At 47.8% G+C, this 569,307-nt stretch overlaps 4 protein-coding genes and 1 non-coding gene across 5 annotated transcripts; 1 reads left to right on the forward strand and 4 right to left on the reverse strand.

Annotated features, from left to right (window-relative positions):
- Window positions 1-1,557: 1,557 nt before the first annotated feature.
- Window positions 1,558-341,999, reverse strand: SHROOM3 (shroom family member 3). Its single transcript, XM_060247163.1, has 11 exons — window positions 341,174-341,999; window positions 281,564-281,718; window positions 76,184-76,315; window positions 47,381-47,512; window positions 33,915-37,269; window positions 25,584-25,660; window positions 18,412-19,320; window positions 14,996-15,484; window positions 8,877-9,027; window positions 5,683-5,955; window positions 1,558-3,408 (listed from the first exon to the last, which is right to left on the reverse strand). The coding sequence occupies exons 1-11, from the start codon at window positions 341,339-341,341 to the stop codon at window positions 3,058-3,060; spliced, it is 6,192 nt and encodes a 2,063-aa protein (XP_060103146.1). The 5' UTR covers window positions 341,342-341,999; the 3' UTR covers window positions 1,558-3,057.
- TRNAT-UGU (transfer RNA threonine (anticodon UGU)) lies at window positions 196,697-196,763 on the reverse strand. Its single transcript has one exon. It is a non-coding gene; the product is annotated as a tRNA-Thr (tRNA).
- A 48,908-nt stretch (window positions 342,000-390,907) lies between the features above and the next one.
- Window positions 390,908-458,787, reverse strand: LOC132577617 (coiled-coil domain-containing protein 158-like). Its single transcript, XM_060247406.1, has 24 exons — window positions 458,762-458,787; window positions 457,874-457,995; window positions 453,727-453,968; window positions 452,107-452,216; window positions 438,771-439,098; window positions 436,460-436,536; window positions 434,754-434,864; window positions 432,634-432,748; window positions 430,415-430,534; window positions 428,274-428,471; window positions 425,702-426,184; window positions 421,553-421,721; window positions 420,303-420,455; window positions 418,949-419,061; window positions 416,041-416,199; window positions 412,101-412,193; window positions 410,671-410,757; window positions 408,495-408,652; window positions 406,584-406,643; window positions 403,824-403,891; window positions 400,698-400,901; window positions 395,612-395,635; window positions 395,311-395,412; window positions 390,908-390,987 (listed from the first exon to the last, which is right to left on the reverse strand). The coding sequence occupies exons 1-24, from the start codon at window positions 458,785-458,787 to the stop codon at window positions 390,908-390,910; spliced, it is 3,402 nt and encodes a 1,133-aa protein (XP_060103389.1).
- Window positions 458,788-471,644: 12,857 nt separating this feature from the next.
- Window positions 471,645-534,163, forward strand: LOC132577673 (coiled-coil domain-containing protein 158-like). The gene is made up of 26 exons (XM_060247467.1): window positions 471,645-471,670; window positions 473,092-473,213; window positions 477,563-477,804; window positions 479,733-479,842; window positions 482,894-483,221; window positions 485,836-485,912; window positions 488,512-488,622; window positions 489,946-490,060; window positions 493,181-493,300; window positions 494,804-495,001; window positions 499,518-500,000; window positions 502,228-502,396; window positions 507,123-507,275; window positions 508,377-508,489; window positions 509,331-509,489; window positions 511,918-512,010; window positions 514,284-514,370; window positions 521,037-521,199; window positions 521,802-521,852; window positions 522,073-522,076; window positions 523,763-523,822; window positions 526,561-526,628; window positions 528,375-528,575; window positions 532,404-532,427; window positions 532,637-532,738; window positions 534,079-534,163. The coding sequence occupies exons 1-26, from the start codon at window positions 471,645-471,647 to the stop codon at window positions 534,153-534,155; spliced, it is 3,456 nt and encodes a 1,151-aa protein (XP_060103450.1). The 3' UTR covers window positions 534,156-534,163.
- A 14,865-nt stretch (window positions 534,164-549,028) lies between these two features.
- On the reverse strand, window positions 549,029-559,165 carry STBD1 (starch binding domain 1). The gene is made up of 2 exons (XM_060247164.1): window positions 558,887-559,165; window positions 549,029-550,215 (listed from the first exon to the last, which is right to left on the reverse strand). The coding sequence occupies exons 1-2, from the start codon at window positions 559,122-559,124 to the stop codon at window positions 549,449-549,451; spliced, it is 1,005 nt and encodes a 334-aa protein (XP_060103147.1). The 5' UTR covers window positions 559,125-559,165; the 3' UTR covers window positions 549,029-549,448.
- Window positions 559,166-569,307: the final 10,142 nt, after the last annotated feature.

Here is a 569,307-nt window from a genome sequence, read left to right on the forward strand (position 1 = left end):
AATAAATCTCCATAGGGAATAACAGAATTCCCAGTAGACATTTCCCTTCCCTCCCCCCGCTTTCTGACGACCCTGAAGCGGGGGGAGGGCCTCCAAACCGGGGGATCCCCTGCCCCCACCTGGGGATTGGCAACCCTAGTGGGGAGGGAAATGTCTGCTGGGCACTCCGTTATACCCTATAGAGATTGGTATTATGGAGAATTGATCTGTGGGTATTTGAGGCTCTTAGGGGGCTGTTTTTTTGAGGTGCAGGCACCAAAATTTCAACACAGGATCTCATACCTCTCCTCTACCCCACCCCATTTTGAAAAGATTGGGGCCCCAAAGAAAGTGCCCCTATCCTTCATTATTTCCAAATGGAGGGAAGGCATTTAAAAGGCGTGTGGACCCTTTAAATATGACGGCCAAAACACCCTTCAGAGTTCAATTGTGCTTGTCAGAACCTGGCTCCCGGCTCCACCCCCAAAGTCCCCAGATATTGCTTGAGCCAGACCTGGCAGCCCTAACTACATTTGAGTCTGTCATGATCCTAGGCTTAGTGAGGCCTACAGGCTCCAGAGAAGCCTGTGTGGGAGTAGCTACAGGGCCTACCTTCTGTGTCTCCGATTGGGCGGCAGCAGTTTTGGAGGGAAAACTGGCTGAGGGGTGGGACCTGGGAGGAAAGCATAAACAGGCCTGGCCAGAGATCCCTCACCCAAAGGGGGGGCAGCGAGTCTTGAGCATTAGATGGAATTTCTTTGTACCAACCTATACTGTTTTCATATTCACTGTTGCACTAAAAAGTTCGAACAAACCGCTTGTTTTTGAGCACTTATCATAAACTTGTTATTGCTAAACAGCCTGGGTCCTCACATCTCTTTGGTCACAGATTAAAAGGTTTTGTTAAGAAGGAAATAGGTGGGTGGGTGCTCTTGGGTGCCCAGACAGACCTTTACCAGAGTGGTGGCAGCCAGCAGAAGGCCCTTCCTGGTCCCCTGACAGTGTGACAAAGTCCACTAAGACTTCAGTGACCAACAAGATTTTCGTGGTATAAGCTTTCGAGAGCCAAAACTCCCTTTGTATCTGATGAAGGGAGCTTTGACTCTTGAAAGCTCATGCCCTGAAGATCTTGTTGGATTCTAGAGTGCTCCTGGACTCGAATCCAGCCCTTCTGCCGCAGACCAACATAGCTACGCGCTGAAACTGCCGGCATGACGTGTACTCAGAAGCCTTGAAAAACAGCGTTGTCCCCTGTGCCATTCTGCCCAACCTCCCAACCCCAAGAGGGAGCCCTACAGACCATGGAGAGGTGGGATTCTGTTTATCTCAGAGGCAGTGAGGTACAGAGTGCCAGACTGGGCTTGGGTTCAAATCTCCCTTCAACCATGAAGCTCATGGGGTGACTCGAGAGGGTCAGTCTCTCTCTCACACACTCAACCTAATCTACATCACAGGGTTGCTTTCAGAAACAGGAGAACTTCATGCACTGTCTGAATGCCTTGGAAGAATGGTTTGACACACACACACACACAGACAAAAGTACAGACACCTAAGAAGGACAAAGGAACACTGAAAGTGGGGTAGTTTGACTCTATTTGCTCCGTTCTGGCTAAGGTCAATTCCAATGGGATTAGGAGAACAAAGAACCACTGTGGTTTAAACAAACAAACAAAAATCGGCTAATGTGTACAAAACCTTTTGTGTGTGGGGGAAAGCGATCTATAAATAAAGACATTCAAAGAACCATCTCAAGAAGTCATTCAAATATTTCCCAGGCCGCATGCGGTTCCATGCTTTCTGTGTTTTTGTTTTAAAAAAGAAATGTTTTTTTTTTAGTTGTCCAAGAGAGGCAAGGGTGGGGGGAATCTCTTTGCTTCGGCTTCACGTCGAACTCCTGAGCTGTTTGGTTCGTGCAAGTGCTTGTTTGAACAGGTGGTTGCCTCACGTCGCAGAATTGGAAGACGGAATTTCGCTGTGCAAAGGTTTCTCAGAAAGGGCACTTACTGGTACATTCAGTGGGTACTAAAAGAGATAAACGTCCCCTCCTCCAGCCCTGTGACTGCCCGGGGTTCAAAAGTTGGGGCACTGTGTGCATGGATCTTTGCTCACCAACTGCATTGGATCCTGCTATGCAGAAAAGGGGGGGGGGCAGAACTTTGCTCTATATGCACGTAGGTCAGGGCTGGATACCGCAAACTATGGGGGACAACTAGCACCTTGCAAAAATGGGGGAGCAGATGTCTAAAATTTCATGTGCATGGCTGTGCACATGTGGATAAAATTCTTGGCATTTCTCCTACCAGAGAAAACCCCCAATGCTGTTACACTTTCCCCATCTGTTTCTTGCTGAAGATGCATCTCTGTATCCACATACGGACCAAGGAGCACTAAGTACTGGTTGCATTCGCGGAGCGGTTGTGTGTAAGCGCCCCGAATCGGGGCCTGGAGCTTTTCTCACTAGTCTTTTTTTTATCCACTAGAGATCAATACAGCTGCTCCAAGCTATGGTCTCTGGAGGGGATGGGGCAAGGAATAGTTCTTTTGTTTTTCTCTGTTAAGTACAAAAAAAAAAAATTTCCTACGCACGTACAGAAGTAGAATCAAATAACTGGTTAATGTTATTGTACAAAAAAAAAACCTTTACAGAATTCCACCTTGCAGCTTTTTAAAAAAAATATATAAATACCGATATTGTTCAGGAGAGCAGGTCTCTCGTTAACATTTTAATTAAGGCTTCATGATTGTAGATCCTTCATTAGTTTAACAACCATTGGTGCTCAGAGGAAATCCCCCCAGATTCCTCATGGGGGGGCAGCTTGTGTTTGTTTACAACGAGTCTAACCTGCTGGGATAATGCGCCACCTCCTTTCAGTCTCTGTTAGCCGCAAGGACTCAGTTCCTTTTCCCCATGAGGATCTTGCGAGGGGCAGGAGAAAAATGAAAAGCTTTCCATGCCGTTTGTTAATTTAAAAGAACAAATTAAACCTGCCGTCAATTACAAAAAAAAAAAAGTTAAAAGCAGTCTCTGATTAAATAAATTTGAGAAGAAGAGTTTGACGGAGACCCGTCCGGGTAGGGTCAGAGTGAAGATGCTGGTGGTGGAAGTCTATTGCTGCTCTGGCAGGTACCCATGGGTGTTGGGGTCTCCGTTGCTTTTTTACTCCGGAGGGTGTAGTCCGTGGGCAAGCTCTCCAGAAGGCACTTGAGCTGCTCCTGCCCCAGTTTGATCTTGTCGTCCAGCTCCCGCTGTTCGATGAGCAGGGCGGATTTCATCTTCACAAAATGCTGGTAATCTTGAAGCTGCTCTTCTGAGAGGTAAGTGCACAAAATGTCCAAGACCACTCGCTCTCGACGGTCGAGGTTCTCCTTCAGCTCCCGGGCGTCCTCGTGCTGGCCAGCCAGCATCTTCCGCTTCTCATTCAGAGAGCTCTGTCCCAGGGTGGCAGGAGAGGGAGGAGACAGACAAGAGATTTGGCATTACTAGGCCTTGAATTCAGCAGCAGCTCACAGGAGCACAGCTCCTGAACCTTTCTGAGGGTTCCCCCTCCTCCCCTCCACCGATCCTGCCCACTGAATAGTAGGTGCAGCTGCATAACAATCCCTGGATTAGGAGAGCAGGCAGCCAGCCAGCCAGTCAGCAGGAATTTTGCCACACCCCCAGGAGCCCTCATTAACCCCTGGAGAAGCCTGCACCACCCTTTCTCCACTTCTTCTGTGATTTTGGGTGGCGGATGGCTTGCGGCCTTTTGACTGTGGGGAGGGGTGGCCAAGGAGAGCCCCAGGTGAGCGAAGCCTGCTTGGACTGGCTGGATCTCAAGCTATCCCAAGCAGGCCTTGCTTGCCTGGGGTTCTCCTTTCTTGCATCGGCTGGTGGGGGGGGCATATGCTAATGAGATCCACCACCTATTTTTCTACAAAACGACCCTTGGGGATTACAGTTCTGGAGTCCAAGGTTCCAATCGTCACGGCCTCTAAGGTGGATTTGCCCAGGACTGTTTTTTGTAGCAGGAACTCCTTTGCGTATTCGGCCACACCCCCTGACGTAGCCAGTCCTCCTGGAGCTTACAGTAAGCCCTGTTCTAAGAGCCCTGTAAGCTCTTGGAAGATTGGCTACATCAGGGGCGTGTGGCCCTAACATGCAAAGAAGTTCCTGCTACAAAAAAAGCCCTGGATTTGCCCCAATATCGCTTCCACCCACACTGAATAATCCCACTTCCAATGCAAGGGGAGTTTGGCGTTTCGTGCAAGAAAACCAAGTTGCAACGGGGACTGAAAGTGCATCATGTAGTGTGTGAGTGATTTTCCCAGCGCTAGACTGGGACGTTCTGCCTTTCCCCCGCCTCCCCTGCAGCCCACTGATCTCTCCAAATTGCTGCTCCTAAGCGACGCTCCCTCTAAGCTGTGGTCTTGTGAGCAAAAACTCTACTTCATGAGCCACTGGCATTAAAGCTCTGAGCGAGCGATTGGGCTACTGCATAAATTAAGTTTGCTCTGGGGCCGTCCTTCCCTGAGCTGAGATAAAAATGTGTGAGCCAGAGGCTAAAACACTGGGAGCTAGCTCACACTAACTCAGCTTAGAGGGAACATTTCTCCTGTGGGAGAGGGGACCTTGAGGAATGAAATGGAGGGAGAGGGAGAATTGGTGGGAATTGCCAATTTAATCTGAAGCCAACACTTTGTTTGTTGTTGAAGCCAACTGAAGTTCAACAGCTCTAAAGAATGGCTTAACCAAAGCAATTTACTGGTCCTAAATCTGGCAACTGTCCAAAACAGCCATTTTCTCTGGGAGATCTCTTTTATCTAGAGATTGGAAATAATTCTTGGGAATCTCCAGGCCTCACCTGGAGGCTTGGCAACTAAACAAGGGAAACACAGCCAAGGTTGAGAAAAACGTAGGAGGCTGGGAAAAACTACTATGCAAACAGTAAATACAGCTAGAGTAACACAGCTTAATATAAGATTTACACACTCTCCACAATATTGTATCAGTGGTTAATCACACTGTGCAATATATTTAGTATTTATGTTAACGGCATTAAAAGGGAAACGTATCACAGTCAACTTTTTAACAACAATACTTCTGAAGAAAACATGCAACGTTTGCCAGATTTAAAGAGCAATTGCTTCTGTGTGGTCAAAGAAGAAGACGATCGAAACACGCAAAGATAAGAAAACCTAGGAAGCGTGTTACCACGTTACTGAATCAATGCGCATGAATAATCAACAGGAAAACAGTCTTGATTCATTCTTCCAAGCCTACGCTTCATTCAAGGACTGTTGTCTTTATTGGTCACGTATACTGCAAACTTCGCATGTTGCACGCAGAAGTAATTGCTGTTCAAATCTGGCAAACGTTGCATGTTTTCTTCAGAAGTATTATTGTTAAAAAGTCGCCTGTGGTACTTTCCATTTTAAAGCTGTTAACATAAATACTGAATATATTGCAGTGTGTGATTAAGCACTGATATAATATTGTGGAGAGTGTGTAATTCTTACACTAAGTTGTCACGCTAGCTGTAATTATCGTTTGCCTAGTAGTTTTCCACAGCCTCCTACGTTTTCCGCCACCTGGAGGCTGGCAGCCCTAATCGGTGCAGTGCCCGCGTTCTCTGGGTGGGCCAGCCAGGAACGAAACCCCCTTACTGAGGAAGAAGGAAACACCACTCATGCAGAAGTCCGAGTTTTCTGCCCCCACATACGTACCCGTTCCTGATTATCAGCGTCTTCGCCGAGGCTGCTGAGCACATTCTCCACCCTGGCCAGGCGCCCCGAGAGTGAAAGCAGCAGGCTGACCACCTTGTCCAGGTCTCCGATGAACATCCGGTATTTCTCAAACTCGTTGGGCTTGCATAAGCCGCTGATCAGAACCTCCACTTCCTCTCCCAAGGCGTTGTTGAGCTTGACGTCGGCCAGCAGGCTCTCCTTGGCGTCGTTCAGAGTCTCCAGCTTGTGGGACAAGCTTTCGATGAGTTCAGCCTGGAAGGGAGGAGAAGGACGAAGCGGAAGGCAGTTTGATAGAATCACAGAAGCATAGAGTTGGAAGGGACTAGGCTTCCCAACCCCACCGCCCTGGTGGGGGACTCCTGAATTTGCAGCCTCCTCCCCTGCTCTCCAAAAATCCAGAAGCGGGGGAGGGGGGAGAACATGCGTGTAGGCATCATGTAGTTGTAGAGCTCCTGATCCGTTTGTAAAATGTATGCCTTTAAGGCTGCGCAGGAAACAGGAAGGGCTTCATTGGAAAGGGTCAGTAATAGTTTCCATGGAGAACGGCCCCTCCCTTTCTTTTGCTTTCGTTTTCACAGCAAGCAAAGTTCTGCAGGAAGAAGATCTAGTAAGTATTTGTGTGTGTGAGAGAGGAAGGGGGCAGGGGATTCCCTGGTTTGGAGGCCCTCCCCCCCCTTTAGAAAGCGTGGGGGGGAGGGAAATGTCTACTGGGCACTCTATTATTCCCTATGGAGAACGATTCCCATAGGGAATAATGGGGAATTGATTCACGGGGGCTCTGGGGAGGCTATGTTTTGAGGTAGAGGCGCCAATTTTTTTGTATAGCATCTAGTGCCTCTCCCCAAAATACCCCCCAAGTTTCAAAACGATTGGACCAGAGGGTCCAATTCTATGAGCCCCAAAAGATGGTGCCCCTATCCTTAATTATTTCCTATGGAAAAAAGGCATTTAAAAAGGTGTGCTGTCCCTTTAAATGTGATGGCCAGAACTCCCTTGGAGTTCAATTATGCTTGTCACACCCTTGTTTCTGGCTCCGCCCCCAATGTCTCCTGGCTCCACCCCAGTCTCCTGGCTCCACCCCCAAAGTCCCCAGATTTTTCTTTAATTGGATTTAGCAACCCTAACTTCAAGGTCATCAGAAAGGAGGGGGTGGGGAGGAAAATGTCTGCTAGGAACTCGGTTATTCCCTACGGAGACTTATTTCCATAGAACAGGGATGGCCTATGATAGCTCTCCAGATGTTTTTGCCTACAACTCCCATCAGCCCCAGCCATTGGCCATGCTGGCTGCGGCTGATGGGAGTTGTAGGCAAAAAAACGTCTGGAGAGCTACCCTTGGCCACCCCTGCCATAGAAAATAATGGATAATTGATCTGCGGGTATCTGGGGCTCTGAAAGGAGGCTGTTTTGAGGTAGAGGCACCAAATTGTAAGATCCAGTGCCTCTCCCCAAAATACCTCCCACGTTTCAAAAAGATTGGCCCAGGGGATCCAATGTTATGAGCCCCAAAAGAAGGTGCCCCTATCCATTATTTCCTGTGGAAGGAAGGCATTAAAAAGGTGTGTGGTCTTTTTAAATGTGATGGCCAGAACTCCCTTGGGAGTTCAGTGACGCTTGTCACACCCTTGCTCCTGGCTCCACCCCAAAGTCTCCTGGCTCCACCCCCAAAGTCCCCAGATATTTCTAGAATTGGACTTGGCAACCCTAGAAGGGACCTCCAGGGTCATCTAGTCCAACCTCCTGTCTCTCTAGAAGGCCTCCTCAGAATTGCTGTTTCCAGAAAGGAGGGGTGGGGGGAGGAGGAGGAAGAAACTAGGCCGAAGCCTGATCCCAGTTTGACAGACTCCTCCAGCCAACCCCCAGACAAACCCTAGCCTAAAATGGCGTTTCTCCACACAGGACCTTCTGTAAGCTCCAGGAAGATTAGTTACATCAGGGGTGTGTGGGCTAATAAGCAAAGGAGTTCCTGCTACAAAAAAAGCCTCGGTGGTGCATATTGTTTGTGGTGTGTATTGTTAGTATTTTGTGGTGCGCAGAATCATAGAGTTGGAAGGGACCTCCAGGGTCATCTAGTCCAACCCCCTGCACAATGCAGGAAACTCACAAACACCTCCCCCCAAATTCACAGGATCTTCATTGCTGTCAGATTGCCATCTAGCCTCTGTTTAAAAACCTCCAAGGAAGGAGAGCCCACCACCTTCTGAGGAAGCCTGTTCCACTGAGGAACCGCTCTAACGGTCAGGAAGTTCTTCCTAATGTTGAGCCGGAAACTTTTGATTTGATTTCAACCCACTGGTTCTGGTCCTACCTTCTGGGGCCACAGAAAACAATTCCACCACATCCTCTATATGACAGCCCTTCAAGTACTTGAAGATGGTGATCATAACACCTCTCAGCTGCCTCCTCTCCAGGCTAAACATGCCCAGCTCTTTCAACCTTTCTTCATAGGACTTCGTCTCCAGACCCCTCACCATCTTTGTCGCCATCCTATGGACCTGTTCCAGCTTGTCTATATCCTTCTTAAGATGTGGTGCCCAAAACTGATGACACCATCTTAGCTACAGAGTTAAAAAGCATTTGCCAGAAGAAGAGAGGGACTCTCACAGCAGCTTACAATCTCCTTCCCTTCCTCCCCGACAACAGACACCCTGTGAGGTGGGTGGGGCTGAGAGGGCTCTCACAGCAGCTGCCCTTTCAAGGACAACTCTGCAAGAGCTATGACTGACCCAAGGCCATTCCAGCAGCTGCAAGTGGAGGAGTGGGGAAACAAACATGGTTCTCCCAGATTAAAGTCTACAAGTCTCAACTGGCGACACCAAACATAAGAGGTCACCAACCAACGGTTACTACATGCACAGGAATCAGGTAACCAGGAAGATCTCGATTTGAGTCCAGTAGCAACTCAGAGAGCAGCCAGTTCTTTGGGGTATGAGTTTCAAGAGTCAATGCTCTTGTTAGATCAGCCTGCCCCTGCCTTCCAGACTGCTGGTATTCCAAGGAAGTTGCCCATCCAAATACTAGCCAGGGCTGACTCTACTTAGCTTCCTGCCTTTATCACCTGAAAGGCTAGCAACTGGCTTTCAGTGCAACTGCAGAGGGTAGGAATTCACCCAGCCATTGCCAAGTTCCTGGTTTGATCTCGGGGCTATTAGTCTGAGACTGCTCTGAACTCACCTTCTTCTCATTGACGTCCACTTGTTCCTCGTCCCCTCCTACTGCCTCTGGCAAATCTTTGATTTTGTTCAGGAGCTCGGCTTTGGGCGCAGACACGCTGAAGTAGGCGGGGCAGGGCAGCAGCGCTGTGGCCGCTTCCTTGTCTTCTCTCCTGTATCGGAACAGAGAACACACACACGTAGCAGTCAGTCTGGAAGAGAGGCTCGACTTCCTCCCTTGGCTTAAGAAATGGGCAAAGACGGCATTATTACCTCCACCTACCAACAGCTCTCATCTCATTCAGAGAGTCCAAGGCATGATCTTTATTCTCTAGGCACGGCCTAAAGTGCGTCCATTAAGCTGCCGGGAGCGTGGCCCGGAGGTAGGTAGGGTGCTGGTTTCAGCCCTCCCACCCTCGTCCCTGGTGAGGAAAATATATGAGCTTGATGGCAGTGCAGTTCGCAAAGAGCGTGCTGCCTGGCTGCCGTAGCTCTGCCTCCTGTGCGCGTGCTGCCTGGCTGCCCTAGCTCTGCCTCCTGTGCGCGTGCTGCCTGGCTGCCCTAGCTCTAGCCTCCTGTGCGCGTGCTGCCTGGCTGCCATAGCTCTGCCTCCTGTGCGCATGCTGCCTGGCTGCCCTAGCTCTGCCTCCTGTGCGCGTGCTGCCTGGCTGCCGTAGCTCTGCCTCCTGTGCGTGTGCTGCCTGGCTGCCCTAGCTCTAGCCTCCTGTGCGCGTGCTGCCTGGCTGCCGTAGTTCTGCCTCCTGTGCGCGTGCTGCCTGGCTGCCCTAGCTCTGCCTCCTGTGCACGTGCTGTCTGGCTGCCCTAGCTCTGCCTCCTGTGCGCGTGCTGCCTGGCTGCCGTAGCTCTGCCTCCTGTGCGTGTGCTGCCTGGCTGCCCTAGCTCTAGCCTCCTGTGCGCGTGCTGCCTGGCTGCCGTAGTTCTGCCTCCTGTGCGCGTGCTGCCTGGCTGCCCTAGCTCTGCCTCCTGTGCCGTGTCTGTGCTTCTGGAAGCACAGATACAATGCAAGGGGCGGAGCTACAGAAACTGACAGCAGGGTACGCTGTGTGCATTGTGCGGCTGCTGGTTGAGCTTGCCCTCGCTGAGGGCGACGGTGAGGGTAGGAGGAATGCAGGCAGGGGTGGGAAGGAGCGCCGTGCGCAGGGTGCCGGCCTTGTGCCAGCGCCCTAGCACCAGCGCTGTCTTTAGGTACCACTGAGCTTGTTTTCTCTTTCTAGCCTGATCTTAAAGACTAACAAACTTTGTGTTAGGCTAGGTATGAGCATTTGTGAGTCACTGTTACCCTGCCGCTAATTATGCTAGAGCTTTAAGGTGCTACTGGTACATATGAAGCTGCCTTCTTCTGAATCAGACCCTCGGTCCATCCAAGTCAGTATTGTCTACTCAGACTGGCAGCGGCTCTCCAGGATCTCAAGCTGAGGTTTTTACGTCTATTTGCCTGGACCCTTTTTTGGAGATGCCGGGGATTGAACCTGGGACCTTCTGCTTACCAAGCAGATGCTCTACCACTGAGCCGCCGTCTCTTGCTCTTTCCTACTGCTACAGACTGGCTGACGCAGCTACCCATCTTGATCTAGCCTGATGCTAATGAGGGTCAATACATGGATGGGGGACCACCAAGAAAGACTAAGACCACTAAGCAGAGGAAGGTAATGGCAAACTCCCACCCCAGCCTCAGCTCATCTCTTGCCTCTAGAAGCCCAATGAGACAAAACTTCATGGGTTTGCCATGAATTGGTTGTAACTTGATAGTATGCTTTACCTTTTTATGCCCTGGCCTGGTTAGCTAGGCTAGCCCAATCTCACCAGATCTTGGAAGTTAAGCAAGGTTGGCTGGGTTAGCACTTGGATGGGAGATCACCAGGGGTCACTGTATAATCTGTATATTCAGAACTGTATATTCTATACAGCACCAATACTTTGTTTTAAATTGTAAACTGTTTATGTCTTATTGTTTTATACCTGAAATTGAGATGTTGGTTTAATCATGATTGTTAGTTGCCCTGAGCCCATTTGGAATGGGCGGGATATAAATCGAAAGTAAATAAAATAAATTTCATAGAAAAAGAGGTGCCAGAGCTCAAAGGCATATGCCACATACCCTGATGTCACCGGAAGGCTTACTAAATTATATCAGCTCAGCATATGCTTAAAATTCTTCTTGAATTATAATTGTCATAATAAAGCCTTACTGTCATCATACTTTTTAGATTACTTTCTCTTATGTGGCCACAGTGATGCGAGTTCCATCTGTCTGCTTCGTATGTTTCGGTTATTTTCCCTTTTTTTGTGGAGAAAAATATTAGAAGGCTTGCCAAATCGTAGAGTACAGCAAAATTCTCACAGGAGGTTTGAACAATGGAGCCCAGAAGCAAGTATTTTTTTGGCGGGGTGGTGGTGGTGGTGGTGTAAGAAAGAAAGCACAATAAAATGTAGAGGTTCCTGAGCTCTGCTCCTGTGAGCTCTTGCCAAAATAAGGCCTGGAGATCACCAAGGACAAACAGGGCATCTATCTGTCTGCCTGTCTGTCTGTCTGTCTGTCTGTCTTTCTATCTATCTATCTATCTATCTATCTATCTATCTATCTATCTATCTATCTATCTATCTATCTATCTATCTATCTATCTATCTGTCTGTCTGTCTGTCTGTCTGTCATCGTCTGTATGTCTGCCTCTTCCTTCCTTCCTTCCATCCATATGCAGGGCTCAGGGTGGTGAGCGACATCTCAATAAATATATTTACAAATGAGAAAAAAACAGTAACAGTAAAACAGAGGAAGGCAATGGCAAGCCCTCTCTGAATGTCTCTTGCCTTGAAAACCCCAAGACGTGGAGCTTCATGGGCTCACTCTGAATTGGTTGCGACTAGACGGCAGCCTTTACCTTTTTAACTTTAACTAGGGACTGCCACCAGATGGCGCGCGGTGACTATTTTATAGACCTGTCCGTACTAAATCGGGACATATAAAGCAGCCAAACGTTGAGAATGTTGGTCCACACAGGTATCTACTCTGACAAGAGTCTCCATTGGGGAGGAAGGTGGGGTATAAACGAAGTAAAGGAATAAGCAAACAAATAGTTCAAGAATCTTAGGTAGACCTCTCTCTGCCCAAGATTCTGGAGATTCGCCAGATATTCAGGCAGAAAAATTCTTTGCTAACATCCACAAACTTAAGATGCTTTAAATGGAGAGGGGGAGTCTCAGGGGCAAAACACACACCATGCATGCACAACATCCCAGGATTAGGCATTGGCATCTTGAAAATCAGGGCTTTTTTGTTGTAGCAGGAACTCCTTTGCCTATTAGGCCACACACCATTGACGTAGCCAATTCTCCAAGAGCTTACAGGGCTCTTAGTACAGGGTCTACTGTAAACTCCAGGAGGATTGGCTACATCAGGGGTGTGTGGCCTAATATGCAAAGGAATTCCTGCTACCAAAAAAGCCCTGCTTAAAGTCGTACTCTCTCAGCATGGCCTACTGCACAGGGGTGTAGTGATAACAAAAAGGGGCAGAGGAGAACAATACAGAGGTCATGTTTAGTCTCCATTGAGGTGGAAGGTGGGGTATAAATGAAGTAAAGCAGGGGTGGCCAACAGTAGCTCTCCAGATGTTTTTTGCCTACAACTCCCATCAGCCCCAGCCAGCATGGCCAATGGGGGAGGTACTTGTGAATTTCTGGCCCTGTCTTGGATGGCCCAGGCTAGCCCAATCTTTGCAATGTTCCCTCTAAGCTGCAGAGTCTCGTGAGCAAAAATTCTACTTTGTGAGCTCCTGGTATTAAAGCGGTGAGCTGCTGGCATGAAAGCTGTGAGTTACTGCATCAATTAGTGTGCTCTGGGGTCATCCTTCTTTGCAGTGTTCCCTCTAAGCTGCAGAGTCTTGTGAGCAAAAATTCTACTTTGTGAGCTCCTGGTATTAAAGTGGTGAGCTGCTGGCATGAAAGTTGTGTGAGTTACTGCATCAATTAGTGCGCTCTGGGGGGGTCATCCTTTCTGAGCGAAGACAAACATGTGTGAGCTGGAGGCTAAAAATTTGTGAGCTGGCTCACGCTAACTCAGCTCAGAGGGAACACTGCTCAGAAGCTAAGCAGGGCCAGCCCCGGTTAGTGCTGGGCTGGGAGACCACCAAGGAAGTCCCGGGTTGCTGTGCAGAGGCAGGCAAACCCAATATGCCTCGAAAACCCAATACGGTCGCTGTAAGTTGGCCACGACTTGTCAGAGTTTTTCACCACCAAATCGTTTCTGAGGGACACAGCTGTGAAGATTGCAAGGGTGGCCCAAGGGAATGGGAAACGAACCGTGACCCCGCTTGGCTGCTTCACAAATAAAACCCCAGAATGTATTAACAGCTGGGCTGAATGGGGCAGTGTGCCAACTCTCAACCACCATGTCACAAATATTTACTATAAAAGCGTATTTTTGAATGTCTGAAGGACTGCTTCTTCAAAAAAAATAAAATTATATATTATATATATCTGCCTAAATTTGGGATAGGTAAGATATAAATAAAAACGAGCCAAAAGATACTGGAGTATGATACATGAGTTATTACAGAAAATGCTGCAGTTGACATTGTCATTTAAACCAGAAATGTTCTTGCTTAATATTATTTCTGATGTACCGGATAGAAATGTTAAACATATCATTGTTCAAGTTAAGACAGCTGCTAGGATAGTGTACGCGAAATAGTGGAAGAAAGCAGAAATACCATCAAAAGAAGAGATTATGAAGAAAATATTTGAAACAGTGGAAATGGACATTTTAACAGATTTAATGAAGGAAAATGGCAAGCGGGACTTGAAAGAACTTTGGCAAACTTTTTACAACTTGATGACACGAAGTGATTAATTCAAGATCAGATTGGAATATGAACACGCTTAATATAGAAGATTTTTACATTAGAACTGTGAACTGAGGCATGCAAATTTATGTGGAGGAATATAAGTTAATGTAGCTCACAGAAATAAGATAAGATAATGAAGTAGCTCTGTATATATGGAATTACTTCTCCCTATCTTTCCTACACCCCCTTCCCATTTCCTTTGGAACTTAATAAAAATTGTATTATAATAAAAAAAAGATATAAATAAAAACCAGGAATGAAATTCCTTACAGCGGCTTAGTCGGTGTTTTGCCTTTGGGCCGACCAGGTAAGCCTTGGAGTTATCTCAGCTGGGTACCATATGGCTGCTCCAACCGGAGGTGGGCCAAATGATTCTCAATGCTGTTTTGACTAAGAACTCCCTCGGAGTCGCTGCTGCCATTTAAGCCCCTTGTTATCTTTTCTCCTCTACTGATGGGGAAGCCAGAATATACACCCTGCCAGCCACATCTGGATCTACATGCCCTGCCCTTTTGGAAAAAAGAAAGCAAAGCAACCCCTTCCCCACACACTCCCATGAATTATCGACTCATGTGAGAATCACAGGGCCTCTAACTGGGTAAGCAGATGCCCAGCAGGTCAGAGAAAAGGAGTCAAATGATCTGAGGTTTCAGAAGGCCTATGGGGATGTTATTCTCTCCCTCCCTCCAACCCAGACCATCCCCAGAGAGAGAGGCTGGAAGCAGGCCTGGGACTCATGTACTCCCCCCACCTTCCCGTCCTTATGGGGAGAAGGGAATGACTAAATGGAGGTATTTCACGGTCGTGTCAGACTCCAGGTCTCCCCTGATCTTGAGAACAAACTCTAAGACCATATTTCTTTCTAAATGCTAAGGAGCATTCACCTCCTTCAACTGAAGGCAAACTTAGCCCATGTAGGCTGATTTTTAGAATGGGTATGAGGAAGTGGTGCCTTAGCACAGGATTTCCCACTTGGCTATTCAATTTTTCCATAATGAGGGAGGGGATGCAATGAGACCCAAGACCTTGCTCCCTCCAGAAACAAAATTAAAGAATTGGCAAAGGAAGGAAGGAAAGGAAGGAGAGGGAGGGAGGAAACAGAAAAGGGAGGGAGGGAGGGAGGGAGGGAGGGAGGAAGGAAGGAAGGAAGGAAGGAAGGAAGGAAGGAAGGAAGGAAGGAAGGAAGGAAGGAAGGAAGGAAGGAAGGAAGGAAGGAAGGGAGGGAGGGAGGGAGGGAGGACTGCTAAACCAATGGATGTAAAAGAAAAACGGTACCCACTTGTCATCCTGAGGGGCAGAATGACCTGCTGTTCTTTTCTGTGCGACCGTCCTCCTTTTGTTCTCCTTAAGCATCCTGCCTCCCCTAGGGAATATCCCTTCCATCAAGTCCATGGTGGTCTTCATCTTGGCATCCGGATCCAGGATCCCTGCCAGGGACTTGTCCTTGTGGATGATCTCCTTTGCCAAGGTCTCTTCCTTGATGTCCTCTGGAGACTTCTTCCCTGAGGAACTCTCGAGGCTGAGCCCACCGTTTCCGTATGCCTTACTTACGATGATGGGCTCTCTAGGCTGGCTGACAGGCGCTTCAATAACGGATTCTCGAACAGCTAGTGGCTGCTGTTGTGCTTCCGGCAAAGGCACGAGGCGATTTCCTTTGGATTCTGGGGTCCCAAGCGGAGCTGGAGGAACCCACATGTTCTTGCTGATGGTGGTGCTCGATCCTGCTCTCTCCACCTCGCTGATGCTCCTGGGGAATTTTTTAAAGTTTCTGTTAATCAACAGGGAAAGAAAATAATTGTAAACTGGTGGTGGAAACTTATGCCAAGTCATGGCTGACTTATTGCAGTCCCTTGGGGGTTTCAAGGAAAGAGATATTCAGGGTATATTTGCCATTGCCTGCCTCTGCGTAGCAACCCTGGACTTCCTTCGTGGCTCCCCCTCCAAATACTAACCAGGGCCAACCCTGCATAGCTTCCAAGATCTGACAAGACTGGGCTAGACTGGTCCATCCAGGGTTTCAAGGCAGAAGACGTTCAGAGGTGGTTTGCAACCCTGGACTTCCTTGGTCATCTCCTTTCCAAATACTAACCAAGGCCAACTGTGCTGAGCTTCTGAGATCTGATGAGATCGGGCCACCCAGGTCAAGGCAAGAAACGTTCAGAAGTGGTTTGCCATTGCCTTCCTCTGCCTTACATATGAAGCTGCCTTCTACTGAATCAGACTCTCGGTCCATCAAAGCCAGTCTTATCTACTCAGACTGGCAGCGGCTCTCCAGGGTTTCAAGCTGAGATTTTTCACGCCAACTTGCCTGGACCCTTTTTAGTTGGAGATGCCGGGGATCGAACCTGGGACTTTCTGCTTACCAAGTAGATGCTCTACCACTGAGCCACTGTCCCTCCCCTCCTTGACGTCTGGACTTTCTTGGTTGTCCTGGACTTCTGGCCCTCCTACAACTCCTGGACTTCCTTGGTCTCCCATCTGAGTACTAACCAGGGCCAACCCTGTTGAGCTTCTGAGATCTGACGAGATCAGGCTAAATTGCAAGCCCAGGTACAACAAAATATAAGGTACTTCCCCAAGGCAATTTGTGCATTGGGTACAGAACTGAGTCCAGATGTTCAGTGGCTATAGCTGAAGCCAGGTTGAGTTGTGTGGGGTTGCTGTCACTAGATTGGAAGGCCCAGTTGCATGCTGGCCACCAATAGGACTGGCCCAGTTGTGCAGCAGTTGCCGCCTCTGAAATGGGACAAGTCCAGTGGCCAACCGCATTGTGAAGTGGCTGCTGACAGGCTGGGTGGATTCTCTGGTGCTTGCCACTGGATCTGCCCCTAGCTTCTGCATCAGGCTCAGCAATAATGTTGGGGTTGCCTAGCAATCACCAAAATCAACAGGCCAATATCGACAGATTTCAGAAGTTAAGCAGGGTAGGCTCCGGTTAGTACTTGGATGGGAGACCACCAAGAAAGTCCAGGATTCCCGTGCAGAGGCAGGCAATGGCAAAACCACCTCTAATTCAGCTCTTGCCTTGAAAACCGTTACAGGGTCAGCTGTGACTTGATTAGGGGAGGGACAGTGGCTCAGTGGTAGAGTATCTGCTTGGTAAGCAGAAGGTCCTAGTTTCAATCCCCAGCATCAGCAACTAAAAAGGGTCCAGGCAAATAGGCGTGAAAAACCTCAGCTTGAGACCCTGGAGAGCTGCTGCCAGTCTGAGTAGACAATACTGACTTTGATGGACCCAGGGTCTGATTCAGTAGAAGGCAGCTTCATATGTTCATGACTAGGCCTCCCACTATCAAAGTGCTTGGATCTTAACAACCTTTATTTGGAAGCAGGGGTGGAATTCTAGCAGGAGCTCTTTTGCATATTAGGCCACACACCCCTGATGTAGCCAATCCTCCAAGATCTTACAAAAAAGAGCCTTGTAAGCTCTTGGACGATTGGCTGCATCAGGGGTGTGTGGTCTAATATGAAAAAGAGCTCCTGCTAGAATCCCACCCGTTTGGAAGAATGGTACTTTTTAGCTAGCATGCCTACCCTTCCGCTTAGTTTGGGACAGAGTTGCAAAAGGAGGAGGAGGAGGAGGAGAATTGGATTTATACCCCACCTTAACTCAGAGAGGCTTTCCCTTCCTCTCCCAATACTAGACACCCTGTGAGGCAAGTGGGGCTGAGAGAGAATAGATCTGAGAGAACAGTGATTGGCCCAAGGTCACCCAGGTGGCTGGGTGTGGAAGAGTGGCGAATCAAACCTGTTTCTCCAGATTAAAATCTAACATTCTTATCCATTCCACCAAACAGGCTCTAAATCAACATCTACCTACTTCCTTATCTATATCTCAATATTCAGAATTTGGCAAACCCCCCCCCCCCCAAGTTCACCATTCAAGCCTGAATGTGGAATTCTACTTTGAAGCCTGATCTTTGTCATCCTCTCTTGATTGTTTGGATCGGGGCAGACTCACATATGAAATATCACAACCTGTCATTACATGGCCTCTCATGGCAGCCAGCAGACATGAAGGGTCAGTGCCCTCGAATGGTCAAACACAGTCAGCTTCTAAACACAACTCTCTGCCTGATTATCTTCTGTCCAGAAACAAACATCACAAGCTGAAATCAAATATCATCCCATGTTAAGCACAAAAGGATCAACCATTTTGACAACACAGAGAATATCTTATCTTAGCCTTTGCAGAGGGAAATTTCAAGAAGTAAACTCATTTCATTTCAGGGGCAAGCAGATCGGAGAAATTTTGTTTCAGGGGCAAGCAAATCTTGTTACTGGAATCCTAACGAAGCAGAAGAAGCAGAAGAAGCAGAAAAAGCAGAACAACAAGAAGAAGCAGAACAAGAAGAAGAAGATGATATTGTATGTATATCCCGTCCTCCACTCCGAATCTCAGAGCGGCTCACAATCTCCTTTATCTTCCTCCCCCACAACAGACACCCTGTGAAGTGGGTGGGGCTGAGAGGGCTCTCACAGCAGCTGCCCTTTCAAGGACAACCTCTACCAGAGCTATGGCTGACCCAAGGTCATTCCAGCAGCTGCAAGTGGAGGAGTGGGGAATCAAACCCGGTTCTCCCAGATAAGAATCCGTACACTTAACCACTACACCAAGCACCATCACCCCCTCCCACAAACAGACAGATGGACAGGAAGTGAGGGAAAGGAAGGGTGTAGTAGTGATTTCCTCACCTTTCCGGAGATCCTTTTTCTCCAAAACCTGCAGCTTTGTCCATTGCTGATTCATCCAGTTCCAACGTAGCAACACAAGAAGGTGGAAATTCATCTGTGGTGCCTGCCACAGCGCTGGAACTCCGCACAGGAAGTAGAGGCGGAGGTGGAAACAGAGGGGACAAATGCTTTGATTCGGTGACGGGGCCATGGGGCCCCGCCTCTTGGATGAAAACATCATCATCGTCTTCTTCTCGATGGAACGGTGGAGGGGTCATCTGCAGGTACGACTCTGAGATGCGGAGCGAGAGTCTTCCTTGGCCAGAAAGAGTCTCTGGCTCAGAAGAAGAGCTACTTTGTGAGGGAAGGCTTTGCCACCGCAGGAAGGCCTTCTGCCCAGATGTCTGAGGTATGGAGTTCTTTGGGAGGCTGTCGTCTTTGACTGGATGAACCCATTTGGCGTTGGTTGGGAGGTGTCTTTGAGGCCCAACAGCCTTCCCTCTCCAAGAGTTTTCCTCTGTAGAATCCTTGAGAGGACAGTCCCTGTTGTCTAGAACCTGGGCTTGAACTTTGCTACTGTCATCTCTGTCAAGTGTGGGTTGCCATCTGACTCCGTGGCCTTCTCCAATGACCTGAGAATCTACAAGAGCTGGTGTGGAATTCCCAACATTGCTTGTTGAGGCCCGACCAGATCTGGAAGGAGTAACCAGCTTAGAGCTTTGCTTAAGATCAGAGCAAGGGCTGCTCGTCTCCACCGGCACCGGGGCAAACGCTGACATTCTGCTGAGATGTTTGAGAAGATCTGGAGCTTTTGGGCCGTCATTTGGTGGCGATGCTTTACCGACACTCCCGCTGCTATGCTGAGGGTGAGGGTAGTAGCGGGCAAACGCTGGTTTGTCCATCTGACTTCTTTCTTTACTGTTGAATGAACTAGGACAGGGTGTAAAAACAGAATCTTGAAAGAGACACTAAATCAAACCGGCATGTCAATTTTATATAAATACAGACTGGAGACTTCTGCATTAAAAAAAAAACAAAAAACACCAAACCCTCCAAGCACAAATCCAGCTATGGAAATAAAATTCCAAGCAGATAGAGAACATCTGCTTATGTTCCCAGTGCAATATCTGTGTCGTCCTTGCTGATTTGGGAACGTTTTATGTTTTATCAAGGGCTCTGGAGGAGATGGGCTAAAAACATGCATGATACATGGTTGTGCGTGCATGAAGGGAAGCGAAAGAAGGTACATGGGAGTTCCCACCACGTTTAACCTGTTGAAATTCCACACGTGGATTCCTCCCGGCCAGGGATCATTTTGTAGAAAAATAGGTGGTGGAGCTTATTAGCATAACTCATTAGCATATGCTCCCCCCCTCAGCCAAAAGCAACCTGATGCAAAAAAGGAGAGCCCCGGGTGAGCGAGGCCTGCCCAAACAGGCCTCGGTTTCCTGGGGCTCTCCTGGGCTGCTCCACCACCCAGTCAAAAGACCAGCAAGCCACCTGCCACCCAAAATCACATAAGAAGTGGAGAAATGGTGGTGTCGGCTTCTCCAGGGGTTAATGAGGGCTGCTGGGGGTGTGGCAAAGCCCCTGGTGGCTGGCTGGCTGCCTGCTCTCCTAATCCAGGGATGGTTATGCAGCTGCACCTACTATTACTACTACAAGGTAGGTTGGGAGGAAAAGGGGGAACCGTTAGGAAGGTTCAGGAGCTGTGCTCCTATGAGCTACTGCTGAATCTGAGGCCTACCCCCCAGCCTCTGAGCCTTTAATCAGCACAATTTTCTTTCAATGCTGTCTTTTGTGATAAGGACTAGAAACATGCTCTTTCTTCCAACTGTGAATCCCTATAAAGACACATACACTTACACCATAATGGCTTAGCTTTCTAAAGGACCATAGAAAGGGATTTCATCCAAGACACCCTAAATGTCTGGGAACAGTTACCACCATTCATCACTTTCTTTTTGACATTGGCTAATCGGTATGTTCAGAAGCACTGCTGCTGCTTCCAATATTCATGTCCGAATAAGTTTCATATGTCTGCACATTTCTTCAGATACAATTAAATGGAAATTGCCAGTCCATTCATATAGGTAGAGTGTGAGCAGTAAATGAACATACAGCAAAATGAAGATGTTTAACAGACTCAGTGGCCAAACATTGGTTTTGGTTTAATTCCGGGGCAGGGAGGGAAGGAGACACAGTTAAATAAATATTGGAGACTGATGGACAATTGTATCCTGACTTATGGAATGCTGAGAGTAATTAACTGAGACCCTGCCATTATGCTCCATCCATCCCCTCTCCAGTTTGGTGTAGCAGTTAAGTGTGTGGACTCTTATTTGGGAGAACCGGGTTTGATTCCCCGCTCCTCCACTTGCAGCTGCTGGAATGGCCTTGGGTCAGCCACAGCTTTCACAGGAGTTGTCCTTGAAAGGGCAGTTGCTGTGAAAAGCTCTCTCAGCCCCACCAACCTCACAGGGTGTCTGTTGTGGGGGGGGGGAGGTAAATGAGATTGTGATCACTCTGAGATTCAGAGTATAAGGCTGGATATAAATTCAATATCTTCTTTTTCTCTCAAGCACGGAGGCAACTTAAACCCAAACAAATGATAACCATCTAAACTAAGCCTGTGATTCCTGTTTGGCCGTTGAATCTGTTGAACAAATGAACATATGAAGCTGCCTTATACTGAATCAGACCCTTGGTCCATCAAAGTCAGTATTGTCTTCTCAGACTGGCAGTGGCTCTCCAGGGTCTCAAGCTGAGGTTTTTCACACCTATTTGCCTGGACCCTTTTTGGGAGATGCCAGGGATTGAACCTGGGACCTTCTGCTTCCCAAGCAGATGCTCTACCACTGAGCCACCGTCCCTCCCCTGCTCTCCAGGGTCTTAAGCTGAGGTTTTTCACACCTTTCTGCCTGGACCCTTTTTTGGGAGATGCCAGGGATTGAACCTGGGACCTTCTGCTTCCCAAGCAGATGCTCTCCCACTGAGCCACCATTCCTTGGCTCTCCAGGGTCTCCAGCTGAGGTTTTTCACACCTATTTGCCTGGACCCTTTTTAGTTGGAGATGCCAGGGATTGAACCTGGGACCTTCTGCTTACCAAGCAGATGCTCTACCACTGAGCCACCATCCCTTGGCTCTCCAGGGTCTCAAGCTGAGGTTTTTCACACCTATTTGCCTGGACCCTTTTTAGTTGGAGATGCCGGGGATTGAACCTGGGACCTTCTGCTTACCAAGCAGATGCTCTACCACTGAGCCACGGTCCCTCCCCCTATGTTAAAACATAATTATGCTGTATTCTAATTTGGTGCTCTCCCTCTAACTAGATGTATACACTGGTAATTTCCACTTCACTGTATCTGAAGAAGTGTGTGAGCACCCAACAGTTTATACCTTGAATAAAACTTTGTTGGTCTCAAAGGTGCCACTTTGCCCTGCTGCTTCAGACTAACACAGCTACCCACCTGGATCTATCTGAATATATGTTCATTTACATATTTAACTGGACTGTCTGTTTTTCCACTCAGTGAAAAATACTGTTTAACCATTTTGGAAAATACTGTTTAACCATTCTGGTACTAAAAGCTTTCTGCCAGAGAAATGTGCATGATAACACACATAAAACCATCTTAAAAGATCTTAAGATGCCAGAAAGGAATGTTTGCTTTGGCAGTGACGTACATCATTTTAATAGCCTGTTTCCTGCTCCCGTTGTCCTATTTCTGTACGGATGTCGAGGCAGATGCTTCATGGAAAGGAGACAAGAAGCAGTGAAGGAAGACTTGTGACATGCTGATTCAGTGGAGGGGAAGAGGAGACAAGCAAGATGCTTTCATGGATGTCAGGGAGGGACGGTGGCTCAGTGGTAGAGCATCTGCTTGGTAAGCAGAAGGTCCCAGGTTCAATCCCCAGCATCTCCAATTAAAAAGGATCCAGGCAAATAGGTGTGAAAAACTTCAGCTTGAGACCCTGGAGAGCCAAGGGATGGTGGCTCAGTGGTAGAGCATCTGCTTGGTAAGCAGAAGGTCCCAGGTTCAATCCCCAGCATCTCCAACTAAAAAGGATCCAGGCAAATAGGTGTGAAAAACGTCAGCTTGAGACCCTGGAGAGCCAAGGGATGGTGGCTCAGTGGTAGAGCATCTGCTTGGGAAGCAGAAGGTTCCAGGTTCAATCCCCAGCATCTCCAACTAAAAAGGATTCAGGCAAATAGATGTGAAAAACTTCAGCTTGAGACTCTGGAGAGCCGTTGCCAGTCTGAGTAGACAATACTGACTTTGATGGACCAAAGGTCTGATTCAGTATAAGGCAGCTTCATATGTTAAATATGTTAAAGGCCCATCCATGCCTCTGTGCTCTAGTTGATAACTGCTGTTGTGAAGTTCCTCTTCAGATGTGCTCTAGAGTTCATTTCTGGACACAACTCCAGTTGTAAAGAACCAATAAATTGTACCCTGATGAATTCTTGTAATGAATTCTTCAGAGCTAAATGGACAGACCATTCTCCACCAGCTATACAGCAATGGCATGAAAAAATCAGGGAGTATTCTGTACTGCACAACTGGCATACAGTCTCTCAAATTCACCTAGCGAGCAATATCAAAACAAAGTAGTAGCAGTATGATATCCTCTAGCAAATCATATGGCAGAACATGATATAGCTCCAAAAATTATTATTATAGAAGTTTATATACCGTAGTTTAAATATTTTTGACTATATAACTATTGTTACATTCATATTGTATAAGCTTTAAATATTATTCTTATTATTACTAATACTAATACTACTACTATGCCCCCAGAATTAAATTTCTGGCCGGAATACCAACCACCTTAAAAGCACATTCGGAAACTGAAAAGATTGTATTTCTGTTATCTGACAATGATGCTCACGTATCCCAGAGAGCGGTGGCTGCCAACCTTTTTGGCACCAGGGACCGGTCTCGTGGAAGACAATTTTTCTACGGCCCAGTGGGGGATGGTGGTGCTGGGGGTTTTGCCAACACAGGCTGCCCCTCCGCCCTGTCTCTGGATTTTCTCTCCAGAAGAATGGTTCACACTTATCAGATCAGAGTAGTAGGACACAACCAAAGCTTTTTTTGTAGCAGGAGCCTCCTTTGCATATTAGGCCACACACCCCTGATGTAGCCAATCCTTCTGCAGCTTACAGTAGGTCCTGTACTAAGAGCCTTGTAAAGCTCTTGGAGGATAGGCTATATCGGGGGTGTGTGGTCTAATATGTAAAGGAGTTCCTGCTACAAAAAAAAAAGCCCTGGACACAACCCATTATTAGCCAGGGTGCCGGGGTGTTGGTTTATAGAAGAAGACTTCAGATTTATATCCCGTCCTTCTCTCTGAATCAGAGACTCAGAGCGGCTTACAATCTCCTATATCTTCTCCCCCCACAACAGACACCCTGTGAGGTGGGTGGGGCTGAGAGGGCTCTCCCAGCAGCTGCCCTTTCAAGGACAACCTCTGCCAGAGCTATGGCTGACCCAAGGCCATTCCAGCAGCTGCAAGTGGAGGAGTGGAGAATCAAACCCGGTTCTCCCAGATAAGAGTCTGCACACTTAACCACTACACCAAACTGGCTCTCTCCAAAAGGAAAACCGTAGAGCTAGATTCAAGTCCGGTAGCACCTTAGAGACCAACAAGATTTTGAGAGTCAAAGCTGTCTTCAGCAGATACCTTTGTAATCTGACGGAGAAAGCTTTGACCCTTGAAAATTTATACCCTGAAAATCTTCTTGCTCTCTCGGGCTGTGGTCCAAATAATGCACTTTCAATGCACTTTCCACTGGTCTTTACTTTGTGAACTGGTAAAAATCCAGTTGGAAAGCGCACTGAAAGTGAATCGAAAGTGGATTAGTGTGCGTGATTGCAGCCCTAAGGTACTACTGGAGTGGAATTTAGGACTGCTTCTGTGCGCCAACACGGCTACCCAGCTGAAGCTAAAATGAAGACTCCGAATTTGGCCTCAGCAGCTGCCAGTTACAAACAAAGAAGCAGTCGCATTTATGTTTTGTTTTTTTTCCTGAGAACAGTTCCTTGATAATGCCAGCAGACTGACTTGCAGCCTGACTCCATTTATAACAGGTTGTAATGGTATGAGCATGTACGGCATGAATGTTTAAGCATTTTAAAATAGACGCCAGGAACTTCCCTAACTTAATTACTTTAAAAAGAAAACCATTCAGTGCTGCATTGGCTACATCTCTCATCACTCAGTCCCAAAGATGCCTTTCCGAAGCTATTTGCGAGAAAACTGCCCGTTTTAAAGGTTTCTGATTCATTTCAGGGTCCTTGTTCTGGGTTTATCGTCTTACAGTTATTGGGTTGCCTTATTATTTGAAAATATGCATCAGTTTGGTGTAGTGGTTAAGTATGTGGATTCTCATCTGGGAGAACAGGGTTTGATTCCCAGCTCCTCCTCCACATGCAGCTGCTGGTGTGACCTTGAGTCAGTCACAAGTTCGCAGCAGAACTGTTTTCTCAAGATCAGTTTCTGTTAGAGCTCTCTTACCTTCACCTACCTCACAGGGTGTCTGTTGTGGGGTGGGGGGAAGGGAGGGAGACTGTAAGCTGCTCTGAGACTACTTTGGGTAGTGAAGGGCGAGTTATAAAATCCAATCTCTTCTCTTCTTCAGAAAGGAAAAACAAACTGCCAAGAACTGAAAGGGGTGGTTTAAAGGGAATAAAATAGGTGATATCATTTCCTGGGAAGGGGCTGGGGGCTCAGTGGAAGAGCCACTGTTTTGTACCCAGAAGGACCCTAGATCAATCTCCACCATCCTCAATTAAGGATCAGGTGACAGTTGATGGGAAGACCTCAGCCTGAGACCTTGGAAAGCAGCTGCCGGCCTGAGCAGGCAACACTGACCTTGGCGGATCGATCGTCTGATTCAGTACAAGACGGCTTCATGTCTGTCCTGACCCAATCCCTGCTGATTAAAATACAGCCTTCCTACCCCAATTTCCTTTAGGTTCTCATTAAAAAAAAATACTGTTAAGTACATGTTGAATGAAATAAAGTATTGTTTAAAATGAATTAGGGATTATGCAGGCTTTTTTGACCCGATAGTGGCCGTGTCATCTAGAAGAGTTTGCAGATTTGGAAATTATTTTCTTCACTGGTGCAGAACAGATCTCAAAACATTTTTGAACATCGAAACAAAGTTAGATCTACATACCGTGCTCTAGCATCCACCACATAGAAAGGGTCTTTCACAAAATGGCTGAACTCGGTCCTGTCTCCCACCAGCAAATCCTTAAGCAGGAAGAAAGAAAAGGTTAAAGACAGGGAGTGCGAACGATGAGCAGTCTACAAGTGATAACTTTGGCAGGAGGCAGATGGGGTCTACGCGCACAACAAATACTTCATAAATAGTGAAAGAAGAGGTTGTGTGCTAATGTTTGTGTGTGCACATATACATTGGGGTTGGAGCCAACCAGGTTTCCTGCTGCTAAAAAAGGACAGCAATGTCATCTCTGACCTCCTAGAATGGCTATACTGAGGATCATGGGATCTGGAGTATTGTGTGCAGTTCTGGAGGCCTCACTACAAGATCGATGTGGATGGAATGGGGCAGGTGCAACAAGGAGAGCCACAAGGATGACCAAGGGCCTGGAGACCAAGCCCTAGGAGGAAAGGCTGAGGGACTTGGGAATGTTCAATGTGGAGAGGAGGAGTTTGACAGGAGGGACAGGATTCCTATCGAAGTATTTGAAAGGCTGTCTCTTAGAGGAAGGCAGGGAGCTATTCCTGTTGGCAGAAGAGGAGAGAACTCACAATTATGGGTTTAAATTAAGAGTGGGAAGGTATCGACTGGATATTAGGAAAAATTTTTTTTACAGTAAGGGTTGTTCAAGAGTAGAATCAGCTCCCGATGGAGGTGGTGAACTCTCCCTCACTGTCATTCTTTAAGCAGTTGTTGGACGAACATGTGTCAGGGAAAGCAGAGGTCCCCAATCTTTTTGGCACCAGGGACCAGTTTCGTGGAAAACAGTTTTTCCACAGACTGGGATGGTGGTTGTTTTGGGAGGATACAATTGTATACTTTATTTCTATTAGTTTGGTGCGGTGGTTAAGTGTGCAGACTCTTATCTGGAAGAACCGGGTTTGATTCCCCACTCCTCCACTCGCAGCTGCTGGCATGGCCTTGGGTCAGCCATAGCTCTTGCAGAGTTGTCGTTGAAAGGGCAGCTTCTGGGGAGAGCTCTCAGCCCCACCCACCTCACCGGGTGTCTGTTGTGGGAGAGGAAGGTAAAGGAGATTGTGAGCCGCTCTGAGACTTTGAAATTTGGAGTGGAGGGCAGGATATTAAATCCAATGTTGTTTTATTATTATTACTACATTGTAATATATAATGAAATAATTGTACAACTCACGGCCCGGTTGCTAACAGCCACGGACCAGTACTGGTCCACGGCCCGGGGGTTGGACTAGACGGCCTGTACGGTCCCTTCCAACTCTATCAGTCTAGGATTCTACACATGGACAAAAAACAATGTGGAATATTGTGGGGAAAGGGTGAGACTAAGTGAAAGAGCTGGCTCAATCGACGCCATCATGAGAAGGAGTATAGATTCATTCTCATGCCTATAGCACTTGAAAATAGTTATCTATTTATTTCAATATATTCCCTGTGTTCCTCCTTGTGTTCTGTTTGTGCTATCTAGTCACATGTGGAAAAGTCCCATAGATTTCAGTGGAATTGAAAAGCACTCAACTAATCACAGGGTCATGGCACCAAGTTGTAACTCTATCTGGCCATCCACCGCTGGAAGCAAAATGCTGGGGAAATTGGTCTGATCCAGCACAGCACATCCGATGATCTTACCAGCTCATGATTTCACACTCAGAAGCCCAGCACGTAATTGGCACAACACTTTCAGACCTAAGATATAAGAAGACTTTCTTGGTTATCCCCTCTCCATTCTAATTCATGATTTTAGGAATGTGGAAAACGTATTGCCAAGGAAAGTCTGAAGAAACGGCACGCAAGTGAAGCCAAGGAAACATTCCCATATGGGAAGAGCCACACATCCGGAGGTCAGGATCTCCCAATCCGTGTCGCAGTTCCGAGACCCAAAGATTTCCCTCTGTTGTGTTTTGCTTTACTGGGTAGTTTGATACAGAGGAAAGGGTGGTGTGGGGGGGGGGGGGAGATGCCAGTTTAAGCATCAATCTGATTTATAAGCCAAAGAGCCACAAGGCATTTCGGCAAGACAAGTTAAAAGAGAAGCAGAAGAAGATGGAGAATGTGTGGCTGAAGACAGATGGGCCAGCAATTCCACACAGCTATCAATTTCTCAGATCTTTAAACAAATTCCTTCGGTGACACAGCAATGTAATTTATGGTCAGTCCACAGAGAACAGTATATACCCCAAGCAAAGACTTTTACAAATATACGGTGAGCCAAGAACCAGGAAAGACTACAGATGAAACAAAAACAAGATTCTGCAGTCCTGATTAAAAAAAGAAAAAGATAATTCTATTTTTCTCTGATTTCCCTTTTCTGTCTTTTCCTCCTCTTCTTCACCTTCCCTTTTAAAACATGGGCTTGTATTTAAAGGAAATCTTTCATTCCTATTAAAAGCACTGAACACTGAGTGCAATTCACTAACTAGGACTTGTATCCAATACTCCCTCTAAGCTATGGAGTCTTGTGAGCAAAAATTCTACTTTGTGGACTACTGTTATCAAAGTTGTGAGCTGCTGCTCTGGATTTATTTTTCCTGAGTGAAGACAAAAATATGCGAGTCAGAGACTAAAAAAATGTGAGTTAGCTCACAACCATTCAGCTTAGAGGAAATACTGCCTGTATCACACATTATCCGTCACACCTAGCAACTAGACTGGTATTTCCATCCCCCCTCCATTTTGTTACTGATACATACTGAGTTTATACCTACTACGATTACCAACATTTTACCTGGCAGTGGCTCTTGTGCCTTTAACAACAATTACATGTGCAAAAATTTACCTGGGGAAGGTTTTTTTTCTCACTTTTATCCATGTGCCAGAAAAAGTTTAATCTCCTACATACCCGCAAGTCAGGCTACCTTGAAGTATAGAAGCACTTTGAAGTATAGAAGCAGAGATAGTAAAACCAGTAGCAATTGCAGTAATGGAACATGTTTTCCTCCTTTACCTACTTGGCTTTTATGTTTCTGTGGCTCAAATCTGACTAGAGTTAGAGCCAGTTATCTATCATGGGCAAAGGTTTTTTTGAGCAGGCTTGGCATCAAAGGTATGGCCTTATATGCAAATGAGTCCCTGCTGGGCTTTTTTAAATATAAAAACAATGGAAATGTCAGGGGTGTGGCCTAATATGCAAATGAGTCCCTGCTGGGCTTTTCCTACAAAAATGGCCCTGCCATGGGTGTGGCATATAGGAGTCAGCAGTGTTGAAAGCAGCCATGTTTCCTCGCCACCACAAAAACATACTCCGATCCCACTATTCCTGTACCAATTTTTATCATGCTAGCAGTGTAGTAGTCAGAGAAATAGGACTTGGATTTGGGAAGATCTAATTTTGAATCTCTGCCTGAACCAAGAAGCTCACTGATTAATCTTAGGCCAATTGATCTCACACAACTTACCTCATGGAGTTGTTGTGAAGGAAAAAATATGTCTCCCCCAATTCCCTGAAGGAAGTTTGGGATAAAGATGTGAGAAATGACTGAATGGGAGACTAGATTACATAAGAGCACCCCCCCCCCCCCACAACCACAAGTGACCCCAGATAGTGACTGGTTCATAAAGTTTTAACAAACTGGTCCTCTATGAAATGAGGGTGTTCTGAGGTAAAACTTTGCCATTATTCTCTTTGGAATTGTTCTCTTTCTCGGAAAAAAAAAGTAAGACAGAGCCAAAGGACGTGTGAACACTTTGTTGGCGTTCTGGAAAGGCAGACTACCAAACTGCCCCAGGAGAGGGAAGACTTTTCACCCAGAATTTGATCCACGTTGAGGTTGGATCATGTTAAGACCAAGGTATTATTTTGTGGATTCCCCCTCCCATGGGAATACCAGAGACTCTCCGTTGGTGATCACACACACAAAATAATGCACTTTCAATCCACTTTCAATGCACTGGATTTTAATTTATTTATTTGATTTATATCCCGCCCTCCCCGCCGAGGCAGGCTCAGGACGGCTCACAAATTTGAGGTCACACAGTTACATTGTGTGACCGAATAAAACAAAACAACAATAAAAACATAAAAACAATTTCTAAAAACATCTACTTATACTGGTATCAAGGTTTCAGACAGCGATCTGAATGGCGGTTAGCCATTCTAAGAACTCCCAGGATTGCAATAACATAGAGGTAGACCATCGGTGATGTTTCAATGGGCCAATCCCGCTGCTGCAGGAAAATCCAGTTGGAAAGTGCATCAAAAATGGATTGAAAGTGCATTATTGTGTATGTGTGATTATAGCCTCCCAGTAGAGTCTAAGAAGCAACATATCTGCTTCCACCTTGCCCCCCCTTTCACAACTGTCACCACCACGTTGTTAGTGACAAATTTTTGTGGAGAAAAGATGGAGATATTCAAAACAGCATGCTATTTCAAGAGAGTTGGGAGCTTCCTTCAGGCAAAATCAGAGAGAAAGTAAGACATCAAGATTCTCTGAGTCCTGTAATTCCCTCAGGCACCTACTACCAGATGTTGGCTGACACAGAAAAGAGTTTGCTATTAAGATTCATCAGTCTCTGCCACTTATCAACTACAGAAATGACAAAAGATTAGAAAAATGCTCAGCCAGAATTTCCAATGTTAAAACTGAAAAAGCCACCATTTATGAAGAGAGTGGTATTACTCTTCAGCTGCGTCTCTGTGGTAAAACGTTCTGTAAATTTTACTCCTGCAATTGGACAGGTTACTAGTTCTTTATCAATGGAAGTATCAATCAAGACTGCAGCGGAGTCATAACCCCATGTTCTGAATACATCACTTCAGGTAACTTTAAAATAGCTGGGGTTATAGCTCAGAAGTAGAACCCATAATCTGCATGCAGCAGGTCCTAGATTCAATGCCCAGTTATCTCCAAGTTAGAAAATCTCAGGCTTTGGGGAACAGTTTCTTCTGTCCAATTCCCCAGACAGGCATTTGTTCACAGCAGGAATGTTACCCAGGCATTGTGGGACAAAGGAACAGCTGAAATATTCCCTTCGAACCTGAAGCAGAGCTGTTTGGTGGTCTGGTGAAGAGATTCAAGCAAATGTGCTGATATTTTGCCTCAGTTATTGGTTCTGTTGTTTGTTCTATCCAGCTTTAAAAACACAAGTTTTGTCGTGATGGGCCCTGGGGGAGTGCCTTGAGGAACGGGCAATGCGCCCACTCCAGGAGGGCAAAGGGGGGGGGGGACCAAACCAAAACAACAAACCAGGTTTCAATTAGCACGATTTGCGGTTTGGGCCACTGATAGGCTGCCCGCCTTGGCCAGAAGACATCTGGAACAAATGGCTTTCCAAAGTGTCACCATAAAGTACCTTCTGGTGGTGGTGGTTAGGGGGTGGGGTGGGAAGGTTTCCCTCAGAAGTTGTTTTTAGTCTCTCTCTAAAGCCCTGGCAGATAGAAGGAGCTCTGCTTTCAAAGAGGGTTTTAGTGAAAACTCTGTGCCATTAAGGCTAGAGACCAACTTTGGGTGTAAAACACACACACACTTAAAAAAATTGGATGCACCACTGGAATAGAAATATTCTAAACTAAGCCAAATTAGCCCATGCCTCATTTTGGAAGCCAGTGTGGCACATGAATTGAAGATGCCTTGGGTTTGGAATGGGGTGAACCAGTATCAAATCCACAGTGAGCCAAGAAACTCACTGGGTGACTCCAGGCCAGCAAATTTCTCTCTGTGCATGAAAAGGATATAGGGGATTTATTAGACCATACACTGAACATCAATCAGCAGTGTGATGCAGTAGCTAAAAAGGCAAATGTGATTTTGAGCTGTATCAAGCCAAGTATAGTGTCCAGATCACAAAAAGCGAGGGTACCACTTTGCTCTGCTCTGGTTAGACCTCATCTAGAGTATTGCGTTCAGTTTGGGGCACCAGAATTTAAGAAGGATATAGACAAGTTGGGATGTGTGCAGAGGAGGGCAGTGAAGATGGTGAGGGGTCTGGAGACCAAGTCCAATGAAGAAAGGTTGAGGGAACTCAGCAGGGCTTTTTCTGTAGCAGGAACTCCTTTGCATATTAGGCCACACCCTCCTGATGTAGCCAATCCTCCTGGAGCTTACAGTAGGCCCTGTACTAAGAGCCCTGTAAACTCTTGGCGGATTGGCTACGTCAAGGGTGTGTGGCCTAATATGCAAAGGAGCTCGTGCTACAAAAAAACCTCTTGGGAGGATTGGCTACGTCAAGTGTGTGTGGCCTAATATGCAAAGGAGCTCGTACTACAAAAAAAAGCCCTGGAACTCGGTATGTTTAGCAGTCATGGAGGAGCAGACAACTGAGAGGTGATATGATCACCACCTTCAGGTACTTGAAGGTGTGGATTTGTATTGTTGCCCCAGAAGGCTGGACCAGAACCAGTGGGTTGAAATTAAATCAGAGGAGTTTCTGGCTCAACATTAGGAAGAACTTCCAGACAGTTAGAGCGTTTTCTCAATGGAACAGGCTTCCTCTGGGGGTGGTGAGCTCTCCTTCTTTGGAGGTTTCCAAACAGAGGCTAGATGGCCATCTGACAGCAATGCTGATTCTGTGAACTTAGACAGCTCACAAGAGAGAGAGGGCAGGAAGGGCTGCATCAGTACTCAGTTCTCCTTGCCCTTTCTTACATGCCCAGGGAAATGCTGATTACCGCTTTGGGTCCAAGAAGCAATTCCCTCCGGTTTGGCCAGGGATCTTGGGAGGTTTTTTTTTTTTGCCATCTTCTTGGCACAGAACAAGGGTTACTGTGTGTGTGATGGGGGGAGGTATTTGTGAATTCCCCGTATTGTGCAGGGAGGGTTGGACTAGATGACCCTGGAGGTCCCTTCCAACTCTCCGATTATATGATTCTACCTAACCTCCCTCACAGGGCTGTCGTGAAGACAAAACTGAGAAGAGAAGAACAATGTAAGCTGCTTTGGGTCCCCATTAGTGAGAAGGGCAGGGTATAAACAAAGCAAATAATTTTTTCAGCTACCTTGTAAGATAGGTTAGGGGGAGGGAAGGTGACAGCTCCAGAGCCATCGATCTCCCTCCTTCATTTCATTCACGCAACAACCACTTGAGGTATGACCCATGGCACCCACTTCTCCCCAGCTTTATGTTATCCACAGGTCCTTGAATTGCTTGGGGGCAAAGATCATAATAAAGGATGCACATAATACCTGATCAGATAATTTGTACAAAAGCTGCTCAGGGGTGGCCAAACGGTGGCTTGGGAGCCACATGTGGCTCTTTCACACATACTGTGTGGCTCTTGAAGCCCTCACTGCCCCATTGGCTGGCTTGGAGAAGACATTTGTCTCTTTAAACCATTTCTTCAAGCCAAGCCAGAGACTTCTCCAAGGACTTGGAAAATGCATTTAAAGTTGCTTTCTTTCCACCTCTTTCTCCCCCCCCCCCATCTATTTTTCTCCCTTCTCAAGCATCTGACGTTCACGTCTTGTGGCTGTTAAACATGTGGTGTTTATTCTATGCGGCGTTCATTCTATGTGGCTCTTATGTTAAGCAAGTTTGGCCATCCTTGGCCTAGCTTATCTTTCTTGCTTGAGCCCCACAAAAATGAGTGACGGCGGCGGAAGCCCAGACCCAGATAGCCCAGGCAAGCCTCAATTCGTCAAATCTTGGAAGCTAAGCAGGGTCGACTCTGACAAGTACTTGGATGAGAGACCTCACTGGGGCAGGCTTTATTCAGCCACTTTTCTGAACATCCACCAGGCCCCAAGTAGGGAGTCAGTCACCAGCAGTCGCCATGACTTCCACGTGCACGCACACAAACAAAAATTTAAAATTACAAAAAAAAAAAAAAGACAAGAGTTGTGAAAGAATGTGAATGTGCTTTTGCACAACTGCTGCTCCTTTAAAAGAGTTTGCACTGAAGATACTCACTGTACCACAGCATCTGTAGCCCAAATTCTTCTGCATTCAGTGCTTGCAGTCCTCCCCTACTAAAAGTGATCCAGGCACTCACAGGGATCTGTCATCACATGCCAACAGCATTTGCCAGAACATAAGAAGAGAGCAAGATGCCCCTTATAAGCACAATTCCATATGCACAACGGCGCATTCACGAACGTGGGTCTATGTTCCAGCGCCGAATACTTGTAAGGAGGGCTTTTTTTGTAGCAGGAACTCCTTGGCCTATTAGGCCACACCCCCTGATGTAGCCAATCCTCCTGGAGCTTACAATAGGCCCTGCCCTAAGAGCTCTGTAAGCTCTTGGAGGATTGGCTACATCAGGGGGGTTTGGCCTAATATGCAAAGGAGCTTCTGCTTCAAAAAAAGACCCTGCTTGTCAGAAATAGAAGAACTGGTGATTCAGAGAGGATGTTAGCAAATAAAGCATGCCCCTACCTGGCATTTCTTATCAGCGGTTGGAGACGACCGGGATCGAACGTGAACAGGAACCGCTTGGCTATCGGATCTTTCAAGCAAGTCTTCTGCTGATGCTGATTTTGCGGGCTTCTTGGCACAGGCAGGCTTTTTCTCCAGAGCTTGGTTGTCACAGCACGTTTGGGTGCATACATCCAATTGGTCCGTCTGAGTGCCTTTCGTGAGCTCGGGATTGGCTCTGGGTTCCTGGCGCCGGTCTGTTTTCAGCCAATTGGGAAACGAGCTGCTGCTGCTGCTATTCGGGGGGCCCTTTTTGTTCTCCAACCCGCCGAGGTCAAAGCAGCCCATAAGCCCCGGAGGGAGGGTAGCAATGCCATGCCCGGTTCTAGAGACCTGCTCGAGGGATTCCCTGCGATGGTACAGATTCAGATCTTGAAGAGAATTCATGCTGGAAGCCGATGAGAGAGACTGGCTGTCCTGAACACCTGTTTGCGGGTACGGGGCCTGGGAGCCGTCCTGGAGGAGGCTGGCGTCCTGGGAGGCAGAAGAAGGACGCTTCCCGGTTTTGCGCTCGATGTAATCTGCCAGGGCGTTTTGCTGCAACTGCTTCAGTTCCGGTTTGGAAAGATTGATGGTGGAGCAAGCCTTGTTCTCCCTCTCAAAGATCTTGCGTCGGTCGGCCACGGTGTTTTCTGGGAAAACAAAATGGAGGGCTTTCTTCTGAAGAGAGAAAGGCGAGAGCTCGCTGTCGGACACACCCACTTCATTCATCTTCTCTGGCTCAGAGTAAGATCTTTTCTTCTGCTCCGCAGTCAGGCGCTTCCGGCCCCCGATACGGGATACGTGCAGAGGCCCAGTAAAGCTCTCTTTGTTGGCGTAACCCACCTTGGTCTCCGTGGGAGTGATGCTATGCCTTTCCTTTGGGGTATGTGGAGATGTCGCCGTGCTCCTCACCCCGACGTGGGCTGAAGCTGGCCGATGGACGCTCCTCTTGGGCTCGTTTCCAAAGGGAGGGCTGATGTTGAGGTCCTTGCGCCGGAAGGATGTGGCCCTCAAGACCCTCGACTGGGCATCTTTGATGCTGTTCCTGTAAGCCCTGTTAAAGGGGGTATCCAACTGCAATCCGTTCAAGTCCTGGACGATGCCCTTCCAAAAGATCTCCCTCTCGGGCTCTTCCATCAACTGGAACGTGCTTCTACTCCGCTGCAGTTGCGTCACCTGTTTCTGAGGCTCGTTTTCGGAGAGTCCACCGGGGTGGTAGACGCTCTGCCGGGTTGGCACTGCCGTCGTTGCTCCCGTCGGTTGCTCTGCAGAATGCCAGCTAGCCCCCTCTGGTTTGAAGACCCCTCTCTCGCTTGGATGTTGCATCTGGGGGATCGATTCAGAGGTGGTACTATTGGCTAGCTTGCAATGTTCACCCGGCAAGTGGCCACGCTCTTGAGAGTTACGCCTGTTTTGGATGTCCTCGGCGGTATTAAGGCTGGGCTTGTTCGACGCGTAATTCTGGCCAAAATGGTTCACACTCAGACTCTGAGACCTCTGGCTGCCTTGTTCACGCTGCTCGATCTTGTTGACCTTCTCCAGAACGGAACAGCGGGGCTTTCTAGACTCCATTTTGCCATTCTGAGAGCTCTGGAAGCTTTGAGTGCTGCTAGAACTGAGGCGGCGAACGCTGCGATCCGATGACTTTGGGTGCAGGGAAGAAGACGGTTCGTCATACTTTGGCTCCGCACTATGGATCCGTTCGCGGACATGTCCTGAGCCAGCAAATCCATCATGGTGTCTTTCCAAGGCCTGCCATTCTCTATCCTGCCAGGGCTCGGGGATCTGCCGATGATAGTCTCTCTCTGCTTGGCTGTTGTTGTTCACAAAATGCCATCTGGCCTCAGAGCAGCTCCAGCTTTGTTCCATCTCCTTTGGATCCAAGTTATTTTGCAGTTTCGTACTCTCGGGGATATTCTGCAAAGATGAAAAGCTATACTGTTTGGCCTTACTGGAGCTCCATTGGTTTTGGGCTGGTGAATCTCTCTCGCTTTTCGGCGGCTTCACGTTCTTCTCCTCCAGGTGCTCTCCTGCTCCATAGCCCTTAGACGGGCAGACAGGTTTGCCGTTGCTCCCATCCCTCAGGTGAGACAGCCAAGGCTGAGAGTTGTGATTCCCAGAATGGGCATTTCTTGTGGTTTCCTGGATTATGGGTGTTGCCATATACAAGGTCCCAGACTCATCCTGTCTTGGAGAAGTTGGGTAGACTTGAGGATGAGTTCTGTACGAGACAAACTTTGCAGCTGCATCGCCGGCATCCTTCTTTTTCCCTGCTGTCAATGGCACACATTCAGGATGATAGAAGACAATAGCCTTGTTAGGAATGCTTTGGTTTCCATTCTCATCCAAGCTAGAGTGTTGGCTGTAGCCTGCAGCTTTTTCATAAGAGTCTGGAGAAGAAGCAGGGGCCGGTGCGTACCCCTGCTCTTTGGCCAGCGCTGGATAAACCATCCCAGCGTTGCTCGCAGACGGGTGAGGGACCTGGGCAAAATGAGGTTCAGGAGAGGGTACAGGGTAAACACCAGTTGGAAGCAAAGGCTGCCCCGGTTGAGCTGCCTGTGAATACAACTGCTTGGGCTTCAAGGTGGGGCTGCTCTCTGGGCTCTTCTCCATCACTGTGTGGAGCTGTCCTTCAAGGAACACAGACTTCTGGAGATGCCCCAGAGGAGAAGGAGTACCAGGGCCCAGGTGAGGCCAAACACCTTTGGAATGAGTCCTAGATGGCTTTCTGTGATCGATGCTAGACCAAGAGCTTGGCCTCTCATGGTGCCTCGTTGCGGCATAGCTATCGCTACGGGCTGGTGGCATGGGAGGCCCTTTCCCATACTGGCTCTCGCTGTCGGACGAACTACGGGTTTGCGGGCCTCGGCTGTAGCCATGCAACCGGCCGGAGTTGTAACCTTTCGTCTGGGCCTCGCCACTAGGCAGAAGAGCTGAAGACTTCACCTCATATTCCTCTGAAACCCCTCGCTGGGCGTTGTAGACAGTTTTAATGTAGCGGATATCAGCCTGCCGCATTCCCCCTTCCTGCGGTCTAACCCGGGAATGCACATTCTCCATAGAGTACGACCGCTCCTTGCAGAATGTGGGCGCTGGATATTCAGGGATGCTGGAGCTGGTGGAGAAAGAACTGTAGGCAGAATCCCTCTTGCTGTGGAGATGGGAAAGCTGGTCGATGCTGTTGGTGGATTTGGCGGGTGACAGGTGGCAGGGGTGATGGGAGTACCCTGCCGGGGTATGGTCCAAACTCTCCATGCTTCCTCTGGAGCTGTACTGGTCAGGGCTTCTCCTCAGATAGCCATGGTCATAGCTGGAGAGGTCGCTTGTGGAGGAACTGCAGGCGGGAATCAGAGAGAGAGAAGGAAAACCTTGTTAGTGTTTAACATGCGGGCAAAGAGAGATCTGGACTGGCTTATATAAAGGGACTCTGAGGGATATGTTTAGTTTTTAGAGGAACAGACGAAAACCCATATTTGGGCCTTGTTCTGTTCTTAGTCTGCAGTCGTCTTGGTTCGCTAGGGGGAATTGCTTCGCATTGCAACACGTCTCTTATTTATCACTCCGGAGGGAAGGAAAAAATAGACACAAGCAGTATCGGAGGCTTTGCAGGGAAGTCCGAGCATGTCTACCCCACCCATGCAATCCATCAGAAACATCTTAAACATTGCAAGGGGGGGGGGGGGGGAGAAGGTCCAGACATTATGAAAGAGAGAAAGAGAGAGAGTGACTGAGGGAGTCAGAGAAGCCGGTAAAGGGAGAAGGAATTTGCTTCCTTTCTCTCCCTTCTTTTCTTCCCCCCACCCCTCTTTTCATTTCTTTTCTTTTTATGGAGGTGGAGGCTACACCCTGGCAATGTTCCTGGAAACTCAAACTGGACAGGAGACATTTTGTTTGTGGTGAGAAAACTAAACAGACACGACAGAGAAGAAAGAGTGAGGGAGGGATGCAGAAAGCTCACCAGCTTCAGTAAGATGCCAGTGGAGTCTCTCTTAAGACCTTCTAGCGGTCAAAGTTGTACTTTCAGGGGGGCTGAAAGGTTGCTACTAAAAAAATGGGACAGCTCTTGACCATATGGACATATGAAGCTGCCTTATACTGAATCAGACTTTCGGTCCATCAAAGTCAGTATTGTCTACTCAGACTGGCAGCGGCTCTCCAGGGTCTCAAGCTGAGGTTTTTCGAGCCTATTTCCTGGACCCTTTTTAGTTGGAGATGCCGGGGATTGAACCTGGGACCTCCTGCTTCCCAAGCAGATGCTCTACCACTGAGCCACCATCCCTTGGCTCTCCAGGGTCTCAAGCTGAGGTTTTTCACACCTATTTGCCTGGAGCCTTTTTATTTGGAGATGCCGGGGATTGAACCTGGGACCTTCTGCTTCCCAAGCAGATGCTCTACCACTGAGCCACCATCCCTCCCCTCTTCTTTTAAAGGAAACTCTTGCTTTTGGCAAAATGGCAGGGCTCTTCCTCATGTTCTCATGCAACGCTGCTAAAAGGGGAATGACACTCAAAATGCACTGAATTGCACTTAATAAACCTCTTATTAGTCTTTACCTCTCCCTTTCCTTTGCCCAGTTCTTTAAGAATTATTGGCGGGCAGTCTTTTTCTTTTTGAGGGGTAGGTGGAGCTGTAACAACTCATTCCAAAGAGAGCTTCCTAGATTCATGTTCTGAATTTTGGGAACTGTTCTAGTGAGCTATCTAGGACTGGTTCTTCTCAGAAACGTCTTCAGGAACAGAAAATAATGGGACAGAAAGGATAGGCGACACCCATCTCTGTGACAGGCAGATAATATATAACCTCTGGATTGGCCCTCTGCCCTTGCATGACTTGCCACTTGAATAAAGTAAAGTGAAGCCCTCATTCAAAATAACGGTTATGGAGCAGAGGTCCGTCAGTAGCTATTAGCCACAGCCTATTGTTGGAAGTCTCTGTCTGAGGCAAGTGATGCTCTGTATTCTTGGTGCTGGGGGAGGGCCACAGTGGGAGGGCTTCTAGTGTCCTGGCCCCACTGATGGACTTCCTGATGGCACCTGGGTTTTTTGGCCACTGTGTGACACAAAGTGTTGCACTGGATGGGCCATTGGCCTGATCCAACATGGCTTCTCTTATGTTCTTATGTGACACAGAGTGTTGGACTGGATGGGCCATTGGCCTGATCCAACATGGCTTCTCTTATGTTCTTCTGTGACACAGAGTGTTGGACTGGATGGGCCATTGGCCTGATCTAACATGGCTTCTCTTATGTTCTTATGTGACTCAGAGTGTTGGACTGGATGGGCCATTGGCCTGACCCAACATGGCTTCTCTTATGTTCTTCTGTGACACAGAGTGTTGGACTGGATGGGCCATTGGCCTGATCCAACATGGCTTCTCTTATGTTCTTATGTGACTCAGAGTGTTGGACTGGATGGGCCATTAGACTGATCCAACATGGCTTCTCTTATGCTCTTATGTGACACAGAGTGTTGGACTGGATGGGCCATTGGCCTGATCCAATATGGCTTCTCTTATGCTCTTATGTGACTCAGAGTGTTGGACTGGATGGGCCATTGGCCTGATCCAACATGGCTTCTCTTATGTTCTTATGTGACTCAGAGTGTTGGACTGGATGGGCCATTAGACTGATCCAACATGGCTTCTCTTATGCTCTTATGTGACACAGAGTGTTGGACTGGATGAGCCATTGGCCTGATCCAATATGGCTTCTCTTATGTTCTTATGTGACTCAGAGTGTTGGACTGGATGGGACATTGGCCTGATCCAACATGGCTTCTCTTATGTTCTTATGTAGTCTTAACAGTTAAAGGTCTAGGGCTGGCTCCATCCCTGGACTCAAGAACACTTTCCAGGCCTGGATAAAAATATGGCCGCCCATGACTCTGTCCTAGCCCTGATCAGTGTTCCTTCTAAGCTGAGCTAGCTCACAGTTTTTTAGCCTCCAGCTCACATATTTTTATCTTAGCTGAGGAAAAATGGCCCCAGAAGAACCTAACTTATGCAGTAGCTCACAACTTTAATGCTGGTAGCTCATGAAGTAGAATTTTTGCTCACAAGACTCCACAGCTTAGAGGGAATACCCCTGATACAAACATTTCCCTCCCACAGCAATGTCCACTGGTCTCCTCAAGCCAAGGAGCCTTGACCAAGCCCATCCTAATGCCCACCAGGAAATTTCCTTGAGACCCGAAAGCAGGAGTCCCCAACCCCTAGGCTGTGGACCAGTACCGGTCCATGGCCTGTTAGCAACCGGGCCATGAGTTGTATAATTATTTCATTATATATTACAATGTAATAATAATAATAATACAACACTGGATTTATTTCCTCCCCTCCACTCTGAATCTCAGAGCAGCTTACAATCTCCGTTCTCTTCCTCCCCCACAACAGACACCCTATGAGGTAGGTGAGTCTGAGAGAGCTCTCCCAGAAGCTGCCTTTTAAGGACAGCTCTGCGAGAGCCATGGCTGACCCAAGGCCATTCAGCAGCTGCAAGTGGAGGAGTGGGGAATCAAACCCGGTTCTCCCAGATAAGAGTCCGCGCACTTAACCACTACACCAAACTAATAGAAATAAAGTGCACAATTGTATCATCCCGAAACCATCGTCCCCACCCCCCAGTCCGTGGAAAAACTGTCTTTCACAAAACCAGTCCCTGGTGCCAAAAAGGTTGAGGACTGCTGCCCTAAAGGATCCACATCCCCGAGTCTGATTATTATTGATTTTATAGGTTTGATTATTATGAGGTAATCTTTGGTGCTCTTTGTGACTCTTGTCCAAGTCTTTGTGACTGTTGTCCTACTTCTATGATTTCTTCATGGATGGTTCCCGGCTGAAGGCTGACTTTCCCACACAAAGAGAAGAGGGAAGACCCAGCAAACTAATTTTTCTTGGACAAATCTGTTTGCCAGGTGAAGCAGGAGAATTAAGACAGAGAACGGGAACGTAACCAGCAGGAAAGAGCAAAGTGGCTTTGGCCAAGCTAACCGCAATCTACCTAACAGCTTTTATTAAAGGTACTGCGTGAGGCATTTTTTAATTTTAATTTTGGACCAAGAGTGACTATAAGCCGCTTCTGTCTACTTCGGCAGCATTAGCCGCTTTTCCTGTTTAAAAAACAGCTCAGTTTCTCAGCTGCTTTTGCTCGTTGGTGTCTTTGTAAGCGAGAAGCTGTTGAAGCATCTCAATCTTTGACGCTCTGACCCATTTGACTGGCTCCAGACCTGGTACATTACCAGCACTCACCAATACCAGTCCTTCTACTAGGGTTGCTAATCCCCAGGTAGGGGCAGGGGATCCCCCAGTTTGGAGGCCCTCCTCCCACTTCAGGGTCATCAGAAAACGGAGGGTGGGGAAATGTCTGCTGGACGCTCTATTATTCCCTATGGAGACCAATTCCCACAGGGTATAATGGAGAATTGATCCATGGGTATATGGGGCTCTGGGGGGGGCACCAAATTTGCAGCATAGCATCCAGCACTCTCCCCAAAATACTCTCCAAGTTTCAAAAGGATTACACCAGGGGGTCCAATTCTAGGAGCCTCCAAAGGAGGTGCCCGTATCCTTCATTATTTTGAATAGAGGGAAGGCATTTAAAAGATGTGCGGTCCCTTTCAGTGTGATGCCAGAACTCCCTTTGGAGCACAGTTATGCTAGCCGCAACCTTGCTCCTAGTTCCACCCCCAAAGTCCCCAGATATTTCTTGAATTGGACTTGGCAACCCTGCTTTCTACCCGGGAGCCTGGCAATGTGTCCGCTAGGTGCCACTGGTCTCCCTATACGAGGGAACACCTGGACCAACAGCATCTTTGCCAGCAGAGCCCGGGCAGACACAGCAGCAATCAGGGGGTTGGCGTTCTCTGCCAGGTCATCATTGTCCCTCCCTGGGATGAAACGAATGCTTTTGCCAGATGATTTGTGTTGGGTGTCAGGGGAGACCAAACGCACGTCTCTGCCGCTGCAAGGGTTCCTTTCTTCCTTTTTCTGTACCCTAGAGTCTCTTCCTGCTTTCCCATCCCATGGCTCTTTTGATCTCAATAAATTACTCTTTTAATCTCCATAAATTACCAGCGGTGCCAGTATTTAGGTTTCACAGAGGGTCTTGAAATTCCAGGGGCTATGTTAGGGGTGGCGGGGGAGGGGGGAATAGCTCCATCGCCTTATGCTGAGATTCTGAATCTGCAGGAAAATAAAAGGGACGGAGCATTTGTCCACATGTACAAAAGAAGTCACAGAAACGTCCTTAACTCTTTCCAGCTGTATCATGTTCTGCCTCCTGGGTTTTCTAAATATTTTCCTAAAAACTGGAAATGCAAACAGGCAGGGACGATGGCGTTCGGTGTTTCTATGTAATCGGTTCTATGCCGGGGTGGAATTCTAGCAAGAGCTCCTTTGCATATTAAGCCACACACCCTGATGTAGCCAATCCTCCAAGAGCTTACAAGGCTCATTTTTGTAAGCTCTCAGAGGATTGGCCACATCAGGGGGTGTGTGGCCTAATATGCAAAGGAGCTCCTGCTGGAATTCCACCCCTGGTTCTTTGGAAAGAACTGATTTTATGGCCTGACCTGGGTTGCCAAGACTAGCCTGATCTTGTCAAATTGAGAAGTTAAGCCTAGAGCTGCAATAAACTGACTGACTGAGAAGTTAAGCAGGGTTGGCCCTGGTTAGTACCAATACTCCTTCTAAGCCAGAGGTGTCAAACTCAATTGTTAAGAGGGCCGGATCCAACATAAATGTGACCTCGTCAAGCCGGGCCTTGTGTGTCATAAAATGTAATGCCTGGCGGCAAAAAAATAAACTTTACAAAGGACACAGACAAAAACAACTAAAGGTTTAAAATAACTTAAAATAAAACATGCTTAAAAGATTAGCAATCATTGGTTTTAAAGGTGCTTTCTTTGTATCTCCCCGTGTGATCCAGGGAACTGGGCAAGTTTTCCGTCTTTTCCAGGGGACCGGAGGAAGGGGAGCCTCAGCCAATAGAAGGAAAAAAGTCTTAGCTTAGTAGCTGTGCTGTGAGATTGAGAGAGCCTGGGAAAGCAACCTATTCCTCCCCCCCCCCTTCCTCCCCAAGCGAGGAGCCTCAGTCAATGAAGAAAATAAAGAAATAGAGACTTTGCTCTGTAGCTCCTGTGCTGTTGAGCAAGCCTGGCAAAGCAAGCTGTGATGCAGAAGGAAGCAAGAGAGAGGAGGAGGAAGCAGACGACAGCCAGTTGCTCAGGGGCCTGATTGAAGCCCTCTGAGGGCCTGATTTGGCCCATGGGCCGCATGTTTGACACCCCTGCTCTAACTTGTGGAGTTCAACTTTGTGAGCCATTGGCATTAAAGTTGTGAGCCACTGCATAAATTAGTTTGCTCTGGGGCCAGTTTTCCTGAGCTAAGGCGAAAATGTGTGAGGCTAAAAAACTGCGAGCTAACTCATGCTAACTCAGTTTAGAGGGAACATTCATGCTTGGATGGGAGGCCACCAAGAGCTGCTCAAATTGAAGGGTCTTATGAGTCAGCACATGTAATAAATTTTAAGTTTTGGTATACTGACATTAAGCATTGCAAATATTGTGCAGTTCTGTATAGGTTGTTTGCCTTTGGGCTTTTCGTGGTACTCTCATGTACAACCTTCCCCTTTTTGTGTGTTCCTTCTGCATCACAGCTTGCTTTGCATGGCTTGCTCAATTGCACAGGAGCTACAGGGCAAAGCCTCTTTTTTCCCCATTGGCTGAGGCTCCTCCCTTAGGGAAGAAAGGTATGAAGGGCGAGCTTGCTTTCCCAGGCTCTCTCAATCCCACAGCAGAGCTGCTGAGCCAGCCTCTCTTTCTATTGGCTGAGGCTCCTCCCTCTCCTGGTCCTCTGGGGAATAATAATAATAATAATAATAATAATAATTAATAATAATAATAATAATAATAATAATAATAATAATAATTTTTTATTTCTATCCCGCCCTCCCCGCCGGAGCAGGCTCAGGGCGGCTCACAGCATAAAATACACATTACATCGGTTTTACATTATAAAAAACATGGTTAAAACAGTTATAAATTATTAAAATTAACATAACAATATGGCGTTATAAACATTAGATTTTTAGTAAACATCAGATAATAAAAACATTCCAGCAGCATACCTAGCTTTGTTATTAATTCTATCGCTAGTTGAAGGCCATCTTGAAAAGGTGGGTCTTACAGGCCCTACGAAATCGCTCTAAACATCTTAGGGCCCTCACCTCCTCGGGGAGTTGGTTCCACAATAATGGAGCGGCGACAGAGAAGGCCCGATCCCGGGTGGCCTTCAGTCTGGCCTCCCTTGGCCCAGGGATATTCAACTGGTTTTTCCCAGATGACCTCAGTGCCCTCTGGGGCTCATATGGGGAGAGACGGTCCCTCAGGTAGGTAGGTCCTCGGCCATATAGGGCTTTAAAGGTGATAACCAGCACTTTGTAGCGAACTCGGTATACCACTGGTAGCCAGTGCAGCCCGCGCAGCCCCGGCTGTATGTGCTCCCATCTTGGGAGCCCCAGCAACAGCCTAGCCGCCGCGTTCTGCACCAGCTGCAGCCGCCGAGTTCGACACAAGGGCAGCCCCATGTAGAGGGCGTTGCAGTAGTCCAGTCTCGAGGTGACCGTAGCATGGATCACCATTGCTAGGTCACGGCGCTCCAGGAAGGGGGCCAACTGCTTCGCCCGTCGAAGATGAAAGAACGCGGACTTGGCAGCGGCCGCTATCTGTGCCTCCATTGATAATGAAGGCTCCAGAAGAACCCCCAGGCTCTTGACCTTATGTGCCGCTTTAAGCTGCACACCGTCAAAGACCGGCAGAGGGATTTCCCTTCCCAGGGCACCGCGACCCAAGCAAAGGAAGGAAAGAGCCAGAGCTTCCTTTGCCCAGTCCCCTGGATCCCATGGGAGAAATACAAAGAAAGCACCTTTGATTGCTAATGTTTTAATCATGTTTTAAGGTTAAAAAAACCCTTTTAATTGTGCTTGTCTGTGTCCTTTATATATATCTCTGCTACCTAATCTTAAATAGATACATATATGGTCCAGCCCACGTGGCCTGGACCGACAAGGTCTCGTTTATGTCAGATTCGGCCCTCATAACAAATGAGTGACATCCCTGGTCTATTCAGACTGGCAGCAGCTCTCCAGGATCTCAGGCAGAGGTCTTTCACATCAGTTTGGTGTAGTGGTTAAATGTGTGGACTCTTTATCTGGGAGAACTGGGTCTGATTCCCCCCATCTTCCACTTGCATCTGCTAGAATGGTCTTGGGTCAGCCATAGCTTTCGTAGGAGTTGTCCTTAAAAGGGCAGCTGCTGTAAGAGCTCTCGTAGCCCCACCTACCTCACAGGGTGTCTGCTGTGCAAATGAGATTGTGACCGCTCTGAGACTCTGAGATTCAGAGTATAGGTCGGGATATAAATCCAATATCATCATCACCTCCAACCTGGTCCTTTTAGCTGGAGAGGCCGGGGATTGACCTTCTGCATGAAAAGCAGCGGCTTTGGCACCTGTCTGCATCCCTAATGGGACGTCCATCATCTGGCAGGTTGTCTTCAAGGTTATGGATGAACAGAGATGTATTATTGTTGGCCTTCCCTGCCCTGATTTTCTGTTGATGTTTCTCTTAATTGTGTAAGTCCCGGTTCTTACAAACCTTACTTTTAAAGTTCACTCCACATCCCAGTAAATTTCCATTTTTTTTTAAAGTTGTGGGGTGATATGCAGTGTTCCCTCTAAGCTGAGTTAGAGTGAGCCAGCTCACAGATTTTTAGCCTCCAGCTCACACGTTTCTGTCTTAGTTCAGGGAGGATGACCCCCCCCCCCCCTCTCTCTCTCTCTCGGCTTGGCTTCGTGAACGAAGATTTAAGAAGGGTGCAATAGTCCACGTTTGCTGCAGGCTCGCTGGTGGCTGACAAGACCAATGTGGGACAGGCAGGTCCGGCCACAGCGGCTGCAGGGAAAAGTCTGATTTAGGGTTGGTCCTGTAGCAGTGCGATTCTTCCTCAATCTCCTTTTGTCCTCAGCTATGCGTGCGTTCTCAAAGGAAGAGACAGCCTGGTGGATGGTGTGCCTCCATGCTTTGCGATCTGAGGCTAGGTCAGACCACTGGTGATGGTTGATGTGACAGGTGCTAAGGGATTTCTTCAAGGAGTCCTTGTACCTCTTCTTTGGTGCCCCTCTATTACGATGGCCGGTGGAGAGTTCGCCATACAGGGCAATCTTGGGAAGGCGGTGGTTTTCCATCCTAGAAATATGCCCTGCCCAGCGCAGCTGCGTCTTCAACAGCAGTGCCTCAATGCTGGTAACCTCCGCCCGCTTGAGAACTTCAGTGTTGGTCACAAAGTCACTCCAATGGATGTTGAGGATGGTGCAAAGGCAGTGCTGATGAAAGCGCTCAAGGAGTCGCAGGTGATGACAGTATAAAACCCAGTGGGGGGTGGGCTCCCTCTGGGAATCCTACCCCCCCAGGGAAAGTGCATGCGCAAATGACCCCCAGAGCACACTAATTTATGCAGTAGCTCACAAAGTAGAATTTTTGCTCACAAGACTTTGCAGCTTAGAGGGAACATTAGTAATATGTATTATGGAGTGGTACGGGATAGATTCCGAACCATTTGCGGGGGCCATTTTCTGACTAGACTTGAGTTGTATCGTTGGCCTTTCTTGCCCTGATTTCTGTTGTTGTTTCTCTCGATTGTGTAAGTCCCTGTTCTTACAAACCATACTTTTAAAGTTTATTCCACATCCCAGTAAACTTCCAAATATTTATTGCGGGGTGATATATATGTAAATATAAAGGTAATCCCTTGTGCAAGCACCAGTCGTTTCCAACTTCTGGGATGACGTCGCTTTCACAACGTTTTCACGGCAGACTTTTTACGGGGTGGTTTGCCATTGCCTTCCCAGTCATCTACACTTCCCCCCACACACAGCAAGCTGGGGACTCATTTTACCCACCTGGAAGGATGGAAGCCTGAGTCAACCTTGAGCCAGCTACCTGAACCCAGCTTCTGCCGGGATCAAACTCAGGTTGTGGGCAAGCTTGGACTGCAGTACTGCAGCTTTACCACTCTGCCCATGGGGCTCCATGATGTATATGTAGAATGTATTAAATAAACTTACTTATTAACAGGGGTGGAATTTTAGCAGGAGCTCCTTTGCATATTAGGCCACACACCCCTGATGTAGCCAATCCCCCAAGAGCTTAGAAAAAAGAGCCCTGTAAGCTCTTGGAGGACTGGCTTACATCAGAGGTGTGTGGCCTAATAGGCAAAGGAGCTCCTGCTAGAATTCCACCCCTGCTTATTAAAAAGGGGGGGAGGTTTATGGATGAACACAGCGGATTCTCGCTCAGCAGAGAAAGCGAGAATTCTTCTTCCTGAGATAGGAAGCACACCTTGCGCCGATCTTCAAAGAAAAGCTTGAGGCCCAGATGTTGCAAGGCTTACCTGGAATGGTAGGCTTGGTGCCAAGGAGTGCCAATCATGCCCTGAGATATTTGCATCATACTGAGATCGGGTGGGTTCTCTGCGGTTTTGGCGGAATGCAAGAGTGCGGCCGGCCCCCAGGGGTCGCTTCGTCTGGAAAGAAAACAGAAGGGTTAAAACGATGAGAGGTGGCCCGCTGCCCTAGGTATACTGACAGGTGGAACAACAGGCATGGGACTGTTATATAACATGGCTATTGTAACCGTGTGCTAGGTGCCGTCTGGAATAGAAATGGAATGTCACTCCTTTCTTTCCTGTTGCTTATTACATTATTTGTAAGCACAGTTCACTGGAACAGTCTTTTGAACCTGGTCCGGTCAATGATTGATTTCCTGGTTGGATGCATGGGAACATTTGAGCCCCAAACGTTCAGAATAATCATTACATTTATTCTTATTATGATGCCATTACATTTATTTCAGGGCTTTTTTTGTAGCAGGAACTCTTTTGCATATTAGGCCACAAACACCCTGATGTAGCCAATCCTTCAAGGGCTTACAGAGCTCTTAGTACAGGGCCTACTGAAAGTTCCAGGAGGACTGGCTACATCAGGGGGTGTGGCCTAATAGGCAAAGGAGTTCCTGCTACAAAAAAAGCCCTGTATTTCTTAGCATGCTGTCAACTTTAAAGACAATGGCCATTTTATTGGGTGGGAGAAGAAGAAGAAGAAGAAGATGATGATATTGGATTAATATCTCAACCTATAATCTCAATCTCAGAGCGGTCACAATCTCCTTTACCTTCCTCCCCACAACAGACACTCTGTGAGGTAGGTGGGGCTGAGAGAGCTTACAACAGTTGCCCTTTCAAGGACAACTCCTACGAGACCTATGGCTGACCCAAGGCCATACCAGCAGGTGAAAGTGGAGGAGTGGGGAATCAACCTGGTTCTCTCAGATAAGAGTCTGCGCACTTACCCACTACACCAAACTGGTGGATAATCTTTATAGAGCACTGTACCTATTGTATGATTTGCCACTGCGCCTTGTAGGTCTGCATAGGTGTTTGTGGTCTTTCTGAAAACTGTTTATATTCAGTAGTTACTGACCACATTTCAGATTCCACTTTTCGAAGTGTATTATCATCTCTTGAAAAAGGAACAATCCAAAATGGTTGATACTGAACTACCGTAGAAAGACAAGAGATTTACACAGGAGATGGAATAAATTATCATAGGCATTTTGCTTTGGAATAAATTTAGAGCCCAGTGGCACCTTTAAGACCAACGAAGTTTTATTCAAGGTTTGCTTTGGAATCAATCTTTATTCAGTACAGATATCTTTATAGACTGAATTGACTGCGGAAGACAAGTTGCTGGAATTCCTTGCACAGGGTGGAAGTCATCTATGTCAGTTTTGTTTCAGAAGGTTTACTGGACTTGTGAGCTGTGGTGAATATTCTACTTTATGGAACTTTTGCTATGTTTTAGAGACTTTCTACTTTAATATATAATTCTGTTGCTGAATTTTTGGGAATGCTTTTGTCGGGGGTTTTTTACCTATATCAGAACGTACCACTGACCAGTGTTCCCTCTAAGCTGAGTTAGCGTGAGCTAGCTCACAGATTTTTAGCTTCCAGCTCATACATTTTTGTCTTAGCTCAGGAAGGAGGACCCCAGAGCACACTAATGTATGCAGTCGCTCACAACTTTAATGCCAGTAGCTCAGAAAGAAGAATTTTTGCTCACAAGACTCTGCAGCTTAGAGGGAACATTGCCACTGATGTAATTTTTTCCCCCAAAAAACCCCCCTATTTTAAAGCATGTTTATTTTTCAGAGAAAGAGAATGTGAACAGGCAAAAAAGAATCAAACTTCTGGATGGGGAGAGGAGTTATCTGTGGCAGCAAAATAAAACAGTTATCCAGCAGCATCTTGGAGATTTAAAGAATTTGTTCCAAGATAAAGTTTCATGAGACAGAGCTGAGATGTACATCCATCATATTAATTCATGTACGCAATAGAAAGGTGGAAGGAGAGAGATGGTCCAAACAGAGGTCTATTTAAAACACCATTCAATCCAAACAGTAATCAGTTCTGAAGAATGAAGTAGGAGTCCAGCAGTACCTTGAAAACCAATAAAGTTTTATTCAGACTGTAAGCTTTCGTATGCATGCACACGTCATCAGACAAAGGAATGGGGTACAAGTAAGTGGAGCTACATATTGCTGGTGGGCAGTGGTTAAGAATGCAAAGTGGTACAAAGTTAGAATCCAATGGCAAAATCAGTGACTCACAAAAGCTTAGCCCCTGTCACAAGTTTTGTTAGTCTTTTACTGGACTCCTGGCTCTTTTCCGCTGCTGCAGACAGACTAACATGACTACCCATCTTGACCCAGTTCACTCCAAGTGGGCGTGGGCTGTTCCCATGTGTTGTTAGACAAGCAAAGGAGGATTAATGTAGAATCTAATGCAGGATGAACAAGATAAGCAGATACAACAGGAAGTAACAGAGGTAGGAACTAATTAGCATCTGTAAGGGGTATATACCTATGTACTTAAGTGCCTATGTACTTAAGTGCCCATCAACTTAGGCTACCCATTAAGAACATAAGAGAAGCCATGTTGGATCAGGCCAATGGCTCATCCAGTCCAACACTCTGTGTCACATAAGAACATAAGAGACGCCATGTTGGATCAGGCCAATGGCCCATCCAGTCCAACACTCTGTGTCACAGAAGAACATAAGAGAAGCCATGTTGGATCAGGCCAATGGCCCATCCTGTCCAACACTCTGTGTCACAGAAGAACATAAGAGAAGCCATGTTGGATCAGGCCAATGGCTCATCCAGTCCAACACTCTGTGTCACATAAGAACATAAGAGACGCCATGTTGGATCAGGCCAATGGCCCATCCAGTCCAACACTCTGTGTCACAGAAGAACATAAGAGAAGCCATGTTGGATCAGGCCAATGGCCCATCCTGTCCAACACTCTGTGTCACAGAAGAACATAAGAGAAGCCATGTTGGATCAGGCCAATGGCTCATCCAGTCCAACACTTTGTGTCACACAGTGGCCAAACATTTTTTTATATATACATACACACTGTGGCTAATAGCCACTGATAGACCTCTGCTCCATATTTTTATCTAACCCCCTCTTGAAGCTGGCTATGCTTGTAGCGGCTACCACCTCCTGTGGCAGTGAATTCCACATGTTAATCATCCTTTGGGTGAAGAAGTACTTCCTTTTATCCGTTCTAACCCGACTGCTCAGCAATTTCATCGAATGCCCACGAGTTCTTGTATTGCGAGAAAGGGAGAAAAGTACTTCTTTCTCTACCTTCTCCATCCCATGCATAATCTCGTAAACCTCGATCATGTCACCCCGCAGTCGACGTTTCTCCAAGCTAAAGAGCCCCAAGCTTTCTTCATAGGGAAAGTGTTCCAAACCTTTAATCATTCTAGTTGCCCTTTTCTGAACTTTCTCCAATGCTATAATATCCTTTTTGAGGTGCGATGACCAGAACTGCACACAGTATTCCAAATGAGACCGCACCATCGATTTATACAGGGGCATTATAGGGCGTTCAGGGCAAGAGATGGGCAGAGGTGGTTTTCCTCTGCATAGCGATCCTTGTCTTCCTCAATGGACCCCTGTCTTAAGTCCTAATCATGGCTAGCCCTGCTTAGCTTCCAAATTCTGACAAGCTCAGGGTGGTCTGGGCTATTCAGACAACTGTGTGCCTAGAGTGAGTGAGAAATCCAGAGATGTCATTAAGGGAGAGGGGAAACAGTTTTGGACTTATGAATGAATTCCCTTTTTTGCAATTTTGTATTGGATTCTCCCTTTGAAGTTCTTCCATAGGAGAGCAGTAAGTTTTAAATCATCAACTAGATGCCTTGTTTGGTGTAGTGGTTAAGTGTGCGGACTCTTATCTGGGAGAACCGGGTTTGATTCCCCGCTCCTCCACTTGCACCTGCTGGAATGGCCTTGGGTCAGCCACAGCTCTGGCAGAGGTTGTCCTTGAAAGGGCAGCTGCTGTGAGAGCCCTCTCCAGCCCCACCCACCTCACAGGGTGTCTGTTGTGGGGGAGGAAGGGAAAGGAGATTGTGAGCCGCTCTGAGACTCTTCAGAGTGCAGGGCGGGATATAAATCCAATATCTTCTTCTTCTTCTTCTTCTTCTTCTTCTTCTTCTTCTTCTGAGATTAAAATGCTCACCTAGGGCCAGTTCACACAGTTAATGGCAGATTTTTGTCTGTTTGTGAGCATGTGTGTAGCGATTGACTTTTCTGTCTGCTAAAGAGAACAGAAGGACGCTGTGGATACACAATGGCATAAATTGCACTGGAGTATGAGCAAGGGGATAAGCCAGAGATGGTATAGCTGATCTTATTAGGTCCTGTCATTATGCAGCTTGAGTGTATGTGAGGACAAAGTTAGCATCTAAAGTTTGTCTTGGGAGAGGAGGAGGAGGAGAAAAAGAAGAAGAGGAGGAGGAGGAGGGGGGGTTCCAGGCAAGAGAGAGCAGAGAGGGGTTTGCCATTGCCTTCTTCCACGCAGTAACTCCTGTCTTTCTTGGTGGTCTCCCAAGAAAGTACTAACTGTGGCCTACTCAGCTTAGCTTCCAAATTCTTGTTAAGCTGGGCTGGCCCTTTGAAACCACTTCACACGGTTAAGGGAAATTAAATCAGAAGCATACATTATGCATTTCATATCATATCAAATATGATTATCACCAGACTGCTTTTATTGTTCTTAACTGTTTTAACTGTTTTAATTGTTTAATTTGTTTTAATTAATTGTTCAGTTGTCCAGCTGTTCTGATCTTACTGGTTGTGAGCCGCTCTGAGCCTGTTTCGGTGGAGAGGGCGGGATATAAATCCAATAAACCTACACCTTCACAACAATCCATCCGGAAAGTTTGGCAGTTATTTTCTTTGCATGACAAGCTGACCTTACCTCAAAACCCACTTTCTACACCATCTGTCTATGCATATGAAGCCACAGAGAGTAGCAGACACATACAAGTTAAAAAATTAAATATTACAGTCTGGGGGGGGAAAAGGTGCACCTGAAAACAAACTGGGGAGCACTACTGTAAAGAACTATACAAGGGAAGAAGCAGGATAGGCAGCATGTACATTTCAAAATAAATAATAAAGAAGTTATGCATTGTTTGTTTCTTTTAGGATCATTTCAAGCATTCAGACACACTAAAACGCCTCAAAAGAGTTGCCAGCATGCCAAGAGAAATAAATTAAAGGCTCACTGCAATTTAAAATTACCCATCTACAGAGGAGGTTGCCCACTGCATCTCTGGATGAATCCTCGATCTGGCTTTGCTTTCTTCCAGCTGGCTTCTGCTAGGGGGATGAGTAACTCCCCCCATATTTTAGCAGCAGGCAGAGTCGGAAGATTCAATTGCTCCTGATACAGGAACAGCGGTCGTTTTGGAGAAAAATAAGTGGCAGAACTCGTTAGCATAGATCATTAGCATATGCCACCCCCTCCCAGCCAAAAGCAACCTGATGCAAGAAAGGAGAGCCCTGCGCAAGTAAGGCCTGCTTGGGCTGGTTAGAGATTCAGGCAGCCCAAGGAGGCCTCGCTCACCTGGGGATTTCCTGGGCCAGCCACCCACCCCCCAGCCAAAAGGCCAGCAAGCCACCCACCGCCCAAAATCACATAAGAAGTGGAGAAAGGGTGGTGTGGGCTTCGCCAGGGGTTTATGAGGGCTGCTGGGGGTGTGGCAAAGCCCCTAGTGGCTGGCTGCCCGCTCTCCAAATGCAGGGATTGTTATGCAGCCGCACCTACTGTTCAATGGACAAGGTAGGTGGGGAGGAAGAGGAGGAACTGTCAGAAAGGTTCAGGAGCTGCGCTCCTGTGAGCTCCTGCCTAAAATGAGACCTGATCCTATCGCACTGTTTATTGAAATGTTTCCATTCAGTGTAACCTGCCTTGAAATCTGTGTGAGAAAGGCGGTCTATACATAACAAATAAAGACCAATTGAGCAAGTCAAATATCACATGTAGGTTTGTCCTTTAAAAGGGTTTTGTTACTAATTTGCAGAGAAAGTAAGGAAGCTGAATGTGGCAAAGCCAGGATGGTTTTTTTGGTAGAAAAAGCCCAGCAGGAACTCATTTGCATATTAGGCCATATCCCTGACATCACCATGGTTTCACACAGGCCTTTTTTTTATAGAAAAAGCCCAACAGGATCTCATTTGTATATTAGGCCACACACCCTGACACCAAGCCAGCCGGAACTGCATTCCTGCTAAAAAAAAAGCTCTGGGCAAAGCTATGAGGCGACATAACTCGCAAGTCACGGCCTTGTGAGAGACCCTCAATTTATTTATTCTAGGGAATTTATAGTCTGCCTTTTCCCAAAAATGGGCTCAGGGCGGATGATAACATTCTAAAAACAGTGTAAAACAACAGTTAGAAACCAAGCAATACAATTTAACAAATCATAAGAAGGTATAAAAGGTGGCTTGGTTGGGCACATATAATATATACTAAGAGTCTAGAACAGGAAATAAATGTAATGTTACAGCAGAGATTGATCGCAACATAGGGCCCGCCGATAGAATAGGGCAGGGGTGGCCAGCGGTAGCTCTCCAGATGTTTTTGCCTACAACTCCCATCAGCCCCAGCCATTGAGCCATGCTGGCTGGGGCTGATGGGAGTTGTAGGCAAAAAACATCTGGAGAGCTACCACTGGACACCCCTGGAATAGGATGTCACCTTGTTGAACACGAGAGCCCGAGGGATTTGGCAGGATTTCTTTGTGCTACTGGTAGGAATCAAAACCTAGGACATTCTTATTCCTTGCGTGAGAAAAAGCACATCGTTTGACGGAATCAAGCTTGCTTTTCCATCGAAGCCTCCAGCCACAAGCTGGACAGAAGACTCACTGTGCCGGTTTTTTGGGTTTTTTTAAAAAAAGCCGGTAATATTTTAAAAGTGCTTTAGCCCCAGAACAGAGAGATGAGTAAAAGAACGAAGCGGGACATCTGATTCGAAAGACAACCGCAAATAGCGTGCGTGGAGGAGAGTGGTGTGTGTGTGCGCCCATAACCTGCTTCTGCTAAGAAAATGCGGCTTAAAGGTAATGGTATTACAGCAGGGATTTAAAACCACCAGCGGCTTCCTCCTGCGGCAAAGGTTTGCCCGGTGCTTTTCTGAGGCGGTGTGGGCGGATGGGGAGAAATCACCTCGCCAGAGCTGGCATGTCCATTAGGCTACATTCAGCAGTTGCCTTGGACGCCGGCTCTTGGGGGAGGGCGCATTGTTTCTGGGAGCTCAGGGGTAGGAAGAACTCTCCCGGCCCCTCAAGAGCCCAGAAACAACGGAGCGGCAGAACCCCACACGCTGGTCCTGCACCTAGCCATATGCATTCGTGCCCTGAAACCAGCATTTCTACAGATGTGAGCAGAAAGGCTAAAGCGGTCTTGAGGTTTATCAACAGAACCATGACATTCAAACTGCAGGATGTCATAATTCGGCTATACACTGTATTGGTCAGGCTGCTCCTGGAGTATGGTGTGCAGTTCTGGAGGCAGTTCTTGAGAGCCAGTTTGGTGCAGTGGTTAAGTGTGGGGACTCTTCTCTGGAAGAACCAGGTTTGATTCCCCAATCCTCCACTTGCAGCTGCTGGAATGGCCTTGGGTCAGCCATGGCTCTGGCAGAGGTTGTCCTTGAAAGGGCAGCTGCTGTGAGAGTCCTCTCAGCCCCACCCACCTCACAGGGTGTCTGTTGTGGGGGAGGAAGGCAAAGGAGATTATGAGCCGCTCTGAGACTCAGATTCGGAGTGGAGGGCAGGATATAAATCCAATATCTTCTTCTCACTTCAAGAAGGATGTGGACGGAATGGGGCAGGGTACAGAGGAGAGCAACGAGGATGATCAGGGGCCTGGAGACCAAGTCCTAGGAGGAAAGGCTGAGAGACTTGGGAATGCTCAGTTTGCAGAAGAGGAGAATGAGGGGGCAGACAGGATTGCCCTCCTGTAGTATTTGAAAGGTTATCACTTAGAGAAGGGCAGGGAGCTGTTCCTGTTGGCAGCAGAAGAGAGAACTTGCAATAACTGGGTTTAAATTACGGGCAGAAAGGTAAGGTAAAGGTAGCCCCCTGTGCAAGCACCAGTCATTTTCGACTCTGGGGTGACGTCGCTTTCAGAACGTTTTCACGGCAGCCTTTTTACGGGGTGGTTTGCCATTGCCTTCCCCAGTCATCTACACTTTCCCCCCAGCAAGATGGGTACTCCTTTTACTGACCTGGGAAGGATGGAAGGCTGAGTCAGCCTGGAGCCGGCTACCTGAACCAGCTTCTGCTGGGACTGAACTCAAGTCGTGAGCAGAGGGCTCCGACTGCAGTACTGCAGCTTTACCACTCTCCGCCATGGGGCTCTTCTGGCAGAAAGGTACTGGCCAGATATGGGGGGGGGGGGAGGAATTACATTAAGAGTAGTTCAGCAGTGGAATCAAGCTGCCTGGGGAGGTGGTGGGCTCCCCCCTGCTAGCAATCTTCGAGCAGCAGCTGGGCAAACCCTTGTCAGGGATGCTCTGGGCCAGGGGCATCGAACTCAATTGTTATGGGGGCCGGATCTGACATAAAAGAGACCTTGTTGTGCCGGGCCATGTCTGGTTGGGCCGAGCCATGTCGGGCCAGGCTGTGTGTGTACCTATTTAAAATTAGGTAGCAGAGATATAAATTTTATAAAGAACACAGACAAACCAATATATATATTTTTTAAAATGTAAAATGTTAGCATTCGTTGGTCTTAAAGGTGCTTTCTTTGTATTTTTTCCATTCTCAGTAGCTCTGCTGTGTGATTGAGACAGCCTGGCAAAGCAAGCTATTCCTCCCCAAGGAAGGAGCCTCAGCCAATGGAGAAAACAGAGGTTTTGTCCTGTAGCTCCTATGCAATTGAGCAAGCCTGGCAAAGCAAGCTGTGATGCAGAAGGAAGCAAGAGAGAGGGAGAAGGAAGCAGATGACAACCTGTTGCTCGGGGAGCCCTCCGGGGGCCTGATTCAACCCCCAAACTGCGTGTTTGACACCCCTGCTCTAGGCTGATCCTGCATTGAGCAGGGGGTTAGACTAGATGGCCTGTATGGCCCCTTCCAACTCAAAGGGAAAAACACATACACATAGCCAAGCCTATCCAATCAACAGTTGTGAAAAACTGTCGTTTCTAGATGAGTTTACTTCAGGAGACTAGCTCAGTGGGCTTACTTCTGAGCAGGGGTTGTTTTGTAGAAAAACAGGTGGTGGAGCTCATCCAGGGATTGTTATGCAGCTGCACCTACTATTCAATGGACAAGGTGGGAAGGAGGAGGGGGAACTCTCAGAAAGGTTCAGGAGCTGCGCTCCTGTGAGCTCCCGCTGAATCCGGGGCCTGCTTCTGAGTATACATGCACAGGGCCAGGTTGCAAGACCAGCCACACGCCTGACTGCAGCCTAAACCTCTTTTCCTCATCGTTTTGCCAGCCAGCAGTCTACAAGTTGCCTTTGGCATTCATCAGCCTCTTCTGACAGCAAAACTCTGGCCAAAGCAATATCCAAAGGGACTGGTATTTGGCCCTGGCCTATTTCCTTCAAGTCCTTGTCCCTCGGAGTGCCAAACCAGATATACCCAAGGAGTTCCATGGCTGGAATGTCCAGGGATTATTTTTAAAAACTTTTCAGGCCTGGGGTTCTGATTTGGATTGGGACAGCAGGGTGGGGCATTTTAACCTTCCTCCTTCATGAGGTCTCAATCCAAGCAGGGACATTGTAGGATTGTCAACCCCCAGATGGGTTATTTGAGAACCCTCAAGTTAGAGTGACTGTAATTACTAAATGTATTGCACTTCAAACAATAACAAATAGAACAATATTACTGCAAAATAACATATAACCCAGGGGTGGAATTCTAGCAGGAGCCCTTTTGCATATTAGGCCACACGCCCTTGATGTAGCCAATCCTCCTGGAGATTACAAGACTCTTTTCTGTAAGCTCTTGGAGGATTGGCTACATCAGGGGGGTGTGGCCTAATAAGCCAAGGAGCTCCTGCTAGAATTCTACCCCTGATAGAACCAGTACAGAAAATAAGGAAGTCCAATAATTTTGTAGTCCCGATGTACAGGAAGTCGACTTGATACTCCTGCTTTGAGAGTTCTTCCAGAAAAGGTATACTCTACTTTTTCTACAGTAAAACAGCTTCAATAAATGAAGCCAGTTTCACAGACTTCTTCCTTCATACATAAATATAATACATAAATAATTTGGAGTGAAGGGAAGGATATAAATCTAATACACTTCCTTCATACATAAATTCAACACAGAACACGAAGTCTCAATACAAAACATCTTAAGACGGGCAACGGCTCCAAATAGCTCAAGGCTCAGGAGTATCAAGTTGACTTCCTGTACATTGGGACTCTACAATGGCGCAGAGGTTCATCAGTGGCTATTAGCCACAGCGTATTGTTGGAACTCTCTGTCTGGGGCAGTGATGCTCTGTATTCTTGGTGTTTGGGGGGGGGGCACAGTGGGAGGGCTTCTAGCCCCACTGGTGGACCTCCTGATGGCACTTGGGGTTTTTTGGCCACTGTGTGACACAGAATGTTGGACTGGATGGGCCACTGGCCTGATCCAACATGGCTTCTCTTCTGTTCTTATAACTTTATTATTTTCTGTATTAGTTCAGTGTTATTTTACAATAATACTGTTCTAACTGTTATCGTTTGAAGTACAATACATTTAGTAATTACGGTCACTATAACCTGGGGGTTGTGTTCTCAAATATTCTCGAGTGACCTCTCTTATGTGTTTTGAATTCCCAGGTGGGGCCTGGAGATCTCTCAGAATTACAACTGACAGAATAAAGTAGGAGTCAAGTTTCACCTTTAAGACCAACAAAGTTTTGTTCCAAACGTAAACTTTCGTGTGCTAGAAGCACACTTCATCAGACAATAGGCTGGATTGGCAAACAGTCCTTAATATAGAGAGAGCGGGCAGTGAATTAGTATACAAAATCATGGAAATGTTTGTTAGCAGATTAAGAGAAGCACAATTTGGGAGTTTGGTGATTGTTCGTTTATGTTAACTGTTTGCCATTCCAGGCTATTGCCTGATGAAGTGTGCTTTTAGCACATGAAAGTTTACATTCTGAATAAGACTGTTGGTCTTAAAGGTGAAACTTGACCCCTACTTTATTCTATTGCTTCTGACCAACACGGCTGCCCACTTGGATCTAATTACAACCGATGTTCGTATGGCAAAAGATCAGTTCGCCAGGAGAAAATGGCTGCACTGGAGGTGGATCTTATGGGCATTAGACCCAGCGGAGGTCTGTCCCTCCCCTTCCCAAACTCTGCCCTCCACCCCAAATTTCTAGGAATTTCGTAATACAGAGGTGCCAACCCCAGCACCGCCCTGTACCTGGAAACTACATTTTTAAAGGTTTCTGGGAACTCCCCACACATGCTGGGATTGGTCTTTGCCTGGCCTCTTTGTGAATTAAAACTAAGTTTGAATCCAATGACACCTTTAAGACCAACAAGTTCGGGTACGTGCTGGATATAATTTTAAGAGAGCCAGTTCGGTGTAGTGGTGAACAGTGATAGACTCTAATCTGGAGAACCGGGTTTGATTGCACGCAGCTGCTGGAGTGACCCTGGGCCAGCCCCAGTTCTCTCAGAGTTGTTCTCTTAACAGCAGTTCTCTCAGAGCTCTCTCAGCCCCACCTACCTCACCGGGTGTCTTTTTGGGGGAGAGGAAGGAGATGATAAGCTGCACTGAGAGTCCAAACGAAGGGCAGTGTATAAATCCAGTCTCCTCCTCCTCTTCCTTGTCTTCCTCTTCTTCTTCCTCCTCCTTTCATAGGCATACACACAAAAGCTTATACCCAGAATTAAACTTGTCAGTCTTAATCCCTGGACTCAAACTTCGTTGCATTGCTTCAGACCAACACAGCTTCCCACCTGAATCTAGCTTTGTGTCAGTATTCCCAACAGCAAACCTTCTTAGAAACTCCTTTTTAAAGCTTCCATCAAAGAGTCGGGTCAAACCTCAGTTGCGGTAGCTGAACCGCGACGGAGGCCTCAAAATAGCAGGCATTCAGCGACTAGGAATGCACAATTGCACACCTGCAAGGAATTGTCCACCGACTGCACCTCAAATGTGCAAATGAAGGCAATGGAAAAGGCGTGGGGTGGGGAGAAGAGCTGCTGGCTGCTCTCCCCCTTGGGGAGGAGGGCCGGGGTGAAACGTCCAAGGACTGAAAAGCTGCAGGGTGGCGGAATCCACGAGGAACGTGCAAGCAGACTTTCAAAATGAGCTAGCAGGCGACTCCCAGCTCCCTATGCTCACGGCAGCGACAATCAGCGGCAAAGAAGTTCAGAATGCATCTTTGTGCAGTCTTTTTTTTGTAAGCCAGCAAGCAGCACAAAGGATTAGGAAAGAGAGGGAGAAAAGACAGAAACCAGCCAAAGTCCCCCTGATTTCAGAGGAAAGAACATTAAAAGCACAACTTATTGAAGTAAATGCAAAACAAAAGCCATGTGGATTCCTTTCATGAAGACTAGACAAAATAGAAGAAGAATAGTGTGTGAGTGTGATTTTGGCTGGTCTTCAGAAAGGCACTACAATATGGCTATTGTTGGGGGTTTTTTATCCCGCTGTGGGCCAGGGTGATGGCCCCATTGAAATAAATGTAACTTAAAATGTTTAACTTTGGCTGAACGCTGCCCCAAAACGAATTGGCACCGTTTCGTTGTACAAAAGGGGTGGAGGGGAATGAGTTTTGGTGGGAAAGGAAAACGGAGCTTGCCCTTTAATCAATGGGGAAAGCCAGCTTTTTTTGAAGGGTAAGGAGAATAAATGGGATGGCCCAAAGAGAACTGGGCTCTTCAGACGTTTTGTGGGTGGTCAAGTGTGCAAAAAAGCAACCGGTTGGCTGTTAGGAAACAGGGTGTACGTGGGCTCAGTTTGCTGTTTGCAAAAACCCAGCACTATAACAGTAGCTTGGCTCAGGGGGAGATCCCTGGCTCAGAAGCAGAGCATCTGCTTGGCATGCAGAGGGTCCCAGGTTCAATCCCCAGCACCTCCAGTTAAAAGAACCAGAAAGCAGGTAGAATCTCAGAGTTGGACTGGGCCAGACAGGCCATCTAGTCCAACCCCGTGCTCAATGCAGGATCAGAGCATCCCAGACAAGTGTGGGTCCAGCTGCTGCTTAAAGACTGCCAGTGAAGGGAGAGCTCACCGCCTCCCTAAGTAGCTGATTGCCCTGCTGAACAACTCTGACTGTAAAAAAGTTTTTCCTAATACGCAGCTGATACCTTCCCATCCATAATTTAAACCCACTCTGACCATCCCTGGCCCAAGGGACGTCCAGCTTGCCTCGACCAGGGCAAGGACCTGGTGGAACCAGCTCCCGGTGGAGGTTTGGGCCCTCGCGGATTTGTTACCATTCTGGAGGGCCTGTAAGACGGAGCTGTTCTGCCGGGCCTATGGCTGAGGCAGACGGACGTCCTTATCATCTCAACCGCCCTCCCCGCCCCTGCACTGATTGCTTAAAACCGATATAGCTGAAATTTTTGAACATCTAGGTTGGGACAAGTATGCCTAACTGATCTGTCCACGCTATCCATGCTGCCTTAATTAATGTGAGCTGTGGCTTAATTGTTTTAATTTTAAACTGTTTGAACTGTTTTAATTGTTTTAAACTGCTTCGATTGTTTTATTATGTTGGAAGCTGCCCTGAGCCCACTATGGGAAAGGGCGGCCTATAAATCTACGGAAATAAATAAATACATACATACATACATAAAAGTTCTTGCGAGTCATCTCCTTTGCTGCTAGCACGAACAGCTCCCTGACCTCCTCTATGAGACAGCTCTTCAAATACAGAGAGCCCTCAAACACATGTCCCCCCTCAACTTTCTCTTCTCCAGACTGAACATCCCCAGGTCCCTCAGCCTTTCCTCCTAGGGCAGGGGTGTCAAACATGCAGTTCAGGGGCCAAATCAGGCCCCCGGAGGGCTCCTATCAGGCCCCCGAGCAACTGGCTGTCATCTGCTTCCTTCTCCCTCTCTCTTGCTTCCTTCTGCATACCAGTTTGCTTTGCAAGGCTTGCTCAATTGCACAGGAGCTACAGAGCAAAACCTCTATTTTCTCCATTGGCTGAGGCGCCTCTCTTGGGGAGGAAGGGAGGGAGGCAGAGCTTGTTTTGCCAGGCTCTCCCAATCACGCAGCAGAGCTACTGAGCCAAGCCTCTTTTCATTCTATTGGCTGAGCTCCCCATCCCCTGAGGAAGGAAGGAAAGAGCCAGAGCTTCCTTTGCCCAGTTCCCTGGATCCCATGGAAGAAATACAAAGAAAACACCTTTAAGACCAATGAGTGCTAACGTTTCTAGCATGTTTTAAGTTTTAAAATATATATATATTTGTTTGTCTGTATCCTTTATAAAGTTTATATCTCTGCTACCTAATTTTATATACGTATACATGGCCCGGCCCGGCCCAACCCAACAAGGTCTGATTTATGTCAGTTCCGGCTCTCATAACAAATGAGTTCGACACCCTTGTCCTAGGGCTTGGTCGCCAGGCCCTGTTCATCCTCATTGCTCTCCTCTGCACCCGCCCCATTCCGTCCACATCCTCCTCGAAGAGAGGCCTCCACGTTATAGGAAAGACCTCATCCCAAATCCACTGCTAGTTTTAGATACTGATCCTGCTAAACCAACACAATCTGATTCAATATCTCTCTCTCTCTCGGCTTGGCTTCGCGAACGAAGATTTAAGAAGGGTGCAATAGCCCACGTTTGCTGCAGGCTCGCTGGTGGCTGACAAGACCAATGTGGGACAGGCAGGTCCGGCCACAGCGGCTGCAGGGAAAAGTCTGATTTAGGGTTGGTCCTGTAGCAGTGCGATTCTTCCTCAATCTCCTTTTGTCCTCAAGACCAGCTATGCGGGCATTCTCAAAGGAAGAGACAGCCTGGTGGATGGTGTGCCTCCATGCTTTGCGATCTGAGGCTAGGTCAGACCACTGGTGATGGTTGATGTGACAGGTGCTAAGGGATTTCTTCAAGGAGTCCTTGTACCTCTTCTTTGGTGCCCCTCTATTTCGATGGCCGGTGGAGAGTTCGCCATACAGGGCAATCTTGGGAAGGCGGTGGTTTTCCATCCTAGAAATATGCCCTGCCCAGCGCAGCTGCGTCTTCAACAGCAGTGCCTCGATGCTGGTAACCTCCGCCCTCTTGAGGACTTCAGTGTTGGTCACAAAGTCACTCCAGTGGATGTTGAGGATGGTGCGAAGGCAGCGCTGATGAAAGCGCTCAAGGAGTCGCAGGTGATGACGGTATAAAACCCACGATTCGGAGCCGTAGATGAGGGTTGTCATCACAACCGCTTTGTAAACATTGATCTTTGTGCCTTTTTTCAGATGCTTGTTGCTCCACACTCTTTTGTGCAGTCGGCCAAAGGCACGGTTTGCCTTTGCCAGCCTGTTGTCAATCTCCTTGTCGATCTTGGCATCTGAGGAGATGATGCACCCCAGGTAGCTGAACTGCTGGACTGTCTTCAGAACTGATTCACCCACAGTGATGCAGGGAGGGTGATAATCTTCCTGGGGTGCAGGCTGGTGGAGAACTTCTGTCTTCTTCAGACTAACTTCTAGGCCGAATAGCTTGGCAGCCTCTGCAAAGCAGGACGTCATATGCTGCAGAGCTGATGCCGAGTGGGAGACGAGTGCAGCATCATCAGCAAACAGTAGCTCTCGGATGAGTTTTTCCATTGTCTTGGAATGTGCCTTTAGTCGCCTCAGGTTGAACAGGCTGCCATCGGTGCGATAGCGGATGTATACACCATCGTCATCATCTAGATCTACTGCGGCTCTTTGAAGCATCATGCTAAAGAAGATCGTAAAGAGAGTTGGCGCGAGAACGCAGCCTTGCTTTACACCTGTGCCTATTGGGAAGGGCTCCGAGAGGTCGTTGCAGTGTCTGACTTGGCCTCGCTGGTCTTCGTGTAGCTGGATGATCATGCTGAGGAACCTTGGGGGACATCCTAAACGTTCCAAGATTTGCCACAGGCCTTTCCTGCTAACGGTATCGAAAGCTTTGGTAAGGTCGACAAAAGTCACATACAGAGCCTTGTTCTGTTCCCTGCATTTCTCTTGGAGCTGCCTGAGAACAAATACCATGTCAGTGGTGCTCCTGTTAGCTCTGAAGCCGCGCTGGCTCTCTGGGAGGAGTTCTTCTGCAATGGTGGGCACCAGTCTGTTCAGGAGTATTCTGGCAAGGATTTTGCCTGCGATGGAGAGCAGGGTTATCCCCCGGTAGTTGGAGCAGTCTGACTTTTCCCCTTTGTTCTTGTATAGGGTGATGATGATTGCATCGCGAAAGTCCTGTGGTAATTTGCCTTGTTCCCAGCAGGTGACAAGTACTTTGTGAAGTGAGCTATGTAGTACTGTGCCCCCATGCTTCCAGATCTCTGGTGGAATTCCATCAACTCCCGCTGCCTTGCCACTTTTCAGTTGCTTGATGGCTTTAACAGTCTCTTCTAGGGTGGGGATCTCATCCAACTCTGTTTTCACCGGTTGAAGTGGGGTGAGGTGGATTGCTGAATCTTGAACTACGCGGTTGGCACTGAAGAGAACCTGAAAATACTCCGACCACCGGTTCAGTATGGATGCCTTGTCTGTGAGGAGCACTTGGCCGTCTGCACTATGCAAGGGACTCTGAGCCTGATATGATGGACCATATACTGCCTTCAGGGCTTCGTAGAACCCTCTTAAATCACCAGTGTCTGCACACAGCTGGGTTCTCTCTGCAAGCTTGGTCCACCACTCGTTCTGAATGTCTCGAAGCTTGCGCTGGAGGTTGCTACATGCAGCGCGAAAGGTTGCTTTTTTCCCAGGACAGGAGGGCTGAGCAAGATGTGCTTGGTAGGCAGATCTCTTTTTTGCCAGTAATTCTTGGATCTCTTGATTGTTCTCATCAAACCAGTCCTTGTTCTTCCTTGTGGAGAACCCGAGGACTTCTTCAGAGATCTGCAGGACGGTAGTTTTTAGGTGTTCCCAGAGTGCTTCTGGAGAAGGGTCTGTGGGGCAACTGATTCAATATAAGGCAGTTTTAAAGTATTTTTTATTTTTATTTATTTATTTATTTATTCGGAATGCAGTTTTATACAGTGCAAAAACTACTGTGACGATTAAAACTCCTTGACAAAAGGCTCACTTGATTAAAAATATTTGTTGATTAACCATAGGAGTTTTCATTGAATAGCTGATTAAATCTAAAAAAAGGTCAAGGTAGTCCCCTGTGCAAGCACCAGTTGTTTTCGCTGTGGGGTGACATCACATCACGACATTTTCACGGCAGACTTTTTTTACGGGGTGGTTTGCCATTTTCTTCCCCAGCCATCTACACTTCCCCCCCCCCCCCCAGCAAGCTGGGTACTCATTTCACCGACCTCGGAAGGATGGAAGGCTGAGTCAACCTTGAGCCGGCTACCTGAACCCAGCTTCCGCCGGGATCGAACTCAAGTCGTGAGCAGAGCTTAGGACTGAAGTATTGCAGCTTTAACACTCTGCGCCACGGGGCTGCTTGATTAAATCTACATAAGAGTAAGACAGCGATTCTGAAGGGGGGGGGGAAAGCATATTTTGTTTTTACTGAATGACAACAAAATTAAGTGTACCGCTTAGAAGAGGTGTTCCTTCTAGTGTGAGTAAGAAGGGAGAATGTGTCCCTCAAATGGCGTGCTATCTACAGTTTTTATAAGTACCTGAGTTTTCAAGCATTGCTCCTTGACCAATCGGGATCAGGTTTTTTTAGTCCATCAAAAGATTAACAGCTTAATTTATACGTAGTGTAATTCTAAACAGAGTCACACCCTTCTAAATCCATGCTTTCAGCCCTAGGAGTTACTGCAAAATGGCCTGTTTAACTACAAATAATTCCCCTTCAAAGGTGTCAACCGAAGCAAATTCCCTTCACTCACATAAACATCCTAATGGGCTTATTTCTCCAGATTTACAAACTGTCTTTATCTCCAGTAAGCAAAACAGGCAAAGGCAAAATAACCATTTGGCAACATGACAACCATTTGGCAACTTGCTCACTCAAGTCGCGGTACTGGTCAACAGAACAAAGCAGGAGCCCAGTAGCACCTTTAAGACCAACAAAGTTTTATTCAGAATGTAAGCTTTCGTATGCATGCGTACTTCTTCTATAACCGAATGGGGTAAAGTGAGCAGAGCTGGTGGGCAGCGGTTAAGAGCGCAAAGCAGTACGAAGTTAGAATCCGACGGCAAACTAGTGAAATTAACAAATCGCAAGAACATTTGATCTGAATAGCATTTGCGTGGGAAACCAATCAAACAGTAACATGTCAGAATGGGAGAATGATGGTGAGAGCGTCACAAGGCAATAAATGGAGTCTGTTAATTACCTCTATTGCTTGCAAGCCTGGGTTAAACTGAGAAGATGTCTTTCCTGGTCAAGATAGACCCAGGTGGATAAAACTCTTAAAGGTGCTACTAAACTCCTATTTTGTTTTACTGGTTAAGTTAGGATACTGGATAGCGGGGGGGGGGGGGGGGGGGGGGTTAGCCATAGAATTTCAAATAACTTTAACTTTCAAATAACCTTTGAGTGCATTGTTGGCTACTTTAAGGCTTAGGTTGTTGCTTTCAATTGCAAATGGGAAGGGCAGAAGTTACGCTATGCATTGTCTTTCTCCACAACAGCTTTGCTCTAAAAATCAGGTGGGGTCACAGGAAGCTGCCTAAAATGAATCAGACCATCAGACCCATCAAGGTCGGTACTATCTACTTGGACTGGCAGGGGCTCTCCAGGGTCTCACATCACCTGCTGCCTGGTCTCCTACTTTGTACTGTCGCTTCAGACCAACCCAGCTACCCACCTGGATCTATCTGCCTGATCCTATTAAACTGGAGATGCTGGGGATCTGATGAAGCCGGCCACTCACATGCTGCTGCATGGTGTCCCGCTGACCAACAGAGGAACGGTTCACACAACTTCTTTCAGTGGGTAGGGAAACTGAAGTCTTGCCTTGCTCCATGGGGACAAGTTAATATGAAGGGACAGCTTGGACTGAGTCTCCTATCTTTCCGTCCAGCTGGGTGTATGTCACCCAACGCCACAGCCAAGCGGAGCAGATGCACACCCAAGGTTTGTGTCCTTTGCCAGAAAACCAGAGGAGGAGAGACAACAAAAGTACTCAGAAGCCGACTCGTATTTCAGCTGCACAGCGCTCTCAGCAGGGGGAAACTGGCTTCTGTTTAAGCATCCAAGTACAAAAGGCACAAGTTTTCCTCTCCATTTGAATAGGCTCTTCTAACACCCTTTGGGCCATGGCTCAGTGGAAGAACGTCTGCTTGGCACTATCCAGGTTCACGACCAGATCTACATGGTTTGTTTTTTTTTGAGGGGGGGGGTGCAAAATAAAAAAATGACACCTCCTTTTGGGCCCATTCTATTTTCCATACCATAATCCAAATTTGATTCCATACCCAATTTGGCGCCCCGCCTCCATCGGCACATGGGGCAGGCACCCCCCTCTGTCCCCCCTAGATCCGGCCCTGTCACGGTTCAGTCCCCACATCTCCAAGGAAAAGGACCAGGAGTTAGGTGACGTGAAATATTTCTGCCTGAAAGCCTGGAGAACTGCTGCCCATCAAGAGTAGACAATACTGACCAGGTTGGACCAAGCAAGGGTCTGATTCAGTATAAGGCAGCTTCATATGTACATATGAACTATTATTCCCAGGCCTGTGTGTGTTAAGTGCTGTCAAGTTACTTCCGTCTTAATGCAGTCCTATGAATTAATGACCCCTCCAACAGCCTTGCTCAGGGTCTTGCAAGCAGAAGGCTGTGGCTACCTTTTCTGTAGGAGCAGGGAACTTTTTTTTCTGCCAAGGGCCATGTGGATATTTATAACATCATTCGTGGGCCATAAAAAATTATCAACTTAAAAAACCGTGCTCCACTGAGGAAGAATGATTCAGGCCAGCAAAATGAATGCAAATAATTGTTTTTCTATTTGAAGTCATGTGGCGAGAGCCTAATCTGGCACGCACACACACACACTCCTGGCCTGCCGCCCTAGGCAAATGCATAGGTCCAGGGCTTTTTCGTGGAAAAAGCCCAGCAGGAGCTCAGTAGCATATTAGGCCACATCCCCTAATATTAGCATATTAGCTGACACACTCATTAGCATATTAGGCCACACCATCTGGGATAATCACGTGCAAACTGAACTGTGAAAGTAACTTTTCCAGGCCCTGCAGCAAGTCTGACCATCCAGCCAGGCCCCAGGGAGGCTGCCGCACAGTACATCTGGGCCCTGTGATCCCTGCTTGGACCTGGGGAGGCTGCTGCACAGCACGGCTGGGCTCCATGATCCTCGCTGCCCAGCCAGGCCCCAGGGAGGCTGCCACATGGCTCAGTTCGGTCCAGCAATCCCCAAGGGCCACACCAAGTGACCTCGAGGGCCATATATGGCTCTCGGGACAGAGGTTCTCCACCCCTACTTTACTGAGTTGAGAGAAACAGCCATTCAGATCAGGAAGTGAGAGGGAAAAGAGACAAAGGGGTGAAATGGACTCCTCCCCTCTGAGGAGGTGTGCTTGAGGAAGTGTGTGGAGTGATTTTTCTGCCTGTACAGCCTTTTCACCCCAAACCACCACCACCACCTTGGCATGGCTATTCCTCTGCAAGCTCAGGAATAATATTTCCAGGTTTCAAAGCATCATTAAGAACAGCCAAGCAGGTGTTCAGCCCTGGATCTCCCAGATCACTGTTTGACACTCTGAGCATGACACGTGGCTTGTAGGGCAATGGTGGAAGGGGACGCTCTAAGTCTGAGCTAGGGCCCCTCCTCAAAGAAGTTGCCATATAATTAATCAGACCATTGGGTCCATCAAAGTCAACTATCTGCTCAGACTGGTGATCCGACAGAGACCTTCTGCCAGTCTGAGCAGGCGATACTGACTTTGATGGACCAAGGGTCTCATTCATATAAAGCGGCTTCATGTATAACAACGTGTATTCATTATACCCCTTACTGTTCTCTCTTACCCGTCTCTTAATTGAAAATCCACACAAGGACCTAAACGCACAGCAAACTGAGGATGAACAGAACAAAAACTGGATTCCGACAACTCGGATCTGGCCATGATCTCCTCAAGTTCCCAGACGACAGGAAATAACTATCCACCCCCCCCCACACACACATCTCATTTGAGTTTCAGCTGATGCTACTCCACATAATTCATCTTTCTGTGTTTATATTAGCAAAGGAGAAGCCTGCTTGCTGTGGGTGGCATGGCAGAGCCTGGAATTCACTCCTACTCAAATGTTCTTCCTGCAGTCAAGCTACTCCCTGTTTGCTAAGTCATTTCCAAGCAATTGTAGAAGCTCCATACACAGTGCAGACGGCGGGGTGGATACGAAGCAAACATTTACAAGGGCCACAAGAAGACATGCACAGTTTTCTGTTACACACGCACACAATGTGCAAGGCTTCCTTCTCGAAATATCAGACCCCTTCCCCCCCCCCTTGGGTTGTCAGCTATGGGTTGGGAATGGGGTCTCGGGAGGAGGGGGTTTGAGGAGGGGAGAGACTTTAGTGTGGCACAATGCTATAGAGTAGGGGTGTCAAACTAATTTGTTATGAGGGCCGGATCTGACATAAATGAGACCTTGCTGGGCCGGACCATGATGGTTGGGCCATGTGTGCACCTATTTAAGATTAGGTAGCAGAGATATTAACTTTATAAAGGACAGAGACAAACACAAAACATTTTTTTAAACTTAAAATAAAACATGCTTAAAACATTAGCACTCGTTAGTCTTAAAGGTGCTTTCTTTGTGTCTCTCCCATGGGATCCAGGGAACTGGGCAAAGGAAGCTCTGGCTCTTTCCCTCCCTCCCCAGGGGACCAGGAGGGGCAGGAGCCTCGACCAATGGAGAAAACAGAGGTTTTGCTCTGTAGCTCCTGTGGGATTGAGCAAGCCGTGGAAAGCAAGCTGTGATGCAGAAGGAAGCAAGAGAGAGGGAGAAGGAAGCAGATGACAGCCAGTTGCTTGGGGCCTGATAGGAGCCCTCTGGGGGCCTGATTTGGCCCCCGGGCCGCATGTTTGACACCCCTGCTTGTAGTGCCTACCCTCCGAAGCAGCCATTTCCCTGTTAGTCTAGAGATCAAGTGCAAATTCTGAGAGATCTCCAGGTCACACCCGGAGAGTGACAGGCCTACATACATCCTACACTGTAAACTGGTTGATCCACACCACTCCCCAGTTAAAAAACCCAAAACGTTTGCTATTCATCCCAGAGGATTGTCTGCCCATTTATACACCTTCCCCCCCACTCCAGATATATTGAAAGATCTAATTGTGCATTTCTCCGGATTAGATATATGGTTGCCAGCTTCCAGGTGGGGTCTAGAGATCTCTCGAAATCACAACAGATTTCCAGACAACAGAGATCAGATCCCCTGGAGGGCAGAGTTCATGGCATTATGCTACCCTGAGGTCCCTCCTCAAACCCTGCTCTCCCTAGGCTTCCCCCCACCCCCCAAATAATCTCCAGGAATTTCTTAACCCAGGGTTGGAACCCTTTAAATAAACCAATAGTGGAAGCCTAAGCAAAATTACATTCTTCCAAACCCAATGGATGGAGGGAAGGCGGCATGGTATAGCCCGACTTCATCTCATCTTGGGTCCCCCTCTTAAATGTGCATGCATGCACAATGTGTATATCAATCCTCCCTCTAAGTTGTGGAATCTTGTGAGCAAAAATTCTACTTCGTGAGCTGCTGGCATTAAAGCTGTGAGCTGCTGCATGAATCAGATTGCTCTGGAGCCATTTTTCCATGAGCTCAGACAAAAATGTGTGAGCCGGAGGTTAAAAAACCCCATGAGCTAGCTCACACTAACTCAGCTTAGAGACAGCACTGGTGTATATACCTGTGTATTCACACTGACAGAGGTTTCACTTCATGCATCTTACAAAGGTGGGGTGACAGTTCTTTTTTATTGAGTCAAATTCCAATGACAGCGAATATAGCAGTTGAGGCCAACAGACAAGACAGAAGCAAAATTTAAGGCTAAATACTGGAAAGGCTGCCTCTGTCGTTACAAGGCTGAAACTCTCCATATAGACTCTCTCTTTCACACAAACCAAAATAAGCCACAGAAAGAAGCAAATTTCTGTTTGTCCCCAAGTGATACAGTTGCTCCTCCTCATGTTTCAGTCTGCATATGACCTCTACCGTCTTGTATTTTCAAAAATGCAAGATGAACTGGTGTGGTGTGCTGGTTAGGGCGGAAGACTGGCAACTGGGAAAGCCAGGTTCAAATCCCTACTCTGCCATGGAAGCTCAGTAGATGAGTTTGGGCCAGTCCCCCTTAGTCTGCCTTACAGGATTATTGTCAGGGCTTTCTTTGTAGCAGGAACTACTTTGCATATTAGGCCATACCACCCTGATGTAACCAATCCTCTGAGAGCTTAAGGGCTCTTAGTACAGGGCCTACTGTAAGCTGCAGGAGGACTGGCTACATCAGGGGTGTGTGGCCTAATATGCAAAGGAGCTCCTGCTACCAAAAAAAGCCCTGGTTATTGTGAAGATAAACTAGAGAAGAGAACAATGTTATAAGCCGCGTTGGGTCTCCACTGGGGAGAAAACAGGCATATAAATGTCTTAATAAAATCGTCCAGGACCAGGTGGGTGAAAAACCCAACCTTTTATTTCTGCTGATATCAATACTTTCCCTAGCATTTTTTTTTTTTTTGCCATCAAGTCACAGCTAATTTACGGTGACCTGTAGGGTTTTCAAGCAGCCCTGTGGCGCAGAGTGGTAAAGCTGCAGTACTGCAGTTGGAGCCCTCTGCTCACGACCTGAGTTCAATCCCAGCGGAAGCTGGTTCAGGTAGCCGGCTCAAGGTTGACTCAGCCTTCCATCCTTCCGAGGTCAGTAAAATGAGTCCCCAGCTTGCTGGGGGGAAAGTGTAGATGACTGGGGAAGGCAATGGCAAACCACCCTGTAAAAAGTCTGCCAAGAAAACATCCTGATGCGACGTCACCCCAGAGTCAGAAACGACTGGCGCTTGCACAGGGGACTCTACCTTTACCATTTAGGGTTTTCAAGGTAAGAGCCATTCAGAGGGGGTTTTTGCCACTGCTCGTCTTTGTGTAGTGATGACCCTGAACTTCTTTGGCGATCTCCCATTGAGGGCTTTTTTTGGTAGAAAAAGCCCAGCAAGGACTTATTTGCATATCAGGCCACACCCCCTGACATCACCATTGTTTCTTCCACACAGGGCTTTTTTGTAGAAAAGCCCAGCAGGAACTCATTTAAGCCACACCCCCTGACACCAAGCCAGCTGGAACTGCTCCTATCCAACTACTAACCAGGGCCGACCCTGCTTAGTTTTCAAGATCTGTCAAGACAGGGCTAGCCGGGTCATCCAAGTCAGGGCTTCCCAAGCGTAGAAGAAGAAGCGGCTCACAATCTCCTTTACCTTCCTCGCCCGCAACGGACACCCTGTGAGGTAGGTAGGGCTGAGAGGGCTCTCACAGCAGCTGCGCTTTCAAGGACAGGTCTGTGAGAGTTTCGGCTGACCCAAGGCCATTCCAGCAGGCGCAAGTGGAAGAGTGGGGAATCACACGCGGTTCTCCCAGATAAGAGCCCGTGCACTTAACCACTACACCAAACTGTATTTACACATCCAGTACTTTCATTTGCAAACGCAGGTATGCTACTCCTGGAGGTGCAAAACAAAGTCTTTGTTATGCACCACGCAGGTTGAGCATCCAAAAAAGACTTAACCGCGCATCACGGCTGGGATCCAAAGAACTGCTTTGAGGACTGCTCACTGCTTGGCTTTGGACCGCCCCGTTTCCCCTTCTGCCGACACAACATCCCAAGCGTCTTTTGAAAGCCCTCTCGCTTTCTGACATGGGATGCCTCGGGTGATGTGATGTGGCGACAGTCTGAGCCGCCGGTTGCATAATTCTTGGCACCCCAGCTCCTGATCTTTATTCAAAAGCGCAGGCGTCTCCTCGAGCCGTACGACGACGACCTGAAACGCTGCCGAGCCCAGCTCGGCCAACTACCTTAATTGTGCTTCGTTGGGTGCATGTGGATGCTGGCTTTACCCAACACGCCTTCAAAGCAAACAGCAGTATTTCCAGAAACCTCTCTGCATCAGCAAAGATGCGTCTTTTATATCAGCAACAAAACAAATCACGGGTGTTTCTGTCATCCACATGGGGAAACGCCTGGCTTGGTTTTTGCTCCCTCCCTCCCCCGTCATTCTTTTGCTCTGTCAACATGAAACAGCACAACTTCTTTGAAAGATTTTTTTAAAAAAATTACAAAGCGTAGCTCTAAGGAGCCTGCCGGAGATGAAAACTCTACCCGTGCACCTTCAGGGATCTGCCGGCACCTGCCAGCACACTGATGGTGCTCTCCTGAGAAGAGCGACACCCTTCTAAATCCACTGAAGCCAATGGGCTTACAAGGGCGCAACTCCATTGCGGATTAGACATGGGAAAAGAAAGTGTGTGGGAGCGCAGTCAGGCAAACGTGCCTTGCAAGGATGGAACAGGATATCCTGCAGCGCAGAAAAGGCACGGAGGTGACATTGGTGATGTCTTTTGTTTACCTTCTGCTTTCAGAGCTTATCTCCATAGGCTGTCAAAAGGGCTAAGCTTTCCTCCTTCATCTCCCTTATTCTCTGTAAGCAGTGGAGCAATGGACCAATCCTAAACAGGGTTACACCCTTCTATGTTCACTGGACGTCCACGGGCTTAGAAAGGTGCGATTCTGCTTAGATCTGCACCTTCCAACACGCTCTAAAGTGCAACTGAAAGTAAAGTGAACAAATGTTTTGGAAAGACAGGGAAAAGCCCAGCAGGAACTCATTTGCATATCAGGCCGCACCCCCACATCGCCATTGTTTCACACAGGACTTTTTTGTGGGAAAAGGCCAGCAGGAACTCATTTGCATATTAGACCACACACCCAATATCACAATTGTTTCACACAGGGCTTTTTTTGAAGAAAAAGGTCAGCAGGAACTCATTTGCATACTAGGCCATACCCCCAGCACCACCATTGTTTCACACAGGGCTTTTTGTAGAAAAAGGCCAGCAGGAACTCATTTGCGTATTAGACCACACTTCCTGATGTCACCATTGTTTCACACAGGACTTTTTGTGGGAAAAGTCCAGCAAGCACTCATTTGCATATTAGGCCACACCCCCTAATGCCAAGCCAGCTGGAACAGTTTCCCTGCTAAAAAAAAAAGCCTTGAGACCAAATGTTTTTTCATGACCTAAGGGAGTTAATCATGCAGGTATAATAAAGGCATTGCCTGAGCATTTGGAGGCTCTGTATCTGTCTTCTCCACAGCAATTTCCACTGCAGAAAAGGCAAAGTCCTGCTCAGGTTAAAAAGATGAAGATGAAGATGAAGATGAAGATGAAGAAGAAGAAGAAGAAGAAGAAGAAGAAGAAGAAGAAGAAGAAGAAGAAGAAGAAGAAGAAGGTGGTGGTGGTGGTATTGGATTTCTATCCCGCCCTCCACTCCGAAGAGTCTCAGAGAGGCTCACAATCTCCTTTACCTTCCTCCCCCACAACAGACACCCTGTGAGGTGGGTGGGGCTGGAGAGGGCTCTCACAGCAGCTGCTCTTTCAAGGACAACTCCTGAGCTATGGCTGACCCAAGGCCATTCCAGCAGCTGCAAGTGGAGGAGTGGGGAATCAAACCCGGTTCTCCCAGATAAGAGTCTGCACACTTAATCACTACACCACACTGGCTCTCCAGCTGCTCGACTCCTCCGCACATGGGAATGGCTGAAGAGAAAACATGAAAACTTGGATGGCGCATGCAGTGCCCTTGCCAACGTACCCAGCCAGTGTGGTACAGAAGTGAAGAGTGAAGGATAAGGAGCTGGGAGACCCAGGTTCGAAGCCCTACTCTGCCCTGGTGGCTTGCTGGGCAACCGTGGGCCAGCTGTACATTCTCAGACTAAACTACTCGCAGCGTTGTTGGGAGGATAAAACGGAAGCAGAGGAGAATGATAGAAGCCCTTTGGGTGAAAATGGAAGCAAAAGAAAATGAATCCTTTCGCTGACTGAGGTAAATTTTTGGCACTTGGAGCCGATTAACAGAGTGCCTTCTAGCCGAACCCCTCAAGAACGGCAAATCTTCCCATCTCTTTTGCCCATCTCCACCAGATTCCAGCACCCAAATTCTTTCCCCACAGGGGGGAAAAAAGAGAAGAGGAAAGAGCGGAAGAGAAAAGAATTAAGCTGCACCTTCCTTTTCTTCCATCAACTCGTCTTCTTTCGGGAGCATCTGTCACCAGGGTCTTTGTCTCTCCCTCCCCATCTACTTCTCCACCGAGGCAGCCCCACAGAACCATCGCTGATATCCTGAAAAGCTCTGCTTGGCTCAGCACACCGCCTCGGAGTCCAGCTCCTTCCCCTCCCTGGTGTGCAGCTGGAAGAGGTGAGGTGGCCAAGGCACAGAGGAAGTCACATTATTACCTCGATATTATCTCAGTCTTTTGCTGAGTATCGTTTCCTCCTCCTGACGACATGGGAGGTGAAGGGATGGAACAGCTAGCAATTTAGCATACCAAAAGGAAGCCGGCCAGGCACATAGCAGAGCTGCCTCCTCTTTTCCTGGGCGGGGAACGCTCCTGAGGATTCCCAGGACTCCTGACACTACGACTGGACTCCGGGTTGCAGAGCTCAGTCCCTCTGGAGAAAACGGCTGCTATGGAGGGTGACGCTATATCTGGCTGAGGCTCCTCCTCTTCTCAAACCCCGCCTTTCCAGATTCCACCTCCAAATCTGTAGGAATTTAGAGCTGCCAGCCTCCAGGAGGTGGCTGGAGGTCTCCTGCTATTACAACTCGTCTTCAGGCGACAGAGTTCCGTTCAGCCGGAGAAAATGGCCGTTTTGGAAGGTGGGCCCTACCTATGGCATTAGGCTCCAAACCCCGCCTTGACTCAGGCTCCATCCGCCAAATCTCCAGGACTTTCCCAATCCAGAGCTGGGAACCCTATCATACCCTAGACTGGCACACCCAGGAGATGGGCTCTCAAGTGTGCTGGCTTGTGCGATCGCCTGCCCAAATACACAGGACCCTGGTGCCAGAAAGGTTGGGGACCGCTGCCTTAAGGTCCCGGCCTACTGACCAAGATCATCCACTTTCTTTGTTGCCCCCCACCCCATCTCAGGTCTATGGCCTGTTACATTCTCTCAAATGTCTTGAAGACCGTAGATTTATACCCCGAGTCTCAGAGCGGCTTACAATCTCCTTCTTCCCCCACAACAGACACCCTGTGAGGTAGCAGAAGAAGATAAGAAGAAGAAGATATTGGATTTATATCCCGTCCTCCACTCCAAAGAGTCTCAGAGCGGCTCACCATCTCCTTCACCTTCCTCCCCCACAACAGACACCCTGTGAGGCGGGTGGGGCTGGAGAGGGCTCTCACAGCAGCTGCCCTTTCAAGGACAACCTCTGTCAGAGCTATGGCTGACCCAAGGCCATTCCAGCAGGTGCAAGTGGAGGAGTGGGGAATCAAACCCGGTTCTCCCAGATAAGAGTCGACACGCTTAACCACTACACCAAACTGGCTCTCATAACTGTCTTTAACGCTGCACTGGAGTGACACTGCAAGCAATAGCCTAGGCACCTCACTAATACAACTAAAACAGTCCAAATAATAATATATCTCATGTAACGTATACAAGGAAGAAGCACGGAGTTCAGCAGAAAGGTTTCCTTCCTCACCTGTTCTTCAGCCGTAGCTTAAATCCACCCGGCCATGCTGTTTTAGCGTATTGCAAGTCAGACCCAAGGCACTCTGAACTGAGGGAACGGGAAGCAGTGATGTTAATATGTCCGTCCGCTGCAAAAGTATCTCTGTGAAAAGAAATAAAGCAGGATTAGCATTTTAATGGTACATTTACTCACCCATTATTTATTTACTTACTTCATTGATATCCCACTGCTTCCCCCAAGAACCCAAAGCCGATTGCTTCCTTCTCCTGTTTTATCCTCACAACAACCCCGTGAGGGAGTTTTGTCTGAAACACGGTTGCCAACCTCCACTAACACAACAGATCTCCGGATGACAGAGATAGTTCACCTGGAGAAAATGGCTGCTTTGTAAGTTGGACTCTTTGTAAGTTGGACCCTGCTCTCCCCCAAATCTCCAGGTATTTCCCAACATGGAGCTGGCAACCTGAGAGTTTGTGTGACTGGCCCAAGGGCACACAGCAAGTTCAGGGTCTCAAAATCTCCTTAGGATCCCTGGACTGAAAGAAGCCTGATTGGCTACCCCCAGAGCCAGAGGGTTCTCAGTAATAGCCCCCGCTTTGTGGAATGCCCTCCCTGAAAACATCAGGGCCCTGCGGGACCTGCCGCAGTTCCACAGGGCCTGTAAGACCGAAGTATTCAAAACTCGCCTTCAACGGTTAGGGGGAAGTAGCTATTACCTTACAGCACCGACAATCTCACTGAGCTAATAAAATAGAAATTAGAAACTTGCCATCTTGGACTTTTAATGAATGGATGGATTATTGTAAAGCTACATGGAAATGTTTTATTATATATTTTATATTTCAATATGATATGTTTGTTAATTGTTAATGTTTTTAACTGTTGTGAGCCGCCCTGAGCCCATTAGGGGAGGGCGGGATATAAATCAGATAGATGATAGATAGATAGATAGATAGATAGATAGATAGATAGATAGATAGATAGACAGACAGACAGACAGACAGACAGACAGACGATAGATAGATAGATGATAGATGGATAGATAGATGGATAGATAGATAGATAGATAGATAGATAGATAGATAGATAGATAGACAGACAGACAGACAGACAGACGATAGATAGATGATAGATGGATAGATAGATGGATAGATAGATAGATAGACAGACAGACAGACGATAGATAGATGATAGATGGATAGATAGATGGATAGATAGATAGATAGATAGATAGATAGATAGATAGATAGATAGATAGATAGATAGATAGATAGAGCTTCCATGGCAGAGAGAAGGGATTCAAACCTGGGACTCCCAGATCCCTGTCTGACACTCTGAACACGATGCCCCACTGACTCTTTTTATAAGTGCATTCAGGATTTTTAAAAAGACTCTAAAAAGCAGCAGTTTTTTCAACATCCTATAGTTGACCAAAGAATGACTGTATCTGTGGCTAAGCTTCAGTTCTCTGTAGTGAAAACATGGTGGACAATGGACTCAGCTTCCAGCCTTGAAGGAGGAAGGATGTAGGCTGAGATTTTATGTAGATAACTGACTTTATAATAAGCATTTTTATTGTTTTACCCCCTGCTTCTCGGCTGTAACAAAGACTCCCCGACCAACGAAACACAACTTGTTGTTTTTAAGTACGGATTCATCACAAGCTACATTCAACAAGAACTCCAAAATGATACCAACAGAAAAGCACAATGTTATTGATACTTGCCATTATATATTAAATGAGGAACAAAGGGGTTAAAGCGATAGAGTCCTATTCATATTTTACTTGCAAACTGCACCTTCTGGTTTTTAAGGTACAACAACATCTGCTTCAGTTCCACCAACGTCATACTGAGTGAACAGACTTGTGGCTCTGCAACCAGATCCGGCGCATGTTCCCCCCAAAATAGTTCAAAGAGGTTTACTCCAAAGTGAAGGCGCAAAGGGCTGTAAGGCCCCAACAGATCTTCTTCGTGGTCTCTGTGCTTCACACTCATAGGATAGAGCACCTGCACTGATCCCCGAATCGGTACCTAAAAAGCCCGGGATTTTTTCGTGCTCGGCACCAGCGGGCATGCGCAGGCGCCTCAGTACGCATGCTCGCTGGCGCCAGCGCAAGGATCCCGTCAGTTCCTTTCTGACCGCTGCGCTGAGAGGATCTCCTTTCATGTCCCCGGTCGGAAAAGTAATCTTCGGATTATTTCTTCTTGTTGTATATAGCCCGTTTGTTGTTTTCTTAGTGTTGTTAGTTAGTTAGTTGTTAGATAGTTAGTGTTTAAAATTTTTTTTGTTGGACTTTGCCCTTCGGGGCTCTGTTTTCCCCCCTATTTTTCCCCTCAGAGTTTTTTTCTGTGTGGGTTTTTCCTTGGCGTCTATGGAAAGGTGTTGGGGTTTTTTTAAGAGGTGCCGTTCCTGTGGAAAGAAAATTGCCCCTCCTGATGGCCACTCCCTGTCTCCTTTGTTTGGGCGAGGGACATCACGTCGATTCTTGCTTGCACTTCCTGAGTTTTTCAAAACATGCGCAAGAATTGGGTGACAAGACTTTCGGCCGCGTTGGTAGAATCGGCACTTCGTCCTCAGAAGATGGCATCGAGCCCGTCGGTACTGATGGGAGAGGCCACGGCCCCGATGGTCACATCGGCCGATACATCGCCAATCAGGACCGAGATGCTGGTCGATCGCGGGCGTTCCACAAAATGACCATCTGAAGGGTCAGTGGACACCCCAGCTAAGAAGCGTCGGGATGACTCGGGGACCCAATCATCCACACCAAAGAAGGTGAAATCTAAGGAGAAGCGGAATAAGAGATCGTCCCGCACTCCTTCCCCTTCTCAGGATGCTTTGACATCGATGCTGGCCACTCCTCCTAGGAAGATCTTGGTGTCCCCGCACCGTAGCCCTTTGGTGTCGAGAGGGAGTACTTCACAGCAGTTACGTCTGTCAGCATCGGAACAAGAGCTCGACCTAACCCAGCGTTCCCACTCTTCCGGGTTGAGGCGTCGGAGTGAGAGCAACTCTGTCTCGGAGGTAGAGGTGTCGGTACCGATGGAGCCATCGGCACCGCTGGATCAATTGGAGAAGTCACATCTTACTCCATCACGGACAGTTCAGTTCATAGGGGCTTTGCTGGATACGAACCTTCACCACGCTTTTCTGTCTCAGCAGAGAGCGATGGACATCATCAATCTTGTCAAGCTTTTACAGAGTCGAAAGTGGGGCACGGCGCAGCAGCTGCAGCGGATGCTGGGGCTGATGGCGGCGACTACAAGCGTGCTACTCTTTGCGAAGTTGAGGATGAGAGGCCTACAACTATGGTTTCTTCGACAGTTTTGACCATTAAGAGACTCACCTCGAAAGAGGTTTGTAATTCCATCTGTGACACTCTGAACACTGCAGTGGTGGAAATCAAAGGACAACATTTGTCAGGGAGCTCCCTTCCATCTACCTGCAACAACAGTGACGATCACAACAGATTTGTCTTTGTGGGGCTGGGGGGCTGACATGGACTCTCTGTGTGGGGGGGGCCCATGGCCTTCTCAATTCACTGTCATATAAATTACCTGGAACTGCTGGCAGTTCACTTTGCTCTTCGGTCCTTCCGCCCCATGGTGGCGGGGAAGGTTGTTGCTCTGCTAACAAACAATACTACTGCCCTGTGTTACATCAACAGGCAGGGAGGGACAGTTTCTTGACGGCTCTGTGCGCTGGCACTGGAACTGTGGTCGGAGTGCCTGGAACACGACATCTTTATGAAGGCTGCGCACCTCCCAGGGGCGCTTGCTGAGCAGGGGTGCAGCTTCCCCGCACGAGTGGGAGATACAGTGGCGCTTCCTTCAACCCGTGTTTCAGCTCTGGGGGTACCCTCAGGTGGATGTGTTTGCCACAGCCAGAAACCGGAAGTGCCCTCTGTTTTGTTCCAGAGGGGGCACGGATCCAAAGTCGTTGGGAAACGGTCTGTTGTTTCCGTGGGAAGGTCGGTTCCTATATCTGTTCCCACTTCTGCCACTACTGACAAGAGTTGTAAACAAGATCGCAAGAGAGAGACCATTCTGCATCCTGGTGACTCCGTAGTGGCCTCGGCAGAACTGGTTCCCGATCTTGCTCCAACTGGCGAGGGGGGTCTTCTACCAGTTTCCGGTGGAACCGGACCTTCTGTCACCTCAGGACGGGCATGTATTCCATCACAACATGCCTCACCTGAAGTTGACAGCGTGGTTCATCGACCCTGTGAGTTCTCCAGCAGAGTCCAACACGTTTTTCTGAACAGCGGGAAGCTGTCTACCCGTGCTTCCTATGATAGGAAGTGGCGGAAGTTTCTTCAGTTTTTAGTTTAGTTTCTTCAGTTTAGTTGATCCTACAGTCTCACCCCAAATGCTGACCTTATGCCGTAGCTTTTATGTCCCAGGCGAAGTCTGTCTTCTGTGTCTGAGTCTCTAATGCTTAATTCCTTAATTCACTTTAATGGATAATCCCCCCCCCCCAAAAAAAAATGTGCGTGTGTGTGTGTGTATAGCTTTTCTAGTTCTTTACAATTTGTGGAAAAGTGAGTTGCTTTTTAAAAAAATAATGTTTTTACTGCTTTATTGATCATGTTGTTTTCCACTGCATTCTCAGTGTGGCCAGTGGGCACACAACTTTTTGAATTAATAAATAACTTTCAAGAAAGCAGCATAATTTACATGAATTACACCTCTTCGATTTGAGTCCTGTAGCATCTCAGAGATCAACAAGAGTTTCGGGGTGTAAGCTTTCGAGAGTCAAAGCTCTAAATCTTGGGACAGTTGCTCTACCGCAGAACCAAACAACTACAGTTGCCATCTCCAGATTGGAAAATACCTGGCTTTTTTGGAGGGGGAGTGCGTTGCCTGAGGGCAGCAGGGCTATTAGCCACTGTGTGTGTGTGTATAAATAAATAAATTTTTTGGCCACTGTGTGACACAGAGTGTTGGACTGGATGGGCCATTGGCCTGATCCAACATGGCTTCTCTTATGTTCTTATGGGTGGAGACTGCAATGGGGGTATAATGTCACAGAGGTCACCTTCCAAAGCGGCCATTTTCTCCAGGAGAATGATTTCTGGGGATCAGCCACCCCAGGCTACCCTCTGAAACTACAAATCAGGACTGTTCCTTTGATAACTAAAATTAATTTCTCCATTTCTGTTGTACGGCTGAGCTGTTCAACGGAAGACAAAAGGCCCTTTCTTTTCTTTACCATAGCCTTAATATCAGTATGACTGTAAAATGAAACCCTCTTGTGCCTTTGTTATTTGCTCGCACAAGAATACATATTCCAACACCCTCTCCACTGTACCTGAAGTATCTGTTCCGTCAGTATGCACAATACCTATTTTGTGCTGTTAAGTATCTCTCGGTTGTTGTATCTTTGGATCTCCAGTACGGAGACTTTCTCACAAATGTACACGTCTGGCTGCCACAATATCTCCACAGAGACCAGGGATCACACTAGCTTAACTGACTAAATGGCAATACGGTTTTGTTCTCTCTTAAGGAAAATGGAATAAGTTCAGATAATTTAAAACAGGGGTGGCCAAACTTGCTTAACATAAGAGCCACGTAGAATAAACACCAGATGTTTGAGAGCCACAAGACATGAGTGTCAGATGTCTGAGAGTCACAAGAGGGAGGGAAGGAAGGAATCATATAATTGGAAGGGACCTCCAGGATCATCCAGTCCAACCCCTTGCACAATGCAGGAAATTCACAAACACCTCCCCCTAAATTCACAGGATCCGCACTGCTGTCAGTGTGGCCATTTAGTCTCTGTTTAAAAACCAACAAGGAAGGAAGGGAGGAAGAAAAATAGATGGAGAGGGAGAGAGATGGAAAGAAAGCAACTTTAACCTTAACTGCTGGCTGACTTGGTTTGGAGAAGTAATTTAAAGAGACAAATACCTTCTCCAAGCCAGCCGATGGGGCAGTGGGGGATACAAGAGCCACACAATATGTGTGAAAGAGCCACGTGGCTCCCGAGTCACAGTTCGGCCACCCCTGATTTAAAACTTGCACAAAGAGCTTCAACAATAGGGAGAGAACTTATCAGGAAAGATTTTAGAAGAAGCGTTGGTTCTTATACCTCAATTTTCTCTACCCTAAGGTGCCTCAGAGTGGCTTACAAGCGCCTTCCCTTCCTCTCCCCATAACAGGTACCTTGTGAGTCAGGTGGGGCTGAGAGAGTTTGGAGAGAACAAGGTAAATGGGGCTGTTCTTACAGAACTGTGACTGACCCAAGGTCACCAAGCAGGCTTCATATGGAGGAGGAGTGGGGAACCAAACCCACAGAGTTTTTTAGATTAGAGTCCAGCGCTCTTAACCGCTACACCACGCTGGCTTTCAGAGCCTTTGAACAACACAGAAAGAAAGAACAACCCAGAAGAATTATGTGTGGCATCACACGTAGGAGGCCTGTGTTATATAAAGCGAGCAGTGTAAATAATGATATGTTAATATTTACCGCTTAATAGTTCAGTTCTCACCCTCTATATCTTTGTACAGAGAAATTTGATTCAATTACTATAAACAAATATATAATGCCAGGTTCCATCCCTGAGTTGGGCTTCCTAGATCTTGTCATTCCTGGATGGATTCCATGAAACAAAGAGGGAAAAGGTAGGGTTGCCATTCTCCAAGTTCTCCATGGAGATCTCTCCCTATTACAATTAATCTCCACATGAAAGAGATCAGTTCCCCTGGAGAAAATGGCTGCTTTGGAGGGTTGAATGTAAGGCATTATACCCTGCTGAGGCCCCTTCCCTCCACAAATCGCGCCCTCCCCAGGCTTCACCTTCAAAATCTTAGAGTATTTCCCAACCCAGAGATGGCAACACTAGATAACGGGCACTTCTGCTTTCTTTATTATCAGATGTTTATCCCACTTCTCTGAGTAAAGTAATGGCCGGAGAACATAAGAACATAAGAGAAGCCATGTTGGATCAGGTCAATGGCCCATCCAGTCCAACACTTTGTGTCACACAATGGCCAATATATGTGTGTGTGTACATACATACATACATATATATATGTGTGTGTGTGTGTGTATACACACACACACACATACATATACACATATACATATATACATACTATGGCTAATAGCCACTGATGGACCTCTGCTCCATATTTTTATCCAATCCCCTCTTAAAGCTGGCTATGCTTGTAGCTGCCACCACCTCCTGTGGCAGTGAATTCCACATGTTAATCACCCTTTCGGTGAAGAAGTACTTCCTTTTCTCCGTTTTAACCTGACTGCTCAGCAATTTCATTGAATGCCCACGAGTTCTTGTATTGTGAGAAAGGGAGAAAAGGACTTCTTTCTCTACCTTCTCCATCCCATGCATAATCTTGTAAATCTCTATCATGTCACCCCGCAGTCGACGTTTCTCCAAGCTAAAGAGCCCCAAGTGTTTTAACCTTTCTTCATAGGGAAAGTGTTCCAAACCTTTAATCATTCTAGTTGCCCTTTTCTGCACTTTTTCCAATGCTATAATATCCTTTCTGAAGTGCGGTGACCAGAATTGTACACAGTATTCCAAATGAGACCGCACCATCGATTTATACATTATGATACTGGCTGATTTGTTTTCAATTCCCTTCCTAATAATTCCCAGCATGGCGTTGGCCTTTTTTATTGCAAACGCACACTGTCTTGACATTTTCAGTGATCTCTCTCTCTTGGTCAGTCTCTGCCAGTTCACAACCCATCAACTTGTATTTGTAGCTGGGATTCTTGGCCCCAATGTGCATTACTTTGCACTTGGCCACAATGAACCTCATCTGCCACGTTGACGCCCACTTACCCAGCCTCAACAGATCCCTTTGGAGTGCCTCACAATCCTCTCTGGTTCTCACCACCCTGAACAATTTAGTGTCATCTGCAAACTTGGCCGCTTCACTGCTCACTCCCAACTCCAGATCATAAATGAACAAGTTAAAGAGCATGGGACCCAGTACTGAGCCCTGTGGCACCCCACTGCTTACCGTCCTCCACTGTGAAGACTGCCCATTTATACTCACTCTCTGCTTCCTATTAATTATCCAGTTTTTGAGCCACAAGAGGACCTGTCCTTTTACTCCATGACTCTGGAGCTTACTAAGGAGCCTTTGATGAGGAACTTTATCAAAAGCTTTCCGGAAGTCAAGGTAAACAACATCTATTGAGTCCCCCTTTGTCCACATGTTTGTTCACCCCCTCAAAGAAAAGTAACAGGTTAGTGAGGCAAGATCTTCCCTTACCTTTCCCAGGCTCCACCCTCAAATCTCCAGGAATTTCCCGATATGGAGTTGGCAACCCTAATAAAGGGGCAGAGGAAATCAAGCACTTCCCCAAGCTTCCTAGATAATAGGCAAAAATTTTAAAAATGTAACAAATTCATAATGTCTGCTGGTCTAACTCTTTGCTGAGGGGGTATCAATAAACTGCTAAAGGAACCCTTCATGCCAAAAGGAGAAGTCTGAGGGAACTGTCCTTTGGGGACTGTTGTCCAGCCAGCCTTAGCGGTCTTGTGAGGAACACCAGAATTCCTCGAACCGCCTTCTGGAATCGGTTTATCTGATAAAAAAACCCCCCTACAATGTGTGTTTTCCCCTGGTGTAGGACAATTATTCCAAACAGCCGGAGTTCCCATCGTTAGAATGTACCAAAGCCAAGGGAAAAGACCGAAAATAAATCTGTGAGATGGAAACATTCCGTCCCTCCAGTTCCTGTGAACCCCAGAGAAGAAAAGGGCTCTCTCGGTTGAGTCCGGATGCAATTGTTCTCCGCTGTAAGCTTAGGGCTCAAACCCCATGCCAACCTGCAAGGCTTTGGGATATTTCAGATAGCTGGGATTCCATTGCGGTGAGAGAAAGAAAGAGCAGCCTATTTTGTGGGCATCAAAACCCCTCCTCTTCGCGCTTACCCCCCCTCCCCACGTGCCCGGAAGAATTTTAAGCCTCTGCATTGCAGCAGGAGGACATAACCAGCTGCAGGAAGGCAATTTCAGGGCCTGAATGTGTCCTCGCACGAGCCTGTTTTGGCCTGTCACCCCTGACCTCCAAAGCCACCTTCTGTGGCTTGCCCCTTCCTATAAACCTCACCCAACAATCCACCTTGGGCTGAGCAACTGCCAGATGCTGGCAAAGACAGAACCAAAGGTTTCCGTGATAAACCAGCCTCAAAACAGCTCTAAATAATGAAATTCATTATTCACTTCTTATTAGAAACAGTAAAAACATTTCCAAACAATATGCAAGATAAACAGAACAATACACAGCACGGGAATGTTAGTGATGAGCCAAAAACCCATTTCATGAAAAATATTCTATTCTATTTCATAAAGAATGGTCAATTCCAATCAGAGCTTATTTTGTAGCAGGGTCTCCTTTGTGTATTAGGCCACCCTGATGTAGCCAACCCTCCAAGAGCTTACAGTAGACCCTGTACGAAGAGCCCTGTAAGCTCTTGGAGGACTGGCTACATCAGGAGTGTATGGCCTAATATGCACAGGAACTCCTGCTACAAAAAAAGCCCCGATTCCAATTAAAGTCCATCAAATTCTGTCTGTAGTAAAACTCAGTCCTCTAAATGTGTGGCTCAGCATTGAAAATTCATGGCAAATAGAAGGGGAAGACATGGAAGTAGTGACAGACTTCACATTTCTGGGATCCAAGATCACTGCAGATGGCGACTGTAGCCATGAAATTAAAAGACGTTTGCTCCTTGGGAGGACACCTATGGCAAATCTGGGCAGTATAATAAAAAATAGAGACATCACCCTGCCACCAAAAGTCCATATAATCAAAGGGATAGTATTCCCAGTAGTAATGCATGGTTGTGAGAGCTGGACCATAAGGAAGGCCGAGCATAGAAGAACAGATGCTTTTGAGCTGTGGTGCTGGAGAAGAATCTTGAGAGTCCCTTGGACTGCAAGAAGATCAAATCAGTCAGTCTTAAGGAAAATCAACCCTGACTGTTCCCTGGAAGGTCAGATGCTGAAGCTGAAGCTCAAATACTTTGGCCACCAAATGAGAAGGGAGCACTCACTGGAGAAGACCCTAATGCTGGGAAAGACAGACGGGAAAAGAAGAAGGGGTCGGCAAAAGATGAGTTGGCTGGACAGTGTTACTGATGTAACAAATATGAATTTGAGCAGACTTTGGAGGATGGTGGAAGACAGGAGGGCCTGGTGTGACTTTGTCCACGGGGTCGCAAAAGAGTTGGACTCAACTGCGCGACTAAACAACAAACAACAACAAAGAATGCTTAAATATTTCTACTGTCTCTAATAAGAAGTGAATAATGCATCTCATTATTTAGAGTGGTTTATCACGGAAAACACTGGCTCTCTCTTTGCTACTTCATCCGTGTTTCTCTCTTGGTTGCCTAACTTCCGGGTGGTGTATGGAGATCTCCTAGGATTTAAATCGATCTCCAGGTGATAAGAGACTGGTTCCGCTGAAGAAAATGGCCGCTTTGGAAGGTGGACTCTCTGGCACTATATCCCACTGAAGTCCCTCCCCTATCCAAACCCCGCCCTCCTCAGGCTCCACCCCCTAATCCCCAGGAATTTCCCAACCCAGAGCTGGCAACTCTGGCATCATGGGATCCTGCCCCTGCCACCCAAGCAGCAAAAGGGGACAAAGGTCAATGGAAGGAGGCTGCCAGTAGGTTGTTGACGTGCGCAACCCAGCCATCCTGTTAGATGTTAATTCCTGTAGACACACGGGGCTTTTTTTGGTAGCAGGAACTCCTTTGCATATCAGGCCACACCCCTCTGAAGTAGCCAGTCCTCCTGGAGCTTACAGGAAGCCCTGTACTAAGAGCCCTGAAAGTTCTTGGAGGATTGGCTACATCAGAGGTACGTGGCCTAATATGCAAAGGAGCTCCTGCTACAAAAAAAGCCCTGAAGACACGTATTTTTCGGGAATACATTTATTAAGTGTGACTAATTCCGTTCACAAGAAATATGATGGTAGAAAGGGCTGTTTTGTTTTATTGTATTGTTTGTTTGCATGCTGCACTGTTATACTTATTTGATATGCATAAGCCAGAAGCATCCTTAACGGGTGTTTCTAACAAGCTGCACATAGGTTTGCTTAATGCTAAAGAAAAATCCCAAAGGAAGTCAACAGCTTTGAGCTCCATTGGTCAGAGTCAGGGCTTTTTTTTTGTAGAAAAAAGCCCAGCAGGAGCTCATTTGCATAATAGGCCACACACCCCAACATCCCCATTGTTTCACAGGGTTTGTTGTAGAAAAAGCAGAGTGGGAGCTCATTTGCATAATAGGCCACACACCCCAACATCCCCATTGTTTCACAGGGTTTATTGTAGAAAAAGCAGAGCAGGAGCTCATTTGCATAGTAGGCCACAGCCCCAACATCACCATTGTTTCACACGGGGGGGGGCGTTGTAGAAAAAGCCCAGCAGAAAGTTATTTGCATATTAGGCCGCACCCCCTGACACCAAGCCAGTTGGGACTGTGCTCTTGTGCGTTCCTGCTTTTTAAAAAAGCCCTGGTCAGATTCCAAAAGAAGTCGTGTGATGGGTCAATGCTGGGGAAGGGAGAGGCTGCACTGAACAGACCTTGCGTGCGCAAAACGCTGACAAGTCATAGCCAACTTATTGCAACCCGAAAGAGTTCTCAAGGCAAGAGACACAGCGGTTCACCGTGGCCTGCCTCTTTATAGCAACCCTGGACTTCCTTGGTGGTCTCCCATCCAAGTCCTAACACTGCTTAGCTTCGAGATGTGATGAAGATCGGGCTGGCCTGGACCATTCAGGTCAGGACAAAAGACATACTAAGGTGGCTTTGCCATTGCCTGCCTCTGCATAGCCACCCTGGTCCCCCATCCAAGCACTAACCAGGGCTGACCCTGCTCAGCTTCTGACATCTGATGAGATCAGGCTAGCCTGGGCCATCTAGGACAGAGCAGACACCAACAGAGGTGGCTTGCCATTGCCTGCCTCTGCATAGCCACCCTGGTCCCCCATCCAAGCACTAACCAGGGCTGACCCTGCTCAGCTTCTGACATCTGATGAGATCAGGCTAGCCTGGGCCATCTAGGACAGAGCAGACACCAACAGAGGTGGCTTGCCATTGCCTGCCTCTGCATAGCCACCCTGGTCCCCCATCCAAGCACTAACCAGGGCTGACCCTGCTCAGCTTCTGACATCTGATGAGATCAGGCTAGCCTGGGCCATCTAGGACAGAGCAGACACCAACAGAGGTGGCTTGCCATTGCCTGCCTCTGCATAGCCACCCTGGTCCCCCATCCAAGCACTAACCAGGGCTGACCCTGCTCAGCTTCTGACATCTGATGAGATCAGGCTAGCCTGGGCCATCTAGGACAGAGCAGACACCAACAGAGGTGGCTTGCCATTGCCTGCCTCTGCATAGCCACCCTGGTCCCCCATCCAAGCACTAACCAGGGCTAACCCTGCTCAGCTTCTGACATCTGATGAGATCAGGCTAGCCTGGGCCATCTAGGACAGAGCAGACACCAGCAGAGGTGGCTTGCCATTGCCTGCCTCTGCATACCCACCCTGGTCCCCCATCCAAGCACTAACCAGGGCTGACCCTGCTCAGCTTCTGACATCTGATGAGATCAGGCTAGCCTGGGCCATCTAGGACAGAGCAGACACCAACAGAGGTGGCTTGCCATTGCCTGCCTCTGCATAGCCACCCTGGTCCCCCATCCAAGCACTAACCAGGGCTGACCCTGCTCAGCTTCTGACATCTGATGAGATCAGGCTAGCCCGGGCCATCTAGGACAGAGCAGACACCAGCAGAGGTGGCTTGCCATTGCCTGCCTCTGCATAGCCACCCTGGTCCCCCATCCAAGCACTAACCAGGGCTGACCCTGCTCAGCTTCTGACATCTGATGAGATCAGGCTAGCCCGGGCCATCTAGGACAGAGCAGACACCAGCAGAGGTGGCTTGCCATTGCCTGCCTCTGCATAGCCACCCTGGTCCCCCATCCAAGCACTAACCAGGGCTGACCCTGCTCAGCTTCTGACATCTGATGAGATCAGGCTAGCCCGGGCCATCTAGGACAGAGCAGACACCAACAGAGGTGGCTTGCCATTGCCTGCCTCTGCATAGCCACCCTGGTCCCCCATCCAAGCACTAACCAGGGCTGACCCTGCTCAGCTTCTGACATCTGATGAGATCAGGCTAGCCCGGGCCATCTAGGACAGAGCAGACACTAGCAGAGGTGGCTTGCCATTGCCTGCCTCTGCATAGCCACCCTGGTCCCCCATCCAAGCACTAACCAGGGCTGACCCTGCTCAGTTTCTGACATCTGATGAGATCAGGCTAGCCCAGGCCATCTAGGACAGAGCAGACACCAACAGAGGTGGCTTGCCATTGCCTACCTCTGCATAGCAACCTTGGACTTCCTTGGTGGCCTCCCCTCCAAGTACTGACCAGGTTTGACCCTGCTTAGCTTCTGAGATCTAACGAGATTGGGTTAGTCTGGGTCATCCGGGTCAGGGCACAATAAGTATACTATAACGTTTATAGTAATAACATACTGTTTAATCTGATAAGGATTAACTCAATATCCGAGGCTCGGCTCCTACGGATAAGTTCTGTGTATGCCTCTGTTGCACAGCAAGCTCCTACTTCCCCTAAAAATTCCATTTGCATGAGAACACACTGAAAGGAACAGATCCTGCAAAAACAGAAGTCTTAGCAGAAGCGGAAATGCGCTCCCCTGCACATTCAGTGCTGCCCTAAACGGAGCTGCACCCTGCTAGGTTTCTAGAGGTCAGTTGGCTTTGAAAGGTGTAACTCTGCTCAGGATTGCACAGATAAGACTTTTGAAATCTCATACATATATGGAGGGACGGTGGCTCAGTGGTAGAGCATCTGCTTGGTAAGCAGAAGGTCCCAGGTTCAATCCCCGGCATCTCCAACTAAAAAGGGTCCAGGCAAATAGGTGTGAAAAACCTCAGCTGGAGACCCTGGAGAGCCAAGGAATGGTGGCTCAGTGGTAGAGCATCTGCTTGGTAAGCAGAAGGTCCCAGGTTCAATCCCTGGCATCTCCAAAAAAGGGTCCAGGCAAATAGGTGCGAAAAACCTCAGCTTGAGACCCTGGAGAGCCGCTGCCAGTCTGAGTAGACAATACTGACTTTGATGGACTGAGGGTCTGATTCAGTATAAGGCAGCTTCATATGTTCATATATGCTAAGTACGCCAATTATAAAGTAGAGCTACACCCTACTGAGCCGGGCTAGGGATGCCAGCCTCCAGGAGGGGCTTGGGGATTATCCCCCAGAATTACAGTTCATCTCCAGACTACAGAGATGAGTTCCCCTGGAGAAAATGGGTGCTTTGGAAGGTGGACTCTATGGCAGTGTGCCCCATGGAGGTCCCTGTTCTCCCCAGAGTCCACTAGGGTTGCCAATCCCCAGGTAGGGTCGCAAAGGTATCGGGACCACAGAGGAAGAAAAAGCTGTAGAAATACGCAACCAACTCTCCGCGTATCAAAAATTCAATGAAAATATATTTGAATTCCCAAAAGGAACAACACTGAACACCGTATAGCACCATGAAACATCATAAAAGAAAAAATACAAAAGGAAAGCCATGTTAGTTTCTCGTCGCAGCTACTGCCCATATGAGGCAGAAATGTCTTTACAGGTAATCTAACGGCAGGCCGGTCCAGTCATGGAAACCATTTCGGATAAGGAATCCTTCTTCCCAGGACCATTTATATTATTCACAAATTTCAATTGGGAAGGCATTTAAAAGGTGTGTGGTCCCTTTAAATGTGATAAAGGCACCCCAATGGTGGAACCAGCTGCCGGAAGAGGTGCGGGCCCTACGGGATTTTAATTATTATTATTATTATTACTTTACATTTATATCCCGCCCTCTCCGCAAGCGGACTCAGGGCGGCTTACAGTATCATATCAATTCCGTAGGGCGTGCAAAACCGCCCTCTTCCAACTAGCCTTCTAAGATGGAACCTGGCATAAACATCACACCATCTTTAGCACAACTGAGATAGGAGCACCACTAAATTATACTGTTTTAGACTGTTTTTAGATTATTTAATGTTTAATTGTGAATTGCATGTAACTGTATTATCCTGTTTTATTGTTACATCATGGCTTATGCCGTGTCCTGTAAGCTGCCCTGAGCCTGCCTTGGCGGGGAGGGCGGGGTATAAATAAAAATTTATTATTATTATAAGCAGAACTCCTTTTGGAGTTGAATTATGCTTGTCACACACTTGCTTCTGGCTCCACCCCCAAAGCCCCCAGATATATCTTGAATTGGACTTGGCAACCCTAGAGTCCACGCCCAAATTCCCAGGAGTTTCCCAACTTGGAAATGGCATCTCTATCCCCCCCATCCTTTGCTGGGGGGCAGAGGGACACCTGAAAACCCTATTAAGCCACCTGAATTCAAAGGACTTAGAAGGAGGTAACTCAGTTTAGGATGCAACTGTAAACAGTTTGCAGCAGGGCTTTTTTGGTAGGAAAAGCCCAGCAGGAACTCATTTGCATATTAGGCCATGCACCCCTGATGCCACCATTGTTTCACATAGGGCTTTTTTTGTAGAAAAAGCCCAGCAGGAATTCATTTATATCTTAGGCCACACCCCCTGACACCAAGCCAGCCGGAACTGCATTCCTGTGCGTTCCTGCTAAAAAAAAAAGCCCTGGTTTGCAGTGCAATCCAAACCTGCTGGGAATGGGTGTAGCACAGAGGCCTGAAGTAGAAGTAGTAAGCAGGAAAACCCATGGTTCAAAATCTCACTCCAGCCATGAAACTGCTGCAAAGCCACAAGCAAACTGCTCTCTCTGGGTGTAGCGCAGAAGCTTGAAGTATAAAAAGCAAACGAGAAAGATCTGTGGTTCAAAATCTTGCTCCAGCCATGAAATTACTGTAAAGCCACAGGCAAACTGTTCTCTCTGGCACTCCCTCATATACCTGGCCTTCCCCCAACATCAGTGGAGAGAGGGACCGCAGAGGCAAAGGGAAGTGAGAAATAACAACGCTCACACTCCGCATAGAAAAAAAATGTTCAGTATTATCCACAATTTGTTTCTTCCAAAAATTCTCAACAGCGTTACAGACAAAAAAAGTCTATTCCACAACACGCCTACTGCCCAGAAAAATCATACATTATTAGTCCAACGAATCATAAAAGAACCGGTCCGATTTCGTTTCGGGAAGACCCTTCTTCAGGGGACATGGCTCAGTGGTGTCGATGTGCCATTTTCCATATCTCGGCTTTCCAAATGATAATCTCATCTAAAGTCTCTCGTTGGAACGCCACTGCCAATCCTTATCCTGCAGCATTTGATAGTTTGGCAGCGGCGTTCCAACGAGACACTTTAGATGAGATTATCGTTTGGAAAGCCGAGATATTAAATGGCATATCCACGCCACGGAGCCCATAAAAGTAAAAGACGGTCCCTTGAAGAAGGGTCTTCCCGAAACGAAATGGGACCGGTTCTTTTAGGATTCGTCGGACTTTAATAACGTATGATTTTTCCAGACAGTAGGCGTGTTGTGCGATAGATGGTTTTTTGTCTGTAACGCTGTTGAGAATTTTTGGAAGAAACAAATTGTGGATAATATTGAACGTTTTTTTCTATGCGGAGTGTGAACGTTATTTCACACTTCCCCCAACATCAGCAGTAGGAGGATCGTAAAATGGCCTCTGCGTGGGGGTGGGTGGGGGTGAAGGGTCTTCCAACCACTTCCGGCTTTCAGTGACTCTATGAATGAATGACTATCAAAACGTCCTATCTTTAACGGCCTTGCTCAGGTCTTGCAAACTGGCTACCTTGACTGGGCCAATCCATCTCACATTGAGTCTTCCCAGGGCTTTTGTTGCAGCAGGAACTCCTTTGCATATTAAGTCAACACCCCCTGAAGTAGCCAATCCTCCAAGAGCTTCCAGGGCTCTTAGTACAGGGCTTACTGTGAGCTCCAGGAGGATTGGCTACACCACGGGTGCGTGGCTTAATATGCAAAGGAGTTCCTGCTACAGAAAAAGCCCTGCATGAAAGTAAGAAAACCTGGCTCTTGACAAGACAAGGTGAAGGTTTCGACCTGGGGCCCAAGGACAACAGAAAGGAAGGCCAGGGGGTCTCTTGCTGGCTCAGTCTAAGGCAGTTCCAATGTAGAATTACCATGCTGGCAACCCCCCACTTGGTGAGCCAGTTTGGTGTAGTGGTTAAGTGTGCGGACTCTCATCTGGGAGAACCAGGTTTGATTCCCCACTGCTCCACTTGCACCTGCTAGCATGGCCTTGGGTCAGCCATAGCTCTGGCAGGAGTTGTCCTTGGAAGGGCAGCTGCTGTGAGAGCCCTCTCCAGCCCCACCCACCTCACAGGGTGTCTGTTGTGGGGGGAGAAGATATAGGAGATTGTAAGCCGCTCTGAGTCTCTGATTCAGAGAGAAGGGCGGGGTATAAATCTGCAATTCTTCTTCTTCTTTTTTCTCCGGCCCTCTGTCCTTGGAGAAGCGGGAGCATTATGGAGGGGCAGAACAGCATCACACACAATACAGTTTGGCGTAGTGGTTAAATGCACCGACTCTTATCTGGGAGAACTGGGTTTGATTCCCTATTACTCCACATGCACCTGCTGATGTGACCTTGAGTAAAGCCGCAAGTTCTCACAGAGCTGTTCCTCTCAAGAGCAGTTCACTTAGAGCTCTCTCACCCCCACCTACTTCACAGGCAGTGCTGCCTCTAAGCTGTGAAATCTTGTGAGCAAAAATGCTACTTTGTGAGCTGCTGTATAAATCAGTTTGCTCTGGGGCCATTTTTCCTGAACTAAGACAAAAATGTGTGAGCCGGAGGCTAAGAACTGTGAGCTAGCTCACACTAAATCAGCTTAGAGAGAACACTGATCACAGGGTGTCTGTTGTGGGGAAGGGAAAGGAGACCGTAAGCCACACTGAGACTCCTTCGGGTAGTGAAGGGAGGGGTATTAAATCCAATCTCTTATCCTCTTCTCTAGGAATACCCCCAAATCTCTACTGTGAAAACCACAGAGTTTATAGGAATTCCTAGAGCATCACGCAATGTCATTTTCACCACTCTCCACCCCCAAATGCTCCTACTGGTAAAACACTCCAGGCTGACAATCCTATTCCCCCTCTCCCATCATCTAACGCCATGCCCGGTTGGGCTTGCTCCGGAGAATTCTCAGTGGACTGGGCACAATGCCAGAAATATATATATATATTTAGTCAGTCCATTAAGGCTCGAAATGCGCTTTTATTTTATTTTTTTAAAAAATGAAGACGAGCTTCTTGGGATGACAAATTTTGCACCAGATTCCAAGCATGCATGGCAGAGAGCCAAATACCCGCAAGCCCTACTCACAGCTGCTTTTGCAAATGCTCATCCCTGAAAAGAACAGACTCACATTTGTCCTTCCTTTTAACACACACATAAAGACTTTCGGGAATTATTTCAGTTGCAGCTCTGTCCGACGGACACATACCCCCCCCTTCCAATGTTGGCAACCGCGTCTGAAATGCTCCCCCCCCCCCCAAAAAAAAGATCACTGCTAGCCGCTCACTGTTATTTATAGCGGCTGTTCCCCTTGTGCCTGTGGAATTTCATGCCATACACATTCACTGCAGGGTATACTGGGCCCTTTCGGTGGATATAGCCTTGTGTTTAACTGTTATGGAAGAGCCCCGTGGTGCAGAGTGTTAAAGCTGCAGTATTGCAGTCTGAAATCTCTGCTCACGACCTGAATTCGATCCCCGGCAGAAGCTGGGTTTTCAGGTAGCCGGCTCGAGGTTGACTCAGCCTTCCATCTTTCTGAGGTTGGTAAAATGAGTACCCAGCTTGCTGGGGGGAAAGTGTAGATGACTGGGGAAGGCAATGGCAAACCACTCCATAAAAAGTCTGCCATGAAAACGTTGTGAAAGCAACGTCACCCCAGAGTCGGAAACGACTGGTGCTTGCACAGGGGACCTTTCCTTTCCTTAACTGTGTATAAAGCGCAAGAGAAAGTTACCCTGAATCCTACTGGAAACCACTGGGCTTCAATGCAAGGTCATATACGATGCACGTTTGCTCAAAAGTATGCCCGCCCCCTGCACGTTAAGCCGTGTTTATTTGACAAAATTTCTATCCTGCCTCTCTACCCTCAGACTTTTTTCTTTGTAGCAGGAACACCTTTGCATATTAGGCAATATCCCTCAATCGGCTACATAAGCTCTTGGAGGAAAGAGCTTACAGAGCTCTTCTTACAGGGCCTACTGTAAGCTCTTGGAAGACTGGCTACATCAGGGGTGTGTGGCCTAATATGCAAAGGAGTGCCTGCTACAAAAAAAGCCCTGAAAGCGACCAACAGATAAAGAATGCATCTTAATAACCATTAATAAATTATTTATTAATAACCATTAATAAAAATGCATCTTAAAAAACCATTAAAACCAAAGAAACCCAGACCTTTAAACAATTAAAGCCAAAGATAAATTAAAAAGGTAAAGGTAGTCCCCTGTGCAAGCACCAGTCGTTTCCGACTCTGGGGTGACGTTGCTTTCACAACATTTTCACGGCAGACTTTTTACGGGGTGGTTTGCCGTTGTCTTCCCCAGTCTTTTACACTTCCCCCCCAGCAAGCTGGGTACTCATTTGACCGACCTCGGAAGGATGGAAGGCTGAGTCAACCTCGAGCCGGCTACCTGAACCAGCTTCCGCTGGGATTGAACTCAGGTCGTGAGCAGAGGTCTCCGACTGCAGTACTGCAGCTTTACCACTCTGTGCCACACATAATTTAAAAAAAAACAACAACTGTAACATAGAAAAGAGCAAGGGTCTAGTAGTACCTTGAAGACTAATAAGATTGGAGGCAGGATTAGAAGCTTTCGTGAGTCACTGCTCACTTCTTCACATAAAGCGGGAAGAAGGGGTCACTGAGAGAACGCCAAACGAAACAAAAAGCCTTCTCCCACTGGTGGAAGATGACAACATTATGGGATGGTGTGCATGCAGTACAATACGGATAAGGTAGAAAAAGCCCAGCAGGAACTCATCTGCATCTTAGGCCACACACCCCTGATATCACCATTGTCTCACACAGGGCTTTTTTTTGTAGGAAAAGCCCAGCAGGGACACATTTGCATATTAGGCCACACCCCAAATGCCAAGCCAACCAGAACTGCATTACTGGGCGTTCCTGCTCAAAAAAACCCCTCTGAACCGAAGCATCCACAGCTGCTTAGCACAAGCCGCTGTCCGTTTGAAATGGGATGCCAAGCCCATACAAAGACCCCCTCCTCTGATCCCGCTAGGCCGCTCGTATGTTCTTATGGACGGTTCTGTACTAGTTTAAGTAAGCACAGGTGTTCTTCCCAAAGTATGCTCCAATCCCCTTGGCACCGCTTAGACATAATGCCCTGAACAAAAGCCAATGATGCGCAGCAACACGCAAGCTGAACTCCTACATGGCCACAGATTTCAAAGGAAGCAAAAGCCTCAGGCCCTTAGACAGAATTCCACTGAAAAGCCCTTGCTATGGGGCCGTATCTGAAACTCTGGAAAATTCTAGATCAATGATAGTCAGGCACAGGGCTTTTTTTGTTGCTGTTTGCATATTAGGCCACACAGCCTTTGATGTAGCCAATCTTCCTGGAGCTTACAGTAGGCCCTGTACTGAGAGTCCTGTGAGCTCTTGGAGGATTGGCTACATCAGGGGGTGTGTGGCCTAAGATGCAAAGGAGTTCCTGTTACAAAAAAGCCATGTTCACTCAGTGGCTCAGGAGCCACGCACCTTTGCCCTGTGTGGCCTGTGTTTCACTGGGGCTGGAGGCTGGCTGGTGGTTTCCACCTTGAAATAGCTGCTAGCAAGAGGAACAGATAAGCTGTGAGCCCCCCCAGCAGTGCTGGCTTCATGCCAGGTGTGTGAGTTAAATATGCGCAGGGCTTTGTAGCAGGAGCTCCTTTGCATATTAAGCCACACCTCCCTGACGCAGCCAATCCTCCTGGAGCTTATAGTAGGTCCTGTAAGAAGAGTCCTGTAAGCTCTTGGAGGATTGGCTACATCAAGGGTGTGTGGCCTAAGACGCAAAGGAGGTCCTGCTACAGAAAAAAAGCCCTGAATATGCGTATCTTGGATATCTAGAAATGAGAAAGCGGCTTTCTATGAGCGATGGTGTGAGTAGCACTGGTCTAGATCAAATAAGCAAACACAAGAAAGGCCTAAAGTGTATTCTCACAGATGGATAAATGTGTGTCTGGGTGTCCACATGCACTCACGGGAATGCGGTGTGTTAAGAAAACCAAAAAAGCAACAAACAAAATGGCTGGCAAAAAAAAAAAAAAAGCTAAAACAAAAACAAAGAAAAGCAAAAGCAAAAATTTATCATTACTGGGAGACATACAAGGAACAGGTTTTGCTGCAAAAGACTGAGCAGGAAGACCTGCCACACTGGAATTTGTGTCGATCAAAAACATACAACACGCACAAAATTTAATTAAAACCTTTTAACTCACTCCTGCGAACAGAATGATAAAATTCAGTGTTTGGGAAGAAGGGGTGGGACGCAACCTTCAGCCACTAAAATGGGCTGTGAATCCTCTAATATAATAAAATATAATGAGTGTAATTAAAAAGCTCTCAACCATTCATTAAAAGAACTCTGTGCTTGGGAAGATGAGAGAGAATGCAAAAGGTACCTGCAAGTACCAGACGTAGATTTGCCTCTTTGAACCAATGGCTGCAAAGCGTAGATCGTAGAATCATAGAGTTGGAAGGGACCTCCAGGGTCATCTAGTCCAACCCCCTGCACAATGCAGGAAACTCACAAACCCCTCCCCCTAAATTCACAGGATCTTCATTGCTGTCAGATGGCCATCTAGCCTCTGTTTAAAAACTTCAAAGGAAGGAGAGCCCACCACCTCCCGAGGAAGCCTGCTCCATTGAGGAACTGCTCTAATGGTCTTCCTAATGTTTAAAGGTGCAAGCACCAGTCTTTTCCGACTCTGGGGTGATGTTGCATCACGACGTTTTCACGACAGACTTTTTTAACGGGGTGGTTTGCCATTGCCTTCCCCAGTCATCTACACTTTCACCCCAGCAAGCTGGGTACTCATTTTACCAACCTTGGAAGGATGAGTCAACCTTGAGCCGGCTACCTGAACCCAGCTTCCGCCGGGATCAAATTCAGGTCGTGAGCAGAGAGCTCAGACTGCAGTATCGCAGCTTTACCACTCTGCGCCACGGGGCTGCTATGTCAAACCTTACCGGACAGAAAACCGCTCGGTAACTGTGTTGGATCATTAATTCGTCCGCAGTGATTAATCTGTCAGGTAGCAGCTCTCCAAGACCCCTTCCCAGTTTCAAATCGGAGATGAATGGGTGAATGTTTGACTCCTGAAGGCCTTCCTGGGGTCCCTCTCGATATCTGATATCTCTCATCCTCTCCTCGTGACCCCGGCGTTTTCTGCCTCATTGCTCAAGCAGAATTCATTTCACATCTCAGTGGCATCCCTCCTGTCTTTCCCCCACAAATTACTTTAACCCTCAAAGGTTCCCCCCCCCCCTCTGCACAGCTCAACGACGGGCTTTTATCTGTTTGCCGTTAGCAACAGGGTCCATTTTTCTTTCACGTGGCCTATTTTTTAAAAACCCTATCGTTATTTGAAGTCTCTACCTTCCGAGCATTAAACACCTTTAAGCACAAATGATTTTGACATGAAAGAACTACAACGCCAACATACTATTCCATATATATCAATGGAACTTAAAATGGCATCAAGGAGAGAAAAGGATGCTTTTGGAATTCCTGGGCATCACCCTTAACTGCTAGAAAGGAGGCAATGCCTACCATTCCCCAATTTGTTTACCTGGAGTTTACTTTCTTTCAGGGCTTTTATTGTAGCAGGAACTCCTTTGCGTATTGGGCCACACACCCCTGATGTAGCCAGTCCTCCAAGAGCTTCCAGGGCTCTTAGTACAGGGCCTACTCTAAGCTCCAGGAGGACTGGCTACATCAGGGAGGTGAGGCCTAATATACAAAGGAGTTCCTGCTACAAAAAAAAGCCCTGCTTTCTTTCAATACTGGCTTTATTTTTTTTCCAATGAAACCTTTGCATTGGTTGATATTTCATTCATTTTTAGAAGCTTTCCACCTTTGTGGAAGGTGCTGACTCTGAGTTGAAGAGAGAGCGCCAGATAAAAAAACCTCTCTTTTCCCTACTGCTGCCATTTTGTGTTTGAAAGATTTCTCAAGATTTCTTTCTTGAGGAGCAGCCTCGGCATCTGCTTGGCATGCGGAAGGTCCCAGGTTCGATCCCCGGCATCTCCCATTACAAGGATCTGGAAGTAGTTGATGTGAAAGACCACAGCCTGAGACTCTGGAGAGCTGCTGCCAGTCTGAGTAGACAGTACTGATTTTGACTTGACGAAGGGCCTCGTTCAGTAGAAGGCAGCCTCACGGGGGGGCCATGTGTTAAAAGTAACACAAAATGAAACAGTTTTTAAACCAAATCTGTCTGTATTGATCTGAGGTCGGTTCAAAGCCTGTTGCAAGAAAAATACTAAGAGAACCGTGGTAAAAAGCTAGGCATGGCGGCCAGCTTTTCCGGTTTGTGTCTCGCTGCTTTCCATTTGTTGGTTTTCGCATCTAAGCAAGAAGTATTTCCATTAGATTTAGATTGCATCACAAGAGGAATTCTTGCAGACGGGAGCAGAGCTGTGACGCAATGGGTCAGCTCAGGACGTGACCTCCGCCGAGGATAGAGTTTTCCCTCCAGTTCTTCAGTCCCAGCTCCTGCTTTATCTCGTTCTCCTGGGAATCTGTGTTGCTCAACTCAAAACGTTGTCGTCGTGTTTGTGTCATCTGCTTGCTGACTGACCGCATAACTTTGTTTTACAAGGAAATCTCTGCAGTGAGATTCAAACGCGACTATTGTGCAAATGTTACTGGATTTATTGTCACTGACTGGGTAGTTCTATGATACCTGCAATCCACCTCGAGTCCCAGGGAGAAAGGTGTCCACCTTTGCAAACAGGTGGACATTAATTAAAGATAAGATCTGGGACTGATTCTGTTCTCCTAATCGCGCGTCTGTCTGTGCTGTGTTGCGGAGAGATTAAAATGCCACCCAGCTGTATCCTCTTTTACATAGTCACTTGAAGGGAAGAGAATTATTTTCTTTGGTTCTATTCATAAGACTAAATAGAGGCTTTTCTATTAAAGGGCAGGCCTTCCAGACCCTAAGGTTGCCAACCTCCAGGTAGGTTGCTGGAGATCTCCTGGGATCAAACTGCAAGAGATGAGTTCATCCGAAGAAAACGGCTGCTTTGGAAGGCGGCTCTATGGCAGCCTGGAGTGGCCAAACTGCGGCTCAGGGGCCACATGTGGCTCTCTCACGCATATCGTGTGGCTCTCAAAACCCCCAGAACTCTGTTGGCCAGCTTGGAGAAGGCAGTTCTCTCTTTAAATCACTTCTCCAAGCCAAACCAGCCAACAGCTTGGAGAATGCATTTAAAAGTTAAAGTTGGAGAGCCAGTTTGGTGTCGTGGTTAAGTGTGCGGACTCTTATCTGGGAGAACCGGGTTTGATTCCCCACTCCTCCACTTGCACCTGCTGGTATGGCCTTGGGTCAGCCATAGCTCTGGCAGAGGTTGTACTTGAAAGGGCAGCTGCTGTGAGAGCCCTCTCCAGCCCCACCCACCTCACAGGGTGTCTGTTGTGGGGGAGGAAGGGAAAGGAGATTGTGAGCTGCTCTGAGACTCTTCGGAGTGGAGGATGGGATATAAATCCAATATCTTCATCTACCTCACAGGGTGTCTGTTGTGGGGGAGGAAGGGAAAGGAGATTGTGAGCCGCTCTGAGACTCTTCAGAGTGGAGGGCGGGATATAAATCCAATATCTTCACCTACCTCACAGGGTGTCTGTTGTGGGGGGGAGGTAAAGGAGATTGTGAGCCGCTCTGAGACTCTTCGGAGTGGAGGGCGGGATATAAATCCAATATCTTCATCTACCTCACAGGGTGTCTGTTGTGGGGGAGGAAGGTAAAGGAGATTGTGAGCTGCTCTGAGACTCTTCGGAGTGGAGGGCGGGATATAAATCCAATATCTTCATCTACCTCACAGGGTGTCTGTTGTGGGGGAGGAAGGTAAAGGAGATTGTGAGCCGCTCTGAGACTCTTTGGAGTGAAAGGCGGGATATAAATCCAATATCTTCTATCTTCTTCTTCTTTCTTTCCACCTCTCCCTCCTCCCCCATCTATTTTCCTTCCTTCTGGCTCTCAAACATCCGATGTTCATGTCTTGCAGCTCTCAAACATCTGACAGCTATTCTATGTGACTTTTATGTTAAGCAAGTTTGGCCATCCCTGTTCTATGGTATTATACTCCACTGAAATTCCTCCCCTCCCCAAATTCCACGCTCCTCAGGCTCCACCACCCCAATTCCAGGGATTTTTTTTTTTGCAGCAGGAATGCCTTTGCATATTAGGCCACACACCCTGATGTAGCCAATCCTCCTGGAGCTTACTGAGAGCCCTGTAAGCTCTTGAAAGATTGGCTACATCAGGGGGTGTGGCCTAATATGCAAAGGCATTCCTGCTACAAAAAAAAAGCCCTGCCCAAATCTCAAGGTATTGCCCACCCCAGAGCTGGCAGCCCTACAGACCAGGCTTGTATATTTCTAACAAAAGAATCTTATCCTGCAGAAAGCAAAAGTCCCCAGTGCAAGCACTAGTCATTTCCGACTCTGGGGTGACGTTGCTTTCACAATGTTTTCACGGCAGACTTTTTACGGGGTGGTTCTACAGTACTGTGATCTGAACTCTCTGCTCACGACCTGAGTTCTATCCCAGCGAAAGCTGGTTCAGGTAGCCGGCCCAAGGTTGACTCAAGCCTTCCATCCTTCCAAGGTCGGTGAAATGAGCACCCAGCTTGCTGGGGGGAAAGCGTAGATGACTGGGGAAGGCAATGGCAAACCACGCTGTAAAAAGTCTGCCGTGAAAACGTTGTGAAAGCAACGTCACCCCAGAGTCAGAAAGGGCTGGTGCTTGCACAGGGGACCTTTCCTTTCCTTGCCATTGCCTTCCCCAGTCTTTTACACTTCCCCCCCCAGCAAGCTGGGTACTCATTTTACCCACCTGGAAGGATGGAAGCCTGAGTCAACCTTGGGCCGGCTACCTGAATCCACCTTCCGCCGGAATCGAACTCAGGTCGTGAGCCAGAGTTCAGACCACTGTGCTGCAGTACTGCTGCTTTACCACTCTGCGCCACGGGGCCGCTTATCCTGCAACACCTTATCTAACAAGAGGCACCATGGATTTCCTGCACATATCATCAGACAAGCCAGACGCTGTCTGCTTTAAAAAGGCAATACCGGTTGAACGCGAGCATTTTGCAGCTGGAAAGAAGCAAAAGAGTTAAGGCTTCCATCCGCTTCTTATTTTGCCCTCGTCTTCCACGGGGTGCTGCATTAGACAATGTCCCCCACTGTCCTAAAACCCTGCTACCCAATGAGGTCTGGGCTCAAACAGACAGATAAGGACGGCTCTTTGGGTTTACTATGTCATGCCACCACCACCCCCCCTCCACACAGCAATGTTAAGGCAAGTTTCTAAACAGTCCAGATGGCAAACAGGCCGCTTTCTCTGCTCCAGTTTTCAAGGGACTTCCTTAACGCAGCAGGGAAGGAAACGATAATTCCAGCAGGATTACTGCTTATGACCTCGGTTACGTGGCAGGTCAGAACTGCGTTGGCTTGAGGGGAACTTTCTGGTCTTAAAAACAAGGAAGGAGTCTAGCAGCACCTTACCGCCTTATCGCAGGATCTCCCTTTTGCAGACTAGAGCTTCATCAGGTGTATGAACGACTTCCTCAGCTGGCTGACTGGTTGTGCACGCAGTGATCCAAATCAAGAAACATCCAACAGCCGTGTGCATACGTTATGAAATGTGAGAGGTGCAGATGATAGGGCTGTCATGGAGAGGATGATGTGGAATTGTTTTCTGTGGCCCCGGAAGGTAGGACCAGAACCAATGGGTTAAAATTAAATCAAAAGAGTTTCCGGCTCAACATTAGGAAGAACTTCTTGACCGTTAAAGCAGTTCCTCGGTGGAACAGGCTTCCTCGGGAGGTGGTGGGCTCTCCTTCCTTGGAGGTTTTTAAACAGAGGCTAGATGGCCATCTGACAGCAATGAGGATCCTGTGAATTTAGGGGGGAGGTATTTGTGAGTTTCCTGCATTGTGCAGGGGGTTGGACTAGATGACCCTGGAGGTCCCTTCCACTTCTATGATTCTATGATAAGATTTCTGCATAAAATTCAGATGTACCCAAGAAATGCATGATGTGTGAACTACAGACAGGTGTATATGTACGTGCCCAGTTATTAAAAAGAAAAAAAAATTCAAGCGGTATGCAAAGGTTACAAAATGCAAGGGGTGCAGGCATGAAGATCCCTGCATAACATTCAGAAGTATATAGGATAATGCAAGGGTGCCAATATAGGTACTGGCCAGTGTTCCCTCTAAACTGAGTTAGTGCGAGCCAACTCACAGTTTTTTACCCCCCGGTTCACATGTTTTTGTCTTAGCTCAGGAAGGATGGCCTCAGAGCAAACTAATTGATGCAGCAGCTCACAACCTGAATGCCAGTAGCTCACGAAGCAGACTTTTTGCTCACAAGACCCCACAGCTTAGAGGGAGTGACCCCCGCGCCCAGCAACATCGCAAAAAAGGAATTTGTCTATGGTCGCATATTCTGTGAATTTAGGCAGATGGTGAAGGGGAAGGGCCCTTTCTCATATTCCCAGGGTAATACTGATTGCCATTTTGGGGCCAGGAAGAGATTTTCCTCCAGGCCAGATTGGCCTAGGGATTCCTGGAAGTTTTTTGCTTTCCTCTAGGCACAGAGCAGGGGCCACTGGAGGGTGTGGTGGGGGCAGCTGTGAATTTCCTGTATTGTAGAGGGCTGGACTAGCTGACCCCTGAGATACCCTATGGCTGTGTTTCTATGCTTATGGAGTGGCCGATTTTGTGTTTTAAATATTTTATTGGTTTCAGTAATGGTAAGGGGGAAAGGAATACGCTATTACATTTCTGCATTATACATATATAAGAAGGACATCAGCCAAGTTGAAGTATAAGAACAATAACTGTAAGTCATAAAGCATGTACATATGATCTAAAATCAGCATCATAAGACTAATATGATTCAGTCAAAATACATAGCTTCTTTCTACTAATGTTACATATAACGAACAGGATTATATCTGTGTAGCAAATGAGTGGCTGATTTTTACTGCTCAAAATTCACCATCCAGGTTAACGTTCAAAATGCAGGCTTTAAGCAGTGTGTATATTTGCATCTATCTATCTATCTATCTATCTATCTATCTATCTATCTATCTATCTATCTATCTATCTATCTATCAATCATCTATCTATCTACCTATCTATCCATCCATCCATCCCTCTATCTATCTATCCCTCTATCTATCTATCCCTCTATCTATCTATCTATCTATCTATCTATCTATCTATCTATCTATCTATCTATCATCTATCTATCTATCATCTATCTATCCATCCCTCTATCTATCCCTCTATCCCTCTATCTATCCCTCTATCCCTCTATCTATCCCTCTATCCCTCTATCTATCTATCTATCTATCTATCTATCTATCTATCTATCTATCTATCTATCTATCTATCTATCTATCTATCTATCTATCCATCCATCCATCCATCCATCCATCCCTCTATCTATCTATCTATCTATCTATCTATCTATCTATCTATCTATCTATCTATCTATCTATCTATCTATCTATCTATCCCTCCCTCCCTCCCTCCCTCCCTCTATCTATCTATCTATCTATCTATCTATCTATCTATCTATCTATCTATCCATCCATCCCTCTATCCATCTATCTATCTATCTATCTATCTATCTATCTATCTATCTATCTATCTATCTATCTATCTATCTATCTATCTATCTATCTATCTATCTATCTCTCTATCCCTCTATCCCTCTATCCATCTATCTATCTATCTATCTATCTATCTATCTATCTATCTATCTATCTATCTATCTATCTATCTATCTATCTATCTATCTATCTATCTATCTATCTATCTATCCCTCTATCTATCTATCTATCTATCTATCTATCTATCTATCTATCTATCTATCTATCTATCTATCTATCTATCTATCTATCTATCCATCCATCCATCCATCCATCCATCCATCTATCCATCCACCCATCAATCTATCAATCTCCCCATGTAGCAGTTGTTACTATTCTACGTCTGACTGGTGTTTAAAGGTAGAGAAGTTTTTTAAAAAAAAAGCCCGCAAAAAATCTGAGAATCCCAAAATGTCCTAAATTTACCGCCTCCTTTTTTCAGCCAAGGTCTCAACAGGTTATTTTAAGTCTATTCCCCTGCCATGACAGAATCCACATTTCTACCCAGTGCTGGCTCAGTTTCAGATATCAATGTCTCCGTCGCATGAAAACTGAAGCGCCTTCTGTCTCTGCGGGAAGCTTATACCATCTCAAAAATGCTCACAATAATAGACTTTTACCATATCAGGAATTCATTAAGCAACCAGTCTGGTCTTTCTTCTCAGCCCCCTCTCCTCTGGAGAAACAAAGAGATCAGAAAGGGAAATGTGTCCAGCAAAGAAAAATTCGATCTGGGAACTCTGGGGTGGGATGGAGGAGAAGTATACAAAGAGGAAGTAATGTGAATTATTGGAGGGAACAGAATACCAAGGAAATAAGAAAAAAAATATTAGCAAGAAAATGAGAGCATAATTCCCAAAGCTAAGTATATTAAGATAGATTCAGATGAGTAGGGCTTTTTTGTAGTAGGAACTCCTTTGCATATTAGGCCACACCCTCCTGATGTAGCCAATTCTCCTGGGGCTTACTGTAGGCCCTGTTCTAAGAGCCCTGTAAGCTCCAGAAGGATTGGCTACATCAGGGGTGTGTGGCCTAATATGCAAAGGAGTTCCTGCTACAAAAAAAGCTCTGCAGGTGGGTAACTTTGTTGGTCTTTTGGCCTCAAACTTTGTTCAAAGTACATTAAGAAAGCCAGGGCTTTCTTCATTTAAAAAAAAGCCCAGCAAGAACTCATTTGCATATTAGGCCATACTCCCTGATGCCAGCATTGTTTCGCACAGGGCTTTCTTCATAGAAAAAGCACAGCAGGAACTCATTTGAATATTAGGCTACACCCCTGAACCAAGGCAGCTGGAACAGTTGAAAGCTCTGAAGTAAGCCCCCTTGAGAAATGATGTGGGGTTTATGAAGCCCTTTGAAAATGGATCTGCATCTATTTTGGTACTGTTGGGCTGAAACCAGACGGCCGAAGAAAACCGGCCGGAAGGAGAGCGCCCCAGAGCTTCCGGACGGTGCTGGAAGGAGGGTCCGGCCTAGGGTGGCCGGGAAGCGTCTGGAACACTCACGTGTCCTGCTCACGGATGATCCCCAGGCACTCATAAGGTGTCCTCTGCCCTTCCAGATGGCCGGGCGCCGCCTCGGAGCCGCCCCAGCGAAAAGGGACCACTTTCCAAGTGGTGCCCTTTTGAGGTGGTTGGAGCGTCCTCGAGGACGGGGTAAGTGCGGGACAGGGGCAGGCGTTGCCGTCTGGACGGGTTTTTTGGGTCGACTTCAGAGGCGTCTCCGAGTCGACCCAAGGTGCCGGTCTGTAATCAGCCTAAGAGAATTAATAAATGCCACATATAAGCAGGGGTGGCATTCTAGTCTTTATTGATATATAGAGAAGTCTGGGAAACTGTGTAGGAAGGACTAGTGAATTCTTATACACAGGGGCGGAATTCTAGCAGGAGCTCCTTTGCGTATTAGGCCACACCCCCTGATGTAGCCAATCCTCCAAGAGCTCACAACTTCTCTATATATCAATAAGGACTAGAAACTTGCCAGGTGGGGGGAGCCAGTTTGGTGTAGTGGTTAAGTGTGCGGACTCTTATCTGGGAGAACCGGGTTTGATTCCCCACTCCTCCACTTGCACCTGCTAGCATGGCCTTGGGTCAGCCATAGCTCTGGCAGAGGTGGTCCTTGAAAGGGCAGCTGCTGTGAGAGCCCTCTCCAGCCCCACCCACCTCACAGGGTGTCTGTTGTGGGAGAGGAAGGGAAAGGAGATTGTGAGCCTCTCTGAGACTCTTCGGAGTGGAGGGCAGGATATAAATCCAATATCTTCATCTACCTCACAGGGTGTCTGTTGCAGGGGAGGAAGGGAAAGGAGATTGTGAGCCGCTCTGAGACTCTTCAGAGTGGAGGGCGGGATATAAATCCAATATCTTCATCTACCTCACAGGGTGTCTGTTGTGGGGGAGGAAGGTAAAGGAGATTGTGAGCCGCTCTGAGACTCTTCGGAGTATAGGGCGGGATATAAATCCAATATCATCTTCTTCTTCTACAAGACTCCTCAGATGCAGAACTCAGTTGCCAGATCCCATACTTGAGCTTGTGCAATACATAAAGCTCTTCATTAGCTATTCCAAAATCTTCTAGATTTCTTTGGGAGGTCGGAGAGTCACAGGTTTGTTTGGCTTGTATGCTGCATGCAGCAGTCACCTTTATAATAATTATAAAAGCAAGGGCTACAACATTCACTCTTTGGAACATTAAGAAGGGATACCATTCTGATTTGCAGGAACCAAAAGATGGGGAAAAGATAATGTGTCTGCCTCAGCTTGTCAATATATGCTGAGGGCTTCCAGTATCGAAGAGCCAGTATTGAGAGCCAGTTTGGTGTAGTGGTGAAGTGTCCGGACTCTTATCTGGGAGAACCGGGTTTGATTCCCCATTCCTCCACTATCAGCTGCTGGAATGGCCTTGGGTCAGCCATAGCTCTCGTAGGAGTTGTCCTTGAAAGAGCAACTGCTGTGAGAGCCCTCTCAGCCCCACCCACCTCACAGGGTGCCTGTTGAGGGGAGAGAAGATATAGGAGATAGTAAGCCGCTCTGAGTCTCTGATTCAGAGAGAAGGGCGGGGTATAAATCTGCAGTCTTCTTTTTCTTCTTATTGCACGCATGAGCATGGGGGTTTAACATGGGATTCCGTTGGGACGGATCTGACCCCAATCCCTCACTTGCAAATGCACGCAGGGTTTCCTTGGGGGTATTTTTACATGCTGGAAGAGACGCTTTTGCCTGTGCGCTGGACAACAGAAAGCGAACCGAGCAGGAAAGGAAGTCTTTGTTCATTGGGGGAGAACGCGTGTGGGAGGAGAGTGGGTCTTTGCTAATTTGGCACTGGCCCGACAAGAGAGAGCGAGATCTTTTGAAAAAGACGAACTCTCTGTTTTTTTGCGGGAGACCTAATAATCCTCCCTCTGCGCTGGAGGATTATCGGGTACTTAGAGAGATGCTCACATGCACATTTTTAGCTTGTGCCAAGCGTGTTTTGTGTCCCGGGGAGCCAGGCTTCGCTCAGCTCTTTAGACTGGGAGAATAGGCATTCCAATGCATTTAAATGCAGCCTCGGACTTTCCAACCCAAGCTTTTCACCCTTTTAAAGTCTCCTTAATTGCTGGAGGGGTGTGTGTGGGGGGGTGTCTGGGGGGGGAGGGGCTGCAATGGAGACTCAACATTTTCTTGCTGCATTCAATTTCCCCCCCTCTTTTCTATTGCTTCCTTGCTGGCAACCTGGACCTTTTTTCCCAATAGGGCCCAGTAGGCATACAACGGGGCCCACTCCCTAGAAGGGAGGCTTCCTGGGAATCCCATCTATGCAGCCCTGTGGCCCATACAGGATGGAAGACAAGATGTGAATCTAAACATAAGGTTGCAAGGTCCAACTCAGGTAGAGTTGCCAGGTCCAATTCAAGAAATAGCTGGGGACTTTGGGGGTGGAGCCAAGAGACTTTGAGGGTGAGGCCAGGAGACTTGGAAGGGGTGGAGCCAGGAGCAAGGGTGTGACAAGCAGGATTGAACTCCAAAGGGAGTTCTGGCCATCACGTTTAAAGGAACCGCACACCTTTTCAATGTCTTCTCTCCATTTGGAATAATGAAGGATAGGGCACCTTCTTTGGGGGCTCACAGAATTGGACCCCCTGGTCCAATCTTAATTAAGGAGAGGCACCAGATGCTACACTGAAAATTTGGGGCATCTACCTTCAAAAACAGGCCCTCCCCAAGCCCCAGATACCCATGGATTGATTCTCTATTAAACTCTATGGGGACTGGACCCCATCAGCAGACATCCCCCCCCCCTTTCTGATAACCCTAAAGTGGGGGGAGCGTCTCCAAACCAGGGGATCCCCTGCCCCCAACTGGGGCTTCAGCAACCAGTGTGAGACTCACGGATAGAAGTGGCAAGTAGAAAGGCTGTGCCCCCGTGTAACCTGTCTATAGCACACTTTCAAAGCTATAGAACAGAGGTGGCCAAGGGTAGCACTCCAGATGGTTTTTTGCCTATAACTTCCATCAGCCCCAGTCATTGGCCATGTTGGCTGGGGCTGATGGGAGTTGTAGGCAAAAAACATCCGGAGAGCTACCCTTGACCACCCCTGCTATAGAAATTCACAACAAACTCTAAGCTTAGCAAAAAGTTTCATTAACACATACCAACACATATATTTTTCATATCAAACCAAACAAATGGTTTGAGAGGAGGACTAATCAACAACACTATTTCAATCCTTAATAGAAGATTTAGAAGAAGATATTGGATTTATATCCCGCCCTCCACTCCGAAGAGTCTCAGAGCGGCTCACAATCTCCTTTACCTTCCTCCCCCACAACAGACACCCTGTGAGGTGGGTGGGGCTGGAGAGGGCTCTCACAGCAGCTGCCCTTTCAAGGACAACTCCTGCATGAGCTATGACTGACCCAAGGCCATGCTAGCAGGTGCAAGTGGAGGAGTGGGGAATCCAACCCGGTTCTCCCAGATAAGAGTCCGCACACTTAACCACTACACCAAACTGGCTCTCCTAATAAGCAGTAAAGACCATGTTTGGTATGAAAAATATATATGTTGGTGCGTGTTAATGAAACTTTTTGCTAAGCTTAGAGTTTGTTGTGAATTTCTGAGGCTTTGAAAGTGTGCTATACACAGGTTATATCTTGCCCCACAGACTTTCTCCTTGCCCCAGCTGAGGACTGGCAATCTTAAAATACAAATTTAAAAGATATTAATTAAAATGTAAAGAAAACAAATGAAACTCCGAACTCAACTTTAGTGGCCAGGGGTCTCTGCAGACCAGACCTAAAATTATCCAGTTACCAAGAGATCAGGGCTCAGCACCAAATTAAGGCCAAATACAACACCCCTTCTACGTATATCTACACTCACAGACATCAAACAGCACCTTACATCGGAGTCACCAGGTGCCCACGAACACCTTTTCTGGTGACTGCCAAGTGTTTTTAGAAAGATGGTGGAGCTTTCGCCTAAAAAGGCTTCTGATTGGCCACTGCAGGGAGGGTGTGAGTATTTTGTCCATGTGCGTGCATGTGCGCATGCCTGGAAGTCATGGTTGACTTCCAGCAATCCCTACTGGGGGGCTAGGATGTTTTTCAGAGAGATGGCTTGTAAGGAAGGAAGGAAGGAAGATGGGGAGGGAGGGAGAGGTGGAAAGAAAGCAATTTTAACTTTAAATGCCATCTCCAAGCTGCCAGCTGGCTTGGCTGGATGAAATGGTTTAAAGAAAGAAATGCCTTTTCCAAGTCAGCCAACAGGGTGGTGGGGGCTTCAAGAGCCACACAATATATGTGAAAAGAGCCACATGTGGCTCTCAATCCGCAGTTTGGCCACGTCTGGGGACAGACTTGGCTTTAGTATTCTGGAAACCTCTTATTGACTATGTCAGAGGTATAACCTAAATTTGTATATTTATAATGTATTTAATACTACTAGACAGTGTCTGTTTTTGAAAAAAGGCAACTGGAAAAAAAACACCAGATGCCACCACTTATTTCCACTTTCTTTCTCAGACTGTGGAGAAAACACGGGTGGGGTGAACGGAAGAGGGAGAGGGCAAACAGGAATGAGATAATTGCAGAAGGAACACACAGAACTCAAGGTGGGGCTCCTAATGAAGTTGATGGACAACGCGCCCAGGATGGACAGAAGGAAATGGTTCTTCACACAATGAGCTGTGAAATAGTGTTGTGATTAAGAGGGCTGGATGGTTGTCTGGGAGACTGAGGTTTGAATCCCTGCTTAGACCACGAAAACTCGCTGGGCGGCCTTGGGCCGATCACACTTTCTTGGCTTCACCTACCTCACAGGGTTTTTGTGAAGATAAAATGGAAGAAATAAAGAGGAGAATGAATATTTAAAAATACAATTACGGAATTCACTGCTAGTGGATAGAGTGATGCTCGCTAACATAGACGGTTTTAAAAAGAAGAGATTGGCTTTATACCTCACTCTTCACTACCCAAAGGAGTCTCAGAGCGGCCTACAATCGCCTTTCCTTTTCCCTCCCTGCAGCAAACACCCTGTGAGGTAGATGGGGCTGAGAGAGCTCTGGCAGAAACTGCTCTTGAGCAGAACAGCTCTGTGAGAACTTGACTCAAGAGCATGTGAAAGAGTGCGGAATCAAACCCAGTTCTCCCAGATAAGAATCCGCGCATTTAACCACTATACCAAACTGGCTCTCTTAAAAATGAATTAGTCAGATCTATACAGGGGAGGTCCATCGATGGCTACTAGCTATGGTGAGTAAAGAGAACCTTTCTACACAGGAGAAAACCTCTGAAAATGAGCAATATCAGGGGAATGCCTTGGCCTCTATGCCCTGTTGTTGACCCTCCAGAGCAAATCACTGAAACAGGGTGCTGGTCTAGACAGACCACTGGTCTGATCCAGCAGTGCTCTTCTTATGTTCCAAACATCCACTCTTAAGATATTTCAGCAGCCTCATTTCCTCCCAAGTTATACGTTTTGGGGAAGAAAACAGAGCTACAGGCAGGCTAAAGAGTAAGGCTGATATATAAGAAAGGATAGAAGAGGAAGAGTTTTCCTTCTTTCTTTTTAAAAATTAACCTTAATAACTATTTGCCCAGTCCTCCTACAGACAGCAGAGTGTGTGACGATCGCCAGATGGCCTCTCACCAAACAGATAGTCAGTGTTTGTTTGCGGGAAAGGGGCAGAAGGCAAAATAAAATTGAGAAGCGGAGGAGAGAAAGGGTCAGAGAGCCAGTTTGGTGTAGAGGTTAAGTGTGCGGACTCTTATCTGGGAGAACCGGGTTTGATTCCCCACTCCTCCACTTGCACTTGCTGGAATGGCCTTGGGTTAGCCAGAGCTCTCGTAGGAGTTGTCCTTGAAAGGAGAGCTGCTGTGAGAGCTCTCTCAACCCCACCCACCTCACAGAGTGTTTGTTGTAGGGGGAGAAGATATTGGACAGGGGTGGCCAACAATAGCTCTCCAGATGTTTTTTGCCTACAACTCCCATCAGCTGCAGCCAGCATGGCCAATGGCTGGGGCGGATGGGAGTTGTAGGCAAAAAACATCTGGAGAGCTACCCCTGATATAGGAGATTGTAAGCCGCTCTTAGACTCTGATTCAGAGAGAAGGGCAGGGTATGAATCTGCAGTCTTCTTCTGCGGTCTTCAGAGAGTTATCTGTATGCAGGGGTAGTGAGCAAACACTAGGCCCAATCTTTGGTCTTTTTCTTCTTTCTCCATCTGCTGTCGTGGGAAAGGGTATAGACTAGCTGATCACCTGTCTTGTTGACAAGGAGGAATAAAGACAGGGGAATGCAGGGGGAAACGATAGAGTAGAAATAGCAGTTCCTCTAAAGACACTGCTACGTGTGTCTAGGCAAGCTTTTTTGTAGCAGGAACTCCTTTGCATACCACACCCCCTGATGTAGCCAATCCTCCAAGAGCTTACAGGTCTCTTAGTACAAGGCCTACTGTAAACTCCTGAAGGATTGGCTACATCAGGGGGTGTGGTCTAATATGCAAAGGAGTTCATGCTACAAAAAAAAAAGCCCTGTGTCTAGGTGGATAGTCATGTTGGCCTGATGCAACAGAATAATGAAAACTTCGTTGGTCTTAAAGGTGTCACTGAACTCTAACTTTATCCTATTGCTACATGTGTCTTTAGAGAAACCCTGACCGATTTAGAGGTAGCTCTTAAAAACAAGGCACTGGGACAGGAGCTTGGCTACTACGTTGCCAACTCCAGGCTGGAAAATTCCTGGAGATTCAGGGATGGGGACTGACCTCAGCAGGGTCTCCAGAGTAGGGGTGTCCAAACTGTGGTTTGGGAGCCACATGTGGCTCTTTCACACATATTGTGTGGCTCTTGAAGTCCCCACCACCCCATTGGCCGACTTGGAGAAGGCATTTCTCTCTTTAAGTCACGGCTCCAAGCCAAGCCAGTCAGCGGCTGAGAGAAAGCATTTGAAGTTAAAGTTGCTTTTTTCCACGTCTCTCTCCCTCCCCTCATCCTCCTTCCTGTGGCTCTCAAACATCTGACATTGATTCCATGTGGCTCTTACATTAAGCAAGTTTGGCCACCCCTGCTCCAGAGGAACCAAACTCTGCCAGGAGATCTCCAAGCATCATTTGGAGGTTGGCAATCTCCCATTCTTGAGAATACCTCTGGAACACTGGCCAGTCTCCACCACTTAACTGCTGTTACATTTCACCTAATCAACCACTTTTCCTAAAAAGCTCAAAGCTGTTTACGGATAAAAGCAAATCACAGTATCCATTAAGACTGTCACATCAGAATCACCACCACGCATATTTCAGAGGGCCCTGAATAGCTGAGAATGGCCCGCCTCCCAGACGGCTCAGCTTAGCACCCTTTCTCGAACAGCGCCGATGCCCTCGCTTCATGGGGCTGCCGTAGGAAAAAATGCCCTTGTTCGTTGGCATTGAAAATCTGAATTCGGACAGACAATCTGAGCCGACACAGGCACGGCCCCCAGGTGGATTAAAAAAGCCAAGGTCAAACGGGCACAACTGCTGCCTATCCCGCTCTCACACTCATCCCATCGTCCGGCATCTCTGAGACGGATCCAAAAGCTTCCTATGAAGAAAGGTTGAAACGCTTGGGGCTCTTTAGCTTGGAGAAACGTCGACGGCGGGGTGACATGATAGAGGTTCACAACATTATGCACGGGATGGAGAAAGTAGAGAAAGAAGTCCTTTTCTCCCTTTCTCACAATACGAGAACTCGTGGGCATTCGATGAAATTGCTGAGCAGTCGGGTTAAAACGGATAAAAGGAAGTCTTTCTTCACCCAAAGGGTGATTAACATGTGGAATTCACTGCCACAGGAGGTGGTGGCGGCTACAAGCATAGCCAGCTTCAAGAGGGGGTTAGATAAAAATATGGAGCAGAGGTCCATCAGTGGCTATTAGCCACAGTGTGTGTATGTATATATAACTTTTTTGGCCACTGTGTGACACAGAGTGCTGGACTGGATGGGACATTGGCCTGATCCAACATGGCTTCTCTTATGTTCTTAAGCTCCCACTTGGGAAGTGGTAGAAATTCTGCCACACTCCATCTGTCATTCATTCATTCATTCATTCATTCATTCATTTATTTATTTATATCCCGCCCCCTCCGCCGAAGCAGGCTCAGGGCGACTCACAGCATAAAATCACAACAGTCAATTAAAATCAATAAATATTACAAATTACATATTCAGCAGTTAAAACAGAATATTAATTTAGTGCTATTTCAGTGGCGACGGCATTTCTTCCAATTCCCTGAGATACAGGCGCCGTGTCAGTCAAATGCCAGCCAGAAGAGGACAGTCTTGTAGGCCCCGTGGAACTGCTCAAGGTTCCACAAGGCCCTCACTTCCTCTGGCAGTTGATTCCACCAGCAGGGGGCTGCAACCGAGAAGGCCCTGTCTCTAATGGTTTTTAATCTGGCCTCCTTCGGCCCGGCTATTACCCCCGTCTTTCCGGGTATCTGAACACAGGAGTGCACAAGTGAGGCAGATTGGCGGTGTGAATTCTGCCAATCCGCTTTAGGAACTCACCAGGTTTTTTTTTTAGCACCTGCCCAGGGAGCATCAAGAATACTCAACCCAATTCCATTCACAGTACTTCCATAAAGTCCGTGGCCAGAATCACTAAAATAGATACAACATTTATTATATCAAGAACAGGCAAACTACAGAAATACTGTTCACATCAAGAATACTCAGTCCAGTTCCATTCACAGTACTTCCATAAAGTCCATAGGCTTCCTGAAGGTATCAGTCTTTCCAATCCATGTAGTGATTTTGCATCTCCATTAATCCCATGGAAATATATGTGTGCAACAGGACAGCCGGTGTTTCAATGCCACTTTTCTCCAGGTGCGGGACTAAAGTGTTATTTTCATAATATCCTCAACGCCTTGCGCCAGCTGAGCATTTGCCTGTAAACAGGGGTGGAATTCTAGCGGGAGCTCCTTTGCATATTAGGCCACACACCCCTGATGTAGCCAATCCTCCAAGAGCTTACAAGGCTGTTTTTTGTAAGCTCTCGGAGGACTGGCTACATCAATGGTGTGTCGGCTAATATGCAAAGGAGCTCCTGCTAGAATTCCACCCCTGCCTGTAAGAGTCGTGTACGATGAGACATACTGTCCAGCATAAGCTTTTGTATGGAGCTTGCATCCTTAACACTTTAGATGTAGAAGATGCAAAATCACTACATGGATTGAAAAGACTGATACCTTCAGGAAGCCTATGGACTTTATGGAAGTACTGTGAATGGAACTGGATAGAGTATTCTTAATGTGAACAGTATTTCTGTAATTTGCCTGTTCTTGATATAATAAATATTGTATCTATTTTAGTGATTCTGGCCACGGTTACCTTTGGGTTAGTAGCGTTACTTTCCTTTTTTTCTTGTTTTTGAATAAACAATTTTTATTAGTAACATATGGTAGCAAAACTATATCTACAACTTATAAAAACTTAAATAAAAAGAAAAAAAAATTCAGCCCCATATCTTACTTTTCCCCCACCCCTCCCCCCATTATTTGACTCCCGCCAGTGTTATTTACTTAAAGAAAACAAATATTAAAGGTACCCTTAACTGTTAAAAAAAACCCCAAAAGTTATATTCTTATTTTAAAAAACGTAATCATTATCAAAGATTGTCCTATGTCCTTTTATTTTCCACTCCAACTTAAAAAGTTCCAAATCATAGTCTCTTAATTTTCTTGTTAGTTTGTCCATTTCACTCCATGACATAACTTTTGTAATCCAATCCCACTTCTCTTGTATTTTTTCTTGCTTCCACAGCTGCGCATACAATGTCCTAGCAGCTGAGAGCAAGTACCATATCGTAGCGTTACTTTCCTGTGTTACCTCTCCCATTGTATATTACTACTTGGAGGTTGGCTACCCTACCTATGTATGTGCAGATCCATACGTGAATGAAAAGGCTAGATTAGATGTTCAGGCCAAGAGGCAAAACAACCCCGAAGGGCATGCTTATTACAATATGTAAGCTTCGATACCTTTGAAGTCATTAATGTTCTTTTCTTTATTTTATTTTCTGTATTTGAGAATAGAAAAGTCAATAAAAACTTTAAATCTGGAGGAGGGGGAAGGATGACCCAAAGTTAAAATAATTTTAAGAAGAGTTTTGGGCTAAAAAAAGGGTAGCCATGTTTGGTCTGAAAAAACAAAACAAAGTAGGAGACAAGCTTCACCTTTAAGACCAGCAAAGTTTTGACTCCTGCTTCAGACCAACACGGCTGCCTGCTCGGATCTAACAACAAAGCAAAGTTTGGCACCTTTAAGGCCAACAAAGTTTAATTCTGCATATGAAAAGCTTACAATCAGACTTTGGGAATTGGGAAGGAGGGCTGAAATCTATCCAATAAGCCAGAAACTCCATGTCGCAGCGGCTCAGCTGTTGAGCCCTTTTGAAGCTACCATGGCTGAAAGACTCTCTCCCTTAAAATGCTCATGTCAGCAAGATGCCCGACATATCGACCTAAATGTTTTCTGTGTGGAGCTTGCTTTGATGTAACCCAGCTCCTTCCGCATACAACTGCTCCTCAAGTTTTTAACGTATGCATAATCTTTAATTGCTGTAAAATGAGAGGTGATGAGTGTTTTATTGATGCCGGCTTTGGGGTGGGGGGAGGAGGAGAGAGGAAAGAGACTTATCAACTCCCTGGAGTGAAATGGCCTAACACGTCTCCTCCCACACGTGCACACACACATCAACTAATCCTCGGGCTGTAAGGTGGACCTCAGTCACGCTCATTTTAATCCCACCCACCCACGTATTTCTCGGGCCAAATTCCGGACTCAGAGACTCAGCTGTCTCTCACCACATTCAACTCCAGCAGTGGCTTTTACTTGCTGTGCAGCTGTGACTTCATAGCACATGGGAGGGGGGGCGGGGTTCTGCATTTCTTATTGGGGTGCGTACATGGGATGATCCCAGATTTGAGCCCAGGATCACGCTCTTAGAGTAGTTAATTAAACATTGAACATGTGACATAACATTTTGGACTTTGGTTTAAGTGCTTGTTTTTCGGGGCTAAATTTGTCGATTAAAGAAGGATAGAACTTAAAGGGTACGGAAGATGAGAACATAAGAGAAGCCATGTTGGATGAGGCCAATGGCCCATCCAGTCCAACACTCTGTGTCACACAGTGGCCAATACACACACACACACACACACACACTGTGGCTAATAGCCACTGATGGACCTCTGCTCCATATTTTTACCTAATCCCCTCTTGAAGCTGGCTATGCTTGTAGCTGCCACCACCTCCTGTGGCAGTGAAATTAGAACATAGAAGACTGTATTCTTGATTTCCATGGTGGTGATATCCATTTTTAAAAAAAACGTTGTATAATATCTGTGTTGGAAGTACTGGACGTACTGTTGCACTAGTGAAGCTCACCTGCTCTGTTCCTGACGATGCCTTCATTTTGATCACTTTGATATCTGGAAGATTTAATTCTGTTTCTTAAAAGCTTTATATTCATGATATGGCTTTAATAAAAAGTAAAAAGCAATTAAATGTACATAGAACTCCTGTTCCAGGTTGTCATGAGATCGACGGCCCCTTGTACTAAGGCTTTTAACTGATCCAGGAGGCGTCCCTCCGGACATCATAGTAACTGTGTTGATAGATATCAGCCTACATGCTGTTTTTGGCTCACCGTCTGTGTTTGTGATGCTGCATTGCCTTTGGTTTTATAGTGTTATGTTTTTTAATGTTTTAAAATCTGTTGTAAGCTGCCCTGAGCCCATTTGCAGGAAAGGGTGGGATATAAATCTAAAGATTAAATTAAATTATTGTCCTGAAGCCCCAAAAGTTAAGAAGATGAAGATATTGGATTTATATCCTGCCCTCCACTCTGAAGAGTCTCAGAGCGACTCACAATCTCCTTTACCTTCCTCCCCCACAACAGACACCCTGTGAGGTAGATGAAGATATTGGATTTATATCCCGCCCTCCACTCCGAAGAGTCTCAGAGCGGCTCACAATCTCCTTTACCTTCCTCCCCCACAACAGACACCCTGTGAGGTAGATGAAGATATTGGATTTATATCCCGCCCTCCACTCCGAAGAGTCTCAGAGCGACTCACAATCTCCTTTACCTTCCTCCTCCACAACAGACACCCTGTGAGGTGAGTGGGGCTGAGAGGGCTCTCACAGCAGCTGCCCTTTCAAAGACAACCTCTGCCAGAGCTATGGCTGACCCAGGGCCATGCTAGCAGGTGCAAGTGGAGGAGTGGGGAATCCAACCCGGTTCTCCCAGATAAGAGTCCCCACACTTAACCACTACACCAAACTGGCTCTCCATGAAAGTGAGGAAAGGCCTTGCAATCAATCCCCAACATTTCCACAGTCTTTAGCTAACTGCCACATGTGTTTTAAAAGCCCCCGGGGGCAACCTCGCCTGCATCCGTCTTCATATAATGTTGTTATTCACTGCCACTGGATCCTCTTTTTAAGTCCAGTCCCAAGGGGCGACAGAGAACTACAGTCCAGCAAACAGAAGAGGACCTAAAGAAGAAGCCACTCAACAACTGAAGCAGTTTTAATTCATCCACACTGGGATTTCATATGAGGTGCCAGAGAGTCTTGCTTTTAAAACAATTTAACTGCAGGTGCACTATCATGTAATACAACCATCTCAACAATATCATAAAATGTATCAAGATTTATGGGAATTTTCAGTATGCGATTCATATTATGAAGATATGATTCATATTGTGAAGCTCACTCACTCACAGGGCTTTTTTTGTAGGAAAAACCCAGCAGGGACTCATTTGCACATTAGGCCACACACAACACCATTGTTTCACACAGGACTTTTTGCAGGAAAAGCCCAGCAGGAACTCATTTGCATATTAGGCCACACCCCAGACTCCAAGCCAGCCGGAACTGCGTTTCTGCGCACTCCTGCTCACAAAAAGCCCTGGTTTTACGGATACTGCAGAGCGCCATGGAGACAAATCAGCGGGTTCTAGATCCAGTCCAGTCTGAGCCCACCCTAGAAGCTAAATGACTAAACTAAGGCTATCATACTTTCGTCACACTAGAAGACCAGAGTCACTGGAAAAGACAATAATGCTGGGAAAAGTGGAAGGCAGAGGGGAAAGAGGAATCATTCAAAGGAATCCACTTTCTTCACAGTCCAGCTTCCATACCCGCTTTTCCACAGCAGCTTTCATCAGACAAAGAATCAGGTACAGTGAGCAGGGCTATATATAGAGGGTAGGCAGCGGTTTAGAATGCAAAATGGTACATACCCGCTGCCTACCAGCTATATATAAACAGGTTGCTTACCTGTAACTGATGATCTTCGAGTGGTCATCTGTGCAGTCACACACATGGGTCTTGCCGCAGGCAATGAATCCATTCCTCGGAGTTCCAATAGCTCGCCTATAGCGCTTTTGGCGCGCTCCCCTCCCGCCCTGGGGAGCAGGCAGCGACCGCGCATGCCTGGAGCGGGGGGGGAGCGCCCATTCCACTCAGTTTCTTCCAGCCGCCGCTGACATAACACAGTACAGAGTTAAGTAACAACCACAGGAAGCCAGCAGCGGGGAAGGCTGGGTGGGCGTGTGTGACTGCACAGATGACCACTCGAAGATCATCAGTTACAGGTAAGCAACCTGTTTATCTTCTTCGTGGTCTCTGTGCAGTCCCACACATGGGTGACTAGCCAGCTGAGTAACCTGGAGGAGGGTGCTGGTGAAAGAAGATAGTTAGTCACATAAGAAAACAGATCATGTCCAAGACATAGAGGCAGAAGCAAAAACACTCACCATACTTCAGTGGAAGATGGATCGGAGAACTGCTTGGCCGAAAGAGGCGTCCCGTCTCGCACGAACGTCCAAAGCGTAATGGGAGACGAACGTGGAAGGAGAGGACCACGATGCAGCTGCACAGATGTCCTCTAAGGAGACGCCCTGTAGAAAAGCCGAAGACGTGGAGACCGCTCTAGTAGAGTGGGCCTTGAGGCCTTCGGGAAGAGGCTGTTTAGCCAGTTCGTAACACAACCTGATGGCACTAACTACCCATTTGGATAGTCTTTGGGTAGAAATTTTGTGTCCTTTACGCGGTTTACCGTAGGCCACAAACAGGTTAGGGTCCTTACGGAAAGGTTGTGTGCGATGCAGATAGAAGGCTAACGCCCTTCTGACATCCAGAGAATGCAGGGATCGCTGTCCCTGGTCCGATGGGTTAGGGAAAAACGTTGGTAACGCAGTGGAGGTAGACAGATGAAACTTGGAGACAACTTTGAGGAGGAACGTAGGATCCGGTCTTAAGACAACCTTGTCCCTATGAAAGATGGTGTAGGGAGGGTCATGTCTGAAGGCACATAAGTCACTTGCCCGCTTACCCGAGGTGAGGGCTATTAGCAATGCTGTCTTCCAGGAAAGAAGATTGAGCTGTATCGTCGCCATGGGTTCAAAGGGCGCCGTCATTAGACAGGAAAGAACAAGGGATAAACTCCACGTTGGGATGAACGGTTTAACCGGTGGATGTAGGTGCAGCATTCCTTTGAGGAAGGATTTAGATAAGGGGTGAGAAAACACTGTCCTGCCGTCGATAGTGTCATGGAATGCCGAGATGGCAGACAGGTGTACTTTAAGTGAAGAGTAGCACAAGCCTGATTTCTGCAGGGATAGGAGATAATCTAGAATCAGGTTTAGAGGTGTTACCTCAGGTGTCAAATGATAGGGTGCAACGGAGGAACAAAAGCGCTTCCATTTGCGTTGGTACGAGAGTCTAGTGGAAGGCTTCCTTGCGTTGAGAAGAATATTGGTCACTTCTGTGGAGAGGCAGGTGAGTGTATCCTCCAAGCAGTGAGGGCCAGAACCCGAGGGTTGTGATGAAGTACCTGGCCGTTCGCCTGCGATAGAAGGTCTCCCACGATCGGGAGGCGGCGGTAAGTGTGTTGTGACATTTGCAGAAGTTTGGTGAACCATGGTTGCCGTGGCCACCACGGTGCGATAAGGATGCAGTCCGTGCCATCCCGTGCGACCTTCGTCAACACGCGTGTCAGTAGGGGGGTTGGCGGAAAAATGTAGTGGAGGGGACCTCTCCAGAGATGTAGGAAGGCATCGTCGCCCTTCCTGCAGTAGAAGCGGTGACATTTGGCATTGTCCCTGGAGGCAAAGACGTCCACCCTGGGGGTCCCGAAGCACCTGAAAATCCGACGAAGGTAGGTCAGATTGATGGACCATTCGTGGTCGTCTATACGTATCCTGCTTAGGGAGTCGGCCAATACATTCTGTACACCTGGGAGGTGGATGGCGGTCATGTGGATGCTGTGTTTGATACACCATTCCCAGAGCAGTGTGGCTATGCGACATAGTCGAGGGGATCTGGTGCCTCCCTGCTTGTTTACATAAAATACTGTTGCCATGTTGTCCGTGGAAATCTGGATGTGGCGACCCGCAATGAGAGGAAGGAAGGATTGAAGAGCTCTGTGTACTGCAATCAGTTCTAAGCAGTTTATGTGCAGGGTCCTCTCCTGAGGGGTCCAGAGACCTCTGACAGTCTTGCCTTCTAAGTGGGCTCCCCATCCCCACATGGAGGCGTCTGTTGTCACGATAGCCGTTGGAGTAGTTGGTAGGAACGGCATGCCCTCGAGGAGGTTGTCGAGGCTGGTCCACCAAGTGAGAGAAGGAAGGACTCTCCTGGGGACGGTGAGCAGGGTGCTCTGAGGTTGCACGTGAGGCCGGTAGGCACGTACGAACCAGAGCTGAAGTGGTCTCATTCGTAGCCTGGCGAAGAGGAGGACTGCTGTAGTAGCGGCCATCAGACCTAAAAGACGCTGAATAGTTAGGGCCGGTTGGATGGGATGTAGCTGGACCATCCTGGCAAGGGTGATGATTGTCATAGCACGGTCCTCTGGAAGGAAGGCACGGTGTAAAGAGGTGCGAAGATGGGCCCCTATGAAGCAGAGATGTTGAGTGGGGGTGAAGTGCGATTTGGTGACATTCACCCGCAGGCCTAGAGACTCCAGGAGGAGAAGGGCTTCGTGGAGATTGGCCTCGAGCTGATTTGGAGTTGGTGCAATAAGGAGCCAATCGTCTATGTACGGGAAGACTGTGATGTTTCGTAGTCGAAGAGCCGCTGCCACCACCGCCATGCACTTGGTAAATACCCTGGGTGCAGTGGAGAGGCCGAATGGTAGGGAGATGTATTGATAATGATGTTGGCCGATCGCAAACCGGAGGTATCTGCGATGCTGAGGTCGGATAGTCACATGGAAGTAAGCGTCCTGAAGATCTAGGGAAGCCATCCATGAATCCCTTGGAATCAAGGGCAAGATGGACTGCAACGAGATCATTCTGAATTTTCTGTACTGGATAAATTTGTTTAGCTTCCGAAGATCTAGAATAGGACGCTTGCCTCCATCCCTCTTGGGGACCAGGAAGTACCTTGAGTAGAGTCCCATTCCCCGATGTTGGAGGGGAACCGGTTCTATGGCTTTTTTCTGGAGCAAGTCCAGAATTTCGTGATGGAGGTGATGGGATGGAGGGGTAGCCACGAAGTAGTGGTAGCGAGGCAGCGAAGCGAACTCTATTGCGTACCCCAGACGTACGATGGTGAGTACCCAGGAGTCGGTCGTGATTGAAGTCCAAGTCCTGTAGAATGGGGAAAGACGCGTGGGGTAGGGTGACTGAATGGGGAAGTCAAAGAGACTGCTTGGTAGGGGGGGATGATTTTTTGGACTGCTGAGGGCGTTGCCTTTGCTGAAAAGAAGGCTTCTGTTGCGCAGGTCTTCTTTTCCAGTATTCAGACTGTTTAGGAGAACGCTGGCGTCTTTGGAAAGATGGTTTCCAAGGTTGTTTGCGGCCAAACGGTTGCGAAGCAGGTTGGGAGACTCCTAGGCGCTTGGCCCTTTTACGACCGTCGTCAACAGAGGACAAGACCTCATCAGTAGAGGCATGAAAGAGGCCGAGGCCATCAAAGGGAAGATCCTCTATCTTCTGCTTGATGTCGGGTTGAAGATTAGTGGATCTCAGCCAAGCATGACGACGCAGGGCAACTGAAGAGGCGAAGACACGGGATGAACAGGAGACCGCATGTCGAATCGAATTAATTTGTTGTTTGGAGACCCTGGAGAGTTCGGAAACCAGGGCTGATGCTGTTCTCTGAGAGGAGTCGGGAAGCGATGGTATCAGTGGTGTGAATTGGTTCGCCAGATTAAAAGTATAAGCAGCAAAATAAGCCAGGTAATTGTTAAGCTTCGAGTTGGTGGAGGCAAGTGTGAAGATTTTCCTTGCCAAGGTGTCTAATTTCCTTCCCTCACGATCCGGCGGCGCGGGATGCCTGGAGGGTTTGGCCTTCATGGCAGAATGAACAATGATAGAGTTCGGAGCTGGATGTGAGGCGAGGAACTTAGCGTCGGGGGCATGGACTCGATAGAGGGAGTCCAGCCTCTTAGAAGTGGGAGGTACTGATGCAGGTTTGTCCCAAGTCTCCTGAAGACCCTCCAGGTGCACCGGTAGCATAGGAAGCAAGGACCCGGGAGGGAAGTCTGATTGCATCAGGTCATGTACCATGTCCGACACTTTGGGGGAGTCCGCCTGGAGAGGTATCTTCAGTGCCTCCGCCATAGAAGTAATAAGGTTGAGATACGCTTTGGATGCATCAGACGGAGAGAGCCTGAGCTGTTGCGCAGAGTCCGAGGGGAGAGACGGAGAGTGGTCCTCCGAATCCGAAGAGGCTGGGGACTCCCTACCCGAGGAAGAGGCTCCCGTGGAGGGGGAGGGTGGATGAACGATCGGTTCCGAGATGGGGGCTGCAGGCTCCGAGGTCTTGGGAGGAGACCGAAGTCGAGAATCCGGGGCCACGGATACAGTGGCAGAAGCAGTACGCGGTTTAGCCACGTCTCGGTACCGAGGGTGCTCACGGCGTTGATGCGAGGGGCCAGCCTCTTGTTCAGATGATAGGAGGCGGTTGAGGAGTCTGGGTGAGTACTCGAAATGGCTTCGAGGGTCACGAAGTCGAGAAGGGCGGTCGAAGTGGAGCTGAGGTGAATCCTCGCGTCGGGTTGTGCGCGAGTAACGAGACCGAGGCGAACCGCCATAACGGACCCGTGGAGTAGCGGGATCACGGTGGAAGTAGGAGTCTGATTCCTGGTATCTACGATGGATGTCCCACTCGGAGTGGGAGCCGGAACGGTGACGGGACCTGCCCTGTCGAGGTGAGGGCGATCTGGATAGAGGAGAGTATTCATATCGCCTCCTGGAGTAGTAATCTTGCTGTTCATAGTAGACGGAAGAACCGGAGTCGTGGCGGCTACGCGGAGAGCGTGATCGAATTCGAATCCGATGGGAGGAGACTTGCGTTGCCGATTCACGGTACAGCGGAGAGAGTGCAACATCGTGGAAGGAGTCAGGTCGCAAAGATGGGCGTAGGTAAGTCTGTGTCGGGTCGGTGGTACGGTCGGGTTCAAGGATCTCAGAAGGTACCACGCTATGTACTGAAGGCGATCGAGATCGAATCGGAATCACCTCCACGGCCGTGGAGGTGTGAGGTGTAAGCCGAGGCATGTCCGTGATGACGTCAACCGGGGTCGACAACTCGGACGGCAGGAGTGGTTGAGCTGAACTCGATTGAGCGGTCGAGGACATGGTGTTACGGGGCTTTATGGGCGCCGCGTCCGCTGACTCGGAATGACGCGCCGGTTCGGAATGGTGAGGTTTCTTAGGCGCCGAATCCGAGTGTCGAGGCTTCTTAGGCGCCGACTCCGATTCGGAATGACGCAGTTTTTTCGAAGACTTGTGGCCGGCTTCGGCGTGCTTCGAAGGTCGTTTCCCGGACTTGTGCGTCTTTTGAGACTGAGGCGCAGCCGGGGCAGCCGAATCTCCCGCTCGAGGTGGGGGAGGCGGCGAGTCGGAAGTGGGCATAGCCCGCAGGGACCGTTCTAAGAGGAAAGCCTGTAGTCGTGCGGCGCGGTTTTTGCATGCCTGCTTGCCGAAGTTCGCACAATGCGGGCAAGCGTCGACTCGATGGCCCTCCCCGAGGCAGAAAAGGCAGTGACTGTGGCCGTCTGTGGTGGGAATTTTAGCCCCACAGTGCCTACACTTTTTGAAAGTAACCTTCCCTTCCATACGACCCGGACGGTGGGGGGAAGGGAGGGAAGGGAGGGAAGGGACGGGTAGAGAAGAAAAGCGCAGAAACGGTTTTTTTTTTTTTTTTTTTTTTTTTTTTAGGACGAAACGGGGAAAGAGAAAACGATACCAGTCAAAGTAGAGATGAGATGAGCTGAGGAGAGACGAGCTAAGGAAGAGCGCAGCGAGGAAGGTGTTGTCCGGGCGGCGGAAAGGAAGAAACTGAGTGGAATGGGCGCTCCCCCCCCCCGCTCCAGGCATGCACGGTCGCTGCCTGCTCCCCAGGGCGGGAGGGGAGCGCGCCAAAAGCGCTATAGGCGAGCTATTGGAACTCCGAGGAATGGATTCATTGCCTGCGGCAAGACCCATGTGTGGGACTGCACAGAGACCACGAAGAAGATAGGTCTGCTCACTGTACCTGATTCCTCGTCTGATGAAGTCTGCTTAGAGCACACAAAAGCGTACACTCTGAATAAAACTAAGTTGGTCTTAAAGGTGCAACGACTCCTATTTTGTTCTAGTTTGAAATGCCAGTTTAATGGCAAAGGGACCATCGGCGCCTGCTAACTAGTGCTGATCAAACCACATTTTATGCCAGGGTTATAAAATAAATAAATATTATAGCATTGGGGAAAGTGCAGAAAAGGGCAACAAGAATTATAAAAGGGTGGGAACACTTTCCCTATGAAGAAAGGTTAAAACGCTTGGAGCTCTTTAGCCTGGAGAAACTGAGGGGTGACACGATAGAGGTTTACAAGATTATGCATGAGATGGAGAAAGAAGTACTTCTCTCCCTTTCTCACAATACGAGATCTCGTGGACATTCAATGAAGTTGCTGAGCAGTCGGGTTAGAACGGATAAAAGGAAGTACTTCTTCACCCAAAGGATGATTAACACATGGAATTCACTGCCACAGGAGGTGGCGGCGGCTACAAGCATAGACAGCTTCAAGAGGGGATTGGATAAACATATGGAGCAGAGGTCCATCAGCGGCTATTAGCCACAGCTTATTGTTGGAACTCTGTGTCTGGGGCACGTGATGCTCTGTATTCTTGGTGCTGAGGGGGGGGGGGCACAGTGGGAGGACTTCTAGTGTCCCGGCCTCAATGATGGACCTCCTGATGGCACCTGGATTTCTTGGCCACTGTGTGACACAGAGTGTTGGACTGGATGGGCCATTGGCCTGATCCAACATGGCTTCTCTTATGTTCTTATGTGACACAGAGTGTTGGACTGGATGGGCCATTGGCCTGATCCAACATGGCTTCTCTTATGTTCTTGTGTGACACAGAGTGTTGGACTGGATGGGCCACTGGCCTGATCCAACATGGCTTCTCTTATGTTCTTATGTTATATTCATGGATTACAGCATCCTGCATTCCTCTGGCTTCTCACTATTTTTTACAGGTTCTCTCCTTCAAAGGCAATGTTTGTGAAGTACCAGAGAAGAGACGGATCCAAGTCGGCAGCCGTGTTGGTCTGAAGCAGCAGAACAAAGTAGGAGTCAAGCCACACTTTAAGACAAACAAAGTTTTATTCAGATTGTAAGCTTTCGTGTGTGTATGCACACTTCTTCAGACAAGGAGGTGTGCATGCACACACAAATGCCTACATTCTGAATAAAACTTTGTTCGTCTTAAAGGTGTGGCTTGACTCCAACTTTGCTCCAAAGAAGAGATGGAAACATTAGCAGCAAGCTACACCGGCAGAGATACACCCTTCCAAGTCTATTCCAGTAAATTGGTTTAGGACTGCCTTGTAAATAAATCATCCACGGAGGCTGTGAGGGGAAGTGTTTGAAATTTCCCACCTAAGACTGTAATGGGGGTGGGGTGGGGGGTGGCAGCATCATTCTAGATTTAAGGAGGAGAATTCCCTCTTCCCGTCTTGCTTGGGCAGGATAAAAGGAAAACCAGAACAAATCACCCATTTCCCTTTATTTCCCCCCCCTTTTTTGAAAAAACAGACTGAATTACGATTTAACCTTCTGGTGTGAATCTAGCCGGGGATGAATGGCCTAGCCAGACACTGCATTAAGTGGCATTTCAGGCCCCTCTGCGTTTCTACTACTACCGGTAAGGTGATTGTAACTATAGGAACTGACATAAAGGAGCTAATTTTCAAGTGCGGAGGGGGAATGTAGGAGGGGGTGTGATGAAAAGCAGGCGGGACCTGTCGGTTCTAACTTGCGCCAGCGAAGGGATCAAGAAGAAGTGGCCTTGAAAACCTGGCAGTAGGACTGCAAAGAAATAAAACAAAGGTGTAACTTCCTAGTCATCACAGCACCCGGAGCCTGACAACTCCTCCCTTTCCCTACTTTGATTTGCAGTTCCGATCGTCAAGAAAGTGCCAGCTGTCTTGCTCAGATGCAGGGCTCTCTATTCCCATGCCTCAGTTTCCCCCACTGCAGAGTTTTGGAACCTCTGGGTTTGTCTAAATGGGTTTGTCTAAACCAGAGGTGACCGAACTTGCTTTACGTAAGAGCCACATAGAAAAAACACTGAATGTCTGAGCCACAAGACATGAACGTCAGATGTTGGAGAGCCAGAAGGGAGGGAGGGAGGAAAATAGATGGGGGAGGGAGGGAGAGGTTGAAAGAAAGCAAAATGCATTCTCCAAACAGCTGGCTGGTTTGGCTTGGAGAGGTGATTTAAAGAGACAAATGCCTTCTCCAAGCCGGCCGACGGGGCAGTGGGAGCTTTGAGAGTCACACAATATGTGTGAAAGAGCCACATGTGGCTCCCGAACCTCAGTTTGGCCACCCCTGGTCTAAACTATGGGTGGCCAAACTTGCTTAACATAAGAGCCACATAGAATGAACATCAAATGTTTGAGATCCACAAGACATGAACATCAGATGTTTGAGATCCACAAGACATGAACATCAGATGTTTGAGAGCAGGCAAGAAGGCAGGCAGGAAGGAAAATGGGTGGAGGGAGAGAGAGGTGGAAAGAAAGCAACTTTAACTTTAAATGCTGGTTTGGCTTGGAGAAATGAGAGAGAAATTCCTTCTCCAAACTGGCTGATGGGGCGGTGGGGGCTTCAAGAGCCACACAATACGTGTGAAAGAGCCACATGCGGCTCCCGAGGCACAGTTTTGGCCACCCCCGGTCTAAACGCACAAGCAACTGCTGTTCAGCAGAAAAGATCAGAAGCACCAGATAATGTTGGATCAGGGAGACTCACAAATCCGTCTGATGAAGTGTGCATGCACATGAAAGCTTGCATTCCGAATAAAACTTCTTTGGTCTTAAAATAAAACTTTGCTGGTCCCCTGACAGCTGGTCTTCCAAGGAGGCCTCCCATCCAAGTTCTTGCTGGAGTCGACCCCGCTTAGCTTCTGAGATCTGACAAGATTGGCCTTGCCTGGGCTATCCAGGTCAGGGTATATCCTGAAACTCTCCTTGGTGCGACTGGGCTCAAATCTAACTGCCCTACCACACACCAGCATGGCTGGCTGCCCTCTGAAACCATCGCTCTGCTATGAAACGCATGGGGTGACTTTCAGTGGTTCCCTCTATCTCTCCCTGACCGGCCTACCTCAGAGGATTGTTGTGAGGATGTAGGGTGGTGTTGAGCCATTAACAGCATCCTGTGGTCCTTGAAGGAAGGGTGGAACAAAAATTTAACAAATACCTGATCGCAGAAGCTGTGACTAAAAGTCTCCAGGCATAATTTAATTGCAATAAATAGAATACTGCTCTCCCAGTTCCTGTAATAACAACAGACACGATGGCAGTCAGTTTAAACCAGGGGTGTCAAGCATGCAGCCCGGGGGCCAAATCAGGCCCCCCAAAGGGCTCCTATCAGGCCCCTGAGCAACTGGCTGTCATCTGCTTCCTTCTCCCTCTCTCTTGCTTCCTTCTGCATAACAGCTTGCGTCGCCAGGCTTGCTCAATCTCACAGGAGCTACAGAGCAAAACCTCTATTTTCTCCATTGGCTGAGGCCCCTCCCTTGGGGAGGAAGGGGAGAAGGTAGAGCTTGTTTTTCCAGGCTCTCTCAATCACACAGCAGAGCTACTGAGCCAAACCTCACTTCCTTCTCTTGGCTGAGGCTCCTCCCTCTCCTGGTCCCCTGGGGAAGATAGGAAAGAGCCAGAGCTTCCTTTGCCCAGTTCTCTGGATCCCATGGGAGAAATACAAAGAAAGCACCTTTAAGACCAACGAGTGCAAATGTTTAAGCATGGTTTAAGTTGGGGTTTTTTTAATCTTTAATTGTGTTTGTCTGTGTCCATCATAAAGTCTACATGTGAGAGCCAGTTTGGTGTAGTGGTTAAGTGCGTGGACTCTTATCTGGGAGAACCGAGTTTGAATCCCCACTCTTCCACTTGCAGCTGCTGGAATGGCCTTGGGTCAGCCATAGCTTTCATATAAGCTGTCCTTGAAAGGGCAGCTGCTATAAAAGCCCTCTCAGCCCCACCTACCTCACAGGGTGTTTGTTGTTAGGGGGGGGGGGGGAAGGTAGAGGAGATTGTGACCACTCTGAGATTCTGAGATTCAGAGTATAGGGTGGGATATAAATCCAAAATCTTCTTCTTATATGTCTGCTACCTAATCTTAAATAGGTAAACGAATGGCCTGGCACAACATGACCCAACCTGATGTGGCCAGGTCTGACAAGATCTCACTTATGTCAGATCCGGCCTTCATAGCAAATGAGTTTGACACCCCAGGTTTAAACAGTTGTTCATTTTAGGAACGCTTACAAACAATCCAGGAGGTATGCTCTGAAGTCCCCGTGGAATACCAGAAATGTTTTTAGCTGGCAACCCAAAAACACGTACCCACATTCAGGGGACCAGCTGTTTCTGGGGTTAGTAGCTTCTCGGTGCAGATGTGGCTGGAGACAAGGGGAGATAAATGTAACCCACTGGGTTGGCTAAGAAACTTTTCGTCTTCAAAGCATCATGGCCAGAGAAACACCGAAAAAAATCCTCCCCCCTCCCCCCTTCCTTCCCGCATAAAACCTTCCAGCCAAATCCTATTAAGCGCCCATCACTGTCAATATTTATTTCTAGCACAGAAGGAAGGCCGGTTTCTTAATAAACAGCGAGAGCCTGAGCTTGCAGAAACAGAAGAGCAGGAGGAGAGAGGGGTGGGGGAGAGGATACAATTCACTAATTAGCTCCATGCCTGAAACCAGGAACAAGGTCCTAAGCCCATTAACCACCTAGATGCTAAAGCTCCCTGCGAACTTCTGAAGGTTTTCCTCTGTGCTTCAGCTGCTCCCCATTAGACACAAGATTCAATCTGGGGATCTCTCCCTTCATTTAAGAACATGAGAAGCCATGCTGGATCAGGTCAATGGACCATCCAGTCCAACCCTCTGTGTCACACAGTGGCCAAAAAGCCAGGCACCATCAGGAGGTCCACCAGTGGGGCAAGGACACGAGAAGCCCTCCCACTGTGCCCCCCAAACACCAAGATTGGAGGTTAAGAAGATGAGCCCTGATGGATCAGCTTAGTGGTCCTTCTAGTCCAGCATCCAGTCTCATATAGCAGCCAACCAGTTATTCTGGAGGGTCAACAACAGTACAGAAAGGCCTTCCCCTCATGAGAACATCAGAAGAGGTCTGCTGGATCAGACAGGGGTCCATCTAGTCCAGCATCCTGTCTCACACAGTGACCAACCAGTTATTCTGGAGGGCCAACAATAGAACAGAGAGGCCGAGGCCTTCCCCTCATGAGAACATCAGAAGAGCCCTGCTGGATCAGACCAGTGATCCCTGTAGTCCAGCATCTTGTCTCCCACAGTGGCCAGCCAGTTCCTCCGAAGGGCCAACAACAGGGCAGAGAGGCCAAGGCCTCCCCCTCATGAGAACATCAGAAGAGCCCTGCTGGATCAGACCGGTGGTCTATGTAGTCCAGCATCCTGTCTCACACAGTAGCCAACCAGTTCCTCCAAAGGGCCAACAACAGGGCAGAGAGGCCAAGGCCTCCCCCTCATGAGAACATCAGAAGAGCCCTGCTGGATCAGGCCAGTGGCCCTCTAGTCCAGCATCTTGTCTCCCACAGTGGCCAGCCAGTTCCTCCAAAGGGCCAACAACAGGGCAGAGAGGCCAAGGCCTTTCCCTCATGAGAACATCAGAAGAGCCCTGCTGGATCAGGCCAGTGGTCCCTCTAGTCCAGCATCTTGTCTCCCACAGTGGCCAGCCAGTTCCTCCGAAGGGCCAACAACAGGGCAGAGAGGCCAAGGCCTTTCCCTCATGAGAACATCAGAAGAGCCCTGCTGGATCAGACCAGTGGTCTATGTAGTCCAGCATCCTGTCTCACACAGTGGCCAACCAGTTCCTCTGGAGGGCCAACAACAGGGCAGAGAGGCCGAGGCCTTCCCCTCATGAGAACATCAGAAGAGCCCTGCTGGATCAGAGCAGTGGTCTATGTAGTCCAGCATCCTGTCTTACACAGTGGCCAACCAGTTCCTCTGGAGGGCCAACAACAGGGCAGAGAGGCCGAGGCCTTCCCCTCATGAGAACATCAGAAGAGCCCTGCTGGATCAGAGCAGTGGTCTATGTAGTCCAGCATCCTGTCTTACACAGTGGCCAACCAGTTGTTCTGGAGGGTTGAGACATTCCCCTGACGTTGTCTCCTGGCACTGGGATTCAACGTTGCTAGCTCTGGGTTGGGTTTGGGGAGGAGAGGGACTTCAGTGCAGCCACACACAGTTCAGAGAAGCAGATCAGGGGGATAGGCTCAAGCCACAACTCAAGTCCAAAACATCTAACCAAGGGGATCAAAGGAGAAGCCAAAATCCAAGTTGAGGTAAGCAAACTCAGACAAAACCAAGTCTGAGCCCAGCGGCACCTTTAAGACCAACGAAGTTTTATGCAAGGCATAAGCTTTCCTGTGCAAAGTATGTGTGCGCGCACATGAAAGCTAATACCCAGAGTAAAACTTTGTTGGTCTTAAAGGTGCCACTGGACTAAAACTTTGCTCTGTTGCTTCAGATCAACATGGCCGCCCACCTGAATTTAAAACTGGACAAAGCCATCAAAGGTTCAGCGACAGCCCTACACCAGGTAGCCTCCTGTGGGAACAAAATCACCCTCCAGTTGTTCATCTTTTGAGCAGCTTATTTCAGTGAAGCCCAACATGGCATCTATCGATCTATTTTCTGATGCTCATTCATGCCTTCCCCAAAGCAAAGAGGAAATCCTGGTCTTCACCAGGTTTGCTTCTGAAGAGCCCAGGGGGTACCACCTTGTGTTTAGCTGGGCTTTTTTTTGTAGTAGGAACTCCTTTGCATATTAGGCCACACACACCCTGATGTAGCCAATCCTCCTGGACTTACAGTAGGCCCCTTAAAGAAGAGTCCTGTAAGCTCTTGGAGGATTAGTTACATCGGGGTGTGTGGCCTAATATGTAAAGGAGTTCTTACTACCAAAAAAGGCCTGCTAGCTAGAACACCTATATGGAAACGGCTGCCTCCATCATAGCAGGATGCCTGACTTGGAACCTCCCAACATTTTGTGACCAGCCTCATCCCCACGGCAGCCATTTTAGGCAGGCCATGTCCCCATCTTGACACAGCTCCTCCCACTCCACCCCTGCCCTGGGTACGGAGCACAACTGAACACACCTTAATTCCGGAAGCCCTGAAACAAACTCCAATTTGCTAGGAGGTGCCAATGTAGATGCTTGTTTGTTTGGTCACCATCCACTGGAATTTTAAACTAAGATTCGACTGCAGTTACAAACCCCAGTTGGTGGGGAGGAAGTAAACTCCAGTTTGCTTCAGGCAGCTGCATTCAGAAACGATCGCAATTCAAAGCGTTGGTCAAGACTTCCTGAATCTGGGGAAGCTCCAGTCATGGTTCACACACGGGGGTTTTTGTAGCAGGAACGCCTTTGCATATTAGGTCACACCCCCTGGTACAGCCAATCCTCCAAGAGCTTACAAGGCTCTTCTTACACAGCCTACTGTAAGCTCTTGGAGGATTGGCCACATCGTGGGGGTGTGGCCTAATATGCAAAGGAGTTCCTGCTACAAAAAAAGCCCTGTTCACACACAAAAGAAGGGAGGAACAAGACTTGACTGTGAAGTCCTAATGCAGCCCACAGCTAGAACCCCTGGAGTTTCCCAGGCAAAGGAACAAACAATTATGGCAAAGCTAAAATCTAATGCGGACTGGTCTGCCAGGAGTCTCTCCCTCCTCCTACTGTGAAATGGGGACCAAACAAGATAGGATGCTGCTAAATGCTCCTACCAGGGCTTTTTGTTTTTTTGTAGAAAAAGCCCAGCAGGAACTCAGTTGCATGTTAGGTCACACCCTCTAACGTCGCCATTGTTTCACATGGGATTTTTGGTAGGGGAAAGCCCAGCAGGAACTCATTTGCATATTAGGCTACACCCCATGGTGTCACCATTATTTCACACAGGGCTTTTTTGGCAGGAAAAGCCCAGCAGGGATTCATTTACATATTAGGCCAAAAACCCGTGACGCCACGCCAGCCGGAACTGAGTTCCTGCTCAAAAAGCCCTGGCTCCTATAGACCTTCTGGTTCTGGTCTTCAAAGAGCAGGGCACGAGAAAGAAGAGATTCCTCAAACAATGCATTTTGTATTAAATCTCCTTCCAATCTCTTGAAAAGCCACCTCTGCCCAACTTCTGACAGCACGCAAAACAAACAGGAATCCATTCATGAGCCAAGTATTAGGCGCATGATCAATCAACCCAACTGACGTCATCAGCAAGCAAGGAAAGAGATAAACATCATGCTCTTTGGTAAAACCATGAGAAAGGGACAAAAAAAAAGGAGAATCGCCTCTCTCCTTCTCTTTAAGCACATGACTGCATGTGGTTGTCTTACAGGGAGTCAGACTACTGATCTATCCAGGTCAGAGGGCACGAACAGGATCCGGGGGACCTGGGTTCGAATCCCCCTCTGCCATGGAAGCTCGTTGGGTTGTATTCTAAGCCTCACCTGCTCCAGAGAGGGGGTTGTGATGATAGAGGAGAGGGGAATGATGTAAGCCATTTTGGATCCCCATTAGGGACAAAGTAAATAAATTAAGGAAGTAAATAAATACTGGTGACTGACAGCCGTTCTCCAGGGGCTCAGGCAGAGGTCTTTGGCATCACTTACCACCCAGCCCTTGTTTACTGACCATGCCAGAGATTTAACTCCCATTCTGCATGCAAAGCAGATGTTCTCCAACAAACCCACAGTCCTTCTCAACCCAACGCTTACCCACATATCAAGAAATCAGAAGCACAAACCAATTTTGCATATTTAAAGAGGGGGGGTGGGTGGACTCAAGCCCAAATTCCATAAATCTTCATGAATGAGGAGAAGCAAGTTAGCTTGCAAAACAAATACAAATCACACACAAGAATCTTCCTTCGGGACTGCCTCTCCTGGTATGTCCCTGTAGAGCAGAAGTGCCCAAACTGTGGCTCAGGGGCCACATGTGGCTCTTTCACACATACTGTGTGGCTCTTGAAGCCCCCACCACATTTCTCTCTTCAAATCACTTCTCCAAGCCAAGCCAGCTGGTGGCCTGGAGAAAGCATTTAAAATTAAAGTTGCTTTATTTCAAGTTACTGCCCTTTCAAGGACAGCTCTGTGCAGGGGTCGTTTTGTAGAAAAACAGGTTGCGGAGAGGAGGAAGAATTAATTGGATTTATATCCCTTCCTATACTCTGAGTCTCAGAGTAGTCACAATCTCCTTTACAGCCAGTTTGGTGTAGTGGTTAAGTGCGCGGACTCTTATCTGGGAGAACCGGGTTTGATTCCCCACTCCTCCACTTGCACCTGCTAGCATGGCCTTGGGTCAGCCGTAGCTCTGGCAGAGGTTGTCCTTGAAAGGGCAGTTGCTGTGAGAGCCCTCTCCAGCCCCACCCACCTTACAGGGTGTCTGCTGTGGGGGAGGAAGGTAAAGGAGATTGTGAGCTGCTCTGAGACTCTTCGGAGTGGAGGGCGGGATATAAATCCAATATCTTCATCTACCTCACAGGGTGTCTGTTGTGGCGGAGGAAGGTAAAGGAGATTGTGAGCCGCTCTGAGACTCTTCGAAGTGGAGGGCGGGATATAAATCCAATATCTTCATCTACCTCACAGGGTGTCTGTTGTGGGGGGGGGAAGGTAAAGGAGATTGTGAGCTGCTCTGAGGCTCTTCGGAGTAGAGGGCGGGATATAAATCCAATATCTTCATCTACCTCACAGGGGGCCTGTTGTGGGGGAGGAAGGTAAAGGAGATTGTGAGCCGCTCTGAGACTCTTCGAAGTGGAGGGCGGGATATAAATCCAATATCTTCATCTACCTCACAGGGTGTCTGTTGTGGGGGGGGGGGAAGGTAAAGGAGATTGTGAGCTGCTCTGAGACTCTTCGGAGTGAAGGGCAGGATATAAATCCAATATCTTTTTCTTCTTCATCTTCTTCTATCTTCCACACACACCCCCCAACTGACACCCTGAGAGGTAGTTGGGGCTACGAGAGCTATGGCTGACTCAAGGACATTCCAGCAACTGCAAGTGGAGGAGTGGGGAATCCCAGATTCTGGTACCTGCGGGGGGGGGGGGAGTCCCATCTGTAGTGTATCAAGAAATGTCATGCGACCCGACGGGGGGGGCAACTGAGCAGTCCCAGGAGCCCCAGCGCCGGGAGCCTGTCCCCGCCTATCTCCAGCTGTGGCGGGAAGTTCAACGGGGCTGGATTGGCCCGACCAACCCAGTAGGCTGTACCCGGGATTGTACATAAGCGGGACCCGGCCCGCGTGTTCGCTCTCTTGCAACGTGCTCCTAATAAACCATGTTGCCCTACTCTCGTCTCCGCTTCGAGTACGTTACACTGGCGACGAAGGTGGGATTCTAGCCTCAGCGGCTACGACGGAGATCTGGGCAACAAGCGACTGCCGCCGCCATCATGGCCAACCAAGGCGGAATCACCGGCTACCTCGAGCCCTTCGACCCAACCAATCCAGAGGGATGGGAGTCCTACGCGGAGCGGGTCGAGTTCTACCTCCGGGCCAACAAGATCACTGACGCCGGAGCAAAGAGGGACGTTCTCATGAGCGTCTGCGGGCCTGCCACGTTCGAGATCGCCAAGGGTCTCTCGGCACCCGCCCGTCTGACAGAGAAATCCTACGACGAGATCATCCGACTCCTCACGGGACACTTCTCACCACAGCCTTCGCGGGTGGCTCGCAGGTTCCTGTTCCACAAACGGGACCAGATCGCGGGCGAGTCCGCCGCGGACTACCTGGCGGCCCTCCGCAAACTCGCCGGGAACTGCAACCTCCCCCAACTGGAGGAAGCCCTGGCGGACAGATTCACGTGGGGCCTCCGCGACGAGAGGCTCCAGCAGAAGCTCTTCGCCAAAGAGGAGCTTACTCTCCAGGCCGCCTTCAGCGAAGCGGTGGCATGGGAACGAACCGCACGAACGTTTCCCCGGGCCAAGATGGAAGCTGCCCACCACGGAGAGCTGGACCACGACGGCCCCGAGGAGGAGGAAGCCCATCAGCTACGCCGCCCAGCCGGGCCACCCAACAGAGCGACCCAACGCCCCCGAGCGACCGACCGACCACCAGCGTCGGAGAGAGCCCCGGCCACCAAGTGCGCCAGCTGCGGCGGCCCCCACGAGCGGAGAGACTGCCAATACCGGACCTGGGACTGCAGGAGCTGCGGAAAGACCGGCCACATTGCCAGGGCTTGCCGAGCCAAGCCCAACCGCAGGAAGCCGACCACGTACCACGAGTCCGCGGAGTCCCACGCGGTAGACTCTACGTCCCTACAGGTACTGAACTTGCCCCACGATTCCCCCGATAAAATCAAAGTGGCGGTCCTTATAGAGGGGAACCCCTGCCAAATGGAGGTGGACTCAGGGTCCTCCATTTCCCTTATTGCGGAAGAAACCCTAAGAGAACTGTGTCCCCGCCAGCGGCTGCAACTTCGGCCGGCAGACTTCATACTCCGGGACTTCCAGAAGAACCCGGTGCAAATTGCGGGGTGGGCGCGGGTACAAGTCGAGCGGGGGTCCTTCCACGGCCCGCTGGACATCCTGGTGGTTAAGCGCCAGCTGGCCACCCTGCTAGGTCTGGCCTGGTTCAAACCCTTGGGAATCCGCGTGGAGGGGGTGGGCCAGACCATAACGCCCCGGGGGTTCGGGGAGATTTGCAAGGAATTCCCCGAGGTATTCGATGGGTCCCTAGGGAGCTACCGGGGGCCGCCCATCTCCCTGCCCCTAGACCCCACGGTCAGACCGATTCGGCTCAAGGCCAGGAGGGTTCCGTTCGCCTTGAAACCTAAGATTGAGGCAGAGTTAGACCGCCTCACGGCACAAGGCGTCCTCGAGCCGGTGGACTACGCCACCTGGGAAACCCCCATCGTTACCCCCATCAAGCCAAACGGGGAGGTGCGGATCTGTGCCGATTATAAATGCACCATAAACAAGGCACTACAGGACAACCCCTATCCAGTGCCGGTGGTGAGCCATGTCCTGGCCGCCCTAGCGGGGGCTAGGATATTTGGGAAGCTAGACCTGGCCCAGGCCTACCAGCAGCTCCCAGTAGACAATAAGACGGCGGAGGCCCAAACGATCGTGACCCACAGGGGGGCTTTCCGGGTAAAGAGGCTTCAGTTTGGGGTTAGCGTCGCTCCGGGGATTTTCCAGAGCCTAATGGACGCTCTCCTTAAAGGGATCCCAGGAGTCCAGCCGTTTTTCGACGACGTTTTAGTCGCCGCCCCGGACCCCGATGAATTCGGCAACCGCCTTCGAGAGGTGCTCCGCCGGTTCCAGGCAGCGGGGCTCAAGGTCAAGAGAGAGAAATGCTTGCTGGGGGTTCCACGGGTGGAGTTTCTGGGGTTCGCCGTTGACGCAGCAGGCATCCACCCCACGGAAGAAAAGACCCGAGCCATCGTGCAAGCCCCGGCTCCCACTTGTAAAGCGGAGCTCCAAAGCTTCTTGGGGGTGCTCAACTTTTACCACTCCTTCCTCCCCCACAAGGCAGCCCTGGCGGAGCCCCTTCACCGGCTGCTGGACAAAAAAGCCCCTTGGGTTTGGGGCAAACGACAGGCCGCGGCGTTTCAGGCGGTCAAGGACGTCCTGGTGTCCAATGCGGTGCTCCACCATTTTGACGAGGCCCTCCCCGTCATCCTGGCCTGCGATGCGTCGCCGTATGGGGTGGGAGCAGTCCTGGGGCACCAGCTTCCGGACGGGAGGGAGGTACCGGTCGCATATTACTCCCGCACGCTCACTTCAGCCGAGCGCAACTACGCGCAGATAGATAAAGAGGCCCTGGCAATCGTGGCAGGGGTCCGAAAGTTCCACGAGTATCTATATGGGAGAAGGTTCACCATTGCCACGGACCACAAGCCCCTCTTAGGTCTACTGGCCCCAGACCGACAAACCCCCCAAATACTCTCACAGCACGTGTTGAGGTGGAACCAATTCCTCAACTCATACACGTACACACTGGTTCATAGGGCCGGCAAGGCTATGGGACACGCGGATGCGCTTAGCCGTTTGCCGCTGCCGGAGACGGGTCCGGAACCCGCACCCGCACACCAGGTCATGATGATAGAGAGCCTCCCAGAGCCGCCCCTCCACGCAACGGAGGTGGCCAAGGCCACCCAGAAACACAGGACATTGGCACGGGTGCTCGACTGGGTGGTGAGGGGGTGGCCAGAGGGAAACATGGGGGAAGAATTCAAGCCTTACAAGGCGAGGAGGGAGGAATTAGCCGCACACAAGGGCTGCATACTTTGGGGCAGTAGGGTAGTGATTCCACCCCCGCTCCAAAAGCGTGTTCTAGAATCCCTACACGAGACTCATCCCGGCATAGTGCGGATGAAGGCTCTGGCCAGGAGCTACGTCTGGTGGCCGGGAATGGACGGGGAGATCGAGGGCTGGGTCCGCGGGTGCCAGACCTGCCAGGAATCACGGCCCGAGCCGCCCAGCGCCCCCGTCACTAGGTGGGAGTCCACCCGGAAACCATGGTCGAGACTCCATATCGACTTTGCGGGCCCATTCCAGGGGCAGACCTTCATCATAATGGTGGACTCCTACACCAAATGGCTGGAGGTCATCCCCGTAGGGTCCACCTCGTCCACAGCCGCGATCAGAGCTCTGCGCAGGGTCCTATGCACACATGGCATCCCGGACACCATAGTCTCTGATAACGGGGCCGCCTTCACCTCAGCCGACTTCCAGGCGTTCCTGCAAAGATATCTGATCAGGCACATAAGGTCGGCTCCCTTCCATCCGGCCACCAACGGCCAGGCGGAGCGGATGGTCCGCACAACAAAGGAGGCCCTCGGCCGAATTGTACAGGGGGACTGGGACCACAGGCTGGCCGCGTTCCTCTTCGATAATCGGATCACCCCTAACCCGGTCACAGGAGTCAGCCCGGCTGAGCTCCTCATGGGACGCAAACTCATAACCCGGCTGGACCGGCTGCATCCCGACCGAGCTTCAGACACCCGCGGGAGCCCCGAAGTCCGAGACGCCGCCCGGGGCTTCTTCGCGGGCGACCCAGTTTTCGCCAGAAACTATGCTAGGGGCCCCGATTGGGTGGCGGGGCGGGTACTGAGGGTAACCGGGTCCCGCCACTACGACATATCAACGGAGGGGGGCCAGGTACTACGGCGGCACATTGACCAGTTGAGGCGCCGCACCCTTCCGGAGGCCCCCACAGACACGGACGAGGCTATATCCAGCGAGGAGCCTAACGGAGACCGCCTAGAGGACGCGATCCCAACATCCGTGATGCGGGCGCCGGAGGTACCGGAACCGACCGAGCCCGAGGGATCCGCTGAACCGGACGGGCCGCCCCCGTCCACTCCAGGACCTACCGAGGCACCATCCTCGGCGGCCGCGCCGCCGACACCGGGACCCCCCAGACGGTCCACTCGGGAGCGCCGGCCCCCCGCATACTTACAGGACTTTGTACATTAACCAGGGGGGGAGGGGTGTAGTGTATCAAGAAATGTCATGCGACCCGACGGGGGGGGCAACTGGGCAGTCCCAGGAGCCCCAGCGCCGGGAGCCTGTCCCCGCCTATCTCCAGCTGTGGCGGGAAGTTCAACGGGGCTGGATTGGCCCGACCAACCCAGTAGGCTGTACCCGGGATTGTACATAAGCGGGACCCGGCCCGCGTGTTCGCTCTCTTGCAACGTGCTCCTAATAAACCATGTTGCCCTACTCTCGTCTCCGCTTCGAGTACGTTACACCATCCATCCGATATAGATGGGACACACAGCTCTTTTGCATTCTACAGGCTGAGCAAAATATTAGAACACCTGCCACTTATGACAGCCCTTGTTGCCCTTTGTGATGCTTACAGTGAGCCCGGTAATCTAAACTAACCGAAAGATGGCTGCATCAAGGAAACAAAAAGAAAGGCACTCAATCACATTCAGCAGGCTTTCACATGTAAATCTGCGGGAAAGTTATTTTAATTCAAAGCTTAATCTTGGATAGGTCTTCCTTCGCTCAGCTTTCTAAAAAAAAAACTGCAGGAAGTTGTGTCTATGCTCTTTGCGCGCGCACAATGCATGCCGAGGAAATCCAAAACCAGTGTTTACATTTATTCAAATTAAACTAATTTGCTTGAATTGCATTCATTTGTGCAGCTAGCCAAGATCCAGTGCAAAATCCAGACTCTTTGGCAAGGGCTGGCACGGTAAGAACCTGGAAGGAGGGAAAACCTGGACGGGAGGCAGAGAAGATGGAGAAGGATCCCTAATGAAAGATGTGTGAGATATGGGGAGCGGGGAGGATAGGTTTTCTGTTGGAATTGGCAAAAACGGGCGTCTACAGGGAATGACTTAATCATTAAAAATGTTCAAAGAATACGACACCATAGATTATCCAATTTCCTTTTTTAAAAAAAGGCAAAGATCTAGTCACTTATCTAGCATTTTTGGAACAAGCACAAATTAAGTTACTTTCCACATTTAAAAAAAAAATCTGTCTGCCAACTAAAAGCCAAATGAATGAAGCAGGAGTCAAGTTGCACCTTTAAGACCAACAAAGTTTTATTCAGGACAAGCATTCGTGTGCTAAAAGCACACTTTTTCAGATGAGGGAATAAGGTTGTCTGAAGAAGTGTGCTTTTAGCACACGAAAGCTTACGTTCTGAATAAAACTTTGTTGGTCTTAAAGGTGCACTTGACTCCTGCTTTGTTCAACTGCTTCAGACCAACACGGCTGCCCACTTGGATCTATCTAAAAGCCAAATGGCAGCTTCTGCTAGCACAGCTAAAACAGACTCTTACGCTTGGCAAACGAAGGGATCCAAAGGCACCCAGGGAAGGCAGCTTTGAAGGGGGGGACAGCTGTATATTCCATTAAGAAGAAGAAGAATTGCAGATTTATACCCCGCCGTTCTCCCTGAATTAGAGACTCAGAGCACTTTACAATCTCCCGTATCTTCTCCCCCCACAACAGACACCCTGTGAGGTGGGTGGGGCTGGAGAGGGCTCTCCCAGCAGCTGCCCTTTCAAGGACAACCTCTGCCAGAGCTATGGCTGACCCAAGGCCATTCCAGCAGCTGCAAGTGGAAGAGTGGGGAATCAAACACGGTTCTCCCGGATAAGAGTCTGCACGCTTAACCACTACACCAAGCAGCCTTTCTCCCCTTTTCAGTCAGCCCCCATTCACAAAGTAGGCTGCAGAGCAGCGCTTGTGCAGTCCTCATGGCTGAATATACCACCATAACTACCAAGATATTGGAATACAAAACCTTGACTGGCTCCTGAAGGTACAAGATAATTCATTATGGATAAATTATCAGATTCTCTGACCCAAGGTTAAACAGACCCTTTTACCTCAAGATTTGTGTCCGTTTGGTTTCCATTCCTTGAATTTCTACCTCATAAACCAGAATCTGCGTCAATCCTGGAAGCTATCAACATTATTTACTAACTTTCTTATATATTTAAAAACCCATAGGTGAAGTTTGGAATTTGCCAGGTATTTTCATTTTTGTTTTTTTTCGGAATATTTTGATCCTATCTCTATGTATTTAAAGAGCCCCTTGGTACAGAGTGCTAAAGCTGCAGTACTGCAGTCCTAAGCTCTGCTCACGACCTGAGTTCGATCCCCGATGAAAGCTGGGTTTTCAGGTAGCCAACTCGAGGTTGACCCAGCCTTTCCATCCTTCCGAGGTCGGTCAAATGAGTACCCAGCTTGCCGGGGGGGGGGGAAGTGTAGCCGACTAGGGGAGGCAATGGCAAACCACCCCGTCAAAAGTCTGCCGTGAAAACGTTGTGAAAGCAACATCACCCCAAGGTCGGAAACGACTAGTGCTTGCACAGGGGACCTTTCCTTTCCGTATGTATTTGTCCTCAATCCGTGGTTACTTCTAATTGTAGAAGAAGATGAAGATATTGGATTTATATCCCGCCCTCCACTCCGAAGAGCCTCAGATCGGCTCACAATCTTCTTTACCTTCCTCCCCCACAACAGACACCCTGTGAGGTGGGTGGGGCTGGAGAGGGCTCTCACAGCAGCTGCCCTTTCAAAGACAACTCCAGCGAGAGCTATGGCTGACCCAAGGCCATGCTAGCAGGTGCAAGTGGAGGAGTGGGGAATCAAACCTGGTTCTCCCAGATAAGAGTCCGCACACTTAACCACTACACCAAACTGGCAATTGTATTTGATTTATTTATGTATGTATATATGCATTCATATTTCTTTCATAAATATTGGTTTATTTTAAAAAAAAATACCCACTTGCATAGTCACTTGTGTTCTTTGTTGGACACTATCTTCAAGCAGAGCTCTCCCAAGAAGCTACAACGACTAGACTGAGAAGACTAAGAAGACTAAGCTGACTAGCTTAGGAGTCAACAGCCCCGAAGTTCCACTTGCCCTCTTGGACCCAAGCCCAGTGGTGCCTGGAAGATTCTGGGTCCAGAGTACCGGAAGGGCCACCTCCCCCATATGGCCCAGCTCACCAGTTACGATCTGCCTCACAAGCGCTGCGCTCCGTGGTCCCCCGGACCTTACGAGGTGAGGTAGGTGTAGGGTTGCCAGGTCCGACTGAAGAAATATCTGGGGACTTTGAGGGCGGGGCTAGGAAACTTTGGGGGTGGAGCCAGGAGCAAGGGTGTGACGAGCACGATTCGACTCCGAAGGGAATTCGGGCCATCGCACTGAAAGGGACCATGCTCCTTTTAAATGCCTTCCCTTCGTTTGGAATAATGAAGGATAGGGGCACCTTCTTTTGGGGCTCACAGAACTGGATCCTCCGGTCCAATCTTTTTGAACCTTGCGGGTTGTTTTAAAAGAGAGGCACTATGTGCTATGCTGCAAATTTGGTGCCTCTACCCAAAAAACAGGGGGCCCCCGGAGCCCCAGATACCCACAGATCAATTTTCCATTATAGCCTGTGGGAATCAGTCTCCATAGGGAATAATGCGAGTGGCCAGCAGACATTTCCCTCCCCCCCACACACACTTTCTGATGACCCTGAAGTGGTCCCCACCTGGGGATTGGCAACCTTAGGCAGGCAGTAACCAGATGAACAGCCTTTTCTGTGGTGGCACCTCACTTACAGAACGTCCTTCCCCTTCAGGCTTGTCTGGTGCCTGCATTGCTTTCTTTAGGGGCCAGGCCAAGGCATTTCTATTCACCCAGGATTTTAATTAATGGGATGGTTTCTTAAACACTATTTTAAGAAAAAGATGATAATGGATTTATACCCCACTTTCCACTCCAAAGAGTCTCAGAGCAGCTTACAATCTCCTTTACCTTCCTTCCCCACAAAAGACACCCTGTGAGGTGGGTGGGGCTGAGAGAGCTCTCACAGCAGCTGCCCTTTCAAGGACAACCTCTGCCAGAGCGATGGCTGACCTAAGGCCATGCCAGTAGGTGCAAGTGGAGGAGTGGGGAATCAAACCCGGTTCTCCCAGATAAGAGTCCACAGATGACTGGGGAAGGCAATGGCAAACCACCCCGTAAAAAATCTGCCGTGAAAACGTTGTGAAAGCAATGTCACCCCAGAGTCGAAAATGACTGGTGCTTGCACAGGGGACTACCTTCACCTTTTCTACGGTGGGGAGGGTTCTTCAGTGTTGGATCAATACCTTTTGATGTCTTGTTTTTATTTTATTTTTTTGTAAGCCCTCTCGGGCAGGTTCCTGGAAAGGCAGCATAAAAATGTTCTAAATAAGCGAATAAATTCTGGGCTTGTGTGCCTGGGGCAGCCAAGCGACTAGCTGTTTCCACATCTGGACCCCAAGCTACGAGACATAAGACAGGAATCCTGTTTCCTTGGTGCTTTTACAGTGGAATCTTAAATGGGAAACCCACGGACTGTTCCTGAATGCCTAAGAATAGGTCCGGGTGTTCTGTCTTGGCAGAGAATAACATGGCATTGGCTCACTTGGCTCACACCTGGAACAAATCTCTCACAGCCAACCACCCCTGTCATCGGCAGCCAGAAAGCTGAATCTGGACTCGAGTTCAAATTATCTACTCAGCCAGGAATTCAAGAGACAGGCCTTTGCCAGCCAGGCCAGCAACACATATCTGTCGTTTCCCATCTGTAAAATGCTAACAGCAACCATGAAAAATATGTAGCAAATGTAGGGGTGGAATTCTAACAGGAGCTCCTTTGCATATTAAGCCACACCCATGGATGTAGCCAATCCTCCAAGAGCTTACAAAAAAGAGCCTTGTAAGCTCTTGGGGGATTGGCTACATCAGGAGGTGTGGCCTAATATGCAAAGGAGCTCCTGCTAGAATTCCACCCCTGAGCAAATAGATGGGATAAGGGAGATGGAGACAGCTTTCCACAGAAAAGCATTAAGGGGACACCTAGAATGAGCAAGTTTTAGGAAATATTGCAGACCGTAAAGATCTCAAAGTAGTTCTACGTCTGAGGTTCCAAGAGAATCAGTAGGATTTCAAAGTACTTAAATCTGGCTACAGATACCATCCAGGATTATGGATAATGATAATTAAACAATTAGTTGCTATAAATTGAAGACGATCAGTATCATCCCCCATGGCCCCCACAAATTAATTATAAACATTCATGTATAACAACCCAGGTCAACTTGGGTTTTCCTTGTTTTTGCTTCTTTAATTATAGGTCTAATCCCAACAAACACAGAACGTAAGTGAATCACAGAAGCACTTTTAAAATCCACTGATTTCCATAAAGAACATCAAATATATATTGAAAGTCGTTCTGTCTGAACCAACAGGATATACAAGTGCCTAAGTCTGGATTGCGCCAGATATGTTGTTCAAGGAGCACAGGTCAAGATTATGGTCCTTAAGAACATAGGAGAAGCCATGTTGGATCAGGCCAGTGGCCCATCCACTCTGTGTCACACAGTGAACAAAAAACCAGGTGCCATCAGGAGGTCCATCAATGGGGCCAGGACACTGGAACCCTTCCCACTGTTGCCGCCCAAGCACCAAGAATACAGAGCATCACTGACCCAGACAGAGCGTTCCAACAGTACACTGTGGCTAATAGCCACTGATGGACCTCTGCTCCATAACTGTTATTTTGAATGAGGGCTTCACTTTACTTGAGTCTTTACTCAAGCGTCAATGTTGGATCAGACCAATGGTCCATCCAGTCCAACACTGTGTGTCACGCAACAGCCAAAAAACCAGGCACCATCAGGAGTCCACCAGGGGGGCAAGGACACTAGAAGCCCTCACACTGTTGCCCCCCCCCAAGAATACAGAGCATCACTGCCCCAGACAGAGAGTTCCAACAATACGCTGTGGCTAATAGCCTCTAATGGACCTCTGCTCCATATGTTTATCCAATCCCCTCTTGAAGCTGGCTATGCTTGTAGCCACCACCACCTCTGGTGGCAGTGAATTCCACTTGTTAATCATCTTTGGGTGAAGAAGTACTTCCTTTTATCTGTTCTAACCTGACTGCTCAGCAATTTCATTGAGTGCCCATGAGTTCTTGTATTGTGAGAAAGGGAGAAAAGGACTTCTTTCTCTACCTTCTCTATCTCATGCATAATCTTGTAAACCTCTTATCATGTCATCCCTCAGGCGACATTTCTCCAAGCTAAAGATCCCCTTTACAACACAGGCTTCTGACAGGCTGAGTGAAAAGTAACAGTGCGCCAGCAGATTTGCTTTCCTATGCCAAGCTCAGCACCTGAGCGGGCAACAGCGATGCTTTCTGGCAAATGAACTGCAAACCCAGTCCAGAGTATGGAGTAGAACCAGTGAGGTGTGGAAGTTAGATTGCCAGACTAGGTACCTGGGGAACCCAGGTTCGAATCCCCATTCTGCCATGGACTTACAGTCTACTCTTGCCGGTGAGATTCAAGAAGAATTGGAGGACGTAAAACAACCAATGAGCAATACAAATCAGACTAGGATAACAGAATTAGGGACCAAGGCAAACAACCAACTATCTAAAGCACAGGTGACCTATAAATAACACACAAAGCAGATTACATGCTAAAGACGAGGTGGTAAAACCAGGTTATACCTCCAATTACCATTACGGTGGATTATTCCATTACTAAAGGTGCCCTTCTGGGGCATTCTTTCTACTGCAGTTCTAATCTCTTTTTTCAAAAATGCTCTCTCACACACTACAGTTCTGTACCACTGGTTCTGCACACTTTTCACCACAGAGTTGCCACAGTATAGAGTCCTACTACTCTGTACTCACAGAGGATCTTGAACAAAAAACGTAAAAGAATCAGAGAATCACAGAGTTGGAAGGGACCTCCAGGGTCATCTAGTCCAACCCCCTGCATAATGCAGGAAACTCACAAATACCTCCCCCTAAATTCACAGGATCCTCATTGCTGCCAGATGGCCATCTAGCCTCTGTTTAAAAACCTCCAAGGAAGGAGAGCCCACCACCTCCCGAGGAAACCTGTTCCACTGAGGAACCGCTCTAATGGTCAGGAAGTTCTTTTGATTTAATTTCAACCCACTGGTTCTGGTCCTATCTACTGGGACCACAGAAAACAATTCCACACTATCCTCTATATGACAGCTCTTCAAGTACTTGAAGATGGTGATCATATCACCTCTCAGCCACCTCCTCTCCAGGCTAAACATGCCCAGTTCCATCAACCTTTCTTTGTAGGACTTTGTCTCCAGACCCCTCATCATCTTCCTCTCCCTCCTCTGGACCCATTCCACGTTGGATCAAGCCAATGTTGGATCAGGCCAATGGCCCACCCAGTCTAACACTCTTTGTCACACAGTGGCCCAAAAACAAAGTACCACCAGCCCTCCCACTTTCCACACCCACTCCAAGCACCAAGAATACAGAGCATCACTCGCCCCAGACAGAGTTCCAACAATACACCGTAGCTAATGGCCACTGATGGACCTCTACTCCATATGTTTATCCAATCCCCTCTTGAAGCTGTCTATGCTTGCAGCCACCCCCACCTCCTGTAGCAGTGCCAGTCTGGCCTTTTCCTATCTGTGACTGTGCCAGTCTGGCCTTTTCCCGTTTATGATAGGGTCCACAGAACAATTGAAATCGTTCAAGATTTCCTTTCACTCATTTTTTTTTAGCAGGAACTCTTTTGCATATTAGGCCACACACCCCTGATGTAGCCAATCCTCCAAGAGCTTACAGGGCTCTTAATACAGGTAAGCTCTTGGAGGACTGGCTACATCAGGGGTGTGTGACCTAATACAGTATATACAAAGGAGCTTCTGCTACAAAAAAAAGCCCTGCTTGGCTCCATCCAAAACAGAAACTGCAGTCAAGAAATCAGAAGGAAAAAGAGACTGGGAAGAGCAGCCACGAAGGAGCTAGAAAAGATCCTGAGGTGTAAGGATGTGATGGTAACCTGGACCAAGATAATTCATAGTATTCCACATTACCAGGTACGGGTGCAAAAGTTGGACAATGAAGAAAGCTGAAAAGGAAGAATGTTGATTTATTTGAAATACGGTGTTGGAGGAGAGTTTTACAGATACTGTGGAGTGCCAACAAGTCAAATAAATGAGTTCTAGGTCAGGGATGGCCAAACTGTGGCTCAGGAGTCATGTGGCTCTGTCACACATATTGTGTGGCCCTCGAAGCCCCCACTGCCCTGTTGGTTGGCTTGGAGAAGGCATTTGTCTCTTTAAATCACTTCTCCAAGCCAAGCCAGCTGGCAACTTGGAGAACGCATTTAAAGTTAAAGTTGCTTTCTTTCTCCCTCCCCCTTCCTCCCCCTCTATCTGCCTTCCTTCCTTCTTGCAGCTCTCAAACAACTGATGTTCATGTCTTGGGGCTCTCAAACATCTGACATTTGTTCTATGTGGCTCTTACATTAAGCAAGTTCGGCCACCCCGGTGCTAGATCAAATCAAGCCTGAACTCTCCTTACAAGTTCAAATGTCTGAGGCTACCGTACTATTACGAGAAGACAAGACTCACCGCAAAAGACAATAACACTAGGGAAAGGTGAAGGCAGAAAGAAAGCAGGAACACCCATCATAGTTCTCATGGCGCCTTCTTACACACCCAACGCTGTTTGCTACTTTGCAGCAATTTTTCTCTAGGCCAGTTTTTGCCAGAGATCCTAGAGAGATTTTTTTTTGGGGGGGGGTCATCTTTTGGACTTGGAGCCAGGTTTACTGGGGGTGTGGGGGGGAGGTATTTGTGAGCTTCCTGCGTTGGGCAGGGGGTTGAACTAGATGACCCTGTAAGGTCCCTTCCAACTCTATATGATTCTCCAATAGGGAATGACTCAGTGCAGGAAGCCATGGTCCTCTGTTTGCAAGTCCCATTGACAATTGGACATTTTGGAGATTATTACTTCATAGGGTGGCTGCAAGTTGGAAGTGGCTAGAGGGCACTAACACCCTCACACACAGGGTCCACAGAGCAGTGCACCGTTGTAAAGATTCACCTGCTGTATTTGGCTGTCAGGAAAATCCAGCAGGTAAATCGTTACTACATCCAAAAGTATATGGATCCAGTCTATATTAATCTACTGTCCACCCTGCCAGGATCAAGACACATCACAAACCATGGCTTCTTCAGCCCCCTGAGACTGGCTTCCCTGTGTTCCCACCACTGCACTGGACATTTAAAACAAATGCTACGGACAAAATTCTTCTTGCTTGCCAGCATTTTTCTCCACAAAAGCTTCATGGCCTTGTGCACCCGACATTCCCTCCCGTAGCTAATGCAAAGCAGGCCTCCTACCTCCTCCTTTTGTCCTGCTAACTGGGGTTTTGTCTTTGGCCCTGTTAATGAGGGTTGCCATTCTCCAGGCAGCAGCTGGAGATCTCTCAGAATGACAACAGATCTCCACACGACATCAATCGTTTCTTTATTATTTATTTATTTAAAATATTTATTTCACTTCTCCTGGAGGAAACGGCTGCTTTGAAGGTGGACTGCATGGCATGATGCCCTGCCACTGGAGCCCATCCCCTCCCTAAACCCCACTCTCAAACCTCCAGGGATTTCTAAAGCTCAAGTTGGCAACCCTATTACAGGGCTGGATCGAGGGGGGCAGAGGGGGGCACTTGCCCTGGGCACCCACGGAGTTCGGAGGACAGCAAATTGGGTACGGAGTGCACTGTATTCTATGGGACCATAAGATAGAATGGCTCATAAGGGGGAGTCATTTTTTAATTTTGCCCCCCCCCCTTCAAAAAGCACGTAGATCCGGTCTTGCCTTACTGTCAAGACTTGGCTGGCATTTCAAAGTTATTTGCTCTACTAAAACTGATGATCTGGTGATGATATATAGATAAATAAATAGATAGATGATAGGTAGATGTCAGATAGATGAAAAATAAGAGGAACAGACAGATGAGTAATAGAGGGACAGACAGACAGGAAATAGAGAGGGATGAGAAACAGAGTTAGACAGACAAAGGGAGATTACATTTGTCAACTTAACCAATTTTTCCTTTGGAAGGTAAAGAATTTGCTTGCTTTCCCAAAACACCACCGCTGTACAAATTCTCCAAGGAGAAGTCATATAGGAAGAAAAAAGATTCACTCTGATCCTCTCTCCCCCAACCCCTGCCCCCAATTCACCATTTCCGAGGACTTTTATGGGTTTATTCTTGATTTATGATCACTGTACACGCAAGGAGAGGGGGAGTCATGCCCTGGAGACATTTTTTGGTACAATGAATCACCCGGCACTCCACTCCACATTTCTTGCTCGCTTGCGGTAGCAAAATTAGCGCCTCAGCAAATATTTGTGCCCGGGATCAAAACTTGCAGCTGCTGCTTCCTTCTTCAAAGTGCAAAGGTGTGTGCCGTGGGGGGAGGGGAATAACATCGACAGAGAAACCCCTTTTCTATGGGGGGGGGGGAGTTTCTCTGCAGCAGCTCTCTGCAAATCCATGTATTGGCACGCCTACGGGATTCTATCCCTTCTAGAGAAAGAATCTTCCTGGAAGATAATGGGGAGCGGGAGTTAAACCGAAGCAAAGAAAGGAAGATAGAAAACTAGATAGATGATTTATTTTATTATATTTATATCCCGCCCTCACCTACCAGGCTCAGGTCTGTTCACAACAGTCAAAATACATAATGTTAATATAAATTACAGTAAAATCGCTAAAATTCATTGTATACATACAATACATTTGCAATTGTAGATAGATAGATAGATAGATGATAGATGATAGATAGATAGATAGATAGATAGATAGATAGATAGATAGATAGATAGATAGATAGATAGATAGATAGATAGATAGATAGATTTGGGGTTCAAACAAGGATGGGAGGAAAAGAGAAGGGAAACTTGGGGGGGGGGTGTGGAGAAAGAAAGGAAACCTGTAGCGGGAAAGGGGGGGAAAAGAAGACAGACAAAGGGGAGGGAGGGAGCGTTTTAAGCGTGTCGGACTTCAGCAGAGCAGCCCAATTCGAGTTCAACAGCCCCTTAAAGACCGACACGGTTTCCCGGGTTCGAGTCCCGGCGCCCTTCATCGATACAAGCCGGACCGGAGAGACCCCGGCGGGCGTCCTTCTCTCCCACTCCGCCGGCGGGAAGCGGCTTTGCAAAGAAAAGGGCTCCGGGATGCCAAAAGGCGCAACGCAAAACGCGGCCGAAGGACGGCCGGGCGCGGAGCGGAGCGGGGGTGAGCCGCTCAGCCGGGGGAGGAGCGGGAAGCAAAGCGCGGCGGCAGCAGAAAGGCAAGCCGAGGCGGGGAAGCCGGCGAGCCCCCTGCTGCAATGGAGGGAGCGGGAGAGGAGAAGCGGAGGCGCCGCAAGGCTCCCTCTCCGGGGATGGGGAAGGGCGGCCGCTGCTACTCACCCTTCCCGCGGGCAGCCCCCGCTGTCACCAGCCGCTCAAGTTCAACGCCTGCTCCGTCCCTCCAGGAGCCCCGCCGGCCGCCGCGTCCCTGCCCCGCGCCGGAGGCAGATCGGCGCTTGCAGAGCAGGGCGCTTGCAGCGGCATCGCCTCGCCCGGGTGGCTCCCGCAGGCGCGCTGGAGGAAGGAGGTGGAGGGGGGGGGGGGAGATCGGGAGCTGCCCCCCGGCCACAGCCGCCGCCGCCGCCGGTCCCTCCCACCGCAGTCCCCTCCTCCCGCTCCGTTGCAGGCGCGGCCAAGGCGAGAGCCCCAGCGACGCTCCCGGGCCCGGCCGGCTCGCCACTCCACTCCAGTCCCTGCCCCTTCTTCCCCTCCCAGGTAATCCCCTCCTCGGACCGGCAGGCCGCATTGGTTCCCGCAAGGCGGTATTTGCATCTCAATAGCTCTCGCTCTCCCCGCCTCCTCTCCCCCCCCCCCGCTCTCTCCACCCGCGTGCAACTTTGCAAAGAGCTCGCCCGGCGTCCCGTAAGCCTGGCAGCCCCCCCCCCCCTCCCCCGACATTGTGCAAACCTGGGGGAAGCCACGTGGGGATCGGGGGCGGGGGGGGGGGGGTGCACGGTTTGGCGGGGAGGTAATGGAAGAGGCAGATCCCCGGGGTTGAAAAAGGACTCGTTCGCAGCAGTCTGGAAGAGCGCTATGCGGCAACAGCCCCGTGTTGTTTCTTGCAGCTAGCGGCAGTGCAGTTAGGTTTTGGGGTTGCAATGCCAACCTCCTGCAAAGCTCCCGCGGTTGCATTTGAGTTCCCGATGACCAAACTCGCTTCCCCAGAATAAAATCGCTGCTTTGGAAGGTGGGCGCTATGTAATTTTTTTTTCTTTTTGGGGGGGGGGGGGAGAAAAAGCCCAGCAGAAGCATATTTGCATATTAGACCGCACCCCCTGACCATTCTTTCACAGGCTTTTTGGAGAAAAAGCCCAGCAGGAACTTATTTGCATATTAGGCCACACACCCCTGATGCCAAGCCAGCCGGAACTGTGTTCCTGCTCCCAAAAAGCCCTGGCTCTGTGGCATTATCCCCCACTGAAGTTCCTCCTCTCCCCAAATCCTGCACCCCCAAAATCTATTAGTGACGCTAGTTAGATTACTCCCCAGGGAACGGTCCTATGAGTAATATTTCAAATGATAAAGGGTAGCATGCTTGGTGCAGAGAGAGAACAATGAGTCTGGGAGCTGGGCCCTTAGAGCCACACATCCACACCCCTGCGCGCTCACACACATGTCTGGCCTTTATAGCAGCATGGATGCTGGCAATGACAACCCTTTCAGGCCCATTCATGTGTTATAAAAGCATCACATCCAGACCTGTCCTCCCTGGCCCAGTGGATCAAGGGATGCACCTAGAGGTCCACGTTTGGGGTTTAATTCCCAGAAACGTGAAGGCCCAGTTCAGACGGGGCTTAAACTAGGGTTGCAGCCTCTCAGGGCCAGATTAACAATTAGGCCAAATAGGCACTGGCCTATGGACCACCATACCTTTAGGGGCCCTGGGCTGGCTTTTCCCCTGCTTGGAGCCCTCCCAGCCTGCACCTGCGGCCAGCAACTGAGCCACTCTTCTTTGTCATCGAGTTTGCAGCTCTCTGCCTCTCCTCCACGGTTTTGCCAAAGAGGCAGGCCTTGGATTCAGCGAAAGCTCACAGGAGTGCAGCTCCTGAACCTTTCTGAGAGTTCCACCTCCTTGCCCATTGAATAGTATGTGCAGCTGCATAACAATCCCTGGATGAGCTCCACCACCTATTTTTCTACAAAATTACCGCTGCAAAGGGGCTTTTGAGAAGGTTCCTGCAGGCTGCAGTGGGGGCCATGGGAGGTGGGGTGGCCTCACCAACTGAGGTAATTTGCAAGGCCCCCCCCCCTCACAATTTCAACTGCCTAGGGGCCTCCACAGCATTTAATTTGGCACTGCAGCCTCTGGGTGGTGTCTGGAGATCTGGAATTACAACTGATCTCCATAGAGATCAGTTCCCCTGGAGAAAAGGGCTCTCTTGGAGGGTGGACTGTATGGCATTATATACCCTCCAACACCACCTCAGTGGGGCATAATGCCATATAGGCCGCTTTCCAAATCTCCAGGAATTTCCCAACCCAGAGCTGGCAGCCTGAGGCTTAAGCACTTCCCCCAGGCAGCCATTTTGTGCCTCATTTGGAATCTTATATGTAGTACTCGATGGGGCTGACAGCACAGTCTTAAAGGGAGATGTATGCTTCTAAGCCCTAAAGTCCGCTGCAGGACTTCACTGTAGAGGCAGAAGTTTGTCTTAAAAAGGTAAAGGTAGTCCCCTGTGCAAGCACCAGTCGTTTCTGTCTCTGGGGTGACGTTGCTTTCACAGCGTTTTCACAGCAGACTTTTTACGGGGTGGTTTGCCACTGCCTTCCTCAGTCATCTACACTTTCCCCCCAGCAAGCTGGGGACTCATTTTACCTTCTCCAGTCGTCTACACTGTCCTCCCAGCAAGGTGGGTACTCGTTTTACCTTCCCCAGTCGTCTACACTTTCCCCCCAGCAAGGTGGGTACTCGTTTTACCGACCTCGGAAGGATGGACGGCTGAGTCAACCTTAAGCCGGCTACCTGAACCCAGCTTCCACCGGGATTGAACTCAGGTTGTGGGCAGAGCTCGGACTGCAGTACTGCAGCTTTACCACTCTGCGCCACGGGGCTCTTCATGAAGTTTGTCTAAAGTCACACAACTGAGATCCTAATCCAAATCTTCCTGGTTTGTGGCCACTTCATATGATGCAGGAGGCTATTTACTGACAAAAGCTGTCCTAACAGCACTTGTGCTAGCCTTGATTATTATTGTTATTATTAGTTTATTTCTATTCCGCCCCTTCCCGCTTTTCGGGGGATCAGAGCAGAGTACAACAATTTAAATTAAGATCACAATAAAATCGTAATAAAATCAACTTCAGCAATCAGTAAAGTGCAATAGGTTAGTTCAGCATGATGATATGAAGCAGGATAGTATAGCACCACAATACAATGGTGCAGTGGGCCATAAGGGCGTAGGGGGAGGCCAACCGATCTAGTAGGTGGATAGATGCCCGCTGCCTCATCCAAAGACCTGGCGGAACAGCTCCATTTTACAGGCCCTACGAAAGGCCACACACACTACCGAATAACAATTGCGGGCTGTTGAAGGCAGGACATGATGCAGGTGGGCTTGCAGCATCCTTCTATTTCTAAAGTCTTCTAGGACGTGGTGAGCCATGATCCTAAGGAGGCAACCCACAGAGACAGTGCCACAACTTGTCAAAAAGCACGTGCAGTTTTAGCTGCAGCTCTCTCTTTAGCAGGAGGGGACGATCTAATCTGGGATGGTTAAGAACATAAGAGAAGCCATGTGGGATCAGGCCAACGGCCCATCCAGTCCAACAATCTGTGTCACATAAGAGAAGCCCTGTTGGATCAGGCCAGTGGCCCATCCAGTCCAACACTCTGTGTCGCATAAGAGAAGCCCTGTTGGATCAGGCCAGTGGCCTATCCAGTCCAACACTCTGTGTCACATAAGAGAAGCCCTGTTGGATAAGGCCAGTGGCCCATCCAGTCCAACACTCTGTGTCACATAAGAGAAGCCTTGTTGGATCAGGCCAGTGGCCCATCCAATCCAACACTCTGTGTCACATAAGAGAAGCCCTGTTGGATCAGGCCAATGGCCCATCCAGTCCAACACTCTGTGTCACATAAGAGAAGCCCTGTTGGATCAGGCCAATGGCCCATCCAGTCCAACACTCTGTGTCACATAAGAGAAGCCATGTTGGATCAGGCCAGTGGCCCATCCAATCCAACACTCTGTGTCACATAAGAGAAGCCCTGTTGGATCAGGCCAATGGCCCATCCAGTCCAACACTCTGTGTCACATAAGAGAAGCCATGTTGGATCAGGCCAGTGGCCCATCCAGTCCAACACTCTGTGTCACATAAGAGAAGCCATGTTGGATCAGACCAATGGCCCATCCAGTTCAACACTGTGTCACATAAGAGAAGCCCTGTTGGATCAGGCCAATGGCCCATCCAGTCCAACACTCTGTGTCACATAAGAGAAGCCATGTTGGATCAGGCCAACATCCCATCCAGACCACTCTGTGTCACACAGTGGCCAAAAAAACCAGGTGCCATCAGGAGGTCCATCAGTGGGGCTAGGGCACTAGAAGCCCTATCTCCAAAAGAACATAAGAGAAGCCATGTTGGATCAGGCCAATGGCCCATCCAGTCCAACACTGTGTCACACAGTGGCCAAAAAACCCAGGTGCCATCAGGAGGTCCATCAGTGGGGCTAGGGCACTAGAAGCCCTATCTCCAAAAGAACATAAGAGAAGCCATGTTGGATCAGGCCAATGGCCCATCCAGTCCAACACTGTGTCACACAGGGGCCAAAAAACCCAGGTGCCATCAGGAGGTCCACCAGTGGGGCCAGGACACTAGAAGCCCTCCCACTGTGCCCCTCCCAAGCACCAAGAATACAGAGCATCACTGCCCCAGACAAAGAGTTCCAACATTACGCTGTAGCTAATAGCCACTGATGGACCTCTGCTCCAGATGTTGATCCAATCCCCTCTTGGAGCTGTCTATGCTTGTAGCCAGTGGTGGACTGGCCAGTGGGTCAGCTTGCCCAAAGGCAAGTGGGCCCTGTAGGTCCCTGATGAAGTGGGCCCCCTTAAACATTAGACAATGTGTTAAAAATGTTAACGACCTTTTAGTAGCTTGAAAATATATTACGGGTTCCAGTATTATTACTGTAATGCAACTAAAATTTACGTTGTATTTAGGGTTGCCAGTCTCCAGGTGAGGCCTGGGGACCTCCCGCTTTTACAACTGAGCTCCAGCAAGCAAAGATCAGCTCCCCTGGAGAAAATGCAATCTGTATTTACATTTAGTATCTACTGCATACTGCCAGTAATATGTACAATATATGTACACTGTAATTACTGTAAATATATATATTTATATCGCAAAAGTTTTAATTGTACCTTTTTCCCACTTACGCATTTTTAAAATTTTTTATTTATTTCTTACAAAAATTAAATGATAGCCTTATAGTTGTGGGTGGGCCCCCTAGGTCTCCTGGCAACCAATATTTTTAGACCCAGTCCGCCACTGCTTGTAGCTGCCACCACCTCCTGTGGCAGTGAATTCCACGTGTTAATCACCCTTCGGCTGAAGAAGTACTTCCTTCTATCAGTTCTAACCCGACTGCTCAGCAATTTCATCGAATGCCCGCGAGTTCTCGTATTGTGAGAAAGGGAGAAAAGGACTTCTTTCTCTACCTTCTCTATCCCATGCATAATCTTGTAAACCTCAATCATGTCTCCTCGCAGTCAACGTTTCTCCAGGCTAGTTCTACGGCATCTGCAAAGTGTTCCCTGAAACTTAGACTGCTGAGAAACAGGAACCTGTCCTACCTTTGTCGCCAGCCACAACAACACAGATGCAACCCAGGAGATCAGATGAAGCATTGATTATTGAAGGTAAAAAGTTCACCGCTTGCGGGGAAGGGGTGGGGGGGGGAGCTCATGTTGCAGTAAAAGGGGAATATTCCTCTTCCCCACGCTCCAGGGTTGCTATAATCACAAGCTGATGGTAAAACCAGACAGCTGTACATCATTAAGTCATTCCTCGTATGCAGGAATCAAATGGTGGATGGAAGAAAGGAAAGACCAAGGAAGGAAGGAAGAAAGAGAGAGAGAAGGAAAGAAAGAAAGGAAAGAAAGAAAGAAAGAAAGAAAGAAAGAAAGAAAGAAAGAAAGAAAGAAAGAAAGAAAGAGAAAGAAAGAAAAGAATGGAAGAGAGAGCAGGAAAGAGAAAGCAAGCAAGGCAGTCTACTTGGTTATCTCTGCTGCTGTCTGGGTCTTCCTCGCTATCCTGGATTGTTGGCCTGAAGATGCTGGGGACTGAGGGTGGTGCAGTCGTTAAAGGCAACAGACTCTAACCTGGAGAATCAGGTACGATTATGCACTCTTCCACATGAACCTGGGCCCATCTCTCAGAACCTAGTCTGGCACTCTAACCAATATACTGCACTGTCTCTCAAGGATATGATTGCTTGCAGGGGTGGAATTCTAGCAGGAGCTCCTTTGCATATTAGGTCACACACCCCTGATGTAGCCAATCCTCCAAGAGCTTACAAAAAAGAGCCTTGTAAGCTCCAGGAGGATTGGCTACATCAGGGAGTGTGGCCTAATATACAAAGGAGCTCCTGCTAGAATTCCACCCCTGATGGCTCTACGGTGTATATTCTGTTTTTTTAAAAGGGGGGCGGGGAGAACTTCTGAACGTGCGGTTCCTGAATACTGAATCCCATTTGTACGGGCCAGACGTAGAGGTGAATTCTGAGGCTGCATAAAAATGAAATGGGATGAAAGAGTTGGGAGTGGGCAGGGCCTGTAAATAGGTCAAGTTGGAGGCGAAAGGAACGTCTTGAGTAAATGCAGGATGTCCCCAAGGCAGAGGTCAGCTCTTCCTACCCCTCTGAACTCCATTTACAGGTTTCACATTGTGTTCACGGGCAGTACAAGTGAGTCTCCAGCTCCATTGCCAGTGTTTTAACCCCAGAGTCGTAATCGATCACGAGGCCGGGGTCAGGAAGTTCAGTCCCCCTTTGAATTCACTCCCAGCTGCTTCCATTTGTTTCAATGGGGTTGGATTTATTGCTGTTGTGATTGCTGATGCTGTCCTCTTATCGATTTGCTTCCTTTATCTAGTTTCACGGGAAAACCTTGGCTCTCAAGGTGTCCCCTATGGGATGCACGCATTAATTCTCTCTGCCCTGGAGACGGTTCTACAAGGATAGATCTTGTAAACAGAAAAAAGGGTGGATGAAATAATTTGGGTTCTGGGCCCTGTTGGAGCTTAGGGTAGCCCCATAATGCTCTTACTCTGCTTGACGCATAGTCAGGCCCCTTTTTGTAGGAAAAGCCCAGCAGGGACTCATTTGCATATTAGGCCCCACCCCCTGACATCACCATTTTCCCACACAGGGCTTTAGGTGGGAAAAGCCCAGCAGGCACTCATTTGCATATTAGGCCACACCTGCTGACATCACCATTGTTTCGAACAGGGCTTTTTTTGTAGAAAAAGCCCAGCAGGGGCTGATTTGCCTATTAGGCCCCACCCCCTGACATCACCATTTTTCCACACAGGGCTTTTTGTAGAAGAAGCCCAACAGGAACTCATTTGCATATTAGGCCACACCTGCTGACATCACCATTGTTTCGAACAGGGCTTTTTTTGTAGAAAAAGCCCAGCAGGGGCTGATTTGGCACACCCCCTGACATCACCATTTTCCCACACGGAGCTTTTTGTAGAAAAAGCCCAGCAGGAACTCATTCGCATATTAGGCCACACCTGCTGACATCACCATTGTTTCGAACAGGGCTTTTTTTGTAGAAAAAGCCCAGCAGGGGCTGATTTGCCTATTAGGCCCCACCCCCTGACATCACAATTTTTCCACACAGGGCTTTTTGTAGAAGCCCAGCAGGAACACATTTGCATATTAGGCCACACCCCCTGACACCACCATTTTCCTACACGGGGCTTATTGTAGAAAGGGCCCAGCAGGAACTCATTAGCATATTAGGCCACACCTGCTGACATCACCATTGTTTCAAACAGGGCTTTTTTTGTAGAAAAAGCCAAGCAGGGACTGATTTGCATATTAGGCCATGCCCCCTGACATCACCAGCAGGAACTTATCTGAATATTAGGCCGCACCGCCCGACACCAAGCCAGCCGCAGCGGTGTTCCTGTGCGTTCCTGCTCGAAAAAAGCCCTGAAAATGCATACTAAATTTAAAAAAAAATTGAACATAAAATATGCTACTTTACCAGAGACAATGTTACTAGGAATTTTACCAGTGAATGCAGTTAGAAGAATGCATGCATTGCTTAGAGATATGAGAACTGAAGCAAAAGTAGAAAAGAGGTGCAGGAGCTCATTAGCACAGTTCATTTGCATAATTCATTTGCATATGCCACGCACCCCGGACATCACTGGAAGGTGGACTAAATTCTATCAGCTCAGAATGCTTCTGAAATTATAATTGTCTTAATAAAACCATACTCCCATCACACTTTTTCAATTACTTTCTCTTATGTGGCCACAACGGGATGATGAAGATTTCCATCTGTCTGCTTGATATGTTTTGGTTGTTTTCCCATTTTTTTGCGGGGGAAAATATTAGAAAGTTTGTCAAATCAGCAAAATTCTACAGGAGGCCTGAACAATGGAGCCCAGAAGCAAGTATTTGGGGGGGGGGGGGGAGGAAAGAAAGAGCACAATAAAATTTAGAGGTTCCAGAGCTCCACTCCTGTGAGCTCCTGCCCAAAATGAGACCTGCTTACTGGGATCACACACACCAAATAATGCAGGGGTGCCTCATACGGCTCCTATCAGGCCCCCGAGCAACTGGCTATAATCTGCTTCCTTCTCCCTCTCTCTTGCTTCCTTCTGCATCACAGCTTGCTTTGCCAGGCTTGCTCAATCGCACGGGAGCTACAGAGGAAAACCTTTATTTTCTCCATTGAGGCTTCTCCCTTGAGGAGCAAAAAGCGGGGGAGGGGGGAAGCAGAGCTTGTTTTTCCAGGCTCTCTCAATCACACAGCACAGCTACTGTGCCAAGCCTCTCTTCCTTCTATTGGCTGAAGATCTTCCCCCTCCGATCCCCTGGGGAAGGAAGGAAAGAGCCAGAGCTTCCTTTGCCCAGTTCCCTGGATCCCATGGGAGAAATACAAAGAAAGCACCTTTAAGACCAATGAGTACTGATGTTTAAAGTTTTTTTTTAAATTAATTGTGTTTGTCTGTGTCCTTTATAAAGTTTATATCTCTGCTACCTAATCTTAAACAGGTATATGCGTGGCCTGGCCCAAACCTGACATGGCCCGGCCCAACAAGGTCTCATTTGTGTCAGATCCGGCTTTTCTAACAAATTAGTTTGATACCGCTGAAATAATGCACTTTCAATGTGCTTTCAAGGCACTTTCCAACTGGAGTTTGCCAGTTCACACAGTAAAATCCAGCTGAAGAATGTACCAAAAGCACATTATTTCAAAGTGTGTGATTGCAGCCCTTGGAAGCTAAGGAAGGTCAGTACTTGGAAGGGAGACCACCAAGGAAGACTCTGTGAAGGCAACAGCCAACCACCATCTTAGACACACATCAGGGTCTCTCCTAAGAATTATGTTATGTACTTCTGGGGCCTTTTATAGACACTCCTTGTAAGAAATATGTCCCAAAGTATGAGAAATTTGTGTATTAGATAGTGGAGCCATGCAAATTCTTTTAAAATATTAATTAAATTCGTTTACACCCTTCTTTTCTCCCCGTGGTAGCTGCTTACATCAAATACTGGATCAGGCTCAGAATCCAACATTCTGGGAATTTCAGCATTCTTTTAAAAAATATTCAGGTTTGCAGAGATAAATCCGAAGTTGTCTGGGCAGAGTGTGGTGAAATCTCAGAAGATCAGGGTGCGGTGGGAAGAAATGAGGCAGGTTTCCTGTAGTGCTGCAGTGTTGGGCACAACCAGTTTGGTGTAGTGGTTAAGTGCGTGGACTCTTATCTGGGAGAACCGGGTTTGATCTCTTATCTGGGAGAACCGCGTTTGATTCCCCACTCCTCCACTTACAGTTGCTGGAAATTCGGAATGGCCTTGGATTAGCCAAAGCTATTGCAGGAGTTGTCCTTGAAAGGGCAGCTGCTGTGAGAGCCCCTCTCAGCCCCACCCACCTCACAGGTGCTGTTGTGGGGGGGAGAAGATATAGGAGATTGTAAGCCCCTCTGTCCTTGAAAGGGCAGCTTCTGGGAGAGCCCCTCTCAGCCCCACCCACCTCACAGGGTGTCTGTTGTGGGGGGGGAGAAGATATAGGAGATTGTAAACCGCTCTGAGTCTCTGATTCGGAGAGAAGGGCGAAGTATAAATCTGCAATCTTCTTCTTCTTCCCTGGGACTTGCAAAAGCGGACTTATAAACAACTGCAGTTTCCCCCATAACTTATACTGCAGAGCTGAAGTTTTCTTAATGAAGAATTTTGCACATGCCTCTCAATTCTGAATATAATTCTGATGCGCTCCACGCAACATCCATAGGCTACGGCACAAAAGAGGGGCTTCCAAGTTCTGTTCTGCGTGCGCTGCAAAAATGAGCTTGTGTGCGCCGTGGAACATTAACCCGCTCTGTTGGAAGCCTCCAGTAGTGGTCTTTAGCACAAGGAGACTGCCCCCTGCTACGCTGTGATCTCTTCTTACTGCCAAATATAGAAACAGTGGCTAAATCCCAATGGAATTAGTTTACAGAGGGGTTCCCTGACACAGCCAGTATGTAGAAGGAGAGTTGGTTTTTAGGCCCTGCTTTTCTCTACCCTGGTAGGAGCCCTGTGGCGCAGAGCGGTAAAGCTGCAGTGCTGCAGTCCGCTCTCTCTGCTCATGACCTGAGTTCGATCCCGGTGGAAGCTGGGTTCAGGTAGCCAGCTCAAGGTTGACTCAGCATCCCATCCTTCCGAGGTCGGTAAATGTCATGATGCGACGTCACCCCAGAGTCGGAAAGGACTGGTGCTTGACAGGGAACTGTCTTTACCTTTCCCCCCTCTACCCTAAGGAGTCTAAAAGCAGCTTACAATCAACTTCCTTTCCTCTCCCCACAACAGGCACCCTGGTGAGGTAGATGGGGCGGAGAGAGAACGGTGACTGACCCAAGGTCACCCGGCTGGCTGCATGTGGAGGACTTGGAGAAACGTCGACTGCAGGGTGACATGATAGAGGTTTACAAGATTATGCATGGGATGGAGAAAGTAGAGAAAGAAGTACTTTTCTCCCTTTCTCACAATACAAGAACTCGTGGGCATTCGATGAAATTGCTGAGCAGACAGGTTAAAACGGATAAAAGGAAGTACTTCTTCACCCAAAGGGTAATTAACATGTGGAATTCACTGCCACAGGAGGTGGTGGCACTACAAGCATAGCCAGCTTCAAGAGGGGGTTAGATAAAAATATGGAGCAGAAGTCCATCAGTGGCTATTAGCCACAGTGTGTATATCTCTCTCTCTCTCTGTGTATATATATATATGTGTATATATATATATGTAATATATATAATTTAGCCACTGGGTGACACAGTGTTGGACTGGATGGGCCATTGGCCTGATCCAACATGGCTTTTCTTGTGTTCTTACATGACACAGGGTGTTGAACTGGATGGGCCATTGGCCTGATCTAACATGGCTTCTCTTATGTTCTTATGTGACACAGAGTGCTGGACTGGATGGGCCATTGGCCTGATCCAGCATGGCTTCTCTTATCTTCTTCTGTGACACAGAGTGTTGGACTGGATGGGCCACTGGCCTGATCCAGCATGGCTTCTCTTATGTTCTTATGTGACACAGAGTGTTGGACTGGATGGGCCATTGGCCTGATCCAGCATGGCTTCTCTTATGTTCTTATGACTGGGGAATCAAACCTGGTTCTCCAGATTAGAGTCTGCTGCTCCTAACCATGCTAGCTCTCAAGATTAAAAGGCTGGTTCCAGATGCTGGAAAGCCCTGGGGCAGAGAATACTGCACAGCCCACCTCCATGTTCTCATGTGCCCTTCCAGACTTTCTACCCACGTGGCCCCCATCTGCCTATGTGTCCTTCCATAGCCTTCTTGTAAGCCATCTCATCCCCTGCACTAACACCCACCTGCATATCCTTCATGCCTTGCATACGCTAAACTCATTCAGTCCCTAGGTCTGTATTCTCACCAAGAAGTGCTATACATCCTCTTCATTGTATTTCTCATTTGGAAAAGTAAATTGGAATAGTGATTGTAATGTAATGCGATGAATATGAGAATATGTGTGCTGTTTAGAATGGCAGATTGAGATGCATTTCTCTGGTCTGGTGACCGAGGATACAGAACAACTGAACAACCAGTCCCCCGCACCTCAAAAAAAGGATGCTGTTAGGGCCTTTTTTTTGCAGCAAGGACTCCTTTGCATATCAGGCCACGCACCCCTGATGTAGCCAAGCCTCCAAGAGCTTACAGGGCCTACTGTGAGCTCCAGGAGGATTGGCTACATCATGGGGTGTGTGGCCTAATATGCAAAGGAGTCCCTGCTACAAAAAAAGCTCTGCTGTTAGTTACCTCCACAGTTGAGAGGAGATGAATGGAGCGTAAAAACAGGGTCTTAGTTAGTTACTCTTAGCACTTCACAATTAAGGATACATTACTCTCCAGGTTTTATATATTTATTTGCTTCTCTGCCCACCCTCTGGACTGGGAACTTCCATTTCATTGTGTATGAGGATGTGTGGACGCACACAAAAGCTCATGCAATAAATAAAACTTCATTGGTCTTAAAGGTGCCACTGGATTTAAACTTTGCCCAAACAATGTCTCTCTGCCTGGTAGAGAAGCAAACGCTAGGCAGAGCTGTCCTTGGGTGATAAACAAATGCCGCGTGCTCTGTAAAACTGGCTTTAACCAGCGGGTATTTGTTTAAGCATTTTCTAGCGATGACGAAAGGGCTACAAAACCTCCAGACAGCTTCGAACCAGCTTTGCCTTGGCCCTTCCCACCTGGAAATAAGTGAGGATGCCAGCCTCCAGGCGGGACCTGGGGACCCCCAGAATTCTAGCTCATCTCCAACTACAGAAATCAGTCCTGGAGGAAATGGGTTCCTTTAGAAGGTGGACTCTAGGGTTGCCAATCCCAAGGCGGAGAGAAGAAAAGCAACATCTCCGTGTATAAAGTACCTCTTGTCCGATATTGTGTACACACAAAATTTCTCAATAAAGATGCCTTCACCAATAAATATTCTGATATCAGCAAACGTTGAAATAATGGAATAAGGATAGAGTGAAGCAATATAGTGGTATGAAATTGTAGCTTGGATAAAACAGTAATGCGATACAGGAGTTCATACTGGTTATGCCTGTAAGCTGATGGTGCTTGGAAATTGATTTAAGTAACATTATTATTATTATGCCCATTCCCCCATGGGGGCTCAGGGCGGAATACATCAATATAGATAATAATAAAATCACAATAAATTTCCATAAAATCACAAAATCGGTTACAATAGCAAGTTATCCCGGGCGGCGGTAAAGAAGAAACTGGGTGGGTGAAGCGCCTCCCTCTCGTCTAGGCATGCGCAGTGGATGCCTCCTCCCCGGGACGAGAGGAATTAACGCTCTAAGATTGCTCTGAATTCTCCGAGGTCGGGATCGATCCTGGCAGATAACCCACGTGTGGGACTGCACAGAGACTGCGATGAAGATATAAAAGGTATTACATGGAGTGGGGTTTTTTTTCTGGCAGAGCTCCTACATCTGTCAGCTGCAATCGAAGCAGAAGTTCAGCGGGTGCAGAAAGCATTTGTTCTGGCCAGCTGTCTTTATTCGGATAAATTTTGCCTTCCTTATGGCAACCTAATGATTGCCAACTGAATGGCCCAAGAACTGTGCAAAGCTTGCTACACAAGAAAAGAACTCCCCTACCATCTCTTCAAAATGTCAAATTCATTTGCAAATTAATAGGACTCTACCAAATCTGAAGGGGGGGGGAGGCAGCATGATAAAGCCCAGTCTCATCAGGTCTCAGAAGCGAATCAGGGTCAGCACTTGGATGTAAGACCACCAAGGAAGACCCTGCAGAGGAAGGCAGTGGCAAACCACCTCTGCTTCTTCCTTGCCTTGAAAGCCCCTTGCTGGGGTTGCCATAAGCCTTCGATGGGAGCCCACCAAGGAAGACTCTGCAGAGGAAGGCAGTGGCAAACCACTTCTGCTTCTCCCTTGCCTTGAAAGCCTCTTGCTGGAATTGGCATAAGTCTTGGATGGGAGTCCACCAAAGAAGACTCTTCAAAGGAAGGCAATGGCTAACCACCTCTGCTTCTCATTTCCCTTGAAAGGCTCTTGCTGGAGTTGCCATAAGTCTTGGATGGGAAATCACGAAGGAAGACTCTGCAGAGGAAGGCAACGGCAAAACCACCTCTGCTTCTCACTTGCCATGAAAGCTCCTTGCTGGGGTCGCCATAAGTCTTGGATGGGAGACCACCAAGGAAGACTCTGCAGAAGAAGGCAATGGCAAAACCACCTCTGCTTCTCCCTTGCCTTGAAAACCTCTTGCTGGAGTTGCCATAAGATAGGAAAGCACCAAGGAAGACTCTGCAGAAGAAGACAATGGCCAATCACCTCTGTTTCTCACTTGCCTTGAAAGCATCTTGCTGGGGTCACCATACGTCAGTAGTGACTTGCTTGCACTATGTGTGTACCAAATCTGGGCTAGTGGGTAGCGCAGATCCTTTGGTCTCGCAAGTGGATTTCATGCGACTTAGGAATTTCCACCTTCTTCTCAGGCTGGACAACTTAACCACACTGCTGCCCCTTTTTGCAAAGGAAGCCACCAGTAAATGTTCCATTCACTCTGATTTCAAGCACTCTTGAGTCCCATTTGCTGCCTCAGAAGTAATCAAGCAGCCTCTCCTTGGTAGTAATCAATACTTCGCCACCAATTTCCCTGGGCCATGCCTTTGAAAACCCTGCCTTGATGTAGCCCAAAAACATAAGCTCAGGAAAACGGAGCTGAGTTTTCATCTGCCTCAGCAGAGTTCATCTGGTATGTTTGCTCGAAGTCAAATTAGAAAGCTGTCTGGGTGAAATATTAGCGAGAAGTATTTATTTGCAGCTCGGAGGGAAAAGCTCCTAATTACAGAAATAACTCACTGGAGGTGCCTCGGTGCTGCTGAACTCTGATCCGACGCATGCCTTAAACACATCTTTGCTAGAAACCAGCTCCTTATATTGATACTGTCTCCAGATGTTCCAGAAGTGCACCTGTGGTTTCAACACCTTTGGCCCGCCATAGGAAGTGGTGGCAGCTACAGGCATAGAAAGTTTAAAGAGGGGAGTGGATAAATAGAGCCATTTTGGTGTAGTGGTTAAGTGAACATATGAGCATATATGAACATATGAAGCTGCCTTCTACTGAATCAGACCCTCAGTCCATCAAAGTCAGTATTGTCTACTCAGACCGGCAGCGGCTCTCCAGGGTCTCAAGCTGAGGTTTGCCTGGACCTTTTTTAGTTGGAGATGCCGGGGATTGAACCTGGGACCTCCTGCTTACCAAGCAGATGCTCTACCACTGAGCCACCATCCCTCCCCAAAGTCAGTATTGTCAGACTGGCAGCGGCTCTCCAGGGTCTCAAGCTGAGGTTTTTCGTGCCTACTTGCCTTAGTTGGAGATGCCAGGGATTGAACCTGGGACCTTCTGCTTACCAAGCAGATGCTCTACCACTGAGCCACCGTCCCTTTGTGCATGAACTCTTATCTGGGAGAACCGAGTTTGATTCCCCACTCCTCCAGATACACCTACTGATGTGACCTTGGGTCAGCCACAAGTTCTCTCAGGGCTGTTCCTCTCAAGAGCAGCTTCTGTCAGAACTCTCTCAGCCCCACCTACCGCACAGGGTGTCTGTTATGGAAAAGGGGGACTGTAAGCCAGGGGTGTCAAACATGTGGCCTGGGGGCCGAATCAGGCCCCCAAGCAACTGACTGTCGTCTGCTTCTTTCTTTCTCTTTCCGTCTTGCTTCCTTCTGCATCTCAGTTTGCTTAACAAGGCTTGCTCAATTGCACAGGAGCCATAGAGCAAAACCACAGTTTTCCCCATTGGTTGAGGCTCCTCCCTCTCCAGGTCCCTTGGGGAGAGAGGGAAAGAGCCAGAGCTTCCTTAGCCCAGTTCCCTGGATCCCATGGGAGAAATACAAAGAACCTTTAAGACCAACAAGTGCTAATGTTTTAAGCATTTTAAGGTGTTTTTTTTTTAAAAATCTTTAGTCATGTTTGTCTGTGTTCTTTAAAAAATTTATATCTGTTCTACCTAATCTTAAATAGGTACACACATGGCCTGGCCCAACATGGCCTGGCCAGGTCTCATTTACGTCAGATCTGGCCCTCATGAAAAATGAGTTCGACACCCTGTTGTAAGCCATTTTGAGACTCTGGCTAGCGAAGGGTGGCAATGTAGATGGTGGTTGTACTTGGTTTTCAGGTTGACTCAGCCTTCCATCCTTCCGAGGTTGGTAAAATGAGTACCCAGCTTGCTGGGGAGGAAGTGTAAGAACATAAGAGAAGCCATGTTGGATCAGGCCAACGGCCCATCCAGTCCAACACTCTGTGTCACACAGTGGCAAAATTTTTTATATATACACACACACTGTGGCTAATAGCCACTGATGGACCTCTGCTCCATATTTTTATCTAAACCTCCTCTCTTGTCACCTCAATCTGACTCAGGTCTTTCAACACTCCTTCCAAAATTAGTGGTTCTGGGGCGGGCAAAAAGTTCTCGTCTTCCACAGTGAAGACGGAGGCAAAAAAATTCATTTAGCTTCTCAGCCATTTCCCTATCCTCCTTCAGTAATCCTTTTACCCCATGGTCATCCAAGGGCCCCACTGCCTCCCTGGCTGGTTTCCTACTTCTAATATATTTGAAGAAATTTTTATAGTTGGTCTTTATGTTTTTTGCAATATGCTCCTCATAGTCCCTTTTTGCCTGCCTGATCACAGTCTTGCATTTGATTTGCCACAGCCTGTGTTCCCTTTTACTAATCTCACTTGGACTGGTTTTCCACTGCTTAAAGGAGTCCTTTTTACCTTTTACAGCTTCCATTACTTTGTTTGTTAACCATGCAGGCCTTTTCTTATGCCTGTTTGTGCCTTTCCTAACTTGTGGTATGTATTTTATCTGAGCTTCTAGGATTATAGTTTTAAATAGTGTCCAAGCTTCCCCAAGGGTTTTGACCGTATGTACCGTATGTAGATGACTGAGGAAGCCAATGGCCAGTCTCCAATCTCCTCCTCCTTCTTACAACGGTGGCAGCTGTTTCTAAATAGGTCTCTGGACACAAAGGTGGTGCATCCTACGCTCTTCTGAAATAACCTCTCCTCCAGCAAAGCGGAGGTAAGCCAGAACTGGCGTTTTCCATTGGGGAAGAGGCACTTGGGAGAAGAAAGAAGTGGGGCCAGAAAATATATTAGCAGGCACCATGGTGCCTATGGGGCACCTCATTGGGACCACCAAGCCAGACCATTGGTCCACCCAGCCTACTGCCGAGGCCTCGGACTGGCAGGTTCTCTCCCCAAAGTCTCAGATGAAGAGGTTTCCCAGACCACCTCGACTGGAGTTGCTGGGGTTTGGACCGGAGATTTGTTTTGTATGCAAGACATGTGCTCTGCTGCTAAACTATGCCCCCCTCCCCTAGGGCACGGTATAAATTTAACGAAATAAATTAAAAGTGCGCAGGGGGACGTGCAATTCTCCTGTCCACGCACATGCCGCATTGAAATAAATCAAGGGGGGGGGGCAATGCGAAAGCATCCTAGCTCGGTGGAGTGCTGCCAACGGTGCAAATCATCGACTGGAAGGGAACCGACCTGGCAGCAGGAATAAGCAATCCAGGGGGATATTTTGCCTTTTCAGCTTTGTCGTTTATCACAGAGGGAGACGGGTTATTCTCAGTTCACCGCGATGAAGGCAAAAACAGCAAGGGGAGAGAGATTGGATCTGTGTCACAAAAGACAATATCAGATCCTTGTGAAAGGAGAACTACTTTCCCCGGGGTTATTTATATCACTGCTGGCTTCCTCGCCCGGTAAAGCTGCCCGGGTGCCATAAATTTGGACCAGTCCCCGTCCAAGGACTCTTGGCAGCAGAGGCCGGGGAAAAAGGCAAGGCCTGGCAGCGAACAGAAACGTTTGCGACGGAAAAGAGGAAATTACTTTTGGAATAAGATAGAAACTGCTTTAATAAGGACGATTTCCTTCGAGGACGGGCTGTCGTTTCTGACTCGTCCATTGGCCTGGGTGGGCGAGCAAAGAGAGAGCAGGGAGAGGGGGGGGGGGGTTACGATGCCAAGGGTTTCGATTCAAGGCTGCTGTAAGTCAAGGCAGGCTGTAGTTCTGGAGCCAAGGTTGTTGTTTTTTTTTAATCTCTCCAGGTTCTAAAAAGCAAAAGAGCCATTCAGAGCAATTGTTCCGATTCCAGCTTCCTAGAGTGCCGTCGCATCCAAGACCAATTTAACATCTGTTGTCTCACGGTGTCCTCTCTCTAAACAAGAGGGCTGCCAGGTCCCCCTAGCCGGGGGTGGAATTCTAGCAGGAGCTCCTTTGCATATTAGGCCACACACCCCTGATGTAGCCAATCCTCCTGGAGCTTACAAAAAAGAGCCCTGTAAGCTCTTGGAGGATTGACTACATCAGGGGTGTGTGGCCTAATATGCAAAGAATTCCACTCCTGCCCCTAACCACCCCAGGGGGAGGGGGGATAGGGTTGCCAGATCCAGGTTGGGAACTCCAGGAGATCTGGGGGTGAAGTCTGGTGAATACAGGGACCTCAGTTGGGTACAGTCAGGGCTTTATTTGTAGCAGGGTCTCCTTTGCATGAAGAGCCCCGTGGCGCAGAGTGTTAAAGCTGCAGTACTGCAGTCCTAAGCTCTGCTCACAACCTGAGTTCGATCCCTGGTGGAAGCTGGGTTTTCAGGTAGCTGGCTCGAGGTTGACTCAGCCTTCCATCCTTCCGAGGTCGGTAAAATGAGTACCCAGCTTGCTGGGGGGGAAGGGTAGATGACTGGGGAAGACAATGGCAAACCACCTCGTAAAAAGTCTACCGTGAAAATGTTGTGAAAGCAATGTCACCCCCAAAGTCAGAAAAGACTGGTGCTTGCACAGGGGACCTTTCCTTTCCTCCTTTGCATATTAGGCCACATACCCCTGATGTAGACAATCCTCCAAGAGGTTACAGTAAGCCCTGTAAGAAGAGCCCTGTAAGCTCTGGGTGGATTGGCTACATCAGGGGTATGTGGCCTAATATGCAAAGGAGTTCCTGCTACAAAAATGGCCTGGGTACAATGCCATAAAGTCCACCCTCCAATGCTTCCATTTTCTCCAGGGGACTTTATCACTACAGTCTGGAGATGAGCTGTAATTCTGGGGAATCCCCAGGCTGGCATCTCTACTGGGTGAGCAGTCTTATAGTTGGGGCCATCTTAGGTGGACTCTAGGGGGTGGTGAAGTTCCCAGGAGGGACAGAATCCAAAGGTGTTGACTTGTTTGTTCCCCATCAGCCAACATCTTGGGCAAGGGCTGAGTCTTCCTTGATCCACACTAGGTCTCTCAGGGCTTTTTTTGTAGCAGGAACTCCTTTGCATATTAGGCCACACACCCCTGATGTAGCCAGTCCTCCAAGAGCTTACAGGCCCTATTGTAAGCTCTTGGAGGATTGGCTCCATCAGGGGTGTGTGGCCTAATATGCAAAGGAGTTCCTGCTTCAAAAAAAAGCCTATGACTATATCCTTGTACGAAACCATTTGTGTGGTTTGGGAATAAAGGTGTTTGTTCCAATGATTGCTCCCTGTGTGTGGCTTTAGAAATGGGAGGGTCGCACTCCCAGTTGCACTGTTATAATGGTGGTGAAAAGGGCTGTCAAGTCACAGCTGACTAATGGCGGCCTGTTAGGGTTTCAAAGGCAAGAGATGCTCAGAGGTGGCTTTGCCATTGCCTGTTTCTGCGTACCAACCCTGGACTTCCTTGGTGGCCTCCGATCCAAATACTAACTAGGGCTGACCCTGCTTAGTTTCCAGGATCTAATAACATCGGGCTAGCCCAGGGGTGGCCAAACTTGTTTAACGTTAAGAGCCACATAGAATAAATGTCAGATGTTTGAGAGAGGAAGGAAGGAAGGAAAATAGATGGGGAGGGAAGGAGAAGTGGAAAGAAAACAACTTTAAATGCATTCTCCAAGCTGCTGGCTTGGCTTGGAGAAGTGACTTAAAGAGAGAAATGCCTTCACCAAGCTGGCTGACAGGGCAGTGCGGGCTTCAAGAGCCACACAATGGTCGTTTTCGCACTCACCTCCAGCCGGCGCGACCCCCCTCTTCACCGCGCAGGATCTGCGCGGATTTCGCACTAAATGCCGCGGAGCAGCCTTTTGCGCCGGAAACTCCCGGCGCAAAAGCCGCTCAAACGCCAAACTGCTTTTTGGCGATTTACGTTTGAGCGGCTTTTGCGACGGGAGTTTCCGGCGCAAAAGGCTGCTCCGCGGCATTTAGTGCGAAATCCGCGCAGATCCTGCGCGGTGAAGAGGGGGGTCGCGCCGGCTGGAGGTGAGTGCGAAAACGACCAATGTGTGTGAAAGAGCCACATATGACTCCTCAGCCACAGTTTGGCCACCCCTAGGCAAGCTTGAGCCATTCAGTTCAGGGCAAAAGATATTCAGAGACATTGCCTGCCTCTGGAGAGCCAGTTTGGTGTAGTGGTTAAGTGTGCGGACTCTTATCTGGGAGAACCGGGTTTGATTCCCCACTCCTCCACTTGCAGCTGCTAGCATGGCCTTGGGTCAGCCATAGCTCTGGCAGAGGTTGTCCTTGAAAGGGCAGCTGCTGTGAGAGCCCTCTCCAGCCCCACCCACCTCACAAGGTGTCTGTTGTGGGGGAGGAAGGTAAAGGAGATTGTGAGCCGCTCTGAGACTCTTCGGAGTGGAGGGCGGGATATAAATCCAATATCTTCATCTACCTCACAGGGTGTCTGTTGCGGGGGGGGGGGGGAGGTAAAGGAGATTGTGAGCCGCTCTGAGACTCTTTGGAGTGGAGGGCGGGATATAAATCCAATATCTTCATCTACCTCACAGGGTGTCTGTTGTGGGGGAGGAAGGTAAAGGAGATTGTGAACCGCTCTGAGACTCTTCGGAGTGGAGGGCAGGATATAAATCCAATATCTTCATCTACCTCACAGAGTGTCTGGTGGGGGGGGGGGGAAGTAAAGGAGATTGTGAACCGCTCTGAGACTCTTCAGAGTGGAGGGTGGGATATAAATCCAATATCTTCATCTACCTCACAGGGTGTCTGTTGTGGGGGAGGAAGGTAAAGGAGATTGTGAGCCACTCTGAGACTCTTCAGAGTGGAGGGTGGGATATAAATCCAATATCTTCATCTACCTCACAGGGTGTCTGTTGGGGGGGGGGAGGTAAAGGAGATTGTGAGCCACTCTGAGACTCTTCAGAGTGGAGGGTGGGATATAAATCCAATATCTTAATCTACCTCACAGGGTGTCTGTTGTGGGGGGGAAGGTAAAGGAGATTATGAGCTGCTCTGAGACTCTTCGGAGTGGAGGGCAGGATATAAATCCAATATCATCTTCTTCTTCCTTTGAAGTCCTAATTAACAGACTAGTCCAGGATCAGGGAAACCATACGAGGGTTTAGAAAAGGATGAAAATCGCAAACAAGACCGGCGGTTCTGAAAATCCTGTTTTCCTCCAAAACAACACAAAAGGGAATGCAAATGTTTGCGGCTGGGAGACTGTAAAAGGTAAAGGCAGTCTCCTGCGCAAGCGCCAGTCGTTTCCGACTCTAGGGTGACGTTGCATCACGACGTTTTTACAGCAGACTTTTTATGGGGTGGTTTGCCATTGCCTTCCCCCGTCATCTACACTTTCCCTCCAGCAAGCTGGGGACTCCTTTGACCGACCTCAGAAGGATGGAAGGCTGAGTCAACCTTGAGCCAACGATCTGAACCCAGTTTCCGCCAGGATCAAACTCGGGTCATAAGCAGAGCTTCGACTGCAGTACTGCAGCTTTACCACTCTGCGCCACGGGGCTTCCTAGCTGGGAGATGGAGGCTTCCGTAAATTTAATTATGGAACTGTTTGCGGCCCTTTCTCTCTCTTTTTTCAAAAAAGTTGTTTGTTAATTCAAGCAGCTGACAATGATGTTTTCTCTTCAATTTATTCCTCCTTGTAAAGTTCCGAGGTTAGAGGCCTGGCCTGGGGTGCCAGAGGGATGCAACGCTTTTTACGGGGCTTAATGAGGCAGAATAGCTGCTCTTGATGGGAAAGATATTTCCTCACCGCATTAAAACCAGTGCCAAAAAAACCCAGCGTTGAGGGCATGAAATGAAAGTGGCTTTTAATTTTTTTTTTTTTTAGAAAAGAAAAAAAAAACTTTTTTACACAGTGGAGTTGGCCTTATCAGCGGGATCTGAGAACAGAAAGTTCATCAGATTGTCCGTTTTTATGGGCTGCAATAAGTTTGCTCACCTGGTACTGCAATAATAAAGCTGCTTTTTCCCTAGGGGGGCGGGGAAGAGAATGACGATGCAGTGAATTCAAACCGAAGTCCAGCTCGCTGTCTGATCACAGAAATCCCAGTTGTCCTAACCGGCTAAAAACATAAGAGGGCCATCTCCTGAGAAAAACGCACCCTTTGTTAGAAGAATGGGGTGACGGCATACCCGAAGAGTGAACTGAAACTGGCTGTGGCAAAGCAGTGGGGGAAACGGTGCCATGTTGAACAGCTGCATAACTGCGGCAATGCTGCACATGGGTAACAGGCGTTTGATGCCGGGAGCTAGAGTGAACTATTTCCACTGCAGCTAGTTGTGCGCAGAATGCTGGATGAGTTATGCAGCTCCCTAAGCCACACGCAGGCTTTCAAACCTTGCGATACGGTAAGCCTCCAAGGGCTTCAGTGTTGCTGAATGGTAAACCCTTTTCCTGGATTATACCACTTCAAACTGAAAGGGGGGTTGTTCTTATAAACCAAGGATGGCCAAACTGTGGCTCAGGAGCCATATGTAGCTCTTTCACACATATTGTGTGCAATGTTCCCTCTAAGCTGTGGAGTCTTGTGAGCAAAAATTCTCCTTTGGCATTAAAGTTGTGAGCTACTGCATAAATTAGCTTGCTCTGCGGCCATTTTTCCTGAGCTAGGACAAAAAATGTGTGAGCCAGAGTCTAAAAAACACCATGATCTAGCTCACACTAACTCAGCTTAGAGGGAACACTTATTGTGTGGCTCTCAAAGCCCCCACTGCCCTGTCAGCCAGCTTGGAGAAGACATTTCTCTTTAAATCACTTCTCCGAGCCAAACCAGATGGCAGCTTGGAAAATGCATTTAAAGTTAAAGTTGTTTTCTGCCCACAACTCCCTCCCTCCATTTGCCCTCATTCCTTCCTTGCTTTCTCCCCTCCCCTCCTCCCTGTCTTGTGGGTCTCAAACATCTGATGTTCATATCTTGCGGCTCTCAAACATCTGACTCTTATTCTATGTGGCTCTTATGTTAAGTTTGGCCACCCCTCTTATAAACTGTTGGGCAATAGAACAAAGCGGTAGACAAGTGCACTTTTAAGACCAATTACGATGTATTCAGAATGTAAGCTGTTGGGCAATAGGTTCAGGACTAAGATAGTAGGTGAAACAGAGCCCTCCCACCATAAGGAGGCAACTGGTAACTCTATATCTCACACTTCACATCTCAAATAAACTACAAAACATCAAAACCACAATATTTCCTGTATATTTAATATGGGAGGTCAACATAGTGCTGGCATAAGATGTCATGGGACAGAGAAATCCACTTGTGCCCCCAGTGGGATGTAGAAGAAGATAGAAGATATTGGTTTTATATCCCGCCCTATACTCTGAGTCTCAGAGCAGTCACAATTTCCTTTACCTTCCCCCCTCAACACACAAGAGACACCCTGTGGGGCTGAGAGAGCTCTTACAGCAGCTGCCCCTTCAAGGACAACTCCTGCGAGAGCTATGGCTGACCCAAGGCCATTCCAGCAGCTGCAAGTGGAGGAGCAGGGAATCAAACCCGGTTCTCCCGGATAAGAGTCCGCGCACTTAACCACTACAAACTGGCTCTCCAAACTAACCAAAATGTAGTGGTTAGAGTGTCAGGCTAGGATCTGGAAGACTCAGGTTCGAATCCCCGCTCTGCTACGGGAGCACAGTGGGCAAGTCACACCCTCTTAGTCTAACCTACCTCACAGGGTTGTTGTAGGGATATAGGAGAATGATACAAGCTGCTTTGGGGAGAAAAGCAGGGATGTAGTAAATGAAGACAATACATAAATGTAAACCACATTCAAGTATCGTAGGCCAAGCAAAGAAATTCAGGCTGATTTCCAATAAGATGAATGAAGACTGATGGTTTGCAATGGTTCCAATAGTTTCAGTGAAGGAATTATATTACAACGTGAACATAAGAACGTAAGAGAAGCCATGTTGGATCAGGCCAATGGCCCATCCAGTCCAACACTCTGTGTCACATAAGAACATAAGAGAAGCCATGTTGGATCAGGCCAATGGCCCACCCAGTCCAACACTATGTGTCACATAAGAACGTAAGAGAAGCCATGTTGGATCAGGCCAATGGCCCACCCAGTCCAACACTATGTGTCACATAAGAACATAAGAGAAGCCATGTTGGATCAGGCCAATGGCCCACCCAGTCCAACACTATGTGTCACATAAGAACATAAGAGAAGCCATGTTGGATCAGGCCAATGGCCCATCCAGTCCAACACTCTGTGTCACATAAGAACATAAGAGAAGCCATGTTGGATCAGGCCAATGGCCCACCCAGTCCAACACTATGTGTCACATAAGAACGTAAGAGAAGCCATGTTGGATCAGGCCAATGGCCCACCCAGTCCAACACTCTGTGTCACATAAAAACATAAGAGAAGCCATGTTGGATCAGGCCAATGGCCCATCCAGTCCAACACTCTGTGTCACATAAGAACATAAGAGAAGCCATGTTGGATCAGGCCAATGGCCCATCCAGTCCAATACTCTGTGTCACACAATGGCCAATGTGTGTGTATACACACACACACACACACACATTCACACACACACATATATATACTGTGGCTAATAGCCACTGATGGACCTCTGCTCCATATTCTTATCCAATCCCCTCTTAAAGCTGGCTATGCAATGAATTCCACATGTTAATCACCCTTTGGGTGAAGAAGTACTTCCTTTTATCCATTTTAACCTGACTGCTTAAGGAACAGGACCTACAGCAAAGTTCTGAACAACTATTATGAACAATGCAAATGTTATCAAAAATATACTCCATTTTGCCCTGACCTGGACGGCCCAGGCAAGCCCGATCTCATCAGATCTCAGAAGCTAAACAGGGTTGACTCTGGCAAGTACTGGGATGGGAGATCTCCTTGGAATACCAGCAGTTGGGAGGGCAGGGACAGGTTTTATTCAACCAGCTCTCTGAATATCCTCTGGGCCCCCTGTAGGGGTCAGTCACCAGAGGTCACAATGATTTCCAGGTGCATGTGCGTGCACACACCTAAAATATACAACAATGCTTTAAAGAAATTACTTCATTTCAATGGCTCTTGGAAATAATTTTTAAGGGGGAAAAAAGGAGGTGAGATAATGTGTGGACTTCATTCAGCTGTAACAACAAATTACAGAACGAAGAAGAAGATATTGGATTTATATCCCACCCTATACTCAGAATCTCAGAGCGGTCACAATCTCCTCTACCTCCCCCCCCCCCCACAAACACACAACAGACACTTTGTGAGGTAGGTGGGGCTGAGAGAGCTCTTACAGCAGCTGCCCTTTCAAGGATAACTCCTGTGCAAGCTGTGGCCAACCCAAGGCCATTTCAGCAGGTGCAAGTGGAAGAGTGGGGAATCAAACCCGGTTCTCCCAGATAAGAATCTGCCCACTTAACCACTATACCAAACTGGCTCTCTTCAAGAACCTTGAATCTCTCTGGAGTCACGTGCTTCCTCTTGTTCCCCCCCCCCCACACACACACACTTCTGTCCTCCAGTTGTGAATAGTCCAGAGACTGAAGATTTCCTGTTTTGCAACAAACCACAGTTGGTTGCTGTGTCTGAACCACGAATTGTAGTTTGTCCTTCCCTTTTCTTTGCTGCAATTCCAATTTGTTATACTTGCACTCAACACAAAATCCAGGAGACGCACTGGTAAGCCGCAGTAAAGCTGAACGTTGTATCTCTTTCAGAGACCTTGTTCCTAATGCACTAATCAGCTCTCCACCAAATTACCAAAGCTGTCAACAAGGAAGTTGTAACCAACCAGCCGCCACTCCTTGGGAAACCAAATACTACAAGAATGAGAGAAAAAAAGGGAACCCAACCGATTCTGGGTGAGCAAACAGCTTGGCAAAATTCCTGCAGTTAATGAGGGTTGATTATAGTGCTACCTTCCTGCATATCAATAAAAAAAGTTTGAATAGTTAATCTACAAAACAATAGGATAGTGTATTACAGGAGACAAAGAGAAATAAAAAAGGAAAGCTACTCCCTTTCTTGGAATAAAAAGCCAATATAAGTCTAATGGCCACACAGAAAATCCAACGAGGGCAACAGAAGCCGTAAAAAAACAGATGGACTCATAATGTAAAGGGATTGGCTCATGGTGGAGAAATCACTGAACTCGGAAGAGAACACAACAAGTTCATCCGAACTATCACAAAGGCCAGGAGCTCACACGACAAGGATGGAAAATTCTGGATTACGTGTCAACCCATGACGAAAGACCATGGCTTGTATTAGAGACCAGGACCTGGTCAGAAGAAGAAATTGGATTTATATTCCACCCTCTACTCAAGAGTCTGAGTGGCTCACAATCTCCTATAACTTCCTCCCCCACAACAGACGCCCTGTGAGGTAGAGTCTCAGAGCGGCTCACAATCTCCTTTACCTTCCTCCCCCACAACAGACACCCTGTGAGGTGGGTGGGGCTGAGAGGACTCTCACAGCAGCTGCCCTTTCGAGGACAAACTCTGCCAGAGTTATGGCTGACCCAAGGCCAGTCCAGCAGCTGCAAGTGGAGGAGTGGGGAATCAAACCCGGTTCTCCCAGATAAGAGTCCGCACACTTAACCACTACACCAAACTGGCTCTCTACATAGGCCTTCCTACATAGCCTGGAGAAGGAAAGTCTGCAAAACAGAAGAAAGAGAGAGCCCAAAGAGTCCAGGGGAGAAGTCCTTTGGCATACTTGAAGGCAGGGCTTGAATTCAGCAGGAGCTCACAGGAGCACAGCTCCTGAACCTCCAGCCAGGGTCTGCATGCCGTGGGGAGTTCTCTCCTAGCTAGGGCATATGCAAATAAGATATGCTACTGAGTTCCTGCACCTTTCCCCCCCTACAGAATGACCCCTGCTGGAAGGAAAAATCTTGGAATGGTCTTTAGCTCTTATGAGAGTCAGCTGTGGTGTGGTGGTTAAGAGCAGCAGCCCTGTGGGGAGAGGAAAGGAAGGAGATTGTAAGCCACTCTGAGACTCCGAGTGAAAGGTGGGGTATAACTCTAACCAGGGCTTTTTTGTAGCAGGAACTCCTTTGCATATTAGGCTATACACCCCTGATGTTACCAATCCTCCAAGAACTTACAGCAGGCCCGGTAAGAAGAGCCCTGTAACCTCTTGGAGGATTGGCTACATCAGGGGTATGTGGCCTAATATTAGGGTTGCCAAGTCCAACTCAAGAAATATCTGGGGACTTTGGGGGTGGAGCCAGGAGACATTAGGGGCGGAGCCAGGAGCAAGGGTGTGACAAGCATAACTGAACTCCTGGCTCCACCCCCAAAGTCCCCAGATATTTGAATTGGACTTGGCGACCCTAGCTCGGAGCCCAGCCCGGCCCAGACGCCCCCTCCTCCCCGCGGGAGCCGCCGAAGGGAAGGAAGCAGCACAAGCGATGCCGAGCCTTCCTGGGCCTCTCACCAGCTCAAAGAGGTTGGCGACGCGCCCTGCCGCCTCTTGCTGGGGCTTCCTCCGCCTGCCGCTCGCTCCAGACCGCGCCGGGAGCTGCTGCTGCTGCTGCTCCTCCTCTTCTTCTTCCTCCTCCTCGGTCTCCGGCAGCGCCTGCCTGCGCAGCTCCCCCCGCAATTGCCTCAAGGCCCGCCGCGACATCCCCAGGCCGCGGACCTGAAGCCAAGCCGGAAGAGGACACCGCGGACCGGAAGCCAAGCCGGAAGAGGACCCGAAGGAGACAACTGGTTCTCCTTCACCGAGGGAGCAAGGCCAAAAGCGGCCAGAGGGCGGTCAGCCCAGGACAAACGCCGCTGGAGCGTGGCCCCTGCCACTCACCGGGCCACGCTCCTTGGCGCCGTTCCCCCCTCCCCCCGCTTCCGTTTTTTGGGGGAGCAGGGGAAGAGGCTGGATTTCCTGGGGTCCCCCGCCAGGGCGGGAAGGTTGGGAAGCCTACCTAATATGCAAAGGAGTTCCTGCTACAAATAAAGCCCTGAATCCAACCCCCCCCCCGCCTCCTCTCCTCCTCCTCCTCCAGTGTTTCCCAAGCTTTTGGGTATGGTGACCTACAAGCCAAAATTTACTTTGTACAGTGACTCATCCAGGGTTGGCCCAGGATTGTCTGGTACCCTAGGCGAACTATGATCTTGGCATCCATCTATTCCAGCATTCCATTTTCTATAGTGTCCAGCCAGATGTTTTTGAGAAACCCACAAACATCTCGCATAGGGTGCAGCAACCCCCATTATGAACCAAGCGGCGGAGGGGGTGTGTGTTTCATCTCTGGGCAAGAGAGCCGCCATTAGGAAAGGCTAGCCTACGATGCACTTTCAGAGGCCTCGCAACCCACTTTTGGGTCCTGACCCACAAGCTGGGAAACACTGCCCTAGAAAACATTTGGTGGAGGAAAGTGCCATCAAGTTACAGCTGACTTAAGGTGAGCCCCTGCGGTTTTCAAGGCAAGTGACATTCAGAGGTGGTTTGCCATTGGCTCCCAGTTTGGTGCAGTGGTTAAGCTTGCAGACTGTTACCTGGGAGAACCTAGTTTGATTCCCCACTCCTCCACTTGCAGCTGCTGGAATGGCCTTCGGTCGCCCATAGCTTTCACAGGAGTTGTCTGTAAAAAGGGCAGCTGCTGTAAGAGCTCTCTCAGCCCCACCCACCTCGCAGGGTGTCTGTTGTGGGGGGAGAAGATATAGGAGATTGTAGGCCCCTCTGAGTCTCTGATTCAGAGAGAAGGGCAGGGTGTAAATCTTCAATTCTTCTTCCTCCCTCTTCATCACAACCCTGGTATTCCTTGAAGGTCTCCCATCCAAATACCAACCAAGGCCGACCCTGCTTAGCTTCCAAGATCTGACAAGAGCAGGCTAGCCCGGTCAGGGCGTTTACTGCCTATAATATCTCAGAACGCCACCAGACCTGACCCAGTATATTTCAGCCGCAACGGGTTTTGTCTTGTTTCAAAATATAGCAGCCAGCAAGATCTGGAGTAAACATCATTTATTTAATTCATTTATATCCCACCTTTCTCCCCAGCGGAGACCCAAAGCGACTTACATCCTCCTGCTCTCCCCCATGTTATCCCCACAACTACCCTGTGAGGTTAGGTTTGGTTCGGCTGAGACAGTGTGATAGTCCCAAGGTCACCTACCAAGCTGCTATGAAACTGACGGGCAGTAGGTTCAGGGCACACAAAAGGAAATACTGCTTTACACAGAGACCAATTTAAATATGGAATCTGCTGCCAGAGGATGTAGTGATGGCCACAGGAAGAGACCGCTTTGAAAGGGGAATAGACAGATTCCTGGAGGATAAGTCTGTCGGTGGCTACTAGCCATGGTGGCTGAGGGGAACGCCCACATTTGCAAAACACTAAACCTCAGGATCCCAGAGCCAGGAGGCAACCTCAGGGGAAGGCCTCGGCCTCTATGCCCTGTTGTTGGCCCTCCAGAGGAACTGGCTGGCCACTGCGTGAGACAGGATGCTGGACTAGATGGACCACTGGCCTGATCCAGCAGGGCTCTTATGATGTTTTTATGAGGGGAAGGCCTTGGTCTCAATGCCCTGTTGTTGGCTCTCCAGAGGAACTCGCTGGCCACTGTGTGAGACAGGATGCTGGACTAGATGGACCACTGGCCTGATCCAGCAGGGCTCTTCTGATGTTCTCATGAAGGCCTTGGTCTCTATGCCCTGTTGTTGGCCCTCCAGAGGAGCTGGTTGGTCCCTGTGGGAGACAGGATGCTGGACTAGATGGACCACTGGCCTGATCCAGCAGGGCTCTTCTGATGTTCTCATGAAGGCCTTGGTCTCTCTGCCCTGTTTTTGGCCCTCCAGAGGAACTGGTTGACCACTACGTGAGACAGGATACTGGACTAGATGGACCACTGGTTTCATCCATCAGGACTCTTCTCATGTCATGGGGGGGGGGGCTCAGTCTCTCTGTCCTGATGTTGGCTGTCCTGAGGAACTGGTTGGCCGCTGTGTGAGAAAGGATGCTGGACTAGATGGGCCACCGGTTTCATCCTGCAGGGCTCTTCTGATGTTCTTACGGCAGGAGTGGGGATTGAAACCTGAGTCTTTCAAATATCAGTCCAATACTCGTAAACACTACACCACACTGACTCACACCTGAAAGGGAGAAAACCCCTGCCTACAGGGAAAATACCAGGTGTGGGGAGGGTATGGTTCACGCTACAGTGGCTCGTTCGGCTCAAATAATCCTCCTACTCTATTCCAAGTGGCTTTCAGAATATTTCGCAAGCAGATCCCATCTGCCCGTTGCTTGCAAAGCGGTCCATCTGGTCTATAATGAAGGCGAATGATACCATTTTTTGCCCAGGCGATCCAGTACGCCAGCCCTGTCGGCTTCCACCATTAGGCATGATTTGCCCCCATCATCGCTTCAGAGAGCTGCAGCAGCGGGGAGATGCAGACCCGAGCGAAGATACCGGTGGAGCTTGATTTCACTGTGCGATGCTCGAAGCCAAAAGGGGAGTGGCGCGCGAGTAAAGTTTTCCTTCTTTCTTTCGTTTAACAATGCAGTCGTTATGGATACCAGGATATAGAACACAACTTTTACACGCCGAAATGAAACACCGCTTGGCTGTCCGAGAGGGAGGGTGAGGCTTTATTGGCTTTGCAGTTAGAAAGATTCTTTTACTACCAAATAAAGCGTATTTGCTGTGCAAATCAGCCCGAGATAATAGACACCTATGTTCTGGCACTGCTGGCTTTTGCAGAATTGCTGTGTATCGAGAGCTTAGCTGCAGCAGGGACACACTTCTTAGGAGCTGCATGCTCACAGTTAGAGGAGAGGACGTGGGAGCGGCGGGGACCAGACTTCCCAGGGTCTCAGACGGCGGGCCGTAGTAGGTGAGGCTCCAAAGAACGGAGAAGGGAAACAGCCACTCCCTTAAAACCAAGAGCCAGGCTACTGACCACGTCTGTGGTGGTGGTGGTGGTGAAAAGTGCCATCAAGTCCCAGCCAAATTCATGTAGTGGTTAAGTGTGCAGACTCTAATCTGGGAGAACCAAGTTCTATTCTCCCCTCCTCCACTTGCAGCTCGCTAGGTGATCTTGGGTCAGCCACAGTTCTCTCAGAGCTGTTCTCTCAAGAGCAGTTCTCAAAAGAGATCTCTCCGCCCCTCCTGCCTCACAGGGTGTCTGTTGTGGGAGAGGAAGGGAAGGAGACTGTAAGCTGCTCTGAGACGCTGAGTGAAGGGCAGGGTATCAATCCAATCTCCTCCTCCTTTTCTTCTCCCCCCCCCCCAAAAAAAAGGGGTTTTCAAGAGAGAAGATGAACAGAGGTGGATTGCATGTCTTTGTGTAGCCACTCTGGAGAGCCAGTTTGGTGTAGTGGTGAAGTGTGCGGACTCTTATCTGGAAGAACTGGGTTTGATTCCCCACTCCTCCACTTGCACCTGCTGGAAGGGCCTTGGGTCAGCCATAGCTCTGGCAGAGGTTGTCCTTGAAAGGGCAGCTGCTGTGAGAGCCCTCTCAGCCCCACCCACCTCACAGGGTGTCTGTTGTGGGGGAGGAAGGTAAAGGAGATTGTGAGCCGCTCTGAGACTCTGAGATTTGCAGTGGAGGGTGGGATATAAATCCAATATCTTCTTCTTCTGGATTTCCTTTGTGGTCTCCCATCCAAGTACTAACCAGGTTGATCCCCTCTTAGATGTTGAAATCTGACAAGATAGTTTGGGCCACCCAGGTCACATACATGGTAAATAATAACCCCTTGAGCTTCTACCGAAGGGACAGGACTTTTTTTTTGCTGGCTAGTTGGCAATCCTAAGAACCAGTGAAAATCTTGTGTAGGCTGAGCTGCTTGGAGATACAATACCACTACGTGTGGAGAGGGGTCCAGCAAAGAAACATTGGGTTCATTACCAGGCATTCACTGGAGGAAAGTCCAATGTCATCGCATTTCAAAGCTAATATTGTGTACGGAGGACCAGAAAATGTTCACAATATACGTAGTATGCAAGCTTTCAAGTTACACAAAACACTTCTGCAATCTAGATGTCTAGAAAAAAAATGGAAATAAAACAGATATTTCTGCACAAATGCAGGGTGTTCAGCTTCGATTATTAGCATCATGTTCAAAGTACCGGAAAATGTTCACAATATAGTATGCAAGCTTTCAAGTCACGCAGAACTCGTCTGCAATCCAGATGTCTTAAAAAAGGGAAAGAAAATAGATGTTTCTGCACAAATGCGCAGTGTTCAGCTTCATTTACTTCAGCAGACCGAGTCACTTGTAAAATGGAATGGTGAGGGGCTGTTGCTTAGTGGTAGAGCATCCGCTTGGCATGCAGAAAGTACCAGGTTCAGTCCCCAGCATCTCCAACTGAAATACCAGGTTCAGTACCCAGCATCTCCAACTGGCAGGTGATGTTAAAGGTGTGGGACCCTGGAGAGCTGCTGCCAGTCAGAGTATACAATCCAGACTTTGATGGACCAAGGGTCTGATTCAGTAAAAGGCAGTTTCATGGGTTCATAGAATCATAGAGTTGGAAGGGACCTCTAGGGTCATCTAGTCCAACCCCCTGAACAATGTAGGAAACTCATCAATACTGCCCCCTAAATTCACAGGATCTTCACTGCTGTCAGATGGCCATCCAGCCTCTGTTTAAAAACCTCCAAGGAAAGAGAGCCCACCGCCTCCCGAGGAAGCCTGTTCCACTGAGGAATCGCTCTAACGGTCAGGAAGTTCTTCCTAATGTTGAGCCAGAAGCTCTTCAGATTTAATTTCAGCCCATTGGTTCTGGTCCTGCCTTCTGGGGCCACAGAAAACAACTCCACACCATCCTCATGGAATAACCTGACAATATATTGTGAAGGTTCAACGTGCTTCATAAATAATATGCATGGCTAGGGAAGCTGGTCGCAGAATGGGATGGTTGCAGAATGGTGGTTTCGGTTGGTAGGAATTTTAGAGATGCACGTGGAGCAAGGCTGTTGCAGCTCCTGTACGCGCCCCCAAAATCTGCATGATTGGCGGGCACCACAGAAGGCCCTGCTGTAAACCCTGATGCAGAGATGAAGGTAATAAGCAGAAATACGAACCGCCCAAACGCATGTTCATCTCCACGTGCCTGATGCTTTTTGAGGCTAGTCCCTGGTTGCTGTTTCATTGCGTTTAATGAGCATATCCCTGCAGGGTATTTTTCCACCTCATATAAACAAGTCTACATAGGAGAAAGCAGCAGATTTTTATCAGGCTGAGATTTGCATCCAGAATAGCTTGTCTGAGGCTGAAGCGAGCACATAGTCCCTGGCTTTGCATTTCTCCTGGGGAGCCCTGGCGTGGGTAATTAGCTTGTTTACAATACAGCAGGCACACTGTGAAGGCCCCTTCTGCTCTCTCTCTGCTATTTTGTATATTTGTTTCTGTGGGTGCATTTGCACCTGGAAGTCACGTTGACCTCTGGCGACTGACCCCTACTGGCATCTTGGAGGATATTCAGGGAGGTGGCTGAATACAGCCTGCCCCTGTCCTCTTGACTGGGTATTTCAAGGAAGTCTCCCATCCAAGTACTAACCACAGTTGACGTTGCGTAGCTCCTGAGATCTGACGAGATAGGGCTTGCCTGGGCCATCCAATCAGGGCCTCTCTGCGCTCTTTTAATCTGCCTTTTAATCTGGCTGCCTTTTAATCATTACAAACAGTTAGAGGTCGTTTTCTAGAAAAATAGGTGATGGAGCTCATTAGCATATCCCCCCCCCCAGCCAAAAGCAAAACAAAGCAAGATAAGGTAAGGTAAGGTAAGGTAAATTTATTTTTGTATCCCGCCCTCCCCCGCCGAAGGCAGGCTCAGGGCGGCAAGAAAGGAGAGCCCCAGGCAAGTGAGGCCTGCTTGGGCTGGCTAGAGATCCAGCCCGCCCAAGTAGGCTTTGTTCGCCTGGGGCTCTCCTGGGCCACTCCTCCCCACCCGGCCAACAGGCCAGCAAGTCACCCGCCACCCAAAATCACATAAGAAGTGGAGAAAGGGTGGTGTGGGCTTCTCCAGGGGTTAATGAGGGCTGCTGGGGGTGTGGCAAAGCTCTTGGTGGCTGGCTGGCTGCTCACTCTCCTAATCCAGGGATTGTTATGCAGCTGCACCTCCTATTCAGTGGACATGGTAGCTGGGGAGGAAGAGGGGGAGGGGAACCCTCAGAAAGGTTCAGGAGCTGTGCTCCTGTGAGCTCCTGCTGAATCTGAAGCCTGGGTACCTTCAAGACTGAGACATTTCATTTTCTAGTCCTTACGTGGCCAGAGGAGGGCTGTTGACCCAAAGGAGGACATGTCAGTTGCGAAGGACTCTCCTTTAAAAACAGGTTTCCCGATAGATATTGCCAAGCTTCTTTCAGCGACCCAATTAAAGCATCACTCATCTTTCTGATATGCCCATTATTTAAAGGGCTTCGGCTGACTGCTTTGGCTGGAAAAGAAAAGCCCGTAAACTTCATATTTAAGCAGCGGCTGCCAGGGAGGGGAAAGCCAGGTAGGAGGCAGGTAATCAGACCTGCTGCATAACTTTTCCATGAAGTACCTGACTTACAGAGCCATCCTCAGCAGAGTTCCCGTTTTCTATGCCGCTGACTTCGATAGACTCAGAAAAGTGAGTCTTGGGATGACATTCATCCTTTAGGATACTGAAATCCGCTAGCACAATCCTATCCCACTGAAATAAATTCAGGGATGGAGCCCTGCGGCGCAGAGTGGTAAAGCTGCAGTACTGCAGTCCAAGCTCTGCTCACGACCTGAGTTCAATCCTGTGGGAAGCTGGGTTCAGGTAGCTGGCTCAAGGTTGACTCAGCCTTCCATCCTTCCGAGGACGGCAGAATGAGTCCCCAGCTTGCTGGGGGTAAAGGGTAGATGGCTGGGGAAGGCAATGGTAAACCACCCAGTGATGCGACGTCACCCCAGAGTCAGAAACAACTGGTGCTTGCACAAGGGACTACCTTTACCTTTTTACTCTGAAGAAGAGGAAGAGTTGGTTTTATACCCTGTTTTTCACTATCTGAAGAAGAGGCTGAAGAAGAGGAAGGGTTGGTTTTATACCTTGTTTTTTACTACCCGAAGAAGAGGCTGAAGAATTGGAAGGGTTGGTTTTATACCCTGTTTTTGTTACTGTTTAGATGTACTTTTAGCAGAGTAGCGTGGAGAGAACCACAAATAAACAGCCAGGCAGACGTTTTAGTTTAAGAATAAAAGTAGTTTACTTTTCTATGAGGAAAGGGTTAACTGGGATTTCTAGAAAACAAAATAAGGATTCATTTTCCCAAACTCTAACTGCATGGAGATCTAAGGGTTGAACACAAAGGGCAATAAATTGACCAAATGGTTTCCCTTAGACCACCTTCCAAATATATGGATTAGCCTATTAGGGCTCTCCTTCAACGGTCACTATGCATATTGACACCTAGCCTTGGAGGGAAGTACATGCACACATTCTCATTGGCTCGAACTACTCACTGGCTAAACATCAGCATGCATATACAAACATTTAATTAACTCATGACAACAGGAAGTGAAATGGCATCAGAAACCCAACAGTTTTTAACTACCCGAAGAAGAGGCTGAAGAAGAGGAAGAGTTGGTTTTATATCCTGTTTTTCACTATCTGAAGAAGGGTTGGTTTTATACCCTGTTTTTCACTACCTGAAGGAGTCTCCAGTGGCTTACAATTTATACCCTTCTCTTCACTCCCTGAAGGAGTCTCGAGAGGCTTATGATCACCTTCCCTTCCTCTCCCCGCAACAGGCATCTCAGTGAAGCAAGTGGGATGAGAGAGCTCTGAGAGAACCCGGACTGGCCCAAGGTCACCCAGCTGGCTTCATGTGCAGGAGGAGCGGGGAATCAAACCTGGTTCTCCATATTAGAGTCTGCCGCTCTTAACCACTACACCACGCTGGTTGGGACATACTTGGAGACTTGCGGGGTGGAGGGTGGGGTTATGGCAGGGGAGGGAGTATAAAGCCACAGAGTCCTCCCTCCAAAACTGCCATTTTCTCCAGGGGAATTGCTCTTTGTAATCTGGAGATTGGTTGAAATTCCAGGAGCTCTCCAGGTCCCACTTGGAGACTGGCAACCCTACGATGCGAGCTCCACCTGAGCATAGCTGTGCTTGTGTGCAGCTCCCGTTTGTTTCAACGGAGGCTGCACAGAAGGATTTCTCTGAGGAATGTGTCCTTCTTCGCTTAATTAATTAATTAATTACTTTGTGCCCTGTCTTTCTCCCCATTGGAGACCCAAAGCAGCTTAGAATAATAGAATCATGGAATCATAGAGTTGGAAGGGGCCATACAGACCATCTAGTCCAGGAGTGGCCAAACTTGCTTAATGTAAGAGCAGCATAGAATAAACATCAGATGTTTGAGGGCAGGCAGGCAGGAAGGAAGGAAAATAGATGAGGGAGGGAAGGAAGAGAAAGGTGGAAAGAAAGCAACTTTAAATGCATCCCCCAAGCTGCCAGTTGACTTGGAGAAGTGATTTAAAGAGAGAAGTGCTCTCTCAAAGCTGGCCAATTGGAGGGACGGTGGCTCAGTGGTAGAGCATCTGCTTGGGAAGCAGAAGGACCCAGGTTCAATCCCTGGCATCTCCAAAAAAGGGTCCAGGCAAATAGGTGTGAAAAACCTCAGCTGGACCCTGGAGAGCCGCTGCCAAATACTGACTTTGATGGACCAAGGGTCTGATTCAGTATAAGGCAGCTTCATATGTTCATATGTTCAATGGGATGGTGGTGGCTTCAAGAGCCACACAATATGTGTGAAAGAGCCACATGTGGCTCCCGAGCCGCAGTTTGGCCACCCCTGATCTAGTCCAACCCTCTGCTCCATGCAGGATCAGCCTAAAGCATCTCCGACAAATAATCTTCCGGCCGCATTTTGAAGACTGTCAATGAAGGGGAGCTCACCCACCTTCCTAGGCAGTTGGTTCCACCTCTGAACTACTCTGACCGTAAAAAAGTTTTTTTCCTAATATCCAGTCGGTACCTTTCTGCTTGTCATTTGAGCCCATTAATTTGGGTCCTTTCCTTGGCTGCCGAGTGGAACAGCTCCTTGCCCTCTTCTCAATGACAGCCGTTCAAATATTTCAAGAGGGCAATCATGCCCCCTCTCGGTCTCCTCTTCTCCAGACTGATCATTCCCAAGCTTACGCTGTTCTGCTCATCTCCATGTTATCCTCACAACGACCCTCTGAGGTAGAGTCAGCTGAGAGCGTGTGACCGGCCCAAGCTCACCCAGTGAGCTTCCGTGGCAGGAGTGGAGATTCGAACCTGGAGCCTTCCAGATACTTGTCTGACATTCTTAGCCACCACACCACATGGCTCTTTGTGCTTATCGGACCAAATGAAGCTCACCTCCGTCGCTTGTTACCCTTGCTTCTCCTGCTCGCCTTTATTAATCATTGCTTCTCCCTTCCCTGTTCTACCTTGGGTGTCTCTCAATTATCAAAATATGCACTGTCTGCACGTGTCTTTTTTTTTTTGCTGATGTTACCCTGCGTCAGGGGCTAGGCCCAGGGCCTGAAGGCAAGCACGTATCAACCAGGGAAGCTGAGGATGACAAGCTGCCAAGTTTATTGGCAGGTAAACAAGCATAGGAAGTCTAAGGGCGTCTCAGGATCTACCATGAAGATAGATTCAGGTGCGTAGCTGTGGGGGTCTGAAGCAGCAGGACAAATTTGGACTCCAGGGGCACCTTTAAAGCCAAGGAAGTTCTATTCACAGGAAAGCTGATACCTTGAATAAAAGTTGTTATTCTGTGACTTTAGTGTAGGATATCATCTTGGGGACAGGACTAAACCAGGATTAAAGGTCTAGTGTGAAATTGGTCACGGTCTTAAAGGTAACGCTGGACTTTGTTCTGCTGTTTCAGACCAACACGGCTCATAAAAGGGAAAATGAGATGGCCCTCTCATGTCCTTGTGGATCTCCCACTTGTTTATACACACCTTCTCTGATGGAAGATTTATTGTCCATGTTAGTTTTTCTTGAGTTTTGTCATGTTTCTCTACTATGGAATGTTGAGAAAAGCAGCATATACGTATTTTTTTTTGCAAATAAATAGATAAAACATCAGTGGCTATTAGCTGTAAGGTACAGATGGAATACTCTGGGGCAGTGATGCTCTGTATCCTTGGTGCTTGGGGGGCAACAGTGGGAGGGCTTCTGGAGTTCTGGCCCCACTGGTGGACCTCCTGATGGCACCTGGTTTTGCGCCACTGTGTGACATGGAGTGTTGGACTGGATGGGCCACTGGCTTGATCCAACAGAGCTTCTCTTGTGTTCTTAATGGCCCCTTTTGGCTAAAAAGGTAAAGGTAGTCCCCTGTGCAAGCACCAATCGTTTCCAACTCTGGGGTGACGGTGCATCGCGACATTTTCACAGCAGACTTATTTACGGAGTGGTTTGCCATTGCCTTCCCCAGTCATCTAAACTTTCCCCCCAGCAAGCTGGGTACTTCTTTTACCAACTTCAGAAGGATGGAAGGGAGGGACCAGGAGTTTTTTTTGAGCAGGAACGCACAGGAATGCGGTTGCAGCTGCCTTGGCACCAGGGGTGTGGCCTAATATGCAAATGAGTTCATGTTGGGGCTTTTTTGTAGAGGACTGATTAAAGGAAATGCAAAAGCAACAGAACACAGAACGGGGTTATGTGGTTAAGAGGTTTGCTGAAGCAATACATCAGTATGTGTGTGGGGGGGACTGTTGGTTCATGTCCTAATGCTCCATGATTGACATTTTGTTAAAAAAAATGGAAATCCTCACCTTGTTGCACTAGCCCAGCCACAAGAAACACCACTTCAAGGAGAGCCGGCACTCGTTCAGGAGGATGTTGGGTTACGGCTGAGCCGAAGACTGATTTATGTGTGATTTATTAAAGGAAGTGGCTGCTGCCCTTTTGGAAGGGGTTCTGCTTCCTCCTCCTCCCACAGTCGGCCCTTTCTTGCCCAGAGGACGCATGTTTTGTTTTGCTGGAAGCGTTCCTCTTCATTACTTCCTGATTCCCCTCCCTCGGGTCCACAGCATACCAGGTTTCATGGTTTCATATCCATGGCCAGAGAGGATGAGTGGAGACAAGAACACTAAAGGACTAAACGGAAAGCAGGGCAAGGCTCGCTGAACACACCATATCCAGTGGTGGAGCGATCGCTCTCTCTCTCTCCTCTTTCCTTCTGCCTCCCTCTTCCTTCACTTTTCCCCTCTGCGAATCACCATCAGGTTATAACGTGGTCCAGTTAGTAGGGTTGCCTTTCGCCAGTTGGGCAGGAGAAAGGTAAAAACCTCCGCGAAAGACCAGCCTCAAATTATATACAAAACTTAACTGTGCTTTATAAATATAAAATAGGGTTGCTAAGTAGAATTTAAGAAATATCTGGGGACTTTGGGGGTGGAGCCAAGAGACTTTGGGGGGTGGAGCCAGGAGATATTAGGGGTGGAGCCAAGATCAAGGCTGTGACAAGAATAATTGAACTCCAAAGGGAGTTCTGGGCATCAAATTTAAAGGGACGGCACACCTTTTCAATTCCTTCCTTCCATAGGAAATAATGAAGGTTAGGGGCACCTTCTTTTGGGGCTCATAGAATTGGACCCCCTGGTCCAATCCTTTTGAAACTTGGGGGATATTTTGGGGAGAGGCGCTAGATGCTGTACTGAAAATTTGGTGCCTCTACCTCAAAAAACAGCTCCCTCGCAGAGCCCCAGATACCCGCGGATCAATTCTCCATGATTTTCTATGGGAATAAATCTCCCTAGGGAATAACAGAGTTCCCAGCAGACATTTCCCTCCCCTCCCCCCGCTTTCTGACGACCCTGAAGCGGGGGGAGGGCCTCCAAACTGGGGGATCCCCTGCCCCCACCCGGGGATTGGCAACCCTAATAGAAAACAATATAGAAATATCAAGGGAAATTAATCACAAAAAGGAACACCAGCTATGCCCTCACCCCCGAGTCTCACAGAAGGCGAATCGATGCCAATATATCCAAAAGAAGAATCCAGGCAATGGCAAAGGCAGATTCTTTTGAGTCCAACGCTCCAATGGGCCTTCAAACATGCAAGATAGAATGGTCTGGTGCAGCCAGGTGCATATAGAACGCGACAGGGTTGTACTTGATCCCCTGTTTCACATAAGAGCTTCTACGAGCTTTGCAATGCTATTATACGTTTTACAAAAGAGCAGAGCTTCAGAATTCTTAGCAATGGCTGGGGACAAGGGATCCCCCGGTTTGGAGGCCCTCCCCCCACTTCAGGGTAATCAGAAAGCAGGTGGGAAATGTCTGCTGGGCACTCCATTATTCCCTATGGAGACCAATTCCCATAGGGTATAACGGAAAACTGATCCATGGATATCTGGGGTTCTTCAGGGGGGCTGTTTTTTGAGATAGAGGCATAAAATTTGCAGCATAGCATCCAGTGTCTCTCCTCAAAACACCTTCTAAGTTTCAAAAGGATTGGTCCAGGGGATCCAATTCTATGAGCCCCCCAAAAAGATGCTCCATCCTTCATTATTTCCAGTGGAGGGAAGGCATTTAAAAGGTGTGCGGTCCCTTTAAATGTCATGGCCAGAACTCCCTTTGGAGTTCAATCATGCTTGTTACAACCTTGCCCCTAACTCCACCTCCAAAGTCTCCTTGCTCCACCCCCAAAATCCCCAGATATTTCTTGAATTGGACCTGGCAACCCTAATTATACCCCATGGAAACAAGTTCCCATAGAGTATAGTGGAGAAATGATCTGTGGGTGTCTGGGGCTCTGGAGGGGCTGTTTTTGAGGTAGAGGCACTAAATTTTCAGCATAGCATCTTCAGCCTCTCCTCTAAACACTCCTCAAGTTTCAAAAATATTGGACCCGGGGGTCGAGTTCTAATAGCCCCAGAAGACATTCAGCCCTTTTAAATGTGAGGGCCAGAAGTCCCTTCGGAGTTCAATCATGCTTGTCACAACTTTGCTCCTGGCTCCACCCCCAAAGTCTCCTGGCTCCGCCCCCAGATATTTCTTGAGTGGGACCTGGCAACCCTAGAGTTGGCAACCCTAGATGAATCTTATTCGTTGGCTGAAAATAGGTTTGCCAATCTCTAGGTGGGGGCTGCTGGTCTCTCAAAATTACCAGCACTCTCCAGGCAACAGAGATCAGTTCCCCCAGAGAAAATGGCTGCTTTGGAGGGTGGACTGTGTGGCATTGTACCCTGCTGAGGCCCTTCCCCTCCCCAAACCCCACCCCTTTCCCAGATCCACCCTGTAAATCTCCAGGTATTTTCCAGCACAGACCTGACAACCCTAACTCTATGGTATACCACAGAATCTAGAGAAACAGAAGTCCCTCCCCAGGTATTGGCCCTAAATCTCCAGGAATTTCTCAACCTGGACTTGGCAACCGTGACTGAAAACAATTGAATCGGCTCCCACACAAACATGTTTTGAATCAAGGCCTCATTCAACTTGAATCCCAACATCCTGGTTTGACATGTTTGTAGATGGGCAATTAAGATTTGGAAATAATTCCCATTCGCTTCCAATTACCAATGAATGGAATTTAGGACACTTTAAATCTCCTGTTTTAATTGTTGATAGGTTTTCATTCAAGCCGTTTTTAAAACTGATTCCAATGCTTTCCGTGTTCAGTTTTCAGAGGCAACTGCCTGCCCTACTAGTTTGATTTTTTTTTTAAAGCAGATTGTACATTCAAATATAAATAATTAATGAACAAGTAAACAAATTACCTTATGTAACATCATCTGTCATATTTTCATTGTCCCAAGGACACTGAAGCTGAGGAGTAGGATCTTGTTCATAGCTGTGGTTGCCAACCTCCCAGTGGGACCTGGAGATCTCCAGGAATCACAACGGATCTCCAGATTAGAGGTTAGCTCCCTTGAAGTAAATGGCTGCTTTGGATCATGTCCTCTGTGTTATAATACCCTACTGAGGCCTCTCTCCTCAAACCCTGCCCTCTGTAGGCTCCATCCCCAAATATTAGGTAGGGTTGCCACTGTTGAGGCAGGGGACTCTTAAAGCACACGTGGAGCGATGACATCACCCAGAAGTGGCATCATCATGCTGAGGATGCTCTAGGATTCGTGGTAAAACTCTATGGTACCATAGAGTTTTACCACGAATCCTAGAGCGTCCCCATGCTTGGCACAATGACATCACTTCTGGGTGACGTCATTGTGCAGAGCATGTCGTGTGACAATGGGGCTCTTTGGGGGCAGGGATTCCCCCAGTGGCCTGCTCTGTGCTCGGGGGGGTTGTCCCCCCCAAAAAAAATTGGGGGATTCCTCGCCCCTGGCGGGAGCTTGGCACCCCTAGCTTTAGGGTGGAACAAGAATTTAATCTCTACCATCCTCTAATAAACCTAATATACCATCCTCTCCCTTCAGTTTCTCTTGGTGTCCCACTGGCATCTGACGAAGAGAGCTGTTTTTCTCGAAAGCTTGTGCTACAATAAAATTTGTTGGTCTTAAAGGTGCTACTGGACTCTTCACTATTTTGCAGCAACAGACTAACATGGCTAACTCTGGATCGATGATCAATTCCTCTGTTACGGTTTGAGTGAAGTTTAATGGACTACAGAAGCGCTATTCCCTAGCAAGCATTTAATTAATTCACTCATTTAGCCCTTGCCTTAATGACCTACCATTTCTCTAGGAATTATTGGGGGAGGGGGGAATATGTGTGTGTGTGTGTGTGTGGATGAATCCAATATCTGCTTTCATTTAACCACTCAATGCTATGCACACACATTCTAAAGAAAATTCCAATAATTTCAGTTATTTCAGTGAAAAGGAATCCCTATCAACTATTCCCAAATCACTCTTAAGCCAAACACAGACATCAGCCCTGCCAACCTCCAGCTGGGGCCTAGAGATCTCCCAAATTACAACTGATCTCCAGGCGACATAGATCGCTTCCCCTGGAGGTTGCTTTAGTGCAGGTGTCCCCAACCCCCAGGCCGTGAACCAGTACTGGTCCGTGGCCTGTTAGCAACCGGGCTGTGAGTTGTACAATTATTTCATTATATATTACAATGTAGTAGTAATAATAATAATAAGACGACAACATTGGATTTGTATCTTGCCCTCCACTCCAAATTTCAGAGTCTCTGAGTGGCTCACAATCTCCTTTACTTTCCTCTTCCACAACAGACGCTCTGTAAGGTGGATGGGGCTGAAAGAGCTCTGACAGAAGCTGCCTTTTCAAGGACAACTCTGCAAGAGCTATGGCTGACCCAAGACCATTCCAGCAGCCGCAAGTGGAAGAGTGGGGAATCAAACCCAGTTCTTCCAGATAAGAGCCTGCGCACTTAACCACCATGCCAAACTAATAGAAATAAAGTGCACAATTGTATCAGCCAAAAAACATCACTCCCCGCCACAGTCCCTGGAAAAATTGTCTTCCACAAAACCAGTCCCTGGTGCCAAAAAGGTTTGGGACCACTGGTTTAGTGGATGGGCTGTATCAAATTACAACCTGTTCCCTCCCAAACCCCAACTTCCCCAAGTGCCACCCCTAGATCTCCAGGAATTTCCTAGCCTGGAGTTGGCAACCTGAACTGCCATCTCTGAATCCAATTACTGACCGTGGCTTTGCCCTCCAGCAGGCCAGGAAAGTCAGGACGCAGGGCAGGCTGGAAGGCATGGTGAATATGACCAGGTCTCCAAACTGCAATCCTGCTTGGTGCTAACATCAGCGCTGTTGCTGATTAGTCCAGTAAGGGAAGACGTTCGCACTCCAAGAAGAGAAAATATCCAAGCTGTGCATCGAGCTGCCCTTTTTCCACGAGTGATGTCGAGGCAGTTCTGAGTCTAGCCAAATTGCTCTGTACATGCAGCCTCAGCATCGCTCTAGGCCGCTGGGGCAGAGACGAGGCCAAGAAAACAATTAGAATGATTAAGAGAGGGGCAGGGAAGTATTTGAGGAAGTCTGCAGTGATTGGGCGCTCATATGACTTCACTGAGAACGCCTGGGCTTTCACCACTGGGAAATCACAACACTTATCTAGCTCTGTGATGATAGACCTCTTCATCTTCCCATCTTGATCTTCTAGGGCTGCCAAACATGACCTATTTATTTAATGCAGGGGTGGCCAAACTGTGGCTCAGGAGCAACGTGTGTTTTTTTCACACATATTGTGTGGCTCCTGAAGCCCCCAACGACCCATCAGCCAGCTTGGAGAAGGAATTTCTCTCTTTAAATCATTCCTCCAAGCCAAACCAGCCAGCGGCTGGGAGAATGCATTTAAAGTTAAAGTTGCTTTCTTTCCACCTCTCCCTCCCTCCACCCATTTTCCTTCCCTTCCTGCCTGCTCTCAAACATCCGACATTCATTTATTTATTTTATTGGATCCGTATCCCGCCCTTCCCGCCGAAGCAGGCTCAGGGCGGCTCACATCAATAAAAACATTTATAATATGGAACATTAACCATTAAAACACTGAACAATATAAACAATTCAAACACAATAAAACAGTTTGGTGCTAATGTCTTGTGTCTCTCAGACATCTGATGTTTATTCTATGTGGCTCTTACGTTAAGCAAGTTTGGCCATCCCCGATTTAATGCTATTGCTGTTATTGAGAATGGACATATGAAGCTGCCTTATACTGAATCAGATCCTCGGTCCATCAAAGCCAGTATTGTCTACTCAGACTGGCAGCAGCTCTCCAGGGTCTCAAGCTGAGGTTTTTCACACCTATTTGCCTGGACCCTTTTTTGGAGATGCCAGGGATTGAACCTGGGACCTTCTGCTTACAAAGCGGATGCTCTACCACTGAGCCACCGTCCCTCCCCTGATCCTCTTTCCGCTGAGCAGCAGTGTGGGCAACTGGAAGAGGACTCAGTTAATTCCCACAGTGGACAGACGGAGGAAGTGCCTACAAGGAGGTTTTCTTCCCTCTCACGTAACGCTAGAACTCACGGAAATCCCAATGAAATGGTTGGGAAATAGATTCAGGGCAGACTAAAGAAAATACTTCTTTACTCAAGAAGTCATTAAACGGTGGGAATTCACCGCCAGAGGAGCCAGTGATGGCCATGAACATAGATGGCTTCAGGAGGGGGTTAGAGAAGCTGGGTTGCATGAGGTGTTGCAAGTGAAAGACTCTATGCTGTCTCTTAGCCTCCGACTGCAGAGGCAGACTACAAGAGAGTCGAGCGATAGATAGGCTAGAACAGAGGTCCCCAACCCCCGGTCCGTGGACCAGTACCAGTCCGTGGCTTGTTAGCAACTGGGCCTATTTCATTATATATTACAATGTAGTAATAATAAGAACAAGACGACACTGGATTTATATCCCACCCTCCACTCCAAATCTCAGCGTCTCAGAGCCGCTCACAATCTCCTTTGCCTTCCTCCCCCACAACAGACAACCTGGCCGTTTTCCCACTGACTTTACTCCGGAGCGACGTCCCTCTTCACCGCGCAGCGTCTGCACGGATTTCCCACCAACTGCTGGGCACAACCAGGAAGAGCCGCGGCTTTTGCGTCGCAGATGTAAACTGGTTTTTAGCGGTTTACATCTGCGACGCAAAAGCCGCGGCACTTCCCGGTTGTGCACAGCAGTTGGTGGGAAATCCGCACAGACGCTGCACGATGAAGAGGGACGTCGTTCCGGAGTAAGGTCAGTGGGAAAACGGCCCCTGTGAGATGGGTGAGGCTGAGAGAGCTCTCCCAGAAGCTGTCCTTTCAAGGACAACCTCTGTGAGAGCTATGGCTGACCCAAGGCCATTCCAGCAGCTGCAAGTGGAGGAGTGGGGAAACGAACCTGGTTCTCCCAGATCTCTGCACATTTAACAATTACACCAAACTAAATAAATAAAGTGCACAATTATGTCAAGCCAAAACCATCACCCCCCCCCCCCCCCCCCCCGTCCATGGAAAAACTGTCTTCCACAAAATCGATCCCTGGTGCCAAAAAGGTTGGGGACCGCTGGGCTAGAACACTAAATGTCCTTTCCTTTTCTCTCTGATCCCCTTGAAGTGGGAAATGTCCCGACTCCAGTCGGGGCCTGGATTTGCCCCACCTTCCAGCCTCCCATGCACCTGGCCCATCGGAGCTATGGGAGGCCCAGCCTATAAAGGAGGGAAAGGAGGCGGCCATAGATTACCTTGCTGGCTGGATCTTGCCAGCTTCAGGCCACCTGGCGCACCATTAGCCTGACCCTGGGTGCAGGACAACTCTGCGAGAGCCAGCCCAAGGCCATTCCAGCAGCTGCAAGTGGAGGAGTGGGGAGTCAAACCTGTTTCTCCCAGATAAGAGTCCACACACTTAACCACTCCACCAAACTGGCTCTCCAGTTATTAACGTTATTATTTTTACTCAAAATGCAAACACACTTAAAACATTAACACTCTTACGGTATTTCCTTACAGTATCTGCCTGATGCCCGCTGGGCCAGCATAGAGGGACATCATACACAGCCTCTGCCATCCGGCAATGAATGTCATGACCAGTCGCTTGTGGCTGATCATTTATTTTTATTTACTTACTTCAGATTTCTGTCCCGCCCTCTCCACAAGCGGGCTCAGGGTGGCTATCAATCATTAAAACGACAATTTTAAATTACAGAATTAAAATAATAAAACCTAGCCATTAAAATTACATTTGTGGCGCTACTTCAAACTTTTAATATAGGCGGTTTTAATGTAAGAGCCTTGGATGGGCTGGGCTGGTTCCGGCTCGTGGGCTGCATGTTTGATATCCCTCCAACCTTCTGAAGCTGTCACTCGCTCTATGGAAATGGATTCTTCTTACTCTCAAGATCAGTTGTAGTTCTGGGAGAACTCCAGGTACCCCCTGGACTTTGGCAACCCTACCCCCTCACTCACACACCACTTAGAAGAAGAGAACCATAGATTTATATCCCGCCCTTCTCTCTGAATCAGAGTCTCAGAACAGCTTACAATCTCCTTTATCTTCTTCCCCCACAACAGACACCCTGTGAGGTGGGTGGGGCTGAGAGGGCTCCCCCAGAAGCTGCCCATTCAAGGATAACCTCTGCAAGAGCTATGACTGACCCAAGGCCATTCCAGCAGCTGCACGTGGAGGAGTGGGGAATCAAACTGGGTTCTCCCAGATAAGAGTCCGCACACTTAACCACTACACCGAACTGGCTCTAGTCCTCTTTTTTAAAAAACAGGTCACTCTTCTGATGTTTGCACGACTCAGGCAGATCTGATATCAAATTTAATTTGGCTCTAAATATGACTTAGCTGTAGGGTTGCCAGCCTCCAGGTGGGACTTGGAGATCTCCCGCGTTTACAACTGGTCTCCAGCTGGCAGAGATCGGCTCCCCTGGAGGAAACGGCTGCTTTGGAGGGTGGACTCCGTGGCATTGTACCATGCTGAGGCCCTCCCCCTCCCCAAACCACACTCTCTCCCAGATCCGCCCCCAAAGTCTCCAGGTATTCTCCAACACAGACCAGGCAACCCTACAGTGACGGCCCACCTGTTCCCCTGTCCCTTCCATCAGATAATGTTACTCTTTCAGCACCAAATCCATCATGTTCAATGTAGTAAGCTCTAAGTCATGCAGGTTGAACATATGCTTTACCCAGGAGACCCTCCTGTCTCCTGAATCACCAACGCAATGCTGTCACCTCCCTCCTGAAATCCAAATAATGTTATTTATGCGGAATACTTTTGTACCCGCCATCTCTTGTAATCCCCAGGACGATGAACGAGAATTCACTAAGAACGAAGGTATCACATTAAAAGAATAAAATGACAAGAACATCGGCTCTCCCCGCCCCCAAAATCACAGTCAGAAGTTTTGAATGAGAAAAGTTTTCACAACCTTTCCAAAATAGGACGTCCCAAAGCAGCTTGCCCTATGACAGCGAAGGAACGCTTTCCCTCCAACCGTCAAATATGGTAGAATTTATTTATTTATTTATTTATTTATTTACTTACTTACTTTCTATTTATATCCCGCCCATGTCAAACGGACTCAGGGTGGCTAACAATCATAATAAAATCAACATCTCAATTGCAGGTATAAAACAATAAGACATACACAACTTACAATTTAAAACAATGCATTGGTACTAAACAGCAGGAGTGGCCAACGGTAGCTCTCCAGATGTTTTTTTGCCTACAACTCCCATCAGCCCCAGCCAGCATGGCCAATGGCTGGGGCTGATGGGAGTTGTAGGCAAAGAACATCTGGAGAGCTACCGTTGGCCACCCCTGCTAAACGGAATATATAATTTATCTGTTGGTGGTTCTTCAGGTGGAATCGCTCAGCAGCATAAAAGCAGCAGCCTCCTCCCCCAGTTGTTATAGGCCTGTTTAAAAAGTTCAGTTTTACAAGCCCTGCAGAACTGGGAGAGATCCCACAGGGCTCTTACGGCCTCCGGGAGAGCATTCCACAGCATTGGTGCTGCCACTGAGAAGGCCCTGGCCCATGTAGAGCCCAGTCTGGCCTCCTTTGGTCCGGGAATGGACAATAGATTTTGAGTTCCCGAACGCAGCGCTCTCTGGGGAACATATGGGGAAAGGTGCTCCCTTAGATAGGCAGGTCCTCGGTCATATAGGGCTTTAAAGGTCAATACCAGCACTTTGAAACGGACTCGGTACACAATAGGCAGCCAGCAGCTCTTTCAGCACTGCTATGTTACCTTTTGTTAGGCTTGCCAACCTCCAGGTGGGTGCCTGGCAAAACACGAAGCTCCAGTGTAAAGGCTGAGTAACCACAAAGTAACACACTGTAAATACTTGCTTAAATAAGCGTGTAAATTTACACGCTCATACATTCAACAATCACCACGTACATATACCAAAGCCATAATATACACATTCAATTACAATCAACTATCCAGAAGTCCATACGGAAGGCTCTGGTCAATATCCGAAATTTAGATAGATTTGGAGCTTGACTTAAATGAGTAATGGCTCATCGGGTGATGACACGCCTCCCGGATATTGATGTGTTTCAAGAGGCTCTCCCTTAGAATCACAGACTATGAGTTGGAAGGGACCTCCAGGGTCATCTAGTCCAACCCCCTGCACAATGCAGGAAACTCACAAACACCTCCCCCTAAATCCACAGGATCTTCATTGCTGTCAGATTGCCATCTAGCCTCTGTTTAGAAACCTCCAAGGAAGGAGAGCCCACCACCTCCCCAGGAAGCCTGTTCCACTGAGGAACCACTCTGTCAGGAAGGTCACAGAATCATAGAGTTGGAAGGGACCACCAGGGTCATCTAGCCCAACCCCCTGCACAATCCAGGAAACTCACAAATACCTCCCCCCAAATTCACAGGATCTTCATTGCTGTCAGATGGCCATCTAGCCTCTGTGTAAAAACCTCCAAGGAAGGAGAGCCCACCACCTCCCGAGGAAGTCTGTTCCACTGAGGAACCACTCTGTCAGGAAGGTCAGAGAATCATAGAGTTGGAAGGGACCTCCAGGGTCATCTAGTCCAACTCCCTGCACAATGCAGGAAACTCACAAACACCTCCCCCTAAATTCACAGGATCTTCATCGCTGTCAGATGGTCATCTAGCCTCTGTTTAAAAACCTCCAAGGAAGGAGAGCCCACCACCTCCTGCGGAAGCCTGTTCCACTGAGGAACCACTCTGTCAGGAAGGCCACAGAATCATAGAGTTAGAAGGGACCTCCAGGGTCATCTAGTCCAACCCCCTGCACAATGCAGGAAACTCACAAATACCTCCCCCTAAATTCACAGGATCTTCATTGCTGTCAGATGGCCAGCTAGCCTCTGTGTAAAAACCTCCAAGGAAGGAGAGCCCACCACCTCCCGAGGAAGTCTGTTCCACTGAGGAACCACTCTGTCAGGAAGGTCACAGAATCATAGAGTTGGAAGGGACCTCCAGGGTCATCTAGTCCAACCCCCTGCACAATGCAGGAAACTCACAAACACCTCCTCCTAAATTCACAGGATCTTCATTGCTGTCAGATGGCCATCTAGCCTCTGTTTAAAAACCTCCAAGGAAGGAGAGCCCACCACCTCCCGAGGAAGCCTGTTCCACTGAGGAACCGCTCTAACGGTCAGGAAGTTCTTCCAAATGATTTCAGAACCACTGCTCAAAAGAGAATTCCTCCAAGGCATTAGTCCAACTGGTGATACAGGCAGCGTAGGTTCTCAGCCTCCAGCTGGAGCCTTGAAATTTCCTGGTATTACAATTGATCTCCAGCTAACAGAGATCAGTTCCCCTGGAGACAATGGTTGCTATGCAGGTGAACACTACTGCATTATACCCGCCCCCCCCCCAGGCCCTTCCCTTCCCCCAACCCCTCCATCCCCAGGCTCCACATCCAAAATCTCCAGGTATTTCCCAACCCAGTGCTGGCAACCCTACCTTCTCTGGACACCTTCTTTTAGCTGCTTTCTACTGTGGCACCCTTTCCCCTGCTTCTTCTTCCAGTTCATTATCATCTCCCTTGGATATCGCTGGGATTTCCCGTGCCACCATCAAAGAAACGGTGAGGAGCCCGGTTGCTGCTCTCTGCCTGTCAACTCCAAAAATGATTCTCTCACATGGCAGCTGTAATTAGAGCCTCCAAAGGAATCACAGTTCCCAGAGCCGAAGAGAAGGGGGAGGATTTTAATTACACTGTTGATGCCACTCTGCCAAACTTGTTCGTCTTTCAGAGACACCCTTGCTTATGAACCGCCGTGGCGACCAAACTCTGCCTTGCGTTCCAAAACGGGCACCACAAAATTGGTGCTTTAATTCATTTCCTCAGCGACTGAATCTTGAAGATTAGAATTTCGAGTCCAACTTCAATCGGGCCAACTTTGCTTTCCCATAGCTTTGTAAACAGCTACTCTACTCCTCAAATTAAATAATGGGTATGCCTGAATTTGCCCTGGGTAGCCCAGGCTAACCCAGCTTTATCAAGTCCCCTGGTTGGGACTCGGACCCAAGGAAGTCTATGTTCAAAGGTGGAAAACCACCTCTGCTCCTCCCTTGTGTTGAAAACTCTACAGGGTTACCAAGACTTGGCTGCCTGCTGGAATGGCCTTGGGCCAGCCATAGCTTTCACAAGAGTTGTCCTTGAAAGGGCAGCTGCTGTGAGAGCTCTCTCAGCCCCACCTACCTCACAGGGTGTCTGTTGTGGGGGAAGAAGATAAAGGAGATTGTAAGTCGCTATGAGACTCTGGTTCAGAGAGAAGGGCAGGGTATAAATCTGCGGTCTTCTTCTTCTTGTAGCTAATAGCCACTCATGGACCACTGCTCAACAGCTGTCTCCCAGATATTCCATGTTGTGTATGTGGACTAATGTTATATATTACTAGTGTTTCTGCCTGGCTCATTGGAACCTCTAGGACTGAGCTTGGGGACTCAGGAACAATGGGTAGTAGGATCCAAATCCCTGTTGCCCTGCTCCAATCACAGGCCCCCTGCTGGTTTGAATGATCCAATGGCACCCTAGCGCGGGAACCTTGACCTTTATATAGTTGGCCCCATTGGCCCAGTTCTCCAGACTTCTAGTCCAGCCATTGCCCTGCTGTAACTAATAAAGAGAGCTATGATCACTGCAACCGTGTCTCTTCCTTGCATTGAACCCACTATACAGGGGTGGCCAATGGCAGCTCTCCAGATGTTTTTTGCCTACAACTCCCATCAGCCCCAGCCAACATGGCCAATGGCTGGGGCTGATGGGAGCTGTAGGCAAAAACATCTGGAGAGCTGCCGTTGGCCACCCCTGCACTATACTATATTCCTTGAGCTGCCTTCCAAACTGGTATGACTCTCCATGAACTCAGGACAGCTTTGCAGAAGAAGAAGATGATGATGATATTGGATTTATATCCCACCCTCCACTCCGAAGAGTCTCAGAGCGGTTCACAATCTCCTTTACCTTCCTCCCCCACAACAGAGACCCTGTGAGGTGGGTGGGGCTGGAGAGGGTTCTCACATCAGCTAGCCTTTCAAGGACAACCTCTGCCAGAGCTATGGCTGACCCAAGGCCATGCTAGCAGGTGCAAGTGGAGGAGTGGGGAATCAAACCCGGTTCTCCCAGATAAGAGTCCGCTCACTGAACCACTACACCAAACTGGCTCTCCAATGCATCAGTACAAAGTACGGTAGGAAGTGTAAGTTCTTCGCACTTTCTGCTCCTTGGCTTCTCTGTCATGTCTGAGAGAGGATCTTTGCCTCTCCCCACTCCGGCAAATGTTGTTAGCATCATGTGCAGAGAGAGAGAGATGCTCTTCCAGGAGCAAACAAATGTTTCCAATAAATGGGGCTGCAGGATCATGGCATGGAGTAATCAAACTAAAAGCGATGGAGATTTAAATTTATTGCCATATAAAACCAGGGCAGAGCAAGGGGTGAGCATGTTGACCAAGCAATGGCTTTGTAACTGGAGCGCATCCGAGAAATGCCCACCGTTTTACATGGCAATAAAACAAGGATGTAATTGCTTTTGATGCCGTGACCACTTTGTGTGGGCTTGCTGCCCACATTTATTGCATGATGCAATAAAGGGAGTTAGTTCTGAATGGCCAGTTTTTATCAGGGTGTCATAGGAAAAGGAAAAGAACTATACCAGGGATGGCCAAACTTGTTTAACTTAAGAGCCATGTAGAATAAACACCAGGTGTTTGAGAGCCACAAGACACGAATGTCAGATGTTTGAGAGCTGCAGGACAGGGAGGGAGAGAGGAAGGAAGGAAAATAGATTGGCGGGGGAGAGGTGGAAAGAAAGCAACTTTAACTTTTGATGCATTCTCCAAGCCACTGGCTGTCTTGGCTTGGGGAAGTGATTTAAAGAGAGAAATGCCTTCTCTAAGCTGGCTGATGGGGCAGCGTGGAGCCTGAGAGCTGCGCAATATGTGCGAGAGAGCCAAAGTTTGACCACCCCTGAACTATACTATTGTAGAAACCATTGCAAGTGCAGGTCACCTCTTTTCATGGGAGAACTATCAGTGACTTTCCAGTTTTTCTTCCTTCACTTTTTCTGATCTTGAAGGCCCAGGCTAGCTGGATTGCACCAGATCTCAGAAGCTAAACTAAGGTTTACTTTCTCTTTCGACCTATCTTTCCTTGCAAGGTCACCGTGATGATAAAACAGTAGAAGGGAGAACCTTTTACCTCTTAAAGGAAGGGCAGAATTATATATGTGTGTGTGTGTGTGTGTGTGTGTATATATATATATATATATATATATGTGTGTGTGTGTGTGTGTGTGTGTGCGCGCCCCTTGCTCTCTCAACTGAGCCTGCCTCACAAGGATGTTATGACTATGCAACACAAAGCCATGCATTTTTGGATAGGTAAAATAAATGAATTCGGCACGGGATTTAGCACGAGGCTAGATGGCCATCTGACAGCAATGCTGATTCTGTGAACTTAGGCAGACCATGAGATGGAAGGCAGGAAGGGTTGCATCGTTTATTTATTATTTATTTATTACATTCAATTTATATCCCCCCCCCCTCTCCGCAAGCGGACTCAGGGCGGCTCACAACATTATATAATACAATCAGTCCAATAAAACATATAAAACCATAATTTACTTATTTCAGTTTTAAAATCATTCTATGGCTCTGTTTCAGTACAATATAGGTGGTATTGACTTCTCGACTGTGATCACCAGCTTTCTATAAAATGTCCGGTGGCAGCCCTTTTTCAATCAACAGCAAAAGCCTGCTTAAACAATTCGGTCTTACAGGCCCTGCAGAATGCAGACAAATCCCGCAGGGCCCTTATGGCTTCTGGGAGGGTGTTCCAAAGTTCTGGTGCTGCCACCGAAAAAGCCCTAGATCTCGTTACACACAACCTGGCTTCTTTTGGCCCAGGGGCGGACAACAGATTTTTTGTCCCTGATCGCAGTGCTCTCTGGGGGATATATGGGGAAATGCGGTCCCTGACCAGAAAGGGCTTTAAAGGTTAATACCAACACCCTGAAGCGAACTCGGAACACAACAGGCAACCAGTGCAGCTCTCTCAGCACTGGCTGAATGTGCTCCCATCGCGGCAGCCCCATTAACAGCATCAGTGCTGAGTTCTCGTGGACTTTCTTACATGCCCAGGAAAATGCTGATTGCCACTTTGGGGTCAGGAAGCAATTTTCTCCAGACCAGTTTGGCCAGGGATCCTGGAGGTTTTTTGCCATCTTCTGGGCTTGGAGCAGGGGTCACTGGGGGTGGGGTGAATTTTCTGCATTGTGTAAAGGGTTGGGATAGATGGCCCTGGAGGTTCCTTGAACATATGAACATATGAAGCTGCCTTATAATGAATCGGACCCTCAGTCCATCAAAGTCAGTATTGTCTACTCAGACTGGCAGCGGCTCTCTAGGGTCTCAAGCTGAGGTTTTTCGCACCTATTTGCCTGGACCCTTTTGAGCTGGAGATGCCAGGGATTGAACCTGGAACCTTCTGCTTACCAAGCAGATGCTCTACCACTGAGCCACCGCCCCTTCCCGATCTATGATTTTTTATTTTATTTTAGCCTCACACAGAACACCCTTATTCTCAAGACTCAGGGCCAGCAATAATTTCTGTGTCTCGTCCTTATATGTTAAAATATTGCCTATGCTTGGCAAACTACTACAGGTTGATAGAACTTGGACTCTGGAGGGATTGTTAAATTTCACACTCAAAGATGTTTTCCTGTATTGTGCATATTTTGAATTCCTCCTGAGCTCCGCCATACGCCCAAGGTGAGAGCTTAGACGGGCATTATACCTTCAATATTGATTAGAATCTGTGGACGGGATCAAAGCGATCCCAAGCTGCTGAAGTTTAAAGGGGCATTAATTCTCTCAAAATATCTTGTCACTGAACTCTTTTTCATCTCTCTTCTACTTATTAAAGCAATAACGTCTCGCCACATGGCAAAGGATTCCCAAAGGATTAGTAAACAGTTGGGTTTAATATATCTTCGGCCATCATCCCGTTTCACTTAGAAGGCTGTTAATCTCCCCTCAAATGCTTTCTGCCTTGATCATGAGGATTTGTGAAAATCACACCCCAAATCCCCACCTGGTTTCAAAGGTACAGAGTTTTATTTATGTCGAGTATTTCTAAGCTGCCTTTCCACTCAAATGGGGTCAAGACGGTGAACATCTCACCTCAATGTTAAAAACGCGGAGGCATAATTAGATTTTGGAACTATGCAAGTCAACGAGGGTTGCCAACCTCCAGGTGGGGCCTGGGGATTTCCTGCAATCATAAGTAACGTGCAGACAGAGATCAGCCCCCTTGTAGAAACTTTGCAAAATAGCATTTCAGCATCAAATCAGACCGATAAATACAACTGCTGAAATGATGGGAGCACAATGAGTCCCCAAATATTATATAAACATTTTACACAGTTTTTAATCTATATATAGTAACAATATTTATTTGACCATTATTCACTTCCATGCAATAACAGAACACAGTCCCATGAAAAATCCTCACTTCCTCTTCTTGAAAAAAGAATGACAGTCCCTTCTCTGTCCCCTGACTGGGGGGTTCAATTCTATGACCTCCAGAAGAAGGTGCCCCTATCCTTCATTATTTCCAAATGGAGGGAAGGCATTTAAAAGGTGTGTGGCCCCTTTAAATGTGATGGCCAGAACTCCCTTTGGAGTTCAGTTATGCTTGTCACAACCTTGCTCCTGGCTCCACCCCCAAAGGCTCCTGGCTCCACCCCCAAAGTCCCCAGATATTTCTTGAATTGGACCTGGCAACCGTAGTTGGCAGACACCATGGCAACCACAGAGGGGACCCCTGCCCTAGAATTTGCACACACTCTGAGGAACAATCTGATTCTTTCTGAAGAGTAGCTCCCCACAGTGGATCCTTTCAGAAACTCTCCTGAAGCTTGGGGAGAGCTGATTCAGCTTCCTAGAACAGAACTGGCGAGTGTTTCCACAGGGTGTACACAGACCTGTTTGGTTTTACGGTGTGTTGATTTTTATGGTATGTTGTTCAGCAAGTTTGCTCAGATGCTGCCATCATTTGCGAGAGGAGTTGGCTAAACGTCACTTCCAGTGTCCCATCTGCATCTCTGAATGGAGTGCCTCCCCATATCTGCCATAGACACCATCTTCTAGTGATCCCTAGGCCTAAGACTCCTGTCTGGCTTCGACGAGGGCCAGGGCCTTTTCGGTCTGGGCCCCTAGCTGGTGGGATGAGCTCCTGCTGGAGATCTGGGCCCTGTGGGACCTATCCAAATTCTGCAGGGCCTGTAAGACGGAGCTCTTTTACTTGATCCAGCGGGCACCCTATGAAGCCATCGCTTCCCCAGCACCCAGCACCTTACCATCAAGGTGCGCAACATATGTGTTGAAAGCTTTCAGCCTACACGGTGTTGTGTGGTTTGTTGTACTGACTACTGCTCTCGAATTTGATTTGATATTTTTGTGGTGATGATGGGTGTTTTTACACTGACAGTTTGTGACTCTCTATCACCGCACTGGAAACTCACCTTTTACATCACCTAACGTTCTCACAACTGTTTTGCATCGTTGCTGCCCGAAGCATCTACATTTGTTTCGGTGAGATGAGTTCTGGTGCTGCTGCTACAACGTTTTTCTCAAAACTAGTTTTGATCCGGTCACTTCTCTGAAGGCATTTCAAACTTGTATTGTAGAAGTTTTCATGCGTTTTAAAAGACTCCTCCAAAAGCCACAGGGTGCAGTAATTTGCATGAGAACTGACAGCATTTGAAATTTTTACATATCATTGCTTGCCTCATCTCGTAATTTAAATTGGTATTGTTTTTGCAGTGTTGACACCATTTCCAGTTTGGAGAGCCAGTTTGGTGTAGTGGTTAAGTGTGCCGACTCTTATCTGGGAGAGCCGGGTTTGATTCCCCACTCCTCCACTTGCACCTGCTAGCATGGCCTTGGGTCAGCCATAGCTCTGGCAGAAGTTGTCCTTGAAAGGGCAGCTGCTGTGAGAGCCCTCTCCAGCCCCACCCACCTCACAGGGTGTCTGTTGTGGGGAAGGAAGGGAAAGGAGATTGTGAGCCGCTCTGAGACTCTTCGGAGTGGAGGGCGGAATATAAATCCAATATCATCTTCTTCTTCTTCTTCTTCTTCTTCTTCTTCTTCTTCTTCTTCTTCTTCTTCTTCTTCTTCTTCTTCTTCTTCTTCTTCTTCTTCTTCTTCTTCTTCTTCTTCCAAGCAATCATATACCTTTAACTAAGCACTGGTATTCCGTCTGCCCTCTGATCAGAGACACCCTCCCCCCCTAAATTTAAACACTTTCAGCAGGAAATATAGAAGTTTGGCTACGCAAAACGAGCGCAGCAAATCCACCAATGTAAAAGGAAAATAATTAAAGCAGAACGGTGGCAGGCAATTTGAAGACTCTAAAACTCTGGATCAATCTGAATGTAAAAACACCCAATGTTTTGAAGTGATTCGTTTTAATGTTGTTTTAATGTTGTAAGTTGCACCGAGCCCGCTTGCGGGATAGGCCAGGGTATAAATTGCAAAATTAAATTAAATAGGGTTGCCAATCTCCAGGTGGGGGCAGGGGATCACCCGGTTTGGAGGCCTCCCCCCCCCGCTTCAGGCTCCACCCCCAAAGTCTCCTGGCTCCACACCAAAGTCCCCAGATACTTCTTGAGTCAGACCTGGCAACCCTAATCTGCCAGCGCTAACAGTACCTGCCTACACCTGTTTCATTATGAGTAAGGCCTGCGGACAAACCTTTGATAAAAGAACTACTTCTTCATCCAAAGGGTAATTAACAAATGGAATTCACTGCCACAGGAGGTGGAGGTGGCTACAAGCATAGACAGCTTCAAGAGGGGACTGGATAAGCTTATCCAATACGTCACAGCGTATTGTTGGAACTCTCTGTCTGGGGCAGTGATGCTCTGTATTCTTGGTGCTTGGGAGACCATAGTGGGAGGACTTCTAGTGTCCTGGCCCCACTGATGGACCTCCTGATGGCACCTGGGTTTTTCTGGCCACTGTGTGACACAGAAAGTTGGACTAGATGGGCCATCGGCCTGATCCAACATGGCTTCTCTTATGTTCTTACGTCAGATGTTTCCCTGTACATATTTACAAGACAAAAGGCATAGGTTATGTCTGCACCAGCAGGGTTTTCTTCTTTTCAATGTATCCCAAACAGAGCCGTAGGTATGATTCATTAAAAAAAAAATCAAATGTATCCATTCAGTGGACCATAAAACACAATACCACAATGAGGCTGATTACCCCCTATTATTCCTTTTCCCTTCGTATTGTGTGCTAAATTCTGTATCATGGAAGCTTGGATCTTGCAGTTTATAACTGCGGAAAGATAATGCATGTATAAAGTTGCAACTGACTTCCAGTGACCCCCAGCAAGAGGTTTTCAAGGCATGTGAGAAGCAGAGGTGGCTTTCCATTGCCTTCCTCCCCAGAGTCTTCCATAGTGGTCTCCCTTCTATGTATTACAAGCAGACCTCGGATTCAGCGGGAGCTCACAGGAACGCAGCTCCTGCACCCCTCTGACAGTTCCACCTCCTCCTTCCCACCTTGTCCACTGAATAGTATGTGCAGCTGCATAACAATCCCGGGATGAGCTCCACCACCTTTCCCCCCCTACAAAATGACCCTTGATTGCAAGGGTTGCCAACTCTGGGTTGGGAGACTCCTGGAGATATGGGGGGATGGTTCCTAGAGAGGGTGGGGTTTGGGATGGGGAGGTACCTCAGTGGTCTATAATGCCATAGAGTCTGCCCTCCAAAGCAGCCATTTTCTCCAGGGGAATGATCTCTGTCATCTGGAGTTCAGATGCAATTCTGGGAGATCTCCACCTCCCACCTGGGTACCGACCCTGCTTAGCTTCCAAAATCTAATGAGATCAGGCTATACCAGAGGTGGCCAAACTTACTTAATGTGCCCCAGAGAGCACTGCGTTCAGGATCCCAGAATCTTTTAAAGATTCCCTGTACCGAAGGATGCCCGATTAACTGCCACCAGGAGCAGGGCTTTCTCTGTAGCAGCTCCCACATGGTGGAACGAGCTCCCCGGGAACACTGGAGCCCTGCGGGACCTACCACAGTTCCGCAGGGCTTGCAAGATTGACCTTTTTCGCATGGCATTCAGCAACTAAAAGGGGGATAGCTGCTAAGCCAAAGGATTGACAAGATCGGCCGACACCACTGTACCAGCATTGCATGCACCACGATCACCAAAGATTTGTTGGGGCTGCCTTTGTACCGAACCCGGAGGCTGCAGCTGGTGCAGAATGCAGCAGCTAGACTGTTGTTGGGGCTTCCTAAATGGGAGCACATACAGCCTGGACTGCGCAAACTGCACTGGCTGCCAGTTATATACCGGGTTCGTTACAAAGTACTGGTCATTACCTTTAAAGCTCTATATGGTCGAGGACCTGTCTACCTTAGGGATCGTCTCTCCCCATATGAACCCCAGAGAGCACTGAGGTCAGCCGGGAAAAACTTGTTGACTATTCCCGGACCGAGAGAGGTGAAGCTGCAAAGTACCCGTAACCGGGCCTTCTCCTCTATAGCCCCGAGCCTATGGAACCAACTTCCAGAGGAAATGTGGGCCCTGCGGGACCTTGAACAGTTCCGCAGGGCCTGCAAGACCTTCCTCTTCCAACTGGCTTTCGCTGATGAAAAAGGAAACTGCTAAGGAAAACCGCCATCACAAAAAGCAAACATAGCATTAGCACTTTTACTAATTTAATTTAACTTAATTTTAAAACTTAAATCAGAATTTTAATTAAAATGTTCATAATGTTTAAATGTAATTTTATTTATTTCTGTATAACTAAGACTTGAATTATGCTGTTAGCCGCCCTGAGCCTGCTCCGGCGGGGAGGGCGGGATACAAATAAAATTTTGTTGTTGTTGTTAAGATCTGTAATTTTATTGATTCTATTGCATACTACTGTTTTAATGTTTTACATTTTGTTGTTTTTATCGGTTGTTAGCCGTCCTGAGCCCATAATGGGGAGGGCGGGATATAAATCAAATAAATAAATATGTAAAAGTCACATAGAATAAATGTTAGATGTTTGAGAGCCACAAGACAAGGAAGGGAGGGAGGGAGGGAGAGAGGGAGGAAGGAAGGAAAGAAGGAAATAGAGAGAAAGGTGGAAAGAAAGCAACTTCAACTTTAAATGCATTATCCAAGCTGCCAGCTGGCTTGGCTTAGAGAAGTGATTTAGAGAAACAAATGCCTTCTCCAAGTTGGCCAACAGGGCGGTGGGGGCTGAGAGCCACACAGTATGTACGAAAAAGCCACGTGTGGCCCCCAAGCCGCAGTTTGCCATTCCTGTGAGGACTCTATGGCATTATACCCCACTAAGCTCTCCACACTCCCCTGGAGGTTGGCAGTTCTAGTTCCCTGACTTTTTTTTCTTCCTTATCCAGCAGCGTCTGTCCCTCCAGGGAAATCGCTGTCCTCCTCCTCCTCTTTCCTGTCTCCCCAAAAAAAAAAGCTAGGAGTCAGAAAGAAACTCAGACTTTAAAGCAGAATTTGCGTACAGACTGGCCAGGATTAATGACAGCGGTATCAAAACACAGGCTCTGGGAAGCTGCGTCTAGTAGGTTTCCTGCGGATTCATAAAAGGGACTTGCGGTGGCTGTTCAGAAGCTTGCGTGGCTTGCTTGTCAACCTCCCCAAATACCTGTTGATCCTCTGAGTCAAATTTTATGAGCAACCATCAGCAGATCCTGTGACCCAAATACAAAGCAGACTTGTACTGAGTCAGGTATTCTGCTGCATCTCGGCAAGTAACAGGTGTTCTAATTTGCACACAGGTAGTTCAGAACTAGAGTGTCCAGGTACCCCCCTGGCCACTGGCAGGGGAAAGGGGGGTTGGGTTGCCAGATCCAAGCCTTTCTGAGCGGTTGCCAGATTGAAATATTACGGAGACTTCTTGTCCCATGGGAACACTCTATACAAGTTTTTAGTCTTCGTCGACTTATGAAATTTCAGCAAATCCCACGCCTGACAAAACGACTGAAATAGGAAGCACGTGTTAATGGCCCTGCCGTCGCAGCCTATTCGGGATTTAACAAGTTTGGACTTCATACTGTGAATGGACGAACTTTTGAGAATGGACTTGCAATGACATTTTCTATAACTTGTACTGTTTTGCATATAATCGGCTTGGATGCCTGTTCTAATACAATTCTAACACAGTCTGATACAATGCGTTTGTAGTAATTTTGGTCACAGTTACCTTTTTAAGGTTTGGATTTGATTGCAATCTCTAGTGACCTCTCTCTGATATTCGGTGATTCCCACCTGGAGGTTGGCATCTCTATGAAGAAAGAGGAGGAGGAGAAGAAGAAGAAGAGGAAGACCGTAGATTTATATCCCGCCCTTCTCTCTGAATCCTGCATAAACCGTGTTTTAGCTGCCTCCACAGGAATGAGAAACTAGCTGGCACAAAAGGACCAAGGTTGCTGTAACCTTTTCCAGAGGGGGCATTTGTATCCCTAACATATACAGTTCAGGTCATTTTGCCATCATAATACAAGGCTGGGGTGGTTAAGGGTGCAGACTCTTATCTGGGAGAACCGGGTTTGATTCCCCACTCCTCTACTTGCACCTGCTGGAATGGCCTTGGGTCAGCCATAGCTCTCTTATCTGGGAGAACTGGATTTGGTTCCCCACTCCGCCACTTGTACCTGCTGGAATGGCCTTGGGTCAGCCAGAGCTCTCTTATCTGGGAGAACTGGGTTTGATTCCCCACTCCTCCACCTGCACCTGCTGGAATGGCCTTGGGTCAGCCATAGCTCTCTTATCTGGGAGAACTGGATTTGGTTCCCCACTCCGCCACTTGTACCTGCTGGAATGGCCTTGAGTCAGCCATAGCTCTCTTATCTGGGAGAACCAGGTTTGATTCCCCACTCCTCCACTTGCGCCTGCTGGAATGGCCTTGGGTCAGCCATAGTTCGTGTACCTTTTTACTAAAAAAAAACAAACCCTGGGGACTCTAATGCCAGGAGTCCTTTTGCACACTTCAGTCATCCTTAGTGCTGGGGGTGAGTTCCCCAGCAGCGGCCAGGAACACACATTCCATCTTGCAGAATGCATTTACTATTATTTATTTAGTAGATCTTTTATCCCGCTCTCTTTCAAAATAGCTCAAGATACCATCCGCAGTTCTCTTTCCCTCAATTTCATCCTCACAACAATGCTGCCAGGTAGGTTAGGCTGAGATAGAACAATTGGATGAAAGTTTTATAGCGAGGAGAGGGAAGATTTGGACTCAGGCCTCAATGTGTCCAGTCCAACATTCTAACCACTACACCAGGGGTGGTCAATGGTAGCTCTCCAGATGTTTTTGCCTACAACTCCCATCAGCCCCAGCCAGCATGGCCAATGGCTGGGGCTGATGGGAGTTGTAGGCAAAAAAAAACATCTTGAGAGCTACCATTGGCCACCCCTGCACTACACCATTCTAAACCACTACCTGGGTGTATTCTTAGATGCATGCATTGGACTGAGTGTGGGAGGTTGACGGGGCATATCATGACAGAGTGCTGAGGCAGTCAGACATCATTAGGAAAGGGAATGACTGAGAGTAAAACCATTGCATAAATGTACGGTGTAGTTTATCTTTAGGGCAAACCATCACATGGAAAACCCTCGGCTCCCCTGAGCTTCTGCTTTTCATACTGAGGCTGTGATCACACACGCTAAATAATGCACTTTCAACCCACTTTCAATGCACTTTCCAACTGGATTTTGCCAGTTCACACAGTAAACTCCAGTTTAAAAGTGCATTGAAAGTGGATTGAAAGTGCATTATTTAGTGTGTGTGATCACAGCCCTAAATTTAAGGTCTAGTTAAAAGAATCAGGTAGTAAGTGATGTGATGGACTTCCTTCCTTCCTTCCTTCCTTCCTTCCTTCCTTCCTTCCTTCCTTCCTTCCTTCCTCCCTCCCTCCCTTCCCCTCAAAAACCCAATGCCAGGGCAGAATAATTTGCTACTAATCTGCAATGGGCCATTTCTTTGTCATTTGTTTCCACAACTCCTGTATCTTAAAACTGCCAATATATATTACATCCTTGCAGTGGGTCTTTTTTTGTTTGCTTTTTTTTGGGGACACTTGTTTTCAGAAATTGCAACAGCCCCAGACAATTCTCATGCTCCCCTCTCAAAACCTTGGTAACCTTCATAACAAAAACCTGCCTGAATGCCTTCAGAAATTATTCAGGCCAGAGCAAATGCTGCTCGTGCTTTATCTCCCGGGAAACTCAGAAACTTTCCAAGAATGAATCTGAGGGACCAAAGCTGGGAGCAGGGACAGAACTCTATAGTAGCACGTCTCCCTTGCAGACAACGGCGCTTCAGTGTCAAAGCCGCAAGTCCAAGGGCACACACGTACAAACGCAGGCAGATCCAGATGCTCCCCAAAGAAAGGCACGCTAAGAACCATCTCGGCTCTGCTTACAAGCAGGTGGCTGCATTCTAAAGAAAGCAGCCTGGCAGAGGCAGACATAGAATTTCTCTTTTTTTTAAAAATGCTGCACAAGAGAGAATCTAATAAGGCCATAGTCCTAGACAGAATCCAAGCATTTGGTCTCCGGGCCTAATATAAGATTTCAAACAACCAACTCCCATCTTCTGTGACAGCAACGCAAGCATACAGGCAATCTTATATATATATATATATATATATATATATATATATATATATATATATATATAGTTTCTGAAGGATTGTACATAGACCCAATCATGGTCACTGGCTGGCAGTCTGAGAATATTGTATGGTTGCCAACCTCCAGGTTACCACTCTCAGTCGGCTAAGAGAAGGCATTTCTCTCTTTAAATCACATTTTAACAGCCAGTAGCATGGAGAATACATTTAAAGTTAAAGTTGCTTTCTTTCCACTTCTCCCTCCCTCCCTCCCTTCCCTCAAACATCTGACATTCATTCTATGTAAGCAAGTTTGGCCCACCCCAATCTGGTACATTTTAATCCCACCCTTCCACAAGGAACTCAGGGAGACATACATTGTTCTTCCTTCTCTGTTTCAGTTTCACAACAACCCTGTGAGGTAGGTGAGACTGAGAGTGCATTATTTACTGTTCTGTCTTGTTTGGGGGCTTTTTGAGGTGATTCTGATGAGTACCCTTAGAGTGAAGATGGTTTTATCCACATAACTTCTCCGCATCCCAACTATTAGCCCACAAACAGAATCTGTCTGCAGTACAGATGTGCCGTTATTCTCCCCTTCTGGGATTTTTTAAAAAAATAAGGCTTCATATAAAAACATTTTAAATCTTTACATAAATATTGCTTTGTTACACACACACACATACAACCTTTATTCTGTTGTCTTCTTTAAAAGAAATGCAGAAGCATCATTAACTATGAGTCCCACCGAATTTTGACTGCCGTAACGGGGGAGGACAGCCTGAAATCTAGACTCAAAGTTAATCACCAAGAGCAAATACCAGAGCAGGGAAATAAAAAAAAAAAGCAGACAGACTGCTTACTAGGCCTGTGAAGGGACTGGAGGAGAATAATTTTCATTAAAAAGATAAGATCTTTCAGGATACTTGGGTAGCTTATAGCGGCTAAAATCCCTCAGCCCCTCTCAAACCATGGTATTGTTTTCTTTGATAATCACACAGAAAAAGCGACCAAAATGGAGACTCGCATACCTTTCAGTTACATTACAAGGTAAAAAAAAACAACCATGTTAATGACCTCTATAGAGGGAGGGAAAATAAAATAAGGGTCCTTGTTGTGTCTTTAAGGACACCTATCTGATAATTTCCCATAAGGTGACTGATGGCTGTCCGGTAAAGGAAATCTGAAATGCTTATCAGCGTTATCTCGGGGCTACCTTTACACTCATTACAAGGTACACATTCAGGGAGATGAATGGGAACAGTTCTCCGCCCCCCACGCCACAGTGCTTTCATGCAGTCAGCTTTACTGCAAAGGGATCTCTCATGAACACAGGACCTACAATATCTAAGGCACTTAAGGGCAAGGTAGTGATGCAGTGTATGCCTCCTCTCGCCCCCCCCCCCCCCGCCTGCTGACGGACAAGTTTCAGCGACAACCCTATAAAGTTGTATCATCTGTGTACACCTCCTGCTAGGGTAGCTTTGTCACTTATAAGGTGCATTGTAGGGATCGGGCCTCATTTTGGGCAGGAGCTCACACAGGAGCAGAGCTCTAGAATCTCTAAATTTTATTGTGCACTTTCTTTCTTAAACACCCCCCCTCAAAAAAAAAAACAACCCTTGCTTCTGGGCTCTGTTGTTCAAACCCCCTGTGAGAATTTTGCTGAACTCTAAGATGCGACGTCACCCCAGAGTTGGAAATGACTGGTGCTTGTACAGGGGACTACCTTTACCTTTTTAAGATTTGACAAACTTTCTAATATCTTTTCCCCACAAAAAAAAGGGAAAATAACCAAAACATACCAAGCAGAAGGATGGAAATCTTCATCGTGCCATTGTGGTCACATAGGAGAAAGTCAAAGTAAAAAAAGACAGGGCCTTCTCAATCATAGCCCCCTGCTGGTGGAACCAACTACCAGATGAGGTGAGGGCCTTGCGGAACCTGGTGCAGTTCCGCAAAGCCTGCAAGACTGTCCTCTTCCGGCTGGCATACAATTGACTGGCACCGGTATTTAAGAGCTGTGGAAGAAGGCCATCGCCATCAGAATAGCACCAACTTAATAGTCTGTTTTTCTGTTTTAATTGTTTTAACTGTTTTAATCATTGTTATTTTATTGCCGAATGTGTATTTTTAATACCTATTAATTTTATTGTTTCTGGGATTTTATGTTGTAAGCCGCCCTGAGCCTGCTTCAGCAGGGAGGACAGGGTATAAATCAAATAAATAAATAAATAAATAAAATGATGAGAGCAAAGTTTTATTATGACCATTATAATTCAACCAGCATTTTAAGGCAGATGCTGAGCTGATGTAATTTAGTAAACCTTCTGGTGATGTCAGGGGGTGTGTGGCATATGCAAATGAGTTGTGCTAATGAGCTCCAGCACCTCTTTTTCTATGAAATGACCCCTGAGGATAATGATTGCCAGGGGTGGAATTCTAGCAGGAGCTCTTTTGCATATTAGGCCACACCCCCTGATGTAGCCAGTCCTCCAAGAGCTTACAAAAAAGAGCCTTGTAAGCTCTTGAAGGATTGGCTACTTCAGGGATGTGTGGCCTAATATTCAAAGGACCTCCTGCTAGAATTCCACCCCTGATTATTGCAATTATTCCGTAACAAGCGTGGGCCCATGGGAGGGAGGGGGGATCCCATCTTCCCAGTGAGCCTAGCCTGATTCCCAGGCTCCATCAGTGACCACCCAGGAGGCAGGCACAGTGAATGATCTTTTATTTGTGAGGAAATTTAACGTGCCCCCCCCAATGGGTTTTTTTAAAAAAAAAAATCAGATTTTTCTGCAAATCTAGAGGGGAGGAAGTCCCCCAAGTTCACAGGAAAGTCAGTTTAGTGTCAGTGTGATCCTGATCCAAAGATTTAGTTATCCACAAATTGAAGGGGGGCACATTTTATTATTAGGTATAATAAATTGGCATTCCTGAGGAGGTGAGGGCCTGCAAGACAGTGCTCTTCCGCCAGGCATCTGTGAATTAAGGTCGACGACAACAGACACTGAACTACCCGACCCACCTCAAATGCACAATCGCGACCTTAAGATCTGTTTTCTGAGAGAATAGTAACAGCTGAACAACAAAATCTGACGCAAAATGAACTGGCAACTATCTGCCATCACTAAACACACTTTTCGTTAAAGATCAATATAGCAACTGATACTGTTTTATGTTTTTATATATTCTTGTATTTTTATATGTTGTGTTTGCGGTTTGTATCCACAGCCGGGCACTGCATTATTCCCTATGGAGACCCATTCCCATAGGGTATAATGGAGAACTGATCCCCAAAAGAACGTGCCCCTATCCTTCATTTTTTTCCCATGGAGGGAAGGCATTTAAAAGGTGTGCGGTCCCTTTAAAAGTGATGACCAGAACTCCCTCTAGGATTCAATTCTGCTTGTCACACCCTTGCTCCTGGCTCCACCTCCAACATCCCCTGGCTCCACCCCCAAAGTCTCCTGGCTCCACCCCCAAAGTCTCCTGGCTCCACCCCCAAAGTCCCCAGATATTTCTTGAATTGGACTTGGCAACCCGACACACAGAATACTTGGCTGTTAAATGATTCCAAAGTTTGAAAGTAGATTTTCAATAAACCACAAGCCCTTTTTATGACTCTGAAACAACATGAAGATGCCTTGAGACTGGCCTGCTGCAGGTTCCTACGGCCCCTGTCACTCACTCACAGCCAGCCTTCATTGGAATTAGCTTCGCCATTCAGCCCTTAATTGCCTCCTCAATGGCAAGCAAACAGCTACAGGCCTTATTTTGCTATAACTTCTCCTCAGACAAAAGGAGGCAGAAGAATAGAACACCTTTCACGCCAGGGCGCCTGCAGGGTCAGAAGGGTCAGATGCCAGCGATTAACGACGGAATAGCTTGGCCAAGAGAAAAAGAAGAAAGCGACCCAAAAACACATGGGCAAGATGGCCTTAGCCTAAGACAAAGGGCTACTGTTTATTTATTCACTCACGAATTCATTTGTTTAGAGCAGGGTGGCCAAACGGTGGCTCAGGAGCCACATGTGGCTCTTTTGCACATACTGCGTGGCTTTCAAAGCACCCAACGCCCCACCGGCATTTGTCTCTTTAAATTACTTCACCAAGCCAGCAGCATTTAAAGTTAAAGTTGCTTTCTTTCCACCTCTTTCTCCCTCCACCACATCTTCCTTCCTTCCTTCCTTCCTTCCTTCCTTCCTTCCTTCCTTCCTTCCTTCCTTCCTTCCTTCCTTCCTTCCTTCCTTCCCTCCTTCCTTCCTTCCTTCCCTTCCTCCCTCCTTCCCTCCCTCCTTCCTTCCCTCCCTCCTTCCTTCCTTCCTTCCCTCCCTCCTTCACTCCCTCCTTCCCCCCTCCTTCCTTCCTTCCCTCCCTCCTTCCCTCCCTCCCTTCTTCCTTCCTTCCTTCCCTCCCTCCTTCCCTCCCTCCTTCCTTCCCTCCCTCCTTCCCTCCCTCCTTCCCTCCCTTCTTCCTTCCTTCCCTCCCTCCCTCCTTCCCTCCCTCCTTCCCTCCCTTCTTCCTTCCTTCCCTCCCTCCTTCCTTCCCTCCTTCCCTCCCTCCTTCCCTCCCTCCTTCCTTCCCTCCCTCCCTCCTTCCCTCCCTCCTTCCTTCCTTCCCTCCCTCCTTCCCTCCCTCCTTCCTTCCTTCCCTCCCTCCTTCCCTCCTGCCTGCCTTCCTTCCCTCCCTCCTTCCCTCCCTCCTTCCTTCCTTCCCTCCCTCCTGCCTGCCTTCCTTCCTTCCCTCCTTCCCTCCTTCCTTCCTCCCTTCCTTCCCTCCCTCCTTCCTTCCTTCCTTCCTTCCTTCCTTCCTTCCTTCCTTCCTTCCTTCCCTCCCTCCTTCCTTCCCTCCCTCCTTCCTTCCCTCCCTCCTTCCCTCCCTCCTTCCTTCCCTCCTTCCCTCCCTCCTTCCTTCCTTCCCTCCCTCCTTCCCTCCCTCCTTCCTTCCTTCCCTCCCTCCCTCCTTCCCTCCCTCCTTCCTTCCCTCCCTCCTTCCCTCCCTCCTTCCTTCCCTCCCTCCCTCCTTCCCTCCTGCCTGCCTTCCTTCCCTCCCTCCTTCCCTCTCTCCTTCCTTCCTTCCCTCCCTCCCTCCCTCCTTCCCTCCTTCCTTCCCTCCCTCCTTCCCTCCCTCCTTCCTTCCCTCCTTCCTTCCTCCCTTCTTTCCCTCCCTCCTTCCCTCCTTCCTTCCTTCCTTCCTTCCTTCCTTCCTTCCTTCCTTCCCTCCCTCCTTCCTTCCTTCCCTCCTTCCTTCCTCCCTTCCTTCCCTCCCTCCTTCCCTCCTTCCTTCCTTCCTTCCTTCCTTCCTTCCTTCCTTCCTTCCTTCCTTCCTTCCCTCCCTCCCTCCTTCCTTCCTTCCTTCCTTCCTTCCTTCCTTCCTTCCCTTGTGGTTCTCAAATATCTGATGTTTATTCTGTGTGGCTCTTACATTAAGCAAGTTCAGCCACCCCTCAGTATTTATATTCCAACTCACCAGGTGAGCGTCTCACAGCAAACCCCCACTAATTAAGAATACTTATAATAATCAATAGTATAAATTATTCCATCAATCATCACCTTCTTCTTCTTTCATCATCATCATCATCATCATCATCATCATCATCTATGTTAGCCACAGAAGAAAGAGAAGGACCAACATGAGATGGATTTATTCCATCAAGGAAACCGACCGCAGCCTTCCGTCTGCAAGACTTGAGCAAACCTGTTAACAATAGGATGCGTTGGAGGTCATTAATTCATAGGGTTGGGAGAGAAGGTGGCATGGTATAGCCCAATCTCATCAGATCTTGAAAACTTAACCATAGTTGCTACTTGGAAATAGGGTTGCCAGGTCGTACATGGTTGCTGGAGGGGGACCAAAATTCTGCATCAAGAAAATCTGAGCTCTATAGCCCAGCCACCAAATTTCCATATATTGTTTTACATAATTTATTCTTTTTCTGCCAACCAGGGAGAGGAACCCACGGCCAATAGTTGTGGCTGATGGGAGTTGTAGGCAAAAAACATCTGGAGAGCCACCGTTGGCCACCCCTGCCCTACAGGGCATCATATCCTATCTTCACATTCACAAGGACTAGAAACTTGATTTTTAAAAAGTGTCGGATTCTTCACTTGCATGTTGCAATCATAAAAGAGGCACACAGAGCCCTTCATCATAAAAGCCTACTGGGCCCGAAAATGATTATCTAATGCAAACACATTTTTTCCATGGGCCTATTTAAGAATCTAATTTAATGAACTCCAAAAAAAAAAAAAACCCAACACATAAAACCCTACAGAGAGATAATTGCCTTTCTTTAGTCAACCTCAACTTTGTGGTTTCTAGCCTTACAAATAACATTCTGCCTTCTTAGAAAAATGAGTACCATAAATCTAGGAAAGATCAAAGCATTCTGTCCAAAGTCAAATCCTTTTTTTTTTTGGCTCTTCTCTGGGTCAACGCCCAGTAGAAGACACAAATCTCTCCTGTTAGCATAAAGAATAAACAAGATTCCACCCCTTGGCTTGCTTTATAACAATTCAGTCACAAATCCCTGCTGAAAAACTGGTCTCTGACCCTGCCGATGGTGATTTACTCACAACTTCAAACAGGACGGTAAGCACAATGCTGAAAGCTACCCTCCAACTGAGGATCTGTTTAAAGCAATGTATTAGGTTACAACAGAAGCAGTCCAGGATCACAAAACCAGGGTGTCAGATTTTTGTACCTGGGGCTGGCGTAATACCTTTCGTTTGAATCCAGTCCCCCACCTCAGTCTTCAGCTTCAAATAATAAGTTGCCCAGTGCTATGCTAGAGTTCCTGGTATAAAGTTGCAGTGTCAGAGCCAGATTCAAATCTCCACTCTGCCCTGAAAGTTTGCGAAATGACAGTGGGGCAGTCGCACGCTCTCAGTCAGACCTAGAACATAAGAGAAGCCATGTTGTAACAACCACTGGCCCATTCAGTCCAACACTCTGTGTCACAAAGCGGCCCAAACTCAGGTGTCATCAGGAGGTCCACCAGTGGGGCCAAGACACTATTGCCCCCCCCCCCAAAGTACCAAGAATACAGAGCATCATTGCCCCAGACACAGTGTTCCATCCCAGGCTCTTTTTTTCTTAGCAGGAACTCCTTTGCAAATTAGGCCACACACCCCTGATGTAGCCAATCCTCCTGGAGCATACAGCAGGCCCTGTATGAAGAGCCCTGTAAGGAATTCTAGCAGGACCTCCTTTGCATATTAGGCCACACACCCCTGATGTAGCCAATCCTCCAAGAGCTTACAGGGCTCTTATTACAAGGCCTACTGTAAGCTCTTGAAGTCCTGTGGCACAGAGTGGTAAAGCAGCAGTACTGCAGTCCAAGTTCTCTGCTCACACAACCTCAGTTCGATCCTGGTGGAAGCTGGGTTCAGGAAGCTGGCTCAAAGTTGACTCAGCCTTCCATCCTTCCGAAGGTGTCCCCAGCTTGCTGGGGGGGAAGTGTAGATGACTGGGGAAGGCAATGGCAAACCACCCCGCAAAAAGTCTGCCATGAAAACGTCATGATGTGACATCATCAGAAACGACTGGTGCTTGCACAGGGGGACTACCTTTATCTTTGCTGTAAGCTCTTGGAGGACTGGCTTCCAGGCCCGGCGTGTGGGAGTCAGCAAACTAGGCAATTGCCTAGAGTGCCAGCTCCCACTCGCACCGTCCCTCAGCCTCCACCGCTCTTTCAGCTCTGAGGGAACCAATCCTGGTATAAAGATCCAATCCCTCAGAGCCGAAAGTGGCGTTTTCCCTTCCCTCGTGCCCTCCGAGAGTGCGGGGGAAGGGAAGGGCCAACTGTCCTTTTTGGTTCTGAGGGATCAGAGGAGCTTCCCCAATCCCCCAGAGCCGAAAGTGGCGTTTTCCCTTCCCCCACGTCCTCTGAGGGCACTGGGGAAAGGAAGCACTGAGTGCCCATTGAAACGACGTCACTGTGACGTCATCACGCTGCATGCGCGTTTTGCGCATGCTCGGAACCTTTTATGGAGGGGTGTGCGTTGGGGTCCTGCCTTAGATGACAGAACCCCATGCGGCGGGCCTGTGGCTGCATCAGGATGTGTGGCCTAATATGCAAAGGACTTCTTGCTGCAAAAAAAGCCCTGGTTTCATCTATAAAGGTAAAGTAAAGGTAAAGGTAGTCCCCTGTGCAAGCACCAGTCATTTGTGACACTGGGGTGACGTAGCATCATAGCGTTTTCACGGCAGACTTTTTATGGGGTGGTTTGCCATTGCCTTCCCCAGTCATATACACTTTACCTCCCCCCCCCCCCCGATGTCACCATTGTTTCACACAGGGCTTTTTCTACAAAAAATGAATCATTTGCATATTAGGCCACACCCCCTGATGCAAAGCCAGCCGGAACTGTGTTCCTGCTTAAAAAAAGCCCTGGCGGAAGGCGTTCAATACTTTTAGCCAATACTTGAAGGACTATCACATACCAAAGAGGGCAAAGGCTTGTTCCCCGGTTCTTCGGAGGGCAGGATTACCGTAGACTTCATAGGCTTAAGTTACAAGAGAGGAGATTTCATCTTAACATTAGGGAAAATACTAACAGTGAGAGCCATTTGAACAATGGAAACAATTACTGGGGCGTGGGATGGGCTCTCCTGCACTGGGGATATTCTGATGAGAGTCTTGTAAATTCAAATTCAAAAAAACTTTAATGGCATAATAGTATTAAAATATACATTGCAATATACACATCCAGTGATTAAAATTCATCCAAAAAAGTACAATTCAAATAAGAAGAGGGGTGGATTTGCCAGTTCGCATGGGATCTTTATTTTTGCACAACTGAATGAAAACCTGATCGGCAAAACACTGTTCTTTCATTGTTTCCAAGTGTGCTTGCAACCGATTTAGGATGTGATACCTTGTGCTTTATGAAAATCAATACTGCAATCATTAACACATTCTGTTTTGTTTTTGCATCTGAAAAAGAGAGGACAGGTGAAGTCACCGAAATCTGTGTCTTCTGAAGGTCATAGAGTCCGCCCGTTTCCATCACTATAGATTCAGGCAGGTAGCTGTATTGATCTGAAGCAACAGAACAAAATTTGAGTCCAGTGGCACTTTTAAGATCAGCAAAGTTTAATTTTGGCCAGGGCTTTTTTTTTGCAGCAGGAATTCCTGAGGCAGCCAATCCTCCTGGAACTTAAAGTAGGCCCTGTACTAAGAGCTCTGTAAGCTCTTGGAGGATTGGCTACATCAGGAGTGTGTGGCCAAATATGCAAAGGAGTTCCTGCTACAAAAAAACCCCCTGATCTGGCTATAAGCATTCGTGTGGATGCACAGTTCTTCACAGAAGCACAAAAACTGGATAGTGCTTTGAAGTGTTCTTGCCGTGTCTTAATTATTTGAACGCAAAGGTAGGATTTAGTATAAGGTTTTATTTAATTCGTGGGTGGCCTTATGGAATGCTGCTTGATTTTTTGTAACTCTCTTATGCAGCTGGACAAAGCTTTTGCGAAACGAGGAAACTGGAGTACATGCCTTGTCGCAGTAGGGATCTGTTTGGGTATAGCTACGCACCAAGACTATCATGCCATTCTGCACATCTGAAGAATTTATATTGACTACCTGAACTCCATTAGGTTTTGTAGAGTCTTTCGGGCTCAAGTGCCGTGTTCTACTGGAGAAAGTTTTCCTACCAGACGTTTCGTTCTCAGCTGCGGAGAATATCCTCAGTGGCGTTGCAGCCGGAGCAGGCGCTCAGACCTTCTTGGCTGCTGTGCATTGAGTGGGGCCAGGGCTGCTGGAGAGCTGCTATTTCTAGGCTGGAGGGGGTGTGATGAAAGGGCAATTGGTTTGTGGATGTGCCCATTGCTTGGTGGGGCTTCCTGGAAGGGTAGTGATAATTTCTCTTAACTCCATTAAGAGAAATTGAAGACATTCTCTGTACGATGACTGTGGCCGTGAAATAGGTTCTGGACTCATCATTTATATTCCTGGTGATTTACATAGATAATATATATAATTTGAGTTTAAATTGTAGATTGGTTTCATTCATTCTGATAAGCATCGTTTATTTTTTTGTCAATGTATTAGTGGTTGGAAGCTGGTTTACCGCAGAACGTTTGGGTTAGACCTTTCCCATCTGGAGTCTGGCAAGCCTATCTTCGCCCTCAACGGAGACACGAAGATGCTCTTAAAAGATGCTCTTATCAGCCAGATAATGCTCAATAAGACAGGTCTGAAAATTGGATGGGTTGAAATGCTGACTCTGGGACTTTATATAGCACTGAAGGCCTCCCTGGGCTGCACAACATAAAAACGGATGATTCTTCCGCCTGCCGGTTCTCTCCCCCCACCCCTTGTCAGCCTTAGAGCAGGAGAGAGAGATGGACAGGAATGCAGCCTATCAGATAAGAATGTCTTTAAGAAAACAACATGGTTTGGATTCCACCCTGGCTAATTCATAACGCAGGAATAAAGCCCTTTCAAAGGCAGTGCATTCATCCTGAAAGGAAAGGAGGAGAGCTAAGCAACCCCAAAGTCCAGAGCAGGGATGGCCAGACTTGCTTAGCGTAAGAGCCACAAAGAATAAGTGTCAGATGTTTGAGAGCCACAAGGCATGAACATCAGATGTTTGAGAGCAAGGAAGGAAGGAAGAAAGGAAGGGAGATGGTGAGGAAGGGAGAAAGGAAGGAAGATGGTGAGGAAGGGAGGGAGGAAGGAAGATGGGGAGAAGAGGAGAGGTGAAAAGAAAGCGACTTTAACTTTAAATGCTGTTGGCTGGATTGGCTTGGAGAAGTGATTTAAAGAGACAAATGCCTTCCCCAAGCCAGCCAATGGGGTGTTGGGTGCTTTGAGAGCCACACAGTATGTGCGAAAGGGAGGGAGGAAGGAAGGGTATATCTCTACAGTCTTCTTATTGTACTACTTCTATTCAACTGTGGCTCTTTTGCTACTACTCCCCCTCCAAGCGGAGGAAAAAACTTACAAATCATACACCCAACCACCCCCGCGGCTCCCTTCTAATGAGACATCTGTCAAACTAATTAAGCATAGCCACAGCCATTTAATTCAGGAACATCACAACTGCCACAAATTCCTCTACTACAGGATGCCCTGTGCAATTTGAAATGTGTGCCGGAGTCCAGGCTGAACAGTGCCTGTTGTGCACAGTACTGAACCAACGCAAGGTGAAGCAACAAACGCAAATTAATCTAGAGCAAGTCAGGCACACCCGCATCCCATCAGAATCCATAGGAATTCAATGGTTGGCTGCTTGCATCAGTCTTCAGTGGCATTGAAAACATTTCTGCCCTATGTATTGTTCCCATTATGTCAATGCAGACATTGATGGACATGCTCCCTGCAGGGTCGCCAACTGGTAACAAAAAGGTAAAAAATCAAGGATCTCGGGCAAGGTCTGAAGCCCTATAAATCTGGAAGCTGAGCCCAATTAAAACATCTGGAGAAGGAGCCCAAGTTTAAGGCAGGTGAGGACCACAGCTGTCTATTCACTTAAGCAAGGCCTTTTTTGGTAGAAAAGGCCCAGCAGGAGCTTATTTGCATATTAGGCCACACCCCCTGACACCAAGCCAGCCAGAACTACATTCCTGTGTGTTCCGGCTCAAAAAACAGTCCTGCACTTAAGGCTATTGGTCTAGAGTTCCATCCTTCTACAGATGTTTTTGTAAGGCCAGCCCTAGACTGTCCGGCACCCTAGACAAGGCTAACTTCTGGTGCCCTTCCCAGCACTGAGAGCCAGTTTGGTGTAGTGGTTAAGTGTGCGGACTCTTATCTGGGAGAACCGGGTTTGATTCCCCACTCCTCCACTTGCACCTGCTGGAATGGCCTTGGGTCAGACATAGCTCTGGCAGAGGCTGTCCTTGAAAGGGCAGCTGCTGGGAGAGCCCTCTCCAGCCCCACCCACCTCACAGGGTGTCTGTTGTGGGGGACGAAGGTTAAGGAGATAGTGAGCTGCTCTGAGACTCTTTGGAGTGGAGGGCGGGATATAAATCCAATATCTTCATCTACCTCACAGGGTGTCTGTTGTGGGGGAGGAAGGTAAAGGAGATTGTGAGCCGCTCTGAGACTCTTCGGAGTGGAGGGCGGGATATCAATCCAATATCTTCATCTACCTCACAGGGTGTCTGTTGTGGGGGAGGAAGGTAAAGGAGATTGTGAGCCGCTCTGAGACTCTTCAGAGTGGAGGGCAGGATATAAATCCAATAACATCAGCATCATCGGGAGGGATGGTGGCTCAGTGGTAGAGCATCTGCTTGGTAAGCAGAAGGTCCCAGGTTCAATCCCCGGCATCTCCAACTAAAAAGGGTCCAGGCAAATAGGTGTGAAAAACCTCCGCTTGAGACCCTGGAGAGCCGCTGCCAGTCTGAGTAGACAATACTGACTTTGATGGACCCAGGGTCTGATTCAGTATAAGGCAGCTTCATATGTTCATTATCACTGATAACGTCACCAAGTCACATGGGGAGAGCTCAATTCTTCACCCCCAGAAGGCCAGCGCCCTAGGCATTAGCCACCAGTAAGAGACATCTAGGGTCAGATTCTTTGTCTGATTATGTCTTCTGAGACCTCTTCACGAGAATTTGTTCATTATAACCTGCTTTTCTCCCTAGCCGGGACCCAAAGCTCCTCTATTATATACATCACAAGAATCACCTGGTTAGACCAGGGTCCCCAATGTGATCCTGATAACAGATTTCTTGGCACCCACTGACCGTTTTTAGAAAGTGGGTGGAGCCAGACGGGCTGTTATCTAGCATGGCTTCTAATTTACCACTGAAGATCTGATTGGCTAGGCAGATTAAAATATTGTTTCAGTGGCTGTGGCCACCATGTTGGTTTTCTTTTCTCCCACCTTGCTTTCTCGGTGTATTTTTATATTACATCTTTTCTCTCTTGCACTCTCTGTGTGTGGTTTTGCCTCCTGGGACAGCCATTTTGTGGCTGGTTCCGCCTCCTGCAGCAGCCATTTTGTGGTTGCACCTACCACCCTGTGCAATAATTCTGAAGGTGCCCACAGGATTGAAAAGGGTAGGAACCTGAGTTAGGTTCAGAGAGAACTAAGAACATAAGAGAAGCCATGTTAGATCAGGCCAGTGGCCCATCCAGTCCAACACTCTGTGTCACAGAAGAACAAAAGAGAAGCCATGTTAGATCAGGCCAATGGCCCATCCAGTCCAACATTCTGTGTCACACAGTGGCAAAAAAAAAAATTATATGTGTATATATACACACACACACACACACACACACTGTGACTAACAGCCACTGATGGACCTCTGCTCCATATTTTTATCTAAACCCCTCTTGAAGGTGGCTATGCTTGTGGCCGCCACCACCTCCTGTGGCAGTGAATTCCACATGTTAATCACCCTTTGGGTGAAGAAGTACTTCCTTTTATCCGTTTTAACCTGTCTGCTCAGCAATTTCATCGAATGCCCACGAGTTCTTGTATTGTGAGAAAGGGAGAAAAGTACTTCTTTCTCTAGTTTCTCCATCCCATGCATTATCTTGTAAACCTCTATCACGTCATCCCGCAGTCGACGTTTCTCCAACTGCCCAATGTCACCCAGGGAATTTCTGTTGCAGAGTGCAGTTTTAAACCCGAGTCTCCCAAATCTGAGATGGACACTCTAACCACTATAAAAAGGTAAAGGTAAAGTCCCCTGTGCAAGCACAGAGTCATTACCGACCCACGGGGTTACGTCACATCATGATGTTTTCTTGGCAGACTTTTTATGGGGTGGTTTGCCATTGCCTTCCTCAGTCATCTACACTTTCCCCCCAGCAAGCTGGGGACTCATTTTACCGATTTCAGAAGGATGGAAGGCTGAGTCGACCTTGAGCCGGCTACCTGGACCCAGTTTCCACCAGGATCAAACTTGGGTCATGAGCAGAGCTTGGACGGCAGTACTGCAGCTTTATCACTCTGTGCCATGGCCCTCTTTTTAACCACTATACCACATTGTCATCTTTATCTCAGGCATTCACGAAGGTTTATCTTGACCTCTTTATTCATGCAGGTTTTATCGCAGCTTTGTCAAATGGGAGGGAAGAGAGCAAGCAAAGAAGAAAAACTTCATACATCTATCAGAAATGCAAACCCGTTCTCTTTTCCCCTTAAGACGTAGAGGGGAAAAAATGTGTTTTGAAGCCTGATTATTTTGTTTTGGCTTGTGAAAGAAAGACCCCTTTTTATACTGTGGGAGTCTTCGGACAGGCCGTCCCTTTCTTTAAAAGATCTTTTCTTTCAGTAAGGAAGTTACCAAATCGTCTTTGTCCAAAGGAGTGGGGATTTCACGTCCATCCCACCAGCTCCACTACCCACCAGCTCTGAAGATGACATTCTTTCGCTTTCTACTCATGACAGGTAAATGATACCCACAGGTTGAAAGCCCCAACTGATTCTCTCCATCTTTCGAGCTGGCCGTGGGGCAAATAATTCTGGTTCTCAGAAACCTGAGAGGGAAGCAATTTGCCTTCTGGAAACTGACAACCGTTGGGCGATAATGATTACCTGTTGATTAGAGGGAGTATCTCCAATATCTTCTTTATAGCGCTATCATCTTGCACTAAAATTATCCGGGCTTCCCTATGATCAAGGCAAGTTTTTGTTCTAGGTGCCTAATTTCAAACATTCCTCTGAAGCCCGGAGATCGTTGGAGGGGCTTCCAAGCCCCTGAGAGGCTAGAGATCTTTCAGAGGTCAGTGAATGAATGAAGAATCGTTTATGTTCCTTTCCATGAGCGTTTGCTAATCTCATTTTGTGGCTTGCTCTTTCCCCTTCCTGTTATCTGTATGAAGTGTGGATAGGGTTGCCAGGTCCAATTCAAGAAATATCTGGGGACTTTGGGGGTGGAGCCACTGGGGGCGGAGCCATGAGCAAGGTTGTGACAAGCATAATTGAACTCCAAAGGGAATTCTGGCCACGACATTTAAAAGGACCACAAACCTTTTAAATGACTTCCCTCCATTGGAAATAATGAAGGATAGGGGCACCTTCTTTTGAGGCTCATAGAATTGGACTTCCTGGTCATAAGAACATAAGCGAAGCCATGTTGGATAAGGCCAATGGCCCATCCAGTCTGTGTCACACGGTGGCCATAAAAACCAAGTGCCATCAGGAGGTCCACCAGTGGGGCTAGGTCCAATCTTTTTGAAACTTGGAGGGTGTTTTGAGGAGAGGCATTGGATGCAATGTTGCGGATTAGGTGCCTCTACCTCAAAAAACAGCCCCCCTCAAGAGCCCCAGATACCTGCAGATCAGTTCTCCATTATACCCTATGGGAACTGGTCTCCATAAGGAATAATGGAGTGCCCAAGAGGCATTTCCCTCCTCCCCACCCGCTTGCTAATGGCCCTGAAGCGGGGAGAGGGCCTCCAAACCAGGGGATCCCCTGCCCCCCCCCCCCGGGATTGGCAACCCGAAGAACCACATGTCCTTTCCAGGATTCCGCCTTGTGACATTTGATACGCTAATATTTATTTTTCTAAAAAGGAAGCCCCTTTCGGTTCCTGCAGAACGATCTTCTTGTATTACTGCTGTGGACACTTTGTCAAAAGTACAGAACATTCTGTTTCGCGTTACTTTCCCTGAGTGGTGGGAACTTTGGTTTAGCCTTCCGACAGGTAAAATTCCTTTGGAAAGGGGAGAGGAGGTTGTTGTAAGCTTACAATCGGCAGTTTGAGTGAGCATTCAAGAAGGCACTGCTGGTCCCAAAAGCATCTCAAAGAACCTCACCTCTCAAAAAAACTCTTAGCTTTTTTCCAGACGATGCAAAAATTGACTCAACCCTCCGCTCTGGCAAGCAGAGGCTTTCTGGATACATCTGAAATCACATTTTTAATCTCATTTTTCCGCAAAGGAGAGCACAGAGGTTAGGGTTGCCAATGCCCAGGTGGGGATCCCCCGATTTGGAGGCCCTCCCCTCACTTCAGAGTCATCAGAAAGGGGGGGGGATGTCTGCTGGACACTCCCCATATGAGCCCCAGAGAGCACTGAGGTCAGTAGGACAAAACAGATTGACTATTCCTGGGCCAAAAGAAGTTAAACTTCAAAACACCCGCACTCGGGCCTTTTCCGCCGCGGCCCCACACCTTTGGAATCAGCTCCCAGAGGAAGTGCGGGCCCTGCGGAACTTAGATCAGTTCCGCAGGGCCTGCAAGACCACCCTCTTTAAACAGGCGTTTATCAACGACTGAATTATAGGTGCACAATAAAGGAAACGCCAAAATGGTCTGGTCTAGGGATCCATCACCACTACACCATCTGACAGACATAGCGTCAAACAATAATGTTTACTGCCAGATTTAAATAGTGTTAAATTTATAAATGTTTTAACTATTGATTGGTTTTAATGTGATTTTAATGTCTTATTATTGTATTGTTCACTTTTAAATGTTGTTAGCCGCCTTGAGCCTGCTTTGGCGGGGGAGGGCGGGATATAAATAAAATTTTACTTACTTACTTACACTCCATTATTCCCTATGGAGACCGATTCCCATAGGGTATAATGGAGAATTGATCTGTGGGTATCTGGGGCTCTGCGAGGGGGGGGGGTGTTTTTTGAGATAGAGGCACCAAATTTGCAACATAGCAACCAGTGCCTCTCCCCAAAATACCCTCCAAGTTTCAAAAAGATTGGACCAGGGGGTTCCCCTGCCCATGAGGTTCCTAAGCCCACATTGGACCGGTGGGGGGACCTGGAAGTGATGTCATCATGCCGGCGACATCGCATGGCAGACACTCTAGGTGTTTCCAGGAAAACTCTATGGTTTTCCTGGACACTCTAGCCATTTGGGAGGGAAAACTCTATGGTACATTGCTGGCATGATGATGTCACTTCCGGGGTGACATCATTGCGTCGCGCATGCACGAATGTCCCTCGCCGGGGAAGGCTGGGGACTTGGCAACCCTACCAAGAGAAGGGATGAACAAGACTTCCCCAAGAGGCAACTTATCAGCAGCAGTACACACCTGTTAAATTATAAAACATTTACATTTGACTTTGAAGCTCATATTTGAAGTGGCCCTTAACAAGGATCTGCGGCGGCAGAACGTTATCTAGAGAGGGTTTTCCACCACCCTCCTATCAAATACACATTTTTCTAAGGAGCAGAGCAAGAGGCTCGTGTGAAATTCTTCGTAGGCGGAAGAGTATATTGAAATATATGTATTTATCTCAGCCTTCTCGACCCGGCCCTGTTGAGAGGCAATTTCTCAGAAGATTCTTGTGCACACAAAAGAGAGGGCAGCCCAGTTTAAGCAGAAATTTAAGCACTCAGGGCCCTCAGTGTGCAAGACCCGAGCAGGGATGGAATAATTTGGAGGTCATTAATGCGTAAAGCAATGGCCCTGAAAACACACACACACGCACACTTGCAATGCCACGGTTTTGATCAAAACTGGAGCATTCATGCATGTTCGGGTATAAACAAGGATGTGCAAGCACAGATCACCCTGGCAGGTTGTTGCTGAGCACTAGAATTATTCCATATCCGCCCAAAACCCCCAAACCCTCCTGTCCTAAGCAGTCAAAACCTTCCAGAAGAGCTGAGCAGAAGCAGAGTACACAGCCAGTGTGGTGTCTCAGACTCTAGGGCTGCCTGCTCCAAGTTGGGGGAATTGTGGCGCTCTGGGGGTGAAGCTTTGGGAAGGGTACAATTCCACAGAGTCCATCCCTCAAAGAACTGATCTCTGTAGTCTGGAAATCATAATCAGCAATAAATAAAAGACCTACCGTGGCAGCAAATCTGAGGATTTTCATTGGTTGGATGTGGGCTACACAGGATTGGCTTGCACAGTCTCTGGTGTGCCATTGGCTGACTCTGCTCTCCCCCACCCACCGCCAGCCCCATCAGGCAAGAACCCCACCAGATGGCTGCTGACCTCTGAGGGAGTCAGTTCTCTGCTGATAGGTTCTCCTGGGGGCTTACTGATCACTACTGCCTCTCCTCACTCCTTTATTCCCAGCTTTTCCATAACTCTTCCTTCCTCGCATTCTTTCTCTGCCTCTATCTGGCTTTCTTTTTCTTTCATTCTATCTTCCTTCTCATTTTTCTTTCTCTCACTCCTCTCCCCCTCTTTTTTTTTTACCTCTCCTTTCTGTTCTTCCTCTCATTCTTTCTCTGTATCTCTGTTTTTCTATCTTTTTGCATTCTGTCTACCTTCTTTTCATTTTTCTTTCTTGCACTCCTTTCTCCCCGTCTTTTTCCTACCGGTCTTTATCTCATTCTTTCTCTATCTTTTTCTTTCATTCCGTCTCTTCCTTCATTCCTGCCACCTGCACATTTATCAATCCCCCCGCCCCCAAATATTTTTCTAGGACCCATTGTATTTCTTCCTACAACTGGCTTTACTGCTAGTCATAATTCTGGAAGATCTCCAGGCCCCATCTGGAGGTTGGCAAGCCTAATTGGGAGAACCAGGCTTGAATCCTCTCTACCATAGAAGCTTGCTGGGCAACCTTGGGCCAATCTCACACTCTCATCCTAATCTACCTTATAGGGTTCTTGTGAGGATGAAATGGGAGGAAAGGAGAACACTGTTAAGTCGGTTTGGGACCCCACTGGGGAGAAAGCTGGAGTGTAAATGAATGACAGTAATAAACAGAAAATAATAGAGAACATCTATAAATGCTCTTTCAGAAATAAACATCCTGCACGGAGAAAAGCAGCAGATCAAGAAAGTGTTTCCCGTTGAACTCTTTTCAGTGCCAAGCTAGTTTCTACATGCAAAGGGTAATTTTGTTTACTGGGTTAGGGCCATTCAAATAAGCACCCTTTACCCATGACCCAGGGAAACAAAGCAGAGAGGAAAAGCGTCATCTGCTTTGCTCCTGTCAGTTGTACAGCCTGGCCTTCAGTCTCTGTCTGGTTTCTCCCAGATTTTTGTGCTGGTGTTGGGGTGGGGGGAGGGGAGAGGGGAGGGAATTCTTAAAACCCATTCTTGAGGAGCTGTTGCCATGGGGCTCCTCGCCTCCGTTCTCCAGAGGGATGGCATCGAGGGCTATTCTTCTCTGGACCCTGCTCTAAAGCTGTCCACTCAAGCATGCCATTAACATTCTCCAAATTCCTCCAGGCTTGGCAGCGTCAGTTTAGGGCAGTTACGGCTGCCCTCTAGACAAACCCCAGGCCAGCCGTTTCTCCCCTGTCTCCAGACAAGGCAGCTCTCGCCGATTAATCTGAGGGGGTGTTGCAGAGGGAAAGGCCATCGTCTGCTTCTGATTCACACATTAGCTTGGGGAGGGGGCGGTGTTTTGGCAAGGGGCAGACAGGTCATTTGATAGAAAAGGACACAGTCAGAGTGTCTCATGAACTTGAGGGCTCAGCTAGGGTTGCCAGCCTCCAGGTGGGGCCTGGAGATCTCCTGCTTTTACAGTTGGTCTCCAGCTGGCGGAGATCAGCTCCCCCTGGAGAAAATGGCTGCTTTGAAGGGTGGACTCTGTGGCACTGTACCATTTGAAGCCCCTCCCCTCCCCAAACCCTGCCCTCTCCCAGAACCGCCCCAAAAGTCTCCAGGTATTTCCCATCACAGACCTGGCAACCAGTCCCCCCTCTAAACTGAGTTTGTGTGAGCTGGCTCACAGTTTTTTAGCCTGCTGCTCACGCATTTTTGTCTTAGCTCGGTAAAAAATTGCTCCTGAGCAAACTAATGTATGCAGTAGCTCCCAACTTTAATGCTAGTAACTCACAATGTAGAATTTTTGCTTACAAGACTCTGCAACTTGGGAGTATTGCTGGCGATCCTAATTATCATGATTAAGAACATAAGAGAAGCCATGTTGGATCAGGCCAACGGCCCATCCAGTCCAACACTCTGTGTCACACAGTGGCAAGAAAAATTATATATACACACACACTGTGGCTAATAGCCACTGATGGACCTCTGCTCCATATTTTTATCTAAACCCCTCTTGAAGGTGGCTATACTTGTGGCCGCCACCACCTCCTGTGGCAGTGAATTCCACATGTTAATCACCCTTTATCCGTTTTATCCGTTTTAACCTGTCTGCTCAGCAATTTCATCGAATGCCCACGAGTTCTTGTATTGTGAGAAAGGGAGAAAAGTACTTCTTTCTCTACTTTCTCCATCCCATGCATTATCTTGTAAACCTCTATCATGTCACCCCTCAGTCGACGTTTCTCCAAGCTAAAGAGCCCTAAGCGTTTCAACCTTTCTTCATAGGGAAAGTGCTCCCTACGTTTCTGAAGTTCTGAAGAAGCGAGCAGTGACTCGTTAAAGGTAGCCTCACACCCTTCCACAAATGTTGTTTGTCTTTATTATTATTATTTATCATTATTACTGTTATTGCCGCTGTTGCTGCTATAAACCGATCAAATCATTTTAATTGATTATTCATCTGCTTATTTACCAATTAACTGACAAACTGGATTAATTTAAACACAACTGTGCAGCTATAAAGCCACATCCCTCCGAGATCATAGTCTGACACTATGGTTGTCAACCTCCAGGTGGGATCTGGAGATCTCCCGGAATTACAACTGATCTCCCAACCACTGAGATCTCTTCTCCAGGAGAAAATGGAAGGTTTGGTGTGTGAACTCTATGGCATTACACTGGTAGGTTTGGCAAAGAATGAACCAAACTGTGTGGCACTGCACAAAATCTCTCTTCACGAGATATAACAAAGGCATAAATGCAGAAATCCATTCAATAACCATACAAAAGTCTATCAAATAAGTATTAATACTGGAAAGTCCAATGTGGGTCCTTGTAGACAAAAATCCAAGGTGTAATCCTCAGTTGATATCTTCTAGTTAGCAATAAGCCAAAAGGTGATAAGCCAAAAGACCAAAGGGACTGGTTTCTATGTCATAACCTTCCTCAGCCAAAGGCTTTTTCTCCACAACTGAATGTGTCGCGGCTTCACCCAAACTATTGAAAAATTAATTATTCATCAGTCCAACAGTTTAACAAGGCAAGCATTCCTTCAATTTTCTGGCTGGTGGGATGGAGCTTGGGGAGGACAAGGGTTAAAGAGAGGAGGGACCACAGTAGGGTAAAAGATAAAGGTAGTCCCCTGGGCAAGCACTAGTCATTTCCGATGCTGGGGTGACATCCCATCACGACGGTACAATGCCATATAATCTGCCTTCCAAAGCAGCCATTTTCTGCAGATGAACTGATCTCTGTCGCCCGGAGATTAGCTGTAGTAGTGAGAAATCTCTAGCTACCACCTGGAGGCTGGAAGTCTTATATTTACACCCTGCTGAAGTCCATCCCTAACCCCCCCCCCCCCACAAATCTCCTGGAATTCCCCAACCTGGAGTTGACAAGTCCGTATCTGACACTAGAATTGCCACACCACAGTGATTGGGAGGGACAGTGGCTCAGTGGTAGAGCATCTGCTTGGGAAGCAGAAGGTCCCAGGTTCAATCCCCGGCATCTCCAAAAAAGGGGTCCAGGCAAATAGGTGTGGAAAAACCTCCGCTCGAGACCCTGGAGAGCCGCTGCCAGTCTGAGAAGACAATACTGACTTTGATGGACCAAGGGTCTGATTCAGTATAAGGCAGCTTCATATGCTCATATTCCTCCCACCAATGGGAAATGGCTTGGAATGGACTGGCCCCACCTAGAAATGCTGCAGCCCCATCTAGTGAGAAAGGCTAACTTCAGCCCTGTCCTCAATGCAGCTTTCCTTTTGCTGTACTGAAAAGCAGTGAGAGATCAAACAAAGTTTGAATCCAGCGGCACCTTTTAAGACCAACAAAGTTTTATTCTGGGTATAAACTTTTGCGTGCATCCGCACTTCTTTAGATACATGCGAAAGCTTATGTCCAGAATTAAGTTTTGTTGGTCTTAAAGGTGCCACAGGACTCAAACTTCATTCGGTTGCTTCAGACCAACACAGCTACCCACCGGAACCTATGGTAGTGAGAGATAAGTTGTACTTTAATAAACAAAAGCTTTCACTTGCATTTTGTCTTCCATTCATCCTTAGAATTCACGCACCATAATCAAAGCTGCCTTCCAAAATAAATAAGCGTTGCTACTGCTAACTGGCTGTAACCCAACAAATCATGCAAATTGCAAACTATTATTTATTCATACAACACCCATTATAAGTTCATGATTGCATATTCTTTTTTCTTAGTCATATGCTTCTGGACATTTTCCAGATTTTTCCCCCAGCGTTCCTCTTGTGCTCATAACAATTGAATATTCAGCAAAAATGTTGTAGGTGACAACATTTCCAATCACCATATGGCATACATATAATAATACCAACAGAAATAGCAGCAATAACAGTAACCACCTTGGGGAAAACCTAGCCAGACATTCAGCATCCTGAATATTGTTGGAATTATGTATCTGTTCTGCATGCCTGCAATGATATAGTTCAAGTCGATATAGGGTTAAAAGAAATTGCGTTCCAAGCAGAAACCTCTAACAAATATCTCATTTTGTCTTCCATGGTGTGCATATCTAAACTACGGAACTCTGGGCATTGTAGTTCAATGGAAAAGACTACGATGGCTCAGGGACAGAGCATGCAAAAAGTCCATGATTCAAACACCAATAGCTCTAGTTAAAAGGACCAGGTAGTAGGTGATGTGAAAGATCTCCACTTGAGACCCTGCAAAGTCACTGTCAGTCTGAGTAGAAAATACTGACTTTGATGGACCAAGGGTATAAGGCAGCTTCATGTGTTCATAGACCATTTCTTTGTTTATTTTTTTAAAATATCCAGGGCTTTTTTTGTAGCAGGAACTCCTTTGCATATTAGGCCACACACACCGATGTAGCCAATCCTCCAAGAGTTACAGGACTCTTAGTACACGGCCTACTGTAAGCTCCAGGAGGATTGGTTACATCAGGGGTGGCCAACAGTAGCTCTCCAGATGTTGTTTGCCTACAACTCCCATCAGCTCCAGCCAGTATGGCCAATGGCTGGGGCTGATGGGAGTTGTAGGAAAAAACATCTGGAGAGCTACCGTTGGCCATCCCTGGGCTACATCATGGATGTGTGGTCCAATATGCAAAGGAATTCCTGCTACAAAAAAGCCCTGAAAATATCTATACAACACCCCTCTGTGTCACTATGTCCAAAGCTGGTTATAAGAAATAAAATAACAATCCATTAACGACACAAAAATAAAACATCAACAGTCAAAAACACACTGAAGCCCTTCCAACCCTCCCAGCAATTAACACAGAACAATGGTCACATTCAACAGCCAGTTTCCTTATCACTACCCTTCCAGGAAGCCCCACCAAACAATGGGCACATCCACAAACCAATTGCCCTTTCACCACACCGCCTCCAGCCTAGAAATAGCAGCTCTCCAGCAGCCCTGGCCTCACTCAATGCACAGCAGCCAAGAAGGTCAGAGCGCCTGCTCCGGCTGCAACGCCACTGAGGATGTTCTCCGCAGCTGAGAACGAAACGTCTGGAAGGAAAACTTTCTCCAGTAGAACACGGCACTTGAGCCCGAAAGATTCTACAAACCCTAATGATGTTACCAGCTGTGAAAACCTGAAATCTTTGATAACACTGAAGCCATTCAAGCTATTCAAACGGCAGCAATGAAACACACAAAAGAGGACAGTACCGGATTATAAATGTCTGAAAAGCAGCATTACAAGTGATGTTAAACATCACATCTTAAAACGGCAACATTATAGACTGGGCAGTTGAAAACGGCTGCAGGGGAACTAAAAGGCTTTTGAGAATAAAAATATCTTTACCAGGCACCTAAACAATATAAGTTTAGCAGCAGTCATGCCTCCGTAGGGAAGAAGTGCCATAGTAGCTGAGCCTTCACTAGGAATAACCAGTCCCTGGTGCAAACACATCTAATCGGCAGCAATGGGGCCACAGAGAGCAGATGCCCATCTTGGGCAGTTACGTGCAAGAAAAAGTGATACTTTCAGGAGTCTGGTCTCAGGTGATGTCAGGCTCTGCAGATTAACACCAGCACTTTGAAGAGTGGCCAGAATCAAACCAGCAGCAGGTGTTAAGCTCTCAAAACTGTCAAGATACCTTTACTGTAAGTAGCATCTGGAGGAGGAGGAGGAAGAAGATGAAGAAGATGACGATGATGAGCAACTGGGTTAGAACAGATAAAAGGAAGTACTTCTTCACCCAAAGGATGATTAACACATGGAATTCACTGCCACAGGAGGTGGTGGCAGCTACAAACATGGACAGCTTCAAGAGGGGACTCAATAAACATAAGGAACAGAAGTCCATCAGTGGCTCAGCCACAAGGTATAGATGGAACTCTCTGTCTGGGACAAGTGATGTTCTATATTCTTGGTGCTTTGGGGGCAACAGTGGGAGGGATTCTAGTGTCCTGACCCCACTGATGGAGCTCCTGATGGCACCTGGGGTTTTTGGCCACTGTGTGACAGTGTTGGACTGGATGGGCCACTGGCCTGATCCAACATGGCTTCTCTTATGTGACACAGAGTGTTGGACTGGATGGGCCATTGGCCTGATCCAACATGGCTTCTCTTACGTTCTTATGTGACACAGAGTGTTGGACTGGATGGGCCAATGGCCTGATCCAACATGGCTTCTCTTATGTGACACAGAGTGTTGGACTGGATGGGCCACTGGCCTGATCCAACATGGCTTCTCTTACGTTCTTATGTGACACAGAGTGTTGGACTGGATGGGCCATTGGCCTGATCCAACATGGCTTCTCTTACGTTCTTATGTGACACAGAGTGTTGGACTGGATGGGCCATTGGCCTGATCCAACATGGCTTCTCTTATGTGACACAGAGTGTTGGACTGGATGGGCCATTGGCCTGATCCAACATGGCTTCTCTTATGTTCTTATGTGACACAGAGTGTTGGACTGGGTGGGCCATTGGCCTGATCCAACATGGCTTCTCTTACGTTCTTCTGTGACACAGAGTGTTGGACTGGATGGGCCGTTGGCCTGATCCAACATGGCTTCTCTTATGTTCTTATGTGACACAGAGTGTTGGACTGGATGGGCCACTGGCCTGATCCAACATGGCTTCTCTTACGTTCTTCTGTGACACAGAGGGTTGGACTGGATGGGCCATTGGCCTGATCCAACATGGCTTCTCTTACATTCTTATGAGTGACATCAAGGATGACGCAGAAGATTATGAGATCCAATCAGATGAAATAGCCCAAGATCCTGCAGTTGCACAAAACACTCCACCGAGATCAGGCTAGCCTGTTTCACTCAAGGAGTAATTTTAGTGTCTCGGCTTCTGCAAGAACTGTTTTGTCCACAGACAACTTCCGTGGGATACAACCCTGTTGTCTACACCTCTTTCTACTGTTGCAGTGCTCAGAGGTAGCATGATCCTGTGAGTTAAGGAAGTGAAGGAACATGTATACACCTCTCTCTCCAACTGTACTGAAATCTAGGGAGATTCTTAACCTCCAGCGCAGAACCCCACAACGTTATTACATACTGGCCCAATCTGCGCATCAGTCTGGCCCTCAAACTGACTGCATGCCAGCTCATAGCAGATGCCCATCCAACCCGTAATACGGTGCAAACTTACAGTTCAGCTGTGCATTGAAATGGAACCAATTATATAAATTGGTGAAGACAGAAGTTCTTGCAAACGTCTCTATATGTCAACAATTACCCATAATTCATGACTACTTAAATTTCTAGAGAAAAAATACAAGGGCTCCAGCCTGTCTGCAGATAAGCACTTCTGATTTGGGAATGCTTCCCCCGGCCTCAACCCTAATATTTAAGGACTTCCTCTAATTACTCAAAGGAGCCCCATGGCACAGAGTGGTCAGCTGCAGTACTGCAGTCCAAGCTCTGCTCACAACCTGAGTTCGATCGTGGGCACTTAATGAAATTGCTGAGCAGTTGGGTTAGAACGGATAAAAGAAAGTACTTCTTCACCCAAAGGGTGATTAACATGTGGAATTCACTGCCACAAGAGGTGGTGGCAGCTACAAGCATAGACAGCTTAAACATAAGAACATAAGAGAAGCCATGTTGGATCAGGCCAATGGCCCATCCAGTCCAACACTCTGTGTCACACTGCGGCCAATATATGGCCAATATAGCTTCAAGAGGGAATTGGATAAACATATGGAGCAGAGGTCCATCAGTGGCTATTAGCCACAGGGTATAGATGGAACTCTCTGTCTGGGGCAAGGGAAGCTCTGTATTCTTGGTGCTTGGGAGGGGCAACAGTGTGAGGACTTCTAGTGTCCAGGCCCCACTGATGGAACACTTGATGGCACCTGGGTTTTTTTACCACCGTGTGTACAGAGTGTTGGACTGAATGGGCCATTGGCCTGATCCAACATGGGTTCTCTTATGTTCTTATCCTTGCGGAAGCTGGGTTCAATTAGCCGGCTCAGGGCTGACTCAGCCTTCCATCCTTCCGAGTTCAGTATAATGAGGACTCAGCTTGCTGTGGGTAAAGCGTAGATGACTGAGGAAGGCAGTGGCAAACCATCCCATAAAAAGTCTGCCAAGAAAATGTCATTATGTGGATCTTGTGGATCAAAAACTGGCTAATTAATAGGAAACTGAGAGTGAGTATAAATGGGCAATTTTCATAGTGGAGGGTGGTAAGCAGTGGAGTACTGCAGGGCTCAGTACTGGATCCGATGCTTTTTAACTGTTTCATTAATGATTTGGGAATAAGCAGTGAAGTGGCTAAGGCTGTTGGCCTGATCCAACATGGCTTCTCATATGCTCTTATGTTCATCACCCCATGGGTCAGTAATGTTTTGGTGCTTGTACAGGGGACTACCTTCACCTTTTTAGGAGGAATATACCCAGGCCTCGGATTCAGCAGGAGCTCACAGGAGCGCAGCTCTTGAACCTTCCTGAGGGTTCCCCCTCTTCCTCCCCACCTATCCTGTCCATTGACTAGTAGGTGCAGCTGCATAACAATCCCTGGATGAGCTCTACCACCTATTTTTCTACAAATAGAATATAGCCTGAATATACCCTGCATCTACTTTAGGACAGTTTAATCTATTCAGGATTTAGTCCTGGCTTTGAAAACAGAGGATGGGCATACATTAAAGCCACGGCAGCTTTTATTCCTGGGTTATTCTAGATCGGAGGTTCCCAACACGGGACCTCTGGGTGCCACGGTGCCCATCGAGACCTGTCCTGTTTTTAGAAAGTGGGTGGAGCCAGGTGGGTCTTTCACCAGCAGAACCATTGGAGTGCTGATTGGCTGTGCAGAGGTTTTAAAAAGTTGCTTTAGCAACAGCCACCCCTGCAATACAAGAGTCTTCAGTGTGCTACGCATGGAAGAGAGAGGTTGGCTTTTTTTGGCTTTTTTTTTTTAAAAAAAGGTTTATTTGAAAAGGCATCCTGTTAAACAGAGTTTCTGTCCGAAATGCTGTAGAGTTATTTAGAAGCGTAACCTCCTTTTTTTAACATTTTCTTGTTGGTTTTTAGCAGGGCTTTTTGTGTAGCATGAACTTCTTTGCATATTAGGCTACACCCCCCTGATATAGCCAATCCTCCAAGAGCTTACAGGGCTCGTAGTACAGGGCGTATTTTCAAAACACCCTCCAAGTTTCAAAAAGATTGGACCAATTCTATGAGCCCCAGAAGGAGGTGCCCCTATCTTCCATTATTTCCAGTGGAGGGAGAGCATTTAAAAGGTGTGCGGTCCCTTTAAACTCCCTTTGGAGTTCAGTTATGCTTGTCACAACCTTGCTCCTGGCTCCACCCCCCAACGTCTCCTGGCTCCACCCCCAAAGTCCCCAGATATTTCTTGAATTGGACTTGGCAACCCTATGAAGAACTGAGCAGTGATTCATGAAAGCTCAGACCTGCCACAAATTTTGTTAGTCTTTCAAGTAATATCCCTTTTATCTTTCTCCCCCCCCTTCCTGGTATTAATAGCAAAAGTATATTTCCTTTGAGCCCGGAATATTTACAACTTCGAAATATTAGACGATGGCTCGTGGGGGAATTGCAGCAGCCCGGTTTCTTTAATGGGTCTGCGCAGGCATGTGGGAAATTCTTAGCGCACAATGCTTGCAATTTAGTATTTATGAGCTTATCCTGGACATAAAGAGGAGAACGAAGGTTCCAGGTGGCTCGTTCATTCTTTCATCTCCCCTATCTGGTTTTTCTTCCCACCCGGTTCTTTTTTTAAAAAGAGCGTTTAATGAAATCCCTGCTGCTACTTCTATTGAATCAGGGAAAGCGGGCATGGCTGGAAGGGCTGTTGCTCTCAGGTTCTTCTCGTAGAGGCAAGTTACCTCGAAGAGGAACCTGTGGGCTGCATTTTGGAGGGGGGGGGGGGAGAAGCAAAAGAAATGACAGGACGGTGCCGCGGATGATAACCTTAATAAATGAAGCTTACCCTTGCCGATGCCTGAAGGAGCATCGTCTTTTTGATGTTACCGAAATAATAACGCATGGCATTGGGACGGCGCTTCCTCGAAGCGTTTCAGATCTCTTATTGCACAATATGCCATCAAGTCTGCTGTTATTATCCCCCCTGTTATGGATGGGGAGGCTGAGAAAGAGTGACATACAGAGACTCCCCTAAGGTTCGTTGCCGAGGTGGTACGTTAACCGCGGGGACTTGTTCCAGTTCCCAGATCAGTCTCTCGACTGAAGCATGGCATTATCCAAGCTAAATGATAGGGTTACATGAGCTTAAACAGCAAGCCCTTTGGGGACCTAATCTTACAGATAAGGCCCAAGCAGAATTAATCTGGGACCAGGGAAAACCAGGCCTTAGATTCAGCAGGAGCTCACAGGAGCACAGCTCCTGGACCTTTCTGATGGTTCCACCTCTTCCTCCCCATCTACCTTGTCCATTGAATAGTAGGTGCAGCAGCAGAACAATCCCTGGATTAGGAGAGCAGGCAGCCAGCCAGCCACCAGGAGCTTTGCCACACCCCCATGAACCCCTGGAAAAGCCTGTGCCACCCTTTCTCCACTTCTTATGTGATTTTGGGTGGCGGGTGGCTTGCTGGCCTCTTGACTTGGGGGTGGGGGTGGCAGCCCAGGAGAGCAAGGCCTGCTTGGGCTGGCTGGATCTCTAGCCAGCCCAAGCAGGCTTCACTCACCTGGGGTTCTCCTTTCTTGCATTGAGTTGCTTTTGGCTGGGAGGGGTGGCATATGCTAATGAGTTATGCTAATGGGCTCCACCACCTATTTTCCTACAAAACGACCCCTGGGGAAAACCCATAACAAGCGTCTCCGTCCACAGTACAATTCCATCCCTTTCTGTTTTCTTTCTGAAATCATAAAAATTGGCCATGTGATGCAAATGGGTTTGAAGACCAGTCAGTGCAAGTCTGGAGATTTCTGGCACTCTGGAAGAGTTTGCTCATCCCAATTCTCCCCATCCTTGCCTCCTGCCAATGGATCTTCTCATACAAAAGAACAGGGCTTTTTTTTGCAGGAAAAGCCAAGCAGGAACTCATTTGCATATTAGGCCACACCCCGTGATGTCACCATTGCTTCACGCAGGGATTTTTTGGTGGAAAAAGCCCAGCAGGAACTCATTTGCCTATTAGACCACACACCCCTGATGTCACCATTGCTTCACGCAGAGATTTTTTTGGTAGAAAAAGCCCACCAGGAACTCATTTGCCTATTAGGCCACACCCCCTAATGGCAAGCCAGCGGGAACTGCATTCCTGTGTGTTCCTGCCCCTGCAAAAGATACTAACTATACTGCTGGAAGGTTCCCTGAGAGTGTAGATATGTATTATGCTTTGCTTTATTTAAAATAGTTAAATATGGCTTCTTATGGTTGCCATTCTCCAGGTGGGACCTGGAGATTTCCCAGAATTACAGTTTGTCTCCAGGCGACAGCAATAATTTCCTCTGGAGAAAATGGTTGCTTTGGAGGGTGGACTCTGTGGTACTGTATCCTAAAGAGATCTCTCCCCAGGCTCCACCCCATATCTCCAGGAATTTCCAACTTGGAGGTGGCAGCCCAACTCCTAGCACCCTGATCTCAAGGCCATCAATAATAATACAATAATCCGCTAGCCGACAGAGTTGCCAGGTCCACCCAGGTCACTGGAGAGGGATGGTAGGGAAGGGGTTGACAGATCCAGGTTGGGAATAGGGTTGCCAGGTCCAATTCAAGAAATATCTGGGGACTTTGGGGGTGGAGCCAGTAGTCTTTGGGGGTGGGGCCAGGAGCAGGGTTGTGACAAGCACAACTGAACTCCAAAGGGAGTTCTGGCCATCACGTTTAAAGGGACTGCACGTCTTTTAAATGCCTTCCCTCCATTGGAAATAAGGAAGGATAGGGGCACCTTCTTTATGGGCTCATAGAATTGGACCCCCTGGTCCAATCCTTTTGAAACATGGTGGTTGTTTTGAGGAGAGGTGCCGGATGCTATGCTAAAAATTTGGTGCCTCTACCTCAAAAAACAGCCCCCCTAGAGCCCCAGATATCCGCAGATCAATTCTTCATTATACCCTATGGGAATCGGTCTCCACAGGGAACAATGGAGTGCCCAGCAGACATTTCCCTCCCTCCCCTCCCCCGCTTCCTGATGACCCTGAAGGGCCCCCAACCAGGGGATCTCCTGCCCCCACCTGGGGATTGGCAACCCTAGGGATTTGGGGACGGAGCCTGGGCAGGACAGGAACCTCCTTGGGGTGCAATGCCATAGAGCCCGCCCTGCAAATGATCCCTATTCTCCCGGGGAACTGATCTCTGCAGTCTGGCAATGAGCTGTGATTCCAGGAGATCCCCAGGTCCCACCTGGAGGCTGGCATCCCTCACACATGTGTCCAGAGTTGGCAGCTCTGGGTTGGAACATTTTGGGAGATTTGAGGGTGGAGCTGGGGAGGGCAGGGTTAGAGGAAGGGGATGAGCTACAGCAGGGTTTAGGAACTTGGAGTCCACCCTCAAAGCTGCCATTGTCTCCAAAGGGACTCATCTCTGTAGCGTGGAGATAATGACTTCGGAAACCTCCAGGCCCCATCTTGAAGCTGGCAACTTTATGGATTGTTTGGTTTGGAAGTGGGTAGCGCTGAGAATGCCAGGCGTAGGTTGGCCTCCATTGGCTGAGTCAGAGCTGAATCAGTCTTTCAGGTCTGCTGGGATTGGATCTGACCAGGGGTAGGGTCGCCAAGCCCCCTGCGGCCTCCGAGCGATGTCATGATACCATAGAGTTTCCCTCCCAAATTGCTAGAGCGTCCAGGAAGACCACAGAGTTTCCCCGGAAGCTCCTAGAGCAGCCAGCGTGTGATGTCGCCAGCGCGATGACATCACTTGCGAGTGACATCATTGTGCCTGAGACAATGGGAGGGGATCCCCCCCCCACCGGCCTAAAGTGGGCCAGCGGGTTGGGGACCTCCCAAGTGGGAGAACCCCCATCCAGGAGCCTGGCAGTCCTAACCAGGGATTTTGTAGAAAAAGAGGTCCCAGTGCTCATTATCACAACTCATTTGCATATGCCACAGACCCCTGACATCACCGGAAGGTGGACTAAATTATATCAGCTTAGCATCTACCTTAAAATGCTTTCTGAATTAGAATTGTCAAAACTCCCATCCTGCTTTTTAAATTACTTTCTCCTATGTGGCCACAGTGGCATGAAGAAGATTTCCATCTGTCTGCTTGATATGTTTTGGGCTATTTTCCCCATTTTTTTGTGGGGGAAAATATTAGAAAGTTTGTCAAATCGTAGAGTTCAGCAAAATTCTCACAGGGGGCTTGAACAATGAAGCCCAAAAGCAAGTATTAGGGGGCAGGTAAGAATGAAAGAGTTAGGGTTGCCAATCCCCAGGTGGGGGCAGGGGATCCCCCAGTTTGGAGACCCTCCCCCCTTGTCAGAAAGCGAGTTGTCAGAAAGCGGAGGGAGGGGAGGGTAATGTCAGCTGGGAACTCTGTTATTCCCTTTGGAGATTTATTCCCATAGAAAATAATGGAGAATTGATCCGCGGGTATCTGGGGCTTTGGGGGGGCTGTTTTTTGAGGTACAGGCACCAAATTTTCAATATAGCATCTAATGCCTCTCCCCAAAATACCCCCAAGTTTCAAAAAGATTGGACCAGGGGGTCCAATTCTATGAATCCCAAAAGAAGGTACCCCTATCCTTTATTATTTCCTATGGAAGGAAGGCATTGAAAAGGTGTGCCATCCCTTTAAATGTGATGGCCAGAACTCCCTTTGGAGTTCAATTATGCTTGTCACAGCCTTGATCTTGGCTCCACCCCTAATGTCTCCTGGCTCCACCCCCAAAGTCCCCAGATATTTCTTAAATTGAACTTGGCAACCTTAGAAAGAGTACAGTAAAATTTAGAGATTCTGGAGCTCCGCTCCTGTGATCTCCTGTCAAAAATGAGGCCTGAAACTGGCCAGTGGTGGTGTGGGGAAAGGTGGTAGGCACACCTTCCATGCTAGGGTTGCCAAGTCCCCCGCAGCCTCCGGTGGGGGACTGTTTTCGTGTGCACAGAGTAATGCGATGACATAACTCGCAAGTGACGCCATTGCGCTGGCGATATCATGCGCCGGCCACTCTAGGAGCTTCCGGGAAAACTCTATGGTTTCCCCAGATGCTCTAGCAATTTGGGAGGGAAAACTATGGGAACCCCTGCCCCGCCCAGGAACTTGGGAGCTCTATTCCATGCCCATTCTTGGTGCTGGCAAATTACTCTGCGGAAGTCAATCTGCTCAGCTGGTTCTACCCTGAGCGATAACACCAGGAGGCGACTCCTGACCTGACCCAGCCAGTCAGCAGATACTCTTTCCACTATTCCAGAGGCCTCTGCTTGCAGCAGGAAACAGAAGACTAATGCAAAGGCCGCTACCATGATGCAAAGGCCTCTGGAGGGATCTCCAATGGGAGAGGCACCGTATCAGCCAGCTGGGGGAGAAATAGCACACGGCATTCTTGTGCCCCGTTTTCAGACAGGGTTGCAACTGGAGAGAACTAAGCCACAGCATGGAAGTTACCAGTTGTCAATCAGCTCGTACACAGAGGAGACGCCAAACATTACTCACTGGGATGGGTGCCTACAAAGTGATAAGCCAGAAACACTTTGCGCTTACAATCTAGTGAGGAGGGCCGAGAACAAATAAGAGCAAGAGACGGCTATGATGTTCTCATCTAGGGATGCCAGCCTCCAGGTGGGACCTGGGGGTTCCCCAGAATTACAGGAGAAAACGGATGCTTTGGAAGGTGGACTCGATGGATTGTACCCCACTGAGGTCTCTGGCCTCCCCACGCTCCATCCCCAAATCTCTACGAATTTCCTAACCTGGCTCTAGCAGCCCTCCCCCACCAAACCTCTGTTGGTAGCCAGAAGGACCTGGCCGCCCCACCCCAAATATTCAGCAGCATGAGAATTTTGAAAAACCAGAAGCAGTTTAAGGACTAACGTAAGAGATCAGTGTGGTGTAATCAGGGCCTTTTTTGTAAAAAAAAAAAAAAAAGCCTAGCAGGAACTTATTTGCATGTTAGGCCACACCCCCTGGTGGCACTGTTGTTCACACAGGCCTTTTTTTTTTGGTAGAAAAAACCCTGTGTGACCTTATTTGCATATTAGGACACACCCCTGACAGCACCATTGTTTCAAACAGGGCTTTTTCGTAGGAAAAGCCCAGCAGGACTCATTTGCATATTAGGCCACACCCCCTGACATCACGATTGTTTCAAACAAGGCTTTTTCTACAATGCCATAGAGTCCACCCGGCAAATGATCCATATTCTCTGGGGAGACCCAGATTCAAATTCAAATTCCGTTGGGCTAGACACACACGTTCAGCCGAGCTTACCTCACAGGGTTATTGTGAGGATCAAATTGAAAGGGGAAGAATGCTGTAGGCCCCATTGGGAAGAAAAGTGGGGTGTAAAATGAAGTAAACAAATAAAACACTGCAACATTTCCTACCTATGAAATGCTTTCAAGTTTCAGCAGTCACTCACACAAATGATGTGACACAAGGCTGTTACTTCTCCTTTGATACATGCTTTGAATAACACAACCTCTTTATCTATATTAATCTAGACTATCACCAAACATAAAGACAGCTTAGCTTCCAAGAGCAGATGAGATCAGGCTTGCCTGGGCCAATGTATTTAGCACATTTTTAGAAGATCAAAAGAAATATATGTTGCATTTTTATTATAATAAAGTTGCAGCTACGGCAAAAAGAAGTTTAGACAAAATGCAAGCTACTACAGCAAGAAAGCTTTCCTTTTTTTGCAATTTTTCAATTAAATTTATTAATTTTTTTAAAAAAAATTCTTTTGGTCCTAATGAGATCTGTATGTCTTTTCCAATAATCCACCACAAAATATACTTCTGTTCAAGTTCTACTGGAAAAGGAAGTCCATTTCTACCGCAGCCTTTGTCCATAAGTTTATCAGTTTTGGCAAACCTCAAAGTTTTACGCAGCCATTCTTCAGCTGTACGGACTGAAGTCTGTCAGCAACACCTAAACTAAATACTCGTGGTGTCAACGACAAGATTTATCACCATTGAAGCTTGATCATCTTCCTTTATGTGGCTCTATAAAACGAACAGCGTATCTGGCTCAACTGGAATGCTAAATGTAACAATGCTGGGTTGGAAAAGTTTTCTGAAAGGGACTGACACTCCAGCTCTGGCGGTGTTGGAAAGTGCCGTCAAGTCACACCGGATTGATGGTGACCTCGTAGGGAGTAGAGTTGCCAGGTCCGATTCAAGAAATATCTGGGGACTCTGGGGGTGGAGCCAGGAGACATTGGGCGTGGAGCCAGGAGCAAGGTTGTGACAAGCGTAACTGAGCTCCAAAGGGAGTTCTGGCCATCCTATATAAAGGGACTGCACAACTTTTAAATGCCTTCCTTCCATGGGAAATAATGTAGGATAGGATTCTTTTGGGGCTCATAGAATCGGACCCCCTGGTCCAATCATTTTGAAACTTGGAGGGTGTTTTGAGGAGAGGCACTGGATGCTATGCTGAAAATTTGGTGCCTCTAACTAAAAAAAACTGCCCCCCCAGAGCCGCAGATACCTGCAGATCAATTCTCCATTATACTTGATGGAAATCGGTCTCCATAGGGAATAATGGAGTGCCCAGCAGAAATTTCCCTCCCCCCCGCTTTCTGATGACCCTGAAGTGGGGGGAGGGCTTCCGAACCGGGGGATCCCCTGCCCCCAAATGGGGATTGGCAACCTTAGTAGGGAGGCAAGAGACTATCCGAGGTGGTTTGCCATTCAGGGTCAGCCCTGCCACAACCTGCGATCGCCTAGGGCGCCAGTGTTCTGGCAGCACCGAATTGGGCGCCCCCCCACATGATTCAGTGGTGTCATCAGTGAAGGGGGGGTGCCGGAAGTTAGCCTTGCCTAGGGTGCCAGTAGGGTTGCCAAGTCCAATTCAAGAAATACCTAGGGACTTTGGGGGTGGAGCCAGGACCAAGCATAATTGAACTCCAAAGGGAGTTCTGGCCATCACCAGAACTTTTGAATGCCTTCCCTCCATTGGAAATAATGGATAGAGGCACCTTCTTTTGGGGCTCACAGAATTGGACCCCCTAGTCCAATCGCTTTGAAACTTGGAGGGTGTTTTGAGGAGAGGCATTGGATGCCGTGCAGCAAATTTGGTGCCTCTGCCTCAAGAAACAGCCCCCCCCCAGAACCCCAGATAACCATGAATCAATTCTCCATTATACCCTATGTCTCTATAGGGAATAATGGAGTGCCCAGCAGACATTCCCCTCTCCTGCTTTCTGATGACCATGAAGCAGGGGGAGGGCCTCCAATCTGGGTGGCCCCCTGCCCCCACCTGGGGATTGGCGACCCTTGGTGCCAGACATCTGCCTTCCAGTCGTGACCCTGGTATTCCTTGGCGGTTTCCCATCCAAATACAGATTAAGGCCGACTCTGCTTAGCTTCTGAGATCTCACAAGATCAGGCTAACCTGGGCTATCCAAGTCAGGGGAATTCTAGAAACACACATTAACAGATTGGACAAAGAGGCTAGGGACTAAATCTTACAGTCTATACCAGGCATTAACTGACTTCTTCTAGTACATGGGGAGGGGGAGGGTTTGGGAAGATCGGATTGCCAACTTCCAGCTGAGGGCTCGAGATCACCTGGGTCTTGTTTAAAAGTCTTCTCAGACCAAACAAGAAATGCATGATATGTAAATATTTTTTTTTAAATCTGACCAAGGAGCTAGACAGCAGTGATAGATACCGAAGATAACAGCTAGATCATGAGATCGAAAACATGCTCACCCAGAGACATGCATTCTACAAACCACCATGTTCAAGTCACCTTAATTTCAAAACTTCAGAATTCAAGAAGATTAATCTTCCTATTGTGTCTATTCATTACTTGGTCCTTCAATACATCTGAACACCTCATTGAACTTTAGCAAACATGTGAACTTTAGCAAACTCTCCAACTTTCAGAGATTTCTCTGTAACCTAAGTGCGCTTTCCTCAAATTCTGTAACATTTGCAACATTGTTCTTAAAACCATTCTGTTGGCACTTTTACACATGCTAAATAATGTAGTTTCAATCCACTTCAGCAACCGTTTGAAAAGCGGATTTTGAGATTTCACACATACAATCATAGAGTTGGAAGGGGCCAGACAAGCCATCTTGTCCAACCCCCTGCTCAATGCAGGATTAGCCTAGAGCAGAGGTTCCCAAACTTATTTGGCCTAACGTCTCCTTTTCAGAAAAAAAAACTACTCAGCACCCCACTGGAAATCTACCTTCAAGAAGTGGACTAAAAAATGCAGCTGCGAAGAAAAGCAGCGTGCCCAGGGCTCTCAGCTTGCCTGCTGGCTGGCGCGATCGTCCCACATGGGAAGGGGGAGTAAGGCCCTGAGTCTTCTGGCCCTGCAGAAGACACTCTGTGTCTGGGGCATTGCAGTTGGCTGAAATCAACAGAAGCAACCAACTGGTAACCAGAGAACTGTAAGAAGCTTGACGCTCTGCAGAAAACCTTGTGAGGAGAAAGCTACAGGTTGGAACTCTTCAGAGAACTTTGTGCAATTGCCTCAGTGCTTCCACTGTCCTGACTTGAACTGTATTGCTGAGGGAGAAACTGCAAGCAACCTTGAGAAGCTGCTAGCTGTAGCAAGTATTGGCTAGCATAGACTAGTAAGGTTTTTTGTTTCTGTGTTTCTTGTTTGTCTGTACACCTCTCTTTTTTTTATTCTGTCTTGTAAATAAACTGCATCCTTCTTATATTTTAATTGGAAGGAGTTCTGGTCCTCATTACTAGTCTAACTGGGTGAATACGCACTAAGTAGTAAACAAAAAGGAACCCTCTATTTTTGTTAATTGGAATTTTTCTTTCAATCAGACATTCTGGACCTTTCCCAGAAACGTGATGTTTTGACACCTGGCTGGGGCTGGCTGGGGCTGATGGGAGTTGTAGGCAAAAAACATCTGGAGAGCTACCGTTGGCCACCCCTGGCCTAGAGCATCCCTGACAAGTGTTTATCTAGCAACTGCTTAAAGACTGCCAGGGAGGGGGAGCTCACCACCTCCACTGTTAAACAGCTTTTACTGTAAAAAAGTTTTTCCTGATATCCAGCCAGTACCTTTCTGCCCTTAATTTAAACCCATTATTGTGACTCCTCTCCTCTACTGCCGACAGGAACAGCTCCCTGCCCTCCTCTAAGACACAGCCCTTCAAATCCTTCAAGAGAGCCATCATGTCCCCCCTCCACCTCCTCTTCTCCAGACTGAACATTCCCAGGTCCCTCAGCCTTTCCTCCCACGGCCTGGTCCCCAAGCCCCTGATCATCCTTATCGCTCTCCTCTGCACCCGCTCCGGTAAATTCCAGTTGCACAGTGCATTGAAAGTGGATTTGTGAAAGTAGTTATCAGCACATGTGCCTGATTGCATCTCTAAGGCCACCTTCAAGTTGGCCACAGTAAAAGAGGTGTGGGGGAGAAGAGAGCACTCTTTAATTGGTCAACTCATACAGTTTCAGGTCCTACCTTGCAGCTTGTGGAAGAATACGGGGTCCTTTCTAGGATCTTCTACCAAGTATGCTTTGCACGTGCAGGGCAATGACATCTCCCAAAAGTGACATCATCATGTTGCTGACATAAGGGATGGTGACTCTCTAGTTTTTGGGTGAAACTCTATGGTTTGTAGCCAATTTTACCATAGCGTTTTGCCCAGAAACTAGAGCGCTTCTGGGTGACATCATCACATCACCTTCAGGTCAGTTTGGGGTGAGATTTCCCCTCGCTGCCCAGCTAGCTGGCAGTGGGGAAGAGCTCTGCAAAAGTGAGGGTTCCCCTGCCCCCAGCAGGGGTCTGGCAATCCTATCAGAATCCTACTCCACTTAATTCAGCAAGTTTACTCCCAGGAAAGTGTTCTAGGATTACCAACTTTGGATCAGGAAATTCCTGAACATAGAACATAAGAGAAGCCATGTTGGATCAGGCCAGTGGCCCCTCCAGTCCAACACTCTGTGTCACAGAAGAACATAAAAGAAGCCATGTTGGATCAGGCCAATGGCCCATCCAGTCCAACACTCTGTGTCACATAAGAACATAAGAGAAGCCATGCTGGATCAGGCCAATGGCCCATCCAGTCCAACACTCTGTGTCACAGAAGAACATAAGAGAAGCCATGTTGGATCAGGCCAGTGGCCCATCCAGTCCAACACTCTGTGTCACAGAAGAACATAAAAGAAGCCATGTTGGATCAGGCCAGTGGCCCATCCAGTCCAACACTCTGTGTCACAGAAGAACATAAGAGAAGCCATGTTATCACAAGATGGATGGGTTTTTTTCTCATCACTATATTAGAAACACTTTCTTGAATACTTGGATAAAATATAAGAAATATGTTGATGAGAGGAAGTCGCTTTGATAGTGCCAGCAGAAGTAATAAAAATAATAGCTGAATCTGAGGAAGAAAGAGCGATGTCATACAATCAATTGTTAAAGATTCAAAGTGGGAAAGTTGAATTAAAGTCTGCAGAAGAACTAAATAATAAATATGACTGGTTTCAAATGCAACAAATAAAAAGTCTGATGGAAAATGATATGAAATCTGATGGAATTAGACGTGAGCAAACAGAATTGGAAAAGGTTCTGCTTGGAGACAATGAAAAATTAATATCAAAAGTATATAAATTACTATTGAAATGGTCTACAGAAGAGGAAGTAGTAAAATCTCAAATGGTTAAATGGGCAATCAATATAAACAGAGAAATTCAAATGGATACTTGGGAGTACCTTTGGAAGAACTTGATGAAGATATCAACATGTCAGAATATCAAGGAGAACTGTTTTAAAATGATGTATAGGTGGTATATGACTCCGAAGAAACTGGCAAAGATGAGTAAAAAGATGTCAGACAGATGTTGGAAATGTAAGCACCATGAGGGTTCTTTTTTTCATATGTGGTGGACTTGTGAAAAAGCAAAAAACTTTTGGCGGATGATACAACAAGAAATTTCTAAAATTCTGGGTTATGATTTCAAGAAAGTTGCAGAGACCTTTCTGCTAGGATTACAAATAGAAAAATTTCCAAAAGAAGATAGGACTTTAATTTGGTATCTGCTCTCAGCTGCTAGGACATTGTATGCGCAGTTGTGGAAACAAGAAAAAATACCAGAGAAATGGGATTGGATTGTGAAAGTTTTATCGTGGAGTGAGATGGATAAATTAACAAGAACTTTGAGAGACTATGATTTGGAAGTGTTTAAAAAGGAGTGGAAGAAAATTAAAAAATATATAGAATTAGAGTGGAACGTAAAAAGACATTGGACAATTTTTTAATATGAATGAGAAGAAAAAGACATTGTATTTCGATGGGTTTGGGTTACCTTTATATTCGGATTTAAATACATAACTTCGGGGTAAGTCTAATAATGGAGGGAGGGGGGATTGAAAATACCATATGGGTTAGGGATAGAAAAGATATAACTAAACATTGTAACCGTATGTTATTAATAAATTGTTAAAACAAAGAGAAGCCATGTTAGATCAGGCCAATGGCCCCTCCAATCCAACACTCTGTGTCACATAAGAACATAAGAGAAGCCATGTTAGATCAGACCAGTGGCCCATCCAGTCCAATGCTCTGTGTCACACAGTGGCCAAAAACCCCAGGTGTCATCAGGAGATCCACCAGTGGAGCCAGGACACTAGAAGCCCTCCCACAGTTCCCAAGCATCAAGAATCCAGAGCATCATTGCCCCAGACAGAGAATTCCATCAATACCTTGTGGCTAAGAGTCACTGATGGGCCTCTGCTCCATATGTTTATCCAATCCCCTCTTGAAGATGTCTATTCTTATAGCTGCTACCACCTCCTAGAAGGTTTCAAGGCAGTGGCTCGGGAAGGTGGGGTTTGGGATGGGGGAGCTCGGCAGGGATTTGATGACACACAGTCCATCCTCTGAAGCTGCCATTTCCCTCCAGGGAAACTAGCTCTGTAGTTCGATGATCAGTTGTAATTCCTGTAGAACGCCTCAACTGGAGGTTGGTAACTGTGTGCTAGTTCCATGTCCAGTTTCTGGTACGGTATTTGCAATCGGAGTAGTATCTGTAGCAGAGCTGAGCCAGTTCTCAATGCAAGGAATCAACATGCAAAAATCAGGGAAACTATAACCATTGCCGTCGGATTGCCGCTAAGCAAGTACAGAGTCATTTCACTAGGGCTTTTTTTTTTTTTTGCAGCAGGAGCTCCTTTGCATATTAGGCCACACGCCCCTGATGTAGCCAATCCTCTAAGAGCTTACAGGGCTCTTCTTACAGGGCCTACTGTAAGCTCCAGGAGGATTGGCTACATCAGGTGTGTGCAGCCTAATATGCAAAGGAGTTCCTGCTACAAAAAAAAAGCCCTGCGGTTTCACTTGGCTTACTATGTTACTACAACAGTCACCCACACCTTTAGGAACCAGGGACTAAACTTCTAGATTTCTTTGTATAACTTTCAAGCAATCTCATGCCCGGCAGTAACTTTGCTGTGAAATTGTTTTGTCCCATAAAGCACAGGGTTGCCAGCAGACTTTTCCAGCTTCGGCGGAATACCCGGAAAGGTCCTGAAAGCATCAGTACACGCAGGTATATTTGCTAACGATACGGTGCATATTTCGAGAATTAACACTTTCACCTCTCCTCCTTGTAAACAGCTGGAAAGTCGATGCAGACTCTTGGTTGTACCTTTCATCTTTTCCCCTTAACTCCCCCACTTTGCAGCTGGTACAGAACTTGCTTACCGCTGCCAGGGTTTCAGCTCAACGAAGACTTCTCCTGCTTTTACCTGCGGCAAGATCACCTGGAGACTTGCCTGCCTGCTTTACGAGACCTGTGGAGTCTCTAGCCACCTGGATTCCAGAGATTTTCACCTCCTCCTTCTCCTCCCTTGTCTCAAACTCTGCCAAGAACCCAATGCACTTTAACATGTATACAGCCAAGCACTCTCTCTGTGTGTTTTTATCTTTGCTGGAGCCAAGCGAAGCCAAAGACTGCTTACCTTACCAAATCCCAGGCAAAATCACATTTCTCTTCCCCATCTGTTTGGATGGTTGTTAACCAAAAGAAGGCAGCGTTCAGCTGTTGTGGTAATCTCGGGTATGTTTTATGGAAAACCAAGGAAAGCGAGATTGAATGTTGCTGTCTTGTAGAGAAAAGGAACCCAAGAGATCACCGGCTGCAGCGACAAGCCGACGGGGCAGGTGGATTCTCTCGTGGAGGCACTCCTTGTACTGAGCCAGCAGCCAGGCAGGAGACTAGAGCAGCCGACTGCTAGAGACGGCTCAGATTACTGCTCTCCCACCTGCCAATTGCCAACAGGCCTGGCTGACAAGCGGTGAAGTAGTGGTGATGTAAGGGGGAAATTGGCTGAGCGAAAAAAAGCGTGAGTCACTTTCTGCTGCTAGTTTTTGAGGAAGGCAGGTTGCAGTACAAACAAATACATACAGCAGAAACTAACCTTCATGAACAGTTCAGCCTCTGGCTCATCTTAACACCAGCCTCTCCAAAGCATTATGTCGGAAGCTTTGTGATATTCCATATTCAGATCATCTTTTTCCTTGTGGCCAGGGTAAAATCTTTAAAAAGAGCCAGTTTTGGTGTAGTGGTTAAGTGCGCGGACTCTTATCTGGGAAAACCCAGTTTGATTCCCCACTCCTTCATTTGCAGCTGCTGGAAGGGCCTTGGGTTAGCCAGAGCTCTCTTAGGAGTTGTCCTTGAAAGAGCAGCTTCTGGGAGAGCTCTCTCAGCCCCACCCACCTCACAGGGTGTCTGTTGTGGGGGAAGAAGATAAAGGAGATCGTAAGCCACTTAGAGTCTCTGATTCAGAGAGAAGGGCGGGGTATAAATATACAATTCTTTTTCTTCTTCTTCCTTTATTATCTCATAAAATATTGGAATGCCCTTTTTAAAAAAGAAATGGATGGATTTTTCCTGTTTTAACTCGTTTGTTCAGTGCTTTTCATAGGGATGTTATTCCATATCCGATGCTAAATAGTGATCTGAACATAACCTTATGGGTGACTAAATTCCTTTCTATAATGTTTCCCTTTAGAAACTAATTTAGTTCTCTTTAAAGTCATTGCTCAGGATATATTGATCAGAGGAGGTCTGAAAAGGAAAGGAATTCAGCACTAAGTTATCACAGTGTACAGTATATACCTTAACCCAGGGTGCTTTTTTGGGGTATTAAAAGCCCAGCAGGAACTCATTTGCATATCAGGCCACACCCCCAGTGCAAAGATAGCTGGAACTGCATTCCTACTCAAAAAAAGCCCTGCCCTAACCAATGAAGATATTTTCACCCCAGATAGAAAGCTGAAATTGTAAGTGTATGTAGCTGAAAGCATTCAGTCTCAAAGGCTTAAGCGTGATCTTTTGTACCTAATGGTCTGTTTCATTAAGCTGTCTCAGAATACAAGCAGAACACAAGAACAGAGAAAGACTACTAAAACTAGGGTCGCCGGGACTGTGTTGGAAAACACTTGAAGACTTTAGGGGTGGAGCCAGGAGAGGGCGGGGTCTGAGGAGGGGAGGGGCCTCAGCAGGGTGCAATGCCATAGAGTCCACTTTTGAAAGCAGCCGTTCTCTCCAGGGGGAAACCAAGCACTTCACCGGAAAAAACCCCATCACTTTTACACTCTCTTTGTGTATATATACTCTATTTATCACAATTCACAAATATGCACTAGTAATATTCACACAAAGCCTACCAAAAGGACACAGCCTTATTCAGCATATCCAGAGTTTTCCCACCAACTTCTAGAGCTCCATTAAAGGTCCACATGTCGTATTAATGGGCTGTTGCCTTAAGTCCGTTCCTCTTATGTTACTTCAATCAGAACCCTCCAGTATTACTGCGAATGTAGATGTAACTTTCAATAGAGAGAATATGGGACTGTACTCCTAGGATTCTTCACGGTTTCGTGTCCCCGGTCCTTCCTCAGCCTTTATCTCCCAGTGCTTCTCTGAGCCACAGGATTCAATTTACACACATGAATCAACTCATGCAATTACAAACATCTGTTTCCAGCTGTTTGTAATTGCATGACTTGATCCATGTTTGTTGAAGAAGCATAGGAGTCTTGTCTGTTCTGGATCTTTCTTTCTGGGGATTTGATGTAGGTTAGCAGACCTCCTGCCCCATAGGCATGCTTTTATCTAGTGTTGCCATGTCCCTCCTGGCTATTGGTGGGGGTAGGGTTGCCAGATCCAGCTTGGGAAACTCCTGGAGATTTGGGGATGCAGCCTTGGAATGACAAGAACCTTAGCTGGATATCATGCCGTGCAGTCTACCCTTCGAAACTTCCATTTTCTCCAGAGGCGTTGATCTCTGTCCACCGGAGATGAGTTATAGTTCTGTGGGATTCCCAGGTCCCACCTGGAGGCCGGCATCCCTACTTCTACCTGTACCTTTCTAAATAAAGCAAAAACTAGAAATAACACCATAAGCCTTCAGAGCTCTCTCTCCCAGAGGGAGGCAACAGGGTCAGTGTTGCCCATGCGTTTTCTTGTCACTCAGAGAAGTGGTGCACACATAACAATATAGTCTTTTATGGCAGAAATAATGGATTGCGATAAGGTCATATTCCACATTCTAGAATTTAGAGCTCCCAGACTGGTGCATTTCACCTGAAGCACAACTGAAAGCGAGCAGGAGGAGAACAAAAATTGGTAATCTTGCACAATCCTAACTTGAGCAGAACACTAATGCGTGCTTTTTTGGCAAGCTGACTGCAGTGATGATTTGATTCATAATCGCTGGAACCAAATCCATCTGCTAATTGATTTCATTCACAAAAAAGAAGAAAAAAATCGGATTTACGCGCTTTAATTGTGCCAAAGCTCACATGAAATGTCATTATTGCTTCAGGGAATGAGGTGAAGATTAGGCCAAAATGGTTTGTGAATTATTATACTGACATTTTTCTGCCTTTTTTTTTTGTAAAATTGCCAGAGGCTTTATGAATTTCTAGGCCTAATCCATTAGACTCCGGTAACAGAGGGAGAAAGGCTTTATAACATGACTGAGGAATGTAAAAAGCTGGAGAAATCTTTGCTTTGATGCAGAGGATTCTGTTCCTCAAGCTCTCTTCCCTCACAAAGCATTTAAATTTTCTGGAAGACTTTCTGCAGCCTTTCTTATTACTGTTCTAAACTGGATATTATCCATATATCCACCTCACAGGGTGTCTGTTGTGGGGGAAGAAGATAAAGGAGATTGTAAGCCGCTCTGGGACTCTGATTCAGAGAAAAGGGCAGAGTATAAATCTGCAGTCGTCGTCTTCTTCATTGTTGGCCCAGTTCTGAGAAAAGTGATGCAGGGATGGGATAGGGCTGCCAAACTCACGCTAGGGCAGGGAATCCCCTGGTTTGGGGGGACCCGACCCACCAACATGGAGCAGGCTGCTGGTGGGGTCCCCTCCCCAAAGAGCCCCGTCATCACGCAACGGGCCCCGCACTATGATGTCACACAGAAGTGACACTATCGTACTGGGCACGTCACGTCAGGGATGTTCTAGGATTCAAATGCACCAGTGATGCTCTAGGATTCATGATAAAACTCTATGGTATCACAGAGGAGTCCCCCGCTGCAGCAGCGGAGGGACTTGGCAACCCTTGGATGGGGGTTTTGTACAGCCAACTTCATTCCGTTAATGAGCCATCTCTGAATCAATCTGGCCATTTCAAACAGCATTGCACTTTCCTCCCTACCTATTTTTACTGGGCAATCTTCTTCAATTTTTGTTTTGAGCAATCTAAGATTAGTGCTCTAGCGCTAGACCAATATAGCACTTCAGTGCTACAGCGGCACCATTGTGATGCCTTGGCATCACTGAGAGACACACCGAGATCGCAGCTGTTGTTAGCAACTTCTGCAACACCAATCAGTGATGCCTTGAGCACCTGCTGCCCAATGAGCTACTTCTCCTGTACCCATGTAACAAGAGCCACAATCTCAATGGTGCCACTGTAGCACTAAAGTGCTATATTGTTCTAACGCTATAGCGCTCAACTTAGAACATTAAAAAGTTCAAGGAAGATCGTGCAGCAAAAAAGGGCAGATGGGAAGGCGTGGTGCTATTTGACATTTATAACAGCCATTCAGAAGCCAGGGCAAAACAAGGTCTCTCATTGGGCTGTGTAAGAACACATATCCATGAAATGCAGCTAATAGGACTGTCCTGTTCTGTGTCAATATGTGTAAAGTAACCTACTGAATGGGCGACGTCACTTCCAGTAATGGCAGGGGTGTGTGGCCTAATATGCAAATGAGTTCCTGCTGGGCCTTTTCTTTTAAAAAAAGCCCTGTGTAGGACCCAGCATGGATTGAGGCTGAGACACTGGGGAATCGGGGAAGCATCCCTGATTGAACATACTCTCTCTTCAGTTACTTTAAGTCCTGTTAGAAGGAGAAGTGTGGCAAAGTATAGGTACCTGTTCTACTTCCCTCCTCCTGGGCTTAAAGAAGCCAAAGAAAGACTTGGAGTGGGCTTTTCTTTGTATGATTTAACGAAAAGCTTGAAAGCTTGTCTGCTTCCTACCAGATCCCTATTTATTATTTAATTATGTCCACCTCTATCACAAAGACTCTATCCGCTTATGCTGGGTATACATGTTTTTATGCACATTACTGCACTGCCCTGTTGGGAACTGTTGTTTGTTTCTGTGTCACACACACCTCCACCATGATACCAGTCATAGAGGTGAGCCGCTTGGAAATGTCTCCCCAAAAAAAATCCCAAACCCAACTGAGAACAAGAGAGGGTTTCAGAGCTGCCTCTGAGGCAACACCGACATAAATTCTTGAACGAAACCATCACGAAATGTGACTCGAGTAGAGACGACGGCCACTTGGCAGGGTGGTTTGCAATGCAATCCCAAACAGAGTTGCACCTTTCTAAGTGCATTGACTTCAACAGGCCTAAAAGGAGCAAGAAACCTACATAGATTGCCCCTCTAGTCAATTCTCTGCAATCAGCATTAATTTCATTGAGATTAAGGAGTTAGCATGAAAGAATCTCTGTGCATTCTATGAAATTTGTCTAAGAAAGTAGTTGGGTTTTTTTTTTTTTAGTTCAGAAAGAAGTAGTTTGGCATTAAAGAGCTTTGATCAAGAATATCTATAACAGGGGTGTCAAACATGCAGCCTGGGGGCCAAATCAGGCCCCCGCAGGGCTCCTACCAGCCCCCTGAGCAACTGGCTATTGCCTGCTTCCTTCTCCCTCTCTCTTGCTTCCTTCTACATCACAGCTTCCTTTGCCAGGCTTGCTCGATCGCACAGGGGCTACAGAGCAAAGCCTCTGTTTTCTCTATTGGCTGAGGCTCCTCCCTTGGGGATGAAGGGGGGAGGGATAGCTTGCTTTGCCAGGCTCTCTCAATCGCACAGCAGAGCTACTGAGCCAAGCCTCTCTTCCTTCTATTGGCTGAGGCTCTTCCCCTTCCTGGTCCCCTGGGGAAGGAAGGAAAGAGACAGAGCTTCATTTGCCCATTTCCCTGGATCCCATGGGAGAGATACAAAGAAAGCACCTTTAAGTAGGGGTCATTTTGTAGAAAAATAGGAGGTGGAGGTGGAGCTCATCCAGGGACTGTTATGCAGCTGCACATACTCTTCAATGGGCAACAAGGTGGAACTCTCAGAAGGAGGAGGTAGAACTCTCAGAAAGGTTCAGGAGCTGAGCTCCTGTGCGCTCCCACTGAATCCAAGGCCTGCCTTTAAGACCAATGAATGCTAATGTCTTAATCATGTTTTATTTTAAGTTTTTTAAAAAATCTTTAATTGTGCTTGTCTGTGTCCTTAATAAAGTTTATATCTCTGCTACCTGACATTACATTTTATGACACATGGCCCGGCTCGACAAGGTCTCATTTATTTCAGATTTGACCCTCATAACTAATGAGTTCAACATCCCTGATCTATAAGGTCTACCAGCCATTTCTGTGCAGAATATAATGCAATATTCCAAGCCAGAGAAAGAGCTTCTGAAAGAAACAGTGCTCAGTTTGCAATACAGTCAAGAAGAAGAAGAAGAAGATATTGGATTTATATTCCGCCCTCCACTCCGAAGAGTCTCAGAGCGGCTCACAATCTCCTTTACCTTCCTCCCCCACAACAGACACCCTGTGAGGTAGGTGGGGCTGGAGAGGGCTCTCCCAGCAGCTGCCCTTTCAAGGACAACCTCTGCCAGAGCTATGGCTGACCCAAGGCCATTCCAGCAGGTGCAAGTGGAGGAGTGGGGAATCAAACCCGGTTCTCCCAGATAAGAGTCCGCACACTTAACCGCTACACCAAACTGGCTCTACAAGCACTACTGGCTCTCAAGCACTACAAGCTGGAGAAATACGTACTGCCAAAGCAGGTAAATACAAATTTCAGAGCCATGGCTATCGACAACACACTTTTATGACAGTAATATGGATGGGAGGGGTCAAGAAAGGTAGCAAAGGTTTCTGGTAGCCGGAGTCTCACGCCTACTTGGGAAATTAGTTGGCTTGGACGTACGTCCGATCTCACAAACCAATTTAGCAGGCTTTGCCCTGAACGGTTTTGATCCGTTCTTCTGTTTTTGTTGGCATGCCTTCCAGTTAAGAGTTACGCACTTACAAGCCTAAACAGACTTCCAAGCCAGACTTGTATATTTTCCCTTGTAAGGAAACAAGTCACAGAGAGCTGGAAGCAGCTTTATCAACTCCATGCCGTATAAAGTTCATTTCCTCTGTCGAATCACAGAATAATGACCGAGGTCGGATGAACTGCAAGGTAATAAACTAAATGGCCAGAACTTGATGGAGGAAAAACAACATACTGAGGATAGAAAGCAGGAGGGATTGAGGATTTAAGGGAAAGGAAACCCATGTGAGAGAGTGGGGGGATTGCGGGTCCGGAGGGGTTACTGGCAAATCCACCAAATCTGCTTTAAGGATAAAAGATCTCTCAATCTATCACTCTAAGGGTTGCCAAACCCAATTCAAGAAATACCTGGGGACTTTGGGGGCTGAACCAGGAGACTTTGGGGGTGGAGCCAAGAGACATTGGGAGTGAAGCCAGGACCAAGGTTGTGACAAGCATCATTGAACTCCAAAGGGAGTCCTGGCCATCACATTGAAAAAGGACCGCACACCTTTTGCTTCCATTGGAAATAATGATGGATAGGGATGATGCTTGTCACAACCTTGGTGCTGGCTTCACTCCCAATGTCTCTTGGAAGCTCATAGAATTGGACTCCCTGGTCCAATCTTTTTGAAACTTGGAGGGTACTTTGGAGAGAGGCACTGGATGCTATGCTGATAATTTGGTGCCTCAATCTAAAAACAACAGCCCCTCCAGAGCCCCAGATACCCACAGATCAATTCTCTATTATTTCCTAAGTCTCCATAGGGAAAAATAGAGTTCCCAGGAGATATTTCCCTCCCCTTCCCCCGCTTTCTGATGACCCTGAAGCGGGGGGAGGGCCTCCAAACTGGGGGATCCCCTGCCCCCACCTGGGGATTGGCAACCCTAATCACTCTAAAGCTATACTATTACTGTTTCCTAGAACTCAGCTTTTGGTCTGACCGGTTTCAAAGAAGTTGCTATAAAATGTTAGGTTTCACACCACATAGTATTTGTGAGCCATTTAGATAAGCGAGATAAGGCTGTACAAAGTTTGAGTCCAGGGACACCTTTAAGATCAATACTGCTACCCCCCTGAAGATAAAGCTGTGTAAGTGATTATGTCTGATTTAAATGTTTTGTCAGGTCATCTTATTAAGTCTTTATGAACCAGCGGGAACATCATAGGGACAGTTGCCTGTCCTAAGCCACCAACTTGTGAAAGATGGGAGTGAGGGTGGAGTAATAACATTGGGGTACTCCTCCATCCACTCACTCTACCATCTGATAGTTCCCGTCTTCTCAGCATTCAGCCAAGTCCCAAAAGATGCAGCAGTAGCTGGTAAAGTCTCTTCAAATAGACAAACATGACCTGGAACTGTGGCTTTACTTTATAATGGGTGGCCAAACTTCAGCTCAGGAGCCACATGTGCTCTTTCACATGTGTGGCTCTCAGAGCCACCATCCTGTTGGCCAGCTTTAAATCACTCTCTTTAAATCACTTCTCCAAGCCACATCAGCCAGCAGCTTGGAGAATGCATTTAAAGTTAAAGCTGCTTTCTTTCCACCTCTCCCTCCCACATCTATCATCCTTCCTTCCAGTTTGGTGTAGTGGTTAAGTGTGTGGACTCTTATCTGGGAGAACCGGGTTTGATTCCCCACTCCTCCGCTTGCACCTGCTGGAATAGCCTTGGGTCAGCCATAGCTCTGGCAGAGGTTGTCCTTGAAAGGGCAGCTGCTGGGAGAGCCCTCTCAGCCCCACCCACCTCATAGGGTGTCTGTTGTGGGGGAGGAAGGTAAAGGAGATTGTGAGCTGCTCTGAGACTCTTTGGAGTGGAGGGCAGGATATAAATCCAATGTTGTCGTCTTCTCCTTCCTTCCTTCCTTCCTTCCTTCCTTCCTTCCTTCCTTCCTTCCTTCCTTCCTTCCTTCCTTCCTTCCTGTCTTGCGGCTCTCAAACATATGACGCTCATGTCATGCAGCTCTGAATCCCAGTACCAGGAGGCAACATCAGGGGAAGACTTTGGCCTCTGCCGTGTTGTTGGACCACAAGAGGAACTGTTTGGCCACTGTGTGAGACAGGATGCTGGACTAGTTGAAGCACTGGTCTGATCCAGCAGGGCTCTTCTGATGTTCTTATCAGGGAAAGGTCTTGGCCTCTATGCCCTGTTGTTGGCCCTCCAGAGGAACTGGTTGGCAACTGTGTGAGAGAGGATACTAGACCAGATGGACCACTGGTCTTATCCAGCAGGGCTCTTCTGATGTTCTCATGAAGGCCTTGGTCTCTATGCCCTGTTGTTGGCCCTCCAGAGGAACTGGTTGGCCACTGTGTGAGAGAGGATACTAGACTAGATGGACCACTGGTCTTATCCAGCAGGGCTCTTCTGATGTTCTTATGAGGGGAAGGCCTTGGCCTCTATGCCGTGTTGTTGGCCCTCCAGAGGAATTGGTTGACCACTGTGTGAGACAGGATACTAGACTAGAAAGCATTTGGCACATAAGAACTATGTTGCACAATCTGAGCAAAGAACAGCTGATGCCATCTACCATTTTTTTATCTCCAAAGGGGCCAAATTTTTGCCTGCAGCATTAAGGTTGCATACTGCAAAGACCAGGGTCCAGTTGCTCTATGGCACTGAAATTGCCCCTTATTTAACCACCAAGCCGTTGGAGATAGTACAAACTAAACTCCTGTGCAAGCTTCTGTTTGTTCCTAGTTGTGTGCCAACCACTGCCATCAGATTGGAATCTGGCGTCCCAAGCATCGAGACGTCTATGTGGTTAAACACCTTTAGTTACTTCTTGAAGGTTCTCTCAAAGCCAGGTGGTCTTCCCCATTTGATTTTTTTCGACCCTTTTGTGGGAACCTGGGAGAAAAGGTGTCTAGATCATTTTAGACTCTGTGATCTCTCCCCTGAGTCCTTAGCAATGATGGAACTGAGGAATGCGAAAGAACTTCTGCGCCAGAGGTTGGTGGAGCTTGAATTGAGATCTGCTAGAGCTAATCTTTCTGCGCACATTTTCTTAGGGAAGCAAGCCGAAGTACTATCCCCGGCCAGGTATCTCTTCAACATCACTATCCCAAAATATCAGATAGCTTTCTCAAAAGCACGGCTCAACGCACTTTTCTCTTCGGTACTTTTGGGACGTTACGCCGGGCGCCCATATCTGGAAAGATTGTGCCCCTGCAATTGCAACGAGGTTGAAACAACTCCCCACATTGTTTTGCAGTGCCCTAATTACAACGATTTGAGGGCAAGACTAATCTCTCCGATTCCCGGGTCCTTGGCGGGGAGGCAGGAGGATGAGCAAATTGCCTTCCTCCTGTCTGACGCTCATTCTGATGTTTCATCCAAGATTGCCCGTTTCTGTTACGCTGCTCAGTTGGAAAGGAGGGAAATTGAGAGTGTAAATTTTGGTTATGAGTTTTAACAATATGTGTAGTAGTAGGAGTCAGGAATTTTGTGATGGGTTTGTTTTTGTTTTTATGTTTTGTTTGTATTAAGCTGGTCGGATGACCGTGAATAAAGAACTTGACTACTAGTCTAGATGGACCACTGGTCTTATCCAGCAGGGCTCTTCTGATGTTCTTATCAGGGAAAGGTCTTGGCCTCTATGCCCTGTTGTTGGCCCCTCCAGAGGAACTCATTGGCCCCTGTGTGAGACAGGATGCTGGACTAGATGGACCACTGGTCTGATCCAGCAGGGCTCTTCTGATGTTCTTATGAAGGCCTTGGGCTCTCTGCCCTGTTGTTTGCTGTCTGGAGGAACTGGATGACCACTGTGTGAGACAGGATGCTGGACTAGATGGACCACTGGTCTGATCCAGCAGGGCTCTTATGTTCTTATGAAGGCCTTGGGCTCTCTGCCCTGTTGTTTGCTGTCTGGAGGAACTGGATGACCACTGTGTGAGACAGGATGCTGGACTAGATGGACCACTGGTCTGATCCAGCAGGGCTCTTATGTTCTTATGAAGGCCTTGGGCTCTCTGCCCTGTTGTTTGCTGTCTGGAGGAACTGGATGACCACTGTGTGAGACAGGATGCTGGACTAGATGGACCACTGGTCTGTTCCAGCAGGGCTCTTCTAATGACTGTGTCATCGGGGGGAAAGACACAGACAGATCTGCCCCCCCCCCCATATTAACAGTTCTGTGGTTACAGTTTTAATAAATCTTAAACGTGTTTATATTTTATTATTAAATATTTATTGCTGCTGTTTCTTTTGGTGGGCATTTTTTTATCTGTCATTAGGAAGCTATGTGTGAATAAGCTGACTAAGTGGGGGGGGGATGTTTTCTGGTAACCTCTGATCTCAATCCTTGGATGACAAGCACATGCCATGGCTATTTTAAGAAGTCTTACCTAATGACACACAGTCACATTGGGGAAAGTCATGTTATCTTCCTCTTTCAAGACCACAAGTGCCGGCGAGGCAGCACAATTGTGAATCCCCCCCCCTTTAATTTCTGACAAGCAGGTCTTTTTTCCCGGGGGGGGGGGGGACACAGGGGAATGGCATTCCGGAACCTTCATGGAACCAAATTAGGGTTGCCAAGTCCAATTCAAGAAATATCTGGGGACTTTGGGGGTGGATTAGGGTTTAGGATTAGGAGACATTGGGGGTGGAGCCAGGAGACATTGGGGGTGGAGCCAGGAGACATTGGGAGTGGAGCCAGGAGACATTGGGGTGGAGCCAGGAGACACTGGGGGTGGAGCCAGGAGCAAGGATGTGACAAGCATAATTGAACTCCAAGGGAGTTCTGGCCATCACATGTAAAGGACTGCGCACCTTCCTTCCATAGGAAATAATGAAGGATAGGGGCACCTTCTTTTGGTGCTCATAGAGTTGGACCCCCTGGTCCAATCGTTTTGAAACCTGCGGGGTATTTTGGGGAGAGGCACTGGATGTTATACTAAAAATTTGGTGCCTCTATCTCAAAAAGCAGCCCCCCCCCTCCGATCCTCAGATACCTGTGGATCAATTCTCCATTATTTCCTATGGGAATCAGTCTCCCCAGGGAATTATAGAGTTCCCAGCCCTCCCCTCAGCTTTCTGATGACCCTGAAGCAGAGGAGGACCTCCAAACCGGGGGCTCCCCTGCCCCACCTGGAGATTGGCAGCCCTAAACCAAATTCTCAAAAAATGTTTAAAAGTTAATGAGGGGCATGTGTTTCTCCTTCATTCCCTTCTTAAGAGTTCTGGCACCTCTTTTTCCAAGAAAAAGGCCCTACTGACAAGTAGGCAAGATTTAAAACTTACAATTTAAAAAAAAAAATTCCCCAAACATTCATTTTTCCATTTCAAAAAAATGAAACCTCACTGCCTTAGGGTGATCAGAAAAGAAAAGCAGAGTCAGGAATTTCAGCAAGAGATAAAAAGCTTTCAACCAGGATATATATGTAGAAGAAGAAGAAGACGCAGATTCATACCCTCCCCGCCCTTCTCTCTGAATCAGAGTCTCAGACCAGGTTACAATCTCCTTTATCTCCTTCCCCCACAACAGACACCCTGTGAGGTGGGTGGGGCTGAGAGAGCTCTCCCAGCAGCTGCCCTTTCAAGGACAACTCCTGCGAGAGCTGTGGCTGACCCAAGGCCATTCCAGCAGCTGCAAGTGGAAGTGTGGAGAATCAAACCCGGTTCTCCCAGATAAGAGTCCGGACACTTAACCACTACAGGGGAAGAAGGTCTATGAGAGCTATGGCTTACTCAAGGCCATTCCAGCAGGTGCAAGTGGAGGAGTGGGGAATCAAACCCGGTTCTCCCAGATAAGAGTCCGGACACTTAACCACTACAGGGGAAGAAGGTCTATGAGAGCTATGGCTGACCCAAGGCCATTCCAGCAGGTGCAAGTGGAAGTGTGGAGAATCAAACCTGGTTCTCCCGGATAAGTATCCGCACACTTAACCACTACACCAAACTGGCTCTCAATATATATATTCATTGGTCACTTTTCATTATTTTTCTCTCTCTTGGCATACAGGACTATTTTTAATATGCAACACCGCTAGGAGTGGGAGACATAGGGTTGCTAACCTCCAGGTGGCTCCTGGAGATCTCTGGCTATTACAATGGCTCTCCAGCCAATAAAGATCAATTCCTTTGGATGAAATGGCTGCTTTGGAAGGTAGACTCTGTGACATTATATCCTGCTTAGGTCCCTCCTATTTCCCAAACCCCACCCTCCCCAGGCTCCACCCCCAAAGTCTCCAGGTCTTTCCCAACCTAAAGCTGGCAACACTGCGTTACTTCCAGGGAAAGACCAGAAGTGATGTCATGCCTCTTCTAGAATTGCTGGAAATCCTATGGTAAAACCACAGAGTTGTCAGTGATTCCTAGAGAGGCATAATGTCGCTGCTGAGTTTCACCCAGAAGTGATGTAACACCATCACATGAAAAGAAATTTTCTTCTTGCCAACTGACAGGAAGCCAACTGACAGGAATCATTAGCTCAAGTAGAAGAGGCATAAAGCCCCAGGATCCGTTCAGGCATCTGCTGGGTGAAACGGACCTCAGAATGACAAACGCCTCTGTCCGCAGAACGGTTGACAATTTGAGCAGCTATCCGAGAGGATACCACACATGCAGGCAGATGGATTTAGAGTCTGAGGGCCAACCTACCTGCTGATGGGATCTCTCAGTGTTTTATTTAAAATGAAAAGGCAGCTCTGTGTGTGTGCGAGAGAGGCGGGGGGAGAGGATAGAGATGGGAGATGCAGTGCACAGTTTTGCAATGCAAAACTGAAACACCCGAATACACACACATGCATGCCCTATTAGCCCTGTAAAGGAAATTCTGGCACCCTCTCTTTGTCTGCTTTTCTTTCACAGCTAAAATGGCACAGAGAGGTCAGTTCTGCCTAGCAAAACAAAACAAAAACAGAGCAGGGACGAAGGCCTTGAAACGCCTCTCCTCAAAAGACCCTCTGAGTTTCAAGAAGATTGGACGGGGGTGTGTGTGTGTGTCAATTTTATGAGCTCCAAAAGAAGGTGCCCCTATCCGTCATGACTTCTAGCGGAGGAGAGGCATTTAAAAGGTATGCGGTCCCTTTCAATGGGATGGCCAGAACTCCCTTTGGAGTTCAATTATGTCTGTCACAACCTTTCTCTTGGCTCCACCCCCAAAGTCTCCTGGCTCCACCCCCCAAAGTCCCCAGATATTACTTGAATTGGACTTGGCAACCCTATCTCCAGGTCCCACCCGGAGGCTGGCATCGGTATCCTCCTCCCACTCCAACCTCAATCTGGATTTGGAACTTGCATAACGGCTACTGCCCCCACACCCTCAAAAAAAAAAATAATGCGGGAAAGATCCAACCATGCCTTTCCTAGGACCAAGTCCCTTTTGGCCCTCAGCTTATTTTCTTGTGATACCTTCCTTTTAGCCAGCTTGCCTCTGGGCTTCCTGTCCCTTACATTCATTCTCTCTCCAGAACTCTTCTAAACCATTCCATGTAAGAGATTTTAATTCCTGCCAGAATGACAACTTTCTCTTTCCTCCTCACACTCTGTTAAATTCCCTCCAATATTCCAAGTCATCACACAAAAGCCACATCTGCATCGGCTGGGTCTAAAGAGACCTGCAGATTGCCGTCTGGTAAATTCCAGGCCGGGTTGGCTCTCATCGATCTGTCCAACCTCTGTTGCTCATTTATCACCCCGCCTAGTGGTTATGTCACCAGCTTTTCTGTTTACACAAAAAAGGGTTTTATCTAGGTGGGAACCTCTAATTCTTTAAGTCTGCAGTAGGCGCTTCTGTTTTATTTCTTCTGCTTAAAATAGTCAAATTCAGGGTGTGGAGAAATTAATCTCCTTGCGTCCCTGCAAAAAGATCTGCGGAAGCAGAAATTTAAGCACATTTGAACATAAGAGAAGCCATACTGGATCAGGCCAGTGCCCCATCCAGTCCAACACTCTGTGTCACACAGTGGCCCCCCAAACAAACAGGGCTATCAGGAGGTCTACCGATAAGGCCAGGGCACTAGAAACCCTTCCATTGTGCCCCCCCCACCAAGCACCAAGAGTACAGAGCATCACTGCCCCAGACAGAGAGTTCCATCTATACCCTGTGGCTAACAGCCACTGATGGACCTCTGCTCTATATGTTTATCCCAGGGGTCCTCAAACTTTTAAAATAGGGGGCCAGTTCACTGTCCCTCAGACTGTTGGAGGGCCGGACTGTTGTGGTGGCTGCCGTTACTGTACAAGGCCGCGGGCCGTCAGTTCTCCGTCTTCTGCATCTCTCTCCCTTCCCCACACCACACACCCCAGCCTGGGAACTCACCTCACCTCGGTATCGCCTCACACTCTGTCTCTGCCGCCTCAGCCCAGTGCCGGAAGTGTGCATTGCTAACGCGAGTTTAGGTCGAACGTCACTTCCGGTCTAATTTTGCCATAACCTGGCGGGCCGCATAAACGTCCTCAGCGGGCCGCATCTGGCCCGCGGGCCGTAGTTTGAGGACCCCTGGTTTATCCAATCCCCTCTTGAGGCCGTCTATGCTTGCAGCCGCCACCACCTCCTGTGGCAGTGCATTCCACGTGTTAATCACCCTTTGGGTGAAGAAGTATCTTCCTTTTATCTGTTCTAGCCATTTGGCGGTGGAATGTGCCATCAAGTCACAATTGACTTATGGCAAACCCCAGTTTTCAAGGCAAGAGATGAGCAAGGGTGGTTTGCCATTCCCTGACTCTGTGCATCAGCTCCGGAGGACTTTGTGGGTGATCTCGTTTTGAAGTGCTAACCAAGGCCAGTTCTGCTTAGCTCCCAAGATCTGACAAGATCAGGCTAGCCTGGCCCACATAGGCCAGGGCCAAGCGAGTAGTTAAAATAAACACTCTCAGCAAGATCATGGCCAAAAATGTATTGGATTTAACTGTAGAAAGGCATGTGTCAGCCAGACGCTTTCTATTGGAGAAGCTGTATGTCACTTCTGTTGTTTATATTATGCTGTCAAAGGCTTTGCTGTGTAATATAAGACGCAGAAAGCACATCCCAAGAAGCTTCCAATGGAGACGTCACATGAGAGGATGAAGAAGAAGATAGATATTGGATTTATATCCGGCCCTCCACTCCGAAGAGTCTCAGAGCGGCTCACAATCTCCTTTACCTTCCTCCCCCACAACAGACACCCTGTGAGGTAGATGAAGATATTGGATTTATATCCCGCCCTCCACTCCAAAGAGTCTCAGAGCGGCTCACAATCTCCTTTACCTTCCTCCCCCACAACAGACAACCTGTGAGGTAGATGAAGATATTGGATTTATATCCCGCCCTCCACTCTGAAGAGTCTCAGAGTGGCTCACAATCTCCTTTACCTTCCTCCCCCACAACAGACACCCTGTGAGGTAGATGAAGATATTGGATTTATATCCCGCCCTCCACTCCGAAGAGTCTCAGAGTGGCTCACAATCTCCTTTACCTTCCTCCCCCACAACAGACACCCTGTGAGGTAGATGAAGATATTGGATTTCTATCCCGCTCTCCACTCCGAAGAGTCTCAGAGCGGCTCACAATCTCCTTTACCTTCCTCCCCCACAACAGACACCCTGTGAGGTAGATGAAGATATTGGATTTATATCCCGCCCTCCACTCCGAAGAGTCTCAGAGTGGCTCACAATCTCCTTTACCTTCCTCCCCCACAACAGACACCCTGTGAGGTAGATGAAGATATTGGATTTCTATCCCGCTCTCCACTCCGAAGAGTCTCAGAGCGGCTCACAATCTCCTTTACCTTCCTCCCCCACAACAGACACCCTGTGAGGTAGATGAAGATATTGGATTTATATCCGGTCCTCCACTCCGAAGAGTCTCAGAGCGGCTCACAATCTCCTTCACCTTCCTCCCCCACAACAGACACCCTGTGAGGTAGATGAAGATATTGGATTTCTATCCCGCCCTCCACTCCGAAGAGTCTCAGAGCGGCTCACAATCTCCTTCACCTTCCTCCCCCACAACAGACACCCTGTGAGGTAGATGAAGATATTGGATTTCTATCCCGCCCTCCACTCCGAAGAGTCTCAGAGCGGCTCACAATCTCCTTCACCTTCCTCCCCCACAACAGACACCCTGTGAGGTAGATGAAGATATTGGATTTCTATCCCGCCCTCCACTCCAAAGAGTCTCAGAGCGGCTCACAATCTCCTTTACCTTCCTCCCCCACAACAGACAACCTGTGAGGTAGATGAAGATATTGGATTTATATCCGGTCCTCCACTCCGAAGAGTCTCAGAGCGGCTCACAATCTCCTTCACCTTCCTCCCCCACAACAGACACCCTGTGAGGTAGATGAAGATATTGGATTTCTATCCCGCCCTCCACTCCGAAGAGTCTCAGAGCGGCTCACAATCTCCTTCACCTTCCTCCCCCACAACAGACACCCTGTGAGGTAGATGAAGATATTGGATTTCTATCCCGCCCTCCACTCCGAAGAGTCTCAGAGCGGCTCACAATCTCCTTCACCTTCCTCCCCCACAACAGACACCCTGTGAGGTAGATGAAGATATTGGATTTCTATCCCGCCCTCCACTCCAAAGAGTCTCAGAGCGGCTCACAATCTCCTTCACCTTCCTCCCCCACAATAGACACCCTGTGAGGTGGGTGGGGCTGGAGAGGGCTCTCACAGCAGCTGCCCTTTCAAGGACAACTCCTGCAAGAGCTATGGCTGACCCAAGGCCATTCCAGCAGGTGCAAGTGGAGGAGTGGGAAATCAAACCTGGTTCTCCCAGATAAGAGTCCGCACACTTAACCACTACACCAAACTGGCTCTCCTGCCAACGGAGGGCACAGCTGTAGTTTTTTCTGAAAAACATGGGTTTTTTTCCATTGGCTGGGGCTTCTCCCTTTGGGAGGAAGGGCAGGGGGAGAGCTTGTTTTGCCAGGCTCTCTCAATTGCACAGCAGAGCTGCTGAGCCAAGCCTCTCTTCCTTCTATTGGCTGAGGCTCCTCCCCTTCCTCATCCCCTGGGGAAGGAAGGAAAGAGCCAGAGCTTTCTTTGCTCAGTTCCCTGGATCCCATGGGAGAAATACAAAGGCAGTACCTTTAAGACCAATGAATGCTAATGTTTTAAGCATGTTTTAAGGTTTGCTTTAAAAAAAACCCCCTTTAATTGTGTTTGTCTGTGTCCTTTATAAAGTTTATATCTCTGCTACCTAATCTTAAATAGGTACACACAGGGCCTGGTTTGACATGGCCCGGCCCTACAAGGTCTCATTTATGTCACATTCAGCCCTCATAACAAATGAGTGACACCCCTGGTTTAGAAGGTAGGGGAGGGACTTCAGCAGGGTATAATGCCGCAGAGTTCACCATTCAAAGCAGCTATTTTCTCCAGGGAAATGAGCTCGTTCATCTGGAGACCAACTGTAATCCCAGGAGATCTCTAGGTGCTACCTGGAGGCTGGCAACTCTACAACCTGGGCACATTCTGCATTCAGTCTACAAACTGGAATTGTGTTTCTGTTGTCGGACAAAGTGCAATGTAACTTTCATTTTTGTTTGGTGATACTCCCTTGCAGATAACGTTATTGCAAGCTACAGGAAACAAGAGTGAAATATCTGGAAACCATCTGATACGAGCAAGCCACTCCTGATGCAGTCTTTTAACATTCACGGACTGGCTTTGTAAAGGGATTAGAATTAGATAAGCAGAAATGTGAGCAGAGATGTTCTATGAGGGGAGGCTGCGACATTTCCTGGATTTTGTAAATTTAGAAATCCTTCATTTTGAAGCGATCCTAATCATGGCTTCTGGTAGCTGATCAAACTCCGGGTAGCATTTCTATAGGAAGGTGCTGATGTGATTCTTACAAACAAATATAAACCTTGCACAGGATTGTAGATTAGGCCACCTAGCAGTAAAGGGGCATTATAAAGATAATTGTTAAAAACTTCATTTACACCTCACCTGTTTTCCCATCGAGGACTCAAGATGGCTTGCATAATTCTCCTCTCCAGGGCTTTCTTTTGAGCGGGACTGCAGTGCCGGCTGGCTTGGTGTTAGAGGGTGTGGCCTAATATGCAAATGAGTTCCTGCTGGGCTTTTTCTGCCAAAAAAGGTCTTGTGTGAAACAGTGGTGATGTTTGGGGAGGGGGGTGGCTTAATATGCAAATGAGTTCCTGCTGGACTTTTTATACAAAAAAAGCCATGCTCCTCTTCAGGGCTTTTTTGTAGCAGGAACTCCTTTGCTTATTAGGCCACATCCCTATTAGCATATTAGCCAGTTTGGTGTAGTGGTTAAGTGTGCGGACTCTTATCTGGGAGAACCAGGTTTGATTCCCCACTCCTCCACTTGCACCTGCTGGAATGGCCTTGGGTCAGCCATAGCTCTGGCAGAGGTTGTCCTTGAAAGGGCAGCTGCTGTGAGAGCCCTCTCCAGCCCCACCCACCTCACAGGGTGTCTGTTGTGAGGGGAGAAGATATGGGGGATTGTAAGCCGCTCTGGGTCTCTGATTCAGAGAGAAGGGTGGGGTATAAATCTGCAATTCTTCTTCTTCTCTTATGTAGCCAATCCTCCAGGAGCTTACATTAGGCCCTGTACTAAGAATCCTGTAAGTTCTTGGAGAACTGGCTACATAGGAGGGGTGTGGCCTACTATGCAAAGGAGTTCCTGCTACAAAAAAAGCCCTGCTCCTCTCCTCCGTTTTATCCTCAAAACAACCCTGTGAGGTAGACTTGGCTGAGACCTTGGGTCTGGCCCAAAGTCACCCTGCAAGATTCCATGACACGAGTGGGGATTTGAATCAGATTTTCATCTGACACACTAACCACTACACCACGCTGTCTGCAATGGAAAATTTAAAACTGCACCCAGGTAATCCAGTTCTGGGCCAAGAAAACTGGAATTCTAGTTTACTACAAAAAACCCACAAATCATGCAAATAAAATATAATTTTGCAAAATTTCTTCTTCTGCAAGGGAATATTTTTTTTGGTGTTGTCCTAAGTGTCGAAGTGAGTAAAACAGAATAGCAAAGGATCTCTGCCTTTAGGGAAAAGGCCAGTCTTGGTCCACCCGGCTCTGAAACAGCTTCAAATCTGGAAGCCCTTTGCTGGCTATGCCACTTGGGCGATGCTGATGGAATGTGGTCTGATTGTTCCTCCTGAAAGTAGCCAGACAACCAACCGCTCCTGCCCGGCTAGCGTTGATGCCGCTCCATGGCGTTTGGGTTTGTTTGTGACCCGATGCTAATTCAGATAAGACAACCAGGAAGCACGGTGTACTCAGCAAGGTGAACGGCTTCAGCTCCACCGGCAGAATTCCTTTTTCTGGCGGGTGGGAAGAGAGGGAAGCTGGATCTAAAAATAGACTCGGGAAGGCACAAAAGGGCACCTGCGGCCTCCATCTCTGTGTTTGTTTGCTTCCTTTCTTGTGGATGGTGAACTTCCACTGGTGGGGTCATAAGGAAAGCAAGACTTGTTTGTGGTAAGAGGAAAAAACTGAGGAATAAAGAGTGTGGAGAGAGAATTCTCTCCCACAACATTAAGGGCCCCTTGAGACAATATACAAGTCTGATGTGTTGCAGGGACTGGGTTGCCAATCCCCAGGTCCCCTAAGAAGGTCCCCTACCCTTCATAATTTCCAATGGAGAGAAGGCCTTTAAAAGGTGTGCGGTCCCTTTCAATGTGATGGCCAGAACTACCTTTGGAGTTCAATTATGTTTGTCACACCCTGGCTTCTGGCTCCACTCGCGACATCTCTTGGCTGCACCCTCCAAAGTCTCCTGGCTCCACCCCCCAAATCCCCAGATATTGAATTGGCCTTCGCAACCTTATGCAGGGAGGAGTAGGGTTGTCAAGTCCAATTCAAGAAATATCTGGGGACTTTGGGGGTGGAGCCAGGAGACTTTGGGGTGGAGCTTGGAGACATTGGGGGTGGAGCCAGGAGCAAGGGTGTGGCAAGCATAACTGAACTCCAAAGAGAGTTCTGGCCATCATATTTAAAGGGACCGCACACCTTTTAAATGCCTTCCCTCCTTTGGAAATAATGGATAGGGCCGCCTTTTTGGGGGGCTCATAGAATTGGACCCCCTGGTCTAATCTTTTTGAAACTTGGGGAGCATTTTGGGGAGAGGAACCGGATGCTATACTGAAAATTTGGTGCCTCTGCCTCAAAAAACAGCCCCCCCAGATACCCACGGATCAATTCTCCATTATTTCTTATGGGAATAAGTCTCCTTAGGGAATAATAGAGTTCCCAGCAGACATTTCTCTCCCCTCCCCCCGCTTTCTGATGACCCTGAAGCGGGGGGAGGGCCTCCAAACTGGTGGATCCCCTGCCCCCACCTGGGGATTGGCAACCCTAGGGAGGAGGGAGAAGCACGCTTTAGTTCCCTTACTAGCCAATGCACTAGACCTGCCCCTGGTGTCAGCAAGCACCGCCACATTAGCTAACTTGTCCTGTCTGGTGTACGTTGGCTGGGCATGTGTGGTGAAATAGTAGATTTCATCCAATGCAGTCTACAGGCATCAAATTAGACAGTAAGGCAAGGCATCTATAGGTCAACCAAGATGTGATGGTGTTCCTGTGTCTGTCACAGGGATGCCATCGCCGTTTTAAAGTGATTTTAAAAATGCTGAGAGGACCTGATCCTGATTGGGCCTGCAGTATAGTATGCTGAGGCATTTCCCCACCAGGGGTGGAATTCTAGCAGGAGCTCCTTTGCTTATTAGGCCACACACCCCTGATGTAGCCAATCCTCTTGGAGCTTACAAGGCTCTTTTTTGGTACACTCTTAGAGGATTGGCTACATCAGGGGGTGTGGCCTAATATGCAAAGGTGCTCCTGCTAAAATTCCATCCCTACTCCCCCTGTTTGTCTTTTCAAGTGCTGAAACAGCTCTCTCTCGCTCTCTGTGTGTGTGTATGTAGCTACTAGGGATGGGCACAAACCAGGAAAATGCTGTTCGGTTCATGGCTTGCCCAGTTCACAAACCAGAAACCGCCACAAAAGTTTAGCTACTTTTGGTTTGTGAGGTTTGTGATGTAGTAGGCCAGTTTCCTGGTATGCTAGAATCATCAAACTTGCAGAGGATCTGTGACTGACTCTACTCTACCTGTTCTCCAGGTTTGGTGATGATTGGAGTTACAGGTTATGGCTCCCCAAAGAAGGTGCCCTTATCCTCTATAGTTTCCAATGGATGAAAAGAACAGCAAAAAAGCAAGGTCAATAGAAGCCCAGTAGAACACACAATCAAACTCCGAGAGAATCTCTTCAGTAGAAGCTGAAGGTGAGGAGCATTTCTTCAAGCCCAGAGGAACCAGTGGCACTGTGGCAGTGCAAACCCCACAGGACTAAGGTCAAGCCAGTGAATCTCTGCAGTAGAAACTGCATGGTGATGGTGGAGGAACATTTTTGCAAGCCCAGCAGTACCAGTGCAATCAAAGTAGAATCCAGTGCCATTGTGGCAATGCAACCTCAACAGGCCTGAAGGGAAGCACAGAATCCCTCTCCAAGCAAGGGGGGGGGGGGAGATGCAAGCTCAGCAGAACCAACACAACATACTAGTACCCAACAAAATCCAGCCCAACAGGACTGATGTGAAGTACAGAATCATTCTCCAAGCAAGGGAGGGTGCAATCCCAGTAGAACCAATGCAATGTATCAGTGCCATTGGGTAACTCAGTTTCTGAGGTCCTGGCTCAACTGTTTGAGATAGCACATGGGATGGCAAGTGGCCCCCCCCCCTAAAAACTCAGGGCTTTTTTTGTAGCAGAAACTCCTTTGCATATTAGGCCACACACACCCTGATATAGCCAATCCTCCAAGATCTTACAGGGCTCTTAGTACAGGGCCTACTGTAAGCTCCAGGAGGATTGGCTACATCAGAGCAGTATGGCCTAATATTTGTTTATTTATTTATTTGTTTGTTTGGCTTATATTCTGCCCTTTCCCGCAAACGGGCCCTGAACCCGTTTGCAGGAAAGGGTGGATCACAACATACAGTAATAACAATAAAAACCTACAATTCAGAGTTAAAACAATACAATAAAATTAAACAAATAAGAACAGTAAAACAATAAATAAAATGATTTGCAAAGGAGTTCCTGCTACAAAAAAAAAGCTCTGTAAAAGCCCCTTCCCTCTCTGTCTGAAATGGAACTGTGACCCCCATCCCAGCCCATTGCATTTAGCTAACCTGGTGTATTTATTTCCATTTGCCTTTCTGTTTTGCCTGAATTGATTAGAAGAGCTGGTTTTATATGGAGTTTATTCCAGATTCCCCCCCCACACACACACACTGTATTCTGCATTTTCTCTCTAAATAAACTCCTTTTTTGGCCTGTAGTCCTCAAAACGGCTCAGAATTGCTACCTCCTGGAACAGTGGATAGGGTTAAATTTCCATCAGATGATGGCTGAGTGTAAGGAGGTAAATACCTGTACCTTCCCTTTACCCCTAGACTCTGGCCAAGGACACTCCCTCTGGGCCTTCACGGCATTAGAGCGAAAGGAGTGAAAGCAATCTGTAAGCTTCACTTGGCTGGCTGGCTTCCATCGACTCGGAGCTCTCTCTGCCAACAGCATTCGAAGAAATTTAGACCATTGTGATTAGAGGAGTGGAGTTTAGCTACACTCCCTACTCCATATCTTCTTCTGATCAAACCCTCATGAGTGTAGTTGCCAACTTAGGGTTGCCAACATCTAGGTCAGGCCTTGAGATCTCTTGGAATCACAACTGATCTCTAGAATAGAGAGAGCCATTCCTCTGCAGAATATGGCTGCTATGGAGAGTGGACATAGGGTTGCCAGGTCCAATTCGAGAAATATCTGGGGACTTTGGGGGTGGAGCCTGACTTTGGGGTGGAACCAGGAGACATTTGGGGTGGAGCCAGGAGCAAGGTTGTGACAAGCATAACTGAACTCCAAAGGGAGTTCTGGCCATCACATTTAAAGGGACCGCATACCTTTTAAATGCCTTCTCTCCATTGGAAATAACCTTCTTTTGGGGCTCATAGAATTGGACTCCCTGGTCCAATCCTTTTGAAACTTAGAGGGTGTTTTGAGGAGAGGCACTGGATGCTATGCTGAAAATCTGGTCCCGGATACCCGCAGATCAATTCTCCATTATACCCTATGGGAATCGGTCTCCATAGGGAATAATGGAGTGCCCACAAACATTCCCCCCCCCCCCGCTTTCTGGGGGCCTCCAAATCAGGGGATCCCCTGTCCCCACCTTGGGATTGGCAACCCTAACAACCCTACTACTGAATACTTGAAAGTAGCACCAAACTTTAGCTGAAGCATGCAGCTTTTCAAAGGTTAGGAATTAAAATTGGGTGAAAACAACACTACCATCTCAATACTTGATAGGTATCTTTTTATTATTATTCTATGTGTGTGTGTGTGTGTGCGTGCATGCACGTGCCTGGAAGTCATGGTTAACTTCTGGCATCCCCTACCAGGGCTTGGATATTTCAGAGGAGTGGGTTTGCCTGCCTCTGTCTCCTGGCCCTGGTATTCCTTGAAGGTCTCCCTTCCAAGTACTTGCCAGGGTCAGCCCTGCTCAGCTTCCAAGGTCTGATGAGACTGGGAGTGCCTGGGCAATCCAGGTCAGGGCATTTGATAGCCATCCTCTTGGGAAACATGGCTGTAATCAGGGCTTTTTTGGTAGCAGAAACTCCTTCGCATATTAGGCCACACATCCTTGATGTAGCCAATCCTCCAAGAGCTTACAGTAGGGCCTGTACTAAGACCCCCTGTAAGCTCTCGGAGGATTGGCTACATCAGGGGTGTGTGGCCTAATATGCAAAGGAGCTCGTGCGACAAAAAAAGCCCTGGCTGTAATTTAGGGTTGCCTGCTCTGGGTTGGGAAATAACTGAGATTTTGATGAGGGTGCCTGTGGAGGGTGGAGCTGGGGGAGGAGAAGGACTTCACTGAGGTTCAGTGCCATAAATCCCACCTTCCAAAGCAGCCATTTTCTTCAGATGAACTGATCTCTGCCACCCGAAGATCCATTTTAATCCCAGAAGATCTCCAGCCACCACCTGGAGGTTGGCAACACTACGAGCGAGCGCATTAAAAAAAACAGTCATAGAATGCGGCCCCTTGGACCCCCAGCGCCAGCTGTGCTTACCGACCTGCGGACCACCAGCTTCAGCGTCTTGTATGAGCCTTTCACCAAGGAGATGGCTTCCCGCCGGGAACTACTTAGCTCCACTTCATTGATGTTCACCAGTTCGTCTCCGGGCTGTAGTTTGGCGTTCAGTAAATCTGCTTTCCCTCCTTCTTCAATCTGGGCGATGGGGAGAGAGAACAGCAGGGAGAATCAGAGCGATATTTTTTACTTCCCTCCCACTTTGGAGAATCTTCCCATTTGCTATAGGAGTGGCAATCGTACCTACTGCATTTCTGAGCACACAGTTCTTGCAAAATTTCAAAGCAAGGTGGCTCCACCACATCCCTAGGCAGTCTATTCCAGTGTTAAATTACAGTTATAAAGTGATCACGTACAAACCCTGCAGGTGGAATTTAATCCTACTTCCCCCTCCCTCCCCAAAAAACCCTATCGTGCTATTTTTCAAACTACGGCTGCAATCACACATGCTAAATAATGCAGTTTCAACCCACTTTAAACTGGGTTTTGTCAGTTTACATAGTAAAATCCAGTTGGAAAGTGCACTGAAAGTGGATTGAAACTGCATTATTTAGCATGTGTGATCACAGCCTAGATTCGGATTATTTGCTTTCATCTGAGGAGCCAGATAATTCGTGAATGGTTGGTTTTTTTTGCAAACCCACAGCATTTTACCAGCCTTCAAGCTTTGTAAATCCGTTCTTGCACATGTAATTTTATAACTCTACATCACACTGCATCGTGAGTTTTGTCCTCTTTGTAACAAAACTATGTAAGCATTTTCAAGCTGTTGGTCTAGGTCAGGGGTCCCCAACATGGAACCACAAACACTGTGGCACCATGGCATCCACTGATACCTTTCCTAGTGCCCACCAAATGTTGTCAAAAAGTGGGTAAGGCCAAGTCAAGCAGAAGAAAAAGAAGAAGATGATTTTGAGATATAGATAGTCCTGAGCAGATTAAAACATGACTGAGAATGCCAATGGTTTGAATAGAAAGAGTTAAAATAGTTAGAATATGTAATTGATGCCTATATGCAGAGGCCTTGATAAGAACATAAGAGGAGCCATGTTGGATCAGGCCAATGGCCCATCCAGTCCAACAGTCTGTGTCACAGAAGAACATAAGAGGAGCCATGTTGGATCAGGCCAATGGCCCATTCAGTCCAACACTCTGTATCACACAGTGGCCAATATATATACACACACACACACTGTGGCTAATAGCCACTAATGGACTGCTCCATATTTTTATCCAATCCCCACTTGAAGCTGGCTATGCTTGTAGCCGCCGGCACCTTTTGTAGCACTGAATTCCACATGTTAATCACCCTTTGATGCATAGGATCTTCTTTACATTTGGATACTGGGTGCACGGAATGAGTAGGACCAGCAGGCGCAATCCTGATGTTACCCCCCTCCCCCGCCCCACAACTCTACACATGCTGCTAACATCAGTATAGGGTTCCTGAGATAATCATACATGTGGAAGGGGAATACAACTCTGGTTACATGGAATGTACAGATTGCGGGAAGGCCATGGTCAACTGTGCCTTTCAGCCCCAAGCTCTCATTCTGACATGCTGTGATGATGGTGGATACAGGCAGACCTCGGATTCAGTGGGAGCTCACAGGAGTGCAGCTCCTGAGCCTTTCTGACAGTTCCATCTCCTCCTTCCCACCTTGTCCACTGAATAGTAGGCGCAGCTGCATAACAATTCCTGGATGAGCTCCACCACCTACAAAGTGACCCCTGGGTACAAGAGTACTGTAGTGCTTTGAAGAAACTTCTGATTCACCCTGGAAACCATGATCCCCATGCAACAGCCTTTTCAGAGGAAGATATACCGTCTCTCTCACCCTCGCTTCCTGCTGCACTGGAAGGTGTTCCTCTGGGACACCTTGTCATTTTTAAGTACCCATTTACCCTTGGCCGGTCACAATATGGCACCAGCCCTTAAGAGCTTTGTTCCTCTCCCAGTCATTGACATCATATTGTGACCGGCCAAGGGTAAATGAGTCCATGTCTCTCACAGTCTTGCTTTGAGAGGCGAGATCTGCGGAATGTTAAGTGATATAAAACCGTATCTGTCAAGATGAATTGTTCTCTTTGGATGAGCAAGCCTCCTCTTTTAAAATGGGAAAACACCCTGAACCTCGAAACTCAGCCAACAAGTCGCAGAAGACAGTGAATGCGCCAATTATCTGCCACCCAAGACTCAGGCGCTTTTTTGCTCAAAGCACGAAGTAGAACAAAGTTCTGCAACTTTCCTTTACAAAGCCTGTATCTGATTACTTTAGAACCAAGCCGCTTTTTCTTTTTGCATCATCAAGTCACAGCTGACTTATTGCTACCCCATACAGTTTTGAGGCAAGAGACGTTCAGAGGTGGCTTGCCATTGCCTGCCTCAGCATCATGACCAGAGTGTCAGACATTGTAACTTACATCAAACTGTACCATGAGTAGATGTGTTCCCTTGCCCTAACTAACTCCATTTTGTATCCTGCTACTAACCATGAGAATAAAGATCTGCATTTCAAACAGAAAGAGACAGTTGCTAACTACAAGGGAGGAATTTCTCACTTGGCACCAACAAACGCCTAGAGTCTTTGAAGATGGTATGCCCCAAGGTAACCAGCGGGGTTCCTTCCTTGGGAAAGAGATAAGGGAGTATGGGAACAGGCAACTGTCTCTCAGGGTGTGAGAATGGTTTTATTGTTTTGCTTTCATGTACTCTACCAAATACCAAGCACAGCCTTGGACTGTAGCAAACTCAATCTGCTTCTATCCCAGACCGCTAGTTCTCAAATAAATGGATTAATTTTGAAACAAAATGATTCGTTTTCATTTGGAGTTCCAAAGCCTGACACAGAGTATCCCCTGGTAGCTCCAGGGGTGGAATTCTAGCAGGAGCTCCTTTGCATATTAGACCACCACCACCCCGATGTAGCCAATCCTCCAAGAGCTTACAAGGCTGTTTTTTGCAAGCTCTTGGAGGATTGGCTACATCGGGGTGTGTGGCCTAATATGCAAAGGAGCTCCTGCTAGAATTCCACCCCTGGGTAGTTCCCATCCAAACCAGGGTCCGACCCTGCTCAGCTTCCAAGAGCTGACAAGATCACGTTAACCTGGGCTATCAAATCGTGAAAGTCATGCTGTGCATCTTTTTCTGGACTGAACCATTTCATACTGTGGGAGAGGGAATTCCATGCTTGGATGCTACCAATTCCCTTCCCCCCCACACACACAGAAAAAATGGCATTTCGAGCAGAAGCATTATATCCTTCTCCTTGATCCATGCATCCTCGTGGACATTTGCTTTTCTAGCTACAGAGAGGCTTTTATTTATTTATTTACAATTTAGATTTGTATACCGCCCTTCTCTGGATTCACAGAGCTCAGGGCGATTAACTGCACAATTTAAAATCCAGTTAAAATAGCTAAAAACTGGCATCAGAATGGAGCCAAAGCAGCCATTTTATATGGGGGAGGGGAAGGAATTCTATCAGATAAGTAGCCTACCGTCAGTGTTCCCTCTAAGCTGAGTTAGTGTGAGCTAGTTCACCATTTTTTGAGCCTCTCCCATTTTTAGCCTGTTTTTTTCTTAGCTCAGGAAGGATGGCCCCAGTTAATTTACACAGCAGCTCAAAACTTTAATGCCAGTAGCTCATAAAGCAGAAGGGAGGGAGGGTGGGAAATGTCTGCTGGGCACTCCATTATACTCTATGGAGACTGGTTCCCATAGAGCAGGAGTCCTCAAACCACGGTCCGCGGGCCAGATGCGGCCCGCTGAGGACGTTTATGCGGCCCACCGGGTTATGGCAAAATCAGACCGGAAGTGACGTTCGACCTAAACTCGCATTAGCAACGCACACTTCCGGCACTGGGCTGAGGCAGTGGAGACAGAGTGTGAGGTGATACCGAGGTGAGGTGAGTTCCCAGGCCGGGGTGTGTGGTGTGGGGAAGGGAGAGAGATGCAGAAGACGGAGAACTGACGGCCCGCGGCCTTGTACAGTAACGGCAGTCCGGCTGTCCAACAGTCTGAGGGACAGTGAACTGGCCCCCTATTTAAAAAGTTTGAGGACCCCTGCCATAGAGTATAATGGAGAATCAATCAGTGGGTATCTGGGGCTCTGCAGGGCTGTTTTTTGAAACAGAGGCACCAAATTTTTAGCGTAGCATCCAGTGCCTCTTGCTAACCCCCCCCCCACCAAGTTTCAAAAAGATAGGACCAAGGGGTCCAAATCTATGAGCCCTAAAAGAAGGCACCCCTATCCTTCATTATTTCCAAAGGGAGGGAAGGCATTTAAAAGGCGTGTGGTCCCTTTAAATGTGATGGCCAGAACTCCCTTTGGAGTTCAGTCCTACTTGTCACAACCTTGCTCCTGGCTTCACCCCCAAAGTCCCCAGCTCTTTCTTGAGTCGGACCTGGCAACCCCAACCAACAAAAGTTTAATTCTGGGTATAAGCTTTCCTGTGCATGGTCTCTGAAGAAGTGTGCCTGCACACGAAAACTTACCCTCCAAATTAAACTTTGTTTGTCTTAAAGGTGCCGTTGGACTCAAACTTTGTTCTATTGACTGATCCGTGTTTCCCATGTTGTTTGATTGCTCATTTTGTCCTGAGTTATTCTAAAGTTCCCTCATAGACTTGCTTAAGCTTCCATGTACTTAATTCTGTGACACTGGATAATTTTTAGGAGGGTGAATAACAGTGGATTTTGGAAGTCCCTTCGGTAAAATGAGTCCCCAGCTTGAAAGTGCAGATGACTGGGGAAGGCAATGGCAAGCCACCCCGTAAAAAGTCTGCCGTGACAATGTTGTGAAAGCAACGTCACCCCAAAGTCGGAAACGACTGGTGCTTGAACAGGGGACCTTTCCTTTAACAAGAGCCCCGTGGTGCAGAGTGTTAAAGCTGCAGTGCTGCAGTCCTAAGCTCTGCTCATGACCTGAGTTCAATCCCCGGTGGAAGCTGGGTTTTCAGGTAGCCGGCTTGAGGTTGACTCAGCCTTCCATCCTTCCGAGGTTGGTAAAATGAGTCCCCAGCTTGCTAGGGGGAAAGTGTAGGTGACTGGGGAAGGCAATGGCAAACCACCCCGTAAAAGGTCTGCCGTGAAAACATGAAAGCAACGTTGCCCCAGAGTCAGAAATGACTGATGCTTGCACAGGGGGCCTTCTAGATTCCCTTCTAGAAATGCTTTGGGTAGATATAGAGTGCCCAAAAGGAAATTTAACTATGGGAGTTTGTTATCGCCCACCAAATCAAAAGATAGAGGACGATTATAATATGATGGAAGGATTAAAGATAGCGGCTAAACGTAAAAACTGTGTCATAATGGGTGATTTTAACTACCCGCAGATTGATTGGGTCAATATGTGTTCTGGTCAAGAGAAAGAGATTGAGTTTCTTGATGCTCTCAATGACTGTGCTATGGAGCAGATGGTCTCAGAACCTACCAGGGGTGGGGAGATCCTGGATTTGGTCCTAAGTAATGCCCAAGACTTGGCGAGAGATGTAAAAGTGATCGCACCACTTGGGAGCAGTGACCATAACGTTATTGATTTCACCGTTTGTATAAACAGAGAGTTGCCCCAAAAGACCGGCACAACCATGTTTAAATTTAAAAGGGGTAAATTCTCTGAGATGAGGAGGCATGTGAAGAGGAAACTGAAAGGAAAGGTAAATATCTTCAGAACCCTTGGGGAAGCTTGGAGGCTATTTAAAACTACAATCCTAGAAGCTCAGATAAAATATATACCACAAATTAGGAAAGGCACTAACATGTATAAGAAAAGGCCTGCATTGTTAACAAACAAAATAATGGAAGCTGTAAAAGGTAAAAAGGACTCCTTTAAGCGGTGGAAAGCTAGTCCAAGTGAGATTAATAAAAGGGAACACAGGCTGTGGCAAATCAAATGCAAGACTGTAATCAGGCAGGCAAAAAGGGACTATGAGGAGCATATTGCAAAAAACATAAAGACCAACAATAAAAATTTCTTCAAATATATTAGAAGCAGGAAACCAGCCAGGGAAGCAGTGGGGCCCTTGGATGACCAAGGGGTCAAAGGATTACTGAAGGACGATAGGGAAATGGCTGAGAAGCTGGATGCATTTTTTGCCTCCGTCTTTTGCCTCCAGAACCACTAATTTTGGAAGGGGTGTTGAAAGACCTGAGTCAGATTGAGGTGACAAAAGAGGAGGTCCTACAACTGATAGACAAATTAAAAACTAATAAGTCACCAGGTCCGGATGGCATACATCCAAGAGTTCTGAAAGAACTCAAAGTTGAACTTGTGGATCTCCTGACAAAAATATGTAATCTTTCATTGAAATCTGTCTCCGTTCCTGAGGACTAGAAGGTAGCAAATGTCACCTCCCATCTTTAAAAAAGGGTTCCAGAGGAGATCCGGGAAATTACAGGCCAGTCAGTCTGACTTCAATACCGGGAAAGTTGGTAGAAACCATCATCAAGGACAGAATGAGTAGGCACATTGATGAACACGGGTTATTGAGGAAGACTCAGCATGGGTTCTGTAAGGGAAGATCTTGCCTCACTAACCTGTTGCATTTCTTTGAGGGGGTGAACAAACATGTGGACAAAGGAGACCCAATAGATATTGTTAACCTTGACTTCCAGAAAGCTTTTGATAAAGTTCCTCATCAAAAGCTCCTTAGAAAGCTCGAGAGTCATGGAGTAAAAGGACAGGTCCTCTTGTGGATCAAAAACTGGCTAATTAAAAGGAAGCAGAGAGTGAGTATAAATGGGCAGTCTTCGCAGTGGAGGACGGTAAGCAGTGGGGTGCCGCAGGGCTTGGTACTGGGTCCCATGCTCTTTAACTTGTTCATAAATGATTTGGTGTTGGGAGTGAGCAGCGAAGTGGCCAGGTTTGCAGATGACACTAAATTGTTCAGGGTGGTGAGAACCAGAGAGGATTGTGAGGAACTCCAAAGGGATCTGTTGAGGCTGGGTGAGTGGGCGTCAACGTGGCAGATGAGGTTCATCGTGGCCAAGTACAAAGTAATGCACATTGGGGCCAAGAATCCCAGCTACAAATACAAGTTGATGGGTTATGAACTGGCAGAGACTGACCAAGAGAGAGATCTTGGGGTCGTGGTAGATAACTCACTGAAAATGTCAAGACAGTGTGCGATTGCAATAAAAAAGGCCAACGCCATGCTGGGAATTATTAGGAAGGGAAATGAAAACAAATCAGCCAGTATCATAATGTCCCTGTATAAATCGATGGTGCGGTCTCATTTGGAATACTGTGTGCAATTCTGGTCACAGCACCTCAAAAAGGATATTATAGCATTGTAAAAAGTCAAAAAGGGCAACTAGAATGATTAAAGTGTTGGAACACTTTCCCTATGAAGAAAGGTTAAAATGCTTGGGGTTCTTTAGCTTGGAGAAACGTCGGCTGCGGGGTGACATGATAGAGGTTTACAAGATAATGCATGGGATGGAGAAAGTAGAGAAAGAAGTACGTACTTTTCTCCCTTTCTCACAATACAGGAACTCGTGGGCATTCGATGAAATTGCTGAGCAGTCAGGTTAAAACAGATAAAAGGAAGTACTTCTTCACCCAAAGGGTGATTAACATGTGGAATTCACTGCCACAGGAGGTGGTGGCGGCTACAAGCATAAACAGCTTCAAGAGGGGGTTAGATAAAAATATGGAGCAGACGTCCATCAGTGGCTATTAGCCACAGTGTGTATATATATATATATATATGTGTGTGTGTGTGTGTGTGTGTGTGTATATATATATATATATATATATATATATATATATATATATATATATATAAATTTTTGGCCACTGTGTGACACAGAGTGTTGGACTGGATGGGCCATTGGCCTGATCCAACATGGCTTCTCTTATGTTCTTATGTTCCTTTTCCTATGTTAATTATGACTACCTGTACATAGACATTACATCCATTCAGCTCTTGCATGCGTATACAGTTATCTTTATGCACCTGGACATAAAAACATGGACAGGGCTTTTTTTGTAGAAAAAGCCCATCAGGAACTGATTTGCATATTAAGTCACACCCCCTAATGCCAAGTCAGCCGGAACTGCGTTCCTGATCATCGGGACTTTTTTTTTTTTTTTTAGAAAAGGCCCAGCAGGAACTCATTTTGACATTAGGCCACACCCCCTGACATCACCATCACTTCACACAGGGCTTTTTTGTAGGGGGGAAAACCCAAGCAGGAACTCATTTGCATATTAGGCCACACCCCCTGACACCACCATCACTTCACACGGGGCTTTTTTGTAGGAAAAATCCCTGCAGGAACTCATTTGCACATTAGGCCACACCCCCTGACATCACCATCACTTCACACAGGGCTTTTTTTGTAGGAAAAGCCCAGCAGGAACTCATTTGCATATTAGGCCATACCCTTGAATGCCAAGCTAGAAGGAACTGTGTTCTTGTGCGTTCCTGCTCAAAAAAAGTCCTGCCGCTCATTAAAAGCCCTGAGCATATGTACCAGAAGGAACAGAACATATGCACAAGAAGGAACCAGTTCTTGTTCTCTGAAGGTGGAATTATACATAGCAAAAGGTGGAATTGTATTGTAAGGTTGCCATCAGGGCTTTTTTTGGTAGAAAAGGCTCAGTAGGAACTCATTTGCATATTAAGCCACACCCCTGATGCCAAGCCAGCCACAACTGAGTTGCTGTGCATTCCTGCTCATAAAAGCCCTGTTACATAGCAATGGTGGAGCTACATTGCCAAAGCCAGTTAACTTTCTCTCTTTCATTTGTGTTGAGAGTCGACCTGGGCCATCCGGATCCAAGCTGAAGATGCATTTCGATCAGCCTCCAGTGCCGCTGAGTAGCATCGGTGAGTTCCCAATGGATTGCACCGAATCCAATATTGTTGAAAACGCATCTGGATGGAATGTTTGCACTTAGGGAGTGGTACAGCAACCCCTGGGAAAAGACAGGCATTCCGGCAAGCGACACTGCGTGATACACAGCTCTGCCTTCAGCCAACATCACAATGATTGCAAAGGCAAACAAAAGTCTGATGGGAGACATCACCCATTGAACGGAGCACCTGTTTCAACAGACAGGCTGGAAAACAGCGAAACCAGGAAACACCAAACGCAGTTTCAGTGGCTAACGGCAACCTGAGAAGGCCTGGCGAGAAAAGAGGGGGAAAAGGTCAAGGCTGGACTTTTAATCACTGTGCGTGGAGATCTGGGTGTGCCGCTGAAGCTGAACGGTCAGTAAATAGCAGGAAGCAAGACTTTCTTCTGTTCTAAAATTAGAAGTTTAGATTAGAGGCACAGCTCATAAGAGTCTGGGCTCCTTATGGAAAAAGATTTCAGGCCTATGGGGCGAAGTGGCTAGAGTCAGTTTCCAGAAGTAGGAGATGCGACTAGGGATGCCAGCCTCTAGCTGGGATCTGGAGATCCTATGGAATTAGGGTTTATAAACATTTGTAATATTTTTCTGAGGCTGGTTTTTCGCGGAGGTTTGTGCCTTGTTCCCTGCTCCGTTTCCCCGCAATTCTCTGTTGGTTGCCTAATCCCCAGGTGGGGGCAGGGGATCCCCCGGTTTGGAGGCCCTCCTTCCACTCCAAGGTCATCAGAAAGCGGGGGGGGGGGGGAATGTCTGCTGGGCACTCCATTATTCCCTATGGAGACCGATTCCCATAGAGTATAATGGAGAATTGATCTGCGGGTATCTGGGCTTCTGGGGGGGGGGGCTGTTTTGTGAGGCAGAAGCACCACATTTTCAGCATTGCATCTGCTGCCTCTCCTTAAAAGATCCTCCAATTCTGTGAACCCGCAAAGAAGGTGCCCCTATCCTAATTATTTCCAATGGAGGGAAGGCATTTAAAAGGTGTGGGGTACCTTTAGATGCGATAGCCAGAGCTCCCTTTGGAGTTCAATTATGCTAATCACAACCCTGCTCCTGGCTCCATCCCCAAAGTCTCCTGGCTCCACCCCCAAAGCCCCTAGATATTTCTTGATTTGGACTCGGCAACCCTAGGCTAGGGTCAGTTTCCGGAAGTGGGAGATGCAGCTAGAGATGCCAGACTCCAAGTGGCACCTTGGATAGAGGATCGTAACAAAATGATCGCCCTCCGCAAGAAACAACAGGGGGGAACTCCCAAAGAGGGACGGGAGAAAGCTCCCAAGCCTAGCCGGCCAAGCAAGCCCCTGAACAACTCTCCCGAGAGGAACGAGAACGAAGGGCCAAGGCTAAATCGGCTTCAAATGTGGAAGGGAGAATCACACATCGCCAGTGAGTGCCCGAGCAAGCCAAGGGAACCGAGAACCTCCACACCAATGAAATCGGAGGCGAAGAAGAAGGCTGGGGGGCTGGGAACCCCAGTTGCTAAGGCCAAGATACTAGTTCACCAGTCCTATCCACTACATGACTACACTCCACTGGCTCTTGGGTTACCTTGCCCCTATTTTATCCTCGGAACACTCCTGTAAGGCAGGTTAGACTACGAGAGAGTACCCGGCCCACTTTGATTTCATGGCTGATCAGAGAGTGAGCCAGCATCTCTCCAGTAAAATCCTGCAGTCTAGCCCATAAGAAATACCGGCTCACAGCCAGTCACATTAGGGTACATGCGGCACAAGCTGTAGGATTTTATGACATTTCTGTATAAAAGAAGGAGATAGGGTTTCCATTCCTATCCCCTACCGCCTGCTGCTAAAACCAGCAGCATTGCACGCAGTTTTATAACATATTCTAAAACGTTGTCGTTTTAAAGCAGAAAATAGCTTTAAATCACGACAAGCTGAGAGAGAGAGAGAGAGAGAGAGAGGCTATCTGCATGGATTACTGCATTGCTGTAATATATTCACATTCCCTTCCCCTGGTAATCATAGAGGTTTGCTTTAAAAAAAATTAAAAATGCCTTTTTTCTGAAAAATATTTTAATTCAATGGATGAGTGGTTTGTGCTCAGTCCTATTTAGATGGCACCATAAAGAGAAAGCTAATACTGCACAACACTCCGGTAGTGCTTCTGAGGAAACCAATGAGATTAATGTAAGCAAATCCAATTTATTGCAAAAAAACTGAATTGAAAGCTATGATCTTTGTCTCTGGGGTAACTCAAACCTCTTTCTCCTCCAAAAAACAAAACGAGGCACAGGTGTTCTGCATGGAGGAAATTGCTTGAAGCAGCATTGCAAATCTAAATTTATAAGTTAGGAGTGAACACCTTTTTAAAAATGTCGTGAGAAAGCAATATTTCTTTCTACAGGAACTAATTACGGAATCCACCTTTCTGCAACCAGAATGCGGAATTTCTCGTTGCAGGATCCGGAATTCTTCAGTGCCAAATGCCAGGCCTCCCTTTGGGGCTTTAATTTCTTACTTGGTCGTTGTCAAGTCTGGCAACCTACCAAAGGTGGCAAGAAGTCAGCTCTGCCAAATTTGCCAGAGGCATCAAAGACAATAAAAAGGGATCGTGCTTACTTATCGGACTCCTTGCGGCGGCTCTGAATTCTTAATCCAGCACTCAAGAGTTTATAATCCAATAGCAGAAAAGGAGCTTGAGCCTTTAAGTTGATTTTCCACCTGCCTGAACAGATGAATTTCTGGCTTCATCACGCATTTCTGTTTTAGAGAGCCTTCTTTTGCTTCATCTCCTTACTCTACAAAACTGGAATGGCAAAAATGCAAACTAAGAGGCACGTAGGGTTGCCAATCCCCAGTTGGGGGCAGGGGATTCCCCAGGTTTGGCAGCCCTCCCTCTGCTTCAGGGTTATCAGAAAAGGGGTGGAGGGAAATGTCTGCTGGGCACTCCATTATTCCCAATGGAGATCAATTCCCAAAGGGTATAATGGAGAATTGATCTGCAGGTATCAGGGGCTCGGGGGGGGGGGAGCTTTTTTTTTTTTTTTAGGTAGAGGCACCAAATTTTCAGCATAGCATCTGGTGTCTCTCCTAAAAAAAAACTACCGAGTTTCAAAAAGATTGGACCAGGGGGTCCAGTTCTATGAGCCCATCCTTCATTATTTTCAATGGAGGGAGGGCATCGAATCGTGGGTTTTATACCATCATCATCAGCGACTCCTTGAGCGCTTTCATCAGCTCTGCCTTCGCACCATCCTCAACATCCACTGGAGTGACTTTGTGACCAACACTGAAGTCCTCAAGCGGGCGGAGGTTACAAGCATCGAGGCACTGCTGTTGAAGACGCAGCTGCGCTGGGCAGGGCATATCTCCAGGATGGAAAACCACCGCCTTCCCAAGATTGCCCTGTATGGCGAACTTTCCGCCGGCCATCGAAATAGAGGGGCACCAAAGAAGAGGTACAAGGACTCCTTGAAGAAATCCCTTGGTACCTGTTGCATTAACCATCACCAGTGGTCTGACCTAGCCTCAGATTGCAAAGCATGGAGGCACACCATCCACCAGGCTGTCTCTTCCTTTGAGAACGCACGCATAGCTGGTCTTGAGGACAAAAGGAGATTGAGGAAGAATCGTACTGCTACAGCACCAACCCCAAATCGGACTTTTCCCTGCAGCCACTGTGGCCAGACCTGCCTGTCCCGCATTGGTCTTGTCAGCCACCAGCGAGCCGCAGCAGACGTGGACTACTGCGCCTTTCTTAAATCTTCGTTCGCGAAGTCAAGCCGAGAGTCCCTTTAAATGTGATGGCCAGAACTCCCTTGGGAGTTCAATCGTGCTTGTCCCTGCCTTGCACCTGGTTCCACCCAAAGTCGCCTGGCTCCACCCCCAATGTCTCCTGGCTCCACCCCCAAAGTCTCCTGGCTCCACCCCCAAAATCTCCTGGCTCCACTCCCAATGTACCCAGATATTTCTTGAGCTGAACCTGGCAACCCTAATTTCTTAACACAAGCTGTTACCTGTACTAAGATAACCAAACCGTTGCCCCCGGTGTGGCTCAACTTTGTTCCATGAAAAATCGAAATTCCACAAGCAGCATAAATGATGAAAATCAAGTACATTTTGGTCAATGTTCCTTCTGAGCTGCAGAGTCTGAGCCAAAATTAGCGCACCTAGTTGCCCTGTGCACCAGTATAAGCATTCAGTGAGCTGAGAACGACCTTCAGTTGCGTGGATTAAGAGAGCGGACAGCCAGCCACCAGGGGCTTTACCACACCCCCAGCAGCCCTCAATAACCCCTGGAGAAGCCCACACCACCCTTTCTCCACTTCATATGTGATTTTCGGGTGGCGGGTGACTTGGTGGCCTTTTGACCTGGAGGGGGCAGGAGAGCCCCAGGCAAGCAAGTCCGGCTTGGGCTGGCTGGATCTCTAGCCAGCCCAAGCAGGCCTCACTCGCCCGGGGCTCTCCTTTCTTGCATCGGGTTGCTTTTGACTGGTGGGGGGGCAGCATATGTTAATGAGTTATGCTAATGAGTTCCACCACCTCTTTTTCTACAAAATGACCCCTGGTAGTACTTAAAGTAAGATCAAAATGTTCCTTCTAAGCTGCAGAGTCTGAGCCAAAATTCTGCTTCGTGATCTACTGGCATTAAAGTTGTGAGCTACTGAATAACTTATTGTGCTCTGGGGTCATCCTTTCTGAGCTAAGACAAAAACGCGTGAGCTGGAGGCTAAAAATCTGTGAGCTAACTCAGCTTAGAGGGAACACTGATTTGGGTATGTCCTCCTTCTCCTAGCCATGGAGCAGGGGTGTGGTTACTGGTTAGTGACTGAGCCCCGCGTTAGAAATCCTGTTCTGAAGAATTAAAGAGAAATTGATCCACAAAGAAAGAAATCCTGTTCAGTCTGTGAATTCTAGGCCTAATAACAATTTCTGTGCCACCTGGCACCAACCAGAGCCTTCATACCTTCCACCTTATGGAAGGGGCTCCCTGAGGAGCAGAGTTGCCAACCTCCAGGTAGAGCCTGGAGATCTTCCAGAGTTAGCGAGGCCTTTAAATGGGAAGAGAATCTTCTTTTTGAGTCTTGCTGGAATGGGTACGTGGAGGGAACGTCCTTGGGAGAGCAGTGGAACAGAGCATTCCCAGCAGCCGCTTGCTTCCCACTCCAGTTCTCTGTCACCCGTCTATGAAAAGATCAAGCACGATTTGGGCAAAGGCACAATAGCCCAAGGCAAAGAGACTGCTGGAAATGCTGCCACTGCGTTCCCTCTGGGTGAGCACCTGGTGACCCACAGCTCCTGAAAAAGGCATCGTAAGGCAACAGCAGATGGGAGAGTTGTGTGTGTCTCCGCTTGCTGCCATCGTAGTTGTCCCAGGTGAGTTTGTATTACTTTCCCAGCCAAAGTGGATCAAAAAAGCATCCCCTCCAACAATTAATATCAGTACTCAGGCCTCGGCTTCAGCAGGAGCTCACAGGAGTGCAGCTCCTGAACCCTCTTCCTCCCCACCTACCTTGTCCATTGACTAGTAGGTGCAGCTGCATAACAACCCCTGGATTAAGAGAGCGGACAGCCAGCCAGCCAGCCACCAGGGGCTTTACCACACCCCCAGCAGCCCTCATTAACCCCTGGAGAAGCCCATACCACCCTTTCTCCACTTCATATGTGATTTTGGGTGGCGGGTGACTTGCTGGCCTTTTGACCTGGGGGGGGGGCAGGAGAGCCCCAGGCGAGCAAGGTCTTTTTCGGCTGGCTGGATCTCTAGCCAGCCCAAGCAGGTCTCACTCACCCAGGGCTCTCCTTTCTTGTATCGGTTGCTTTTGACTGGTGGGGGGCAGCATATGTTAATGAGTTATGCTAATGAGTTCCACCACCTCTTTCTCTACAAAATGACCCCTGGTAGTACTTAAAGTAAGATCAAAATGGGGAGCCATGTTAGTTTGTCTGCTGCAGCAAAAAAGAACAAGAATCTAGTAGAACCTTAGAGAATAACAAAATTTGTGGCTGGAGGGCGCTTTTGTGGATCACTGCATTCTTCTTCAGATACAGCTTGAATGCGAGTCCGTCTGGACTCATATTCTAGCTGCAGGGTCTTTTTTGTAGAAAAAGCCCAGCAGGAACTCATTTGCATATTAGGCCACACACTACTGGCACCAAGCCAGCCGGAACTGCGTTCCTGTGTTTTCCTGCTCAAAAAAAGCCCTGTCTAGCTATATCCGAAGAAGTGAGCAGTGACCCATGAAAGACAGCCGGTTTGGTGTCAAGGTTAAGTGCGCAGACTCTGATCTGGGAGAACTGGGTTTGATTCCCCACTCCTCCACCTGCCCCTGCTGGCATGACATTAGGTCAGTCTTAACTCTCTCAGGGCTGTTTTCTCAAGAGCAGTTCTCTCAGAGTTCTCTCAACCCCACCTAGCCGCAGTGTTCCCTTTAAGCTGAGTTAGCGTGAGCTAGCTCACAGATTTTTAACCTCCAGCTCACACATTTTTGTCCTAGCTCAGGAAGGAGGGCTCCAGAGCACACTAATTTATGCAGCAGCTCTCAACTTTAATGCCAGTAGCTCACAAAGTTGAAGTTTTGCTCATAAGACTCGACAGCTTAGAGAGAACATTGCCCACAAGGTGCCGGTTATGGGGAATGGAATGGGTGAGCTGCTTGGAGACTCCTTAGGGTAGAGGAAAGCAGGTATAAAAACCAACTCTTCTTCTTCCTTATAACTGACAGTGCAATCCTAGGAGATTTGGTGGAGGTGGAAAGTGCCATTGAGGTGCAGCTGACCTGCAGCGACCCCGGAAGGTTTTCAAGGCAAGAGGTGTTCAGAGATGGTTGGCTATTTCCTGCCTCTGCACCACGACCCTGGTATTCCTTGAAGGTCTATCATCCAAACACTAGCCAGGGCCGACCCTGCTTAGCTTCTAAGATCTGACAAGATCAGGCTAGCAGATTGACTGTTGTCTAAATCAACTGGATTCAATGGGTATAGAAGTGTGAAGTGTGTGTCCCTTTCTTTTGGACTGTGCCAGCAGTCTCTCGCCCTCTCTGGTAAGCCATCTTCTCCTTCATTGGAAAAAAACCAGGGATGCTCTCGTATACAGGTTGACTGGAGCACAGTTTATTCTTTCTGCCTTTATGAAGCTGCCTTATACTGAATCAGACCCTTGGTCCATCAAAGTCAGTATTGTCTTCTCAGACTGGCAGCGGCTCTCCAGGGTCTCAAGCTGAGGTTTTTCACACCTATTTGCCTGGACCCTTTTTTGGAGATGCCAGGGATTGAACCTGGGACCTTCTGCTTCCCAAGCAGATGCTCTACCGCTGAGCCACCGTCCCCCCACAAAGCCTTTGGACTCCCAGCATTTTGTGCATGCAACTGAAGGCCGTTCTCAGCTCACCGAATACTTATACTGGTGCACAGGGCAACTAGGTGCGCTAACTAAAGTGACTCAGTGTCTTAGAATGACTAACCGCACAGCTGATCTGGTTTGCAGCAAGATTGGCTGCCAAGATAACCATTCCGGCATTCTGACAATATTTCAAAAAGGCATCCCCATAAATCTCCTCCATAAGCAAAATAAGGAAGAAGAAGAGGAAGTTGGATTTATATCCCACCCTCCACTCTGAATCTCAGCATCTGAGAGCGGTCACAATCTCCTTTACCTTCCCCCCCATACACACACACACACACACACAACAGACACCCTGTGAGGTAGGTGGGACTGAGAGAGCCCTGACAGAAGCTGCCCTTTCAAGGACAACTCCTACAAGAGCTATGGCTGAACCAAGGCCATTCCAGCAACTGCAAGTGAAGGAGTGGGGAATCAAACCCGGTTCTCCCAGATAAGAGTCCATGCATTTAACCACTACACCAAACTGGCTCAGGAGGACAAAGATGCGGAAATGTATTTATCATTCCTACCCTGCCTTTCTCCCTAAGGGGGACCCAAAGCAGCTAACACAGGCCTGCCAAGCTCCTGCCAGGGGCAAGGGATCCCCCGGTTTGGGGACCCCCAACCTGCCAACAAGGAGCAAGCCACTGGGGAGATCCTTGCCCCCAAAGAGCCCTGTCATTGCATGACAAGCCCTGGGTGATGACATCATCGGAAGTGACATCATCGTGGCAGGGATGCTCCAGGATTTGCAATAAAACTCTAGGTATCTTTGAGTTTTTACCGTGACTTCTAGAGCGTTGCACTGGGGATGGAGGGACTTGGCAACCCTAGGCTAACATTGGTCTTCTCTCCTCTTTTATCCTCACAACAATCCTGCGAGGCGGGTTAGGCTGAAGGTGCATGACTGGTCCAGGATCACTCAACGAGCTTCCAGTCTGAGCATCAGCTCTTCCTATTTGCCAAGAGGGAGTAGACGTTTTCAGACATAAGAAAAACCTCTGTCACAGGGTTGTCAGGTCTGTGTTGGAGAATACCTGGAGACTTTGGGAGTGGATTCAGGAGAGGGCGAGATTTGGAGAGGGGAGGAGCCTCAGCATGGTTCGATGCCCGCCCTTCCAAGCAGCCATTTATCTCCAGGTAGCTTAGCACAGAGACACTTTGAATCTGACAAAGGGTAACCCCTAATGGAAGACGGTTGATCTCTGAGGCCCCAACGGCAACTGTCTATACAACAGTTGTAAAAGCGGGAGAGCGTCTAAATATAAATTTGAAGGAAATACTGGGCATTCCATTATTGAATTCAAGGCTTCACCTAGTGCACTGCAGCCTGAAGAAGGCGAATGAAAGGGATAGCTACCTAGGCGATCCATAGTTGCTGTAACATCAACCTTCTGTTGCAATTTTGCCAATGTTGTTAAAATCTGGCATCTAAGTGTGTAGTGTTCTTCTGTCAACAATATTGATAATAAATGGTTTCAAAATATAGAGTAGCAAGCCGAGACTTGTATCGTTACTTTTATACAGGTTTTTTCCCCCCTTTTGTTACAATAGCACTTTGCTGTATAGCCATCTCTTTCGGTATATTTTCTCCAGGGGAGCTGATCTCTGCCAGCCGGAGTTCAGTTGTATAAGTGGGAGACCTCCAGGCCCCGCCTGGAGGCTGGCAACCCTACAAGGGCCCCTAATTCACACGTAATGTTTATTCTATGCAGGAAGCAAAGATTGCATGACCCTCTTTAGTTCTATAGTTCTTGGCCTTGCTCGCTGCTCATTCCATGAATTCCAACTGGATCTCTATCACTAGGTGACGCAAACATGACACTGTTTGGCCTCCGATGGTGATCATGGAGATGTGTAGCTAGGAGATTTGCAGAAGGCAGCACTGTGGCAGCTATTCTCCGTCATCCTTTCCCCAGCAGTCTCCTTCTCCAAAGCAATCTGCCAAGAGCACTTGTCAAAGGGTTAACTTCTGCTCTGCAGTATAATTATTACCAAAAGGAAGGTTTTGTTGCCAAATAGAGCGGCAGGTATATTTGTGCCAAACATCTCACTGAAAATGTTGAGCGACTGCAATAAAAAAAGGCCGACGCCATGCTGGGAATTATTAGGAAGGGAAATGAAATCAAATCAGCCAGTATCATAATGCCCCTGTATAAATCGGTGGTGCGGCCTCGTTTGGAGTACTGTGTACAATTCTGGTCACCGCAGCTCAAAAAAGATATCATCACATCGGGAATAGGGCAACTAGAATGATTACAGGGCTGGAACACTTTCCCTATGAAGAAAGGTTAAAACGCTTGGGACTCTTTAGCTTGGAGAAACGTCGACTGAGGGGTGACATGATAGAGGTTTACAAGATTATGCATGGGATAGAAAAGGTAGAGAAAGAAGTACTTTTCTCCCTTTCTCACAATACAAGAACTCGTGGTCACTCAATGAAATTGCTGAGCAGTCAGGTTAGAACTGATAACAGGACATACTTCTTCACCCAGAGGGTGATTTAACACATGGAATTCACTGTCACAGGAGGTGGTGGCGGCTACAAGCATAGCCAACTTCAAGAGGGGATTGGATAAACATGGAGCAGAGGTCCATCAGTGGCTATTAGCCACAGTGTATTGTTGGGACTCTCCGTCTGGGGCAGTGATGCTCTGTATTCTTGGTGCTTTGGAGGAGGGGGGGCACAGTGCGAGGTCTTCTAGCCTCACTGGTGGACCTCCTGATGGGCCATTGGCCTGATCCAACATGGCTTATCTTATGTTCTTATGTTCCTTCCTGCCTGCCTGCCTGCCTGCCTTGCAGCTCTCAAACATCTGAGGCTTAGCCTATGTGGCTCTCATCTTAAGCAAGTTTGGCCACCCCTGCATTATACTGTGCTGAGTCCCCTCCCCTCCTCATATCCCACCCTCCCCAGATTCCACTCCCAATTTTCCCAACCTGATATTCAGCGATTCAGCGAAGCATTGCTGCAGCCATTGAAGGACCTTTTCTCCACCATCTAAGGTAAGTGGTGCTTATTCCAACTGGCAGACAATCTCAAGGGTTCTCAGGCAGGGAAAGGTCTTTTCCAGCACCTGCTGTTACCTGAGCTCTTTTAACCGAGGGACTCTGGGCATTGAACCTGGGACCTTCAAAGCAGGACTCTGGAACCTCAAAACCTCTTGCCAAGGATTAAGGAAGCCCCGTGTACATTTGTTTTGCAAGTGCAGCCTTGCCTATAATCCCCAAGGCGAGCTCAGGGGAGCTGATCTCTGCAAAGGAAGGTGTGAATTCCTTTGGGGGAAGCCGGGGACGGATCTGAAGTGCTTCTTGATAACAAGCACACGCTTGGAGTTAAACTGCCTGAACAGAGCCCTCAGCCTGCCAAAGCTAAAAGAACACCAAGGCAAGAGATATTATTAAGAACTTGTCTATGCGTTTCTTGAACTTCCCTGCTGCAGTCTTGCTATCTGCTGCCCCCTGCTGTCTAAATATAAAATTTGGTTTGATCATAAATTCTTTCTTTCTTTCTTTCTTTCTTTCTTTCTTTCTTTCTTTCTTTCTTTCTTTCTTTCTTTCTTTCTTTCTTTCTTTCTTCCTTCCTTCCTTCCTTCCTTCCTTCCTTCCTTCTATCCATCCATCCAGGGCTTTTTTTTGAACAGGAACGCACGGGAACGCAGTTCCAGCTGGCTTGGTATCAGTGGGTGTTGCCTAGTATGCAAATGAGTTTCTGCTGGGCTTTTTCTACAAAAAGCCGTGCGAAACAACGGTGATGGCAGGGGGTGTGGCCTAATATGCAAATGAGTTCCTGCTGTGCATTTTCTGCCAAAAATCCGTCTGTCTGTCTGTCTATCTAAGGTGGATTACATAGAGTGATGGGACACTCAATAAACAGTGAAATAGGATTTGGGTTGTAGAATCAACTGCAAATCTAAAAACAGAAATGGAAGCCAAGCAATTTGTTAGCTTGACATGATGAAATGAAGCAAAATTACATACCTGGATCCAGCTTAAAAGCAATCTATACACAGTAGTATAGACCACAGTCCCTAATAACTTATCCAAGTAACTTAGTGAATCGTTTTGTACTGTGCTGCCCTATTATCTGTAGAAAAGCCCTCTTGAATAATTAAGTTTTGCATAGACTCAAGCAGATAGCCATGGTCTGAAGCAGCAGAATAAAGTTTGAGTCCAGTGGGACTCTTAAGACAAACCGTCTTTTATTCCTGGTATAAGCTTTCATATGCACTTCTTCAGAGACACTGAAATGTTTCTCCTGCTTTTGTCCAGGGCTTTTTTTGGTAGAAAAAGCCCAGCAGGAACTTATTTGCATATTAGGCTCCACCCCTGACCACTGAGATTAGGGTTGACAGGTCCCTCCTGCCAAGTGTCGCACCAGAAATTGCCAGTGTCGCACCAGAAGTGATGTCATTGCCAGCAACGTCTGGGTGGCGCTCCGGTAATTGGGTAAAACCTCTCTGGTAGAACTGGCTTCTACCATAGAGGTTTTGCCCAAATCCCAGAGCACCACCTAGAAATCACCTGTGCGATGACATCACTTCCCGTGCAAAGCTGGCAACATGGCCTAGGCCTTCTTGCTTCTACTGGTAAGTTCCCATGCTAGCTAGCTGATTGGTGGCTAGAGGGCAGGGCTTGGCTGTGGGGGAATCCCTGCCTCCACTGGGTGATTTTGGCAACCCTAATCGAGATCCACACCATGGTAACATCGAGACTAGATTTCTGCAATGCACTCTACATAGGTGTCCCCTTGAAGTCCACTCAGAGACTCCAGCTGCTGCAGAATACTGCAACCTGGTTATTACCAAGAACTAGGTATATCATGCAGATTATTCCCATTCTGCTATCGCTCCCTTAGCTGCCCATCATTTATCAGGTTCACTCAAGGTATTGGCCATCACGTACATAATGGCCCAGATATGACATATCTGGAGGATTGAGTCCCTTACATTCTCAGTGGTAGAGCATCTGCTTGGGAAGCAGAAGGTCCCAGGTTCAATCCCCGGCATCTCCAAAAAAGGGTCCAGGCAAATAGGTGTGAAAAACCTCAGCTTGAGACCCTGGAGAGCCACTGCCAGTCTGAGAAGACAATACTGACTTTATTTATTTATTTATTTATTAATTTCATTTATATCCCGCCCTCCCCCACCTTGGCAGGCTCAGGGCGGCTAACAGCAATCCATAAAAACACACCATAATAAAGGATCTGATTCAGTATAAGGCAGCTTCATATGTTCATATGTTCATCTTCCCTCCACACACAATGCCATGAGAGCCAGTTTTGGTGTTGTGGTTAAGTGCACGGACTCTTAACTGGGAGAACCGGGTTTGATTCCTCCACATACACCCGTTGATCCTTGGGTCAGTCACAAGCAGAAGAAGACTGCAGATTTTTACCCTGTCCTTCTCTCTGAATCAGAGACTCAGAGCGGCTTACAATCTCCTATATCTTCTCCCCCCACAACAGACACCCTGTGAGGTGGGTGGGGTAGAGAGGGCTCTCGCAGCAGCTGCCCTTTCAAGGACAACTCCTGTGAGAGCTATGACTAACCCAAGGCCATTCCAGCAGCTGCAAGCGGAGGAGTGGGGAATCAAACCTGGTTCTCCCAGATAAGAGTCCACACACTTAACCAGCACACCAAACTGGCTCTCTGAAACAACGTTCTGACACAACTTCTGGCACACTGTTCAGAAGGACTCCAGCAACAGTTCTGAAGTTCACGACAATAAGTCTGGATTAGAGGCACCGGCTTCTTCTTAGCCCCGGCCGCGCTTTATTACTTACAGCACTGATGGATTGTCAGAAAGGAGGCAGGGAAAAGAGCATCCGCTCTTTAGCTAATTACCATGACGCAAATCTTTTCTTTGGCTACCTTGGATCCCCTAATTGAGTCCTCTGGTTGCCAAACAGTTTTGGTGGGCGGCGTGCCCGTTGCAGAAGAAGGCCATTTGTTGAACACGGGCAAAAATGTCTCGGGTCCCCCTCCCTGCCTTGGGAACAGTGAGGGGAAGGCCGGAACAAAGACAGCTGTTCCCTTGGCTGACCTGATGCTCAGTATTACTCTTTTCCATAAACTTAATCCAAAGGGACTTATTCCAGTGCTTGGCAACAAACCCTCTTTTGACCAAACCAGCGCCACTAATGACTGCCCTGGTATGTCGGTTCCAGCTTCCTCCCCCCTCTCTGACTATTGCAAAGGCTTCATGTTAGCAACCGCAACATCAGCGACTCCAGGTATCCAGCCAGTCTATCTAGTTTCCCGGGGGCAAAAGCAGGGCTGGCGCGTGGGAGTAGGCGACCTAGACAACTGCCTAGGGTGCCAGCTCCCAACAGGGGCGCAGGGCGGGTGCCCCCACCCTGCTTGAGCCGTCCCTGAACCTCCGACTGGACGCTGAGGAGTTGGAGGAACTCCCCCGGCCCCTCAGCACCCAGAAACAACGGCGCTTCAGTGAATGATGTGACGTCACCTCTGGGTTGGGAACCTCCTCGGTGGGGAATCCCTGCCTGGACCGGGGGCTTGGCAGCCCTACTACTACTACTACTACCACCACTAGGGCTTTTTTTGTAGCAGGAACTCCTTTGCATATTAGGCCACATACCCCTGATGTAGCCAATCCTCTTGGAGCTTACAGTAGGCCCCTGTAAGAAGAGCCCTGTAAGGAATTCCAGCAGGACCTCCTTTGCATATTAGGCCACACACCCCTGATGTAGCCAGTCCTCCTGGAGCTTACAGCAGGCCCTGTACGAAGAGCCCTGTAAGGAATTCCAGCAGGACCTCCTTTGCCTATTAGGCCACACACCCCTGATGTAGCCAATCCTCCTGGAGCTTACAGCAGGCCCTGTATGAAGAGCCCTGTAAGGAATTCCAGCAGGACCTCCTTTGCCTATTAGGCCACACACCCCTGATGTAGCCAATCCTCCTGGAGCTTACAGCAGGCCCTGTACGAAGAGCCCTGTAAGGAATTCCAGCAGGACCTCCTTTGCATATTAGGCCACACACCCCTGATGTAGCCAATCCTCCTGGAGCTTACAGCAGGCCCTGTACGAAGAGCCCTGTAAGGAATTCCAGCAGGACCTCCTTTGCCTATTAGGCCACACACCCCTGATGTAGCCAATCCTCCTGGAGCTTACAGCAGGCCCTGTAAGAAGAGCCCTGTAAGGAATTATAGCAGGAACTTTTTTGCATATTAGACCACACACCCCTGATGTAGCCAATCCTCCTGGAGCTTACAGTAGGCCCTGTACGAAGAGCCCTGTAAGGAATTCTAGCAGGACCTCCTTTACATATTAGGCCACACACCCCTGATGTAGCCAATCCTCCTGGAGCTTACAGCAGGCCCTGTACGAAGAGCCCTGTAAGGAATTCTAGCAGGAACTCCTTTGCATATTAGGCCACACACCCCTGATGTAGCCAATCTTCCTGGAGCTTACAGCAGGCCCTGTAAGAAGAGCCCTGTAAGCTCTTGAAGGATTGGCTACATAAGAGGGGTGTGGCCTAATATGCAAAGGAATTCCTACTACAAAGAAAGCCCTGACTCCTCCTTCTCCTCCTCCCTGGTGCCCCCTGCCTGCCTGCCAGCTAGAATACAATTATATTATAAATCAGACAGGAATATAGAAAAAAAATCTTTGTTCCGGATGCCCAGGGACTGTAGCCAAAAGGCTCCTGGGGTGCTGATCATTGTCTCTAGCTGGCCCGGCCTGACCCGTAGCTACGGAGTTCATTCCAACAGTTCACCCGTTCTAATCACTGCACATGCAACTGCACTTATGTATTACAACATTTCTGTCCCACCTTTCCTTGTCATTCAAGCCGGCTTACACTAATAGTTAAGGCCGCCAACCTCCAGGTGGTAGCTGGAGATCTTCTGGGATTATGACTGATATCCAGGAGACAGAGATCAGTTTCCCTGGAGAAAATGGCTGCTTTGGGAACGTAGATTCTATGCATCATACACCACTTAAGTCCCTCCCTGCCCCACATGGCTGTCTTCCTCAGGCTCCATCCCACAAATGTCTAGGTCCAGGGTGTCAAACATGTGGCCGGGGGCCGAATCAGGCCCCCAAAGAGCTCCTGCCGAGCCCGCAAGCAACTGGCTGTTGTCGGCTTCCTTCTTCCTCTCTCTTGCTTCTTTCTGCATCACAGCTTGCTTTATAAGGCTTACTCCATCGCACAGGAGCTACTGAGCCAAGCCTCTCTTCCTTCTATTGGCTGAGGTTCCATCCCCTCCTGGTCCCCTAGGGAGGGAGGGAGCTGGAAACTCTACTAAGAGTTAACTTCCCCCCCACACAATAAAATAATAACTCCCCCATATCTCTCTCCCTTCCCCCTTGAGAACTAGTGTGGCATCATGGTTAAGAGTGGTGGAGTGTAATCTGAAGAACTGGGTTTGTTTCCCCTCTCGTCCTCCACATGCAGCCAGCTGGGTGACCTTGGGCCGCTCGCAGTTCTCTCAGAACTCTCTCAGTCCCTCCTACCACACTGGGTGCCTGTTGTGGGGAGAAGAAGGGAAGGCGATTGTAAACCACTCTGAGACTCCTTTGGGTAGTGAAGAGCAGGGTATAAAACTAACTCTTCTTCTTCTTGAAAGCTGCCTGCCAATTCAAATGCCCTGATAATCCTTGGCAAACAGGCAGGCCTTGCAGCACCACCTCCTGAAGACCTCCAAGGCAGAGCCCCCCTCAACTCTTTAGGGAGGAGGAGGAGAGGAGGAGAAAAGGAGAAGAGAAGGGGAGGAGAAAAGGAGGAAAGGAGAGGGGGAGGGGGAGGAAGAGAAGGAGGAGAGGAGGATGAGGAGGATGAGGAGAAAAGGAGGAGAGGGGGAGGAGAAAAGGAGGAGAGGAGGAGGAAGAGAAGGAGGAGAGGAGGATGAGGAGAAAAGAAGAGGAGAGGAGAGGGGGAGGAGAAAAAGAGGAGAGGAGGAGGAGGAGGAGAAGAGGGCAGGAGGAAAAAGAAGAGGAGAGGAGGAGAAGAGGGGAGGAGGAAAAAAAGAAGAGGAGGAGGAGAAGAGAAGGAAGAGAGGAGGAGGAGGAGAAAGGGGAGAAGGAGAAGAGGAGGACTTGGGAGACCCTGGGCTCTGGTCAATGCCAGACTGGCCGCATGAAGTGGTGGGACAGCCAACAGATGGCTGTCTGAGGACCATAAAAGGTAAAGGCAGTCCCCTGTGCAAGCACCAGTAGTTTCCGACTCTGGGGTGACGTTGCTTTCACAACATTTTCACAGCAGACTTTTTACGGGGTGGTTTGCCATTGCCTTCCCCAGTCATCTACGCTTTCCCCCCAGCAAGCTGGGGACTCATTTCACCGACCTCGGAAGGATGGAAGGCTGAGTTAACTTGAGCCAGCTACCTGAAACCAGCTTCCGCTGGAATTGAACTCAGGTCATCGTGAGCAGACTGCAGTACTGCAGCTTTACCACTCTGTGCTACATACATGCCAGCCTCCCAGTTGTGAAGGGCTTTCAAAGAACACAGCCAGCACCTTGAATTGAAAGTGAATGTAGCTATTTCGGAATGGTCCATGTGTGTTCCCAGCAGCTAACCCCGGCCAATAGTCAGGCTGCTGCTTTCTGCTGTATAAGTTTGAAATATCTCTGGACTGTATGCCAAAAAACAAAAGAAAAGAAAAGAAAAGCCCCGAAGGAACGTAGCCCAAACCAATCTGATTAAAATGCTGACGACAGGAGCTGTCAGCGTGGTAACCTCGCTGTTCTCCTTCGCTTCATGACCCTGTCACCTGACGCGTTCCAGCTTGAAAGCCAAGATGACTCCAACCGCTGAGCTACGCTACCCAGGAAAAGGGCACTAAAGCATAACAAACCCGAGAGTCCCTTGCCAGTTGGAGGGAACTACCTTTCCCAGCTCTTCAATAAGCGGACCGGTCACATCCCAAGTGTGAGAAAACATCTTTCCGCCCTGAATTCCCGAAGTAATTTTATCCAGGGGTGCAACTCTGTGTCAGTCAACACCTTATCTCTAACTGGGGCAGTTCCTGATGCTCCAGAAGGAGGAGTCGTTTGAGAGATAGCTCCGGTCACCAGATGCCGGAGATTAATAACAGAGGATGACTGTCACCATTGTGTGTTCCGTGAAAATTCCCCGAGGCGCTTGGTGGCGGATTGTCCCTAGACAGCATGCGAGGAGGATAGCAGCTCTGATGTGTGATTCAGAACCTATGCCCGAAATTGCAGCAAGCAAGCATTTGGGCCCCTCTGATACAGCCACCGGGCCCTCCTATATACATCCATGTACCACCACCAGTATTTTCGAACAATTAAATCCCTGAAACAAAGTCTGGCATCCAAGCCCAACAAACGGCATGATTTGTAAGAACATAAGAGCAGCTGTGTCGCATTAGGTCAATGACCCATCCAGTCCAAAACTCTGGCCAAAAAAACCCCACAGGCGCCATCAGGAGTTCCACTAGTGGGGCCAGGGCACTAGAAGCCCTCCCACTTTTGCCCCCCCCCCCAAGCACCAAGAATACAGAACATCACTGCCCCAGGCACTGAGTTCCATCTATACCTTGTGGCTAATAGCCACGGATGGACCTCTGCTCCATATGTTTATCCAATCCCCTCTTGAAGCTGTCTATGCTTGTAGCCTTCACCACCTCCTGTGGCAGTGAGTTCCATGTGTTAATCACCCTTTGGGTGAAGAAGTACTCCCTTTTTTCCATTCTAACTGACCGCTCAGCAATTTCATTGAGTGCCCATGAGTTCTTGTATTGTGAGAAAGAGAGAAAATGACTTCTTTCGCTACCTTCTCTATCCCATGCATAATCTTGTAAACCTAAATTTGTGGTAGAACACACACACAGGACACACATACATGACTTTCTAATAAGAATACACCCAGACAGTCAGCTCCTCATTGTATGGCATCTCTCACACACACCTAGGGTTGCCAAGTCCAATTAAAGAAAAATCTGGGGACTTTGGGGGCGGAGCCAGGAGACTTTGGGGGTGGAGCCAGGAACAAGGATGTGACAAGCGTAATTGAACTCCAAGGGAGTTCTGGCCATCACATTTAAAGGGACAGCACGGCTTTTTAACTGCCTTTCTTCCATAGGAAATAATTAAGGATAGGGGCACCATCTTTTGGGGCTCATAGAATTGGACCCTCTGGTCCAATCGTTTTGAAACTTGGGGGGTATTTTGGGGAGAGGCACTAGATGCTATACTAAAAATCTGGTGCCTCTACCTCAAAAAATACCCCCCCAGAGCCCCCAATACCCACAGATCAATTCCCTATTATTCCCTATGGGAATCGTTCTCCATAGGGAATAATAGAGTGCCTAGTAGACATTTTCCTCCCCACCATGCTTTCTAAAGGGGGGGGAGGGCCTCCATACCAGGGAATCCCCCCTCCCTGCCCCCTCCCTCTCTCTCACACACAAATACTTACTTGTTCTTCTTCCAGCAGAACTTTGCTTGCTGTGAAAACGAAAGCAAGGTTGCACAGGAAAAGAAAGGGAGGGCCGTTCTCCATGGAAACTTACTAACCCTTTCCCATGAAGACCTCCTGTTTCCTGTGCAGCCTTAAAGGGGCACACATTTTAAAAACGGATCAGAAGCTCTACAACAGGGGTCCTCAAACTACGGCCCGCGGGCCAGATGCGGCCCGCTGAGGACGTTTATGCGGCCCGCCAGGTTATCGCAAAATCAGACCGGAAGTGACGCTCGACCTAAACTCGCGTTAGCAACGCACACTTCCGGCACTGGGCTGAGGCGGCGGAGACAGAGTGTGAGGTGATACCGAGGTGAGGTGAGTTCCCAGGCCGGGGTGTGTGGTGTGGGGAAGGGAGAGAGATGCAGAAGACGGAGAACTGACGGCCCGCGGCCTTGTACAGTAACGGCAGTCCGGCCCTCCAACAGTCTGAGGGACAGTGAACTGGCCCCCTATTTAAAAAGTTTGAGGACCCCTGCTCTACAACAACATGATGCCTACAGGTATGTTCTCTCTCCCCCCCTCCCCCTCCCACTTCCAGATTTTTTGAGAGCGGGGGAGGAGGCTGCAAATTCGGGGGTCCCCCGCCAGGGCGGGGTGGGTGGGAAGCCTACACACACCCCAAATGGAGGTGGGAGAGAGTGGACAGGACAAAGAAAACTGGCAAAAACATCACACACAATGAAAATCAGCTTCCGTGAAAAGATCAGGGTAAAACTAGCACAGTGTAGAGGTTAAAGTGTCAGATTAGGATCTGGGAGACCCAGGTTCGAATCCCCACTCTGCCATGGAAGTTTGCTGGGTGACCTTGGGCCAGTCATACACCCTCAGCCTAATCTACCTTGCAGGGCTGTCGCGAGAAAAGGAGAGAAGAGACAAACAACATAAGCTGGTTTGAGTCGCCATTGGGGAGAAAAGCAGGGTGTAATCAAGTTAAAAAATAAAAGTGGCCTCATAAGAACAGAGAAAAAGGGGTGGAAGGGAGAACAGACAAAAGAAGGAAAAACTAAAAACACAAAAATGGGTGTGAAAATCAGGGGATAAACGGAAACAGTAAGGGGTCAGAACTGAGGGGGGTGGGGAAACCATGTGTAAAAGCCCTACATGGCTTAGGGTTTTTTTTTCATATCCCACCTCTGCTTCTTCCAAATATCACATTTTCATGGATTTCTAAAGCTGCCAAATTTCTACAGCATTTAACTTGAGTTGTGGAGGAAAGGGTTTGGATATTAAAAAGCACTTTCTTGCTGAATAGCTCGTGCATTTTTGGTGCACTCATGTGCAAAACAAGTGGCTAGAGACTGCTGGCTTGCCTCACACGTGAGCCTCATTAGCGCACTCACACACACATCCTGGAGACGGGGAGAGAAGACTCTCTATTGTTCCCCACCTCTTTTCTTCAGATTGTTCCGATGTTTTTCATGGGAAGAGAGAGACAGAGGAGCCCTGAGCCACAAGGAAACAAGGGGAAGCGAGGAGCCCATGCTGCAGTTGTCCTGAATTAACCTTTCAGCTGTCAATGTTGGTTAGTTGTGACATAACCCCGCAGTTTGTGTCTGCCTCCAAGGTTAGCAACACTAACTGGCAGCCACTGTCGCGCTCTCAAACAGAATCTGTATTCTAGTAATCACCAAACAGTTGCTCCCATAGGGTTGCTAAGAGGGGTTTTTTTTTTTGTAGAAGTGGATATTAGGCCGCACCTGCTGATGTCACCATTGCTCCACATAGGGCTATCAGGAACTATTTTGCATAGTAGGCCACACACCCCACACAAAGCCAGCCAGAACTGCGTCCCTGTGTGTTCCTGCTCAAAAAAACCCCTGGCTGGCGCTGTTGTCACCCATGTTGCCTTTCAACTTTTTACACAGCTGGACAGCTGTCAGCGTTCTTATACTGTACTCTGACTGAATCTGACATAAGAACATAAGAGAAGCCATGTTGGGTCAGGCCAGTGGCCCATCCAGTCCAACACTCTGTGTCACAGAAGAACATAAGAGAAGCCATGTTAGATCAGGCCAGTGGCCCATCTGGTCCAACACTCTGTGTCACATAAGAACATAAGAGAAGCCATGTTGGATCAGGCCAGTGGCCCATCCAGTCCAACACTCTGTGTCACAGAAGAACATAAGAGAAGCCATGTTTGATCAGGCCAGTGGCCCATCCAGTCCAACACTCTGTGTCACCTCCTGTGGCAGTGAATTCCACATGTTAATCACCCTTTGGGTGGACTTCCTTTTATCAGTTCTAACCTGACTGCTCAGCAATTTCATTGAATGCCCATGATAGTGAATAAGGAAGATAAGAGAGTCCCCTGTGAATCCTGTTCTCCCTAGGCTCCATCCCAACATCTCAAGGAACCTCCCAGCCTGCAGGATGCATCCAACCACCTCGAGACGTCACCTTGGTTCAGGGTTGCCAAGTCCAATTCAAGAAATATCTGGGGACTTTGGGGGTGGTGCCAGGAGACTTTGGGGGTGGAGCCAGGAGAAAGGTTGTAACAAGCATAACTGAGCTCCAAAGGGAGTTCTGGCCATCACATTTAAAGGGGACCGCACACCTTTTAAATGCCTTTCCTCCATTGGAAATAATGAAGGATGGGGCACCTTCTTTTGGGGCTCATAGAATTGGACTGCCCAGTCCAATCTTTTTGAAACCTGGAAGGTCTTTTAAGGAAAGGCATCAAATTCCTTTCTTTTAAGGAAAGGCATCTTTATGCGACCCCTTGCCCAGATTGCCCGAAGGTATGGGCTGGGATGTCACCAGTATGCTGATGACACCCAGCTCTATCTGCTTATGGACGACCGACCGGTCTGCGCCCCAGAAAATTTGGATCGGGCATTACAGGCCGTGGCTGAGTGGCTCAGGCTGAGTGGACTGAAGCTAAATCCTGCGAAGACAGAGGTCCTTTGTCTGGGTCGTCAGGGACCGGGGGGGGGGGGGGAAATTCCCCTGCCAGTTTTTGACGGTGCGCCGCTAAAGGCGGCAGACAGGGTCAAGAGCCTGGGGGTACTATTGGAGCCTTCCTTAAAAATGGAGGCTCAGATAGCAGCCACTGCCAAGTCGGCTTTTTTTCATCTTAGGCGGGCAAGGCAGTTGGCTCCCTTCCTGGATTGCGACAACCTAGCAACAGTGATCCATGCTACGGTCACCTCGAGGTTGGACTACTGTAATGCCCTCTACATGGGGCTGCCCTTGTGTCGAACTCGGAAATTGCAGCTGGTGCAGAATGCCGCGGCCCGGCTGTTACTGGGCCTCCCAAGATGGGGGCACATACGACCGGGTCTTCGGTCTCTGCACTGGCTCCCAGTAATATACCGAGTTCGGTACAAGGTGCTGGTTATTACCTTTAAAGCCCTATATGGCCTGGGACCTGCCTACCTGAGGGACCGTCTCTCCCCACACGTTCCCCAGTACTGAGTACTGAGATCGGGAATCCAAAACCTTCTCGCTATCCCCGGGCCAAAAGAAGCCCGCCTTAAATCCACCAGGGATAGGGCTTTCTCTGTTATGGCCCCTACATGGTGGAATCAGCTGCCGGAGGAGGTGAGGGCCCTGCGGGACCTTGTTCAATTCCGCAGGGCCTGCAAGACAACCCTCTTCCGGCTAGCTTACACCTGACTGACGAGAAACTTAACGTAGCTTTCCAGACTTTTGTTATATATTCTGTTATGATGCTTAATGTTTTAAATATTTATACATCTAAATGTTATTAATTTTATGTTTGACTCCCTGTTGTAAGCCGCCCTGAGCCACCTCGTGGGAAGGGCGGGATATAAATCCTAAATAAATAAATAAAAATAAATGCTATGCTGCAAATTTGGTGCCTCTATCTCAAAACACAGCCCGCACCCCCTCCCCCGAGCCTCAGATACCCGTGGATCTCCATAGGGAATAATGAGTGCCCAGCAGACATTCCTCCACTTCTTCCACTTTCTGATGACCCTGAAGCGGGGGGAGGGCCTCCAAACCAGGGGATCCCCTGCCCCCACCTGGGGATTGGCAACCCTACCTTGGTTGCTTGGGCCTTTCACATCTAGTAATACATCTAGTCTTCCTGTTTGGAACAGGTGATTTTCCAGCCATAATCCGGGAGGCCTAGGTCTGAATACTTACTCTGCCATGGATGCTTGTTGGGTGATTTTGAGCCAATCTCTCTCTCTCTGAGTCTAATGAAGCTCCCTGGGTGGTTGTGAGGATAAAATGATAGATGTGAGAATGGTATAAGGCTCTTTGGTGTAGTGATTAAGTGTGGGAATTCTTATCTGAGAGAACCAGGTTTAATTCCTCACTCTTCCACTTGCAGCTGCTGGAGTGGCCTTGAGTCAGCCATAGCTCTTGCAGAGCTGTCCTTGAAAGGGCAGCTTCTGGGAGAGCTCTCTCAGCCCCACCTACCTCACAGGATGTCTGTTGTGGAGGAAGAAGGTGAAGGAGATGGTGATTGCTCTAAGACTCTGAGATTCAGAGTGAAAGGTGGGATATAAATCCAATATTTTCTTCTTCTTCTTTGCATCCTCATTGGAGTAGGTGAGGAGAGATATAAATGAATGAAGCAAATAAATAACAGAAAAGTCTTGGAAAACTACAGGAGAGAATTTCCTTCTGCTCCAAACAGTTCCAGGGACCAAACTCGTGAAGATTTCTGCATTTTCTCCCCAATCTAGAAATAAACTATCTAGAAACGCAATCTGAAATGGTACAGTTTGTTCTATCCATTCACACAGGAATGCAGTTCTGGCTGGCTTGGTGTCAGGGGCGTGGCCTACTATGCAAATAAGTTCCTGCTGGACTTTTCCTACAAAAAAGCCCTGCCCTCACATAATTCTGCTATATGTACAGATCTGCCCTTAGTTATTCCCCTCCCCATTCTTGCTTTCTGATAAAACCACCTCCATTTTTTTAACTTTTGCATTACGGACTTAGCAATGAAGCCCGCAGTTCTATAGGCTGGACATTAATCAAATAATGAGTTGGATCCAGCAAGCTATTTCCTCAACCTCTGCCAATTCCCCTTTCTTTTCAGCTCCCGCAGGTTTTGTCCATGCAAATCCCAGTGATCTCACTGCCTTTTGGGTGGTCAAAAAGGACCCCTTTCTCCCCTTTTCACCAGTGGGAAAGCTGGTTGGATCCAAACCAGTGGTTTTGTTACTGAGCCAACTTGCAAATCTATGGGCAGAGGCATGTGTGCGTAAAGGGGTCTCGAGTCACAGCCAACAATGATGACCCTGTAGGATTTCAAGACAAGAGACATTCAGAGGTGGTTTGCCATTGCCTTCCTCTCCATAGCAACCCTGGAACTCCTTGGTTACCGTTCTATAAAATACATTAAACAGAAAATATGATGTTGTTAGCCACCCTGGGTCCGCTTGCGGAGAGGGCGGGTTAGAAATTTAAAGTAAATAAATAAATAACATTTCCACATAAAGGCAATCTTCAATACCCTGAAATACAAATGAATATGTGATGTGTTCTGGGGAAACATCCATAAGAACATAAGAGAAGCCATGTTGGATCAGGCCAAAGGCCCATCCAGTCCAACACTCTGTGTCACACAGTGGCCAAACATTTTTTTATATATATAAAATTCCACATGTTAATCACCCTTTAGGTGAAGAAGTACCTCCTTTTATCCATTCTAACCCGACTGCTCAGCAATTTCATCGAATGCCCACGAGTTCAGGGTTACATTCAGGGTTACTTCTGAAAATGAAAGATTACATTTGCCAAAAATCTGTCCCTTGGGGGGTGGGGTGTTGTGTGTCACCACCACCCAAAGTGGAGGGGGTGGGAAAACTCTCTTATTCTGAGGATGTCTGACAGGCCAGTCCAAGACCCTTCAAGGAAGATCAACCGAAAAGTGAATTTGTCATTGTTTGGTTCCTGTCACCCAGCTGGCCGGGTCAGCGTTGTCCCCTGACCTGCCCTTACAAGTGATGGACAGGGCTGGCAAAAGTATTATCACAGCATAATTGGACAGAATGAAAAGGAAAACCCGGCGTTTTTCTCCTTGGGTAACCATTTTCTTCTCATTTGATAACTTGTGGAGGGGCAGTAATACGGCCCAGTATATTTCACACAGCCTGGATTGATATTTCTGAAGCAGAGTGTTCCTGAGGGGGTATCCCTCAAAGTTGCGGTTTACAAAACATTGGTCCATGGAGACAGTTCTGTAAATGAAGATGGGTATCTTCTGTCTCTCTAAATGTTATATATCATTATTTATATTATATTTATTAATGCAATTTCTTCCCTGCCCTTCCCACCGAAGTAGGCTCAGGACGGGTTGCAATGTAAAATTCATACAATGGACAACCTATAAAGCACATCAATTAAAACCAGTAAAACAATATTAAGATGTCATCATTACCCTGGATCTGTTCTGGTAATTCATGATAATGGTCAGCTTCTTGGGTTCCTGAGTTGTCACTTCACAAATTTCACCAATTTTTATCAAAGCTGCTTCTGAAATCCTTCAAGTGTTTTGCCTGACTTGAATTGGCTTATTTGAACTTTGCTTTAGGCAAAATTCCAGTTGTAATCCTAAACAGATTCCTAGACTACGTGAAAAAGGACCACATTGACGTTCCAGTGTCTTGACCTTCAACCTCCATCTCTCCTTGCGCATAAACCAGGGGTCCTCAAACTTTTTAAATAGGGGGCCAGTTCACTGTCCCTCAGACTGTTGGAGGGCCGGACTGTTGTGGTGGCTGCCGTTACTGTACAAGGACGCGGGCTGTCAGTTCTCCTTCTTCTGCATCTCTCTCCCTTCCCCACACCACACACCCCAGCCTGGGAACTCACCTCACCTCGGTATCGCCTCACACGCTGTCTCTGCTGCCTCAGCCCAGTGCCGGAAGTGTGCATTGCTAACGCGAGTTTAGGTCGAACGTCACTTCCGGTCTGATTTTGCCATAACCCGGCGGGCCGCATAAATGTCCTCAGTGGGCCGCATCTGGCCCGCGGGCCATAGTTTGAGGACCCCTGGCATAAACTCATGAGAAGGGACTGCTTTGGTCCGGAGCATAGGTGGACAATAGGAAGTAGGACTTCACTCAAAAAGCAAGTAACTTGCAAAACTTACTTCCACAGAGGTTTGCCAACTCTGGGTTTGGAAATCCCTGGAGATTTCCAGGTGGAGCCAGAGAAATCAGAGTTTGGGGAGGGGAGGGACCTTTGTGGATTATAATAGATCCCACCCTCCAAATCTGCCATTTCCTCCAGGGGGGCTGATCTTCGTAGCCTGGAGATCAGTTGTAATTCTTGGAGATTTCCAGGCCCCATTTGGAGGATGGCCCACAAGGTATACCTATGACCACTAGTTTAATTGTCTTTAAAAGGGGGATTAGAGGAATTCATGCAGGAGAGGTTGATACATGGCTACCATCCACGGTCCATCAAACAGTATTCACAGGGCTTTTCTGTTAAAAAAAAAACCCAACAGGAACTCGTTTGCATATTAGGCCATTCCCCTGATATCAGCATTGTTTTGCACATTGTTCCTACAGAAGAGCCCAGCAGGAACACATTTGCGTATTAGGCCACACCCCATGATGTCATCATTATTTCACACAGGGCTTTTTTGTAGAAAAAGTCCCGTAGGAATTCATTTTCATATTAGGCCACATCCCCTGATGCCGAGCCAGCTGAAGCTGCGTTTCTGTGTGTTCTTGCTCATAAAAAGTCGTGAGTATATGTATACGTAATAATGATGACCTATGTTACAATTATCAATATAAATCTCATCCTTTGTCACCCAGTTAAGAGAAATCCTTCCTGAAGAACCATTCAATAATTATGCTGAATACTCTGGCATGCAAATTCAGCTCAGAGGTTATGATCCCACTAGCCCAGGGATGTCGAACTCATTTGTTAAATGGGCCGGATCTGACATAAATGAGACCTTGTTGGGCCAGGCTATGTCAGGTTGGGCCGAGACATGTTGGGCTGGGCCATGTGTGTACCTATTTAAGATTAGGTAACAGAGATATAAACTTTATAAAGAACACAGACAAACACAAATATATATATTTTTTAAACTTAAAACATGCTTAAACCATTAGCACTCGTTGGTCTTAAAGGTGCTTTCTTTGTATTTGTCCCATGGGATCCGGGGAACTGGGCAAAGGAAGCTCTGGCTCTTTCCTTCCTTCCCCAGGGACTGGGTGGGAGGAGCCTCAGTCAACAGATGGAAGAGAGGCGTGGCTCAATAGCTCTGCTGTGCGATTGAGAGAGCCTGGCCAAGCAAGCTGTTATGCAGAAGAAAGCAAAATATACTGTAGGGAGAAGGAAGCAGATGACAACCAGTTGCTTGAGGGCCTGATAGGAGCCCTTTGGGGCCTGATTCGACCCCCAAACTGCATGTTTGACACCCCTGCACTAGCCTCTATGTATTTTTTTTCCCCTTTTGGTATTTCTCATCACCTTTTCAGATGTCTTATTCCACTGATTGCACTGACTGAACTTTGTGTCATCTGCCTCTTAATGAGAAAGGATGACCAAAAATAATGTAGATAAACAAATAAATGTATGTAGTCAAGAAGTCATACCTGATCATTCGAAATTAATTTAATTTCTCTCCTGCCCTACTTCCTTTCTAGGTTGCTAAGTATCTTAAGCCAGTCTTAAATCAGCAAGTGACTAGCTGAATTCCACATCATTTCAGTGGGAATTTTAACACTTGTCTGCAGTGTTCCCTCTAAGCTGAGCTAGTGTGAGCTAGCTCACAGTTTTTTAGCCTCCAGCTAGGGCTGCCAAACCCCCGGTCTGGGCGGGGAATCCCCCGCCCTGGAGGTTCCCAACCCGCCAGCCTACATTGGGCCTGTGGGGGAAAACTCTTCTTGCATCACCAGCGCAATGACGTCACCCAGAAATGATGCCATCAAAATGGTGGCACGCGTGGGGGCCGCTCTAGGCGTTTCCGAGAAAGCTCTATGGTTTTCCCGGACACTCTAGCCATTTGGGAGGTAAAACTGTACCATAAAGTTTTACCTCCCAAATAGCTAGAGCATCTGGGAAAACCATAGAGTTTTCCCGGAAACGCCTAGAGCGGCCTGCTTGCGTGCCATCATTTTGATGATGTCACTTCCAGGTGATGTTATTTCGTCGCACACGTGCGAATGTCCCCCACCAGGGCTTGAAGAGGACTTGGCAACCCTACCTCCAGATCACACATTTTTGTCTTAGCTCAGGAGGAAGGATGGCCCCAGAGCAAACTAATTTAGGCAGCAGCTCACAACTTTAATGCCAGGAGCTCACAAAGGAGAATTCTTGCTCACGAGACTCCACAGTTTAGAGGGAATATTGTATGGCTGCCATCTTTCCGAGATCTATGGAATTCACATATCATGAAACAGACGCTGGCACCAGATGCCTATTTTCGACCAAGCAGGAGCTGCTGCAGTGGCACAGAAGTAGCCTTCTTTTCTGTTGTTCTGAACTTCCCTAGCATTTCTTTCCAAACTCTAATTGTGGATACAGAACCACGTAAGGAAACTTGACGGAAGTCTCTTAGCTTCCCTGGAACAAGAACTTGCCAGAGTTACATGAATGCTGGCATTTACCTCCCCTGCGAAGTCTTGTAGTCACTGATTTGCATACTGGGGGAAGTGGGGGGCTGGGGCGGGGGGAGAGAAAGAGACCATGGTAGCAATTTAACCAGGGCAGGAGTGCCAACAACTTAATTACTGGTTGTGTGCCAAGGGGGGCCACAATACACTTATTAATACCAGTCTGCTCTACATGACTAATTCTCCTAACCTTTTTGCTTGTTGCTTTACACTCAGGTCAGTCGCAGCATCTCTCATGAGCTGACACTATTCAGCAGATATTGGCAAGCACATTAGGCAAATGCGAAGCAGGATAGAGGGGGGAAACAAGTGAAAGATTAAGACGATGCCCTCCCCTTCCTCTGCAAACAGTGTACATTTCTTCCTCTACTTATTCTTCTTGAAATCAGAATAACGTCTTCCCTCGGATAAGTTCTTGGAACAGTGCCAGGGTTCATCCTAGATACTGTCAGTCTGTTTCTCAGTTTTCAGGAGACTCGGTTTGAGAAACCTCAATGGCATTCAGGCCAGTGCCGGATTAAACCCTGTGGAGGCCCCTGGGCAGTCAAAATTTGGGGGGGGGGTATTATCTCAGAGTCGGAGCGCCTGTCCCGCAGCTGGTGGCCCCCTTTGCAGCCTGCAGGCACCTTCTCAAAAGCCCCTTTGACAAAGCTGCGGGGGAGAAACAGGCAGAGGCAAACTTGGCAACCGCACCAGGCAAGTCGGGCAAAGAGCAGCTCAGTTGCTGGCTGCACATGCAGGCTGGAAGGGCTGCAAGCAGGGGGGAACTGGGAGAGGGGAGCCGGCCCGGGGCCCCTAAAGGCCTGGGGCCCCATAGGCCAGTGCCTACTTGGCTTCATTGTTCATCTGGCCCTGATTCAGGCCCTTTGCAAAGTAGGGTTGCCAGCTCTGGGTTGGGAAATACTTGGAGGCGGGGCCTGAGAGGACACAGCTGGAAGGGGTGGGACCTCAGGAACTCTAGAGCAGGGGTGTCGAACTCATTTGTTGTGAGGGCCAGATCTGACATAAATGAGACCCTGTTGGGCCGGGCCATGTCGGGTTGGGCTGAGCCATGTCGGGCCAGGCCATGTGTGTACCTATTTAAGATGAGGCAGAGATCTAAATTTTATAAAGAACACAGGCAAACAACAATATATATTTTTTAAAAAACTTAAAACGTTAGCACTCACTGGTCTTAAAGATGCTTTCTTTGCATTTCTCCCATGGGATCCAGGGAACTGGGCAAAGGAAGCTCTGGCTCTTTCCTGCCTTCCCCAGGGGACTGGGGGGGATTCTCAGCCAATAGAAGGAAGAGAGGCTTGGCTCAGTAGCTCTGCTGTGCAAATGAGAGAGCCTGGCAAAGCAAGCTATTCCTCCACCCTTCCTCCCCAGGGAGGAGCCTCAGCCAATGGAGGAAATAGAGGTTTTGCTCTGTGCCTCCTGTGTGGTTGAGCAAGCCTTGCAAAGCAAGCTGTGATGCAGAAGGAAGCGAGAGAGGGAGAAGGAAGCAGATGACAGCCAGTTGCTCAAGGGCCTGATAGGAGCCCTTCGGGGGCCTGATTTGGCCCCCGAACTGCACGTTTGACACTCCTGCTCTAGAGTTCACCCTCCAAAGCAGCCATTTTCTCCAGGAGAAATGATCTCTATTGTCTGTAGATCAGTTGTAATAGTGGGAGTTCTCCAGGCCCCACCTGGAGACTACACACTAAACACGAAACCACTGTGCACAGGTTGAACAAACACTGAAATCAAAACACTGTGTGATTGCTGAATAATAGCATGCTGAAATCTACATACACAACCAATACACGCTTAAACATTCATACACATACGCATTATAGTCACTAAGCCGCAACTCAATTTGACAGCTTCTTCCCAAGTGGATGCCTCGGCTCGGGAGAAATCATTGTTCAATTTCCAGCTCCATGAATCCTCATGACTCGTGTGCAAAATGGTGAGACATGCATCCCAGGTTAACTGCATATTTCAAGAGGTTCTCCCTTCTTCTAGTCACCCATTTTGATGGAACCACTGCTCAGAAATTCTTTCACATAAGTCCAATTAATAAAGCTGGCAGGTTGACAGCTCTCATTTTTGTGGGGGCTCAAGCAGGGCTTTTTTTGTAGAAAAGGTCAGCAGGAGCTCATTTGCGTATTAGGCCGCACCCCTGACATCACCATTGTTTCACACAGGACTTTTTTTGTAGAAAAAGCCCAGCAGGGACTCATTTGCATATTAGACCACACCCCCTGACACTAAGCCAGCTGGAACTGCGTTTCTGTGCATTCCTGCTCAAAAAAAGCCCTGGGCTTGAGTAGGAAAGATAAGCTAGGCTACGGGTGGCCAAACTTGCTTAATGGAAGAGCCACATAGAATAAATGTTTGAGAGTTGCAAGACATGAACTCCAGATGTTTGAGAGTCGTAAAGAAGAGAGGGAGGAAAATAGATGGAGTGGAGGGAGATGTGGAAAAAAAGCAACTTTAACTTTAAATACATTCTCCAAACCACCAGCTAGCTTCTCTTGGATTTAAAGAGACAAATGCCTTCTTCAAGCCGGCTCATGCGGCAGCAGGCTTCAAGAACCACACAATATGTGTGAAAGAACCACATGTGGCTACCAAGCCACAGTTTGGCCTCCCCTAATCTGGGCTATTAGGGTTCCTTAGAATGAGTCAGAAAATCTAGAGACTTCACAGTTAATAGAAGGCTGTAAGATCATCAGTGACTGTCAACTCTCAAAAGGATCTCTAGATAACTTTTGATTTTAAATTGTAATCAGTTTTATAATAAAGAGGACATGTTGTTCAATTATTAATGTGGGGCAAGGAATGAATAGCAGACTACCAAAAAAAAAAAAAAAAAAAGGGAGAAATGAGGGAGGGGGGAAATTTCAGCAGGAACAAATGTAAGTCATATTAATGTGAAATATATGTAAACAAGAAGAAGATGATATTGGATTTATATCCCGCCCTCCACTCCGAAGAATCTCAGAGCGGCTCACAATCTCCTTTACCTTCCTCCCCCACAACAGACACCCTGTGAGGTAGATGAAGATATTGGATTTATATCCCACCCTCCACTCCGAAGAGTCTCAGAGCGGCTCACAATCTCCTTTCCCTTCCTCCCCCACAACAGGCACCCTGTGAGGTAGATGAAGATATTGGATTTATATCCCGCCCTCCACTCTGAAGAGTCTCAGAGCGGCTCACAATCTCCTTTACCTTCCTCCCCCAGAACAGACACCCTGTGAGGTGAGTGGGGCTGGAGAGGGCTCACTATTAAATCAAACCTAACTATTAAATCAAAACCAAAGTTTGTCCTCCCTGGCAGAATCTTTATAAATTAAGAAAATCAACCCATTTCTTTAAGACATTCTTTATACATGTTGAGGAAGAATCTTGACTAGCTTTAAAAAATATATATCTGGCTCCTATTTAGGAACACTTGCCCTCCCCTTCATACCTGGAATGTAATGATCACGTCTTACCTGCTTTTAGAATCATGGAATCACAGAGTTGGAAGAGGCAGACAGGCTTTCTACTCCAGCCCTGCTCAGTGAAGGATCAGCCTAGAGCACCTCTGACAAGTGTTTGCCCAGCTGCGGCTTAAAGACTGCCAGTGAAGGGAAGCTCACCACCTCCCTCATTAGCTGATTCCACTGTGGAACAACTCTGACTGTTGAAAAGTTTTCCTAATATCCGGATGGTGCCGTCCCACCCTTCATTTAAACCCATTATTGGGAGGCCTCTCCTCTGCTGCCAACGGGGACAGCTCCCTGCCCTCCTTGAAGTGACAGCCCTTCAGATACTCAAAAAGAGCCATCATGTCCCCACTCCACCTCCTCTTCCCCAGACTGAACATTCCCAAGTCCCTCAGCCTTTCCCCCTAGGGCTTGGTCTCCAGGCCCCTGATCATCCTCAGTATCCTGCAATCCATCTTGAGTCTGGGTGAGCAAAATGGACTATGAATAAATCACATCAATAAATGTTTACCGCAAGACCAAGTGGCAGATTTGGGCTGAAGATAAAGTGGCTCTTAATTCTTACAAATATGTACAATTCCTTAAGTAAAGGTTTATGGATGAGTCTTTACCTGTTTATTATGTTCCTGTTGATGTGCTATTATGTTCCACCTAAACAGAATTTGAGTCCACCTTTAAGACCAACAAAGTTTCACTGGCGGTATCGGCTTTTGATTTCATGTACAGTTCTTAAGTAAACTTATACCCAACACTGGAAACACCATGAAGCTCCAAAGAAACAAGAATTTGATTGACAAAATATTAGAGACTGCAGAAATGGATATACTCGCACTTCGACTTAAAGGCAGGCTCTTGAAAGATGGAGAAAATCTTTGGAAACCTTTTTTACTAATGGCTTAATGCATGAATTTGATTTTCTATATTACCTGTTGCTCTTTCCAATGTATTCCTCTTTTGATATGGTTGAATTTATAGTAGCTAATTATTTTGCATTGAAAAAAAGGTAAAGGTAGTCCCCTGTGCAAGCACCAGTCGTTTTCGCTCTGGGATGACGTCGCATTACGATGTTTTCACGGCAGACTTTTTACAGGGTGGTTTGCCATTGCCTTCCCCAGTCATCTACACTCCCCCCCCCCCCCAGCAAGCTGGGTACTCATTTTACCAGCCTCAGAAGGATGGAAGGCTGAGTCAACCTTGAGCCAGCTACCTGAACCCAGTTTCTGCCGGGATCGAACTCAGGTCATAAGCAGAGCTTAGGACTGCGGTATTGCACCTTTACTGCTCTGCGCCATAACCTATAGGCTATAAACTTGTTAAGACTAAGAGTACTATTATATAATCTAATGATGCAGGGAAAAATGATGTTGACTCTATTTTACTTTCACCCCTTTTCCCTTCCCACTTCTGCATTCCTTCAACCTTCCCCCCTTTCAAAACTTCAATTATATAAATATATAACACAAAGAAAGCTTATTCCCAGAATTAAACTCTGTTGGTCTTAAAGGTGCTGCTGGACTCAGACTTTGTTCTACTGCTTCAGACCAACACAGCTGCCCACCTGAGTCTATCTTTATGTTCTACCTACTTAGTGGAATAGGACCTGAGCAATTGCCGAAGATTCTTTAGAGGAAGCCGCAGCAGTTAGTGGCATAAATCTATTATCACTTTGTGGAATAGATATGTTGTATATAATGCAAAAGTGGTTAACGGCATCCAAGTAGGCTTGCCATCTTCCTGGTGGAGCCTGGAGTTCTCCAAACTACTGAGATCTGTTCCCCTGGAGAACATGGCTGCTTTGGAAGGTGGAACTGTGCACTGCTGAGGTCCCCTGCCGCCCCCAAACCCTGTCCTCCCCAGGCTCCATTCTGGGAGCTAGGGTTGCCAGTCTCCAGGTGGGGCCTGGAGACCTCCCACTTTTACAACTGATCTCCGGCTGACAGAGATCACCTCCCCTGGAGAACATGGCTGCTCTGAAGGGTGGACTCTGTGGCAGTGTACCATGCTGAGGCCTCTCCACTCCACAGACCTCAGCATCTCCCAGATCCACTCCCAAAGTCTCCGGGTATTTTCCAACACAGACCTGATAACCCTAACAGGAAGCTTCCTATTAGGGTTGCCAATCCCCAGATGGAGGCTGGGGATAGGGTTGCCAAGTCCGATTCAAGAAATATCTGGGGGTGGAGCCGGGAGTAAGGGTGTGGCAAGCACAATTTAAAGGGACATCACATTTAAAGGGACTACACTCATTTTAAATGCCTTCCTTCCATTTGTAATAATGAAGAATAGGGGCACCTTCTTTGGGGGCTCATAGAATTGGACCCCCCCCCCCAGTCCAATCTTTTTGAAACTTGGGAGTTATTTGGAGGAGAGTCACCAGATGCTATGCTGAAAATGTGGTGCCTCTACCTCAACAAATAACCACGGATCTATTCTCCATTATACCCTATGGGAATCATTCTCCATATGGAATAATGGAGTGCCCAGCAGACATTTTCTCCCTCCCACCCGGCTTTCTGATGACCCTGAAGCGGGGGAGGGCCTCCAAACCGGGGGATACCTGAGAATTGGCAGCCCTAGCAGGGGATCCCCCTGTTTGAAGACCCTCCCCCAGCTTCAGCGGCGGGAGGGCCTCCAAACCAGGGGATCCCCTGCCCCCACCTGGGGACTGGCAACCTATTGGCTCTTATATCAAGCCAGTTTGGCCACCCTCGGTATAGTCAAACAGAGCAGCCTGAATACCTCAGACTCAGACAAACCCAAACTTATCAGAGCTTAGAAGCTTAAGCAGGATCAGCTAGGGTTGTCAGCTAGGGGGTGGGGAGCAAAATGTCTGCAGGGCACTCCATTATTCCCTATGGAGACTGATTCCCATAGGGTATAATGGAGAATTGATCCGCAGGTATCTGGGGCTCGGGGGGTGGGGTTGTTTATTGAGGTAGAGGCACCAAATTTTCAGCATAGCATCTGATGCCTCTTCTCCAAAGTCCCTCCAAGTTTCAAAAAGATTGGACTGGGGTCCAATTCTATGAGCCCCCAAAGAAGGTCATTATTTCCTTCATTATTTCCAAATGGAGGAAAGGCATTTAAAAGGCATGCAGTCCCTTTAACTGCGATGGCCAGATCTCCCTGTGGAGTTCAATTATGCTTGTCACAACCTTGCTCCTGGATCCACCCCCAAAGTCTCCTGGCCCCACCCCCAAAGTTCCCAGATATTTCTTGAATTGGACCTGGCAAGCCTACTTCTCATCCTGGAGTTGACAGCCCTATACCCAGGGGATTTCTAGACAAAAAATTATTCTCTGCTCTTGCTGAGCATGGTGGAGGAGGATCTGTTTGGTTTAACATGAAGCCAGGCACATCTGTACATACCTTGAGCAGCGTGTCTGCAACGGTCCCAGCAGTCATGCCTTTTCAGGCAGATGTTCAGAAATTTTAAAGTGAGCCAAGTTAGGAGTTAACTATTTCTGCCCATTTCTAGGAGAAGCCAGCTGGTTGGGTGGCTGTGGTGAGAACGATGAAGCCACCTACCCCTCCTCCCACAGACACACACATCTGGCCGTGCAGAGTGCTGATTGGCTGTCCCTTGTCCAGATTCTTTCCCCGAAAATATGAAACTAAATGGCTTGACTTTTAAAAGAAAGTATTGAATAAATAGCTCGACACATCAGGTTCTTGAGAAAGAAAGCTCCTAAGGAAGTCTCCCCGAAGCGTGGTGGAGTGGAAATCCACGCTGAAGCTGGGTAACGTTGCGGCAGCAATGCTTCAGTCCAGAACATAACAAAAACTCACACTTGCTCAAGAAGAAAAGGCTTGTCTGTAGGCTGTGCCTAAAACAAGGGTGCTATTTTTATCCGTCAAAATGTGGCATTTTAACAGAATGCATGACTGCAGCCTGTCCAGGTGGAAAAGGACTTTCCCCCCACACGTCACCTTCCCTGTTTGAAGTTGGAAGCGGACCTGGGGCCAATTCTCATCACCGAGGAAGGAGTAAAGGAATGAGATGACGCGGCACTTGCTAGGCAATGGCACCAGCCAAGGCGGCATGTTTCCAGGGGGAACGGCTCGGAGATGGGAGGAATGTACATAAATCCTGTTATTTCTTAATGGGATTTTGGAGCTCACTTCTCAGCTCATGTTTTGAAATGTACACTCTGCAGCCCTCTTGGATATACTGAATTTTAAACCACGCTGCAGGAGCAACAGTCTTAAACACCTTTCTTACTTCTATGTGAAATAAAGTGACTTCAGCCAGCTCTGAATCAACCAAGAACACTTTATTTCAAGAAGAAAGAGTCACAGAGGAACACAGGCAAAGCTGCAACTATATATAGTCTGGCCATGGTTAACCACGCCCCCTTAGCAGGCAACAATTACTCCTATTGGCTCACTCCAGAATCCTTCATTTGCATATCTCTGTTACAAGTTGTTACATGCCTAGCATCCTGATTGGCCAGTTCTTCCATGCTTCAGGATCCTGGTTTGCAAGGAGTGCCTGTCTCAAGCTCAAGCAACAGGAACCCAGTGAGATGCAATACAGAGACTGAGCAATATATGCCAACCCATTTAGCTTTATAGATTCATGTGGGTAGCCGTGTTCGTCTGAAGGGTTAGAACAAAGCTTGAGTCCAGTGACACCTTTAAATGACACCATTAACACTCCCCTTCCTAAATGTATAGTTCGACCAAGCCTGTTTTAATGTTATCTGAAGTGTGCCTGCACACGAAAAGAATTAAACTTCGTTGGTCTTAAAGGTGCCACAGAACTGAGACTTCGTTCATTTAACTTTATGTTACATTTCAGACTGATTTAAGGGCTACTATGTTCAGGGTATGCTTTGTTAACTATGGTTTTCACTCTGTTACTATTAATTATTTCTCTCTTTAAATCACCTCTCCGAGAGAAGCCAGCTGGTGGCTTGGAGAATGCATTTGAGGTTAAAGTTGCTTTCTTTCCACATCTCCCTCCCTCCTCCCTTCCCCCCATCTATTTTCCTTCCTTCCTTCCTTCCTTCCTTCCTTCCTTCCTTCCTTCCTTCCTTCCTTCCTTCCTTCCTTCCTTCCTAGATAGTGAGACTCACTGGAAAAGACAATCACATTAGGAGAAGTTGAAGGCAGCAGAAAGAGCCAATATGAGATGGGCTGACCCAATCAAGGAACCCACAGCCCTCCGTTTGTTTTGTATAGTCAAGGTTCTATGCATTGATGAGTCGAAGGATAAGTGATAGCAAGCTCTTTATTAGGTACAGCATAGTGGGTGGCTGCACTACAAGACTGAGTACTAGGCCAACGGGGCCAAACTTATATACATCCCTGGGCTCCCGCGCAAGAACGTTATTGGGTCATTCAAACCGGCAGGGGCTTGTGATTGGCCCAGGGTGGCAGAGATTTGGATCCTGCAGCCTATTGTTCCCAAGTCCCCAAGCTCAGTCTGTATGGCTCCAATGAGCCAGGCAGGAACACCCAAAGTCTTCATTTGAGTCCACATACATAACAGTTTGAAAGACCTGAGCAAGACTGTTAATGATAAGCCATTTGGGAAGTCAGTAATTTGTAAGGTCATCAATGCCAGCACTTCTTTCCCGGTCACATGAGACCAGGAAAATGAATTTTTCTTCATTGATAACATGAAAATTGAGAAGCATCTAGAGCACAGGTCCCCAACCCCTGGGCCGCGGACCGGTACTGGTCTGTGGCCTGTTCCCAAGTGGGCCGCGCAGCCGCCCAGTCCCCACCCCGCGCAGCCTCGTCGTCCCCTGTTCATACCACTTTAAGGTCAGGGAAGGTGCCATGAAGAGCTTTCCAGGCCAACCTCCCCTGCCCCCTGCTGATCAGCTGATCCAATCAGCGGGGGAAACCACGGCAGCAGCGGAAAGCAACAGCTGAAACAGCCATGCTGCCATGGTTTTCCCAGCCGATTGGATCTGCTGATCGGCAGGGGGGAAGGTTGGTCTGGAAGGCGCTTCACTTTCTACCGCCTTAAAGTGGTAAAAACGGGGCGATGAGGCTTCGCGGGGGCAGGCAGCAAGGCTGCAGGGGGCGGGGCAGAGGAGGGAGGAGGAAACGAGGGGAGGAGGAGGAGGCGCCGCGGGGGGGGGGTGTGTGCGGTCGCTAGCTCTGAGGCTGAGGTGGGCCAGCCAGCCTGGGGCCGGTCCCTGGAACAAAAAGAGAAGAAGCAATACTGGACATGATTCAACATATTCCCATGATGGTCATTGGAGAGACTGGCAGCCGTGAAAGCAGGCTTCAACCCCTTTCCCTAGCTCTGAGACCTTTCAGTCATTAATCAAAGAGGACTTTAGTACAAAAGATCTGGCTGCCTGAGCATTCAAGCCTTACCAAGAATGAAATCCCATATTAGCAGAATGTACTAAAACAGTCTTTTCTCAAACTGAACTAATTTGGACTACAGAATTTCCGACAACAAAGCCCAATTCAAAGATGTAACTAAGACTGCTTCCAACATACTTCTTAACTATCCAGAGGCCTCTCCTCTGTTTTTTTTTATCCAGAAATTTTCCCAGCGCTTGGGAATTCCCTCCTTTTTACCTCCTCCCAACCAGGAAGCACTGCTGTTAGCTCACCATCCCCTGCTGTCGGCTGGGAGGGGACCTGGCAACCCCTCCGGGATCCTCCCCCACCCTTTCTTCAAGGTAGGGCTGCCAAGCCCCCGGTACGGGCGGGGATTCCCCCGCCCAGGAGGTTCCCAACCCGCCGGCCCACATTGGGCCAGCGGGGGGAACCTCCCCTGACGCCGCCAGCACAATGACGTCACCCGGAAGTGACATCACCGTGCCAGCGACGTTGCGTGGTGACCACTCTAGGCGATTCTGGGGAAACTCTATGGTCTTCCCGGACGCTCTAGCCATTTGGGAGGGGAAACTCTATGGAGGTTTCCGCTTCCAAATGGCTAGAGTGTCCAGGAAAAACATAGAGTTTTCCCAGAATAGCCTAGAGCGGTTGCTGCACAACATCGCCGGTGCAATGAGGGCTGGATCTTGGCCTTGTTGGACCGGGCCACGTGTGTCATAAAATGTAATGCCAGGTCAGGGAGATATAAACTTTAGAAGAAGAAGACACAAACAAACATACACACTCATTGGCTTGCTGAGCCTCAGCCAACAGAAGGAAGAGAGGCTTGGCTCAGTAGCTCTGCTGTGCATTTGAGAGAGCCTGTCAAAGCCAGCTCTCCTTTCCCCACTTCCTTTCCAAGGGAGGAGCTTTGCTCTGCAGCTCCTGTGTGATTGAGCAAGCCTGAAAAAGCAAGCTGTGATGCAGAAGGAAGCAAGAGAGGGAGAAGGAAGCAGATGACAGTGAGTTGCTGATAAACTTGATAGGAGCCCTCTGGGGGCCTGATTCGGCCCCCGAGCCGCATGTTTGACACCCCTGATTTAGACTACCCTCAAATGATTTAGTGCTTTACTAAAAAGTGGGCTCCATTCACACCAATGCATTTCTAGGGTGCCTTACTCAGGGCTGGTCTCAGCATACCTGGAATGGGTCATCAACTGGATCCCAGGGCTTCTGGCAGGGACCGCTACTGCGACTCCCCCACCCATATGCCCTCTCGGCTGCCTGCATGCTCCGCTAACTATGTCCCCAGCTACACACATATAGCAGCAGTCTTTCCAGCCATGCACATCCACGCGCCACTGGAGAAAAGGAGTGCAGGCAATGGGAGGGCTCATGATCAAAAGGGAGGAGAGCACGCACGCAAGTGGGGGCCATATCCACGAAGCTGCCTTATACTGCATCGGTCCATTAAGGTCAGTATAATCTATGCAGACCAGCAGCAGCTCTTCAGGGTCTCAGATTAGGGTTGCCAATCCCCAGGTAGGGGCAGGGGATCCCTCAGTTTGGAGGCCCTCCCCCCGCTTCAGGGTCATCAGAAAGGGGGGGGGGAGAGGGAAATGTCTGCTGGGCCCTGAGACTGATTCCCATAGGGTATAATGGAGAATTCATCTGCAGTTATCTGGGGCTCTGGGGAGACTGTTTTTTTGAGGTAGAGACACCAGATTTTCAGCATAGCATCTGGTGCTACTCCTCAAAACACCCGCTGAGTTGGACCAGGGGGTCCAATTCTATGAGCCCCAAAAGAAGGTGCCCCTATCCTTCATTATTTCCAGCAAAGGGAAGACATTTAAAAGGTGTGCGGTCCCTTTAAATGTGATGGCCAGAACTCCCTTTGGAGTTCAATGATGTCTGTCACAACCTTGCTTCTAGCTCCACCCCTAAAGTCTCCTGGCTCCACCCACAAAGTCTCCTGGCTTCACCCTCAAAGTCCCCAGATATTTCTTGAATTTGACTTGGCAATGCTATCTCAGATAGAGGCCTTTCACACCACCTATTGCCTGGTTCTTTTAATTGGAGATGCCATGGATTGGACCTTCTGACCGATTTCTCACTAGGCTTGTTCCAGACTCGGAGGCCTTTCCCCTCCCAGCGCTTCTGACCAGAGAGCCAGTTTGGTGTAGTGGTTAAGTGTGCGGACTCTTATCTGGGAGAAGCAGGTTTGATTCCCCACTCCTCCACTTGCAGCTGCTGGAATGGCCTTGGGTTAGCCATAGCTCTGGCAGAGCTGGCCTTGAAAGGGCAGCTTCTGTGGGAGCTCTCTTAGCTTCACCCACCTCACAGGGTGTCTGTTGTGGGGGGAGATGATAAAGGAGATTGTGAGCTGCTCTGAGTCTCTGATTCAGAGAGAAGGGCGGGGTATAAATCTGCAATTCTTCTTCTTCTTCCGATTTTGCACAAGTTGCAGTGCGGCTGCGACTTGCCTCACCTTTTTCCCCGCAGCAAACAAAAAACGGTTTTCAGAGGATCTTGCTTGCTGCGGAAAAGAGGCAGGGCAAGTTGCAGCCCCGTGGCAGCGTGTACAAAATCAGACAGAAGCTCTGGGGGAGGGGGAGGGCTCCGAGACCAGAACAAACTTAGTGAGAAATTGTCTATGTGTGCACAGCAGATGCTCTACCAATGAGCCATGGCCTCTCTTAGGCAAGCCTCATTTTGGACAGGAGCTCACAGGAGAAGAGCTCCAGAACCTCTAAATTTCATTGTGCTCTTTCTTTGGAAAGGAAAGGTCCCCTGTCGTTTCCGACTCTGGGGTGATGTTGCTTCCACAACGTTTCCACAGCGGACTTTTTACGGGGTGGTTTGCCATTGCCTTCCCCAGTCATCTACACTTTCCGCCCAGCAAGTTGGGTACTCATTTTACCAACCTCGGAAGGATGGAAGGCTGAGTCAACCTCAAGCCAGCTCCCTGAAAACCCAGCTTCCACCGGGGATCTTTCTTTCTTCTCTTTCGTTACCGCGCCCCCAAAAAACCCTTGCTTCTGGGCTCCATTGTTCAAACTCCCTGTGAAATTTTTGCTGAATTCTTAGTTCTGACAAACTTTCTAATATTTCTCCCCACAAAAAAAAGGGAAAATAACCAAAACATATAAAGCAGACAGATGGAAATCTTCATCATGCCACTGCAGCCACAGAGGCGAAACTAATCTAAAAAGTACGATGGGAGCGATACTCCCTCTAAGCTGTAGAGCTTTGTGAGCAAAAATTCTATTTGGTGAGCTAATGGCTTTAAAGTTGTGAGCCGCTGCATAAATTAGTTTGCTCTGGAGCCATTTTTCCTGAGCGAAGACAAAAAATGTGTGAGCTGGATGCTAAAAAACGATGAGCTAGCTCACACTAACTCAGCTTAGAGGAAACATTAGATGGGAGTAAGGTTTTATTATGAGCCTTATAATTCAAGAAGCATTTTAAGGTAGGTGCTGAGCTGATATAATTTAGTACACCTCCCAGTAATGTCAGGGGTGTGAGGCATATGCAAATGAATTAGGCGAATAAGCTTCAACATCTCTTTTTCTATGAAATGACCCCTATTCCTAGGTAAGGAAGGAGGCATGACCAAGGGTCATTATCTGCCCACAGCCCCCCCCCCCCCCCAAAAAAAAACCTGGACCTGGCCTGCGAATGCTTTAAGTGAACCATATTATACAGCTATGTGTGTCTGAGTCATCTCTTTGGTTAAAAAAAACACAGCAAGTCTATTTCATTAAATAATAAAATGTTTTTTGAATTGTGGGAAAATATCTCTAGTGTAAGAAATTATCCTCTTCAGAGCAGAAGAAAATGACCTAACGGGAGAAATGCTGATAACTCTGCTTCCTTTGATCAAAATATCTCCATGTTTGGAATGCCTTGAAAGGAAGACACTTGGCTGAATCTATCAGCGGGCTTTGGAAGTCCAAGATGTCTTTTGAGGTTTTGTTTGACTACAGTGGATGGGATGATTTAGTCTCACTTCTCTGCACTATGAGCTCATCTGAGTGGGGAGCCAAAAGAGGTGGGACAATCTTTTAAAACTTATCGGCACAGAGAACATCAGTACAAGAAACTCTGACTTTAGAAACTCATCCAGAATACATTAAGATTTCAGACGAGATATTGTAAGTTGGATCAGGCCTTTAAGGTGACCTATATTGGACTCAGGGTTGCCAGATCCAATTCAAGAAATATCTGCGGACTTTGTGGGAGGAGCCAGGAGACTTTGGGGGTGGAGCCAGGAGCAAGGTTGTGACAAGCATAATTTAAGGGAGGAATGGTGGCTCAGTGGTAGAGCATCTGCTTGGGAAGCAGAAGGTCCCAGGTTCAATCCCTGGTATCTCCAAAAAAGGGTCCAGGCAAGTAGGTGTGAAAAACCTCAGCTTGACACACTGGAGAGCCGCTGCCAGTCTGAGTAGACAATACTGACTTTGATGGACCAAGGGTCTGATTCAGTAAAAGGCAGCTTCATATGTTCATGTTCAAACTCTTGAACCATTTCAATTTCTTCATCATATGAACTCCAAAGGGAGTTCAGGCCATCACATTTAAAGGGACCACACACCTTTTAAATGCCTTCCCTTCATTGGAAATAATGAAGGATAGGGGCACCTTCTTTTGAAGCTCATAGAACTGGACCTCCTGGTCAAATCTTTTTGAAATTTGGTGTTTTGAGGAGAGGCACCAGATGCTATGCTGCAAATTTGGTGCCTATACCACAAAAAGCCAACTAATAAGATTGTACTGGTTTAGTGAGTTAGTGGTGGTGGTTGAAAATGCCATCAAGTTGCAGCTGACTCAAAGTGAACTAACTCTGTAGGTCAGGGGTGTCAAACATGTGGCCCGTGGGCCAAATCACCCCCCCCCCCCGGAGGGCTCATATCAGGCCTGCAAGCAACTCACTGCCATCTGTTTCCTTCTCCCTCTCTTGCTTCCTTCTGCATCACAACTTGCTTTGCCAGACTTGCTCAATCGCACAGGAGCTACAGAGCAAAGCTCCTCTATTGGGGAGGAAGTGGGGGGAGGAGAGCTAGCATTGGTAGGCTCTCTCAATTGCACAGCAGAGCTACCGAGCCAAGTTTGTCTTCCTTCTGTTGGCTGAGGCTCAATAAGCCAGTGAAATGGATTAGACTGAGTGTGTGTGTTTGTCTGTGTCCTTTATAAAGTTTATATCTCCCCTACCTGGCATTACATTTTATGACATGCATGGCCCAGAGTGACAAGGTCTCGTTTATGTCCAGTCCAATTTTTATAACAAATGGGTTTTTATGGCACCCCTGCCATAGGGTTTTTAAGGTAAGAGATACTCAGAGGTGGTTTGCCATTGCCTTCCTCTGTTTAGCGACCCAGGACTTCCTTGGTGATCTTCCATCATGGGATTTGTGTGGACAACCAGGGCTAGGGTTACCAGGTCCTTCCTGGCTACTGGTAGGGATGGGGAGTAAGGTTGCCAAATCCAGTTGGGGAACTCCTAGAGATTTGAGGGTGCAGCTGGAGAGGACAGGGATCTCAGAGGGGTACAGTCCACCCCAGAGCATCCACTGTCTCCAGGGGAGCTGCTCTCTGCAGTCTGGAGATGAGCTGTAGTTCTGGGGGATCCTAAGTCTCACCTGGAGGCTGGCCTCCCTAAACCAGGGCCAACTTGCTGAATTTCTGAGATCAGCTAGCCTGGGCCTTCCATGTCAGGGATTGCTTTAGTGTAGAGGCAGGCAAATGACATCCTAGAGGGAGGACACACCTGGACCATAGGAGCTTTTTACTGGGTTTTCAAGATAAGATGGTCAACAATTCATCAGCACCATTGGGACACTGGATGCTCCTGCAAAACGGCTAAACAGCCTAAAGTGCTAAGTACTACTGAAAGCAGCAGAATGGGAGAGGGGACCACATCTGGGTCTCCAGCACTCTGCTTTAAAGGCTCTGATTTGAATGCTGGCTGTTTCCAGGAAAAAGAAGTGCCAGAAGGGCCTCAGACATGACTCCTGGCCACATCTTTTCACACCTGGTCTAGTGGACAGGCAAGTAATGCTTAAGGACAGCGACGGTTGCCATACTGGCACGTTCTTCTCCCCACCCCTGATGTAATGACTGAACAATAGCACTTTAAACGAGACGCCATCGGAGGTTTGTAATTTATTTTTAATGTAACTGATTTTATTGATATTAATATATGCATTCTATTTTAATGTTGTACATTGCCCAGAGCCTGGCACTAGCTGGGATGGGGCGATTCATCAAGTTTAATAAATAATAATAATAATAAAGTCATTGACTGTCAGTGCTCTCCTAAGTAAAGTTACACAAAGAAGAAGAAGAGGAGGAGGAGGAGGAGGAGAGGGAGGAGGAGACAGGATTTATACTCCACCCTTTGCTAGCCAAAAGAATCTCAAAGCGGCTTACAATCTCCTTTCCTTTCCCCTCCCTACAAAAGACACCCTGTGAGGCAGGTGGGGCTGAGAGAGCTCTGACAAAAACTGCTCTTGAGCAGAACAGCCCTGAGAGAACTTGTGGCTGGCCCAAGGTCACATCAGCAGGTGTATGTGGAGGAGTGGGGAATCAAACCCAGTTCTCCCAGATAAGAGTCCGTGCACTTAACCACTACACCAAACTGACTCTGCTCACATGGCTTAGGTCCATATAAATCGTTGGGATAACCTTTCAAGGGAATTCCCTCTGTTCTTCATCAATGGAAAAGCTGCCTGGATCCAACCGAACATGTAAAATAATCCGTTTCTGAGAAGGATTGGGGGGAGGGGGGGCTACCACGAGTTAATACCGGGAGGCAGATGTTGCTGTCTGATCAGCCATTTTAAATCCAGAAGGAAACAGCAGCGACATCTGGTTATACTGTGCGTCTGAACAGGGCCTACAGCTTACAAAAAGCTCTTACAAAAAGCTCTTGTAAGCTCTTGGAGGATTGGCTACATCAGGGGTGTGTGGCCTAATATGCAAAGGAGCTCCTGCTAGAATTCCACCCCTGAATGGGAGACCACCAAGGAAGCCCCGGGTTGCTACGCAGAGGCAGGCAATGGCAAGGCACTTCTGAATGTCTCTTGTATTGAAAACCCTACAGAGTTGCTATAGGTCAGCCGTGACTTGATGGTACTTTCCACCACCCAAATCCTGCTGGGAGAAAAACCTTGAGATTTTTTTCTTTTTCATGCTTTCCCGGAGCAACACCAATCAGGTACAGAATGGCTTGGTGCTTATGGATTTAAAGAGATGAATGAGCAGCATAACAGCAGGGGGCAAAGTTCCCGGGTCACTGCTGCACAGGCAAGAATGCAATTGAGGCCTCTGTTCCTAGGACAAGAATCTGCTCTCTTGTTAATTATGTGGCTGTTGAATCTCAGATTAAAAAGGGCATTTCAGAAGCTCTATGGTATGCTAAGCTTTTCCAAATGGCCCGAGTTGGAACTATTGAAACAGCAGAGAAATGGATCCTACTGAGCAGTACCCTGAACTACATTATGGATGTGGCTTTAAATTAAAAATTCCCGCAACACTCAAGATGGATAGAGAGGGAATTAAAGACTCAGTCTGGCTGCGAAACTTCAGCGCTTACACTGTGCGCTTGCAGAATCACAAAATACCAAGACCGATTTCGCACTCACCCTACACCGCTCTGACGTTCCTCTTTTCAGTGCGGCATCATTCCGATTTCCCACTATCTGCCCTGGGGCTTCAGCAAAGATCAGCCTTTTTGTGCAGTAAAAAGAAACTGGTTTTTAGTGGTTTCTCTTTGCCATGCAAAAATGGCCAGATAGTGGGAAATCGGAAGGATGCCATGCTGAAAAGAGGCACGCCAGAGCGGTGTAGGGTGAATGCAAAATTGGTCCCTGAAAGTATAATGGAACATACCTAGCCATGGCAAAAAAGTGGTAACGCAACAGTGGAGAGGCAGATTATAACCAAGGTTGCACAACTCTTGGAAAGGAGAAGTCCACAAGGAGAATGCCTACAGGCAGGGCTATTCTTGGAGGAAAAGCCCAGCAGGAACTCATTTGCATATTAAGCCACATCCCCTGACATCACCATTATTTCGCACAGGGCTTTATTGTAGAAAAAGCCCAGCAGGAACTCGTTTGCATATTAGGCTACGCTCCCTGACACCAAGCCAGCCGGAACTGCATTCCTGTGTGTTCCTGCTCAAAAAAAGCCCTGCCTACAGGACCTCTGATTGTTAATAAATTAATTATGCACTGTCAAGTCACCAGTGACTGATGGCAATCAGGGGAGGGATGGTGGCTCAGTGGTAGAGCATCTGCTTGGGAAGCAGAAGATCCCAGGTTCAATCCCTGGCATCTCCAAAAAAGGGTCCAGGCAAATAGGTGTGAAAAAAACTCAGCTTGAGACCCTGGAGAGCCGCTGCCAGTCTGAGAAGACAATACTGACTTTGATGGACCAAAGGTCTGATTCAGTATAAGGCAGCTTCATATGTTCATATGTTCATGGTGTTTCAAGGTAAGAGATGAGCAGTTTGCCAATGCCTGCCTGCCTCTGCATAGCAACCCTGGTCTTCCTTGGTGGTCTCGCATTCAACTATGCTACTAACCATAGCTGATCCTAGGGTTGCCAAGTCCAATTCAAGAAATATCTGGGGACTTTGGGGGTGGAGCCAGGAGACATTGGGAGTAGAGCCAGGGGACTTTGGAGGTGGAGCAAGGTTGTGACAAGCATGATTGAACTCCAAAGGGGGTTCTGGCCATCACATTTAAAGGGACCGCACACCACTTCCTTCCTTTGGAAATAATGGATACGGGCACCTTCTTTTGGGGCTCATAGAATTGGACCTCCTGGCCCAATCCTTTTGAAACTTGGAGGGTATTTTGAGGAGAGACAATGGATGCTATGCTGCAAATTTGGTGCCTATACCTCAAAAAGCCACTCCAGAGCCCCAGATATCTGCAGATCAATTCTCCATTATACCCTATGGGAATTGGTCTCCATAGGGAAAAATAGAGTGCCCAGCAGACATTCCCCCCCCCCCCCCCCCGCTGCTTTCTGATGACCCTGAAGCAGGCGGAGGGCCTCCAAATTGGGGGACCCCCTGCCCTCACCTGGAGATTGACAACCCTAGCTGATGCTGCTTAAGCTTCTAGGCTCTGATAAGTTTGGGTTTGTCTGAGGTATTCAGGCTGCTGTTTGACTATACGGAGGGTGGCCAAACTGGCTTGATATAAGAGCCAATAGGGTTGCCAATCCCCAGGTGGGGGCAGGGGATCCCCCGGTTTGGAGGCCCTCCCCCCGCTTCAGGGTCATCAGAAAGGGGGGGGGGAGGGAAATGTCTGCTGGGAATTCTATTATGGAGATTTATTCCCATAGGAAATAATGGAGAATTGATCCACGGGTATCTGGGGCTGGGGGAGGGGCTGTTTTCTGAGGTAGAGGCACCAAATTTTCAGTATAGCATCCAGTGCCTCTCCCCAAAATATCCTCCAAGCTTCAGAAAGATTGGACCAGGGGTCCAATTCTATGAGCCCCAAAAGAAGGTGCCCCTATCCATTATTTCCTATGGAAGGAAGGCATTTAAAAAGGTGTGCAGTCCCTTTAAATGTGATGGCCAGAACTCCCTTTGGAGTTCAATTATGCTTGTCACACCCTTGCTCCTGGCTCCACCCCCAAAGTCTCCTGGCTCCACCCCCAAAGCCCCCAGATATTTCTTGAATTGGACTTGGCAACCCTAGCCACATAGAATAAATGTTATATATTTGAGAGCCACAAGACATGAATGTCAGATGTTTGAGACCAGGCAGGCAGGCAGGCAGGAAGGAAGGCTTCCATGTCTTGTGGCTCTCAAAAATTTGATGCTTATTCCGTGTGACTCTTACGTTAAGCAAGTTTGGCCACCCCTGCATTAAATCATGGAATGAAGTTTTAAAGACTAAAATTCACAGCAGGATTTTGCAACGGTGAGAAAATAAAATGGTGGAGACAGTTTATATATTTAGTTAAAACTTGACTGCAATATGCACAGCTTATTTTTTTTTTAAGAGACAGATTACTCTTATTGTTGAAAACGAAGGAGACAGCAGCACATGGTCTCTATAACGACCAGTTTGTTTAATGTCAAACATGTCAGGAGTGTGGATGATATCATGGGGAGTTCAGTCTCTTACATCCTCTTTCTTTACAACACTGCAAAATTAGTGGATTGGAAAAAAACCTTAGCCGTCTCTTACTTAAAGTCAGAGGAGGAATTCTAGCAGGAGCTCCTTTGCATATTAGGCCACACCCCCATGATGTAGCCAATCCCCCAACCTTTCTTCACAGGACTTAGTCTCCAGACCCTTTACTGTCTTCATTGCCCTCCTCTGGACACGTTCCAGCTTGTCTATGTCCTTCTTAAATAGAGGTGCTCAAAACCTTGCTCACAGGTTACACCAAGTGTGTGCGGTACATACATTGTACATGCATTCAAGGTAACTTGTGAACAGGGCTGGCAGTGTTTCCACTTGATTTTTCTACTATACATATGTTGAGTCATTCTCATGTTACGTTCAATGCACATACAGCTGAGCATGTGATACAAACCACACATTTAATCCAGGCAGCGGTCTCCGGTTTCAATTGTTAAGTGAAAGCGCATTTGCTGTTTCTTACAAACCAATGGAGATGTAAATTTAGGATGTACTATCGCGTGTGAACAGGGCTATAAACGCTTCTGTATTCTGCATCAGCCTTAGCTTAGGAATATTTTGCAACCTTGATGCATGTATCCTGAAACCAAAATGATGGGTTTAAAACGGTTTCATTTCTCTGCTCTGATATAGGGCCAAAATCTGAGCATGAAGCTAGAGTTCCATGACTGGAACGACAGGTGTGTGGTTTGGTTAGGGTTGCAAAGTTCCCCGTGGCCGCCAGTGAGGGTGAGGGATGGACGTGGGTAGGGTTGCTAGATACAGGTTGGGAAACTTCTGGAGATTTGGGGATGGAGCCTAGGGAGGACAGTGGGGTACAATGCCATCGAGTCTACCATACAATGTACCTCAGTGGGGTATAATGCCATAGCATCTACCCTCCAAAGCAGGGGTCCTCAAACTACGGCCCGCGGGCCAGATGCGGCCCGCTGAGGACGTTTATGCGGCCCGCCGGGTTATGGCAAAATCAGACCGGAAGTGACGTTCGACCTAAACTCGCGTTAGCAACGCACACTTCCGGCACTGGGCTGAGGCGGCGGAGACAGAGTGCGAGGTGATACCGAGGTGAGGTGAGTTCCCAGGCCGGGGTGTGTGGTGTGGGGAAGGGAGAGGGATGCAGAAGACGGAGAACTGACGGCCCGCGGCCTTGTACAGTAACGGCAGTCCGGCCCTCCAACAGTCTGAGGGACAGTGAACTGGCCCCCTATTTAAAAAGTTTGAGGACCCCTGCTCCAAAGCATCCCTTTTTTCAAGGAGAACTTATTTATGTAGACAGGAAATGAGCTGTTATTCCGGGAGATCCCTAGCTCCCACCTAGAGACTGGTATCGCTAGATTTGTACCTAAAATCAAGTACCGGGAGAAGGAGAAGAGTTGATATGGCTTCATCTGGGGAGTTAACTCTCCCTTTCTGATCCACAGCAGTCCCCTCCGTATGGTTAGCCCCTGTAGGGATAAAGATGGGTACTATATTGTGTCTTTTTGCTTGCTGGGGTTTAAAGTGGTGGTGGTGGGTGTTTTTCAACAGAGGCTATGGTCTGGGGGGACATTCCACACCCCCTTCTGGAATGCTACGGCCCTAATCCATATATATCCCCCCACTTCTGCAATAGCTCTTAAAGCTCAAATAATGTCTGCAGTTCCAGTCAGAGAAGTCCAGTGATACGTGACCGTTGGCCCTAATAATTTCAAATCCAAGTATGTTGCCTTATCTTGGTTGCCAGTTAGCTCACTTAAATTGTGCAAGATTGTCCCTTTTTTTAAAAAAAACACAGAGAAATGAAGGCTTAAGGGATACAGGTGGCTGAGATGGATGTTCTCTTGCGTAAACCCCTTTGAAACATGGTCTCATACAGGTCTCAATAGTTTCAAAAGGGCTTACATCCAGTGTTCCCTCTAAGCCATGGAGTCTTGCAAGCAAAAGTTCTACTTTGTGAGCTACTGACATTAAAGTTGTGAGCTATTGGCTTTAAAGTTGTGAGTTACTGCATAAATTAGTTTGCTCTGGGCTATTTTTCCTGAGCTAAGACAAAAATGTGTGAGCTGGAGGCCAAAAATCTGCGAGCTAGCTCACACTAACTCAGCTTAGAGGGAACTCTGCTTACCTCATGAAAAGTTCCTAGAATTGCATGCCCACTGTGGTTTTGCCTCATAATGCCTCATAAAATTACCTTTTCAGTGAATCAGGAGTTAAGAGGTCCCTAGCCCGTTCCTGGAAGAAAATCTTCTCTTTACACCTGGGCTGCGATCACACACACTACATAACCCACTTTCAATCCACTTTCAATGCATTTTCCAATTGGATTTGGCCAGTTCACACAGTAAAATCCAGTTGAAAAAGTGCATTGAAAGTGGATTGAAAGTGCATTATTTAGTGTATGTGTGACTGCAAGTTGGCGTCAATAGCAAATTTAGCCCCAAATTGCTGCCGAACACATCTTTAGTGCAAAGATGCAAGGTTACCTTGGAGATGATTAATCGTTCCCCGTGCTCCAGTCCGCCTTTCAGAGTAAATCCCCACGGAGCTCCTCCTTGGAGAAAAGCCTTCACATAAATGTACCTTCCTTTATGGACTACGTTGGCGCCCGCAGAAGTGACGGTCCCTCTGCTAAGATTGTCCAAGATCCTCATGATTTCCTCAAGCACTCTCTGCAGCCAAAACAGTCACTGAAAGGGCCTGTCCGCCATAAATTGTCCTGTCGCTTGCAATACCAGAAGCTGCTAGGACTGCCAAGAGAGCATGTTTTCCTTCTGACCTGAAGTCCAGGACGCCGCATTCACCGCTCTTCGAAGCAACATTTCGGCACATCATCTCAATATTCAGAATTTTTTTTAAAAAATGTGTAGTTTCAGTGGCTGAATCTTTCCCTGCGCAAAGCCTCACAAAAGCGAGACGACTTGTTCCTCACTCCATCATCATCATCGCCATTATATTTTGGCTGTGAACGTTTCCAACCTATGGCTATTTCACATTACATAGGACAAAAACAGAGAGGAGGAAGGGAGAAAAAAGTAAAAGGTCCAACTACTATAGGTAGCAAACTCCACAAATGCGGCACCAGCACTTCATTTTTGATTGATTATCAGCCCTTTTCTCCCCTTCTGCGAGCAGTTTACCATTACAATGGACGTTTTTTCCTCAGTTCATTGCGTCCAAAGAATGAGAGGCGTCTTCTCCCTCTCTCTCTTCCCCCCACTTCTCTTTTCTGCTAACTTCACAATTTTCTGACTTGTCAAAAGTGGCAGGGAGAAGCAAGTCAAGCTCAGCTCTTTTTAAAAAAAAAGAAAATACCCTTATTCTCTTGGGCTTGAAACTTGAAATAGTTTCCCAGTTGAGTTTATGAAAGGGGGAAAGACAGCTCGCCAGGAGAACAGGAAAAACAGGTGAAATTAATCCCTTGAAAAAATGTTAAGAAGATAGCTTAAAGCTTTCCAAGCCCTTTCCCACTGCCCTGTCTGAGTTGTCAGTCTTGCGGCAGCTAAAGCGTAGGGGGGACTGGAACAGGGGTGGCCCATTTTGGCACATGAACCAAAGAGCTATGTGGTGCCACGAAGGCAGCCATATTTATAGGAATTTCAGAGGCCATGTTATAATGTTGTGGAACTTCTGTCTTCGGGGAGGGGGGGGGGACATTAACAACTTAATATGTTATATATTCTGTCAGCAATTACTTTAAAATGGTTTAAATTCAGTGCTGTTTATTACAAATATTATGTGTTATGTATCAGTGGGTTTATGGGAGCTTTCTTCTCAGTGATTCCCACAAAAATGCTTTCTAGAAACTCCTCAAAGGCACATTTGAGGCCTCAGATCAGAAGCTACTAAGATTTATGAGAAAACTCTGGTTTTCTATAAGGATATAAGGATTACCAATTCCAGATTGGAAAATCTGTGGAGATCTGGGACAGGGAATCTAGACAGCGTAGGGTTTGGTGATAGGGTTGCCAATCCCCAGGTGGGGGCAGGGGATCCCCCGGTTTGAAGGCCCTCCCCCCGCTTCAGGGTTGTCAGAAAGCGGGGGGAGGAGAGGGAAATGTCTGCTGGGAACTCTATTATTCCCTATGGAGATTTATTCCCATAGAAAATAATGGAGAATTGATCCACGGGTATCTGGGGCTCTGGGGGGGCTGTTTTGGGGGGTAGAGGCACCAAATTTTCAGTATAGTATCTAGTGACTCTCCCCAAAATACCCCCCAAGTTTCAAAAAGATTGGAACAGGGGGTCCAATTCTATGAGCCCCAAAAGAAGGTGCCCCTATCCTTCATTATGTCCTATGGAAGGAAGGCATTGAAAAGGTGTGCTGTCCCTTTAAATGTGACGGCCAGAACTCCCTTTGGAGTTCAATTATGCTTGTCACAGCCTTGATCTTGGCTCCACCCCTAATGTCTCCTGGCTCCACCCCCAAAGTCCCCAGATATTTCTTGAATTGGACTTGGCAAACGTATTTGGGGAGAAGAGAGAGAACTCAGCAGGATATAAAGCTATAGAGGTCACCCTGCAAGGTAGCCATTTTCTCCCAGGGAAACTGACCTCTGTAGTATGGAAATCAGTTTTAATTGTAGGTGATCTCCAGGCCCACCTGGAGGTTGGCAACTATGCAGTTCTGCTGGATTTCAGTGAGATTTAACCAGGATTAACTGTACAAACGTAAAAAGGGCCCTGCTGGGTCGGTCAGACCAGTGGTTCATCTAGTCCAGCATCCTCACACAGTGGCCAACCAGTTCCCCAGGAGGGCCAACAACAGGGCACAGAGGCTGAGACCTTCCCCAGTGTTGCCTCCTTGCTCTGGATTCAAAGATTTAGTGCCTCTGAATATGAAGATTCCCCTCAGGCACCGTAGCTAGAGCCGCTGAGAGACATCTACTCCATGAATCTAACTGTCTTGGAAATTTTTTGGACACACCAGATCACCCTAAAGGTTGAATCTGGAAACAACCAGGCTTCATTTTGGGCAGGAGCTCACAGGAGCAGAGCTCCAGAACCTCTAAATTTTATCCTGCTCTTTCTTTCTTACCCCCTCCGCCACAAATACTTGCTTCTGGGCTCTATTGCTCAAACCCCCTGTAAGAATTTGGCTGATTTGACAAACTTTTTAATATTTTTCCCCACAAAAAAAATGGGGATATAACCAAAACATTTAAAGCAGACAGATGGAAATCTTCATCTTGTCACTGTGGCCACCCAGGAGAAAGTAAGTTTTAAAAGTATGATGGGAGTAAGGTTTTCTTCTGACAATTATGATTTAAGAAGCATTTTAAGGTAGATGCTGAGCTGATACAATTTAGTACACGGTGATATCAGGGGTGTGTGGCAAATGAGTTGTGCTAATGAGATCCAGTACCTCTTTTTCTATAAAATGACCCCTGTAAACAACCACACACAAAACTCAGAGACTCCTTAACAGGGAAAAAAAAATATTTTTACATGCACAGGTCCAAGAGCATCAGGCTCAAGGACCCTGATTTGAGTGTACACAATACTTTTATAGAAATAAGAACGGGACTTTGTTATCACTTTTCTTTGGTGGGAAAAATATGATTGATTAACAACCTGGTGGTCTGACTGATCTCTGCTGTTGCTTAGGCTTGTGACACTTCTTTCTACCCAGTTTCTGAACTAGAACCTTATCTTTAACACTAATCCCCTTTTAATTCAGTATTGTGGCCATCACTACATCTGCTGGTAGTTGATTCCACATTTAAATAACTCTCTGCGTAAAGTTGTATTTCCTTTTATCTGTCTGAACCTACTGCCCGCTAGCTTCATTGAATACCCTCCAGTTCTAGTATTTTGGGAGACAGAGAGAAATTTATCTTTGTCAACTCTTTCCACCCTTAGAGGTCCCTTTTCTAAACTGAAAAATAGGAAACTTTTCAGCTTTTCCTTACAGGAAAGGTGCTCCAACTCCCTCATCATCTTGGTTGTCCTCTGTACTTTTTCCAGCTCTACAATGTCCTTTTTGAGATACGGTGACCAGAGCTGTATACAATGAAGCCGCACTATAGATCTATACAGGGGCATTACAATATTGGCTGTTTTATTCTCCATCTTTTTTCTAATAAGACTACAGGGCTTTTTTTTGTAGCAGGAACTCCTTTGCATATTAGGCCACACACCCCTGATGTAGCCAATCCTCCAGCCCTGTACTAAGAGCCCGGTAAGCTTTTGCAGGATTGGCTACATCAGGGATATGTGGCCTAATATGCAAAGGAGTTCCTGCTACAAAAAAAGCCCCCCACCAGGTTAAGAACTACACATTTTTACCTCAACAGTGGTTTATAAAGCTATGCTTATGCAGAGATTCTTACAGTTAATAATACCCCAGCCCTGCCTGTAGTAAAATTTATAAAGCTTTTTGACATTTTTTCCCATTCACAAACATTGTCTAGCATGTAACACATAATTTAATTTTTAAAAATATTGATATTATGCCTTTCTGCATAAGTGACTCAAGGAAGCCAAAATGATTTAAAGCAGAGGCGGGGCAAATTTTGGTTCATGAGTCAACCCACCCTACAGGAGCTTTTCACTGGATTGATTTTATTTTATTTTGCAAGCTGCCTCAAGTAGGGAGCCCAGTTTGGCGTAGTGGTTAAAAGGGATGAACGCTAATCCGGAGAACCAAGTTTGATCCTCCACTTCTCTACATGCAGCCAAGTGGGCGACCTTGGTCAGTCACAGTTCTCTCAGAGCCGTTCTCTCAAGAGCAGCTCTTTCAGCCCCACCTACCTCACAGGGGGTCTGTTGTGGGGCGGGAACGGAAAAGAGATTGTAAGCGCCTCTGAGACTCCTTCAGGTAGTGAAGGGCAGGGTATAAATCCAATCTCTTCTTCTTCCTAGATGGGATGCTGTCCTTGGTTTCCCCCTGGGCATGTTCCATAGAATCCAACCTTCAAAGCAGCAATCTTCTCCAGGGGAACTGATCTCTGCCAGCTGGAGATCAGTTGTAAAAGCAGGAGGTCTCCATCTCTAGGTAAACCTAGAGAAACCTAGCTTGGAGAAACGTCGACTGCGGGGTGACATGATAGAGGTTTACAAGATTATGCATGGGATGGAGGAAGTAGAGAAAGAAGTACTTTTCTCCCTTTCTCACAATACGAGAACTCGTGGGCATTCGATGAAATTGCTGAGCAGACAGGTTAAAACGGATAAAAGGAAGTACTTCTTCATCCAAAGGGTGATTAACATGTGGAATTTGCTGCCACAGGAGGCGGTGGCAGCTACAAGCATAGCCACCTTCAAGAGGGGTTTAGATAAAAATATGGAGCAGAGGTCCATCAGTGGCTATTAGCCAAAGTGTGTGTGTGTGTATGTGTGTGTGTGTGTATATATATATATATATATATATATATATATATATATATATATATAATTTTTTTCCCCCACTGTGACACAGAGTGTTGGACTGGATGGGCCATTGGCCTGATCTAACATGGCTTCTCTTATGTTCTTATGTTCTTAAACCTGGAACACATTAAAAGTTCTTAGGGGCCAACATATTCTCAGTGTGAATTAAAGGCATTAATATCCCAACACTGCCCAGTAAATTTGATTTGAAAGACAGGGTGCCTGTTCTAAGCGAAGGCAATGCCTCCAAGAAGGCAGTTTCAGTTGCTTCAAAACGTGCATATACTGATCTCCAGCTGGCCAGGATTACATTGTGAGGGGGGAAAAAAAGTTGTCAAAGCAGCAAACAGATCATTTTGGTTCTCTTGAAATCCCCCTTTTAAACATTTAATGGAACCCAGTTCATCCTTATTTAACGCAGCCAGATTCATCCTTATTCCTAGCTTGGAACTCCTGCCCATTTATTCCCTAAATTTTGCTGCCCTCTAATGGTCCACACTGTTGAGTTTAAAGATCAGGGTGCTTGTAACCTTATTGACCCACAGAAGGAAGGTAAGACATTTATGGTTGGTTCTTTGGCTGGCAAACTGTCATTGCTGTTGCTAGAAGAACCCCCCTAAATTAGGAATAGGCTTATTCGAAGAGGGAGATCCTGTAGATAAGGCTGCCCCCTGAAATTTAACTGGTGCAGATACAAAGTAATGCACAGTACAACATCTTCTGCTGAACAAATTAATGGTTTTAAAATATTGAAAGTTATTAAATATGCATATTATTTATGTTTTTTTTAAAAAATGACTTTTTATAGATACAGACCTGGGCTGGTAGCCATCAGGACAGACCTATAACAGGATGCACTTCACTTCTCTGAACAGCAAGACAGTGCGGATGTTCGAACTTACATCTCTACATGTATACCTGGTATATTTTACCAAAAGGGTGAAAGATTCAAAGTCCACTTAAGATACAGAATTTTTTTTTTTATCAGCTTCGGCTGGCTTTGCCAGAAGAGTAAAACTGAGATGCTGATTAACTAGCCGGCTCAGTTATACCTTCCTGTGATTGGAGAAAGCTGTAAGGGAATTAGCAGCAAAGACACCAACACACCCCTCGTGGTGGCTCAAGCAACCCTCTGGACATCAAGCTGTGAGATCCTCCATGTGCAGCACTCCTATACCCTTGCTGTCATATGGGGCCATATATGAACCAAATCCCTCCTCAGTGGCATATGTGAATAAAAGGTCTCTGGTCCAACAAAGGCTCATGCTCACTTACTCATGCCTTTTGTAGGGAGGAATCAAACAGGTCAGCCTCTTAAGCCTGCTGTCTGGAACAAGATGGCGACGGAAACAGCCCAAGAAGATAAAACTCTGCTGCATGGGGAGCTTCCAAGATGCTTCTCTCAAAGGATGCTGTGCTAACTGACCTCTGCCGGCTGAGCCTCCTGAATCCCTCCTACTTCTGAAAATCAGAATCTGCAGTCAAGATGTGGTTTCAGAAACGAACAAATTCCACAGAACTTGCCTGTTGCGGCAAAAACAGCAGTCTGATGTCATCTTAGAAAGTAATGACTCTTTTGGTAGCATAAAAGCTTTTGTGAACAGCAGCCAAACTCCTTTAGATGCATGGAAATGGTATCCTAAAGGGCAGAAAAGTGAAAAAAAAAAGTTTGCTAATATGAATTGCAGTAGTAGAGCAATAGTCAGTTCAAATTTGCAGAGGCCAAATATAAACAAGATAAAATTGGAACACCCGCTCCCAACAGCAGCTACTGGGGATAAATTAGCATAGGAAGAAGTAACATTTACAAGAAGAACAATTATTTTCTATAGTGGGAGAGCTGCCCATCGTCACAATGGATTCCAAAGGGCAAAGTCAATTATCTAAATTTCATTTTTCTCCCCTGCAATTAATTTCAGTTTCTACACACTGAGCTCATGTGCTCAGATTTAAATGCAGGGTGAGAGAATTCTTTTTTAAAAAAAAAAATCACTGTACTGTACCAGATCTGGAGTGGTGGAGGTGGTGGAAGAAAATACTCTCAAGTCATAGCTGACATATGGCAACTCTATAGGGTTTTCGAGGCAGGAGACATTCAGAGGTGGTTTGCCATTGCCTGCTTCCGCATCATGACCCTGGTGTTCCTTGGAGGTCTCTCAACCAAATACCAGCCAGGTTAGCTTCCAAGATCTGATGAGATGGGGCTAGCCTTGGCTATTCAGGTCTGGGCAACTGCCGTAGTATCTGCTAACAGTGAGCCAGTTTGGTGTAGTAGCTAAGAGCGCAATCTCTGATCTGATTTGGGAGAACCGGATTTGAGTCCCCACTCCTCCACATGCGGCAGGAAGGGAAAGGAGATTGTAAGCTGCTCTGAGACTCCAAGTGAAGGGAAGGGTATCAATCCAATCTGTTCTTCTCTTTTAATAAATAAGGCAAAATGCCCATTTTGATGGTTCTTTGTTCAATAACCTTTGTTCACAAAATGCTAGAAGAAAAAAAGACAGGTCCCCTATGAGTATGTCAGAAGAGAGAGTAACCCGATCAAGGGCTCATTCTTTTGGCAAGATGCAAATCCAATTTGATGCATTAGGAACCAAGATGATGAAAGGAATGGATAAAATGTTACCGGCCCTTAAAAAAGAACTGAAAAAAGATATTGGTGATCTTAGGAAAGATATTGAGGGCTTTAAAGATGAACTGGGAAACAGAGTTAAACAAGTTGAAGAGAAAGTGGATACACAAGTCTCTACTTTGTTAAAACTTCAAGAAAGGGTTACAATCCACGACTGCAGATTGATGGAAACACAAGTGCGTCTGAGAGGACTACCTGAAAGAGAGGAAACAGATTTAATGGACTACATGGTGAAACTCACAATCAGTCTGTGTGTTCTCACACGCATGTTGTGCAATTGCCCCCATGTAAAAGCATGTTTTTTCTTTGTGCCGCCACCCCAGGTTATAAAACCCAACCTATCCCATAACCAGTACCTCGGGGAACCCTGGTAAGGCTGCCTCTGAGTGAGTACAAAGGGCAGAGCTTTCAAACAACTGTAGCTGACACCTCCCCCCACCCCTCCAGTGAAGGGTGCGCTAAAAATCCAACTCTTCTTCTTTGGAATGGGGGCAACCAATAACAATGCACCCTTTCTGAGAGAAGCTAAGCAGGGGAAGTACTGATGGGCACCATGTTGTGAAACCCTAATCTATGGGCACAGGTGCCATGTTGGGAAACCCTAATCTATGGGTGCAGCTCTCTCAGGAGAAAGGCATAGGACACTGTCCATATAGCAGTCTCATGAAGGACACATCCATGCAGACAGCAACTTCATAAGCACGTAGTAAGGAGCTGGCTTCTCAGAAAGTAGCTAGATATGGAGAATTAGCTCTACATAAGGATATAATAAAATAAAATAAATAAGGGGCTGACACGTGGCATTGTTGTATTGAGGACTGATATTTATGTGAGCCAGTGTGGTATAGTGCTTAGAGTATCAGAGCAGGATCTGGAAGGCCCAGGTATGAACCTGTCGTGGAAGCTCTCTGGGTGACCTTGGGCCAGTCACACTCTCTCAGCCTAACCTACCTCACATAGTGGTTGTGAGGGTAAAACAGAAGAGGAAAATGACGTAAGCCGATTTTAGTCCCCATTGGGGAGAAAGGTCAGATATAAATGAAATAAATGCATAAATGTGGATGTTGCACTGTCAAACAAACAAACTCACTTGTACTTCGTACACACAGCACCTTGTATAAACTGGGCTGCTGCCTGTGTGTGGCAAGAGCATATGTTTCATTGACACACCAGTGTGTCAGCTACTCATGCTATGGACCTCTGGCATGCTAAACACACGTTGGTTATGGATGGCTAGTAACTGTTGACACAAAATGCTGCATAAATGTAAACTCTCGTGTTATTTTTGATGTACATATAGTCATGTTAAAAATCAGACCTAACCTCTTTTCCAGCATATATTAGGCTTACTTGCAAGTGTCTTAGGGGAGAGTTATAAAAGAAGCCGACGGGCATTGTCCTAGAGATTGCAACACTTTCATCCCAAATCACTAGGCTACTCCTCTCGCGACTGTCCCCACCCCGTTTCTCGGTCTCTTAAGAGCTCCGACGGGATAGCGGGTTGGGGATGCGACCTTGTCCCTCGAGTGGTGGAGGCGGGAGAGACTGGAGGTCTCTACTCCAGCAAACTCACGGCCAGCCTCGCCAAGGGAACTACCTCCTAAGTTTCCTGGCGCCAAAAGAACGAGTTGCCCGCCGCCCTTTTCTTCGGATTCGCAGGGGAAACTAAGAGCGGCGGGGCAGCCCCGGGGCTGACCGAGAGAAGGAGGGAATGGAGGAAGGAAGAAGGCTGGCCGTGACGCTGCTGCTTCCGTGCCTCCCCCGGTCTCCCCTATTGAGACAGAAGCGCCCTCTGGCGAGGCCCCTCAGAGCAGCGGGGGGGGGGGTGTCCCCTCCACACACTCTCCTGCACGGAAAAGTTAAGAGGCCCATGCACGTCCACTCAGAATAGTTTATCTTCAACAAAACTCTCAGGAAAGTGGGTTTTTTAAATATATATATTTCAAAAGAAATTACATCATGAGAGCAAATGCAATTCAAGGTGGTACAGCTGCTCACGACCTGAGTTCAATCCCCAGTGGAAGCTGGGTTTTCAGAAAGCTGGCTCAAGGTTGACTCAGCCTTCCATCCTTCTGAGGTTGATAAAATGAGTACCCAGCTTGCTGGGGGGAAAGCGTAGATGACTGGGGAAGGCAATGGCAAAACCACCCCGTAAAAAGTCTGCCGTGAAAACGTTGTGAAACGACTGATGCTTGCACAGGGGACCTTTCCTTTCCTTTCCCTATCAAGTATATTGACTTGATTTCAAAGCATTTTCTTCTTGGCCTGGTACATCATTGAGATTGAACTCAGTATAACCGTATGGGATTGTTGAGTGCTACAAATCAGTAAAACTCTCTAAAAAGTTCACTCTAGAATGCTATGACAGGGGCAGGTGGGAGGAAAATTCAAGATTTGAAGTTAATGAGAAACAAATTGAAAATAAAACCCAGTGTCCATAATGCCATTTTATATCTGTCCAGGGCAACCACGTTTACATTGACATGCTATGTAAAGTTATTCCCTTCTAAGTTCATTGACTTTAATAGATTCAAAAGGGCATAACTTTTGGTTGCTGTAGATTGTCTGGACACTGTGGTCTTGGGATTGTGAGACCTGATGTTTCACCAGCAACTGTGACTGGCATCCTCAGAGATGTAACCCAGAAAATTGGAGTTCTCTCTGGGTCAAATTGTGACCTCGGCCACACAGCCCGGAAAACCTACAACAACAACAACCAATGGACTCCAACCATGAAATAGGGTTGCCAAGTCCAATTCAAGAAATATCTGGGGACTTTGGGGGTGGAGCCAGGAGCAAGGTTGTGACAAGCACAATTAAACTCCAAAGGGAATTCTAGCCATCACATTTAAAGGGACTGCACACTTTTTAAATGCGTTCCCTCCATTGAAAATAATGAAGGATGGGGCGCCTTCTCTGGGGGCTCATAGAATTGGACCCCCTGGTCCAATCTTTTTGAAACTTGGAAGGTATTTTGGGGAGAGGCACCAAATGCTATGCTAAAAATTTGGTGTCTCTACCCCAAAAAACAGCCCCCTAGGAGCCCTAGATTCCTGCAGATCAATTCTCCATTATACCTATGGGAATCGGTCTCCATAGGGAATAATGAAGAGACCAGCAGACATTTCCCTCCCCTGCTTTCTGATGACCCTGAAGCAGGGGGAGGGCCTCCAAATCGGGGGATCCTCTGCCCCCACCTGGGGATTGAGCAACCAACAAAGAGCTACACGGATAATGGAGCAGGAAGTTTTTCCAGGTTTCGTCACCTTGAGCTCAGTGGGGGTCCGCGGAGCTTGTCTCTTGCAGCCCCCCTGAATCAGGCAGTTGGAGAGGTTGCCTTTAGGCAAGGGGTTGCCTTTAGGCATGGGGCTTTTTCAGGGAGACAAGGATACAGCAGCGGCTGTTCCTGCTCTTGTGCGCTTCAATGCTCCGCTGGCTTGATCGCCATTACGGCAAAAGAGGTGAACACCCGACCGCTTGCTTTCTTTGCTGCTAACAAGCCTTTGATGTATTGCTTTCCTATCTCAAACATGGCAATTCTACTCTGCAAGTAAGTTTGCTTTTCATACCATCGGCTAATGAGTCGTTTTATATAACAACAAACGAGTCAGTTCAAAGGAAGGGAAAGGGGTGAATTCCCCCCCCCCCACTTTCCCGTGAATCTGGCTTCCAAAAGATAAAAAGAACAACTTTGAATGCCTTCAACAATCTGAATTTGACTGAATATAGATTCTTAAATCAACCCGGATTATGATTGAATAAGTGATAAAGAGACTATTATTTGGTTATAATTTGGTCTGAACAGATGAGATATATTCCAAAGAGATTGGTATTTGTCATCTGAGTGCAACTGAAATGGCAACAATCAAGATTTACGGCTGGTGGAGATTTGGAAGGATAGACTAACTGGATCTCTGAGTTACTTTTCAACTTTGATTATTAGACTGAGTTATTCTGTGGAGTAAAATGGCATCACAAAGCGAAATGTTTCATTAGAAAGATACAATGGATATCATATTTTCTCTATAGCAGGACCTTGGTTTATTAACAGAGTTGATAAAAAAGCAAATAGGAGCTTTTATGTTGAAAGCTAGCGAAAACTTGAATCTACGTGGGCAGAGTGACAAAGAGATCTTGGTGACGTCTGTGGAGTTGGAAATGGAAAAAGATCCGTCAGGAAATGAAAAGAAGAAACTAAAATGGAACCTTATGGCGCAGTTACTAAGAAGAACCAGAAGTTAAGGCTGTTTGAAGTTTTTTTGAGAGGATCAGATGGCGCAGGATTTTTACTATCCTTACTGAGAGGGGTGCTTGCTTTAAGGAGAGAGGATGCACATTTCATCAAAAAAATCAAAATGTGGAAAACTTTCAGGAAGAAGGGATTTTAAATTGTTTTCCCTCTCTGTAGGTAATTGGATAATATGGAACTCTCAGCAAGATATGCGATTTAAAAGGCAAAGTGAGAGCTTTGGGACACAATAGGTTTGATCCCCTCTAATATGGACATAAGAGCTAAAGGACTGACAAGTTCTGAAAAGAAATTTATATAAATAAACAGTTAACTTGGATTAATTTTTAAAAAGACAGACAACACAATTATTTTGTAATCTGGTAGATCTGCTCTTAATATGTTTGTTTGGAGAAATTGTTTATATTGAGATAGATAAACTAATATGCTCCTTGTTTACCATTTTTCTTTTTTATCTCTCCACTTTTTACGTTATTTTAAATTTGATCTTTTTCTCTATCCGTTTGAAATATGTAAGTTAAAAGGATAAAGAAATATTTGTTTTTTATGCCTATCTAAATGATGACATTGTTAAAATAAAAAGTCAGTTTGTATTTTTAATATGGTTAAGCTTATCCAGTTAGTTCTGTGTTGAGATCTTGGTGACTTTTTTTTATTATTATATCTACGTTTGCTGAAGAAGAATAATTCAGACTTGTTTTTTAAGTAATAGTTTAGTAAAAAGTGTACAATGGAAAATGAAGACGGTAGACTATAAGGGGAAAACTCAATACTTGCAGGTAGAAAGGATTAGGTATTTTGTTTTGAGGTAAAAATGTAACTGATATATTTGCAGCTTTCTTCGTTTCTGATCTCCCACTCTCTATTTCTCCCTCCCTCTTGATATTTCTGTACTTGTGCTTATGCTTTTTCTTTTTGTAGTTAAAATTAATAAAAATTATAAAATTTCTAACATTCCAGATAATGGAGCAGGGAAAAAGGTATAACGCGAAAACCAACCTCAAACTTATGTATAAATAATACTCTTCACTAATATTCCAAAGATTCAGATAATTTGTCACATATTACATACACAATGTGAATACATAAGGAACATACACTCTCACCCAAAGTCACTCACAAGCAAATAAATGTCCAATATTTCTCAGTTGTAAGGTTTATAATCCAATATTGAAGTCTTCCATGGAGAACCATGCTCCAGCAATTCTCTCTTTGGTACAGCAAAGCATAGGAAGTAAGACGCAACTCGGCAGTATTTTATCCAACATTTCACATTCGCTTCTATGAGCGTTCAGTTATCTCATTCAAATGCTGACACTAAACAAAATCGCTACCTGGTATGGTCAATTTCCTTTTTTTCTAATAAACAATTTTTATTGAACTTTCTTTAACCTTGATACAACAGTCCTTTAAACCTTGAAAGTTACAGAACAGAGGATTTAGTATAGTAACAGGTATGCATGTCTAATGTATAGAATTTAACCATTAAAATTTGTGATATTTTGTGTAAACAGTAGGGTGAAAATAATTTTGAATTACTTAACTTAGCTTAAAATCTACCTAGAAAATAGTAAAGTAACTAAAAAGATACATATTTCCTAAAAGTATATTAATGATAGGTACATAAGATTACTTGGTATAATCTCCTGTTGAGTTAAAACGGTAACTATTGGGAACCAAGGGATTACAATCTTTTTCTCATAAAATGACAAAGAGGTGTTATAACAACCAAAGGCAATTTTACTATAAATAAAATGTTTCCAATGGTTTAATAATATAGTCTCTGGAATGTTAGGAATCTTTATTGAGAGTATGATCTCTGTTTTCTCAGTGATTTTTTACCAAAATTTCTGTAATTGAGAGCAAGACCACCAGCAGTGCATGAAGTCAGCTTCCTTTCCACATGTTTTGTAACAATGGGCACTGACCTTCAAGTGGTACGACCACCCTCCTCACGCCGGCGGATCTGCAGGGATTTCGCACCAGAAGCGCCGGCGCACTCAAAAGAGCCGGCGACTTCCGTCGCGAAACCAGCTCAAACGGAAACCGCCAAGAAGCAGGAAAACGTTTGAGCTGGTTTCGCGACGGAAGTCGCCGGCTCTTTTGGGTGCGCCGGCGCTTCTGGTGCAAAATCCCTGCAGATCCGCCGGCGGGAGGAGGGTGGTCGCACCACTTGAAGGTGAGTGCGAAAACGCCCAATGTCTTGAATATGAGGGATTAATGCGATTCAAAATTTGTGGAGTCATATACCACCTTGTAGTTAATTTCAACGATTGCATTTTAACAGAATAGGTTTTTGATTGTGAATTTGCTAGCTTCTATATATCAGTCCATTCCTCCCCTGTTAGTTGTTTTTGTAAGTCACTATGCCATTGTTTTTGAAAAAGCGTGGTCTCCTCATTTAATGTGATAAGTAACTTGTATATTTTTTAAAGAAATCCTGGTTCTTGTTCTACTTTTTTATGGAGTCAATTTCCAGGTAACCCTACTGTGAAAGCCTTCAACAACATAGACTGTAACTTTGTTTAGGGCGTTTTAGGGTTACTAACCTCCAGGTGGAGCCTGGAGATCTCCCAGAATTACAACTGATTACTTCCCCTGGAGAAACTAGCAGCTTTGGAGGGTGGGTTCTGTGGAATCATACTCCGCTGAGGTCCTTCTCTCCCCAAACCCCACCCTCCTCAGGTCCCACTTTCAAATCTCCAGGAATTTCCCAATTCAGATGTGGCAGCCCTAGTTCGAATGCACTGTACAGTTCTGGTTACTTCATTGTAAACAGAATATTGTAGACTGGGGGAAGAATTGCAAATGGCAACTAAAGTTATGGAGTTAGAACATCTTCCTTACAAAAGAGTAAAGTTAAAGAAGCAGGTGGGAGGGGTAAATAGAGATCAAGGCATACTTCGGACTGCTGGTGTCCCATCCACGTAGTTTCACATCCTGCTTCACACGACGGCCAACCTGGGGAGGGGCAACAAACAGAGCACAGAGGGCAAGCCCTCCCTTTGATGTAGCCTCCTCATGCTGGTGTTTAGAAATCTGCTGTTTCTGAATATCAGACTAGATGTGATGCAGCAGCAGGAAATCTGTAGGGTGGCCATTCTCCAGGTGGTGACTGATCTCTTGGAATTAAAACTAGCCTCCAGGTTACAGAGATCAGTTCACCTGGAGAAAATGGCTGCTTTGGAAGGTAGACGCTGTGATCTTGCACCCCACCGAGGTCCTGCTTTCCCCAGGCTCCGCCTCCCAGATCTCCAGGGATGTTCCAGTCCAGAGCTTTATTTTATTTTATTTTGTTATTGGATTTATATCCCATCCTCCCCGCAGAAGCAGGCTCAGCTGGCAACCCTATTTGTGATTAGGCTCTGCCACGGGGGAAAAAGCAAATGAGTTTGATACCCCTGCCTTAAGCAGTAATATGATAACCACTAGATGGCGATATTTGTTTTCATTCTTTGTAAAGGAACTGTTTTAGGAGGAATGCATCGCTCACCTTTGAGGAACGCTGAGATCAGCTTGATAAAACCCTGAAATATACTCTGTCTGGAAAGAGGAGGGATTAATCATTGAGTATGGACATCTGAAGAAGTTATTTGTATAAAATATGTCAAGAGCCCAGGGTCATAAGAGCCCTGCTGGATCAGACCAATGGTCCATCTAGTCCAGCATCCTGTCTCACACAGTGGCCAACCAGTTCCTCTGGACAGGCAACAGGGCATAGAGGCTGAGGCCTTCCCTGCTTTCTGGGTCTGGGATTCAGAGGCTTAGTGCCTCAATGTGGAGGTTGCCCTCAGTCACCATGGCTAGTAGTCACTAATATCTTCCATTAATCCAGCTAATCCCCTTTTAAAACTTTTAAAACTGTTTATCCCTGTGGCCATCACTACATCCTCTGGCAGAGAATTCCACATTTAACTCACTCTCTCTCTGTAAAGTAGTATTTCCTTTTGTCCTGAACCTACGGCCCATCATTGGATGCCCTTGAGTTTTTAGTATTTTGGTAGAGGGAGAAAAATTTCTTTCTGTCCACTGTCCGCCCCATGCATGATTTTATAAACCTCTATCATGCCCCCCCCTTAATCGTTTCTTTTCTATACTGAAAAGTCCCAGACTCTTCAGCTTTTCTTCGTAGGAAAGGTGCTCCAACCCCCTAATAGTCTCGGTTGCCCTCCTCTGTACTTTTTTCAGTTCTGCAACTTCCTTTTGTAGTTGCAGAAACCAAAAGCGTACACAGTATTCCAAAAGAAGTCACATCATAGATCTGCACAGGGGCATTAAAATATCAGCCATTTTATGTTCAATCCCTTTCCTAATAATCCCTAACATAGAGTTTGCCTTTTTTAAATAATAAACTTTTTTTTATATCCCGCCCTCCCCGCCGAGGCAGGCTCAGGGCGGCTTTTTCAGTGCTGCAGCACACAGGGTTGACACTTTAAGGTAAGGTAAGGTAAGGTAAATTTATTTTTGTATCCCGCCCTCCCCCGCCAAAGGCAGGCTTAGGGCGGCTCACAGACATGGAACAACCATGATTTCAATAAAATACAATCAATATAATAAGACAAATTAAAACACAATTAAGTTACCGGTATAAATTAAGATAAAAATTAGATAAAACAGCTGTTATGTTAATCATTAGATGCTACAATTCACAGTCATATATAAGATGGCTAGATGGCTAGAAGTCCATTTAGCCGGGTTCTATCATTAAAAGCGAGCTGAAAGAGGATGGTTTTGCAAGCCCTGCGCGGAACTGATTAAGGTCCCGCAGGGCTCGCACCACATCCGGGAGTTGATTCCACCATCGGGGGGCCATTACTGAGAAGGCTTGCTCCCTCGTTGTTTTCAATCTAGCCTCTCTTGGACCAGGGATTTTTAAAAGATTTTGAGAACTAGATCTCAGTGCTCTCTGGGGAACACTTTCATTGAGCTGTCCACTTGGACCCCAAGATCTTTTCCCCTCTGTCTCAGCAAGTTCAGACCCCATTAGCACTTGGCACAGCTCCCTTCCAATCCTCCCATTGCTGAGCTCTGCATAGCTGCAGGCCTTTGAGCCCAGTGGCTGCCTTGGTATCTGGGAGCCAATCCAAGCCTGGAGTAGCTCTCTAACACTGCTGAGCTTTGAGCAGCTTCTGGGATCTGCCTCTTCTTCTCCAGGGGAAAGGTAAATCCACTGTCTGCACTTGCACAGACTATGCTCTTCATTTTGGGGGAATTTAAAATTTTAGGTTTTCAATTTAGTGAGGTTTTTGTTTTGTTTTGTTTTGTTTTGTAAACCAGGTAGGGAAGTCCCCCAAGTCTGCAGAAGTATCTGGTGTGTATGGCATCAATCTACAGATTTGCATTTCGACAGATCAGGCCATGCTTGACTATTAGAATTTAAGGTATTTATATTTGATGTTCCATATCCAGGGCTTTTTTTGTAGAAAAAGCCCAGCAGGGGCTGACACCAAGCCAGCTGGAACCGTGTTCCTGTGCATTCCTGCTAAAAAAAAAACACCCCGCCCATATCCATATTTATTGTTCAGCAGGTTTCACTGGATTGTATGTAATCTCATATTGATTTACATTGAACATAAGAACAAACATATGAAGCTGCCTTATACTGAATCAGACACTTGGTCCATCAAAGTCAGTATTGTCTTCTCAGACTGGCAGCGGCTCTCCAGGGTCTCAAGCTGAGGTTTTTCACACCTATTTGCCTGGATCCTTTTTTGGAGATGCCGGGGATTGAACCTGTGACCTTCTGCTTCCCAAGCAGATGCTCTACCACTGAGCCACCGTCCCTCCCCTAATTCACTTACTTGGATCCTATTTCCTGGGTTTGTGTTAGTTTTCCAGAGGGCCCTCTCCCTCTCTTTTTTTGTGCACTGATACATTGGTTTTCCCTTCTCTGGCCAGACTACTAATTTAGCACATATCCTAATTACTTGTTTAAGAAAGTGAGTTCTACTAAAACATTGGGAGCTATATTCCTTTAATAGATACAAAAAGCATCACATTGGTCTCACTGAGTTTAAAATAACCAACGTATGCCCTGACCTGGATAGCCCAGGCAAGCCCAATCTCAGAAGCTAAGCGTGACTGGCCCTGGCTGGTATTTGGATGGGAGACCTCCAAGAAATACCAGGGCAGTGACAGAGACACAGGTGATGCCAAGCCACCTCTGAACGTCACTTGCCTTCAAGACCCACTAGGGGTCACCAGAAGTCAGCTTGACTTGATGATGGTTTTTTTTTTTAAAAAAAAAAAAACCCACCAAAGTATATAGGTATGTAAGAATTTCAACAGGATTAAGGTACGACTTTATCTGGATTAAGAAAGTTCTGGAAAATGTGAGAATTTATAGTTAGGAGAGTGAGTTTTGTGTAGTTGTTAAGAGTGCAGACTCTTATCTGAGAGAAGAAGAAGAAGAAGAAGGATTTATATCCTGCCCTATAAGCTGAGTCTCAGAGCGGTCACAATCTCCTTCACCTTCTCCCCCCCTCCCACAACAGACACCCTGTGAGGTAGGTGGGGCAGAGAGAGCTCTTACAGCAGCTGCCCTTTCAAGGACAACTCCTATGAAAGCTATGGCTGACCCAAGGCCATTCCAGCAGGTGCAAATGGAGGAGTGGGGAATCAAACCTGGTTCTCCCAAATAAGAGTCCACGCACTTAACCACTACACCAAACTGGCTCTGGGTTTGATTCCCCTCCTTCTCCACTTGCAGCTGCTGGAATGGTCTTGGGTTAGCCATAGCTCTCACTGAGTTGTCCTTGGAAGGGCAGCTTCTGTGAGAGCTCTCTCAGCCCCACCTACCTCACAGGGTGTCTTGTGGGACAGGACGATAAAGGGGATTGTGAGCCACTCTGAGATTTTGAATGGAGGGCAGAGTATAAAGCCAATATCATCATCATCTCTGTTTCATGTTGTTTTGGTTAGTCTTAATGTTAGGTATTATATGATATTTGTTTTTTGGATTTTGCTTTGGACAAGTTTGGCTACCTGCAGTCTCAATATATTCTGGAAATCTGCAGAGTATAAAGCCAATATGGGTGACTTGTCTTGTCCTCTGCAGAGCTCTGCCTCCCATGGTGACCATTGTGTGGTTGTTGTGTGGCCACCAGATAGTATGTGAAAATTCCAAAAGTACCCATAGGCTAAATAAGGTTGGCGATCCCTGCAAATTTGGTTTCCGTTGAGGCTTTACCTAGTGAGATGCCATTGCAGTGTTGCAGGGATTTCTGAGGTGTTCTTCCATTTACTAGCCAGAGAGGTGCTGGAGGTGGAGATGGTCGTGGATGTGAAAGCCACATTCCAGCCGCAACTCCCAGCAGAAGCACTTGCAATCACCTATGGCATTACTGGGGCTGGCAAACCCCACGAACTTTGGGGGGCAGGACCAGCATCATGTAGCATCACATAATGTTATGTAATACCGTAATGTCATTTCTCCTTTCATGACTGGAAGTAACACAGAATCATGGTGATGCTTTAGAAATATCCCCCAGACTCTAAGGTTTCATCATAGATTTGGGGGATTGCTAGAGCATTGTAGCAACAGGTGATATTTAAGAACATACGAGAAGCCATGTTGGATGAGGCCAACGACCCATCCAGTTCAACACTCTGTGTCACAGAAGAACATAAGAGAAGCCATGTTGGGTCAGGCCAATGGCCCATCCAGTCCAACACTCTGTGTCACATAAGAACATAAGAGAAGCCATGTTGGATGAGGCCAACGACCCATCCAGTTCAACACTCTGTGTCACAGAAGAACATAAGAGAAGCCATGTTGGGTCAGGCCAATGGCCCATCCAGTCCAACACTCTGTGTCACAGAAGAACATAAGAGAAGCCATGTTGGATCAGGCCAATGGCCCATCCAGTTCAACACTCTGTGTCACACCGTGGCCAAAACCCAGGTACCATCAGAAGGTCAACCAGAAGGGCCAGACTCCAGAAGCCCTCCCAGGCACCAGTTTCCGGTTATGCAACCTGAAGGGATGCCACAACGTCACTCCCAGCCCCAGTTTCTCCTGCCTGCTGCACCAGGTAGCAGTGAGATCACAAAAGGAAGGGATAGAAGATCTCCTGCTATAGCTAGATGTCGTCCTCCTTTTACTGGGCTTGCTGGAGGGACAGTGGCTCAGTGGTAGAGCATCTGCTTGGGAAGCAGAAGGTCCCAGGTTCAATCCCCGGCATCTCCAAAAAAGGGTCCAGGCAAATAGGTGTGGAAAACCTCAGCTTGAGACCCTGGAGAGCCGCTGCCAGTCTGAGAAGACAATACTGACTTTGATGGACTGAGGGTCTGATTCAGTATAAGGCAGCTTCATATGTTCATATGATCTCTCAGCCCTGGTGGGAGCAGATGAGCAAAATGGATTGGTTCCCATGGGATATTTCCTCTGACAAGAGAGGGGTGTTTTTCACTGATTTCACCTTGTGCGGTTCCTTGAGGTCCCCTGTCCCCCAAGAAGACCATTGGGGGCATTTGGGGCTGCAGTGGGAGGTGGAAGGAAAGGAAATCCCATTCTGCCAGCAAAAATCCCTTCTGTCAGAGGACATTTACCACACGAGCCAAGCCAGTATCTGTAGTTGGTGGGTGAGCCTCCCTGCAGGATTATGAGAGTCATCAGATGCCCACTGAAACCACGCCTGGATGCTTCCCAGTTCAAAACCCAGAGTAGATCAGCCCTCAACAGTAGGGTTGCCAACCCCCAAGTGGGGGCAGGAGATCTCCTGGGTTGGAGGCCCTCCCCCCGCTTCAGGGTCATCAGAAAGTGGGGGGAGGGAAACGTCTGCCGGGCACCCCATTAGTCCCTAGGGAGACCAGTTCCCGTAGGGTGTAATGGATAATTGATCCATGGGTATCTGGAGCTGTTTGTGGGGGGGGGGGTCCTGTTTTTTGAGATAGAGGCACCAAATTTTCAGCATAGCATCTGGTGCCTCTCCTCAAAACACCCCCCCAAGATTCAAAAGGATTGGACAAGGGGGAACAATTCTGTGAGCCCTCAAAGATGGTGCCCCTATCCTTCATGATTTCCAGTGGAGGGAAGGCATTGAAAAGGTGTGCAGTGGTCCTTTTCAATGGGATGGGCAGCACTCCCCCTTTGGAGTTCAGTTCTGCTTGTTACAATCTTGTTCCTGGCTCCACCCCCAAAGTCTCCTGGCTCCACCCCCCAGAGTCCCCAGATATTTCTTGAATTGGACTTGGCGACCCTAACCTTCACTTGTTAGAACTCTGTTGACATTATTGAAAATGGAACTTTGTCTTGCAAAGAGTTTCTCTTTTGTTTTCCGAATCTGCTTTTCGGAAGGAAAGATTATCTAGCAGTTGTTAAAGTTCAACCTGTGGCCAAAGCCAAAAAGTCTGGAGGAGGGAAAGAGGTTGGGCACACAGCACAAACTGTGATTGGGGCAAACAAGCCTCAGGGGTAACTAGCTGCGCATGGCGTTGAGTAAGGTGTTTGTCCCTAAAGTCTCTGCTGGCCTCCAGTTTTGGCTCCCTTCCTCCAGAAAGCACAATTAAATGGCTGTTTTGAGAAACAGAATGTTTGCCAGTGTGTCCTGGTGGTGACAGCAGGGGAAATGACAGTGAGTCAGAATCAAGCCTTTAAAAATGTCCTGTGAGGAAAAGCAATTTCTATGAAGTGAGTTAGAGTGCAACAACAACTGTAATCTGGCAAAACACAGCTGTTTAGTTACTTTGCACATTTTGATGCAGATCCCTGAAGCAAAGCATCATTTGACCGCTCTGCCTGGCACTGTTGCACTGTTGCGTGCTCTGTACTGAATCAAAAGGGATGTGTTTATGCCTGGCAGATGCAATGCAGGACCCTGTCTGTGGTTTTCTATTAGCGGTCCTTGTCACTCCCACTTTTAGGAAATCTACAGGCTAGGCATAGGCTCCATTTCATCCACCTTGAGTGCAGTGCTTGAGGCTGAATGGAAGGATATATTTTCAAAACAAAATAAAACCAGTGCAGCTGCAGTTCTCTGCTCTTAAGGCTTTTGGGGACATGAGGGCCAGGTTTTAACAAGATGCTTATTTTCGGTGCATTTACAGAGCCTAAAAAGGCAAAAGTTAGTCCCCTGTGCATGCACCAGTCGTTTCTGACTCTGGGGTGACGTCATATCATGACATATTCACGGCAGGCTTTTTTACAGGGTGGTTTGCCATTGCCTTCCTCAGTCATCTACACTCCCCCTCCCCAGCAAGCTGGGTACTCGTTTTACCGACCTCGGAAGGATGGAAGGCTGAGTCGACCTTGAGCCAGCTACCTGAACCCAGCTTCCGCCGAGATTGAACTCAGGTCGTGAGCAGAGAGCTTGGACTGCAATACTGCAGCTCTACCACTCTGTGCCGTGGGGCTCTTTTACAGAGCCTACAGCTTCATTTAAGCACCGTGTCCAGTATCTGGGTCCTAATATGCATCTTAATGTTGTGTTCATTTACAAGGCAAAGCATGAAAACAGGACATATGATAGATAGCTTGGAGCAGGGACCCATGCATTTACCATTTTTTCCCCTTGTTATGTGACTCAGTAAATGGCTTGCTTCTGGGTTCGCTAAACTGGGTGTGCTAGCATGAGATAAAACATTCTATAAACTATTGTTGATATAGAAACATAACATGATTTTGCTGTAGGACACTTGAGCAACTTTAAGGACACAGATGTTTAGCAAGGTGTGGACACATAAACATACATCAGAAAACTAGAAGCGTACAGCTGGAATAGCCTGCTGAAGGACCCATGAGTCTTTTCATGCTTAGGATTTCTTTCTTTTCTTTTGGCATTTTTGTATATTTAGTGTGCATGTGTCTGTGTCTGCACCTGGAAGTCCTGTCAGCCTCTGACGACTGACCCCTACTGGTGACCTGGAGAATATTCAGAGAGGTGGCTGAATTAGGGTTCCCCACCTCCCACGGGGGGCGTGGGTTCCCCTGATCTCAGGGCCTCCAACTCACCAGCACAGGATTGGCTGGTGGGGGAGCCTCGCCCCCAAAGATGGTGCCTGACATACCCAGCACAATGATGTCACCTGGAAGTGATGTAATTGTACCAGGCACATTGCACAGGGACATGCTAGCATTTTGATATAAAACTCTACGGCATCATATATATATATATATATAGTATAAAACTCTATGGCACTAAGGGAGGTCCCCCTGCCGGCAGCCAGGTAAGACCTGGCAAACCTAGGCTGAATAGAGCCTGCCCCTTTCCTCTTGACTGGGTATTGCAAGGAAGTCTCCCATCCAAGTACTAACCACAGTTGACCCTGCTTAGCTTCTGAGATCTGATTAAATCGGGCTTGCCTAGGGCTATCCAGGTCAAGGATTTCTGAACTGTAGAGGTCCCCCCCCCCCCGCCAGCTTTCGTGCCTTTTTTTTTAATGAGAAGACCTATGGGTCACTGGCAGAACATGTGCTTTCCATGAAGAAGGTCACAGGTTCAATACTGGGCTTCTCCACCTAAAAGGATCAGATAGCAGGTGATGTGAAGATCTTGGAGAACAGCTGTCAGTCAGGCTAGGCAGCAGTGACCTTGATAGGTCAAATGTCTGACTCAGGGCTTTTCCGCATGTTTTTCTTTCCCCATTGGCTCTGGCTTCATACCGCTTTGGTTGATTTCTGCATGTGTTTTTGTGACTTTTCTTTTTTTCTCCACTTTCTTTTGTTTCCCTCCTTTCTTTTCTTGGCTCTTTTGAGACCACTTTTTACCCTGATGTTTTTGTGGAAGCTGATTTTGAGTCAGCTTTGATTAGCGCGTAATGTTTGTATTGGTTTTCTTTGTCCCACCCACCTCCAGCCCACCTTTCAATCATTGGCCTGTGTTAACCCACACCCTCTCCCCTCAAGATGAGAGATCTTAGGGCTTTAAAAAAAAAAAAAGTAAGGGGGCTGCTCTGACACAAATGATGACAACATCCTCCCCTGAAAATCCTCATTATTTAAGCCACATGCAGAAGAAAATAAACTGACTCCACAATTGTAAAAATGCACAGGGGGCCAGACATACGGGAGAGCCGTTTCCCTGAACTGCTATAATTAACAGTTCTACAGAGTGGGGGAGGTGTCTATGCACCAGGTCCCACCAGGCCACCTTTGGAGGATGGGAGGGCATAGTTGCCACATCCAGGTTGGGAAACTCCTGGAGATTTAGGGATGGAGTCTGGGGAGAACAGGGACCTGGGCGGGGGGATGTATAATGCCACACAGTTGACCCTCCAAAGCATCCATTCTCTCCAGGGGACTGTAGTTTGGAGATAAACTGTAACTCCGAGGGATCCCCAGATCTACCTGGAGGCTGGCATCCCTATGTGGGAATATGGCACAGCAGGGGTGGCCAGCGGTAGCTCTCCAGATGTTTTTTGCCTACAACTCCCATCAGCCCCAGCCAGCATGGCCAATGGCTGGGGCTGATGGGAACTGTAGGCAAAAAAAAAACATCTGGAGAGTTACCATTGGCCACCCCTGTAGCACAGGATTCATGCTGTTTTCTTGATGTAAACCCTGGAGGTGCTATTTCCCCCAGTAAGTAAAGCAAACGCTTAATTCCTCTGTAATCATAGAAACAACATGGATCCTACTTTTTTGTGCTTTAGATAAGACCAAACATCCACAGAAGTTAAATCAAAGCAGTTTCCGACTCAACATCAGGAAGAACTTCCTGACGGTTAGAGCGGTTCCTCAATGGAATAGGCTTCCTCAGGAGGAGGTGGGCTCTCCTTCTTTGGAGATTTTTAAACAGAGGCTAGACGGCCCTCTGACAGCAATGAAGAGCCTGTGAATTTAGGGGGAGGTATTTGTGAGTTTCCTGCATTGTGCTGGGGGTTGGACTAGATGACCCTAGAGGTCCCTTCCAGCGCTATGATTCTAAGTTCAGGGCAGTGGTCTTCAACCTTTCCAGACCAGGAACAACCTATAGGTGGCCACAGGAGATCCACGAAGCTGCAAACATCAGTTATATATGGCTGGAATTCTGGGAGCCCAAAGCATGAACTCAAAAGTGCCAAGGCTATAAGAATGGTTGCAACCTCTTAAGTGAAGTCTAAAGATCTCTCACAATTACAGCTACACAAATCAGTTCCCCTATTGAAAAGGGCTGCTTTGGAAGGCGGTCACCATGGTATTATGCTCTGATGAGGCCCCTCCCCCATTTCACCCCTCTCCCCAAATCTCCAGGTGTTTCTCAACCCAGAGCCTGCTGCCTTTGCATCAGACCAAGAGAGCTGGATCCAGGAAGCACAAGGCAAGCGATAGGAGGTTTGCTGTAGTGAAAAGCAAGCCAAAGGTTAGAGCCATAGAGGAATTCTCTCCAACACACAGTGGCCTCGTCTCACTGTCCCGCTGCTCTTCTCAACTTATATGCAAAGAGACAGAAAATGTGGCTGCCTTTGCTTTCTACACAGGTTGTGCCAGCGATTAGGGTTGCAAGCCTCCAGATGGGACCTGGAAATCCCCTGGAATTACAACTCATCTCGGGACAAAGAGATCAGTTCTCTTGAAGAAAACGGATGCTTTGGAGGATGGGCTCAATGGAATGTACCCCACTGAGGTCCCTGTTCCCAAATCTCCAGGAGTTCCCCAACCTGGAACCTGCAAACCTACCCTCCCACCCCATCGGCAGCCAGGGGAGCCCCGACAACCCTACCAGCAGTTGTTCCTTCCAAATAGTTTATTTTAAAGGCATCTCTTTAAGGGCTCGTGACCAAGCTGGATAGACTTTGTGACGCACATAAGGGTTCCCTACCCATGGGTTAAAGTGCACAGATTCAGGATATCCATGACAAGTCAGAGCAGGTGTTTTCCAATGTGTGTCCACGGTGCTGTTACAGAGTCCTTTGGCAAAGATACAGTTCTATATAAGGGTCACTGCAGCTTTCCTAGAGCAAGAGTAGCTTGGCTTCGGACCTAGAAACTTTGACTTTGCAACACATGAACCCACCCGAGCAACATGTGTTCCAAAAGCAATGAAGTACAACTCATTTCCCTTCCCTGCAGAAGGGCCTTGGGTCAAAATGACAAACATTTGAAGATAACGACTTCAATCACTGTTGTGTCCTAGGCTCAAATGGGAGAACTGTTACTTTTGGAGGGAAGCCGAACAAGCCAGAGCTTGAACTCCACACCAGGGTTCCAGAGAAGGCCTAAGCGTGCCCAATCAGGGGAAGGATTGAAACATAAGTAGCCAATCAACATCCAGGCTCATACTGTACCCTGATAGGCCCTTAGGGCCCTGTAAATAGCCAATCCATGTAGATAGTTAAGGACCAATCAGAAGGGGGCAAGAATTGTATAAAGGAGCGGGAAGTTTGAACAGAGTTCAGTCTGTGTGTGTGTGTGTTCCTGAAGTAAAGCTTGCTGAAATCACTCTCCGAATCTGGTCTCTTACTGCGCCGATCCCAGTACATTACAATCACAGAGTAATTTAGCTGAAGAGTGTTGATCCATAACAAGGGTTAGATAAATAGGTATTTAGCCTGATGAGCTAAACCTCAGAGCTGGCCTTGGGCAGGGTTCCCAGCTCTGCACTCCTCGCTTCTTTGCCCTGCCTGCCCTATTGTGTACCCATGGCCTTCCCTACCCTATCTATAAAGCTGTTGCTTCTGCAGCTGCTGTTCATCACAAAGCAACTACTGACACTATATATTATTCATATGATCCTTTGGAGATCACAAAGCACTTAGAATTGAGTGGAAGCACGGCATGGTTGTGCTGTTTGCAAGAGAAACAGAAGGCATCCGTGAACTGTACTCTGTGTTCCCAACAAGACATGGCAGAGTCACCGGTTCTGAGTTGGGGAATTCCTAGAGATTTGGGAGTAGAGCCTAGGGAGGGATCTCAGTGGAGTAGAATGTCATAAAGTTCTTCAAGGGAACTGACCTTTGCAGTCTGGAGACGAGTTGCAATTTCGGGAGACCTTCAGGCCCCATCTAGAACTTGGCAACTGTAAGATATGATGGTGGTTTCCTGAAAAAAACATATGCAACGTCATATGGAATTGCTTTATACCAAGTCAGAGTAACAGTCCCTTTAGCCCACTCCTGCCTGATGGCTCGCAACAAATCTAAAGGGCCTTGATTTGTTGTATACACTGTTCTAAATTGTATGAAGGAGTGGTATAAAGATAAGAACATAAGAGAAACCATGTTGGTTCAGGCCAATGGCACATCCAGTCCAACACTCTTGTGTCACACAGTGGCCAAAAAACAAAACAAAAACCCAAGCACCATCAGGAGGTCCATCAATGGGGCCAGGACACTAGAAGCCCTCCCGCTATTGCCCCTCCAAAACACCAAGAATACAGAGCATCACTGCCCCAGACAGAGAGTTCCATCAATACCCTGTGGCTAATAGCCACGCATGGACCTCTGCTCCATATACCACAAATATCACAGCAGCTTCTTTTCTGTAGCCAACTTTGTTGAGATTCAAAAAGCGGCTTCTCTTTCAGTTGCAGCCAAATAACTTGAATCCATCGGGGAGAGTAACTATTTGTGTCAGAATCAGATCACATCTTCTCCCTTGCTGTTTTTAAGATTCTTCTAGTGTTTTTTTTTTAATTTTATGAATTATCATCCAGACTTTACTCTCAAAGCAATCCTTTATTTCATCCAGAGTCTCCTAATATGCTCTCAATTCCACCTCACCAACTCTCCTACATCATCTGCTCCCTTCTTGTTATCTGGACCAGAGCTTCCTTTCTCGGCTTTCACATCCAGATGTTTTACCCTCAAAGTCAATTGCTACCATACCCAGAAATGAAGACACCAGACAAAATGGCATAAATTTAACTAGGATTTATTCACAGAAATCTCAACTTAGTGAATATTAAAAGGACTCCCTGTATAGGGAGGGCTCCCTAAGAGGCTAACCCTTGGATTTGCCAGCATTTGGACAATCCTCTCAAGCGTTGAGGTCCAAGCGCTGAGGTAAACCCTCACCAGCCCTCAGGGACCAAGAAACCACAAATGGCTGGCTTCAGTGCCGCATCTGCGGATGCTGCAGGCTGCTCGCCCGTTAAAGAAGCAGCAAGTCCCTCACTTGCACAAACGCTGACAATCCCTCTGGACCTCTTTCTATAACCCGACCCTACAGCAACAAATGTGAAGCAGGCGAAAAAAGGTCTCTGATCCCAGCCAATCGGATAGGGACCCAAAAAATTCCTGCTTGGCCCCGAAGCAACCAGCTAATCTCACATGGTTGCCACAGCGAGGGAAGGGCGGGGAGCTCTGCAGAAGGAATGGCGTGAAAAAGCCGCTCATTCTCTGCCCTCTTCTCATCTGCGCTGCTGTCACTCTTAATAGCCACACAAAGCTAGCAGCATCTGATTTAGAAGTTTGTGCTCAATAACAACTGTGTCGTTTGCTGCAAAGGCAAAAACCCGGTTAGCCCTCCCTCCCACCCACCTCCGCTTAGTGGACCCAACTACCCTGTGGGTTGGGATGGTGGCGACCCTCTCCACTTGCCGAACGGGCATCACGTTTGGAGGTTCATCCTCAATAGCCAGGCAAGCCTACATATGCTCAGTTTGGAGGTTCACCATCAATAGATACAAGACTAGAAACTCTTGGGACTAGCTAAGCTGAGGGTTGCTATGGGTGCCCCCTCCCCCTCGCCGACCGGGCCTAGCTAAACTGTGGGTTGGGTCCATGGTCCCCTCTCCCCCCACCCCGCCGAACGGGCACAGAAAAACTGGGAATTGGGATGGGCCCCCCCTTCACCTGTGCTGATGGGGTGTACCTAAGCTGAGGTATAGGGCGGGTGCCCCCTCCCCATCGCTGACTGGGCCTAGCTATGCTGAGGGCTGAAATGGTGGACCCCTCCCCCACCAAATGGTTGGGACAGGGGCTCCCCCCCCACACACACACACACACTGGACAGATTTAGATAAGCTGAAGTTTGGGATGGTTCTTTCTTCCCCCCCTTGGGCTTGGGATTGGGATGGTGTCCCCCTCCCCCTGCCGAACAGGGATAGCTGAGGGTTGGGATGGAGGGCCCTCCTCCTACTGACCAGCCCTCCCCCACACCGATCGAGCATACCTGGAACAATCATGTCGTTTGCTGCAAAGGCAAAAAACGGTTACCCCTCCCCCCACAGCCCCATACCCCCACACCTGGCCTCCCCTCACCGACCGGGCATACCTTGAACAAACGTGTCATCTGCTGTAAAGGGAAAAACCTGGTTGCCCCTCCCCCCACTGACCCGGTCTAGCTACCCTAAGGGTTGGACAGGTGCCTCCTCCCCCGCATCCCCCTGCACGGGACAGGATTTGATAAGCTGAGGGCTGGGATGGGGCCAGTCTATTAGAGGGTTGGAATGGACGCCCGCTCTGCTCTTTGGAGAGGCCTAGCTATGTTTACGATTGGTACCATGGTCCCCTCTCCCCCGTCGAACAGGCATAGCAATTCTGAGGAATGGGACAAGGGCCTGCTGAACGGGCATAGCTAAGCCAAGGGTTGGGATGATGTCCCCCTCCCCCCCGCCGAACGGGCTTAGCGATTCTGGGGATTAGGACAAGGGCCCCCTCCAAGCTGCTGAACGGGCATAGCTAAGCCAAGGGTTGGGACAGTGTCCCCCTCCCCCCCGCCGAACGGGCATAGCTGAGATTTAGGATGGGGGCCCCTCCTCCTACTGAGCAGCCCTCCCCCCACCGACCGAGCATACCTGGAACAATCATGTCGTTTGCTGCAAAGGCAAAAACCCAGTTACCCCTCCCCGCACAGCTTACTGGGCCCAACAACTCTATGGGTTGGGATGGTGACCCACTCCCCCTGCCAAGCGGGCATAGCTATTCTGAGGGTTGGGACAAGGGCCCCCTCCAAGCTATCAAAAGGGCATAGCTAAGTCAAGGGTTGGGACGGTGGCCCCCGCCCACCAAATGGGCATAACTAAGCCAAGGGTTGGCATGATGTCCCCCCCCCTGCTGAACAGACATAGCTGAGGGTTGCAATGGGGGCCCCACCTCCTGCTGACCAGCCCTTCCCCCCCCCCCGACAAAGCATACCTGAAACAGTTGTCATTTGCTGCAAAAGCAAAAACCCGGTTACCCCTCCCCAGAGCTTACTGGGCCCAACTACCCTGTGGGTTGGGATGGTGACCCAATCCCCCTGCTGAACGGGCATAGCTATTCTGAAGACTGGGACAAGGGCCCCCTTCAAGCTATCAAACAGGTATAGCTAAGTCAAAGGTTGGGACGGTGTCCTACCCCCTACCCACCACCCCCGCCAAACAGTGATAGCTGTGGGTTGGGATGGGAGCCCCTCCTCCTCCTGACCAGCCCTCCCCCACACCGGCCAAACATACCTGGAACAGTTGTCATTAGCTGCAAAAGCAAAAACCCGGTTACCCCCCCCCCCAACTTACTAGGCCCAACTACTCTGTGGGTTGGGATGGTGACCCACTCCCCCTGCTGAATGGTTATAGCTATTCTGAAGACTGGGAGAAGGGCCCCCTCCAAGCTGCTGAACGGGCATAGCTAAGCCAAGAGTTGGGATGATGTCCCCCTCCCCCCCGCCGAACGGGCATAGCGATTCTGGGGATTGGGACAAGGGCCCCCTCCAAGCTGCTGAACGGGCATAGCGATTCTGGGGATTGGGACAAGGGCCCCCTCCAAGCTGCTGAACGGGCATAGCTATTCTGAAGACTGGGACAAGGGCCCCCTCCAAGCTGCTGAACGGGCATAGCTATTCTGAAGACTGGGACAAGGGCCCCCTTCAAGCTAATGCTCATAGGTAAGTCAAGGGTTGGGATGGTGTCCCCCTCCCCCCTGCCGAACAGGCATGGCTTAGGGTTGGGATGGGGGCCAACCCTCCTACTGAGCAGCCCTCCCCCCACCACCAACGGAACATACCTGGAACAGTCATCATTTGCTGCAAAAGTAAAAGCCCGGTTACCCCTCCCCTCCAGCTTACCGGGCCCAACTACTCTGTGGGTTGAGATGGTGACCTACTTCCCCTGCCAGATGGGCATAGCTATTCTGAAGACTGGGACAGGGCCCCCCTCCAAGCTATCAAACGGGCATAGCTAAGTCAAAGATTGGGACAGTGCCCCCCCCCACTGCCAAGCAGGCATAGCTGAGGGTTGGGATGGGGGCCCCTCCTCCTACTGAGCAGCCCTCCCTCCACCGACTGAACATACCTGGATCAGTCGTTATTTGCTGCAAAAGCAAAAACCCAGTTACACCCCCCCCCCGCTTACTGGGCTCAATTACTCTGTGGGTTAGGATGGTGACCCATTCTCCCTGCTGAATGGGCTTAGCTATACTGAGGGTTGGGATGGGTGCCCCTTCCTTGGGCAGACTGGGCCTAGTTATGCTGAGCATTGGAATGGGGGCCCCACCACCTCACCGATCAGACTCCCCACCCCCGCACTGACCAAGCATGTCAAGCTTGAACAAGCATGTCAGCTGCTTCAAAGTGGTGGGGGGGGGGGGACCTGGTTGGCCCTGAGTTACCCTGAGGGTTTGGGTGGATGCTTCCCCCCACCACACACACTGGACAGGTTAAAATAAGCTGACGGTTGGGATGGGTCCGCCCTCCCTCCCTCCTGGACCAAACTACTCCAAGGGTTGGAATGGGTTGCCTAGCTAAATGGGCTTAGCTAAACTGAGGATTGGTCCTGTGGCCCCCTCCCCCCACCCCACCAAATGGGCATTGCTAAGCCAAGGGTTGGAACAGGGACCCCTCCCCACCTCTTTCTTGGCCTAGCTATGCTGAGCATTGAGATGGGGACCCATACCCCCACACCTGGCCTCCCCTCACCGACCGGGCATACCTTGAACAAACGTGTCATCTGCTGTAAAGGGAAAAACCTGGTTGCCCCTCCCCCCACTGACCCGGTCTAGCTACCCTAAGGGTTGGACAGGTGCCTCCTCCCCCGCATCCCCCTGCACGGGACAGGATTTGATAAGCTGAGGGCTGGGATGGGGCCAGTCTACTAGAGGGTTGGAATGGACGCCCGCTCTGCTCTTTGGAGAGGCCTAGCTAAGTTTACGATTGGTACCATGGTCCCCTCCCCCCCCGCCGAACGGGCACAGCGATTCTGAGGATTGGGACAAGGGCCTGCTGAACAGGCATAGCTAAGCCAAGGGTTGGGATGGGGTCCCCCTCCCCCCCCCCTGCCGAACGGGCACAGCGATTCTGGGGATTGGGACAAGAGCCCCCTCCAAGCTGCTGAACGGGCATAGCTAAGCCAAGGGTTGGGATGGTGTCCCCCTCCCCCCCCGGCCAAACGGGCATAGAGATTCTGGGGATTGGGACAAGGGCCCCCTCCAAGCTGCTGAATGGGCATAGCTAAGCCAAGGGTTGGGATGGTGTCCCCCTCCCCCCCGGCCGAACGGGCATAGAGATTCTGGGGATTGGGACAAGGGCCCCCTCCAAGCTGCTGAATGGGCATAGCTAAGCCAAGGGTTGGGATGGTGTCCCCCTCCCCCCCCGGCCGAACGGGCATAGAGATTCTGGGGATTGGGACAAGGGCCCCCTCTAAGCTGCTGAATGGGCATAGCTAAGCCAAGGGTTGGGATGGTGTCCCCCTCCCCCCCGGCCGAACGGGCATAGAGATTCTGGGGATTGGGACAAGAGCCCCCTCCAAGCTGCTGAATGGGCATAGCTAAGCCAAGGGTTGGGATGGTGTCCCCCTCCCCCCCCGGCCGAACGGGCATAGAGATTCTGGGGATTGGGACAAGGGCCCCCTCTAAGCTGCTGAATGGGCATAGCTAAGCCAAGGGTTGGGATGGTGTCCCCCTCCCCCCCGGCCGAACGGGCATAGAGATTCTGGGGATTGGGACAAGAGCCCCCTCCAAGCTGCTGAATGGGCATAGCTAAGCCAAGGGTTGGGATGGTGTCCCCCTCCCCCCCCGGCCGAACGGGCATAGAGATTCTGGGGATTGGGACAAGGGCCCCCTCTAAGCTGCTGAATGGGCATAGCTAAGCCAAGGGTTGGGATGGTGTCCCCCTCCCCCCCGGCCGAACGGGCATAGAGATTCTGGGGATTGGGACAAGGGCCCCCTCTAAGCTGCTGAATGGGCATAGCTAAGCCGAGGTTTGGGACAGTGTCCCCCTCCCCGCCCCCTGTCGAATGGGCATAGATGTTAGGATGGGGGGCCCTCTTCCTACTGAGCAGCCCTCCCCCCACCGACCGAACATACCTGAAACAGCCGTCATTTGCTGCAAAAGCAAAAACCCAGTTACCTCTCTCCTTGCTGAATGGGCATGGCTGAATTGGGATGGGGGCCTCTCTTCCTAACAACCAGGCCTCCCCCACCCCCCGCCCCGGCACTGCTGACTGAGCATACCTTGAACAATCATGCCATTCTCGGCAAAGGCAATATCCTAGTTCTTCCCCCTGCCCTGCTGACCAGATATAGCCACATCAAGGGTTGGGACAGGTGCCAACTCCCTACCACACCAGGCCTAGCTACACTGAGGGTTTAGACAGGACTGAGGTTCATCACTTGCCCCTGCATCCTGCAGAATTCCTGGGCCTCTCCATCTCTTCACAAGGGATTCAGATGGATCCACATAAAGCTGAGGCCAGCCTTTCTTGGCAGCCTCCTTGTGCCCAGAAAGATGTCTGCTTCGAGTTTGCAGATTGCTACCAGTGGTCCATCCCCAATTATCTCGGCTCCAATGACACAGTTGTTACAACCAAACAACTCATTCCGGGGAATTCCTGAAGCCCAACAGACCAACAGCCATTCCAGGCCCAACAGACCAACAGCCATTCCAGGCCCAACAGACCAACAGCCATTCCAGGCCCAACAGACCAACAGCCATTCCAGGCCCAACAGACCAACAGCCATTCCAGGCCCAACAGACCAACAGCCATTCCAGGCCCAACAGACCAACAGCCATTCCAGGCCCAACAGACCAACAGCCATTCCAGGCCCAACAGACCAACAGCCATTCCAGGCCCAACAGACCAACAGCCATTCCAGGCCCAACAGACCAACAGCCATTCCAGGCCCAACAGACCAACAGCCATTCCAGGCCCAACAGACCGACAGCCATTCCAGGCCCAACAGACCGACAGCCATTCCAGGCCCAACAGACCGACAGCCATTCCAGGCCCAACAGACCAACAGCCATTCCAGGCCCAACAGACCAACAGCCATTCCAGGCCCAACAGACCAACAGCCATTCCAGGCCCAACAGACCAACAGACATTCCAGGCTCAACAGACCAACAGACATTCCAGGCCCAACAGACCAACAGCCATTCCAGGCCCAACAGACCAACAGACATTCCAGGCTCAACAGACCAACAGCCATTCCAGGCCCAACAGACCAACAGCCATTCCAGGCCCAACAGACCAACAGCCATTCCAGGCCCAACAGACCAACAGCCATTCCAGGCCCAACAGACCAACAGCCATTCCAGGCCCAACAGACCAACAGCCATTCCAGGCCCAACAGACCAACAGCCATTCCAGGCCCAACAGACCAACAGCCATTCCAGGCCCAACAGACCAACAGCCATTCCAGGCCCAACAGACCAACAGCCATTCCAGGCCCAACAGACCGACAGCCATTCCAGGCCCAACAGACCGACAGCCATTCCAGGCCCAACAGACCGACAGCCATTCCAGGCCCAACAGACCGACAGCCATTCCAGGCCCAACAGACCGACAGCCATTCCAGGCCCAACAGACCAACAGACATTCCAGGCTCAACAGACCAACAGACATTCCAGGCCCAACAGACCAACAGCCATTCCAGGCCCAACAGACCAACAGCCATTCCAGGCCCAACAGACCAACAGCCATTCCAGGCCCAACAGACCAACAGCCATTCCAGGCCCAACAGACCAACAGCCATTCCAGGCCCAACAGACCAACAGCCATTCCAGGCCCAACAGACCAACAGCCATTCCAGGCCCAACAGACCAACAGCCATTCCAGACCCTAGCTAGGAAGAGGGTGTCAGGGTCTGCCTGGTTCAGCATGAGGAGTCCTCAGACAGGAGGACAACCTGCCCCCAAGCTCCTCCTTGTTTTAAACAATTTATTGGTAGCATATGGTTACAAAGCTTATCTATTTCTTAATTTTTTCTTTTTTTTCACATTAACCCATATGACATTTCCATCCCCCCTCCCTCCAATGTTGACTTCCCCGAGGTTATAAGTTCAAATCCATACTAAAGGCACTTCTGATTGCTCAAAGTTCCGTATATATATTCTTACAACTAAAAAAATGTCCAATATTTCTTTACTTTCCAAGTTTTCTCCATATATCCTTTAAATTTTCTCCACTCCCTTTTGAATATCTCTAAATCATAGTCTCTTAGTGTTCTGGTTAATTTGTCCATTTCACACCACGATAAAACTTTCATGGTCCATTCCCATTTCTCTGGTATTTTTTCTTGCTTCCAAAGCTGCGCGTACAAAGTCCTAGCAGCTGATAACAGGTACCAAATTAAAGTCCTGTCTTCTTTGGGGTATTTTTCTAATTGTAATCCAAGTAAAAACGTCTCTGCAATTTTCTTAAAATCATAGCCCAAAATTTTGGTGATTTCTTGTTGTATCATCTTCCAGAATTCTTTCGCTCTTTCACATGTCCACCACATATGGAAGAAAGAACCTTCATGTTTTTTACATTTCCAACATCTATCCGACATTTTCTTACTTATCTTAGCCAATTTTTTCGGAGTCATATACCACCTATACATCATTTTAAAACAGTTCTCCTTAATGCTTTGACAAGTTGATATCTTCATTGAGTTCTTCCAGAGGTGCTCCCATGTTTCCATTTGTATTTCTCTATTCACATTAATTGCCCATTTGACCATTTGAGACTTTACTACTTCTTCTTCTGTAGACCATTTCAATAATAACTTATATACTTTTGATATCAATTTTTCATTGTCACCTAACAGGACTCTTTCCAGTTCTGTTTGTTCTCGTCTAATCCCCTCTGATTTTATGTCATTTTCCATCAAACTTTTAATTTGTTGCATTTGAAACCAATCATAATTGTTATTTAGCTCTTCTGAGGTTTTTAATTCAATTTTGTCTCCTTGAATCTTAAGCAGTTGGTTATATGACATTTCTCTTTTTTCTTCAGAATCAGCTGTTATTTTTATTACTTCTGCTGGCACTATCCATAATGGTTTTCTCTCGTCCCCGTATTTCTTGTATTTTATCCAAGTATTTAGTAATGTATTTCTGACATAGTGGTGAGAGAAAAAACCATCCATTTTATTCTTCCCATAGTACATGTATGCATGCCAGCCGAATCTATTTCCGTGAGCTTCTAACCACAAAGGTTTTTTATCTAACAGCATTATCCAATCTTTTATCCATGTCAAACAAACTGCATCGTGGTATAGTCTTAGATCGGGAAGTTGAAAACCTCCTCTCTCTTTGGCATCCGTTAAGATCTTCATCTTTATCCTTGGTTTCTTTCCGGCCCAAATGAAATCAGAGATTTTCCTTTGCCATTTGTTGAATTGTTTTGCTTCTTTTACAATCGGGATGGTTTGAAACAAATACATTATCCTTGGCAAAATATTCATTTTGATTGCAGCTATCCTGCCCAGTAAGGACAAGTTGAGTTTATTCCATTTCATCAAATCTTTGTCCATCTTACACCACAGTTTTTCATAATTGTTTTTGTATAAATCAATGTTCTTCATTGTTATCTCTATTCCAAGGTACCTAACTTTGGTTGTGACTTCACAACCTGTCACCTTTTGTAGTTCGTTTGTTTTATTTGGTTGCATGTTTTTACAGAGGAATTTCGATTTCTCCTTATTTATGTATAATCCTGCTAGTTCTCCGTATTCTTTTATCTTAGCTAACAGCAGTGGTGACACTTGAACCGGATTCTCCATTATGAACACTATATCATCTGCAAAAGCTTTATATTTATAAGAGAATCTTCTAATTTTTAGACCTTCTATTTTTTCATCTTTTTGAATTTGTTGTAACAAAATTTCAAGAGTCATTATAAACAACAATGGTGATAGCGGGCATCCTTGCCTTGTTCCTTTACTCACTTTCAATTCTTTGGTAAGGTCTGCATTTATACACAATTTTGCATGCTGATCTGTATATATTGCTCTTGTCATTTTTATAAATTGTTCCCCTAAATTAATTTTTTCCATTACCGCAAACATAAAGTCCCAATTTAAGTTGTCGAAGGCTTTCTCTGCGTCAACAAAAAATAAGGCCACTTCTTTTTCCGGGTGCTTTTCATAGTATTCCACAACATTAATAACAGCTCTTACATTGTCCCTTATTTGTCTTTTAGGAAGAAATCCCGCTTGGTCTTTGTTTATAAAGTTGGTCAGGTATTGTTTCAGTCGCTCTGCTAAAATTTTTCTTGTATAGATCTTATAGTCATTATTCAACAATGAGATTGGTCTATAATTTTTTACGTTTGTGCTATCTTTATCTTCCTTAGGAATCAGAGAGATTACAGCTTCCCTCCAGGTCTTTGGGATTTTCCCTTCTTCTCTTATCGTGTTTAACAACTTCAACAGTTTGGGTGTTAATTCATCCTTGAGAGATTTGTAAAATTTTGACGTGAATCCATCTGGCCCTGGAGCTTTACCCTCTTGCATTGCTTTTATTGCTGCTTCTATTTCAATTTTCTCTATTGGGTCATTTAATATCTTTTTCATATGTTCCGTCAAAGGTGCCACCTGAATGTTTCGTAGATACTCTTCCACTTTTTCTTTACTTACATTCACACCCTTGAATAAATTTGCATAGTATTTAAAGAATTCTCTTTTAATTCCTTCTTGATCCACTACTGTTTTCCCATTTGCCCTGATTTTATTTATAGTCTTATTTTCTTTCCTTTTTTTTAATTGCCAGGCCAGGTATTTACCAGGTTTGTTTGCACTTTCAAACGATTTCTGTTTCAAATTTTTTAAATTCCATTCTAATTCTTTATTCAGCAAATGTTTAACTTGGGATTGTAATATCGTAATTTCTTTTATTAATTTTTTCTTCCCTGGTCTTTTTTTTAAGTCCTTTTCTTTTTTATCTATTTCATTTTGCAGTGCTGACAGCCTTTCTTCTCTTGCTCTTTTGTCTTTTGTCCTGTTTGGCTGGAAGACAGTCTGCAGCTCCCTAACAGAGGGGGATTTTATTGTCACTGTTCAGGGTATTAAAGACCCCTGATAAGGTCTATGCTCATTAACCCTAGGCAAGGGTTAACCCAAGACGACTTATCTTCCTTTAATGCTGTTGATATCGAACTGGAGCAGTCAGGGAGCTGACTCCTTCATTTCTTGATGTCCGGCAATGGAATGTCAACCATCGTCTGCAGTGACTCTAAAGTGACTTCGGTCACTTAAGGCTGTCGGAATCCAAGCACGCTAGAAGGACTGATTTTAATTGCAAGAAAATAGCAGCCGGGGGAGTTGAGAACATCTAAAAGGTAGACTCATCATTCTTATCTTCACTCTGAGAGACTTTGAATATAGTTTAAACACTGAGTGGATTAATAACAGACGAAGGCAAAGCATAATTGAATGGAAAAAAAACTTTTACCTTGTTAAGCTGAGCTCTGTGGCTTTGGATGTGAACAACAGCAAAAAAAAAAAACCTTTCAAGATAAGAGTGAAAGTTGGCAATGGGAGGCTGGTGACGCAGAAGAAAGAAAAGAGAGTTGCCGTGTATATATGCCCATAAACTGCAGAACCTAGAATGAACTGAGCTGAGTGGGGGGCACAGCAGGAAAAGAATTCAGCTTGGGAAAACTGAACGCCGTAAAAACAATTGCCTTCAAAGATATTTTGGAGAAAGGACATATTGTTGTGAATTTTTGTGGTTGCGGTTTCTTCATGCAGCTCAAAAAACTGCGAGATTAGACACGAGATCAGTCTAAGCTGTGACAGGAAGTGAAACTAAAAGGGGCTGGACAATAAATCAGAGCCTATAAGGACAACAAGAGCTGTGACATCCGACCTTTGAACTAGGAAGGAATTGAGTCCAAGACTCAGATCAAGAAAGACGAAGAGAGACCTCTCTAGGCTGGAACTGTACCATAGAGAAATAACGATTGCCATTTTAAAAGGGAGAAAAACTGTCAAAATTGTTAAAATTCAATATCTTTGCTCAGGAAGAAGGGAGAAAAACGAAACTAGTCTCATCTGAAAGAACTGGCTCTAAGCTATTGGATTGGATGCTAAATTTTATGTGGGGATTTTTTTAAGGTTTGGTGATTTTTTATATGTCAGTAGAAAGAACAACACGTGCAAGAGCCCAATCATTTGACAAGATGCAGGCTCAATTTGACGCTCTAGAGGCAAAAATGTTAAAAGCTATGGACAAATTGCATTTGGCAATAAAAAAAGATATTAAAAAAGAAGTTGGAGACCTTAAGAAGGAGATAGAGAATTTTAAGGAAGAGACTCAAAATAAAGTGAAAGAGGTAGAGATGAAAGTGGATACACAGGCCTCTGCCTTGCTAAAAATTCAAGAAAAGGTCATAATACACGACTGTAAGTTGCTGGAGTCACAAGTGCGTCTAAGAGGGGTACCTGAAAAAGAAGACACAGACTTAAAAGGCTATATGGTGGATATCATCACTGAGTACATAGAAGAAGACCCTGACAGATTTAAGAGTATGTTGGAGGGTGCCTACAGAGTCAACTCAGTTTATGCAAAAAATAAAGGTCTGCCAAGAGACATCGTCATAAGATTAAGATCAAAAGAAGTGGCAGAGAAAATTTTGAGGAAAGGGTACCAAAAAGCCTGGGCAATAGAAGGGAGCAGAGTTAAAATAATGAAAGAGCTACCAAGAGAAGTGATCAGCGATAGGAAAAAGTACAAGAAGCTAACCGATCAGTTGCGTGCAGAGGGCACAAGATATAGATGGATAATACCAGAGGGTCTTGGATTTGAACAAAATGGCAAAAGGATTACAATAAGAAGCGAACAAGAGATGCATAGCTTTTTTGAAGAAAATAAAGAACCAACATCATAATGGAGTACAAATTACTATCTTGGAATATAAATGGACTAAATTCACCACAGAAAAGAAGGAGAACATTTCATTGGATTAAAAAGCAAAAATGTAATATAATTTGTTTACAGGAAGTTCATATACAACGCAAGGACAGTAAATTTTTGTGGAATAGAAGTTTGGGGTTGGAATTTTTTTCACTAGCAGAGCAAAAGAAAAGAGGGGTGGTTTTTTATATTAAAGAACAACTTGACCCAAAATTAATCTTTAAAGACAAAGAAGGAAGATACATTGCTGTTGAGGTGACGATAGAGGCGAAAAAAACGTTACTACTAGGACTCTATGCACCCAATGGAGCGAAAGACAAATTCTTTAAAGACATAAATAGACAAATGGACGAAGAGACTTATGACCAGGTATTGATGATGGGCGATTTTAATGGGACAATACAAAATAACCTTGACAGATCAAGTCCAAAGAAGAATGATAAAGAAGGGAAGCTGCCCAATTCTTTCTTTGAGTTGATTAAACAGGAAAATCTAGAAGACATTTGGAGAAAGTTCAACCCTGAGGTAAGAGACTATACATTTTTCTCAGCAAGGCATAATTCTTTTTCCAGAATTGACATGTTGTGGGGTTCCCAAGGCTTGGGCCTCATAACAAAAAAAATTGAGATTCTTCCAAAGGTTTGGGCGGACCATAATCCAATATGCTGGTCAACAAAATTGCAAAGAAAATCAAGAAGATGGAGAATTAATGAGGATTTACTACAAAATAAAGACACTGTATCATTCTTAGAAAAGGAGACTGCAGCATTCTTCCAAATAAATGAAACGGATGATATGGAATATCCAACAGTATGGGACACTTATAAAGCAGTAATGAGGGGTATATTAATTACCCCCAAGCTCCTCCTTGACAGACCCTAAAAGCAAGCGGACTCTCCAGTACCTCTCTGAGCCAGCACCAACACCACCCCTGAGCCAGCAGGCCAGGAGGTCCCAGAAGCAGAGCAGCCACAATTTCCAGCAACAGAAATGGCAAAGGCCCAGGAACAAGGCATAGACCAGGTGAGAGAGCGTGCATTAAAGTTGCCTGTGGCCTCTCCTCTGCTAAGAAAGTTCTAGGAGAGACAAACAAATCACACCCACACCACCCACCGGGTCTGGCTACCTTCAGGGTTGGGATGGGTGGCCCCCTCCCCCCTGCCGACTGGACCTGGCTTCCCTCAGGGTTGGGATGGGTGGCCCCCTCCCCTGCCAATTGGGCCTTGCTACATGGAGGTTTGGAAAGATGGTCCCTTGCCAACCACCTTTGGCAGTAGGACTCGCTTCAAGCAGAACCATGCCTTGCCAGCTCCTCTTGCAACCCAAACTTCAGTCCACATTTCCTCCCCAAATAGAGTTGCCAAGTCCAATTCAATAAATATCTGGCGACTTTGGGGGTGGAGCCAGGAAACATTAGGGGTGGAGCCAAGATCAAGGCTGTGACAAGCATAATTGAACTCCAAAGGGAGTTCTGGCCCTCACATTTAAAGGGACAGCACACCTTTTCAATTCCTTCCTTCCACAGGAAATAATGAAGGATAGGGGCACCTTCTTTTGAGGCTCATAGAATTGGACCCCCTGGTTCAATCTTTTTGAAACTTGGGGGATATTTTGGGGAGAGGCACTAGATGCTATACTGAAAATTTGGTGCCTCTACCCCAAAAAGCAGCCCCCCCCCCAGAGCCCCAGATACCCGCGGATCAATTCTCCATGATTTTCTATGGGAATAAATCTCCATAGGGAATAATAGAGTTCCCAGCAGACATTTCCCTCCCCTCCTCCCGCTTTCTGACGACCCTGAAACGGGGGGAGGGCCTCCAAACCGGGGAACGCCTGCCCCCACCTGGGGATTGGCAACTATATCCCCAAAACTAATAATACACCTCTCTCCCAATAATAATAATACACCTGTCTCTCCTGATGGAATTTGAAGGAAAAGCAATAAAACAGAGCCATTCCAATATAACCAGAGAAGCTGAGACTGGCTCTTTAGCCAAGCCCATCCACCACTTACTCAGCACATCCACCACCTCCTCAGCCCCAACTGAGCCCCAGAGAGCCAGCCAAGAAGTGATGTCACAAAAGAGGATGTGCCACTGTTACTCGGGCAACCAGGATCAACCCTTGGCCCTGGACAATGGCACAAGCATCTAGAATCTCTACTCAGGGGTGTCAAACGTGTAACCCAGGGGCCAAATCAAGTCCCTGGAGGACTCCTTTCAGGCCCCTGAGCAGCTGGCTGTCATCTGCTTCTTTCTCCCTCTCTCTTACCTCCTGTATAACAGCTTGCTTTGCAAGTTTTTCTCAATCACTCAAGAGCTACAGAGCAAAGCCTCTATTTTCAACATTGGTTGAGGCTCCTCCCTTGGGGAGGAAGGCGGGGAGCCAAAGCTTGTTTTGCCAGGCTCTCAGTTGCACAACAGAGCTACGGAGCCAAGCCTCTCTTCCTTCTCTTGGCTGAGTCTACCTCCCCACCTGGTCCCCTGGGGAAGGAAGGAAAGAGCCAGAGCTTCCTTTGCCTAGTCCCCTAGATCCCATGGGAGAAATACAAAGAAAGCACCTTTGAGACCAATTAATGCTAATGTTTTAAGCATGTTTTATTTTATTTTTTAAAATTGTTAATTGTGTTTGTCTGTGTCCTTTATAAAGTTTATCTCTCTGCCACGTTCACAAGTTACAATGAAGCTCTGTACAATCCAGCCCTGTGCACAGGTTACAGTGAACTCATGGGCATCTGTTTACAAGAAAGAGCCAAAACACGTTCAGTTTGCAAATGAAACTGGGGACTTCTACCTAGATAAATCTGGGGCTGGTATCATACATTAGGCTGTATATGCATTGACTGTAACATGAGAATTACTTTTTTTTTTTAAATCTAGTTACATGGATTGTACACATTCACTGTAACTTGTGAACAGGGCGTCTGTGCGTACACTTGATTTTTCTTTGTACATGTGTTGAGTAATTTTCATAATACAGTCAACATGTCTACAGCTGAAAGTGTGACTGGACCCATACATTTATCCAAGGGCTAGTCCCTGGTTTCATTCATAAAGTGAATACATGTGGGCTCTTACAAACCAGTGTGTGCACATAGTTACTTTCAGCGTCCTGCCCAATTTCAAGAGCAAGGTCACTCTTTGTTGTGCAGGCGTTGCCTTGACAGAGGAAATTTCCACTAATGCCTCAGAAGAATGCTGAACCAACTGAGGGGTTAAGACAGGTTAAAAATGCAGGTGTAGCCAGGAAAAGTGAGATCCATGACCTTGCTTTTGAAATGCTACCAAAAATTACAAATGGATTTTTGCAAATAAGGAAGGTGTCTATTTCTGCACTGCAGAAAATCAAAACACCCTCCGTCTAGCTGAAATTGGAGACTGGGATTTGTCAGATGGGAACTGTTTACCCAGCTCTTTTTTAAAGAGAAAAAAAGTATAATTATTACCTTTCTCTTCTCTTGCTCCTCACATTAAAATAGGATTTATGGGTATAGCTTTTCCAAAGACAAGCTGATTGTGCAAATACAGATTACTTCTTTCACTTAATCTAATTACATGTCATTATCAGATATACAATGCATCTCAGTTACCAGAAAGCCTTTTTTCCAAAACAGCAAAATACTTTAGTTCTTTGACAGTATATTTATAAGTACAATTCAGAAGCTAAAGACTTGTACGGCTGTCTCTGCAAAGAGCACAATATAGGAGTCAAGAATGAGGGACAAGGATATGGAAGACGCAGGTTCAAATCCCCAATCTGCAATGGAAGCTCACTGGTTTAGACCAGATGAGACCAGGCATATAAATATAAACTACTTATGTGGATTCAAGAGCTAATCACCATGGAGACAAGAACCTGGTCAAACATAGACCAATGATTGCACTGAGTTTTGAAGGGAAGCCCTCTGGCTTGGCTTCCGGGTCAAACATAGACCCAAGATTACATACAGGCCACAACTCAAGCCAGTCCAGCATATTATTAATGATAATAATAATAGTGACACTTCTCTCACATGAGCTCTGGGAAGCCATCCTTTTTTTGCTTATAGACAGCCTGCTAACCTAAAACAACTTCTCACCTGCAATGATAAACTACTTAACAGAAACATGGACTCTGGTACTAAGGCCTGTAATAAACAAAGATGTCAACTTTGCTCTCATAAAGATCCTAACAGCATCATCAGTGGACCCAGCAGCATCAGCCATTCCATCTCAGGTCCCTACTCCTGCTTATCCTCTAATAGGATTTCTGCCATCATGCATCAGCAATGCCTTTCCACTCTCTCTACATTGGACAAACAGGCCAGTCAACAAAGAATTAATGGACATAAGTCTGGCATCAGAAACCACAACATTCAAAAACGAGTTGGGGAACATTTTAACCTTCCAGGACATTCAGCTGCTTCTAAGTGCTGAATTGCAGCTGATACCACTCTTGCAAGCTATCAGGACAGATGGACTCACACTCTAGCTGCATCTGAAGAAGTCGGCAGTGACTCACGAAACCTCACATCCTGCCAAAACAAATTTTGTCGGTCTTTAAGGTGCTACTGGAGTCTGGACTCTTGAAAGCTTACACTGGTTTTCAAATAGAAGTCCTCAGGCTTGGCTCTTGCCCAGATGGCATTCAGAACAATCAGGATATTGGCATAGAATATCTAGAAGCAGTAGAGAGTGTGGGAAAGAGCAAGACAGCGGAAGTCAGTCTATGCTGAAAACTAACACTAAAGAGGAAGTCCAGAAAAGGGCAACTAGAATAATTAAAGGGCTGGAACACTTTCCCTATGAAGAAAGGTTGAAACGCTTGGGACTCTTTAGCTTGGAGAAAAGTCGACTGCGGGGTGACATGATAGAGGTTTACAAGATAATGCATGGGATGGAGAAAGTAGAGAAAGAAGTACTTTTCTCCCTTTCTCACAATACAAGAACTCGTGGGCATTCGATGAAATTGCTGAGCAGCCAGGTTAAAACGGATAAAAGGAAGTCCTTCTTCACCCAAAGGGTGATTAACATGTGGAATTCACTGCCACAGGAGGTGGTGGCGGCCACAAGCATAGCCACCTTCAAGAGGGGTTTAGATAAAAATATGGAGCACAGGTCCATCACTGGCTATTAGCCACAGTGTGTGTGTATATATATAATTTTTTTTGCCACTGTGTGACACAGAGTGTTGGACTGGATGGGCCATTGGCCTGATCCAACATGGCTTCTCTTATGTTCTTCTGTGACACAGAGTGTTGGACTGGATGGGACATTGGCCTGATCCAACATGGCTTCTCTTATGTTCTTCTGTGACGCAGAGTGTTGGACTGGATGGGCCATTGGCCCGATCCAACATGGCTTCTCTTATGTTCTCATGAAGTAGGTTTATGAAGAGTTCCTGAGAGAAATTCCTTTCAGTATAGAAAGGAATGTGGATGATGAGAAGAGAGGAAACCACCCCCTTTTCATTTTTTTTTTGGAAATGCCTTCCATAATTTCTTTGAGAGAGCCAAGAGAAGCACTGTCAGTGCCAGTCTGGTGTACTAGTGATTAAGAGAAGAAGCCTCTAAGCTGGAGAACTGGGTTTGATTCCCCACTCCTCCACATAAAAGCCAGCTGGGTGACCTTCAGTCACTTAACAGTTCCTTCAGAACTTTCTCAGTCCCATCTACCTCACAAGGTTTCTGTTGTGGGGAGGGGAGAGCTTCCCAATGACTAATTAAGCCACTGCAAGACTCCTTCTGGTACTGAAGCGTGGGGTAAGGAAACAACTCTTCTTACAAAACCCACAGAATTAGGGATGACGCTGTCCAGAGACAGTTCCCTCCTTCGCGTGTTCAAAATAGAGGCTGCACCGTCTGTGAGCAAAGGCCACGTTGGTAGACAAGAGGTGACTGTCTCCTTTCAGGGAGGCTAGGTAGGTACGTTCAACAAGCAGCAGAATGTGGTGGTAGAATTCTGAGGTGGCTATACCATTTGAGAAGGCAAGAGAGAGCGGTCATACTCACAATGCTTTTCCATGTAAAAACTCCCAGTAACTTAAGCGTATCTATCCGGGGAAAGATCCAACTTAGCCTTTGCCTACCTGTGCTGATTTTCTGCTTACAGGGAATTTATTCATGTAGAGAAAACTTGAAATGCCATCTGAAGTGGTACAGTACATTCAGCCACATTAGCACTCTGCTGCCTCCTTATTCTTCTGCATCTCTAGACCTGATTTGAAGGTCTTAGAAAATATGTTGTTGTCTCCTGCTGCACAGTTTGCCCAGTTGGAAAAATCGGATTTAAGGACAGTATGATGAAACCATAGGGGAGATGCCTTTTCTCATGCTCACCCATATTTCTTAAAAAAACCAACCTCCCTGCAGTTTAAAATATCGTATCTCAAAGGGAAAGGTTCAAGTCCACTCTGCTGTCTGCTGTACTAATATTTTCTGTATAGCAAGGAAATCCTGAAAATTAAGCCCATTCGCTTTCCCTTTTTTGTACTCCAGCAAAAATGTTAGACAGAAAAAAAAAATCTAAAATATGGTCCACGTCCTAGAGATGAGGAATCACATCCTAGAGAAGAGGAAAATATATAAAGATCGGTAGAAGGACATCAGGGCATCAAAATAGAATAATATATGCTGGAAAAGAGGTTAGGTCTGATTTTTAACATGACTATACGTACAGCAAAAATAACACGGGAGTTTACATTTATGCAGCGTTTTGTGTAAACAGTTACTAGCCATCCAAGTGCTGGAGTGTGTGGCAGAGTACGAACGCCTGAAGAAGGAATACGAGATCTTCCGTATCAGCAAGAACAATGAAGTGGCATCTATGATGAAGAAAGAGGCCGAACTGGATAAGGAAAACAAACGCCTGCGGGCAGAGCTGCAGGTAAGTTAAAAAGATCCTGACATCTTGGCCAAAAAAAGAAGGGAAAGTTATAGAGGAATCTTAGGCCTGCTTCGCACACGCCAGAGGTAGAGAGTGGACTGCACTGCTTTTTAAAATATGTCAGTGTTCCTTTGCATGAAGAACTCTGTTCAGAGTGAAAAGCAAGCGCTAAAAAATCTGTCCTCTGTTTTGTCCTGTACTGGACTCATTTGTGGGGTGTTTTTTAATATGAAGGTAATTCCAAGATGTGGTCCTCCATGATCCACGACAGCCGCTGATTCCTCCACATTCAGGGCTATTCCAGGAAACCTGTGGTGACCACTCCAGGTGGCCATAAAGATTTCGCTGTATTTCACTGTAACTGCGGGTGAAACCCTTCAAGTCAACTATATTGTAATTAATGGGGTTTCCATAATAATACAACTTTGCAGATTGTATTCAGGATCAGAGTTTGTAAACAAGCAAGTTTTAGCACTGCATTGCTTTAGGTATTTAATGCCTTGCTTCTAAAGATATGTATTTGGAAGAAAGTTGGTTTGATTGTGGTAAATGCGTGTTTGAGTATAAGTTAAAATGCAACACAATGACTTTTTGGGAAATAGAATTAAGTACGAAAGCTTTACGTACTGTTTTTTTTTTTAGTCTGGAGATTTAGCAGGCAAAGACTTCATAGCCCAGGTCAAGGGTGGCCAAACTGTGGCTCAGAAGCCACATGTGGCTCTTTCACACATATTGTGTGGCTCTTGAAACCCCAACCACCCCATCGGCTGGCTTGGAGAAGCCATTTTTCTCTTTAAATCACTTCTTCAAGCCAGTTGGAGACTTGGATGATGCAAGCTGGGTACTAATTTGACCGGCCACGGAAGGATGAGTCAACCATGAGCCGGCTACCTGAACCCAGCTTCCACCAGGATCGAACTCAGGTCGTGAGCAAAGCTTAGGACTGCAGCTTTACCACTCTGTGCAACGGGTCTCTATCCCTGGTGTAGAGAAAGCGAATGGAAACTTTTCTGCTTCTTTTACATTGAGAAGTTATTGTGTATGAAGTGCTGCTAAGTCCCAAGTGACTTATGGCAACTCCAGCAAGGGGCTTTCCAAGGTGAGAAGCAGAGGTGGATGGCCATAGCCTTCCTCTGCAGGGTCTTCTTTGGTGCTCCCCCTTCCAAGCAGTGAGCTGCTGAGATTTGAAGTGATCGGGCTGTACCATTCCTCCACTGCTAGATGGCACTACACTACAATCTTCCCATGTATAGAAGGCCTAGTATGTTTTATCCCACCCTTTCACCAAGAAAAACAGCCCCGTGGCGCAGAGTGGTAAAGCAGCAGTACTGCAGTACTGTGGTCTGAACTCTCTGTCATCATGACCTGAGTTCAATTCCGACGGAAGCTGGATTCAGGTAGCCACTCCAAGGTTGACTCAGCCTTCCATCCTTCCGAGGTCGGTCAAATGAGTACTAAACTTGCTGGGGGGGGGGGGAGTGTAGTTGACTGGGGAAGGCAATGGCAAACCACCTCATAAAAAAGTCTGCCGTGAAAACATCGATGTCACCGCAGAGTCGGAATCTATTGGTGCTTGCACAGGGGACTACCTTTACCTTTTTGTTGGGTTAAAGCCAACAAATTTACCATACTGCGTTTTGAAAATATTTTTCTATATTTGTTATAAGTGGGTGGCAGGGAGTTCTTAATCCTTCACCGTCTTGTGATTCTCCCCTACAAATTCTGAGACTGGAAAGACTGTCGAATTCTGGAGTAAAGCAGGAGGAGGAATGTATAGAGAAGTGGCAGACACGCCCTCCCACTAATTCTGCTGTGCCAATGTACTCATGTTTGCATTACTTAGGTAGTTCCATTCTACAAGATACAATAGCTATACTAACACCTCTAAAAAACCCCATGCAAGTGCTATATGTATAAACTACATGCTGTAGGCATGTCTCAACTAACCCACAGCTTGCTGGGGGTGGGGAGGGGCACAGATTTCTGGGAAAGGCAGTGGCAAACCACCCCGTTAAAAATCTGCCGTGAAAACGTGAAAGCAACGTCACCCCAGAGTTGGAAACGACTGGTGCTTGAACAGGGGTCCTTTCCTTTCCTTCACCAAGAAACACAGCATACCTGTGTCTCCCCACCTGTCTGCAGCAACAGAAAAGGAAGGGTCGCAGTAGCTCATTAAAGACTAACCGAATTTGTGGCAGGGGATGAGCTTTCGTGAGTCACTGCTCACCAAAGTATCTGAAGAAGTGGGCAGCGAATCGTGAAACCTCATACCCTGCCACGAATGTTGTTCATCTTTAAGGTAATACTGTTGTGTATGTGGACTCTTGTGAATGCTCTGTACAAGTGTTCCTGGCCTGGCTCATTGGAGTTTTAAGGACTGAGCTAGGGGACTCTAGAACAGTGGGCAGTTGAACCCAAATCCCTGCATCCCTAGCCCAACCAGAAACCCCCTGTTGGTTCAAACAGTTGTGGCGTTCTAGCGCAGGAACCCAGAATTGTATATAGTTGACCCCACTGAGCAGTCTTCTAGTTCAGCCGTTACCATGCTGTAACTCAATAAATGAGCGATGATCACTGCAACCTCGTCTCTTCCCGAGAGCCAGTTTGGTGTGGTGGTTAAGTGTGCAGACTCTTTTCTGGGAGAACCGGGTTTGATTCCCCACTCCTCCACATGCACCTGCTGATGTGACCTTGAGTTACCCGTAGCTATCGCAGGAGTTGTCCTTGAAAGGGCAAGCTGCCGGGAGAGCTCTCTCAGCCCCACCCACCTCCCAGGGTGTCTGTTGTGGGGGGAGAAGATTCAGGAGATTGTAAGCTGTTCTGAGACTCCGATTCAGAGAGAGCGACGGGGTATAAATCTGCAGTCGTCTTCTTCTTTCATGCGTTGAACCCACTGTATTATAGGACTCTTGCTCTTTTTTACTCCTCTTTGAATAAAGAATGATCTATTATAACGTAGGTGTGTTGAGTAACATTTGGATTTGCTTGGGGTTTTTTTGGTTTTCTGGTATTTTTCTTGCTTACCAACCCACTGCACTCCAAGAGCCGATAACAAAACAATGTCAACTTTTTATTATTCAACTTTTTAAGCGTTTTGCTCAACTGAGTGCAATCTGGACAACATCAACATGATTAAGGCCCGGCTGGTGCCTTTCACTTGGACAGCTTCTTCTCTTTCTCCTTCGCTTTCTCAGTCTTCTTCTCCTGGCTTCTGATCGCTGAGGAGGACATGGCTGCTGGGAGCAAGGAAAGAAAAGAGGTCACTTGAATCTCGTGGGACGTGAAATCACATGCCCTTTCCTACACTCAGGTTTGATCCAGATTTTGCGAGCACTCAACCAGCCTCCTACAGAACTGCATCACCTAAACGGATTCTGCTTTTAAAATTTTGCTTTACACATTTCCAGAGGCAACAGTGTTATCTGTGGATTTTTACTTCTGTATCTGCATTGTGCAACACACTTCTGGGGTATATTTTTCTTTAAAAACTAGCATTTTGCGGTTCTGTAGGTAGTGCGCTAAATGGGGGCGCCTCTGAAATATTCTCCTTAAGCTCGGTATGTTTAACAAAAATATCTTTGCCTCTGTTTAAAAGTGACAATTGTTTTCACTCGTCAAAAATGTCTACAGAGTTTTTTCATCGTGTTGAAGATGGTGGCCATATCATGACGGAACTGCGATCCCCATACAAATTAGAATCTAGATTGCCAGGAGATGTAAATTAACACAATCTTACATTTAAATGCAAACTACGGAGGTTTGGGGAGGGGTTTGGAAACCCGAAGGAAAAGTTCTACAATTAAGACTTTAGATCAGGGGTGTCAAATGTGCTGTCTGGGGGCCAAATCAGGCCCCTGGAGGGCTCCTATCAGGCCCCTGAGCAACTGGCCGTCATCTGCTTCCTTCTCCCTCTCTCTTGCTTCCTTCTGCATCACAGCTTGCTTTGCAAGGCTTGCTCAATTGCACAGCAGAGCCACTGAGCCAAGACTTCCTTCCTTCTATTGGTTGAGGCTCCCCCCCCCCAGTCCCCTGGGGAAGGAAGGAAAGAGCCAGAGCTTCCTTTGCCCAGTTCCCTGGATCCCATGGGAGAAATACAAAGAAAAGCACCTTTAAGACCAACGAGTGTTAACATTTTAAGCATGCTTCAAGTTTTTAAAAAATACATATTTAATTTGTTTGCGTCCTTTATAAAGTTTATATCTCTGTGACCTAATCTTAAATGGGAACACACATGATCCAGCCCAACATGGCTCGGCCCAACCCGACACGGCTCGGCCCGACAAGGTCTCATTTATGCCAGATCCGGCCCTCATATCAAATGAGTTTGACACCCCTGGTTTAGATCCTGATCTAACAGCAGGGTGAAAGTGGTGTCGGTAGACTCACACAAAACAAATATAAAAGCCGGAAGAAACAGCGAGGCAAGACAGAACTGAAGGGGGTACGTGATGTAGAAGGTAGCTCTGGAATGCGCACGAAAGCTCAAGGCTAGTGTAGAACGGGCCGGAGAGGAGAGAAATACGCAAGCCGAAGGAAGGTCTCCACCCTGCCCTTTATTCCCCCCAAGTCTGCTTTCAGCTGTTGCCCTCCTCAACCGAGCTGCAGTTGCTCCTTGCCTTTGGTGACGGGAGGCGGGGCTTTCTCCCTCCCTCTGCCAGGTGCGACTGCTGCAGCATGTCCCGAATAGGTGAAGCTGCCTTCGGCTGAATCAGAATTATCAGTCAATCAAGGTCAGTTTTGCTTACTCAGACTGGCAGTGGGGCGCTCTGGGGTCTCAGGCGGAGGTCTTTCACATCACCTACTGCCTGGTCCTTTTCACTGGAGATGCTGGGGATTGAACCTGGGACCTTCTGCATGCCGAGCAGAGGCTCTGCCTCTCAGCCACAGGCCCCTTCTGCTTGCTTAGACCCAATCGGACCACGGGGGTCTCACAGGCTGAGTTCTTTCACCTCACCTAGTACCCAACTGGAGATGTTGAGGACTGAACCTGGGACCTTCCGCTTGCAAAGGAGATGCTCCGCCCCTGAGCTGTGTTCTTCCTCCAAGCCAGCAGGGCAAACACTCAGGTTGGAGTAACTGTGGTCTCTTGAAGGCTTCCTTCCCGTACTCCTCCTCCCCAGCTCTGCACCTTACCTGGGGAAGGCCCTCTGCTAAGCGTACCAGGCTCCTGTTCCGAGTCTCTCTTCCCCATCACTGAAAGGTTCAAACAGTGGAGAGGGGAAGGGCACAGGAGCCATGCCAAAAAAAAAAAAAAAAGTTTGGGAAGTGCTGCTGTCTTATTCTAAGGCACCTGGGGGAAGCCTTGTTAGTTTTTTGGGGTTTGCTTACCATTTGTCTCATGTGCCTTTCTGTAGCAAGGAAGGACTTTTGCCTTCTCTGGGGAGGGCGACTCTAGGGACAGCACTTGCCCTCTCCAAGCTAGGGACGGACTGGCCATTTAATTTCCAGGGATATCTCCCAGTGGGGCCACTGCTCTGGAGTCCAGGGGCAAGCAGAGCTGAGCCCCACAGCTCTGCAGAGACTAAAGGGGCCACTCTGCTCAGACCCTGCATTGGCAATGGTTACTGGCCCATCCACGATCTCCTCCTGTGCTGCTGCCGGCTCGCAAGAGGACGCAATGGACGTCTGCTGCCACTGAGTAGGCCATATAGCGCTATCTTGGTGGTGGTGGCTACAAGCATTGCCAGCTTCAAGAGGGGATTGGATCAACATTTGGAGCAGAGGTCCATCAGTGGCTATTAGCCACAGCGTGTTGTTGGAACTCTCTGTCTGGGGCAGTGATGCTCTGCATTCTTGGTGCTTGGAGGGGCAACAGTGGGAGGGCTTCTAGTATCCTGGCCCCACTGGTGGACCTCCTGATGGCACCTGGTTTTCTTGGCCACTGTGTGACACAGTGGCCGTTTTCGCACTAGCGTTTACTCCGGCGTAGCACCCCATTTACCTCCGGATCTTTTCCTGGTTTTCGCACCTGTTGCTCCAGCGCTGTGGTTTGCTCCGGTGCTGCAGGGGTTTCACGCCGGAGTATCTTGATCCACCTGCTTCCAGAGTTTTTGAAAACCTCCGGATCCACTCCAGATCCACTCCGCGGAGTTTGCTGTGGGAAATCCATCCACGCCGGATCGACTGCTTTGTGGGCGTCACCCTCTCCCTTTCCGTCCTCCCACCCCATCCACCCCCTTGGCCAATCATCAGCCCTTCGCGGCGCTTCCCAAAAGTGCCCGCACGGCCATTACCATTTCGTTATAGCGCAACCATTTCATTATGGCGCAACCATTTCGTTAGTTCGTTAGGTCGCCGTTGCAGCTGCAAGCGCCAGCCGGGGAAAGGGCAGAGCGCAGAGGAAATCCCAGCTTCGCCACCCGGGAGGGAGCGAGGCTGGAAAGGGAAGAACCTGCCAAACACACACACACTAGTGCTGGGAGGCTTAAATGTAAAAGCTTTCTCCAGTTTGAACAACGTGTAGTGTGTCGCCATAACCATTTCATTATGGCACAACCATTTCGTTATAACGAAATAGCGTTAGTCCACGCAGCCAGCGGAGGCGACTGGGGACACCCAGACGACTCCGCGGAGCACGCTGAGCACCCGCCAATCACCATCAGTGGCGGGAAGTTGACATCCAGATTCTCCACTGTGAATGCTTCTGTTAACACATAAAGGGCTGTGGAGGATGCTACAGCTGCAGCCAATCCATAAGCAGAAGCGGCACACGTGACGCTCTTGTTACGTTGTTACGTAGTTACGCAACCAGACTTGCGCTTAAAAAAAAAATGATTGACAGGGCATCGAACTCAAGTCGATGCTAGTGCGAAAACGATTTGAGCCGGGGCTTCATGGAAAGCGACTCCACTAAAGAGGCAATGTGCGAAAACGAGAAAAATGATCCGGACATAATTGCGCCGCAGAATAAGGGGAGCAAACGCTAAGTGCGAAAACGACCAGTGTGTTGGACTGGATGGGCCATTGGCCTGATCCAACATGGCTTCTCTTATGTTCTTCAGAGCAGAGGTCCATCAGTGGCTCTTAGCCATGGGGTATTGTTGGAACTCTCCGTCTGGGGCAGTGATGCTCTGTATTCTTGGTGCTTGGGAGGGGCAACAGTGTGAGGACTTCTAGTGTCCTGGCCCCACTGATGGACCTCCTGATGGCACCTGTTGTGTTTTTTTTTTGCCACTGTGTGACACAGAGTGTTGGACTGGATGGGCCATTGGCCTGATCCAAAATGGCTTCTCTTATGTTCACTGCAGTAGCCAGTCAGCCTGGCTTGCTCCAGGGCCATTTTTGCTTCCCAGTTCACTCCTGCCCCAAGCAGCCCCTTGAAGAGCATGCGCAAAGAATCTGCAAAAGGATCTCTCCCCCCCCCGCCGCCCTCTCCAAAATACGCCTGCTGTAAAGGAGCTGATCTGGCTTGGAAAAAAGTAAAACTTTTGTTCAACCTCTTTCCAGTATGCACGCATAAAGGCAAAGAGGAAATCCTTCTAGGAAGACAGCAACATGCATGAAAACCCGAGAAAATTCAGGGCATTTCCCGTTGCTGGCGCTTTTTGGCAGCACACCTTGGTTTTCCAATTGTAGCATCTCCAGCAGGTTTTGCAGACTCTCCATTTTGCTCTGCAATTTCCGGCATGCGCTTCCACCGACTTCCACGGCCTGCGTGGCTGCAGACAAAGCAGTCAATTGAACCGTCGTGAGGCGAGGGCAGGGCGGAGTGAATCACGCAGGGGTGTGTCTGACAGATGCCACATTCAGGCATCTGAACTGCAGCAACGGGAGCAGATTTGCACATTCGCAGAAACACAGCTTTATGTTTCCAAGTGTATTCTACCATCTACACTAAAAGAGTAAAATTCTACTTACCCACTCTGGCCGTGAAGGAGGTACCTGTTTAAAGACAAACCCAAGATGTGGTTTTCAAAAGAGAAAAGACAACACTGATGTTGCGCTCACATCAATACAAATTGCCGTTGGCCCAGCAGTGCATGCAGACCAAACCAATCCTTGTCTTAGAGCAGGGTTTCCCAAACTTTTCCCACCCTCTGTGGCCCGGTTATTTTCACACTTCTCCTTCGTGGCCCACTAAAATTTGGGGATGGAGCCAGGAGACTTTGGGGGTGGAGCTGGGAGACAGGAAATGATGTACAAACAAGCCTAAAACTCTTGCAGTATTTTGTTTAGGAAAGGTAGGAGAAGAGTGGGATTTTACAATGCAGTTGTAAAAAAACAACATTAAGAAAAAGCACAAGGACCACACAGCAGAAAACTAAAAATATAAAATGCTCTCAGCCTGGGAAGACATGAAATGGCAGCCTGGGAAAACATGAAATGGCAGGGCGTTCAAAGCTTCTCTCTCCCCACCCCCAGGTCTACTCAGATTAGCAATGGCAAGGAGGTAAGGAAGGAAGATGGAGAAAAGAAAGATGGGGAAAAGACTGACTGACAGAAAGAGAGAGAGAGAGAGGAAGGAAGACAGAAAACTGACTGACAGAGAGAGAGAAGGAAGAAAGGCAGGGGAAAAGACTGACAAAAGAAAGAGAGGAAGGGAGAGAGAGTTGAAACAAATATATAAAAAGAGAGAAAGGAAATAGGAAGGAAGGAAAAGGGAGGGAAAGAGTGAACGAAAGGAGGGACAAAAGGAAGAAAGAGAAAAGAAAGGAAAAGAAACGGGAGCAACTCACCTTTAAAACTGCTCACTCTTGATGGGAAATCCAGCCATGGAGCCCTCATTGCCAGGCCACAGGGCCTCCAGTCCCCTGGCCGCTCCCTCCCCTTACCCTGCATCTAGCCTCCCCGCCCCCCGTCATGCGCCTCCATGCCTCCTTCTCCCTCCCTTCCCCACCTCAGGCATGTCAGTTTCATCTGGCATAAAGTGCCCGACGGCCCAATCGCTCGGAAATCGGCACCGGAGCTCATTCCATGCCGGGCCAAGATGGCGGCAGCTCAAACAGACCATGGCTGAAAAACGTGTGTGGCTTCTCCCTCCCCGGCACTTCCTGGATGGGAAGGAAGTGCCATGGAGGGAGGAGCCACGCACCGTTTTCGGCCGCAGTCTGTTTGAGCTACCGCCAGCTTGGCATGGCGTGGAATGAGCTCCGCACCGATTTCCGAGCAATCAGGGGAGGGGGCTTTATGCCAGATGAAACTGACCTGCCTGAGGTGGGGAAGGGAGAGAGGCGGGATGCAGGGGGAGGGGCGGCCAGGGGACTGGAGGCTCCGTGGACCCGTGTTCAGGGCTCCGCAGCCCGGTGCCAGGTAGCGACCCTGCCTTTGGAAAACGCTGCCTTAGAGCAAAATCTGAGTCCAGGGGCACCTTTAAGACCAACAAAAACTTTAATTCCAGTGAGTTTTGAGGTACAAAACAAGCCCTGGGAAAGCTTATAGCCAGAACAAAACTTTGTTGGTCTAAAAGGTGACACTAGACTCAAACTTTGTTTCATTGCTCCTGACCAACATGGCTACCCACCTGAATCTATAGTTGCCTTAGTTCTTTGTAACTGGGCCGTTGGGCGAAACACACCTTATACCTCCTTCCTTGTCTGAAGAAGTATGCATGCATACGATAGCTTGCATTCTGAATAAAACTTTGTTGGTCTTAAAGGTGCTACTGGACTCCTACCTTGTTCTGTTGCTTCAGACCAGGGGTGGCCGAACTGTGGCTCGGGAGCCACATGTGCCTCTTTCACACATATTGTGTGGCTCCCGAAGCCCCGATTGCCCCACTAGCCAGCTTGGAGAAGGCGTTTCTCTCTTTAAATCACTTCTCCGAGCCGAGCCAGTTGGCAGCTTGGAGAATGCATTTAAAGTTGCTTTCTTTCCACCTCCTCCTCCCTCCCCCCATCTATTTTCCCTTCCTTCCTTCAAACATCTGACGCTCATGTCTTGCGGCTCTCAAACGTATCGTGTTTATTCTATGTGGCTTTTATGTTAAGTGAGTTTGGCCCCCCCTGCTTCAGACCAACACGGCTGCCCACATGGATCTAGCCACATAGTGCTACTGAAAAGCTACAACATCCATTTTGTGACTGGCTCCACCTCCGGCAGCAGATGTTCTGTGGCTGGCTTCACCTCTTGTGGCAGCCGTGTTGCGGCTGCGTAGCCCACATTCCAAAGGTTCCCAGAGGTTCAAAAAGTTTGGGGAACGCTGACTTACAGCATCACAATGGGATAAGAGTTCCAAAAGAGATATCGGGGGGAATTCCAGTGAGCCACTCTGACCTTAGGGAAAAGAACTATTCTTACAACCTCATAGTGTTAGCTGCCTCTCATGGGCCAAGTCGAGGTGCTTTTATTTATCCAGTTGTGAGAAACAGTCAACACACACACACAAGATTTAGCTTTCAGTGTGTGCTTCTGTGGAGGTCTTGAGCAATGAAGGCGCCAAAAACCAGAAATGGGTTGCATCCTGCATGTGAGAGAGGATTCCCATGGCCACCCAGTAAAGAGCTGGCCCTGGTTTCCCTCTTCCTTGCAGCAGTAGCGGACTGGGAAGGTCATCTGGAGAGGTCATTCGCCTCCCATTGCCCCAGTGGTTTATGGGTGCTCAAATCATGACCCGTCTAAGAACCAATGTTCTCTCTAAGCTGTGGAGTCTTGTGAGCAAATCTTCTACTTTGTGAGCTACTGCCATTAAAGCTGTGAGTTACCGCCATTCAAGTTGTGAGCTACTGCATAAATTAGTTTGCTGTAGGGCCATTTTTCCTGAGCTGAGACAAAAATGTGTGAGCTGGAGGATAAAAAATTACAAGCTAGCTCACACTAACTCGGCTTAGAGGGAACACTGCTAAGAACATAAGTGAAGCCATGTTGGAACAGGCCAATGGCCCATCCAATCCAACACTCTGTGTCACACAGTGGCCAAAAAACCAGGTGCCATCAGGTCGTAGAAGGGCCAGGACATAAGAGAAGCCATGTTGGATCAGGCCAATGGCCAATCCAGTCCAACACTCTGTGTCACACAGTGGCCAAAAAAACCCCAAACCCAACTGCCATCAAGTGGTCCACCAGTGGGGCTAGAAGCCCTACCACTGTGCCCCCCCAAGCACCAGAATACAGAGCATCACTGCCCCAGAGAGTTCCAACAATAAGCTGTGGCTAATAGCCACTGATGGACCTCTGCTCCATATGCTTCCCCTGTTGAAGCTGTCTATGCTTGAAGCCACCACCACTTCCTGTGGCAGTGAATGCCACATATTAATCACCCTTTGGGTGATGAAGTACTTAACATAAGAACATAAGAGAAGCCATGCCCCCCGCCCAAGCACCAAGAACAGAGCATCACTGCCCCAGAAAGTGGCTAATAGCCACTGATGGACCTCTGTTCCAGCACTCTGTGTCACACAGTGGCAAAAAAAATTTATATATAATTTTAATTTTATATATACTTCCTTTTATCTGTTCCAACCCGACTGCTCAGCAATTTCATTGAGTGTCCACGAGTTCTTGTATTGTGAGAAAGGGAGAAAAGTACTTCTTTCTCTACCTTCTCCATCCCATGCAAAATCTTGTAAACCTCTATCATGTCACCCTGCAGTCAACGTTTCTCCAAGCTAAAGAGCCCCTGTTCCACCAGGCGTTTGGTTGAGGCAAGCAGGCGTCCTTTTCCTTATTGCCGCCAGGGGTGGGGAACAGTGGCTCTCCAGATGTTTTTGCCTACAACTCCCATAAGCCCTAGCCATTGGCCATGCTGGCTGGGGCTGATGGGAGTTGTAGGCAAAAAACATCTGGAGAGCCACTGTTCCCCACCCCTGGACCATCCGCATAGGGAAAGTGTTCCAACCCTTTAATCCTTCTAGTTGCCCTTTTCTGCACTTTTTCCAATGCTATAATATCCTTTTTGAGGTGTGGTGACCAGAATTGTACACAGTATTCCAAAGGACACTAGAAGCCATTCCACTGTGCCCCCCGCCCAAGCACCAAGAACAGAGCATCACTGCCCCAGAAAGTGGCTAATAGCCACTGATGGACCTCTGTTCCATATTTTTATCCAATCCCCTCTTGAAGCTGGCTATGCTTGTAGCCCCCACCACCTCCTGTGGCAGTGAATTCCATGTGTTAATCACCCTTTGGGTGAAGAAGGACTTCCTTTTATCCATTCTAACCTGACTGCTCAGCAATTTCATTGAGTGTCCACCAGTGGTGGACTGGATCTAAGAATATTGGTTGCCAGGAGATAAAGAAATTCTATTATATTTTCAAGCTGCTAAAAGGTCATTAACATTTTTAACATATTGTCTAATGTCTAGAGCCCCGTGGTGCAGAGTGTTAAAGCTGCAGTACTGCAGTCCTAAGCTCTGCTCACAACCTGAGTTCAATCCCCGGCGGAAGCTGGGTTTTCAGGTAGCCGGCTCGAGGTTGACTCAGCCTTCCATGCTTCCGAGGTCAGTAAAATGAGTCCCCAGCTTGCTGGGGGGAAAGTGTAGATAACTGGGGAAGGCAATGGCAAACCACCCTGTAAAAAAGTCTGCCGTGAAAACGTGAGAGCAACGTCACCCCAGAGTCAGAAACGACTGGTGCTAGCGCAGGGGACCTTTCCTTTCCTTTTCCTTTAAGGGGGCCCACTTCATCAGAGACCTACAGGGCCCACTAGCCATTGGGCAAGCGGACACCCTGGCCAGTCCGCCACTGGTGCCCACGAGTTCTCGTCTTGTGAGAAAGGGGGGAAAGTACTTCTTTCTCTACCTTCTCCATCCCATGCGTAACCTTGTAAACCTCTATCATGTCACCCCGCAGTCGACGTTTCTCCAAGCTAAAGAGCCCCAAGCGTTTTTAACCTTTCTTCACAGGGAAAGCGTTCCAACCCTTGAATCGTTCTAGTTGCTCTTTTTTCTGCACTTTTCCCAATGCTATAATATCTTTTTTGAGGTGTGGCGCCCAGAATTGCACACAGTACTCCAAATGAGGCCGCACCATCAATTTATACAGGGGCAGTCTAGGAAAAAGTACCTACTTCTACAGGAGGCGGAGGCTTCGGGGGAGCTGCTCTTCTTCAGAGAGGAGAGACGTTCCAAAGAGGGCCCGGAATCGGCCCTTAGGTCATCCAGGGGAGCAGTTAACAATGTACGTGCAGGAGACCTTTCTTTGAACCTCTCCTCCGGGGGCCATTTCTTCGAAGCGGTATACCGAGGAGTGGAAGTGAAGATCGTACGACTCACTAAACACATTTGATTTAAAAAAGGATAGTTAGAAAACTGAAATGAAGCCTTGGTTAAGAACATAAGAGAAGCCATGTTGGATCAGGCCAATGGCTCATCCAGTCCAACACTCTGTGTCACACAGTGGCCAATATATGTGTGTGTGTATATATATACACACACACACACACACACATATAGATATAGATATACTGTGGCTAATAGCCACTGATGGACCTCTGCTCCATATTTTTATCCAATCCCCTCTTAAAGCTGGCTATGCTTGTAGCCGCCACCACCTCCTGTGGCAGTGAATTCCACATGTTAATCACCCTTTGGGTGAAGAAGTACTTCCTTTTATCTGATTTAACCTGACTGCTCAGCAATTTCATTGAATGCCCACGAGTTCTTGTATTGTGAGAAAGGGAGAAAAGTACTTCTTTCTCTACTTTCTCCATCCCATGCATAATCTTGTAAACCTCTATCATGTCACCCCACAGTCGACATTTCTCCAACCTAAAGAGCCGCAAGCGTTTTAACCTTCCTTCATAGGGAAAGTGTTCCAACCCTTTAATCATTCTAGTCGCCCTTTTCCGCACTTTTTCCAATGCTATAATATCCTTTTTGAGGTGCGGTGACCAGAATTGTACACAGTATTCCAAATGAGACCGCACCATCGATTTATACAGGGGCATTATGATACTGGCTGATTTGTTTTCAATTCTCTTCCTAATAATTCCTAGCATGGCGTTGGCCTTTTTATTGCAATCGCACACTGTCTTGACATTTTCAGTGAGTTATCTACCACAACCCCAAGATCTCTCTCTTGGTCAGTCTCTGCCAGTTCACAACCCATCAACTTGTATTTGTAGCTGGGATTCCTGGCCCCAATGTGCATTACTTTGCACTTGGCCACGTTGAACTTCATTTTCCCACTCACCCAGCCTAAGCAGATCCCTTTAAAGTGCCTCACAATCCTCTCTGGTATAATGAAAATGTTTTAACAAACTTTTCAAAGAGTTTTGCCATTGGTCCCCTTACCCAGGAAATTCTGGGAATCTCTGAGGGTTGTCAATGGTGCCCCTTCTGGGGTTCTGAAGGTCAGAGAGGAAGAAGAAGAAGGCTGCAGATTTATACCCCGCCCTTCTCTCTGAATCAGAGACTCAGAGCGGCTTGCAAATGCAATCTCCCATATCTTCTCCCCCCACAACAGACACCCTGTGAGGTGGGTGGGGCTGAGAGAGCTCTCCCAGAAGCTGCCCTTTCAAGGACAACTCCTACGAGAGCTATGGCTGACCCAAGGCCAGTCCAGCAGCTGTAACTGAAGGAGTGGGGAATCAAACCTGGTTCTCCCAGATAAGAGTCTGCGCACTTCACCACTACACCAAACTGGCTCTCTTCTGACTGGCTGTTGGAGACTGGAACAGAGGTGGGTCACTTTTGCTTGCCTACATGTAGCTGAATAAATAGAAGGCGCAGGGTGGCCGTGTAAACAAAAAAAATAGAACACAGTGTAAAACAATGCTTTCTATAAGGCTAAATATGACTAGTGTGCAACAATCCTATATAACAAATTTTGCATTTTCAATGTGTGCAAATATCAATTCGTACATCTTCAAGTAACTTGAAGGGCTGTCACAAGGATGGCACAGAAAGGCCGGCAAGCCATCCGGTCAGAAAATCAGACCAGAGCCAACGGGTTGAAATTAAATCAAAAGAGTTTTTGGCTCAACACAAATGTTGTTAGATGTGATTGTTGTACACTTGTCATATTTAGCCTTATACCAAGTATTATTTCACACAGTTCTATTTTTTTGTTTCTTTGGTGCCTCTGTGTAGCAACCGTGGGCTTCCTTAAGAACATAAGAGAAGCCATGTTGGATCAGGCCAATGGCCCATCCAGTCCAACACCCTGTGTCACATAAGAACATAAGAGAAGCCATGTTGGCCAATGGCCCATCCAGTCCAACACTCTGTGTCTCATAAGAACATAAGAGAAGCCATGTTGGATCAGGCCAATGGCCCATCCAGTCCAACACTCTGTCACAGAAGAACATAAGAGAAGCCATGTTGGATCAGGCCAATGGCCCATCCAGTCCAACACTCTGTGTCACACAGTGGCCCAAAAAACCAAATTCCATCTGGAGGTCCTCCAGTGGGGCCAGGACACTAGAAGCCCTCCCACTGTGCCCCCCACCCCAGCACCTTGGCAGTCTCCAATCCAAATAGCAACCAGGGCTCCTTAGCTTCTGAGATTGCCTGGGGCATCCATGCTAGAGAAAAATTGGTAGAAAGTGCAGTGAAGTCGCAGCTGATTTATGGTAAATCCTCATAGGGGTTTCAAGGCCAAGAGACAAACAGAGGTGGTTTGCTATTGCCGGGCCCTGTGTAGCAACCCTGGACTTCCTTGGTGGTCTCTCTTCCAAGTGCTAACCAAGGCTGACTGTGCTTAGTTTCTGAGATCTGACGAGATGCTTGGTGGGCAATCCCACTGGAAGATCCCGTTCTCAGCACCTGAGAACAGGTAGTGAGCAGGGCGAGGTGGGAGCGAGGAACGCACGTTGCCAAATACTTTGGATATTGTGCAAGCCATGATTTCAAAGACCACAGTTAATTTCCTTTGCTTTCGCAATATATCCATACTGATGTCCTGCCAAAAATATTCATTCTCTAATGCAGGGTCAGTTTTCTAATTACCGTACAGCAGTGGGTGTAGCATAGCCAGGAGATCCAAAGATTGTCTGGCAGCCTGAAACTCCAGCTCTTTTGGGGCGAGCCAGGTTTTTATGTCTTGGGCTGAGAACTGTGACTGACCCAAGGTCACCCAGCTGGCTTCATGCGGAGGAGTGGGGAACTAAACCCAGTTCTCCAGATTAAGAGTGTGCTGCTCTTACCCACTACACCAAACTGGCTCTCTAATCATGTGACCCCCGCAAACTCACCGCTGCGTGGGAAAGTGAGCGTAGGATCTGGATCCTCAAGGTCTGCCGTACACAACAATGAAGGCTCCCTGTGCGTGGAAAGAAACACAGTTGCCGTTCTGCTGTTCAAGAGAGATGCAGAAGGCCAGAGCATGAGGTGCCACACTGCGGAATTGTCTCAACACTGAACTGAAGGCCATTAAAAAGCAAGCTAAGCTTTTCCCACTTGTTTTGTCCCACCATGGCCCCCGTACTGCAGCTCTGGTTTCCAGAGGCACCGCATGCCATCCGTTCTCTATTCGTTCGGGTTCTGTGTTTCCCCCTGCCAACTCTTCCAAACTGGGTGGAAGCGCCTTTGGATGGTGTGCGGATGGGAAGATGCCCTGTTTTTGCAGCTCCTGCCCCCAATGGCGCTCTTTTCCTCCCCTCAGTCCCACAGCCGCCATTTCCCCACTCCTACAGCAGCAGGCCTTTGGGGGCTTTGGAAAAAAACCCTGGTCAATAGCTAGACGGCAGTGTGGCGAGATCAGTTCTGGCGTGTACCGGAAGCGATGTCATCACATCCGGGATGCCCTGGTAACACTCTGGTATTTGAGCAAAAACTATGGTGAAACTGGCTTCTACTTTAGAGTTTTTGCCAAACACCAGAGTGTCACTGTTGGGATTTACATATACCTTTAGCAGAGTAGCGTGGAGAGAACCACAAAAGCAGCCAGGCACACGGTTTAGCTTAAGAATAAAAGTAGTTTACTTTTCTAATGAGGAAAGGGTTAACTGGGATTACTAGAAAACAAAGAAGGATTCAATATCCTTTTCTAGCTTCTAGACTACATCTCGACTCCCAGGAGTCCAAACTCTAACTGCATGGAAATCTGAGGACTTTACACAAAGGGCAATAAAACTGACCAAATGGTTTCCCTCAGACCATCACCCAAATATACGGATTAGCCTATTAGGGCTCTCCCTGAATGGTCACTATGCATATTGACACCTGGCCTTGGCGGAAAGTTCGTGCAGACATTTTCATTGGCTCTACCTCTCACTGGCTAAACATCAGCATGCATATACAAACATTTAATTAACTCATGACAACAGGAAGTGAAATTGCATCAGAAACCCAACAGTCACATGGAAGTTGCCAATGTGATGACATCACTTCCAGTACATGCTGGAAGTGACAAAGCCACGTTGTTGGAGATGTAGCCTGGGCCTCCCTCCTGCTAAGTCCCCCTGCTGGCCAACTGATTGGCGGCATGGGAGGTGGGCAGGGCCAGAGGGCTGGCAATAGGGCTGCCAAGTTCCTGGGTCAGGTGGGGGTTCCCCCGCCCCGGAGGTTCCTAACCCGATGGCCTGCATTGGGCCAGTGGGGGGGGGGGAATCCTCCCCCAACGTTGCCAGCACGACGACGTCACTTGCAGTGATGTCATCGCGCTGGCGACGTGCGCCAGCCACTCTAGGAGCATCCGGAAAAACTCTATGATTTTCCGGGACACTCTAGCAATTCGGGAGTGAAAACTCTATGGAGGCTGCGGGAAGCTTGGCAACCCCAGCAGTCTGGAGACCCCAAAGCCAAAGTAGTCTCAGATTTGAACAATTTTGTATTGGTTTTCTGGAAAGCTAAAGGGAACAGGTAAAAGGGAAATAGAAAAATGGAGTTACAAATATCAGTGCTATAATAATCTAATCTGCATGTAGTATACTTTCTGAAGATACAAATATTATCACATGTTATTATCTCTTTACATTAAATCATCAGCATCTAAGTAGTATGTTTCAGTGATTGTAAGTCTTATTAAAATGTCTACTTAAGCTTACGTTTCCAATATAAATGATATTATAATATAAAATACAGGAGAAAGGAGATAGAAATTCACACCATAGAATCTTAAGAGTCTCGGGTGTCTTGCCAAACATATAGTTTCACCCAATATTTTCTTGCTTCTTCCTCAAATTTCCCAGGGATTTGCCAACCCCCAGCAGTCTGGAAACCCCAATGCCCAAGTAGTCTCAACTGCTACATAAAATGACCAGTTCTCAGGCAACTCATTAGACAAATTCCAATATACATTACTGAAGTTACACCAAAGGGGAAAGTTCCCTGTTCCTCTCGCTACAGGGAAAGCAGGAGGATCATTTTTATCTCCTTAAAACGTTTACTTAGCTGCCCTTCAGCCTTGCAGAACTCCACATGGCTTGCAGCGTAAATAAGAAAAACGCCTAAAAGACCACAGTTTAAAAATCCCGGTTAGGACTGCCGATAAGTGAAAGCTGAATTAGGCAAATGCAGTCTAAAACAAAAACTGCCTGCTGAAGTTCAAAAGTGAGGGAGGCCAGGCCTACCTCCCAGTATAACCTCATTTTATTTCTGCAGGGCAAATATTTTTTTCCTTTCCAATAACATGTTATTTTACAAAAAATTCCAAGAGCCCCGTGGCGCAGAGTGGTAAAGCTGCAGCATTGCAGTCGGAGCCCTCTGCTCACGACCTGAGTTCGATCCCAGCGGAAGCTCAAGGTCCCAGCCGGCTCAAGGTTGACTCAGCCTTCCATCATTCTGAGGTCGGTAAAATGAGTACCCAGCTTGCTGGGGGGAAAGTGTAGATGACTGGGGAAGGCAATGGCAAACCACCCCGTAAAAAGTCTGCCGTGAAAACGTTGTGCTGCAACGTCACCCCAGAGTCAGAAACGACTGGTGCTTGCGCAGGGGACTACCTTTACCTTATTTTAAAAAGTAGCAACGCACTCAGAAGGCCCAGGGACTGCGACCAAAGCACTGCTTCTCACCTGCTGAAAGTATCTCGCCCTGCGGAGACGCCAGTAGCTAAATCTCTGCAGGAGACGTCCCTGTGTAGAAATACAGAGCGCCGTTACGGCTGCTGAGGAAATTGGCTCCAGGAGCTTACAAACAAAGAAGACTAACGGGAGAAGCAGCAGCACCTCAATAAAGCAGGGAAGTGCAGGGATCTGGGCAGCAAAATGGGAAGACACCCCCCCCCCCACAGAGGCCCTCTGCAATGACCCCTCTCATCCAATTTTTTTTTGGGGGGGGAGGGGTGGATAGTTCCACTTCCTGAGCGAAATGCCAGGTGAAGATGCCATATGGGGGCATTCACAGAGGCACAGGTCTACCCTGTCAGGATTCTCATGCAGTGCCCAAGGACACTGACAGGGGGCGCTGGTGGGGACCACGAGCTACTTTGTGCTTCTGCAAGCAGAGCTTTCACGAGCAAGTCAAAGTGCGAAGCCTACACAGAGTTTATCTCCTGTCTATGCCCAATCTATATTCAGTGGGTGTAGACTGGAGAAACTCCACATAAGACTGTGCTATCGGGGCCAGACTAACCCACAGGATGTACCATGTTGCATTCTGGGCCACTGCCTACCAGCTGTGTATGGCTCTGCTCAGCTATGTATGGCTTTGCTCACTGTGCTGGATTCCTCGTCTGATGAAGTGTGCTTAAGAGCACACGAAAGCTGACGTTCTAAATAAAAATTGGTTGGTCTTAATGGTGCAACTTGACTCCTGCTTTGTTCAACTGCTTCAGACCGACACGGCTGCCCACTAGGATCCAACCACAGGATTTTAGCTGAGTTGGGCCTGGTTTCCCTTGGGAGGGGAGGGAGAAGAGGAAAAAGTTGGTTTCATACCACATCCTTCACCACCTGAAGGAAGAAGAAGAAGATTTTGAATTTATATCCCGCCCTCCACTTGGGTCACCCATAGCTCTGGCAGAGGTTGTCCTCGAAAGGGCAGCTGCTGTGAGAGCCCTCTTCAGTCCCACCCACCTCACAGGGTGTCTGTTGTGGGGGAGGAAGGTAAGGGAGATTGTGAGCCGCTCTGAGACTCTGTCCTTGAAAGGGCAGCTGCTGTGAGAGTCCTCTCTGCCCCACTCACCTCACAGGGTGTCTGTTGTGGGGGGAGAAGATAAAGGAGATTGTAGGCTGCTCTGAGACTCCGTCCTTGAAAGGGCAGCTGCTGTGAGAGCCCTCTCCTGCCCCACCCACCTTACAGGGTGCCTGTTGTTGCGGGGGGAAGGTAAAGGAGATTGTGAGCCACTCTGAGACTCTTCGGAGTGGAAAGCGGGATATAAATCCAATATCTTCATCTACCTCACAGGGTGTCTGTTGCGGGGGGAAGGTAAAGGAGATTGTGAGCCGCTCTGAGACTCTTCAGAGTGGAGGGTGGGATATAAATCCAATATCTTCATCTACCTCACAGGGTGTCTGTTGCGGGGGGAAGGTAAAGGAGATTGTGAGCCGCTCTGAGACTCTTCGGAGTGGAGGGCGGGATATAAATCCAATATCTTCATCTACCTCACAGGGTGCCTGTTGTGGGGGAGGAAGGGAAAGGAGATTGTGAGCCGCTCTGAGACTCTTCGGAGTGGAGGGTGGGATATAAATCCAATATCTTCATCTACCTCACAGGCTGTCTGTTGTGGGGGAGGAAGGGAAAGGAGATTGTGAGCCGCTCTGAGACTCTTCGGAGTGGAGGGAGGGATATAATTCCAATACCTTCTTCTTCTTTAGATCAGGCCTTCTCTCTCTCCTTTCAACTGCAACACGGATGTCAGCTTGACTCTACCTCAAAAAATGTTGTTTTACCCTTTTACATGCTTTGGCATCTCTGCTGCTACAACTGGGCAACTTTCCTGTATAAACCAGTACACGGTTCCCCGATATTTTGCGTGCCCTTACAGAGTACTGCTCGTCGCTCCCGTCAGCAAGTCGCTGTCGTTTTCTCTCCTGGGAAGCATCGCAGAGGGGACTTCGTCAATCGAGTTCTGCAACTCTTGGAGAAGCTTCTTCAACTCACACAAGGGGTCTGCCTTGGCTGAGATGGGCCTGGAAGACATCTGGGTGGAAACACGGGTTTAAAAAAAAAAAACCCTGAAATAAACACGACCGCTTCAAAAGACCCTCCTCCCTCAATAAGAGTTTTATTATCCGGCACCCCCGTCCTGCCATTGGCTGGCTTTGTGTTGTATTTTCTGGATTGGCACCAAGAGTTAGAACCAATTGGTGAGGATGCTGAGTTAAGAACACCTGCTCTGGACCCTGCCACACACACACACACACACAGTTAAGCTAAGGTTAAAGAAAACGCTTGACCAGGCCTCGGATTCAGCGGGAGCTCACAGGAGCACTTTCCTGAGAGTTCCTCCTCCTCCTGAGAGCTCCACCTCCTTGTCCATTGAAGAGTAGGTGCAGCTGCATAACAATCCCTGGGTGAGCTCCACCACCAATTCTTCTACAAAGCGGCCCCTGCTCTTGCCTACAAAAACATGAAGCTGCCTTATCCCGAATCAGACCTCTGGTTCTCTGAGGTCAGCGTGGTCTGCTCAGGCTGGCAGGGGCTCTCTAGGGTCTCAGGCCAGGGCTCTTTCACATCACCTCCCATCTGGTCCTCTTAACTAGACGTGCCAGGGATTGAACCTGCGACCTTCCGCACGCAAAGCAGAATGTATCTACCTGTAAGCCACAGCCCCTTTCCCTTGCTTATACTGAACCACATCATTAAGGTCGGTATGGACTGCTCTGCCAGCAGCTCCCCAGCGTCTCAGACGGAGGCCTTTCACATCCCCTGCCGCCTAGTCCTTTTAACCGGAGATTGAACCTGGGACCTTCCGCGTGCCAAGCAGAAGCTCTACCTGTAAGCCACAGCCCCTTTCCCTTGCTTATCCCGAACCAGACCATTAAGGTCAGTATGGACTACTCTGCCAGCAGCTCCCCAGCGTCTCAGACGGAGGTCTTTCACATCCCCTGCCGCCTAGTCCTTTTAACCGGAGATTGAACCTGGGGTCTTCTGCACGCCAAGCAGAAGCTCTACCGGTCAGCCACAGCCCCTTTCCCTTGCTTATCCCGAACCAGACCATTAAGGTCAGTATGGACTACTCTGCCAGCAGCTCCCCAGCGTCTCAGACGGAGGTCTTTCACATCCCCTGCCGCCTAGTCCTTTTAACCGGAGATTGAACCTGGGACCTTCCGCGTGCCAAGCAGAAGCTCTACCTGTAAGCCACAGCCCCTTTCCCTTGCTTATCCCGAACCAGACCATTAAGGTCAGTATGGACTACTCTGCCAGCAGCTCCCCAGCGTCTCAGACGGAGGTCTTTCACATCCCCTGCCGCCTAGTCCTTTTAACCGGAGATTGAACCTGGGGTCTTCTGCATGCCAAGCAGAAGCTCTACCGGTCAGCCACAGCCCCTTTCCCTTGCTTATCCCGAACCAGACCATTAAGGTCAGTATGGACTACTCTGCCAGCAGCTCCCCAGCGTCTCAGACGGAGGTCTTTCACATCCCCTGCCGCCTAGTCCTTTTAACCGGAGATGCCGGAGACTGAACTTGGGGCCTTCTGCATGCCAAGCAGAGGCTCTACCACTGAGCCACACCCCCCCACACCCTCCCCCAGACCATATGGAGTAAAGGAAGACAGCTCTGCAAAGGCGGCAGTGTTCACGGGGCTGCATCCTTGGGTCTGTTTTAAAAATGGCTTTATTCCTCGAGTCCGGTAGGTCACCCGGACACACATTCCAGGAATACAAGGGACACTCTCTCATGACAGCTAGATTCAGCACATGAGCTGCCAGGCTTGCCTGACCTTGTCAGGTCCTGAAAGCTAAGGAGAGTTGGTCCTGGTTACTACTTGGATGGGAGACCATCTGGGAAGCCCGGAATGGCTGTGCAGAGGCAGATGCTGGCACCTCTGTTGGCCTCTTGCTTTGAAAGCCCTACGGGGTGGCTGCAAATGGTCGGCTGCAGCTTGCTGGCGCTTCATGTACATAATGGGGGGGGGGGGTGTTCTGATGTCCCCAGTACCCTCCCACCTAGATCCTGGTCTGATAGGGCCCAGGGCACGCTCCAGAGAGATACTTACGATAGGCATGTGGCTGGAGTGAGGCAGGGCTGAATGGCGCGGCTTCACAGGACTGGAGCCTGGTTTATAGCCAGACCCCTGCAGCTCCTGTGGAAGAAGGAACCTGTCGGTCAGAGGAAGATCTTGGGGGGAGGGGGGGTGTTAAAATATGTTTCGGCAATAAAAGTTCCAAACAGAAGGTAGCCACGAAGGGAAAAATAAAAAGGAAAGGTCCCCTGTGCAAGCGCCAGTCGTTTCCGACTCTGGGGTGACGTTGCTTTCACAACGTTTTCAAGGCAGACTTTTTACGGGGTGGTTTGCCATTGCCTTCCCCAGTCATCTGCGCTTTCCCCCAAGCAAGCTGGGGACTCATTTCACCGAAGGGACTTCCAAAATTCACTGTTATTCACCCTGAAGGCTGTCTGAGGACCATAAAAGGTAAAGGTAGTCCGCTGTGCAAGCGCCAGTAGTTTCCGACTCTGGGGTGACGTTGCTTTCATAACGCCTTCACGGCAGACTTTTTATGGGGTGGTTTGTCATTGCCTTCCCCAGTCCTCTACGCTTTCCCCCCAGCAAGCTGGGTACTCCTTTGACCGACCTCGGAAGGATGGAAGGCTGAGTCAACCTGAGCCAGCTACCTGAATCCAGCTTCTGCCGGAATCGAACTCAGGTCATGAGCAGAGAGTTCAGACCACAGTACTGCTGCTTTAACACTCTGCACCACGGGGCCGCTTTTCTTGGTGAAAGGGTGGGATAAAACATACTAGGCCTTCTATACATGGGAAGATTGTAGCGTAGCGCCATCTAGCAGTGGAGGAATGGTACAGCACGATCACTTCAGATCTCAGCAGCTCACTGCTTGGAAGGGAGAGCACCAAAGAAGACCCTGCAGAGGAAGGCTATGGCCATCCACCTCTGCTTCTCACCTTGGAAAGCCCCTTGCTGGAGTTGCCATAAGTCACTTGGGACTTAGCAGCACTTTATACACAATAACTTCTCAGTGTAAAAGAAGCAGAAAAGTTTCCATTCGCTTTCTCTACACCAGGGATAGAGCCCCGTGGCACAGAGTGGTAAAGCTGCAGCCCGAAGCTTTGCTCACGACCTGAGTACTGCTGCTTTAACACCCTGTGCCACGGGACCACGAGCCATGGAGAGATGGTATCAATTATTTCTTGTAGACAGAAACCTGAACACTTCTAACACAGTTCTGCTGGAATCACTGCTGCAATCGGCATGCAAGAAGTTGTCAAGGCAATTGTGTGGATAAAACAGGAGGGACAGATGCGTTTGTTACCCTGAGCTCCTCAGAAAGAACAGAAAATGACGATCGAGCATAATTGACATATTTAATTTCTTTATATCCCGCCTTTCTCCCCTGCACGACATTATAGACTTCTACCCCAAAGTTCAGCCATGACGGCATCTCCTGGTGCTTTTAGCAGAGGACCCACCTTCACATCCAAAGCGTGCTGAAGTTTGCAGCGCATCAGTTCTTGCTCCTGCCGCTGCATGAGGCACTGGCATTCTGCAAACTGCACAGAGGCCTGCAAGGAAAGATGGTGGAGACGATTAACCTTGACGACAGGGTTGAGTGGCCGCGGCAACATTTTGGAGATTTAGAGAGATTCGTGATGAAAGGAAAGAAAGCTTACGGGAAACCTATGGACCCCTGGAAAACCTATGAAACCTAATTCTGGCAAGACAAGAGATGCTCTGGATTGGCAGGGAGGTAGTCCAAGGACTCAAGAGCTCTCCAGTCTTGGATGGTGTTATAATCCCCTTGAACAGCCTGTATCACAGCTTGCAAGTCCAGCTAGACACATCTGCAGTCACCTTAAAAAAAATAAGATGGCTTCTGGGGTTCGGAGTGCTTTCTCCTAGCTTTGGCCAGTGTATCAGCCGCACTTGTTCCTGAGTCAGCCTGATCTAGCCCCAGTGATCTGTACCTTCTGTATATCTAGGCTGGACTATTGCAATGCTTGGGGCTACCCTGGAAGACTGCTCAGAAGCTGCAGCTAATGCAGAATGCTGTTGCTAGACTACTGATGGGGGCCAGTTCCCAGATCATGTGACTAACCCAATTGTACAGCAATTACACTGGTTTCTGATCTGCTCCTGAGACCTATGTTCCTACCCGGGAACTAAATTCACAGGGAGGGACCCCCTTACTGTCCCATGGACCAGAGAAGCTCGCCTGGTGGCTACACGAGAGAGGGCCTTTTCAGCAACAAATGCATGTTTGAAACAAATAATAATAAAGACCAACTTCTTTGGGTAAAGTTGAATGAGCCAAGATTGCAACAAACAGGACTGCTACTGCAAAATAAAACCTGCTGTGATTGGTGCTGCCTCTGAGTGGTTTAGAGCAGGGGTGGAATTCTAGCAGGAGCTCCTTTGCATATTAGGCCACACATCCCTGATGTAGCCAATCCTACAAGAGCTTACAAGGCTGTTTTTCTGTAAGCTCTTGGAGGATTGGCTACATCAGCGGGGTGTGGCCTAATATGCAAAGGAGCTCTTGCTAGAATATCCTGGTTTAGTGAATATGTGTTGGGAGTGAGCAGCTCAACATGCCTGGACATTGGGGCGGGGGCGCTACATCACTTAGAGTATATAGATGTTATCTATATAGTTATCTATATAGCACAGATCACTGGGGCTAGACTAGCCGCCCTGAGCCTGCCTCGGCGGGGAGGGCAAGGTATAACTTTAATAAAACCCAAACCTAATCTCCTTGAATGGGACGCCTCTCTTTGTCTTAACCTGGGAGCTCACCGCTGACCCTTCTCTCTCTGCTTTGTCCTCTCCCTCTCTGCACATAGCCTTCCATGGAGACACGTCTCTGCAGGTCTCTCCTGTACAGACAGTGCCACGATACACCCACACGCACACAATGCTGGACAAGCTGGCCAGTTGTGACAGGGAAAGCACTGTTTGGATTAGGCTTCTCTCTTTCTCCTTTTGATTGCAACCTGAATGTGAACTGGTACCGTTTTCGCACACAGCTTACCACGCGGTCACATTCCTGATCTCTCCGCAGCGTCTGTCGGATTTCCCACTCTCTGCGCCAGAGTTACAGGAAGTGCCGCGGCTTTTGTGTAGCAAACGTAAACTGAGTTTTAGCTACGCAAAAGCCGCGGCACTTCCTGTAACTCCGGCGCAGAGTGGGAAATCCGACAGACGCTGTGGAGAGAACAGGAACGTGACCGCCTGGTAAACTGTGTGCGAAAACAGTATGGATCTGCTTGAATAAATAAATACTTCCCTGTTTTGCCACATAGTTCTTTATTTACCGCATTCAGTATCACACCTCTGTGACGGGGCAAAACTCTGCTATAGTGACCAAATATCCCAATAGCACAACCTTTCATAGCAGGACCGGATCTACGTATTTTTTGTGGGGGGGGGGGGGGCAAAATTAAAAAAACGACATCCCCTCATGGGCCCGTTCTATCTTATGGGCCCATAGAATAGAATGGACTCCATACCCAATTTGGCGCCCCCCCCCCCATTGGCACTTGGGGCAAGCACCCCCCTCTGCCCCGCCCCCCTAGATCCGGCCCTGTTTCACAGTGGTGAATGAGATTCCATCTTGGATGGCAGAGTTCTAGAATGTTGCTAGCAAATTTTCTTCAATACCGTGAGAGCAATCCTTTGCAGACCTTTACTCAGAAGTCTGTCCCGTTTTATTCAGTAGGGTTTACAAGCAGTGTTCTTAGGACTGAAGCCTGCATTTTGGTTTTATGAATATATGAAGCTGCCTTATACTGAATCAGACCTTTGGTCCATCAAAGTCAGTATTGTCTTCTCAGACTGGCAGCGGCTCTCCAGGTCTCAAGCTGAGGTTTTTCACACCTATTTGCCTGGACCCTTTCTTGGAGATGCCAGGGATTGAACCTGGGACCTTCTGCTTCCCAAGCAGATGCTCTCCCACTGAGCCACCATCCCTTGGCTCTCCAGGGTCTCAAGCTGAGGTTTTTCACGCCTACTTGCCTGGACCCTTTTTTGGTGATGCCAGGGATTGAACCTGGGACCTTCTGCTTCCCAAGCAGATGCTCTACCACTGAGCCACCGTCCCTTTTTAAAAAAAGGAAAAAGCAAGTCTCTGTTTCCTTCCCATGAGGAGATATAAGGGGAAAGACATACATTTGGATTTGAAGGAGGAGGACTAAAGATAAAGGTAGTCCCCCTGTGCCAGAAACAGATTGTTACCAACACATGGGGTGATGTCATATCATGACGTTTTCTTGGCAGATTTTTTGTGGGGTGGTTTGCCATTGCCTTCCCCAGTCATCTAGACTTCCCCCCCAAGAAGCTGGGTACTCCTTTTACTGACTTCGGAAGGGTGGAAGGTTGAGTCAACCTTGAGCCGGCTACCTGAAATCAGCTTCTGCCGGGATGGAGCTCAGGTCGTGAGCAGAACTTGGACTGCAGCACTGCAGCTTTACCACTCTGCACCACAGGGCTCCTCAAATAAATCCCTGCTTTATTCTGGGAATCGTAAAAAAAGTAAGTCTTTATTTCCTTCCCATGAGGAGATGTAAGGGGAAAGGCTTGTATTTGCAACTGAAGGAGAAGGACTGGAACATTACTTTTTAAAATGAAAGATGAAGATTAAACAAACCTGTTCCCCTATTTTTACACCAGTGTAATGAATAGTCAATAAGAGCCCCGTGGTGCAGAGCGGTAAAGTTGCAGTACTGCAGTCCAATCTCTCTGATCACGACCAGAGTTTGATCCTGGCGGAAGCTGGGTCCACATAGCCAACTCAAGGTTGACTCAGCTTTCTATCCTTCCGAGGTCAGTGAAATTACCCAGCTTCCTGGGGGGAACGTGTAGATCAGGGGTGGCCAACGGTAGCTCACGCTGGCTGGGGCTGATGGGAGTTGTAGGCAAAAAACATCTGGAGAGCTACCGTTGGCCACCCCTGGTGTAGATGACTGGGGAAGGCAATGGCAAACCACCCCGTCAAATGTCTGCCGTGAAAACGTCATGATGCGACGTCACCCCAGAGTCGGAAACGACCGGTGCTTGCACCTTTACATTTACCTTTTTATTGAATAGTCAAGTGTTGTTGTTGTTATTGTTTTTAAAAATGCAAAATCCCCAGATGCTGCTCCTCCGCCCCTGCAGGCAGGACACTGCTGGGGGACTGGGGCAGGCTAACCTGCAAGGTGGAAATTGCATTGCAGCTTTGGCTGCAGATAATCTGCAGCAACACAGCATCCACCTTCCAGGTTTGCCCTGCCAAGCAGCGTCCCACCTGAGCGTAGGTGGGTGCGCTGGGGATTTATTAGTTTTTCGAAACCGCTCAAGCCCTTTCCTAAGCCTATCCTGCCTGAGGATAAGGTCAGGCCTGGAGAGAAACAGAAAGGCGGACGGAACGACTACCTTATCAAGGGCTGCCTCCATGGTAGCCAGCTTCTCCCTCATACGTTTATCTTGCGACCTCAGAAGCTCCAGCTCCCCCATCAGCTTGTTGTTTAAGGAGGACCGATAGCTCAGCTCCTGACTCAGCTTGTTCCTCTCTTCTTTCAGGCAGTGCATCTCCTGCACGGACAAAGGAAGAAGGCGCAGGACGTGAACTGGCAGACCATTCACAAAGGACCTGAACGAAAAACAACTTTGGGCAAGGGCCAAGCCTCATTTTGGGCAGGAGCTCACAGGAGAGGAGCTCCGGAACCTCTAAATTTCACTGTGCTCTTTCTTTCATCCCCCCCCAAGGAAAAAATACTTAGAATCGAAGAGTTGGAAGGGATCTCCAGAGTCATCTAGTCCAACCCCCTGCACAATGCAGGAAACTCACAAATACCTCCCCCTAAATTCACAGGATCCTCATTGCTGTCAGATGGCCATCTAGCCTCTGTTCAAAAACCTCCAAGGAAGGAGAGCCCACCACCTCCCGAGGAAGCCTGTTCCACTGAGGAACCGCTCTAACGGTCAGGAAATTCTTCCTAATGTTGAGCCGGAAACTCTTTTGATTTAATTTCAACCCATTGGTTCTGGTCCTACCTTCTGGGGCTAGAGAAAACAATTTCGCACCATCCTCTAGATGACAGCCCTTCAAGTACTTGAAGATGGTGATCATATCACCTCTCAGCCACCTCCTCTCCAGGCTAAACACACCCAGCTCCTTCAACCTTTCATCATAGGACTTGGTCTCCAGACCCCTCACTATCTTCGTCGCCCTCCTCTGGACACGTTCCAGCTTGTCTATATCGTTCTTAAAATGTGGTGTCCAAAACTGAACACAATACTCCAGGTGAGATCTTACCAGAGCAGAGTAAAGCGATACCATCACATTACATGATCTGGACACTATACTTCTGTTGATACAGCCCAAAATTGCATTTGCCTTTTTAGCCACCACATCACACACTTGTTTCTGGGCTCCATTGTTCAGGCCCCTCGTGAGAATTTTGCTGAACTCTTAAGATTTGACAAATTTTCTAATATTTTTCCCCGGAAAAAAAATTGGGAAAATAGCCCAAACATATAAAGCAGACAGACGGAGATCTTCATCATGCCATTATGGCCACATAGGAGAAAGTAATTTTAAAAGTATGATGCGAGTAAGATTTTATTAGGACAATTATAATTCAAGAAGCATTTTAAGGTAGATGCCGAGCTGATATAATTTAGTACACCTTCTGGTGATATCAGGGGTATGTGGCATATGCAAATGAGTTATGCAAATGAGTTGTGCTAATGAGCTCCAGCACCTTTTTTTCTACCAAATGAGCCCTGGCAAGGACCAAGTTTCCTGAGACAAAACATATAATTTTGACCAGTGAGCCAAGGTGATACCAGTTAGGGAGACAACTGGGGAATACATCTTCTTGAATTCTATGGGTCTGGCTTTTGAGAAACAATATAGGCTCATTTCACATGTGTTGAATAATGCACTTTCAAGGCACTTTTAGCAAGTAGATTTTCTTGTTTTGCACAGGGAAATCCAGCTGCGATGGACTGGTAAACCACACATTATCCAACGTGTGTGAAATCAGCCTATGTTTGGGATGGCGTTGTTGTTAACCACACTGAGACCACTTGTGGGACCTCAGTTGTTGTTTCTCCAATATAGTCAACAATTATCTCTCCTTTTTTTCATCAGCAGAAAGCTCCTTGGATCCAACCCCACATCTTTCAAAAAGAAATCATGTTGCTGGAGATGGAGGGACACCATGCTGGCTGGGGCTGATGGGAGTTGTAGGGAAAAAAAAAACATCTGGAGAGCCAACGTTCCCTACCCTTAAGAATAAAGGCTGCTTCCACATGGCGACTCTTCTCCATAGATCTCTTGCTGTTATTGCAAATGCAGACACGTCTGCTCACAGAGAATCCACACAGCATGTTTCACCTACATTTCCCCTGACAGTTCGCTCCGCAGCCATTACACTCCAGCAGCAGGATTTGAGGGAGGGGGGGGGGGAGCTTCATTTAAAAGATGGCCATTGATATATCAGTATAACACTGTAACAGTGGAGTGGGGAAGACTGGTCTTTAAGAAACACACACATTCCCATCCACACTGTGCAAACGCACTTTGACTGCAGTTCCCCCCCCCCCACTCCCTCCCCAAATTAGTTTCCAGATTTGGGAAAGATTGGGCCAAATCAGGCAGGAAACATGGAGAGAGGGGTCAGTTAGGGAAGGAAGTTGTGTGGGTGCTAACCTCCCCCCCTCCGTTTCAGTCGGAATGGAGCAAAAACCCATATGTGTAATTGTTGTGTATGTGGACTCAGGTTTATGTTCCTTTACCAGTGTTCTTGCAGGGCTCATTGGAGCCTGGAGGACTGAGGATCCAAATCCGTGCTGCCCTGGCTCAATGGGCCGTAGGATCCAAATCCGTGCTGCCCTGGCTCAACCAGAAGCCCCCTGCTGGTCCAAACGATCCAATGGCATTCTAGTGGAGGGAGTGGATGCTCAGTGGTAGGGCATCTGCTTGGTAAGCAGAAGGTCCCAGGTTCAATCTCTGGCATCTTCAACTAAAAAGGGTCCAGGCAAAGAAATGTGAAAAACCTCAGCTTGAGACCCTGGAGAGCCGCTGCCAGTCTGAGTGGACAATACTGACTTTGATGGACCCAGGGTCTGATTCAGTATAAGGCAGCTTCATATGTCCATAGTGCGGGAACCCAGGACTGTATACAGCTGGCCCCGTTGAGCAGTCTTCTAGCTTACTCGCTACCATGCTGTAACTAAATAAAAGCTATGATCACTGCAACGTCATCTCCTCCATACGCTGAACCCCACTATATTATAGGAATCAAGGTAGGTTGGGCATTTTAGCTGCTTTGACCTTAGTTGCGTGGGTCATTGCCTCCTCCAAGAACTTAATCTTGCTCTGCAAAGCATCGATCTGTCCTCTCTTGGCTGTGATTTGCTTCTGCATTCCCATGGTGACCTTCATGGCTGTAAAAGACATGATTCCCAATGCATTAGTGGCATCTTACTTTTCATGAGATCTTTCAGAAACCTTTCACAGGTAACAGTTAGGTTTGAGTCCAGGGGTACCTTAGAGGGCAACAGTATTTACGTGGCATGAGCTATCAAGAGACAAAGCGTCCTTTGTCAGAGATAAGGGAGTTTTGTCACATGAAAGCTCATATCCTCCCTATCTTCTTGGTCTCTCGCGTGCTATTGGAATTGAATCTAGCTGTTCTACTGCAGACCAACCTGGCTGCCCTCTGAAACGTTGCAGGTAACAAACTGGAGATACGTAATTGTACAAGGTGGGATTTGGTTGTTCTGAATGATGGGACTTTGGGCAGCCATTTTGCAGCATTGTGACCTATATGGCCGAGGACCTGCCTACCTTAGGGACCGTCTCTCTCCATATGTTCCCCAGAGGGCACTGAGATCTAGTTCACAAAATCTACTGAAAATCCCTGGGCCAAAGGAGGCCAAACTGAAAGCAACAAGGGAGCGGGCCTTCTCGATAACAGCACCCCAATGGTGGAACCAGCTGCCAGAGGAGGTGCGGGCCCTGCGGGACCTTAATCAGTTCCGTACGGCTTGCAAAACCGTCCTTTTCCAGCTGGCATATTAAGATGGAACCATCGCATCAACAAGCCATGTTTACATGTACCTTAAGAATGTAGCGCCATTAATTTATACTGTCATTTAAATTTTAAATTTTAATCTAATTGCTGTTTTTAGGAAATGTATTTTAATGGTTATGTTGTATTTATAGTTATATCACGGTGTGACCCACCATGTCCTGTAAGCCGCCCTGAGCCTGCTTCGGCGGGGAGGGCGGGGTATAAATAAAAATTTATTATTATTATTAATATTAAATGCGTCTCTCTCCAGCAAGTTAACAGGCAACAAATGGGACTTCCTGCACCAGGCGTGAACTAGGCTTAAAGTGCCCGTATTTTATACAGTTTTATACAGTGTAGGTAGGCCCAATGGCTTATCTGGAACCACTTACGTGGACTATCCCTAGCTACGGCCTTTCGGTCCCCGCAACATGATGGCTTTCTATGGAATGCGCAGGTCTAATTCAAGATTACTTGGGTGTTTCCCCATGAGAAAATCGGAATAAAAAAGAACTACATTTAAAAAAAGACAGAAAGGAAACCAATACACGAGTTTTCCTCTTGCAAACAAAACCAGCCTCTACAAAAAAACAACAAGGCTGCTGGGATTACCGTGGCCGTCAGATCCTTCCATGGTCCTTAAAGTGGCTCTGGTTTGTTCCAGCTCAATCTGGGCAGACTTGAGTTGGATCCTCAGCTTGCTCACAGAAGTTTCCAGATCTTCATTTTTCAGTCGGTAATCACTCTTGACTGCATCCATTTCCTCTGCAAGGCATCAGAGGCAAAATGAAGTCCTTCATCCATGGGCTGAACGCTTCTCTGGCACAAACGGCATGCCGTCACTCAGGCCTCTTTTTCTAGCTGGAGCTGCTCTGTATATTAGGCCACGCCCCCTGATGTAGCCAATCCTCCAAGAGCTTAGAGGGCTCTTAGTACAGGGCCTACTGTAAGCTCCAGGAGGATTGGCTACATCAGGGGGGCGTGGCTTAATAGGCAGAGCAGCTCCTGCTAGAAAAAGAGCCCTGCCGTTACTACACATCAGTCAAAGGCCCAGTTGGGGAAAGAGTGGGCAGACGGGACAGAACCAAGAGCAAGAGAGAATTGGCTGGACAGGCTGGAGGCAAAGACAGGCTGGCAAATGCCAAGGAATGCCAGAAGGCAGCTGGCCAAGAAGGCACGTGGGACTTGGAATGGGAGTTTGAAGCGTTTAGCAGGCTGAGGAAGCAGCTTAAGAGAGAGGAGACAGAGACTAGACGCCAAGAACCATGGATGAACAAACACCTGCAAGGATCATATTGATCTTAGAAGCGGCCATTTTGATCTCTTAGCAGTTGGTTCCCCTTTTTTTCAGGGGATCCCGGGAAGTTGAGGCCAACGTGTCCAGGGCAAGCGATTTCGCCTCCCAGCAAAGTTTTCACACGCAGCTGCTTTATCCTGGCCAGACTAGCTCAGTCTGGTTTAAGCCCAACCGGCAAGTAAATTGTGCCGTGGTTTCTTTGCAGCACTGTGACCTGAGATCCCTTTTTTAAAATAACTGGCTTCGGACCTCCAGAATGCAAAGGGCATTTTCTGCCAACGGGCGATGGACTGTGAGAGTAGAAAGCTGCGCCACGAGGCTCTCATCCAAATACTAGCCAGGGTCAACCCTGCTTAGCGTCCGAAATCTGATGAAATCAGGCTAGCCGGGGCTATCCAGGTCAGGGTATGCTTATCTGGGGGATTATAAATATGCTTGGGAGAGATACTCCCCCCACCTCCGAATATTGAGCTCTTGCAACAAAAAACGCCCTCTCTAGACCATAGAAGAGAGTAAATAATGTAAGGACATGAAGAAGGGGAACACGCAATCTCATGCGCTTTACCTTCGAGTGCAGCGAGCTCAAGTCGACTAGATTTCACTTTCTCCACCAGCTCGTCCCGATCTAGCGTCACCTCGGTGTTGACATTTACCAGTTTCACCTTCTCCAGTTCCATCAAACTCAGGCTGGCCTCTAGTTCATGAATCCGGTTGTCTTTTTTCTCCTGAGAAAACTACGGAAGCAAACCCAGTTCTCGCTTTGGTACTTTGGATTTTATACCGCAGAAATAAAACTTGCAGTCTTGCAAGTCCACAAGTCATTTTCAGTAACTCGACTACACATGCCCAGGGGTGGAATTCTAGCAGCAGCTCCTTTGCATATTAGGCCACACCCCTCTGATGTAGCCAATCCTCCAAGAGCTCACAAAAAAGAGCCTTGTAAGCTCTTGGAAGATTGGCTACATCAGAGGGGTGTGGCCTAATATGCAAAGGAGCTCCTGCTAGAATTCCACCCCTGCGTACGCCTTCTGTCAAGTCATCTGTGGCCCAAAAGTGGGGGGAGGTATAGCTTCCCCAAACCTGATGAATTGGAAATCCTTCTTGCTGCAAGCAACAGGCAAATGACTGAAATTCAAGTGGGAAAAGACACAGAATCATAGAGTTGGAAGGGACCTCCAGGGTCATCCAGTCCAACCCCCTGCACAATGCAGGAAACTCACAAATACCTCCCCCTAAATTCACAGCATCTTCATTGCTGTCAGATGGCCATCTAGCCTCTGTTTAAAAAACTCCAAGGAAGGAGAGCCTACCACCTCCCCAGGAAGCCTGTTCCACTGAGGAACCGCCCTAACGGTCAGGAAGTTCTTCCTAATGTTGAGACGGAAACTCTTTTGATGTAATTTCAACCCATCAGTTCTGGTCCCACCATCTGGGGCCACAGAAAACAACTCCACACCCTCCTCTATATTACAGCCCTTCAAGTACTTGAAGATGGTGATCCTATCACCTCTCAGCTGCTTCCGTTCCAGGCTAATCCTGCCCAGCTCCTTCAGCCTTTCCTCATAGGACTTGGTCTCCAGACCCCTCACCATCTTTGTCGTCCTCCTCTGGACCCGTTCCAGCTTGTCTATATCCTTCTTAAAATATGGTGCTACATGTACTTGATGGGCTGTGTAAGGATTTAGTTGCTCAGATACTGAGAAGCTGGGCTACCTATGACCAGGTGGGACTCCATTATCCCATCAGGTCAGAACAGGAGGCCCTATATCGTGCCCATGGGCACCGCGTTGAGAATCTCTGCTGTAGACACAGACAACATTTCCCAATATTTTTTGTTCAACTGTATATAGTTTTGGCAACAACTAATACACTGTTAGGAGTTTAATGCTGATATGTTATTAACGAGCTCAGGGTTTTCACTGTGACAAGCACCCATTTCCCACCAGCCTCACGCTCCTCTTCTCTGTGGGGGGTTCTGTCGGCTTTCACACTCTTTGCCCCGGGGCTGCAACTGGCTCCGCCTTTTTCACGCAGCAAACAGAAACTGGTTTTTAGAGGATCTTGTTTGCTGTGCGAAAGAGGCGGAGTGCGAAATCCGACGGGAGCCCTGCTGAAAAGAGGAGAGAGCGAGGTAAGGATAGTGGCAAATCGCTTAAAGTTTATTATCCCAATATGCTGGTAGTCCTACCTACTGTGACTGAGAGGGTGTTTTCGCACTCACCTTCAAGTGGCGCGACCACCCTCCTCACGCCGGCGGATCTGCAGGGATTTCGCATAAGAAGCGCCGGAGCAGCCAAAAGAGCCGGAAAGTTCCGTCGCGAAACCCGCTCAAACGGAAACCGCCAAAAAGCAGGAAAACGTTTGAGTGGCTTTTGCGACGGAAGTCGCCGGCTCTTTTCGCTGCTCCGGCGCTTCTTATGCGAAATCCCTGCAGATCCGCCGGCGTGAGGAGGGTGGTCGCGCCACTTGAAGGTGAGTGCGAAAACACCCAGAGTGTTTAATCAATATAATCTCTTCTTTTGTTGACTACAGAATTTGTTTTCTAACCTCGGCTTCTAGTTTTCCATCTCTCAGACAGCCAAAAAGTATGGCGGGGGGGGGGGCGGGGAGATATACATCCTATGACAGCACAGGGTGCACAGTATCCAAAGTTTTCTTGAGTACTGGGTGTGGCTGTAATTTTTCTTATACTAAAAAACAAAAACACTTATACTTTTACATTCAGCCAATATGGAGCAGAGATCAATGAGCGGCTATTAGCCGCAAACGAGAAGGGAGCACTCACTGGAGAAGACCCTGATGCTGGGAAAGACAGAAGGGCAAAGAAGAAGGGGACGGCAAAAGAGGAGATGGCTGGACAGTGTTACTGATGTAACTAACACAGATTTGAGCAGACTTCGGAGGATGGTGGAAGACAGGAGGGCCCGGCGTGACTTTGTCCATGGGGTCGCAAAGAGTCGGACTCGACTGTGCGACTGAACAACAAAAATAAGTGGAACATTCTGTCTGGGGCAGTGATGCTCTGTATTCTTGGTGCTTGGGGGGCAGCAGTGGGAGGGCTTCTGGAGTTCCGACTCTGCTGGTGGACCTCCTGATAGCACTTGGGTTTTGGCCACTGTGTGACACAGGGTATTGGACTGGATGGACCCCCGGCCTGATCCAATAGGGCTTCTCATAGTTTCTTAAGAGCTGAGGTCCATGAGCGGCTATTAGCCCCAAGGCATAGAGGGAACACTTATATCTGGGGCAGTGATGCTCTGTATTCTTCATGTTTGGGGAGCAACAGTGGGAGGGCTTTGGAGTTCTGGCCCCAGCAGTGTACCTCCTGATGGTACCTGGTTTTTGGCCACTGTGTGACACAGAGTGTTGGACTGGATGGGCCTCTGGCCTGATCTTATGTGATTACACCAAATACACCAGTTTTATATGCTAAGTTACAAAATAATTCATTTCATGCGGTTCAATCAGTAAAAGAAGTTTCGATTGATAGGGAAAGTATGTATTGCTTATAGTTAAATCCCTCCCGCAATATTGTTTTTTTTTCCTTTGGGGGTGGGGAGTGTTTTCCCCCCATACCTTCAAACACCCCCCCTCAAAAAAACCCGTGTTAGATGTAAAAAGGTAAAGGTAGTCCCCTCTGCGAGGACCAGTCGTTTCCGACTCAGGGGTGATCGCATCACGACGTTTTCTCAGCAGACTTTTTAATGGGGTGGTTTGCCACTGCCTTCCCCAGTCATCTACACTTTCCCCCCAGCAAGCTGACCTTGGAAGGATGGAAGCAGGCCTGGTGCGAGGGTTTCTGGCGCCTAAGGCAGAACCCCAACACGCCTCCCCCCACCCATCCCCCCCGTCACGGTGACATCATCATGATGGGCACTCAGTGCTTCCTTTCCAGAAATGGAAGGGAAATGCCACTTTTGGCTCAGAGGAATCGGGGAAGCTCCTCCGATCCCACAGAGCAAAAGGACAGTCGGCCCTTCATTTTCCCCAGCTCAGGGCGTCTGCTGGGAGCTGACACCCTAGGCCAGGGGTCCCCAAGTCCCGGTACCAGTCCGTGGCCCGTCAGCAACCGGGCCGCCAACCTCCCTTCCCCCCACACAGCCTCCCCACCCCCCCCACGCGCCTCCTCCCCCCTCCGTTTTTACAATGTTAAGCCAGGGAAAGGGCCTTCTGGGCTCTTTAAAAGCTCACCCCCTCCCCCTGCTGCAGCAGCGGCGAGCGACTGCTGAACAAGCAGCACTGCCCTTGCACCGCTTGTTCAGCGGGTTGCTCGCCACTGCTGCTGCGGCTCCACTGTTTGCGGCGGGGAGGGGGTGAGCTTTTAAAGAGCCCGGAAGGTGCTTTCCCTGGCTGAACATCATAAAAATGGAGGGAGGAGGCACCACGGGGTGGGGTGGGGGCGATGAGGCTGCATGGGGGGAAGCCAAATTCAGTTCCCCCACCCTGCCAGCCCTGGGGCCGCGGTGGGCGGGCTGCCGGTCCCTGGTGCCAAAATTTGGGGACCACCGCCCTAGGCAATTGTCTAGTTCACAGACTCCCACGCGCTGGGCCTGGATGGAAGGCTGAGTCAACCTTAAGCCAGCTACCTGAACCCAGCTTCCGCTGGGATCGAACTCAGGTCGTGAGCAAAGCGTTCAGACTGCAGTACTGCAGCTTTACCACTCTGCGCCGCGGGGCTGCATGTTAGACGTAGAGAGAGTGGAAACGTACAAACCTTAAGTGCTTGGAGCTCCTGTTTTTTGTCACCGAGTTCTTTCAGAAGCTGAGAGTTTTCCATCTCCATGGCGCCAGCCTTCCGGCTGTGCTGGCCCATGATTTGGGTCATGTTGTCAATTTGCTTCTGCAAGATCTCCATCACCCTCTCCTTCTCTTTCACCTGCAGCCTGAGGGCCTCGCAGTCGGCCTGCGTGATCCGGAGCTGGTCGTCTTCGCTCTTCAGCTGTTGGATCTCCTGCACCTTGCTGTCCACCCGGGCCCGGAGAGTTTGGATTTCCCGGTTGATCTGATCGATCGTCCTCTCTTTCTCTTTCAGGCACGCTGTCAGCTCTGCCACTTGCCTCTCTGCCAACTCCAGCCTCCTCTTCTTTTCCGACAGCTCCTCGGAAACCTTATGGAGCGTTTCCTTGGTGGACTCTTGCTGGGCGATCACGCTGGCCGCCTTCTCCAGGCTTTCGTTTTTCTCTTTGATCGCAGACATCTGAAAAGGAAGTTATTCCCCCCCCCCCCCAGTTAGTTTTCACACTATCAGGGCAGGTTCATAATAGACCTACCCAGCGGTCGTTTTGTAGAAACGCGCCATAAGCCAAAAGCAACCCAACGCAAGAAAGGAGAGCCCCGGGTGAGTGAAGCCTGCTTGGGCTGGCTAGACATCCACTGGGATCGAACTCAGGTCATGAGCAGAGAGCTCGGACTGCGGTACTGCAGTTTTATGCCCCCCCCGGCACCGTAAGCCAAAAGCAACCCAACGCAAGAAAGGAGAGCCCCGGGTGAGTGAAGCCTGCTTGGGCTGGCTAGACATCCACTGGGATCGAACTCAGGTCATGAGCAGAGAGCTCGGACTGCGGTACTGCAGTTTTACGCCCCCCCCCCCCGGCGCCGTAAGCCAAAAGCAACCCAATGCAAGAAAGGAGAGCCCTGGGTGAGTGAAGCCTGCTTGGGCTGGCTAGACATCCACTGGGATCGAACTCAGGTCATGAGCAGAGAGCTCGGACTGCGGTACTGCAGTTTTACCCCCCCCCCCGCCATAAGCCAAAAGCAACCCAACGCAAGAAAGGAGAGCCCCGGGTGAGTGAAGCCTGCTTGGGCTGGCTAGACATCTACTGGGATCGAACTCAGGTCATGAGCAGAGAGCTCGGACTGCGGTACTGCAATTTTACCCCCCCCCCCGCGCCATAAGCCAAAAGCAACCCAACGCAAGAAAGGAGAGCCCCGGGTGAGTGAAGCCTGCTTGGGCTGGCTAGACATCCACTGGGATCGAACTCAGGTCATGAGCAGAGAGCTCGGACTGCGGTACTGCAGTTTTACACCCCCCCCGCGCCATAAGCCAAAAGCAACCCAACGCAAGAAAGGAGAGCCCCGGGTGAGTGAAGCCTGCTTGGGCTGGCTAGACATCTACTGGGATCGAACTCAGGTCATGAGCAGAGAGCTCGGACTGCGGTACTGCAATTTTACCCCCCCCCCCCCCCGCGCCATAAGCCAAAAGCAACCCAACGCAAGAAAGGAGAGCCCCGGGTGAGTGAAGCCTGCTTGGGCTGGCTAGACATCCACTGGGATCGAACTCAGGTCATGAGCAGAGAGCTCGGACTACGGTACTGCAGTTTTACCACTCTGCGCCATGAGATTACGCTGGAATAAATGTTATGTCATTTAAGGTGACACTGGATTCATTTTATATTCCTGATTGGATATAGAGACTCAGGCTGCCAAGGCCCCAGTTGGGACAGAAGAATCCCTGCCCCTAGCTTCTGTTGCCTAGCCCCACTCCGAGTAGTGGGGGAGAGAATTTTATCCTTAAAAAAGACAGCATCACCTGCGGTGCCATGTCAATTCTGGTAAAAAACAAAATAAGGTAGCTCTAGGAATCAGCAGTCACTGTGGGAAAACCACAGCGTTTTCACTGATTCCTACAGTTACCCTATGCCACTTATAAGCTTTTACAGGAAGTGATGTGTTGGCACAACCAGCAATACAGCCGCCCAGTGTCTGTACCCACACCCTTCCTCCATAATGACATACAGGCTGAGGGCCTTTGAGCACGATTCATTGCTCAGGTTTGCGGTGATGTAGAAGAAGAAGACCGTAGATTTATACCCCACCCTTGACTCTGAATCTCAGTCTCAGAGCGGCTCACAATCTCCTTTACCTTCTTCCCCCAAAACAGGCACCCTGTGAGATAGGTGGGGCTGAGACAGCTCTCACAGCAGCTGCCCTTTCAAGAACAACTCCTACCACAGCTATGGCTGACCCAAGACCATTCCAGCAGCTGCCAGTGGAAGGGTGGGGAATCAAACCTCAGTTCTCCTAGATAAGAGAGCTATGGCTGACCCAAGGCCATTCCAGCAGCTGCAAGTGGAGGAGTGGGGAACCAACCCAGTTCTCCCAGATAAGAGTCCGCGCACTTAACCACTACAGCAAACTGGCTCCGAGGTTCAATTTTGTGTCTGGGGGAAATGGGGAAGCACTCATTTGTCTTCTAACATTTTGGAAGCACCACTGTGAAAGCGGAGGGATTTCCCACCGACTCGGTGAGGTTTCTTCCGCTCTCGGCTCCCCCCGCCTTTACTGACCTGCCTTTCCATCTGCTGCTGGCATTCCATCTTCACGGAGCTGACGAGGGACTCCATGCGCTGCAGCTCCATGTTCTTGTTGTCCAGCTCTCTCCGCAGGTGGTCGATGGTGATGCTGCTGCCCGTGTCGCGGTCCCAGAGCCGCTTGTTCTGCTCCTTCTCCAGCTTCAGCTCCGTGTCTGTCCGGTGCAGCTCGGCCTGGGGGCAGCACAGACTCATTGCGAGGGGGGAAGTGGTTGAAAAGAAGGAAACCTTTGCAGCCAGGTCTTTACTAAAGCCACAGACCGATTTGCCTTAAACAAGGGAGAGCTGGAATTCAACAGCCAGCTGAAGTGTTTGGATGGCCAGGATCAGGGCTGCCCCCTGTACCCTTCATCACCCTCCTAGCACTAATGCAGATGTCTTGCCACCTGGTTGCCAAAGCTGCCCGGCAACACCAGGGAAAGAGCATACAAAGGATTTCGGTGGCTGGGATATGGGAAGTGAGAAGGCTCATGGGGAGAGGATGCACTGGTGGGCAATGGTCAACGTAAGAATCTAAGAGAAGCCAAGTTGGATCGGGCCAATGGCCCATCCGGTCCAACGCTCTGTGTCACACAGTGGTCCAAAAAAAAACAGGTGCCATCAGGAGGTCCATCAGTGGGGCCAGGGCACTAGAAGCCCTCCCACTGTGCCCCCCCCAGCACCAAGAATACAGAGCATCACTGCCCCAGACAGAGAGTTCCGACATAAGAACATAAGGGAAGCCATGTTGGATCAGACCAGTGGCCCATTCAGTCCAATGCTCTGTGTCACACAGTGGTCCAAAAAAACCAGGTGCCATCAGGAGGTCCATCAGTGGGGCCAGGGAACTAGAAGTCCTCACCCTGTTGCCCCTTCCAAGCACCAAGAATACAGAGCATCACTGCCCCAGACAGAGAGTTCCAACATAAGAACATAAGGGAAGCCATGTTGGATCAGGCCAGTGGCCCATTCAGTCCAATGCTCTGTGTCACACAGTGGTCCAAAAAAAAACAGGTGCCATCAGGAGGTCCATCAGTGGGGCCAGGGCACTATAAGCCCTCTCACTGTGCCCCCCCACAAGCACCAATAGGTGCTTGGGGGCCATGCTGGCAGGTGAGCAGGTGGGTGGGGGAGAGATAGGGAGAGCACTCTTTAGATTAGGCTTCTCTCTCTCCTTTTGACCACAATGTGAATACGAACCGAATCTATGCGAACAAACAGAACCGTTTGAGTCCAGTGGCACCTTTCTTGCCACACCCTGATGTAAATTGCTGGAAGGCATATATTATATGTTTCAAAAGGTGTGGGTGCAGTGCATTCTGCTCTGTTTATTTCTATCTTTGCGAGTAGATTTGTTTCTCTTCCCATATCTTTCCCATATAAAAGATCTATTTAAATTTGGATTGAACTACAATCTTTAAGCAGCAGCTGAACAAACACTTGTCAGGGATAGTCTAGGCCAGATGTGGCCAAACTGCAGCTCGGGAGCCACATGTGGCTCTTTCACACATCTTGTGTGGCTCTTGGAGCCCCCACCACCCCATTGGCTGGCTTGGAGAAGGCATTTGTCTCTTTAAATCACCTCTCCGAGTCAAACCAGCCATCGGCTTGGAGAATGCATTTAAAGTTAAAATTGCTTTCTTTCCATCTCTCTCTCCCCATCTATTTTCCTTCCTTCTTTCTCCCAAACACCTGACATTCATGTCTTGCGGCTCTCAAACATCTGACATTTATTCTACGTGGCTCTTATGTTAAGCAAGTTTGGCCACCCCTGCTCAAGGCTGATCCTGCACTGAGCAGGGGGTTGGACTAGATGGCCTGTATGGCCCCTTCCAACTCTGGGATTCTAGGATTCCACAATCCCTGATTTTGGATCGAACCACAATATATATTGTGTGAGTAAGAGGTGGAACTACAGTCCATGAAGCCCTTCAATTAAATCTCACCTCAGCCAGGAGTTAAGTAATAAAGCTGTGGCCGTAGGCAAGTCAGCCTGAGTGCCCTATCTGCACCCCCAGGATAAGGAAATTGGCCTGCATTGCAAGGATGTTGTATGAGTTACTTGTAGTGCACTTTGGGGGGGGGGGGGGACTGAAAGCAACTGATACATATCTGCTATTTCCCTCTTGGTTTCCTACCGTTAGCTGTTGAATCTGATCATCCAGATTTCCGCTTTCCTGGCTGAACTGGTCTCTTTCGCTCTGAGCCTCGGACATCTCGGAACGAGCCAAAAACAGCTGCTTCTCTAGATCCTCAATCTAAGATAGCGATAAACACATGCACTGAATAAAAGTTGGGCTTATGGCAACTTTCCATTGGGAAGACCAAGTCTCTGTGAATTCTATGGCTGTTTCTACACCATCACCATCACCAACCCCACCCCCCACCCCACCCCAAAAAAACCAAGAGGAAGAACATGGTCGTCTCCTGAGACTCTCAGCTTTAAGTTTTTTTGCAAACCAACTGGCACATGTTTAAGCCAGGGGTGTCAAACATGCGGCCCGGGGGCCAAATCAGGCCCCCAGAGGGCTTCTGTTAGGCCCCCTAGCAACTGGCTGTCAACTGCTTCCTTCTCCCTCTCTCTTGCTTCCTTCTGCATCACAGCTTGCTTTGCAAGGCTTGCTCAATTGCACAGGAGCTACAGAGCAAAACCTCTATTTTCTCCACTGGCTGAGGCTCCTCCCTTGGGGAGGAAGGAGGGAAGAGGTAGAGCTTGTTTTTCCAGGCTCTCTCAATCTCATGGCAAAGCTACTGAGCCAAGCCTCTCTTCCTTCTATTGGCTGAGGCTCTTCTCCCTCCTGGTCCTCTGGGGAAGGAAGGAAATAATAATAATAATAATAATAATAATAATAATAATAATAATAATAATAATAATAATAATAATAATAATAATAATAATAATAATAATAATAATAATAATTTATTTTTGTATCCCGCCCTCCCCTGCCAAAGGCAGGCTCAGGGCGGCTCAGAGCCAGAGCTCAGGGCGGAAAGAGCCAGAGCTTCCTTTCCCAGCTCCCTGGATTCCATAGGAGAAATACAACAAAAGAAGACGACTGCAGATTTATACCCCGCCCTTCTCTATGAATCAGAGACTCAGAGCAGCTTACAATCTCATATCTTCTCCCCCCACAACAGACACCCTGTGAGGTGGGTGGGGCTAAGAGGGCTCTCACAGCAGCTGCCCTTTCAAGGACAACCATGCAAGAGTTCTGGCTAACCCAAGGCCATTCCAGCAGCTGCAAGTGGAGGAGTGGGGAATCAATCTCGGTTCTCCCAGATAAGAGTCCGCACACTTAACCACTACACCAAACTGGCTCTTTGTTAGAATAGAGGTCTCCAACGCGGGTGCCCGTGAGCTTCACGATGCCCATTTACACCTTCCCTGGCAACCACCAAGTGCTTTTAGCAAGTGGGTGTGACCTAGATTAGGCTATTGCCCGGCTAAGCTTCTGACTGGCCGCTAGAGATCTGCTTGTGCAGATTTTTAAAACTTCTGCTTTGGCAGCTACTGCCACCTAGGGTTGCCACTCCCCAGGCCCCAGTGGGGGTCCCCCCAGTTTTTGGAGCTTCTGTCCACCATCAGCCAGCTAGCTGGTGGAAGAAACGCCACCACCAAACAGCAATGTCGCTGTGGGACGTCCCCAATGTAATGACATCACCTGGAACTGATATCATCACGTCGGGGCAGTCACGTGGCGATGCTCTGGTCTGAAGGCAAAAATATTATCTGAAGCCAGTTATACCATAGAGTTCTGCCCACTGAACAGAGCGTTGCTGTGCAACATCCCTGATGTGATGACATCACTTCCAGAGGATGTCATCACGTTGGGGATGTCCTGGAATGCCCCCAAAATCCCCCCACCAGTGCGACAAGGAGACTTGGCAATCCTACCGCAGCCACAGTCTAAGCATCTACACTGTGTGACGGAAGGTGGCAGCCATTTTGCAGCTGTGTCCATCACACAGTGTCAGGTTGGGGACCCCTGCATTGGAGCAAAAGGCCATTCTACACCTGAACAAGAGCCAAACCTCCAAGGGTACCTAAGAGCTTGGGTCACAAAGAACCTACAACGTGGGCATGCACACAACTCCACCGAAGATGCTCCCACAGGCATTTTTTGCACTCACATATATGAACATATGAAGCTCCCTTATACTGAATCAGACCCTCGGTCCATCAAAGTCAGTATTGTCTACTCAGACTGGCAGCGGCTCTCCAGGGTCTCAAGCTGAGGTTTTTCATGCCTATTTGCCTGGACCCTTTTAGTTGGAGATGCCGGGGATTGAACCTGGGACCTTCTGCTTACCAAGCAGATGCTCTACCATTGAGCCACCGTCCCTCCCCGTCCCTCACCTTGTCTTCAGACATCCTCCTTGTTTCTCGAAGCTCCGAATGCAGCTGAGAAACTGTGTCTTCCAGCTGACTGATCTGCCGGATGTACAGAGAACTCTGCTTCCTCGCTTGTTCTCTGCGGGGGGGGGGGGGGGGGGAGGAATGGAAGGAAAAGACAATGAGAACACCCAGTTTTTTTTAAAAAAGGAAGGGTAACATACAGCTCAGTCGTTATGTAAGGTTACCAGCTCTGAGTTGGGAAACACCTGGAGATTTTGAGGGTGGAACCGGGGGTAAGGTTTGGAGAGGAGAAGGACTTCAAGGCGAGATAATGCCACAGAGTCCACCCTCCCTCCAAAGCTGCCATTTTCTCCAGCAAAACTGATCTTTCTTTTCTGGATATCAATTGTAAGAGTGAGGGGTACTCCCTGGAGGATGGAAACCGTAGTCAGCTGGCCTTAGAAAATGGTAGTCTTGCTATATAACATCACTGTCTGAATAACTTATGGCAGGGGTGGCCGAGGGTAGCTCTCCAGATGGTTTTTTTGCCTACAACTCCCATCAGCCCCAGCCAGCATGGCCAATGGCTGGGGCTGATGGGAGCTGTAGGCAAAAAAAAAACATCTGGAGAGCTACCATTGGCTACCCCTGACTTATGGGATTCATCGCTACGAGATGAGGGGGGGAACCCCAGGACACCGCTAATGAAGTGGAAATCTGTCAGCTGGAACACCTAATCTGCTGGAAGGAACCTCCTACTGGGACAAAACAGATGTGGCTCTGAGAATTTCCACGGCACAGTGGCGATTTGAACCGGGATCTCTCAGATCCTAAACGGACACTTTAACTGCTGCACCACACTGGCTCTTAGACTGTATACTCACACCACTGATTTATACTTAAGACTGCATACGGACTCACACCACAGATTTATCAAGCTCCACGCTGTCTAACAACTGGCAGAAGCTCTGTTTTAGAAGAAGAGTTAGTATTTATACCCTGCTTTCCCCTTCCCTAAGGAGTCTCAAAGTCGCTTACAATCAGTCACCTTCCCTTCCTCTAAGAACATAAAAGAAGCCATGTTGGATCAGGCCAGTGGCCCATCCAGTCCAACACTCTGTGTCACACAGTGGCAAAAAATTTTATACACACACACACACACACTGTGGCTAATAGCCACTGATGGACCTCTGCTCCATATTTTTATCCAAACCCCTCTTGAAGTTGGCTATGCTTGTGGCCGCCACCACCTCCTGTGGCAGTGAATTCCACATGTTAATCACCCTTTGGGTGAAGAAGGACTTCCTTTTATCCGTTTTAACCTGTCTGCTCAGCAATTTCATCGAATGCCCACGAGTTCTTGTATTGTGAGAAAGGGAGACAAGGACTTCTTTCTCTCCTTTCTCCATCCCATGCATAATCTTGTAAACCTCTATCATGTCACCCTGCAGTCGACGTTTCTCCAAGCTAAAGAGCCCCAAGCGTGTCAACTTTTCTTCATAGGGAAAGTGTTCCAGCCCTTTAATCATTCTAGTTGCCCTTTCCTCTCCCCACAACAGGCACCTGGTGAGGCAGAGAAAGTTCAGAGAGAACTGAGACTGGCCCAAGGTCACTTAACAGGCTTCAGGTGCAGGAGGAGCGGGGAATCAAACCCAGCTCTCCGGATTAGAGTCCGCTGCTCTGAACCGCTACACCACACCTTCCTTTATGGATTATGTATGTATGGATTATGGATTCTGTATGTATTATGCATTCTTTTAATATGTAACCTGACCAGCCCTCTATCTTATGTTCTTATATATGCCAATAAAGGCTGTCTTGTGTCTTGCGTGTGACTACGCCACACCTAAAGGATACTATTGGATCCTTTTAACAGAAATGTCTGGAATTGAACCCGGGACCTTTATGCATGCAAAGCAGGGGCTCTGCCACTGGAGTCACGGCCCCTCTCACTCAACAGTCATGTATTGTTTTTCATTCCAAAATGTATTTTTATATATACGTAAAAAAAGGCTGAACTAATCTTGAACCCTGTTTAAACAAGAAAGCGATCAGCCGTTATTGACAAAGTAGATGGGAGGAACAGTTTGCATTAGGCGCCTTGCAGTGAAGTCCTAGGAAGGTATTCTTATGAGACCTACTGAACGCTTTCCAGCTGGCTTTGGATGTTGACCATGTGGCTGTGGGAAGTGTCCGCTTTTTCGTTCAGCATCTCCAGCTCCATTTCGTGTTCGCTTATCAATCTTTCGACGCTTTTTTTTTCCCAAGACAGGGAGAAAGAGAATATCAATGAGAACATCAGAAAGGGAGAATCTCTCCCCCCCTCCCCCCCAAGACAGAGGGAAAGAACAGGAGAACATCAACGATTGGCTTAAAGAGAAGTCAGAAGCCAAAAATTGACCACGTGCTAAAGCACCAATTGCTTAGGGTTGCCAATCCCCAGGTGGGGGCAGGGGATCCCCCGGTTTGGAGACCCTCCCCCCACTTCAGGGTCGTCAGAAAGCGGGGGAAGGGGAGGGAAATGTCTGCTGGGAACTCTTATTATTCCCTAGGGAGATTTATTCTCATAGAAAATAATGGAGAATTGATCCACGGGTATCTGGGGCTCTGGGGGGGCAGTTTTTTGAGGTAGAGGCACCAAATTTTCCGTACAGCATCTAGTGCCTCTCCCCAAAACATCCCCCAAGTTTCAAAACGATTGGACCAGGGGGCCCAATTCTATGAGCCCCAAAAGAAGGTGCCCCTATCCTTCATTACTTCCTATGGAAGGAAGGCATTGAAAAGATGTGCCGTCCTTTTAAATGTGATGGCCAGAACTCCCTTTGGAGTTCAATTATGCTTGTCACAGCCTTGATCTTGGCTCCATCCCTATGTCTCCTGGCTCCACCCCAACTTCTCCTGGCTCCACTCCCAAAGTCCCCAGATATTTCTTGAATTGGACCGGGCAACCCTACAATCGCTCAATGTGGCGCCAGTGGTGGCTGTAGCAGTGGCGGGGAGCAGGAAGAGCCAAGCCCCGGAAACCCAACAGCAAAGCCCTAGCGGCAGTCGCAGCTTAACGAGCGCTCCCTATTGGCTGGATGTCCTAAGAACCTATGAAGTGCCCTTCTTCATTGGCTGCCTTTAGGAAGCCCACAAGCAGGAACATGGCAACAGCATCCTCCCACCGGCGCTCCCCGGAAACTGACAGAAAGCGGCAATCTGCTTCTGGTATTGTTCTTATGACAGTGTCACCAACATCAACAAAAAGGACAGAAAGGGGGAGAAGAGGCTCTTGCTACAAATGGTAAATATGAAGAAGAAGAAGAAGACTGCAGATTTATACTCTGCCCTTCTCTCTGAATCAGAGAGCAGCTTGCAATCTCCTTTATCTTCTCCCCCCCACAACAGACACCCTGTGAGGTGGGTGGGGCTGAGAGGGCTCTCACAGCAGCTGCCCTTTCAAGAACAAGTCCTGCCAGAGCTATGGCTGACCCAAGGCCATTCCAGCAGGTGCAAGTGGAGGAGTGGGGAATCAAACCCGGTTCTCCCAGATAAGAGTCCCCACACTTAACCACTACACCAAATGGGCTCTCCCAAAAAACTCTTCAGGATGAGAAGAGTTGATACAAACAAGGAAAGGGAAGGAGGAGAAAATGGAGGATTTACTCTCAGCAGGGGAACGCCCCCCTCCTTCCTCAGAACCTGACACATCCTGAGGATCTTCAGGGGCACCCCCTAAATAAAATCAGCTGTATACGGATTTACAGATTCCCTCAAACTGGTTTTCAGTGTAATCTCCCATCAGGCACGCAGCAGCGTTCTTTACGCATCCAATTCTATTCAGGGAGAAAACAAGACAACGTACCTTTCTTGATGCTGCTGAAGCAGAAGTTCGGTTTTGGAATCTGACTCTTTCTTCATCCGTTCCAGCTGCTCTTCCAGCTGTGGTTAATAAATTATTACAATTTACAGCCCAGCAACCACATACGGTTTACATGAAAATGCCACAAAAAGGACCAGTTGCTCAAAAATGAAGAGGACTCTTTGGCCCATTTATGGTTCTGATTCCTGAAAGCGTAACACTCCCGAAAACATCGGTCTCCAAAGTATCACTAGACTCAAATTTAACTCTTCAGAACAGTTGTACCTACTTAAAGGTAAAGGTAGTCCCCTGTGCAAGCACCAGTCATTTCTGACTCTGGGGTGATGTCACATCACGATGTTTTCACAGCAGACTTTTTACGGGGTGGTTTGCCATTGCCTTCTCCAGTCATCTACACTTTACCCCCAGCAAGCTGGGGACTCATCTGACCGACCTCAGAAGGATGGAAGGCTGAGTCAACCTGGAGCCAGCTACCTGAACCCAGCTTCTACCCAGCTTGAACTCAGGTTGTGAGCAGAGAGCTCGGACTGCAGCTTTACCACTCTGCACCACTCTGTACCTACTTAAGTACCAACTATTTCCAAGCCATGTTGAACTGTGCACTAGAAACGTGGCCACCGCTTCAAAAAATGATTGCATCACAGTTAGGATTACAATGGTTGGTTGAATCTATCTTATTAAACAGGGTATTGAATCCTCTTGTTACAGTACAGACATGAGTTTTTGCCAGGCTGCAGGGGGGGAAGGGTCCTATAGAACAGGGGTGGCCAACGGTAGCTCTCCAGATGTTTTTTTGCCTAGAAGAAGAAGAAGAAGATATTGGATTTATATCCCGCCCTCCACTCCGAAGAGTCTCAGAGCGGCTCACAATCTCCTTTCCCTTCCTCCCCCACAACAGACACCCTGTGAGGTGGGTGGGGCTGGAGAGGGCTCTCACAGCAGCTGCCCTTTCAAGGACAACCTCTGCCAGAGCTATGGCTGACCCAAGGCCATTCCAGCAGGTGCAAGTAGAGGAGTGGGGAATCAAACCCGGTTCTCCCAGATAAAAGTCCGCACACTTAACCACTACACCAAACTGGCTCTCCACTACACCAAACTGGCTCTCAGAAGATAGACACCCTGTGAAGTAGCTGGGGCTACAGAGGGCTCTCACAGCAGCTGCCCTTTCAAGGACAACCTCTGCCAGAGCTATGGCTGACCCAAGGCCATTCCAGCAGGTGCAAGTAGAGGAGTGGGGAATCAAACCCGGTTCTCCCAGATAAGAGTCCGCACACTTAACCACTACACCAAACTGGCTCTCCATTGGCCATGCTGGCTGAGGCTGATGGGAGTTGTAGGCAAAAAAACATCTGGAGAGCTACCGTTGGCCACACCTGCTATAGTGTGCTCCCATGACCTGCTTAAGGGTCAGACTATTATATCTGACCCGAGTTATGCCACTAGTCCCTTTCCACACACACACACAGCTGAGAAACCTCCGCTCTTATTAGGGTTGCCAGCTTCTGGCTAGCACCTGGCAGGGGACTGGGAGGCGGGGTGACGCAGGGGGTGCTGCCTTCATGTCCGTTGCAGGATGTCATTTCCAGGGCAAACCCAGAAGTGATGCCACGCCACTCTAGGAATTCAGCAGAAACTTTGTGGTTTTCCCCACAGCTTTCTACAGCAGCGTGACGTCATTCCCGCAGTCTCCCTGGAAATGATGTCCCATCACGGATGTGACAGTGATTTTTACCTTATTTTTTCACCTGCTGGCCAACTGAATGGCAGAGGGGCTGCCAGTAGGAGGCGAAAATCCTTGGCCAAGGGTGGCAAACATGCTGCCCGGGGGCCGAATCAGGCCTCGGAGCAACTGGCTCTTGTCTGCTTCCTTCTCCCTCTCTTGCTTCCTTCTGCATCTCAACTTGCTTTCCAAGGCTTGCTGAATTGCACAGGAGCTACAGAGCAAAACCTCGATATTCTCTATTGGCTGAAGCTCCTCCCCCTTCTGGTCCCCAGAGGAGGGAGGGAAAGAGCCAGAGCTTCCTTTGCCCAGTTCCTTGAATCTCACGGGAGAAATACAAAAAAAGCACCTTTAAGACCAAAAGGTGCTAATGTTTTAAGCCTATATTAAGTTAAAAAAAAACTTTAGTTGTGCTCGTGTAAAAACTTTATATCTCTGCTACCTAATCTTAAATAGGTACCCACACAGCCCGGCCTGACAAGGTTTCATTTATGTCAGATCTGGCCCTCATAACAATTGAGTTCGACACCCCTGGCCTTATGCTGAGCTTAAAACAAGCGGAAAGGCACTCACTGGGGCGATCATCTCTCTGATGTGCATCACCTCTGCTTCAAAGTCTTGAAGCATCTTTAGAAAAGCTGTAGGCAGGTTCCGGATGTGCAGGCTGGAGGCGCTCTCGGCTCCGCAGACCTTCTTGCCGGAGTGCTGCTCGTAATCGACCAGGATCTCCCGCAGCTGTTGGAGCACTTCCTCGTGGGCCTGCACCATGGTCTTCAGGTGCTCCGTTTGGTTATTGGCCTCCTTCAGCATCTCCTCCTGAAGGTGATTGGCTGTTTCCAGCTCTTTGATTGTCGCCCGCAGCTCCATGCACATATCCTGAGAGGTTTGGGATTCTTTTCGTCTGTTTATCAGGAAAAGAAAGCAACCATTTAATTCTCCTTTTTTAGAAAATTGCCTTCCTGCCTTTCTGCTCTCCTGAGGGCTGCTGAGGCAGCTGACGATTTAAAATGTGGATGATCAAATGGCATTTTAAAACCATTAATATCAGCCTACAACACTGAATCATTAAAACAACTTAACAGTGAGAATTAAAATACATTAGAAAGGCATAAAAACGGCCTACAACACCGCATCATTAAAACAACGTAAAAATGAGAGTTAAAATACTTTAGAAAGGCATAAAAACAGCAATTAAAAAAGGAGGGATAACTGGGGAAGGGAAAGGAAAGGTCCCCTTGTGAGGAAAAGCCCCCTACTTTTCATACATGTGAACATCATGATCACCAGCATGGTTGCCAGGGTGCCTGGAGATTTGACTCTCACACCTCTGCTCTAAGAAGTGGACTTTGCTTGCAGTTTCTGGCTTATGTGGATACCATAAGCCTCAGCTTTGCATTCTACGTCTCTGAAGACATGCTCCAGCTGCTCCTTGTGTGCCCAGTCTTGGCCACTGCAGTGGAAGAAGCCACCATGTTTCCAGCCTGGCTCCATGGACCTAGAGCTAACAACAGCAGAATCCAGCTTGCTTTCCTGACCCAAGCTTACCCTGCCAGGCTGAACTCATTCCTTCTTAGTGGGAAAGTCACACGTACACACCCTGAGCCTGCAAGCAACCCATCTGTTTTAAGAATGGATTAATAGCTCAACTGTTGATCCTAATTGCTCAGCAATGCCAGAACAATAAATCTTGCCCAGCAGAAGATGAGAAAGAGGAAGGACATCTCCTGTCTTCATCAAGTCTTTTGTCTAACCCGGGTGGTACCTAGGCCAGCATTTGATTACCTATTGTCACCCTCCTAGTTAATCCCATTTAAACTTAAGTATCCAGCCATTCCCATTCTTACTCCAGTCTAAGTACCCTGGGGCCAACCCAGGCAACATTGCAGCTTGGAAATTTCCAGGTTCACTGGACTAAGGTGAAGTTCATTGGCCAAAGCAGGCATCCAATTAGGTGTCAGTAAGGAATGTCCAGCCTTCTTGAACCTCCCATCTCTCCTCCCTTGGACCTCCCAGCACCTGAGGGGTCTAAGAGAGTCTATTTAACCTCTGACCCAACTCCACTCATGTGTGCTTTCTATTCAGCAACCCCTATTACCCGCTGTCTAGATCCATCCCCAATTCTGGCCACAGTGTTGGGTCCATTTCCCCTGTCCTCTTAAGTCGCCATTGGAAACCTTCCTGGAAGACTACGATGGTAAATATTACCCTGTCTGTTTATCCATATATGTTCCCCTATTGATCTATCTATATTTCCTAGACCTGTGTGAATGTGTGAGTGTTTTGTATTTTTACCTTGTATGAAAGAAATATTATTCTAAATAAATTACAATTGATTTTTACTAAATTAGAGTCTCTTATTGAGCATTGACTCTCTGAACGGTTGAGCCTGGTATACACAGATAATAAAAGATTCCTTTTTGGGGCTAACTGTCTCTCAACCTAATTCCCCAATCTCATTTTGAGAGCAGTTTCCCTAACAGAAATTGGTGGAGAAAGCGTTGGCATTATCCTGTTTGTAGGAACACACGCGAGCCGACACGCGTGTCTTCATACAGACAGACGTAGGGTTGCACCGTTCAAACAGTCTTGCTAGGGAGGCTATTGTGTGAGTGATTGAGTGAATGAGTTCTGTGTGAACGGCTCTAGCGAGCATCTCTATATAATTGTGGGTTGGGCTACTCCCATTTCTATCATTCAGCGTTGGACTTCTCAGCCGCCCCGAGGAGGCCAGACACCTCGCAAGAGGACTGAGCCCGATCGAATGCAAGGGGGAAGTCCCGTGAAGCCTGGCCGCCGTCCCGAGGCCTCTCTAAACGTGTCTATCGTGGGAGGGAATGTCAGGATAGGTCAGAGCTGTTAAGATCTGGATAGAGCACCCTTCCCTTCTCCCTTTTCTTTAGAGCTTAGTGCACACACGCACACACACTACATACACATACACTGACACACACACGCTAAGTCCTTACACAAACCTGGGCCAAGGCTAGTCTAAGGCATTTCTTTGGCCGAGCGCAGCCGGCGGCTGGCTCGTTGCCCTAACTGTGGTTGACGCGCAGCCGGCGGCTGGCTCACCACACTTTTCCTTTGGTTGACGCGCAGCCGGCGGCTGGCTCAACAAGTTAAAACCCCCTAGCCGAAGCGCAATCGGAGATTGGCAGTGGGCAAAACAAAAAGGGAACTTAAGAAACCAACCCAAGTGTTAAAATAGCACATAGGAGCCAGAAAGCATCTGGAAATATGCTGCTAGTTCTTTCACTTGGCTGTGCCTTTAGGAGAATTTACTGGAAGGAGCAAGAAGCTCTCCTTTAGGGTTAAAAAAAAAAAAAAATTGTCCCGGGTCTGAGGAGATAGGCAATCTTCCCAGCCGAAAAATTTCCCTTTTGCTTAGGGCCAACAGAGGAAAAGCTCAGGCTCTGAGACTTTTAAAACTTTTGATTTGTTTGGAGGCAGAGGCTAGAGAAAAGCCCCTCCTGAGGAGCTCAACAATGTGTGCAAGGCCATAAGCCCATGCCACAAACATTTGTTAGTGTTGCAGAGAACTAAGGAAGGTCCTGCAACTCCCTCCTTTACTTGTGAGGCACACAGAGGTGTCCTGCAAGTTCTTTGCTCCCCAATAAGCAGGAAAAGTGCCAGGGAAGGCTCCTGCATCAGTTAATTTTGGTGGCCTGTGGTTAGGCACCTAACAGTGCAGGAAAACCAGCCCTGCAAGTAAAGTTAGAACTTTGAAAAGAACTAAATTGTAAGATATGGAAATCCTTGCCCAGAAGGAAGAGATCCCCAAATTGGAAAAGTGGTTGGTAAAGAAGGGAGATAATCCCTGGAAAAAGGGACTCTTTAACCAAGGCTCTGATCCCCTCCAATCTCTCAGAGACATTTTTGAGGAGGGTTGCAGCAATAAAACAATTAGCACCGGCAAGAGAGATCTTTTTGCCACATGGGGCTTGTTTGAAGCCTTGCGGGATAGCTCAACCTTGATTAAACAACTCAAGGAACAGCTAACCCAGAAGGATCAGCAGATAGAGGAAAAGGAACTCATACTCCAGACCCATGAGGCTGAAAAAGCAGAATTGCATAGAAAACATGCCGCAGAGGTAAATAGACTGGCGGCGGAAAACAATTGCTTGGACCTCGACTGGCAACATGCAGGTCGAACCATAGAGGAGATTAAGGCAGAGAAACACACCTTAAACTTAGTGCATCAAGACACCATGTCCGCTCTGAAAAAGGCCCAAGTGCAGTTAAAAGCATTGGACAAAGAGCTGGAACAAACAAAAGCCCGAAATGAAAAACTGCAACATGCCATAGAATATGCCTCAGAAAAGAGCCGAAGGGCGAGAGACGCAGCCAGCCATGAGGCATGTAAAAGGGAGATAGCGGCCCTACGAAAGAAATTAGACCTTAAGAAAACTTTCATAGCCACTGTTTCGGCCCCTGACCTCTATGATTTCACATCAGACGAGGAAAGCGAGGATGAGGAGGTAACCAAAGTTAGTGGAACTGCCCCCGCCCTGGTGTGTCCGGTAATCACTCGACAGACCACCACCAGACATGGGAACGGCAAGGAGACAGTACAGGTGGTAGAAGGAAATAAAAACAGCTCAGCCCCAGTCCGTCCTGTGGTCACTAAAAAGACCACGGCCAGAAAACAGAATGGAGCTGAATCTGTAAAAGTAGTGAAGGAAACCAGATCTTGGGGAGCAGAGGACATTAAAATGGCTGCCAGCTTCCTTGGCCCCTATAACATAGACACCTCAGTGTTGTGGATGGCCAGCGCTAGAATTCACTACAAAGAAGCCTCCTTAACTGAATTAAACCATGTGCTGAGATTATGCGCCTCAGGCCCTGAACTAGACAAAGTAAGGAATGTAATGTATCGCCTGAACCTGTCTAATGCCACCATCTTAGAATGGATGGCTGAGGTACTATTTGCCACCTGGGATGGAGAGGATATAAAAGATCTCTACCATCAGACCTTACAAGGTCATGATGAGCGTCCAGTGAGCTATCTAATAAGGAAGAAATTCCTAGCAGAAGCAGCTAAGGTAGTATCACCCAAAGACAATGGGGAACCAGATTATGAGAATCAAAATTTCATATCCGATGTGATCAGAGGTCTCAATATACCCACCTTGAGGTGCTATGGCATAACAGCCCTGGTAAACACCACCTGGAAAGATCTAGAGGCTAATCTTGACAGAGTTGGCAATTTTATGGAAAGAGAGAGTAGAATGAAAGCTGACTATGCAAAAAGGGAAATAGTTCATGAAGACTACACAGCTAGATTAAGTGCGCATGAGAAGGAGATAGCAAATTTAACCCACTCTCTCCATGAGGTCAAATGGAGACTGGAGAATGCTTTAAAGCATGCCCAAGTCTCTGAACAAAGAGTTGCTGTTTTAGAAACACAGCTCACTCAGGCACAATATAATCAAGAGCAGGGTGGGCATGGAAAAGAGAGCCAGAACTGGAAGTTCCAAAACAATGGCCTTGGTTCCAGCTCTTCTTGCCATCCCCAGCTTGCCCCAAAGGTTCCCCTTCACAAGCAGGCTTATGCTCCTAGGCAGACGCAGTCAGCCTCTGGGCAACCCTGGCCTCAGCGGACCCCTCGAGACAAAGTCAGAATGGCAGCTTGGTCCCAGCTTAGAGCCACTGGAGCAGACATGAAGCAATTTGATAAGCAGCCCACACATGTGCTACTTGCTGCACTTTCAGAAGCCATGAAGCCACCAGGGCACATGGCTCCCAATGCCACAGGGTTTGCAGAAAATGGAGGTAGCTTCCCCAAAGCTACTGCTTTGGAAAATTTCCCTAATAAGGAAAGGGTAGGGAAACTTACAAATCCTACTCATGAAAAGGATTTAGAAATCCAAAAGCTTGCTGAGAAAAATCAGGAACTTCAGCAAAAGTTAGAAGCTAGTAAAGAAAAGGAAACTGCCAGTCTCCTGCAACATGTCCTGGAGTCTTGCAGGGCCACAGAGAGGAGACTGGAAATTCTGGAAGTGCAGGATAAAAGGAAACATGGCGGGGCAAACCCAGCTGTGCAGCCCCAGACTTCTTTCCCCCATGAAAATGAGAGAACAGTCCCTGTTTCAGTTCTCTTACCCCAGAATCATGAAGGAAATGTGGTCTCTGAGCCTATGCAGAGTTCCACAATCATGGCACAAGGTATTCATTTTAGCAAGGACTTGCTCCAGACACTCCTACATGAGCAAGTCTCAGCCCTTCTGGCTAGAAATTTACTGTCTTTATCTCATCCCATTGGGGGAATTTGAAAGCCAGAATTCTGTGGAACTTCAGAGAATGGTAATCCCACATGGGCAGGCAAGGTTCCTTTGTCTCTGAACCTCCCCCCACCCAAAGGAAAATCTAACATCTAGACTTGAATGTCTCTTAAAACAGAGAGTTCTGGCTTCGTAAGGTTTAAAGGTAACAAGGGCACCTTTTCCCTTGACTAAATAAGAAAACATACAAGCAATGACTTGGACTACAATTAGACCAGGCCATTTCTCCAGGTGAGGCCTGGAGATCTCCTGGAATCCCAGCAAGGGTTCCAGCCTGCAGAGTTAGTTTTCTCTGCAGGGTAATGGGAGCTTGATGTAGTATGTATTTAGTTTAACCCTTTAAAGATGCCAGCATCAAGCACCTGAGAAAGAGACTGAACTAGTTTTTGTTAATTCAAAGCTTTCAGAGCAAGATGTAAGAAACTGTTTTAACTTTCAAATTGGCTGGAAGAAAATCTGTGAAACTCCCAAGTTCATCTTTCTCCCTCTCTTGCTTATAAAGTCAGAAAATATTTATTGCCTCAGTTCTATGAATTTTAAATGGTATAGCCTCTGAGCTTGTACAGAGTGCCTGCAGATTGGCCCAAATAGAGCTGGCTAAAGTATTGCAAATGCTCAGCACTCCTGCCATCAGGAAGAAATGCTAATTGTTCTCCCTCTTGCTCAATGGAAATCTGTAGCAGTAAAGATTTGATAAGTAACTAAGGCAAAGGAATAGAATTTTAAATGCATTGCCCTGAGAAATTAAATTTTTGTTTATCTCAGGTCTCCTTAAGGTACAAGCAACTCAGTGTCTTTGAGAGAGAGAGCCTCATTGTCTTATAAGAAGTGTTGCCTCTCCTTCTCAAAGGTCACAGCAACACAGGACAGCTAACCTCAAATGGGCAAGTCTGTCATTTAAATTTGAAAGTACAGAAAGGAGAACCTCCAGCTGCAGGAGCAGCAACAACTAATGTAGTACTGATTGGCAAATCTCATGCAGACCCTCTTGAAATAAAATCAGCCAAATTCAGCTTGAGTTAAAGAAACTGGAAAGAGTTACAATTTTGAGCCCCACCCAGGCAGAAAGCTCATTATTCTCCTCCTCCACCTTTCTTTGTAAAAACTTATCAGGGTCAGATAAGAGTACTGGCCAAATCCATTGTGTCTGTTTTAGCCTTTTGTTAAAGCTAAGCATTCACTTTACCCAAGAGGGAAGGAATTTTGGTTTGTCTGTTAAAACCCTCCCCTCCTTTCACATCTAGGGGAGGGGGGGGGAGGTAGTGTGGAAATACAGTTGAGGTATTTTGTGCTATTTTGAATTCCCATCTCCTGATCTTGGGTCTAAAAAGATATAATTTCAAAAGTTTTTCAGTACCAAACTTTTTATATGCAGTCTCTCACAGAGACAGCCTCTTCCCAGCCAGAGAAATACCTGGGTGGAAGAGGTGCATACTACTGTGTTTTTGTAAGGTCGCCAGTCTCTAGGTGGGACCTGGAGGCCTCTCCCAAAATCATAGCCTTTTCCCCAGTACATTGAGGCTAAGCCTCTGGAGGAAAAGAGTGTCCAAGGAAATGGGCTGCATGCCTTGTGATTTTCAAATTTGATTCAAAATGTCAGGAATCTCCAGCCTGGAGCTGGCATCCCAAAGCTCTACTTACAGCCAATCCTTCTCTGCTAGAGGAAATCCTCTGCCTGTAAACTGCCCTAATACTAAGAGTTCTCCTAGATTAGAAGCTTTCTTTCTGTTATTTATTTTTGCTGTACCTTTTAAGTCTTAAAATATTTTTCTAGTGACTGGTACCAATCTCTCCTATACTTAGATTTTGTAGCTTTAATTTTAAGGGAAAAACTTTTAGGAAATTGCTCCTCAAAGTCTATTGGGCAGTCCCAGTGCTTTGCTTTGCAATCTATAGGCCCTTTTGCTAAACATTAGAGCCAAAAAAATTTTATCTCACAAATTTTGGTTCCTACAAGAAGTGTAGGACATCTGTACACTTCCTTGGGGTAAAATTACCCTCTCCCTGTGCTTTTTCTCTCTTAAGCCTCAAGAACTAATACTCTGGTTGTTGGCAGAATTCCTGAAAGTTCTTGGTCTCCATTAGAAATTTGGATTCCTCAAATGTACTTCAACTATTGATATCTTCATTTTCTCTCTGAATGCCATTTGCATCATCAATCTTCCCTTTTAGCTATTTGGTGAATCTTGAGTTTTAATTTTAGTTTAATCCAGTCTGCCTGTGGAAAGAGGTATCCACATGTTCTTAAGAGGCCCCACTTTGTGGGCTCAATGTCTTTGTTTGGTTTTAAGCAATATAATGACCACTGAATGGTTCTGCCTCCACCTATATCTTGTTAGAACTAGACTTTTTCTGAGTTAAAACCCTTTTCTATTTTCCCATGTTCTCAAGGAAATGAGCAATAACCTGTTAGATTCTTAATGTAGATTCCTCAGGGTCCATTTCTGATCATGATTTTCTTCTTGCTACTAAATGTTCTTTTGTGTTATTTTTGCATCTATAACCAGTTGGCTGAGCCTATCAAGGCTCCCCAATTCAAGTCTTGTTGTATCATGTTCAAATTTTGGTCTACTTGGTATTTCTGACAGCATGTTGCCTTCCAGCAACACATTCTTTGCACTCTGTGTATGCACAGAGGAAAATCGTTCTCTGGCACAAGCCTTAAACCTGGAGCATTGTGCCATCATCCTAGTTCCGCCTTTTACTCCATGAAAGGCTTCTTCTTCAAGGGATATGCTTTCGTGCTTCAAGTCTTTCTTTTGACTTGCCCTTGCAACAACTAAGCATTTTTCTCTTGGTACCACAGATGCCTTGCCACATCTTTTCTCTTTTTATGAATTGTTTTAGTGTGTTTGTCAAGGTGAATTAACCATAATTTGATTTCTAGGATTTGTTTTGTTAAGTTTGCTCATCTTTTCTTTCAATATAGATGTGCAGGGAATCTGGACCTGCAAATCAAGTCTAATGCATGCTCAGTAGTTCTAATTGTTGATAGTCCTGTTAAGAATTGTTTTATGTATGTGTAACCATTATGTTGCTTTTCAGAATTCTTGTTTTGTTAAGTTTTTGTTGAAATCTATGCTCACATGTGAGACCCCCATACCAAGATCGTTTTAGCTGAACTAGCCCAGAGAAAAACTGGATGTAGTGGGACCTGATCAGCTCACTAATGTCCAGGTTTTTAATTTCTCTGATCTAGCTCACCTCTCATATAAAGCTAGCTAGCATTGTTCTATTGAGGCCTCAGTTTTTGTTTTTGCAGTTTTTATATTGTTTTGACAATTTATTATATTCTAAGGCTATAGCAAAAGTTTTCTTTTGTCTCTTCTTTATGGAACTATTTTCGTCATATGGGGGACGCCCCAAACTATGGTCATTTTCCTGGATTGTGCACAATGTTTTATTTTAAGTTTTATGTTGCAACAAAGAATATTTTGGGTTGTGTTTTCTGAATTGTGTATGTTACTTTCCCTCCTTGACAAGGAAAAAGCCTCCTAAAGTCCTGAATGCTTAGTGTAATAGGCAAACTGGCCCAATGCAGGCCCCTAACATGACATATGTAAGCTTGTGACGTAAAAGCTCACTGGTCACCATACTTTGGACAGGAGGACACTTCACTAATAGCTTTTTAAAACTCCTTTCTTCATGGTTGAATGTATGCATTTTTGATCTGCTTTCACTGCTCCCTACAATGGTACAGAATCATCCCCCATGTTGTCATGTGTGAATGTTTTTGGTTCCTTTTTGGTTCTTTCCTCAAAGCCCACTGTTGCTCTATGGACCATCAGTGAGACAGGAATAAAAACACCATTGCCAATTACATGCTGGGTTACAGGAAGAATTCCCTTTTAGCAACAATAAAGACAGATTTCGCTGGGTGCTAGGGGGGGTGGGAAGACTCTTTAGTTCACCCTCCACTAGGACTTTCACATACCCAATAGGTACCTGGAAGAAGATCCTCTTCAAACCCCAGTATAAGAAGCTTATCAAGGGGGGGAGAAGAAGAAAAGAAGACTCAAGATTAAGATATGGATTCACTTGTAACCATGAACTCTAATGTACCTGTGTGTTTTCCTAATCAATTATTGTCATGATTGTGTGTGATTTATAGATCAATTCTTGTTATTTATCTGGTTTAAATGGCAGTAATGATTTTATGAACTCAACTTTTATTTCAATGGTTGTAACCCTGTGTTTTAATACTGTATGCCCTACAACGTTGCCAATGCCTGTTATCCCTGCATCGTAGTATTCAAAGGAAGGAACCTTTGGCCTATTGGAATATTTTTCCAAATTGATTTTTGAGTAGTTTAGATAGTGGCTCCAACCTTTTTAGATAGACAGTACACCCCGGTAGACAATTGAAGCTACGTGGACTCGCCGCCTGTCAACTACAGATATGGACATTGTGTTATTGCAAGACCTCGCCACCAGATGGTGACATAGGTCTTGAGGGGGGGAACTGTGAGGAAAAGCCCCCTACTTTTCATACATGTGAACATCATGATCACCAGCATGGTTGCCAGGGTGCCTGGAGATTTGACTCTCACACCTCTGCTCTAAGAAGTGGACTTTGCTTGCAGTTTCTGGCTTATGTGGATACCATAAGCCTCAGCTTTGCATTCTACGTCTCTGAAGACATGCTCCAGCTGCTCCTTGTGTGCCCAGTCTTGGCCACTGCAGTGGAAGAAGCCACCATGTTTCCAGCCTGGCTCCATGGACCTAGAGCTAACAACAGCAGAATCCAGCTTGCTTTCCTGACCCAAGCTTACCCTGCCAGGCTGAACTCATTCCTTCTTAGTGGGAAAGTCACACGTACACACCCTGAGCCTGCAAGCAACCCATCTGTTTTAAGAATGGATTAATAGCTCAACTGTTGATCCTAATTGCTCAGCAATGCCAGAACAATAAATCTTGCCCAGCAGAAGATGAGAAAGAGGAAGGACATCTCCTGTCTTCATCAAGTCTTTTGTCTAACCCGGGTGGTACCTAGGCCAGCATTTGATTACCTATTGTCACCCTCCTAGTTAATCCCATTTAAACTTAAGTATCCAGCCATTCCCATTCTTACTCCAGTCTAAGTACCCTGGGGCCAACCCAGGCAACATTGCAGCTTGGAAATTTCCAGGTTCACTGGACTAAGGTGAAGTTCATTGGCCAAAGCAGGCATCCAATTAGGTGTCAGTAAGGAATGTCCAGCCTTCTTGAACCTCCCATCTCTCCTCCCTTGGACCTCCCAGCACCTGAGGGGTCTAAGAGAGTCTATTTAACCTCTGACCCAACTCCACTCATGTGTGCTTTCTATTCAGCAACCCCTATTACCCGCTGTCTAGATCCATCCCCAATTCTGGCCACAGTGTTGGGTCCATTTCCCCTGTCCTCTTAAGTCGCCATTGGAAACCTTCCTGGAAGACTACGATGGTAAATATTACCCTGTCTGTTTATCCATATATGTTCCCCTATTGATCTATCTATATTTCCTAGACCTGTGTGAATGTGTGAGTGTTTTGTATTTTTACCTTGTATGAAAGAAATATTATTCTAAATAAATTACAATTGATTTTTACTAAATTAGAGTCTCTTATTGAGCATTGACTCTCTGAACGGTTGAGCCTGGTATACACAGATAATAAAAGATTCCTTTTTGGGGCTAACTGTCTCTCAACCTAATTCCCCAATCTCATTTTGAGAGCAGTTTCCCTAACACCCTGTGCAAGCAGCAGTCATTTCTGACTCTGGGGTGACGTTGCTTTCACAACGTTTTCATGGCAGACGTTTTTACGGGGTGGTTTGCCATTGCCTTCCGCAGTCATCTACGCTTCCCCCCCAGCAAGCTGGGTACTCATTTTACCAACCTCGGGAGGATGGAAGGCTGAGTCAACCTTGAGCCGGTTACCTGAAAACCCAGTTTCCACCAGGGATCAAACTCAGGTCATGAGCAGAGCTTAGGACTGCAGTACTGCAGCTTTAACACTGCGCCACGGGGCTCTTAATAGGGATAACTGAGGGCATGCCAAATGAAGAAGACTGCAGATTTATACCCCGCCCTTCTCTCTGAATCAGAGACTCAGAGTGGTTTACAATCTCCTTTATCTTCATCCCCCACAACAGACACCCTATGAGGTGGGTGGGGCTCAGAGGGCTCTCACAGCAGCTACCCTTTCAAGGACAACTCCTGTGATAGCTATGGCTGACCCAAGGCCATTCCAGCAGCTGCAAGTGGAGAAGAGAAGAAGACTGCAGATTTATACCCCACCCTTCTCTCTGAATCAGAGTGGCTTACAATCTCCTTTATCTTCTTCCCTGACGCCCTGTGAAGTAGGTGGGGCTGAGAGGGCTCTCACAGCAGCTGCCCTTTCAAAGACAACCTCTGCCAGAGCTATGGCTGACCCAAAGCCATTCCAGCAGCCGCAAGTGGAAGAGTGGGGAATCAAACCCGGTTCTCCCAGATAAGAGTCTGCAGACTTAACCACTACACCAAATGAAACAGAAAAGGCTCCACCCGCTGGCTGAAGATGGAAAGATAGAAGGGGGGGGGGGTAGATGGAAATCCCTCTCAGAGCTTTGGGACTATTGCATGCTGGGTTTATTTTTATTTTATTTTATCAAATTTATATCCCGCCCTCCCTTAACGGGCTCAGGGCGGGTCCGATGCATGAGGAGGCTCTTGCGTAGCGATTAAAGCCCTGTATTAGTGATTCAGCATCTCTACTAAGTGGCTACAAACTACTCCCGAGCACCAGAACATGTGGCAATATATACAGCTGGGGCAGGAGAAACCCAGCCCTCAAGAAGCAGACATTCATCTGCGATTGTGCCTTTTTCGGATCCTTCATTAGAATATGCCTCCTCGTTGGCAGATCCTAGGACCCTCTCGGTCTATCGCGATGCGTCTCGAGCTCAGTCCTAGAGCTCCAATGAGCCAGGCAGGAGCTTACGCAACAGGGGCCGTGCGTGAGAACGTCTAGGGATGCCAGCCTCCAGGTGTGACCTGGGGAGGGGAGGGACGGTGGCTCAGTGGTAGAGCATCTGCTTGGGAAGCAGAAGGTCCCAGGTTCAGTCCCCGGCATCTCCAAAAAAGGATCCAGGCAAATAGGTGTGAAAAACCTCAGTTTGAGACCCTGGAGAGCCGCTGCCAGTCTGAGTAGACAATACTGACTTTGATGGACCAAGGGTCTGATTCAGTATAAGGCAGCTTCATATGTTCATATGATCTGTTGTGATTCCAGTAGATCTCCAGACCCCACCTGAGTCCAGTGTGCCCTCCCTAACAGGAACGTGCTTCATCGCTACCGCTCCTGGGGAGCAAGGAAGCAATTTTCCTCCAGGCCAGTTTGACCAGGAATCCTGGAGGCTTCTCGCCCTCTTCTGGGCATGGAGCAGGGGTCACTGGATGTGTGGGGGGGGGGGGAGGTGGTATTTGCGAATTTCCTGCATTGTGCAAGGGGTTGGACTAGATGACTCTGGAGGTCCTTTCCAACTCGATGATTCTAAAACGACTTAAAAGTAACAGATCTGCGCTCAGTTGTGCAAGACGGCCTGACTGGTACACCCTCCCAGTTCAGCAGTTAAGAACAAGAGGCTTAGGAACTTCCGCTGTCTTTGGTCTACCTGGGGAGAAAGCTCACCTGAGGTCACAAATGGAGTCCTTCTCCCTCTGCACCTCCCGAAGGCTTGTCTGCAACTCAATGACCGTCTGCCGTAAAGAGAACTTCTGCTTCTCGTGCACCTCTGTAGCCTGCGAGAGAGGAAAATAAAACCACAAATCTGTACTCCTTACTCTTAGGCGGCTTGCCCCACTGAAGAAGCATCTGTGTACTGACAGGCTACCCTGAAGTTTTTCCAGTGGAGCAAATGGCAGGGATGATGGACCAGCAGCTGGCTCAGCTCACACCGTGTTTGCCAGAGGCCATCAGGCGGTCAGTGCACCGATAGACAGTTCCGCTGCTTACGACCTGTTTCGTGTCTTTGGAGGAAGAGGTGACTTATAGCTATCAGAACCCGACCGCCAGCATCGCCTGGGAGCCAGCTTCTGATCTCCTCTCGGTGACATTTCTCTGTCGGCACAGCAAAGGGATATGGGAGGGGATTAGGAGCACCCTCTCGGCTAACCGCAGCAATCAACCAGAAGTCTTCTACTTTTGACCTCCCAGTCCAGAAACACTGCTGTGTACCTTCCTTGGAGAGGCAGAAAATTCTGTGTTAATGCATCTGCGTGTGTGTGTGTGTGTGTGGGAGTGCTTAGAACCACAACCAGGGGTTGATTTGTAGAAAAATAGGTGGTGGAGCTCATTAGCATAACACATTAGCATATGCTGGCCCCCCACTAGCCAAAAGCAACTGGGTGAGCGAGGCCTGCTTGGGCTGGCTAGAGATCTATGAGCTGGTTTTCATCCGAAAGCATGCGATTGAGACATTCTGGTTCCAGCAGCCCAGAATTTGCCCTTAATATAGGCTCTATATATTTCGCCCGGGCCTTTTTATATCGGGAACACCTAAGAATTATGTGCGTGGTGGATTCAACTTCCCCTAAACCACAGTGGCAAGTCTTTACGCAAAGCGCTAAGCATCTGGCCAGAGTAAAAGCTTTTCTGAATTTATGGACATCTAGATGATGGAGATAGTTTAAGCATCCAACCCGATATCTGGTCTGCTCTGGCGATCTAAAGGCTGGGTATTTGGCAAGATCAGGCTGCCTCTCACTGTCCTTAATTCTTCCCTTCACATTTCCCTCAGCCTGGTTCCAATTCAGAGCCAGAATAGTTTCAGAGAAAAAAACTTGTGGCTGTCCTTGGTCACTGCCCCCCACAGACAAAAGGCCAGCAAGGCACCTGCCACCCAAAATCGCATAAGAAGTGGAGAAAGGGTGGCGTGGGCTTCTCCAGGAGTTAATGAGGACTGCTGGGGGCATGGCAAAGCTCCTGGTGGCTGGCTGGCTGGCTGGCTGCCCACTCTCCTAATCCAGGGATTGTTATGCAGCTGCACCTACTATTCAACGGACAGGATAGGTGGGGAGGAAGAGGGGGAACCCTCAGAAAGGTTCAGGAGCCGCGCTCCTGTGAGCTTCTACTGAATTCAAGGCCTGACAACAAATGATTCCCTTCCTCTTCTCCCTGCTCCAGATTGTCAACTTGGGCTACAGAGAGAAGGAACAGGTCACACTGGTTCTCTTCTACCGAAGCACCGAGGTTTGGGTAGGGAGAAAAGAAACAATTGTCCTTTTCTCTCCACCTGCGTTTGACACTCACTTCGTTCAGCTTCTTCTGCAGCTCTCGAACTTGCTGAGAATATTCTTCCAAGATGTTCTCCGTGTGCTTTTTCCCAGAGCCGCCACTGCCCCTTCTGGAGCTCCCGAGGTCTTCTTCATATTTGGAGTACAAGTGCTTGGAGGGGCTGCTGGGGGCACTGGAGCAGGAGACGGCCTCCGACGTTGTGCTGCGTCTCCCTGAAGTCCCTTGCTTCGGGCTGCCCGTAAACGGAGTAGAAGGACCTAAGAAAACAGGACAGAATGTCAAGGCAGCCCCAAGAAGTGCTCTGGCAGACACAGGGGTGCAAACTGTGGGGGAACTCTTACAGACCCGCACAAATTGTCATACTTATTTAATTCGTCGCTACCTCGCTTATCTCCCTAATGAAAACCTAAAGCTAAATGTCGTTCTACATCCTAGGGCTGTTAATGTGAGGAGAGAATGGCAGAGAATGCTGTAAGCTGATTTGGGGAGAAAAGGAAAGATTAATGCAGTCCCCTGTGCAAGCACCAGTCGTTTCCAACTCTGGGGTGATGTTGCCTTATGACGTTTTCACGGCAGACTTTTTACGGGGTGAACAAAGCAGTAGTCAAGTTGCACCTTTAAGAACAACAAAGTTTTATTCAGAACGTAAGCTTTCGTGTGCTAAAAGCTTACGTTCTGAATAAAACTTTGTTGGTCTTAAAGGTGCAACTTGACTACTGCTTTGTTCAACTGCTTCAGACCAACACAGCTGCTCACTTGGATCTTTTTACAGGGTGGTTTGCCTTTGCCTTCCCCAGTCATCTACATTTCCCCCCAGCAAGCTGGGTACTCATTTGACTGACCTCAGAAGGATGGAATGCTGAGTGAACTTTGAGCCGGCTACCTGAACCCAGCTTCTGCTGGGATCAAACTAAGGTTGCGAGCAGAGAGCTCAAACTGCAGTACTGCAGCTTTATCACTCTGCGCCATGGGGCTCTTTGGGGAGAAAAGCCAGGTATAAATACCTAAAGAAACAAACTGGGTATTTTCCTCACACTATGTATTACAGCAAGCAAGAGAAAGCCACAGGGAACCATTCCTGGGTCACCTTCTCCTTAACATGTATCATAATCTTTGCTGTGCTGTGCGAGGGAGGCCTAGTGGGCCTAGGGAGCCTGTGAGGCCTGCGTCTCAGTAGGAAGAGACAGCCTACAATCCCCAGAATGCCTGGCGCTGGTTTCAGCCAACCGCCGTCCACGTAGGCTCTGAGGGGAATAGTTTAAAAGCTGTCTCAGGAGACAGACACTGTTCTTTCCTCCTGAGAGGTCGAGCAGGCAGGACAGCTGCTGTTAGGAGGAAGACCCTCACTTTGAGGGAGAGAGTGAGCAGGCCGAGGCCTAGGCCTCGGCCTAACGGACAAGGGACAGTTAAATTCAGTCGTGTTAGGGACTTTATGGCCCTGTTCACACAGTGTGTTGACCCGGTTCTGTTCCGAATATCTTTGCTCTAGATATTATCGATCAGACAGCCATACTGCAATTCGAATCACTCCGCGGTGAAACCGTCTTCTGCCGTCCACACGATGGCACCATGCAGTTTTTCTCCACTTTTATGCACGTCATGCGCATACGCACATGATGCACCTGCACACGTTAGATGTATGCACATGTTGTGCGCATATGTGCACGTCCGCATGCACATAGGTTAAAACGTTATATGGTTATGCAGTTATGCGCATATCGCTAAGTAGTAGGGGGGAAATGGCGACCGTAAACCGGATGTCTGAGGCTCCTTTTGTTCCGGAACAGCCTTCAGACATCCGGAAGTTGGTCGAGAACTATCCATATGGGGAAACTACGAGGTGAAACTGGAGAACTCAAAAAACACTGCAAAGGAGCAGGTAACAAAATACTCCGCTTCTGAAAAGGATTGGGGGGGGGGGGGCTACCACGAGTTAATACCGGGAGGCAGATGTTGCTGTCTGATCAGCCACTTTTAATCCAGTATGAAACAGCAGCGACAACTGATTATACTGTGAGACTGAACAGGCCCTATGTTTATTTTCCTTCACCCACGTTAGTTTTAGAGCACCTTATCTTTCACTTCCCCTTTATTGATTTTCCTGTTTAATATAAACCCTTTTTGTTTGTTACTCTGCCTCATCTATACGCCTATTTTCTTGGCCAAAGCAAGGGATCGAAAGAAGAAGATACTGGATTTATATCCCGCCCTCCACTCCGAAGAGTCTCAGAGCGGCTCACAATCTCCTTTACCTTCCTCCCGCACAACAGACACCCTGTGAGGTGGGTGGGGCTGGAGAGGGCTCTCACAGCAGCTGCCCTTTCAAGGACAACCTCTGCCAGAGCTATGGCTGACCCAAGGCCATTCCAGCAGGTGCAAGTGGAGGAGTGGAGAATCAAACCCGGTTCTCCCAGATAAGATAAGGTAAGGTAAGGTAAAATTTTATTTGTATCCCGCCCTCCCCGCCTAGGCAGGCTCAGGGCGGCTAACAACATCTCATACATATACAATAATAAATATAAAAACTTTAAATTTAACGATAAAACTTAAATTTAACATCATTTAAAAACCAGTTAATGTATTTAAAAATTCATAATTTTAAATTAATCTGGCAGCAATGGTGGCGTTCTGACGCTAGTTTCTGCCGGTTTGATCAGTTCCATGATAAGAGTCCGTACATTTAACCACTACAACAAACTGGCTCTCCAAGGGCTTGGGAGGGGACTCGGGGCCTTCCCAAGGGACCCTAATTCCAAAGTGGTGGCAGCGTCAGGTGGCACCCCCATCTGGTTCATGACAACATGACATTCACTTACCATTACTGGGCTTCTGTTGTATGCTTGCCACCCTGTCTCCCCACCAGCCACGAAGGAGAGCAGGAAGAAAGAAGCCAGTGTGGCATGCTTTGGTCACACCCTCCCTCCAAGGGGACACTGTCTTGCCCCTTTCATCTTAGGGTCACAGCCTGTGAGTTACCTGGGGACAGGGTCATCAGGAAAAAGGTGGAGTTATAGGCAGCAGCCTGGTGTGCTTTGGGGGGGGGGGGCGCTACCCTGATGTGAGATCTGCTTGACAAGGTCAGCTTATTCCACAGGCCTCTTATAGACAGAATCTTGCCACTTCCTATGATACTTCGCAGAGCCCCATGGCGCAGAGTGGTAAAACTGCAGTACTGCAGTCCTAAGCTCTGCTTACGACTTGAGTTCGATCCTGGCGGAAGCTGGGTTCAGATAGCCGGCTCCAGGTTGACTCATCCTTCCAAGGTCGGTAAAATGAGCACCCAGCTTGCTGGGGGGAAAGTGTAGAGGACTGGGGAAGGCAATGGCAAACCACCCCATAAAAAGTCTGCCGTGAAAACGTTGTGAAAGCAACGTCACCCAGAGTCGGAAACGACTGGTGCATGCACAGGGGACTACCTTTACCTTTTTTTATGATACTTTGTAGGACCAGGGCTTTTTTTCTAGCAGGAACTCCTGATGTAGCCAAACCTTCTGGAGCTTACAGCAGGCCCTGTAAGAAGAGCCCTGTAAGGAATTCTAGCAGGACCTCCTTTGCATATTAGGCCACACAACCCTGATGTAGCCAATCCTCCTGGAGCTTACAGTAGGCCCTGTAAGAAGAGCCCTGTAAGCTCTTGGAGGATTGACTACATCAGGGAGGTGTGGCCTAATTTGGAAAGGAGTTCCTGCTACAAAAAAAAAGCCCTGCGCAAGACACTTGGAAGTCTGTAGCAGGCTTTTCCAAGCTCTTTGTTGCACAAGAGCCCTCCAAGAGAGGGCACATTGGCAGGCTGGAAACTGAACACTGCGAGACAGCAAAGCGGTATCTGAACTCACGTCTCCTACTTTCAATTCTCCAACCATCAACTCAGTAAAACTTTAACAAATATCTCACAGCCAGGGTTGGAATTCTAGCAGGAGCTCCTTTGCATATTAGGCCACACCCCGCTGATGTAGCCATTCCACCAAGAGCTTACAAAAAAGAGCCCTGTAAGCTCTTGGAGGATTGGCTACATCAGAGAGGTGTGGCCTAATATGCAAAGGAGCTCCAGCTAGAATTCCACCCCTGCTCACAGCCCTTGTGAGCGGAAAGGCCAGTTCTGGGTCATTCTCTAAGGTTAATATAATTTTATTTTTTTACATGCACATTCAGAAGTACATACTCAAGTGCATCCCACTGCCCGGAGAAGAAGCCCCTTCTTGGCGAGAGGCGGCGTCCACTGAGACCTTGCTTGCATTCTCCTGGAGTTTCAAGGTCTCTTTCGATTTCCTTTCCAGCTCTTCCCTGCGGAATCCAAGGCACACACATGAAGATTGCTCTGTGCACCAACTACTCCGTCCCACAAGGACATATACTGTGTAAGCCGAATGTTTTCATTCTGATCATGTTGCTCATTGCGTGAAGTACAAGCAAAAGAGAAAAAGCCAAAAATGTCACCATATGTAGTTCATACATGCACGGACTCTTCCATAGATTTTCTTGCCTTGTCAGAAATAATACTGGTGAAGAATAAAGTTTGACCAATACCGAATTTTCTTGTATACAGGAATAATAGCAGTGGGAAAAAAAATATTTGACTAGCATTGAATTATTTTGTCAAAACCAAGCCTCATGGACATTTCTATGGTCATACATATGAACATATGAAGCTGCTTTATACTGAATCAGACCCTCGGTCCATCCAAGTCAGTATTGTCTACTCAGACTGGCAGCAGCTCTCCAGAGTCTCAAGCTGAAGTTTTTCATGCTTATTTGCCTCGACCCTTTTTAGTTGGAGATGCCAGGGATTGAACCTGGGACCTTCTGCATACCAAGCAGATGCTCTACCATTGAGCCACCGTCCCTCCCCTGCTCTCCAGGGTCTCAAGCTGAGGTTTTTCACACCTACTCGCCTCGACCCTTTTTAGTTGGAGATGCCAGGGATTGAACCTGGGACCTTCTGCATACCAAGCAGATGCTCTACCACTGAGCCACCGTCCCTCCTCAAATGACCAAATGTCATCTGCAGTGTTGCTGACATTTCTATCGCATGCATAAAAACAGGTCCTACCTCAGCTCTTGAATACTCTTGCTCATTTTCCCACAACCTGTAAAAACAGGAATGAGAAATAAATGTTATGAACGGTGAGGGAGGAATGATACAAGACAGTTACACTTATGACCAGGTTATATTTATGTTAGATCTTTATTTGTTGTTACATCTGATGTCGTGGATGACATATTGCTGCCTTTTAAAAATGTAAAATAGTCCCTTTTTTTGTTATTAGACTGAAACCACAGTCAGTGAGTAAAAGCTATTAAAATACGCAACTTCTAAAATGACTTTTAAAACATATTTCGTCTGGATTTCTACTGCAGACTCCTCCTGAAGACGCTTTCCTGGGAGCAGACCCTACTGAATACCAAGGGATTTTCCTCTGAATAACGCAGCTTAGGACTTCTCCCTCATTGTGCAGGGTGGCACCTTTCTAAAATGACATCACCTAAGAAGTAACATCTCAGTTAATGAATGGGACATTTTTCTCTTAACCTTCTGGCAACACTAACCAGGTCTGTATGGAGTGAAATACCAGGCTGCTACATGAAAATCTTTAAAATGAGCAAAGCTTTGTAAGGAGGAGGATTGAGGAAGACCGTAGATTTATACCCCGCCCTTCTCTCTGAATCAGAGTCTCAGAGTGGCTTAAAATCTCCTTTCCCCCCCACAACAGTCACCCTGTGAGGTAGGTGGGGCTGAGAGAGCTCTCCCAGAAGCTGTGAGAGCTATGGCTGACCCAAGGCCATTCCAGCAGGTGCAAGTGGAGGAGCGGGGAATCAAACCCGGTTCTCCCAGAGAAGAGAGCTATGGCTGACCCAAGGCCATTTCAGCAGCTGCAAGTGGAGGAGTGGGGAATGAAACCCGGTTCTCCCAGATAAGAGAGCTATGGCTGACCCAAGGCCATTCCAGCAGCTGCAAGTGGAGTGGGAAATCAAACCCCGTTCTCCCAGATAAGAGCTCGCACACTTAACCACTACACCAAAATGGTTTTTATACCCATCCTAAGAAGTCTGAGAGCGGCCTGAGAGGTTTACAATTGCCCTCCCTTCCTCTCCCCACAACAGACACCCTGTGAGATAGGTGGGGCTGAGAGAGCTCTGAGAGGACAGTGACTGACCCAAGGTCACCCAGCTGGCTTCATCATTATAATATATATTATAATTTACATTTAATTTATATATAGTTATATACATAACATGATTTATTTATATATATAATGTTGTAAGTTTATATAATTTTCAAAGATAACAGAGATACAGAAAAAAAGAAGAGACATATAGGGAATAGATACAGAAATATAGGAACATTTACATTAATCAAGGACATTCATATCATATATATTATTACACAGAACGTAAATATGTTAATAAAATAATTTCCAAGCATTAAATTTAATTTTAACATACCACTGATTATGCTTCACTCTCTGTATCTAGCTCAAACAAATTAACCTAAAAGGATAACAGACCTGTGAAACAAGAAACCTTATGTTAAATATATACTTCGAAAAGTATTTTCTCCCACCTTCCCGCAATTATTTAACTGCATCAAATAGTTTGAGCCTTATATAAACATTTATATGGAGAGCTTTATGTCTCCCATCTCAATTTTGCCCATAAGAGGAACAAGCAGCTTTTCATTTCTCTAGACCTTTTACAGTCCACCCAGCTGACTTCACGTGGAGGAGGAGTGAGGAATCGAGCCCGGTTCTCTGGATCAGAGTTTGCTGCTCTTAACCACTGTGCCACAGTGGCTCTCTTGCCTACCAGGCAGGCCTGTAATGCTCCAGAATAAAATCAAAAAGAGACAAGCCACAATCCTAAAAACTCGAGTGAAACAGGATCATTTAACAACAGGGAGGAGGGGGCAAAATACGATTGCGAGGTCCTGCCTGGCCATTGGTGGGAGATGGGGGGTAGGGTTGCCAGCTGCAGGCTAGGAAACCCCTGGAGAGTTGGAGATGGAGGCTGGGGAGGACAGGGACTTCAGTGGAGCCCAATGCCATAGAATCCACCCTCCAAGGCAGCCATTTTCTCCAAGGGAACTGATCTCAGTAGACTGGGGATGAGATGTAATTCCAGGGGCTCATAATCCCCAGGTCCCACCTGGAGGCTGGCATCCCTAGCAGCAGAAAGGTTTGGTGTGTTCATCAGTTAGCCCTGGGAGGTAGACATGGGGGTGTGACCAAGCGGAGGCCTACCTGGAAAGGCCTGCTTTTAATGCACACTCAAGGCCTGCCCACTCTGATATGGAGGGAGCTCCTCTGCCAGGCCTTGCCCTGGTTCACCTGGGAAGGAAAAGGAAGTAGAGCTGAGATCTGGGCAGGAGGCCTCAAGAGCTGCAGCAGCCCCTGTTGGCGGGAGGTCAAACTGCAAAGAGTTCCCTTAGGCCCAGGCCTGCATATTGTCACAACACAGGGTGACCAGAGCTTTTTTTGTAGGAAAAGCCCAGCAGGAACTCATTTGCATATTAGGCCACACCCCCTGACATCACCATTGTTTTGCGCAGGGCTTTTTTGAAGAAAAAGCCCAACAGGAACTTATTTGCATATTAGGCCACACCCTCTTATGCCAAGCCAGCCAGAACTGCATTTCTGTGCGTTCTTGCTAAAAAAAAATAGCCCTAGGGGTGACCAACTGTAGACTGGGAAAATGCAAAGGATTTGGGCAGTTGGCAACCCAACGGGCCATCTGGGGTCACGGTTGCCAACCTCCAGGTAGGGCCTGAAGGCTTCTTAGAATTACAGCTTTTAAGCCATTCAGAAGTAGCATGTTGAAGAAAATGGCAGGTGTGTGGCCTACAGAAGGATAGGGCTGCCAATCCCCAGGTCCGGGCAGGGGTTCTCCCGCCGGGGAGGTTCCCAACCCGCTGGCCCGCATTAGGCCGGCGGGGAAAACTTCCTTCAAATGTTGCTGGCGCAATGACGTCACCTGGAAGTGATGTCATAAAAATGGCAGTGCCCATACAGGGCCACTCTAGGCATTTTCAGGAAAATGCTATGGTTTTCCTGGACACTAGCTATTTGGGAGGTAAAAACTCTATGGTGCATAGGTACCATACAGTTTTAACCTCCCAAATGGCTCGAGCATCCGGGAAAACCATAGAGTTTTCGCAGAAATGCCTAGAGTAGCCTCGCATGGGCGCCACTATTTTGATTATGTCACTTCCGGGTGACATCATCGCGTTGCACGCACGCTCTGCGCGTGAGAGAGTCCCCCACTGCAGGAAGCTGTGGACTTGGCAACCCTACAGAAGGATATTGGTGAGATTTTTTAAAAAATGGACACTACCTTTCCAGAGTGCATTCAATGGCTGGCTTGGTGTCAGGAGGTGTAGCCTAATATGCAAATGAGTTTCTGCTGGACTTTTCCTACAAAAAGCCCGGTGTGAAACTGTTATGTATGTGTATCCATACATGGCTATGGCCAAGGCTATTTTTGAGCAGGAACGCAGTTCCGGCTGGCTTGGTGTCAGGGGGTGTGGCCTAATATGCAAATGAGTTCCTATTGGGCTTTTTCTACCAAAAAGCCTATGTGAAACCATGGTGATGTCAGGAAGTATGACCTAATATGCAAATGAGTTACTGCTGGACTTTTTCTACAAAAAAAGCCCTGGCTATGGTGTTTGCTAGTTCCTGCCTGGCCTATTGTGGGCTTTAGAACTAAGCCTGGAGAAACAGAGACAATTGGAAGCAGGATCCAAATCCTCACTTCCTTGGACCAATCACGAGCCCCCTGCTGGTTCACATGATCCAATGGCGTTTTAGCATGGAAACTTTATTTGTATATGAATTGGCCCCGTTGGCCCAGTTAGGCAGTTTTTTATTTCAGTGCCATGCTATAATCATAAATGAAGAGCTGTGACCAATATGATCAGTGCCTCTTCTTGTATCGAACACAGTACATAACAGAAACAATGGTGGCATCAGGGGGTGTGGCCTAATATGCAAATGAATTCCTCTTGGGCTTTCCCTACACAAAAGCCCTGATTAAAAGTATTCAACAATGTACTAAAAGTTGGAAGTAAAATTTGCCTGTAGTGTCTGTCCCTCCAACCACCAATAAAGTTTATTCCCTTTCTGGTTTCCAGACTGTGGAGATGTTGGTCCATGGTGGGAATGGGGTTTGCACATCATGTATAATATAGTCCTGACAATGTTTCTTTCAGAGGTACAGACTTGGGAAAGCATGACCCTTCTATCTGATCTGTTTCTCAGAAAGGTAAAGCTGCGCTGCAATTCTGTGTTCTACCTATCAGCAGGGCTTTTTTGTAGCAGGAATTCCTTTGCATATTAAGTCGCAGCCCCCTGATGCAGCCAATCCTCCTGGAGCTTACAGTAGGCCCTGGAAGAAGAGCCCTGTAAACTCTTGGAGGATTGGCTACATCAGGGGTGTGTGGCCTAATATGTAAAGGAGTTCCTGCTACAAAAAAGCCCTGCCCATCGGCATTCTTTCCCGCAAGAAGCTCCATAAGCAGCAGTGTTGCGTGGGTGGGTCACTGTGGGTGCCCTTGTCCTCTGTCCTGTGTGCAAAATCAGCACAAGCAGCAGAGAAATTTCTACAATCCAGCAGCCTGGGAAAGTATCCAGTTTCCTAACAATGGCCAAGATGCTTTGAACAAAAACATTCTGCTGGAGTAACCGGACACTCCAAAGCAGCATTGATTGGTTACTAGGCACGCAGGCAGCTGCTACCAGAGGTGGAGTCTGTTGCCTCGGTTACAGCATCAGCCAGACGGGAGGGGGTCATAGGCTGCTGGTTCTCAACAGCCCTGAACCTCAGGAGTCCTTGGCTTGCAACAGTTGCTTGTGCCGTGTGCAAAGGAAAGAGGGAAGCATGAACAGCAGGGCACCCCTTAGAGCAACCAAACCCATCCCTGCTTCCCTTGTGCGTACTGGGCACGTAGGGGGCAACACATGGCCCGCTTCACTGCAGCAACTGGCCTATCAAGCTCATAACGCCTTGCAAAATAGTGCAAAGCACAGGTGCGTCTCAGAGGTAGGTGCAGGTTGATCCAGCATATTGGGGTTTGTTTGGTTTCTTTGGAGAGCCAGTTTGGTGTAGTGGTTAAGTGTGCGGACTCTTATCTGGGAGAACCGGGTTTGATTCCCCACTCCTCCACTTGCACCTGCTAGCATGGCCTTGGGTCAGCCATAGCTCTGGCAGAGGTTGTCCTTGAAAGGGCAGCTGCTGTGAGAGCCCTCTCCAGCCCCAGCCACCAAACAGGGTGCCTGTTGTGGGGGAGGAAGGGAAAGGAGATTGTGAGCCGCTCTGAGACTCTTCGGAGTGGAGGGCGGGATATAAATCCAATATCTTCATCTGCTGCAGTAACCGGACACTCCAAAGCAGCATTGATTGGTTACTAGGCATAGGGTGTCTGTTGTGGGGGAGGAAGGTAAAGGAGATTGTGAGCCGCTCTGAGACTCTTCGGAGTGGAGAGCGGGATATAAATCCAATATCTTCATCTACCTCACAGGGTGTCTGTTGTGGGGGAGGAAGGTAAAGGAGATTGTGAGCCGCTCTGAGACTCTTCGGAGTGGAGAGCGGGATATAAATCCAATATCTTCATCTATCTCACAGGGTGTCTGTTGTGGGGGAGGAAGGTAAAGGAGATTGTGAGCCGCTCTGAGACTCTTTGGAGTGGAGGGCAGGATATAAATCCAATATCTTCATCTGCTGCACTAACCGGACACTCCAAAGCAGCATTGATTGGTTACTAGGCATAGGGTGTCTGTTGTGGGGGAGGAAGGTAAAGGAGATTGTGAGCCGCTCTGAGACTCTTCGGAGTGGAGAGCGGGATATAAATCCAATATCTTCATCTACCTCACAGGGTGTCTGTTGTGGGGGAGGAAGGTAAAGGAGATTGTGAGCCGCTCTGAGACTCTTTGGAGTGGAGGGCGGGATATAAATCCAATATCTTCATCTACCTCACAGGGTGCCTGTTGTGGGGGAGGAAGGGAAAGGAGATTGTGAGCCGCTCTGAGACTCTTCGGAGTGGAGGGCGGGATATAAATCCAATATCTTCATCTGCTGCAGTAACCGGACACTCCAAAGCAGCATTGATTGGTTACTAGGCATAGGGTGTCTGTTGTGGGGGAGGAAGGTAAAGGAGATTGTGAGCCGCTCTGAGACTCTTCGGAGTGGAGAGCGGGATATAAATCCAATATCTTCATCTACCTCACAGGGTGTCTGTTGTGGGGGAGGAAGGTAAAGGAGATTGTGAGCCGCTCTGAGACTCTTTGGAGTGGAGGGCGGGATATAAATCCAATATCTTCATCTACCTCACAGGGTGCCTGTTGTGGGGGAGGAAGGGAAAGGAGATTGTGAGCCGCTCTGAGACTCTTCGGAGTGGAGGGCGGGATATAAATCCAATATCTTCATCTGCTGCAGTAACCGGACACTCCAAAGCAGCATTGATTGGTTACTAGGCATAGGGTGTCTGTTGTGGGGGAGGAAGGTAAAGGAGATTGTGAGCCGCTCTGAGACTCTTCGGAGTGGAGAGCGGGATATAAATCCAATATCTTCATCTACCTCACAGGGTGTCTGTTGTGGGGGAGGAAGGTAAAGGAGATTGTGAGCCGCTCTGAGACTCTTTGGAGTGGAGGGCGGGATATAAATCCAATATCTTCATCTACCTCACAGGGTGCCTGTTGTGGGGGAGAAGGGAAAGAAGATTGTGAGCCGCTCTGAGACTCTTCGGAGTGGAGAGCGGGATATAAATCCAATATCTTCATCTACCTCACAGAGTGTCTGTTGTGGGGGAGGAAGGGAAAGGAGATTGTGAGCCGCTCTGAGACTCTTCGGAGTGGAGGGCGGGATATAAATCCAATATCATCTTCTTCATCATCATCATTAGTGGAAAATGTTTTTTACTTTGACCCAGAGAGAACTCCAGTTTTGTGGATTATACCTCTGAGGATGCCAGTCACAGTTGCTGGAGAAACGTCAGGTCTCACGATGCCAAGACCACGGCCATACAGCCCGGAAAATCTACAACAACTAAAGAAAACATTCAGCCTTTAGATCCAAGTGCCAAGTGGGCAGCCGTGTTGGTCTGAAGTAGCTGAACAAAGCAGGAGTCAAGCTGTAACTTTAAGACCAACTAAGTTTTATTCAGAAGCTTTCGTGTGCTCTCTAAGCATACTTCATCAGAAGAGGGGATCAGGTATTGTGAGCTGAAATACAAGCAGTTTGTTGGACTACAACTAGGAAATATGCGTCCTTTTGTGATTCACCTAGATTTACAGAAACACCAATTGGCAGAGGACTTTATTACCTTTTATGGCTGTCCAGACCAAATGGCCAAGCCACACTGGTTTACCATGTGATCAGTCTGCATACTTAATCAACAAATTGCTTGTATTTCAGCCCACAATACCTGATCCCCTCGTCTGATGGAAGTGTGCTTAGAGAGCACACGGAAGCTTACGTTCTGAATAAAACTTGGTCGGCCGTAAAGGTGCCACTTGACTCCTGCTTTATTCAGCCTTTACTTTGCATCGGCCAGCCTGGTGTTGTGGCTGGTTGCATCTCTGGTGGGTGTGCTCTGTCTCTTGCCTAGTCCTTCATGAAAGAAAGCAAACGTCGCTGCGGCTGGCACCATCACAGTGCTGTTGGCTCTAAAGCAGAAAACTGCCTGTATCAAAACAAGAGTACCTGTATTGGTCAGGTCTGTTGAAGTAAAGCCAGGCATGAGTCTTTGGACACCTTAAAGACTTAAATTTTAGCAGGAGCCCAAGGACTCCTGTTTTAAACGGTAAAGGAAACTCACTTCTTACTTTATGGTATCTTTCTCAAACCACTGATTCTCTTTTAAATATCAACGAGCTATATTTTTTTTTGGGAAGGGGGGTGCATCTACCTTTGCATCTTTTAAAAATATTTTTGATCCGTCTACTTAAATCTTTTATGCGTTGTTTAATGTGCCACGTTGATACTTCTGTTTTGCTTCAGTTCTGTTTTTTAGACATCTGGTTGGCGCAGAGTGGTGAAGCTGCAGTACTGCCGTCCGAACTCTCTGCTCACGACCTGAGTTCAATCTCGGCGGAAACTGGGCTCAGGTAGCCAGCTCCAGGTTGACTCAGCCTTCCATCCTTCCGAGGTCGGTGAAATGAGTCCCCAGCTTGCTGGGGGGGAAGTGTAGATGACTGGGGAAGGCAATGGCAAACCACCCCATAAAAAGTCTGCCGTGAAAACTTTGTGAAAGCAATGTCACCCCAGAGTCAGAAATGACTGGTGCTTGCACAGGGGACTACCTTTACCCGTTTCTGGTTCTATTGAATGCCTCATGCTATCGATTGTGTTGATTCACTCTGCGTGATCCGCCCTAAGACCAAATGAGAAGGGGGGCTATAAATAACAGAAACAAGCAAATAAATCCATTAAGGTGAAAACTGCGAAGGTCAAGACAACTTTTCAGGGATATGGGAATGATGTCAGTATATTCGGTTAACTAAAAAACAAGCATCCAAAGTAATCTTTAGCAAGGAGGGATCTAGAACAGGGGTGGCCAACAGTAGCTCTCCAGATGTTTTTTGCCTACAACTCCCATCAGCCCCAGCCATCAGCCATGCTAGCTGGGGCTGATGGGAGTTGTAGGCAAAAACATCTGGAGAGCTACCGTTGACCACCCCTGGTCTAGAAGAAACCCAGCAGCCCTGTGGCGCAGAGTGGTAAAGCAGCAGAACTGCAGACCTAAGCTCTGCTCATGACCTGAGTTGGATCCCAGCGGAAGCTGAGTTCAGGTAGCCAGCTCAAGGTTGACTCAGGCTTCCATCCTTCTGAGGTCAGTAAAATGAGTACCCAGCTTGCCGGGGGGGAAGCGTAGATGACTGGGGAAGGCAATAGCAAACCACCCCATAAAAATTCTGCCATGAAAACATCACGATGCGACGTTACCCCAGAGTTGGAAACGACTGGTGCTTGCACAGGGGATTTGTAGTAATGGTCGCACGACTCAGGGTTGAGGTTCATCGCACCAGTCTGTCCATGCTGCTTGCATCTCTCTGACAGTGGTTGCGTTGCTTTATTTTATACATCCCTCTGTACGCAATCATTGACTAACAACGTGCAGAAGGAAACGACCAATGTTTACATAAGCTTGTAAGCCCAAATGTGGATCCCAGGAAGGAGGTGAAAGGGCAGCGCATTCCGAGACCCTCAGCATCCTTGCATAGGTCAAGGTACATGAAGGCTTTAATGCCGCCTTCTGAGTCTTAAGATGGAGTCAGGACAAGGTTGGCCAGGCCACTGTCCTTCCTTCAGGGATTACCTTTACCTTTAGAAGAAACCCACAACTCCAATACTTCTTGTAACTTCACTCATGCAAGCACTACTGAGGCTGGCGTCTCTGCTTAGGGTGGCCAAGTCCAATTCAAGAAATATCTGGGGACTTTGGGGGTGGAGCCAGGAGAAATTAGGGGTGGAGCCAAGATCAAGGCTGTGACAAGCATCATTGAACTCCAAAGGGAGTTCTGGCCATCACATTTAAAGGGACGGCACACCTTTTCAATGCCTTCCTTCCATTGGAAATAATGAAGGATAGGGGCACCTTCTTTTGGGGCTCATAGAATTGGACCCCCTGGTCCAATCTTTTTGAAACTTGGGGGTATTTTGGGGAGAGGCACTAGATGCTATACTGAAAATTTGGTGCCTCTACCCCCAAAAAACAGCCCCCCCAGAGCCCCAGATACCCGCAGATCAATTCTCCATGATTTTTTATGGGAATAAATCTCCCTAGGGAATAATAAAGTTCCCAGCAGACACTTCCCTCCCCTCCCCCCGCTTTCTGACGACCGTGAAGCGGGGGGAGGGCCTCCAAACCGGGGGATCCCCTGCCTCCACCTGGGGATTGGCAACCCTATCTCTGCTGGAGGGGGCATATGAAGTTTCTCCACCCAGTGGAAGAATGGACATTTGAGTATTTTCCTACAAGCATTTGATTGAGACAAGGGTTTATCTACAAGCACTTTCTGTCTTTCAAGTGTGGAGTTTGGACTATATAAAAAAAAACTTTTTTGGACACTTAATGTTAGGGTTGCCAATCCCCAGGTGGGGCAGGGGATCCCCCAGTTTGGAGGCCCTCCCCCCACTTCAGGGTCATCAGAAAGCGGGCGAGGGGGGAATGTCTGCTGGGCACTCCATTATTCCTTATGGAAATTGATTCTCATAGGGAATGATAGAGAACGGATCTGTGTGTATCTGACGTTCTGGAGGGGCTATTTTTTGGAATAGAAGCACAAAATTTGCCACATAGCATCTGAATACTTTCCTCAAAATACCCCCCAAGTTTCAAAAAGATTGGACCAGGGGGTCCAATTTTATGAGCCCCAAATAGGGTTGCCAATCCCCAGGTGGGGGCAGGGGATCCCCCGGTTTGGAGATCCTCCCCCCCGCTTCAGGGTCGTCAGAAAGCAGGGGGAGGGGAAGGAAATGTCTGCTGGGAACTCTATTATTCCCTGTAGAGATTTATTCCCATAGAAAATCATGGAGAATTGATCCGCGGGTATCTGGGGCTCTGTGGGGGCTGTTTTTTGAGGTAGAGGTACCAAATTTTCAGTATAGCATCTAGTGCCTCTTCCCAAAATATCCCCCAAGTTTCAAAACAATTGGACCAAGGGGTCCAATTCTATGAGCCCCAAAAGAAGGTACCCCTATCCTTCATTATTTCCTATGGAAGGAAGGCATTGAAAAGGTGTGCGGTCCCTTTAAATGTGATGGCCAGAACTCCCTGTGGAATTCAATTATGCTTGTCACAGCCTTGATCTTGGCTCCACCCCTAATGTCTCCTGGCTCCACCCCCAAAGTCTCCTGGCTCCACCCCCAAAGCCCCCAGATATTTCTTAAATTGGACTTGGCAACCCTAGCCCCAAAAGGAGGTGCCCCTATCCTTCATTATATCCAATGGAGGGTAGGCATTTAAAAGGTGTGCGGTCCCTTTAAATGTGATGGCCAGAACTCCCTTTGGAGTTCAGTTCTGCTTGTCATAACCTTGCTCCTGGCTCCACTCCAATGTCCCCTGGCTGGCTCCACCCCAAAAGTCTTCTGGCTCCACCCCAAAAGTCCCCAGATGTTTCTTGAATTGGACTTGGCAACCCTACCAGTAGATGTTTGTGGCGCTATGAATAATGGAGTTTATGGAGTATTGTAAGAACAGTTGAATGAAATTTGGTGTGAGTTAAAAATAGTATATAAATATTCAATTATATATATATATTTGTAAATCAGTGGCATCATTGTTTCATCACAGTATTGTTTGTTAGGTTTTTCTCCTGTCCGTGATTCTCTTGTTGGATTGCATGCTTCCTACCCGGAGGTTGGCAACACTGACTGGCCCTCCAGGGTGGTCTGTTGGGTTGCCAACCTCCCCAATCTCCAGCATTTTCCCAACCCATAGTTAGTCATGGTCACCCCAGTGTTGTGTGACTATATGGAGGCCCTGGGCCTGAGGGAATGCTTTGCAATTTGACCTCCCGCCAGCAGGGGCTGCTGTGGCTCTTGAAGCCTCCGGCCCAGATCTCAGCTCTACTTCCTTTTCCTTCCCAGGTGAACCTGGGCAAGGCCTGGCAGGGGAGGCTCCCTCCATATCAGGGTGGGCAGGCCTTGGGTGTGTATTAAACGCAGGCCTTTCCAGGTGGGCCTCAGCCTAGTCACGCCGCCATGTCTACCTCCCAGGCATAACTGATGGACGCACCAAGCCTTTCTGCTGGTGGCCCCAGTCTCTCTGTTGCCAATTTTTTCTGTTTCCCTAGAGCTTTTAGGATTGCGGCTTGTCTCTTTTTAATTTTATTCTGGAGCATTACAAGGCCCGCCAGGTAGGCAAGAAAGCCACTGTGGTGCAGCGATAAGGAGCGGCAGACTCTGATCGGAGAACCAGGTTCAATTCCTCACTCCTCCTCCACGAATATAATGAAATACTATAAAAGGCCAAGAAAAATGAAAAGCTTGTTGTTCCTGTTATGGGCAATACTGAGAAGGGAGACACAATCATAAAGATTTCCATATAAATGTTTATATAAGGCTCGGACTATTTGATGCAGTTTAATTAGCAGGGAAAGGTGGGAGAAATTACTTTTTTTTAGCCTATATTTAGTATAATGTTTCTCGTTTGTTATCCTTTTAGGTTAATTTGTTTGAGCTAGATCCAGAGAGTGAAGCATAATCAGTGGTATACTAAAATTAAATTTAATACTTGAAAATTATTTTATTATATTTTGTTTCGGTATATGTACTATATATAATATGAATGTCCTTGAGTAATGTAAATATTCCTAAATTCTGTCACTATTCCCTATGTATTCCTTTCTTTTCTTAGGTAGGTAGGTAGGTAGAATCATAGAGTTGGAAGGGACCTCCATGGTCAACTAGTCCAACCCCCTGCACAATGTAGGAAACTCACAAATACACTAAATTCACAGGATCTTCACTGCTGTCAGATGGCCATCTAGCCTCTGTTTAAAAACATCCAAGGAAGGAGAGCCCACCACCTCCCGAGGAAGCCTGTTCCACTGAGGAATCGCTCTAGCGGTCAGGAAGTTCTCCTAATGTTGAGCCAGAAACTCTTCTGATTTAATTTCAACCCATTGATTCTGCTCCTACCTTCTGGGGCCACAGAAAACAATTCCACACCATCCTGTATATGACAGCCCTTCAAGTACTTGAAGATGGTGATCCTATCACCTCTCAGCAGCCTCCTCTCCAGGCTAAACATGCCCAGCTCCTTCAGCCTTTCTTCATAGGACTTGGTCTCCAGACCCCTCACCATAACATCAGATTTAACAACAAATGTAGATCTAACATAAATGTAAACTGGTCATAACTGTAGCAGGTTTGTATCATTCCTCCCACACTGTTCATGACATCTGTTTCTCATTCCTGTTTTTGCAGGTTGTGGGAAAATGAGCAAGAGTATTCAAGAGCTGAGGTAGAACCTGTTTTTATGCATGTGATAGAAATGTCAGTAACACTGCAGATGACATTTGGACCATAGAAATGTCCATGGTGGTTTTGACAAAATAATTCAATATTAGTCAAATTTTTTTTCCACTGCTAATATTCCTGTTTGCAAGAAAATTCAGTATTTGTCAAACTTTATTTTTCACCAGTATTATTTCTGACGAGACAAGAAAAGTTATGGAAGAGTCAGTGCATGTATGAACTATATATGGTGACATTTTCTTCTTTTCTCTTTTGCTTGTTGTGGAGAGCCAGTTTGGTGTAGTGGTTATGTGTGCAGACTCTTATCTGGGAGAACCAGGTTTGATTCCCCTCTTCACCTGCAGCTGCTGGAATGGCCTTGGGTCAGCTATAGCTCTTGCAGAGCTGTCCTTGAAAGGGCAGCTTCTGAGAGAGCTCTCTCAGCCCCAACTACCTCACAGGGTGTCTGTTGTGGGGCGAGGGGGGAAGGTAAAGGAGATTGTGACTGCTCTGAGATTCAGAGTATAAGGCAGGATATAAATCCAATATCTTCTTGTACTTCACACAATGAGCAACATGATCAGAATGAAAACATTTGGCATATAGAATCATAGAGTTGGAAGGGATCTCCAGGGTCATCTAGTCCAACCCCCTTGCACAGTGCAGGAAACTCACAAACACCTCCCCCTAAATTCATAGGATCTTCATTGCTGTCAGATGGCCATCTAGCCTCTGTTTAAAAACCTCCAAGGAAGGAGAGCCCACCTCCTCCTGAGGAACTGCTCTAATGGTCAGAAGTTCTTCCTCATGTTGAGCCTGAAACTCTTTTGATTTAATTTCAACCCACTGGTTCTGCTCCTCCCTTCTGGGGCCACAGAAAACAGTTCCACCCCATCGTCTAGATGGCAGCCCTTCAAGTACTTGGAGATACTGATCCTAGGAGAGCCAGTTTGGTGTAGTGGTTAAGTGTGCGGACTCTTATCTGGGAGAACCGGGTTTGATTCCCCACTCCTCCGCTTGCATCTGCTAGCGTGGCCTTGGGTCAGCCATAGCTCTGGCAGAGGTTGTCCTTGAAAGGGCAGCTGCTGTGAGAGCCCTCTCCAGCCCTACCCACCTCACAGGGTGTCCGTTGTGGGGGAGGAAGGTAAAGGAGATTGTGAGCCGCTCTGAGACTCTTCAGAGTGGAGGGCGGGATATAAATCCAATATCTTCTTCTTCTTCTTCTATCACCTCTCAGCCGCCACCTCTCCATACATCCCCAGCTCCTTCAACCTTTCCTCGTAGGACTTTGTCTCCAGACCCCGCACCATCTTTGTCACCCTCCTCTGGACCCATTCCAGCTTGTCTATATCTTATGCATTGTATGACTTTGTGGGACGGAGTAGTTGGTGCAGAGCAAACTTCATGTGTGTGCCTTGGATTCCGCAGGGAGGAGCTGGAAAGGAAATCCAAAGAGACCTTGAAACTCCAGGAGGACGCAAGCAAGGTCTCGGTGGACTCCATCTTTCGTCAAGAAGGCACTTCTTCTCCGTGCTCTGGGATGCATTCAAGTATGTACTTCTGAACGTGCGTGTTAAAAAAAAAAATCCATTGGCCTCGGAGAAAGACCCAGAGCTGACCTTTCCGCTCGCAATGGCCATGAGATATTTTCAAACTTTTGCGGAATGGATGGTTGGAGAATCGGAAGTAGGAGAAGGGAGTTCAGATGCCACTGTGGATTAGTTGCTGTTCCACAGCATTTGGTTTTCCATCTGCCGGTGTGCCCTGTCTTGGAGGACTATTGTGCGATGAAGAGCTTGTAAAAGCCTACAGACTTCCAAGGGTCCTCCAAAGCACGGGTCCCCAACTCCTGAGTCATGCACCGGTACCGGTCTGTGGCCTGTTAGCAATCGAGCTGTGGAGCAAGGCAGAGGCACCGCACCACCCCTTCCACCTGCCTGGGACCTGGGCAGACAAAAGAGGCAGCACGGCATCACTCCGAAGCTGCCTCCCCTTGCAGGGCAGGCAGCCTTGGAGCAAGGCCACACCACCTCTTTTGTCTGCCTGGTCCCAGGCAGGAGGAAGAGGCAGCCCTGCTGCTCCCGTCGCCTACCCCTCATTTATAGACCCCCTCCAATCAGCTGGTTGGTGGGGGGTCAATAAATGGGAGGGGGAGGCAGATTGGCCACTTCTGCTGCCTGGCCACCTAGCGGGGAGGTGGCAGAAGCAGCCCCAGTCTCTCCCCCCCATTTAAAGACCCCCCATGGGGGGCAGCAATGGGGCGTGGGCGGGAGCAGCCTGGGGTGGCAAAAAACCAAGCGCCATCCCCCCTCCCACCGGTCCGTGGAAAAATGGTCTTTCACAAAACCGGTCCCTGGAACCCAAAAGATTGAACGTATATAAACATATGAAGCTGCCTTATGCTGAATCAGACCCTCAGTCCATCAAAGTCAGTATTGTCTACTCAGACTGGCAGTGGCTCTCCAGGGTCTCAAGCTGAAGTTTATCCTATTTGCCTGGACCCTTTTTTAGTGGAGATGCCAGGGATTGAACCTGGGACCTTCTGCTTCCCAAGCAGATGCTCTGCTACTGAGCCACCGTCCCTCCCCAAGGGTGGGAGCCACCGCTCCAAAGTATCATAGGGAGTGACAAGATTCTGTCTGTAAGGGGCCTGGGGAGTACTCTGACCTTCCCAAGTAGATCTCACATCAGAGTAGTCCCCCCCCCCCGTTTCCCCCCAGCATTCTAGACTTCTGCCTATAACTCCAGCTTTTTCCTGATGACCCTGTCCTCAGCTGTCTCACGGGCTGTGACCCCGAGGTGAAAGGGGGAAGGCAGTGTCACCTTGGAGTAGGGTTGCCAGTCCCTAGTTGGGGGCAGGGGATCCCCTGGTTTGGAGGCTCTTCCCTGCTTCAGGGTTATCAGAAAGCAAGGGATGGGGGGGGGGGAGGAAATGTCTGCTGGGCACTCCATTATTCCCTATGGAGACCAGCTCCCATAGGGTATAATGGAGGCTCTATCTGGGGAGCGGGCTGTTTTTTGAGGTTTTCAGCATAATAATAATAATAAACTTTTATTTATATCCCGCCCTCCCCGCCAAGGCAGGCTCAGGGCGGCTAACAAGACATGGTAAAACCATGATACAATAAAACAATATATAATATAATTAATAATTTAAACAGTAAAACCAATAAAACAATATAACATTATAATATAATCAAATTGTGTATAAGATGGCTCGGTGTTATTGATGTTATCAGGGTTCCGTCTTAAAAAGCTAGCTGGAAGAGGACAGTTTTGCAGGCCCTACGGAATTGGTTAAAATCCCGCAGGGCCCGCACCTCTTCCGGCAGTTGATTCCACCATTGGGGGGCCTTCATAGAGAACGCCTGTTCTCTGGTAGTTTTTAGTTTGGTTTCTTTTGGCCCAGGGATTTCGAGAAGATTTTTTGAACTTGATCGTAGTGCTCTCTGGGGAACATATGGAGAGAGACGGTCCCTAAGGTAGGCAGGTCCTTGGCCATATAGGGCTTTAAAGGTAATGACCAGCACCTTGTAAGGGACCCGGTAAACAATTGGCAGCCAGTGCAACGCATCTGGTGCGTCTCCTCAAAACACCCTACAAGTTCTAAGTCCAGTTCTATGAGCCCCCAAAGAAGGTGCCCCTATCCTTCATTATTTCCAGTGGAGGGAAGGCATTTAAAAGGCGTGCGGTCCCTTTAAATGTGATGGCCAGAACTCCCTTTGGAGTTCAATCATGCTTGTCACAACCTTGCTCCTGGCTCCGCCCCCAGTTCCCCAGATATTTCTTGAGTCAGACCTGGCAACCCTTCCTCGGAGGGAGGGTGTGACAAAAACAGCCCAGACTGGCTTCTTTATTCCCGCTGCTCTTCATAGCTGGTAGGGAGTCAGGGTGGCAGACGTTCAAGAGGAGACCAGTACAGGTAAATGAGACGACCTGTTACCCAGCAAAAAAGGAGAGGGTGATTCAGGGACAGTTCCCAGCGGCTTTCACTTACTTGCTGTGGGGGTCGTTTTGTAGAAAAATAGGTGATGGGGCAGCTCTATCTACTAATGGATGGCCGGCCCGCCTCCGCCCCGGGGAACCTGGACCGGGCTTTGCAGGCTGTTGCAACGTGGCTCAGACTGAGCGGGCTGAAGTTGAATCCAGCGAAGACAGAGGTTCTCCAGGTGGGTCGTGGCACTCTGGGGAAGGAAATATCTCTCCCGGCCTTTGATGGGGCGCCACTGAAGATGGCGCAACGGGTAAAGAGCCTGGGTGTTTTACTGGAGCCTTCATTATCAATGGAGGCCCAGATAACAGCCACTGCCAAGTCAGCATTCTTTCATCTGAGGTGGGCGAGGCAGTTGGCCCCTTTCCTAGAGCGGCAGGACCTAGCAATGGTGATCCATGCGACGGTCACCTCAAGACTGGACTACTGTAACGCTCTCTACATGGGGCTGCCTCTATACCGGACCCGGGAGCTACAGCTAGTGCAGAATGCAGCAGCCAGGCTGCTACTTGGTCTTCCAAGGTGGAGGCATATACGGCCTGGGCTGCACGGACTGCACTGGCTGCCGATTGTATACCGGATCCGGTACAAAGTGCTGGTCATAACCTTTAAAGCCCTATATGGCCAAGGACCGACCTACCTGAGGGACCGTCTCTCCCCATATGAGCCCCAGAGAGCACTGAGGTCAGTAGGTAAAAACAAACTGAATATCCCTGGGCCAAAAGAAGTAAAACTGCAAAGCACCCGCACTCGGGCCTTTTCCGCCGCAGCCCCACAACTCTGGAACCAGCTCCCAGAGGAGGTGCGGGCCCTGCGGAATTTAGATCAGTTCTGCAGGGCCTGCAAGACCGCCCTCTTCAAACAGGCGTTCACTAATGATGGTACCAATGTTTACTGCTAAATTAATAATGCTTACCGCCACTGTTAGTCTAGGAATGTTTTAATCACTGATTGGTTTTAATGTGTTCTTAATGTTTTATTATTGTATTGTTCATTTTAAATGTTGTAAGCCGCCCTGAGCCTGCTCTGGCGGGGGAGGGCGGGATATAAATAAAATTTTACATTACATTAGCATAACTCATTAGCATATGCCGCCACCCCCAGCCAAAAGCAACCCGGGCAAGCGAGGCCTGCTTGGGCTGGCTAGATATCCAAGCCACCCGCCGCCCAAAATCACATAAGAAGTGGAGAAAGGGTGGCGCGGGCTTCTCCAGGGGCTAATGAGGGCTTCTGGGGATGTGGCAAAGCCCCTGGTGGCTGGCTGGCTGCCCACTCTCCTAATCGGTGGGTCTGATCATAGTTAAGAAGTCAATACCGCCTATACTGGACTGAAATAGCGCTATAGAATGGTTTTAAAGTTGATATGTAAATTATGGTTTTATATGTTTTATTGGATTAATTGTTTTTATAATGTTGTAAGCCGCCCTGAGTCCGCTTGTGGAGAGGGCGGGATATAAATAAAAAGTAATAAATAAATAATCCAGGGATTGTTATGCAGCTGCACCTCCTATTCAATGGACAAGGTAGGTGGGGAGGAGGAGGGGGAGCCCTCAGAAAGGTTCAGGAGCTGAGCTCCTGAGAGCTCCTGCTGAATCTGAGGCCTAGCTGTAATACGAGTATAAGGCTGGCGAAAAGACTCAGTTTGTTTCTTTAGGTTATTTACACCCGGCATTTCTCCCCAAAGCAGCTTACAGCATCTTCTGCCATTCTGCCCTCAGATGAACAACCCTGTGATGTAGGAGAACGACGTTTAGCTTTGGGTTTTCATTGGGGAGATAAGCAAGGTAGCGATGAGTTAAATAAGTATGACAATTTGTGTGGCTATGTAAGAAGGCCCCTACATTTGCACTCCTGTGTCTGCCGGGGCACTTCTTGGGGCCGCCTTGACATTATGTCCTGTTTTCTTAGGTCCTTCTACTCCGTTTACGGGCAGCCCGAAGCAAGGGACTTCAGGGAGATGCAGCACGGTGACAGAGACCACCTCCTGCTCCAGTGCCCCCAGCAGCCCCTCCAAGCACTTGTACTCCAAATATGAAGAAGACCTTGGGAGCTCCAGGAGGGGCAGCGGCAGCTCTGGGAAACAGCACACGGAGAACATCTTGGAAGAATATTCGCAGCAAGTCCAAGATCTGCAGAAGAAGCTAAATGAAGTGAGTGTTAAACTGTCCTTGCTGTGGCTCAGGGGAAGAGCCTCTGCTTTGCACGCAGAGGGTCTCAGGTTCAATCCCCAGCACCTTTAGGGGTTCTATTTCTTTTTAAGGATCAGGCGATGGGTGATGTGAAAGACCTCTGCCTGAGAGCCTGGTGAGCCACTTCCAGTCTTAGTAGCCAATACCAGGGCTTTTTTTGTAGCAGGAACTCCTTTGCATATTAGGCCACACACCCCTGATGTAGCCAATCCTCCTGGAGCTTACAGTAGACCCTGTATGAAGAGCCCTATAAGCTCTTAGAGGATTGGCTACATCAAAAAAGGCCCTGGGCAATACTGACTTTGGCAGACCAGGGATCTGATTTAATAGAAAGCAGTTTCATGTGCCATGTTTCTTTTTTAAGAATCAGGTGACAGGTGATTTGAAAGACCTTTGCCTGAGACCCTGGTAGGCAAATGCCAGTCTTAGTAGGTACCATGGCTTTTTTTAATAGCAGGAGCTCCTTTGCATATTAGGCCACACAACCCTGATGTAGCCAATCCTCCTGGAGCTTACAGCAGGCCCTGTACGAAGAGCCCTGTAAGCGCTTGGAGGATTGGCTACATCAGGGGTGTGTGGCCTAATATGCGAAGGAGCTCCTGCTAGAATTTAATCACTGGCCACACCCCTCTGATGCAGCCAATCCTTCTGGAGCTTACAGAAGGCCCTGAAAGAAGAGTTCTGTAAGCTCTTGGAGGATTGGCTACATCAGAGGTGTGTGGCCTAATATGCAAAGGAATTCCTGCTACAAAAAAAAAAGCTCTGCTGACTTTGGCAGATGAGGGATCTGATTCAATATAAAGCAATTTCATGTGCCATGTAAGTTGCAATTTTAACTGCAGCTAAGGGGTGTTACAACTAGTAAAATGCATTCTCTGCATTCAGGAGGGGTAGGGAGGAATTATCCAGGTTCCCTGCCAAGGTGGTTTACATTCTGTGCTGAGCAAAGCTCAGATTGGCAGCTGGTGTAAATTGGTTGAGATTGTTGAGGAATAAATGGGAGTCTTATGGTTTTTCTCAATAATATCTATTGTCCATGCATATGGCACAGGCTAAGGCCTTGGTTAAACAAAGAATTTTAGGCCAGAGGTATCAAACTCATTTGTTATGCGGGCCGGATCTGACATAAATGAGACTTTGTTGGGCCGAGCAATGTCAGGCCAGGCCGTGTGTGTTTCTATTTAAGATTAGGTAGCAGAGATATAAACTTTATAAAGGACACAGACAAACACAATTAAGTTTTTTTTAAAAACCACTTAAAATAAAACATGCTTAAAATATTAAGCACACATTGGTCTGAAAGGTGCTTTCTTTGTATCTCTCCCAGGGGGCGCAGGGAAGTGGGCAAAGGAAGCTCTGGCTCTTTCCTTCCCCGGGGGACCAGGAGGGGGAGGAGCCTCAGCCAATAGAAGGAAGAGAGGCTTCGCTTATTAGCTCTGCTGTGCGACTGAACAAGCCTGGCAAAGCGAGCTGAGATGCAGAAGGAAGCAAGAGAGAGGGAGAAGGAAGCAGAGGACAGCCAGTTGCTCAGGGGCCTGATAGGAGCCCTCTGAGGGCCTGATTCGGCCCCTGGGCCATATGTTTGACACCCCTATTTTAGATGTAGAAAGGCAAAGTGACCTGACTGGAGTTAAAAATGACTTACTGGCGGGATGTATTATGAATCGGGTCCAGGTTGTAAACGGCTGAACTGTCCGTGGACAAGCTGCCTGATGGCCTCTGGCAAACACGATGTGAGTTGAGCTAGCAGCTGGTCCAGCCATTTGCTCCACTGGAAAATCTTCAGGGCAGCCTGTCAATGCACAGATGTTTCTTCAGTCGGGCCGACCGCCTAAGGGTAGGAGTAGAGTAAAGGGTACCAGTTTGTGGTTCTATTTCCTCTCCTGCAGGCTACAGAGGTGCACGAGAAGCAGAAGTTCACTTTACGGCAGACGGTCATTGAGTTGCAGACAAGCCTTCGGGAGGTACAGAGGGAGAAGGACTCCATTTGTGACCTCAGGTGAGCTTTCTCCCCAGGTAGACCAAAGACAGCGGAAGTGGGAAGGTGAAGTGTTCTTAACTGCTGAAGTGGGAAGGTGTACCAATCAGACAGTCTTGCACAACTGAGTACAGATCTGTTACTTTTTTAGATTAAGTTGTTTTAGAACCATTGAGTTGGAAAGGACCTCCAGAGTCATCTAGTCCAACCCCCTGCAGAACGCAGGAAATTCGCAAATACCACCTCCCCCCCCCCCCACACACACACATCCAGTGACCCCTGCTCCATGCCCAGAAGAGGGCAAGAAGCCTCCAGGATCCCTGGCCAAACCGGCCTGGAGGAAAATTGCTTCCTTGCTTCCCGGGAGCGGATGCTGTGAGGCACATTCCTGTTAGGGAGGGCACACTGGAAACAGATGGGGTCTGGAGATCTCCTGGAATCTCAGCAGATCTCCAGACTCCAGAGATCAGTTCCCCTGGAGGAATTGGCTGCTTTGGAGGGTGGATTCTATGGAACTGTATCCCTTGATCAGGGCCGGCGTGTGGGAGTAGGCGGGATAGGCAGTTTCCTAGGGTGCTACCCTGCCTGGGGGCACCACCAGGTGCCCCCTTACTCCCCTTGCCTCTTCCCCTTCCTGAGAAGGTGCCGCTCGGCCACAGCGCTCTTTGGAGGCCTCCTTGGACCGAAAGCATCCAGGCGCTATAACTGTGCTCTTCAGAGGCTTCCGAGGAAACCTCTAAAGAGCGTGGCGGAGGGGGAAAGTGGCGGTGCAGCAGCACTCTTGTGCGCCGCCCCTCACTTCCCCCACACACACACTTGCCGCCCTGCACGATGACACCACTAGTGACGTCATTGCACCGCATGAAATAAACTTTGTTAAGGGAGCTTGTTGGGGGGGTAGGTGGGAAGCGGCTCAGGGGTCCGCCTGGAGCGGCAGAACCCCTAGCGCCAGGCCTTCCTGTGATGGTCCCTCGCATCCCCAACCGCTGCTGTTCCTGGTGCCAAATCTTGGAAATTCTCAGCGGAGAGATGGTGCTCCTAACCGGAAACATGCAGTGTTTATACAAAGCCTGCTCATTTACAGGTATAGTAGCTGAGCGGTGAGGTGCAGATGGTGTGTGCATCCTTTCCTCCCTTGCAAGCTGCAAAAAGACCCACCTGACTCCTTTGAAGAGAAGGCGTTGGAGAGATGGGAGAGAACCTTCTGGGGTTGCCGGGCCCACCCTGGCCACCATTGGGGGAATAGGAGGTAGGGTTGGAAGATCCTGGTTAGGGAACTCTTGGAGATTTAGGGGTGAAGCCTGAGAAGGACAAGAACCTCAGTGGGGTACAGTTCCCTAGACCAATGGTCCCCAGACTTTTTGGCACCAGGGACCGGTTTTGTGGAAGACAATTTTTCCACGGATCGGTGTGTGTGTGTGTGTGCATGTGTATGTGTGTTTTCAATGGTTTCAGGATGACACAATTGTGCACTTTATTTCTGATAGTTTGATGTGGTGGCTAAGTGTGCGGACTCTTACCTGGGAGAACCGGGTTTGATTCCCCACTCCTCCACTTGCAGCTTTGGGAATGGCCTTGGGTCAGCCATAGTTCTGGCAGAGGTTGTCCTTGAAAGGGCAGCTTCTGTGAGAGCTCTCTCAGCCCCACCCATCACACAGGGTGTCTGTTGTGGGGGAGGAAGGTAAAGATTGTGAGCCAGTTTGAGACTCTGAAATTTGGAGTGGAGGGCTGGATATAAATCGAATGTCTCCTTATTATTATTATTACCACATTGTAATATATAATGAAATAATTATACAACTCACGGCCCAGTTGCTAACAGGCCACGGACCGGGACTGGTCCGCAGCCCAGAGGTTGGGGACCCCTGCCCTAGACAACCTCCAAAGCATCCATTTTCTCCCAGGGAAACGGATCTCTGTAGTTTGAAGGTGAGCTGTAATTCTGTGAGATCCCCAGGTTGTACCTGGAGGCTGGCATCCCTTGTTTCTCACTCATGGCCCCGAAGCTCTGGAACTCTCTCCCAAGTGGAGGAATCAACTGCTCCCTTCTGTCACCATCTTCAGCCAGCAAATGGAGCCTTTTTTTGTTTCGTTTGGCTTCCCTCCTTCCCGACCGACGTATTAATTGCTGTCTTTATGTCTTTCTGATGTTTTTAAACTCTCATTTTTAATTTCCTGTAAAGATGTTGGAGGTTAATAATAATGGTTTTAAAATGTGATTCCATCATCGACATTTTCATCTTCTGCATAGGGGCCTTAGTAGATCATACGCTGAACATGAGTCAGCGGTGTGCTGTGGTGGCTAAAAAGACAAATGCAGTTTTGGACTGTATTAACAGAAGTATAGTGTCCAAATCACGTGAAGTGATGGTATCGCTTTACTCTGCTCTGGTAAGACCTCACCTGGAGTATTGTGTTCAGTTTTGGGCACCACATTTTAAGAAGGATATAGCCAAGCTGGAACAGGTCCAGAGGAGGGCAACGAAGATGGTGAGGGGTGTGGAGACCAAGTCCTACAAAGAAAGGTTGAAGGAACTGGGCATGTCTAGCCTGGAGAGGAGGTGGCTGAGAGGTGATAGGATCACCAAGTACTTGAAGGGCTGTCATATAGAGGATGGTGTGGAATTGTTTTCTGTGGCCCCAGAAGGTAGGAGCAGAACCAATGGGTTGAAATTAAATCAGAAGAGTTTCCGGCTCAACATTAGGAGAACTTCCTGACCGCTAGAGCGATTCCTCGGTGGAACAGGCTTCCTCGGGAGGTGGTGGGCTCTCCTTTCTTGGAGGTTTTTAAGCATAGATGGCCATCTGACAGCAATGGTGATCCTGTGAATTTAGGGGGAAGTATTTGTGAGTTTCCTGCATTGTGCAGGGAGTTGGACTAGATATCCTGGAGGTCCCTTCCAACTCTGATTCTGTGATTTTAAATTGCCAACAGCCTCAGTGGCCCTCAGGAGGGCAGAAAGGCAGGGTGACAGTTTTGTAAATTAAAGTACTTTAATGAATAAAACACAGTTGCAATGTCCCCTGAGACGCCAACGTCCCCATTGGTTGCTTTCTTTTCCTGTTAAACAGACGAAGAGAATCCCAAACCTCTCAGGATATGTGCGCTGAGCTGCGGGTGAGGATCAATGAGCTGGAAACAGCCAATCACCTTCAGGAGGAGATGCTGAAGGAGGCCAATAACCAAACGGAGCACCTGAAGACCATGGTGCAGGCCCACGAGGAAGTGCTCCAGCAGCTGCGGGACATCCTGGTCGATTACGAGCAGCACTCCGGCAAGAAGGTCTGCGGAGGCGAGAGCGCCTCCAGCCTGCACATCCGGAACCTGCCTACAGTTTTTCTTAAGATCCTTCGAGACCTCGAGGCAGAAGTGATGCACATCAAAGAGATGATCGCCCCGGTGAGTGCCTTTCCGTTCGTTTTAAGCTCAACCTGTTTTGCGTAAGGCCTAGCGTTGCCACCTCCTACCGGCAGCCCCCCAGTCCCTTTGCTGCGCCATAGGCCGGCAGGATAAAAAATAAGGTTAAAAAAAACCACTGTCACATCCATGGTGAAACGTCATTTCCAGGGAGACTACAGAAATGACATCAGAGCCAGTTTGGTGTAATGGTTAAGTGTGCGGACTCTTATCTGGGAGAACCAGGTTTGATTCCCCGCTCTTCGACTTGCAGCTGCTGGAATGGCCTTGGGTCAGCCAGAGCTCTGGCAGAGTCATCCTGGAAAGGGCAGCTTGCAGCTTCTGTCAGAGCTCTCACAGCCCCACCTACCTCACAGGGTATCTATTGTGGGGAGGGGAAGGGAAAGGAGATCTGTAAGCCGCTCTGAGACTCCTTTGGGAAATGAAGGGCAGGAGAGCCGGTTTGGTGTAGTGGTTAAGTGTGCAGACTCTTATCTGGGAGAACCAGGTTTGATTCCCCACTCTTCCACTTGCAACTGCTGGAATGGCCTTGGGTCAGCCATAGCTCTGGCAGAGGTTGTCCTTGAAAGGGCAGCTGCTGTGAGACCCCTCTCAGCCCAACCCACCTCATAGGGTGTCTGTTGTGGGGGAGGAAGGTAAAGGAGATTGTAAGCTGCTCTGAGATTTGGAGTGGAGGGTGGGATATAAATCCAGTATCATCATCATCAGGGGTCATTTTGTAGAAAAATAGGTGGTGGAGCTCATCCAGGGATCGTTATGCAGCTGCACTTACTATTCAATGGACAAGGAGGTGGAACTCTCTGAAGGAGGAAGTGGAACTCTCAGAAAGGTTCAGGAGCTGTGCTCCTGTGAGCTCCCACTAAATCTGAGGCCCTGATCATCACACTGCTCCAGAAATCTATGGTAAAACCACAGAATTTCTGCTGAATTCCTAGAGTGGCATGACATCACTTCTGGGTTCGCCCTGAAAATGACATCTTGCAGTCGACATGAAGGCTGCACCCCCTACGTTTCCCCACCTCCCAGTCTCTTATCTCCTGCTGTCAACCCTAATAATGGCGGAGGTTTCTCAGCAGTGTGTGGTGGGGGGACGACTAGTGGCATAATCAGAGTCAGATTTAATAGTCCGACCTTTAACCAGGTCATGGGAGCACACAATGGCTCCCCCCCGCCCTCCACTGGCCTGGCAGAATTTCTTGTCTGTACTGTAGCAAGAGGATTCAATATCCTGTTTAATAAGACAGGTTCAACCACCCGTTTTAAATCTAACTCTACAATGCAATCATTTTTTGAACTGGTGGTCACGTTTCTAATGCACAGTTCAACGTGGCTTTGGAAATTGTTGATGAGTAGGTACAACTGTTCTGAAGAGCTAAAATTGAGTCCAGTGGTACTTTGGAGACCGACATGTTTTTGGGAGCGTTAAGGTTAAATATATATGAACATTTATTTATTTATTTATTACTTTACATTTATATCCCGCCCTCTCCGCAAGCGGACTCAGGGCGGCTTACAACATCATAAAAACAATCAATTCAATAAAACATATAAAACCATAATTTACTTATCAATTTTAAGACTATTAGCGCTGTTTCAGTCCAATATAGGCGGTATTGACTTCTGACTATGATCGCCAGCATTCTGTAGGATGTCATATGAAGCTGCCTTATACTGAATCAGAGCCTGGGTCCATCAGAGTCAGTATTGTCAACTCAGACTGGCAGCTCCTGGACCTTTCTGAAGGTTCCCCCTCCTCCTCCCCACCTACCTACCTTGTCCATTGAATAGTAGGCGTAGCTGCATAACAATCCCTGGATTAGGAGAGCGGGCAGCCAGCCAGCCACCAGGAGCTTTGCCACGCCCCCAGCAGCCCTCATTAACCCCTTTCTCCACTTCTTACACGATTTTGGGCAGTGGGTAGCTTTTGACTGGGGAGGGTGGCTCAGGAGAGCCCCAGGTAAGTGAAGCCTGCTTGGGCTGGCTGGATCTCTAGCCAGCCCAAGCAGGCCTTGCTCGCCCAGGGCTCTCCTTTCTTCCATCAGGTTCCTTTTGGCTGGGGGCTGGGATCAGTGTTCCCTCTAAGCTGAGTTAGCGTGAGCTGGCACACAGATTTTTAGCCTCCATCTCCGACATTTTTGTAGAATTTTTGCTCACATGACTCCACAGCTTAGAGGGAACATTGGCTTGGATATGCTAATGAGTTGCACTAATGAGCTCCACCACCTGTTTTTCTACAAAACGACCCCTGGATGGGAGACCACCAAGGAAGCCCAGGTTTGCTTCCCACAGGCCAGCAGTGGCCACCCAGCTTTGCTCATCTCTCATCTGGAAAACCCTCCGGGTTTGCCATAAGTCAGCTGCAGCTTGACAGGCTTTTTCCACTACCACCATCAGTCCTGGCCAAGATGCCCAGAGCCCCAAACAAAGAACGATCTACAAGCCTAGCTGTTCCTCAGTACTGTATTTATGGCCAGGTTCCGTCAATGGGCCACAGAGTCCTGCTCAGTTTTCGAGCAACAGGTCCCTTTTTGTGGCATTTTCATGGAAGCCATCCTTGTTCACTGATCGGTACATTGTCATGATTTATGAACCACAGCTGGAAGAACAGCTGGAACAGATGAAGAAAGAGTCAGTGTCCAAAACTCAGCTTCTGCTTCAGCAGCATCAAGAGAGGTACGTTGTCTTTGCTTTCTCCCTGAAGAGAACTGGCTGCGTTGTTCAAAGAAGGCTTGTGTTTCCTAAATGAACCTCCCCGCCTAGTCCGCTCATAAGGCCCTGCTTCAGTTGCCCCCACCATCCGAGGCAAGACAGGAGAGAGCTTGAGCAATGGCCTCCTCAGTCAATGGCCTCCATAGCCAATGCTATGGAACTTGCTCTTCCAAGAGATTCGTCTGTCTCCTTTCATTGCAGTCTTCCACCACCGGATGAAGCCTTTTTTCGTTTTCTTTTATGTAACCCAATAACTGTTATAGGCCCTCCTCACTAGTTGTGGTGTTATGCGGGAGATTTATCTGTCTCAGGGCCTTTGTCTGTCTCCTTTGCATTTTAGGCCACACCTCCCTGACGTAGCCAATCTTCAAAGAGTTTACAGGGTTGTTAGTCCAGGGCCTGCTGTAAGGTCCAGGAGGATTGGCTACATCGGGGAGTGTGGCCTAATATGCAAAGGAGTTCCTGCTACAAAAAAAGGCCTGTTCTGTCTCCTTCCGAAGTTGTCTTCCATCAATGGATGAAGACTTTTTTCCATTTTCTTCTACAAACCCCAATAACTGTTACGTATCCTCAGGGGTTTTTTTGGTAGAAAAAGCCCAGCAGGAATTCATTTACATGATAGGCCACACACCCCTGATGTCACCATTGTTTCACATGGGGCTTTTTGGTAGAAAAAGCCCAGCAGGGATTCATTTGCATATTAGGCCACGCCCCCTGACACCAAGTCAGCTGGAACTGCGTTCCTGTGTGTTCCTACTCAAAAAAAACCCTGCATGTCCACCTCATGGGAGATGCATCTGTTTCCTTCCATTGTTGTCTTCCACCAAAGGCTGAAGCCTCCCTTTGTTTTCTTTGACCTAACCCAGGGGTGGCCAAACTGTGGCTCGGGAGCCACATGTGGCTCTTTCACACATATTGTGTGGCTCTTGAAGCCCCCACCACCCTGGCAGCCAGCTTGCAGAAGGCATTTTTCTCTTTAAATCACTTCTCCAAGCCAAACCAGCTGGCAGCTTAGAGAATGCATTTAAAGTTGCTTTCTCTCCACCTCTTTCTCCCTCCCCCATCTATTTGCCTGTTTCGTTTTCATTGGTGTATCCTAGTAACTTATAAGGCCCTTCTCCCTAGTTTATCTGTTAGGTGTGCAGCTTGATACATTGTTATGGCAATATTTTATATACACTTATTTTAAATGCTGTTTTAATGCTGAAATGTTTTATTGTTCCCTGCCTTGGAGACCCTCCTTAGGTGGAAAGGCACCGTGGAAACGTGTAGAAGCAAATAAATACCTGACAAGCAGTGTTTCAGATCTGTCACAGCCCAATAACCATTATGTGTCCTCCTCATGAAATAGAGAAGGTAGAGAAAGAAGGACTTTTCTCCCTTTCTCACAATACAAGAGCTCGTGGGCACTGAATGAAATTGCTGAGCAGCCGGGTTAGAATGGATAAAAGGAAGTCCTTCTTCACCCAAAGGGTGATTAACACGTGGAATTCATTGCCACATGAGGTGGCGGCAGCTACAAGCATAGACAGCTTCAAGAGGGGATTGGATAAGCATATGGAGCAGAGGTCCATCAGTGGCTATTAGCTACAGAGTATTGATAGAAATCTCTGTCTGGGGCAGTGATGCTCTGTATTCTTGGTGCTTGGGGGGGGGGCACTTCTAGTGTCCTGGCTCTACTGATGGACCTCCTAATGGCACCTGGTGATTTTGGCCACTGTGTGACACAGAGTGTTGGACTGGATATGCCATGGGCCATTGATTTTATTGATCTATTGGTTTTATTGTACTTTATCTATTTGATTTTATCTGTATGTGTTCTGCCCTGAGCCCATTTGGGATAGGGCGAAATATAAATGAACCAAATAATAATAATAATCCATCATGGCTTCTCTTATGTTCTTAAGAGTACAAGTTGCAGTTTGCCACTTTCTGTCAGTTGGGGAGCGCCAGTGGGAGGACGCTGTTGTTGTCTTCCTGCTTGTGGACTTCCTAAAGGCAGCCTGTCGGGCACTGTGTGAACAAAATGCTGGATTTCATGAGCTTTTGGTTTGGTCCAGCAGGGCTCTTCGTAGGTTCTTATGACAGTGGGCTCTTCTGTGCTCTCATTTTCATTGGTCAATGTTGCTTCAGGGGGTTTTCACCCCGCTGTTTTGCTCCCTCTAGTGGTCACATTGATGCTGCATCTGTGTATTGCCAGCAGGGAAATACGCTGAAGATTCAGCGATGTAACATTGGAGTGACCCCTAGGGGGAGCAAAACATGCAGAAAAGGGGGGAAAAGACTTGAAACAATAGGGGCACACAAGCAAGAAAATGAGAGAGTGCGGAAGAGTCCATTGTCAAAGTGGAGTACTATCAAACCAATATGGAGCGCTCATTAAGCTGCAACTACTGCTAGGACTTTGCTATTGGGTTTCCAGAGGTTCTTCCTGCCTCCATCACTGCCACGGAAACCACATTGAGTGATTGATGCATTACCATGTGACCAAACTTTGAACTTCTGTTTAAACTGATTGTTGACGTTCTCCTGTTCTTTTCTCCCTGTCTTGAAAAAAAAAAAGCGTTGAAAGATTGATGAGCGAACAGGAAATGGAACTGGAGGCACTGAACGAAAAAGCTGAGGCTTCCCACAGTCACGCATCCAACATCCAAAGCCAGCTGGAAATCATTCAGTAGGTCTCCTCAAAATGCTGTTCTGGGACATCACTGCAGGGAATCTAAAGCAAGCTGTTCCTCCCGCCAGTTTGGTGTAGTGGTTAAGTGTGCAGACTCCACTCCTCCACTTGCACCTGCTAAAATGACCTTGGGTCAGCCACAGCTCTCACAGGAGTTGAAAGGACAGTTGCTGTGAGAGTCCTCTCAGCCGCACCCACCTCACAGGGTGTCTGTTGTAGGGGAGGAAGATAAAAGAGATTGTGACCACTCTGAGATTCAGAGTGGAGGGCGGGATATAAATCCAATATCTTCTTCTTCTCCCACTCTGTCAATAACGGGCCCTTGCCTTCTTGTTTAAACAAGGCTCAAGATCTGTGAAAACATTTTTTAAAAAAATAAATAATTTTTGGGATGAGAAATAATACACGAATGTTGAGTGGGAGGGGCCATGGCTCCATAGCAGAGCATCTGCTTTGCATGCATAAAGGTCCCAGGTTCAATCCCAGCCGTTTCTGTTTAAAGGGAACCGATAGTAGGTGTGGTGTGGCGGTTAAGAGCAGGGGGCTCTAATCCTGAGAGCTGGGTTTGATTCCCCGCTTCTCCTTCACCTGAAGTCTGCTGGGTGACCTTGGGCCAGTCCCAGTTCTCTCTGAACTCTCTCTGCCTCCCCTGCCTCACCAGGTGCCTGTTGTGGGGAGAGGAAGGGAAGGTGACTGATTGTAAGCCACTTTGAGTCTCCTTAGGGAAGAGAGAAGCAGGGCATATAAACCAACTGTTTTTCTTCTTTTAAAACACAGCTTCTGCCAATTGGTATCCAGGGGTGGCCAACGGTAGCTCTCCTGATGTTTTTTGCCTACAACTCCCATCAGCCCCGGCCACCGTGGCCAATGGCTGGGGCTGATGGGAGTTGTAAGCAAAAAGCATCTGGAGAGCTACCACTGGCCACCCCTGGTATAGATCACGCTGAGCTTGATAAATCAGTGGGGCAAGTCAACCAGTGCGTATACAGTCTAAGAGCCAGTGTGGTGTAGCAGTTAAAGTGTCAGATTAGGATCCGAAAGGCCCAGGTTCAAATCACCACTATTACTGTTGATATCCAGATAAGAAAGATCAGTTCCCCTGGAGAAAATGGCTGCTTTGGAGGGTGGCCTCTAGGGCATGATTCCCCCCTTGAAGTCCCTTTCCTCCGCAAACCCTGCTTTCCTCATGCCCCACCCCCAAGATCCCCAGGTATTTCCCAACCCAGAACAGGCAACCCCGCATAAGACTGAGCCGTATATGACTCTTTTTTTTCTTAGTGGGTGTTCATTGTCTTTTCCTTCCATTCTTTTCCTCCTTAGAGAACAGGCAAAAAACCAGAGTTCTGTGTACATGCGGCAGATCGGTCAGCTCGAAGACACAGTTTCTCAGCTACATTCGGAGCTTCGAGAAACAAGGAGGATGTCTGAAGACAAGGTGAGTGCAAAACGTGCTGGCGGGAACATCTCAGAGGAGTTATGTGCACGTACGTGTTGTATCTTCTTTGTGGGCACCCTGGAGGTTTGGCTCTTCTTGAGGCATAGAACGGCCTTTTGCTGTAACCTTTTGGAGCCTGTGGGCACCGTTGGGATCCTGACACCGTGCGATGGGCACAGCCACAAAATGGCTGCCGTGGCTTACCTTCAGTCACACAGAGAGCCAGTTTGGTGTAGTGGTTAAGTGCACGGACTCTTATCTGGGAGAAGTGAGTTTGATTCCCCACTCCTCCGCTCGCAGCTGCTGGAATGGCCTTGAGTCAGCCCTAGCTTTCATAGGAGTTGTCCTTCAAAGGGCAGCTTCTGGGAGAGCTCTCTCAGCCCCATCCACCTCACAGGGTGTCTTTTGTGGGAGGTGGGGAAAGTGAAGGAGATGCTTTCTGAGATTCGAAGAATAGGGCGGGTATAGATCCAATTTCTTCTTCTTCACCGTGTAGATGTTGGTGCTGTGGCAGCAATAGGATTGTCAGGTCCCCTCATCATGCAGGGGGTGGGGGGTGGGAGGCATTCTGGGACATCCCCGATGTGATGACATCACCCGGAAGTGTTGTCATCACATCAGGGGTATCATGTAGTGGAGCTCTGTTTTTTGGTTAAAACCCTATGGTAAAACGAGCTTCAAAATCTACTGTAACACATCACTGCATGATGACCCCGAAGTGATTACGATTCCGAGCAATGTCATCGCATCGGGGAAGTCCCACGACATAGTCACTGTTTGGGGGCGGGGTTTCCCTGCTGGCCAGCGGTGGGCAGAATCCCTGGAAACCGGGGGAAACCCCACTGGGACCTGGGGAGTGGCAACCCTAGGCGGCAGTGGCTGCCAAAGCAGAAGCTTTTAAAATCTGCACAAGCAGATCTCTAGTGGCCAATCAGAAGCTTAAATGCCTAACCTGGCCACGCCCACTTTCTAAGAGCAGGGGGGTGGGGGCCGCCGGCCAACAGGCCCCGCCTCCTCACCATTGAGCCACTGGCCTGTGGGAGAGGGGAACTCACCCTGAGAAAGCGGGAGATCCATCCGACGTGTGTCTGCGTCATTGATCACACGGCCTGTCGGGTTTCCCCCAAATACCAGAATGTCGCCCCCCAACCAGGCCTCATTTGGGGCAGGAGCTCACAGGAGCAGAGCTCCAGAACCTCTGCATGTTATTGTGCTCTTTCTTTCTTAACCTCCCCCCACTCCACCCCCCCAAAAAACAACCCCTTTCTTCTGGACTCCGTTGTTCAAACCCTCTGTGGGGATTTTGCTGAGCTCTAAGATTTGACAAACTTTCTAATATTTCCCCCCACACACACACAAAAAATGGGAAAATAACCAAAACATATAAAGCAGGCAGATAGAAAACTTCATCATTTATTTATTTATTTATTTATTTATTAGTTTGCATTTATATCCCGCCCTCTCCGCAAGCGGACTCAGGGCGGCTTACAGCTGTGGTCGCATAGGAGAAAGCAATTTAAAAAGTATGATGGGAGTAAGGTTTTATTACGACAATTCTAATTCAAGAAGCATTTTAAGGTAGATGCTGAACTGATCTAATTTAATACACCTTCCGGTGATGTCAGCTGTGTTTGGCATATGCAAATGAGTTGTGCTAATGAGCTCCGGCACCTCTTTTTCTACAAAATGACCCCTGCCCCCAACGTTCCCAGACGTGTTGACCAATCAAAAGCCTCGCTGGGCAAAAGCTTAATCTGGTCGCTTCTGGGTCACATGGGCAGTGATGTAGACATATCGCTGTCAAGGCGTCTCCTTGCCGTGAGTACTTCCATGTTGGTTCAGATAGTAGAACACTGTGTTGTTATGCTTGTAAACGCAGCTGGCTGCTTAATCATATTGTGTCAATGTCGCTTACAAGTATCCGTTTCTCACCTTGAGATAGTTGGTACCCCTGAACTCTTCAAGGCTGTACTCTCAGAGACTATCGTTGTTTGCGGCCAATGGGAACTGGAAGGCGGGGCAGGGGTGCTGCTTCATGGGTAGAAAAAGCCGCTTTTTTACTTGAAGGAAGTGATGGTCTGCACCAGGGGTGGCCAAACTGCAGCTTGGGAGCCACACGTGGCTCTTTCACACATATTGTGTGGCTCTCGAAGCCCCCATCTCCCTGTCACCTGACCTGGAAAAATCATTTATCTCTTTAAGTCACTTCTGCAAGACAAGCCAGCTGGCAGCCTGGAGAATGCATTTAAAGTTAAAGTTGCTTTCTTTCCACCTCTCTCTCCTTCCCCGTCTATTTGTCTTCCTTCCTTTCGGCTCTCAAACAGCTGACGTTCGTGTCTTGCGGCTCTCGAACATCTGCTGTTTGTGTCTTTCAGCTCTCAGACATCTGATGTTTATTCTGTGTGGCTCTTACGTTAAGCAAGTTTGGCCACCCCTGGTCTATATGTCTGATTGTTTGCCTGTGACTCCTTGGTTCTAGCAAGACCTGGCCTTTCCTGTTACAGCTTTGTCACTGAATAGAGTTTCTACGATTCAGCAGACATAGAGTTCATCATTAATGAAGACTGTGCAGTACTTGACAATCCCTGTACATCAGATGGGCCTCCCTGCTGTTCCTGGGAATTCCCCCCCTCCCACTGCCGGTTGCTGGGAGGGACCTAGCAACCCTAATCAACCCCTCTGGCTCCTGGAGATTTAGCGGACTGTGCCCAAGCCTTCCCAGACATAGTTCTGATACCGCAAAGGCTTATTTGCAAATAATAATTTCATTTGCAAATAATTGCAAATAATAATTTCATTTGCAAATAATAATTTCATTTGCAAATAATTGCAAATAATAATTTCATTTGCAAATAATTGCAAATAATAATTTCATTTGCAAATAATTGCAAATAATAATTTTATTTGCAAATAATTGCAAGTAATATTTTTATTTGCAAATAATAATAGCAATAAAGCTAAGATCCTCAGGAGACTGGCACCCCAGAACACCTTCTTGTTTGTTTTGTTGTGTTTCTTAGAAACTGAGCCATACGGTTCACAGAGCCCCGCTCTTCCCAACAGAAAGCTGCTGTAAGCCCAACGTTTTTTTCAATGTGTGTGTGTCGATCAATATCTTAGATCGAGGATCTGGAGAAGCAGCTGCATTTGGCTCGTTCCGAGATGTCCGAAACTCAGAGCGAAAGAAATCAGGTCAGCCAAGAAAGCGGAAATCTGGACGATCATTTTCAGCAGCTATCGGTAGGAAACTGAGAGAGAGAGGAATAGTAGATACATATAGGTTGCTTTCAGTGCTCCCCCCCCCCCAGTGCTCTACAAGAGACTTGTACAATATCCTTGCAATGCAGGCCAATTTCCTTATCCTGGTGGTGCAGATAGGGCACTTAGGCTGATTCGCCTGCGGCCATCCTGTGATGCAGAGTGGTAAAGCTGCAGTACTGCAGTCTGAGCTCTCTGCTCACAACCTGAGTTCGATCCCGGCGGAAGCTGGGTTCAGGTAGCCGGCTCAAGGTTGACTCGGCCTTCCATCCTTCCAAGGTCGGTAAAAGGAGGACCCAGCTTGCTGGGGGGAAAATGTAGATGACCAGGGAAGGCAATGGTGAACCACCCTGTAAAAAGTCTCCTGTGAAAACGTCATGATGCTACATCACCCCAGAGTCAGAAATGACTGGTGCTTGCACAGGGGATTAATTTTTTTTTTTAAATCCCATTGTTAGTTAACTCCTGGCTGAGGTGAGATTTAAATGAGGCACTTCATGGTCTGCAGTTCTACCTCTTAGTCACACAACATATATTGTGGTTCCATCCAGATATAAAAATCAGGGATTGTAGAATCATAGAGTTGGAAGGGGCCAGACAGGCCATCCACCCTAAGGCCTTATATCCTACTGAGGTCTCTCCTCTCCCCAAACTCTATTATCCCTAGTTCCACCCCCCCAAATCTCCAAGTATTTTCTAACCCAGAGCTGGCAAACCTCATAGTTGTATGCGGTATATTAAAATCGATTAAACCTATATCAAAATATAGCTCCTGAACCTTTCTGAGGGTTCCCCCTCTTCCTCCCCACCTACCTTGTCCATTGAATCGTAGGTGCAGCTGCATAACAATCTCTGGATTAGGACAGTGGGCAGCCAGCCAGCCACTAGGGGCTTTACCACGCCCCCAGCAGCCCTCATTAACCCCAGGAGAAGCCCACACCACCCTTTCTCCACTTCTTATGTGATTCTGTTTGGCAGGTGGCTTGCTGTCCTTTTGACTGGGGGGGGGGGGAACAGCCCAGGAGAGCCCCAGGTGAGTGAGGCCTGCTTGGGCTGGCTGGATCTCAGGCCAGCCCAAGCAGGCCTCACTCGCCCGGGGCTCTCCTTGCATTGGGTTGCTTTTGGCTGGTGGGGGGAGGGCAGCAAAGGAGACTGTGACCGCTTTGAGACTCAGAGATTCAGAGTATAGGGCAGGATATAAATCCAATTGGTGGTATGAGGGCGATGATGGGTACAGGGGGCAGCGGCAGTAGGCCCTGCTGGAAGGTCTGGGCCTCAGCGGCTGCCCCACATTGGCCTGTGCTGACACTGGCCCTGCTTCTGGCCATCCAGACACTCCAGCTGGCTGTTAAATTCCAACTCTCCCTTGTTCAAAGTGAATCTGTTTGTGACTTTATTAATGGCTCGTTGGCTGTCTGTCTGGCTGCAAAGGTTTCCTTCTTTTCAACCGCTTCCCCCCTCGCAATGAGTCTGTGCCGCCCCCAGGCCAAGCTGCACCGGACAGACACGGAGCTGAAGCTGGAGAAGGAGCAGAACAAGAGGCTCTGGGACCGCGACACGGGCAGCAGCATCACCATCGACCACCTGCGGAGAGAGCTGGACAACAAGAACATGGAGCTGCAGCGCATGGAGTCCCTCGTCAGCTCCGTGAAGATGGAGTGCCAGGAGCAGATGGAACGGCAGGTCAGTAAAGGCGGGGGAAGCCGAGAGCGGAAGAAACCTCACCGAGTCGGTGGGAAATCCCTCCGCTTTCACAGTGGTACTTCCAAAGCGTTAGAAGACAAATGAGTTCTGGCTGACATCCTTAAATTTAATTCTGACCATGTTTGAATGCATCTGTAAGCTCGGTTTTATCTTGATTTTATCTCCAATGTTTAAATTTTTATATTCTGTGTATTTTTATCTGAATCTATTATGCCATTAAAGGTTTGGTATGGTATGGTACAAATGAGTTCTTCCCCATCCCCCCCAGACACAAAATTGAACCTTGGAGCCAGTTTGGTGTAGTGGCTAAGGCTCTCCCAGATAAGAGTCCACACGCTTAACCACTACACCAAACACTAAACGCATTAATAACGTAGCAACATAAAACAGCATATTAGTTGTTGCCAAAACTAGAGAGAGACAGACAGCAGTCAGCAAGTGAAAGACTATTTGATAAGTTCAGCCGCTCACGTATATATCCAGGTTGCAGGGTCGCTTTAGGAATATGTAAGAATCCTGGCTTCTCGACCTGCATTCCCAGGCTTAGGAATTGGAGAACAAAACCAGTTTGGTTTCATAAGAACGTAAGAGAAGCCATGTTGGATCAGGCCAATGGCCCATCCAGTCCAACACTCTGTGTCACATAAGAACATAAGAGAAGTCTTGTTAGATCAGGCCAGTGGCCCATCCAGTCCAACACTCTGTGTCACATAAGAACATAAGAGAAGCCATGTTGGATCAGGCCAATGGCCCATCCAGTCCAACACTCTGAGTCACATAAGAACATAAGAGAAGCCCTGTTGGATCAGGCCAGTGGCCCATCCAGTCCAACACCCTGTGTCACATAAGAACATAAGAGAAGCCATGTTGGATCAGGCCAATGGCCCATCCAGTCCAACACTCTGAGTCACATAAGAACATAAAAGAAGCCCTGTTGGATCAGGCCAGTGGCCCATCCAGTCCAACACCCTGTGTCACATAAGAACATAAGAGAAGCCATGTTGGATCAAACCAATGGCCCATCCAGTCCAACACTCTGTATCACACAGTGGCCAAAAATTTATTTATACACACACACACACACACACACACACACACACTGTGGCTAATAGCCACTGATGGACCTCTGCTCCATATTTTTATCTAACCCCCCTCTTGAAGCTGGCTATGCTTGTAGCTGCCGCCACCTCCTGTGGCAGTGAATTCCACATGTTAATCAACCTTTGGGTGAAGAAGTACTTCCTTTTATCCATTCGAACCCGACTGCTCAGCAATTTCATTGAATGCCCACGAGTTCTTGTATTGTGAGAAAGGGAGAAAAGTATTAATAAAAAAAGAGTTAATTCCACCACCACCACCCCAATATGTGTTCAGTACAGGGGTTGTTTTGTAGAAAAATAGGTGGTGGAGCTCATTAGCATAACTCATTAGCATATGCCACCCCCCCACCAGCCAAAAGCAACCTGATGCAAGAAAGGAGAGCCCCGGGTGAGCGAGGCCTGCTTGGGCTAGCTAGAGATCCAGCCAGCCCAAGCAGGACTCGCTCACCCGGGGCTCTCCTTGGCTGCCCCTCCCCCCCACAAACAAAAGGCCACCAAAATCACATAAGAAGTGGAGAAAGGGTGATGTGGCCTTCTCTAGGGGTTAATGAGGGCTGCTGGGGGTGTGGCAAAGCCCCTGGTGGCTGGCTGCCTGCCCGCTCTCCTAATCCAGGGATTGTTACGCAGCTGCACCTACTATTCAATGGACAAGGTAGGTGGGGAGGAAGAGGGGGAACCCTCAGAAAGGTTCAGGAGCTGTGCTCCTGTGAGCTCCTGCTGAATCTGAGGCCTGCTTCAGTATATATATATGTTCATATATATATATGTTCATAAATGATTTAGAGTTGGGAGTGAGCAGTGAAGTGGCCAAGTTTGCGGATGACACTAAATTGTTCAGGGTGGTGAGAACCAGAGAGGATTGTGAGGAACTCCAAAGGGATCTGTTGAGGCTGGGTGAGTAGGCGTCAACGTGGCAGATGCGGTTCAATGTGGCCAAGTGCAAAGTAATGCACATTGGGGCTAAGAATCCCAGCTACAAATACAAGTTGATGGGGTGTGAACTGGCAGAGACTGATCAAGAGAGAGATCTTGGGGTCATGATAGATAACTCACTGAAAGTGTCAAGACAGTGTGCGTTTGCAATAAAAAAGGCCAATGCCATGCTAGGAATTATTAGGAAGGGAATTGAAAACAAATCAGCCAGTATCATAATGCCCCTGTATAAATCGATGGTGCGGTCTCATTTGGAGTACTGTGTGCAGTTCTGGTCGCCGCACCTCAAAAAGGATATTATAGCTTTAGAGAAGGTGCAGAGAAGGGCAACTAGAATGATTAAAGGGCTGGAGCACTTTCCCTATGAAGAAAGGTTGAAACGCTTGGGACTCTTTAGCTTGGAGAAACGTCGACTGCGGGGTGACATGATAGAGGTTTACAAGATAATGCATGGAATGGAGAAAGTAGAGAAAGAAGTACTTTTCTCCCTTTCTCACAATACAAGAACTCGTGGGCATTCGATGAAATTGCTGAGCAGACAGGTTAAAACGGATAAAAGGAAGTACTTCTTCACCCAAAGGGTGATTAACATGTGGAATTCACTGCCACAGGAGGTGGTGGCGGCCACAAGTATAGCCACCTTCAAGAGGGGTTTAGATAAAAATATGGAGCACAGGTCCATCAGTGGCTATTAGCCACAGTGTATGTGTGTATATAACATTTTTTGCCACTGTGTGACACAGAGTGTTGGACTTGATGGGCCGTTGGCCTGATCCAACATGGCTTCTCTTATGTTCTTATATAAGCTACTAACTAAATTTGTGGAAGGTTATGAGATGAAGAATTGAGCAGTGACTCACGAAAGCTTCATCCCTTGCCACAAATTTTGTTCACCTTTCAGGTGCTACTCAGCTCTTGCTCTTTTCTGCTTCTGCAGACATACTAAAATGGCAACCCATCTTGATCTAAATGAATAAGTGAGCAGTGGCTCATGAAACCTTATCCCCTGCCACAGATTTTGTTAGTCTTTCAGGTGCTCCTGGTGGACCCTTATGCTTTTCTACTGCTGCAGACAGACTAGCACAGCTACCCCTCTTGATCTGTATATTAGCTACAGTTGTCTGGGGAAGCACTGAGGGTGAGAAGATGGAGTGGGCACCTTGCAAGTGTAATGATGTCACTTCCAGGGAAAACCCAGAAGTGACAGTGGTAGTTTGGGTATCTCCAGAAACTCTGTAGTTTCCAGCAATTCCTAGAGCTACTGCTGCTGCATTCAAGTTTTCCCTGGAAATGACATCATCATCAGGGCTTTTTTTTGTTAGCAGGAACTCCTTTGCATATTAGGCCACACGCCCCTGATGAAGCCAATCCTCCAACAGCTTCCAAGAGCTTACAGAGCCAGTTTTGTGTAGTGGTTAAGTGCCTGGACTCTTATCTGTGAAAACCGGGTTTGATTCCCCACTCTTCCACTTGCAGCTGATGGAATGGCCTTGGGTCAACCATAGCTCTCGTAGGAGTTGTCCTTGAAAGGGCAGCTGCTGTAAGAGCTCTCTCAGCCCCACCTACCTCACAGGATGTCTGTTGTGGGGGGAGGAAGGGAAAGGAGATTGTGAGCCGCTCTGAGACTCTGAGGGTGGTTTCACACAGGAGATTTGCCCCGACTTAGCCCTGCCTCCCACTCGGATTAAAAGTGCATGAGCACGTCTGCCCTCTGAGCTGCACCCGTACTCACCACATCTCCAGACGCCTCCTATCCGCATTAAAAAGCTACCTGGATTTTCCTGGTAGCATCCCCCTGAATCAGTTGTAGGTCGGATAATCAGCTGCTGTCTGAATGCCCTGGGGCCACTCATAAGCGGAAGAGCTGTGTGATCCCACTAAGCCATTTTGGCAAGGTCAAGTTTTTTTCTTCCCCCTAACCCCTCTCCGAGGTGCGCTTCTCCAATTGAGCGCACACACGGGGGGCCTTTTTAAAAGAGACAGCCCTTTCCGCAGCTGGTCCGTGGTTGAGCCGGGCTAGCAGTGTGAATGGGCGACCCCTGATCGCTGCCGGGATCCCGCCGCTTCAGCAGCAGCTGTCTGATTGCCCAGAAAGGGGTTCAGACTTTAGCGGATTTTTTCTGAACAGGATACAATCGTGTCAATTTCACAGTGTGAAACCAATCTGAGTGTAGGGTGGGATATAAATCCAATATCATCATCTTCATCATCTTCTTCTTCAAGGGCTACATCATGGGGCGTGCCTTAATATGCAGAGGAGTTCCTGCTACAGAAGAGCCCTGATCATCACGCTTGTGATGCTGCTTTAAAAAAAAAGAAATTGTCCCCCACTACTGCTTGGTGTAGCAGTAGGAGCCTTGCAAGTGGGGAAATCCTTTGCCCCAACTAAGGGGTCGGTAGGCCTACTAATATTAGCCTAACTGATAGTGTGAAAACTAACTGGGAAATGCCTCCCTTTCCAGATGTCTGCGATCAAAGAGAAGAACGAAAGCCTCGAGAAGGCGGCCAGCGTGACCACCCAGCAAGAGTCCACCCAGGAAACGCTCCGTAAAGTTTCCGAGGAGCTGTCAGAAACGAAGCTAAGCCTGGAGTCCGCGGAGAGGCAAGTGGCAGAGCTGACAGCCTGCCTGCAAGAGAAAGAGAGGACAATTGACATGACCAACAGCGAAATCCAGAGTCTCCGGGCCCGGGTGGACAGCAGGCTGCACGAGCTCCAGCAGCTGAAGAACGAAAGCGATCGTCTGCGGAGCACACAGGCCGACTGCGAAGCCTTCAGGCTGCGGGTGACAGAGAAGGAGAAGGTGATTGAGATCTTGCAGAAGCAAATCGACAACATGACCCAAATTCTGGGCCAGCACAGCCGGACGGCTGGCGCCACGGAGATGGAAAAATCGCAGCTTTTGAAAGAACTCGGCGACAAAAAACAGGAGCTCCAAGGACTTAAGGTTTGTGTGTTTTTGCTATCTCTGCATCTCCCATACTTTGGGGAGGGGGAGGGGGGAGTAGAACATTTCAAGAAATTTTGAAGCTACAGGAAAACACGCACACAACTGGGAAAAAAGAACAGGACCAGTTTCCCACTAGCCTTAATGTACTCTCACGCTCCTCTTCTCTGCGGGGGTTCTTTCAGATTTCACACTATCTGCCCTGGGGCTGCAACTCGCTTCGCCTTTTTTTGCACGGCAAACAGAAACCTCTAAAAACCAGTTTCTGTTTGCCACGTGAAAAAAGGCGAAGCTGGTTGCAGCCCCAGGGCAGATCGTGTGAAATCCAATGGAACCCCCGCAGAGAAGAAGCATGTGAGAGCGATGTAAGGCTAGTGGGAAATTGATCCAAGATTTTTTGGGGGGGAGTGGTGGTTTAAATATATGCAATACATACTTTCCCTATCAAATCTAAACTTCTTTTACTGCTTGAACCATATGAAGTACATTATTTATAACTTTGCATATAAAATTGGTCTATTTGGTATAAGAACATAAGGGAAGCCATCATCTTCATCATCTTCTTCTTGGCCCATCCAGTCCAACACTCTGTGTCACATAAGAGAAGCCATGTTGGGTCAGGCCAATGGCCCATCCAGTCCAACACTCTGTGTCACATAAGAACATAAGAGAAGCCATGTTGGATCAGGCCAGTGGCCCATCCAGTCCAACACTCTTGTGTCACATAAGAACATAAGAGAAGCCATGTTGGATCAGGCCAGTGGCCCATCCAGTCCAACACTCTGTGTCACATAAGAACATAAGAGAAGCCATGTTGGATCAGGCCAATGGCCCATCCAGTCCAACACTCTGTGTCACGTAAGAACATAAGAGAAGCCATGTTGGATCAGGCCAATGGCCCATCCAGTCCAACACTCTGTGTCACATAAGAACATAAGAGAAGCCATGTTGGGTCAGGCCAGTGGCCCATCCAGTCCAACACTCTGTGTCACATAAGAACATAAGAGAAGCCGTGTTGGATCAGGCCAATGGCCCATCCAGTCCAACACTCTGTGTCACATAAGGACATAAGAGAAGCCGTGTTGGGTCAGGCCAATGGCCCATCCAGTCCAACACTCTGTGTCACATAAGAACATAAGAGAAGCCATGTTGGATCAGGCCAATGGCCCATCCAGTCCAACACTCTGTGTCACATAAGAACATAAGAGAAGCCATGTTGGGTCAGGCCAATGGCCCATCCAGTCCAACACTCTGTGTCACATAAGAACATAAGAGAAACCATGTTGGCTCAGGCCAATGGCCCATCCAGTCCAACACTCTGTGTCACATAAGAACATAAGAGAAGCCATGTTGGGTCAGGCCAATGGCCCATCCAGTCCAACGCTCTGCGTCACACAGTGGCCAAAACCCAGGAGCCATCAGGAGATCCATCAGTGAGGCCAGAACTCCAGAAGCTCTCACACTGTTGCCCCCCAAGCACCAAGAATCACTGCCCCAGACAGTGTTCCATCCATATGTCGTGGCTCATAGCACCTCTGCTCCATATTGGTTGCAAGTAAAAGTATAAGTTCTTTTCTCTTTAATATAAGAAAAAATACAAAAATAAAAATTAATATAAGAAAAAAATACTTTTGAGTACCATTTTTAAGGCCTTTTCTTTTTGCCATCTCAGAAACAGGGGAAAAGCTAGAAGCTGAACTTTGTCACAGTGAAAACACTGAACTCGCTAATAATAATAATAATAACAACAACATATCACCATTAAACTTCTAACAGCCAGGGCTTTTTTTTTAAAGCAGGAATGCACAGGAATGCAGTTCCAGTTGGCTTTGTGTCAGGGGGTGTGGCCTAATAAGCAAACAAGTTCCTGCTGAGCTTTTTCTACCAAAATAACCCTGCTAACAGTGTATTAGCTGTTGCCAAAACAGACAAAGGATGGATGGATGGATGGATGGATGGATGGATGGATGGATGGATGGATAGATAGATAGATAGATAGATAGATAGATAGATAGATAGATAGATAGATAGATAGATAGATAGATAGATAGATAGATAGATAGATAGATAGATAGATGCCTTTTGGGCCACGGATGACTCGACTATAGGCATATGTAGTCAAGGAGGTTGCTGAAAACGACTGTGGACATACTTGCAAGACTGCAAGTTTTATTTCTGTGATATGAAATCCAAAGTACCAAAGCGAGAACTGGGTTTGCTTCCATAGTTTTCTCAGGAGAAGAAAGACATCCGGATTAATGAACTAGAGGCCAGCCTGAGTTTGATGGAACTGGAGAAGGTGAAACTGGTAAACATCAACACCGAGTTGATGCTGGAACGGGACGAGCTGGTAGAGAAAGTGAAATCTAGCCAACTGGAGCTTGCTGCGCTCGAAGGTAAAGCGCATGAGATTGCATGTTCCCCTTCTTCATGTCCTCGCGTTATTTACTTTCTCGATGGTCTAGAGATGCTGGGCACCAGCCTTACATCCCCAGGAGATTCAGAGGCAAAACAGGGGGTGGGAATGATGTTGATATATTTGCCCATGTCACGTCTGGGCAAAAACCTGGATATGACATTAGCTTGGCTGTGGATGCTCTGAAAACTCTAGGATATTTCCACAGAGTTTGTAGAGCGTCATCCAGGTTTTTGCCCAAATTTGATGCCAACCTGTAGCCAGATTCCTGTCCCCTGCCAGGGCCGGCTCACCCACTAGGCAAATTAAGCATTTGCCTAGGGCGCCTGGTGGGGGGGTGCCGAATTGGGCTCTCCCCCCCCCCCCCCCCAGCACTCAGGACAAATGCCTAATTGCCCTGGGGCAGTTAGGCGACTGTGGAAGCCACCCCCAGCATGATCAGGCCACCTCCGTCTCCCCCACCCCCCGCTCGGCGTTCTCAGACTAGTGACGCCAGCCTCGTGCTTACCCATTGCAGCCAACATCACAATAGACCCTTCTCTTAATATAAAGCAGGAAGAGGCTTCACTCTCACCCCTCCCTTCCAGAAGCCTAGTTCTGCTCTCTATTAAGAGAGCGCTATTCTGATGCCCCCTGAAGCCGGTGAGCACGAGGCTGGTGTCTGAGCGCGCCGGGGTGGTGGTGAGTGGAGTGGAGCAAAGTGCGTTGTGGTGCTGCAGGAAAAAACAGAAGGGGTCAGCCTGGGGGTGGATGGGGCACTGCACACTTTTGGGCCAGCCCTGTCCCCTGCCAACGCAAGAGGCAAGGGTGGGTGGAAGAACCTTTAAGCGGGAAATCACGCACCAGAAGTGGACATCGGGCATCCATACTGAGGTCCCACTCCTCTGTTTCTTTAATTCAGAAAACTGTCTTGTCTCCTGGCAGGGCTTTTTTGAGCAGGAACACAGTCAGGGAGTGTCGGGGGGGTGCAGCCTAATATGCAAATAAGTTCCTGCTGGACTTTTCCTACCCAAAAAAGCCCTGTGTGAAACAATGGTGATGGCAGGGTGCGTGGCCTAATATGCAAATGAGTTCCTGCCGGACTTTTCCTACCCAAAAAAGTCCTGGGTGAAACAATGGTGATGGCAGGGTGTGTGGCCTAATACGCAAATGAGTGGGTGTGTGGCCTAATATGCAAATGAGTTCCTGCTGGACTTTTCCTACAAAAAAAGAGCCCTGTGTGAAACAATGGTGATGGCAGGGTGTGTGGCCTAATATGCAAATGAGTTCCTGCTGGACTTCTACCATAAAAGCCCTGTGCGAAACAATGGTGATGGCAGGGTGTGTGGCCTAATATGCAAATGAGTTCCTGCTGGACTTCTCCTACCAAAAAAGCCCTGTGCGAAACAATGGTGATGGCAGGGTGCGTGGCCTAATATGCAAATGAGTTCCTGCTAGACTTCTCCTACCAAAAAAAGCCCTGGGTGAAACAATGGTGATGGCAGGGTGCGTGGCCTAATAGGCAAATGAGTTCCTGCTGGACTTTTCCTACCCAAACCCCCCTGTCTCCAGGTATGATTTCTCTCTCTCCTTATTCCTGTGCTGGCTGTGGTGGACCAGGATTCATCCCAGTTGGCACGCCCCTAACTGTCCCTTCCATTGCTAATTTCCAAAGCTGTTGAATTGTTTATTAAACAATTGCAGGACACAGCAAAAGCCCAATCTTGGGGGGGGGGGGCGGGGTTTACCTCTGCCATTATTGAAATGTAAATTGTTTGTACAAACTTTGGCACTAGCACCTACTGGTACTAGCACCTACAATTTTAATAATTGTTTTTATGTCTTATGTTTTATTGCTGTTTTATTTTGTTCGGTCATTGTTTGACCCTAACCTGTGAGCTGCCCTGAGCCTATTTATAGTATTTAAAGTATATTTATAATCCCCCAGGGAAGCATATGCTGATCTGAGTAGCCCAGGCTAGCCTGATTGGTTGGTTGATTGATTGATGGGATTTATATCCCACCCATCCTGCCAAGGCAGGCACAGGGCAGGTAACAGCATAAAAACATACACATTAATCCATTAAAATCCTAAAATCATCAGACCAGTAAATTACACTTCACAACATTCGTGAAGCACAAGATGTCTGTATTCTGTGAATCTGCTCCAGGCAGGCTAATTATAGTTCATATCACCCGATCTCAGATGCTAAGCAGACCTGGCCAGTATTTGGATGGGAGACCTCCAATGAATACCAGGGCTGAGACGCAGAGGCAGGCAATGGCAAACCGCCTCTGGACGTCGCTTGCCTTGAAAACCCCACAAGGTCTCGGTTGTGACTTAAGGGCAAACCCCAGCGACAGATAAAACTTAAAAGTAACATTTCCCATGCCTGACAAGAGTCTCTGCTAACCTTCTCAGCAGCTGGCTTACAGGTGATTTCATACCAGTTCTTTCTAGTACACTCACCACTAAAAAGCCAGTGGGGTGTAGTGGTTAACAGAAAACATAGCGCAGAGCAGGGCTGGCCAAACTGCGGCTCAGGAGCCACATGTGGCTCTTTCACATATATTGTGTGGTTCTCAAAGCCCCCACCACCCCATTGGCCGGTTTGGAGAAGGGATGTGTCTCTTTAAATCACTTCTCCAAGCCAAGCCAGCTGGCCACTTAGACAACGAATTTAAAATTGCTTTCTTTCCACCTCATCCTCCCTCTCCTCCCTTCCCCATCTATTTTCCTTCCTTCCCTCCTTCCTTGTGTCTCTCAAACATCTGACATTCATGTCTTGAGGCTCTCGAACACTTGACACTTATTCTATGTGGGTCTTACGTTAAGCAACTTTGGCCACTCCTGGTGCAGAGTTTAAGAGTGGCAAACTCTAATCTGGAGAACCGGGTTTGATTCCCCCATTCCTCCTCCACATGAAGCCTGCTGGGTGACCTTGGACCAATCACAGTTCTCCCAGAGCTCTGTCAGCCCCACCTGCCTCACAAAGTGTCTGTTGTGGGGCGGGGGGGGGGGGGGAGGGAAGGAGATTGTAAGGAGTCGCTTTGAGACTCCTTAGGTTAGAGAAAAGCAGGGTATGAAAACGCAGCTCTTCTGGTCTTCCTCTCCATGTTGTTACTTCAAAGCAGCACATCCCCTTTTTTGCCTCTGTGACCTCTTCATCCTGCTGTAATGGAGACTTCAGCAGACTTAACATGTCTGAAAGTCAGGCTAAGGCAAATTTTTCTTCCACACCACCTCTGAGCTCAAGTTAACCCTGTCTTTCCTCAGCAGGTGGAAGCCCTAAAAAGGGTCTTGGGATACTTTCCTAGGAAGCAGATTTAGTGTAATGGCCAGTTTGGTGTAGTGATTCAGTGCGTGGACTCTTATCTGGGAGAACCAGGTTTGATTCCCCACTCCTCCACTTGCACCTGCTAGCATGGCCTTGGGTCAGCCATAGCTCTGGCAGAGGTTGTCCTTGAAAGGGCAGCTGCTGTGGGAGCCCTCTCCAGCCCCACCCACCTCACAGGGTGTCTGTTGTGGGGGAGGAAAGTAAAGAGATTGTGAGCCACTCTTGAGACTCTTCGGAGTGGAGGGCGGGATATAAATCCAATATCTTCATCTACCTCACAGGGTGTCTGTTGTGGGGGAGGAAGGTAAAGGAGATTGTGAGCCGCTCTGAGACTCTTCAGAGTGGAGGGCGGGATATAAATCCAATATCTTCATCTACCTCACAGGATGTCTGTTGTGGGGGAGGAAGGTAAAAGAGATGGTGAGCCACTCTGAGACTCTGTCCTTGAAAGGGCAGCTGCTCTGAGAGCCCTCTCAGCCCCACCCACCTCACAGGGTGCCTGTTGTGGGGGAGGAAGGTAAAGGAGATTGTGAGCCACTCTGAGACTCTTCGGAGTGGAGGGTGGGATATAAATCCAATATCTTCATCTACCTCACAGGGTGTCTGTTGTGGGGGAGGGAGGTAAAGGAGATTGTGAGCTGCTCTGAGACTCTTCAGAGTGGAGGGCGGGATATAAATCCAATATCATCATATTCTTCTTCTTTCTCTTCTTCTTCCGCTTCTTCCTTCATCCTACTGCTCTCCCAGTTTGTAGCTCATTAGCAGAAAACATCCTTTGCGTTCTGGAGGATCCAGTCCAGGCATCCCTTCTTCAGATGTTTTTAAAAAGTGGTTTCAGGTCACGGACCTGCAAAGAAACCATGCCAGAACTTACTTGCCGGCAGACTGAGCTAGCCTGGCCAGTGATCTGACTCAGTATAAAGTAGCTGTGTATGAAAACTTTGCTGGGAGGCGAAATCGCTTGCCCTGGACACATTGGCCTTAACTTCCCAGGATCCGCTGAAAAAAGGGGAACCAACTGCTATGAGATCAACATGGCTGCTTCCAAGATCAGTATGTTCCTGTGCAGGTGTTTGTTCATCCACGGTTCTCGGCATCTAATCTCTGCCTCCTCTCTCTTAAACCGCTTCCTCAGCCTGCTAAACACACCAAACTCCCATTCCAAGTCCCACGCGCCTTCTTGGCCAGTTGCCTTCTGGCATTCCTTGGCATTTGCCAGCCTGTCTTTGCCTCCAGCCTGTCCAGCCAATTCTCTCTTGCTCTTGGTTCTGTCCCGTCTGCCCACTCTCTCCCCAACTGGGCCCATGACTGACGTGTGGGGACAGCATGCTATTTATTCCAGAGAGGCCCATGGCAGAAGGACCTCATTTTTCCTCTGATGCCTTGCAGAGGAAGTGGATGCGGTCAAGAGTGATTACCAACTGAAGAGCGAAGAGCTGGAAACTTCTGTGAGCAAGCTGAGGATCCAACTCAAGACTGCCCGGATGGAGCTGGAACAAACCAGGGGCACCTTAAGGACCATGGAAGGATCTGATGGTCACGGTAATCCCAGAAGCCTTGTTGTTTTGTAGAGGCTGGTTTTGTTTGCAAGAGGAGAACTTGTGTATTGGTTTCAGGCCTCAGATTCAGCAGAAGCTCACAGGAACACAGCTCCTGAACCTTTCTGACAGTTCCGCCTCCTCCTTCCCACCTTGTCCATTGAGTGGTAGGTGCAGCTGCATAACAATCCCTGGATGAACTCCACCTCCTTTTTTCCTACAAAATGACCCCTGATTGGTTTTATTTATTTTTTAAATGTAAAAAGGTAAAGGTAGTCCCCTGTGCAAGCATCAATCATTTCCGACTCTGGGGTGGCGTCGCATCACGTTTTCACGGCAGAACTTTCTTACGGAGTGGTTTGCCATTGCCTTCCCTAGTCATCTACTTTCCCCCCAGCAAGCTGGGTTCTCATTTTACCGACCTCAGAAAGAAGGCCTCAAGCCGGCTACCTGAAGCCAGCTTCTGCCGGGCTCAAACTCAGGTCATGAGCAGAGAGCTCGGACTGCAGTATGTATCTCCAGTGTGTTACCTGCAAAGTTTCAGAGGGCAGCCAGGTTGGCCTGCAGTAGAGCAGCTAGATCCGATTCCAATAGCATGTGAGAGACCAAGAAGATAGGTAGAAGAAGAAGAAGACCGCAGATTTATACCCCGCCCTTCCATCTGAATCATAGTCTCAGAGCGGCTTACAATCTCCTTTATCTTCCGCCCCCCCCACAACAGACACCCTGTGAGGAGGGTGGGGCTGAGAGAGCTCTCACTGAAGCTGCTCTTTCAAGGACAGCTCTGCGAGAGCTATGGCTAATCCAAGGCCATTCCAGCAGCTGCAAGTGGAGGAGTGGGGAATCAAACCCAGTTCTCCCAGATAAGCGTCTGCGCACTTAACCACTACACCAAACTGGTTCTCAGGTAGGACATGAGCTTTGAAGCGACAAAATTCCCTTAAACTCTGATGAAGGATGCTTTGTCTCTTGATAGCTCCTGCCACATAAGTATTGTTGGTCTCTTAAGGTGCCACTCAAGAGTAACTGTTATCTGCAGAGGGTTTCTAAAGATCTCATGAAAAGCCAGCTGCCGCTAATGCACTGGGAATTGTGTCTTTTACAGCCATGAAGGTTGCAGTGGGAATGCAGAAGCAAATCACAGCCAAGCGAGGACAGATCGACGGTTTACAGAGCAAGATTAAGTTCTTGGAGGAGGCAATGACCAACGCGACTAAGGTCAAAATAGCCGAAATGCCTAACCTAGTTTGATTCCACATAGCGATTTTCGCTCCAGTTTGCAGACTGGGGTGGAGGGGGAAATTAGCATCCACACAATGTCGTCTTCTTTTTTTTCCAGTTTGCAATGCATTTTACTCCCATACAACCAGTTGAATACAATGGTAATCTGTTATCAATTGTTCAAAAGGGTTTTTTTTTAAGTCTGTACTAATGTACTTAGATAATCGTAATACGATGCAAATATTCCTCTTTGATGGGTCCTTGCATTAGAGCATTCTGCATTCAGAAAAGAAAATGCTGAGATATTACAGCCAAGAGATGAAAAAAAAGCCCTCGGAGGTTTTTAAAAATACATCTTGATTATTCTATTGCCATATATCATAGAATCATAGAGCTGGAAGGGACCTCCAGGGTCATCTAGTCCAACCCCCTGCACAATGCAGGAAACTCACAAAGGAGTTCACAGGATCCTCATTGCTGTCAGATGGCCATCTAGCCTCTGTTTAAAAACCACCAAGGAAGGAGAGCCCACCACCTCCTGAGGAAGCCCATTCCACTGAGGAACTGCTCTAAAGGTCAGAAAGTTCCTCCTAATGTTGAGCTGGAAACTCTTTTGATTTAATTTCAACCTGTTGGTTCTGGTCCTACCTTCTGGGGCCACAGAAAACAATTCCACCCCATCCTCTATAAGATAGCCCTTCAAGTACATGAACATTCAATGAGCTCTTTTCTGTACATTCTTTAAGCGAAATAAGTTCGTCGAGTGGAAGTTTAATCATTTGTGGTAAACCTAATCCTTCCCGTTCATGTTCTGTGCCATCTGCTTTTGTCTTTCCAGGAGAAGCATTACCTGAAAGAAGAGAGGAACAGGTTGAGTCAGGAGCTGAGCTATCGGTCCTCTTTGAACAACAAGCTGTTGGGAGAGCTGGAGATTCTGAGGTGCCAAAATAAATGCATGAAGGAGAAACTGGCTGCCATGGAGGCAGCCTTTGATAAGGTAGTCTTTCCACCTGCCTTTCAGTTTCTCTACAGGCCTGGCCTTATCTTCAGACAGGTGGTTTCCACATGGGAAAGAGCTTGAGTGGTTTCCAAAAAACTGTTATGTCCCCAGTGCATCCCCCACCAAAATTTTGAATCCTTTAAAAAATCACTACTAGAATATCCAGGGCTTTTCTTGTAGCAGGACCTCCTTTGCATATTAGGCCACACACACCCTGGTGTAGTCAATCCTCCAAGAGCTTACAAGGCTTTTCATACAGAGCCTGCTGTAAGCTCCAGGAGGATTGGCTACATCAGTGGTGTGTGGCTTAATAGGCAAAGGAGGTCCTGCTAGAATTCCTTACAGGGCTCTTCATACAGGGCCTGCTGTAAGCTGCAGGAGGATTGGCTACATCAGGGGGTGTGGCCTAATAGGCAAAGGAGGTCCTGCTAGAATTCCTTACAGGGCTCTTCGTACAGGGCCTGCTGTAAGCTCCAGGAGGATTGGCTACATCAGGGGTGTGTGGCCTAATAGGCAAAGGAGGTCCTGCTAGAATTCCTTACAGGGCTCTTTGTACAGGGCCTACTGTCAGCTCCAGGAGGATTGGCTACATCAGCGGTGTGTGGCCTAATATGCAAAGGAGGTCCTGCTAGAATTCCTTACAGGGCTCTTCGTACAGGGCCTGCTGTAAGCTCCAGGAGGATTGGCTACATCAGGGGTGTGTCACCTAATATGTAAAGAAGTTCCTGCTACAAAAAAAGCCCTGAGAATATTTAACACACCAGTGTAACAACGGGGTAACAGGTTTGTGAAAGGTCATGTTATTGGGGTATTTGATTACTGTAGCAGAGTGACATTGAGTGCAGTAAATAAATCTCCCTAGAAATGTATTGCAAAAAAGGTAAGCTTATAATGCAGTTCACATTAAGGTTACAGTCAAAAGGAGAGAGAGAGAGAGAGAAGCCTAATCTGAAGAGTACTTTCCTTTCACAAGTGGTCAGCTTGTCTGACATCACGCTTGTGGGTGTATGCAGGGCCGGCCCTAGAGTATCTGGCACCCTAGGGAAGGCTAACTTCTGGTGCTCCCACCTCCCCTCCCACAGCGTTAACCAGTTTTCAAAAAGAGATGAATTGTGAGAAAAACGAAAAACACAAAACTTGAAGTTTCTCCCTGACCTGGATAGCCCAGGCGAGCCTGATCTTGTTGCATCTCGGAAGCTGAGCAGGGCCAACTCAAGCAAGTATTTGGAAGGAAGACCTCTTTCACTGAATCATGGGGGGGGGGGGGGGGGGGCAATTAGGCACCCCCAGAAGGCCAGCGCCCTAGGTGGTTGCCTAGTGGCAGAGCCGGCCCTGGGTGTATGAGAGCACTGTTTCTACAGGAGAGACCTGCAGAGACACGTGTCTCTGTGGAAAGCCATGTGCAGGGAGGGAGAGGACAAAGCAGAGAGAGAGGAAGGGTCAGAGGTGAGCTCCCAGGTTAAGACAGAGACGCATCCCATTCAAGGAGACGAGACCTATACACTCTTAGAGTGGTGTAATGCCCCCCCCCCCATGTCCAGGCATGCTGAGTCACTCACTCCAACACTTACCCACTTTGATAGAGTTATACTCTAAACCACTCAGAGACTGCACTGATCACAGCAGGTTTTATTTTGCAGTAACAGTCCCGTTTATTTTATTTTTTTTGTTTCAAACATGCATTTGTTGCTGAAAAGGCCCTCTCTTGTGGTCCCACCGGATGAGCTTCTCTGATCCGTGGGACAGTCAGGGGGGCCTCTCCGTGTGATCTTTGTTCCCAGGCAGGAACACAGGGGAGAAGGCAGTCCTTCTGTTACCCAGTCCGTTAGACATGTAGAGTTTGAATGGTCACAAACAACCCCTGGAATTGGCCTCAGAAGCAGATCAGAAACCAGTGTAATTGCTGTACGATTGTGTTAGTCACATGATCTGGGAACCGGCCCCCACCAGCAGTCTGACCGTGGCATTCTGCACTAGCTGCAGCTTCTGAGCAGTCTTCCAGGGTAGCCCCAAGCGTTGCAGTAGTCCAGCCTAGGTGTACAGAAGGCGCAGGTCACTGGGGCTAGATCAGGCTGACCCAGGAAGAGGTGCAGCTGGCACACTGCCCAAAGCTGGGAGAAAGCACTCTGAACCCCAGAAGCTGTCTGATTTTTCTAAGGTGACTGCTGCTTTGTCTAGCTGGACTCGTAAGGTGTGACTTTGGCTGTTCAAGGGGATTATAACACCATCCAAGACAGGAGATCTTGAGTCCTTGGACTGCCTCCCTGCCAATCCAGAGCATCACTGCCTTGTCAAAATTAAGTTTCATAGGTTTCCCATGAGCTTTCTTTCCTTTCACCATGAACCTCTCTAAATCTCCAAAACGTTGCCGCTGCCGCTTAACCCTGTCGTCAAGGTTGATCCTCTCTGCCATCTTTCCTTGCAGGCCTCTGTGCAGTTTGCAGAATGCCAGTGCCTCATGCAGCGTCAGGAGCAAGAACTGATGCGCTGCAAACTTCAGCACGCTTTGGATGTGAAGGTGGGTCCTCTGCTAAAAGTACCAGGAGATGCCGTCATGGCTGGACTTTGGGCCAGAGGTCAGAGCACAGGCTGTGGAAAGTCCCCCCCCCCCCGCCCCCCAAAAGCTGGCTGTGGCTTTGCAAGTGAAGCATGGTGCATGCGGGTGACGGGGCGGCCATCGAGAATTTCCGTGATGTCCACCAAGTGATTTTTAGAACATGATGGGGCCTCGTGGAGCTCTTGCCCAGCATGGCTTCTGATTGGCTGCCCAGAAGAAATTAACCTTGATTCAGCTGCAGCTGCATCTCCCCAGTGTTGGTTTTATTCTTCCTCACTCCTCTGTCCGAGTGTATTTTTTTAAAATGATCTCTCTTCTCCATTGCACATGCGCTTCCTATGCGTGGTTGGCTCCGCCTCCGGTGGCAGCCATTTTGTAGTTGTGCCCTAGGGTTGCCAAGTCCGACTCAAGAAATATCTGGGGACTTTGGGGGTGGAGCCAGGAGCAAGGGTGTGACAGACACAATTGAACTCGGAAGGGAGTTCTGGCCATCACAAGTAAAGGGACCACCATGCTCCTTTTAAATGCCGTCCCTCCATTTGGAATAATGAAGGATAGGGGCACTTTCTTTTGGGGCTCATAGTATTGGACCCCCTGGTCCAATCTTTTTGAAACTTTGGGAGTATTTTGAGGAGAGTCAGAGTGCCATTCTGAAAATTTGGTGCCTCTACCTCAAAAAACACCCCCCCTAGATCCCCATCTACCCATAGATCAATTTTCCATTATACCCTATGGGTCTCCATAGGGAATAATGGAGTGCCCAGTGACCATTTCCCTCCCCCCCTTTCTGATGACCCCAAAGCAGGGGGAGGGCCTCCAAACCGGGGGATCCCCTGCCCCCACCTGGGGATTGGCAGCCCTGTTGCACCCACCACTCTGTGTCAAAATTCCAGTGATGCTTGCAGGCTCCAAGAGGTTGGGAGCCCTGCATTACTATCTAAAAAGGAAGAGGCAAAAGGCCAGGGATTAACATTTCCTAGCTGTACCAGTGGGAGAGGAGGGAAGGCGGCATGGTGGAGCCCGATCTCCTGAGGTCTCAGCAGCTAAGCAGAGTCGGGATTAGGATGGGAGACCACTGAGGTAGACCCTGCGGAAGAAGGCCACGGCAGACCTCCTCTGCTTCTCACTTGCTGGGAAAACCCCATGCTGGGATCACCCTAATTCCCTGGCGCTTGATGGCATTTACACACGCACCAAGGGGAAGTACATATGCTCTTTAAATTCCTGGACATTTCTTGCATCGGCTGTTTATTGTACAGTTTGTCTCACGCCGAGATTGAACATATGAACATATGAAGCTGCCTTATACTGAATCAGCCCCTCGGTCCATCAAAGTCAGTATTGTCTTCTCAGACTGGCAGCGGCTCTCCAGGGTCTCAAGCTGAGGTTTTTTCACACCTATTTGCCGGGACCCTTTTTTGGAGATGCCAGGGATTGAACCTGGGACCTTGAACATATGAAGCTGCCTTATACTGAATCAGCCCCTCGGTCCATCAAAGTCAGTATTGTCTTCTCAGACTGGCAGTGGCTCTCCAGGGTCTCAAGCTGAGGTTTTTTCACACCTATTTGCCGGGACCCTTTTTTGGAGATGCCAGGGATTGAACCTGGCACCTTCTGCTTCCCACTGAGCCACCGTCCCTCCCCTCAACCTCAGAAGTTTCTCACTTTCCCAATAAATTAGACTGGTATCACCTCAGTGATTCTTCCACTACCAATACTGCTGATGATGTGTGCCTGTGCTGATGGCCTTACCATCTGATCAGCACTAGATAAGTGGTCCAGCCCCATAAAGGATGGAGTCGAGTGTGTACCAAAGAAGGCAGCACTAGTCTCTCATTTTAACAAAGGCCTTGCTTGGAGAGTCAGCACTGCCTCCCATGTGCTGTCCCCATTAGACCAGGGGTCTCCCCCCGCCCTATCTTTTCTAGTTTGAGAGCCAGTTTGGTGTAGTGGTTAAGTGCGCGGACTCTTATCTGGGAGAACTGGGTTTGATTCCCCACTCCTCCACTTGCACCTGCCAAAATGGCCTTGGGTTAGCCATAACTGTTGCAAGAGTTGTCCTTGAAAGGGCAGCTGCTGGGAGAGCTCTCTCAGCCCCGCCCCCCTCACAGGGTGTCTGTTGTGGGGGGAGAAGATATAGGAGATTGCAAGCCTCTCTGAGTCAGAGAGAAGGGTGGGGTATAAATCTGCAGTCTTCTTCCCAGCCTTTCACTGACAGGTTTCTTTTTCCGCAGGAGCTGCAGGGGCCTGGCTATAAACTGGGCTCCTCTCCCATGAAGCCGCGCCATTCAGCCCTGCCTCACTCCAGCCACATGCCTATTGTAAGTATCTCTCTGGAGCCTCCCCTAGATCCAGCCAGGCCAATGCAGGAGAGAGGGTGCTGGAGACATCAGAACACCCCCCCCCCCCATTATGTACCTGAAACGCCATCAAGTTGCAGCTGCCCACTTGCAGCCACCCTGTAAGGCTTTCAAAGCAAGAGGCCAACAGAGGTGCCAGCATCTGTCTCTGCACAGCCACCCTGGCCTTCCCACGTGCTCTCCCATCTCAGTAGTAACCAGGGCCAACTCTCCTTAGCTTTCAGGACCTGACAAGGTCAGGCAAGCCTGGCAGCTCATGTGCTGAATCTAGCTGTCATGAGGGAGCGCATATTGTATTCCTGGAATGGGTGTCCAGGTGACCTACTTGACTCGAGGAATAAAGCCGTTTTTAAAACAGATTTACCCCTGTGAACACTTCTGCCTTTGCAGAGCTGTCTTCCTTTCCTCCACATGGTCGGGGGAGGGGGGAGCTCAGTGGTAGAGCCTCTGCTTGGCATGTGGAAAATCCCAGGTTCAATCCCTGACATCGCCAGTTAAAAGGCTGAGGCAGTAGGTGATGGGAAAGACCTCTGCCTGAGACCCTGGAGAGCCACTGCCAACCTGAGTAGACAGTGCTGACCTCGAAGGACCAAAGGTCTGATTCAAGATAAGGCAGCATTTGTGTCTTTTTAAGCAAGAGTAATGTGTTTCCTTTAAACCTCAGCTTAATCCTTGTATGTGGTGTGGGGATGTCCCAAAACAGGTGTTCTTAACTCAGCATTCTCACGAATTGGTTCAGGCTACAACAGACTCCGAAACATCTGTTTTTGTAAAACAATTTTTTATTAAATTGCAATATGTTGTAATAATACTCTTAAAAATTAATATGAAGTTAACCCCAATACATTACATTTTTTTTTTAATTTCCCTCCTCCCCTCCCATCTTTTCATGATCCCCACTGGTGTTTACTTGATTTACTAACGAAAAAACAAGGTAATTCTAATCCTAGAATCTTCATATTAAAAACCTTATAACAAACATAAAAGAAATAATAAGTAAAGGAAAAACCAAACTCTATTAAATAATTATAGTCCATCCTCATTCTTCTCTTTTAACCCTTATAAAAAAAATACAAATAGCACAGTTAAAAGAAAAAACCAAAGAAAATTATTCCTTTGTATTTTTAGTCCATTATTCCACAGGATTTCAACTGTTGTCATAGATCACTAAATGTCCCTTTACCTTCCAATATTTTTCCACATATTTTTGAAATTTCTTCCATTCCCTTTTAAATTCCTCCAAATCATAATCCTTTAAGATTCTTGTGAGTTTGTCCATTTCACTCCAAGACAAAACTTTCAAAATCCAATCCCATTTTTCTGGTATTTTATCTTGCTTCCATAACTGCGCATATAATGTCCTTGCAGCTGAAAGCAGGTACCATACAATCGTTCTGTCATGTTTCGGAAAACTTTCCATTTGTAATCCCAACAAAAAAATGTCTGGAGACCTCATAGCCTAAAATTTCTGACATTTCTTTCTGAATTATTTGCTAAAATTGTCTTGCCTTTTCACGAGTCCACCACATATGGTAGAAAGAACCTTCATTTTTTTTGCATTTCCAACATCTATCTGACACCTGGTTATTCATTTTTGCCAATTTCTTAGGTGACATATACCACCTATATAGCATTTTAAAGCAATTTTCTTTAATGTTATAACATGTTGATATTCTCATAGAGTTCTTCCATAGATACTCCCATGATTCCATCTGTATTTCTTTATTAAAGTTAATTGCCCATTTTATCATTTGAGATTTAACTACTTCAATAATAATTTGTAAGTTCTTGAAATCAACTTTTCATTATCTCCCAACAGCATTCTTTCCAATTCTGTTTGTTCTAATCTTATACCTTCATTTTTGATATCCTGTTCTACCAAACTCTTAATTTGTTGCAATTGAAACAAATTATATTTATACTGTAATTCTTCAGCCGATTTTAGTTCCACTTTTCCTCCATGTATTTTTAATAATTGTTTAAATGTTAACCGCATCTTGTCTTCAGTATCTAATGATAGTATCTAATTACTTCCGTTGGCACTATCCATAATGGCTTTCTCTCATCTCCATATTTTTTATATTTTGACCAGGTATTTAACAAGTTTCTTCTTATATAGTGATGTGAAAAAAACCCATCCATCTTGTTTTTCCCATAATACATATAAACATGCCAACCAAAAACATTTCCATGACCTTCTAGGACCAATAATTTCTTATTTAATAACATTATCCATTCCTTAATCCACACCAAGCATACTGCATCATGGTACAGTTTTAAATTTGGCAATTGAAAACCTCCCCTTTCTTTTGAATCAGTTAAATGGGCAGTCTTCACAGTGGAGGACGGTAAGCAGTGAGCTGCCACAGGGTTCGGTACTGGGTCCCATGCTCTTTAACTTGTTCATAAATGATTTGGAGTTGGGAGTGAGCAGTGAAATGGCCAAGTTTGTGGATGACACTAAATTGTTCAGGGTAGTGAGAACCAGAGTGGATTGTGAGGCACTCCAAAGGAATCTGTTGAGGCTGGGTGAGTGGCCGTCAACGTGGCAGATGAGGTTCAATGTGGCCAAGTGCAAAGTAATGCACATTGGGGCCAAGAATCTCAGCTGCAAATACAAGTTGATGGGGTGTGAACTGGCAGAGACTGACCAAGAGAGAGATCTTGGGGTCGTGGTAGATAACTAACTGAAAATGTCAAGACAGTGTGCGATTGCAATAAAAAAGGCCAACGCCATGCTGGGAATTATTAGGAAGGGAACTGAAAACAAATCAGCCAGTATCATAATGCCCCTGTATAAATCGATGGTGGGGTCTCATTTGGAATACTGTGTGCGATTCTGGTCACCGCACCTCAAAAAGGATATTATAACATTGGAAAAAGTCCAGAAAAGGGCAACTAGAATGATTAAAGGGTTTGAACATTCCCTATGAAGAAAGGTTAAAACGCTTGGGGCTCTTTAGGTTGGAGAAATGTCGACTGCGGGGTGACATGATAGAGGTTTACAAGATAATGCATGGGATGGAGAAAGTAGAGAAAGAAGTATTTTTCTCCCTTTGTCACAATAAAAGAACTCGTGGGCATTCGATGAAATTGCTGAACAGTTGGGTTAAAACAGATAAAAGGAAGTACTTCTTCACCCAAAGGGTGATTAACATGTGGAATTCACTGCCACAGGAGGTGGTGGCGGCTACAAGCATAGCCATCTTCAAGAGGGGGTTAGATAAAAATATGGAGCAGAGGTCCATCAGTGGCTATTAGCCACAGTGTGTGTATATATATGTGTGTGTGTGTGTGTAAATATATAATTTTTTTTTTTGGCCACTGTGTGACACAGAGTGTTGGACTGATTGGGCCATTGGCCTGATCCAACATGGCTTCTCTTATGTTCTTATGATCTTTTGTAGACAATAGCTTATCAATTCTTGAGAAATAGTTATGCCTAGCTGAAAAGAAAGTATAATCATGCACTTTAGGATTAAATTTCTTCCATATATCTTCCAAGCTTTCTTGTTTCACTAATTCAAAAAATGACTTTGGTAATTTCCCCTCATTATTTCTTTTTCCTGATCTATCCAAAATATTTATAATTGTTCAATTGAAGTCTCCCATTACCATTATTTGTTCATAAGTCACTTGGTCTAATTGTTGCACAATATCTTTAAAGAAGGAGTCTTAGCTTTTTATACAATCTTCTGTCATTTATAACCTTTCTTGGCAACTCTTTCATGATTCTTACTCTGCTTTCATCAACTTCCAATGTTTTTTTCAAATTGTTTACTTAAGATCTTTCCCACCATATCTCTTGATATAAATCTTATTACCACATCTCTTGGTAACTTATTTTTCTTGGCATACAATGAATTGACCCTATATATATAGTCATAAAGACAGTTAGATTCATCAGGGTCCACCTCCAAAAACTCAGCAATGATTCTTATTATATATGTCCTTAAATCAGATCCTTCGTTTTCATTTACTCCTCTCAGACGTATCTGGTTTTCCATTAACTTCCAGTCTTGCAGAACTACTTTCTCCTGCAATTTATTAATAATGGAATCTTGATCTTTCACTTTATTTTCAACCAGATGTACTTTATTTAATGTGAGTCCTTTCTGAGATCCTCAATTTCTTTTTTGATTTTTGTCCTGCACTTGATTCGATATCTTTAATTCTTTAATTAATTGCTTCTTTTTATCAGTTATTAAGTCTTTCATCACTTTGATCAGTCTTGCCTCCATAGCATCCAGTTGTTCTTGTATTTTAGCCATTTTCCCTTCCTCGAGTGAGCTGGCCCTTGCATGTGTCAATTTCAGTCCCGGCTTGTGTTCAGACATTACTGTCTTCCCATTACATAAATAGGCTCTCAAGTTGGTCTCTCCAAATTAAAATTAAACCACAGGGTTTTGTAGATTAGGAGATGCCCTTTTCAGTAAGCCCAAAATCGCCGTTCTCAGGGCTTCCTAACTCAAGATATTAATTTTTAAAGTTTTTAAATTGCACAAAATGGCGTTCGCGATTTTTCTAACCCTTTTGAAAGATTTTCCCTTTTTCTCCAAAAGTCCACCAAAATTAGTTCCTGTTATATAATCCAATATGTTTCACCCTATAATCATATCTGCCGGCTCCACTGATTTTTAAAGTCCCATTCTTTTTTCTTAAATTTTTAAGTTTTTTAACCTTCCTTTAATGGCTGCTGCAATTTTTCTATGGTTTTAAAATCCTAGAGAGGGCCAGGAGGTTTAAAAATTCCCTTCTTCCAATGGCTCCTTCCTTCTTTTCTTGCCATGAAGTCACATTCTCAATGGTTGAGAGATCTTGCGATACTTTTATGACGCCATTTCCTGTGACGTCTTCCAGTTCAGCAACTCAGTGATGATGGGGTTTTTTTGCAGAAACCACAAGTATTCCAAACAATAGTTGTTTTCCATCTTTTAACTTTGCTTCTTAAATTCCAAAAGTCCCGAAATTACCCCCTTCCCTTCTTCACAACTTTAGAATATTGTAGTTAAGTCCAAATCTTAATCCTTATCTCAAGTAGAATTGATTTTAGTCCTGGAATGATAGATAAAGATCTCCTTACCTTGCAACCAAATATATCCTTCTTAATACCATTCTTTCCAGAGATATATATTTAGATATTAAAATAGTCCAAAGAAAGCTTGAATCATGATGAATTTAAGTCAATTTAATGACCATGGAGACCCTCTGTAGACGCTGGAATGTGATTCTTCGCTGGGGACTCTTCAAAGCCTAAAAGGAACCCCACTGGGACTCCTCGTCAGCCAAACTAAATCCCCTCAGAATTCTCTTAAGCATGTCTTAGCCTTTTCCCTCACTGAGAAAAGTAGGCAGCAGGCATTGGAATCGCCTTCTCTGCCCAGAACAGAGGCTCTGGTCCGCTCCTCTTTGAGAAGCGGCTCAATTCTCCATGATCCAACCCCGGAAGTCCAGACTCCGAAACATCTGGACCAGCTTGTGCATGAACCTAAGATCTGTTTTTCTATAGAACACCCAGCTGGAACAACAGAATAGAAAAATTTAAAGATCATTATAGCACTTGAAATGTTTTGATTTTTATGTTTTTATGTCTTAATGTAATTTTATATTCCATGTATTTACATGAACATGTAAGCCGCCCTGAGCCAGCTTTCATGGGGAGGGCGGGATATAAATCAAACAAGATAAATAAATATTTCTTGATGCCATCCAGAAAATCTAAGATGAAGCCAACCAATGCTGGGGTGGGGGGGCAGTGGATAATAAAACTCTTATGGGGGGTGGTATTTGAAGCTGTGACAGACCCCGGTATCTCTTTAACTTTTCCCGCCAAAAGTTCAGTTCCCCTTAGCGACTGAGTTGCCCTACACTAGCATGTATATATACTCTACTGAAATGAACTTAAATTGTCCTGCCCTTTGTTTAGATATTGGTTAGGCTCTTATTCAGCACAGGAACTTGAGGGAAAATGCAGGAGCTGTTCTGCCTTATATTTAAACCCTTATTGAAAATGGCACTTGAGGCAGATTAACTTTCAAAACACAGAACAAAGATTGTATTGAACAGACAGGGAACATGTGTATAATAGGAGCTGGTCAAGATTTAGATCGCTGAGGTAAAAACTTTCTAATATATGCACATTTGAATTCTTAGAAAATTCTACGGAGTGTAATTGTAGTTTATTTCAGCACTAATACACTTAATAATTCTTCCCTCAGAGTAGCTAAAATATAGTAAAGACGAAGGAGAAGAAAAACCTTTCTAGCTGTCCCCTGTCAAAGAACACAAACACCGAATATCTCTTCCCTCAGAAACTGACACTTTAGCTACTGAGCGAGAGGAAAGACCACCCATTTTTATTTCTCTAGCAGCTGATGCTGGCCAATCAGAGATATATTTTTATTTATTTTTTGCACTTCTATCCTCCCCTATTTCATGATGGGACCATGTAGAGCAACCAGTCATATTAGTTCTCCACTCAAGGAAAGATAAACTCTTGAACTCCTTGACTCTGAGACAAACAGTATTTAAAAAAAAAAACCCAAACCCCCCCTTCTTTCCTAGTGCAGTCAGTCACAGAAATAGTCAGGTGTCTATTTAATTTTTAAAACCTGTGTTTCTATCCAGATCTCATCCAGGTCCATCTCAGCAAAGGTGGACCCCTTTTGCAATTTAAAGCAACTTTTCCAAGAACTGCAAAGCATAGTTGACTATATCCCCACTGCAGTACATCCCAGGAGAGAGAGCGACAGCGAGAGTGACTTGCTGATGGGAGCGGCGAGCAGTACTCTGTAAGGGCATGCAAACTATCGGGGAATCATGTATTAGTTTAAATAGCAAAGTTGCCCAGTCATAGCAGTAAAGAGACTGCAAAGGTGCTTTCTTAAAGGTGCTTTCTTTGTATTTCTCCCATGGGATTCAGGGAACTGGGCAAAGCGGTAAAGAGACTGCAAGCACGTGTGTTGCAGAAGGGTAACATTTATGTTTATTGGGGTGCATTCAACTCAGATCCGTGTTGCAGATAAAAGGAGAGAGAGAGAGAGAAGGCCTGATCTAAAGGGTACTCTTCCCTGTTACAAATGGCCAGCTTAATCCGGTAGCACACCTGGACAGGTGAGATGGCATGGCAGCCCTGCCCACAGAGCCGATGGCAGCTGTTGATTCTGATCCGTGACCCGAAGACAGTTCAGCCACTCATTGGTGAAGGTTTGACTCCCAGCACCACCCAAATCCTTGAGTGTGTCACAATATACTTGGACACCTTTCTAGAAAAAAACTGGGCAACCTTTTTTTTAAAAAAAAAAATTGTTTTAAAACTTCATTGCTCTTTGGAGTGGGTCCTGCTAGGAATGTTAGCTGTGGCATGACTATCTGCATTTTTTGTTTCGCTCTGACACCTCCCCAGCAAAGAACGTATAGGCAAAAGACCCCATGACTCTTACAGTAGTTGCAAAAATGCTGTTGGGCACTGTAAATTCTTTCTTTTTTTTTAACAGCATTCTGGGATGTAGCTGGGCTTAAGGGCAATGAGATGTATTGTTTACACTTCTGGTACTGTGTATAAAGGTTTATATACAAGACGGCCCAGGCTAGCCTGATCTGATCAGATCTTAGAAGCTGAGCTGAGTCAGCCCTGGTTAGTCCTTAGGTGAGAGACCTTCAGGGAAGTTCGGGGTTGCTACACAGAGGCAGGCAATGGCAAGCCACCTCTGAGTGTCTCTTGCCTTGAAAACCCTACACCAGGGGTGTCAAGCTCATTTGTTATGAGGGCTGGATCTGACATAAATGAGACCTTGTTGGGCCGGGCTGTGTCGGGCTGGGCCATGTGTGCACCTATTTAAGATTAGGAGCAGAGATATAGACTTTTTAAAGGACACAAACAAAAAAAGCTTAAAACAAAACATACTTAAAACATTAGCGCTTGTTGGTCTTAAAGGTGCTTTCTTTGTATTCCCTGCGCCTCCTCCACGTGCAGCCAGCTGGGTGACCTTGGGCCAGTCACAGCTCTCTCGGAGCTTTCTCAGCCCCACATATGAACATATGAAGCTGCCTTATACTGAATCAGACCTTTGGTCCATCAAAGTCAGTATTGTCTTCGCAGACTGGCAGCGGCTCTCCAGGGTCTCAAGCTGAGGTTTTTCACACCTTTTTGCCTGGACCCTTTTTTGGAGATGCCAGGGATTGAACCTGGGACCTTCTGCTTACCAAGCAGATGCTCTACCACTGAGCCACCGTCCCTTGGCTCTCCAGGGTCTCCAGTTGAGGTTTTTCACACCTATTTGCCTGGAGCCGTTTTAGTTGGAGATGCCAGGGATTGAACCTGGGACCTTCTGCTTCCCAAGCAGATGCTCTACCACTGAGTCACTGTCCCTCCCCACCTACCTCAGCCTCTCCTCTGTTGTGGGGAGAGGCAGGGAAGGTGATTGTAAGCCACTGGGTCTTGCACCGCCCATTGCCCATTTTAAGATTACAGTGTGTGACGCCCCTGTCCACTTCCTTCCCTGAAAAACAAGATTTTCCCTCCAGTTTTCTTTCCCTTTTGGACTGAGCCACCATAGGTATCTGGCTGTCCCACCCTGCCTCAGTATGGCTGCAGGCTTATCTCAGAAGCTTTTCGCAGTGATTTAGGTTTTTTTAAGACGACAGACTTTTGTTCCAATCTTTTCCCAACACTCCAGTACACTTTCTTTGAGCGTTCACTGACTCTTGGTTTCCAGAAGGTTGGGACACTGTATCCAGTGCCTAAACCCCTTCTCCAAAAAGACCAGTCCTCTTCTTGAGTTTTAATTGATTCTTAAGATTACACAAGGCAATCTGTAACTACACCAGACCAGACATCTCGCCACTCTTCAGAGCCATCTCCTTGTTTTAACTGGGGAATTTCCTTCTCTCTCTAGAAGATCTAGCCCCTTTCCTTGGCCCAAATGAGAGTCTTCACCTAACTACCCACTTGTCCTTGCCAGCCTCCTCCAGTTCTCCGTCTGTGTTAAACTGGTCTCAGTTGGGGCTGAATTCTCCTCAGCATCCAGTTCAGAAGTTCAGAATTAGATTAATTTGATGCTATCCCATGAGATTCCTTGGAGCAGCCTATCACTCAAGGCTCTCTGGCTCTGGGAGGAACTCACCTCTCATTGTCCATTACCTGTTTTCAGAGCACTCGTAAACTTTTTAAAAGCGCAGTCCATCACGCAGCAGTTATAATCTGCTCATTATGTGAACTGCTCCGCTCAGTAGGGGTGGAAAATAGAGGGAACCTTGGTTTGGGTATGTCTGTTTCTCCTGTTACTTTGTGTGTTAAGCTGCTTGAGCCAATTTCCTCAACAACTTCAACAGTGCTCTGCATTTCCACACAGGGAGATCCCAAGCAGAGATTTACCAACCGATGTCCCTGCAGGCCAAGATACTTCCAGCAGGTGAGATGCAGTGCCTGGACCCTAGGCTGTGAGTGTGTCGCTACTTTTTAAAACAACAGACGTGTTTTTAGCAAGGGGAAAATATTTTCCGGGCAGAAAGAAAAAGAAATTATTTTGGGAGATGTGCCCGGCCCCCTCGCTTTTGATCTTCAGCAGGCAGTTGAAGAAAGTTTTTGTTTACGATTGCATTTGCCTAATTTCTCCCTTTCTCACAATACAAGAACTCGTGGGCATTCGATGAAATTGCTGAGCAGACAGGTTAAAACGGATAAAAGGAAGTACTTCTTCACCCAAAGGGTGATTAACATGTGGAATTCACTGCCACAGGAGGTGGTGGCGGCCACAAGCATGGCCACCTTCAAGAGGGGTTTAGATACAAATATGGAGCAGAGGTCCATCAATGGCTATTAGCCACAGTGTGTGTGTGTGGGTGTGTATATATATAAAAAATTTTGGCCACTGTGTGACACAGAGTGTTGGACTGGATGGGCCATTGGCCTGATCCAACATGGCTTCTCTTATGTTCTTATGTGACACAGAGTATTGGACTGGATGGGCCATTGGCCTGATCCAACATGGCTTCTCTTATGTTCTTATGTGACACAGAGTGTTGGACTGGATGGGCCATTGGCCTGATCCAACATGGCTTCTCTTATGTTCTTATGTGACACAGAGTGTTGGACTGGATGGGCCATTGGCCTGATCCAACATGGCTTCTCTTATGTTCTTATGTTCCCACTAGCCTTATGCAGCTCTCACGCTTCTCTGCGGGGCTTCTGTCGGATTTGACACTATCTGCCCCGAGGATGCAACAAGCTTCGCCTTTTTGCATGGCTTTCTGTTTTCAGAGGTTTCTTGTTTGCCGCATGAAAAAAGTGAAGCGTGTTGCAGCCCCCGGGGCTAGGGTTGCCAAGAAATATCTGGGGACTTTGGAGGTGGAGCCAGGAGACTTTGGGGGTGGAGCCAGGAGACATTGGGGGCAGAGCCAGGAACAAGGGTGTGACAAGCATAATTGAACTCCAAGGGAGTTCTGGCCATCACATTTAAAGGGACGGCACACCTTTTAAAATGTCTTCCTTCCATAGGAAATAATGAAGGATAGGGGCACCTTCTTTTGGGGCTCATAGAATTGGACCCCCTGGTCCAATCGTTTTGAAACTTGGTGGCTACTTTGGGGAGAGGCGCTAGATGCTATACTGAAAATTTGGTGCCTCTACCTCAAAAAACAGCTCCCCCAGAGCCCCCGAAACCTTCAGATCAATTCCCAATTATACCCTATGAGAATCGATCTCCACATAGGGAATAATGAAGTGCTCAGCAGATGTTTCTCTCTTCTCTCCCCCCCACCCCCGCCGTTTCTGGCGACTCTGAAGCGAGGGATTGGCCTCTCTACTCACGAGTTGCTGCCAACTTCTTCAAAGTAACGCAGACACACCATCCCAAGAGGAAGCCTTTCAATCGGAGACTGAAGCCTCCGAAGGTGGAAAGGCACATGGTCCTGTGGGGGCGGGGCTTCCCTCCACCAGCCTGCTGACTGGGGGCGGAAAGGAGCCTGGGAAAGCAGAAGAACCCCTGCTGGGACATGGGGATTGGCAAGCCTACCCAGGGCAGATAGTGCGAAATCCGACGGAAGCCCCGCAGAGGAGAGGAGAGTGAGAGCGGCATAAGGCTAGTGGGGAATCGGTCCCAGTTTTCATTTATTGGCAGGCCTAATTGAGATTTTTAATTGAGTCTTTTAGGTATTATAATTGTTTCATTTACATTGCAAGCCACCTGGAGTTTTGCAAGGCAGAAGGGAAGCTAATAAACGTTGTATGGAAATAATAATAAATAAGATGTCTCACCACAGTGGGGGGGAAAGCAGAAGAAACAGGGATCTTTTCCCCTTTTGTGTAACTTCAGTAACATATATTGAAAATGTGTTTGTATTTTTGTATACTTTAATGAGTTGCCCTGGTGGGACGTTTTATGTAGCAGTTGAAGCTGCTTTGGTTTGAGGTGTCCCGACTGCTAGGGTTGCCAGTCCTCTGGCCCTGCCCCCCTCCACATCGCCGATCAGCTGGTCATAAGGGGGACTTAGCAGGAGCAAGACTGAAAAGCACTTACCCCGCCATCCCAGGCTTCCAGAAGTCACGCTCACCCAAACAAAATGGGTTGGCAGTAGGTTTAGAAAAGACAAAGCTCTCCGGGGCACATATGGGCAGAGACGGTGTCGTAGTTGTTCTGGTCCGAAGCTGCATAGGGGCTTTAGAGGTTAGCAGGGGTGGAATTCTAGCAGGAGCTCCTTTGCATATTAGGCCACACGCCCCTGATGTAGCCAATCCTCCAAGAGTTTACAAGGCTCTTTTTTGTAAGCTCTTGGAGGATTGGCTACATCAGGGGTGTGTGGCCTAATACGCAAAGGAGCTCCTGCTAGAATTCCACCCCTGAAGGTTAGTAGCATAACCTTGAACGGAATCCGATACTCTATTGGCAGGTGGGAGTAAGAAAGAAAGAACACAATAAAAATTAGAGGTTCTGGAGCTCTGCTCCTGTGAACTCCTGCCCAGAATGAGCCTGCCTGTGATGATTCTTGAAAACAGAGCTGCAGTACGGAGGCCATGGTGGGACAAAATAAGTGGGAAAAGCTTAGCTTGCTTTTTAATGGGCATCAGTTCAATGTTGAAAACAATTCTGCTCTGGCCTTCTGCATCTCTCCTGAACAACAGGACGGCAACTGTGTTTCTTTCCACCTGCAGGGAACCTTTATTGTTGCATGCGGCAGACCTTGAGGATCCAGATCCTACGCTCACTTTCCCATCCAGCGGTGAGTTTGCGGGGGTCACATGATTAGAGAGCCAGCGTGGTGTGGTGGTTAAGAGCAGAGGACACTGATCTGGAGAACCAGGTTCGATTCCCCACTTCTCCACATGAAGCCAGCTGGGCGACCTTGAGTCAGTCACAATTCTCAGCCCAAGAAATAAAAACCTGGCTCGCCCCAAAAAGAACTAGAGTTTCAGGCTGCCAGACAATCTTTGCATCTTCTGGCTATGCTACACCCACTGCCTTACGATAACTAATTAATTGACCCTGCATTAGAGAATGAATATTTTTGGCAGGACATCAGTATGAGTATATTGCGAAAGCAAAGGAAATTAACTGTGGTCTTTGAAATCACAGTTTGCACAATATCCAAAGTATTTGGCAACATGCGTTCCTCGCTCCCACCCCGCCCTGCTACCTGTTCTCAGGTGCTGAGAATGAGATCTTCCAGTGGGATTGCCCACCAGCAACTAAGCACGGCCAGCCTTGGTTAGCACTTGGAAGAGAGACCACCAAGGAAGTCCAGGGTTGCTACGCAGGGGTCAGCAATAGCAAACTACCTCTGTTTGCCTCTTGGCCTTGAAACCCCTATAAGGAGTTACCATAAATCAGCTGCGACTTCACTGCGCTTTCTGCCAATTTTTATCTAACACTGATGCCCCAGGCTATCTCAGAAGAGATGCATAAGAACATAGGAGAAGCCATGTTGGATCAGGCCAATGGCCCATCCAGTCCAACACTCTGTGTCACAGAAGAACATAAGAGAAGCCATGTTGGATCAGGCCAGTGGCCCATCCAGTCCAACACTCTGTGTCACATAAGAACATAAGAGAAGCCATGTTGGATCAGGCCAGTGGCCCATCCAGTCCAACACTCTGTGTCACATAAGAACATAAGAGAAGCCATGTTGGATCAGGCCAATGGCCCATCCAGTCCAACACTCTGTGTCACACAGTGGCCAAAAAAACCAGGTGCCATCAGTGGGGTCAAGCCTGGCTAGCATTTGGATGGGAGCAAGCCTTGAATTCAGCAGGAGCTCACAGGAGCGCAGCTCCTGAACCTTCCTGAGGGTTCCCCCTCCTCCTCCCCACCTACCTTGTCCATTGAATAGTAGGTGCAGCTGCATAACAATCCCTGGATTAGGAAAGCGGGCAGCCAGCCAGCCACCAGGGGCTTTGCCATGCCCCCAGCAGCCCTCATTAATCCCTGGAGAAGCCCACGCCACCTTTTCTCCACTTATGTGATTTTGGGCAGCGGGTGGCTTGCTGGCCTTTTGACTGTGGGGGATGGTGGCCAAAGAGAGCCCCATGTGAGCGAGGCCTACTTGGGCTGGCTCTAGCCAGCCCAAACAGGCCTCACTCACCCGGGGCTCTCCTTTCTTCCATCGGGTTGCTTTTGGATGGTGGGGAGTGGCATATGCTATTGAGTTATGCTGATGAGCTCCACCACCTATTTTTCTACAAAACGACCCCTGGATGGGAGACTACTAAGGAAACCCATGGTTGCTACACAGAGGCAAGCAAAGGCAACCCACCCGTTCCTCTCTTGCCTTCCAAACCCCATGAGGGGGCACCCTGAGTCATCTGTGACTTGACGGCACTCCCCCATTGACACCCCTCAGAAATTCCCGGGATTTCCTGGGTAAGGGGACCAATGGCAAAACTCTTTGAAAAGTTTGTTAAAACATTCTCGTGCAATGAAGACTCGGTTTCAGTTTTTAAGCTATTCTTTTTTAATTGAATTTGTTTAGCGTCTCGTACGATCTTCACATCCACTCCTCGGTATGCCGCTTTGAAGAAACTGTCTCCGGAGGAGAAGTTCAAAGAGAGGTCTCCTGTACACACACTGCTAACTGCTCCCCTGGATGACCTAAAAGCAGCTTCCAGGCCCTCTTTGGAACGTCGCTCATCTCCAAAGAGCAGCTCCCCGGAAGCTTCAACCTCCTGTAGGTGTCTTTTCCTAGACTGGCCCTGACTTTGAGCACCCATAAACCACTGAGGCAGGGCTTTTTTTGTAGCAAGAACTCCTTTGCATATTAGGCCACACCCCTGTTATGCAGCCAATCCTCTGAAAGCTTACAGGGCTCTTAGTGCAGGGCCTACCGTAATCTCCAGGAGGATTGGCTACATCAGGGAGGTGTGGCCTAATATGTAGGAGTTCCTGCTACAAAAAAAGGCCTGCACTGGGGCAATGGCAAGCGTAGGCCTCTCCAGATGGCCGTTCCCGACCACTGCAGCTGCAAGGAAGAGTGAAACCATGTTGATTTTTGGCCGAGCCAGCTCTTGGCTGGGTGGTCATGGGAATCCTCTCTCACGTGCAGGATTCAACCCACATTTGGCGGCTGGCGCATTGGTGCTCTAAAGCTGCATGGAAGCACATATCAAAAGCTGGCTAAATGAAAGTACCTCCCCTTGGCCCACCAGAGGTAGCTAAGGCTGCCAAAGCAGCGCTTTTTTAAAAGCCTGCGCTGCCAGTCCAGTCTCCAGCAGCCAGTCAGAAACCAACGTTGTCCACAGGCCTCAGATTCAGCAGCAGCTCACAGGAGCGCAGCTCTTGAACCTTTCTGAGGGTTCCCCCTCCTCCTACCTACCTACCTTGTCCATTGAATGGTAGGTGCAGCTGCATAACAATCCCTGGATTAGGAGAGCGGGCCAGCCAGCCAGCCAGCCACCAGGGGCTTTGCCACACCCCCAGCAGCCCTCATAAACTCCTGGAGAAGCCCACACCACCCTTTCTCCACTTCTTGTGATTTTTGGGCAGCAGGCAGCTTGCTGGCCTTTTGACAGGGAGGGGGCAGGGCGGCCTAGGAGAGCCCCAGGAGAGCAAGGCCTGCTCGAGCCAGCCTGATCTCTAGCCAGCCCAAGCAGGCCTCACTAGCCCAGGGCTCTCCTTTCTTGCATCAGGTTCCTTTTGGCTGGGAGGAGGATGGCATATGCTGATGAGCTCCACCACCTATTTTTCTACAAAAGGACGCCGGTTGTCCATGCCTCAAGTCTAAAGGGCACGGGCATCTTGACGGATCATGTTAGTTGCCTGCCTATTGTCAGTAGAGATCTGCTTCATCTTGGTCCGTGAGGAGGTTAGGCCTGGGCTGAGATCTAGACTAGAATTAAACCCAAACAAATGGTAATCGTATAAACTAAGTTATTATTTTCATTTGATCCTTGAATCTGTTAAGCGTTACGCTGTATGATCATTTATTGCTCACCCTCCATCTATATGTATGGATTGGTAATTTCCTTTTTTGTTTCTGTCTCTGTCTTATAATTGGCCCTTCCTTCCTGACAGCTAACTCCACACTTCCTATATATAACGGTTGAGAAAATTCTGTTTCACTGTCTCTGAAGAAGTGTGCTTGCACACGAAAGCTTATACCTTGAACAAAACTTTACTGGAAGATTTAGTGGTGCATCTCCCGCATAGCATGCTTGGATCTTAACATTCCCTGGGAATTGCTGGCCATTTCTAAATAGAAACCATCCGCAGAGTTGTAGGCTGAAAAGGTCAGTCAGGTGTCAATGGATAAAAATTTACAGTATCAGTTATTAGTCGTAGAAACAAAACGTGACATCACCGGCGCTTGTCACTGTGATTGTTTTCACGATTAATAACTGATTTTGCACCTTTATTGTTTATCACATAGAATCATAGAGTTGGAAGGGACCTTCAGGGTCATCTAGTCCAACCCCCTGCACAGTGCAGGAAACTCACAAATACCTGCTCCTAAATTCACAGGATCCGCATTGCTGTCAGATGGCCATCTAGCCTCTGTTGAAAAACTGCCAAAGAAGGAGAGCCCACCACCTCCCGAGGGAGCCTGTTCCATTGAGGAACCGCTCTAACGGTCAGGAAGTTCCTCCTAATGTTGAGCTGGAAGCTCTTTTGATTTCATTTCAACCCATGCATGTGTCTTATTCCTTGATGTCGGATGCAATTTTTTATCTCTTCTACGTTTCGGCTTCTAATGCTGAGTTTTTCTGATTTTGCTCAGTACAAGTTTGTCTCGTTTTTTCCCCCCCAATTCGTCCCCCCCCCCCCAAAAAGTGACCGGTCAATTCGCATGTGACTTTCCTATTGCCATTGTGCTTGTAGGTGTTCCTGGAGGATGCATTTGGAAACGCATTGTGCAAAACAAGTGGGGACGGGCTTCTGTGGGGGGGCAGAGTCACGCATCACACACATCCCTCAATTAGAGAGCTAGGATTGCCGGTGACTGTCTGTGGAGTGTCGTTGCAGGGGCAAGCCCTGGGCTGGCACCACATGGTGTTTGAAAAGACCACCAGCAAAGGAAATCGGGATAAGGTGTGTTTTGCACTACTGCACAGTTACAGAGAACCAAGGCAACTATAGATTCAGTTGGTAGCCATGTTGCTCTGAAGCAATAAAACAAAGCTTGAGTCTTGTTGGCACCTTTAAGACCAACGAAGTTTTATTCTGAGTATAAGCTCACCTGTGCATGCACACTTCTTCAGATGCACTGAAACGACGTTATAATGTAGTGGATTCAGTGCGAGTGTCCCACCCAGCCTGGGCAAGGACTGCGCGAGGGGGACCCCCCAGCGCCTGCCAGCCATTCCCAGCCCCCGGCGCCACCCCGAGAGCCTCCCACGTCTTCCCAAGCCCCCGTGGCGGCCCCACCCCTCACCTGGGCTGACGGGGCGCCAACAGCCGCCCGAGCAGCACCTCACAGCTGACGAGCCCGTCTCCGGGTCCGAGGAGCCTGGCCGGAGCGAGACGTCAGGGAGCAGGAGGGAGAAGCTAAGCCCAGCGCTAGGCAGAGAGGAGGAGAGCCGCCTGACCCGTGGCGGCAAGAGACGCCACACCCCAGCGCGCTGCGGAAGTCCAGGACGCCCGAGGCACGCCCAGGCAGCCCAGCCCCGGCTCGTCTCTCCCGGGCGTCTGGGGCTTTGAAGGGGGGGAGGAGCCAGAGAGGGGCGGAACACAGGAATGGGGAGGATTGGGACGGGAGGATAAAAGGAAGGGCGGCAGGAGGTCAGGGAGGAAGCTGGCCGGTGCTTATTGAGGCTGCCTCGCGAGAGAGTGACAGGAGCCGCTGCACAGCCAGGAGGGGAACGGGGGCCTGTGGTGAAGTAACCTGGCCCCCACCCCTGTTTCTGAGACCTCCGTGGAACGCCCCAGAGTGCCCGGGAGGGGCGACGGCAGCACCGGGAGACCGGGAGGGGTGGCCGGGGTGCGACAGCGAGGAAGAAGCAAGATGGTAGTGATCATAGCTCTTGTATTATGTACAGCATAGTACAGGGCTGCACTATAAGACTGCTAACTGGGCCAATGGGGCCAACTAATATACACTTCAAGGTTCCCGCGCTAGCACGCCATTGGATCATTCAAACCAGCCAAGGGCCCGTGATTGGAGCAGGGCAGCAGGTGTTTGGATCCTGCTGCCTATTGTTCCTGAGTCCCCAAGCTCAGTCCTTATGGCTCCAATGAGCCAGGCAGGAATACCCATCGTAGTCTTCACTTTGGGGTTGGACTAGATGGCCCTAGAGGTCCCTTCCAACTCTACGAGTCTGTGATTCACTTTGGTCCGCATACGCAACAAACGTATTTGAAGCGATGTGCATGCACACGAAAGGTGATGGCCAGAATTAAAGTTCGTTGCTCTTAAAGGTGCCCCTGGACTCAGACTTTGTTCTAAGGCAAGGATTAGTTTGGTCTGCATGCACAGCTGTGCAATTGGCAGTCTATATTGATGTGAGTGTAACGTCAGTATTGTCTTTTTCTCCTTCAAAAACCACATCTTGGGTTTGTCTTTAAACAGGTGCCTCCTTCACTGCCAGAGCGGGTAAGTAGAATTTTGGTTTTTGAATGTAGGCCTTAGAATACGCTTGGAAATATAAATCTTTGTTTCTGTGAATGTGGAAATCTGCTCCCGTTGCTGCAATTCGGACATCCGCACGTGGGCAGCCCCCCTGTCTGTCAGACACACCCCCGCGTGATTCTCTCCGCCCTGCCCTCGCCTCACGACGGTTCAATTGACTGCTTTGTCCGCAGCCACGCAGGCCGTGGAAGTCGGTGGAAGCGCATGCCGGAAATTACAGAGCAAAATGGAGAGTCTGCAAAACCTGCTGGAGTCACTACATTTGGAAAACCAAGGTGTGCTGCCTAAAAGCGCCAGCAAAGGAAAATGCCCTGAATTTTCCTGGGTTTTCATGCATGTTGCTGTCTTCCTAGAAGTAGCTTTCCAGACATGGATTTCCTCTTTACCTTTATGCATGCATACTGAAAAGAGGTTGAATGAGTTTTGCTTTCTTCTCAAACCTGATCAGTTCCTTTACGGGGGCATATTTTGGAGGGGGAAGGGTAGAGATCCTTTTGCAAATTCTTTGCGCATGCTCTTCAGCTGGCTGCCTGGAGCGGGAGTGGATGGGGAAGCAAAAATGGCCCTGGAGCAAGCCAGGCTGAGTGGCCACTGCAGTGCTGCAAGACAGTGCTGAGTATGGCCTACTCAGTGGCACCAGCAGTCAGCAACGGTGCGTCCATTGCATCCTCCTGTGAGCCGGCAGCAGAGCAGGAGGAGATCGTGGATGGGCAGACCATTGCAGGGTCTGAGCAGAGTGGCCCCTTAAGTCTCTGCAGAGTTGCTGGGGCTCAGCTCTGCTTGCTCCAGGGCCATTTCCCTGGAAGTTAAATGGCTGATCCGAAGTCCTTCCTTGCTACAGAAAGGCACATGCAGCCATTGAAGCAAACAAAACAAGGCTACCCACGTGCCTTGCAATATGGCACCAACACTTCAGAAACATTTTTTTGGCATGGCTCCTGTGCATTTCTCCTCTCCACTGTTTGGGCCTTTCAGTGGTGGAACAGGAGCCTGATATGCTTAGCAGAGGGCCTTCCCCAGGTAAGGAGCAGGGCTGGGGAGAAGGAGTTTGGGAAGGAAGCCTTCAAGAGCCAGAGACCGAGGAGGCCGAAGTTGGTTCCTTATTCGCAGTCCCTTATTTATTCCTTATTCGTTACTTATTCGTGAATACAACCAAAAACATTGAGGAGAGTTTGAAAGCTCTGAACCCCAAAATAAGATCCAAAATATATCATACACTCTGCCCTTCAAGAGGACACGTGCTGCCTCATGCTCCAAAGCAAGTGCCCCCAGGACACTCAAACAGGCAGACGCTGGGGCCAGGCGGTACCCCAAAACAATATTTGGACCACCTCAAGTGACACATCCCCACACTCGGGACACTGTCCCTCTCAAGAAGACATGCAGTGGTGCCCGGTTCAAACACTGGTTCTTGCACCACAAGCTTCTGTTTGGAGGGCCACCAAGACTGCAGCTCAGTTGAGGATGGCCACAGCTGAAAGCAGACTTTGGGGGGGGGCAAAGGGGCGGGGGGGAGACATGCCTTCAGCTTGCATATTGCTCTCCCCTCCTGGTCCGTGCGATTTCACATCCCTCAGGATTCAAGTGACCTCTTGCCTTTCCTTTCTCCCTCCAGCCATGTCCTCCATGATCAGAAGCCAGGAGAAGAAGATCGAGAAAGCGAAGGAGAAAGAGAAGAAGCTGTCCAAATGAAAAAAGGCCCGAATCATTTCGACGTTGTCCAGGTTGCACTTGGCTTTAAATGCTACGCTTTTTAAAAAAGCAGTTTTGGGGGGTTTTTTTACCATTTACCATTCGCATTTGAATAATAAAAGTTGACACGGTTTTGTTATACGCTCTCGGCGTGAAGCGTTTTAGCAGGAAGATCAAAATGTAAGCAAGACCGCCACCACCACCCCCAAGCATATCCGTATGAACTCAGCATGCCCCCATTATAATCACCATTCAAAGAGGGATATAAAAAAGAGCAAAAGTCCATTAGCAACTGACGGACGAACAACATGGTAGGCAGGGGGTGAGCTTTCATGAGCCACCACTTGCTTCTTCAGGTACTTCTTTAGTGAGCAGAGAGCCAGTTTGGTGTAGTGGTGAAGTTCATGGACTCTTACCTGGAAGAACCGGGTTTGATTCCTCACTCTTCCACTTGCAGCTGCTGGAATGGCCTTGGGTTAGCCGTAGCTCTCACAGAGCTGTCCTTGAAAGGGCAGCTGCTGTGAGAGCCCTCTCAGCCCCACTCACCTCACAGGGTGTCTGTTGTGGGGGAAGAAGATAAAGGAGATTGTAAGCCGCTCTGAGTCTCTGATTCAGAGTGAAGGGCGGGGTATAAATCTGCAATTCTTCTTCTTATAGAACTGAGGGGAGTACTTGGGTTCAGATCTTATCTTAGCCATGAACTGTACTTGGAGTCCTTAGGCTGCCTGTGTTATTTACCCAATCTAACCTAATTCACAGGGTTGGTATGAGGAAAATGGGAAAGGGAGAATTGAGTGTCCTAAGCTCCTTGGAGGTATAAAAGTGTGATTGTGTGTGTGAGGCAGAGGGAGAGGGAGAGAGTTTTCGAATAGAAAGAATAGAAACTGTGGAGAAATAGATGCATTCCTGTTCCAAATTCCATTTCCTCCTCTGTTATCTCTGCATGCCAATCTTTACTTCAGTTTTGCAAATGCAAACGTAATCTCAATTTAAGCGTTCCACAAACAATCATATAGTTAAACATCCACACATGTGGGGTGGGGGGGAGGTGAAGGAGATTGTGACTGCTCTGAGATTCAGAGTATAGGGAGGGATATAAATCCAATATCATCATCTTCACAGAAGTTCATCCCCGGCCAGAAATTTTTAACTTAATTTTTAGATTTCTATCCCACCCTTTCCCGCAAGCGGGCTCAGTGCAGCTTCCAACAGAAACTTGACACACCTACAGATCTGAAATATAAAAACATCACAAAAGCATACAGTATAAAAGTCTGAGGGGAGCACATTTCAACAAACAGGCGGAGGAAGGCATGGTCACACAGCAGCTTATAGCCCAATATCTGGCAGCATAGCACAATCACAGCGATGGTTAAAAATATTGGGGAGACCAGCTAGTAATAAGAGGACACTTGCCGGATCAGTTAAAAGTCTGGCGGAAGAGCTCTGCCTTGCAGGCCCTGTGAAACTTCCATAAGTCCCGCAGGGCCCGAATCTCTAGGGGGAGCTCATTCCACCAGGTAGGGGCCCGCACTGAAAAGACCCTGGCCCTCATTGAAGCCAACAGGATGTTCTTAGGACCAGAGACCACAAGAAGATGTTGCGCAGCATATCTCAGATCCCGGGGGTGGGGGGGCGCTCGTATGGGGAGAGGGGGTCCCAGAAATAAGGTGCTTTTAAGGTGCTACTGGACTCTTGCTATCTTCTGTTGCTGCAGACAAACTAACAGGGCTGCCCGACTTGATCTATCCAAAGAAGGGTCTGTTGAAGAAACGTTACTAGTATTGGAATAACTGGCATCAGCCACATTATGTGGACTGCAGCACGATATGGCAACTGGACAGAAGGTGAGCGACACAGTTGTCTCTGTGGTTTCCCAGCATCCAAAATTACAAGGAGAGGAAGTGGTGCAAAGCATATCACCCTTTCCACGTTGCGTTCGATGACCACCGTTTGACAGCCACCGACTCTCACACGGTGACTGAAATGCTGTCAAGTCATAGCCAGTTTATGGCGACTCAGTAGGGCAGGGGTGTCAAACCTGTGGTCCGGGGGTTTAAACAGGCTCCCGGAGGGTTCCTATCAGGCCCCTGAGCAACTTGCTGTCATCTGCTTCCTTCTCCCTCTCTCTTGCTTCTTTCTGCATCACAGCTTGCTTTTCAAGGCTCGCTCAGTCACACAGGAGCTACAGAGGAAGTGGTGGGGGTGGGGAGGCAGAGCTTGCTTTGCCAGGCTTCCTCAACCACACAGCAGACCTACTGAGCCAAGCCTCTCTTCCTTCTATTGGCTGAGGCTCCTCCCCCTCATCTCCTGGGGAGGGAAGGAAAGAGACAGAGCTTCCTTTGCCCGGCTCCCTGGACCCCATGGGAGAAATACAAAGAAAGCACCTATAAGACCAGTGGCTGCTAATCTTTTAAGCACATTTCAAGTTTTAAAAAAAACCCTTTAATTGTGTGTTTGTGTCCTTTATGAAGTTTATATCTCTGCTACCTAATTTTAAATAGGTACACGCATTGCTCGGCCTGCCAAGGTCTCATTTATATCAGATCCGGCCCTCATAACAAATGAGTTTGACACCCCTGCGTATGGTCTTCAAGGCAAGAGACATTCAGAGGTGGTTTGCCATTGCCTGGCTCTGCGTAGTGAGCCTGGACTTCCTTGGTGGTTTTCCATCCAAACAGTAGCCAGGGTAGGGTTGCCAAGTCCAATTCAAGAAATATCTGGGAACTTTGGGGGTGGGGCCAGGAGACTTTGGGGGTGGGGCCAGGAGACATTGGAGGCGGAGCCAGGAGCACAGGTGTGACAAGCAGAATTGAACTCCAAGGGAGTTCTGGCCATCACATTTAAAGGGACAGCACACCTTTTAAAATGCCTTCCTTCCATAGAAAATAATGAAGGATAGGGGCACCTTCTTTTGGGGCTCGTAGAATTGGACCCCGTGGTCCAATACTTTTGAAACTTGGGGGGTATTTTGGGAAGAGGCACTAGATGCTATACTGAAAATTTGGCACCTCTACCTCAAAAAACAGCCCCCCCCCCCAGAGCCCTCGATACCCACGGATCAATTCCCCATCATTCCTTATGGGAATTGTTCATGGAGATGCATAATGGCTGTGGGGGTGGGGCTCCCCCCCCCCCCGGCCAGCTGGCTGGGGGAGGAGGGAAGCCTGTAAAACCGGGGGATCCCCCGCTGGGACCTGGGGATTGTGAAGCCTAAGCCAGGGCCTGCTTCTTTTTTAGCTTCTGAGATCTGGCAAGATCCAGCTAGCCTGGGCGACTGACCCCGGGTCACAGCTCAATGCTGCAGCAGCCGTTGTGTGGCTCAGGCTGATCCCACAGTCTCTTCCTGCATGAGCAGACCCAGCGGCCACTCTGCAGCAGCGTGGGAAACAGCCGAGTGATGCTGGCCAAGTGATGCGTGCCTTCCCACGGCTGCGTAGAGCCTTGATCAAGAAACGCAGTGCAAATGGGGAAAGAACATCAAACGGGGAAAGCGCATTCCACGCGCAGTGCCACAGGCATTCTTTGCGCAAAGGGAAAATAATTTTTTATGGGAGGGGGACCCAAATAGAGTGTCAGGGATGGTTACAGCATTGGGAAAAAGTCCAGAAAAGGGCAACTAGAATGATTAAAGGTTTGGAACACTTTCCCTATGAAGAAAGGTTAAAACGCTTGGGGCTCTTTAGCTTAGAGAAATGTCGACTGCAGGGCGACATGATAGAGGTTTACAAGATAATGCATGGGATGGAGAAGGTAGAGAAAGAAGTCCTTTTCTCTCTTTCTCACAATACAAGAACCCGTGGGCATTCGATGAAATTGCTGAGCAGTCGGGTTAAAACGAATAGACTTGTAGCCGCCACTGCCACAGGAGGTGGTGGCGACTACAAGCATAGACAGCTTCAAGAGGGGATTGGATAAAAATATGGAGCAGAGGTACATCAGTGGCTATTAGCCACAGTGTTTGTGTGTTTTGGCCACTGTGACACAGAGTGTTGGACTGGATGGGCCAGTGGCCTGATCCAACATGGCTTCTCTTATGTGACACAGAGTGTTGGACTGGATGGGCCACTGGCCTGATCTAACATGGCTTCTCATGTTCTTATGGTGCACGACAGCCGTCTGATCGTGCCTGTGTCATCCCGGGATGGCTTGCGGGGGAGCGTGTGGACAGTTCAGAACACCTCTTCCTGAGCCAGCCCAATTTGGGACACCTCCCATGCGCCCCAAACTGCCCATCTGTTATCAGCACTATTGTGCTTCGTTGCAAAGGTAGAGATGTGCCTGTTACCTGTTTAGCATGCCTATCATGGAGGAGAGCTTTACCATGCTTGCCATCCAGCACTGATTCTTCATATTGCAGAACTTTCTCCCTCCTGTGCCCACAGGGTAATAAGCTGCATTCATCTCCCCCTTCTAAACCCCCACCCTCTCTGTACATGCATTTCCACCTCACGCTTCCCCGGACTTTGGCCTCACAGATGGCGGCACAGCTGTTTCATCGGCTCCACCCCAGAGCAAACACTGTCTGCTCTCAAAAGACAGTGCTCTGCGTTCAAGTACAGGCACGATTTTAAAATGACTCGATCTCCTTCCAAACCTGTTAACATTTCTTTTGCTTTGATCCTTTGAAGTCAACCCATCAACTGGGTCAAAATGCTTTGTGAAAAATTCTTCACGGCAGAACGAAACGACGGGATGCCAAGACCTGACCGCAAAGCTAGTTTTCAAAGCCGAGAGATGATTGAGGCTGGCTGCCAAAGCACGCAGGATGCGAGTGGCTGGAAGCACGCTTGAAGTGTTTGAGCAGCTTTGGAGAGAGGGAAAAGGTTGCAGACTGCAAAGTGACTTCTCTGGATAGGGCAGTGAACGCTTTTCCTGAGGAAGATACCCTCCCCCACGTCTTCACTGCAATCTCTGCCATAGCCCAAGGAAGTTACTATATTGAGGTTGGGGTAAAGGACTATTTGAACTATTTCAAACTATCTGGTCCAGAGGTAACCTTGAGGTCTCCTAAGACTAGGCCTTCACAGGAGCACAGCCCCTGAACCTTTCTGAGGGTTCCCCCTCTTCCTTCCCACATACCTTGTCCATTGAATAGTAGGTGCAGCTGCATAACAATCCCTGGATTAGGAGAATGGGCAGCCAGCCAACCACCAGGGGCTTTGCCATGCCCACAGAAGCCCTCATGAACCCCTGGAGAAGTCCACCCCACCCTTTCTCCACTTCTTATGTGATTTTGGGTGGCAGGTGGTTTGCTGGCCTTTGACCGGGGGGGTGGGGGCGTCCCAGGTAAGCGAGGCCTGCTTGGGCTGGCTGGATCTCTAGCCAGCCCAAGCAGGCCTCACTCGCCCGGGGCTCTCCTTTTCCATTGAGTTGCTTTTGGCTGGTGAGGGGGGCATATGCAAATTAGTTATGCTAATGAGCTCCACCATCTGTTTTTCTACAAAAGGACCCCTGCCTAAGACAGCTCATGAGATACTGTAAATTCTTCTTAGTTACGGTAAACAGTTTCAGCTGAAAGTCTGGCTTGCAAATGTAGGACTCTTGATTTTCAGTCAAGCAGCTTGCTTTATTCACATCACGTTAGGACTGGGAAGGCCCGTGTTCCAATCTCCACAAAGCTCACAAGGTGACTTGATCTGAAGAAGCAGGCAGTGGCTCATGAAAGCTCCTCCCATTCTACCAGGGCTATTTCTGTAGCAGAAGCTCCTTTGCATATTAGGCCACACACCCCTGATGTAGCCAATCCTCCTGGAGCTTACAGGGGGCCCTAATATGCAAAGGAGCTCCTGCTACAGAAAAAGCCCAGCCTGCCACAAATTTTGTTAGCCTTTGAGATGCTATTTTCTACTGAATGTGATTTGGAGCTCTGTCAGCCTAGCCTGTCTCCTTTGTGAGGATAAAATGGAGCAGGGGAGAGACAGGGATGCTGGAGAGCCAGTTTGGTGTAGTGGTTAAGTGTGCGGACTCTTATCTGGGAGAACCGGGTTTGATTCCCCACTCCTCCACTTGCACCTGCTAGCATGGCCTTGGGTCCGCCATAGCTCTGGCAGAGGTTGTCCTTGAAAGGGCAGCTGCTGTGAGAGCCCTCTCCAGCCCCACCCACCTCACAGGGTGTCTGTTGTGGGGGAGGAAGGTAAAGGAGATTGTGAGCCGCTCTGAGACTCTTCGGAGTGGAGGGCGGGATATAAATCCAATATCTTCTTCTTCTTCTTGGGTAATGAGATGTTCCTTGGCCAAAGGGTGGAAGAAAAATGTATATTGTGGCCTCCATAACAATGGCTCTCTATACGTGGAAAGGTTGTATTGCAGCTTCAGTTCACGACTGGTGGAGGGATGGTACAGCCCGATTGCATCAGATCTTGGCAGCTGTGAAGTCACTTCTTGAAGGGAGACCGTCAAAGAAGAGCAAGGCAATGGCCAACCACCTCTCACTTACCTTGGAAAGCCCTTGCTGGAGCTGCCGTAAGTCACTTGGGACTTGACAGCACTTTACACACAATATTTTTCCCAATGCATAATGTGGCCCTGAACTCTAATATGACAGACAAGGAAGAAAAATTTCTATCCACTTCCTGTACACCAGGACTCTTTGTGCAGGGCCTTCCATAAGCGCCAGGATTGGCTACATCAAGGGTACAAAAAAGCCCTGCCTAAATCATCTCTCTAAACTATGCCCCCCCCCCCCCCCAGTATCTTGCTTTGTAGGACTGTGATCACTTGGGCAGTACTTCTGGCTTTGTTTCCCAGCTCTTGTGCACTGAGTTCCTTGAAGGAAGGGCAGTTTATAAAAGTGCAGCTCCAGTTCTTTATAGATAACTTTCTAAAAGCCAGAACAGAGTTTGAGTCCAGTGGGCACCTTTCAGACCAAGTTTCGTTCAAGGTGTATAAGCTTTCACGTGCAAGCACACTTCTTCAGATACAAGCGCTTGCACAGGAAAGCTCATACCTCGAATAAAACTCGGTTGGTCCGAAAGGTGCCGCTGGACTCAAACTTTGTGCTGCTGCTTCAGACCGACACAGCTACCCCCACCTGAACTTATAAAACCTAGTTCCAAGACTGACTGAAAAACTGTCTCCTAGCCCCTGGCAGGAGGAACATACGAATTGTCCTGTTAAGAGAAAGAGAGCTGCGTTACGTGGCCCCCACAGGCGTCCTGAGAAGCGGACGGAAGTAGCTGACTCCAGTGTTCCCTCTAAGCTGAGTTAGTGCGAGCCAGATGACAGTTTTTTTAGCCTCCGGCTCACGCATTTTTGTCTTAGCTCAGGAAAAATGGCCCCAGAACAAACTCATTTTTGCAGTAGCTCCCAATTTTATTGCCAGTAGCTTACAAAGTAGAATTTTTGCTCACAAGACTCCACAGCTTAGAGGGAACATTCCTGTGGCCTTCGGCTTGTCCCTGGCTTAGAATCATAGAGTTGGAAGGGACCTCCAGGGTCATCTAGTCCAACCCCCTGCACAATGCAGGAAACTCACAAACACCTCCCCCTAAATCCATAGGGTCTTCATTGCTGTCAGATGGCCAACTAGCCTGTGTTTAAAAACCTCCAAGGGGGGAAAGCTTCTGGGTAATGAGAAGTATACCCCTTTCAGCTATGGAGCAATGCCATTTAAAGGCTTGGCATACAGAAAACAAAGGCTGAAAAGGCAACTATGGCAAAGGTTTTCATATCCAGTCGGGTGCAAGTCTCAGCCAGGCTCTAACAGCGCCTCTAAAAAAACACCAACTTCCTCCTCTCTAGTAAAATATTACTAAACTAAGGAGCCCGAGTCTTTGGGCACCTGCCAGGGAATGCCAGCAGGGACAGGCCAGTTCCGTTTTAAGAACCTGAAAACAGATCTGCTGGGTTATGTTATTTGACCGTATGTAATCCACTCCCCACCACGATGTCACCTCTAAGGCCGTAACACTAATCACAAGGCATTAGAGAGCAGACAATCTGAATCTGAACGATTGAAAGAAGAAGATATTGGATTTATATCCCTCCCTCCACTCCGAAGAGTCTCAGAGCGGCTCACAATCTCCTTTACCTTCCTCCCCCACAACAGACACCCTGTGAGGTAGATAAAGATATTGGATTTATATCCCGCCCTCCACTCCAAAGACTCTGAGAGCGGCTCACAATCTCCTTTACCTTCCTCCCCCACAACAGGCACCCTGTGAGGTGGGTGGGACTGGAGAGGGCCCTCACAGCAGCTGTCCTTTCAAGGACAACCTCTGCCAGAGCTATGGCTGACCCAAGGCCATGCCAGCAGGTGCAAGTGGAGGAATGGGGAATCAAACCCGGTTCTCCCAGATAAGAGTCCACACACTTAACCACTACACCAAACTGGCTCTCCTTGGAAGATTTGAAGTTTGTCTTTCTTCTGTGGCTTCAAAGCTTCTTTTCAGCAAGAAGTTTGCTCTGTTTGGGGCATTCGCTGTGATTCCGCCACAGCCGTAAGATGATGCAAGCCTTGAGCCAAAAGAGCAACGACCCCGCAAGTGAGGCCTGCGGTTTCCTTTGGTGCTATAAGACAAGTCCTTGAACTTGGCGCTGTTGACAGGAGGGTGGCTCAATTCATCCGTTGAGCAAGCCTGTGGGATGTGCAATACTCTCCCATACCAGGAGCAGAAGAAGGGTCGAGGAAAGAACATCATGGCTCCTGATCCAGCTGCAAGCTCACACTTGGCATAGGAAACAAGCGAAGAAAAACCCATTCACCAGCTCTGTAGTTCTGGGACACTCTTCCCCCAGCCACGCTCGAGAGTTACCGCTGGCCACACCTCCCATGTGCTAGTTACAGGAATGGTGAACCCTCATTGCGGCAGGTGCCAGGGCTGATATGCGTGACTGAGGCCTTGAATTCAGCAGGAGCTCACAGGAGCACAGCTCCTGAACCTTTCTGAGGCTTCCCCCTCTTCTTCCTCACCCACCTACCTTGTCCACTGAATAGTAGGTGCAGCTGCGTAACAATCCCTGGATGAGCTCCACCACCTATTTTTCTACAAAATGACCCTTGGTGACTCTTAAGTTGCATCATGCGAATGGATCTTAGCCTTTTCCGCATGAGTGACGTGCCTCAGTGCTGTTGGGAACTGTCAGGTCTTTTTCTCTGCAACCCCACAACATCCCGGTGTTTCTGTGCACTGCCCATGTTTTCCTCAAATCTTCTGCAGTCTTTTCCAAACCAAGCTTTCTTTCTGGAAAGACTGCAGCAAAAGCCAGGCTGTCGCGTGGGTAGGAAGGTCTGGATTTTCCTGGTTTTGCCCCCACAGCAGCCTATTTCCCTCGGCTAGCCATTTCCCATTACGTCTCCGGAGAGCTTTTTTTGGCTTTCTTTTAAAAAATCAGTAATTCTTTTAAAAAACTGGTATTAACGTAACGGTATATCCAGGACTTTTTTTGGTAGGAGCGCTATTGCATATTAGGCCACACCCCTCTCATGTAGCCAATCCTCCTGGAGCTTACAGCAGGCCCTGTATGAAGAGCCCTGTAAGGAGTTCTAGCAGGACCTCCTTTGCATATTAGGCCACACCCCCTGGTGGAGTCAATCCTCCTGGAGCTTACAGCAGGCCCTGTACAAAGAGCCCTGTAAGGAATTCTAGCAGGACCTCCTTTGCCTATTAGGCCACACCCCCTGATGTAGCCAATCCTCCGGGAGCTTACAGCAGGCCCTGTAAGAAGAGCCCTGTAAGGAGTTCTAGCAGGACCTCTTTTGCCTATTAGGCCACACCCCCTGATGTAGCCAATCCTCCGGGAGCTTACAGCAGGCCCTGTAAGAAGAGCCCTGTAAGGAGTTCTAGCAGGACCTCTTTTGCCTATTAGGCCACACCCCCTGATGTAGCCAATCCTCCGGGAGCTTACAGCAGGCCCTGTAAGAAGAGCCCTGTAAGGAATTCTAGCAGGACCTCCTTTGCCTATTAGGCCACACCCCCTGATGTAGCCAATCCTCCTGGAGCTTACAGCAGGCCCTGTATGAAGAGCCCTGTAAGCTCTTGGAGGATTGGCTACATCGGGGGGGGGGGGGATCTGGGGCCAAATATGCAAAGGAGTTCCTGCTGCAAAAAAACCCCTGGGTATATCAGTATGTCTGTTACTAGTTAAACAAAAAAGCTCTCCTCCCCAATAGCTCTATGGGCGGGAAAGGGGGGGGCTGCTGTCTGGAAGCCTGCACTGTATCGACAACTGCAGTAACACTGGGATGTTCAGGGAAAGAGAGGCAGAGGGGGAAAGGCTGTCATGGTGGTTTTCACACGGGGTCCCAAGAGCTGCCTGGCTTTTGGAGGAAATGGATGAAAGGCTTTGTTTACTTGTCTTAGTCACTATGTAAACTCTACCATTGCTAGAACATGCCCATATGTAGCACAAGTCACACTCAATGGGCCTGCCCAGTGCCCTGTGGCACCAGAGAATGAATTCAGAAACAAGCCTCCCTGCCAAAAAAAAACACATTATCTGCAATTTGTAGATTACCTTCAGCAGATAACTTAGTGCAGGAAAAGTTCATAAGAACATAAGAGAGGCCATGTTGGATCAGGCCAATGGCCCATCCAGTCCAACACTCTGTGTCACACAGTGGCCAAAAAAACAGTGCCATCAGGAGGTCCACCGGTGAAGCCAGAATTCCAGAAGTCCTCCCACTGTTGCCCGCCCAAGCACCAAGAATACAGAGCATCGCTGTCCCAGACACTGAGTTCCATTTATACCTTGTGGCTAATGGCCACTGATGGACCTCTGCTTCATGTTTCTCTAATCCCTCTTGAAGCTGTCTATGCTTGTAGCCGCCACTTCCTGCGGCAGTGAATTCCATGGGTTAATTGGGTGAAAAAGTCCTTCCAAAAGTACTGCCTTTGCTCTTGGTGCCAAAGTGAGGCTGGTTTCCTGTGTCTCCCACTATCCCCACAAAAATGACAGATTGCAGGCCCAGTGGTCCCGATCCAGCTTCAGCGTTACTCATGCAGGCATTTCCCTCCCAAGAGGAAGTGCCGGTGAACTCTAGCACAGAGGCCCCAGCCCTTCCGAGCTCACAGACACCTTTGGAATTCTGACCCTGGCTGGTTGGCACGACCACAAAATGGCTGCCGCAGTGGGTAAGGCCAACCAGAAAACGTCAGGGAATAAGGTCGTGTATCACTTTTAATAGTAACTCTTCAACATTTCAGGCAGAAGCCCTGCACTGCAAGGTGCTGTGCAAAATGAACATAATGTTTAAACACTTTTGCATATGCGTTCCATCGCTGCTGTGGAAGCAGTTACCACCAAATGCACTTTTTTTTTAAATACAGGAAATGAGCTTTCCAGTGGCCAATCAGAAGTCCTTCCCAGCCCTACCCACTTTCTAAAAACACTTGGTGGGCTCCAAGAAATATGTTAGGAGAGCCAGTTTGATGTAGTGGTTCAGTATGCAGACTTTTATCTGGGAGAACCGGGTTTGATTCCCCACTCCTCCACTTGCAGCTGCTGGAATGGCCTTGGGTCAGCCATAGCTATCGCAGGAGTTGTCCTTGAAAGGGCAGCTGCTGTGAGAGCCCTCTCAGCCCCACCCACCTCACAGGGTGTCTGTTGTGGGGGGAGAAGATATAGGAGACTGTAAGCCGCTCTGAGTCTCTGATTCAGAGAGAAGGGCCGGGTATAAATCTGCAGTCTTCTTTTTCTTCTGTGTTAGCAGGTGCCTTGGTGAGTGGGGTGGGGTGCTATCCTACCGTTTGCATGCAGTTAGAGAAGCAGCTGCTCGGCTGGAGCACATCCAGACTCAAGAACACACACTGCGGTTTTGTTTCTACTCTCTGCATCAAACGCAGCAGTAGAAAATTGTCTGCTAGGCACTGCTGTGCAAACGGAGATTACTCTCCCAGCCACTGTCGCTGCAAGAATGAAATCCCGCCTGCCCCCCCCCCCCGGCCCAAGCGGTGAGCTATTCTAGGGAGGGGTAAGTGGCTTTAGAAGGCGAACATCTGAATCGGCTGAATAACGCAGCTAATCCTCTCAGATGGCCCTCCAGCACACCTATAAATCCCTCTGCAAACTTTAAAGCTTCTGTTAAGACTCTTTGAATCCTAGCGATGCATCGTTTACTAATTGTGACAGCCGATACATAAATTCACCTGCAGAAATGCCCACTGAAAGCATGAGTCCTTCAACGGTATCCCTTGTCTTTTAAGCACACACCTGGCTTCAGCAACAAAGATAGCAGCAGCCCTTAAAGCTGATTACGTGCTTAACCCTGAAATGCGCTATAAGGGACACCATTACAGAACACACAGTGTTAAGCAGATGCGGAAATCTCACACAGGAAAAGAAGAGGTGGCAGTTTGAACAAAACGCTAAGAGGCAATTGATTCAAAACAGCTACCTAGATGTTTCTGGCAAGTCTTCCAGCAATTCAGGCTGGGACATGGGAACAGAGATTTGTGGTTTTCAAACCACCTGGCCTGCCTTTCAACATACCTATCATTTCAGATTCCTTGTCAAGGTAAGAAATGGTCGCAAACGTCTGTGTGTGCTGCAGAAAGCACAAGCAAATCTTGAATTCCTTGGGAACATCCAAAGTATTTTTCCCCACCTGTGCCATTTTGAATTCTTCTGAACAGTGAAGCGATTCGGTCATTATCTGAATACTGTCCTTTCTCCATACAAATCAACTTCACAAAATCGGTCACAGGCAGAAAGCCATCCACCAAAATCTACAGCATATTTTGGGCCTACCACTCACTTGCCACCCGTTATTATCCTTAGACATTTGTTCATCATTATTGTTGTTGTTCAGTTGCACAGTCGAGTCTGACTCTTTGTGACCCCATGGACAAAGTCACGCCAGGCCCTCCTGTCTTCCACCATCCTCCGAAGTCTGCTCAAATTTGTGTTTGTTACATCAGTAACACTGTCCAGCCATCTCCTCTTTTGCCGTCCCCTTCTTCTTTTGCCTTCTGTCTTTCCCAGCATCAGGATCTCCTCCAGGGAGTGCTCCCTTCTCATTGGGTGGCCAAAGTATTTGAGCTTCAGCTTTAGCACATGTATATAAAGAGCTGTGATGCACAGCAGACTGTCCATCTAATCCACCACCATTTCTGACCAGTGGTGGCGCTCCAGGATCTCAAGGAGAATTCACTCCCAATCTTGCTATGAGACACTGAACTTGAGACCCTCCGTATGCAAGGTGGGTCTTCCACCAAGTCATCTGTTCTCCTTTCCATTTTTAAGTCACCTTGGCTATCAAAAAGCCCTTTCACCCAAAGGCTGCATCAGTTGGGGGAAAACCACAGGTGGCATGACAGACTGCCTCTCCTGGTGAGGAAGGACAGAATGACAAAAACCATGCAGCTCCATCATTGCTCCTCATTGTTCCTGTCTGTCCTTCATATGACACAGTTTTGACCTGCCCCCACCTCCAAGGAACATCCAAGAGGCTTTTTAGCTTCTCACTGTCCTATTGAGGCAAACTCAGATGAGCGTGACCCGTCTGGGGCACTCAGTAAATTGGGACTGGGCCAGTTTCTCAGTCCCAAATCTACGTCAAAATCGCTGCTATAGTGAGCTTCACAGCCATGCTATAACCTGAACCTAGGCAAGTTTTGGAATTTCAAATATCCCCGAGTCACAGGTTTCAGGAGGCAGTTTTTAAACCATGCACCAAATTTGCTTTCGAATCTGAGAACATAAAGCTGCTATTCGGAAACACCAGGGCCTGCTGCAAGACAGAGCTGTTAAAGAGAGACAGCACGACAGAATTATTGTCAGACCAGGCCCCTGGTTCGAATCTCCACTCATCTATAAAGAAGAAGACTGTAGATTTATACCCCGCCCTTCTCTCTGAATCAGTCTCAGAGTGGCTTACAATCTCCTATATCTTCTCCCCATCCCCACAACAGACACCCTGTGAGGTGGGTGGGGCTGGAGAGGGCTCTCACAGTAGCTGCCCTTTCAAGGACAACCTCTGCCAGAGCTATGGCTGACCCAAGGCCATTCCAGCAGCTGCAAATGGAGAAGTGGGGAATCAAACCCGGTTCTCCCTGATAAGAGTCCGTGCACTTAACCACTACATCAAACTGTCTTCCCTTGGGTGACCTTGGGCTAGTCACTCACTCACTCTGAGCTTGAACTACTGTACAGGGTTGTTGTGAGGCTAAAACGGAGGAGGGAGCATTGTTGTGAGTCTCCGCTGGGGAGACTCTACTTCCTTTCACCACCACCCTTCTCTCATTGTCAAGAACTCCAGCCAAAGACCAACAGCTAGTCTGAAAGAGTTTTCCCTTATCACGAGAAACTCTCTCTTAAAGCTTTGCGTTACACATTAACCTTTGGATTTGGAGGAGAATCCGGATGCAGGTTCTCTTTTGCTGGGCGAGCCGTCAGTTCAAACTTTGTTTGGAATCATCTTCTCTTAAGGGAGAACAAGCATTTTAGCCCCCCCCCCCAAATTTGTTTAATCTCTTTTTAAATGCTCTTGCCCCCTTCTTGTCTTTAGTTGACGGCCACAACCCTAGACTTGGTTCTGCTCACATTACCCTGTTGTTATATGTGGATGATACAGTTTTGTCCGCCTCTCGTGTTGGATTAAGACAAGCACATAAACATGGTGCATAGATGCTGTTACCTTTGCTGTTACCAGTATGTTTCTGTGCGCATGTGCCCCCCTTTCCTGGGTGCGCAGGACTCCAAGAATACGCTGAGCACCACGCGGAGATTTGAACCAGGGGCCTAGTCTGACAATGACTTTACCGTGCTGGCTCTCTCTAACAGCTCCCCCCTACTTTAAGTTTTCCCTTATTCATGAGAGTTTCACGGAAATGGTGCCTTTTAAAGAGATTTTCACAGGAACTGACGGTGGGAAAAGTCATTCCGACCAACTAGAATGTCAGCTAGCCCTCTCAAAATAGAAAGGACACTGGTCTAAAAGTAATCTTTATTGCTTTCCTTTTGCAGTAAACAATAAGTTAAAGACAGCTTTTAGCAGTTACAGTGCAGCTTAACTACACCAGCTCCTGTTCCACAGTTCAAACTCTCTCAAAATTTTAGGATTTAAAGCTTGTTACGCAGGGTGCTTTGTTAAAAAAAACAAAACAAAACAGCTAATTAGTGACCTCGGAAACGCTTGCTACTAGAAAGGCTTTGGTCTGACTTCATTTTGAAGAGTCTCCTCTCATCTTAAAAGCCTATTCTAGCCAGAGGAGAGAGGCTTTTAATCTAAGGCAGTTCTGGCAAGACATGCAGCATAGAGATATACTAAGACAGAGTGATAAGGGGGTGGCGACTCCTACTAGGAAATGGAATAAAACTAGAGCCCCTCCCGCTTGCGCAGAGCTCCCCATTCAGTGATATCCCCACCACTTATGGACGACCCGATCCTCGTGTTCCGTCATCAGGGTTCGATTGTCACACTCTTCCCACCGCCTGACCTTTCCGTTCTCCACCACAATGAATTTCCACTCCACTCTGGTGTCTACGGGGAAGGCGACAGAGTCTGACCAGAACCCGTCCTTCTCGCATTTCAGCGGCGCGTAGTGCTGCCACTGGCCAAGACACTCGTGGTCGCCCGTGACGGCTATCAGCTGCGTTTCCGAGTAAGTGATGTAGTGCACGCGGAAAGTCACGTGGACAGTCTGGGGCATCGGGGACACCGCCGCCACCCGCTTGGCTTGTTCCGGGTCCTTGCTGCCGCTGGCATCTTCGGGGCCGACGTTCCTGGTGGTGTCGCCCCACGCCGAGTGCTCAGGGACGATTTCCCAGTCGTGATCGAGAGAGTTGTGCTGCAGCTTTTCTCGGCGTTTCAATGGGTGGGGGTTGCCGGGGGCACCTGCTTCGGCTGAAGTGCCCGTACCACCCGTGTCAGTTTCTTCCGTCTGTGGTGGTTCTGATGCTGCGGCAGGGAAATCAAACGTTTCATTCCTTGGGGGTTCCTTGCAGTTCGTTAAGGGGGATACAGGCTCTTTGACAACTGGCTCGCTTTCCGGAGTCTCTCTCGGGATGCTGTGTTCTCCTGGAGAAACCAGCGGGTTCCGTGCAGGTTCCCAACAAGCAGACACGTCGTTTGGCTTTGTTTCAGATGCAGGACGGTTGTAGCTTCCCCAGTGTGGTCCTAAGCAAAACAGAATAATCGTAGTTAGGAAGCAAAGGATTGGCAGTGCTTGGAATTAAATACTGTGCCTCCGTTCACAAACTATAGTAGGGGGCCCCAAGCTTTTTGGATCCTGTGGAATTCTGATATGGGGTGGTGGGCACAGCCATAAAACCAGAGGTGACCAACCACACGCAAAGGAAGTCCAAGTCCAGGGAACAAGAACATCTCCAGGGGTCAATCAGAAGGCACCTGACCGCCATCTCTAAAAACATCTAGTAGGTGCCAAGAAAGGGGTCGGTGGGCAACATGGCACCCATGCACCCCACCCTGAGGATCCCTGCACTATAACAAGTATCCTTAAAGCACAGAAGTTCTAGAACAGGTAAGATTTACAGCTGCAACCTAACTGTAGTCACTGCATGACAAATCTGACTTTACTACTACAAGGAGGAAGAGGAAGAGGAAGACGACGACAGTTGTTGCAGGAATGGCACCTAACTCCTGTTCTGCTTGCCTGGATGTCTCAGGCACTAGGGCCAAAAGAAGAGATGCACTTTCCACAGTGTTCTTCTCCATTTCCTCAGGCTGGGAAATACAGTACAGATGGGTGCAAGCTGCCACTAAGTTGCTCACCCAGAAACAACTGCTCCTTGCGCCCCTAAGCAAGAGGCGAGTTGCACGACTGGTGGCGAAGGAAAATGCCATCACATCACATCACAGCTGATTTATGGTAAGCCCACAGAATTCCCAAGGCAAGAGAGGGACGGTGGTTTGCCATTGCCTGCCATCTGCGTAGCAGCCCCAGACTCCCTCGGCAGTCTCTCATCTAAGTACTAACCAGGGCCAACTCTTCGTGGCTTCTGAGATCTGATGAGGCAGGCTAGCCTGGGCTATCAAGGACAAGGCTGTATGACTGGAGCAGACCGTTTCCCGTCTTCTTGACCATAACCTTGTAGCAGTGCATTCAGATTAACGCTAACGACGCCGTTCCCGGCCTGTTTAAAACCACAAGCTCTTCTTTTAAATCAGCCTTCCCTCAACTGAAGTCAACCGCAATTTGTTCAAGTACGTCATTCCTTGCTTATCAACAATGGATCGTGCTTCATGAATTTCAGAACTGCCTCAATGAATTGTGGCCTTATTTCGGAATCATTGCCAATTATACCTTTTGCACTGAGATTAAATTTGGCTCATACAGCCAGATTTGCTAAACAAGTATTCATAATTAAAGTCCCTTTCACCACGCACACCTGGGTTTTTAAACTTATGACAGAAAGCCAGCAGCGCTAATAAACAACTGGAAAAAACCCCACAAAAATCATGCCCAATGGAATCCACAAAGACATGGCCTAACACAAACACAGACACATACCAATTTGCAAATCTTCAAACAGGTCACTTGAAAAGCAAACAAACCCTTAAAATGTTGGCTGGAAAGCTACAGAAATACTATGTCTAAATGCAGCCAGCTAAGAAAAAAGTGCACCATTGCAAGACAGATTGTCTAACAGTGACACCCCGCATTCCATACATGCCTTCACCACCTATAAGGCGTGTGAGAAAACAGCACTTCCTTTCACCACCATCTACCCCTGATGGCTTTCAATTAGTTGCCATGAAAATACTTCAGTGCTGAATACAAACCTACCGGGTGAATTGCAGCTACTCTGCTGCTGTGTCAAGTTGCTAGACTCTTATTATGTTTTGTCCTTAGCATCTGAACATAAGAACATAGGAGAAGCCATGTTGGATCAGGCCAATGGCCCATCCAGTTCAACACTCTGTGACACATAAGAACATAAGAGAAGCCATGTTGGATCAGGCCAACGGCACATCCAGTCCAACACTCTGTGTCACACAAAAACATAAGATAAGCCATGTTGGATCAGGCCAATGGCCCATCCAGTCCAACACTCTGTGACACATAAGAACATAAGAGAAGCCATGTTGGATCAGGCCAATGGCCCATCCAGTCCAACACTCTGTGTCACATAAGAGAAGCCATGTTGGATCAGGCCAATGGCCCATCCAGTCCAACACTCTGTGTCACATAAGAACATAAGAGAAGCCATGTTGGATCAGGGCAATGGCCCATCCAGTGCAACACTCTGTGACACACACTGGCCAAAAAAAAAAAGGTGCCATCAGGAGTTCCATCAGTGAGGCCAGGACACTAGAAGCCCTCCCACTGTGCCTCCCCAAGCACCAAAAATACAGAGCATCACTGCCCCAGACGTAGAGTTCCAACGATATGCTGTGGCTAATAGCCACTGATGGACCTCTGCTCCATATGGTTATCCAATCCCCTCTTGAAGCTGTCTGCGGCAGTGAATTCCACGTGTTAATCCCCTTTTGGGTGAAGAGGTACTTCCTTTTATCAGTTCTAACCAGACTGCTCAGCGATTTCATTGAATGCCCACGAGTTCTCGTATCTGCACTCTGTAGAGAAGGAGCAATCCCTCTGCGTATGACTTACTGCTCCCAATTCTCTCAGTCAGCCCCTCTGTTGTCCTAACAAGGCTTCTTAGTGGGATATACCAGCGGATCAAGTCCAGGGGAACGGGAACCTCATAACAGTTACTCCTTCTGCAAAACAGTACAGCGATTACTCAAATGCAAGACTAGGTCTTCTCTCACAGATACACCATCAAAAAGGAAGAGGAGGTTGTCTTAAGCCACCGTTATGTCCAACAGTATTTCTTTTAGGGTTTGTAGAATCTTTCGGGCTCAAGTGCCGTGTTCTACTGGAGAAAGTTTTTCTTCCAGATGTTTCGTTCTCAGCTGCGGAGAACATCCTCAGTGGCGTTGCAGCCGGAGCAGGCGCTCTGACCTTCTTGGCTGCTGTGCATTGAGCCAAGCAGAGCAGCCAAGAAGGTCAGAGCGCCTGCTCCGGCTGCAACGCCACTGAGGATGTTCTCCGCAGCTGAGAACGAAACATCTGGAAGAAAAACTTTTTCCAGTAGAACACGGCACTTGAGCCCGAAAGATTCTACAAACCCTAATGACGTTACCAGCCGTGAAAACCTGAAAGCTTTGATAATATTTCTTTTGTGTGTTTAACAACTTTTAAGAGAGATTCAGGTGGGTAGCCACGTTGGTCTAAAGCAGGGGTGACCAAACTATGGCTCGGGAGCCACAGGGGGCTCTTTCACACATATTATGTGGCTCTCGAAGCCCCCACCGGCCAGCTTGGAGAAGGAATTTGTCTCTTTAAGTTGCTTCTCCAAGCCGAGCCAGCCAGAGGCTTGGAGAAATTATTTAAAGTTGCTTTCTTTCTCCCTCCCCATCTATTTTCCTTCCTTCCAGCTCTCAAACATCTGATGTTCATGTCTTGCGGCTCTCAAACATCTGATTTTTTTTCTATGCGGCTCTTACATTAAGCAACTTTGGTCACCCCGGTCCAAAGCAATAAAACAAAGTGTGAGTCCAGTGGCGCCTTTAAGACCAGCAAAGTTTAATTCTGGGCAAAAGCTTTCATGCGCATGCACACTTCTTCAGATACATGCTCACGGAAGCTTATACCCAGAATTAAACTTTGTTTAACTTCTAAGAGGTAAGATTTGAGTCCAGTCACACCTTTGAGACCAACGAGAGGTTCAGGGTATAAGCTTTCTGAAACTCTTGCTGGTCTCTAAAGTGCTTCTGGATTTGAATCTGTTTTACTGCAGGCCAGCTTGGCTACCCTCTGAAACTATCTTTTAACAAGGTCATGTTTCTTTTGAGTTTGAGTAGATATGCTATTTGCACATACTTCCCACACACACACACACACACACGCAGCGATTTGTTTTTAGCTCACAGCCAGCTACTATGCATTTTTACTACTTTGGGCCCTGCTAACTTTGCAGCAGGACGCTTGCTCTGCCCTGCTAGGCGTCTGCCTAACGACTAGCATGCCATTCCCACATGGGAGCTAAAAATAGCTTGGGGCTTGACTGGAAAGTCTGCACTGCCCTTAAGCGTCTGGGACCAGTCAAACGCCAGGCCCTTATGCTGGAGAGAATCCCCATAGGGCCAGCTACAGCTAACGGACAGGCCAGGATCATTCCAATGCAAAGGTCACAAATTAAAATTAAATCATCGTATGACATTCTGTGTGGTATAGCCAGGAGATCCTAAGATTGTCTGGCAGCTGGGAGAGCTTGGCTTCAAGCGGAGGAGGACGGAATTGAGCCCGATTCTCCGTTTTAAGAGTTCGCTGCTCTTCACAGCTACACCACGCTGGCTCCCTCTGCAAAGGTCACAAACCCAAATATGCTTCCTTCTCATATGCCTGCCCTTCTAAAGCGGCTGAAGCAATGCTAATAAATTGCTTAAACAGCAAGCAGAAAGCCAAGAGAACCCAACTCCCTCCCTCAGGCACTGCATTTTGATCATATCTCATTTGACTAAGGAAGAGTGCATTATTTTATTACTCTCAGTTGTCCCCACCAAAGAGTTTTGAGGTGTCAAAGTAAAAGTTCTCTTTGCAGTCGTTAATCCAGTGGTGCATTTACACCAGCATGCGATCACGTGGGCTCCTAAGGGAAGCTGTATAAATATACACTTGCCAACCAGCCCCCCCCCCAAAAAAAACTGGAACAAATCTGCATAAGAGTGAGCTGAACTTGTAACTGAGGTTCCTTTGGAGCAGAGATTATATTTAAAAGAGGGTATTCACTCTAAAAGAGAATGATACATACTGGGGCACAGGTCTCCAGAGGTCTGGGGCAGACTCCAAGTATCAAATTAGAACCTGGGAGACCCAAATTCAAATCCCATGGCACTCTCTCTCAGCCTCACCTACCTCACAGGATTACTGTAAGGATAAAATGGAAGAAAGGAAAATGGTATTGTAAGTCACTTTGGGCCTCCATTGGGGAGAAAAATGTGTCTAAATAAATGTATTTAATTTAGCTACAGTATTTTATAGCATGTATTTTATCTAGATATTTAGAGCCAGGAGGGAATGAATTAAGAAGATCTGCAAACTGAAGTTTAACCAGTTGCACTTCTTCTTGCTTAATGCAAAGAGCTTTTGCAGCCCTCAAGGACATGGGGTAAAAAGATGATTTAGTCCAGTGGTGAAAAAGCAGAAGCCGGCTGCAATGATAAGGATGACCCCAAGTTTGTGGGAGCAAAACCCATCACCCTTCAGCACACGACTAGGGTTCGAGTCACAAAAGCATGAATATTAAGGGTGCAACACAGCAGAATCGCACCCCCCCACACACACACACACATAAGACACACAAACAAAGTCAAGGCAAGCAGCAAAAATCCAAGAAGAAATAATGCAATAGATCCACACACCAGTGTTCCCTCTAAGCTGAGTTTGTGAGAGCTAGCTCACCGTTTTTTAGCCTCTGGCTCGCACACTTTGCCTTAGCAAACTAATTTATGTGGTAGCCAGATTGCTCACTTATAACTTTATTGCCAATAGCTCACGAAGTAGAATTTTTGCTTGCAAAACTCCAAAGCTTAGAGAGAACACTGCCAGACATGCCATATCCCTTTGTCAAGGATGCCAAATATACACAAAGGAGCTGGGGGGAGGGGGGAAGCGAGCTCGATTTAGGTGCAGGGAGTGACTTGGGTTGCCAGCTTTGGGTTGGGAAATTACTGGAGATTTGAAGGTGGCGTCTGGGGAGGGGAAGGTACTCAGCAGGGACATGATGCTGCCGTACAGTGCACCAAAACAGCCATTTTTCTCCAGGGAACTGATCTCTGTCATACTGTAATTCCATGAGATCTCCAGCCTCTACCTGGAGTCTGGCAACCTTAGGAATGAAGCAGTGTGCAAGCTATTCAGAGGAGAAAGTGAACCCCTTCGGATTCAGGTCACTTCCCCTGGAGAAAATGGCTGCCTTGGAGGGTGTCCTGTATGGCATTATACCCCACTGAGGTTCTTGTTCTCCCCCAGGGTCTACTCCCCAAATCTCCAGGAATCCTCCAACCTGGAGTTGACAACTCTAATCCCTCCCCAAATGCTGCCCTCCTTGGGCCCACTTCCCAAATCTCTAGAAATTTTGCAACCCAGAGTTGGCAACCCAAAGTGTACCTTCCTCACCACAAACCTCTTCTGAGATGGCTCACGCCACAAATCTCCAGGAATTTCCCAGCCTGACAACTCTAACCCACTCCAAATCTGCCTCCCCAGATCCGCTCCTCAAATATTCAGGAACTCCCCCAACCTGGAGCTGGCAACTCTTCCCAAATCCTGCCCTCCCCAAATATCCAGAAATTTCCCATGGCCACCCTCCCCAACCCAAACCCTGCCTCCCCGGTCCACTCCCCAAATCCCCAGGAACTCCCTCAACCTGGAGCTGGCAACACCCCCAACTCTGTCCTCCTCGGGGTCCACTCCCCAAAGCTCCAAGAACTTCCCTAGCCTGGAGTTGGAAACACCCCAAGCTCCGCCTTCCTAAGTGTCCACTCCCCAAAGCTCCAGGAACTTCCCTAGCCTAGAGTTGGAAACACCCCAAGCTCCGCCTTCCTAAGTGTCCACTCCCCAAAGCTCCAGGAACTCCCCAAGCCTGAAGTTGGCAAGCTCCTCTAAACTCTGTCCTCAGTGTCCAGTCCCCAAATCTCCATGAACTTCCCTCGCCTGGAGTTGGCAAGCCCCCCCAAACTCAGGGTCGACTCCCCAAATCTTCAGGAACTTCCCAAACCTGGAGTTGGCAACCCCCCAAACTCTGTCCTCAGGGCCCACTCCCCAAATCCCCAGGAACTCGTCCAACCTGGAGTTGGCAACATCCCAAAAAAAACACTGTCCTCCTCACAGTCCACTCCGCAAATCTCCAGAAACTCCCCCAACCTGGAGTTGGCAACACCCCCAACTCTGTCCTCCTCAGGGTCCACTCCCCAAATCTCCAAGAACTCCCCCAGCCTGGAGTTGGCAACCCCTCAAACTCTGCCCTCCTCGGGGGTCGACTCCCCAAATCCCCAGGAACTCCCCCAACCTGGAGTTGGCAAGCTCCTCCAAACTCTGTCCTCAGTGTCCAGTCCCCAAATCTCCAGGAACTTCCCTCGCCTGGAGTTGGCAAGCTCCCAGGGCCCACTCCCCAAATCCCCAGGAACTCCTCCAACCTGGAGTTGGCAACATCCCCCAAAAAACACTGTCCTCCTCACAGTCCACTCCGCAAATCCCCAGGAACTCCCCCAGCCTGGAGATGGCAACCCCTCAAACTCTGCCCTCCTCGGGGGTCGACTCCCCAAATCCCAGGAACTCCCCCAACCTGGAGTTGGCAACCCCCCACACTCTGCCCTCCTCGGGGGCCGACTCCCCAAATCCCCAGGAACTCCCCCAACCTGGAGTTGGCAAGCTCCTCCAAACTGTCCTCAGTGTCCAGTCCCCAAATCTCCAGGAGCTTCCCTCGCCTGGAGTTGGCAAGCCCCCAGGGCCCACTCCCCAAATCCCCAGGAACTCCCCCAGCCTGGAGTTGGCAACCCCTCAAACTCTGCCCTCCTCTGGGGTCGACTCCCCAAATCCCCAGGAACTCCTCCAACCTGGAGTTGGCAACATCCCCAAAAAAACACTGTCCTCCTCACAGTCCACTCCGCAAATCCCCAGGAACTCCCCCAACCTGGAGCTGGCAACCCCCCAAATTCTGTCCTCTTCAGGGCCCACTCCCCAAATCTCCAAGAATCCCCCCAGCCTGGAGTTGGCAACCCCCCAAACTCTGTCCTCATCAGGGCCCACTCCTCAAATCTCCAAGAACTCCCCCAACCTGGAGTTGGCAAGCTCCTCCAAACTCTGTCCTCAGTGTCCAGTCCCCAAATCTCCAGGAGCTTCCCTCGTCTGGAGTTGGCAAGCCCCCAGGGCCCACTCCCCAAATCCCCAGGAACTCCCCCAGCCTGGAGTTGGCAACCCCTCAAACTCTGCCCTCCTCTGGGGTCGACTCCCCAAATCCCCAGGAACTCCTCCAACCTGGAGTTGGCAACATCCCCCAAAAAACACTGTCCTCCTCACAGTCCACTCCGCAAATCCCCAGGAACTCCCCCAACCTGGAGCTGGCAACCCCCCAAATTCTGTCCTCTTCAGGGCCCACTCCCCAAATCTCCAAGAATCCCCCCAGCCTGGAGTTGGCAACCCCCCAAACTCTGTCCTCATCAGGGCCCACTCCTCAAATCTCCAAGAACTCCCCCAACCTGGAGTTGGCAAGCTCCTCCAAACTCTGTCCTCAGTGTCCAGTCCCCAAATCTCCAGGAGCTTCCCTCGTCTGGAGTTGGCAAGCCCCCAGGGCCCACTCCCCAAATCCCCAGGAACTCCCCCAGCCTGGAGTTGGCAACCCCTCAAACTCTGCCCTCCTCTGGGGTCGACTCCCCAAATCCCCAGGAACTCCTCCAACCTGGAGTTGGCAACATCCCCCAAAAAACACTGTCCTCCTCACAGTCCACTCCGCAAATCCCCAGGAACTCCCCCAACCTGGAGCTGGCAACCCCCCCAACTCTGCCCTCTTCAGGGCCCACTCCCCAAATCCCCAGGAACTCCCCCAACCTGGAGTTGGCAACCCCCCAAACTCTGCCCTCTTCAGGGCCCACTCCCCAAATCTCCCAGAATCCCCCCAGCCTGGAGTTGGCAACCCTAACTCCCCAAAGCACCCCTCCGTCCTCTCCCTATGGGGCGGGGGCGCCCTGTGAGTCAGCGGGCCCTCCCCACGGGTAAAAGAGGCGCGCGCGGGAGTCTCCTGGGGCGGGCGGGAGCTACCTTCGCCTGGCGCGGCTTCCCTGTAGGGCGGCGGCAGAGGGGAGCCCGCCTGGGCGGCGGCGGTGGCGGCGGCCGCCTCCTTCTTCTCGCCCTTCCCTCCGTACCACAGCCAGGCGACGACTGCGGCCACCAGCGCCACCACGAAGGCCGGCCACAGCCCCGCCAGAGGCCCGCCGCCCTCCTCGTCCAGGGACAGCGCAGCCCTCGCCCCGTCGCCCCGTCCGCCCTGCTGGGCCATGGCGGCCCCTCAGCCACGCGCAACGCCGGAGTCACTCGGGCAGCCTCGCCCCGCTCCAGGCCTCGTTATAACGGCCTCCCCCTCCGGGCCAGCCACCTGCCCGCCGCGGGAGGAGCCTCGGCCCCGGGCGGCGCCTGCTCCTGGGTGGAGCCGCCGCCGCCGCCCCTCCGCTGCCCTCTGTTGCAAGCAGCGCTCCCTCTAAGCCGCAGAGGCCTGTGAGCAAAGAGCCTGCTTTGTGAGCTGCTGCATCAGTTGCAATTTTTGAACATATGAAGCTGCCTTATACTGAATCAGATCCTTGGTCCATCAAAGTCAGTATTGTCTTCTCAGACTGGCAGCGGCTCTCCAGGGTCTCAAGCTGAGGTTTTTCACGCCTACTTGCCTGGACCCTTTTTTGGAGATGCCGGGGATTGAACCTGGGACCTTCTGCTTACCAAGCAGATGCTCTACCACTGAGCCACCATTCCTTGGCTCTCCAGGGTCTCCAGTTGAGGTTTTTCACACCTATTTGCCTGGAGCCTTTTTAGTTGGAGATGCTCTACCACTGAACCACCGTCCCTTCCCTCCGTCCCGTCCCTTTCCTGAGTTAAGACAAAAATGTGTGAGCCAGGGGCTAAAAAGCTGTGAGCGAGCTCACCCTAACTCAGTGTAGAGGGAACACGGGTTGCAAGGTGCCTGGCCTGGGGAGGGGGGGGGGGGAACTTTACAGTAAATTTCAGTAACTCGAATGTGTACACCCTGTAATAACATATCTATTTTAAAATGTTTTTAAAATCTTTACTTTGCAATCCTGGGTTGTCTGTTCCCGCTTGGGGAGTACCTGGAGATTTGACAGGGTTTCCATATTTTAAAAAGCGAATAAAATAAAGGGGGGGGGTACATATTTCCCAGCTGACCGCTTCAAACAAGTGGTCTGTGACGAATCTTGTTTTAAATACTCCTACTATTAAAACCGATCATTGATACTAACTAGAAATATTCCTAACCTTCCAACTCAGAAAGAGTAGAACAAATTTTTAGTCCAGTGCCACAGATTTCATATAAAATATGTATATATTTTATATACATATAAAATAAAATATATACATGTATATATTTTATACATATATTTGCCCTCTCTGCCTCCAGATCCATCCACCCACTCATCTAGCTAGCTAGCTAGCTGTCTGTCTGTCTCTCTCTGTCTGTCTGTCTTTGGGAGAGCCAGTTTGGTGTAGTGGTTAAGTGTGTGGACTCTTATCTGGGAGAACCAGGTTTGATTCCCCGCTCCTCCACTTGCACCTGCTGGAATGGCCTTGGGTCAGCCATAGCTCTGGCAGAGGTTGTCCTTAAAAGGGCAGCTGCTGTGAGAGCCCTCTCAGCCCCACCCACCTCACAGGGTGTCTGTTGTGGGGGAGGAAGGTAAAGGAGTTTGTGAGCCGCTCTGAGACTCTTTGGAGTGGAGGGCGGGATATAAATCCAATATCTTCATCTACCTCACAAGGTGTCTGTTGTGGGGGAAGAAGGTAAAGGAGTTTGTGAGCCACTCTGAGGCTCTTCGGAGTGGAGGGCGGGATATAAATCCAATATCTTCATCTACCTCACAGGGTGTCTGTTGTGGGGGGGGCAAGGTAGAGGAGATTGTGAGCCGCTCTGAGACTCTTCGGAGTGGAGGGCGGGATATAAATCCAATATCTTCATCTACCTCACAGGGTGTCTGTTGTGGGGGGGGCAAGGTAGAGGAGATTGTGAGCCGCTCTGAGACTCTTCAGAGTGGAGGGCGGGATATAAATCCAATATCTTCATCTACCTCACAGGCTGTCTGTTGTGGGGGAGGAAGGTAAAGGAGTTTGTGAGCCGCTCTGAGACTCTTCGGAGTGGAGGGCGGGATATAAATCCAATATCTTCATCTACCTCACAGGGCGTCTGTTGTGGGGGAGGAAGGTAAAGGAGTTTGTGAGCCGCTCTGAGACTCTTCGGAGTGGAGGGCGGGATATAAATCCAATATCTTCATCTACCTCACAGAGTGTCTGTTGTGGGGGAGGAAGGTAAAGGAGATTGTGAGCCGCTCTGAGACTCTTCGGAGTGGAGAGCGGGATATAAATCCAATATCTTCATCTACCTCACAGGGTGTCTGTTGTGGGGGAGGAAGGTAAAGGAGATTGTGAGCCGCTCTGAGACTCTTCGGAGTGGAGGGCGGGATATAAATCCAATATCTTTATCTATCTATCCATCTATCTATCTATCTATCTATCTATCTATCTATCTATCTATCTATCTATCTATCTATCTATCTATCTATCTATCATCTGTTGTCAAATAAAGTGTGTTGAGTAAAGCTTACAATTTCAAATAAATATAAATATGTTTGCATGTATTTATATGTTTTTTATTTGAGGATTGCCAGTTCTGGGTCAGAAATTTCCTGGAGATTTGTAGGTGGAGCCTAGGGAAGGCAGAATGTAATGCTGCATAGAATCCACCCTCCGAAGCTGCCATTTTATCCGAGAACTGATTTGTGTAGACTGGAGATGAATTGCAATTCCAGGAGATCTCCAGGCACCACCTGGAGTTTGTCAAAAACACAACCACAAGGTTATAGTGACAACTAACAATTGTATTATTAACCATAAACACAAAGAAACATATGTCCCTACTAAAGTCCTTCGAGTAGATACATATGGAAAAAGTCCAACATGAGAACATCTTCATGATTTCTTCAGTGAAATTTTCATCAATGAAATATGAATTTCCAAATGTTTCTTGAAAATCCCTGGACAGGTCGTCGACTTCTGCCCCACCTGTTTCCAATTCTTTTTCAACAGGGGATATTCCACAAATTTTAATAACATAAGATTCTTGCATAACACCAATAGGGACCATAGTCTCCACAAAACCTTCACTTATGGCAATTGCTCAAAAATGCTCTACCTATCACCTATACATATTATATTTGTGTTATATCTTTAATTTACTCTGCCTTATATTGTAATATACATATCCTCAGAGCGCAAAGCAAAACTGTCAAATATAAATGACATAAATATGTATAAATTTAGCATATAATCCATATTTTAATACATTTTAAAACATTTACTTTGCAATCCAGGAATCTTATGCAGAAAAAGATGCATGCTTCCTCTGCTTCTCTGGCCACTGGTGAAGTTGCCAGCTCTTTCCCATGTGGCTCTACTATCAGAAGGAGTTAAGGAAACAACTGGACATGTAATTTTCAGCCCTGAGCAGTGTTCCTTCTAAGGTGAGTTAGTGTGAGCTAGCTTATGGGTTTTTTAGCCTCTGGATATTTTTGTTTTAGCTCAGGAAAAAATGGCCCAGGAGCAAACGAATTATGATAGCTGACACTTCTTGCTCTGAATTATTGCATCAAAATCTAGAGACAATGTCTATGCTGTAGCAATCTTGAATATGCCGTTCAGGTGTTGTTTAGGTGTGTATCTGTAAGCTGCAAACCTACTATTGATTTATTTACATTTGTTACAGAAATCTCATGGTCAGTTCTTTGAGCCTAAGACCCAGAGGAAAACATGAAATGGCTGGGCATTGTGAGCGTTTATACATAAATTGCTTCATGTGCTGGTCAAGAACATGTGAAGGCCCCATGACACAGACTGAGGGCTATGTGTTTGTCCACCAAACTATAGTCTTCCCCAGAGAAATAACTACAACTCCTAAGAGGCAGTGCAAGAATAGAGAGACAGCAATGTATAGTGGTCAGTGTCAGCCTGCAACCTGGGAAGTCTAAATTCATAATCCCCGGTCTGTAAAGATAATGTGCTTGGGTGAACTTGGTCTGGACAAACACACTCAGCTTAATTCACCTCACTGGCTTGTAGTTATTCCTCATCTAAATAGTTCATATTGCTTTCCTGCTGAGAAAGACTGGATCATGAAGGCATGAATACAGTGAAAAGGGGGAGGCAAACCCAGTTGCATCCAGGAGAGCCCTGACATAATGAACTGATAACACACACGCACATTGTAGCAAGGCAAAAAGCTCATACCTCAGAACTTTGTTGGCGTTAAAGTTGCTTTGTATCTCTCCCTGTGATTGAGGGAACTGGGTAAAGGAAGCTCATGCTCTTTCCCTCCATCCCAAGGGGATGAGGAGAGAGGAGCCTCTGCCAATAGAAGGAAGAGAGGCTTGCCTCAGTAGGTCTGCTGTGTGATTGAGAGAGCCTGGCAAACCAAGCTCTCCCTTCCACCCCAAGGGAGGAGCCTCAGCCAATGGAGAAAATAGAAGCTTTTCTCTGTAGCTCCTATGCTATTGAGCAAGCCTGGCAAAGAAAGCTGTGATGCAGAAGGAAGCAAGAGAGAGGGAGAAGGAAGCAGATGATGGTGAGTTGCTGGTGGGCCTGATAGGACCCTCCAGGGGCCAGATACATCCCACGGGCCACATGCTTGACACCTCTGTACTAAACAGTAATTGGGCAATGGGAGATGCAGGCATTAGGTGGAGTCTTTAAACAGCAACACAGAATAGAAGTTTGGAGTGCTGCTGTTGTGAAGGGAATTTCTAATGTTGACCAGCTGGTGGCAGTGTACTGAAGGAAAAAGTAGGAAAAACCTAGGGTTGCCAATCCTCGGGGGCAAGAGATCCCTCGGTTAGGAGGCCCTCCCCCCCCACTTCAGGGTTATCAGAACATGGGGGCGGGGGAGAGAAATAACTGCTGGGAATGCCATTATTCCCTATGGAAACCGTTTCCCATAGGGAATATTGGAGAATCAGTCCTTGGATATCTGTTGCTCTGGGGGGGGGCTTGTTTCTTGAGATAGAGGCATCAAATTTTCAGCATAGCATCTGGTGCCTCTCCTCAAAACACGCCCCAAGTTTCAAAAAAGTCAGAGGTGGAGGTCCAATTCTATGAGCCTCCCCACAAAGCTGTCCCTGTCCTCCATTATTTCCAAACAAAGGGAATACATTTAAAAGGTACGCTGTCCCTTTTTTAAATGTGGGCCAGAACTCCCTTTGGAGTCCAGTCATGCTTGTTGCAACCTTGCTCCTGGCTTCACCCCCCAAAGTCTCCTGCCTCCACCCCCAGATTCCCCAGAAATTTCTTGAGTTTGCCTGGCAACCCTAGGACCCCTCTCAGAGTTGGGCAGACTTGGGAAGGTGGCACATTGCAGTGAAGACCCAGGAATGACTGCTGAGTGCCTAGAAACCTCAGAAAGCCAAAATAGAATGGGGCTCGCAACTCAGTGGGGCTGTTCCGTGACAGGCTGATACCTCCTAGTGCCCAGTTTCAGGAGGAAACAGGGTTGCCAATCCCCAGGTTGAGCCAGGGGATCCCCCGGTTTGGAGGCCCTCCCCCTACTTCAGAGTCATCAGAAAGTGGGGGGCGGGGGAGGGAAGGGAAATGTCTGCTGGGCACTCTATTATTCCCTATGGAGACCTATTCCCATAGGGCAGTGTTGGCGAACCTATGGCACATGTGCCAGAGGTGGCACTCAGAGCCCTCTCTCTGGGCACTTGCGCCGTCGCCCGTTTTTGCCGCTCCCACTATCCATACCGCCCGTTTTCACTCCCCCTGCCACCCATTTTTGCCTCTCTCACTCTCCCTGCCACCCTTTTTGTCTCCCCCACTCTCCCCACCACCCATTTTCACTTCTCCTGCTCTGCCCGCCACCCCTTTTCGCCTCTTTTGCTCTCCCTGCCACCTGTTTTCATCTCTCTCACTCTCCATTATTCCCTAGGGAGACCAATTCCCATAGGGTATCATGGAGAATTGATCTGCGGGTATCTGGGGCTTTGGGGGGAGCTGTTTTCTGAGGTAGAGGCACCAAATTGTCAGCATAGCATCCTGTGCCTCTCCTCAAAATACCCTCCACGTTTCAAAAGGATTGGACCAGGGGGTCCAGTTCTATGAGCCCCCAGAAAAGGTGACCCTATCCTTCATTATTTCCAATAGAGGGAAGGCATTTAAAAGGTGTACGGTCCCTTTAAATGTGGTGACCAGAACTCCCTTTGGATTTCAATTATGCTTGTTTCACCCTTGCTCCTGGCTCCACCCCCAAATTCTCTTGACTCCGCCCCCAGAGTCCCCAGATACGTATTTCTTGAGTTGGACCTGGCAACCCTTGGGGGAGGGCTGCTTTTTGTGGTAGAGGCACCAAATTTGCAGCATAGCATCCAGTGCCTGTCCTCAACACACCCTCCAAGTCTCAAAACGATTGGACTAGAGAGTCCATTTCTATAAGCCCAAAAGAAGATGACCCTAGCCTTCATTCTTTCCAGTGTAGATAAGGCATTTTTGTCCCCACTGCCACCTTTTTTAATTATAATTATTATTTAGCATCTGTACTCAGAATTGGATTTCATAAGGCTCCGCTGCCCCTTCTGTATTTGTGCAGCAGTCTGGAGAAATTAGAAGATTTTGGAAGAGTGGGTGGGCAGGTCTTGGATTATCAGATCCTATTAACACAAATCAGATTTACCAATTGTGCTAATTTAATTTTACTCCCCATTTTGATACGCCTCTTGGAGTGGTGATGTCAGATGTTAGGATGGGATTAAAAGATTAAGCTAACAGCCGAGGAACCTGAGCACGAGAGAGTTTGCGGTACAGACTTTGCCTATCTGCAAAAATGAAATAACCAAATCTGCAGTGAGATACACTCTCATGGATTCACATTCTAGAAAAGGTGCCCAAGTCCATTCTAGACCAAGCTTTCATTTAAATCCCTTATTTTTTATCTTTGCCTAAATGTGGTCATGATTTGAATTCTAAGACTTGCTAATGAGATCTCAGTCCCAGCTCATTAAATGTGAGGGTGGCTAATTGGATGTCTGTGTGAATCTATTTCAAGTAGCCAGAGTTCTTAATCTGTCACCCAGAGCGTTTAAACTTTACAGGCTATTAAATGTCATTTTAATTTATAGAAGCACAAGTGCTTAGTCTTCACAGTGGCGCCCTCAGAATTCTCTGCTGAGGCCTCATACAGGAATCCCTGTCTCCTTAGCCCTCATGTCTAAAGTGAAGTACTTGAAGGCCTGTTATATCAGTATCATAATGGCCCTGCATAAATCGATGGTTCGGCCTCATTTGGAATACTGTGTACAATTCTGTTCACCGCACCTCAAAAAAGATACTATAGCACTGGAAAAAGTGAAGAAAAGGGCAACTAGAATGATTAAAGGGTTGGAACACTTTCCCTATGAAGAAAGGTTAAAACGCTTGGGGCTCTTTAGCTTGGAGAAACGTCAACTGAGGGGTGACATGATAGAGGTTTACAAGATTATGCATGGGACAGAGAAGGTAGAGAAAGAAGTACTTTTCTCCCTTTCTCACAATACAAGAATGCGTGGGCATTCAATGAAATTGCTGAGCAGTCGGGTTGGAACTGATAAAAGGAAGTACTTCTTCACCCAAAGGGTGATTAACATGTGGAATTCACTGCCACAGAAGGTGGTGATAGCTACAAGCATAGACAGCTTCAAGAGGGGAATGGATGAGCATATGGAGCAGAGGTCCATCAGTGGCTATTAGCCACAGCATATCGTTGGAACTCTCTGTCTGGGGCAGTGATGCTCTGTATTCTTGTGCTGGGAGGGGGCACAGTGGGAGGGCTTCTAGCCCCACTGGTGGACCTCTTGATGGCACTTGGGTTTTTTGGGCCACTGTGTGACACAGAGTGTTGGACTGGATGGACCATTGGCCTGATCCAACATGGCTTCTCTTATGTTCTTATTTAGAGGATTGGGTGGAATTGTTTTCTGTAGCCCCAGAAGGTAGGACCAGAACCAGTGGGTTGAAATCAAATCAAAAGAGTTTCCAGCTCAACATTAGGAAGAAATTCCTGACCGTTAGAGCGATTCATCAGTGGAACAGCCTTCCTCAGGAGGTGGTGGGCTCTCCTTCCTTGGAGGTTTTTGAATAGGCTAGATGGCCATCTGACAGCAATGAGGATCCTGTGAATTTAGGGGGAGGTATTTGTGAGTTTCCTGAATTGTGCAGGGGGTTGGACTAGATGACCCTGGAGGTTCCTTCCAAATCTATGATTCTATGAAACAATCATGTTTTAATCTACATGAGGCTTAATGCCGAGGAAACCTGCAAAAGATATAATCTTCTGAGCTCTGCAGTGACTATTGGAGGTTTGATTGGCTGTGCAGTTTTTTAAAAATGTTGCTTTAGCAGCAGCTGCCACCATGGCACAAGGATCTGCACGGTGTGACTGAGGCTAAGCTCTCACAGTCATTTGGTGGCCATTGTATGGCTGCGCCCACTGTGCCCTGTCAGAATTTCAGATGTGCCCACAGGCTGAAAAAGGTTGTGGACCCCTACAATAGAGAGAAAATAGCAAATACATTATATTGGTAGAAAGAGCTGGAAAATCTATGTGATTCTTCTGAAACTACTTTTGAACTACTTTTGAACAACTCAGCAAGCCCTGTATGACTTCCTACCATTTGTGTGTCTAAAATGGTAAATGCAGTGTTGGGAGTAACACAGATAGGGTTGCCAGCTCTGTGTTTGGGAAATTCCTGGAGGTTTGGGGTAGGGCTGCCAAGGCCCTCAAACCGCTAGCAGGGAGCAGGCTGCTGGAGGGATCCCCGCCCCCAAAGAGCCCTGTTGCTGCGCGCCATCCTCAGCACAATGCTGTCACTCAGAAGTTATGTCATTGCGCCGGAGACACTCTAGGAATCGCGATAAAACTCTGTGGTATCATAGAGTTTTAATGCAAGTCCTAGAACGTCCCTGGCTTGAATCCCCGGCGTGATGACATCACTTCTGAATGACGGCACTGCCCTGCGCATGCAAAGCGCACATGAGAAAACAGTCCCCCGCTGCAGCTGCAGAGGGACTTAGCTATCCTGTTTGGGTGGTGGAGGTTGAGGAAGATGGGGTTTGAGGAGTGGTGGGACTTCAATGAGGTCTAACGCCATAGAGTCCATCTTCTCAAGTGGCCATTTTCTTCAGATTAATGGGTCTCTGTTGCCTGGAGATCAGTTGTCATAGTGGAAGAGCTCCAGCCACCACCTGGAGGTTGGGGTAAATAAGGAAACTTGCAGGGTGGAGTTTAGGCAAAGCAAGAAAAACACCGCGCACCAAATGTTGCAACATAAGTGCAAAACACTCTTTTACTCAACCACTTTATCACTGTAATTCTTAAGTGTCCTTCAAAGCAAATAAACAGTCCTTAGTAGAAACTCAAACTTTACATGTTGCCAGGTATGAAACTCTGCTGTCTTCTTGTCTTTCTGTTGAGAGGCGCAGATAGCCCAGCTGTTCCTCTTTGAAGAGTAATTCAGCAGCCACACGAGTCCTAGGTTCAAGTTCCTGTTTCCTTTGCACTTCCTCTGGCTGCTATTTTTACACTCTGGAACCTGTGCTTAGGCAACAGCTCACAGTCCTATCTTATCAGTATGCATGAATGGTTCATGTCTTATCAGTATGCACCTGGAGGTTGGCAGCCCTAAACACAGGTGATTGTTTTGGTTTTTCAGAAAGAGCTACACGTTCCTTGGACCAGCAGATTTAGCTGATTCTGTGTCTGCTGATTTGTTCTGCCACTGATTTCTTTTGTGAAGCACTCAAGTACCTTTACTCTCCATTGTTGGCTGTCAGACCCAATCTGCTGTTATTGTAAGAGGGCAATCAGCCCTGCAGATAACGCCATCTCCCCTGCTGTGGTTGGCTTCATGTCCAGTTCCAGGATGAGACCTGCAGTCATCACACCTCCATCTGGAGCAGAACCAGCTATTTATTTTAGGCATGGTCCATGCTAAGCGCTTTGTGCTGCCTAATCCTATGCATGCTTACTCAGAAGTAAGTCCCACAGAGATCAGTGGTGTTTATTTCCTAGTAAGCATGGAGCATTAATTCTTACTAATTTCAAGGAGAGAGTGATGTCTGTGCTTTAATCTCTCAGGATGAAATCAGTGGGATTTAACTCCGTTTAACTTTGGATTGTTTGTGGGTTTGCTGATTTTAAAAAAAATTCTCCGTATATGTAACACACATTTATATAGCCGTATTGTTGGGGTGACCTTTAATGAATTTGTTCCTTCTAAATTACACTTTTCACACAAGTAGACACCTCACATAAGCAATACGGTCTAAGTACTGGATTACAGTAATGCACATGTCTTTAATATTTTTAGCCAGTTTGGTGTAGTAGTTGTGTGAGGTCTCTAATTTGGGGGAACTGGATTTGATTCCCATATCCTCCACATGCAGTAGTT

This window comes from Heteronotia binoei, chromosome 9 (assembly GCF_032191835.1).
Source record: "Heteronotia binoei isolate CCM8104 ecotype False Entrance Well chromosome 9, APGP_CSIRO_Hbin_v1, whole genome shotgun sequence".
NCBI classification, from domain to species: Eukaryota; Metazoa; Chordata; class Lepidosauria; order Squamata; family Gekkonidae; genus Heteronotia; species Heteronotia binoei.

Excerpts from the sequence above, each read along its gene's own strand:
- SHROOM3 (XM_060247163.1), bottom strand. The coding sequence starts at position 341,341 with ATGAGGATCTTGGACAATCTTAGCAGAGGGACCGTCACTTCTGCGGGC. Across the intron at positions 47,513-76,183 it reads AAGCTACGGCTGAAGAACAG|ACGAAGCGACCCCTGGGGGC; the intron begins GTGAGGAAGGAA and ends TTTTCTTTCCAG. Across the intron at positions 9,028-14,995 it reads TCTGCCCCTCAGGATGACAA|GAGAGAAGACAAGGAAGCGG; the intron begins GTGGGTACCGTT and ends GTTCCGATACAG.
- LOC132577617 (XM_060247406.1), bottom strand. The coding sequence starts at position 458,787 with ATGAGCAAGAGTATTCAAGAGCTGAG. Across the intron at positions 400,902-403,823 it reads GCTCACTTTCCCACGCAGCG|TGAGTCGTACGATCTTCACT; the intron begins GTGAGTTTGCGG and ends AAATGTGTTTAG. Across the intron at positions 395,636-400,697 it reads AGCCTCCGCCTCCTGTAGAA|GTACCTCCTTCACGGCCAGA; the intron begins GTAGGTACTTTT and ends GTCTTTAAACAG.
- LOC132577673 (XM_060247467.1), top strand. The coding sequence starts at position 471,645 with ATGAGCAAGAGTATTCAAGAGCTGAG. Across the intron at positions 488,623-489,945 it reads AGCCAGCTGGAAATCATTCA|AGAACAGGCAAAAAACCAGA; the intron begins GTAGGTCTCCTC and ends TTTCCTCCTTAG. Across the intron at positions 507,276-508,376 it reads GGAAGGATCTGATGGTCACG|CCATGAAGGTTGCAGTGGGA; the intron begins GTAATCCCAGAA and ends TGTCTTTTACAG.
- STBD1 (XM_060247164.1), bottom strand. The coding sequence starts at position 559,124 with ATGGCCCAGCAGGGCGGACGGGGCGACGGGGCGAGGGCTGCGCTGTCC. Across the intron at positions 550,216-558,886 it reads GGAAGCCGCGCCAGGCGAAG|GACCACACTGGGGAAGCTAC; the intron begins GTAGCTCCCGCC and ends TGTTTTGCTTAG.